Source organism: Halichoerus grypus, chromosome 14 (assembly GCF_964656455.1).
Source record: "Halichoerus grypus chromosome 14, mHalGry1.hap1.1, whole genome shotgun sequence".
Lineage (NCBI taxonomy): Eukaryota > Metazoa > Chordata > Mammalia > Carnivora > Phocidae > Halichoerus > Halichoerus grypus.
In genome coordinates, this window is record NC_135725.1 from 86,895,677 (window position 1) to 87,449,019 (window position 553,343).

The 553,343-nt window shown below is 52.6% G+C and overlaps 20 protein-coding genes and 5 long non-coding RNA genes across 74 annotated transcripts; 15 read left to right on the plus strand and 10 right to left on the minus strand.

Moving 5' to 3' along the window:
- The first annotated feature begins 5,287 nt into the window (after positions 1–5,287).
- SPTAN1 (spectrin alpha, non-erythrocytic 1) lies at positions 5,288–66,986 on the plus strand. Of its 13 annotated transcripts, none has more exons than XM_078061856.1 (58): positions 5,288–5,409; positions 16,870–17,109; positions 18,058–18,183; positions 22,522–22,662; positions 23,042–23,188; positions 25,166–25,299; positions 25,469–25,613; positions 25,691–25,845; positions 26,487–26,622; positions 27,875–27,976; positions 28,843–28,980; positions 29,446–29,556; positions 30,248–30,325; positions 30,465–30,620; positions 30,855–31,059; positions 31,577–31,758; positions 32,107–32,350; positions 32,540–32,662; positions 33,211–33,428; positions 34,272–34,364; positions 34,707–34,841; positions 35,897–36,045; positions 37,100–37,159; positions 38,265–38,463; positions 39,900–40,001; positions 40,387–40,410; positions 40,943–40,978; positions 42,690–42,737; positions 43,910–44,001; positions 44,277–44,421; positions 44,508–44,689; positions 46,554–46,653; positions 46,822–47,019; positions 47,119–47,265; positions 47,980–48,083; positions 48,188–48,350; positions 48,738–48,752; positions 50,408–50,539; positions 50,932–51,069; positions 51,982–52,086; positions 54,030–54,238; positions 55,217–55,337; positions 55,560–55,681; positions 56,008–56,140; positions 57,586–57,684; positions 59,525–59,684; positions 60,298–60,374; positions 60,931–61,140; positions 61,397–61,693; positions 62,053–62,165; positions 62,565–62,582; positions 63,753–63,815; positions 65,046–65,100; positions 65,425–65,621; positions 65,733–65,786; positions 65,868–66,014; positions 66,100–66,247; positions 66,530–66,986. In XM_078061856.1, exons 2-58 carry the CDS (start codon positions 16,873–16,875, stop codon positions 66,653–66,655), a joined length of 7,494 nt encoding a protein of 2,497 aa, XP_077917982.1. In that variant the 5' UTR covers positions 5,288–5,409; positions 16,870–16,872; the 3' UTR covers positions 66,656–66,986. The 13 variants fall into 13 exon arrangements, with proteins under 13 accessions (XP_077917982.1, XP_077917980.1, XP_077917984.1 ...); XM_078061854.1 differs by lacking the exon at positions 5,288–5,409 and adding an exon at positions 8,310–8,357; XM_078061858.1 differs by lacking the exons at positions 5,288–5,409; positions 63,753–63,815 and adding an exon at positions 8,310–8,357.
- Positions 66,985–86,069, minus strand: DYNC2I2 (dynein 2 intermediate chain 2). Of its 4 annotated transcripts, XM_036069029.2 has the most exons (10): positions 85,869–85,978; positions 78,219–78,275; positions 75,576–75,824; positions 70,251–70,360; positions 69,669–69,826; positions 68,967–69,076; positions 68,315–68,482; positions 67,885–68,117; positions 67,486–67,643; positions 66,985–67,319 (listed from the first exon to the last, which is right to left on the minus strand). In XM_036069029.2, the coding sequence occupies exons 3-10, from the start codon at positions 75,657–75,659 to the stop codon at positions 67,081–67,083; spliced, it is 1,260 nt and encodes a 419-aa protein (XP_035924922.2). In that variant the 5' UTR covers positions 75,660–75,824; positions 78,219–78,275; positions 85,869–85,978; the 3' UTR covers positions 66,985–67,080. The 4 variants fall into 4 exon arrangements, with proteins under 4 accessions (XP_035924922.2, XP_035924915.2, XP_035924907.2 ...); XM_036069022.2 differs by lacking the exon at positions 78,219–78,275 and having other exon boundaries at positions 67,486–67,585; positions 85,869–86,069; XM_036069014.2 differs by lacking the exon at positions 78,219–78,275 and having other exon boundaries at positions 85,869–86,069.
- A 22,247-nt stretch (positions 86,070–108,316) lies between these two features.
- SET (SET nuclear proto-oncogene) lies at positions 108,317–116,034 on the plus strand. The gene is made up of 8 exons (XM_036069030.2): positions 108,317–108,757; positions 110,309–110,366; positions 111,023–111,165; positions 111,740–111,843; positions 111,949–112,062; positions 113,216–113,386; positions 113,475–113,621; positions 114,235–116,034. Exons 1-8 carry the CDS (start codon positions 108,685–108,687, stop codon positions 114,256–114,258), a joined length of 834 nt encoding a protein of 277 aa, XP_035924923.1. The 5' UTR covers positions 108,317–108,684; the 3' UTR covers positions 114,259–116,034.
- A 3,569-nt stretch (positions 116,035–119,603) lies between these two features.
- PKN3 (protein kinase N3) lies at positions 119,604–131,038 on the plus strand. 2 transcript variants are annotated; one of them, XM_036069065.2, is made up of 22 exons: positions 119,604–119,916; positions 122,531–122,771; positions 122,960–123,105; positions 123,800–123,911; positions 123,984–124,111; positions 124,289–124,472; positions 125,380–125,526; positions 125,609–125,718; positions 125,825–125,968; positions 126,386–126,461; positions 126,547–126,715; positions 126,883–126,985; positions 127,093–127,160; positions 127,469–127,532; positions 127,677–127,768; positions 128,108–128,284; positions 129,235–129,297; positions 129,409–129,485; positions 129,914–130,056; positions 130,146–130,253; positions 130,417–130,453; positions 130,589–131,038. In XM_036069065.2, the coding sequence occupies exons 1-22, from the start codon at positions 119,893–119,895 to the stop codon at positions 130,717–130,719; spliced, it is 2,544 nt and encodes an 847-aa protein (XP_035924958.2). In that variant the 5' UTR covers positions 119,604–119,892; the 3' UTR covers positions 130,720–131,038. The 2 variants fall into 2 exon arrangements, with proteins under 2 accessions (XP_035924958.2, XP_035924949.2); XM_036069056.2 differs by having other exon boundaries at positions 119,606–119,916; positions 130,417–130,497.
- ZDHHC12 (zDHHC palmitoyltransferase 12) lies at positions 130,979–134,417 on the minus strand. Of its 5 annotated transcripts, none has more exons than XM_036069107.1 (5): positions 134,264–134,417; positions 132,632–132,768; positions 132,192–132,269; positions 131,830–131,993; positions 130,979–131,643 (listed from the first exon to the last, which is right to left on the minus strand). In XM_036069107.1, exons 1-5 carry the CDS (start codon positions 134,361–134,363, stop codon positions 131,313–131,315), a joined length of 810 nt encoding a protein of 269 aa, XP_035925000.1. In that variant the 5' UTR covers positions 134,364–134,417; the 3' UTR covers positions 130,979–131,312. The 5 variants fall into 5 exon arrangements, with proteins under 5 accessions (XP_035925000.1, XP_077917994.1, XP_035924992.1 ...); XM_078061868.1 differs by having other exon boundaries at positions 130,979–131,678; positions 131,834–131,996; XM_036069099.1 differs by having other exon boundaries at positions 131,830–131,996.
- Positions 134,418–134,644: 227 nt separating this feature from the next.
- Positions 134,645–145,948, plus strand: LOC144380080 (uncharacterized). The gene is made up of 2 exons (XR_013443860.1): positions 134,645–134,811; positions 144,272–145,948. It is a non-coding gene; the product is annotated as an uncharacterized LOC144380080 (long non-coding RNA).
- ZER1 (zyg-11 related cell cycle regulator) lies at positions 138,195–167,896 on the minus strand. Of its 3 annotated transcripts, none has more exons than XM_036069089.2 (16): positions 167,750–167,896; positions 156,859–157,110; positions 154,125–154,275; positions 153,464–153,900; positions 152,977–153,153; positions 152,035–152,149; positions 151,722–151,868; positions 151,203–151,370; positions 147,659–147,874; positions 146,860–146,901; positions 146,579–146,698; positions 145,461–145,576; positions 144,953–145,141; positions 143,000–143,097; positions 141,180–141,282; positions 138,195–139,877 (listed from the first exon to the last, which is right to left on the minus strand). In XM_036069089.2, the coding sequence occupies exons 2-16, from the start codon at positions 157,014–157,016 to the stop codon at positions 139,820–139,822; spliced, it is 2,295 nt and encodes a 764-aa protein (XP_035924982.1). In that variant the 5' UTR covers positions 157,017–157,110; positions 167,750–167,896; the 3' UTR covers positions 138,195–139,819. The 3 variants fall into 3 exon arrangements, with proteins under 3 accessions (XP_035924982.1, XP_035924967.1, XP_035924974.1); XM_036069074.2 differs by having other exon boundaries at positions 151,197–151,370; XM_036069081.2 differs by lacking the exon at positions 167,750–167,896 and adding an exon at positions 167,114–167,346 and having other exon boundaries at positions 151,197–151,370.
- A 9,643-nt stretch (positions 167,897–177,539) lies between these two features.
- Positions 177,540–195,069, plus strand: TBC1D13 (TBC1 domain family member 13). 3 transcript variants are annotated; one of them, XM_078061869.1, is made up of 12 exons: positions 177,540–177,680; positions 179,067–179,140; positions 180,674–180,714; positions 181,311–181,372; positions 181,490–181,589; positions 182,363–182,445; positions 185,155–185,314; positions 189,335–189,545; positions 190,105–190,268; positions 191,193–191,353; positions 191,505–191,562; positions 192,403–195,069. In XM_078061869.1, the coding sequence occupies exons 5-12, from the start codon at positions 181,518–181,520 to the stop codon at positions 192,466–192,468; spliced, it is 975 nt and encodes a 324-aa protein (XP_077917995.1). In that variant the 5' UTR covers positions 177,540–177,680; positions 179,067–179,140; positions 180,674–180,714; positions 181,311–181,372; positions 181,490–181,517; the 3' UTR covers positions 192,469–195,069. The 3 variants fall into 3 exon arrangements, with proteins under 3 accessions (XP_077917995.1, XP_035925094.1, XP_035925096.1); XM_036069201.2 differs by lacking the exon at positions 177,540–177,680 and adding an exon at positions 177,932–178,071; XM_036069203.2 differs by lacking the exons at positions 177,540–177,680; positions 180,674–180,714 and adding an exon at positions 177,990–178,071.
- A 1,032-nt stretch (positions 195,070–196,101) lies between these two features.
- Positions 196,102–199,485, plus strand: ENDOG (endonuclease G). The gene is made up of 3 exons (XM_036069224.2): positions 196,102–196,894; positions 197,831–197,940; positions 199,138–199,485. The coding sequence occupies exons 1-3, from the start codon at positions 196,385–196,387 to the stop codon at positions 199,418–199,420; spliced, it is 903 nt and encodes a 300-aa protein (XP_035925117.1). The 5' UTR covers positions 196,102–196,384; the 3' UTR covers positions 199,421–199,485.
- SPOUT1 (SPOUT domain containing methyltransferase 1) lies at positions 198,881–206,683 on the minus strand. Its single transcript, XM_036069213.2, has 12 exons — positions 206,588–206,683; positions 205,948–205,993; positions 205,537–205,662; positions 203,758–203,917; positions 203,431–203,520; positions 203,261–203,310; positions 202,923–203,053; positions 201,633–201,705; positions 201,431–201,529; positions 200,811–200,913; positions 200,478–200,625; positions 198,881–199,639 (listed from the first exon to the last, which is right to left on the minus strand). The coding sequence occupies exons 1-12, from the start codon at positions 206,621–206,623 to the stop codon at positions 199,571–199,573; spliced, it is 1,131 nt and encodes a 376-aa protein (XP_035925106.2). The 5' UTR covers positions 206,624–206,683; the 3' UTR covers positions 198,881–199,570.
- Positions 206,684–208,039: 1,356 nt separating this feature from the next.
- Positions 208,040–240,447, minus strand: KYAT1 (kynurenine aminotransferase 1). 6 transcript variants are annotated; one of them, XM_036069175.2, is made up of 16 exons: positions 240,312–240,447; positions 238,606–238,667; positions 237,932–238,082; positions 218,958–219,169; positions 217,072–217,130; positions 214,580–214,727; positions 212,477–212,626; positions 212,309–212,395; positions 211,940–212,068; positions 210,350–210,470; positions 209,932–210,008; positions 209,714–209,803; positions 209,426–209,612; positions 209,264–209,343; positions 208,682–208,768; positions 208,040–208,582 (listed from the first exon to the last, which is right to left on the minus strand). In XM_036069175.2, the coding sequence occupies exons 4-16, from the start codon at positions 219,051–219,053 to the stop codon at positions 208,517–208,519; spliced, it is 1,377 nt and encodes a 458-aa protein (XP_035925068.1). In that variant the 5' UTR covers positions 219,054–219,169; positions 237,932–238,082; positions 238,606–238,667; positions 240,312–240,447; the 3' UTR covers positions 208,040–208,516. The 6 variants fall into 6 exon arrangements, with proteins under 6 accessions (XP_035925068.1, XP_077918004.1, XP_077918001.1 ...); XM_078061878.1 differs by lacking the exon at positions 218,958–219,169; XM_078061875.1 differs by lacking the exon at positions 238,606–238,667 and having other exon boundaries at positions 240,312–240,440.
- A 94-nt stretch (positions 240,448–240,541) lies between these two features.
- Positions 240,542–268,356, plus strand: LRRC8A (leucine rich repeat containing 8 VRAC subunit A). The gene is made up of 4 exons (XM_036069125.2): positions 240,542–240,662; positions 243,871–243,977; positions 258,814–260,978; positions 266,442–268,356. The coding sequence occupies exons 3-4, from the start codon at positions 258,822–258,824 to the stop codon at positions 266,715–266,717; spliced, it is 2,433 nt and encodes an 810-aa protein (XP_035925018.1). The 5' UTR covers positions 240,542–240,662; positions 243,871–243,977; positions 258,814–258,821; the 3' UTR covers positions 266,718–268,356.
- LOC118520956 (uncharacterized) lies at positions 255,224–257,471 on the minus strand. The gene is made up of 3 exons (XR_013443867.1): positions 257,300–257,471; positions 255,758–255,858; positions 255,224–255,606 (listed from the first exon to the last, which is right to left on the minus strand). It is a non-coding gene; the product is annotated as an uncharacterized LOC118520956 (long non-coding RNA).
- Positions 268,357–271,179: 2,823 nt separating the features above from the next.
- Positions 271,180–284,051, plus strand: PHYHD1 (phytanoyl-CoA dioxygenase domain containing 1). 3 transcript variants are annotated; one of them, XM_078061881.1, is made up of 12 exons: positions 271,180–271,202; positions 271,462–271,521; positions 274,771–274,929; positions 278,665–278,746; positions 278,886–278,933; positions 280,357–280,412; positions 280,497–280,559; positions 281,193–281,214; positions 282,227–282,355; positions 282,458–282,574; positions 283,383–283,509; positions 283,626–284,051. In XM_078061881.1, exons 2-12 carry the CDS (start codon positions 271,489–271,491, stop codon positions 283,669–283,671), a joined length of 882 nt encoding a protein of 293 aa, XP_077918007.1. In that variant the 5' UTR covers positions 271,180–271,202; positions 271,462–271,488; the 3' UTR covers positions 283,672–284,051. The 3 variants fall into 3 exon arrangements, with proteins under 3 accessions (XP_077918007.1, XP_077918009.1, XP_077918008.1); XM_078061882.1 differs by lacking the exons at positions 271,180–271,202; positions 271,462–271,521 and adding an exon at positions 273,187–273,319; XM_078061883.1 differs by lacking the exons at positions 271,180–271,202; positions 282,458–282,574 and having other exon boundaries at positions 271,365–271,521.
- On the plus strand, positions 274,941–275,919 carry LOC144380084 (uncharacterized). The gene is made up of 2 exons (XR_013443868.1): positions 274,941–275,345; positions 275,483–275,919. It is a non-coding gene; the product is annotated as an uncharacterized LOC144380084 (long non-coding RNA).
- A 2,405-nt stretch (positions 284,052–286,456) lies between the features above and the next one.
- DOLK (dolichol kinase) lies at positions 286,457–288,560 on the minus strand. The gene has a single exon (XM_036112055.2). The coding sequence runs from the start codon at positions 288,225–288,227 to the stop codon at positions 286,611–286,613; it is 1,617 nt and encodes a 538-aa protein (XP_035967948.1). The 5' UTR covers positions 288,228–288,560; the 3' UTR covers positions 286,457–286,610.
- Positions 288,561–288,600: 40 nt separating this feature from the next.
- On the plus strand, positions 288,601–335,789 carry NUP188 (nucleoporin 188). 3 transcript variants are annotated; one of them, XM_078061873.1, is made up of 45 exons: positions 288,601–288,673; positions 296,178–296,232; positions 297,589–297,662; positions 300,198–300,282; positions 301,065–301,145; positions 301,563–301,607; positions 302,361–302,453; positions 302,605–302,724; positions 309,538–309,749; positions 311,101–311,215; positions 311,869–312,069; positions 312,943–313,032; positions 315,506–315,571; positions 316,535–316,654; positions 317,131–317,257; positions 318,472–318,624; positions 318,810–318,936; positions 319,143–319,230; positions 319,327–319,403; positions 319,971–320,085; positions 320,729–320,849; positions 320,977–321,043; positions 321,656–321,700; positions 321,992–322,120; positions 322,447–322,586; positions 323,435–323,541; positions 324,660–324,866; positions 324,971–325,140; positions 325,846–325,915; positions 326,318–326,385; positions 326,815–327,010; positions 328,955–329,032; positions 329,328–329,413; positions 329,633–329,778; positions 330,276–330,457; positions 331,637–331,837; positions 332,008–332,100; positions 332,512–332,670; positions 332,863–333,000; positions 333,775–333,849; positions 333,931–334,164; positions 334,300–334,431; positions 334,710–334,783; positions 334,920–335,049; positions 335,184–335,789. In XM_078061873.1, exons 1-45 carry the CDS (start codon positions 288,642–288,644, stop codon positions 335,355–335,357), a joined length of 5,298 nt encoding a protein of 1,765 aa, XP_077917999.1. In that variant the 5' UTR covers positions 288,601–288,641; the 3' UTR covers positions 335,358–335,789. The 3 variants fall into 3 exon arrangements, with proteins under 3 accessions (XP_077917999.1, XP_077918000.1, XP_035967947.2); XM_078061874.1 differs by having other exon boundaries at positions 316,613–316,654; XM_036112054.2 differs by lacking the exon at positions 321,656–321,700.
- Positions 335,790–337,010: 1,221 nt separating this feature from the next.
- On the minus strand, positions 337,011–354,844 carry SH3GLB2 (SH3 domain containing GRB2 like, endophilin B2). 8 transcript variants are annotated; one of them, XM_036112057.2, is made up of 14 exons: positions 354,637–354,843; positions 349,899–350,040; positions 348,937–349,065; positions 343,160–343,293; positions 342,788–342,880; positions 341,364–341,375; positions 340,607–340,669; positions 339,570–339,719; positions 339,134–339,157; positions 338,596–338,685; positions 338,171–338,271; positions 337,915–337,929; positions 337,563–337,803; positions 337,011–337,296 (listed from the first exon to the last, which is right to left on the minus strand). In XM_036112057.2, the coding sequence occupies exons 1-14, from the start codon at positions 354,697–354,699 to the stop codon at positions 337,189–337,191; spliced, it is 1,365 nt and encodes a 454-aa protein (XP_035967950.1). In that variant the 5' UTR covers positions 354,700–354,843; the 3' UTR covers positions 337,011–337,188. The 8 variants fall into 8 exon arrangements, with proteins under 8 accessions (XP_035967950.1, XP_035967952.1, XP_035967951.1 ...); XM_036112059.2 differs by lacking the exon at positions 337,915–337,929 and having other exon boundaries at positions 354,637–354,844; XM_036112058.2 differs by lacking the exon at positions 341,364–341,375 and having other exon boundaries at positions 354,637–354,842.
- Positions 354,845–359,670: 4,826 nt separating this feature from the next.
- MIGA2 (mitoguardin 2) lies at positions 359,671–385,297 on the plus strand. 5 transcript variants are annotated; one of them, XM_078061872.1, is made up of 16 exons: positions 359,671–359,755; positions 362,341–362,567; positions 363,443–363,653; positions 365,350–365,462; positions 366,341–366,458; positions 366,845–366,978; positions 372,553–372,670; positions 374,092–374,192; positions 374,788–374,903; positions 375,857–375,929; positions 376,097–376,183; positions 380,827–380,925; positions 381,253–381,387; positions 382,095–382,148; positions 382,935–383,051; positions 383,319–385,297. In XM_078061872.1, exons 2-16 carry the CDS (start codon positions 362,472–362,474, stop codon positions 383,523–383,525), a joined length of 1,779 nt encoding a protein of 592 aa, XP_077917998.1. In that variant the 5' UTR covers positions 359,671–359,755; positions 362,341–362,471; the 3' UTR covers positions 383,526–385,297. The 5 variants fall into 5 exon arrangements, 3 of the variants coding, with proteins under 3 accessions (XP_077917998.1, XP_077917996.1, XP_077917997.1); XM_078061870.1 differs by having other exon boundaries at positions 359,696–359,755; positions 362,386–362,567; XR_013443862.1 differs by lacking the exon at positions 359,671–359,755 and having other exon boundaries at positions 362,346–362,567; positions 380,808–380,925; positions 383,319–383,456.
- Positions 385,298–392,045: 6,748 nt separating this feature from the next.
- DOLPP1 (dolichyldiphosphatase 1) lies at positions 392,046–401,369 on the plus strand. Of its 2 annotated transcripts, XM_036110221.2 has the most exons (8): positions 392,046–392,172; positions 395,636–395,736; positions 395,994–396,078; positions 396,179–396,278; positions 396,508–396,606; positions 397,149–397,277; positions 397,715–397,804; positions 399,879–401,369. In XM_036110221.2, the coding sequence occupies exons 1-8, from the start codon at positions 392,097–392,099 to the stop codon at positions 399,913–399,915; spliced, it is 717 nt and encodes a 238-aa protein (XP_035966114.1). In that variant the 5' UTR covers positions 392,046–392,096; the 3' UTR covers positions 399,916–401,369. The 2 variants fall into 2 exon arrangements, with proteins under 2 accessions (XP_035966114.1, XP_035966115.1); XM_036110222.2 differs by lacking the exon at positions 396,508–396,606.
- A 3,842-nt stretch (positions 401,370–405,211) lies between these two features.
- On the plus strand, positions 405,212–406,035 carry LOC144380081 (uncharacterized). Its single transcript, XR_013443863.1, has 2 exons — positions 405,212–405,370; positions 405,466–406,035. It is a non-coding gene; the product is annotated as an uncharacterized LOC144380081 (long non-coding RNA).
- CRAT (carnitine O-acetyltransferase) lies at positions 405,806–420,701 on the minus strand. 4 transcript variants are annotated; one of them, XM_036110213.2, is made up of 15 exons: positions 420,189–420,701; positions 418,475–418,613; positions 417,520–417,783; positions 414,626–414,744; positions 413,392–413,445; positions 412,657–412,822; positions 412,094–412,268; positions 410,648–410,826; positions 409,818–409,918; positions 409,311–409,430; positions 409,001–409,123; positions 408,765–408,900; positions 408,324–408,386; positions 407,414–407,551; positions 405,806–406,675 (listed from the first exon to the last, which is right to left on the minus strand). In XM_036110213.2, the coding sequence occupies exons 2-15, from the start codon at positions 418,499–418,501 to the stop codon at positions 406,460–406,462; spliced, it is 1,881 nt and encodes a 626-aa protein (XP_035966106.1). In that variant the 5' UTR covers positions 418,502–418,613; positions 420,189–420,701; the 3' UTR covers positions 405,806–406,459. The 4 variants fall into 4 exon arrangements, with proteins under 4 accessions (XP_035966106.1, XP_035966107.1, XP_035966105.1 ...); XM_036110214.2 differs by lacking the exon at positions 418,475–418,613 and having other exon boundaries at positions 405,806–406,559; XM_036110212.2 differs by lacking the exon at positions 418,475–418,613.
- Positions 420,702–420,852: 151 nt separating this feature from the next.
- Positions 420,853–450,903, plus strand: PTPA (protein phosphatase 2 phosphatase activator). Of its 2 annotated transcripts, none has more exons than XM_036110220.2 (10): positions 420,853–420,962; positions 425,749–425,846; positions 429,459–429,545; positions 433,929–434,054; positions 435,908–436,025; positions 438,054–438,153; positions 439,266–439,390; positions 440,462–440,562; positions 445,316–445,423; positions 449,369–450,903. In XM_036110220.2, the coding sequence occupies exons 2-10, from the start codon at positions 425,823–425,825 to the stop codon at positions 449,444–449,446; spliced, it is 867 nt and encodes a 288-aa protein (XP_035966113.1). In that variant the 5' UTR covers positions 420,853–420,962; positions 425,749–425,822; the 3' UTR covers positions 449,447–450,903. The 2 variants fall into 2 exon arrangements, with proteins under 2 accessions (XP_035966113.1, XP_035966110.1); XM_036110217.2 differs by having other exon boundaries at positions 420,866–421,149.
- A 20,891-nt stretch (positions 450,904–471,794) lies between these two features.
- IER5L (immediate early response 5 like) lies at positions 471,795–473,397 on the minus strand. The gene has a single exon (XM_036110216.2). It carries the CDS (start codon positions 473,188–473,190, stop codon positions 471,973–471,975), a length of 1,218 nt encoding a protein of 405 aa, XP_035966109.2. The 5' UTR covers positions 473,191–473,397; the 3' UTR covers positions 471,795–471,972.
- Positions 473,398–500,981: 27,584 nt separating this feature from the next.
- Positions 500,982–503,865, plus strand: LOC144380082 (uncharacterized). The gene is made up of 2 exons (XR_013443864.1): positions 500,982–501,944; positions 502,299–503,865. It is a non-coding gene; the product is annotated as an uncharacterized LOC144380082 (long non-coding RNA).
- Positions 503,866–553,343: the final 49,478 nt, after the last annotated feature.

Consider the following 553,343-nt stretch of genomic DNA (forward strand, 5'->3'; position numbering starts at 1 on the left):
GGGAAGGTGTCAGGAGACTTGGTGCAATTCACTTTTAGGTTTTATGTCCTTGGGTGGGTCATTCACCTCCTCTGAGCCCCAGTTTCCCCTCCCCCTGCAAAAACACAAGAATTGGATGAGTCAGGAGCATAGTAGTTTTCAGGGCTCCGTGGTAGTGCCTTAGGGCAGAGCCTCCCAGCAGTTATGTCAGGGGCACAGACCCATTAGCCTGCAGGACCTGCAGTGGCTGTGGCCCTCATTGTTTTCTATGCATTATGACCAGGAAGAGATTGGGAAGCCCTGACTTCAGAATGTTGAGTGGATGGGGCCCAGCCCTATAATCTGTGGTCGCCTGAGGTGCACGGGGCCTACTACAGTTTGTAGCTTATATTTTGCCCAGCTGTACTTGGGGCCCTAAGGGAACCCTGGGATCCTCTCTGCCACAGGGATTTTGCTATATGTGCTGTATATATAGATTGTGGTTCTATGTAAGATTATATATGGGAATGTTCCTCCAAAAATGAAATGTGAAAAATGACTGGACAAAATGATCTCTGAAGTCCATTCCACTTTGAATCTGTCTGTACCACTCCATAGAAAACACCTCTCCTGATATTTGAATGTTCTTTCTCTAGACATGTTTAACAGTCTTGCACACATCACTGGATGCTTAGAATTCCTAATAGGTTCTTGATGGTAAACCAAGAAAGGAGAGCATTGGGGAAGCCAGGTTTTTGATACTCGCTGACAGGGTCGTCTTGAGAATGATTGCTGGCCAGTAGATACACCTCTGATGGCAGCATCAGATTCCTTAAAGTGGAATACTAAGGCTGGCATCCAGTTTTTTAATTCAAGCACTCACTTGCCTGCTTGCTTCCTTTCAAGCTTGACCTCATTTCTCAGGCTGAGTGCCCATATTTTTATTCTATCATTGTCCTATATCATTTTAAAGCAAACCTGAGGATGAATTAAAAATTCCAACAGGAGAGAAACCCTGCACATCCCTCAGATAGAAGAATGGTTCTGGAGAGTTCCTTCCCCTACTCCTCAAGCTTCCCGTGATGAAAGCAGTGACCTAACTAGGTTTGGCTGTCTTCCATCTCAGTGCCAGGGCAGCCAGGGGAGCCACAGAGCCTCAGACAGAGTCCTTCCCAGGCCTGGCCTCTCATTTCCCCTTTCTCTGTCCCACTGAATGAGTTCCTGACACTAGATTTCCTGTGGACCTGCAGAAAGCAGGTGAGAGCAGTGGCGAATTTGTAGTAACACCACATTCCATGTGGAGCCTACTTAAAAGAAAAAACTTACTCTCTAGTTTACAGCTGGGCTCCATTTTTTTTTTAATACGAATTTAAACAGCTGATGCATTCAAGAAACATTTTTCTTTTAGCTTCTTCAGGATGCTTACACTAAATGCAGTACATGAGCCTGAATTGGAACCTATACCAGAAAAGATTCTTTAAAAAATTCAGTGTCTTATAAAGGACACTGGGACAATTAGTAAAACTTGAATGAGGTCTGTAAGTTAGATAATAGTATTATTCAAGATTAATTTGACTTTTATCATTGTACTGTGGTCATAAAAATGAATATCCTTTTTTTTTTTTTCTATTAATTTGAGAGAGAGAGCATGAGCAGGGCAGAGGGCAGAGGGAGAAGCAGACGCCCTGCTGAGCAGGGAGCCCGATGCAGGACTTGATCCCAGACCCGTGGGATCATGACCTGAGCTGAAGGCAGATGCTTAACCAACTGAGCCACCCGGGTGCCCCAGTTATATACACTCTTATACAAGCATAGTTCTTAAGTAAATAGACTCGGTACCCATGTTGTTCTGTAACCTGCTGTCACTCAGTAATTTCTCAAATACTTTTCAAGTCCATCAGTGTGAAGTATATCACCAATATGGTCTGTTGAACTTATGAATCATATTTAATCATTTTTTAAAAGATTTTATTTATTTGACAGAGAGAGACACAGCGAGAGAGGGAACACAAGCAGGGGGAGTGGGAGAGGGAGAAGCAGGCTTCCTGGGGAGCAGGGAGCCCGATGTGGGGCTCCATCCCAGGACCCTGGGATCATGACCTGAGCCAAAGGCAGACGCCCAACGACTGAGCCACCCAGCGGCCCCAGCTTTTTTTTTTTTTTTTAAGGGAGGAAATGTTTACTTATTTATTTAATTTTTTAAAGCAATCTTTACACCTAACATGGGGCTCAAACTCACGACCCTGACGGGTGCTCCACCGACTGAGCCAGCCAGGTGCCCCTGCCTTGTTTATTAACTGTGGTAAAATATATACATCACTCAAAAGTTACCATTTCAGCCATTTGTAAGTATATGGTCCTGTGGCATTAAGTGCATTCCCATTGCTGTACAGCCATCACCATCCGTGCCCAGAACTTTTTCTTCTTGCAAAACTGAAACCCTGTCCCCGTTAAACACTCACTGCCCATCCTCCTCTCACCCCAGCCCCTGGCCAGCTCTGCTCTACTTTGTCTCTATAAACTTGACTCTTCCGGGGACCTCAAGTGAGTAGGATGGTGCAGTCTTTGTGCTTTTGTGTCTGGTTTATTTCACTTAGCATAACATCCTCGGGGGTCATCCAGTCACTGTGTCCTTGCCAGCTCTGACACTGCAAAATGTCATCTGGGAAGAAGTACAGTCCACTTGCCTGGGTAACTTCTCAATCAACTCCTTTATGGGGAGGGAAAAAGTGGAAGTGCTTGGTGCTTGTTAACTGCTGTGCACGTGGAGGGGGAGGGAGATTGGGAGGGAGAGGGAGTTTCTCCAGGGAGAGCCGGAGAGTAATTTTCCATGGCCGGAACAGATGAAAACATCATTACGTTTTGTGTATTTCCAATCAGTTGTCCTCTTGAACTTGAAAAGGTAGTGGGACTATCTGGATGCCTAAGTTTAGGGTGCATATCAAACCTTCAGAGAACTGGGGGGGGATAGAAAAAGCTGGAATTCAGTCGTGTCCCCCCACGCTGTTCAGGAGGACACTGGGAACTGGGAGTTGATTGCTATACTGACCTGTGCTATTTTTTTTTTTTTTTCCTGACTGAGTTTCTCTCCAAAACAAAGAGAGCCATTATCTGCTCTGTCATCTCTCCCTACACCTAGCAGAGCCTTAGGCATACAGTGAAATTGGTGGGAGGTGAGGTAGGCACACAACAGAACACATGAAGAAGGGCTTTTTCAACATCTCATTTCCAGTGCCAAGTGCAGAATGGGGTGGGTGAGTGAGTGGGAGGTGTAGGGCCAGAGATAATGGGTTTTGGCCTTGTCTCAGATCAGACAAAGGATCAAAGAGTAAGATTTTAGTTTCTGTACCAGTACCACAGCTCTCATACCTGTTTTGCATCTGGTAAAAGCAACAAAATCCCCATTTCACCATGAGGCTGTAGTGACTTACAAGAAAGATCTTTTTACAGCCCGTGCCCAGGCCCTTAAGACTGATTCCTTGCTGGAGCAGAAGGTCTTAGAAATCTTGGAGAGCTATGACTGTGTAAGCCATTTTGTACCCAGAGCTGATTATATGATTAAACATTTTGTTGCTCCCCGGTGCAGAAGAGGCTGTCGACGCCATCAACTGTTCCAGAAACGCACACCCCAGGGAGGAGTTACCCAGTCCTGTTTTCTCTTTATAGAAGATTGCAGGAAATGCCTCTTAGCTCCTACGTTTTTCCTCCAGATTCTACAAAGCTGCTTCTGGGGTGTGGCCATTCTTTTCTTTTCTCTGCACTCCGATGGGTTGAGGGAATAGGAGAATATTTCCTTAGAAAAGGGCAGCTTAGAAACCAGATGGCGGATCCCAGGCACAGGGGAAGAAGGCCAAACTGCAGAGGACCAGGAAGCCCAGGGCTGGGCCTGGGCCCAAGTTCTGGTACAGTGCCCAGGGCTGCTTGGTAACCAGGAGGCTGAGGCCTTCCGAGCTGCAGAGCTCCTGGTCTGCCTGACTGCACAGGAATGATCTGGGTGTTACTCCCAGTGGCTGCGGCCCAGCTGTCACAGAAGTGGGGGTGGGGAAAGGGCTTCCCAACAGAGGGCTTTGAGCTCCACTAGAGTTTAGAGCCAGGGTCTTAAACTGCTAAGACTGTAAGTAACAAACTCCAGAAATCCTCTTTCCCCCCACCCCAGCACCCTAGCATCCACCATTGCAGTGCCTCCCTTTCCTAGGGGAAGACAGCAGAACATACTGTTTAAGAGAAGGTTCTGACTGCTTGGATCCAAATCCTAGCTTTTCTTCTCCTTTTTTTTTTTTTTTTTTTTTCTAATCCTAGCTTTTCTTCTTGCTAGCTGCCTAACACTAGGCAAGAGACCTAGCTTCCACGTCAGAGTGCTCATTTCTAAAATGGGGGAATAATACATACCTCGTAAAATTATTGCACAGATTTAAAAAAAAAAGGTAACACATGAAATGCTTAGCAAAGCGCCTGGTACATAAGGAAAGTTCAATTAATGGTGGCCTGAAGAACTTTAACGTCTTGTTTATAAAATACAACTAATGCATCCTATTCCACTGGCGACCTGTCAGAAAGCTTTTGCTATAAGGATATAAAAAATTATTAACTCTCCAAATCCCAAACGACAGACTTCAACTCCAAATTAGTCTTTATTCTTGGGGGATCAGATATGGCCTTTTCTTACCACCACCTCAAACCTGGAGCCCAAATCATCCTCGGTTTCTAGGCCCCAGCCCCCACCAGAGTAGGCTGACTTGGGTCCCGGCCGCAGCCATCTCCTAGGGAAAGGGGGCAGGAAGAAGAAAAGCCCGGGTGTGATCTCACCCTTGGGGACTGGGCGTTTTACAGACATGGGTGCTTAGCATCCCCGGCCAGATTGCAGCGACGGCCCCTGCCCCGCCCTTCGCTGCAGTCCTGGAAGGGCTCCCAGGGGTGGAGGGGCGGGGTGGGGTGCAGAAGATTCTCTGCAGGGCGGGGAGGGGCAGGATTGGAGGATCCAAGGTGCGGGAAGGGCGGGGCGGCTGCCGCATCTCGGCCCGCCCGGGCGAAGGCAGTGACTCCATTGCACCATCTCCCCCCACCCCTGGCGCGCGCCCTCCTTTCCCATCCTCCCGCCGCGCTCCCCCGAGTCGGCTCTTCCCCCGCAGCGGCGCTTCGGCTCTTTCCGGGACCGTTCGGCCCTTTCCGTCGCGCGATCGGGAAGCGAGCCGGCGGGAGCTCCGCCCCCTTAGCTCTGCCGGCGCTCGCCCCCGCCCCTCGCGCCGCGCCCCGGCGCTTCCCCCGCGCTCGCGCCCGCCCGCCGCCGGAACGCGCGTGGCCGCCTATAAAAGAGGCGAGCCGGGCGCGTCGCCGCCACTACCCGCTGCGGAGCCAACGGCGAGGCGAGAGGCCGCGGAGGCGCGTCGGTCCCTCAGCAACCCCCCCCCCCCCAAGCCCGGCGCACCCACCGCCCTCACCCCGCAGGAGCCGGTGAGAGGGGGAGCAGGGGAGCTCGGGGAGGGAGCGGGGCCCGAGGGCAGCCGGCCCCTGGGTGGGGAGCCGGGCAGCCCCTGGGGCGGGGCGGGGCCAGAGCGCGGACAGGTGAGCCCGGCCGCCTCTCAGCTCCCTCCGACGGGCGGGGATCCGGCGGGCCGGCCGCAACCGGCCGGGGGAGCGTGGGCTGCGGAGGAGCCGCCTGGCCCAGCCTGGGCGCCGGCCGCTGGAATGTCATTGACTGGGCGGAGGGGGGGAGGCGAGGTCGCCGGGTCCGTCCCGCTCCCCCACCCCCAAGCCGGGCTGCGGCCCCGCCCTGCCCCATCCGGCTGCGGCAGGTGGGGCGGGGGCCCCTGGCGGGATCGTCACCATACCCCTTCCTGCAGAGCGCTCCCCCAGCGCCCCCGATCCCTTGTCTCGGTGGGGAGCGACTTGTGCAGCTCCTTTTCCCCAGTCCCCACAGCAGTGCCGGCCCAGCCCTTGAGGGAGGAAGAGCCGAGAGCATAGAGGAAAGGGCTCTTTGACCTTAATTTCATCCAGTGTGGCGATTCTTGGCCTTCTCTCTAGACGCGGAAAGGTCTGAGACGGGCCATCTCCTTTTCCTTCCTCGTAATAAACATTTCTTTCCTACACAGTTGTGATTTGCTTGTAAATAACAGGTAGATGCGGCGCTTCTTTGTATGAGACAAAATCCAATAACTCAATAGCTTACGAGTTATTCCCCTCCCCCTACCCCCCGCCCCACCCGAGACGGTCTTTCGATTGGAGGATATCATATTATTTGTCCAAAATTCTGCAGCCACGGCAGTGTTGAATGACAGAGCAGCCTTTTGTTTGAAAGCTAGCCCTGCGAATTTGACAAGATGCTTCCTAAAGAAAATTGCCTTTAAGAGTCTCTTTGATGCATCGGGACAGAATATTTTAAATAAGGGGTTTGTCGAGGTTAAGGGTTGCATATGCATATGTTTTAAATCAAAAGCCTCAAAGGCCTCAATAGCCCAGAAAGTTGGGTTGAGGTGATCGGATTGCCCCAACACCTTGTCAAATCTCATTTATATAATAGATCCTAAAATACGTAGGCCCTTTGTTCCGTCTTCCTCATGGTATTTTAGAAAAATTTAACCATCATGGCTGTTAGGGAAGAATAGAAGAGAGACCATCTGAAGTATTTTAATAATGTGTGGAGAAATTGCGGAGTCATAGCAATTGGACCTAAGTAAAACAGAATGTATCAAAGATGGAAGGGTGGGGGTGTCAGGAAACAGAAAATCTTAAGAATAGCTGTGGGAACACTCAGCTGTATGAAGCTATTGAGCCAAGGTTCCAACTCCTGAACTAGTCTTTTCCCTTTTGTTGCGGCTAAAGTCTTCGATTTTCAAAGGTCAAATTGAAGTCAAAGTTTAAAAATGTGCTGTAGGGAAAAAAAAATGTGCTGCAGTAAGGGCCTCTGCAGGAAATTAACAATAAGCCTCTTTTAGTAACTGGGCCAATAATTACTCAAGGGGACCCTCAAAGTGTGTTAGCTGTTATCTAGGGACCTCCACAGAGAGATGAACCTCGAAGGGAGGATTTGCCCTGTGCTGGACAGGTGTGAAGCAGTTCTTAGAGTAACCCATCAGCTGAGCAACATCCTTGGATATGCTTTTGGTCTTGGCAGTGGGTTTTGTAGCGATCTAGCAATTGGAGAAATCTGATATGTCACAGGCTCTAATAGGAGCTTGTCAAATAATCTGATGAACAGGTTTAGGTGGTGAGATCCGGTTTATAAATACATCTTTCTTTTGGTTCCCTGGGTTAGAATTTGCTCTATTTTTCCTTACCTGCCTTCATCCCAAAGGGAGGGGCCGACTGCAGATCCTAAGCATCCAGTGTCAGTTGCAGTCCACAGCCCTGTCATTGCTGAACCTGCACGAAGGATAGTGGGCACGAGGCCGGCCTTGTAATCAATCCTCCGTGGGCTATGCAAGGACTCCGCTAGCTATGTGGTCCGGGCCGCTGCAGCTGTGGTCAGAGTAGGTAGAAGAATGCGCCGCCCTGATGGCAAGTGCTGACTCCCGGAATGCTGAGGAGGAGCGCAGAGCCGGCCGAGCACTTGGGGCCTGGGCCCCGGGGCACGGAGCAGCTGTGGCAGTTACCTCGCTTCCACCTTTTTTGCATATTCCTCTTGTACGGGTTTTGTTTTTTTTTTAAAGGTTTTATTTATTTGACAGATTGAGACGTAGCGAGAGAGGGAACACAAGCAGGGGGGAGTGGGAGAGGGAGAAGCAGGCTCCCTGCTGAGCAGGGAGCCTGATGCAGGGCTCAATCCCAGAACCCTGGGATCATGACCTGAGCCGAAGGCAGACGCTTAATGACTGAGCCACCCAGGCACCCCTCTTGTACGGGTTTTGAATAGGAAATAGTATTCTGTAAAGGAAGTGTACCAGTAAACGAGGCCCAAGTCAGATCTCTATAGCTTGAGTTCTTTCTTGTTTCTCATGAGGTCTTGGTGTTTTGTTACTGAATGGAAAGGGATTTAGGAATCAGTCCTGGGAGTCTCAATTTATTGGACTGTGGATCTGGGGAGGGCGTGTTTAGTGTTAGAAAGCATATTCAGTATTCTCTGTTTGAAAAGTGGGGAAGCTGAGACCCAAGGGGGGTATAACTTGGCCAAGGCAGCACATCTAGATAAATAGGAACTGCTAAGGGACCAGAGAACGTTGGGTCTCTTTCCATATTTTAAATCCCTGTGGGATTCAGAAGCTCTACAGAACAAGAAAGGCATCGGGAGAACACCAGGAATTTGGTTTTTATTTGTGTTTCAGATATTCCTAATGGTCTGTTTTCATTTTGAAGTGATTTTGTTCAGTTTGCCCTTAGAAGCTTGTTATCTTGCTCTCCCCCTCCCTCTTTAGACTCCACATTCCTCCATCATGTTGTCATCGTTTCGTAAACGCAGAGTCCAGGTATTTGACCAGCATGCAGGAAACGGGTTGCCTTTTCGGTTTTGCCTGGCTTGCAGTGAAGACACATTTGTGGCAGAGGTTGAGTGATCCAAAGAGGGGGAGAAAACCCTGCCTGCATGACTTTTCTGTGAAGCCAATTGGTTAGGGTTGGGGTTTTTCTCTGTTGTTTTTTTTTTTTTGATGTTACATGAACAAAAGTCTTAGTAAATTTATTCTAAAATTGCCAAAGTCTCCTGTTTTTTGCCTTCCTCTCTTTCAGGCATGAATATATTAATTTTTTCTCACCCTACTGGTGTTTGCATGTAGTGTTTGCTGATCTTTTTATTGATGGTTACTTGGTTCTTAAGAACCAAGGGACTGAACAGATTATCTTAGATATTTGGAAAAAATAATATGAAAATGTGTCATAAAAGTAGTGTTTTTAAATTTGACAAATATCGTAAACTTGGGTTTGTTTCCTGTTCCCATCGACTAATTTTCTCTGCCACAATCCTTGTAAGGAAATGGACCTTGGATTTTCTTAGCTAAAAAAAGCTCACTATATTATTTTGTGTACAGTTTTTGAATGTTTGCTAAATTGGACCTTTTTCAAAAAGAAAAATGCTTAAAATTAATGTCTTGATATCCTATAAGGAGAAATATAAACTTTGCAAATTTCTAGTGATTATGGGTGATAAATCCAAGGCAAGCCCTTTTATAAATCACAGTGGTGGTTGAAAGGAGGTTTATAAAAATGGGCCACAATATAACCTTTTCCTGTTTTGAATGTCAGTAACAATATTTTGCACTTAAATACCTCTCATCTGAATTTTACAGGTTAAGAGGTAAGTAGCAACATGATAGTATTTGGGAAGCATTCAGAAGTAAGTTTTCTCAACGTTGCTCTGCATATCTGGATTTTGATGCAATGCAGTATGAATCTTTTGCTTTCTTAAAGCTAAGTCCCTGCTCACCTCTGCAGAAATGGGCTAATGAGTTGAAGTGAATTAATAGTCTGAAGGCCGACATGCAGATCCACAGAAGGAAAAATAGTTGTTGTTTTTATTCATGGTTAAAACTTTTTTTTTTTTAATATTTTATTTATTTATTTGACAGATATAGAGCGAGAGAGGGAACACAAGCAGGGGGAGTGGGAGAGGGAGAAGCAGGCTTCCCGCCGAGCAGGGAGCCCGATGTGGGGCTTGATCCTAGGACCCTGAGATCATGACCTGAGCCGAAGGCAGCTGCTTAACTGACTGAGCCACCCAGGCGCCCCTCATGGTTGAAACTCTTAATTTATGTATTATTTACCTCTCTGCTTACCATCAGCTCTGCCACTAAAATCTGCAGCTGAGCTGGTTTGGAGTTGATTTGCTCGATCTGAGAATCAGCTAGTATAAAATGTTAATGGGTGCTAAACAGTTCTTTGGTGCTTTGTTCTCCAGAGAAGCCCTTCCACATGTGTGGATATAGTTCTCCTGCTTTGCACGTGTAAAATTTGGTAATAGGTTGGCTTTCTGAGCCAGGGAACAAACCTGCGTTGTCAGTCCTGCCCCTTTGAGCTCTTGACTAAGCAACCAAAGTAAATCTGAGGGATGGTTTTTCTGACCTTTTGCTTTGGGCGATGTGTATGAATTTTTCCATAGAGCCAAATGATCTGTTCATCCTTTTAGTCCCCCCAAATCCCTTTCCTTGCAAAAGAGTGTATCTGGTGAAATTGGAGTTCATTGTGTAGTTTTCCAGATGCCTCTTATATCCAGCACATTCTGCGGCAGATCCGGCGCTTTGTCTCCGTGACTCCTTCATCCTTACTACAAATGGATTCTCTTGTGGGGTTCCACAGGGAAATTGTGCTGAATTCCTCCCCTCTCCCAAGATCTGTAGGAGGGTGTCCTAAACTACTCACTGCAGGTGCCAGGTTTGCTGAGTTGGAGGCATCTGACCTTTGGTCTGAGAACGATTTCTATCGGCAGTCTTTTCTGTTGCCTAACTCAGATCCCTTAATACCCGTCCCTCCCATCCTCCAGAGACGAATCCCCTTGCACAGCGGGGCAGATAGCTTCTGTAGGTGAGGCCAAGCCATTTAAAAATTCCCTCAATACCAAGAACTGGCTCAGACAGCCGTCTCTTGGCATTTGCAAGAAGAAAGTTATTAATTAGGGTCTAGGGTCTTCTGTAGAAATCCATTTTCAGTTGATAATATGTGTGAATTTGTGTCAGATATGAGGAGTCATTCTCAGGCGTGTTATATCTTTGGATTAAACTAGAACTTTCTACCCAAGGTTCATATCTTTAGACACCCCCCCCCCCCCGCTTCTTCCCAGAGATCTGGCAATATTGTAAGAATGCTGACAAGGTCTTTTTATTTATTACAATAGAGGACATAGTTGTAATTCCTGTTTTATCCCCCGAGATCAATTCATGTTACTTGCTGAATGATGCGGCTAACATTTTGACTGCTGCATTGCAGCATTTATAAATAGCCTGCATCTTCAGTCTTCTCGAAAAATATTCGCAAAAATACATTTTTTCTTCGGTTACTTTCAATGGGAAGCTGTCCTTAAACATACAGAGAATATATTTAGCACTTCATTTCCTTTCCTTTATTCTCCGTGGAAAGAGACCTGATTGGCAAAATCAGAGTTGATGGGCTCCTTTGAGATAAACAGTCGACTGCAGTCCTAGGAAGTTGGTTCCTCTGTGGGTTTTTAGACAGTTATTGAAATAGATAGATAGGCTCGTGTGGTTGGAGATTGTTTTTTTTCCCCTGTTTTTTTGTGTTTTTTATTGTTATGTTAATCCCCATACATTACATCATTAGTTTTAGATATAGTGTTCCATGATTCATTGTTTGTGCATAACACCCAGTGCTCCATGCAGAACGTGCCCTCCTCAATACCCATCACCAGGCTAACCCATCCTCCCACCCCCCTCCCAGGAGATTGTTTTTTAATGGCACATTTCCCAAAGTCTTCCTTTCTAGCTCTCAAAAGGCGTTAATCCCATTAAGGCTGGGAACAGCCTGGAACATTCTCCGTGCAGCCTGCCTTATCAGTCAGCTGCATATTTCAGGGCAGGGGTGGGGTTCTTGCCGCCTGCAGCCTCAGTCCTGGGGGGAATGTTGCACACACAGAGTCCAAGAAATCCCACTAACTCCCTCCACCTAGTTTTGGGGGAGAGCCTAGCACATCTTCCAGCGGCAATAGTTCTTGGTGATACGAACGTTTTCCTGATTTTTAGTATCATCAGTGGAAATGACCCATTTCCGAGCAAAGAAACTAGAGCTTCTATAGGTAAACTTAGAGACAGATCCCTATCAGGTTAAGGGGTGGGGAACTCTCATTAACCCATCATCTTAGGCTCCTGTAACTGTGCAAATGAGGATCCTGAATGCCCACAGCAGTGGGAGAGCTTTGATGACTTTCAGATGCCCAGCTCCCCAGGGACGACCAGTGGTGGCTGGCAGAGCTCCCACCTACTGACGTCAGCTGATCCGCAGGAAAGAAAAGTCCATTATTGCCTGACCAAAGCACTTGGTATAGAATTGACTTGTTCTACTTCACTGGGGTGACAAAGAGGGCCTTTTAGGTTGGTTAATTTCAGCAGGGCCTCGCTGGACGGTCTCCCTGGATTGGTAGGCAGGGGGACTTGCTAAGGCGGTGCCCTTGCCGCATTATGTTGGGGATTCTTGGCTTCGTCATGAAGGGCCTGCTCCCCAGTGAGATTTCTTAGAAATTTCCATAGCAGCTAAAGGATTTTAGAAATGCAGTGAATCCTGTGTATGAAGAGGCAGGACAGACGCCCTAAGCATTAATCTAAGGACTCAGGCTTCTTGCAGGAACTTGTGCACTGTGGTGGTTTCATACGTAACTACACCTTCCTTGGCACATTTCGTTGCCAGAAAATTTTGTGAGGGAGCAAATTAGACACAATTTCCTGCTCTTTTTTCATCTTAAACGGTTTCTCAAGGGATTAGAACAAAGGAAGTGTATAATTTCTTAACCCTGATTGTTTACTAACTTAAGACTCAATCTTACAAAAACAAAATATTTATTTCTTGATTAAAAAAATTTTTTTAAGTTTTTATTTAAGTAATCTCTACACCCAGTGTGGGACTCGAACTCACGACCCTGAGAGTCACATGCTGCGCCGGCGGAGCCAGCAGGAGCCCAATTTTTATTTTTTTGAATAATTAATATATCTGCTTCCCCCTTTCTTCCCTCCAAAGTGGTGATGGGAAAAATAAGAGGTAGTGAAAGGAATGAATACGCAAACAGCCATCAATAAAAGAGTATGTCAGTTGCAGTCATGTGCAGAATCATTGGTTCTGGCACGCTAGTCTGGGAACCAGAGGATCATGGCTCACCCAGGTAGGCTCTGTGACTCGGTTATTAGATGACCTTGTGTCCCCTTCCTACTTAATAATGAAGTGCCACAGTTTCTCTGTTTCCAGGTTCAGAATGTAACTGCTGTACTATGTGCCAAGTTCTGTGGTCAGAGAGGAAGAGGAAGATAAGGTCTTTTTTATATAGTCCCTTAGGAACTCTAAATTTACTAAAGAATCACAAAAATGGCAGGGAGAAAACCTGGCAGAATGTGACCGTGCTCTAAAGAGAAGCATGGGGGGAGAGAAGACTTCTGACTTAGGACTGCAGAGAGGACAGGGTAGTTGCATTAGACTTGGAGGGGTTTGTATGGTATTGGGTGGTGAATCTGGGAGTAGGAGAGAACATTCCTGACCAAGGGGACTTTCTAAACTGGGAAATGGGCCCTGCCAGGGCCTGTAACTTGGAGTTGGTGTGGGAGTTTGATAAGAGATACGGCTGGAGCAGACAGTGTAGATGAGTGAGTGAAGTCCCGTTTACATTCTAGTCAATGTGGTAGTGATCCTCGTCAAAACCCAAAGAGGCTGAGATTCTTAGGGCAGCAATGTGAACCAGAACTTCCCTGTTGTAATGAAGTATCGTTACAGAAACTCCACTCCACTGTGAACAGATGTTTACTTTAAAAAAAAAAAAGACCTATTTATTTATTTATTTGAGTGGGGGAGGGGCAGAGGGAGGAGATAGAATCTCAAGCAGGCTCCATGCTCCATGGGACTCGATCCCATGGCCTGAGCCGAAACCAAGAGTTGGATGCTTACCGACTGAGCCACCCAGGTGCCCCCAGACATTTAATTTTTTAAGGTTACCCTCAGTTTGGGGTTTTAAGGATAGAAGATACTTTTTCCAGACACAGCTATCTGTTGATAACAGAACTGCCATCTTAAGCTCTGTTTCACCAAGGGCACACCCGACTGGAGGGAAAAGGCCACCTCATTTCTCACAATGTACTGCCATGTGCTCAGTCCAAGATTAGTAATTCCCATTTGCTCAGTAGGCTGACACCTAGTTGTAGAGCTTCATTCTCCATTTGCAGTTCTTGTCACAAATCTGGCTTTTGCCTGGGTGGAATTCCAATTTGATAATATGGAAACTGTAACTTGGGTGGATGATGGAGCTCTGTCCCCACCTTTTACAAGTGAATTCCAGTCTCCTGCGTGGCGGCTACAGCACTCAGCATATACTTGGTTATTTGTCAACACACATTTCCTAATGGCCCGTGTATGCCAGAAATCGGGGATACAAAGATTAGGTTGCTCAGTCTAATTATACCGTGGGAAGTATATGCAAGTGCTTTGTAAATCTGTAGAAAAGTGTGATTAATTCTGAGAAGGAGGGAAGGAAGGAGCATTGAGTACAGCTTGGGAAGGAGGCAAGATCATACAGCTTACTCATCTCAGCTGGGCACTGAGGTATAAATAGGAGTTATCTAGGCAGAGGAGAGGCAGATCATTCTACACAAAGGAAGCCAGGGCAAATAGCTTGGAGTCTTTTTGTTTGTTGGTTTGTTTTAAGATTTTATTTATTTGTCAAGGGGAGAGAGAGAGCGCACACACAAGCAAGGGGAGTGGCAGGCAGAGGGAGAAGCAGGCTCCCAGCTGAGCAAGGGAGGACCCTGGGAACATGACCTGAGCTGAAGGCAGACACTTAACTGACTAAGCCACCCAGGCATCCCTAGCTTAGAGTCTTTAAAGAGAATTCTGTATTTGGAAGAGAAAGAATATTTCAATATTCCTAGAGGGTAGGGGACATGGGTGAGAGATGATACGAGTCACATGTATTGGGCCAAATCACAAGGTCCTGCTAAAGAGCTGGATTCTTTCCTCCCTCAGAAGGGAGCCATAAAAGGTCTTAAAGCATGGGAGCATGTGGCCAAGAATATGTTCCTTTTTATATTAAAATCAGTCAATGAATCAATCAGACTTTGTGGGGAAACAATAGTACAACAAAATAATGGTCAGTACGTGGAGAATAATTTGGAAGGAACGGTGATAGGGCTACAATCACCTCATGTCCTCTCTGTGAGGAAGATCGTGGCTTCCTAGAAAGAGAGTCCTCAGAGTTGATCAGGTGCAGAGGATGATTTCTTGCTACCTCTTGAAGCTACTTTAATCCCTGAAGAGTTAAAAACTGTGACTCACCTGGATCCCACCAATGCTGTTTACCTCCCAGCTGGTTGCTGGGGGCACTCTTGAGACTTCCCTGCCTAGTCCTTAGCCTGCTTATCCTCTGCTATTAGCCCGGCCAGGTGAACAAGAAGAGCTCTCAAATGTCTCCCGGGTAACAGTTTTCATACTGTGTATAAATTATGGGACAATAGCTGGAGAGGCTAGAAAGTTTATCTGTTCTGCTTTCCTACCAAATCTCTGAATCTTCTGTAGAATGTAATTTGACATTTGGAAGGGTCCCGAGTTGCCTCATTTTCACCTGTCATTTTTTATCATTGTAGGAAACTGAGGCACAGGAAAGTGGCCCATGCAAGGTCATGTGGTACTGACACATTTATTTATTTATTTATTTTTTAATAAAAATTTTATTTATTTATTTGACAGAGAGAGACATAGTGAGAGCAGGAACACAAGCAGGGGGAGTGGGAGAGGGAGAAGCAGGCTTCCCGCGGAGCAGGGAGCCCGATGTGGGACTCGATCCCAGGATGCTGGGATCATGACCTGAGCCGAAGGCAGACGCTTAACGACTGAGCCACCCAGGCGCCCGGTACTGACACATTTAGAAGCTCTTTGTCATTAGTCTGTACCTCTTTCCCGCTGTGGTCTGTAGGTTAGCGGAATCAAGGGTTACTCCTGATGAGCATGGGTAGCATCTTCTGGGTTTTGCCCATCAATAAGTCAAGTTTTCTTTTTGACTTGAAAATTTGGTTCAAGTGTCCAGAAATCTGGGGATTTAAAGTTGGGGCAGATTGAGTGCTGGGGGGAGTACTGCCTCCTCTGTCAGCCTGCCGTCGTGGCGAACTGGAGCCTGGGGCTGAGCTCCACAGTGTGCTGTCCACAGTGGTCGGTGGGCGGAAAGCAGGGTAAACCTTGCACCACACCTTCTTGTTCTTGTGTTTAGATTTCTGATTTTTAGTATCACATCAGATTCAGATTTAGATGCATGACCATCTGTTTACCTGTTTAGTAATCGCTACTAATCTTTATGTAAAGCATCCATTACTTTAAAATTTATGTAATGCAAGTATTTGTGACATAAACCTGAATTTTTTTAAACTGAAGTGTAGTTGACATACCATTTTTATTAGTTTCAGGTGTACAACTCACCACACTTTTTTTTTTTTTTAAGTTGCACTGTGATTTTTTGTGTGTGCACATTCACGGGCAACACAGCCTGTTCTTGGCCCAGGCGCTCTGGTAGCCTGAGGAAGACTTGAGGGTTGATGTTTCCCAAAAACTGGGAACTCAGGGGCTCTGACTAGGTAAATTCTTTTTTTTTTTTTTTTAAGATTTTATTTATTTGTCAGAACGAGAGAGAGAGACAAGCAGGGGGAGCGGCAGGCAGAGGGAGAAGCAGGCTCCTCATGGAGCAAGGAGCCCGATGCGGGACTCGATCCCAGGACCCTGGGATCATGACCCGAGCCAAAAGCAGACGCTAAACCAAATGAGCCACCCAAGCATCCCTGACTAGGTAAATTCTTATTGATGTCAAGGACTCTGTTACTTTGTAATCATCCCCTTTTCTTCATTGGATAACAGGCTGAGATCTGGAAAGCTAGAAAAACTGATTTAAGTAAGAGTAAATTCTTTCTAATCTCCACACAATGGAATATAGAGACCAGGTGAAAGGACTTTTGAATGGATTTTTCAGTAATTCTTTGAGTACCACTTTGGCATTTCCTTTGAATCCTTAAAGCCCGTGTAGAATTGCTGGTAAACTCTAGTTCTCCCGGTTTCTCTGCGTTTGGCTGCGATGTTGGTTAGGCATCCTCTGAGGTACCTGGGTAGGCAGGTGTTGCAGCAAGTGGATGGCTGTTTTTCACGAAGGAATAGAATCAAGGCTCATTGTTCTGTCTTGAGAAGGGACTACCTTCTCCTTTCATTTGTCTGCCAGGGCTATCTGGTAATTCTTTCCTTCAGAAAGGTTGATTCCATGAAATCCACTTCAGTCTGTGCTTATTTCAGGGCATTCTGTCTTTTCAGAAAATGGACCCAAGTGGGGTCAAAGTGCTGGAAACAGCAGAGGACATCCAGGAGAGGCGGCAGCAGGTCCTAGACAGATACCACCGCTTCAAGGAGCTCTCAACCCTTAGGCGCCAGAAGCTTGAAGACTCCTATCGATTCCAGTTTTTCCAGAGAGATGCTGAGGAGCTGGAGAAATGGATTCAGGAGAAACTACAAATCGCATCGGATGAGAATTATAAAGACCCAACCAACTTGCAGGTGCGTCTCATCTCCCTGAGATTCCTGCCGGAACTCATGAGCTCAAATGTTTTTGCCCCCAAATCACACAAAGTCATTTAATTATGACCTTGAGCAAGAAGAATGTAGATCAGACATAAGGCAGGACTAACTATTCTGAAAAGCCCTTGGTGTGTGTATTATCCTGTACACACTAAGGGTGTATGTGAAATCTTGCAGGTATTTAGCTTTTCTGGATGCTTCAAGCTGATGGTTCGGAAACCACTGCCTTGCAGCCCTTGGTGGCATGTTTCTAGGGAGGGTCTGGGTTGAGCTCTTGGAAAATGAATTTTCAAGAAAGGCACGCTAACTGTTGCTGGTGCAAATTTATAGTTAAGCGTCTCTTTACGCAACTCACTGGTAAGTCTTACATCAAAAGCAAGTCTTTAAAAATCATTGAATTGTAACCGAAGTTAATTTTGTGATACAAAAATATGCCTCACTAAAGCTGTTTTTTAAAAAAGGACAAAGCCTTTCTTCTCATTGATTTTGGTGAAAGACTTTTTTTAGCAGGTGGAACACATGGTTCTCTTACTATACCAGAGTCGTCCAAGAAGAGAAAAAAGTGTCATAGAATGAGTGAATGTGGATGGATTATTATCCAAGAGTAAATTGTACATGCTAAGAAAATTGTTGGTGTGGCTCTATATTTCTCGAGGGGATTGGATGTCCACATAGAGGCTAATTTCCTGAGAGACAGTGAAGTCAGACAAAGGCGGTGGTCCTCAGGGGCCAGGCTTCCAAAAGCCAGTGTAGATGAGGTCAGAGTATTTGAGTAATTGAGCAGGGGGGAATGGGTGGGATGCTGAGTGTCCCTAATTAGAGGGAACAGGGTTCAAGAGGGGAGAGGTAAGGGGACCTGAGTGGGGAGGGCAGAATGGTGACTGCCATGTGGTTGCCGCTGTGGTTCACTTCATGGTCCACCAACAGGGCAAGCTTCAAAAGCATCAGGCCTTCGAAGCTGAAGTGCAGGCCAACTCAGGAGCCATTGTTAAACTGGATGAAACTGGAAACCTGATGATCTCAGAAGGGCATTTTGCATCTGAAACCATAAGGGTGAGTAGGAGTAGTGCCTGCTACGGGAGGCCATCTGGTCTGGTATGGGTGGCGTCTGGTTGGTGGAGGAATGTGGATTAAATGCCAAGTAGGGTTTCTAAAAAAGACTTTTCTAGCTTTTTTTGAGATTTTTATTTATTTTAGAGCGAGAGAGTGGGGTGGGGGGCAGAGGGAGAGAGAGAATCTCAAGCAGATTCCCCACCAAGTGCAGAGCCCAGCACAGGGCTCGATCCCACGAACCATGAGATCAGGACCTGAGCCAAAATCACTAGTCGGCTGCTGAACCACCCACGCACTGAGCCACCCACGCACCCCACTTTTCTAGCCTTTTAAGAGAATTTGTGAAGTCTCCTAAAGGAGTTACCCACATCTTGCCTTTGTAATATGATGATTCAGTATGAATATAAACAAGTATGTGTCTGCTCAGTGGGGAAATTAATATTCTTTTTGTAAAACAAATTAGAATGTGATTATACTTTAAAGAAGATTATGTAAATGAAACCAAATTTATAGATGGTAATTAAAGGGGAGAGCATATTAGTGAAATTCGTGAATTTGGGGATCAGGACACAAAGATCAATAGGATTAATCACAGACACCATAAAGTTCTCCATTGAAAACTTGAGTTCTGGGTCTTGGTGGCTTGCCCGCGAAGGTGGTTTGCTGAGGTCTAGTCCCCAAGCCAGTTACGGGTCCAGCTGTGAGCAGTGACTTGCAGCACCTGCTGGTCGGTGACCGTAGTGATTGATAACAGCCAACGTTGAAGCAGGCGTCCTTACGTTCTTTGATTTGGCTTGTTTGGTGCCAGTTCACTGATAATTATCTTTCTCTGCTTTAACATGTCCAGTACCAAGATATTAAGGGAAAGCAAACGTCTTTAGGATAAAGTATGTACACTTAGTTTCTCACAATGGATGCTCTTACCTGTTTCTGATTTACCTCATTCCTATCTCTGTGTCTTGTTCTTTGTCATCGAAAGTCACGTTCCCTTGAGGGACTGGCTTTCTCAGTCCCTTACCAGTCAAGGCAATTGTGGAGAGTTAGATGAAAGCTACATTCATAAGCCCCAGCTAGAAACATCCCCACCCCCTGCTCTTCCCTGACACCCTTGTGGAGCTTTCATTCCTGTAGGATCTGGTCTAGTGGTTTTCAACAATAAATACTTGTTGTCTCTCTTTTGCACTAATAGACTCTGCAGTCTCATATTAAAGACGTGCAGTCAGCCCTAAGCTTATTAATAATTAACTATTACTAGTAATGATTGTGAGTAGGAAATAAGAGTAAATTCTGAATGCCATATGACCAACTATTTAATTACGTTCAACCCATTTGGGTAATGTAACATGTATCTCTGTAATTAAATATGTACCGTGTGTCTCTGCAATTAAATATAAATATCTTTCTGCTCATTTTCTCACTATTTTGTGTACAGTCTTAAAGTAAATGGAAGCAGCATGCCTTATTATTTGCTTGATAGAAGTTGTTTGCCCAGAGTGTGTGGCGCCGTAGTAGTATGTCACCGGGCTGCAGATGGGGGACAAGAGAAACAGATCGAGTGTTTGACTTTAGTGATTAATCTGGAGAGGAGGAGACCCCACACTCACTTCATTCAGCTCTGTTAGTAATGACCCTCCTCCTGGAGATCTTATTAAAGCAACATTTAAAAGTGCTGTCAGCCACCGTTTGTTGAGTAGCTATTTATGTGCTAACACTCTGCCATTTTGACGCGGGTAGTCTCTGATCTCCACTAGAAACTCACTAGGTACCCGTCATCCCCCCAGTATGGAAGAGAAGAAACTGAAGCTCGGAGACGTTTGAGTAACTTCTCCAAATCCCACAGCTAGGAGATGGCAACTGGAATTCCGATGAATGCCTTTCTTTGTCTACTGACAATTATTTGCTTTATTTTTCCAAGCTGTATTTCATTCCTGTCGGCTTTCCTTATTTTCTCACCCATCGCTTCTCTGAAAGCTCCTGCTGTTTGCTCATGCCCCTGTTGAGAAATCCACCTGAGTCAGAACCAGGACTTCACCTCCACCCCGTCAGCTTTCTGTGCCTTTCCCAAGTGCACTTGCCTGCCTGCCCGCTCACACTCTCGAACTGCAGTGTGCTTGGGAAACTGGACTCTCACCTGCAATGTTTACGAGATCAGATACACCAAGAATGGGAGGGTGGTTCACAGTACTGGAGCGGGCTTTGCCCTAGTTCTTTATTTTATTTTATTATTATTATTTTTTTAAGATTTTATTTATTTATTTGACAGAGAGAGAGACACAGGGAGAGAGGGAACACAAGCAGGGGGAGTGGGAGAGGGAGAAGCAGGCTTCCTGCCGAGCAGGGAGCCCGATGCGGGGCTCGATCCCAGGACCCCGAGATCATGACCTGAGCCGAAGGCAGATGCTTAACCAACTGAGCCACCCAGGCGCCCCGTGCCCTAGTTCTTTACCCGAGGGTGTGAAAAAGATCTTTGTGAGGGACTGACCACAGACTTGAAGGTGAGGTTTTCTGTGAGCCTCCGGTGGTCTCGTTTTTAATTGGAGCAAAGGGCTGTCATTTAATCTTCACTGTCATGCTCACAGTTCCCATGGTGATCCTGGCTCGATGCCTTGTCTGGCTCCATAACTCAGTAACAGCGTTTGGCGGGCAGGTTAACATGGGGGCGGGGGGTGGAGGGTGAAGATTGCTTCTATGTCCTGGATAACCTCTCTGTCGTCGGTTTAGACTTTCACACCGTACCGGACAGCGTGGCGCCCCATAGTCACCGCCACCCACATCGGGTCCCACATCCGAGTAGGTGGAATATTGAGTTGCTGCTGCTTGCCCGTTCCTTCCCCCCTGCCTTGGAGTGCCTTTCACTTTCTTCCCATTGGCAGGCTGCTTTGCAACCTGCAGTGGTGGAAGTGAATTGTGTGAACATTTATATCCCCCTGCTGTTTCCTCTTTCAAGTGAAACATGCACCCTTGTTTCTAAGAGGATCCACCCATGTTGGCTGTCCCTTGGCTTTCAAGATTTTAGCTGGCTGGGTGGGGTGTCTCAACCATGGGCGGATCCCAGACTTCTCTTCTGTGAGTGTTTCAGCCTTGTCGTGTGTTTTACTTGGTCTGCCAGTGTTATGTGGAAACTCCCAGTATCTTGGGTAGGCATAGGCAACACATGGAGATTGGATTAGATACCAGAAAGCATCCCGGAAGCTTGAATTGATGATTGGATCCCCCCAATTGTGGGCAGGTCCTTACTAGAAACTGTGCCATGGGAACCCAAAGATGCTGGGAAGTGAGTATGTTTGAGCCTGGGGCTGCCACTTGGGTGAAGTTGGAAATAAACCCAACCTGGATGTATTGGACCACAAACTATCTTTTCATCGAAGTTCCAAAACTTTTCTACCAAAAATCCTTTTCGATCGCTGATTATATTTCCGGGCCCCATCTCTTCTACTTTTATTATTTTTTATTTAAAAATTTTATTCATGAGAGACAGAGAGAGGGAGGCAGAGGGAGAAGCAGGCTCTCCGCTGAGCAGGGAGCCCCTTGCGGGACTCGATTGCAGGACCCTGAGATCATGACCCAAGCTGAAGGCAGATGCTTAACTGAGCCACCCAGGCACCCTCCTCTTTTTATATGAAGGTGTTCCTGTTGACTTGGGCCTCATCATTATTTCTTTGCATTCACAGTGCTCATAAGATCTCTTGTTTCATTGTTTCCCTCCACAATTCAGAACACACCCTTGAGGAATTTCTGCTCAGCTTCTTTTTTTTTTTTTTTTTTTTTTAAAGATTTTATTTATTTGACAGAGACACAGCGAGAGAGGGAACATAAGCAGGGGGGAGTGGGAGAGGGAGGAGCAGGGAGCCTGATGTGGGGCTTGATCCCAGGACCCTGGGACCATGACCTGAGCCGAAGGCAGACGCGTAACGACTGAGCCACCCAGGTGCCCCTGCTTAGTTTCCATGTCAATTCCTCCTGTCTCCTTCCCCAGTAGTCTTCTGACCCAGGAATCCTTCTTAATGGTTCATTACTAAGAACATAAATTATAAATAATGTAACATCAATAATAGTTGAATATAATTCCCCTAAAGTAAACTAGAAAAAAATCCACCTGTGAAAGGTCAGTTATTTTGTTCTTTAAGACCTACTAAACCACTGTGAGGTGTCTCTTCTTTCCAGTTCTCAGACTTCTGGTTTCCCTCCGTTTCGGGAATATCTTTGGAGGGCGGAGCGGAGATTATCTTTAGAAAGACTTGTTCCGAGCTGTGGGGTTTCTGACTCATGGGAAGTCTGTGGAGGAGCCAGATCCCATAGAAATGGTTATGATCTCTGAGGCTGATTTTTAACCTGCAGACTCGTTTGATGGAGCTGCACCGCCAGTGGGAGCTGCTTTTGGAGAAGATGCGGGAGAAGGGAGTCAAACTGCTGCAGGCTCAGAAGCTGGTGCAGTATTTGCGAGAGTGTGAGGACGTGATGGACTGGATCAATGACAAGGTCTGTTTCCGAGGGGAAGGTTTGCAGAGTAACTCGCCTTCGCGAGAGCAAGGGAAGGGTGTCCCCCCCCACCCCCCACCCCCGGCAGCCACAGCCGAGCCTGTGTGAGCAGCAGAAGGCGTATAGTGGGATTGCTCCAGCTCCAGCTGCTCCCCGGCGGGTGCTCGCCTGGAACTCTGAAACCTGGAGTCTCACACTGAAACGTCATGAGCTCAGCCTTTTAATAAGGAGGGGAGCTAAGCTCACCCAGGATAAACTAGCATCCACTAAAGCTAATGTGGCCCATCCTGGTGGGTGGGCCTCGTTCATGCTGGGTTTCTAGGAGCCATCATTTCCAAGTGTTGGTTCGTGACTCTGGCTCTGGTATGGTCCTGAATAGGAAGCTATCGTGACTTCTGAGGAGCTGGGCCAGGACTTGGAGCACGTGGAGGTTTTACAGAAGAAATTTGAAGAGTTTCAAACAGATATGGCTGCCCATGAAGAAAGAGTTAATGAAGTGAACCAGTTTGCTGCCAAGCTCATTCAGGTAGGTAGCAATGTGCTATGTGCTTCTTCCCACGTCATAATATTAACTCTCTGGTGTTTTCAGAAGAAAATTTTGTGGTTTTTTGGTTTTTTTTTAATAACTTTATTTTTTTTTTTTTAAGATGTTATTTATTTATTTGGGGCGGAGGAGAGCACAAGCAGGGGGCTTGGGAGAGGGGCAAGCAGACTCACTGCTGAGCAAGGAGGCCAATGCAGGGCTTGATCCCAGGACCCTGGGATCATGACCTGAGCCCAAGGCAGATGCTTAACCAACTGAGTCACCCAGGGACCCCCAGAAGAAAATTTTGATGATCACTTCCCTAGTTTCTGAGTCAGCAAGGTTTGGTAAACATGTCTGAGAGTTTTGTTTAGATCTAAGTAAGGCAGCAATGCTGATTACTTGTAAGGTAGAAACTGCTTTCTAACTTGTGGCCACAGGCAGGAAGGGCAGAGTTCATTTCATCTGCTTCCTCCACCCACTTTCGGGTAGGGCTTGGCGATGCTTTTATTGGGTTGCTGAAGCTGGGTGTCAGGGGTTCCCAGATGAGGGTGTGGTGGTGAATGCTTCTTAGGGTTGGCAGGCATCCACTGATGCCTGACTGCTCTCTTGGGAACCTGGGGAACCTTGTAATGAATGGGCTCTCCACTGGTGGCCCTGAGCCATTAAGGGGGGATAGTGTAACCTTTCCCCATTGCCCACGTGCCCGGTCCCGTAAGCTGCTGCTTTCTCCTCCGCTTCCGAGATGGGCGTCAGAGTGCTCCACAGATGTCCAGCAGCAGGACCTGGAGTTTTTGCTTTCAGGGAAATTTGATTTTGGGGGTCTAAATCTTAAACTTACGGATCTGCTTCAGGGTTGGTACTTGTTCCCTTTCTGGCCGGTGATGAGAAAAGAGCCAGCATTCCTCAGAAATACCTCACCTTCCACAGTGAGCCCCCACCCCCTGCCCCAAAATCTTGGGGCATCCCGAGGTTGTGCTGAGAAGAGCAGTCAGGCCACGCCTGAGATCTCACAGATGGACCCCAGAACCCTGAAATGCTTCATTTGTTACTTTACATGTTATTTTTATTGCAACAAAACCCAAAATGTGGCTGGTGGAGAAGGATACTTTTAAAGAAAGAGCTCCAGTCTGAAGTGAGGAGCAAACCCTGAAGATCATGTCTACAGGAAGGAATGCTTGATAGACTCATGAACGTTCGAAATAACAGATTTCCCAGCACTTGGGACCGACGTGGGTGCATTGGCGAGGCTACCCCACAGGTGCAGCTGAAGTGTTGTTAAAACATGAAAGGTTTTTGGGACCCCTGGGTGGCTCAGCCCTTAAGCGTCTGCCTTCGGCTCAGGTCGTGATCCCAGGGTGCTGGGATCGAGCCCCGCATCGGGCTCCCTGCTCCGCGGGAAGCCTGCTTCTCCCTCTCCCTCTGCCCCTGCTTGTGTTCCCTCTCTCGCTGTGTCTCTCTCTCTATGTCAAATAAACAAATGGAATCTTTAAAAAATAAAAAAATCAAAAAAATAAAGGTTTTTGGTACTGATAGCCGCCACTGCTTTATGGCCTCACCATCTACTCCAAGGGCTAGATAATGACCCTTCCTTTTTAGGTAAAAAGAAATGGAAGCTAGTTTTATTTATTTATTTATTTATTTGAGAGTGAGAGCAAGCGGGGGAGGGAGGGGGAGAGGGAGAGAATTTTAAGCAGGCTCCATGTACAGTGTGGAGCCTGACGTGGGGCTCGATCTCAAGACCCCCAAATCACAACCTGAGCCGAAATCAAGAGTCAGACACTTAACCGATTGAGCCTCCCAGGTGCCCCTGGAAGCTAGTTTTAAACAAGCTTGGCTTCATTTCATGCATAAAAGCGTATTGCTTCAGAAAGAGGATTTGCTGAGGCAGAGACTTGGACGAGCCAGGGGCTCAGGACTCTCCTGGGACTCAGCGACCCGTGCCATTGGACCTCTCTTAGTCTGCTGTCCCTCATGTAGGAGCAGCACCCCGAGGAGGGAACCATCAAGACCAAGCAGGATGAAGTGAATGCGGCCTGGCAGCGGCTGAAGGGACTGGCCCTTCAGAGACAGGGGAAGCTCTTCGGGGCGGCTGAGGTTCAGCGCTTTAACAGGTACTGAGCCAGGGCGGGCTGCCGGGCGTGGGCACGTACCTGGGGGGCCGGGTCGAGTATATGGCACGTGCCAAGAAGATGCTGGAGCCACCTGGGGCCTGGCCCGCTGTGGCACCCCCGGCTCTAGACAGTTGCCGTAAGTGGCTGCCCTGGTGTCTCCGTTCCGTAGGGATGTGGATGAGACTATCAGCTGGATTAAGGAAAAGGAGCAGTTAATGGCCTCTGACGATTTTGGCCGCGACCTGGCAAGTGTTCAGGCTCTGCTGCGGAAGCACGAGGGTTTGGAGAGAGATCTTGCTGCTTTGGAGGACAAGGTGGGTTCGGAAAGCATCCGGTTCCATACATAAGTTAGCAGGGGGCATGAGCACGGTCTGATGGAGGGCATTTCCAGGTCAAAGCCCTGTGTGCCGAGGCCGACCGCCTGCAGCAGTCCCACCCTCTGAGCGCTGCGCAGATTCAGGTGAAGCGAGAGGAGCTGATTGCCAACTGGGAGCAGATCCGGACTCTGGCAGCCGAGAGACACGCCCGCCTCAACGACTCCTACAGGTGGGACTCCTCTCCTGGGACTCAGCGACCCGTGCCGTTGGACGTCTCTTAGAGAGTCGGGGAGGCAGGCTTCGGGGTCCCTTGTGCATACTGAGAACGCTGCTGTGCACCTGCCAGCTTCCTGTGCTAAGAAAGTGCAGGTGGCTTTTTCCTGCCTATGCCATATTTGTTTGGAGACTGGCCACTCTGCTGTGTGTGTGTGTGTGTGTCTGTGTGTGTGTACATTGTATTTATGACTTTATGAATATTCTTCCGTCCTATATTGCTGCATTATGACCAGTAGAAGTGGAAATCTCTCCTTAGCGATCAGAGCACCAGTGGAATATACCATTAAAATTGAGTAAATCAAGGACTGGGAAATGAAAGAATGCTAATTACTGAACAGAGCTGGAACTGGGGAATGACCAGGAAGTTGGAGAGAAGGGACCAGATTGGGGAATTACAGTGATGGACACAACCTAGGTTTTAAGGGATTGATTTCATCCTTCTCTTGCTTTCCTTTATGGTCAGACTAAAGAATCCTCTGTGTCCCAGGACTAGAGTTGGCATGGTCTGAGGACAGAATTCAGAGCTTTAAGAAGGCATTTTTCATCCAGGCTCTCCACTGGGAACATCTAATGGCTTATCTTGGTTTTCTGTAGGCTTCAACGCTTCCTTGCTGACTTCCGCGACCTCACCAGCTGGGTGACTGAGATGAAAGCCCTCATCAATGCCGATGAGCTCGCCAATGATGTGGCCGGGGCTGAAGCCCTGCTGGACAGGCATCAGGAGCACAAGGTAGCGTCTCCAACATCTTCCAGAAGGAAAGGCCTTAGCTTGTAACACATCGGGGTGGGACTCTTACTTACAGCCAGAGTGGCTGAAACTTTGTTCACAGGTAGCTCTCACCACGGGATTGTTGTTGGTTTTGCTTTTGGAGACTGGCTTTGCGTGCTTCTCATAGATGGTGAAACAGGTTAAATGTCAGGAGATTAAGTGTGGTCCGTAAAAGTGAGAGGCCACGCCCCGGCAAGATGGAGGTGCTACTGTTTTGTACGTCAGTCATGTACCATCTTAAACAGTGTCTTCGTTTAAATGCTGAGTTTCATATTTGGTGTAATTAAATTTCTTATTCTGGTTTTTCCCTAAACTATGTTCCACAGGAAACTGGTTTTATGAGCTCTTAATAGGCTTTACCTTAAAAAGAAAGGTTTTCTATGGCTAGGTAGTTTTGGAAAACACTATGAAACAGGATCGTAAAAAATTATTATTACTATAAGTCTTCTGAGAGGTTTTAATATGGTAGATGTAAGAAAGTCAATATATGAATGTCAAGTACACTAGCAACAGAAACATTTTTTTAAAATGCTACTTATAATTGTATCAGAAAGCATAATGTACTTGGGAATACATCTAACAAAAGTTGTGTAAGACATCTGCGAAGATGGCGGTTAGGCTTTGTTGAAAGACTGAAGAAAGACAGACTAAAGGGGAACATCTTATCTCATGCATGGCTAGAACGATCTCTTGTAAAGGTAGAAAAATTCTCCCCAGGATCTTTACACTCAGTGCCATTCCACACAGAAACCCTGCAGGTCTTTCTTTGTTTCTGGAATGAGACAAGCTGATTCTAAACTTGATTTGGAAGAAAAAAATTCAAAACCAGCTGAGGCAATTTTGAAGAACAGGGTGGGATCAGGGGAAGCACATACCCTACCAGGTGCTATAAAATCCTCAACCCCCCCATCCAGCACAAGGAGGGTAGAGAGCCCAACAGAACAGAAGACGGGGCTCAGAGCCTTGAATGTATGGAAACATGACAGGCTTTGACAGAGGTGGCCTGAAAAGCCAGTGGCAAAAAGACTTCTCAGTAAATGGTGCCCCTCGTGATTGGATAACCCAGACCGATGTTAGGGAGCCTGGCCTCCTCTTTGATCCTGCTCCTTGGTGGAGATGGGAAATTCTGATTTGTAACGATTGTGTGAAATTCAGCATCTCTGTTTTCTTTTCTAAGTTGCTGGGCATTAAATTGTGCCTTTTCTCGCTGTAGGGTGAAATTGACGCTCACGAGGACAGCTTTAAATCTGCAGATGAGTCTGGACAGGCCCTGCTTGCCGCTGGCCATTATGCCTCAGATGAAGTGAGGGAGAAGGTAAGAGAGGAGAGGTTCTTTAACTGAAAGTCTCTGAAAGCTCTTATCCATCCTTTAATATCCAGGCTGTGTCGCCGTGGTATGCGAGAAGCTTCCACAGAGCTCGCACCGGGAAGTTCAGGGGCAGCTTCTTGAGAGACTGAAGAAGAAGACCTATGTGTAGGATGGTGATTGATCAGAGGGAGAAAGTTCCATCCATTTGGGACATTTGTGACCCATTTCCTACTTAAAGGGGACTTTGCGGGGAGTTGAGTCCTGCGTTAGTGGTGGAACCGGAGGACACCGCTTTCTTTCAGATGATACGTATAAGTGTAGACGATTTGCAAGTTCCACAGGATCTGAGTATGAAGATACCTGAGGAACATTAGAGAATGATGTTTTAAGATTGTGTAGACTAGGAAGAGACGTTTCAAAGACAAACTTGTTGTCAACTGTGGAGTGTAAAACTTATGCCTGGGGCCTTTGTGAGCCTCCCATGTTTTATGGAACACCCACCCAGTCAGCCTTTCTCAGCTGAGACGCCTTACTCCCATTTTTACTGCCCACCTTTTAGAAAGATGCCCTTTTTCTTCTACCTAAAGTTTACTTAGCATTTTGACCTAACATCATTTGATGGCAGTAAATTAATTCTAGATTAACTAAGAGTTCCCGCTCCTAATTCGCATAAACATACAAACCACTAGGGATTTGCGTGGTTCCCTGGAACTTGGCTGACCCAAGTGAATGGGATACGCCCCCTTTTGCCAACCAGAAAACAGGCTGGAAGATGAGTGTGAGGATTAGAAATGCCAGGGCAACCTTTCTGTTTGCCTGGGGGTGGGTGGCCGACCTGCCCTGCGTCCACTGCCCCCGTGTCCCCCACCCAGCTGAGCATCCTGGCCGAGGAGCGGGCCGCCCTGCTGGAGCTGTGGGAGCTGCGGCGGCAGCAGTACGAGCAATGCATGGACCTGCAGCTCTTCTACCGCGACACCGAGCAGGTGGACAACTGGATGAGCAAGCAGGAGGTACCGCCCGCCCGCCCGCCTGCCACGGCTTCCTTTCTCTCTCGTCTGCTGTTCAGCTGGCTGGCTTATTTCAGGCAGGAAATTACCAGGAAATTGTGGTTGTGAATCGGGTGAAGAGGGCTCGCCGAGTGGCTCCTGGCGGCTCTGCCAACTTTCTTCCCGCCACTGGGATTGGAGGCCCTTGGGACAGGCCCCGGGCTTAGAGAGGAGTGTGCTGGTGTGGGATTGCTTCTTACTCTAGAGGCGTTTTGGGTGTTTTTGGTCTGGAACTTAGCACTTCACCCTATTCTTAGATTAGTGTTAAGTGAATCTAAAGGATGTTAGGCTTTCTGGAAGAGATCTTAGAAGTTTAATAGCTGTAGAATCTCTTTCCTTTTCATGTTTTGGCCACCATATCCTTTGCTTGCCAAAAGCCTTAAGGGGTGAAAGGGCATCCCTCTGAGCACTTTTGTTTTCTTTCTCAAGGCCTTCCTGCTGAACGAAGACTTGGGAGACTCCTTGGATAGTGTGGAGGCGCTCCTCAAGAAGCACGAGGACTTTGAGAAATCCCTTAGCGCCCAGGAGGAAAAAATTACAGTAGGACCCTTTCTTGTACCTTTGGGTGATCCTTAGATTCAGCCCGGAGTCCATTCTTCTTGAGGGTTTCCGAGCAGACATGATAGAGGATCTGCGTGAGGGGCAACCCTGTGGGGGCTTCAGATCTCATGGTGGTGGCGGAGCACGGCCTCGGGGGAGGCCTGCCATAGCTCACGGGATGAGATCTTCTCCTGATGTCACCCTCCACGCTGACATTTCCCTTCCACTGAAAGTAGAGTTCGGGGCGCCTGGCTGGCTCAGTCGGTGGACTTTGTGACTCTTGATCTCGGGGTCGTAAGTTTGAGTCCCACGTTGGGTGTAGAGATTACTTAAAATCTTCAAAAAATAAAAAGTAAAAGTAGCTAGAGCTCATGGGAGAGGTATTTTTCCCCTTGAAAACAGTTGTTAGAGGCAAGAACTGGAAGGCTGCTAACCTGTTGGCGACCCTGTCTGACCCTGTCAGATGTGTCGTGACGTCAGCTATAGCAAACGTCTCCCGTCCTGAAGGAGCTAGCGTAACAGTGTTGTCTCTGACTAACAACGCCAAGCAAACACTCAAAAGTGAGGGAGAAACGTTGACCTGTGTTACGGTTTAGAGTGTTTTGTGACCTGTCAGGAATTACTTCGCTCTGGAGGCCACGCTGCGCAACCGTGTGCCTACGGGTGAACAACCCTGATTCTTCCCTCGTAGGCACTGGATGAGTTTGCAACCAAGCTGATTCAGAACAACCACTACGCCATGGACGACGTGGCCACCCGCCGAGACGCGGTGCGTTCCTGGCTTCTCCACGTGCCTTCCCTTCGACCCCCGGCTCTCCCTTCTGAGACGCGTGTTGCCACGTAGCCTCTTGAGCCAGAAATCCCTGGGGAGTAGGAACCAGAGATTTACGCGGCTCCTTGTCTTTCAGCTGCTGAGCCGCCGCAACGCCCTTCATGAGAGAGCCATGTGTCGCCGGGCCCAGCTGGCGGACTCTTTCCACCTGCAGCAGTTTTTCCGCGACTCCGATGAGCTCAAGAGCTGGGTCAATGAGAAGATGAAAACTGCCACAGATGAAGCTTATAAAGTAACGTCCTGCCGGCGTTGCCATGTAGCGTTTGGATGGGAAGCTAAAGGCACTTCCCACAGATAAATTGTAGCTAAAGAAAGAAATAGGGAATTCCAAAAACTGCACTATTTAATGTAGGCTGTTTTCTACCCCCACCCCCTGCCCATAAAGAGAAGTACGAAGGTAACGTAGTAGGGTAGTTTGACCGTACTCAGGTGCAAGGTAGAACCCCCTTCTTCCTTTTATTGGCAGGACCCATCCAACCTACAAGGAAAAGTACAGAAGCATCAGGCTTTTGAGGCTGAGCTCTCGGCCAACCAGAGCCGCATCGACGCCCTGGAGAAAGCGGGGCAAAAGCTGATTGATGTCAACCACTATGCCAAAGATGAGGTAGCAGCTCGCATGAATGAGGTCATCAGTTTATGGAAGAAGTTGCTGGAAGCCACTGAACTGAAAGGTAAGAGAAGGTGTCTCCCTGGGTTGTGAGAGGAATGCTGCGGGATTCCATGTCCCTTCCTCATTAAGTGTAGGAACATAAACCACCCAGGTAAGGTGGGCCCGCAGACCTGGGGCGCGCAGGCTCATCCCCCGTAGGAGTTACCTCCCTTGCACTGTCAATGCTTTGCTGATGTGGCAGATGTGGTTGACATTGCTGGTCAGTGGGGGAGCCTGCGTCACAAGGGGGTGATTCGGTCAACCGGCCGTGACTGAACTGGGCCCCATCACTGAAAATCAAAGCTCAGTGGAGAGCCAAGGGCATTCAGTAAATCTCAGACGTTCTTCTCTCAGGGGGGTCAGAATGCTTTTTACAGAACTTCCAAGTCAGCATTTGTCTTCTTTACCTTTGTGAAGGAGGTGAAGCAGTAACTACACTCCTGACCCCTAGTCCTTCACTAAGAGGCCATTGTTCAGGAGCGGTATTGGCAGAAAGGTAGTGTTAACAGATAGATAATCAGACCTGCTCCTTTGACCAGGGATAAAGCTTCGCGAGGCGAACCAGCAGCAGCAGTTCAACCGCAATGTTGAGGATATTGAGCTGTGGCTGTATGAAGTGGAAGGTCACCTGGCTTCGGACGATTATGGCAAAGATCTTACCAATGTCCAGAACCTCCAGAAGAAGCATGCCCTGCTGGAGGCGGATGTGGCTGCTCACCAGGTAGAGTGTGACTTGGGGGCTGTTGCCCGGTCAGTGGTGTGGAAACAGGAGTGAAGAACGGCAAGTGACGTCCAGACCACACTTGTTTTTGGAAGGATAAAAGGTGTTGATTTTCTTAGGTAGCCTTATGTGTTCCCTATTCTTCTCCAACTAAACTCCTTCCTCAGAGCTTTCTGGAAGCCCACAGTGAGGGAAAGAGATGGCAGAAAAATACTCTCCGGGCTGGGAAGACAATTGTGTTACTTTTTCTTTGTATATGATCAAACCACTCTTGAAGTAGGATCAGTCTAGAACCTAGTTGCCGATGCTGGTCCACGCTCTCAAGCCTCCGTCCTCTCCCATCTCCAGGATCGGATTGATGGCATCACCATTCAGGCCCGCCAGTTCCAGGATGCTGGCCATTTTGACGCGGAAAACATCAGGAAGAAACAGGAAGCCCTCGTGGCTCGCTATGAGGCTCTCAGGGAACCCATGATTGCCCGGAAGCAGAAGCTGGCTGATTCTCTACGTTTGCAGCAGCTCTTCCGTGATGTCGAGGATGAGGAGACATGGATTCGGGAGAAAGAGCCCATCGCTGCATCCACCAACAGAGGTCAGTCTGCTTCCGTCAGATAAGAATCACGTCTGAGAAGGGGCTCTACCCTTATAGCGTAAGGGAGGTGCGTGTCAGAACAAGAAAGGTCGTTTCAGTTAAACTGGAACCCCGGTGGAATCTTAAGAATGACAGGGCTGACTTTTCTCTTGATGGCTTGGATGACCAGGGAGCGGTTTCTGCTTTCAGGCAAAGATTTGATTGGAGTCCAGAATCTGCTAAAGAAGCACCAAGCCCTCCAAGCAGAAATTGCTGGGCATGAGCCGCGCATCAGAGCTGTTACACAGAAGGGGAACGCCATGGTGGAGGAAGGTGAGTGGTTACCATCCAGGGAGTGGCTCTGCTCTTGCTCTTCCTACGTCCTTTCTTTGCTTAAGTACGTGGACTTGAGTCAGATTGGGCTGTGGGATTGAGTACCTTCCCCATTCTCTTCTCCCTGTGTGATCTTGACTAGACCCTACCCTCTCGATCTGAACATCTTACCTGTGAGATGCAGGTAATAACACCTCCTCCTGACGTAGTTGTGAGGGTCGAGTGAGATCAAGTAGGGGACAGAGTGTGGAACAGCCTGGCGCGTGTGTCAGTGAGCAAGGAGTAGGGGTGGCGCTGTTAAGCTTTTAGCATGTCTTTATGGTCCAATCTCCGGTGCTTCGTAGGGTCCAGATAGAGATGGCTCGAGGAGGCAAAAATTGAGCCGATCACTTAAAAGGTTGGGACCCGAGTCTCTCCTAAAACCGGGGATTCATAGGGGCCTGGCTCACATGCATACCAGAGGTGTTGTGGATACCTAGAAGACCTATCTGTCTGGCGATGTGGCAGCCTCCTTTACATTGTCCTCCCTTCCCTCGCCCACCTTCCAGGCCACTTTGCTGCAGAGGATGTGAAGACCAAGCTCAGCGAACTGAACCAGAAGTGGGAGTCACTCAAGTCCAAGGCCTCCCAGCGGCGGCAGGACCTGGAAGACTCCCTGCAGGCCCAGCAGTACTTCGCCGACGCCAACGAGGCCGAGTCCTGGATGCGGGAGAAGGAGCCCATCGTGGGCAGCACCGACTACGGGAAGGACGAGGACTCCGCGGAGGTGAGCGAGCGTGGGGAGCCTGCCGGGGCTCAGGCCGGGGCTCAGGCTGGGGCTCAGGCTGGGGCCCCGCTGCGAAGGTGCCCGTGTGCAGCAGCTGCGGCCTCCGAGTTGTCGGTCTCTCGGTGCTTTAGAAGCTGTTACTTACTTTCCGCGGTGGAAACAGTCGTGCCAGAAGGAGGGATGAGACTGCCTTCTACCACGAGCGTTTTGCCATTCTTACCCATCCGTTCTCTCCACATGCGTGTGCACACATGTCCATGATCCCGTGTTTTGCCAGTAATTGGTGTTTTTGAGTGAAACTCCTGACATTTTATTCATGACGGGCTAGATGTAACCCTTGTACTGACTCTTAGCTTGCCAGTCTGCACAAAAACCAGAGCAGTTGAGTGCTGACAGGCGGCATACAGGATTCTACCAGAGGACGGGGAGGGGAGAACTGAAAAGCTTGGGCAGCGGTGGTGGAGGGTGGTGGTGAAGGCCCCACGTGCGGCGAGGAGAGTAGCAGCCACGGGGAGGGCTTTGCTTGGCTGGTGATGTTGATTTCTTACGACAGGCGGGGGATTCACCACGTGTGCGGTACTATGCCTTGTGGCTCCGTGTCTGTTTCCAGCCCCGCGTAGGCACGTACGGGCAGGGAGAAAAGACAGTATTATGAATCACAAAGAATACGTCCTCCAAATTTGATGTTCGTTAGAAATGGGGAGAGAGTGTGGAGCGAGCGGGAGGTGATCAAATCAGCGTGTAACTGAGCACATCTTGGGAGGGCAGCGGGTCGGTGAGGCAGCGTGGCCGGGGTGCCCCAGTTCCTTGCGCTGGGGTCACCGTGTGTGATTTTGGTTTCAGGCTCTACTGAAGAAACACGAAGCTTTGATGTCGGATCTCAGCGCCTATGGCAGCAGCATCCAGGCCCTGCGGGACCAGGCTCAGTCGTGCCGGGTGAGCTGGGCTTTTGTTGAGCCGTTGTGCAGCGAGGGCTCAGGAAGCTGCAGGGCCCGGCCACTTCCAGCAGGTGTGACGGGTGTAGGCAACTTTCTGGTGGCCTCACTGCGACGTCCTGTGACACAAAAATGTATAAACGGTTTAAAATGAGATTTTTTTTTTTCCTTAAGATTCAGAACAGCTAAAGTTCTGGAATCAGAATTTACTGGTAGCTTCAGAAGAGAACTCTCATAAATACGTGTTTGATACAATTGGAGTTGAAATTGGAGTCTGTTGTGTGCCCAGGTGACACACCATGGACATCCTTTAACTGGGTTTACCCTTCCTTGGGATTTTTAGCAACAAGTGGCCCCCATGGATGATGAGACTGGGAAGGAGCTGGTCTTGGCTCTCTACGACTATCAGGAGAAGAGTCCTCGAGAGGTCACCATGAAGAAAGGGGATATTCTCACCTTACTCAACAGCACCAACAAGGCAAGGCGTCGGAAGGGGTCGTATGTCTCTGTCAGCACCACCAGTTTTGCTCGGTGGGGTGTCTGTGGGTCGTTGTGTCTGCAATGAAGCTGGGTTAGAATTTGAGGAGAGACCAGAGTTGCCCAGTCTCCCCCTTGATACGGGTCCATCTCGTGGAAGATCAAGAGGGTAATCCGTCCATCTTCCCAGACACCTGGAAGCAGTGAGCTGGCTCACACTCTCGAGGTAGCTTCTCTTCCTGATTATACACCTCTGGGTGAAAGTCCTTCTCTTCAGACCAAAGTTTGTTTTTCTGGAACTTGCAGCTGTTGGTTCTTAACCTAGACCGCGGGACTACGGCAGATAGTTGACAACAGCTGCGACGTCACCCCTAGGCTCTCGAAATTAAATGCTTCCCAGGTCAACAGCTTCCTTCCTTGACATATGCTGGTTTGACAGTGACTTTGAAGTGAGGCGCATGGTACCCCACGCGTCCGATAAATCACAAAAGATACTAGTTGAGGCTGGAGAAATGTTCACAGCCATCGTTAAAGACCCTTATTCTTACACCCCCGGTTTACCCTAATCATGAGCATTTGAGAAAACCTGTGATTTGTATTTTCTGTTGACTCCCAGCCGTCTTCCGGTCTCATTCTGGTTTACTCAACAGCATTGTCCTGTGGAACTTTCTGTGACGGTGGACATTTTCTGTGTGCTGGCTCTGCAGTAGCTCTTACCACAGTGATGATTAAGCATGGAAATGTGACTGGTTATAACTGAGTATTTAAACTTAATTTGATCTAATTTATTTAAATTTATGCAGCCACGTGTGGCTAGTCACACTATTAGTGAAGCTGTGGAGTGTGACGAAGAGAGGGCTGCCCTCATGTTGGGTGTCGTTGCGGCTTTCTCGTGCCGCTCTCCATGCTTGGCAGGGGACAGTCCTTGAACAAAGTGACTTTGACACTGTCACGGGATCCTTGTGTGCGTGTGTGCATGTGTGTGCGTGCACAGGCCTCCTGGCTTTCTCCCTTCCTGGGGAATTGGTGCTTTCAGTTGTCCGCGTGTCTCCTTAGGACTGGTGGAAGGTGGAAGTGAACGACCGGCAGGGCTTCGTGCCAGCCGCGTACGTGAAGAAGCTGGACCCCGCCCAGTCGGCCTCCCGCGAGAATCTCCTGGAGGAGCAGGGCAGCATCGCCGTGCGGCAGGAGCAGATTGACCACCAGTAAGGGCCATACTGGCGACCACAAGGGTCCAGGTGTCCCTCGGGGCTTACTTTCCATCCCATGTAGGCCACGGTTGAGGCAGTGTCCCAAGGCTTCGGAGCGACTGTTCCTGTGCCCGTGTGCACTCAGGACACCCTCTTCCCACTTTGCGCAAGTCCCTTTTAACCCCTTTGGACCTAAAACCCTTGACTGATACCTTTATTTTCCTTATTTTGTTTCTTCCCCTAAAGTGAGTTTCTTTTCCTCAACAGCATTTTCTAAACATCACCCTCTGAACCTTTGTCCTTCAGTTGGGGAGATGCTCTGGAGTTGATAGTTAGAGGTCCCACACGCCTACAGCTCTGCCCCTTTTAAAAGGCTATTGGGAGAGTGGTTCTCTCCTGCTTTCTGCTCTGAGACAGAGGTGGTTTTTCATGAAATGGCTCTGTTCTCTGTCCTCTACCTAAGCTCCCATATCGACCTGTGTCCCTCCTGCAGGGTGTCTTGCTCTGCTAATGAGCTCAAAAGTTTTGGACACTTGAAAGATATCCAGAAGATATGTTCTCACTAGACTTTATTATAATAGAACTTTTGTGACTCTGAGATCCCTGAAAAGATCAGGTATTTGTCCACATCCAGACCTTTTCCGTTCCTGCTGAGGCAGGAGAGTGGTTTGGACCAGGGTCGTAACTGTGGGAGCAAAGCCGCCGGCCTGAGACGTGACTGGTGGAGCATATTCGCTCTCAGGCTGGTCCCTATCTCGGGGCAGCCCTTCCCTCCCCTCGCCTTGCTCTGCGAAGTTCCCCGTGTTGCCAGTACAAGGAAAATGGTCAACCTTAAACGTGGCAGACTGTTCATGAAAAGGAAGGCAAACTAACCCCCCTAATTTACTTTCCCGGCTATTTCTTTACTGATTTCCTTCGTGGCCTGGCCTGCTTCTGAGAGCTTTTGAATGGCTCCTCAGTTGCCCCACTTGAAGCATCCAGCCTCCTGGCGCCCGTCGGAGCTGCCGCTCTCCTTTCCTGTGGATTAATCCCACTAATCTGTGCGTGCTTTTGCTGTGCCCCCGTGCAGGACGCGCGTAACTAAGGAGGCCGGCAGTGTGTCTCTGCGTATGAAACAGGTGGAGGAACTGTGAGTAGGCGGGCGGCCTTGCCGAGCGCCCGTGTCCGTTCTCCCTCTGCCGCTTCTCTGCAAGGCACTTGTTCATCCAGAAAGACGAGGTGGGGGGGACTGTGCCGCCATGCGGCAGCTTCACCAGGGAAGAGGTTTCGGTGGCACCGTGTCAGTCGGCCGCTTGTCTCCTGGGTCGCTTCTATGTGCAACTGTGTGTTCAGAGTGTTGTTGGTCCCCCCTCTGTTGGCTTTGGTGGTGGGCCAGCCACTCTCGGCAGCGAACCTGAAGGCCGGGTACGTAGTGTTCCTCAGTAGGAAGGAAACGAAATTCCTCCAAGTGCTTTGAGTCTTGGTACCTCGTTGCTTTTTTTTTATCTCACTCTGAGAAGCTTAGATTTGATGGTGATGGTGGATTTTCTTTAGTCTTTAACTTAGTTTTATTAAGTTTATCATGTTCACATCCCCAAAGATCGTATAAGTAGTTCAGTCTTTTGTATTTTAGCTCGTAAGAGCATGAATATTCTTTGAATCTTCTTAAAAAATCTTCCAACTACTGAAGTGGTGCATATATTCCGTATTCGACCTGATTTTCCTTCTGAAGTTGCTAAAACTTTCTGAGAAGTCAGTGTATCACTCCCCTACCCTTCAGAGAGGCTAACGCCCTGTACGAGGTTGTAAGATGGGCATGCCTTTCCGTACCGCCCGGGGCAGTCAGGGAGTTACGAGAGCGGAGCAGGACCTCTGTCTGCATTGTGCTCAGCGCACTCATCTCGTCTCAGCTGTGCTCGCATGAACCCCGTGTTCCTGTGCTAGACGCTTGGTTCCAGTCATTTGTGGTTGTGATGTTCTGAGTGCAAAATGGGCCCGGGGATGAGTGTGCCCGGCTGTCCGAGCCACCCAGTGGCGAACAGCAAGTGTGTACTTATCCCCGAGGCCGTAGAGCGGGCCCGTAGGAGCGTCCTCTTCATCTGTGTTCTGACACCTTGTCACCTGGGCACCATCATGACACACTCATGGCCTTGGACGCACATCTCAGAGACACCGGTGGTTTGCCCTTAGGTTAGCTTCTGTAGGAAGCTAAATGCCTGCCCGTCCCCTCTTGTCACCCTCTTCAATTACCTCAGGTACCACTCTTTGCTGGAGCTGGGCGAGAAGCGCAAGGGCATGTTGGAGAAGAGCTGTAAGCGGTTCATGTTGTTCCGTGAGGCGAACGAGCTGCAGCAGTGGATCAATGAGAAGGAGGCGGCCCTGACCAGCGAGGAGGTGGGCGCCGACCTGGAGCAGGTCGAGGTGCTGCAGAAGAAGTTCGATGACTTCCAGAAGGTATGAGAGGTCTTGCGTCTGAGCTGAAAAGTGGCTCAAAGACTTGGATCTCTGGACTCGTGACTGTAGTTTACTAGAACAAACACGGTACAGATTGGGTTCCACCCGCTGAGGAGCCATTTCTCAATGGTGTGAATTGGAACTTTTTTTTTTTTTTTTTTTTACCAGTTTAGCTTCAAGGAAATACAGGCAGTTTTCTTGTTTTAAGAACTTTTTTTTTTTTTTTTGAAGATTTTATTTATTTGACAGAGAGAGACACAGTGAGGGAGGGAACACAAGCAGGGGGAGTGGGAGAGGGAGATCCCAGGACCCTGGGATCATGACCTGAGCCGAAGGCAGACGCTTAACAACTGAGCCACCCAGGCGCCCTTTGTTTTAAGAACTTTCTAACTTAAAATACAAAAATGTGTTAAAGTATTTTTTTTAATTGGGTTAAAATTGACATAATATACAGTTAAGCGTTTTAACGCGTGCGGTTCGGAAGCATTTAGCACAGCACGGCACTCACAACCACTGACCTCTCTGGTTCCTGAAACATTTCCCACGTCACAAGGAAGCTGCATACCCACTAGAGCGTCCTTCCCTGGGACCCCCGGCCCTTGGCAGCACTCAGTCAGCTTTTTGTCCCCAGATTGACATATTTTGGACATTTCTTACAAATGGAATCCCGTATTATGTGGCTTTTTACCACTGACTGCTTTCACGGAGCATAATGTTTTTCCCAGTTCATTCTTGTCCTCGTGGGTTTCAGGACTCCACAACTTTTTATGGCTGAATAGAATTCCATTGCGTGCATAAACCACATCTTGTTTTTTTGTTGTTGTTGTTTTTTTTAAAGATTTTATTTATTTGACAGAGACACAGCGAGAGCAGGAACACAAGCAGGGGGAGTGGGAGAGGGAGAAGCAGGCTTCCCGCGGAGCAGGGAGCCCGATGCAGGGCTCGATCCCAGGACCCTGGGATCATGACCTGAGCCGAAGGCAGACGCTTAACGACTGAGCCACCCAGGCGCCCCAAACCACATCTTGTTTATCGTTTCCACTTTTAAGAGTTTTATAACCAGTTAATGTGGGTGAGGGGCTATTTTCCCACAGGGGCTGGCATTAGAATTTCAGCACATTTTGAAAACACATTCCTGCAAAGAAAGATGAAAGCAAATTTCCATCCCGATAGAATAATGGTTTATGAACCACGGTTAATTAAGTGAATTTGAGACAGACTGTTGTCAGACAGTGCCTGTTATCTCCTTGCTTCCTTGATAGCCACGGTCAGGATTTCCTGATGGGGGTGACTGCCGTGGAACAGAAAAACTAGTTCATAGGATGCCTAGTGAACAGAAATGAATAGGTTCAGACCATCGTTTGTGAACCTCTTTTGCCCGCCGCCTCCTCCGATTTACTCTCAGAGTCTTAGTAGTTATGGCTTTTGCTTTAAAGGATCTGAAGGCCAACGAGTCACGGCTGAAGGACATCAACAAGGTGGCTGAAGACCTGGAGTCTGAGGGTCTGATGGCCGACGAGGTGCAGGCCGTGCAGCAGGCAAGTCCGGCAGGAAGCAGCCGGGCTCCTTCCTGCGTCCTTCTGAGCCCCACACGGTGTCCCGAGCGCGGGGGGGCCAGGGTGTGGTCAGGTGCTCTCCGTCCCCATTCCATTTACCTCCTGTCTTCTCCATGTGCCCATTTCCTATTGTGGAAGTTGTTTACTGTTTACATGGTCCTTAATTAGTAGTTAAACGCACCCATTTCTTAAATAAGTAAAAGGTTTTACATAGAAACACTGCGTCTGTTAGACTTTTAAGAAGTTCTTCCGGCCAATTCGTCTCTTTTGTAATTTTGTCCCCGTGTCCGGGTTTGACAGTAACGAGTGTCCCAGAGAGCTGTGTGTTTGCTCTAATAATGAAACTCGTTTCCCTCTCTCCTTGTAGGAGGTGTATGGCATGATGCCCAAGGTGAGTCCGTGAGGAGGAGTAGGTCATGGGAAGAATATAAAGTCACGAGCCTCGTAAGGATTTCTGTCCCCAAACCTCAGAGATGCCCTTTGTTGGCAAAAATCTGTGGAAAAGAAATAATAGCAGAAATAGGTTTGGATTTGCCATTCTCCAGAAGACAAAAAAAGAAAAAAAATGTTCTCTCTTCAGTTTTCTAAAACTTTTTCCACAGCAATTGTTTGCGTTTGTTATCCTTCTTCCAAGAATCTTATGAGTAGGACAGAGACACAAGTTGGTGGTTTTCTTACTAAATTTCCCAATTCTTTTCATTTTGGTCCACTCCATAAAAAACTAGAATTTCCCTCTCCTGTTTGTTGGCTTCACTTCCCTCAAGCAGCCTTGTGTGCTCTGAGCCAGCAATCAGTTGTAGATCTCAGGGAAACGCCAGTCTGGCTGATGGCTCTGGGGACCCCCCACCATGGATGGGAGAGGGTGGGGGCTACGTTGTTTTGCACCGCATGGCTGCGTAAACTCTGCCTCCTCCTCTGAACAGGATGAAACGGATTCCAAGACTGCATCCCCGTGGAAGGTAGGAATTCCTTTGCCAATTATTATTTCCAAAGGTTTTCAGGAATAGACATATTTTATGTGTTTTTCTGGTGTTTCTGAGGATTCGGGTTTGTTTGGAGTCTGGTCATTTCTGGAGTTGTTTGGGCTGGTTTCTTTTTGACCCTGGCATTCTATCCTTTGACTCTGTCGTGTCTTAAAATGCAATCCTTAACATAGAGAAGCAAGGTGTTTCCCTGCAAGTGCTCAGAACGAGTTGGGTTAGTTGGCATTTAATACCCACGGTGCTTCCAGAATAAAGCTTGCACAGGTGGCCTGCATTGTTAGGTGTGGTCGCACCCATGGGATTGCAGTCCCGAAGGACAGGACCGGGAGAAGAAAATGACCTCTGCCTAGCCACTTTCCCCGGTGGCCTAAGAAATGCTTCTTCAAAGACACCAGATCCTGCAGAGAGATGCAGGAGGAGGAACAAAAAGAGATGTACCTACTACAACAGACACTATTCCGAACAGACACAGGGAGGGTGCTTGGCTAGGGTCCGTTGCTTCTGGCCTCCTCACCCCTCCTGGCCCGGATGATTCTCCTCATTAAAGAGGCTTCACATTGGGGGGAGTATGCCTTTTCCCTTTGATTCAGCTTTCTCCCTTGTTCTCAATCTGAATTGTTCTTACAAGTAATATATGATCATTGGTGGCGTGAGGGCAACATCCTTACCTGTCTAACCTCCTGGCAGGATTTTTCTGGTAACAAGTATGTTTTCAGAAGCATATTTCAGGTAGCTTTATAAATACCAGTACCACTAAATAAAGAAAAAAATACAGGGTTTTGTTTTTTTGTTTTTTTATTTCTGAAATGGGTTGGAGACAAAGGTGTCTACTTTTTGAGCCCTGTACACACCTACACTGGTTGAAAGTGTCACCTGGGCCTGTCACAGGAGCACCGATGAGCCCGACTTCCCCGCATCCCAGCTTGGCCCGATTTTCTTAACATATTTGAAGATTATGGGCATTGTAATGTGGGGTTTCTTTCACGTAAAACTGGGTGGGCTCTGCGATCCCAAGGAACGTCTGATTTGTACCTTGATGAGAAGAAAGCTGATTCACTGGTCTTTGTGTTGGTTTTTTTTCCCCCCAATCTGGTAAGGCTGTTGCCCTTAGTTCAGGGGGGACACTGTTAAAAAGAAGAGCAGCCCAGGAGCCAAGGAGAGATACGAAGTTCTTGGTATATTTATTCAAACAGTCTCAGTTGCCAGCATTTGTTAAATTGGGTGTTTTCTGGACTGTTCTGTAGTATGAACAAGAAGACACTGAAGTTTTTGAGCTCTGTTTTCTGTCAGCCAGCTGGGGGTTTTTGTGTGTGTGTTTAAGATTTTATTTTTAAGCAATCACTACACTCAATGTGGGGCTCGAACTCACGACCCCGAAATCAAGAGTCACATGCTCTACCAATGGAGCCAGCTGGCCGCCCCCCACAGCCCGCTGCTTTAATTGTGGTTGTCACCACTCTCTTGACTCTTCATCCAGTGACCTTAATTAAATTGTGCACTTGGGTGCTTTGTGCCCTTCCACTGTTAATCCTTTATTTGTGGCTCTGCTCAAAATTTTGACCGTGTCCCCTTAAGATAATTCTGGTTGATAATTGGGACCTAATGAACGGCACTTGCTCCTCGGAATTGTCTCTTAATTGGCAGACACTTGATTAGTGTTGCTCTTCTGCTTTCCTCCCCTACATAGTCTGCTCGTCTGATGGTTCACACCGTGGCCACCTTTAATTCTATCAAGGTAAGAAACTGTGGCCAGCCCCCTCGTCTCCCGGTCTCCCTCACTGTTTTCCTTCTCCTGACTGTAGCCGAGCCCTCGTGCTAAGTAGTCGCGCGAGCTGTTGCACTTGTCACTGTCCTGGACCCGAGGGTTTCCGGGGAAAGTGTCCGCTCTTCTCCCGTGGCAGGGTGGCGAGCTTGCCTTTCCTGGTCAAGAACTCACAGGTCTTAGCGGTAAAGTTAGCCTTCCCTTCACTTCTAGTAGGGCCAGGAGCTGCAAGAAGTGTAGGGCCCAGAAGGCGGGGAATGCCTCTCTCGCCTCCTTGCAGGAGAGGTTTGGCCTCTTTCTGGTCCCCACAGTGTTTTGTCTCCTCAAGCACAAGGCCCTGCTTGGCCTTCCGTGGCCTGGGGTGCAGCTGTGCTCAGGGCTCAGGGGTAGTAGGCTCTGGGATTTATCCACACGGTAGTTATTTATTTATTTATTTATTTTAAGATTTTTATCCATTTAGGGCGCCTGGGTGGCTCAGTTGGTTGGGCGACTGCCTTCGGCTCAGGTCACGATCCTGGAGTCCCGGGATCAAGTCCTGCATCGGGCTCCCTGCTCGGCGGGGAGTCTGCTTCTCCCTCTGATCCTCCTCCCTCTCGTGCTCTCTGTCTCTCATTCTCTCTCTCAAATAAATAAATAAAATCTTAAAAAAAAGATTTTTATCCATTTATTTGAGAAAGAGAGAGGGTGAGTAAGGGAGGGAGAGGGAGAAGCAGACTCTCCACTGAGCAGGCAGCCTGAGGCAGGCCAACCCCAGAACCCTGAGATCATGACCTGAGCCGAAGGCAGATGCCCCACACACAGTAGTTATTTATGAAACAGTTGCTCCATGGGAGGCACCAGGCTAGGAGTTGAGAGTGAGGATAAGTCGGCTGCACGTCTCTGCAGCTTTCGGGGTGATTCCAGGTCAGATATTCATGGAGCGTTCACGCCGTCTGATGTGGTTAACTATGGCTAGGTCCTCACCTTCTGGACTTTTGCTGTCATGTCTATACTAATTTATTCAGCTAGGAAGGCTGGAGACAGGAAATTGTGCTCCAGCCTTTCCTTGCAGGCTCAGTGCCAGCTTTGGTTCCTTGCCCCTTGCTCGGTCTGGCATGGGCGCGATAGAAGGGGGTGCGGCCGAGCTGACCACTGTCGTCCTGCAGGAGCTGAACGAGCGTTGGCGGTCCCTACAGCAGCTGGCCGAGGAGCGGAGCCAGCTCTTGGGCAGCGCCCACGAAGTGCAGAGGTTCCACAGGTGCGGGGCAGCTCAGGGCTGGGGGGGGTTGACCTTGGCGGCCCTTAAACGTGCTGACTCGGATCTGGTTGATACTTGGGCGCCCGCATCTGGGACCGTGTGTGTAATGGGGTAGATTGCTCCGTAGAGCGAGTGAGTGTTCTTCTGCTTCCTGGAGCTTTCGGTGCTCGCCGCTGACAGACGTACAGTGCCCGCTAGACACGTTTGCCGTGCTTGTCCTGGACTCAGGGCAGCTGTGCCCAGCCGTCCTTAACCGCCTGTGTGTCTCCCCGTAGAGATGCTGATGAAACCAAAGAGTGGATTGAAGAGAAGAATCAGGCTCTCAACACAGACAATTACGGCCACGATCTGGCCAGTGTCCAAGCCCTGCAGCGCAAGCACGAGGGCTTTGAGAGGGATCTCGCAGCTCTTGGCGACAAGGTGAGAGGTGGCAGTGCTATGGACATTTTGGCCCCGGGCAGAGCGCACCCCCCTTAACTTGCTGTCTCGCCACCTTGCTCCCGTAGGTCAACTCTCTGGGGGAGACAGCCGAGCGCCTGATCCAGTCCCACCCCGAGTCAGCCGAGGACCTACAGGAGAAGTGCACGGAGTTGGACCAGGCGTGGAGCAGCCTGGGGAAGCGCGCAGACCAGCGCAAGGCCAAACTGGGCGACTCCCACGACCTGCAGCGCTTCCTCAGTGATTTCCGGTACGAAGCCCAGAAGCCATCGTGGGGTCATTCTCGTTGGGAAAGTCACCTCTGGTCGATGTAAAATCCTCCGGCTACCTAATGCCAGCAAGTCAAGAATAAGTCTCTGCTTCCCTGTCGACGTGCGCACCATCTCCCCCACTTCCCGCCAGATGGCATTCGGTTTCTTCCTTAGACGTATCTCTCACTTGCCAGAGATGTATTTTAGTCTCTTCCACAAACCTGTTTTAGTTAGAATTTCACAGCTATAGAAAACTAGAAAGGACGAAACAGTGAATCCACATGACACCCTTCGCCGGTAGCCACCAGTTGGCTTTACCTCTAAGCACACACTTCCATGTTGCTGACCCACCTGTCTGTCCTTGGCAGACATGTGGCCCTTCACCTCTAAGTACTTGGGCCTGTGCCTCCCATGTGCCCTGCATTTCCGCTCTCCACCCCCACGTCTGAGGCCAGTACAGCTGTATTGTACCTAGTCCCGGTTCCATTTCTCCCAGTTGTCTCAAATGTGTCTTTACTAGTCCGGGTTTGTTTTTTGGTCCAGGATCCAGTTGAGAATTCCCGTTGCTGTGGTAGCCTTGTCTCCTTACCCCTCCGCCCTCTGTGTCTCGTCTTTCACGACATTGACAGTTTTGAAGAGTCCGGGCCAGTTGTCGCCCTGAATGTCCCATGACCTGGGACCTCAGTCTTTTTTAAGGCTACGTAGCACACCACCGGCGGATGATTTGGAACTTGATCCCTGGCATGCATTCAGGACAGGGGTTTCTTTGTGGCACACCTTTGTGCTGTCGAACAAGGGTTTCACACGTGTGTGCACACATGGGTACGCACGTACGTGTGTGTGTTATGCAGGCATTTTCTCTTCGGGGATGGGACTAGGCAGGTGATGCTCTCCCCCTTCCCAGGCCTCTAGTAGGAGGCCCCAGTTGGGGTTTTTGGTTTTTTGGTTTTCCTCTTTTTTTTTAAAGTAAAGATCAAGTAACGTAACGGTTACATATCTTTAAGTGTGCAGTTCACTGGGAATTAGTGTACTTGCTTGCAGTGTTCTCCAGCTAGCGGCGCTCTGTAGTTTGGGAACTTTTCACACCCCGAGCCCCATGAGGAGTCACTCCCCTTCCCCTCTCCTCATCGAGTCTGCATTCCGTCTCTGTGGATTTGCCTATTCTGGGTGTATTTTATCAAAGGAAGCATGGCACCTGTGACTTTACACGGTGATTTTTGTGCCCTTACATGCAGACCTCAGTAAGAAGCAAGGTTCAGCGCATGCATAGGCCTAGGACTGCTGCGAGTTCAAGGAAAAGTGGTTTCCTCCGAAGCTATGCAAAACTATGCAAAACCTAAACACAGTTATTGCTTGTGTTAAAACTTTTTTTTTTTTTTTTAAGATTTTATTTATTTGACAGACAGAGAGAGAGGGAACACAAGCAGGGGGAGTGGGAGAGGGAGAAGCAGGCTTCCCACGGAGCAGGGAGCCAGATGTGGGGCTCGATCCCAGGACCCTGGGATCACGACCTGAGCCGAAGGCAGATGCTTAGCAACTGAGCCACCCAGTCATCTACTGTTCTTTAGGGTCAGAAGATCTTCGTTACAAACTTAGTTCATTGTCTTCTGAGGAATGCTTGGTTTTTTGTTGTCGTTTTTAATTTTTTTAACATTTCAATAGGATGAACAAGGGGCTTTGAAATATTTTGCCCAGAGATGTAGATTATAACTAGTTAACCATTCAGTAGATTAACTAGTTAGTAGAGTAACTAGTTGACCCCAAATAATCTTCTGAGACAAGAATTGTGTAGTTCTCTTTTCCTGGGCAGAAAGCCTACTTGCCAGGTCATGTCATAGCTGTTCCTCTGTGTCTGGTTGCCAGGGACCTCATGTCTTGGATCAATGGGATACGAGGGTTGGTCTCCTCAGACGAGCTAGCCAAGGATGTCACTGGAGCTGAAGCTTTGCTGGAGCGGCACCAGGTAGGTAGATCCGCCTGCTGAGCAGCAGAAGGGGGGTTGCGCTGCTGGGCTGGGAGGACCTTGGCTCCCCCCCACCAGCACCAGCAGCACCCTCGCCACGAGTCGGTGGTTGACACGACAGTGGGCATCTAGTGCCAGTTAACCTAACCCTGTCCCTCCTCTTGGCAGGAGCACCGGACAGAAATCGATGCCAGGGCTGGCACTTTCCAGGCCTTTGAGCAGTTTGGGCAGCAGCTGCTGGCTCATGGGCACTACGCCAGCCCAGAGGTCAAGGAGAAACTAGATATTTTGGATCGGGAGCGCGCGGGTCTGGAGAAGGCCTGGGCTCAGCGCAGGATGATGTTGGATCAGTGCCTCGAACTGCAGGTGCGTGTGCGGGACATCGCTGCCCATTTGCCACAGGCTTTCTGACCGGCAGTTTCGTGGCCAGTGTCCCCATCTTCTCACCTGCCTCCCTTTCTTTAGCTGTTCCATCGGGACTGTGAGCAAGCTGAAAACTGGATGGCTGCCCGGGAGGCCTTCTTGAATACTGAGGACAAAGGAGACTCACTGGACAGCGTGGAGGCTTTGATCAAAAAACACGAGGACTTCGACAAAGCCATCAACGTCCAGGTAAGGGCTTTTTACCTTCAGGTCTCCATGTAAATTTGTCCAGGTGGATGGCTCTATTTGTGGGCTGCTTCTCTTTTCTGTCTCAACAATGAGAATAAAAACTCATCCCTAACATGCTTAACCAAGCTTTGGCCGCTCCCTGAAGTGAATAGACGTGCTGTTGACCACACGAAGGAAGAATGGTCCCCTTCACACCCACATCAAATACCTGTGCGGATTGGGAAAAATGACACGGACGTGAATGCTTTTTAAAACTTCTAAATTCTGATAATTCTGAGGTTTTAGTAACGAGGATGCCTCACAGAAAAAATGTATTATCAAAGCAGAAACACAAACGTGTTGGTAAGGAAAGAGTGTGTGAACACGAACAACTCAGGAAGATGGGCACACCTCTTTGATTTATAACCCATTTTGTTGAAAATCTGACACTCTTCACAATCAGCTTGATTTTGTGTGTGACAACTCCTAGTGTCATAACCCCTGTCCCCAGTGTGACCTGGAGTCTTTTTGAGTTAAACTCTACCCTCCTAATGGTCGAAATCAAGCTTTCTTCTGGCCTTCTGCTCTCCCGCTTCTAAAGTGTCAGTGTATTCTGATCCCGCCACCGGCTAGTCCCCAGCCACCCAGAATAACCACTCCCTTCACAAGACCTGCGGTCCAGGCAGGGCTGGACCCTTCCGCCCACCTTGGCCTCACGCCTTTGTTTGCCGGCAGGAGGAGAAGATTGCGGCCCTGCAGTCCTTTGCTGACCAGCTCGTCGCCGCCGGCCACTATGCCAAGGGCGACATCTGCAGCCGGCGCAACGAGGTTCTGGACAGGTGGGTGCTGGGTGGTGCTGAGCGCGCTCACGGCCCTGTGCGGGAGCCCTGGCTGCTCTTGTTCTCAGGGAGGTTCTCGCTCAGGCTCCGTTTCACTTTCTCAGGTGGCGACGCCTGAAAGCCCAGATGATTGAGAAGAGGTCGAAGCTGGGAGAATCACAGACCCTCCAGCAGTTCAGCCGGGACGTGGATGAAATCGAGGCCTGGATCAGTGAGAAATTACAGACTGCGAGCGATGAGTCGTACAAGGACCCCACCAACATCCAGGTGAGCTGAGCCTAGGGGCTGCTCGTCTCCGAGGCGACCTCGGTTACGGGGTAGGTTTTGGGAAAGAAGGCATCTTTAAGGGGGGCAGGGGCTTTACCTAGAGAACCACTTCCTTGTGTCCATGCTGAATCCAGCGAAAATTATTCTAAGAAGCTGAACCTGTGGAAAAATGTCACTAAATGATCCGACGTGAGAAAGTGCTTTCCTCACTTGTCTCCGTGGAAGCCGTGTCTGCTAGAAAAGTCTGTAGAGTCCCCTCTAGCGGCTCTCCCCCCGTGCTGAGCTTCCCAGGGGAAGTATGACAGCAGAATGAGCTGCTGTTTAGGAGCTGATATGTACATTCACCTCAGTATACTGAACTCTTGTTATTTTAATCTATTTTTGTAGCTTTCCAAGCTGCTGGTAAGTTTCTAATTTTCTTAAAGAATTTTAGTTAAATGCGCTCCAGTGTTTGTGTTTCCTCTGCATAGATCCTTGTTGTGGCCTCATGCGGTCAGCTGGTGTCTCCTCACCCGTGTTTCTCATTTCTAATGACCCATCACACACCATTCAAGTGTCCCTGTGGGATGTGGCTTTCTCTGTCGTAATTCGCCTGCGGCCCTGCGCCCCCTCCCTTCTCCTTATGTGTCACTTAGGCAAGCTCTGGATGATGTTTGATTTGGGGGCAGTAGTTAGCTGCTGTCTTTTCAGAGGCACTTCTTTTAAAAAATGAAATAATCAGCTTTTTCTGGAGTGTGGATTTGTGCTCACAGTTCTCAGTGGCCGAGGACAAGGAGTCTGGCGTGGCATGAGAGTCTGATGACGCACCCAGGCTGCCATCCAGAGGTGCTGGTCCCTGGAGAGGGACAGTTAAGTTGCTCCAGAGAAGCAGATGGTCTGTTTCCAAATCTGGCAGGAACGACGGGTGAGAGGTTAAGGAAAAAGGGGGACGTTACTACTCAAGGGGTAGCGAAGGGGACTCTCTAGTGAAAATGTAGCTTAGATGGTGCTTTAAATGGATGGAAGAGATGAAGAAACAAAATAGGTGGGGCTGAACCAAAGAGTGATCAGAGCAAGAAACAGAAGCGGGGAACTGGACTTAGGTCAGGATAGGTGGGTATTTGAGACCCTGCTCAGACTTGGGCAGTGGAACACGGAAGGGGGGACGCCCGATGTGAGCGCCGTGCTCCGCCAGCTGGGCGGCTCCGTCCTCTGACAGTTGCTGCCCCTGAAATGAAACATTTGGTGCAGAATCCTTCCCCACCCGAACTGTTTTGTTTTTTTTTTTCCCTTTTAGTTCTTTTTCCCCCAAATAATGTCCTGCGAGACCCTGCCTTTCTCACCCAGAATTGTGCCACAGCTGTGTCCTTGCACTGTCTCTCCTAGTGTTTCCCGTACCTTCTGTTTCTTTGTGGATTCTTAAAATCCACTTCCGCCCTAGTGTCAGGAGCCGGGCACTCTCCCAGCCCTCTCTTTCCCTAGCAAAAATCATTTCCTACCTGTAGTCAAGCTTGGATTTTGACAGCATCTGTGAGTTTTGGTGAATGACAGCTACTAAATGAGAAGCAGCCAAGTCAAGGTCTGAGGAAGCCGTAGATGCGCCTCCGTCGGTGGAGGGTCTGCCTGCCGGCTGCCATGATCACGGCCTTGTGTGTATGACAAGCGAGCCAGGTGTGTGTTACCTGTTAGATCTTCTGTCCATGGAGGAGAAGGTCGTGGATGGAAATTGATGTCCAAGTAGGTTAAACACTGCACTTGGCGGCTGGCATTTTCTGCAGAATGGTAGAAAGTACGCAATTCTTGGACATGGCTCACAGCTAATTGAAGAATTGACTCCATTCCCCTGCTCCTGAGCTGGTCCATCTCCTTTCTCCCGGCCCGGTCCTTCCGCCCAACTCCCAACAGCCTGAACCCTAAACGATTTCACAGATCCCGTGACTGCCTTCTCTAAGAAATGTTGACACTTGCCCCCAGTTCTTTAAGTTTCCTACCACTCACTTATCCTGAGAATCCCTCATCCCTACAAAGAGGGAACCCACAGGACCTGGTTTTGAAAGGTCATCTTTCTGGAATTTTAGAGCAAGCACCAGAAGCACCAGGCCTTCGAAGCGGAACTGCACGCCAACGCCGACCGGATCCGCGGGGTCATCGACACGGGCAACTCCCTCATCGAGCGTGGGGCCTGTGCTGGCAGCGAGGACGCTGTCAAGGTATGGTCCTTGTGGTGACGACTTGGAAATACAGCTTTAAGGACGTAAGCCTGGCTGGCTCAGTCACTGAAGCGTCTGCCCTCAGCGCAGGTCATGATCCCGGGGTCCTGGGATCGAGCCCTGCATCGGGCTCCCTGCTTAGCGGGGAGTTTGCTTCTCCCTCTCCCACTGCCCTTCCTCCCTGCTTGTGCGCTCGCTCTCTCTGTCAAATAATTAAATGAGATCTTAAAAAAAAAACAGATTAGAAGACTTTTGCCTACATGACAGATGGGGAATGTTGGTGAGAAGGGCTCCTGTGAGGCTTTCTGTCTCTCCCCGCGAGTCACTCGGCTTTAGGAGGAGGGGCTCTTCCTGGATTTCACCATCTCCGATGGCCCCCTTCTCTTCCCCAGGCGCGGCTGGCTGCCTTAGCTGACCAGTGGCAGTTCCTGGTGCAGAAGTCAGCCGAAAAGAGCCAGAAACTGAAAGAAGCCAACAAACAGCAGAACTTTAACACCGGCATCAAGGACTTTGACTTCTGGTTGTCTGAGGTAATGGCAGGTTTTCCTTCCCACCAGCGGAGGGTTTCTGGTCAGTTGGGATAACAGGACAGTCAACAAGCCCTAAACCGTGAAAAAGTCAGGTTTTATCGCAGAGCCTTGTGCTGTAAGGGGTCTATTAGCAGAGGGAATGAATGTTTCAAGAAGAGAGAGCGTAGAGATGGGAATTAGGCTGCGGCCCACTCCCCTCCATAGAGAACACAGACGGGAAGTGATGATGTGGTCTGTGTGGCAGGCAGCTCTAACAAGTCTGTGCCCAGATAGAAACCAAACTAGCAGTTAAGTCAGGAAGCCAGCATTAGTAGGAAATTCAGGGGTACAGAAAGCAGAAAGAAACAAATTTTTAGAGAGCACTATTAGTATTTCTCTCCAGTCTGCGCTTACTGCCATCAACAGTACTGTAGCTCTATTTTTATACGTAGTTCAGAATGTAATCTTTCATGAGTATGTATTGGGAGTGTTATCCTGAGTCATTAAGAATTCTCCCTAAACGTTTGAAGAGCTGCATAAGTCCGTCCTAGTCATGCCATAATTTAACCATTCTTGTGTTGGACATTGAGGTGTTCCAGCTTTCAGGTGGGACATCTACACTGAACATCTTCGCGTATTAATCTTTGCCCCTGTACCTCCGTGAAGGCTCCGGGACCCTGCCTTGAGCTGTAGTATTTCAAGTCCTAGGTCCTCAAGTCTGCATTTGATTGACAGGAAAGGAGGAGAACTCAGGCCACATGGGCTGATACAGGCTGGGTCCCTGTAACAACGTAACTTGTGATTGACAAGTTGGCAACTGGCCAAAGACCTGGCCGAACAACTGGGCATGCTGGATTTTCCAGAACACCTGCTGTGCATCACCCACACTGGGCCCCACACCATAACCTTTCCCCTTTTCTGTTTCACTGCCAGGTGGAGGCCCTTCTGGCATCTGAGGATTACGGCAAAGACCTGGCTTCTGTGAACAACTTGCTGAAGAAACATCAGCTGCTAGAGGCGGACATATCTGCCCATGAGGTGATCAGACGGGCGTGGGCAGGCCCTGGCCAGGACCCAGCTGTGCTTGACTCTTTAGGAGAACTGGCGCACGTGGGGGAGGAGCAGGGTGTTCGGCTAATAGACCCTCAAGCCACGTTCTCAAATATTGTGGCCTCGGGGCCATTTTATACCCTGCACTATTATCAAAGGCCCCTGAGGGAGTTTGCTTATGTGGGTTTTGTCTCTACCGTTATTAAAAAATGACATTTTAAAAGTTAAATTTTAAAAAGACAACATCAAGGGCTTTTTGTCATTCTGAAAATGACAAAATCATAGAGATGGAGAACAGAGCAGTACTCGCCAGGAGTTAGACACAGGGATGGGGTGCAGTGAGGAAGGGACAGGCGAGTCCTTTGTGCTCACGGAACAATGTATCTTGGTTTGGGTTACGTGAATCTACATGGAGGGGATAATTGTGCGGAATGACGTACGCACACCCACGCAGACACGGATGGATGCACGTAAAGTTGGTGAAATCTGTGGTTTTGCACCAGTGGATTGCACCAGTGTCCGTGGCCTGGTCTTGCTGGTGTGCCGTGGAACCTGCTGCTCTGGCGGGGGGAGCTGGAGGAAGGACACACAGGAGCTGTGCTGTTTTTTTGTTTCTGAAGCTGTGCTAGTTTTCCAACTTCTTGTGAGTCCATAATTACTTCAGAATGAAAAGTTAAGAGTAAATCTGAGAAACAAATTACTTACTGAAAGTAATAATAAGCTCATCACAAGTTAACATGAGTAGCACTTCCTATGAACAATAACTGTGTTTATCCACAACCAGAACATGGTAGAGTAAGAAGAGGGGCATTGGCTGTATTTTGCAAATCCCTTCAGTCCGGTTTAATAGAAAACAGCTGGATTCTCGTAGAAGCTTCTGAATTCAGTCTGTGCGAGTGTGTCAGATACGATGGAAACCAGCCTCCCGCAGGGAGTTAGAAGTGAGCAGCGTGTTCATTCAGATGACTGTGGATACTCTGACACGAGTCAGTACGTGCTAGTCGCTTAACGGTGAGCTGCAAAGTGGACTCTGAAACCCTATCGGTCAGTTTTTCATACCATTTAATATTAAAATCCCTGGTCCATCTCAGACATGGAATGTTTTTTTTTTTTACCCGTGCATGATGTCACAAAATCATTTGGAAAACGTTGTTGAGTTAGGCAGAATCGCCTCTGGTTCCATGCGCTGACGTCACAGCCAGTCTCGAAAGGAAAATCTTCACAAACCGAGTGGCTATCATGCTCATGGAGGTTGAACGCACTTCTTCCAGAATTCTCATTTTCACCTGAAAGTTCAGGTTTTATCAGTAGCAGCAGACTCTGCCTTCTTGAAAGTGACAGGTGGACCTCATTCGTTCGGAGCAGGTGTCTGTCAGACGCCGAAGTCCGCACGGCCGTAGTCTGTCTGGTCATTGTTCTCTCAGAAGGACAGCCCACGAACAAGGGGCTAGTTCGGCTCAGGACGCCGGCTTCTCCTCAGGGCAGTCCTCGACCTGGAGAATGCCACAGAAGTGCTTGTGTGCGTTTCCCATCTTGTCATACAGAATATTGACGTCGACATGTATTCTAAGATGGAGATTTGATAAAATCAACGACTTCTGCTTTTATAAGGATGTCCTTAAGTGAGAGCGCGTTTTTACCGCAGCTCGGAGTCCTGCTGGCTCGGTGTGTCACTCTCTTGAGTGGAGACATCGGCTGTCATGCCATGTGCAAGAGTCCACACGGTGAAAAAGGCCGATGATGTCTTTGTGTCATCACGAAAATAACTTTGATCTCTTAGAACCCCAGGGGTCCATATAGGACACCATGAGAGAGCATCAGCACTCCACAAAGCCCACCTGCCGGTGAAGAATTCCAGAGTTGTGATTTTCAAGCAGATACTCATGGGAAACCCAGGTTTCTCACCCCTCCCATTGTGTCCCCTGCCCCAGGATCGCCTGAAGGACCTGAACAGCCAAGCAGACAGCCTCATGACCAGCAGCGCCTTCGACACCTCCCAAGTGAAGGATAAACGGGACACCATCAACAGTCGTTTCCAGAAGATCAAGAGCATGGCAGCCTCCCGGCGAGCCAAGCTGAATGAATCACATCGCCTACACCAGTTCTTCCGGGACATGGATGATGAGGAGTCCTGGATCAAGTACGTGTCCTCGGGGCTTCCCAGCCTGGGTCCTCCAGGATGCCCACTGAGCAGGCACTGGGAGCCCCAGGCTGAGTGGGGGGCCGGAGCTCCGGGCCGCCTGGCCGTGAGGTTTGGCTCTCTCCCAGAGTGTGCCAGAACCTGGCCCAGGGGACACCTTGGCTTCTTCTGATGCCCAGGTGTGCAGTTAGAGGGCCATCGATGGTCTCCAGATGGTAGCAGTACGTGATGATTGAGCTAGACTTTGTGTAGACCCTGCCCTGGGATCCCCGGGGAGATTAGCAAATGCCCTTCTGGAAAAGAAAGCCCGATATCCTGGGCAGGATCAGTCCTTGAAGGAAGGAGAGTTGTTTGTTTTTAATTCCTCCCCCATTGCAGTCAAAGGTGATGTAGCATTTTGTAAACACACCATTTTTAAAGGACAAAAATCCTGTCTTCTATTCCTCACTTCCTTTTTTTTTTTTAAGATTTTATTATTTGACAGAGACAGTGAGAGAGGGAACACAAGCAGGGGGCGTGGGAGAGGGAGAAGCAGGCTTCCTGTGGAGCAGGGAGCCCGATGCAGGGCTCGATCCCAGGACCCTGGGATCATGACCTGAGCCGAAGGCAGACGCTTAACGACTGAGCCACCCAGGCGCCCCTCTTCCTCAGTTCCTTAAACAATTCTGTGCATATCTGTATATATTTCTACGGCTGGCGTCTGCACATTTGGTAAAGTAGGGTCGGTAGGAGGACACCACTAGCACCTCCTTGTTCTCCGCACACCCTGAGCCTGGTAGGTGCTTCTAGATACCTACATCGATGCTCTTTGTTTCGGAAATAGAGGCTTTTTGTTTCCAGAAGACTGGCAAGGATTTTCGTGGCGAGATCGGTAGGTGTAGGTGAAGGACATCATGGGGTCTGGAGACCTCACAGCTCCTGAGCAGACCTGTCCGGTTGGAAGCACGAGGGTGCAGAGTACCTACCTGTGTTGTCCAGGGAGAAGAAGCTGCTGGTGAGCTCTGAGGACTATGGCCGAGACTTAACAGGCGTTCAGAACCTGAGGAAGAAGCACAAGCGGCTGGAGGCGGAACTGGCTGCCCATGAGCCGGCGATTCAGGTGAGGGGGCCGCTTGCGGCCGAGGGGGCGGCGGGGACCGATGGGCCCATGTGACGTACAGAGAAGCCCTTTGCTCTTGTTCATCCCACTGAGGAATGCAGTGTCTATGGCCCCTTGTTCCAAACCTGGAAGAAAGAGGTGCTGGGTTCGATCCCGACGCCTTTTTCTGGCCGCATCTAGGAGCAGGTGATAGCGGTTATTCTAATCGTTCTTGCCTGTCAGGGTGTCCTGGACACTGGGAAGAAGCTGTCTGATGACAACACCATTGGCAAGGAGGAGATTCAGCAGCGTCTGGCCCAGTTCGTGGAGCACTGGAAGGAGCTGAAGCATCTGGCCGCGGCGCGGTGAGCGGCGGGGACGGCGCGCGTGCTGGCAGGCCCCCCTGCCGCCTCCTGGGCCCTCGTCCGGGGCGAGCGGGGTCCGCGGTCGGCTTGTTCCAGAGCCGCTCCGACCGGCCCGCGCCGAGCCCGTCCGCTTACGGGGATCTGAACCCAGCACACGGTTCCAGAATTTCATGAGTGAACGACACTGTGTCTGCTTCGTGTTACACAGAGGGCCCCAGGGAACCAGTCACGTCCCACGTTCGTCAGGAACATTTTTAAACGTGCTCGCTATCAGAATTGAAATTGGAAGATACTAATGGCTGGTGTTCTGTGTGTCCTGTAACTAGGGGTCAGCGGCTGGAGGAGTCCTTGGAGTATCAGCAGTTTGTAGCCAACGTGGAAGAGGAAGAAGCCTGGATCAACGAGAAGATGACCCTGGTAGCCAGTGAGGATTACGGAGACACGCTTGCCGCTATCCAGGTCCGAGAAGCTGGCTTTGGTCGCGCTGTTCGCGTTGTTCTCCCGGCCGGCAGCCTTGGTGTCCCTGGTTGGTCGCAGGCCTCCAGCCCGCACGCCAGAGACGGCGGCCCCGGTACCACGGGTCCCTGAGGTCCGCGAGGGTCCAGGGGCTGCCGCCACGGCGCGCCCTCGGCATTATTGTCCTGTCGTTCTGGAGGCCGGAGGTGTGAAGTCAAGGTGCAGACAGGGCCTCGCTGTCCGAAACTTCTAGGGGAGGCTCCTGTCCTCCAGCTTCTTGCTGGCATTCCCAGGCTTGTGGCAGCATAACCCGCAGCCTCCGCTCTTCACGCCTCTTCCCTCCGCGTCCGTGTGCCTGCGGCTTTCCCTCCAAGCCGCCTGTGTCCCAAGTTCCCTCTCAGGAGGACACAGGCCTCCTGGAGTAGGTCCCACCCCAGTGACCTCATCTGAGCGTCTTCACTTGATTATCTCTGCATCTCCCACGTTCATAGGTGCCAGGGGTTAGGACGTCATTCTTTTTGGGGGACACACCTCAGCCTCTGCCCTTAGTACACTGTGTGACCGCCCGAGAGAGCCACGATCATGTCACTGGCAGCTGGCATAGCTCCGTCCATTCCCCGCCCGCTCCGCTTCCGTCCCTCAGTGGCCCTGCCCTTTTCATAGGCAGCATTCAAAATGGCAGAGGCAGAAGCTTCAAGGCCTAGCCTCAGATGTCACGTGACCTTGTCCGTGCTGTGTTCTGTCGGTCGGAGTGGTCACAAGCAGCCCAGAGCCACGAGCTAGTTGAACCGCCTCCCCTCTTGCTGGGAGGAGCCACACTTTATGGTCAAATGTTCCCAGATCTGGGCCACCCGCCGTGGAGGCAGAGTTTCCATTCCCCAGAGTCTGGGTAGTCCCTGCGCCACGTTCTCAGAATGGGTGTCCTGTTCGGCTGGTCCGGTGCTTCAGGTGGCTTAGACGGAGGGAGGGATTTCCCATCCCCTGCGCGGACCCATTCCCGGGAAGCCCACCCAGAGCCATTGTCTTTGGTCCTTGAGGTATACTGGGGACAGGGACACTTGGAAGGTCCCTTAGGAGCGGTACTTGGGGAAACCCTCTGTTGGGCTCTGTCTTAAGCTTGCACGGGGTTTATCGTTTTCTGTGTGGTCCTCCAGAGGGGAAGAGGGACACTGTGCTGATTGATTAGCAAGAGCTTACCCCCTTCAGGAAAGGCCTACCCGGGCGTCCCTTCTCAAGCTCGACGTCTGCCAGTTATTCTTGCTGCATCTGGGTTTTACCACGTTTATAATTACCTGTTGATGTTGGTCTCTGTGGCCTCGGCCCCCAACTAGACTGGGCCGCCTGTGAGGGCGGGCGCCTTATAGCTTCGGTTCCCTCCGACCCGAGACTGGGCCCGCCCCCCGGCGCATGCCACCTCTCAGCCGCTGGTCCTTCTGCTCCCGCTGCAGGGCTTACTGAAGAAACATGAAGCTTTTGAGACAGACTTCACGGTGCACAAGGACCGGGTGAATGACGTGTGCAGCAACGGACAGGACCTCATCAAGAAGGTGAGCCTGGCCTGCTGGGGAGACGCTCACTTCCCGCACCCGGCGCCCCCATGCTCGGGCCACCGTGGCCCCACAAAGCCCATCTGCCTGGAATATTCACCCACGAAAGGTTTGCACGGAGACCGGGAGCACTTCCACTGCTGTATTTCATAACAAGAGAAAGATTCTGTGGTTGTTTGGACGTCTTCCCCCTTCCTGAAGCCAGTTAGTGAGGTCACTGCAGCACGTACGCTTTCTGCGTGGATCAGGCAGAGAGGCATCCAGCGACACTGGTGCTCCCAAAGAGCTCTTCTCTTAGGTTATTTCTCAGGTGGTACAAGCTCTTGATAGAAGTGGTTGGAAATACAAGAAAAATCCTAAGAGCCACCCTTATATAGGATAGATCCCATTCCATCGACTTACGTCTCTCTACAAAGCCTGGCAGGTTTAGAAATGAATGTGTTAAAATCACAAAGTTTGGGTTTCGCTCAAACAGCCCCTGAGCAAGAGCGCAGACAGGAGGGGTCCTGGGGCTTTCTCCCCAGCAGTGAAGTCCAGTCACCGGCACGTTGGCATTCCAGACTGAACGTGGTGCTGCCATTGGTCCTCAGTCACCACCGATCACGTAGGTGTGGTGACAGGTATTCAGTACCACAAGAAAAGCAACTTTTTTAAAGATTTTATTTATTTATTTGACACGGAGAGAGCAGGAGTGGTAGGGAGGGGCAGAGGGAGAGGGAGAAGCAGACTCCCCACTGAACATCGATCCCAGGACCCTGGGATCATTACCTGAGCCGAAGGCAGACGGTTAACTGACTGAGCCACCCATGTGTCCCCAAGACAAGCAACTTTTTTTTTTTTTTAAAGGTTTTATTTATTTATTTGACAGCACAAGCAGGGGGAGTGGGAGAGGGAGAAGCAGTCTCCCCGCTAAGCAGGGAGCCCGACGCGGGGCTCGATCCCAGGACCCTGGGATCATGACCTGAGCTGAATGAAGGCAGACGCTTAACGACTGAGCCACCCAGGCGCCCCAACAAGCAACTTTTCACAATGATAATTTCCTGTTGCAAATGTAACTAGTAGATAAGATTTCTCGTCATGGGATTTACTCCAGTAAGCATGGCCTTGAGACTAGAGATTTGGTTCATAGGAGTTAACAAGTATGTTCAAATCCGTGTTCACTAGAGAGCTTTTTCCACTTGCCCTCATGGGCAAATAAACTAACATCCAGCTGATTTCCGGTCCAGACCGTGTACCGGCAGAGATGAGGCCTGTGTCCGATCGTCACCCACACGCAGCCCTGCATCACGGTCTCTGCTCTTTCTACCTGTGCGGTGACTGGTCTGAGTGTTCTGCAGCTTTCCAACAAAGCCTGGTGCTTTACTGTCAGCAACAGTCTGTTCCTCCTCCAGTTTCTCTCTAGATTTCATGCTGCCTTGTGTGTTTTCAAATCCAGTTATTCCAAGACCGAATCCGAGTATCTGGGGCTTAAGAATTTTCAGTGTCCGCTTTCTGACCCATTGTGTTTATTGCTTATATTAGGAGCCAGTGTTAGTATATATCACATTTTGTTTAAGTCTTAAGTAACAAGTACATCATTGTGATGTTTCAGCTCATTCCTCCTATCTTTAGGATTCATTCCTATCAGTGAAATTGCCAGCATTCATCCTTTCAAGGCTTTTACTCGTGTTGCCCTTAGAAAGGCCTTACCTGTGCTTCCGCCCAGCAGCGGGTGGTGGGCGGGGGGGCGCAGGGTCCGCCTTCCAGCGCTGGTGCGCCTTCCCCGGCAGGGAGGCCATGGATCATCTAGCCACGGCAGGAGGTGAGGCTGACCAGACTATGCTTTCTCTTTGTGGCCTAGAACAATCACCATGAGGAGAACATCTCTTCAAAGATGAAGGGCTTGAATGGGAAGGTGTCAGACTTGGAGAAAGCTGCCGCCCAGAGGAAGGCCAAGCTTGAGGAGAACTCGGCCTTCCTTCAGTTCAACTGGAAGGCTGATGTGGTCGAGTCCTGGATCGGTGAGCGCCGTCCCGCCCGGCCCGGCCCCAGTCTCTTCTCCTCCCCAGGCCAGGAAGATTGTTCCAGAGCCGTAGCTCATTTATTACCTAAGCAGTTGGTCTTCTCCAGAGAAGAAACGGATCTAACGGCATTTCAGAGAACCAGAAACCATGTCCTGCGGCCAAGAGTGGGGGCCCTCATGGTGCCCGGCACTGGGCCAGCACCAGGGTTAACAAAACAAAAATCTTTAAACCCCGGGAGAAGCAGTCAGCACTACGAGCTGTCCGCTGGCTGCCCGGGGCGCGGTCTGGCTCCCGAGCGAGGGGGAGCTACACTCTGATTTTGGGACCCCTCTGACCCTGGTGATTGCTGTCACATACATGGCAGTTGAACCACAGCTGGGATGAGCTGGAAGGATCTCTTCCTGGCACAGCTAGCCAAGGGGGCCTGGGCTGCAGGGAGGAAGGAGTAGCCCGCGTGGGGTCAGAGCCTGCTGGTAGAGTCTGGGATGTAAACGTCAGCAGGGTGATAGGCTGCCCAGGAGGCCCTCTTGAATACTGAGGACAAAGGGGACTCTTAATTCCTTTCACTGTACCAAGAAGGCTGGCCTGTTTCCCATGCTTGGTTTCCTAGGTGAAAAGGAGAACAGCCTGAAGACAGATGATTATGGCCGAGACCTGTCTTCCGTCCAGACTCTCCTTACCAAACAGGTCAGGCGCGGCCCCTTTGTTGACTGAAACGTATGCAGGTAGTACGTCCTGGTACGTCTGTCCCTGAGAAAGGCCCTAAGGACTCGGCAGTGAGCAAGGTCGTTCTGGTCCTCGGGGAGCTTCCAGACGAGGCATCTGGGCTGCAGGCTGACGGCGCCCCCAGGGTGGAGCGCGGCAGAATGTGTTGTGGATTTAACCCCCAAGAGCTGTCTGACTCGGTTTCCAGCAAGCGGGGGCTGATGTGGGAAGTCTTCCCAGAGGAGGGGCGTCTAAGCTGGAGCACGAAGGGCAAACTGCAGGTGGTCTGGGGGAGGCAGGCGTTCGTCCCGGGCAGAGGTAGTGGGGAGAGTGGGGCGCATTTAGGGGACCCCCCCATACCTCAGTCTGCCCGGGGTGGGCAGGAGGATGTCAGGAGAAGGTGGGGACTCGGGACTGACAGTGTGGCCTGGGCAGCTGGCCGAACAGACCCTGGTGCCGTCGAGCTGAGGCACCCCGAAAGGGTGGCTTCTAGCCTCCCCGGCGACCCTGCAGATGGGCGCACCGCTCTTTGTTCCAGGAAACCTTTGACGCTGGCCTCCAGGCCTTCCAGCAGGAGGGCATCGCCAACATCACCGCCCTCAAAGATCAGCTGCTGGCCGCCAAGCACGTTCAGTCAAAGGCCATTGAGGCCCGGCACGCCGCCCTCATGAAGCGATGGAGCCAGCTCCTGGCCAACTCGGCCACCCGCAAGAAGAAGCTGCTGGAGGCCCAGAGTCACTTCCGCAAGGTGAGGCTGGGCCCCTGCGCAGCTGCCCGGCCCGGCTGCGGGGAGCCTGCCGGAAGCCGGCCGCGGGCCCTTGGCCATCGAAGCGGCCGGGACAGACTGAGGGGAAAGGGTAGCGAGGGAAGAAAGTCAGAGGCCTTTCGAGACATGGAAGTGGGAGCACCCCGGCTTGCCCCGGCCTCCCCGGGAGCGCCCGCTGCCTTTCCTGTCGTGCCTCGCGGCCCTGACGGCGCCCTGACGCAGGCTGCTCCGCTTTCAGGTGGAAGACCTCTTCCTGACGTTCGCCAAAAAGGCCTCTGCCTTCAACAGCTGGTTCGAAAACGCTGAAGAGGATCTGACCGATCCCGTGCGTTGCAACTCCCTGGAGGAGATCAGAGCTTTGCGCGAGGCCCACGACGCCTTCCGCTCGTCCCTCAGCTCTGCGCAGGCCGACTTCAGCCAGCTGGCCGAGCTGGACCGCCAGATCAAGAGCTTCCGGGTGGCCTCCAACCCCTACACCTGGTTCACCATGGAGGCCCTGGAGGAGACGTGGAGGAACCTGCAGAAGATCATCAAGGTGCGCGCCGCCCCCACCCAGGGCTGTCAGCCGGGGCTCAGGGGCCGGGGCGCTTGGACGGGGTGGCGGCCAGCAGCCCACGCCAGGCTGTCGGTCAGCCGCTTCCCCTCGCCTCTTGCCAGAGTTCTTGGGGGGCCAGTTGTGAGCAGCCGGGGAACAGGGTTCTGAGCTCCCCGAGTGTCTCCCAGGCTCCTCCTTTGGGTTGATGTCAACATCCGGTTCTCCCTGCCGCACAAAGCGATGGTTTCTGGTCACGTTCAGCATCCAGAAACTGAAATTGTAGGGCGTCTGGCCCGCCCCGAGGGCAGGCCGGCAGGAAGGACGGGCCGCTGACGGCCTCTCCTCCCTCTGGGCGCTAGGAACGCGAGCTGGAGCTGCAAAAGGAGCAGCGCCGGCAGGAGGAGAACGACAAGCTGCGCCAGGAGTTCGCCCAGCACGCCAACGCCTTCCACCAGTGGATCCAGGAGACAAGGTGTGCGCCCCCACCCCTGGCGCCTCCGGGCCCCCGGCTCTAGCGGGAGGGCAGCTCTGCGGGCAACTGGAAGGCACGCTCGCAGGAAGGAAAGAAGGGTCGGGGCGCACCCTGGTCTGGCTCGAGCTAGGGCGGGGGGGGGGTGGGGGGCAGTTCTTGAAGGTACTTTTCCTGAAAGTCAAGTTGCTGGGTGTCCCGCCTCGGGTGGGACCGTGCGCGGCCGGCGGTCAGTCCTAGGCAGCGCCTCGGTGATAACAGCACAGAGTCGAATGCAATGGTACTGATGTTCTTGGTTTTGTCTGTCTTTTCTTTCTTGTGTCTCTCTCTGTCCCCCACCTGCCGACTGCTGCTGTCTGGACGCCACCTTGTCTTGCGGCTGCTTGGATCGCATCTGCACAGAACGTATCTCCTCGATGGGTTAATATTGTCTTCTTGTTCCTCCGGGCTCGTGGTGTGGTGGTGTCTCGTGTGCTTGTGCACCTGCCCTCTGTCCCCCTGTGGCCTGGCTTGCAGAGGACCCCAGGATGGGCCTTCCTGCCCCAGACGGGCTGCACTTCCCCTGGCCCACCCTCGCCCCAGCTCCGTCCCCATCGCCCTACAAGGAGTGCGTGTCCTTGACAGCCCTTGACAGCCTGAGGTCTGGGGAGGGGAGCCCCTCCCACCTTCCTGTTCAGATCCCAAGGGTTCTCTCAGGTAGGGGACGCCACCGAGGCAGAGGACCAGAGCTAGAGTCCAGAGCCTCTGAGAAACCCCATGCTGTCCAGCCATTGGGATTCACTGGGCCTCTCTTCTGCCTCTTTTCCCCATGTGTCCAGTGGGACCATACTTAGCTCCTAGGAGGTCATGGTCATGGAGGAGGAGGTTCAGCGGGTGCAGTGAGTTCCCAGCTGTGCACTGACACCCCCCCACACGCACCCCCCCAGTGTTCCCAGGGGAAGGGGAAGAGCATTGTTTGCACTAATAGAAGGCAGAAGTGCCCGGAGTTTAGAGCAAGGGAGAGACGAGGCTGGGGAGGAGCCCCCCGGGAGGAGCAGGGCAGCCCTGCCCAGTCCAGTCCTGGGAGCGGCCTCTCCTCGAGGCTTTGGCCTCTCCCAGGCCCATGTAAAGCCGGGGCAGGGGGGGAGCCTCAGTGGCTGAGACTAGCGCTCCTGGGGTCCCGCACACGGGTAGTTGGGACAGCTGAGCGTGGTGCCAGGAGAAACAGGCGCGCACTGACGTGACCACCTGTGCTGAAAGCAGCCTGGGGGGGGGGGGTAGGATTTAGGGATCACAGTTTCTAGCTGGAGTTCATTAGCCAGCTGGCCTCCACTCCCCTCCCCAGCCCTGTGGCTGTGTCTGCCGATCTGGTCTTGTCGCCGTGGGTGCCATGCTCCCTCCCGGGTGGCTCCTCCCTAGCCCTGTCCCGTCTTGCTTGGCCCCAGTGTGCGCTGCCCCGGGGCCGCTGTGCTCCCTGCGGCCGGCGGCCCAGCCCCAGCAGGTCCCTGCCTGGGCGCCACCAGCTTGGGCCTTGGGGCGCGTGTCTGTCTCGGTCTGCTCTTGCCTGCCCGTGCCTTCCGTGTATTCATTTGGTTTCTTTTCTTTGACTAGCATAGCGTATCGTCGGGTCATTCGTGTCTATCAGTATGAAGTTGGGGATGATCTGTCTGGAAGGTTTTTCTCCTCTTATTTCTCTTCTTCCCTCACTGTGGTTTTACCAATGCACTCTTGACTTCCCCAGGCGGCTCCGCTTTCTGACTAACCCACCGCCCTCGGCCGCTTGGGAAGGAGGGCTCTGTCCTCCTCCCACTGCACCGGCACCCAGCCTCCTGCCCCCGGGTCTGGGGGAGGGGGTTGCTTTTCCCTGGGGGACATGGCGTGACTGTGAGTCTGATCTGCTGGGTTACAAGGAAGCCTGGTGCCTGGCCTTGCTCAAGCACTTTGAACTTGGGGAAACGTCAGAGCTAACCCTGGCTCGCTGGGTGCTGAAAGGGTAGGTCGGGGCACACGTGGGTGCAGGGGAGGCCGGGCTAAAATCCCACCAAGGACACGCGCACAGTGTGACTCATCCCTGCACGTAACCCCGACTCGTTTGTTGTCTTCGTTCACTGGTGGCCTTCTGTGACCTCACACTGTGTAACGTCGGGAAGATGGAGGCTCCCCTGGGCACCCCTGCTCTTCGGAACTTGGCCCTGGGAGCCCCTGGCCCGGAGGGCCTCATGGAGCCTGAATCTGGGGCTTAATCGCAGCCCCCTCCCTCCTTTAGGCAGAATTAGAATCACCTTTAAAACCCAGTCTGGTCATGATCTCTTAGCATCCTGGCTCCGTGTCTGAGGGGTCATCTGACTGCGTCTCCTCCACGGCCGTCACACCCTAGAATGTGGCTCCCCTCCTCAGGAACGTGCAGGAGACCCCAGGGATTTCTGGGGGGTGGCTCTCCATTTGTCAGCCTTCCTCCCCAGTGGCTGCAGCGGGGCGTGCTGTCGGGCCCGAGGCCCCTCTGTCATGCCGTGGAGCAGCTTCCACTCTGTTCCTCAGGTGCCCCTGAGGGCCTCGCTTGAGTGAGGGGCCAGGTCCCAGCCTGGCTGGGCTGGAGGAGCCCCATGAGAGAGGGTCCTGGCCTGGGAGCAGGCTGGGTGGGGCTCGGCCCAGGCCCCCCAGTTGGCCCGGGGCAGGTAGCCCACCACGTGGGGCGGCGGCGTCCTGTCTCCACGGCAGGAGAAAGACTGCCCGCCCTCCCGGCTCCCGGGGCCGCTTAGGAAAAGCCAGCCAGTAGCAGATGGCGGCCATTTCCTCCATGAGAGAGATTCAGAAAAAGAATTCCCAGACAGCAGGCCCTGTTATCTGGGGCTAATTTTGAGCTCACGATCAGGCCCTCCTGCCTCACTGTGCTTCTGTGTTTAGGTCCTGCATGGTGGAAGAATCTGGGACCTTGGAATCCCAGCTCGAAGCTACCAAAGTAAGCGCCCCCTTGGTTTAAAGTCAGGCAGGAAGTAGGCTGGGTGGGTGCTCTTTTTCACTTTGCATAAAGCAGCACAGGACCCCATCATTTTAAAGAAAATCTTTTGTCTCTGATAGTTGCCACGTGGAGTCTTACTTGAAAAGAAAGAGGGTCCTTTGGTCCTTAGTGTATAGTCTTCCTGGCAGTCTGCCCCCGGCTCGCCCCTCCCGCCGTCCTGCGCAGCCCCGCAGGCCTCGGGCCGGGAGGGCTCTCAAACGGGCGCTCGGGGCCGGTGACCGAGGCGAGAGACTGTCCCCTACACCCTCGCTCCCCCGCCCGTAGCGCAAGCACCAGGAGATTCGAGCCATGAGAAGTCAGCTCAAGAAGATTGAGGACCTGGGGGCGGCCATGGAGGAGGCCCTGATCCTGGACAACAAGTACACGGAGCACAGCACCGTGGGCCTGGCCCAGCAGTGGGACCAGCTCGACCAGCTGGGCATGCGCATGCAGCACAACCTGGAGCAGCAGATCCAGGCCAGGTCCGTGCCCCCGGCATGGCAGCCCCCTGCCCCTGCGCCCCCCAGCGTCCCGCGCTCACTTTACTGGGATGGAACAGTGTGCCACCTGCTCACTCCATCCTGTTCTTTTAGGAACACAACCGGAGTGACTGAGGAGGCCCTCAAGGAATTCAGCATGATGTTTAAGTGAGTATGGCCTCCCCGGGCACAGGGGCGGCGGGCTCGGCGCCAGGGCCCGTGCTGAGCGGCCCTCCGTTTGTGCGGCAGACACTTCGACAAGGACAAGTCGGGCCGGCTGAACCACCAGGAGTTCAAGTCCTGCCTGCGCTCCCTGGGTTATGACCTGCCCATGGTGGAGGAAGGGGAGCCCGACCCCGAGTTCGAGACAATCCTAGACACCGTGGATCCAAACAGGTGAGCTGGAGGGAGGATAGTGGGGGCGGCTCTGCCTCCGCATCCTGCCGCATCCTCCCGGCTCACCGCGCCTGCCCCCCTCCAGGGACGGCCACGTCTCCCTGCAAGAGTACATGGCCTTCATGATCAGCCGTGAAACGGAGAACGTCAAATCCAGCGAGGAGATCGAGAGCGCCTTCCGGGCCCTGAGCTCCGAGGGAAAGCCCTACGTGACCAAGGAGGAGCTGTACCAGGTCCGGGGCTCTGCCTCCCTGCCCTGGGGACGGGGCTGGAGGTTTCCTTTGAAAAGTAAAGGCCGAGGTCGCCCAGGGGCACAACGGTCTAGCGTAACAGACCTCCGTTTGGAGCGCTCGGTTGGGGGCAGGCGTTTCCTCCCCATTTAGCGCTGACTCCCGGTCCGCGGCCCCTCGGAGAACGTGCCGCTCTCCCTGAGGCTGGGGCCCGGGCGTTCCTGCTGTGCCCCCCCGACCCCGGGGCCGGCGGGGCTGGGCTGACAGGCGGCCTCTTCCCTCCAGAACCTGACTCGGGAACAAGCCGACTACTGCGTGTCCCACATGAAGCCCTACGTGGACGGCAAGGGCCGCGAACTCCCCACCGCCTTCGACTACGTGGAGTTCACCCGCTCGCTCTTCGTGAACTGATCCCGCCCCCGCCTCGCCTGGCCCGCGCTGCTTGCCCTGCCGTCGCCTCGCTGCATGTCACCTCCTCTCCGTGCCCACGTATTCGTGTCACTCTTCACTGTAAGCTTATGTCCACTTAGCTTGGGGGTAAGACTTAGTAGGAAGGATGCTTCACTAAGCCGCGCCCGGTCCGGTGGCACCCGCCCTGTTGCTGTGGGGACCCGGATTCCTGTCGTGAAGCCAGCGGCCCCATTCCGGCTCGAGAAATCGAAGCAGCTGGCTGGCTCCTTTCCTGTTCTCCCCGCTCCATTTTGTTTTCACGTAAAAGACAAATAAATGACACTCCCCCAGACGCTTGTGTTGTCTTCATTCAGCTTCCACGAGATCCACAGCTGCCTCACCCCGCCTGCCCCCACCCACAGGGCCCTGCTGTCACTGCACTGTCCTCAGGTGGCCACCTCGGCTGCCAGCCGTGCCAAGTCCTCGGACTCCCGGGGTCCTTGTTCCGTGAACTCGGTGCTCAGCTGCCACACCTTCACTGTGCCCTCGGCGTCACCAGCAGCCAGGAGCTGAGTCTGCTGCGGATTAAATTCCAGACAGTAGACCGGGCTTGCATCCTGGGTTTGCTTGATTGAAACTGTAGGTTTCTGGGAGCTTTTCTGGAGATCAAACAGCTGCACGTCACCTGCAGGGGGAGAGACTCATGGGGGCGAGAGCCCGGACAGCACAAAACAGCCACTGCCTGGTGCTGCGATCATCCCCCCACGTGCTGTCTCTCCCCGGCTCAGAATCCAGATCCGGCTGCGCCCGTGCGGCGTAAGTGAATGTGAGCCTGGTGTCCTCTTTCCTACCTTCCCCCGAAGCAGCTGCAAACACCAAAGGGCGCACTGGGGACCAGCGCACAGCGAACAGGTACTTGTGGGACAGCTGCAGCGAGGCCAGGGGCTGGGCCTGCAATGTGGAGTACAGGTGGATGTGGCCGTCGGTCCCCGCGCTCAGGAAGAGATTCCTAGACAGGATGCAGGGGAGGAGTGCTGGGTGTCCTGGTCCACTGGGGCTTCCTGGACCCCCCCAAACCAGGGATCCCCTTAGGGAGCGAGGGGCCGATGCCCTGGACCCAACCACCAGCGCTCTGGGCACAAGGGCTCCCGTGGGGGAAGACCTGGGCCCAGGACAGACTGCAGGCCCTTCCCGCGATTCTGTGGGACCCCCTCGCCCTCCCTGTGCTGGGGCGCTGGGGCCTTCTCTACCTGTGGAAGGGGGAACAGCTCACGGAGTAGATGGGGCCACCGTGGGGCGAGAAGGTCAGCTGTGCCGGGGCCCGCAGGGGCACAGAGCTAGGCGTCCGGGTGAGGGCGGCCTCTTCCGCGGCCAGCGAGCACTGGAGTGGGAAGCCGCCTTCCGTGCCCAGAATAAAAACGCTGGGGTCAAAGCTGGAGAAGGCCACCGCCGTGGCACCCACCTCGGTCTCTCCCCGGGGAGGCTGTGGAGAAATGAGCGGTGGGGCAGAGCCAAGGGAATCTGGTCCCACAGTGTCCCAAAGGAGCCCGGTCCCTCAAGTGGGCACCGTGGCCCAAGGAGGTCAAGCGGCAGGTCCTCCGCTGGCAGCGCGGGCGCCCATGCCGCCTGCCCCCCCACACCCGGGGCTCCTCTCGGAGGCCCTACGGGGGCCCCACGTACCTTCTTCAGCCTGGTGTGCCTCGGGAGCTGCTGCACGGCCAGGGCGAAGCCCTCGGTCAGCTGCAGCCGGCCCGCGCCGACGCCCCGCCAGAGCAGCACCTTCCCGTCCGTGGCCACGCTCAGCACCTGGAAGCGGTGGCCGTGCCGGGGCTCGGGCCGCCAAAGCACCTGGGGCACCGGGATGCGGGGCTGAGGTCAGGGAAGCCCCGCTCGCTCCCCAGCCTGCCCCCACCTCCCAGCAAGACCAACGGTCACCCTCCTGTCCCCCCCCTTCTAGGAAAACAAGAGGGAGAATTCTGGGGGCGGCCCAGAGCCACCTCACACACCAGTGGGCAGTGCCAAGGGTTCTGAGCTCCGTCCCTGAGCCCGGGCAGGCCGGGACAGCTGGGAGCCTCTTGTGGCAGCTTGGGGGGTGGGGGGCAGCTGGGGGTGGCTCCTGTCAGGGGCGGGAGGTGACTCATGCCCTGGGAGCTCTGAGAACGCTGAAGGCAGCTGTCCAACTGCCACCTCCCTGGTGACCTTCTGCCAGGCCAGGCCGAGTGGGCGCCCTCTCTCCTGCTTGGCCTCCAGAGCAGGCCTGTGACCGCCCAGCCCAGCTCAGGCAGAAGGGGACGGTGACTCCCCGACCCAAGCGGCAGCCCACCGCTCTGACCTGGTACACGGGGTCTGTGTGTGTGTCGTCAGTCAGGCCCGTTCGCCAGAGCAGCGGGTCCTCGGGATGGCTCATGTCCCACACGAGCACCTCGCCATTGTACAGCCCACCTGCGGGACCAAGCGGGCGCGGGCAGGAGCCGACTCACCCAGCACCCTGGCTTCCCGGCCAAGTACCAGCCCTTCGCCCCCACGGAGCCAGCATGTGGAGCCCCTTCCCCAAAACCACCTTGAGGAGGAAGAGTCCTGGCCCGCTGCATACCCCCCACACCCCGGGAAGCTTCTCCCGCTGCCAGGCTGATCTCCGCAGCCCGGCACCCTGCCACTCCCCCCAGCGCAACCCCCTTTCCCAACACATGGGGCTCCTGTCACCGCTGACATCTCCCCAAGGGTGCCCACGTCACCCTCCTCTGGTCCTGACCAGGCCGTGCCCTTCCATGGCCCACACCCGGACAAGACAGCGAGGACCCGCTTCCTCCTCCTCCAAGCTCCGTACCGGGCATCCTCGGCATCCTCACTGCCCCCTCGGCATCCTCACCTGAGCCCAGGGGTCAGGGCCGCCCAGTCTCTGCTCCCTCGCAGCAGACCTGCCCTGACTGTGCCCCGGGGGCTGAGGGTCCATTGCAGAGCTCAGCTCGGGCCGCCCTCTGCAGGGGAGGGGGTGCGGGGGGGGGAGCAGACGCGAGGCAGGCTGAAGACTCACCTGCAACGTGGGACGGCTGCGTGGGGTGGAAGGCCAGGCACATGACGGCGCTGGGCACCTCCACCACGGCCGACGGCTGCCAGGGGTTCAAGCCTCGCCTGTCCAGGTTCCAGGCACACACGAAGGACTTGAGTGTGCCCCAGTCCCCGTCGTCCAGCCTGCACAGGGACGAGGCCGGGCCTCCTCCTCACCTGTTCCTATCACCTGACCCACCGTTTCCCCATCACACCCAGACTGTACTGGGTACTGAAGGGGCGCGCTGTCTCCATGGCACCCCGAGGCGCGACCTCTAGAGAAGGGCTCCCGGAACCAGCGAAGGGTCCACACGATGGCAGCGTGGGGAGCCGGGGCCGCAGCAGACAGCTCGTGGCCTGTGCGGACAGGTGGGCACCGGGACTCCTGTGCTCTCAGCCCTCCCGCCTCTGCTCTTTCCAGCCAAGCTGGTGCCCAGGCAGCCTTGAGAATAAAGACTCCCAGAACGGCCAAGCTCCAGGCCAGCCCCTCCCCACACAGGGAAAAAGAGCCTTAGACCAGGGTCTGAGGGCCTCCCAGTGCCCTGCAGCCACCGCGGCTGCCACTCACCGGCCATAGGCACAGGCCACCACAGAGCCGGTGGTGTTCCAGGAGACACTGCTCACGTGCAGACCCTGCCTCTGGGCCGGGGGGTAGCCCAGCGCGTGCAGACAGGTCACCTGCAAGAGACAGACCATCCCCAACCCTTAGCCCAGAGCCACCCAACAGCTGGCCTCACAGCCACCTCAACAAAGCTACACACAGGCCTGGACCTCCCGAGCCATCGGCTCCGCTGCCCAGTCCCGGCGGGAAGCGCGGAGGCTTCGTCCAAACACCACTCCTCAGAGGAGACTTCCAAAAACCCAGAAGAGGGGCGCCTGGGTGGCTCAGTCGGTTAAGCGTCTGCCTTCGGCTCAGGTCATGGTCCCAGGGTCCTGGGATCAAGCCCCGCATCGGGCTCCCTGCTCGGCGGGAAGCCTGCTTCTCCCTCTCCCACTCCCCCTGCTTGTGTTCCTGCGCTCGCTGTGTCTCTCTCTGTCAAATAAATAAATAAAATCTTCAAAAAAAAAAAAAAAAAGGATTCTCCCTCTCCCTCTGCCCCTCCACCCCACCTCTGAAAAAAAAAAAAGCTTTGGCTTCTGGAACTGGATGGTAATGACAGCTGTACAATGTGACTATGCTCAGTGCCACTGGGCTTTACACATAAAGGCCTGGCATCTTCCTTCTCAGCCCAGAGCAGGCTGGCACAGCACATGAGAAGGCTGGCCATGCAGGCCACCGTGAGCGATCAGCCCAAGGTTTCTGGGACAGGATTTGCAGCACAGATCAAAGTTCCTGTGAAAAGCTGCATACCCCCTGACCTCACACGACCCCATAGACAGAAACTATCCAATGGAAAGAACCTAAAACATGTAAAAAGCTGTATGGTGGGAACCCTCACACGTCGCTGGCAAGAACGCAGAATGGCACGGCCGCCGTGGGGAAACAATCTGGTGGTTCTTCCCAAGGTCAAACAGAGGCACCCTATGACCCAGCAATTGCGCTCCTAGGTCCACACCCAGAGAACTGAAAACACTTGTTTATCCAAAAACTTGTACAGAGATATTCACAGCATTATTCCTAACAGCCAAGATGCCCACCAGCTGATAGATGGGGTCCATCCGTCCAGTGCAGGAAGGACTGCTGAGCCACAGGAAGGAAAACGGTGACGGCACGCCCCACAGCCGGCCTCGCGGACATTCGCCCACGTGGAAGAAGCCAGTCACCGAGACCCCTCGGTAGAGGATTCCATCTATGTGAAATGTCCACAACAGACAACGCAGAGAGACAGAAAGAAGAGTAGCTGCCCGGGACTGGGGGGGAAATGAAGAGTGACTGCTGGTGGGTATGGGGCTTCTTGTGGGGGTAATGAAAATGTTCTAAAATTGTGCCCGTGTCGTACAACTCTAGGAACATAAAAACTTATTGAACTATACACTTTAAGATTTTATCTATTTATTTGACAGAGTGAGAGAACACGAGCAGGGGGAGGAGCAGAGGCAGAGGGAGAAGCAGGGAGCCTGATGAAGGGCTCCATCCCAGGACCCTGGGATCACGACCTGAGCCGAAGGCAGACGCTTAACGGACTGAGCCACCCAGGCGCCCCTACACTTTTTTTTTTAAGATTTTTTATTTATATTTGATAGAGAGTACATGAGCGAGGGGGCGGGGCAGACGGAGAAGGAGAAGCAGACTCCCCACTGAGCAGGGATCCTGGCATGGAGCCAGATCCCAGGACCCCAAGACCACGACCTAAGCCAAAGGCAGAGGCTTAACCATCTGAGCCACCCAGGTGCCCTGGAACTGTACACTTTAAATGGGTGAATTATATGGGATGTGAATGATATTTCGATAAATCTGTTATTTAAAACCAAAACGTATAGGGGCGTCTGGCTGGCTCAGACAGCAGAGCATGCTGCTGCACTCTTAATTTCAGGCTCGTAAGTTCCAGCCCCATGTTGGGTGTAGAGATTACTTAAAAATAAATAAACTAAAAGAAAAAAAAAAGAAGAAGAAGAAGAGGAGGAAGAAGAAAAGAAAAGCTGTACAGTGGGGTAGGAGGTGGAGGGAACTCAAGAAAACCTCTGGCGTCTCACCACATTCGGTTTCCTGCTCTGGGTTCTGGTTCCACGAGTGTTTTCACTTCGAAAAGCCACAGGCCTGAAGTGGCAGTTTGTGCCTGTTTTACGTCACAGTCAACTGAAGTTTACGTCAGAAATAAACCGTATATATTAATTGTCATAACTGCAGCAACCAGTACAATTGCAAATCTGAAGATGAGACTACAAACTACAAAGTGGGAGAAGCCGGGATGACGGGGCAGCTCCACACTGTCACCGTGGCGGGCGCAGAACAGCACGAAGGGTGAACAGACCTGCATGGAGAACACACCTTGACAGACCTGGCACAAAAAAATAGTGTGTGGATGAAACATCCAGTGGTTTTAAAAGGACAAGCGTGAAGTCTCTGTAGCCACCTGACAGCACAGCACGGGCTTTGCCCCCGACCAGAGAAGACCCCCAGATCGGTCACAGTGATGCACAGCTGTCCACACACACGTGCGAAACCAGAGGAAGGAAACAACAGAGCGAGGAGATCAGAAGTGCCGGCGGGAGCCCCTGTCTCTTATCTGCGATTTCTAAGTGTTCCCCAAGGTTGTCACATTGTTTTTGGAAATCTGAATCAGGGCTTCTCTCTGAGAGCAGCGTCCCGGACTTTCCGAGCTGCCACAGCAGGTGCCGAGGAGAGTGATGAAATGTCAAGGCCAACACCTTGACAGCAGGGGACACAGAAAAACCCCACATCAGCCAAAATAATCATCCCACTATGAGGAAATCAACAAAAAACGGATGCAAAAGAAGAAGTGAGGCAGAGAGAGATTTGCTGACACTGTTAACATGACAGCAAACTCGGGGAGTTCTCTGCCCGGCCTTCTGGAGACCGCTAAGACGCGGCCTTCGGGACAGCGCACCACGCTGCCGCTCCGAGCGTGCCGCCCAACCCCCCGCCTGTGCGCTCGTTTCCGGGGGAGACCTGGGTCCCCAGGGGACTCAGATAAAGGATGGCATGTCTGTGCGGCGGGACACAGCCTGGGCCACCTTTATAGGAACTGACGTGGAAAGCTCTGGCAAATGGGAAAAGTCATAAAGAAAACGTACAGTGCTTTCCACTTTTTGTTTAAAATGTTCGGGGTTGGGGGGGAGCGCACCTGGGTGGCTCAGTCATTAAGCGTCTGCCTTCAGCTCAGGTCATGATCCCAGGGTCCCGGGATCGAGCCCCGCATCGGGCTCCCTGCTCAGCGGGGAGCCTGCTTCTCCCTCTCCCTCTGCCACTCCCCCTGCTTGTGTTCTGTCAAATAAGTAGTAAATAAGATCCTTAAAAAAAAAAAATGTTCTTTATGACAACACTAGTAACAATGCTGTGTGTGAGTGAAGCACAGGGAGGAGCTAAAGGCCCGGGAACAGGTTTTCCCTCCCCGTCTACACAGTATATGCTCCGTGTTTCTGTAATGCCCGGATTTGTTATAATGAACACGTTATTGTTTTTGTAGTCAGAAAACAGATATTTGTAAAGGCGGAGAGAGTAATACACACTTGGACCAAATTAATCCATAGAAATGGGGGAAAGCACTACTAATAAAGAACAAAAGCTTAACCTCTCTAAATGCAACTGTAAAATGGAGGATCGGCAACAGCGAGGAGAGAAGAACGTGCTGAGCTCTCACTGTTCACCAAGCCCTTCCTGTGCAAACATTCGGGGCCTGCCCACTTGGTGCGGCCTTGGCAACTGCTCTTCAGAGTGATTCTGAGGATTTCCCTCAAACAATCGACTCTCCCATGCCTTCCAGTGACTTGGTGGGAAGCAGGCAGAGGAGGAGGAAGACGGGCTAGAGCGAGTCTTATGACTTCTGAATACATAGTTACTCATCTGTTTCCCGAGGAAGAAAGAATATATAAAAAAAAGTTTGGCCCAGGGCGCCTGGGTGGCTCAGTTGGTTAAGCAACTGCCTTTGGCTCAGGTCATGATCCCGGAGTCCCAGGATTGAGTCCTGCATCGGGCTCCCTGCTCAGCGGGGGGTCTGCTCCTCCCTCTGACCCTCCCCCCTCTTGTGCGCTCTCTCTCAAATAAATAAAAAAATAAAAAAATAATAATAATTGGAAAAAAAAAAAAAAGTTTGGCCCAGAACTCCACGGCTCTGCAGTCAGTCGGTCGGTGGAGGGCATGCAGCAGTGAGCAAGCAGTCTGTCCACAGGGGAGGCTGAGGCCCAGCCTGGAGCCAAAGCCAAGAGCCCCCATTCATTCAGAGCTCCCTCATCTCCAAGCCTGGGCTGTCTGTGTAGCTGGACACCGGAGCATACAGGGTGACAGGTCTGAACTGAGCCTCAGCGACACTGAAGTCACGAGAGTATGGTAGTGAAACCAGACCAGGGCTCACACCCCAGCTTGGCCCGTGACAGCTGTGTGACCGTGGACAAGTCACTTAGCCTCTCTGGGCCTCCTGTTCTGCATGGCGATCATGCTCGTGCGGCCTCGTGCAGTCATGCCGAGTGAGACAGCACAGAGAATCCTCACCGTGCGCTGCCTGGGGAGACACACTGGCAGTGGAGAGAATTCGGTCCAGAGTCCGACTCCCCAGGTTCAAACCTTGCGTCTACTGCTGACTCGCTCTGGGTGAACCTGGAAAAGTCACTTCAGCTCGGAGTCTCCCACCGGTACCTCCCAGGACCTCCCAGCTATGAATGGAGGTAACCACACACCTACCTTTTGACAGCAGGGAAGGCTCAATGACTCTTTTTCTCTTTTTTTTTAAGATTTTATTTATTTATTTGTCAGAGGGAGAAAGAGCACAAGCAGTGGGGACGGCAGGCAGAGGGAGAAACAGGCTCCCCACTGAGTAAGGAGCCTGATGCGGGACTTGATCCCAGGACCCTGGGGTCATGACCTGAGCCGAAGGCAGGCGCTTAATGACTGAGCCACCCAGGGGCCCCTCTTTTTTTTTTTAAGATTTGAGACAGAGTGTAAGAGAGAGAGCACAAGCAGGGGAGGGAGGCAGAGGGAGAGGGAGAAGCAGGCTCCTCGCTGAGCCTGGAGCCCGATTTGGGGCTCAATCCCAGGACCCCAAGATCATGACCTGAGCCGAAGGCGGTGGCTTAACCAACTGAGCCGCCCAGGCGCCCTCGGTAATTTACTCTTATAAAACTACACCGCCGGCAGACCGCGGGAGCTCTTGAATGCTGGTACTATTATCACTATCATCAGTAGCTGGGCAGCGTACAAGAAGGACTGAAAACGGGGCCAAGGCTCAAGCTGCGGCAGAGGAGGGGGCGTCCCAGGCCGCACGGGCCCGTTCCCTACCGTCGGCTGCTGCTCGGTCCAGTTCACCTCGAAGCCATCAAAAGCGTGGCTCTGCCAGTTCTTGTTCAGCTCCCGAATAACCATGGCCTCCACCCTCCGAAGAAAGGCTGCGAGCCGGGGGTCGTCGTGTGCGGACACGGACGGCGCGCCGACCGGCACCGGGGCCTCCGTCTGCACCTCGGCATCCACATGCTTCCGGGTCTGCGCGGCCTTCTCGGCGGTGGCAATGCTTGCTGTCTGGCAACTTCTCTGCAGAAGGTCACAACCCAGCGGTCACCACCCAGCCTTGCCTGCCCGCACCCACTCCGTGCTGCCGCTTACCCTCAGGCCTCTGGGCCTCCCGTCACCCTGTCGGCCCCAGTCTGTCCCCTTCCTCCTGTAACCGGCCCATCTTCCAAAGGACGAGCCCGATCCATGTGCTGTGGGTGGAGATGACCCCTCAACCTTGCTATGCACCCTGGGTCACAGTGAGAGGTCCAGGGGCAGCCAACACGCCCCAACAAGAGCCTGACCCAGGACCTTTGGTGACATTATGACACTATTTGGAGGCGATGCAGGAATTTTTTTTTTTTTTAGGCGTGCCCTTGTGAAGATACTGACAATAACAAGAATCAGGTCATATTAGAGCGGGCAGTGGTCACCTAAGCCAGCACACGGGAACACCTCAAACCGGCCCCAGCAGAAGGCCCCACAGCATCTCCCCGCCTTGGCAGGCACCTTCCAAACCGCCCCCCGTGATCAAAGGAAGCAAGTGTGTCTGTGATGAGCTAGTTGGTAGAAGGCAGGCTTCTCCCCAGCTGCCCCTTTTCTCCACCCTGCCATCTGCCTCCAATCCCTTGTCCCCTCTTTAGCTGGGCACAGGGGCAGACAATAGATCAGCCTCTTATACGGACATGACTCACCATTTACCAAGTGAGGGGCCCTCCACCACACACCATCGTCTTACAAGAGGCTCTGCTCACGCGGCCCCTCACCAGGAACCTCAACTCACAGGGCAATGACAAGGCCCAGACCCCTGTGCCCCCTCCTCAGGCTTGGGGGGACAGTGCTGGGCACCAGGCCAGCACTAGTAAGCCTGAAGGAAGGGAGCTGGCCCCACACAGGGGCAGCTCTTGCTAGAACATGAAACAGCTATCCCCACGTTCCCCTTCACATTCCACAAAAGTCTCCTTGCTTATCTACCTCCCATTAAACTGTGAGTTCCTCCAGCTTCAGAACCCTGTCTGATCTCTCTTTATATCCCCAGCACTTTGCATGGTATTTGGCACATGGCACAAGCTCATTTATGCTATATATATAGTATACAGTGTGTATATATATCCATGACGCTATGTTATATATACGTGTATACTAATATAACACATATTATACATATTCCATGTTATTTATATACATCTCCACTATGCTACACACACACACACACACACACACACACACACACACACACACACACATTATTTACTGAGCATCCACTTGCCAGGCACTGTCTGGGTACTACGGATACAGCAAAAAACAAAATGTGCAAGATTCCTAAGGAGCGTGCCTAAGGAGCGTCCATGGGGTTGGGGCCACACAAACAAGAAAACCCATCGACTACCTCTGTGCTAAGTGCGGCAGAGGTGTGGGAGAGAAGAGAACGGCTGGGGGGGCCTCTGGGGAAATGGCACTTGAGCTGAGGTGTGAAGGACAAGCAGAGAGCTACAGGAGAGGGGCCTGGACAGGGATGGGGGTGGGGGCGGCAGGGAGGCGAGAGCAAAACCTGCCAGTAGAAAAAGCCCCACGCTCAGAGCCTGGCCAGCAGGCCGCAGAGTGTGAGGAAGGTGGCACATAAGCAAGGGCAAGGCCAGGAGGTGTCTGAGAGCCAGGACGAGCGGGGCTTTCTCTCTGTGTGTGAGCCCCAGGATGGCCGTAAGCAAGGCCATGCCTGTCTGGCTGCTCAGGGAGAAGTGAGGAGCAGAGAGCAGGTGTGACAACCAGTGGATGTGATGGCAGATTCTGGGAGAAGAGAACACAGAAGTAGTTCTGTTGGGCCTCCTCCAGACTGAGATGCCTCCCCACCATCCACATGGAGGCGTCAAGGAGTCCCGAGAGCGGCCAAAAGGCACGAGGCTCTGGAGAGCATCCAGCAGAGACGCGACCTGAAGCCGCAGCACTGGAGGAGTCCCCCAAATCCAGTGGAGTGTGCACACCGAGGAATTCAGGGATGGGTACGGGGGTCACAAAGTATACAGGCGGGGCGCCCGGGGGCTCAGTCGTTGGGCGTCTGCCTTTGGCTCGGGTCGTGATCCCGGGGTCCTGGGATCGAGCCCCGCATCGGGCTCCCTGCTCCGCGGGAAGCCTGCTTCTCCCTCTCTCCCCACTCCCCCTGCTTGTGTTCCTGCTCTCACTGTGTCTCTCTCTTTCAAATAAATAAATAAAATTTTAAAAAAAGAAAGAAGGTATACAGGCTAAGAGACGGCGGGTGAAAATCATCGAAGTTCCTGAAGCCACGATGATGGTAAGAGTGTCGGTCCCTAAGTGCTCACTCAGGCACCGTCCCCAAAGCACTATCCGTATCTCATTCATGCTCACAACCACCCTATGAAGAAAATCCTACCTTTGCATTACTACTGTTGGCAACCGAGGCACAGAGAAGTAACTCACCCAAGGTCACACAGCACACAGGTGATCGCAGTGGAGCCTGAATCCAGGTAGTTGGACCTGTGACACCAAACTGTGTCTCAGTCAAGGGTGTTCTCACCCAAACAGTCCAACGTACCTGGCCATTGATCACATCAGATGAACACAGAAAAATGTTTCTAAAAGAATGTTAACCCAGAGTCTTAATGTAAGACAAAAATGTCCACAAGAGACAGCGAGCTGTCACCCTTTCCAGCTATCTCTCTTAATATTTGTTTGATGCTTGTTTATTCAGGCAAACAACAAATGTCAAAACACTAGGGAAAATTTAGGGAGAAAAAAAACTTAAAACCAATGATACTAGGGGCCCCTGGGTGCCTCCGATAGTTAAGCATCTGCCTTCAGCTCAGGTCATGATCTCAGGGTCCTGGGATCGCGTCCCACATCAAGGAGCCTGCTTCTCCCTCTGCCTGCCACTCCCCCTGCTTGTACTCTCCCTCTCTCGCTCTCTCTGGCAAATAAATAAATAAAATCTTAAAAAAAAAAAAAAAAAAAACAATGATACTGCACCCGCAATTTTTTTTTCCTGTGAATTGGCAGGAAACCACCATTACTCTCTTTTCCCTCTGGGATACCAAAGTAGGTTCCCATGGTTCAAGATCCAAGTATCGGGTCTGACCCTGACCCGGCCCATATCGTCTGGGGATGGAGCCCAAACCTCCAGAAAGGAAGGGCTTGCTCAAGGTCCCCCCATATACATCAGTGCCTTCCGTGCCAGGCAGTGTGTGGCTGGGCTGAGGCTCCCATCTGAGATGTCAGGGAAGAAGTCAGGGCCGAACAGGATCCTTGCTTCCTAGACCTCGGCAGGGCCAGGAAGGAGAGTGTTAGGGATGCTGGGCTGCAGCCTACCTCCCACACCTCGGAGGCAGAGGTGCTGCAGGGGAAACGGGGGGGTGGGGGGGTGAGGGGGGCTGGGGCCAGACTTTAATCACACACGAAAACAATTCCCAAACCAAGATCACCAGGCTCCATGCTCTGGAGTCTGAAGCCCCGGTGACCTCCAGCGGAGAGGACAGCAATGGGACAGGGAGCAGAGCCCAGGAGGAGAGCCCAGCTCTCCCGCCCCAAGAGAGAGCCTGCAGATACCCAGAATGTCAGGACTCCGACCCAAGCCACAAAACAGGCCCCAACACCAGGACTGCAGCTTCTGCCTGGATGGGAAGTGGACACTAACCTAGGCTGGGCCAATCAGGGAAACTCATGACGGAGGCAAAGATTTCACAAGTTAAACAGCACAGGCCTGGAACTGAAACTTGGAAACTCTGGGCCTCGACACTTAGCCACTGCCACAATGCGACCAGGAGACAAGCAGAGACAGGCCTCAGGGGATGCATAGCAACAGCAGAGCTGAGAGGCAGACAGCCCCCAAAGCTTCCTGGATTCCTCAGGACCAGCTGCACCTCCATGCAGAGGCCCAGGAGACCCCTGCATCCTGAAGAGAAGTGCCTGGCCGGTTTCTGTCACTTGCTATCACACTGAACCCTAGGAAGGCTCCCTGACCCCCAGACCGCCACCCCTCAAGGCCTCACTTCTGAAATAAGGGGTCTCTGGCTGGCATCTAGGACTGGCCGATCAATTTCAGGAACAATCATAATGACAGAGGAAATGGCCCCACTGGGTCCAGTGACCGGCCCCCACCCCAGGCCCCATTCTGCTGACAGAATCCTGGGCTCTGCCCTACCTTCAGGGTCAAAGACTGACCAGTGCCAGTGTAACTGTGCTGATGTGTGACTCAGTCGTTCAGAAACTGGCCAGCTAGAGAAATCCATCCAGGGGATATCAATATGAGGCAGGCCAACTTCAAAGTCATGAGTAGAACAGTCACTTTCGTATTAAAAATACACATTCTAGGGGCGCCTGGCTGGCTCAGTCAGTAGAGCGTGCGACTCTTGACCTCGGGGTCATGAGTTCAAGCCCCACGTTGGGTGTAGAGATAGATAGATATGGGGCGCCCGGGTGGCTCAGTTGGTTAAGCATCTGACTCTTGATTTCAGCTCAGGTCATGATCTCAGGGTTGTGAAATCAAGGCCCCCATCTAGCTCTGTGCCAGGCGTGGAGGCTGTTTAAGATTCTCTCCCTCCGCCCTTCCACCTCCTCTCTCCCTCTCAAGAAAAAAAATAGACAGACAAAATATATACATTCTAGATCTCCTTGACTCTAGGATGTATTGATTATAAAGCCTTCCAACTATTCAATAGTAGCTCTTCAGGGAGAAACTATATTAAATACACAGTTCATTTGTGAGACACACCGAATTTTAAGATCTGTTAAAAAGGCTGGGGGTGGGGGTGTGTCCTCTAATCGAGGAAATACATCACCATAGAAAGAATGTGTGTTTGAAGGTCTGGGATGATGTGCAGTGAGAGGCCCAGCCCCCATTACTCCCCTGGGTAGTAACCACCACCAGCAAATACCAGAAGCATACCACTTCTCACTTCACCCTCCCAACCAGCCTGAGCCAGCACATCTGACTCCAGGGTGGAAAGGGACCTCAAAGACCATTCTAGACCTGCATTCTCAATGGGCAGGCCCCGGAATCACCTGGAAGCTTGCTAAAACACAAGCTGCCACCTCCGGGAGGTGTTCCTGAGTGTACTGCACTAACAAGCCCCCAGGCGATGTGATGCTGCAGGGGTGGGGGGCTGTTACTCAGACCCCACATGTGGGCCTCACCCGTTTGCGTGCCTCCCAGGGCTACAGCCCGAGGTCCATCACCTTTTACCCCCCCAGTCAGACCATGCTCACATTCCCCCCCTTTCTATCTCCGCTACTCTGGGGGCTGGGGCTTCACCTGGGGTCGGGTAGCACACGGCTCATCCCCAGAGGGTGGGGAATGCTGTCAAGCCCACCTGAGGGACGCTGCTGGGCACGTGTGGGGGCAGTGGCTTGTCTCTGTCACCTCATCACTTCCGGCAAGCCCACTTCCACTCGTCCTCCCCAGAGTCTCCTTTTCCTCAGGTTGCTGTCACCCCGAGGCCTCCCTTCTTCCACCTCCTTCCCCATCGGGTCCTGCACACCTGAGAAGGCGGGTGTGACAGCAGCAGAGAGGACCCCAGCCTAGGTCAGCGGCTCTCCGTGCGCGAGTCGCGCTCGCTGCAAAGCCCCCGTGCGAGCCCCACCTCGAGGTGACCCAGGTGAGGCGCAGTTCACCACCAACACGCAGACAAGGTGCGGCGGGAACGTCTTGGGCGCAAAGTTGAGCCGAGCGGGCTTCGTGATGCAGTATGGACAACTGTCCCAGGACACCTCCACGAGCGTGGAGTAACCGAGCCTGGAACCGACATCAAGGCACAGCCTCCTGTTCGGATGAACTTGCCTCTTGAGTGTATCAGGGCAACAAAGAGCTATTCGAAGGACGACGAGGAGCCGGGAGCCAGCCGCGTGCGGAGGGCAACAGCAGACATTTCCATAGAAGCTGGGAGCTGCCGAGGTGCTAGACCACCTTTGAGCTATAGTTACTGCAGACTATCTTGGTGTCGTCTTAGCCTCTTAATCTCTTCTCATGCTCTTTGGAAGAAAAAAAAAAAATCCAGTATCGACACTGTCTAGCAAACTCAAAGGTAGAGAACCACAGACTGAATTCTCCTTGAAAATCATTAAGAGGCCAGGCCCCAGGTTAAAAAAAAAAACACCTTCCAGCAGGGGGTGACATAGGCCACAGAAGCCACCAGGGCGTCAAAGCAGCAGCCAGTCAGGGAAGGAGGAAGAGTCCGCGGGAAGGCAGCTCATTTAATTCAAAGCAGGAGAGAAGAGATGTACCCTGTGTGGGATAACAGCACCCAGGAAAATTATTCAATCCAGTGTTTCCTGGGGCACCTGGGTGGCTCAGTCGTTAAGCGTCTGCCTTCGGCTCAGGTCATGATTCCAGGGTCCTGGGACTGAGCCCCGCATCGGGCTCCCTGCTCGGCGGGAAGCCTGCTTCTCCCTCTCCCACTCCCCCTGCTTGTGTTCCCTCTCTCCCTGTGTCTCTCTCTCTGTCAAATAAATAAATAAAATCTTAAAAAAAAAAAAAAAATCCAGTGTTTTCTGGGTGCCTTTGGGAGGTACAAAAGTACACAAGACTCACTCCCCTGCCCTCTGGGAGCTCACAGTCCAAGGAAGACAGATCTGAATGTCCAAAATGCATCCCATGGATGAAAAAGTTCTGGAACTAGATAGTGGTGCTTGTTGGCACCTATGAATGTACTTGACACCACTCAACTGTACACTTAAAAACAGTAAAATTACTATTATATGTCTCCTGCCACAATTTTATTTATTTTTAAGTAATCTCTATGCCCAACATGGAGCTCGAACTCACGATCCTGAGATCAAGACTCACATGCTCTACCACTGAGCCAGCCATGTGCCCCACCACAATTTTTTAAAAAAGGAAAAAAACACACCCCACATTCTCCTAGGATCAGAATTGGGCTTCAGAAAGGTAATGTTGTTGGAAATAGGATGCATTCAATTGGTGGTCTCAAATTTTGCTACCTATTATAATGAATGACCTAGGAAGCTTTAATAAAACCAGATTCCCACGTCACACCACATACCAATTAAGCTGAAATCGCTGAATGTAGGACCCAGACATCCATATTTTTCAAGAGTCTCCAGGACATTCCAGTGTCAGCCAAGTTTGAGAAATATCGGATGAGCAAAGAGGGATAATTACATACCCTCCATCTCAGGCAGCTAGAGAGCTGCCTGACACTCCCATACCATCCACCTGAGCAGCTCCAGGCTTTCAAACTGCTTTTTTTTTTTTTAAAGATTTTATTTATTTATTTGACAGAGAGAGACACAGCGAGAGAGGGACACAAGCAGGGGGAGTGGGAGAGGGAGAAGCAGGCCTCCCGCCAAGCAGGGAGCCCGATGCGGGGCTCGATCCCAGGACCCTGGGATCACGACCTGAGCCGAAGGCAGATGCTTAACGACTGAGCCACCCAGGCGCCCCTCAAACTGCTCTTACCCACAATCTCATTTAACCCCTCAGGAAGTATTCTCACAAGGACCCACTTCGCAGAAGAAGAGATCATGTGACTGGCCCAAAGCCCTAAAGTGTGCGTGCACCCCAGTCTCAAACCAAAGTCCAGGACACTATCCCTCTGTGAACAGATTGGAATAAGACAAGAAGAGTCAAGTCAGGCCAAAGACCATTAATATTAAAACAAAAAAGGGGCACCTGGCTTGTGAGTGCGAGCCCACATTGGGGGTAGAGATTACTTAAAAAATAAAATCTTAAAAAAAATGTAAAAAGGGGCGCTTGGGTGCCTTAGTCGGGTCAGGGTCTGACTCTTGGTTTCCACTCAGGTCATGATCTCAGGGTCATGGGGTCAGGCCCCGCACTCAGTGGGGAGTCTGCTAGAGATTCTCTCTCTCTAGAATAAATAAATCTTTTAAAAAAATGTTTTTAGGGGCGCCTGGGTGGCTCAGTCGTTAAGCGTCTGCCTTCGGCTCAGGTCATGATCCGGATCGAGCCCCACATCGGGCTCCCTGCTCCGCGGGAAGCCTGCTTCTCCCTCTCCCACTCCCCCTGCTTGTGTTCCCTCTCTTGCTGTGTCTCTGTCAAATAAATAAATAAAATCTTTTAAAAATAAATAAATAAATAAATAATAATAAAATTTTTTTTTTAAAGGAAAAAGAAATTCATCACTGGAACGTGGAAGTACATTCAAATATTGCACCACTACATGGGCCAAGCAGAGACCAATGTTCAACTTTTCCAAAAAGACTTTAAAAAAAAAAAAAATTAAGGAACTGTATTTAAAAATTAGCTTAAAAATTTTTTAAGTAAATAAGTAAAAGTTAGCTAAAACACTCACCATGGGGTTTATTGATAAAAGAAAAATTGGAAACTGCCTAAAAACCCACCAAAAGAGAATGGTTAAATAAAATGAAATTACAAAAAAAAAAATTTTAACGTGGAAATTTGTTGCGGTCTACAAAATGTTGTGTACAGTGTGAGCCCATTTGTTTTTAAAAAACAGACAACACAGTTGTGACAGGTACAAACCAAATGACTGGGGAATTGGGTGATTTTTATTTCCTTTTTTTTGTGTGTGCAACCAGGTTTTTTCTACATTTTGGACACATTAACTTCTATAAAGAGAAAAAAGTTAATTTGGAAAAAGCAGTTTAGCTCCTTCTTCCGACCCCTGCAACATTCTTACAACTTAATCAAAAATCTCCTTCAATAAGACAGGAGATGCTAGTCCAAGGAAATCACCCTCACAGATGAAAGCTCTTAGACCTCAAGTGTTTGAATTTGTTCTTAGAATCCTACAGGTTAAAACTATAGTCACAAGAAAATGAAAAAAAGAAAGAAAGAAAGAAAGAAAATGAACCTGCCCCCATTTCATTCTCTAAGAAGAAAAAAAGTTAGACTGAACCGTGGTCTCCAACCTAAAGTCTTCTAGAATCTGGGTCTTCGGCCAACAAGAGTTATTTCAAGTGTTCTTAAAGGCCAGTAAATGTGAATTATACGTTTACCTGTGATAAGGATGGACAGATTTAACTTAAATTTAACTTATTTATAAATATCCACTTGGCTTTGCACTACAGTGTTTCTAGGCAGCATGGTTAAGTGGGGAGTGCTTTGAAGCCACATCAAATCCTGGCTTGAGACCTGCATGCAGACTGTTGACCTGAGGCAAGAAACCGGTCTTCAAGAGTAAGACTTCATGGAAAGCTCACTGGTGTTGGTGAGGACCTAAGCTCTGCAGGTTTGGCCACTCCCGTGGTAAGTGTGCAGCACCCTATTATGCTCCCCATTTTCACCGAGGAAAAGCCAACATCCTTACAATGGTCTGCAAGACCCTACTTGACCTGCCTCTGCTTACCCACTCTGACTTCAACTGGGACCATTTCCCTTTCTCTCATTCCTCCCCAGCGCGGCTGCCTCCTCAAACACGCAAGATCTGCTCCAACCCCAGGGCCTTTGCACTTGCAGTTTGCCCTGCCTGGCTACTCTACCCCAGGTATCCACTTGGCTAACTCTCTCACTCCTCAAATGTCACTTTCTCAATGAGGCCCACCTACCCCCTCACTCTCCAACCCAGTCCCTCCAATCCCTCACCCTTCTTTTACATTCGTCCGTGGCACTACTCACCTCCTAGCGAACACACAGCATAATTTACTTATCACATAGGTTGCCTATTGGTTGTGCCCTGCAAACGGCCCCACGTCAGCTCCAAGAAGGAAGAGCTCTTGGCACACGGCAGGCCCTCAAAATCTGCGCGAAGACCCCTGAGAAGACCTGGCGCCCAGGAGCCCTGCCCCTCAATTCCTCAAAAAACCTCGCTGTGTGTGCTTTTGATTACGCTCCTAGAAAACCGGCGTATTTCGACCTTGAAATGCAATCGTCTTTTTAAAGAAAATTTAGTTTGAAATGCCTAAAAACGGCGGTTCACATAAAATCCTTCAAAACAGGGGGTCTGCAGAAGTCTTAAGGAAAAACCCCTTATGTGGTTGTTCAGAGTCTGAGGAAACGCACCAGAATACCGCAAGGGTTTGGTTCTGTGGCTGAAAATACAAAAATAACCTGGTGGCACGCCAGAACCTGGCCCGGAGACCGCGCGCGGACCCTCGCCCTCCTGCCCACGTCGCCCCGAGCCGGGCCCGCGCCCTCACCGTCTCCCGGCGGATGCCCTGGACGCCCCTCCACTGCGAGGGCACAGACGCCACGCCCAGGGTCTCGTCCTGCAGCGGCCCAGGCCGCCCGGGCCCCTCGGCGCCCGCAGCCCCGCCTGTCGCCAGCGTCTCAGCTCCCGCACTTCCCGCCCGGCCAAGCTGCCTGGGCTGCGCGCGGGTTGCCATGGAGATAGCTCCGCCCTGTCGTGCCTGCGCACTCCGACGTGACCTTCGCCCCTGAGCCTACAAAGCGGAAGACAGGGGTGGTGAGGCTAGCCCCACCATTTTTGAATTGGTCAGACCTCCTCCTCCAAGACCTGAGAGAACGAGATAAATTATTATTTTTGGTCAGTATGAGACAAGCTTGGCCAGTTTTGGATACTTCTTCCCAGTAGGGGCACGCTTGGGCATGCGCGGCTACCCCTGGGTTGGGGGGGAGGGAAGGGCGGAAGTACGGCACCGTGCCAGGCTCAAAGATGGCGCTGAGCGGCCAGACGCAGAGGCGAAGACGAGAGGCTCCGGGGACCGAAGGCTGCGAGGACGGGAGGCTGCGATCGCGGCGGGCTGACGAGTTGTGGGGCCTGGGGTTGCAGAGCCCGCTGAGAAGTTGGGTGCTCCCAGTTGGCGGCCACCTCGAGTCCAAGTGCTCGCCCTCTGATCCTCAGTCTCTGCCGCGATAAAATAATGATTTAAAATATCCATCTGCGGAGGTAGAGTTTGGTTGGATAATTGGAAGGCACAAATGAGGTCGAATATAGAAAAATGCTTGTTAAATCGAAATTAAAGGCCCACGTAACTACCACTTATCGAGTGTCTATCGTGTGTCAGGCAGAGCCCAGAGATGTATGTATGTTGAACTTATTAAATGCCCTCTTTGATAGACTGGGTACCTCTTCAGGCCTCGGTTTCCTAGGTGTCAAATGAAGCTAGTAAGACTGGACCTGCTTTACTTGACCAAGGAAGGTAAATATTTCAGGAAGAGAAGAGTGGTCAGAGGTATTAAATGGCCCAAACAGGTCAATGAAGATAAGGCCCCAAAATAGATCAATCACTGAAACTGACACTCTGGATGATACCTGATGACCTTAGTGAGAATAATTTCAGTGGAGTAGGGGGAACAAAATTTGGCCTGCAGAGGCTTTAAGAATGAAAGAAGGAAGTAGAGAAAGTAGGGCGCCTGGGTGGCTCAGATGGTTGGGTGTCTGCCTTCAGCTCAGGTCGTGATCCCGGGGTCCTGGATCGAGGCCTGGTCGGGCTCCTGGCTCAGCAGGGAGCCTGCTTCTCCCTCTCCCTCTGCCTCTCTCCCTGCTCATGCTTTCTCTCTCTCTCTCTCTCTCTCTCTCTGTTATCTCTGTGTCTCAAATGAATAAATAAAATCTTAAAAAAAAAAGGAAGTAGAGAAAGTAATGGACATTATCAAGCAGTTAAAGACAGGAAGTAGGTGTGAGTGTAAATTGGTAAAACCTAATTGGAGGGTTATTTAATCTTAAAGTCTCTTCTTGAATCTAGAAATCCTACTTCGGGAATTTTTCCTGTGTCAACAATTACAGATCTGCCCAAATGTTGAGCACCAAGGAAAGTCACTAGCACCTCATTTATAATAACATTACTATGATAATAGTAGAATCTTGCAGTCACCCTAAATTTCCAAGCAAAGTGGTGCCACACAACAGGTGCTCACAAAATATTTGAGAAAGGGGCGCCTGGGTGGCTCAGTCGTTAAGCGTCTGCCTTCGGCTCAGGTCATGATCCCAGGGTCCTGGGATCGAGCCCCGCATCGGGCTCCCTGCTCCGCGGGAAGCCTGCTTTTCCCTCTCCCACTCCCCCTGCTTGTGTTCCCTCTCTTGCTGTCTCTCTCTCTGTCAAATAAATAAAAATCTTTAAAAAAAAAAAAACATCTGCCTTCAGCTCAGGTGGGGAGCCTGCTTCTCTCTCTGCCTCTCTTGCTCCCCATGCTCATTTTCTCTCTCACTCACTCTTTCTCTCAAATAAATAAATAAAATCTTAAAAATAAATAAATATTTGAGAAAGAATGTATAGTAGGCCTATAATTGAGTATTTCTGACACATGGTATAGAATCTCAGGTGGCCATTAACAGTGTTGTTATATAGATATTTAAATGTGGCAAAATGTGCAGCATATTAAAGTGTTGTTTTTTTTTTAAGATTTTATTTATCTATTTGACAGAAAGAGAGACAGTGAGAAATGGAACACAAGCAGGGGGGAGTGGGAGAGGGAGAAGCAGGCCTCCTGCTGACAGGGAGCCCGATGTGGGGCTCGATCCCAGGACCCCGTGATCACGACCTGAGCTGAAGGCAGATGCCCAACAACTGAGCCACCCAGGTGCCCCGCATATTAAAGTTTTTATAAAACTCAATTTATGCAGTGTATCCTGTTTTTATGATATTATATATCATATAATATATATCCTTATATATTTCTAACAAAACCTAGGAGTATAGATCCAAATATTGATAGCAGTTGCCTCTGGGTGATTTAAATTTCATTTTTTTCTCTTTGTGGCATTCAAGTTTTATATGGCTTATTTGTGAAAAGAAAGCCATGAATGAATGAATGAACAAAGGATCAGACTATGCTTAGTATGCTAGAGAGAGTATTATACCTTGGGCAAGCAGGACAGTTGGGGTAATGTATCCGGGGTGGGGCGGGGGGGGGGGGGGGAGTCTTGAGCAGGGATATGTGCTCAGAAAGGAGGAGGCTGAAAGGGAAAGCACTGGATGAGGAGTGGAGGGAGCAAGGAGAAGAGCAGTTGGGCAGCCAGTGGCCCTGTGGTGTCTCTCCAGCCCTCATCCTGAAGCAACAGGCACTCTGGCCCATCCTCCGTTACCCTGACAGCAACTCAAACTCCTCTGCCCAACCTCTGGGATGCTCCTCCCTGCTCTCCTAACCTTCAGGCCTCCCTGGAAGTGTTACTTGCTAAAGGGACTAGATCCCAAACCCCTGTTACTGGCTCTCAGGAACCAAATTTCTCTCCTCTGGAGCACTCCTCAAATATGTAATTAGGTAACAAGGTACTAAAGCCTGTCTTTGCCCCAGTGGGTCATCTCTACTAACACAGGGACCACAGGTGTCCCCAGAGCCCAGCAATGTGCCTGGCATACAGCAAAGACTAATCAAATGCTTCACCATTGGTAAGTACAGTTTTCAGCCTTCTAGGAGGGTGGAGCCCCTCTTAAATCTCAGATGGAGTATCAGACCATTTCCAGGAAGCTTCCTTCTTCCTACCTCTACTTGCTGCACAAAAAGTTCAGTAAATGTATGTTCAGAGAACATTCAAATGCATTCAAAGAGGCCCTTGCAAAGAGTCAAAAAAGAAGGCATCCCCATTTTAAAACCCTGTTGGTTGGGGCGCCCGGGTGACCCAGTAGATTAAGCGTCTGCCTTCAGCTCAGGTCATGATCCCAGGGTCCTGGGATCGAGCCCCACATCGGGCTCCCTGCTCAGCGGGAAGCCTGCTTCTCCCTCTCCCACTCCCCCTGCTTGTGTTCCCTCTCTCGCTGGGTCTCTCTCTGTCAAATAAATAAAATCTTTAAAAAAATAAAATAAAATAAATAAAACCCTGTTGGCAATTATTTCAGGAACATTCAGTTCTACTTAGTAAACAACTCAACCTTCGAATGTCTATACCATGCACCAAGGATGAAACAACAAATACAATAACACCTCCTAGTGTATGGTGTTCTCACCATGTATTAAACACTTTGCATGAATTCTCACAACATCCTGATAGGTCAAGTATTACTGTGAACCTCATTTCACAGAGATAAGAAAGAACAAAGGCTCAGAGAACCTTATGACTTGCCCAGGGTCATGCATAGTTGTTGAGATGGAGGCTGGATTAACACCCTGAACTGCCTGATTCGAAAGCCCATGGTCCTTCCTTTAAATCACTCTGTGCCTTGGGGCACCTGGGTGGCTCAGTGAGTTAAGCATCCAACTCTTGATTTCAGTTCAGGTCATAATCTCAGGGTCATGAGATCAAGCCCCATGTCAAGCTCTGTGCTGGGTGGGGAGTCGGCTTGGGATTCTATCTCTCCCTCTCCCTATCCCCACCCCCGCCTCATGCTCTCTCTGTCTCTCTCTCTTTCTCCTTCTCTAAAATAAATAAATAGGGGCACCGGGGTGGCACAGTCAGTTAAGCACCTGATTCTTGGTTTCAGCTCAGGCTGTGTTCTCAGGGTTGTAAGATCGAGCCCCATTTCAGGCTCCACGCTCAGCGTGGAGTCGGCTTAAGATTCTCTCTCCCTCTCCCTTTGCCCCTCCCACTTGTGCTCTCCCTCTTCCTCTCCAATAAATAAATAAATATTTAAAAATAAGTAAGGGTGCCTGGGTGGCTCAGTTGGTTAAGCGACTGCCTTTGGCTCAGGTCATGATCCTGGAGTCCCAGGATCGAGTCCTGCATTGGGCTCCCTGCTCAGCAGGGAGTCTGCTTCTCCCTCTGACCCTCCCCCCTCTCATGCTCTCTCTCATTCTCTCTCTCAAATAAATAAATTTTAAAGATCTAAAAAAAAAAGAAATAAATAAAAATAAAAATAAGTAAATAAATAAATCTTTATAAATAAATAAGTCACTGTGTGCCTCAACTATCTTGTCTATAAAACTGAGGCCATAGGGCCTATCTCATTGGAGTTGAAATAAGATTGAAAGAGTTAACACTTGGAGAGCAAGTACACAAAGCAGTGACTAGTATGTTATCAGTACTTAATACTTCTTAATTATTTTTTTTTTGAGATTTTATTTATTTATTTGACAGAGAGAGACACAGTGAGAGAGGGAACACAAGCAGGGGGAGTGGGAGAGGGAGAAGCAGGCTTCCTGCGGAGCAGGGAGCCCGATGCGGGGCTCGATCCCACGACCCCGGGATCACGACCTGAGCCGAAGGCAGACGCTTAACGACTGAGCCACTCAGGCGCCCCAATACTTCTTAATTATTTTTAAAGTTTATTTATTTAAGTAATCTCTACACCCGATGTGGGGCTCAAACTCACCACCCCGAAATCAAGAGTCACATGCTCCTCTGACTGAGCTAGCCAGGCACCCCACTACTTTTTAATTATTAACATTATTTTTTTTTTAAGATTTCATTTATTTATTTGAGAGAGAGAGAGAGAAAGCAGGAGCACAGGGGAGGGGTAAACGGGGAGAAAGAAAGAGAGAGATTTTCCAGTAGACTCTGTGCTGAACATGGAGCCCCATGTGGGGCTCATTAAATTAAATTAAATTAAATTAAAACTCATTAAAACAGCTTTGTCAGAGCTGGAGTTGGGGAACAGGAAGAAGGGAAGGACAATGGGCTAAAACTCCCACCCCCTTTCCCAGCTGAGGCACAGGACAGTCACCCCTCCCCACACTCACAAGCATAGATATAAGTTGAGCCCCAGCCTTGATCCATCCGCCCAGGATCAAGCAAGGGTGATTTTTCTTAGGATCTGCTGTAGTTGAGCCCCAACATGTGGCCAATTAATGGCCAGTTATTAGAACGTCATGGAGGGGAATTTGGCCTCTGGCAGTAGGGTTTCAAATCTTTTTTTTTTTTTTTTAAGATTTTTATTTATTAATTTGAGAGAGAGAGAGAGAGAGAGAGAGAATGAGCTGGGGGGAGGGGCAGAGAGAGAGAGAGAGAGAAGCCAACTCCCCGCTGAGCAGGAAGCTCACCACAGGGTTCAATTCCAGGACCCAGAGATCTTGACCTGAGCCTAAGGCAGACACTTAATCTACTGGGTCACCCAGGCACCCCCATCAAATCTTTTTTTTTCTAGATTTTATTTATTTATTTGAGATTTGAGGGAGAGACAGAGAGCACTGGGTGGGGGGGCGCATTGTGGGAGGGGCAGAGAGAGAGGGAGAAGCAGCCTGACACAGACTGGATCCCAGGATCCGGGATCAGGACCTGAGCCAAAGGCAGACGCTTAACTGACTGAGCCACCCAGGTGCCCCTCAAATCTTGATTCTTCAGTGCAGTTACTGCGTAATCTCTTGCCTTTCCTGACCCTCTCTGTGCCCAAGTATCCTCGGCTTGGAATGCTTGTCTCCCAGCTCTGTGAAGGGTGGACTCCTTTTTATTTTTTTGTGTTTTAAGTCTGAGAGTGAAGATTTTCTTCTTAGACTAAACTTCCCTGAATATTTTTTTTTTAAAGATTTTATTTATTTATTTGACAGAGAGAGACCCAGCGAGAGAGGGAACACAAGCAGGGGGAGTGGGAGAGGGAGAAGCAGGCTCCCCACTGAGCAGGGAGCCGGATGTGGGGCACGATCCCAGGACCCTGGGATCATGACCTTTTGGGGCTCGATCCCAGGACCCTGGGATCATGACCTGAGCCAAAGGCAGACGCTTAACGACTGAGCCACCCAGGCGCCCTACCCTGAAGATTTGATTGGAAAAGGCCTTCCTCATTATTCCCCATCTCACCCCGGTTGGCTGCCTTCTTGGCAGCCTTCTTAGCTTGGTATTATGCTCGCTGTTTGTTTCCTGCTCTGCCATGTGTGTTTTCCTACTCCACCATGCGCTGCAACCATTGTCCCCTTGGCCCCAGCTTTACCTGTGCCAGGTCAGTGCTCACCCACGGCAGGTCATCAATAAACGTGTGCCCACCTTAAATGAACATACATAAACTGGAAGGATAATGACGCTTCCTATACCTGGTCATTGTGAAAGTTAAGTGCATCTGGCACCTGAAAGGGCTTAATAAACAGTAACTATAGGGGTGCCTGGGGGGCACAGTTGGTTAAGTGTCTGACTTTTTTTTTTTTAAGATTTTTATTTATTTGAGGGGGGGAGCCATGACCAGGGGGAGGGGCCAAGGGAGAAGCAGACTCCCCACTGAACAGGGAGACTGATGTGGGGCTCCATCCCAGGATCCCGGGATCATGACCTGAGCTGAAGACAGATACTTAACCGAATGACCCACCCAGGTGTCCCTAAGATTTTATTTTTTAAGTAATCTCTACACCCAATGTGGGGCTCAAACTCACAACCCCAAGATCAAGAGTCACATGCTCTACCAAATGAACCAGCCAGGGCCCCAAAGATGGACCTGATTTTTAGAGTCAAGATTTAGTCAGAGACAAAATAAATGATTATGTTGGGACTTAGCAAAGTGATCTCTTTTGATCTATAAAATGGGTTGTGAACATGACTTCTGTTCCAGTTCATTGGGAAGAATAAACCCATAAGAATGCCCAATAAATTTCCTAAAATTAAAGAATAATGAAAGAAGCCAGGCCTCACCACACAGTAAGAAATAGACAAAGTAAAGACAGATGTAAAAGACAACATATTGTATGATTCCATTTGTATGAAATGTCCAGGAAAGGCAAATTTACAGACAGAAAGTAGATTAGTGTTTGCCTGGGGCTGGGGGTGGGAATGGGCATGAGGTTTCTTTTAGGGGTAATGGAAATATTCTAAAATCCAATTGTGGTGATGGTTCTACAGTTTTGTAAACTTACTAACAATCATTGAATTGTATGCTTAAAATGAGTGAAATATGTGGCATGTAAATTATACTTAAATAAAGCTGTTAAGTCAGAGAGAGAGAGAAAGAGAAATAGTCCAAGAAAAATAATATAAAGAACATGAATTGATATTGGAATAATCATAGATATCTATTCAATGGAATAGCAAACCCAGAACCAGATATATGTAAGTATATATTTAAGGTATGTCAGAGGCGACATTTCAGAGTGGGATGGAATACTTATATTTTCAGTGAATGATGTACATTCATAACCCTGCAATCACACACACTCCACTCATCTATGAGATTTGAATGATGGAGCTACATTGTTTTAATCTTTGCAACCCTAAGGTCTAGCTCAGTGCTTGGAAATATATACTATCCTTTCTAGGGACCCCTGAGTGGCTCAGTCAGTGAAGCATCTGCCTTCGGCTTGGGTCATGATCCCAGGGTCCTGGGATCAAGTCCCAAGTTGGGCTCCGTGCTCAGTGGGAAGCCTGCTTTTCCCTCTGCTTGCCACTCCCCCTGCTTGTGCTCTCTCGCACTCTCTCCCTGTCTGACAAATAAATAAATAAAATCTTTAAAAAAAATAATATCCATGCTCTAAAAGACTGAGCTGTCAATACCTTGCAATTTTCAAAGGTTCAGAACAACAATTCTCGTTTTTTAAAAGATTTTATTTATTTGAGAGAGAGAGAGAGCGATTGAGAGAGAGCATGAGCAGGGTGAGGGGCAGAGGGAGAAAGAGAAGCAGGGTGAGGGGTAGAGGGAGAAAGAGAAGCAGATTCCCCGCTGAGCAGGGAGCACAAAATGGGGCTTGATCTCAGGACCCTGAGATCATGACCTGAGCTGAAGGCAGATACTTAACCGACTAAGACACCCAGGCGCCCCTTGAACTCATTTTTTCTTTAAACTCTAACAACTTTGGTGCACCTGGGTGGCTCAGTCAGTTAAGCCTCTGACTCTTGATTTCAGCTCAGGTCATGAACTCAGGGGCACGGGATCAAGCCCTGTGTCGGGCTCTGCATTTAGCACCAAGCCTACTTGAGATTCTCTCTCCCTCTCCCTCTGCCCCTCCTCCAGCTTGCATGCTTTCTCTCTCTAAATAAATAAACAAAATCTTTAATAATAAATAAATAAATAAATTCTAACAACCTTATTGAGTTAAGTTCATATACCATACAATTCAGCCATTTAAAGTGTGCAATTCAATAATTTTCTGCATATTCAAAGAAACGTGCAACCAATCACCATAATCAATTCTAGAAAAAAGTTTTTTAGAAACTATCTTTTTTTGTAGATTTTATTTATTTATTTGAGAGAGAGAGAGCAAGAAGCAGGGGGAAAGAAGGAGCAGAGGGAGAGGGACAACCAGACTCTGCGCTGAGCATGGAGCCCATCGCCAGGCTTGATATCGCGACCCTCAGATCATGACCTGAGCCAAAACCAAGAGTCAGACGCTCAACTGACTGAGCCACCCAGGTGGCCCCATAATCAATTTTTAAAACATCTTCATCACCCCAAAAGAAATCCCTTGCCATCCATTCATTCTTACCGATGCAGCTTAAACTTCACCTTTGATTTCTGCCAATGGATTTATTTGTTCCGTTTTCTCTAATCCTATAGAATTCTGTTCATATCTATTACAGTTTTTTTTTTTTTAAGATTTTATCTATTTGACACAGAGGGAAAGATAGCACAAGCAGGGGGAGCAGCAAGCAGAGGGAGAGGGAGAAGCAGGCTCTCCACTGAGCAAGGAGCCCGACATGGGGCTCGATCCTAGGACCCTGGGATCGTGACCTGAGCCGAAGGCAGCCGCTTAACCGACTGAGCCACCCAGGTGCCCCTCTATTACAGTTTTTGACAAGAACTATAGATACTCAGGACACAGGCATGTCTTAATCAGCTTTGAATTTTGTATGCCCAATATAGAAAAAATGTAGAGAACCTGACACAGCCCACAAGCCCTACATAGCCCACAAGCTCCACAAGCCTCCAACATTCCCTTAGCCCATCTCCCACCATTTACCTCATTTCAACAACCTGACTTCCTTGGTTCTCCTGGAAAATGCTCCTGCCTTGGGGCTTAGACCTTCTTGTTTCTCTGTCTAGAATGTTATCCCCTAATGATCACAATGCCCATTCTGTACTTCCTTGAGGTCTTTGTCCAAATGCCAGCTCATTAAGAAGGCTTTACCTTATTTTTATTTTACCTTATTTTTAAAAAGATTTTATTTATTTATTTGAGAGAGAGGGAGATGGACAAGCAGACTCCCCGCCGAATGGGGAGCCCGATGTGGGGCTCAATCCCAGGACCCTGAGATCATGACTTGAGCCAAAGTTAGATGCTTAATTGACTGAGCTACCCAGGTACCCCAAGAAGGTCTTACCTTATTATCTGTATTTTGTTCATAGACCTTGTAGTCATTACTACCTGGCATGTATTAGACACTCAATAATATTGACTGAGTGAGTGAATGAGTGTGATTTTATATAAGCAAATTTTCTTCTAAATATGGTAATTCCAGTATTTCTTTTGTCAACATTATGAACTGTAGCACAAGTTCTACTGAAAGAAATGTGTCATGTAAACATTTATTTGGGTAAAATTAAACTCTATGAACCTCAAAGTTATTTGGTGGGGGATGGTGTGTGTTATATCCATCTTTATGTTTGCCATCACTTTTTAAAATTTACAAAAAAAAATTTTTTTTTAAAGATTTTTTATTTTTTATTAGAAAGAGAGAGCACAAGCAGGGGAAGCGGCAGGTAGAGGGAGAGGGAGAAGCAGACTCCCTGCTGAGCAGGGAGCCTGATGTGGGGCTCGATCCCAGGACACCGGGATCATGACCTGAGCCGAAGGCAGATGCTTAACCATCTGAGCCACCCAGGCGCCCCTACAAAAAAAATTTTTAAGTAGGTTCTGTGCCCAACCTGGGGCTTGAACTTACAACCCCAAGATCAAGAGTCATATGCTCTACCTACTGAGCCAGCCAGGTGCCCCTGCCATCACTTTTAACTGGAGCTTTCTCATGAAAAAGAGTTACTTGATATATTTTGAATAGAAAGAAAAATGTGTTGGATCAACTGATCAATCATTTGGGGAAAAAAGTCTAATTATATCTTTGCTTCACATCATATTCCAGAATGAATTCAGATAGGTTATAAGTTGTAGCATTAAAAAGGAAGATATACCAATACAAGAAGAAAACACAGGTGATTATTTGCTATATCTTGGGATGGAGGAGTCTCTCTAAGCATCTCAAACAGCAGAAACCATTGAAAGAAGAAGAAGAAGAAGAATGGGAGGAAGAGGAGGAGTGGGAGGAGGAGGAGGAGGAGGGGGGAAGAAGAGGAAGGAGGGGAAGAAGGGGGAGGGGTGGGGAAGGAGGAAGAGAAGGAGGAGGAGGAGGAAGAGAGGAGGACAAGAAGAAAAGAAAAAATTGAGAGCCTTGATTACATAAAAATATAATACTTTAGTGAGTCTTCTCCAGAATTAAAAAGTCACTAAAAATACAGTGAAAATACAGTAAGCAGCAAATAACCTAGGAAAAAATATTTTGCTATATATAAGAGAGAAGGTTTATATACTTTAAAAATATATTTTATTTATTTATTTTTTTTAATTTTTCTTTTTTTAAGATTTTATTTATTTATTTGACAGAGAGAGACACAGCAAGAGAGGGAACACAAGCAGGGGGAGTGGGAGAGGGAGAAGCAGGCTTCCTATGGGGCAAGGAGCCCGATGCAGGGCTCGATCCCAGGACCCTGGGATCATGACCTGAGCCGAACGCAGATACTTAATGACTGAGCCACCCAGGCACCCCAAAAATATTTTATTTATTTGACAGAGAGACAGCAAGAGAGAGAACACGAGCAGGGAGAGTGGGAGAGGGAGAAGCAAGTTTCCCGCGGAGCAGGGAGCCCAATTTGGGACTCGATCCCAGGACCCTGGGATCATGACTTGAGCCGAAGGCAGATACTTAATGACTGAGCCACCCAGGCACCCCGGTTTATATACTTAATATATAAAATACACTTATAAATTAACAAAGAAAAGAGAAATATCCCAATAGGAAATTGGGTAAATTGATATGAATGTACCATTTACAAAAGAAGAAATATCATCAGAAAAGAAGCATAAGAAAAACTGTTCTGTCTCACTAAGCATACCAACTCTGAGATAAAACTTTTCACCTACCAAACCCGAACTTCAGAGAATGAGGCAGGGTTCAGGGAATTATACAAACACCGCACACAGCCCAGCAGCTGGACTACTGGGCAACATGTTAAAAGCTCTTATTATTTTACACATTTTCACTCAACAATTGTAGTTCTAGGAATGTATTCTAAGGAAATAATCATGTACGTGTGCCAAGATTTAGCCACTAGGATGTTCATCACCACTTACTTATGACAAAATAGTAAGAACATCTTAAATTTCCATTGCTGACATTTAAATAAATCATAGCACATTTAGGGGCACCTGGCTGGCTCATTTGGTGGAGCATGTGACTCTTGATCTTGGGATTGTGAGTTTGAGCTCCACGATGGGTTTAGAAATTACCTAAACATAAAATCTAAACAAAAATAAAATTGTGCAAGAGTATTACGTTGTGTGACATAAATGTTATCTTATGTGAGTAGGTTATATTAGTAGTTGCTATGTCTTGGTGTAGAATTTTGTCTTATTTTAATTTTCTAAATTTTAATAAAAATACTATTATAACTTTTTATTTTTTATTTTATTTTTTTTTAAGATTTTATTTATTTATTTGAATGAGAGAGAGCATGAGTGAGAGTGAGCATAAGTAGTGGGGAGGGGGAGAGGGAGAGGGAGAGGGAGAAGCAGACTCTCCACTGAGCAGGGAGCCTGATGCGGGGCTCGATCCCAGGACCCTGGGATCATGACCCGAGCCGAAGGCAGACGCTCAACTGACCGAGCCACCCAGGCGCCCCACTATTATAACTTTTTAATGAGTACTAAGGAGCCAAAGCACAGAATGGGGGGAGGGGGCAATGAAAGAAGAACCAAGTGACTTTCAGGCCCTGGCACTCAGTTAAGAAAAAAGATTGTCTTGGGCTCCTGGGTGGCTCAGTTGGTTAAGCAATTGCCTTCAGCTCAGATCATGATCCTGGAGCCCCAGGATCGAGTTTCACATCGGGCTCCCTGCTCAGTGGGGAGTCTGCTTCTCCCTCTGACCCTACCCCCTCTTGTGCACTCTCTCTCTCTCACTCTCTCTCTCAAATAAATAAGTAAAATCTTAAAAAGAAAAGAAAAGAAAAAAGATTGTCTTTTTTTTTTTTTTTTTAAAGATTTTATTTATTTATTTGAGAGAGAGAGAGCATGAGAGGGGAGAGGGTCAGAGGGAGAAGCAGACTCCCCGCTCAGCGGGGATCCCGATGTGGGACTCGATCCCGGGACTCCGGGATCAAGACCTGAGCCAAAGGCAGTTGCTTAACCAACTGAGCCACCCAGGCACCCGAAAAAAGGTTGTCTTAAGTGCCCCCTCCGTGCTGAGAAGTATGAAGGAAAACCTACCAAGAGATGGCCAGAGATGATCTCCTGAGGTTCTATGAGTCTCAGAGATAAGTCTTGGTGTGTTTTGGGCTTACATGGCAATCAGACTCTGGGTAACAATTTGTTTGCATCCCATTAGTGCCAAAAGTGGCATAGAGGAGTTGGAAAGACAGAAGTTCGAATCCTTACTCTTCTATCCCTTTGATTCTGGGACCAGGTTCTTTGAGTATTGATTCTTGATTTTGGTTTGATTCTCCCTCTGCAAAATAAGGACATGATACTGTCCTGGCAAGGATGATGGAGGGCTCAAAAGGATAATGCTTAGTGAATACCTCTCATACCGCTAACACTCAATAAATTGTAGCTATTTATAGCTCTCCTCTGGTGCACACAGATAACTAAACAATAGGGAGTTCTGGATATTTTGGAAACTCCTGGTTCCCAAAAGGAGCCTGGCCTCAGGGTTACAGAACATCATGAGCCTGTCAACCTTTGGGTGGGTTGGAGGGAGGCCATTTGCCTTTCCCCCACCTTGCCTGCAGCTGTCCTGGAACGAAGCAGAGTTGCACAGTTGCCTAGTAACACCTCTGGAAATCCAGGAAATTAAAATTTTGGAAGCTGTAGAGGAAAGGAAAAGTGGGGTCATGCACATTTGAATGTAAGCTGACATATACCAAGTGGGTGTTGTATTTAGGTGATCTGAGTGACTCTAAGTATTGAAACTTAGGTAATCTTTGGTTGTTGTTATTGTCATTTTTAAAAAGTATTTTATTTTTTAACTACTCTACATTGAACATGGGGCTCGAACTCAAAACCCCAAGATCAAGAATCACCTGCTTTACCGACTGAACTAGTCAGGCGCCCCTATTATTATTATTATTTTTTAAGATTTTCTTTATTTGAGAGAGAGAGAGAGCATGCGTACAAGCCGGGGATGGGGGGAGCAGAGGGGGAGAGAGACAAGCAGACTCCTGCTGAGCTCAGAGCCCAGCTCAGGGCTTGATTGCAGGACCCTGAGATCATGACCCAAGCTGAAGTCAGATGCTTAATGGACTGAGCCACCTGGGAGTCCCTGTTTTTTTTAAATATAATATATTCAGAAGGTACAAAATTCAAAATGTACCACAAAGTAAAGAGTGAAGCATTTCCCTCTTATTCCTATCCTCTCATTTGTCACCACCCAGTCCCCTCCTCAAGGTTGGTGGGCTATGGCCTTCATAGGAGTCCTTCGGGGCTGTATTATAGGGATATAGGCAAATAAGTGAATATGTATTTTTTTTCTACCCCCCCCTTTAACGCAAATGGTAACATACTAACTACATGGTATAGGATTTTGCTTATTTCACATAGCCATGGCTCTGGTTCCCTATTTGGTGTGATGGTTATAAGGCATTCCAGGGTTTGGATAGATCCTTTGGTCCCCAGGAGCCTAAAGAAGCTGTTAGGTTGTTTCCAATAGTTTGCTTTTACAATGTTGCAAAGGAGGGGCGTCTGGGTGGCTCAGTGCATGAAGCCAGGGCTCTTGATTTCAGCTCAGGCCATGATCTCAGGGTCGGGAGATCCAGTCAGGCTCTGTGCTGAGTGTGGAGGCTGCTTTAGATTCTCTCTCTCCCTCTCCCTCTGTGCCCCCCTCCCATACCCCCTGCTAGCTATGGTATGTGGACACTCTTGCGCCCCCCCACTCTCTCTCTCAAAATAAATAAATAAACAATGTTGCAAATGAATTGCTTCATACAGGTGCCATCTCCCTGCAATACAATGAATCTGTAGGATAAATTCCTAGAAGGAGAAATTCTGGGCCAAGGGTAGGTACTTTTGCACTTTCCATAGATATTCTGATGGCTAAATTGCCCTCCAAAGGAGCTATATCTCTTTAAGCTGCCACTAATAAGGAGAGCACCTCTCCTCACACCCTCTCCCAGGTAAGGTGTTTCTAAACTTCTGGATCTCAGGTTGGTGAGTTAAAAAAAAAAAAAAAGGAATCTCAAGGAAATTCCAGTTTGTGTTGATCTTATGAGGCATCTCTGGGCTACTCTTCATTTAGCCCCTTCTTTGTTCTAGGAACCCATCCACTGCACCATCCTGTCAGTACACCCCGTCGTGGCTGCTATAAGCCACGGATTTTGAGTTTGCCCCTCAGCTTCCAGAAGTGTCCTTTGCTGATACTCCCAGAAATCTGTAGCCAAGGCGCCTTGTCCTTTCTTCCTGCACACATCCTGTTTCTTTTCCACTGCTTTGGCCAGCCAGCCACCTATTCTGTGGTTTGGGGTTTAGCTGACTCCCAGTTTCATCAAAAGAGAGTTTTCATTTTTTCCTCCTTACTGTTTTTGGACAATTTCCGTAGTAAAAACAGTGAAAAGGTGACCCTTTATCCTCAAATTGAAAATCCTAAAACAAAGAGGCAGGCATTATTATCACCCAATTTACAGGTATAAACAGCAAGACTGAGGCTGGTTAAAAGGTGCATCCCTGTAATCAAGTGACCCCAAGACCCTGGTTCTAGCTATAACTCAGTTATTCTCCTCATGACCTTAGGCAAATCACTTTTCAGGTCTTAGCTTGTTTATCTGTAAATCAACATACTTGTGGCTTTCAAAATGTCTTAGAAGGAGCCCAAAGTCCCTCAGAAACTGACAAAGAATGGAGGGATGGAGGGGAATGAGAGGTGGTGGTGTGTGTGTGGGGGTCTTCTTCCAGAAAGAGCTGAACTTTTTACCAATATTAACATCACAGACTTATGCCTAAGATTTATTTTATTTTTTTTAAAGATTTATTTATTTATTTATTTGACAGAGAGACAGCGAGAGACGGAACACAAGCAGGGGGAGTGGGAGAGGGAGAAGCAGGCTTCCCGCCGAGCAGGGAGCCTGATTGCGGGTGCTCGATGCGGGGCTCGATGAGGGGCTCGATGTGGGGCTTGATCCCAGGATCCTGGGATCACGACCTGAGCCGAAGGCAGACGCTTAACGACTGAGCCACCCAGGCACCCCGATGCCTAAGATTTATTTTGTTAAGAGATTAATTGATGGGGAAAAACAAACCCTTTTTTTTAAAGATGGAAAATCATTGCACCATCTCAGAGGTTACAAACTCATGGCTTACAGAATGAAAGTAGCCTGGCCAACGTGTTTGATTTCGTCCACAAAGTATTTAAAAATATTTAATTCGTGGGATGCCTTGGTGGCTCAGCCGGTTAAGGGGCTGCCTTCAGCTCAGGTCATGATCCTAGGGCCCTGGGATGGAGTTCCACATCAGGCTCCTTGCTCAACAGGGAGCCTGCTTCTTCTTCTGCCTGCCACTCCCCCTGCTTGTGCTCACTCTCTCTCTCTCTGATTTAAAAACAAAGAAATAAATAAAATATTTAATTTGTTGCTAATTTTTAAAAAATCCAGAGAGTTCATATTAAAAAAAAAATGTACCTCTAGCTTCTCTTTAGGAAGACCAGAGACCTGACAACACAGATTTCACAAATCAGATACAGTGGTGTAGCAAGCCCAAGATCCAGAAACCAGGCACCAGGGGGACTCCAGAGGCCCTTCGTGCCCCCTTTCGATAACATCTCTCTTCAAGGCTAGGTTAACCACACTCTGGACTTCTCCTAAGCATAGATCAGTTTTGCCTGTTTCTGTACTTTATATAAATGAAATCACATAGCCTATCCTATTTTGTGTCTTGTGTCTTTCATTCAACACTACATTTGTAGGCTTTAACCACATCATGGCATGCAGTTGTGGTTCGTTCATTTTCAATGCTTTATCATATTCCATTGTGTGAATATTTCACAATGTATGCATTCCAGTATTGATATTTCGTTTTCAGATTTTTACTATTATGAATCTCGTTATGACCATTCTTTTTTTTTTTTTTTAAGATTTTTTATTTATTTATTTGAGAGAGAGAGAATGAGAGAGAGCAAGCACATGAGAGGGGGGAGGGTCAGAGGGAGAAGCAGACTCCCTGCCGAGCAGGGAGCCCGATGCAGGACTCGATCCAGGGACTCCAGGATCATGACCTGAGCCGAAGGCAGTCGCTTAACCAACTGAGCCACCCAGGCGCCCTCGTTATGACCATTCTTATACACGTCTATCACACATATTAGAATACACGGGTAAGCATTTCTGTTGGGAATATAACCAGGAGCAGAAGTGCTGAACATAAGTTCAGTTTGGGTGGAGCTGGCAGTTCTCCAGAGTGGTTGTACCACTCTGCCTTCCACTAGCTGCGGTGAAATCCAGTTGCTTGCTTATACATAGTTATTACCTGACAGGCTGCAAGAGGCACTGAAGTTTGTGACCCCCCTCCCTTCATCCCCCCAGACAAGATGCCTTCTAAAGATTCTTCAAACTCAACCTCCTGTCTTTTTCCAAAATGAGTGTAGAATGAAATGTTCCAAGTCTTCTCAAGGGCACCTTCTTTTCCCTCTTCCTTTGTAATTCTTGACTGGGAATCCTGTATTTCAATGTTCATTTATGTCTCTGAGCTGAGACCTGGAGTTTGGGTGGGAGTTAGCCAGACATGGAGATGGAGGTGAAGTTAATGGCCCTGAAGAATGTTCCAGGCTGAGGTAAGGCAAGGGCATGTTTAAATCTAGAGGCCAAAGGGGAAAAAAAAATAAAGAAGAAGAAGAAGAAGAGGACAAGTTCTCAATGGGGGCAGGTCTGCCTATCTAGAGGATTTAGGAAAGGCTGCTGGTGTTTCCAGTCACTACCGAGAGGGTCCTAGAGAGGAAAGAACTTCTCCCACAGGAAATACCTCCTCCTGCCCACCCAGTGCCGAGAATGCCCCGTAGGGAACTGCAGAGAGCAACTAAAAGAAGTCGATCTTGATTGGAGGGTGGGAGGGAAGGGATGAGGCTAGGGGAGGGGATGGGGTGGGTGTCCCACTGTCATGTAAATATCCCTTCCTGGCTGCCAATCCGGTAGATTTAAACCTCCGCCACCTGGGGCAGCTCCAGCAAGCGGGCTTTTTCCAGACGTGCCTCTCTCCTGGTTTCGTGGAGTTTCCTCACAGCATGGCCCCCAAACGCCAGTCTTCGCTCCCGCCTCAAACGAAGAAACCGAGACTACCTCCTGCCCCCAAGCCGCAGGAGACATCGACATCTCAGCACTTGCCTAAGGGAGGTATGTTCCTACAACACTTAATCGGAGACTTAAGGGATTTTTTTTCCCCAATGCCTTTTGAGATATGACCCCAAACACCCTGAAGGGTTTCAGCCCAGGGTGGGCGAGTGGATTAGGTGATGTGAAGCAAAAACTAGAAGGGGCGAAATTGAGAGACCTAGAGCACGTGGGAGCTCATCCCTGCCCCCAACCCAACACCTAAGGTGGGCTGTCTCCCAGCCCCCAAACTCACTCCTCCTGGGTTCCCTGTCTTGGTAAGTGGCACCAATAGCCAGCCTAAGGCTGGGCGATGCGCGACCCCTTTCCTCTCTTTCACCCCTCCACATCCAGACAAATCCCCAAGTCCTGGTGGTTCTACCTCAGTACCTCTCCTATCCATCTACTTCCTTCCTGCGGCTGCTGCCTGCCCACAACTTTGGCCAGATTACTGCCACTCCTCTTGCTTCCAGCTTCCTCCTCCTCCTCCAACCCTCCAACCCCCCCACCCCCCATCCAGCTGTAGCAAAGCCAATCACGTGACTCCCTGGTTTAAAACCTTGCCTCCCCATTGCCCTAGAGCTATCGACTAAGTGACTTCCCCGCGTCCCCCTGGCTCCTGGCCGCCTCTCCAGGTTCCTGCTCCCTGCGGCACCTTTCACTGCTCTTCTCTCTCTCACCTCAGGGCCTGGAAGACCACTTTTCCTCTGCCTGGATCACTCTTGTCTCCCTACCTGTGCTCCTCTCCTCCTGTAGCTTTCTGCTGATAAGTCACTTCTTGCAGGCGTTCTCTGAGCCACAGCTGCTGGGTGTTAGGAGCCCCCTTCTGCTTTTGTAGCGCTCAGAGTCCCCCCAGCCTGGCCCTTACCTCATTACATTGTCATTGTCTGTTTCACGTCTGCCCCTTCCTCCCCATTAACTGTTAACTTAGAGATGAGGGCTGGGTTTTCCAGACACACTGCTTGGAACCAGTCACAACGTGGTTTGTGTGATTAGGCCTCTCCGATGGAGTGGGGATATGGTGGGAACTTCGAGGGAGCTGGGTCTCTATAAGTAAGAAGACAGGAAAGCGTTGCCCTAGGAAAATGTGACAGCAGGCTGCCTAAGTGCAGAGGGGAGCAGCTCGGGAGCCCATAAATCTTACTAATTTGCTGACATGGCTGAGATCCAGCCACGCTTGTGGAAGGAGCACTGGATGAGGAGTCCATATCATGGTGCTCCAGTGGGTCTGAAGGGTGATGTGTCAAGTTTGACTTGAATGGGTCCCAGTCCATCCCCTTCCAAATGAGATGCAAAAGACCTGCCCAGCTGATGCCCCCCTGTGGTAAAGCTGGACAGCCAGGGTTCGAAACCTGGCTCTGGCTGACTGTGTGACCTTGCTGGGCAAGTGACATAACCTGTGCTTCCTTATTCTTCTGTAAGATGGGCTCAACAGAACCCATCTGTTAGGCTTGCTGTGTGGCTTAAATAGATATGAAACACTCAAGACATCGAATGGCTCATAATCAGTGCTCTTGATGGATAGTAAATTTCTTCCTACCTGTGAGCAGTAAAATGTGGATGAGTCCTCCTGGTCACCTTCTGTTTAGCTCCTTGGGAGAATCAACATGACCGGGAGGGATTAGAAGGTACAACCATAGCTCCTCCAGGGTGGTTCATCTAAATCCAAATAACAGCTTATGCCACTCCCTGGGCACTGGTCAGCCAGGCACAGTGCTAAGCACTTCTTTATCCATCAGCTCTCAAAACAGAAGCTGTGAATAATTCCATTTTACAGATCAGAAAAAGGAGGCTCAGAGAGGTGGAGGGGATAGGTTTTGAAGGCCATCCTAGCTAAGATTTCCTGGTCATCTTGGGACACTGCTGTGTTGTAGGGAATGCCCACATCTCATCCAATCTTTAAGCTGCAGGGCTCTCCTCCATCAAAGGAAGCTGGGGAGGAGAGGAAAGGAGAAGAGAGGGAGGAATTCCTGGAGGGAGGTGAGAGGCCAAGGAGAGAATGCAGAGCTCATGGATGATTTAGATTCGGGGAGACCACAGTGACTAATTCAGCATGGGTGAATTATCTCTTGGCATGTCCATGCCACTCCCTTGTTTACTGAAACTCTTGCCCTTTTGCTTTCTCTTTCTCTTCCACTTCCTAGTGTGTGCTCCCTGCATTCATCTTGAGAAGTGTTGTGGGAAAGGTCAGGAAGAGGAGCGGGATGGTTTTAAGGGCTGGGATGGTTGGAAAGGAGACTTGGAGCCCCTGCAGATGCATGGGAAACACAGGTAGATCAGGAACTTAGGAGATGCTCTGGGTCACTGCTACTCACAGCCTGTAAGCAGGCTTTGTCTGAAAACAGCAGCCCTCAGCACAGTGTTTTTCAGACCGTTTTATCCCATTAATGGGTCACAAAATCAATTTAGTGGAGTGTGACCTGCATTTAAAGAAAATAAAATAGAGTAGAAAATTAAGAGGCACATCACACTTAGTAAGGGTAAGTATTATTTTGTGTCTAGGTGTATACTGAGTCCTGATGTCAAATGTCAGGTCAAAAAATGGAAAAAAAAAAAAAAAAAACAACAATCTTAGGGCAGGGGCCTTGTTATCCGCTGGCATGGTTTAGAATTGTGGTTCTGCTACTCACAACAAAAAAAGTTGGATTTAGCTGTGTGATGAGGGTATTAATACCTACCTTGTATTTTGTGAGGATTAAATGAGAAAACACATGTATTTTATCACAGCCTGTGGCCCAGGGTGCATTCTTCAGCAGTGCACTAGAGCCTGGTGTTCTAATTCAGCGCTGTTCAGTGACATCACTGGGGTGGCAGGAAATTGGCCATGAGAGTATTTATACACCACTGAAATCAGCAAATGCTACAAATCAGGGGTTTTGGTGGTTTTTTTGTTTTTTTTGTTTTCTCTTCTGGGAGATGGTTGTCAAACATTTACCAGTTTATCACTGGTGCTAGTAATTCTTCCTTTAAAAAGCCTGTCCAACTGAGACAGGTGTGGGATTGAGCTGGGCTCAGGAGGGAAAGGATTAGATGAATCTCTGGGTTTGGGGGAGAGTCCCAGGAAGACATTTGTATTCTCTACCCATGGACTGTATGCCATTTATTTAACATTTATCTTTATCGATCACCTACCAATGGACTGTCCTGAACATTAAAGACACTGCTTGAGTTTTAAGAGCCGATAGTAAAACATGAGTGCTAGAAGGCAAATAATCCAACCCCAAATTCTGCTTACAAAGGCCCAGGGAGAGATTTCAGGCTTTTGTTGGTCCACCTCTTGGGGCTCTGGAAGAGGGAGTAGAACAGTGGTGCATTTGCATTACCTGAAAAACATTATTTAAACAGAAATGCATTGGCCTTACTTAGTGGTTCAAGTCTTGGTCGCTAAAGCAGGTCTTGTAGGTCCTATCTCTGACGTGGTGAAATGAATTTAACACCGCCCACGCCTTCGGGCGGAGTTGTGCCCCTCAATGAGATCTACTCCTATTGCTGGGACTGGCTCCTAGCACGGTTTCTTGCAAACGTTAGGCACCGAGTTGGGCAAAAAAGACGCGCAGATGAGCGTGGTCATCTCCCTGCCTTCAGAGGACTTCCAATTTGGCGCGGCCCTGCCTAAAAGTCACCAATCACACAACGTTCCCCTTTGTCAGCCTTTTTTTGAATTATATAATTTCAGAAATAGGTACAGAGAGGGAAGGTGACCTGCCCAAGTGCACACGGCCGTCTGGGCAGAGCTTGGACTAGAAGCCAGGAAAAGGCCTTGTAAGTGGACTGGACAGCTTCGGGGTTTGCAAACAAGCCTGAGTGAGTCCGAAGGGCAGCTTCCCCATCTGGAAAATAGGATGGAGATGTCGCCTTCCTTCACCCACGAAGAGGGATGCCCCAGCAGTGTCCCACGGCGCCGAGCCCGGGGTGGGTGTATTTCTGGGCCCCCGGTGTGAAGCTAGGCTGTAACAAGGCCTGCACTTCTGGGGGGCTCTAACACCCCGCTCCGCGCCACCCGGCGGAGAAGGGAAGTCGCTCCGCCACCACGTGACACGCCCGCCGGGGGGCCTGCGCGCAGCCCGGCGAGGCCCCGCCCCTCGGGCCGCCGCGCGCCCGTAGCGCGCAAATGTCCCGGGTCGGGCTGGAGAAGGGGAAAGCGGGGGAGGGGAGCGCGGCGCGGGGGGCCGGCCCCGTACGTCGCGGCGTTCCTTCCTCCCGCCTCTCGGCCAGGCCCTGTGTCTCCTCGCCGCGGCTCCGCCCCCTCGTCCCGGCGCTCCAGCCAATGGCGGGGCGGCGCGAGCCTCTCCGGCCGGGGGCGGGGCGTGCGCGCGGGGCCTGGCGCGCCTGCGCCCTGCCGCCCGCCCCTCGCCGTGAGGAGGAGGTGGAGGAGGAGGTGGAGGAGGAGGCGGCTCGGGGAGAGCGAGCAGCGAGCTGGACCGCGGAGCGTGAGTGAGGGAGCCGAGCCGCCTGCCCGCCCGCCGCCGCCTCCCCTCCGTAAGCAGGAGCCCGGGCCGGGGCCCGGCACGCCGCCCCAGCCCCTCCCTCGTCGTCAGGCCGCGAGGGCAGCGCGCGCGAGCCAGGGGGAGGGAGAGCGAGCGAGCGAGCGAGCGCCGGGAGGAGGCGGCCGGACCGAGCGAGCGCCCGCGCGTGTGGCGTGAGGGGAAGCCGCTGCCCGCCCCCTTCGCCTTCCCTTCTCTCCCCCTCCCCGCTCCCCCCCCGACCGCGGAGCAGCACCATGTCGGCGCCGGCGGCCAAAGTCAGTAAAAAGGAGCTCAACTCCAACCACGACGGGGCCGACGAGACCTCAGGTGAGGAGCAGGCGAGGCGGGGGCCGGCCCGCGCCGCCATCTTCGCCGCCCGCCCGGCCCGCAGGCCGCCGGCGGGGCCCGGGGCGCGCGGGGGGCGCTGGGCGGACGGGCCGGCGCGCGCCTCGGCGCCCTTTTTTGTGCGCGCGGGGCCGGGGCCGGGGTGGCGCCGCGGCGGCGGACGGCGCTGCGAGGCGGGGGCGCTGCGGCCTGCTCGGCGCGGGCGGAGGAGACCCCCCCCTTCCTCTCCCCCCTCCCTCGCTCTCCTCCCCCTCCCTCCCTCCCGAGAAGCCTCTCTTTATTGTGCTCCGCCATGATGCCTCGCTCCCATCAGCCGCCGCCGCCGCCACATGGTGCGGCCGGACGCGGCCCCGCGGCCGGGCCTCCGCGCGGCTCCCCCTTCGCGCCCGGCCTGCGGGCGGCGCCCCCGTACCCGCACCCGGAGGCCGGCCCCGGCGCGGACCTCTGCCTGGAGCTGGGGCGGGGTGGGGGCGCGGGGAAGCACGCGGCCGGCCGCGCAGTGGGCCTGGCCCGCCCGGGAGGATGCTCTGGCCGGCCCCGGGCACACTTCCCACGTGGGGTGGCCACCCCGTCGCGGCAGAGCGCTGTGAAACCTGGCCCGGCGGCCAGCGTGTCGGAGGGGCTTTACAATGGCTCTCAGCAAACCTCCCAGCCTTGGCCGTAAAGGCTTTCTCGGCAGGGGGGCTGCAAAACCCGGGATGGTTACCGGAAATGAACCGCGCGATCAGGCCCCTTCACGCCCACTTAGCTTTGTAGGTTCTGCAGTCTTCACCGGACAAAAGGGCACCTCTTCCATAGCACACCCCTTTCCTTCCTCTGCCTTCCGTGGCTCATAGTTTTCAGACTTCATGCTTGCTCCCTGTAAGTGTGCTTCAGAATCGTGTGGGGCCTCATCTCAGATAAGCCCGCCTGAAATTGGGTTGGAGGGGAGAGAAAGGTCAGGGTCGAATCCTAGGGTTCTTATTCTAAGAAGGTAAAGTCCAGTGTTTTTACGATGGTCCGGCAGATTCAAGGGCCTTACCTGTCAGGCATGTCTGATGTCTTTTAATTGTCATCGATACTGAGCAGTATTTTCAACTTTGTGTAAGAAGTGATTCTACCACTGAGATAGGTGGTGTCCTCATTTTCGTTATGGTCTTGGGTTAGTTTCCGTATTGGAGTTAACAGCTGGCATCATTCTGTTAACAGGTATATAATGTGATAAATAACAGTAAGAATTTTTGAATAAGGCTTGTTCCTTATCTTTCATAATAGAAACTTTAGTAACTGGTCTCTTTCTTGTAAGGAAACTGTTGAAAAAGTGCTGCAAACATTCTTGAGTAGCCTAGCAGATTGCATGATTTGTGAATAGTCTTTTAATTAGAAAGTAATTTGTCAACTACAGGCATGAACACGTGGAGAGCATGCCTTGTAGTAGGCAGTTTCTTTTTTTAAAACTATTTTATTGATATGTCACATCACAGACTCTTAACATCAAGAAAACGAATTTTATATTGTAACTAGCATTGAGTCCTATACACCTTTTTCTTACAGAAAAAGAACAGCAAGAAGCAATTGAACATATTGATGAAGTACAAAATGAAATAGACAGGTAAAGTTTTTTGTAGTTTACTTTGCAGAAGTTTTCTGAGATGCAGCTTACAGTCCGGTAATCATTGAAACTATGGTCAAATAAATCTGTATCCACTGGCTAAGTGGAGATGATTATAACTTAGTTGGAAATATTTTGAAAGTTCAGTGTTAATTTCCTGTGAAAGACTTTTATGTTGACCAAAAAGTTTTTGAAGAAAGTACATTGACCTTGTAAAGCTTTGGTTTACTGTCAAAGGCTACAAGTTGTCTGAATTGCAGTGTCTGGGCTTCTGATAGTTTAGCATTATGGCATCAATGTTGCTCCCACTTGGGTTATAACTTTGTTACTTTATTAGCACTTTTTTTTTTTAACATCTGCTTGAGGTTGAAACAGTTGAAGTTAGCCTGGTGCTAGAGTTGGTGATGTAAATATACAATGTTACCAAAATGATCAGTTTGGGCACTTTAAGAACTGTTTAACTATTGAGTGTGTTGGTGAAGCATATCAGATTGCCATCTTAGTTTTGACTTGAGTCTCTAACTACAAAAATCTAGGTGTTTTGGTCATTATAAATAATTACTTTGTACTCTTCGAAAGCTAATATTCTGGAGTTTCAGCAATTTTTGTATTTGTCAAATATCATCATTGTCAACATTGTTTTTCATTTGCTTCAGACTTAATGAACAAGCCAGTGAGGAGATTTTGAAAGTAGAACAGAAATATAACAAACTCCGCCAACCATTTTTTCAGAAGAGGTCGGAATTGATCGCCAAAATCCCCAATTTTTGGGTAACAACATTTGTCAACCATCCACAAGGTATGTTGTATCAGAGCATTATTCCAGGGTATGGGATGTCTGTGCTTGTTAGAGTGGAGGGACTTGGCTTGAGAACTTAGTCCAACATGTTGGTTACACAAGATTAAAACACGTAAGAGAGGGGAGGCTTGCATTTAAAGCTTATTGTATTTTATTATTATTATTATTTTTTAAAGATTTTATTTATTTGAAAGAGACAGCGAGAGAGAGAACACAAGCAGGGGGAGTGGGAGAGGGAGAAGCAGGCTTCCCACTGAGCAGGGAGCCTGATGCGGGGCTCGATCCCAGGACCCTGGGATCATGACCTGAGCTGAAGGCAGACGCTTAACGACTGAGCCACCCAGGCGCCCCAAGCTTTCTGTATTTTAGAAGTGACTATATTCTAACTTGGAATTCTCTTTAATTACTTGGTAAAAGATAGTGACAGTTCTGACACTGAGCCATCTGGTTTGCACTTAATGGATTTATGAAATCAAAGATGCTCACTAAGTTTGGAAAATTTTTAAAGGCATCACTTGAATTGTTTGTTAATATTTGTTTAATACTCATTTGACCTATAAATTTGCTCATCTAGTGTCTGCACTGCTTGGGGAGGAGGATGAAGAGGCGCTGCATTATTTGACAAGAGTTGAAGTGACAGAATTTGAAGATATTAAATCAGGTTACAGAATAGATTTTGTAAGTATCAGTAACTCCTCTTGTTTGCCACTGTGGAAATGAATTGGAGCTTTGGTTGGAAGACCTGTTTGTATTGATTTCCAGTTCTCCAATCTTTTATTATAGTATTTTGATGAAAACCCTTACTTCGAAAATAAAGTTCTCTCCAAAGAATTTCATCTGAATGAGAGTGGTGATCCGTCTTCAAAGTCCACCGAAATCAAATGGAAATCTGGAAAGGTATTTGAGGAATTGTTGGGGGAAGGTATCATTTTGTGTATTTTGGTTTAGTTGAACCATTTACCAATACTTGCCACTTTGGTAATGTGTTGGATGCAGATCCTTAAAATGTAAAAAACTGTAGCCAAATATAATGGCTTGGAGCTCTTGTTACAAATTGTAGTGCAAGTCTTTAAAGAAACAGGCTACATTTTTTTGATTTTCATATTGGTGACTGAGCTTTTTCAAATGGCTTGCTACTTCCCAAGCTACATTTTTGTCTGTTTTAATGGTGAACCCATATAAAATTATTTATTTATTTATTTAATTTTTAAAGGATTTTATTTTCTTTTTAAGATTTATTTATTTATTTGACAGAGACAGTGAGAGAGGGAACATAAGCAGGGGGAGTGGGAGAGGGAGAAGCAGGCCTCCCACGGAGCAGGGAGCCTGATGCGGGGCTCGATCCCAGGACCCTGGGATCATGACCTGAGCCGAGGGCAGACGCCCAATGACTGAACCACCCAGGCGCCCCAAGGATTTCATTTATTTATTATTGACAGAGAGACAGCGAGAGCGGGAACACAAGCAGGGGGAGTGGGAGAGGGAGAAGCAGGCTTCCCGCGGAGCAGAGCCCGATGCGGGGCTCAGTCCCAGGACCCTGGGATCATGACCTGAGCCAAAGGCAGACGCTTAATGACTGAGCCACCCAGGCGCCCCTAAAATTTTTTTAAGATTTTATTTATTTATTTCAGAGAGGGAGAGAGAGCAAGCATGAGTAGGGGGAGGGTAAAAGGGATAAGCAGACTCCATATTGAGCAGAGAGCCCTATGCACGGTTCCTTCACAGGATGCTGAGCCACCCAAGGGCCCCCCATGTTAAATTATTATACTGTGTTATGGTAGTGGTTGTCAAAGTGGAACTAATTTTGTAAAAAAGCCAAATTTACATGGTACCTTTTCAGGAAAAGCTTGTACAAATTTGACAAGTCTTTGCAGACCTAGAATTCTGGGATTTCTTTTATTTACCTGCTGTATGTTTTATGATTTGTTTTAGATAACATACAAGTGTTACAAACACCTCCCCCCCCCCCGTTTTGGGTTAAAATCTTGATTTATAGGGAATTTAGGTGTTGTGGAAAACCTGTGTCAAAAGTTCTTCTGTCTTCATTTAGGATTTGACGAAACGTTCAAGTCAAACACAGAATAAAGCCAGCAGGAAGAGACAGCATGAGGAACCAGAGAGCTTCTTCACTTGGTTTACTGACCATTCTGATGCAGGTGCAGATGAGTTAGGAGAGGTCATCAAAGATGATATTTGGCCAAATCCATTACAGTACTACTTGGTGAGTTGAGAATGTACTTTTATTCCAGGTTGTATTTGTCTCCTTTGTTTGAAAATTAGTTCCTCAGGTAACTCTTGGTTTTTTTAAGGTTCCCGATATGGATGATGAAGAAGGGGAAGGAGAAGAAGATGATGATGATGATGAAGAAGAAGAAGGATTGGAAGATATCGATGAAGAAGGAGATGAGGATGAAGGTGAAGAAGATGAAGATGATGATGAGGGGGAGGAAGGAGAGGTAAAAGAAAATTTGGTTAAGTCCAAAAAAAGATCATCTCAAAGGATTTACCTTGTTATTTTGTGGGTTTAAATATATTGTATAATAGAACTGGCCAACTGATTGTGGGAGGATTTGTAGATGAGACAAGCTATTTTATTGTCCAGGATGGAAGAAGATTTTAATAAGGTCATTGTGTCCATGATTTCACTATGTAACTAGTTCTGCCTCTGTGGTTAGTACTCCATCCTGTCCTTCCCTGGCCAGTACTTAGTGAAGGTGATACGGATAGTGCCGCTGGTCAGATTCTGAGATCTCTGAGTAACAGATTTGCATGTTTTGGACAAACATTAAAATTCTTATAGTGAGATTGGGATAGATTGGTTTTTGGTTTGTATTATTTGGTGTGAAAGAGGTGAGTGATTTTGGTGAGTGCTGAAAAGTTAACTAATTTATCTGAAACAATATCCCTGGGTCTTGCAGTTGAGATTTGATACAGATGGATTTGTAGGTTTGTAAAATTCCAGGTCCCTGTAATGTGGTTCGTTCTGTGGAAGTCCGTAAGTGTTTGAATGTCGAGGAATGACTTTAGAATTAACCTTTGAAGATTGACTGCCCACTTTTTTTCTTACAGGAGGATGAAGGAGAAGATGACTAATGGAACACTGATGGATTCCAACCTTCCTTTTTAATTTTCTTCAGTCCCTGGGAGCAAGTTGCAGTCTTTTTTTTTTTTTTTTTTTCTCCTCTTGTGCTCATTCGCCCTGTTTTTTGAAGTCTCTTTTCTCTCCCTTTATACCATGGTTCTCAACTTATTTTGGGGGGAAATACCTTGAGCAGAATACAGTGGGAAAAGAATCTCTACCCCTTTCTGTTCCAAATTCATTTTTATCCCTTCCTGTCTCAACAAAAACTTTATGGAATCAACACCACCGTGCTCTGTGGGAAAAAAGAAAAACCTTCTGCTCCCTTAGCTCTGCTGGAAGCTGGAGGGTGCTAGGCCCCTGTGTAGTAGTGCATAGAATTCTAGCTTTTTTCCTCCTTTCTCTGTATATTGGGCTCAGAGATTACACTGTGTCTCTATGTGAATATGGACAGTTAGCATTTACCAACATGTACCTGTCTACTTTCTCTTGTTTAAAAAAAAGAAAAAAAAACTTAAAAAAATGGGGTTATAGAAGGACAGCAAAGGGTGGGTTTGAGATGTTTGGGTGGGTTAAGTGGGCATTTTGACAACATGGCTTCTCCTTTGGCATGTTTAATTGTGATGTTTAACGGACATCCTTGCAGTTTAAGATGACACTTTTAAAATAAAACTCTCTCCTAATGATGACTTGAGCCCTGCCACTCGATGGGAGAATCAGCAGAACCTGTAGGATCTTATTTGGAATTGACATTCTCTATTGTAATTTTGTTCCTGTTTATTTTTAAATTTTCTTTTTGTTTCACTGGAAAGGAAAGATGATGCTCAGTTTTAAACGTTAAAAGTGTACAAGTTGCTTTGTTACAATAAAACTAAATGTGTACACAAAGGATTTGATGCTTTTCTCTCAGAACAGGTGTATTTAATACGATTTTCCAAGTTTGACTTGTATAACGTATTGTCAAACTTTGTCACCCTGACTCCGTATTTTTTGATACGCACTTTGCAGGGTGACCTCAGGGCTGTGTGGACTGAGAAAGGGATCTGAATCAATGTAGTAATGTCTCCAAAGCCAGGAGCCATTGTGGGTACAATTTGCTGTCAGTTTCTGAAACCTTCACATCAGTCGGGATACCAGATTGCTCAAAACTCAGTTCTGATTATGTTGTGCCCTTGATTTGTGTCTCAAATTGGCATTTTTAAAAATGGGCCTTTATTTACCTGGATATAATAATAGTGCCTGCCACCACCATCAGACAGACCTGGTGCTCTAATGCCAAGTTACACACAAGGCAGTTACTGGCATGTCTTCGTTGGTACTGTGAAATTTGGCCGAGAAGACAGACTCTCAGAGTAAGAAGTCCGTATTGGTGGTAAGAAACTCAGGAGTACTTTTGTCTCAAAGTACTAGCTATTTAGCATATAGCTCTCCAGCGAGGCCTGTCTGTGAATCCGGGTGAGATGCCGGGCCCTGCTCTGCTAAATGCCATTGTGCATAGGATACCATTTTGGGAAGCTGCCTAATGCATAAGCTTTTTAATGCTGTAAATTAGAGTAGCTAAAATTAAATGCCACTTAACTTTTTCAGAGATGAATTAATGGACAGCCTGGTCAAAATTCAAAGCTTTTTGATGTATAAAACTTTATAAATGGAACTATTCCATCAATAGGCAAAGTGTAATGAAAACCTGTCTAGATGGATAGTATGTAATTTCTGCACAGGTCTTGTTTAGTAATACATCACTGTGTACTGGTCAGGAATCTTGCTCCAATAAAGGAACGTAAAGATTTTTTTTGACTGGGGTCATTCTCCTTGTTTTGTAGAGACATGTTACTTGCTTTTGGATTGAGATCATAAGGAAGTTTTTCTGTGTGATTTGTGTTCATAGTGACTGGGGGGGAACTGCTCTTCAAATTGTACAGTATAGCAAAGATCATGTCGGTATGAAAGGGTAGGTATAAAGGTCATGGAAAAGAAACTTCTTTGGAATGTAGTCAGGTCCTGAAGGGATTGAATATTTTCCTATCGAAGTCTCCACGTTTAAAGGACTCTTGGCTAGCAAAATATCCCTAGTAGCTTGAATTATTACACATTAAGTAGGCCTGTAATTTTTGTTACTCAAAAGTTAACAGCTTACTAAAACTGACTTCTTACGGGCTGGTGAGATAAGAGGGCTGTCAGGTTATAATAGGTCACAATGAATTTAACCCAATCTTAAAATGTTCCTTTTGAGAAGGTGATTTTTTAAAAAAATAGCCCTTAAAGATAACTTCCAACTATTGAGATCACCTTTGAGATTGCCGTGTGCCTGCAAATTCTGTGAAGGAGAGCTGGGCTGTGAGGCTGGCAAGTGGCAGTGTGAGTGTGCTGGAAAGTGCTAGAGTAGCAAGTGCACTTTGCCCAATTGCAAGAGGAGTTCTCGGGCTGGCCCTTAGGCAAGTGTGTATTGGAAAGTGCCAGATGAATGGCTTCAAACTCCTTTGGTACAGGACATTTCAAAAGGAGGGCAAGTGGTGGCTGTTGAGGTACTTTCTCAGGGAAGAGGGCGTCTGCCAAAGTTGTGCCAAACTCCGCTTATGAGGGAGTAAACTACATGAACTGGGGCACAGAGGATAATGTATGGATAATGTATCTATCTGGTAATGTATCCTTAGGTTTCATTTGAAACCTGAAGGAATATGTTATTTTAGACCATCCCTGCAGTTGAGGTGGTTTCTCCAAGGATGTTCTGATTTCTAAAAGACTTAAACTCTTCCCTGACCTCTGTGACAGGCCCTGCAGGTTGACGCAGCTCTGGCTCTAGGATGTAGAGTTTTAAGTCCACAGAATCCTGCCTTTCTCCTTGGGTTGCCATTGGTTTTACATCTGGCCCGTTTCACTTGTGTTAGCTGGCTGGCTGCCAAAAGGTATGGATTTTTGACTTGATGGATTTGGGGGCCTTTTGGGCTTCAGAGGATTCCTAGTCAGTTGTGTTTCAGAGCTAATTTGGTCATTTTTATCACTACTGCTCTATAACAACTGGTTTCAGGGTTTCACTTGGTCCCTAAAACATAGATTTAGTTTTTCTGCCTTTTTGGTTAGGTTTTGCTATGAAGTCTTTCTGGCCATTTCAAGAATGGAATTCTGTTGCAAAGGATGAAAACTTCCAGAGTTTCTGAAGATCAAGACAAGTTCTTTAGGAGATGAATGAATAGCCATTCCAGTTGTTTAAAGAGGACATCTTAGCCTTTGGAAAAGTAGTGCATCCCTTCCCCCCCCCCACCCCCCCAACCCCGGCAGTGACCATTCCCTTTTGAACATGTGGCTGTGTTCATGAAGACTTAGAAGTTTCAGGTCCAAGGTAAAGGACTGCAGTTCTGTGATTAGAACAAGAATAGTGGAGGGTGTGTGCCAACTTGATTAGTTGGTGACATTACATGCTCCTACTACCCAAGGGAGGCAAATCTAAACATAGATGGATTGATGTTTGCAATACCGGGAAGGAAAAAGTAAAAGTAAAACTTTTTTAATGTACCCTGCCAGAAAGTTTTACGTTTCTTTTGGGTTGATGTTTATATAGTTTTTTTTCTTTTTTTTGATGTTTATATAGTTTTAATAGCCAATTAGCAGGAGAGTTGTTTGTGCACCATTCACTATTTCCTGGATGTTGAATGTGAAGTGAACTTCAATTTTCTTAAGAATTACAATTTCATGAAGTATCCTCAGACAGGTTGAAGCTGTTTGGTCAGACTCCTCCATCAGCCTAGGATTTGGTTTCCTTGTGGGTTTGCCCAGCCTGGGGTTTATGGATTCTGCTACTTTTGACCTCCTTTCCTTTACTGACCAGTGAGGCAGTGAAACACAGCAAAGTTGGAAAATCGTTTTGAGTTCTTCCACATAATTCAGCTTTCTTGGCTGTAGGAGTAGATAAATGATCCTCAAGATGGGGGACACCTGCTTTGCTCGCTTGTTTGTGCTTTCCCTCAATCTTATGACCTGCAGTCAGAAACTGATAGTCTTTTTGCTTAATTATGCTTAGTTAACATTCAGCTCAGCGCAACTTGATGATAACCCACTTAAAAGAGCCTACTATGTGCTGTTGTCTAAGCCCTCAGCAACTCTGCGTGCATGTGTAAAAGTGTCTCGACTTGCCTCTGATTATGAACTGTAGGCATGCCCCCCACTGAACCAAGTTGCCTTTGCATATGTTGGTGTCATTTGGTTGATTTCCCATTGCAGGACAACCCAGGATTGTCCATGGCTTGTCAGCATCACCTCCACTCTGTTGGGGAGGTGGTCAGAGCAAAGTGGAAGTGACATTTCCTTCAGTAAAAGCACTGGAGGGTGCCTATTCCAAGTCAGCAAATCAGCCACCTTCAGTATTTGACCCCTACTCCCAGCCCCTTGGACCAGGCTCCTTCCAGTGAAGTCCTGGCACAGAGTGCTGGTTAGCACAGGATCCTAGAATTCCTACACAGGCAAGCCACTGCCAGGTCAGTCAGTGCCCACCGATTGGCTTTCCTGAAGTTGTGGCTATTTCCTAAGATGTAAACGTGTCTTCTGTTTGGATGGGTTCTTTAGGGCAAGGGAAGAATAGTGGCTCTGGCTGACCCAGAAAGCTCCACTCTGAGTGGTGGGGGCCTGAGAGATAACTTGGTTTTATTTGTTTTTTAAGATTTTGTTTATTTAGGGGCACCTGGGTGGCTCAGTCGGTTAAGCGTCTGCCTTCAGCTCAGGTCAGGTCCCAGGGTCCTGGGATCGAGTCCCGCATCGGGCTCCCTGCTCCCCAGGGAGTCTGCTTCTCCCTCTGCCTGCCATTCCCCCTACTTGTGCTCTCTGTCAAATAAATAAAATCTTTAAAAAAAAAAAAAAAGATTTTGTTTATTTATTTGAGGGCGCAAGCAGGGGGAGAGGGAGAAGCCGACTCCCTGCTGAACAGGGAGCCCAGCGTGGGGCTCAATCCCAGGACCTTGGGATCCTGACCTGAGCCACCCAGGTGCCCGGAGATGTTTGGTTTATTCATCTGTCCTTTGTAATTTGGCATGATTTGGGCGAGGCTTTACTTTTTTGAGACGTATACCTTCTTAGAGTAGTGACTCTAGACAGGGCCAAGACAGGTTTGGGGTTAGCCCATTTGACACCAAGGATCTAAGACTACGAGAAACTTCGGGGCGGGAACCAGGTGGTGGCGGGGCTCCGAGGAAGCCGCTGAGCCGGGCTGGAGCGGGCCGGCCGCACCGGCAGTGTCCCGCGGCCGGCAGGCGGCGCTATCGCCACCCTGCCACCCCTCAGGGCAGCTAGAGAACCCCGGCCCAGGAAATGTCCCTTCCTGCCCTTCTGTCCCGGGGCGGGCTTCAGCGTCACACCGAGCCGGAACTGCGGCCTCAGGAAAGGGGCGCTGGGCCCCAAAGCCCGCGGAACGTGGGAGCCGGGGAGGCGCGGGGGCCTCGGGTTGAGGAGTAGGGTCCCGGGCGCTGACCTCTCGCAGCCGAGAGGCGGCGCTGATCCCAGGTCCCGCGAGGGCCAGCCGACCTCGGGAGGGGGCGCCCGATCCCGCGGCTGCGGCTCGGCTTCCCGGGAAGTTTCAAGTTTGAAAGTCCTGGCGGTGGGGCCGAGGCTTCCGGAACCGCAGTGGTCGAGAGGAGGGGCCGAGCGGCCGGAGCGGCGCCATGGAGGAGGGGGCGCCGCGGCAGGTGAACGGCGCCCAGAGAGGCAGGGCTGCGGGCGCGGGCCGAGGGGGTCGGGAAATCTCATTGACGCCGCGGGCGCCCCGAGCTCCGGCCGCGTCCCCTAGACCCGACCCCCAGCCCCTCCCGGGTCCCTTCTCAGCCCCGGCCCCGGGCTTCGCTACACCTCGCAGGGCAGACGTGAGCATGGGGGTGAGTCGTTCATGTCCCCTGAAAACGTCCCCAAATCACCCCCAAGTGACTCAGACCCTCTAGTCAGGCCAGCGCAGGAGCACGTCCGAATCCGCAGTCAGGGCCACCAGGATGGGTCCCAAAGTTTCCCAAAATCGGTTCTTCCCTGTGGGACTGTAAGACCGGTAGGAATCTGCCTGGAAAGCAAAGGGGGACCGTGGGGGCACATTGGGACCAGTCCTGGGGGGAGAGGAATGTGTGTGTGTGTGTATGTGTGTGTGTGTGTGTGTGTGTGTGTGTGCAGGAAGAAGAGGGACTTGGAGGGGGCCAATCTCTGTGCACTTGGGGGGGGTCCTTCCCAGATCACAAAGGCATGTGGGGATTGGACACAATCCAGTTGGACACAATTGGACAGAACTGGGGGGGCCTGGCCCAGCACCTGGGCGGGAACCTTCGGGTACACAGAGGGTTCTAGTCCAAATGGCGAGGGCGGCGGCGTTCCTGCCAGCCCTGGCAATAGGTGCTGGTGGACACAGCAGCCAAAGCTGTGTGTTTGTTAGTGGGGAGGGAGGGGTGGAGGTCTGCCCAGAGCAAATGGGGTGGGGTCCCAGCTGTAGAGCAGAAAGGCGGACGTGTGTGTACTTGGCAGAATTCCAACCCAGAGCAGACGGGACCATGGGGTATGCCCAAGGGCAAAGTGTCCTCCGCAGGACTCCTCGAGTGCCCCCACCCAACGTCTCAGGCAACCTTAAGTGCTGCCTCTGCCCCCTCCCACCCCCTTCCTCCGGAGGTCCCTCCGCCTGTTCCAGGAGTGGCTTGTACACATTTTCCGATTTCCTGTGAACCTCCGCCCAGCAGCGGCAGCTGGGTGAGTCAGGACCCCGGTGGCCGGGCCCCCCGCTCCATGGGATCTTTGTTTGCTCAGGCCTTTGGCTCTGGCCCTCTGGCCTAGGGCCCTCAAAGGATTTCCTGAGTCCCGCCCCTGCCCTCTGACAGCCAGGCCAGCAGCCCAGCGCAGGCCTGGGGTGGGGGCGTCCCTGAGGCTGGGGTGGCACCCCTAACACTGGGCTCAGGAGATGGAGAGCCGAGAGGTAAGGTGGAGGCCCCAGAGGAGTCCATGGGAGTGGGGGGCATCATGGGTTACCCTGGGCTGAGGTCAGCTTTGGCACTGGTTGGTTTGAAATGCTGGCTTCTGAGAAGGAGCTTTTCCTCTTCCTTGCTCCCACCTGGGGTGAAGTATGAGAAAACCTCTACTTCCTCCCAGTAGCTGAGCTGGGAATGGCTCCCAGAGACCTCCTCAGCCCCTCTCTGAGCCTCTGCTTTGCTACCTGAGGGAACATCCCTGGCCCCTACTCAGGCCTCTGGCTGCCCTCTCTGTGTGACCTTGGGTGGCTCCCTAGCCTCCTTTCTGGCCCCAAATCTCAGCTGGAGTCGCAGCCTTGGAGAGGGCAGCCCGATGGGTCGGCGAGGAGAGGGTGGCATCCCCTTCTCGGTGTTGTGACCATGGGCAAGTTACTTAACCTCTCTGTGTCTCAGCTTCCCCATCTGTAAAATGGGGATAATAACTATACTTACCTCATGGGATTGTTGTGAGGATTGATAAATTAATGTATGCAAAGCTCAGAACAGACCCTGACACCATGTACTTTTGTCCCTTGAACAACCCAGGGGTCTGGGGCACTGACTCCCCCCCAGGCAGTTGAAAATCCACGTATAACTTTTGACTCCCCCAGAACTTAACTACTAATAGCCTACTGGCGACCAGAAGCCTCACCGATAACATCAACAGTTGACTAACACCTATTCTGTATGTTATGTGTATCCTATACTGTGTTCTTACAATAAAGGAAGCTAGAAAAAAAAGGGAACGTTATTAAGAAAATCATAAGGAGGGACGCCTGGGTGGCTCAGTTGGTTAAGCATCTGCCTTCGGCTCAGGTCATGGTTCCAGGGTCCTAGGATCGAGTCTCACATCGGGCTCCCTGCTCAGCCGGGAGCCTGCTTCTCCCTCTCCCTCTGCCTGCCGCTCCCCCTGCTTGTGTTCTCTATCTCTCTGTGTGTCAAATAAATAAATAAAATCTTAAAAAAAAAAAAAGAAAATCGTAAGGAAGAGAAAATACATTTACAGCCCTGTACTGTGTTTATTGAAAACAATTTGCTTATAAGTGGACCCGCGCAGTTCAAACCCGTGTTGTTCAAGAGTTGACTGTAAACATTGCCAATTTTTCCCTCTCCCTCCTCCCTAGTGGCAGAGGACAGGAACATGGGTGGAATGCATAGCTTCGGGGTTTGCATCTGGCCTGGGGATACTAGCTGGAAGGTCAGGCCTCCCGAGCCCTGGGGGTCCATCCTGGCTGCTGCGCACACCTCCTTCTCCCTCCGTCTGGGGGGACCCGAGGCCGCTGGTGGCTGGGATGGCGGGGGGCATTACTGCTCTGCTATTCCACAGCCTGGGGCCCGGCAGCGGCCCCCGGAGGATGAGAAAGAGGTGATCCGCCGGGCCATCCAGAAGGAGCTGAAAATCAAGGAGGGTGTAGAGAACCTGCGGAGGGTGGCCACAGATCGCCGCCACCTGGGCCACGTGCAGCAACTCCTGCGCTCCTCCAACCGCCGCCTGGAGCAGCTACACGGAGAGCTGAGGGCGCTGCATGCGCGCATCCTGCTGCCCGGCCCTGGGCCCGGCCTGGCCGGTGAGTGAGGGGTCGGACCCCTGGGGACAGGAGGTGCCGGGCCCACCCAGCTCCTCGACCTCGGCCCTGAGCCCTCTCAGAGCCTCTTCAGGTGTACCCCTGCCCAGGACGGGAGGAGAGAGCCAGGCCATAGGGCAGGGGGCTCTTGGCTCTGGGTCAGGGCTTCATGGGCCCCACACTGTGCACAGAACCTGTGGCCGCGGGCCCCCAGCCACCCGCAGCGCAGCCCAGGGCTCGGCACCTGGAGGCTCTCCAGAGGCAGCTGCAGGTGGAGCTGAAGGTGAAGCAGGGGGCAGAGAATATGACACACACGTATGCCAACGGCACGCCCAAGGTAAGGCTCCTGGGGTCATGGTGGCGCCTGGGTGGCTCAGTCGTTAAGCGTCTGCCTTCGGCTCAGGTCATGATCCCGGAGTCCTGGGATCGAGCCCCGCATCGGGCTCCCTGCTCTGCGGGAAGCCTGCTTCTCCCTCTCCCACTCCCCCTGCTTGTGTTCTCTCTCTCGCTGTGTATCTCTCTCTGTCAAATAAATAAACAAAATCTTTTTAAAAAAAAGCTCCTGGGGTCTGAGCGGGGAGATGTGGCTCTCAGATTGTTAGGGGAAGTGCTGCCCCAGCCCCTATTCTGAGAGGGAATGCAACCGGGCCAGTGACCCTATAAGGGAGACCCATTCTTAACCATTAGTCTGATGGGGGAGGCACAGCCCCCAAATCTCAGCTTGGTGGGCAAGGCACGGCTTGAACCCCTAATCTAACAGAGAAGGCAAAACTCGGTCTAATGGGGAAACCCCAGGCCATGTTCCCAGTCTAGTAGGGAAGGTCCACCCGCGGCCCCAACTCCCAGCATGATGTGGGGAGCTCGGCCCTGATGGGATGAGGGAAGCTTGACCCCAGGTCTTATCTCATCTGATGGAGGAGGCGCTGCCCCAGACCGAGGCTAACCAAGGAGGCTTGGCTTCAGCCTTGGTCTGACCAGGGAGGCTCAGGGCTGGCCCTGGTTCGGTGGGGGCATATGTCATGCCCCCATAGGAGAGGAAGCTTCTGGCAGCTGCCCAGCAGATGCTGCGGGACAGCCAGCTGAAGGTGGCCCTGCTGCGGATGAAGATCAGCAGCCTGGAAGCCAGTGGGTCCCCGGAACCAGGTGAGGCTTGGGGAAGCGGGGCCGGGCCGGGCAGAGCAGGGCATGGGCCTGAGGGCTGACCCCTCCTCCCAGGTCCTGAGCTGCTGGCAGAGGAGCTAAGACATCGGCTACGCATCGAGGCTGCCGTGGCCGAGGGTGCCAAGAACGTGGTGAAGCTGCTGGGTGGCCGGCGAACGCAAGACCGGAAGGCGCTGGCCGAGGTCAGACCAGGGTGCTCTCCCGTTGCTGCTCCTCTCTGAGCGTCTGCTTGTCCCCACGCCACCCTCTGCACTGTGGCCGGGCCGTGCGGGGCCTCATTGCGGGCAGGTGGCCCGAGCCACTGGCCCCGGCCGCCGTGCTTCATGGACCCGTCCCCCCTGCCCGTTTCTGCTCCGCAGGCTCAGGCCCAGCTGCAGGAGTCCTCCCAGAAACTGGACCTCCTGCGGCTGGCCTTGGAGCAGCTGCTGGAGGGTCTGCCTCCCGCTCATCCTCTGCGCGGCCGAGTGGCCCGGGAGCTGCGGACCGCTGGGTCTGGGAACCCCCAGCCTTCGGGGGTGCTTGTGAAGCCCACCGCCATGACAGGTAGCCAGGAGTCCCTCCCACGTCAGGGCTCCCCTTTTCTCCCAGCGAGCACCCTGAAACACAGAGGGGGAGAACTCTGGAGAAGAGTTTCAACCCTGGTCCCGCCGCCCCCTAGCTGCGTGAGCTGGGGCAACAGACTTCTGCTCTCTGGACCCTTAGTTTATGCTTCTGGCAAATGGGGATGATGACAGCACCTACTTCCGTGGGGTTGCTGTGGAATTCAGTGAGTTGTCGCGCGTGAAGCGCTAGGCACAGTGCCAGGATGGTCCGCACACGAGCAGCGAAGCTGTTATTTAAATGAGTAACCATGACGATGGTTAAAGCGTCCGTGTTAGGGGAGCTCACAGCCCTGGAGGCCGTGGTCCCCAGTCCTGGGCAGTTTGGACTACTGGAAAGTCCCTTCTTATCCCTGAGCTGGGTTTGTCTGAATTGTAGCTGAATTATCATCATCAGATAATCTAAGCATGCTGACCTTGGAAACCCTGAACTTCCTACCCGGGACACAGGGCCAGCCAGAGAGCCCAGCCCCTTCCCCGGTCAGAGCTGGTTCAGGGTTAGACAGGCCACATCCTGCTGTGAGCAGAGCTGAGAAGGGGAAGGACAGGGGCTGCATGCGCTCCCTCACCTGGTGTTGGGGAATCAAGGAATGCTTCCTGGAGGAGGTGGTGTCTACACTTAGCCTTGAAGGGCTTCTGGGAGTTGGCCAAGTAGACAAGTTGGGGAAGGCAGGGCAGGGCATGGCTTATTAAAAGGCCTAGAATTCGGCTGGCTACTTGGGGCCACTTTATATCCTGTCTCCTGGCTAAACACCCCAACTAATGTGGGCAGGGTCTGGGTTCGGCCATCTTTGGGAGACCTGGGTGTGGCAGTGGGAGAATGGTACCTGACGCTGTCACATTCCCCGCAGGGACGCTGGAGGTCCGCCTTCTGGGCTGTGAGCAGCTGCTGACAGCCGTGCCTGGACGGTCCCCGGCGGTGGCACTGGCCGGGAGCCCCTCCCAGGGCTGGCTCCGGGGCCGGGCCAAGCCGCAGCGCGGTGGCGGAGAGCTGGCCAGTGAGTAGGGGGCCGCAGGGAGCTGGGGGCAGCAGAGGACCCCCAGCCCTCGCCTGCCCTGACTCCCTGTCTGGCCCTGCAGCCGAGGTGCTGGCTGTGCTGAAGGTGGACAATCGTGTCGTGGGCCAGACTGGCTGGGGGCCGGTGGCCAAGCAGTCCTGGGACCAGACCTTTATTGTCCCCCTGGAGCGGGTGAGCCCCGGGGCGGGCAGGTGTGCCCTCGGGCGGCGGGGCGGAAGGCCGGCCAAGTAGGGGCACGTGCCATGCCCCGCTCGTCAGCCTGGCCTCCCCGACATAGGCCCGGGAGCTGGAGATCGGGGTGCGCTGGCGGGACTGGCGGCAGCTGTGTGGCCTGGCCTTCCTGCGGCTGGAGGACTTCCTGGACAATGCCTGTCACCAGCTCTCCCTCAGTCTGGTGCCCCAGGGACTGCTGTTTGCCCAGGTGCCCCCTACCCTGCCCTGACCTGGACGGGCCCCGGCTCCATCCGAGCTAGAAGGCCCTTCAAGACTAGGTGACCCATCTGCACATTGGAGTGGAAGTTGGGGCCCGCAGGGAGGAGGTCTCCAGGATCTAAGGATCCCCAGCCCCTGTCTGAGGACTGCGTGGGAGTCTAGAGGCCCACGTCTTGGTCCTGACTGCCTAGCCCCACGTGCGACCCTGGACAAGTGCCTCTCTTCTCTGGGCCTCAGTTTCCCCACTGGTACCAAGGCAGACATTGAATCCCTCTCTCTGGGCCCCTCTGGCTCTTGCATCATTGCACTGGAGGCTCAGGCTGGGATCCTGGAGAGCGGCGGGGTGCCCTGGTGGTAGGTGGGGTGGGAGAGGACCGGTCTCCAGCCCTGCCCTCTGCCCCCGCAGGTGACCTTCTGTGACCCTGTCTTTGAGAGGAGGCCCCGGCTGCAGAGGCAGAAACGCATTTTCTCTAAACGCAGAGGTGCAGACGGGGAGAGGGCTGTGCAGTTAGGGGGCAGGGAAGGGGCCGTTGGGGGCCTTGGGACTGAGCCCCCCTTTTGTCCCAGGTCAGGACTTCCTGAGGGCTTCGCAGATGAACCTCAGCATGGCGGCCTGGGGACGCTTAGTCATGAGCCTGCTGCCCCCCTGCAGCTCCCCAAGCACGATCAGCCCCCCGAAAGCGTGCCCCCAGAGCCCGGCCACACCCCAGGGAGCTACTGACCCTGCCTCGCCCAGGTGAGGAGCCACCCCGCCTCGGCTGCCCCCTTCCTCTGCCTCTCTCCGGGTGCAACTGGTGTCGCTCACCCTGTGACCCTCTGTCTGTCGCTGGCATTGCTGTGTGTCCATCCCCATGGCTCTTCCATCAGCCTGTGCCCTGCCACGAGTCTGCTTTCTCCACGTAGTAATTTCCCACCCAAGAAGAGCCCCCTGGGAGAAGAGACGAGGCCCCCGCCCAAGCCCCCACGCCTCTACCTGCCCCGGGAGCCGACCCCCGAGGAGATCCCGGTGAGGGGGTGCTGGTGGCCCCGGGGACTGCTGGGCTAGGGGTGGCGGGGCTGGAGGGAAAGAGGGCAGGCAGCCCGGCTCTGCTCTGAGCCCCTCTGCCCTCACAGCGCACCAAACGCCCCCACATGGAGCCCAGGACGCGACTCGGGCCGCCTCCTCCCACCTCAGCCACCAGGTACCCCCGTCAGGCTCACTTTTATGCTTGAGACATTTACCTACTCCCTCGGGTGTTCGCGTGTCCATTCAGACATCATCTGATGCTCCTTGCTCTCAGGTTCTTACTCACTAAACCCACATTATTGAGCTCCAGCTGCATTCTAGACTCTAGGAAACCTCTGTCCCAGGAACCCCCCACCCCCACCCCCAGGCTTTCCAGCCTCATTGGTGGGGACAGCCCAGGACAGGGTGTGGACGGTTTGGAGCAGCAATTCATGGAGGCCCAGCTCTTGTCTCAGGGGGCTTCCCGTGCCTTCTCTCTTGCAGGAAACCCCCCCGGCTTCAGGACTTCCGCTGCTTGGCCGTGCTGGGCCGGGGACACTTCGGAAAGGTAGTGGGCTGAGGAAGGTACCATGGGAGTGGGTGAGCAGGCCCCTGAGCTGGGAGGAGGCTGTGACCCATGGGGCCATGGGTGGGGGGAGCAAAGGATGCCTCGTGCTGTCCACCTGGAGCCCGAACTCTTTCTGGTCCCCAGGTCCTCCTGGTCCAGTTCAAAGGGACGGGGAAATACTACGCCATCAAAGCGCTCAAGAAGCAGGAGGTGCTGAGCCGGGATGAGATGGAGAGGTGTGTAGTCAGGCCCGTGGGTACCTGGCGCTGGAGGGGACCCCGGATGGCGGGCCTGGGCTGGGGGCACCGGAAGGCAGCTGAGTGCTCCTGGGACTTTGAAGAGGTGACCCTCTGGGGCCAGCCAGTCCTGGGTTCTCTCTCTAGCACCTGCAGCGGTTAATTGGGTGCCCTTGGGCGGGTCCCCTCTTCTCTGTGCCTGAGACGTAGAAACCATCATTCTACCGCCTGGCACTTTGAAGACCCAGAGGGCCAGGGCTGTTGTGTGGGTGGCAGGGCTCAGCTAGCAGGGGTCTTCCTTCCCTCCAAACGCCCCCTCTCCCCCCTCCCCCATCGCAGCCTGTATTGCGAGAAACGCATCCTGGAGGCCGTGGGCCGCACGGGGCACCCCTTCCTGCTCTCCCTCCTTGCCTGCTTCCAGACCTCCAGCCACGCCTGCTTCGTGACCGAGTTTGCACCCGGTGGCGACCTCATGATGCAGATCCACGAGGACGTCTTCCCTGAGCCCCAGGCCCGGTGGGTGCCCACCCCTCTTGTCTGCCTCTTCCAGCAAGCCTTCCCCGGTCCCCTCTGCCCGCTCCCTTCACCCTGCTTCCCCCAGGGTGCCCAGCAGCAGAACGGTGTGGAGTCAGGGAAGCCTTGGTTCAAATCCTGGTTGTCAGCTCTCTTCAGCTCTCACAGCACTGTGACCTTGGGCCTCGGTTTACAGAGCTGTGAATGGGGCGAATGAGAACTATTTCACAGGCTTGTTGGGTAGATGAACCCAATGTTTATAAATTGTGGAGTATGGGAACCTGTGACTAGTGAGTGACTAGCAGCTGGAGTTATTTCTTTTTTCTTTTTTTCTTAAAGATTTTATTTATTTGTCAGAGAGAGAGAGAGAGAGAGGGTACAAGCAGGGGGGAGCGGCAGGCAGAGGGAGAAGCAGGCTCCCCGATGAGCAAGGAGCCTGGATGCGGGACTCGATCCCAGGACCCTGGGATCCTGACCTGAGCCGAAGGCAGACGCTTAACTGACTGAGCCACCCAGGCGCGCCCCTGGAGTTATTTCTTGCCCAGCAGAGTGCAGGCCCTGGAATCTGGGTCTGCCACTAGGTGTGTGACCCCAGGTGCATCCCTGACCTGGAGTCTTAGATCCTCCTTTGAAAAACAGATGTGATGAGTATCAGCTGCGGGTGGCTGGGAGGATGTGGGAGAGTAAGCCGTGAGGACACGTGGCCTCATTCCTGGCACGATCTCAGAGCCCAAGAAGGGTAGGCTGTCAGCGGGCAGCAGCCTTGGGGCCACCGTCTGGAGAAGCATCCGCTCTCCCCTGCCCCTCCCCGTGGCGGGAGGCACCCCTCAGGCTCTCATCCAACCTGACTCTGGCTGGGCCACCCAGGGCTGCCGGGGCCAGGGCCATCCTGGTGTCTCCCTGCCCTGCCCCCCACAGTCTTGGGCGTGAACTTCCCCCCATGCCTCCCACAGGTTCTACCTGGCCTGTGTGGTCCTCGGGTTGCAGTTCTTACATGAGAAAAAGATCATTTACAGGTAACTTGCCCCGGAGGTGCTGGGGGTGGGTAGTGGGGTGGTGAAGGAGCATCCACTGCCCTCCTCCTGCGATGCTCCAGGGCCCCCTTGATCTGCCCCCCGCACCCTCAGGGACCTGAAGTTGGATAACCTTCTGCTGGATGCCCAGGGTTTCCTGAAGATTGCAGACTTTGGGCTGTGTAAGGAAGGTGGGTGCCTCCTGCCCAGGATCCCCTGTCCTCCAGCCTTGCTCGCCCAGCCCAGGCCAGCAGGGTCTGGGCCCCCCCACCCCAGCCCTCATTCCAGGGACCAGCTGGACACACTGGTTTTTCCTTCCCAGCCCTAGAGGCTCTTAAAGAGCCCCAGCTTGCCCTCAGCCAGAGGGAGAGGCCGTACTCAGGGTGGGAGAGGGCACCGGGTTCTTCTTCTTCATGACCTTGGCATGTGAGCTTGGCTGAGGCTCCGCTTCCTCCTGTCTGATGGCATAAAGACGCTCCCACCTCCAAGGGTACGGGGCAGGGCTTGGCACGGGGTTCGGTACCTGAGGTCATGAGGGTTGGCTGTTGATTCTCACACCCACTGAGGTTATGTGGATGAGACACATCGGGCCGGCATCAGTGTGGATGCTGGTTTGCAGGGATCGGCTTTGGGGACCGGACAAGCACCTTCTGCGGCACCCCAGAGTTCCTGGCCCCGGAAGTGCTGACCCAGGAGGCCTACACACGGGCTGTGGACTGGTGGGGGTTGGGTGTGCTGCTCTATGAGATGCTGGTGGGCGAGGTGAGCACTGGACCTGGGCTGCCAGGGCCTCTAGGCTGGGGTGGGACGGGGGTGGCTCAGGCACCCTGCTGAGCACCCTTTCCCCCTAGTGCCCATTCCCCGGGGACACAGAGGAGGAGGTATTTGACTGCATCGTCAACGCGGATGCCCCATATCCCCGCTTTCTGTCGGTGCAAGGTCTCGAGCTCATTCAGAAGGTAATCAGCGCAGGGGCTGGGCAGGGCCGGGCTGGACAGCGGCCGTGGCTCACCACCCACTCTCGGGGGCCCTGTGGCCCAGCTCACTTGGGGGACCTGGGCAGGTGGGCAGTGCCTGGGGCCGAGTGCCCTCCATGAGCCCCCCCCCCGTTCTCTTGCCCAGCTCCTGCAGAAGTGCCCGGAGCAGCGCCTGGGGGCGGGTGAGCAGGACGCGGAGGAGATCAAGACCCAGCCTTTCTTCAGGGTGAGTGGTGCTGGGTGCCTGGCACAGTGGGAGGCGTCGGGCCGCGTGGGGCGCTGTTCGTCGTCTCAGGCAGCTCTGTCCTCGCCCCCAGACCACCGACTGGCAGGCCCTGCTTGCCCGCACCGTCCGGCCCCCCTTCCTGCCCACGCTCTGTGGCCCTACGGACCTGCGCTACTTCGAGGGCGAGTTCACGGGGCTGCCGCCGGCCCTGACCCCGCCTGACCCGCGCTGCCCCCTGACCGCCCGCCAGCAGGCCGCCTTCCGAGACTTCGACTTTGTGTCAGAAGGATTCCTGGGGCCCTGAGGGCCTCTCTGGCACGTCCGCCCTGTCTGCCCAGCTGCGTGCCCTGCCCTGGAGGCCTGGGCCTCACCGGGTTGTTCGGGGGTCTTGGGCCTTGAAGTGGCAGCGGCGGGGCTGCTGTGGGGGGCTCCCCACCCCCTGGGAGACCTGGACCAGAAGCGGCGGCACAGCAAGGAGCAGTTTGGTTTGGTTTTTTAATACTTGACTTGCTTTATGGATTATTAAACTTATAAAACTGTGCCCTCTGGAGGCATCCTGGCGTCGGAGGCGGGGTGGAGGTCTCCGAAGCCCAGGTCGCTGGTGCCCGAGCCCCCCCACAGGTCCTCTGCCTCCCCTTCTTCCTTTGGAGGGCAGAACTGCCCACTGAGGCAGGGGTCCTGTCATTCAGCTCTGCTCTGAGGCCTGGGAGGAATGGGCAGGAGTGAAGAACCTCAGGCCCTCTGAGGGCCAACCCCAGCGGGGCGCATCCTCTCTGGTTTTGAGGCACAAGATGGCAGCCTTGCCTCCAGCGACCCTAAACAGCCTGGCTCCTGCCCTCCTCCTCCTCGTCCTCTCCCTCGGCCCAGAGGGTCTCCCAGGACCCTGAGGGCCATCCACAGAAGAAGTGGGTCAGGTTGCGGGTCAGGCCGCGGTCGAAGGGGTTGCTGGGGCGCTGGCGGAGGTAGGCAATGCGGTGCGAGGAGATGAACTCCCAGGTGGTGGTGTTGCTGGCCACCAGGTAGAGGTGTGAGGCGAGGAGCAGGCTGGCCGCCAAAGAGAAGAGGGAGAGCAGCAGGAAGGTGGCAAAGAGCAGCCCGCTGGACCGCAGCCATAGCCCCCAAGGCTGGGAGAAATGGAGGCCAGACCTGCAGGGCAGGACAGAGATGGGGAGCTAGGCAGGGGGATGGCAGGGGTGCCCCAGGGAGCCCTGGGGGGGGGGGGCAGGCCATTTGGGAGAGGGTCCGAGGCCGCCAAGAGGGAGTCCTGGCTCTTTCCACGTTGCAGGCGCATGCTGCGGTCCCCCCCGTGCCCCGGGTGGCGGTGGCACCCACCATGCCAGGTACAGGCCCCAGAGAAGCACCACCAGCTGCAGCGCCAGGTAGGCCACGAAGAGCGGGTGGTTGCGCTCCCCCACGCAGTTCTCCATCCAGGGGCAGTGGTGGTCGTAGCGGCGCACGCAGCGGCGACACTCACGGCAGTGCCGGGCCCGCAGGGGCTGCTGTGGGCATGGAGGGGGGAGGGCTCAAGGCCAGCTCCCCTGAGGGGAGTGACGAGGTCAGGAGGCTGGGGCCTCAATCTGGGAGGCCTTCCTGGAGGGGGGAGGCCACGGCACGGGGGCAGGAGGTCAGGGAGTCTCCACCTTGCCCCCCCGCCCTGCGCCCGCGCCCTCCCGTGGAGGTCCCTGGTCACCCACCAGCACCAGGCAGTATCTGCAGTGCCGAAGGGGGATGGCTGGAGGAACCATGGCCGTCTGCTCCTCCTTGACCTCCTCCTGAAAGTGGGAGATGGGGTATAAGATAGGGTCCCCTAGGGAGGCAAATGGTACAGGTGGGCATTTCCCTCGGGGGCTGGCTTAGCTCTGGGTCTGCGCGGTTGGGGGCCCGTCCCCTGTGTCTTGGAGGGGGTAGGGTGTGGCAGAATGCTCTGGTCCAAGTGAAGCGAAGCTGGTGACCTCTGTCAGTTGTCTCTCCTCGCTGGGCCTTGGCGACTTCCTCATTGTAGGAGGAGGTTCTAGGGCCACTAAGAGGATTCACTGAGGTACCCCCCGCAAAGCGCTCCGCACAGATCCTGGCATGAGACTGTTACAGGGGCCTGGTGTGTCCTGTTGGTGGGAGAAAGGGGCCCCCTGGTTACCTGGGGCTGGGGCTGGACATTCACATAGCCCGGGTCCATGAGCGACACGGCCAGGTAGAGCAGCAGGGAGGCCAGCACGAGGAGCAGGAAGGTAAGGGGCAGGAGCAGCTCCCCCTGCTCTTCCCACTGCCGCAGCGCTGGAGAGGCCAGAGAAGGAGAGTGAGGCTGGGGCTGGAGGCGAACAGGAGAACATGCCCCCTATGTGTAGGGGGATGTAGCTGAAGGTGGAGAGTCTGTCCCTGGCTGAGCAAAGGCCTGGAGATGGGGTTTAATGAGTGGTCAAGTCTGCAAGTGTGGCCACTGCATAGGGTACAGGAGGGAGAAGAGAAGTTTGGGCCCAGCAAAAAAAAAAAAAAAAAAAAAAAAAAAAAGTTCATCTGCATTTTATCTGGAGGGCAAAGGGTGATAGGGAACCATGTAAGCTTACAGGGTCAGATCTGTTTCTGAAAACCCGCCTGCTGGAGAAAAGACGGATGGGGGAGGAGGAGGAAGCCTGGAGGCAGAGAGCCTATCCGGGAGGGAGAGGAGGGTAGCTAGACAAGGGCACAGGCAGGCTGGAAGAGTGGAGACAAAGGGATGGATAGATAAGGAGGAAGGGGGTGAAGGGGCCAGACTTGACTAGATGTGTGGGAGAGGGAGGAGGGGTCCCTGCCTTCGGCTCCATGATGGGTAGACCTGCCAGGTCTGATATGCCCATGAGATAGAGACAGAGGAGGGGCTGGCCAGGGACTGTCCAACTCATGGGGGTGAATGAGGATTTGGGGGGGAGTAGGGGTGAGGAGTGAGGGGCATGGGACAGTTAGATAACAAAGTGTGGACAGCTCTGGGGCCCCGCGGTTGTGAAAAGGAGCAGAGAAGGGAAGGTGGGTTGGGGGGTTCCTTTTTGATGGGGAGACTGAGCAGGTTTTTAGGCTTAAGAGTGAAGACCGTGGAGGAGGCTTGAGAAGGTCTTGGGAGGAAAGTGACAACACCTCCAGTCCAGGGGTTGAGGCTGGAGCAAGGATGGGGGGAGTGGGGCTACCCTCGTTGGCAGGGAGGGAGGGTGAGAACTTGGGTTGGAGGCAGCCTGGCAGGTAAAGAGGGGGAAGGATGTTAGTGGAGTCAGGGCAGTGGGGTGGATGAGGACCTCGGGGCAAGAAGTGAGGATGGGGAAATGCGGGACAGGCCACTCCCCTCGGTGTTTTCTTGCTCCAGAGGGTGGGGAGCCTGGACTTGGGCAGCTAGTGGCCACGGAAATGGGCGGGGTGCCAGTCCTTGATCTACTTGATCCTCGGAATCTTACGGAGGGACGGTTGGGAGTCAATTCCTGGGAAGGACCGGGTGGGTCCCGGGATCAGGGGAGATGGGGTCTCAGGTCGCTCGTCGGATCTGGTGGGCACCGGATGGGTCCTGGGATGCACAGGGCATCTGGCAGGGATCAGGAAGATGCTGGGATTTATTAGGGATCAACTGGGTATTAGGCAGAAGGCAGGTGGCTCTTGGACTGATAGATGGGGAAGAGGCTCAGGAGCTGGCGGAAATGGGGTGAATCCCAGGATTTCTGGGGCTTCAGCAGGAGACCCACTGAGACCCAAACGTCTGGGGAACCACGCGGGATTGGGTGGGTCCGGGGTCGCGCGGGGTCCGGCTCACCGGTATCGTGCAGGAAGAGCACCAGCGTGATCCCCCAGGTCAGCACAGTGTGCCCGGTCCGCACCAGGACCCCAGGGCTGAGGAGCGCCCACGGCGCCATCTCCTCCGCCTGGGGCCCCACCCGGAAGAAGCGCCTGGAGGGGCGGGCCCTTCAAGGGAGAGAGGGGCCGCGGCCACCCGCGGATTGGTGGATCTGGGGGTGGGCGGGGCCTTATTGGGTCGGGGAGGCTGCCTATTGGATGGCAGCTGCGGCTGAGGGGGGCCCTCGAGCCAACAGGTGCTTGAAGAGGTTGGGGGCGGGGCCGGCGCGCGCGCAGCTGGTAACTCCCCCAACCCCAGCCCCCACCAGCCAGGTAACTTTCGGGGAAAGCCGAGGAGCAGGCGCGAGTCTTGACCCCGCCCCCTTGGGCTCCCACCCCGCCCTCCCCAACCCCACGGCCCTGCGCATGCGTACAGTTCCCTGGGCGCTTCCATGTTCAAGGTGTTTCGTGTGACTCCAGCTTGTGTTGTGCCGGTTTCAAGGGTGTGATGCCTGAGGTCTCTAGAGGGTAAGGATTCGGCCTCGGTTGCTCCGTGGTGACACCCTTACCGCCTTGCTATTCATTTTTAGATATTGCAAACAGGATGAGAGCAAAGTGGTCGTCCGTGGTGCAGATCCTGGGTAGGAGGGGCCCAAGTGGAGTCAGAGTCAGAAGTACCAGCACTGCCCCTTCCTACCTGTGTGAGCTTGGGCAAGTTCCTGAACCACTCTGAGCTCTGTTTTCTGTCTCTGTAGTGAAGACTGATGATAGCATTCCCCCCCGCCCCCGCCAAGGTGGTCGGGAGGATTCAATAATGCAAGTACAGCCAGGGTCTAGCACGCGACTGTCGTCTCCCCCGCTATAAACCAACACCTCACCCTGCCGGAAGGACTTGTCCAACCCGAGGCTTCGGGCTATCTAAGACTAAGACGAAACCTCATCATCATTCACTGTTCACACCCTTCAACTGTGTCCCCAGGGTATTCCCCATTCAGTCCTGCCTTTCCACCCACACTTCCCACGGATACCAACATCCACCTTCTTTCTCCGACAGATCCGCCCTTCCGGCCCCTCCAGATGCCCCTTCTGGCATCTGTTTTGTCAGCTCAGCATCCCCTTTTCTGTTGGGGAACTGACGCTTCCCCATCCCATGTGGTTCTGGAGGAACTGTGTCCCTCACTCCACAGGATGGCAGGAGACAAGATGCGGGCATGTGACTCTAGAGGGCCAAACCTGGTTCCCTATCTCAATGCCCCCAGTAATTGGTCCTAGGTGGTGGACATGTGACTCAGCAGAGCCAATCAGAATCATTCTAGAAGAGTACTATAAATGCTGAGAGAGAAAGGGACATTCTCTCCCAACTCATAAGGAATAGGATGTAAGGGTAACTGGCAGCTGTCTTTACACTATGTGGAGGGAGACTGTAGCAGGAGAGAATGAAGCCAACTCACAGAGTCATAGAGATAAGCAGCACTGAAAGAGGGAGTGAGAGAGTCTTAGCAATGTTGTCTGGGCCCCTGGATCCAGCTATTCCTGAAGCTGATGTTAACCTCTAGGTTCCCTTCATGAATTCCCTCCCACCTTTGACTAGCCTGGGTAAGTATTTGAGTTGAGTGACTGTCACTTGCAACTCAAGTCTTGGTTACTGCAATGGGTGACTTAGTGTGCTGAATGGAAACACTTAAATCATCCTGAAGCTTCCATGAGTCAGGCCCTGTGCTGGTGTGAAAGATAGACAAAGTCAGACACTAGTTAAAGTAGTAAGGACAGATTTTCATCAGTAACATGCTATTGCAGTGTAAATTGAATGCAACTCTGCTTTGTACAGAGGTGACTGGGTGTTTTAAAGGGAGCAGGAGGGAGTGGAGGGAGAGGGAATGGTGGTGGCTTGAACAGACTCAGGGAAGTGAAAAATTACAAAGGGCTGTTCAGTGTAAATGCTGAGTAGGCCAGCTGTGTGTGCTAGCTGGTAACAGTTGAAGTTAGGTGCCTCACCTCCCCCGGGGACTGCGAGATGGAGGCTGGATCCTTCCTGAGCATTGCTCTTTGAAGGAATGGCTCTCAGGTCTCCGGAATTGTAGAAGACACAAATACATTTGAAAGGGACAGAGGAAGAGTCCCAACTGTAAGCCCTTTTTAGTAAATGCTCGAAGACAGGGTGGTGGTGTGTGTGTGGGGGGGGCTCTGGTCAGGTGGTGGCCAAAATAAACAGTAAATCCTTTTGGCATCCTGAGCCCTCTCAGGCAGGCCCTTTGAGGGGGACTGGGGTCATCCTAGGGCTGCGACCTTGAGCTGTTAGAAACCACCTTAGTGGTTAAGTGTTTTTTTTTTTTTTTTTTAAGATTTTATTTATTTGACAGAGAGAGACACAGCGAGAGAGGGAACACAAGCAGGGGGAGTGGGAGAGGGAGAAGCAGGCTTCCCGCAGAGCAGGGAGCCCGATGCGGGGCTCGATCCCAGGACCCTGGACCCTGAGCCCAAGGCAGACGCTTAACAACTGAGCCACCCAGGCGCCCCAGTGGTTGTTTTAAGGCAGGGGAGGGAGATGGACAAAATCACTTGTGGTGAGAGCCCGTAGTAGGGCTCTGATAGGCCCAGGTTGAGGCCTAGTTGAGAAGAGGGCCCAGGGGAGCCTGACTAGAGTTTGGTCAAGGAGCGAGTCTTTGTCTCTGGGCATTGGGCACACACCCGCCTGGCATTTGTCGGGGAATGATCCCCTTTGATCGGCCATCAGCACCTAGACTGTTCTTTGGGGAACAGCTCTCCTCGATTGGTCGCAGCCTTACTAGTACCTCAGGAGCACCGAGGGCACGGTCGGCGGTTACGCCAGGACACAGCCGGACGCCCAGCTGCTTCTCTGTGGCCGCCTGCTCGTGCCCTTGTTCCTTTGCTCTGCTGCAGCTAAGGGGGCAGCTTCCTGGCTCTCCCTGGAAGGCCCCTCTAGCAGGGCCCTCTGTCTGCGGTGCCCTTTCCATGCTCTTTCCGTGGCTCCCCCACGGCCAGGCCTGCCAGCCCTTTTTTTTTTTTTCCCTTAATTAATTAATTTATTTATTTTAGAGGAGGGGAGGGGCAGAGGGAGAGGGAGAGAGAGAATCTCAAGGAGAGTACCCACCAAATGGGGAGCCCAACACGGGGTTCGATCCCATGACCCTGAGATCATGACCTGAGCTGAAATTAAGAGTCGGATGCTTAGGGGCGCCTGGGTGGTCAGTTTTTGGGCATCTGCCTTCGGCTCAGGCCATGGTCCCAGGGTCCTGGGATCGAGCCCTCCATCAGGCTCCCTGCTCCGCGGGAAGCCTGCTTCTCCCTCTCCCGCTCCCCCTGCTTGTGTTTCCTCTCTCGCTGTGTCTCTCTTCAAATAAATAAATAAAATCTTAAAAAAAAAGAGTCGGACGCTTAACCGACTGAGCCACCCAGGCGCCCCCCAGCTGCCTTGTCTTTTGCTGGATTCAGCTCACACGTCTCCTCTCATGAGAAGCCTCCCTGCCTGCTTGGGGACACCGTGTTGTCTCTTACCTCCACGCTGAGGGTGCTCTGCCCTCGCTGAAGTGCGGGTCCCCCTCCACTCCTACCAGCCCACGGCAGGCACCCTCTCTGTGCTCCCTGCCCACTGCACACTGGGTCCTAATCTCACATGGAATATCGTCTCTACCATCAGACTGGACCACTCCGGGCAGGGTGTACCCCAGTGTCTGGGCATGGGGGTGTGGGGAGAATGAGAGGAGGCAAGTACTTCAGCCCAATCTGCCACCTGTCCCCAGGTTGCAGTTGACTGGCCCTCCAGGCTGGGCACACGAATCGACCCGGGGCACCCTCCCCACTGCAGGTCCCCTCATTCAAGGCCCAGTGCCCGAAGGGGCTCTAGCCCCTCTCCTGACCCCATCCCTTCTGCAAAAAAAGACACTCTGCTCTTTCCACTTTGCACAAAAATGTATTTCTGTGACATCCCAAGGTACAGACATTTACCCAGGCCCCAGGTGGTAAAGCAGCGCGATGTGAGCTCTGCCCAGGGTCTGGCTCAGGCCATGTGAGCATGGAGGGGTGGGGCAGCTGTGGCCTGTCTGCCAAGCTTGGGAAGCGCAGGGCAGCCGCCCCCTTCCCAGGGCTGGCAGGGACAGACTTCAGAGGGAGAAGGCCTGGTGCCTCTCCCCTGGGCTGCTCATCCAGCCTATTCTGCCTCCAGGCAGAAATACTAGCAGAATCCACACACGGGCCCAGGGAAGGAGGAAGGAAGAAAGGTCATCCCCTTGGGGATGCCTGCAGAGTCGGCCCTGCTCCCCCAGCGCTTTATTCTGGGGGGGGTCTCCTCGCCACCGCCTGTCTCCAGAGAAGCAATTCGGAGTTACACCAAGGGAGGACCACAAGATATTTCAGGATACATTTGCAGCTCACACTTCTCTGAAACACAGCACAGAGGTTCCCAAGGTAAAGCCTGGGGGCAGGGAGGAGGGGCTCAGAACGGCCAATGGGGCCACCGTAGGCTGTGCCCAGTGCTGGTCTGGAGGCAGCTACCTGTTGCTGCGGGTCCGGCTGGAGCGGGGACCTCCTGCCTCACCGAGAGACGTGTGGGGTCCTCCGGGCAGCGGGGCGGGGGGGGAGGGGCAAAAGAGGCCGGCTCAGTTCTGCTGGTGGGGTGCCTGGGCACCATGGGTGCTGCGGGCAGGGGAAGGGCTGGGGAGTGAGGAGCAAGCCCCTGGCCCCAGCGGTGCTGGCTCCCAGGGCTGGGGCGAGTGCTGAATATGTTTGGCAGAAGGGGCAGTGGAATCTGCCTGAGTTCTGACCAGCCCTGGGCTGGGGCCTTCAGTAGCCTGGGACCTGGTGGGAGACCAGGAGGCAGCCTCCATAGCAGCGTGGCCTCAGGCAGGCCTGGCCAGAGAACTGGCGGGGCTACTGGGAGCCCCGCCCCTGAGGATCCCCGGGGGCTGGGGCGGCCTGGGCCTGGGCACTCACTTCCTTGCCCCAGATGGCCCACGGCTGGGAGCACCAAGGCATTCGGGAGACCCAGTGGGGCTAGTTTTCATCCCAAACCCCATCAGCCACACCCAGGAGCCCAGAGGGGGTTCTCAGGCTTTGGCGGGTGGGTTGGGGTGCGGGACTGGGCTGTTAGAAGCCCGCTGCCTCTCCTAATGGGAAGCGAGGCCAGGGTCTGAGGTCACTGGGAAAGGCCCGGACTCTCAAAACGTTAGAGGCATTGAGTCTGAAGGGGGTAGGAGTGAGCGGCAGCAATGAAGGCTTGGAGTTGGGGCTTGAGAGTGGCCAAGGAAGCTGCGGGGACTCAAGGAGTGTTCTTTTGTTTTTGTACAGAAATCATACACACAAAACTTCACACTTCCTAACCAAAAAAAATAATATATATATATATATATAATATATATATATCTCACTAATGTTAAGGAAAAGCGTCGGTTGTGCAAAAGTCCCCGTGTCCCTTCATCCAGCGGGAGGCTCCCGGGTGGGGGTCCGCCCGCTGGGCTGCTTGAGAGCTTCCTCCAGGCCTTGTGGTCCAGAGCAGTGGCGGCCGTGGGGGCGGAGGCCTCTATCTGGACGTGTCCATGTTCTCCTCTTTAAAGTTACTGCAGTGCTCAATCACCTTGCTGGAGACCACGGGAGAGAGAGGATCAGAGGGCGGCCTTGGGTCGGGTGGGTCTGGCTCCTCCCGGCACATGAGGCCGCTGGATTTGCTAGCAAATGTCAGCAGTGATGCTGATGCTGACGGAGGAGGTGTGTTTAGGGGTGCTGGCGGGGTGGCTGGCACATGCCGAGTGCCCCAGGACATGGCACCTGTGGCCACCAATACGAAAGGCCCCCTGTGCCCTCCTCCTTCCTCCCCGGGCCCCCCTTCCCTACCTCTCAGCCCCAGGGCCTCTCTGGTTAGGGGCTCCCCTGAATTGGCTCAGGCCTGACCTTCACAACCCTCCCTGCTCCTTTCTTGAGCACCGCTGCCTTCTTCACTTTCCCCCTGCCTACCTGGGCAGCCTACTAGCGGTCCCCAGGCTGCCTGCGTGTCAGATTCGCCCAGAGATCCTGGGCCCGAGGCGGTCCAGGTGGGGCCAGGGCAGCCGTGCCAGCATGAGGGCCCCTGACACCCTCCAGCGGCCAGGCCCGGTGCAGCGGTCTCGGGAACCCCCACCACTGGTGCTCAGAGCCCCGGTCTTACGCCCCCCTCCAGACTGACCCTTGAGAACCGCTGCCCCAACTGCAGTCAGGTGTCACCTGGGACCTTGGATGGCCTTTGGGTTGGTCGGGGGCAGGGGGCAGTGTTCACTGCAGCCTCCATGTGCTAAAGAGGTGCCTACTGCCTCTTAGGAAGTAAGGGGTGCCCAGAGTGGGACAGGAGTGGGATGGGTGGAGTGACTTCTGAGCTCCCTCTTGGTGCCACTCACATCTGCTTCAGACAGGCCGGCTGGTTCGGATACACATCTCAGGTCTTACAGAGATGTGCAAAGGGACTGGGGTAGATGTTCAAAGGGACTGGCAGCTCTGCCCTGTGCACGGCTTCACACCTCCACATGTGCACACCCATTTGCACTTGCCCGCCAGTTCTCTAGAATGTACTTTGCCACATGGTGTCCTCTTTCATTGGAAGGTCTTTGGCCAAAAATGATGAATTCTGGCCTGACTCGGTAAGGGCCAGGGAGGAGAGGATGGAATTCATTGGAGTGAGAGAAAATGAAGCTTACAGAGGAGGGCAATTATGCTCTGTGCAGAGCTAGATGATCTAGTTTCCGGCCACACTGTGGCCGAAATGACACGCAGGGAGGGCCCCGCTGGACAGCAGTACGCTGTCTGCCTCCACACTCCACTCCGACTTGCCCCCGCGAATCTCAGGGGGGCCCCACGGTGTCCCCCGCTCCCCCACACCGAGGCTGCAAGCAGAAACACTGCCTGTCTCTTACCGGGCCATTTCCTTCGTCTCCTGTCGAGCGGTCGCCATCTTGATCATGTCCCTCAGCAGGGGCAGCCCCCCTTCTTTGATCAGCAGGGGGCAGTACTTGTCCGCTGCGGGGAGGGGCAGACAGCAGGTGACCAGGTCGGTCTTCCGGCAGGCAGCCGGTGGCCCAGAACCCACCCTTGCTGCGAGGGCTGCCCTCCCCGAGGGGTGGGGGGAGTGGAGACGCAGGCCTGGGTGAGGACTGCTGCACCTGGGAGCCGCCTGTTTGCCCAGCCCCAGGGGCCCGAGTTCCTGGGTCCACTGGGGGAGCAAGGGGTGAGTCCTTGGAAAAGGCTACTTTGGGACGCAACCACGTTTCTTTCCACAGCTCACCCATGGGAAATAACACCCAAACCAGTGGCTTCTATTCTCAGAGAAGTTTTTGTAAAAATACAGATTCCTAAGCCCTGCCCTTGGGTATTCTGAGTCAACAGACCCAGGAACCTGTATTTATTTGTATTTTTAGCAGTATACTACCAGGTGATTCTGGTGGCCAGCCAGGTTGGAAGCAGCATTCCTTCCTATTATTGGGTGGTTCACGGTTCACGCCAATAAAGAATATTCTAGTGCTCAGGATCCAGGGCTTTATGCTCCATGGAGAACACGGGCATTTCAGTGGACCCTCCCCACCCCTCAACCCCCACCCCCTCTATGTGGCTCTATGTAGTCAGAGCTACTTTTACGATCTCCATTTTACAGATGAAAGAACTGAGGTTCAGAGGGAGGAAGCAATTCACCCAAAGTCATTCTGGAAGCTTGTCCGAGGGAGTCCCAGCTCAGGGCTCTTCCCTCTGGACGATACCGCCTCTCTGAGGTCAGGTGCTACTTTTTAGTAAGACTAATCTCAAGTAGTAATGAAAAAGGCTGATGCTTATTGAAGAGTTGGTATGGGCCAAGCACTGTTCCAAGCACTTTACATGCCTTATTTCACAGCAATCCTATTTTTATCCCATTTTAAAGATGAGGAAATTGAGGCATGGAGAGGTTGAGAAACCTGCTCAAAGTAACACAGCTACAGCCAGTGGGAGAGCCAGGGTTCAAAGCCAGATGTCTGCCCCCAGAACCCGCACTCTGATCCATTTTGCCAGTTAACAGGACTGAGCAGGATCCAGGCACCAGGCTGGGCACTTTGTGCTGGTTCTCTTTTCACATCGATCTTATGAGGTAGGCATTATCGCTGTCCCCATTCTACAGAGGAGGAAACCGAGGCCCAGAGAGGTTAAATAACCTGCATGAGGTCACGTAACCAGTAAGAAAGAGAATGAGGGTCAATCCTGGCCTGTCATCCAGGTCTCCTAGTGCTATCCCTTCTTCTCCTCCCCCCAAAGCCACCCAGCAGAGGACGGTTCAGGCTCTTCTATGGGAGGATGGGGCGCTCTCTGAGGAATAAAGTTAGAATTGTGTTAAAGTTCTCTCCTGTTCCCTTGGAAAGCTGTTTCCTTGGGGCTTAGTTCTTTGTTTGGGTTGGTCTTACTCTGTCCTGCAGAAGGCATGGAGATTTTTGACTATTCACTTCTATGGAAGCAGGAGGCATTAAGAAAGCTGTCTGGGAACTCTGGATGGGCCGTCGGGCCTCCCAGGCTTGCTTCTGGTGATGGGGCAGGGCCAGCCATTCTGCTGGGCGTCCCACAGATGCTGGAAAGTGGAGGGCTGTGTTCCCAGGTACGGATACTGACGCCAGCTCTCTCCGTACTCCGCACCCGGGTTATAAGTTCCCTGGGGGCAAGTGTGTTTGCAGCCTGGTGAGCAGCCCCGTGTCTGAACAAAGGGCGAGTGGGTACTCACGGTAGACAGACACTAGGTTGTACAGGGCCCAGGTGGCCCAGTGCTGGCTGACAGGGGAGATGCCCTGGGGAAGGAGGCGAAGAATTGGCTCAAATGACCTGCAGAAAGAGATCAGGGTGACTTCTGATGCCAAGGGTTGGGGGAGTGCATCTTCTCCTGCTGGAAAGCTCCTTCCTGGAGGGTCCTACAGACAACCCACGAGCAGGCTAGTAGGCTGCAGCGGACGCGGGGGCATAGGGCCCTTCAGGCTCCATGAAGGGAGCTCGCTTGTCAGAGAGGTCAAGAACAGGGGCGTGAAGATGTCCATCAACAGATGAATGGATAAAGAAGATGTGGTACATATATACAATGGAATATTATGCAGCCATCAAAAGGAATGAGATCTTGCCATTTGCAACGACGTGGATGGAACTGGAGGGTATTATGCTGAGCGAAATAAATCAAACAGAGAAAGACATGTATCATATGACCTCACTGATATGAGGAATTCTTAATCTCAGGAAACAAACTGAGAGTTGCTGGAGTGGGGGGTGGGGTGGGAGGGATGGGGTGACTTGGTGATGGACATTGGGGAGGGTATGTGCTCTGGTAAGCGCTGTGAATTGTGCAAGACTGTTGAATCTCAGATCTGTACCTCTGAAACAAATAATGCAATATATGTTAAGAAAGAAAAAAAGAAGAAGAATGTAGCAGGAGGGGAAGAATGAAGGGGGGGAAATTGGAGGGGGAGAAGAACCATGAGAGATGATGGACTCTGAAAAACAAACTGAGGGTTCTAGAGGGGAGGGGGGTGGGAGGATGGGTTAGCCTGGTGATGGGTATTGAGGAGGGCACGTTCTGCATGGAGCACTGGGTGTTATGCACAAACAATGAATCATGGAACACTATATCTAAAACTAATAATGTAATGTATGGGGATTAACATAACAATAAAAAAATTAAAAAAAAAAAAGAGCAGGGGCGTGTAAGGGAGGCAGGAGGGACGTTGATCAGGCGGTGCAGAAACGGGGGACCTCGGCAAGGAGGAGAGAGAGGGAGGCAGGGCGAAGTACCGTGAGAAACAGAAATGAGACTGCACTTCTTATAATGGCCTTCTACGGGCCACCTGGAGTCATGGCCCCAGAGCCTTAAAATGCAAACCCCCTGGGCCTGTGACTCCACCTCATGTCTCCTTGGAAACGGCAGTCACCGGAGCCTGGGCAAAGCCGCAAGCATGAGCCTGCTCCTCCCAATGTCGGTTTTCTTTTCTTTTCTTTTTTTTTTTTTTTTAAGATTTTGTTCATTTATCAGAGAGAGAGAGCACAAGCAGGGGGAAGGCAGAGGGAGAAGCAGACTCCCCGCTGAGCAGGGAGCCCGATGCGACGCTCGATCCCAGGACCCCGGGATCATGACCTGAGCTGAAGGCAGACACCTCACCGACTGAGCCACCCAGGTGTCCCCCAGTATGGGTTTTCGATGTCAGTGTCACAGTACAAGATGGGCCATCCACACCCAGAAAGTGACCCAGTCACGACCCGAGGAGGGAGACCCATATCTTGTGGCTGCAAATCCAGGCACAAGATAGGAAGACTGGACACCAGCTGCACTGCAAAGAACGAACTCAGTGCAGAGGGAAAGTGCTGGGAGGGGGGCGCCAGACTGTGAGCAGGGGTTCTTTCGGGGAGCAAGCTCACGAATGGTTTCTGTTTTGTTTCCTAGTGCGTGTCGCTATTTTCCTCTTTTTCTTTCGTCCCACAAATAAACATGTCTCAAATGTTTGTAAACAGCAAACTTTGGGTACACTGATGTACATGAAAGATGCACCCAGCTTTATGGGTGAGATGTGTGCTGTGTGGGGGCTGTCCCTCAGGGAGAGCCAACAGGAGACGAGAAGAAAGGCCTTGCTAGGAACAAGCGTCCTGTCTGCCCACGGACCCCACTCGCACATTCCTCCCTGCCATCCCCGCTCCGCACCTGTAATTGATGTTTCTCCGAGAGTTGATGTCCCAGCTCTGGATGGCTGCCCACATGCGCTCCTCCACCTCCTCCCGCTGGGGTTCGCAGATGCCCCACGCCTCGGGCCCATCGAACATGATGTGGGAGAGGACACCGCAGGCGTTGTATGAAACCTCGATCCCGTCGGCCTTGCTCTCCAGCAGGTTGCTGCCAAGAAGGAGAGAGAAAAATCCCTCCAAGTCCCTCTTCAGACACCAGCTGCTGGGCCCCAGCTTACAAACCGGATGCCAGAGGTGTTGCTGACTTATCACCTATTATCCATACACAGGTGACTATTCTAAAGATCTGAGGTCGCTGAAGACACAGCTACAAGAGGACCATTTATGGAGGCTTGAGAGAAACCACTTGTAGACAGAAGGTGACATTTCTAATGGAAACCTGGGCAGAGAGCAGTTGCTGCAACTGAACACAGACTATAGCCCTGAGCATCCTGGCAGCCAAGGCAAAAAGGGAAAGAAATACCAACCTGAAGACACTGATAAACTGGGAAGTCATTAGCTGGGGCCGCAGCTCCTTCACCTCGGCCACGTTTCCCAAGAGTCCTAGCATGTTCCGATGCAGTTCCTGCTTCTCTGGGAATTCCTGGCAAAATGAGAGCCATTGGGGCCACATCGATTAGGACTTAATTAGTGTCTGGTACTGTTTTGTTGTGAAGTGTCTGATACTGTTAACCTAGAAACTTTATGGGTATCTGGCCACTCCAACTAGACAAAGAGGGGGAGCAATATGCTGCCCTCACACCTTCTATTGCACCAAGTACAGTGCTGGGTACATACCATACGGGATTCAAATGGTGGGGACTCCTTGCTACAAAATCAAAGGCTGAGTGGAGATCTGACCTAAAAAACTCCAAAGAGGACAAACATGGTTCTATTTGCCAAAAGCTCAAATATTAGTTGAAGGGAAACTTTGTAGAAACTAGAGCAAGAAAATAAAAGATGAGTTTTATATTTATTTTTTATAATTGCTACCATTTATTTATTTAAAGGAAGCTCTATGCCCAACGTGGGGCTTGAACCCATGACCCTGAGATCAAGAGTCGTATGCTCTACCAACTGAGCCAGCCAGGTGCCCCAAGGATGACTTTTTTTTTTTTTTTAAGATTTTATTTATTTATTTATTTGACAGAGAGAGAGAGCACAAGCAGGGGGAGCGGCAGAGGGAGAGGGAGAAGCAGGCTCCCCGCGGAGCAGGGAGCCCGATGCGGGGCTCGATCCCAGGACCCTGGGATCATGACCTGAGCTGAAGGCAGACGCTCAACCGACTGAGCCACCCAGGCGCCCCCCAAGGATGACTTTTAAAAGACCATCCTCCTGGACAGAATTCTATCCAGCTGACATCCCAGTGAACCCCAGCCAGACTGTGGGCAGCCCGAGAAATTGCTGTGGAGAAGGATGGGACTAGGTTTTCCCTTGGAGGGAGGGCTCTAAGAGAGGGGTGGGCCTGTAAGTCGGCCCCCACTGCCCTTCCGTGGGAACCATGGGGAGAGGGGTTGCTGACGGATCTGGGTGGTGGGACGCCTGGGGACAGAAGAGTGGCCGTGTGCGTGGTCAAGGAGGCTGCCTCGCTGGACATGGGCAGTACCTTCAGGCAGTCCAGGAAGAGCTTCATGCCATTGAAATTGAGGAACATCTCGCAGTTGTCGGGCGTCTCGTCCGTGATGTTCCACAGGGCACTCCAGGAGAACTCCATCACCTGGTCACACTGAAGGGAGAGGTAAGCTCAGCACAGCTTGCCTGGAGGGCCCTGCAGGCTCCTGACACCTGTGAGGGTGCCCCCTAACAAAACCTGGGTATCCTCCGGGGATAATCAACCCCTCTCAGGCTAGGGGAGGGGCAGAGTGGCTTCATGAAGGCTCGACTTACTATCTTATCCAGCAGCTTCTTCTGAATCAGCTTCAGCATGGTCTGTGGGCAGAGAAGAGAACTTGTGGGGGGCCAGGGCTCAAGAGCTACTGTGTCCCCCAAGAACCAAGATGGAGAGAGGAGAGTCAGCACTTCTACTCCTGGCTAATGCATCCTGACAAGACCAAATGTGCCTATCCGGTCGAGGGGGGCTGTTTGAAGAAGTGCAACCCACAGACTTGGTCCCTAGCATTGGGAGACCTGGGTGCTAGTCCTGGCTCAACCCTGTTCCCTGTGTAGCTTTGGGCCTGGCCCTCCCCTCTGTGGGCTCCAGCCTATCCAGCGCTAAAGTAAGAGGAGGAGACCAGATGCTCCTTCCTCATTCTTTCCTTCCACTCTTCAGCAAATACTTACTCTCCCCACTGTGTGCCAGGCCCCATGCTAGAAAGTGCTGGGGATGTCATGACGGAAGAAGGAACAAGTGTGGCGTCTTTCCCTACAGAACTCACAACCCAGCAGGGAGGCCGACATTAAACAGACAGTCCCTCAGATACTTATTTAACCCCAGTGAGAAAGACCTAATAGGGGACCTGGTCCGAGGAGCCAGGAGTGGCTTGGATGGTGGGACCAAGTGGGCAGCTGGAGCGGCTGGGAGAAGATGCCAGAATGTTTTAGGTGGAGCAAATCTACGGGGACATAAGCTACATTCGTGGTGAGGAGATTCTTCCTTTGGTCTAGCTGAAATCCTTCAGGGGGCAGAGGGGCTCTGGAGAAGGCAGGCAGGGAGGGAGGGGAGGCGGGGCCGCCCGAGGGCACGCACCACAACGAAGCCCATCTTGCCCACGGCCTCCTTGTGGTCATTGTCCACTTGGCAGACCAGGGCGTTGCACAGGTGCACAGCGATGCGCTGGATCGACTCGTCCTGCCGAGTGGGGTTGAGGATGCTGAGCAGGAGCTCGTTGACCCGGCGGTACTGGAATTCCAGCTCCTCGGGAATGCTGAAGTTACAGAGGGTCAGACAGCAGTTCCGCTGGACCTGGGCCGGGACAGGAGACAAGGGAAGCACAGTCAGGGTCGGACTTGGGAGCTGGACTCCAGGAGCGCTCTAGAGGCGTGAGATCGTCCAGAGCTGTAGTGGTCCAGGAAGGCTTTCTGGAAGAGGAGACTCCGAGGCTATTTTTTTTTTTAATGTTTAAAAAAACTGTAAAATATAATTTTCATACAGAGAGGACATAAAACACAAATGTATAGTTTTATGAGCATTTATGAAGCAAACAAGCTTTTCGGCAACCATGTAACCACCGCCTGGGTCAGGAAATAGAATACTGCCAGCACCCGGAAATCCCCATAGGTCCCTTCCTGGTCATCAGCCCCTCTCCACACTAGAGAGAACTACTGTCCCTGCTAGTCTACACGAAAGATTCTCTAGCATCCTGCTTATTGTTGTTTACCATAGGTTTGCAAGATCAACTATGTTGTTATAAGCAGCTGAAAAGCATTCATTTGTCCACTGCATTACGGTACTTGAATTTATTCACCCATCCCACTGTTGGTGGACATCTGAGGGGGCTTCAGTGTTTGGCACTTCAAACGATGCTCGTGCATGCATCTTGGCGTCCACACACATGGTTTCTTCTGGGTCACACACGGCATGCATGTCTTCAACTTGACCAGGTGAACGAGACTGTTTACCAAAGTGGCTGTACCAGTTTGCAGTCCTACTGGCAGAGTAGGAGGCCTCATGCTCCTTGACATCTTTGATTTCTTTTTGCGTTGTCTGTGGGTTTTTTTTTTTAAGTATTCTTGGAGCATTTGCCTGTAATTTAATTTCCTTCCATCCTTTCTCGTTAGATTTTGAGAGATCATTGTACTTCATTAATTATGTAATTTAGAGGGTAGCCCCTTAATTAACTTTCCCCCCCAAATTACACATACATTTTTTAATTTGAGAAAAAATTTATTTTAAATTATAAGAGCCAATACTTACTGTAAAAAGTTCAAATAGTAGTATTTGAGCAAAAAGTTAAAGTCTCTCACTTTATTCCCCAGAAGTAATCGCTATTAAAAGTTTGGTGCATGTCCTTCTAGATTTTTCTATCACGCAAATACAAATATATATTTGGGGGAGAGGTGAGGCAAAAAAAGATATTATACATATTGGTCCAAAACTTTTCACTTAGCAATATGCAGTGGACATCTTTCCACATTAGGGATGTACAGGTTTACCATAATATCCCATTGTGGGGGTATGTTACTTTTCCAGGTCCCTATTGCTACAACATTCTGGTTTCCTCTAATTTATCTTTAATTAAAAAGGGTGGATGTATGTATATCTTTTTCCTCTAAAATACATTTGAATTATGGAATACACAGGCCCCCCAAATCAATGCATTTCCAGTTTTGGCAAATTCTGCCAGCTGGCCTCCAAAACGGTGGTACAATTCATACCTCACCAGTGACAAGTATGTGAAAGTACTCTCCCCTGACCTCTGTCAACGTTGGGGATCATCGGTCTCTTGAGATGAAATGTGGTATCTCATCATTTTAATTTCCATTTCTTTGATAGAGTTTATTAATTTGTTTGGGAGTCTTCAACTAGCATTTTTGTCAAAAAAAAAGAAAAAAAAGACAGCCCTTTTACCTGATGATAAGATCAATTTCAATGTAGAAAACAGTTGCTCTAAAGTCTGGCGTTGGCATGCAGTGGGAGAGCAGGCCTTCTCATCCCTACAGAGACTTTCTGGAGGATGATTCGAAAGTACGTCCTAAATGCTTTAAAAATACACCTACCCATTCACTGCCCCAGCAATGCCCCTTTTAGTCATGTATTATAAGGATAAGCAATTGAGTAGAGTCAGCAAAGCCTTATTTGAAATAGCACACAAGAAAAAAGTCACCTAAATGTTCAACCACAGGGCCTAACTCAGTGACTGTAGCCCGGGCCTGTGGGTCAGCCCGGCCTGCTACTCTGTGGGGACGGGGCTTGGCCACTGCTTCCCAGCTCCAGTGCACAGTCCGCTCCAGAGTGGCCTTCCCTGGATGAGGACGCTGAACACTGTGCTGATACCAACAACTATAAAACAACGGTTAAGCCCAGCTGCGAGGGGGAGGAGAGCTGGACTGGGGACAACTTTCACTCTGTAGTTAACACATTTTCTTTCTTTTTTTTTTTTTAAGATTTTATTTATTTATTTGACAGAGAGAGACACAGCGAGAGCGGGAACACAAGCAGGGGGAGCGGGAGAGGGAGAAGCAGGCTTCCCGCGGAGCAGGGAGCCTGATGCGGGGCTCGATCCCAGGACCCTGGGACCATGACCTGAGCCGAAGGCAGATGCTTAACGATTGAGCCACCCAGGCACCCCTAAGTAAATCTGTTTTTTAAAAAAATGGGTGCCTGGGTGGCTCAGTAGGTTGAGCATCTGACTCTTGATTTCAGCTCAGGTCATGATCTCAGAGTCGTGGGATCGAGCCCTCCATCGAGCTCCGGGCTCCGTGGCTCCGTGGCTCTGTGCTCAGCATGGAGTCGGCTTGTCCCTCTTCCTCTGCTCCTCCCCCAACTCTTTCTCTCTCTCTCTCAAATAAGTAAATAAAATCTTTAAAGAAGAAATCTGCATATAAGTGAACCCGCACAGTTGAAACCCGTGTGGTTCAAGGGTCAATGGTGCTTGAATTTGTTTGTTTTCAAGCATTAGATGTCTTACTTTTATAATCAGAAAAGAAACATTATTTTAAGAGTTCTGTTGTAAAAATGTTTGTTGATCTGGGAGATGTTCACATTCATAAGACACTGTTGAAATAAAAATCCACATTATGCAAACAGTAAGTGCAGAATGACCCCATCTACTAAATAAACATGCACAGGCGAAATCCAGAACAGGTATCCAACATCAACAGTGGCTATCTCTGTGTGGTGGGATTATGGGTGTATTTTTTTTTTTCTTTCTATCTGTAATTACAATTTTTCTAAGGTCAAAATTTGTGTGACTTTTATAATAGAAGCAGCTATTGGAAAACAATCCCCCCTCCCCCGGCAGCAGAGTGTTACTGGGCAGAAGGGCTAAGGAGTCAGCATGAGCAGAGGCCCAGGGGCAGGAGAACAGGGTCCCTGGGTGAGGGATGGCCATGGGGGATGGACTGGTCAGGTGGGGCCGGATTACAGGGTCCTGAATGCCAGGTCCCAGAGTCTGGGAGGGATGCCGTGGGTAAGGGGGGGGGGGTGCAGTACAGAGCCAGGCGGAAAAGGGTGTGAACAAGGATGGCCCCTGAGGGACCAGGTTGGTGAGGCTGGGACACAGGGTGCACAGGAAAAGGAGGGGCTGGGCCTGAGCATGCAGGGCTGTCGTGGGTAGGGGGCTCACCGTCACCTCCTGGTAGGATTCCATGCCATTCAGCACCACCTGGATGACCTGTCGGCGTAGCTTGACGCTCTGCTCTGAGCGGTACTCAGAATTGGTCAGGTAGAAGAGGGCAGCGCTGCCCGTGACTTGAATGTTCTTGTCATACTTGTGGCACTTGAGGGCCGTGATGACCAGCTGTAGGAAGACAGGATAGGCCTGGGTTGGCAAGTTCCGTTCAAGCTGTGCAAGGCCAGGCCTAGGGCTCTGCCAGGGAGCTGGGATAGGTCCTCTGGGCTACAGCTTATCCCAATCCTGCTCTCTGAGAGCAGAAGTGAGGATTGGGGACAGAAACTAGGATAGGGCCACAGGTCTGGGATAAGGCCAGTGCTGGGACAAGTTAGGCCTGGGGCTCGGGGGTAGGACTGCTGGTGTCCTGGGGATGAGGAGGAGGTGCAGAGGAGGGACGGGGGCTCTGGCTCAATCAAATCCAGCACCTGCCAGCTGGGGACGGGCAGGAGACCAAGGACCCCCGGGGTTGAGGCTGACCTTCAAGGCCCGAAGAAGCTGGTTGCAGCGCTCGATGCGTGCGATGTCAAAAAGCAGGTTGATGGCCCGTGAGGTGATCTCAGGCCTATGCTCTGTGTAGGCCTCTATGGCATTCAGCACCTGCTCCTCATTTTTGTCACCACTTACCTGGGAATGAAACATGCTCAGAACCACCCGGAAGAGGCCAAGTGGTAGGATCCCTAGATCCCAGCTCCATCTCTAGCCCCAGGGCAGACACCGTGGGGCCCCCAGCCCACCCCCTTCCCTTGTCCCAGAGCTCCGTATTCTTCCCCTCCCCGACTCCCTCTCTCACTTTGTAGGCGGGAATATGTGTCAGGCGGCACAAGGAGGTCTCGAAGAGCCCAAGGAACTGCAGTGGCCTCTTCAGGGCCCGGAAAGGCATGATGCTGCTCTTGGAAGGCTCAATGCTGGGGGAAGAGGATGTCGGGTCAGTGGCCTATGGACTGGGGCTGCCCTGGGTTCACTCAGGAGGGCTTCTCCCTGAGGGTGGCAAGGCATTTACTTGGGGCCCTCTTCTAGGCCTTCCTGCCTCATCTTTTGGGACATAGGCCCCCCACCTCTTGACGGAAAGGTGGCAAGGTCAAGCTGTATAACATGTCGCGTGGGAGATACTGTTGCAACCATCTTTAGAAAATACTATGTGCCCTTCTAGTGAGGACTTGTCCACTTTATGTAAAGTTCTACCAACAATCATGAAGGACATGCCCATCAACCAAACCCCCATGAACGTATGGCTGGTAATAGGGCTTAGAGCCAATTATAGCCGGATGAGTTTGAATCGTATCTCTCAACCAACCAAGCCAGGAAGCAACCTATCTGCTGTGATACCTAATGCATGGTGGACACTGCTGGCCCATCCTACTACCACCACCTGTCTCTAGCCAGGCTGAGTGTCCTAATTTCCTGGTCACTCCTCAAGCTTGCACCTTCCAGTCTTTGTGTATGCTGTTCCCTCTGCTGGAACACCTTTCCTCTGGCAAACTCAGAAGGAGCTTTCAGGACAGCTTGGATGCCATTCTTCCTTCCTCTTTCCTGATCCTCAGGGCAACCCCACAGCCCTGTGCCTCCCCTACCACAGTCCTACTAATGACTCCTCTGTCCCCATTAGCTCGTACAGACTCAAGAGGGCAGGGCCTGCTTCGTTTCTTTATCTCTAGCACCCAGCACAGGACTTGGCTCGGTAAATGCTTGTTGAGTGACACCCTGCTGGCAACCATGGCGGGGGGATCCCCACCTAGTCTGCCCTGCCTCCTCGTCCATCTTGGAGATGCTGCAGTTCTCCAGGATCATGTGGCCAGAGATGTCCAGGGACATCAGGTTCCCCAGCTTTTGCACAAAGAGGCTCAGCACCTTGCGAGTCAGCTTGAACTTGTAGTAGCTGGAGAGGCGGTCTCGGGAGATGTCCAGGTGTCTGGAGATTGGAGTGGGGGCCAAAGGTCAGGAGCTGGACACGGGTTGGGGCTTCCTCGAGACCCCTGCTCTTTCAGCCCATGGCAGGGGAGGGCCCATCCCTGCCACAACTGCCCCAGGGCATTCTGGGGAAGAGCCTGTTGGCACCCCAAGGCCCTGAACAGCCAGGATGCAGCCACAACACTGGGCTCAAGGAAGGGGACTGTCTCTTCCAAACCCACTTCTGCCTGGCCAGGGGCTCACAAACCTCCTGGGACTGCCACCCCCCACCCCCCACCCTTACCCCAGTGAGCTCCGGGCCAGCAGCTCACCGCAGCTTGTGCAGCTGGACGATGACCCGGATGTGATCATCTGAAAGGTCCATGTTGTAGAGCACAAGGGACACCAGGCTGTCTTTCCACTGGGTTAGGAAGGCCGCGTCGCTCGTCTGGATGCCTGAGAGGTCCAAGGCAGCCAGGGAGTTGAGTGGCCGGAGCAGGGATTCCACAGGGACCCCGTCGATCATGCGACCCAAGTTGAGGAAGCGTAGGCGGCTAAAGCCCTCAAAGGTGAAGTCCTTGACCAGCACCTGGCAGGTGGGGTTGACGAGGCACTCGTCTTCACAGCCCCCTGGGTTCTCCTCCTCGTAGAAAATGTTTGCACAGCCGAAGAGGCTCAAGGACACCAGGGTGTGGCTAAAGCTCCTCAGCGTCTGCAGACTCTTGGCGGACAGCTTCTCGCAGTTGGTCAGGTACAGCTCCACCAGGTCCTGGTAGCAGGCACAGCTCCGTCATCACCACAGCGCACCAACCCCCGCCTCCGGCGACCCCCAGGCCTGACCCCAGACCACAGGCAGGCTTGGGGAGGGGTGGGCATAAGGAGGGGGCGCGCCAGATTCTTGTGCTGGAGGTGAGCGGCCCAGCCCTCGACTCACTGACCCTCTCTGGCCGGCCTCCCCATGGCCAACCCCCTGGCTGGCGATGCAGGTCTCACCTGTTTGCGGATGGCCTCCAGGTCCTGGTCCTGCACCAGGTCCTCGCGGAGGTGGATCCGGGTGAGGCGGGTGCTGCGGGGGTCTGAGAAAAGGCTGAAGAAGCTCTCGTGTGGCTCAAAGTTGCAGGCGGCGTTGACCAGCTCCACATACCTGGGAGGGAGGAAAGCCTGGCTAGTGGGAGGGGCCCGGGGACCCTTGTCCTCCCTAAAGGCTCAGCTCCAGGCATCCTGTCCCTGGAACCTTCCCTCACCACCCATCAGCAGCTTCCATCTCCTCTGTCCCCTGCCCCTCTTTCTAAGAGCACCTGCTTGGATCCTGACCCCCTTGCAGGTAAGATGAAGGGTAGCCCCAGGCAGCAGGAGGGCAAAGGTGATGAAGGGGCCTGTAATCAATAGCAAATCCCAAACTCTTCCTCCCAAAGCCGTACACATCTATAACAAACACACACGTCCACATTCCTCATTTTAAGCCAGCTTCTGTTCCTTGACCGGCCCAGCTTCTGTTCCTTGACTGGCCCCTCCCAGGACCCTTTCCAACACGAAGATTAAGCCAAGGGGTTTAACATTCCCAGCTGGGTGCAGGGCAAGCACTCAATAAAACCCTGTTTGAGATGCCACTTGATACAAGAATCTTGGTCTGATGGAAAAGGCTTGGGAGTCAAACACTCTGGACTCTAAATCCTAGCTTGGCTGTTCACTACTTGGGCAACTTGACACGAGTAATGGAACTTCCCCAGACTTTAGTTTCTTCATCTGTAAAATGGACATAACTCTGGTCTGCAAAGCATCCAAGCGAGTACCTGACCCACATTAAATGCTCAGAATATGATTACAAGTCGGGCTCTATCCTCCGGTCACACACAAGTTCCCACTGTTTCTCCTTTCTTTTATTCAGATTTTATTTTATTTATTTATGTTTTTAAGATTTATTTGAGAGAGAGAGAGAGCAAGCAGGGGAGGGGTAGAGGGAGAGGGAGAGAGAGAAGCAGACTCCCTGGTGAGTGTGGAGTCCAATGTGGGGCTCGAGCTCATGGCCCTGAGATCATGACCTGAGCCAAAATCAAGAGTCAGCCACTCAACCGACTGAGCCACCCAGGCGCTCCCTATTTTATTTTATTCTTTAAAGATTTTTGATTTCAGCTCAGGTCATGATCTCAGGGTCTTGGGATGGGGCCCGGTATTTGGCTCAGTGGGGAGTCTGCTTGGGATTCTCTCTCTCCCTCTCCCTCCTGCCTCTCCCACTTGTGCTCTCTCAAATAAATAAATACATTTTTAAAAAAAGATTTTGGGGCACCTGGGTGGCTCAGTCCATTAAGTGTCTGCCTTTGGCTCAGGTCATGATCCCAGGGTTCTGGGATCAAGCCCCACATCGGGCTCCCTGCTCGGCTGGGAGCCTGCTTTTCCCGCTCCCTCTGCCCCTCCTGCCCTCCTGCCCCTCTATTTCTCAAATAAGTAAATATTTAAAAAAAAATTTTTTTAAAGATTTTATTTTTAAATAAACTCCACACCCAATGTGGAGTTCAAACTCACAACCCCAAGATCAAGAGTCGCATGCTCCACTGACTGAGCCAGCCAGGTGCCCCACAAGTTCCCACTTTTATGTGCAACTGTTTGGTCTAACAATTTCCCTTCTGGGCATCTAGACTGAACTCCCTGAGGTGAGTGAATGCATATCCTATTGCTAGGAGCCTCTAATAGTGGGGAGTCCCCTGGAGGGTCCACATAAAGATTTTCTGAATGATTTGATTCCTGGTCATAGATCCATTACTTGTGTACCAGAGCATAAACATGTTTGTGGCCATGTGCACACACAGACACGTGTTTGAAGGCACAGGTATGCGTGCACACACACAGAACAGCACAGACTCCTTCATTTATATGCAGGTTTCTTTTTTCTTTCTTTTTATTTTATTTTATTTTTTTTATTATTATGTTACGTTAATCACCATACATTACATCATTAGTTTTTGAGGTTTCTTTTTTCTTCTTCTTTTTTTTTTAAAGGTCTTATTTATTTATTTATTTTATTTTATTTTATTATTTTTTAAAGATTTTATTTACTTATTTGAGAGAGAGAGAATGAGAGAGAGCACATGAGAGGGGGGAGGGTCAGAGGGAGAAGCAGACTCCCTGCCGAGCAGGGAGCCCGATGCGGCACTCGATCCAGGGACTCCAGGATCATGACCTGAGCCAAAGGCAGTCGCTTAACCAACTGAGCCACCCAGGCGCCCTAAAGGTTTTATTTATTGATTTGAGAGAGAGAGCAGAGCGAGAGAGAGAGCATGAGCGGTGGGGGAGGGGCAGAGGGAGAGGGAGAAGCAGACTCGCTACTGAGCAGGGAGCCCGATACGGGGCTCGATCCCAGGACCCTGACCTGAGCCGAAGGTAGACGCTTAACCGTCTGAGCCACCCAAGCACCCCATATGCAGGTTTTTATACCCTCTCATAGATGTAATGCACACTTGCGGTTACACACTCAAACATATCCCATGCTGCAGAAGCCCATGTGTGTATATACACCCATTCCTTCACATGCACACACCTCCATACACATACAAACGTGCACACATGTAACTTTGTTCTCCTGCACCCACAGATACCCAAGTGTGTGCACACCCTCTCACACGTGTGTATCCACAGCCACATCCCCGTATGGTGCACACGACGGTCCCAGAGCCTCCACATGCGCTCATGCTAAGACTCATGCCCGTGCCCCAGCGCCCCCACTGCTCACTCATTGACGAGCCGGTCACAGATCTCGCTGGGCAGGAAGATGTCTGGATGCAGCCGCAGCGTCTCCTTGTCCAGCAGGTAGCCCAATGTGCCATCCAGGTTGCGCAGGCAGAAGTCGGTGCAGAGGGCCATCAGGGACTCGGGGGTGTCGGACGCCATGCTGGCGGCAGGCAGGTGGACCAATCCAGGACAGGGGCCCCTAGGGGCAGCGGTGATTCCCCAGCACTCACAGGATCATTGGCAGAACCACAACCTGGGGAACAGGAAGAAGCTAAGTGAGCCACACGTAAGAGCCACAACCACCGGCTACCCCACGCCCACTCTCTGAGTAAGGAAACTGAGGCCCCAGATGTTACATTCAAATTAGCAGCTTAGCAGAGATATGCCCCAAGGCTCCTGATTCCTTCCCTGCTCTTCTCTGCTATGCCACTAGCGAGGTGTGATTTGACCTGCAAAGAGCAGGGGGCCTTGCCCAAGCATTTTTATGCCTTTGCAGTGTCTGTGGGCAGACAAGCTGGGGACTCAATGCTGGGGTGAGGATAACGGGGGCTTCCATTAACAGCTACACTGGGGCATCCCTTACTATGTAACCTAACCTATAAATAGCTGTCACTGTGTGAACATTCAGTATATGCCGGGGCTTTATAGACATGTTGTTATTGAATCTCATTGTATGTGATTAAGAGTGAAGGCTCCTCCCAAGAGAAATGAAAATATGTGTCCACATAAAAATTATACATTCATGTTCACAGCGGTATTATTCGTAATAGTCAGGAAATGGAAACTACTTTTCATTAACTGATGTATGGATAAACAGAAATGGTCTGTCCATACAATGGAATATTATTCAGCCATAAAAGGAATGAGGTATCAACACACGCTACAACGTGGAAAACATTATGCTAAGTGAGAGAATCCAGACACAAAAGGCCATATATTGTATGGTTCCATTATATGTAATGTCTAGCCAGAACAGGAAACCTGTGGAGACAGAAGTAGATTAGTGGTGGTCTAGGGCTGGGGTGTTGTGAGGAACGGGGAGTGACTGCTAAGAGGTACGGGGTTTCTTCTGGGGTGATAAAAATGTTCTAAAATTGATGATGGTGACAGTCACACAACTCCGAATATACTAAAAACCACTGAATTATCTATGTTAAATAGGTATACTGTATGGTATAGGAATTGTAGCTCAATAAAACTGTTATTAAAGAACTAAAGTTGGGGGGGTGCCTCCCTGGTTCAGTCAGAAGAGCATGCGACACTTGATCTTGGGGTTGTGAGTTTGAGCCCCACCTTGGGCGGAGAGCCTACTTAAATAAATAAATAAATAAATAAATAAATAAATAAAGTCGTGGCGCCTGGCTGGCTCAGTTGCTGGAGCATGTGACTCTTTTTTTTTTTTTTTTAAAGATTTTATTTATTTATTTGAAAGAGAGAGCGAGAGAGGGAACACAAGCAGGGGGAGCAGGAGAGGGAGAAGTAGGCTTCCTGCCGAGCAGGGAGCCCGATGTGGGGCTCGATCCCAGGACCCTGAGATCATGACCTGAGCCGAAGGCAGACGCCTAACGCCTGAGCCACCCAGGCGCCCCTAAGGAGCATGTGACTCTTGATCTTGGGGTCGTGAGTACAGATTACTAAAAAAAAACCAACCCTAAAGTCTCCTACTGTCTTCATGATCTTGAGCTAGGTGAAGATTCCTTAAATAAGACTCATAAGGAAAAATGATAAACCAATCTGCACCGAAGTGAAGAAACTTCTGTTCATATATACACAAAAATTAATCTAAGATGGACCACAGACCTATATGTGAAGGGTAAAACAACAAGGTTTCTAGAAGAAAATACAGGAGTCTATCTTGTGACTTTAGAGTAGGCAATCATTTCTTTCTTTCTTTTTTTTTTTTTTAAAGATTTTATTTATTTGACAGAGAGAGCATAAGCAGAGGGAGAGAGAGGGAGAAGCAGGCTCCCTGCTGAGCAAGGAGCCCGATGTGGGACTCGATCCCAGGACCCCGGGATCACAACCCGGGCTGAAGGCAGCCGCTTAACTGACTGAGCCACCCAGGCATCCCGAGTAGGCAATCATTTCTTAATCAGGTCACAAGAAAACCCCAGAAACCATAAAGAGAAAAAATTATACTGCCTTAAAATGTAAAATTCTGTTAATCAAAAGATATCATTAAGAAAGAGAAAGGACAAGCCACAGACTAGAAAATATTTCCAATAATATATCCAACAAATGACTCATATTCAGAATATATAAACACCTTCTACAAATCATTTTTTAAAAGATTTTAGCAATTTCTACACCAAGGGCAGGGCTCAAACTCACAACTCCGAGATCAAGAATCCTACGCTCCACTGACTGAGCCAGTCAGGCGCTCCCAAATCATTTTTTTAAAGATTTATTTATTTGAGAGAGAGAGAGGGAGAGAGAGAGTATGCACGCGCATGTATGCACATGCACAAGCGAGCAGGGTGAGGGGCAGAGGGAGAGGAGAATCCCCAGCAGATTCCCCACTGAGCACGGAGCCCCACATAGGGATTAATCGCCCAACTCCGAAATCACGACCTGAGCTGAAATCAAGAGTTGGACGCTTAACCGACTGAACCACTCAGGCAACACCCCCAAACTGTTTTAAAAAGGACATAGCATCCAACTAAAAAATGGGCAAAAGACTAGAACAGGCATTTCATAAAGGATAGAGAACATATGGACACATATGGAAAAGGGCTCAGCTTCATTAGTATCCATAAAACCACAATGAGACACCATTTCCCACCCACCAGAATGGCTCAACTGGAAACAATCCAGGCACTACCAAGCTTGTGCTGTGGTGAAGATGGAACAACGGGGTGTCACCCACGCTGCGAGTGGGAGTGTAAATTGGTGCGAATTGACAGTATAATGGAATACTGTGCAACACTGTCTACTAAAGCTGAATATGCACATATGTTCAATGTTCAGCAATTCCACTCCTAGGCACACACCCAAGAGAGATGCACGTATACATGTTCCCCCAAAGACACAGACCAGAATGTTCACAGCAGCATGATTCAGAATAGCCAAAGCCAGAAAAGAATCTGAATGTCCCTGACATTAGAATGAATAAGTACGGTATACTCACCAATGAAATATTAAGGGCAATGAACAGGCACAAACTATTGTTAACACAACAGCTTGGATGAACCTCCTGAGTTTAGTGAAAGGAGTCAGACACAAAAGAGCATATATCATATTATATACTGAATGAATCCATTCATGTTTTACTCCATTAAGTTAAAAAAAAAAAAAAAAGCCAGAACAATCTGATCTGTGGTGGCAGAAGTCAGCACTGAGGTTACTTTGGGGATTTGGCTGGGTGTTGAGAAGCTTCTAGTCCCACATCTGAGTGCTGGATATAAAGGTGTGTTCACTTTGTGAATATTCGGGCGCTGTATACCCTGGTATGATTTTTAAAAATGTATATTATAATTCAATAAAAGTTAAGAAAATGGCCTGGACACCAAAAAGGGTCCACATTTAGAGGGGACTGGGGTTCAGTGAAGTGATGCTCTGAGAGTATAGCTCCTTAGCTACAGGTGGCGGAGAGAGAATGAAAACTGAACCTTCACATTCAAATTGAATGAACAAGATAGAAGACAATCAACCATTTATAGAACTGAGGAAAGTCAGGAATTAATCCCAAACCATCTTCCTGCCATAGTCTATATCGGAAAGGGGGGAAAATAGGCAAAAGGAATCCATGGTGTTAGAAGTCAGGGTGGCGATTCCCTTTGCAGAGAGGCAGTGATTAGAAAGTGGCAGGGGGGCCTCGGGGACAGGTGTTTGCTGGAGCACATTCATCAAACTGTCCACTCACGCTTTCCAGGCCTTTCCCTAGCTAGGTTATACTTCAATAGTTTTTTGTTTTGTTTTTTTTTAAGCGCAGTCTCTGTTGTCAGATAGATCTATGTTTCAACCCAGTTCTACAATTCACTGTAAATTACTTAAGCTCTCTGGACCTCAGTTTCCTCATCTGGAAAATGGGGATAATAATCCCCACTTCACAGGGCTGCTGGAGTAAATGAGATGTCGGGAAAATGCTTGGTCTCAGGCTTGATGAGACTGAGTACATAAGAAATGTTGCTTATGATCCCATCTTGCAGATGAGAAAACTCAAGCTCAGAGAGGCTACTCTGTCCAAAGTGGGATCTGAATCCGGTCTCTCGGACTCCATCATATCACCCCTTGGAGAGCTCTGAAGGAGTTCGGGGCCCAGCACTGCCCCTGGCTTCCTGGAGCCCCCGTGTCCATATGTGAGCCTTCGGGGCTGCTCTAGAAATCCGGTGGGCGGCCCCAGAGCCCTGTGCCGTCTGGGATCACAAGGCCTAAGTGCTGGCACCACTACTTACTGGTGCCAGTGCTCTGAGAGCTCTGGAGTCAGGCCCACCCAGCTTCTAGTCCCAGCCCTGCCGCTTAAGAGCAGGTGAACTTGGGCAAGTGTCTTCACTGCTCTGTGCCTCAGTTTCTTCTCTAAAACAGGGAGCACTGTGTGAGGATAACATGGAATATCAGAAGAGCTTAGCCTGGCACCTGGCCCATGGTAACTGCTCATAAAAAGAAGCTACTATTACAATTACGATTATCACCGTCACCATCACCATCCCCTTCTCCTGCCTCACCTGCCCTGGTCCCCAATAGAGCGGGGTCTGCTCCTGCCCAGTTGTAGTCCTGTGCTCCCCAGGCCTGGGTCTCTTGCCACAAGGCCCGTGGTGCCAGCTTCCCACTGGCTGTGTGCCACCCTTGAGGGAAGGCACAATAAACAGGCTGCCTGGGCCACTGGGCACAGCCTTCCTTTACCTTCATTCTCTTCTAGATCTTCCCTGGTCAACAGGAGCCGGGGGAGCACCGCTGACAGGGAGGCGCACCCTGCTGGAAACCGAGTCCCCTCTCTTCAAGCAGTCACTCAAGGCCTCCTGAGCCACAGCCAGCCTGCTGGCCCCTACGGCAGCCGGCCTGGCCTCCTTCGTGGTACTGGCAACAGGCCCTAAGCACAGGGTCACCTTCAGACCTTTGCTCAGTCTGTTTTCTTTCAACTGGGAGCATCCCAATTCAATGAGTTATCCCACTTTCTATTCTAAATACTACTCCCACCCCCAAAACACAGCCGTGTCCCTCCTCCAGGAAGCATCCCCGCCCACACACGCGCCAGCCCACACCACCTTTGAACGCTGCCCCCGAACATCGCCAGCCTTGGTATCAACATCGCTTCCTCTGGGAAGCCTTCCCTGACCCGCCAGGGTGCTCCCACCGTGTGCGCCCACGGCCCCACTGGAACAACTAACACTTTGAACTGATGCTGGTTTCGTGATCGGGCTTTCTTGCCAGATGGCCGGTTCCATGAGGACAGGAACCAGGTTGTCTTGTGTGGCATCGCCCTGCGCTGAGCCCAGGTCACTTCTTTATCCACTCAGCAGCTGTCTATTGAGCACTGCGGGTTCAGTGGTTAGCGAAACCGGACAAAGTCCTCGTCCTTATGGAGCAAACTGACTGAGGGAGACAGACATCCACCTAAGCAGCACACAAACCTCGCACCATGTCCCGGGGACCAGTGCTCTGGAGGAGAAGGAGGTACCTGGGGCTCTGGGTGCCTACGCCAGGGGATCTGCCCTGGACTGGGGAGTCATGGGCAGGCTTCTTGGAAGTGACATTTCAGCTGCAACCCAAAAGAGGAGTCATAGCTAACTCTGGTGGTGGGGAGAGAAGGGAAAGGCATTCCAGGAAGATGGAAACGATGTGCCCAGGCTGAAAGGCCAGAGGGTGTGGGACGCTGGTGCCACAGGCCCAATTCCACAACAATTTGCTGGACAAAGGAAGTGCTGAACACCCTGTGTGGGCCTGACAGATTGTAGGGTTTCAACACGTGCCTGTGGCAGGGACGAGAGGGACTTGCAGGTTGTGGCAGACGTGGCAGGTGCCTGGGGCACAAGGCACTCTGTGTCCTCCCTGTCCACTGTGCCAGGACAGTGGGAGGGCCCAGTGGCCACAGAGGAACCCTCACCACTCTGAACGACAGAGCACCGCCTGGGGCTCTGCCTTCTTGGCAGGGCTGAGCCCAGTTACCCAGGTACCCACCAGGCCCTGACTGTTCCCCGGGTGGAAGAAACACCACCCTTTCAGCCACTAAGGTCACCCAAAGGCAAACCAGGCAGATGGTAGCATCTGCTAACTACCCTTTGGCAGTGGGACCCTGCTGCTTGGGGCTGGGGTGAGCTGGAGGAGGAAGGGGCCATCCTCATCTTGGCAGGGAGGCCGAGGGGCCAGGGGCGCCCTGCCACTGGTGCCCCCAGGCGATTGCCATTTCTACCCTCCCCACACCCACCCCCAAGGGCTCCCCACTCATGCAGCAAGCACCGGCCATCTGGGATTCTGGCAACCGGGGACAGAGGGAACTCTGGTTCTGAGAGCACACCACACGGTAAGAAGAACCCCATGTCTTCCTCCATCCCTTCTTGAGCAGGTTCTTCACACTGGATCCACCCTGAGCTCTGACATGGGGGGCGGGGGGGGGGAGTGGCAGGGAGCAGACGAGAGAAGGCAGAACACAGAAGCAGTGACCACAGTCTCCACCCCGGTTGCTTCCAGGTGGGGCGCTGAGCCCCTCATGCTTTACTGCATATAGTTCCTTATTTAACCAACAAACCACATTCCCTAGGATCTGGTACTTGAAGCTAATTGACATTTGTATAACAATTGCTGAACACCCTTCCGACAGCCTGTGAGCTCACAAGCTTGGGGAGGATGGGAACCCAGTCTGCTTGCAGGCTCCCGGATCCTCTGCGCCAGTCTGTGCCTGGCACGCGTCAGAATAAAGGTTTGCCTTTGCCCTGATCTCACTATAGCAGCTGAGGTATTGACTATTGACTGTTACCCCCCATTTGCTAAGGAAGACACTGAGGCTTGCCTGAAATCACACAACGGATGACAGGGGATGCGATTCCAAACCAAACCCGTGCATCTCACCACACCACTGGGTCTTCTGTCCATGCAGCGCAGTGGGGGGAAAGAGGAACTGTGGTCCAGAGGGAGCGTGGGACCCCACCAGTGACCTGACACCCCGCCGACAGAGAGGCTGGGGGAGCCAGAAGCTTGAGCCTTGGAGCAGCGCCCACCCCGTGAAATATTAACCCAAGAGCTGGGTGGGGGGGAATCCAAACAAATGCCCTATTTACAGAAGCTGGAAGTTTTCCAGGAGGGAGCAGATCCCAGTCCAGATATTGGGGGTGGGAAGCTGCTGTGAGGAGAGTCAGGGCAAGTGCCAGGGTCTCCTGGGGGCCAGGGTGCAGGCCAGGGGCGGAAAGCATCCCAACGGGGTCATAATCCACAGAGTGGGTGATGTTAAGAAGATGCAGAAACGTAATGAGGGAGGCATGCACCTCCCCGCTCACTGGTGCCACCTGGAGGCAGAGGGGCCTTGGGGAATACCTGGGTTCCCAGCTCACGCGCAAACTTAATGATCACATCCACACCGAGCAACATATTCCAAGAACTCGATATCCATCAGGTCGTTAATTCCCTCAGCAACCACATGAAGCAGGAGTTATTAGAATCTACAACTTAGAGACAGGCAGCTGAGGAGTGGCAAAGTAATCTGCCATAGACTACGTATAGGTTCAAGGGTCTACCTGTACCTCGCAACACATACACACGTATGCGTTAGTTCCAGACCCAGAGTGCCGAGCTTTCCATGCATGTTCTCGCTGAAGGCACAAATAACCTAGGAGGGACATATTTTGTTTTCCAGATGAGCAAACCGTGGTTCAAAGATGTGTGAGGACCTGCCCAAGGTCCCCCAGAAAGTGCCTGGCTCTCTTTCCCATGACGCTAGGGGCAGGAACTATTCCCCCCACCCCCACCCCCGATCTTGTTTCTGCAGATGAGGCTTCACTGACTCCTTAAAACTCTGCGTATCCTTAGGCACCGAGCACAGATGATCTGTTACTGCTGGTAACTGTGCTATGAGCATATATCATTTTGGCCACACGACTCAAAGCTTCTTGGTGGGGACCTTGTGTGATCCATGGCATCTCCATGACACAGTGAGTGTACGGCTGGCTGGTTGCAGATGAAGGAGCCTCGCCTACACGAGATCCCCAAGCAATATTTGTCGGCCTCAGGATTCATCAGGGTCCTTATCGGTCAATGTGTTGCGAACACATTGTGTGGGCTTGCTGAGGAGATGCCAAGAAGGTGGTGAACAATCATTATGGAGAGATCTCCTAGGAATCATGCCTGGGGAGAGCCTTCTGTCCGTTTGGAAGGTGGAAAATCAGCTTTAGTGATTGAGCCAGATAAAGAATGTTGGTCCCAAAACAGATGACCCATCAGGGGTCCGTGAAGTGGCCTTTCAGGAGTCCAGAACAGCTAAGGTACGGACGGCACTAGTCATACCAAGAACTGTTCTTTGCCTCTGTAGAGAGCTTTAGAGTGCACCCAATGCTTTCACGACCTGGGTCTCATTTCATCCTTCCAACAGCCTTCAGAGTTAGTATACAGATAGGAAAACCGAGGCCCAGACAGGGGATGGAACTTGCCCCCCAAGTTCACATAGGGAGCCAGCCGCAGACCTTGGGCTTGAAGCCAGGTCCCCAGGTGGCTGGTCCTAGGTTCCAGCCACAAGAGCTGCTCAAATAGGCTGGCTCTCAGCATCCAAGCGCTCTGACTTCTCGTTTTTAAATCATCTGGCCCAGTCACCCTGTTCAGCTTATGACCCAGGCCTGATGATATAGTCCAGGCTTGAGGGGTGAGGAGGGAGATCAACCATTGTTCCGCTCCCTATAAGGTAGGCTGCAAAGTCTCAGCCTCTGCTGGGTACTTCTCAGATTAACACTCTCCATCAGCAGATCAGCCACACACACCCCAACCACATGCCTGAGGCCAACACCATCATTTTATCTATTTTACGTGGTAGAATGGGGATTTGCTGTGCTCTTTTTAAAAAGCCCCCATCACCTTCTAGTGGCGTCAAGAAAGCCAAGACCAAGTTACCATCCTCTCTGTGGGATATGCAAACATTGTTCCCCCTGAGGGGTGACAGTAAGTGTCCACTGTGTCTCCCCCCACCCCCACTGTTCTCCAAAATTCTACCAGCTCAGGAGGCAGCCAGAGCTGGTGGCACCACCAGCTGGTGCTAAAAAGAAAGGCTTTGAGGTAGACACATGCAAACAGTTCCTCATCATGGCCACTGCCATCATCACAACTGTTAGATACCGAATACTTAACCCGTGCTAAATAGTGCACTAAGCACTTCAGTGCATAATGTCTCATTAAGCCCAACAACCCTATTTTACAGATGAGGACACTGAGGTGGCCCCTCGCCCAAGTTCTCACCACCAGGAAGCAGCTGCATGACCTGATTTAACTACAGTGCTCTATGGCTGTCCTTTTTGTATTAATTCCACCAATGGTCATCACAAAGATGGAAAAAGATTACTTATAATGCCAGGCCAGAGCATAATGGCTATTTGTCATCTAAAACAAATCTCTATTTTCTCTGACCACGTTTGTACAGATTTGAAAGGGGGCTCCTTTAGTACTCTGGGACCCTGCATCACAGAGACAGCCCCTGACATTCTCCCCACCATTATCTGGTTCCCACTCTTTCCCTCCTTCACTCTGCTCCAGTCCCATTGTCCTCTCCTTTCTTAAAACCATCAAGTATACCACCTCAGGACCTTTGCACCTGCTTTTGAATGCTCTGCCTGTAGACAGATGTATGGCTTGCTCCCTCCCTCCCTTCAGGACTTTGCTCAGACATCACCTTATTAGAGACCTTCTCTGATCAATTTCTCCACAAAGGTGACCCCACCCTCTGGCCCTTGCCATGGCCCTTCCTGCTTTATTTTTCTCCATGACACCCTACATATTATATGTTTCTTATTTTCTGAATGAAGCAATGAACTGAAACAGAGACCCCTCACCACCTGCAACCACCTCCTGCTCTAAGCATAGCCTCCTGTTACTCTTTCCAAAGCTGTCTTCAAAGCTCATTCTAACCATTTTGAACCCTGAAGAGAAACATTCTGTGGAAAAGACCAAAGGGGGTGTCTTTCCCTGTGGAGGCACCAGGCCTCCCTCCCTTCCTTAAAAACCAAGCACGTTGACAAGCACAGGCAAAGACTGGAAATCTTGGACTCCCTGGCCCTAAGAGCAGCCAAGTCAATTTCCACACACAGAACTATAGTGGCCAGCAGACAGTTTCACTTTCAACTCACCTATCAGGCTCCCTTGGTCCTCAGGTTTGCAACCCCAGCCCATCCCTTTCTCATCCTGTTGGATTTCTTACACCTTGTCATCCCTTTTGGGAGCCGTTCCAGAATCCAAGCCGTCCCTGAGCTTTTAAGCATTGCTTTGCAGGAACTTAAGCTCGTCCAACAGGTAGGAGGGGCAGAGGCTGGCCCTTTTAGCCCTATATCGATCCCCCATTTTGTAGGGGCATCCGACAGGGCGTCATTTTCTTTCTGGAGGAAGGGAGCTCGGTTTTAAAGGCACGTTTCTCAAACCTGGCAGCAGGGGCAGAGAAAGGAGCCCTCCCACCACTGGCCGAAATGGACCTGTGCAAGAGGTTGCAGCGGCGATGCCCAGGCGCCTGAGGCAGAAGGCAAAGGGGGAGGACGCAGATAAATACCCTCGGCACCGGGAGCCGACGGGATGCTTGCTTCCTCTGCGAGGAAAGCCGGGGATGTGACCCGGGGGAATCTGGGGCCAGAGCGCCAGGGAGACAGGGGATCTCGCTAGGCTAGGGCCGGGGTCTGCGGGAGACTGGGGTCGGCGGGGCGGAGCTTGGGATCCCCGGGACTGGAGCCCCGCGAGGGAGGGGGTCGCGCCGGGGGGGACTCCGTGGCCGTTACCTTGCCCTTAGGGCTGCGGGCGGGGCTGAGGGCCGCCGGGTGCTGGCTCCGGGGCCCGGCCCCTCCCCCGATCCGGCTCCTGAGGCTCGGAGCCTGCAGCCGCCGCCGCCTCCGCTGTCAACAAACCCGGGGCGCGTCACTTCCGGGACCGCCCCTTAGCAACAGCGAACGGGTTCCCCCGACGGGTCCCGCGGCGAACGCGGGCGGCGGCGGCCGAAGGTTCCGGAGCGCGCGGCGGCTCCTCTCCCGCCGGGGCCCGATCTGCGGGCGGCGGAGTGCAGGTGGGCCCCACCGGGCCCCGAGCACGCTGTTCCGGGGACTCCCTGGCTGCGGGGGGACCCGCCGTGTGACATCGGCTTTGGGGCCCGCTCTGGCCTGCGGGCCAGCAGAGCCCGGGCAGTGGTGACGGGCGGGACGGACTCCACCTCCGGCGTCAACACCGACGTCTCTCTGGACGCCCCCCGCCCCCCACCCCGGGCGCCCCATTGAACGTCCCCCGCGGGTGCTCCGCAGGTAGCGCTCTCCCACGCGGCCCGACGCGCGCCGGCTTCCCCGCTACTTAACGGGCCGCCCGCGGGGAAGTGGGAGTCGGCCTTGGCCCCTGCGTTCCGCTCAGCTCCGGTTCCCGTCGCCAAGTCCTGACGGTCGCGCGGACCAGCCTCTCCTCCCCCAGTAGTAGTGCCCGGCTCCGTCCACCAGCATCTCCTCCTTGCATCCCGGCGGCAGCCGCCTCACGCGCCCTCCCCTCCTTCTCTCCACAGTCCCAGAGGGTTTTTCCGCCCCCCCGCCCCCCGAACTTGGAGCAGATCAGCGCACTCCCCTGCTAACAACCCTTAACATAGACGACTAGGATCACCTCTCCAGCCTCTTGTCGTCCTCCTTCTCTCCTATAGGCTCAAATGATTTCTTCCCAACGGAACGCTCCTCTTGCTATATTCATATCCAACACACTTCTTGCTGTATCTATAGCCAACATGCTCTTTCTTCCACCTTCAATCTCAGTTTAGAAGCTACTTTCTTGACACAACCCCCGCCCCCCCAATTCTAATGCCATGACTACTTTTGCGCGTGTTTTTTTCTTTTTAGTCTTCCACCGTATACAACTATGTTCGTACAATTTTGAATCCTTTGAAAAGTCTATTGATGATTTCAAATTACCAAAAGAAGACATACTTGCAAAAAAAAAAAAAAATCCAAACAATTCAGAAATGTATGTTGGGGGGCGCCTGGGTGGCTCAGTTGTTAAACGTCTGCCTTCGGCTCAGGTCATGATCCCGGGGTCCTGGGATCGAGCCCCGCATCGGGCTCCCTTCTCCGCGGGAAGCCTGCTTCTCCCTCTCCCACTCCCCCTGCTTGTGTTCCTGCTCTCACTGTGTCTCTCTCTGTCAAATAAATAAACAAAATCTTAAAAAAAAAAAAAAAAAGAAAGAAATGTATGTTGGGAAGAAAAATGAAAATCCCCATTCAAACCCTAACCCAACCCCAATTTCATTCCCTTCCCCAGAGATGACCACTCTTAGCAGTTTGGTGAGGATCCCCTTAGTCCTTTAATATATATATATTATATATATGATATATATATATTATATATGATATATTTATAATTCTTTATAGTCCTTAGTCCTTTATTATACACATATATATGTGTATAATATGCATGTGTAGGGCATGTGTAGGTAAGAGCTAAAACTCTAAAACTCTGAGGAGAAAACATAGAAGTAAGCTTTTGTGACTGGGTTAGGCTATGGTTTCTTATATGACAGCAGAAGCATCAGTGACAAAAGAAAAAATAAATTGGATTTCATCAAAATTAAAAACTTTTATGCTTCAAAGGACATCAAGAAGGTGACAAGATAACCCATAGAATGGGAGAAGATATTTGCAAATCATATATCTGATAAAGAACTAGCAATCCAAAATATGTAAAGAATTTGCAACAAAATAACAAAGGCAAATAACCCAATTTACAATAGGCAAAAGAGCTGAATAGACATTTCTCCAAAAAAGTTATACAGATGAAAGTCAATCAGAGAAAGACAACTATCATATGGTTTCACTCATATGTGGAATATAAGAAATAGTGCAGAGGATCATAGGGGAAGGGAGGGAAAACTGAATGGGAAGAAATCAGAGAGGGAGACAAAGCACGAGAGACTCTTAACTATAGGAAACAAACAGGGTTGTTGGAGGGGAGGTGGGTGGGGATGGGGTAACTGGGTGACAGGCATTAGGACACATGATGTGATGAGCGCTGGGTGTTATATGCAAATGATGAATTACCGAACTCTACATCTGAAACTAATGATGTACTCTATGTTGACTAATTGACTTTAAATTAAAAAAAGTTACACAAATGACCAACAAGCACATGAAAAGATGCTCATCATCATTAGTCACCATGGAAAAGCAAATTAAAACCACAATGAGAGGGGCGCCTGGGTGGCTCAGTTGGTTAAGTGTCCAACTCTTAGTTTCGGCTCAGGTCATGATCTCAGGATCCTGAGATCAAGCCCTGTGTGTTGGGCTCTGTGTTCAGCTCAGAGTCGGCTTGGGGTTCTTCCCCCTCCCCCTCTCCCTCTCCCCCCACCTCTCTCTCTAAAGTAAGTTTTAAAAAAAACAATGAGATACAACCTCATATTCTTAGGATGGATCTGATCAAAGAGACAGACAACAACAGGTATTGCTGAGGAGGTAGAGAGATGGGAACCCTCATATACTGCTGGTGGGAATTTCAAAAGTTGCAGCTGCTTTGGAAAATAGTTTGGCAGTTCCTCAAAAAGTTAGAGTTACCATATGACCCAGCAATTCCATTCCTAGTTATATACCCCAAAGGAAATGTTCATAGCAGCATTATTCATAATAGTCAAAAAGTGGAAACAACCCAAATGTCTATCAGCTGGCAGATGGAAATGAGATGGTATGATATGTTCATACAATGGAATATTATTTGGCAATAAAAAGGAATGAAGTACTGACATGCTACAACATGGATGGACCTTGGAAATGTGCTAAATGAAAGAAACCAGTTACAAAAGGCCATATATTGTATGAGTCTATTCATATGTTCAGAATAGACAGATCTATAGAGACAGAAAGTAGATTAGTGGTTGCCTAGGTCTGAGGAGGGGGTGAAATGGGAATGACTGCCAGTGGGTACAGAGCTTCTTTTGGGGATGGTGAAAATGGCCTAAAATTAGATAGGGATGATGGTTGCATGGTTGATGGATGATAGTTCTAGATGTATGACTCTGAATATTCTGAAAATCACTTGTAGAGAGGCCAAGAGCAGGCGGTCCCAAGATGGTCCACATTGGCGTAAAGGTTATTTATGCAATCAAAACCCAGCAGATTCAGGAAAAGCTCTTTACTCCCCCTACCTGCCCCCACTCCCACAACTGCCTAAACAGAATTGATAGAGGACCTGCTCCAGGAAGAGAGCTATCACCGTAGATAACTATGTCCTCTACGTCCCATTGTTTCTAGGTGACCCAGCAAACACCTGTTTGCCAGACATTTATTCTTTTTCATTTTCCTACTAATTATATTTCTTCCTTTTGAAGCCTCAGACTCCACCCCCTTCTCCTTGGTTCAGAATGACATCTATATCTCACCTTGCCTCCCTGTTTTTTGTTTTGGATTCCCCGTATGTACGAAATTAAATCTGATTTTCTCCTGTTAATTTGTTTTAAGTCAATTTGATTCTTAGTCCAGCTAGAAAGACCTTGATGGACAGGGAACATTCTTCTTCCCAGTCACACTGAATCATTCACTTTATTCTATTTATTTATTTATTTGTTTTTAAAGATTTTATTTAGGGGCGCCTGGGTGGCTCAGTCGTTAAGCGTCTGCCTTCGGCTCAGGTCATGATCCCAGGGTCCTGGGATCGAGCCCCACATAGGGCTCCCTGCTCCGCGGGAAGCCTGCTTCTCCCTCTCCCTCTCCCACTCCCCCTGCTTGTGTTCCCTCTCTCGCTGGGATCATGACCCGAGCCGAAGGCAGACGCTTAACGGACTGAGCCACCCAGGCGTACCTTGAGTTAATTTCTATAAATGAGGTGAGGTAGGGACCAAAGTTTATTTCCACATGAGTATCCAACTGTGACAGCATCATTTGTTGAAAAGAGTACCCTTTCTCAAACTAAATTGCCTTTGCACCTTTGGCAAAAATCAGTTAATCTTATGGATGGGATCTATTTATGGACTCTATGTTTTGTTGATGTCTTTGTCTACTGTTTTGGCGTCACAACACTATGTAAGTACCTTTATAATTAATAAGTCTTGAAACTCCTTCATACTGTAGCCCTATAATTCTGTAGCAATATAATACGTCTTGAAGTTGTTAGGTGGTGGTGTAACTCCATCAACTCTGTTCCTCTTTTTCAAAGTTGTTCTGGCCTTTGCATTTGGTCCTTTGCATTCCATATGAACTTTAGAATCAGCTTGGGAATTTCTAGGAAGAAAAAGTTGCTGGGATTTTTATTGGGACTGCACTGAATCTATAGATCAATTTGCAAATAATTGGTACCTTAACACTACTGAATCACCTGCTCCATGAACATAAAATCCCTCTCCATTTATTTAGTCTTCAATTTCTCTTAGCGATGTTTTGTAGTTTTCAGTGTAGAGGTCTTACGCATCATTAGTCATATTTATCCCCAAATATCTCTTTTTTTTGGTGCTATCATAAATGGTATTTTTTAAATTTCCATTTCCAACTGTTTATAACTGGAATACAGAGATACCATTGTTCTAAATTTTCTTTTATTATTATTTATGATAACAAAACTAATTAATTTTTTTAAAGTTTTATTTAAGTAATCTCTACATCCAACGTGTGGCTTGAACTCACAAACCTGAGATCAAGAGTCACATACTCTACTGACTGAACCAGCTAGGCGCCCCTAATAAAATTAATTCATAATAAATTATTATTTATTACTTACTTTTAATTGCTTTTATTTATTTTGTATCCTGAAATCTTACTAAACTCACTTATCAGTTTGAGAGGCGTTTTTGTAGATTCCCTAGAATTTTCTATACAGGCTATTGTTTTCGTTTCCTTGAACTTCTATAACAAATTACTACAGATTGTGTGGCAGTCTATTCTATTGAGAATTCAATTTATTTTGTTACGTTTTTATTCTGTTAAAGATTCCTAACAGAATGTTTGTATCTATATTCACAAGGGATAGAGGCGCCTGGGTGGCTCAGTCAGTTAAGTGTCTGACTCTATTTTGACTCAGGTCATGATCCCAGGGTCGTGAGATAGAGCTCCAGAGGAGCCCCACGTTGGGCTCTGCGCTGGGCGTGGAACCTGCTTGGGATTCTCTCTCTCTCTCCCTCTATCTCCCCCCCTCCCCCCACAGCTTATGCCCACAAACTCTCTCTCTCTAAAATAAAAAAATAAATAAAATAAAAAATAAATGCATTTTAACAACTTTATTGGGATATAATTCATATACTACACATTTAGAGTGTATGTTTAAAGTGAACAATTCAGGGACGCCTGACTGGCTCAGTTGGTAGAGCATGGGACTCTTGACCTCAGGGCTGTGAGTTTGAGCCCCATGTTAGGCACAGAGTTTACTTAAAAAAAAAAAAATAGAATAGGGCACCTGGGTGGCTCAGTCATTAAGCGTCTGCCTTCAGCTCGGGTCATGATCCCAGGGTCCTGGGATTGAGCCCCGCGTCGGGCTCCCTGCTCAGAGGGGAGCCTGCTTCTCCCTCTCCCTCTGCCACTCCCCCTGCTTGTGCTCTCTGGCTCTCTCTGTCAAATAAATAAAATCTTTAAAAAATAAATAAATAAAAATAAACAAAAGACCAACCACACTAAGTGTTGGTGAGGTTGTGGTGCAATAGGGACTCTCATACACTGCTGGTGTGGGTGAAAAACAATACGGCCATATTGGAAAATGGTTTGGCATTTTTTAAAAATTTAAAATTCATCCAGTCATTCCACCTCAAGAAAAAAGAAAACATATGTCCATATAAAGACTTGTGCATGAATGTTCACAGCAGCTTTAGTTGTAATAGCAACAAATGGAAACAACCCAAATGCTCATCAACAGGTGAATGGATAAATATTGGTGTATTCATATAATGGAATCTACACAGCGATAAAAAGGAATAAAGTAGGGCGCCAGGATGGCTCAGTTGATAGAACACGCGGCTCTTGATCTCGGGGTTGTGAGTTCAAGCCCCACGTTGGGTGTAGAGATTATTTAAAAATAAAACCTTTTAGGGGTGCCTGGGTGGCTCAGTTGGTTAAGCAGTCTGGAGTCCTGGGATTGAGCCCCACATTGGTCTCCATGCTCAGTGGGGAGTCTGCTTTTCCTTCTCTCTCTGCCCCTCCCTCTGATCCTTCTGTCTGTCTCTCTCTCTTGCTCACTCTCTCTCAAATAAATAAACAAAATCTTAGAAAGAAATAAAATCTTTTAAAAATAAACAAATAAATAAAAAAATTAAAAGTAGTGAAGTGCTGATACATGATACAGAATGCAAAATCTCAAAATAATTATGCTGAGTGACAGAAGCCAGATAAAAAGGAGCACCCAGCATATGTTCCCTTTTATATACAATTCTAGAAAATGCAAACTAATCTATAGTGACAGAAAGCAGATGAGTGGTTGCCTGGATGGGGGGGAGGTGAGAGTGTACAAAAGGAGGAAGAAGACAGAAGATAGGAAGGGCAGGAAGAATCTTTTGAGGGCGAAGGACATGCTTATTATTTTTATTGTGGTGATCGTTTCACAGTTGTATATATATGCCTAAACTTATGTAAGTGTACACTTTAAATATGGGCAGCTTATGGAACATCAAATATATCTCGAAGCTGGTAAAACTGTATTAAAATGAAACCAGTGGGGGAGGGTCGGTGGGCACCTGGGTGGCTCAGTTGTTGAGTGTCTGCCTTCGGTCTGGGTCGTGGTCCCGGAGTCCCGGGATCAAGCCCCAGGTCAGGCTCCCTGCTTGGCTGGGCTCCCTGATCGGCGGGGAGCTTGCTTCTCCCTCTCCCACTCCCCCCTGCTTGTGTTCCCTCTCTCGCTGTGTCTCTCTCTGTCAAATAAATAAAATCTTTAAAATAAAATAAAATAAAAGAAACCACTGGGGAAACTGGGTGAGGAGTACAAAGGATCTCTCTGTACTATCTTTGGAGCTTCCTGTGAACCTATAGTATTTTTTTTTATCAAAGATTTTATTTATTTATCTTACAGAAAGAGTGAGAGACAGAGCAGAGAGGAGGAGGCAGAGGGAGAGAGAAGCAGACTCCCTGCCGAGCAGGGAGCCCGACGTGGGACTCGATCCCAGGACTCTGGGATCATGACCCGAGCCGAAGGCAGACGCTTAACCGACTGAGCCACCCAGGCGCCCAAACCTATAGTATTTCAATATAGAAAGATAGGGGTGCCTGGGTGGCTCAGTCATTAAGAGTCTGCCTTCGGCTCAGGTCATGATCCCAGAGTCCTGGGATCGAGTCCCACGTCGGGCTCCCTGCTCGGCAGGGAGTCTGCTTCTCCCTCTCCCACTCCCCCTGCTTGTGTTCCCTCTCTCACTGTGTCTCTGTCAAATAAATAAAAATCTTAAAAAAAAAAAAAAAAGAAAGAAAGTTAAACACAGGGGCACCTGGGTGGCGTCTGCCCTCGGCTCAGGTCATGATCCCAGGGTTCTGGGATCGAGCCCCACATCGGACTCCCTGCTCGGCGGGCAGCCTGCTTCTCCCACTCCCCCTGCTTGTGTTCCTTCTCTCGCTGTGTCTCTCTCTGTCAAACAAATAAATAAAATCTTAAAAAAAAAAAAAAGGAAAGTTAAAAATAAATTAAAAAATCGTATTAGTACTTGTTAAATTGCTCTGGAAAAAAGCTGTATCGGTTTAACTCACTTTAAACCTGTTCGAGAGAGGTCTATTCTTCCACAACCCAATGACGGTGGGTGCGATAAATGCCATCCAAGGGGAAGAAGATGGTTGTTCAATTCATACTCATCTCAGTGTAAGCCCAAGTCATTTCAGGCTTTGGTGAAACATTGTTATTTCTTCTTTGAAGTGCCTGCTTATAAGCTTTGCTGTCTTACCTCCTTCAGATGTTTCTTTACATGTTACCTCAGAGCAGCTTTCTGGACCCCACTATTTAAAATTCCAATACCCTGGGATGCCTGGGTGGCTCAGTCGGTTGAGCATCTGCCTTTGGCTCAGGTCATGATCTCAGGGTCCTGGGATCGAGCCCCGCATCAGGCTCCCTGCTGTAAAATAAATCTGTAAAATAAATAAATAAAATCTTTAAAAAACAAACTCCATATATGTTAGGAAGATTCACATTTTAGGGCGCCTGGGTGGCTCAGTTGGTTAAGCGACTGCCTTCGGCTCAGGTCATGATCCTGGAGTCCCTGGATCGAGTCCCGCATCAGGCTCCCTGCTCGGCAGGGAGTCTGCTCCCTCTGACCCTCCCCCCTCTCATGTGCTCTCTCTCATTCTCTCTCTCTCAAATAAATAAATAAAATCTTTAAAAAAAAAAAAAAAGATTCACATTTTATCACAAAGGGTGTGTATGTTTTCCCCTACTGATGTTTCTCTTTTACTTTGCCACATCGAGATTTTAAATTTTATGTAGTTATTTATCTGTCTTATCTTTCATGGCTTCTGGGTCTTATGTCTCCCTTCCCTAAGATTATAAACATTTTTCTATATATTCCTTCTAATCCCATAGATTTTCCCCTTGCAGAGCTCTAATTCATCTAGAATTTTTGTGTCAGATGTGAGATAGAAATAGGACTTTATTTTTTTTTTAAACGATAGCCAACTGTCTGCAATTTTCTTAACATACCATTTGTGTTTTTCCTTGTCTTCCTAACCAACATTTTACAGGGCTGGCTGATATTCTTTTTTTTTTTTTTTTAAGATTTTATTTCTTGGGCGCCTGGGTGGCTCAGTTGGTTAAGCGACTGCCTTCGGCTCAGGTCATGATCCCGGAGTCCCAGGATCGAGTCCCGCATCGGGCTCCCTGCTCGGCAGGGAGTCTGCTTCTCCCTCTGACCCTCCTCCCTCTCATGCTCTCTGTCTCTCATTCTCTCTCTCTCAAGTAAATAAATAAAATCTTTAAAAAAAAAAAAGATTTTATTTCTTTATTTGAGAGAGAGAATGAACACAAGCAGGGGGAGCAGCAGAGGCAGAGGGAGAAGCAGGCTCCTCGCTGAGCAGGGAACCCCATGCAGGACTCTATCCCAGGACCCTGGGACCATAACCCCAGCTGAAGGCAGAGGCTTAAGGACTGAGCCACCCAGGCGCCCCTGGCTGATACTCTTTTTATCTGGAAAAATATTCTTTTCCTGTTGTGCAATTATGACATTTATTTATTTCTTGTATTTCATACAAGAACTTAATCTTTGTATTCTACAGAAACATTTAGCTCAGTATCTAGCACACAAGTGGGAGCAGAAATCGTGGGACTGGCAAATAAAGGGGCAGATCTGTGCGCGGGCTTCATGGAGCGGAGAAGTCCCGAGAGCTGAAGGGTGGGTTTGAGGTTTCCCAGTCCAGGGACAAAGTTTTCACCCATCAGTGGATAAATTAAAAAAAAAAAAAAAAAGACAATTATGCACATATGCACACATGTGTGTAGAGAAAATCATTGTGAGGCTGCCAACTGTCTTCTCTCAGGAAGGATCCTGAAATCTTGGCTTTCTTTTTCTATTGTTCTGATACGGTAAATTTCATGTTCATCAACTCCAAAAGCCAAGGAAACACTGAACTATAGTCCTGCTCGTCCATCCGATAGTTACTGAACCACAGTTACGGAACCGTCTGCTCGGCGTGCGCGCTGTCTTAGGCGTCGAGGACTCAGCAGTGAAAAGACCCGCCTGGAGGCCTGTATAGTTTAGCAGGGAAGGTCCACATTTCCGAAACAATGACGCCACAGTTTATTGCCGGCGAGGGCCGGGTAAGGAAGAGGACAGGGTGACAGGTATACGGCATAGATGGAAACTGAGGCCCAGGGAAGCGCAAACAACAGGCCTCGGGCACACGGTCTGCTCGTCCTTAACTTGGGAGGCGGGGCCCGTGGGCCGGTGGGGGCGGAGGCAGGGGCAGGGGCGTGCTCCCGGCACCCTCCGGGCCCGACCGCGGCTGTGGGGGAGGGGCGGCACGTGAGCGGGGCGGGGCCGGGCCGAGGGGGCGGGGCGAGACGGAACGCGCGTGTCGGCGGCTGCGTTTCCGGTCGGAGGCCTTTGCGGAGAGCCCCGCGTCCCTAGGGGGCGGCGGCGGCCGTGGAGGCGGCGGAGGCAGCGGGGGGATCCGGAAGTCAACACCATGTCGAGTCTGCACAAGAGCAGGTAAGGGCCGCGGGGGCCGACCCAGCCACACCAGTCCTCGTCAGGCCGCCCCCTCTGCCTTGCAGAGGGGGGCGCAGGTGCGGCCAGGAGTCGGGGACCCCCTCCTCCCGGTAGAGGGTCTCGGGCGCCCACTTTCCAACCTCATTGCATGTGGGCCAGAGAGGGCACGGAGCGGAGGCACCTCTTTTGCTTCCCGGTGTCACCCCATCCCTCTCTCCCTCATCCTGGACCCCGGGTTTCCCTCTTGCCCTCGGGTCTTCCTCATCCAGGGCCTCGATGCCCTGTTCCCCAGCTCCCCATCCCCCACAGCCCCCGTTTTTGTCTCCCCTGTTAATCCTCTGCCCCAGTACCCTCCCCTCCAAATGCTTCCCGTCCCCCTGGCCCGTTTCTTACAAGGCAAGTTGGAGAACCTGGATTCTCCAGTCTCCCCTCCCCCAGGCCAAATCCCGCAGCACCGGCCAAATTTTGCTCACTCTTCAATTTTCCTCCACGACTTGTTCTTTAAACCTTTTGTCCTTGCCTGCGGGTGAGACCAGAGGTCTTCTAATGGTTTTATTTTTGAGCCTGGAGAGCTGCGTGCCAATTACACAGGCCCGTTGTCTAGGGATCATGTTACTCCTGGTTCTTAGGGTTCCTTGAGTTCAGATAGTGGCCCTGTGGGCTGGGTCTGGCCAGCAGGAAGTGCTCAAGAAATGCTAGCTCACTAAATATTAGAAATGTGCTTAATTTCATGATGTTCATTTGAGAACCTCTAGACAAGAATATATTATGTTTCTGGGTTTGGAGGAGCAAGTGCTCTGTAGTTCTGTCGTTCTCACAAAGATGCCTTTGGCCAGGACCTTGACTGAGCTTTGCTCTTTTTCTGTCCTGAAGGGATGGGGGGGGAACAGGTTGAAGACTGGTGATATGAGAGCTTTGGGCTTCAGGAGTGATCACAAAGTCTGTCACGGTGGGGTTTGGGTGTGCTTCACTTGCCTCCCCATCCCGCTTTCTAGGATTGCAGATTTCCACGATGTCCTGAAGGAGCCCACCATCGCCTTGGAAAAGCTTCGGGAACTCAGTTTTAGTGGTAAGTGGTAAGCGGCAGCTCTCCGGGTTCAGGGTTTCCCTAGAGCAACATTGTGTGTGGTTAGAATGGAGGGGAAGGTGCCCAAGGCCACACCTGGTCAGTTCTGGGGGCCAGGCTGCCTCTTGGGGCCTTCTCCAGATTCTGTGACTCTGAAACAACCCTTGACAGCCCTGACCACCAAGGGCATGCCTGTGGGCCCTGGATGTTTCCTGGCGTTTAAGTGGTGCTTGCTGCTTGCCGCTTGCTGAGAGTAACTGGAGAGGGCTGAACGCGGGAGGCTGGAGCGGGAGGAGACTTGAGCCTGGGGCCGCTGCAGTGTCTTCCTCACTCCTCAGCAAACTTCCTGTGTTGTAGAATTTGGTTAGCTGCGGAGCAGTTCCTGGTTCTCTCCCAGGCTTGGGGATCAAAGCTGACTCAGGCGATTGTGAACTTTTGTGAAGGCCTTGAGACCCTGACTCGAGGAGCTGAACTTCAGCAATGTTTGACTTTGCCCTCCCCGGCCTGGTTACCCTTCCTGCACAGAGATTTTTGCTTATCTTTTAAAATACCCTAAGGTGTTGTGTGCAGGTTCTTGTTAACTGCTCGGTCCTTGTGACTTTGTCAGCAAGGAATTCTTGAGTTGCTCTTCTCCTCCCCATACAGATTCTGAGGTGGGGGCATTCGCTCCTGAACGCGGTATTCGGGGTCCTAGAGCAACAGCTGCTTTAGCGAGCTTCCTGACAGTATTGCAGGAGGAGTTTGTTTTTTTGTTCAGGAGTGGTATTAGATCCCGAAGACTTTGAGGGGTCATGGGATGTGTATTTGAAGAATCTACCAGGCCTCGGGGGAGCCATTCCGGGGGAGTGGTTGAGTTTGGGCTGTAGAGTTCACACAGACCTGTGTTTGACTCCTTGGGTGCTCTGTCATTACAGATAGGTTTCTTTATTTGTAAGATGAGGACAACGATGCTAATCTTTCCTATTTACTAGAGTTCTAATGAGGATTAAGTGAAGTAGTGTCCATTAGGCACCAAGCACTTACCATTTATAGCTTAACTTACGTTCCACAAATATCTATGGTAAGCCTTCTGTGTGCTGTGCCCCGTGCTGGGGACGGGGACTCTAAGACACATATGGCTCTTGTCTTTCTGGGGCTTACCCAGTGGTCGAGGTTACAGATGTTAAATATGTACACAAACTATGTTATACAGTCCCGACTGTGATGGACACTATGAAGGAGAAGTCACGGAACCATTATGGTTTGTAACAAGAGATCTGACTTTGACTGGGAAGAGGTGGTGGTGGGTAAACGCTGCTCTGAGGAATGAGAAGGTGTTATCCTCAAAAGAACACAGGGAGCTCTGGGCTGGAGGCAGGGGTCATAGGGAGAAATACACAGGATTAGCATCCAGTCCAGTCATCTTTCTGACAGAAAATGATCCTTGAAGAAGCACTTCTTGCCCACTCCATTCCCTGCCAACTGGCTCTGAGGTGGAGGACTGGGGGGTCCGGGGGCTCTGGCCTGGGGCGTGACTCTTGCCTGCTGTGTCCACAGGCATCCCCTGTGAGGGCGGACTGCGGTGCCTCTGCTGGAAGGTGGGTGTGCCTGGGCTGGGGCGTCCGCTCTGCCAAGAGTCCTTGGGTTCCTGCATGGGCTGCCCCCACCCCGGCCCCTTCTTCTTGTTCTGTGCCTTTCCTTGCTTATTCGCGGAAACTTTTCTGGGAAGTTGTGGGTTTTCTGTTCTTGGCGTTCCCTCCAGGATCGCCTTGGGGATGGAATGCTTTGTAGTGCCAGTGAAGTCCTCTTCTTCCTGGTCCATACAGTGCAGCGGAAGTGATGCTTCATGGGACCAAAAAAAGAGCCATGCTCTACCCGTGGCTTTTAGCTGAGGTGGGAGCCAAAGCCCAGTGTCTGGGTTTCCAGCCTCTTTGAGCACCAGGTTTTATTATCATTTGGAAGAGTCTGTGTGAAGAAAAGCAGTGGAAAGGGCTGGTTTGGGGTAAAGGAGGAGGGAGGCAATGGAGAGCAAAGGGGAGGCTACCCCTAGCCCACGCCTCCATTCGTGGGTTTCAGCCCATCTGGTCTTCTCTGGGCTTTATTAGACGTTTTCCTTGAGGCTGCTCAGCCTCCGTCTACTATCTGGGGTTGAACTGGAGAGTCGCCAGAGCTTTGTTCCTCTCCCTCTGTGCAGATTCTCTTGAACTACCTCCCCTTGGAAAGAGCCTCATGGACCTCCATCCTGGCCAAGCAGAGGTGAGACCATGAGAAAGGGGGATGACAATAGGTCTTGCCTCCTGTTGTTACTTCTCTGATCCAGGCTTCCTGGATGGGACCTTTGGGATCATCCGTCTCTCCTCTTCTCTTCCACAGGGAGCTATATTCTCAGTTCCTGAGGGAAATGATTATCCAGCCTGGCATTGCCAAGGCCAACATGGGTGTGTCCAGGGAGGATGTAACCTTTGAGGACCATGTGAGTAAGGGTGGCTGCAGGGACTGAGGCTGCAGAGTAGGGAGGGGTGCAGGCTTTGGAGCTGGCAGGTCCCCCCAACCCCGGAGGACAGGTGTAGCCAATCTGGGCCCCTCCTTTCTGCGTCGGGCTGCTTGGCCCGTGAAGGCTGTTGTCTCTCCCTTCTGTTTCCCAGGCCCCGGACCCAGTCAGGAATGTAAGTCATAGCTTGGGCTCTGAGTGTGTGCATAGCACTGAGCCTGGTCCTCCGTGTGGGCTCTGTCTCCTTTCCTCCTCACCTCCGTTCCCTGGGGAAGGTTCTGGTTTTATAGTTGAAGAAAGTCAGAGCAGGGCAGGAGTGAGAAGAGACTATCTTCCTGTGGCCTGGAGGAAGCCTCATTCTGTCCTCAAATACCGAGCCCCTCCCCGTGTGCAGGAGGAGGGGATGGATGGACCCAGGCCCATGCTCCGAGGATTAGGATCAGCGATTCAGAGCGTTGGTGAATCAGATTCGAAGAGACCTAGTGATACAACGAGCATTCACTCAGCAAGCGTTGAGCAGCACCTGGTATAGGCAGCGTGGGAGAGCGGCAGCCGCAGACGGAAGGGACGCTCCCTGGCCAGCAGGGGTGTCGTCAGAGCAGACTGCAGGGCTCCCCTTGGAGTTTGGACGTGACGTGGGAGGCTCCCCGCGTCGCTCACAGGCTGTCTCAGAGCCTCAGCGGGGCCTGGGCAGAGGTCTGCCCCCTGACGTCCTAGTGGGACCTGGGACAGAGCAGCTGATTGTCTCCCCACAGCCGCTCAACCCCAGCCCTGACAGCCGGTGGAACACGTACTTCAAGGACAACGAGGTGCTGCTGCAGATCGACAAAGACGTCCGGTAAGCGGGGCCCTGGGGTCAGGGGCTGGCCCTGGGACTGTTGGGGAGTTTCCCAGTCCTGTGCTTTCCGGCCCACGCCCACAGGTGGGTGTTTGAGGAACTGGTGGGTCATCCAGTAGGTGGGTCCAGGCCCCAGCGATGTCGGCCTGTGAATGGGGCTGGCAAGCGAGGCGAGTGCCTGACGCTCTTTCCTCCCTGCCTCAGTGGCATTGGCGCCCCAGGCGTGTATGGGTTCATCTGACCGTTCCTGGAGCAGATACTGAGGCCCTACTATACGGCAGGCTCCGTGCCAAGCTCCGGGTTGAGCATGGAGTCGACAGACATGGTCCCTCTTAGGAGCTTAGAACCTGGTGGGGAGGACGGGAAGACAGCCGTTCAGCAAGACAGATCTTCCGAGTAATTAGCGTCTGTGGTAAATGCTCTGAGGGGAGAGTTCAGGGTGCTTTAAGACTTTGGGGGAAGCCGGGACGCCTGGGTGGCTCCGTTGGTTAAGCATCTGCCTTCGGCTCAGGTCATGATCTCAGGGTCCTGGGATCGAGCCCCGCATCAGGCTCCCTGCTCAGCCGGGAGCCTGCTTCTCCCTCTCCCTCTGCCTGCTGCTCTGCCTACTTGTGCTTTCTCTGTCTGTCTTTTTGTCAAATAAATAAAATCTTAAAAGAAAAAAAAAAAAGACTTTGGGGGAAGCCTTGGGTGAGGTCTCAGGAGTGGGAGGCCTTGGGGAAAGAGGGAGGGAAAGGTCGTGGCTGGGGCAGCTGCCTGCAGGAAGGCCCTGGACAGCCCACGGAAGCACGTCCGAGGAGCAGCGTGAAGGCCAGTGTGCTTGAAGCCACACTACAGGGAGGCAGGGGTTGGACCTTGGACTTGATCCCAAGGACATGGCACAGTCGTGCAAAGGTTTTAAGCATAGGAGTGACAGGGTCAGATGTGTGTTTTTTGAAAAGTTGTGAGCTACAGTGTGTATGTGGGTATGCTTTTCCACTTGGCAGAGAAATGTGGAAACACGCTTGTGCTGTCCTGTGGGGTTGGCGGGTCTGGCAGCGGGCGGGATCTCCCACAAGGCCGCGTGAGGAGCTGGGAGGGAGGCTTGTCTGCAGTGGGGCTGAGTGGTTGGAACCAGGGTTCTGGAGTCTGTTTTCCTGGTTTCAGTTCCGCCTTCAGCGGGTGTTAGCTGTGTCCCCAGGCCCTCGCCACCCTGGGTGCTGCTCCGTCTCTGCTCATTTTGCCCAGGCCCATCTTCAGAAGGCACCCGTGGGCACCCAGCCCAGCGCCGCTCAGCCACGATGCAGAAGGGCTTGTCCCCTGCGTTCTCAGGCTGCTGTTGGGGCAGCCTCTGTCCACAAGGCGTCTTAACAGTTGGGAGTCAAGAACCACGTCTTGAACCTGGTTCTAGAGAAACAGGTTCTGCCTCATGCTGGTAGCGATGGTAGCACGTTGCCCAGTGTTTCTGGAGGGCAAGTTTGCAATGTGCTCTGTGTAAGAAGTCTGGAAAACGTGTCTCCGCTGCCGTACGTACACGAGAAAAGCTTGGTGCCTCAAACTCACCCTGGTTACACCTCAGTTATACCTCAGACCGGAAACCAAACCAAACCAACTCAGTCACGTTCTAGAAACTGTCTCCCACCTTGATTTTTCCTCTGCTTCTGTCTTGGACATCTTCCTGTGTCAGCTGTATATGCTGTCCTGTTGTACAATATGCAGTGTGGCCACTTCAGACCACACTACATTGAACACCTGTGCATATTAGATAATTTTTTAAAGATTTTATTTATTTGGCGCCTGGGTGGCTCAGTCGTTAAGCGACTGCCTTCGGCTCGGGTCATGATCCCAGGGTCCTGGGATCGAGCCCCACATTGGGTTCCCTGCTCCACGGGAAGCCTGCTTCTCCCTCTCCCACTCCCCCTGCTTGTGTTCCCTCTCCCGCTATATCTCTCTCTGTCAAATAAATAAATAAAATCTTAAAAAAAAAAAAAGATTTTATTTATTTGTTAGAGAGCGCATGCGTGCACGCACGCACAAGCAGGGGGAGTGGCAGGCAGAGGAAGATGCAGGCTCCCTGATTAGCAAGGAGCCTGATGTGGGATTAGATCCCAGGACCCTGGGATCATGACCTGAACTGAAGGCAAACACTTAACTGACCGAGTCACCGAGGCATCTCTAGATAAATATTTTTGACATGGAGAGATGTTTGTGGTTTAAGAGAAGGGTTGGATTATAAGACCATAAGGACACTTAAAAAATTTATGTGTGTGTGTATCTATTTGCGGATAACACATAAGAATATGGGTATATTTTTGCGTGTGTGTGTGTATGTGTGCGTATACATATATAATAAGTGTATTGCTCTTTTTTTTTTTAAAGATTTTGTTTATTTGACAGAGAGAGACATAGCGAGAGAGGGAACACAAGCAGGGGGAGTGGGAGGGGGAGAAGCAGGCTTCCCGCTGAGCAGGGAGCCTGATGTGGGGCTCGATCCCAGGACCCTGGGATCACGACCTGAGCCGAAGGCAGACATTTAATGACTGAGCCACCCAGGTGCCCCAGTGTATTGCTCTTTAAAAACTAAACTTCTAAAAATAAAATGTTATTTTTTAAAAAACACAGAAAAAATGCCTTTTGGGATACTGGAGCACACCCCGCAGTAGGGTGCTGATGGAATTTCCCAAACCTCCACCCTGAGTAACAGAACTCTCCCCTCTTCCCTCTTGACAGGAGGTTGTGCCCAGACATATCTTTCTTCCAGAGAGCAACTGAGTACCCCTGCCTCCTTATCCTGGACCCCCAGAATGAGTTTGAGACCCTTCGAAAGCGGGTGGAACAGACAACACTGAAATCCCAGACAGTGGCCCGGAACCGGAGTGGGGTCACAAATGTGAGAGCCAACCTGGGGGCCCCAGGGACTCCCCGCGACAGCCTTTTCCTCCATGCTTCCCGTGGAGCCCTGGCCACTGGCCGTCGGGCCTGTGACCATCTGCCCTGGCAGTTACCCACAGCAACTTTGGGTAACATGGTTCTGCCAGTTCCGCCTCTGGGACTCTTTCTGCAAGTCAGGTGTCAAAAGCTGGGTGTAAGGGGTGCTGGGGGAGGGCCCTGCTGTGCGGTAAAGAAGCAGCGGAGGAGATGGCTCTTGAAAAAGTAATTACACATTGATGGGAAAGTGTGGTGGGAGCAGTGATGGTGGTGGGGAGCTGATTGGGCCTGGGTGTCCAGGAAAGCTTCCCTGAGGAGGTGACGTTTAAGCCGAGCATCCAAGAACTAGGAGGAAAGCTCATTCCGGGTGGAGAGGAAGGTATAGTGGAGGCTTCAGGCAGGAGAGAGTGTGGTGCGCTCAGGGAATAGTGGGGTCCAGCCTGGCTAGGGGCGGGGCTCCTGGAGGATGCTGGCAAGATCAGTGGTGGTGAGGCTGCCTGGGGCCTTTGTCCTGAGGGCTGGGGAGCCTTGCAGCATTCTAGGCAGGCCAGTAACATGATTCGGGTCTGCCTTTGTAAAGAATTGCTGTGATCCCTGTGGGGCTGTTGATCGGGGAGTAGAATGGAGGTTGGGAGGCAGCTGCCTTGTCCAGGCAAAGGCGGGTGAGGGTCAGGGTAGAATGGGGGGTGGGTAGAGCTGAGAGACTTAGGAGCTAGAATTTTTTTTTTTTTTAAGATTGTATTTTTTTAAGGAATCTCTACACCCAGTGTGGTACTCAAATTTACAACCCTGAGATCAAGAATCACATGCCCTGCTGACTGAGCCAGGCAGGTGCCCCAGGAGCTAGAACTGATGGGACCTGTGCTGGCCAAGTCATGCTGAGCATTTGAATCCCATTCTTCTAGCAGATTCCGTAACTCTGAGAAGCTGCCTGTAGCCAGATGAAGCATATTACCTTATTCCTTAATTTACACCTATGCTTTGGTATGTGGAACTCTCAACTTGTTCCTCAAAACTTTCCATTGTCCTCCAACAGTGGAAAAACTCTTCTCTGTAATCTCCAACAAGCTAGTGACAGATAACATTGCAGAAGCTTTTGTCCCCCCAAGTAGAATGAGTGATGAGGTCTCTGTGTCTCTAGGAGAGCAGCCATTTTCTGCTACGGGGTGACGGGCAGTTACAGCTGGTCCCAGGTGCCCTGTGCCTAGGACAGAGTTGCGTGGGCCGGAGAGCGCAGAACGCTTGGTTTTGTGGGCAGCTCTTTTACTGCTGATATTCTGGCTACAGGGCAAGGTGGGGACCTGACTTCATTCATTTCACTATAGTAATTGGGGTCTGAGAGCCAAGCTCTTAGCCACTTTCGGTATCGATCTGGTCCTGGTGGCAGAGAACCTGACCAGAGGCTTCATTCGTGGACCTCAGGGCCTGTGGTTGGACAGTTCAAGTTGAACACCCATCTGACTTTGGGGCAGTAATACCAGCTCACCTTTCTGGGCCTCTGTCTCCTCTTCTATAAACTGGGCATAATCATTTCTATCCTCCTGGCTTTTGAATTGCCAAGAGGATGAAATGAGGTCGTGACTGCAGATTTTTGGAAGGCTGGAAAGCACTTCTCTGAGGTCTTGGCCTCAGGCTCTGGAGTCAGCCAGTCTGAGTTCGAGTCCTAGTGCCACCATGTGATGCGAGCCTTGATGAGTGACCTAACATTCCTTTTTTTTTTTTTTTTTTTTAAGATTTTACTTACTTATTTGAGAGAGGGAGAGTGAGAGAGAAAGAGAGCATGGAGCAGGGGGAGGGGCAAAGGGAGAGGGAACAGCAGACTCTCAGGACCCTGAGATCATGACCTGAGCCAAAGTCAGATGCTTCACCGACTGAGCCACCCAGGTGCCCCGAGTGACCTAACATTTCTGAGCCTCAGTTTCCTCATCCTGAAAATAACGTTGAGCAGATATTGTAGATTGTACAGAGGATTTAATGGCGGAATTCTTGTAGAGCACCGTCCTGCACTTAGAAAGCTCTCAGTAAACGTTGGTGATGTGTGAGTGCACGTGTACACACGTGTGTATGATGGGAGCCGGACTTTGTCTTCAGGACCCCGTGTTCCCGGATGGCAGCAGACGCTGTCCCTGTCTGCGCTGGCCAGTAGCTCTCTCACTGGGAACCCCAGGCACCTGACTCTTCGCAGAGCCCCTGAGGCTTCTGCTGGCACCCCTGTTGGAGACCTCGGCTCTGGTGCATGAAGATCCCCCCTTAGCAGGGATCCTCTTATATTTATCTCCCAACTTTTTTTTTTTTTTAAGATTTATTTTAGAGAGAGAGCGAGAGACAGAGAGTATGTGCATGCGTTCAGGGGAGGTACAGAGGAAGAGGAAGAGAATCTCAAGCAGACTCCCTGCTTAGCACGGAGCCTGATGCGGGGCTGGATCCCACAACCCTGAGATCATGACCTGAGCTGAAACCAAGAATTGGATGCTTAACCGACTGAGCCACCCAGGCTCCCCCCCCCCAACTTTTTCTTAATGAAAAATTTGAGGGGCGCCTGGCTGGCTCAGTTGGTGGAGCATGTGACTCCTGATCTCAGGGTTGTGAATTCGAGCCCCTCACTGGGTGTAGAGATGACGTAAATAAATGAAACTTAAAAAAAAAAGAGAATCTGAAACTTTCAGAAAAGTTGAAAGAAGAGTACAATGCCCAACTATATACTTTCCACCTAAATTCAACAGTTGTTAACTTTTTGCCGGATTTGTGCGTATATTCTATATAGATAGAGTAAGTTGCACATGCCCTGACCCTCACCCCCAGGTAGTTCAGCAGGCGTCTCCTGGGAATGAGGACATCCTCCTCACCACCATCACATCTACAAAGATTAACAATAATTCCATACTAACACCCAATATCCAGTCCATGATCAGATGTCCTCTGTGGTGCTGAGAACATTTTTGTTGTTTGACTTCCCAACCAGGACCCAGTCAAGGTGTATGTGTTGCACTGGGACGTTATGTTTCTGTAGTCTTCTGATCTGGAGGCAGCCTCCACTCTCCCCCCAACCATAGTATTTGACTTTTTGAAGAGTCTGGGCCAGTTGTCTGTTTTTGACATATTTAAAGGTTTGTTCTTGGTTTTTTTGTTTTGTTTTTGTTTTTGATTTACTTAGAGAGTGCAAGCACGTCGCGTGAGCGAGTCGGGGGAGGGGCAGAAGGAGAAGGAGACAAGCAGACGCCCCGCTGTGCAGGAGTCTGACCCACAGCCGATGCAGGGCTTGATCCAGGACCCCGAGATCATGACCTGAGCCGAAATCCAGAGTTGTATGGTTAACCAACTGAGCCCCGCAGGCGCCCCTATTTAAAGGTTTTTTAAAAAAGTAAAGTATGGGGCCCCTGGGTGGCTCAGTCGGTTAAGCGTCTGCCTTTGGCTCAGGTCATGATCTCAGCGTCCTGGGATCGAGCCCTGCATCGGGCTCTCTGTTCAGCGGCGAGTCTGCTTCTCCCTCTGCCTCTGTGATCCCTCTCCCTCTGTGGTTGCTTTCGTTCTCTCTCAAATAAAGAAATAAAATTTAAAAAAATAAATAAAATAAATAAAGTATAACTTACATGCAGTAAAATGCACAGATCTTAAGTATACAACGGGATGAACTTTTTCTTACGTATATACCTTGTAACTGCCAACCCAATCAGGACGCTGAACATTTCCATCATCCAGAATGTTCCTTAATGTCCCTTCCCAGTCAGTATGCCCTCACCTCAGAGGTAAGCATTGTTGTAGCTTTTATCACCATAAATTAGACTTTAGTCCAACTGTCTTGTGGAATATCCCACATTCTGGATTTGTCTGCTCATTTCTCCTCATGGTCTTGGACACGTTCCACTTTGCTATGTATTTCACATAAGCTGGAAGTTGAGTCTAGGCTGAATGGCAAAACATTTCTGGTGAGAACACATTATCTGTCATGCCACCCACCTTACCGGCTCCTCTCCTCCCGCAGATGAGCTCCCCACACAAGAACTCTGCGCCGTCATCCCTGAATGAGTATGAGTTGCTGCCCAACGGCTGCGAGGCCCATTGGGAGGTGGTGGAGCGCATCCTGTTCATCTACGCCAAGCTCAACCCTGGCATCGCTTACGTGCAGGGCATGAATGAGATCGTGGGGCCCCTCTATTATACCTTCGCCACCGACCCCAACAGCGAATGGAAAGGTAAAAGGGCTCTTGGCTGCCCACATCCCTCATGTGGCTCCCTAGAAAAATGGACCAAGGAAAGCCAGGATGATGGGCCTTATCAGGCTGTGCAACTCACTTCCCTTCTCTGGGCCTCCATCTCCCCTCCGTCAGATGTGAGGAGTTGACCTGGATGGTCTCTGAGATCCTTTGCAGCTCAGGCTTTCTAGAATGTTGGAAGCTTACTGATCTCAGTATTTGTAACTGAAATTGTGGTAGAGGAGATGAGATGTACATATAGGAAGCTGAATGATTGACAAGGAATTAAATAATGATTGGAAAGATGTCATCAGCAGAGCATGTGATAGTTGCTAAGCGAAAGTAGTGTTGCCAGAAGACATGAGACGACATGATGTCCTTAGTTTGGGGGTGGAGCATGGTCAAGGAGAGAGGAGGGCCTGAGCCTGACCAGAAGGGTGGGTGGCCTAGAGAGGCTCAGAGGTAAAGAGGGAAGCTACCACGTTCGTGAGAGATGGGGTGGGACTCGGGCGAGCATCAGTTCCCTTGCAGCTGCCTTCCCCCTGCCCCTGTCGCCCAGAGCACGCTGAGGCAGACACCTTTTTCTGCTTCACCAACCTCATGGCTGAGATCCGGGACAACTTCATCAAGAGCCTGGACGACTCACAATGTGGTATCACTTACAAGATGGAAAAGGTGTACTCTACCTTGAAGGACAAGGACATGGAACTCTACCTGAAACTGGTGAGGAGCACCAGGACCCCTGGGCCAAGGCAGACAGACAGGAAGGGGCACAGGCAGGGGGCCTCCTGAGCACCCCAGGCCCAGGGCAAGGTCTGGCATGAGTCTGGGGATGGAAAGTGGCCGCTCCCGCTGGGGAGTGCTGGCCCAAGCTCTGTGGTGCGGCTGGGAGACTGAGGCAGCCGTTGACGTGGGAGCTTAGCAGGCTGGGCGTGAAGAGGAAGTTGGTAGGCTGCCCGTTGTGTGCCAGGCACGGCGCAGGGTGTTTACCATACGCTGAAGGACTTGAGCCTGGTAGTAGTCCTCTGAGAAAAAAATACGAACATCGTTTTTAAAAATGAAAAATGATCTTAAAAGTTAATGGAGTGGCATTCCCTATTTCAGAAAACAGTTTTGTGAAGAGAAACTCTATGTATAAACAAAAATCGTTTGAACAAAAAAATACATATAAACAGGTCTTTTTAAACAGATACAGAATTATGTTTTTGCTCTTTTGTCACAGTTTTTCAGTTAACATTCACTGGGGCTGACCAGAGGGCTCATCTCTGGGGAATGACGGCCCTGTAAGGCTGCGGTGTGGAGGAAATAAATGATCTATTTCACATGCTAAGCACAAGGCCAGGCTTATTAGTAAGTGCCCGATAATGGGTCTGTCTGCCTCTAAATCCAAGGTTATAATCCGTACCCTATTTTAAAAGAATTAGAGCCATCGTTTGTAAATCTAGAGAGCTTACATAAAAGCTTGGACTTCTGGCTTCTCTTGCAAAATTGGAAGAGCTGGCGGCACTGGCTGGCGGCTGCCCCTTGGCCGGCCCCAGTGCCCTTGCCCACTCAGCGTGCCTGGCACGGACACATGCGGCCGGTGTGATAGGCCGCGTCGCCCTGCGTGGCAACCGAGCACCCCACCCCACGCCTCTGTCTCCCCAGCAAGAGCAGAACATCAAGCCCCAGTTCTTCGCCTTCCGCTGGCTGACACTGCTGCTGTCCCAGGAGTTCTTGCTGCCCGACGTCATCCGTATCTGGGATTCCCTCTTCGCCGACGACAACCGTTTCGACTTCCTCCTCCTGGTCTGCTGCGCCATGCTCATGTGAGTGTGACCGCCAGCAGAGGGGTGGGCGGGGGCTGCCCTCATGAGGAGTGAGCCACTGCAGGTGGGGAGGAGGGAGCGGGAAGGGGCCCGCTGGGCCTGCAGTCTGCGGCCCCGGGGTTCCAGCACCTTCGCTGCTTGTTTTCCTCAGACTGATCCGGGAGCAGTTGCTGGAAGGGGACTTTACCATAAACATGCGGCTCCTGCAGGTAATGGGGTTTGGAGCGGCGAGCCCCGTCTTTAGCCATGAGGCACATACTTACCAGGCAGCCACCCACGCCAGCTGCTGTGACAAGCTGGGGTCAGGGACCTTGAGACATAAGCGTGCAGACGCCTGACGTGGATCTGGTTTGGGTTTGGGTTTGAATCCCACTTCTGCCACTTGAGTGTGGTGTCGCCTTGAGTGAACGACTCGGCGTCTCTGGACCAGACGCTCTATAGGAGTTCATCGTAGCTGGGACATAGCGGCGCCTCGTCCATCGTAGCGCTTGGTGCAAGGGCTTGGACTTGGGGGAGGATAGGGGGGCATAATGGTTGAGAAGTGGGCGCAAAAGCGGCTCTGGGTGCCACTGTGCTAATTGCGTGACCCAAGCCAAGTGACAACCTTTCTAGGCCTCGCTTTCTTCAGTGCCTGGCCTGGGGTTGGTTTTCAGTAATCGGATTGACCAGGTCTGTAAAAGAGGCCTAGTCACAGTCTCTTTCTCCTCAGACTGATGAGGTGACCCAGTGAACTAGTGCATGAGCAACGTCTGGCCCACTCTCAGGCTCGTTATGAACGGCACTTGGGTTTGAGGGCAGGAGAGAGATGGGGGGAGGGTGGTCCTGGTCCTGGGGAAGGGGCTGTGATACTTTTTGGTGCTGGTTGGGTTGGGTCAGTTAGGGCTGCAGTGGTTTGGGCAGAATGGGGCATCTGGTAGCCTGTGGTCCCTGTCCCCGAGGCCCAGGGCCCAGCATGGTGACAGGGCCCAGTGGGAAGGGCATGGGTGTGGCAGAGGTGGTGAAGGGTGAGCTGACTTCAAAGGCATATTGTTGACTCTTCTCATATCTAGGATTACCCCATCACAGATGTGTGCCAGATCCTACAGAAAGCCAAGGAACTCCAAGACTCAAAGTAGCCTGCTGGCAAGAGGCCCAGTTTGGGAGAGAAGACACTGACCCCTGTACCCTGGCTTCTGGGACACACAAGGGCCTCTGGGATCCCAGCCAGCCCGAGGGGAAGCTGCAGGACCGGCCCGCTCCAGGCCGCCTCATCTGGCTCCCTCACCCTAGGCCGCTCCCGCTGGGGGCACACTGTGCCATGCTCCTTTCTGACCACCCAGCCCTGGCTCCCTCCCTGCTCTTCGACCCGGAGGCCTTTTGCCCAGGCTGCCGAGCAAGGCTGGAGCTCATGAGGTAGTTTCTTGGGGCTGAGGCACACTGGGGGCACTGGGGGCCAGCAAGGGTCCTTCCCTGCCTCTGCTGCTCCCTTCCCCCGCCCCTGCTCGGGTCTTCTGGGCTCTGGTTGCAGGAGGTGCTTGGCAAATGAGCCAGTACCACTTCTTCTGGGGCTTGGTGCTTCGGCTTCTCCATGGGGAAGGTGACACTGTGAAGGAGCTAAGAAGCTGCCAGGCCCAGGTCACACCTTCTGTCCCTCTCCCACTGAGTGTGTTTCTGTCTGTAGTCATGGGTGGGTGTGTCTGTGTGTCCTCATCCCCCAGGTATCTGCTGCTCCTCTGTGGGTGTCGGGCAGTGTGTGTGTGAGGGGAGTGGGGGTATCTTTGCTCCTTCGAGGTCTGTCTTCTCTGTCCCCTTCCCCTCACAGAGTGTGTGTGACTGTCTCGCTCTGTCTGCCCCTCTCTCCATTTCCCTCTGCCCTTCTCTCTTGGGGTGCCTTATCCCCAGCCTCTTCCCCCTCCTGCTCCCCTCCATTCCATGAACCCCAGAGACAGAATGAGGAGTCTGGCGAAGTCCCTGGGGGCCAACTTTTGAGGCCTGTTCCCATCCCCAGCCCTAGGTCCCCGGGTCCCACAGACTGGGAGGGAGGCCGTAGTGCCTCCCTAGAGGGCCCTGAATCCGCTCCCGACAGAAATCTTGGGAACCAAAAGCTGCTGAGAGATGATGGCCTACAAGGCTTTGGGCCCCTTACCCTCCTTTCTGCCCAGGGTTGGAAGAAGGAGACGAGGGAGAGCTGAGTCTTCCAGAGATTCCCCCTAAAGGCCCTTGTTTCCCGAAGGAAAAGGACACAAAAGTGGTACTGTGCCGGGGGTTGGGATCCAAGTGCTTCAGAAGAGTAGTCCTTCCCGTGGCTTCCAGGTTCCGGCCCAGGGTGGTGAGGCCCATAAAGGGCAGGTGGGGCCAGCGGGAGCCTCCCTGGGCCAGGGGTGGCTGAGCTTAACAGCCCTGGATCCTGTCGGTGCCAAAAAAGGCGTGTCTCCCCCAAGCAGGGTGAAGGAGCTGCTGGCCCTTCCCTGGTCACCTGCTTGGGCTCTTCCCAGGATTTGGGGCAGGGGTACTCTGGGCGGAAGCAACTGGCTTCTCTTGCCACTGGGCTGTGCAAGGAGTGGGCTTATTTTGACCAAGCCCTTCCTCCTCTTGTGAGGAGGCAGGTGGTTTGGGTCTGGAAGGCTGGGCAATGTAGCAGGGGGTCCTCAGCCTCTCCTCAGACTGGCCAGCGGTGGCCCTCTTATCCCCACCGCCTTCCCGAGTCAGGCATCCAGGACTTCGTGCTGCCCGCCCAGGCCTGGCTGTGGGCTGGGAAGAGCTGCCCGCCAGTGGCTCCTATCCCAGCTGTACCTTGGCTGCTGCTGGGATGTTATGCACATGCCTTTTTGCCGCCTCCTCTCCCAACACACAGTATTTGGGAGATTTTCTACTATTTATTCAGACCCCTGGTTATTTATTGCAGACTGGCTAATGCTTGACTTGGAGGTGAAGGGTGGGGCCAGGAGGGTAAAAAGCAGTTGGAGACAGTCTTCCTGTCTTTGCAAGGTCAGAGTCTGCATCCTCTCCCCCTGCCTCTGGGACCTTCCTGATTTTCCAGCAGTTCCTGGCTGGGAGGGCTGTGAGCTCTGTACTGGAATTGAGGGTAAGGGATGGGGGAGGGCTGCTGTTGAGAGGGCTGGTATCGTCTCTGGACCACAAGACCCCAGCATGGCACAGAGACACACTTCCAGCAGCCTGGCTCGGCCTCTTCCCAGAACTTGTCAGCTGGTGGTTCATTCCCAACTTTGACCCCTTCACAGCCTGAGGCTTGGGCCCCAGCCTGGGCCCCAGCAGACTCTGCCCAGGACACCTGATGCATTCCCTCTTGCCTGTCCCCCCTGCCTTCCCTCCTGGGGCCGTACTACTTGAATCACTGCGTCTGATTCGCCTCAGTGGCAGGCTTAGGTCCAGTGCTCTCTCCTTGACTTTGGGATGAGGGTCAAGAGCACAGGGACCCTGTGCAGATTAGGCTGCGCTCCCTAGTGGGATACTGCCTGGGGAAAGGGCAGGCCCTTGGTGATTCCCCCTTCCCAGACTCTCCAGAGAGGTGCCCTGAGAGCCAGAGTGCCTGAGGCTTCCCTATTGGGAAGCTGCCCCCAGGACTTTGGACACTTACAGATTGGGCTATATGAACTCAGCAGGTCTCACTCCGGGGTCAGGATGTGAGTCTGCTTTTGTTCTTTTCATCAGTTTTATTCCTTGAATCAGTGCTGTTGATGACAAGTTGTCTTTAATAAATCATGTGTTCTTTGCAATGGGCATTGGTGCTGTGATGGGCTGAAACCTTTGAGACCTTGGAGAAGGAAAAGCCTGAGCAGGGTTGGAGTCAGGAGACTCAGAGTGGGCAAAGAAAAAGGCTGGGAAATTCTTGTTGGAAGAGTCTATTCAAGTCTTCTCATTCAACCACTGCGATTTGCAGCTGGAGGGCAAGGGCCAGTGGGCTAGGGAAGGAGGTACTATGCCACTTGATTACACAGCAAGTTATTTTTGAGATTGACAAAACTTCAAATAAAATCCGTACTACTCACAGTCTAGAGAAAATCACTGAGAATATGTTGTTAGTCTTTGCTACATCGTTGTCATTTTCTTGATACACTTTTGTGTACTGTCTCCCCCCTCAGGTTAGGTGGTAAGCAAGTTGCTGTATGATGTTAAAAATACATTTACGGGCTATATAGTATTCTCATATGCTAAAAATGTCTAAATCCAGCCCCTATCTTGGAATAGTTTGCTTATTTCAGCCTCCGTTATAAGTAATACCGTGGGGAAGCTTTCGTGTTTAAAATCCTTGCATTCCCGATTCATTTCCCCAGCTCAGTCCTCTAAGTAGGTTGAAAGGTATGAACCTTTTTAAGGCATTTATACGTACTGCCAAACTGCCTTCTAGAATCGTGCCAGTTTCTGTCCCATCCAGCCGTTAGCATCAGCCGCCTGCATCCCTGTCCTCTTGCCCGGTGTTAAAATATCTACCAACGTCCTACAACTTTCGACTTAGGTGTAATGGTTAGAAGGGTAGATTTTGGTGTCAGGCAGACCTGGGGTCTTGTCCTTGTTTCTTTGTCCAGCCAACTAGGAACTTCTTCTCGGGGCTCTTTTGAAGATTAAGTCAAGTAGTGGAAGCGCGTTAGATCAGTGCCTGACACTTCTCGGCGCTCGTTAAGTCATAAGTAGGAGCTCCCACCCGCGGCGCGGAGCGTCCGTGTGCAGTCCAATGAGGGGGCGGGGCGGGGCGGGGCGGAGCCGGGCGGCGGCATCCAGTCACGAACCAGGGACACGTCCCGCCCCCTCCCGGGTGCGCGTCTTAAAAGGGCAAAGAAAGGGCGCCGGGACGTCCTCTCGGCGCCAGTCCTGACCCATTCTGTTGGGGTTCCCCAGTTCTTCGAAGCGTCCGTGAGTGGAAGCGACGGGCATCCCACCGTCTCGCGCCCCTACCCGGCCTCCTCCCCCGCGGTGGGCCCCGCACACCGGCGCGGCCCCTTTAAGAGCCTCGCGGGTCGGCAGCCGGAGGTCGCGGTGTTCCCCGGGCGCCGCGGGCCGCCCTCCACCTGCTCTCGGGCCGCGCTCCCCGCCATGCAGGCGCTGCGGGCCAGCCTGACCCTGGCGCTGGGCGCGGGGCTGGGCGCGGCGGCCGAAAGCTGGCGGCGGCGGCGGGAGGACGCGCGGGTGGCGCCGGGGCTGCTGGGCCGGCTGCCCGTGTTGCCCGTGGCCGCGGCGGCCGAACTGCCCGCCGTGCCCGCGAAGCCCGGGGCCCCGGCGGGCGCCGGCGAGCTGGCCAAGTACGGGCTGCCGGGCCTGGCGCAGCTCAAGAGCCGCGAGTCGTACGTGCTGTGCTACGACCCGCGCACCCGCGGCGCGCTCTGGGTGGTCGAGCAGCTGCGGCCCGAGCGGCTCCGCGGCGACGGCGACCGCCGCTCGTGCGACTTCCGCGAGGACGAGTCCGTGCACGCGTACCACCGCGCCACCAACGCCGACTACCGCGGCAGCGGCTTCGACCGCGGCCACCTCGCCGCCGCCGCCAACCACCGCTGGAGCCAGAAGGCCGTGGAGGACACCTTCTACCTGAGTAACGTCGCGCCCCAGGTAGCGCCCGCGCTGCGGGTCAGGCGCCTGGCTGCTCACCCCGCGCGCCCCTGGCGGGAGGCACCGAGCACGGAGCCACCCAGCACCCGCTCTGCAGTCCGACCTTAACTGTGGGCCTCTGGGCACCTCCCTGAGCTTCAGTTTCCTCGCAGCGAAGACCGTGCACACGAGGGTACTGAGCACTCTTCCTGGCCCATGGCATGCCTTCAGCGCATATTAGCTGTAATGAGGGAACTGAGGCACAGAGAGGCAAAGTGACTGGCCCATTGTCACACAGCAGGTGACCCAGGCAGTCTGTCTAGAGGAGCCTGAGCTTTCAGCCATTGTCCCTACCCTGCCTGACTCCCAGGAGTCAGAGGAAAGTAACTCACTGTGTGCTCTATTTCAAGCCCTGTTCAAGCAGGGCCTGGAGACGACCTGGGGCTCTGGGTGAAGCCCAGGGGGTCTGAACCTCCCATCTGACTTTTGCTCTTCCAGCGTCTCAGTTCCCTGCCCATTTGACTAGACACTGGAGAGCTCAAGAGCGGGGAGTCAAGAGCAGATCCATGACTTCCAGCTGGGCTCTGCATGCGGTTCAGGAAGGAGAGGGTAGGGCTGGAGAGTTGGCCTTCCCATGAGGCCTGGGGATGGGGCGGGAGGGGGGCTTGTTTCTCTGAAGAGGGAGAAGTGCTCCTTTCCTTAGTGTGTCTCTTCGGAGCTGAGAAGCGGTTTTGAGACCTGGGATGTCAGTCCTTCCATTCTAGATGGGGGTGGGCTAGCTCCGCCCTGAGCTCTGTCTGGCTCCACCCTCACGGCCAGGTGGCCTAACGGCGACTCTCCTTCCTTGAACCCGTTACCTCAGCATGCTTGCCCAGCCCACTCCCCATCGGACTATCCTGGCTTGGTGCCAGCTCCTGCCCATCTGACGGTCTGTCTGAGCCCCACCTCTCCAACCAGGTACCCCATCTCAACCAGAACGCCTGGAACAACCTGGAGAAGTACAGCCGCAGCTTGACTCGCACCTACCAAAATGTCTATGTATGCACGGGGCCGCTCTTCCTGCCCAGGTGAGGCTAGAACTGGGGTGGGGGTGGGGGGGGAACAGCTGGGGATGCCAGGGCCTCCCATTCACTAGAGGCCCCCTCCTGCCACTCACCATCCAGGCCCGCTTCAGCCTCTGGGTGCGCACGCAGTGCCAAGTCACATCTGTCATTTGACAAGCCTGTCCGTTCTCTGCTTCAGACCCCCTAACTGCATTTCTATAGCTAGAGGCCTGTGGGGGTACCCACAAAGACTGTCTCTTCTGCCCTGGCATCAGGCCCCAAACCTGCCTCTGTTCCTCTCTCTCCTCACCTCTTGCCATGTGCCCGACTCCCTTTCTGTCCAGATAGAAAACCTTGCACCAGGCTCTTGCTTTCAGCTTCCTCTGCTTGGAGCAACCCTCCTCACCCTTCTGGAGCCAGGGTTTGACCTCCATCTCCCCGATCCTGAGCCTTCACTCTTGTCCCTCTGCAGCCCTGCCTCCCAGGTAGAAGGGACTGAGCTCCCCTGGGCATGCTCAGTGAATTTTCCGGCCCACTGAAGACAGATTGGGGAGGTGAAGGGTTGTGGGGAAGCCACTGGATCTGGAGTCCACAGGCCCTAGATAGAACCCAGGCCCTATCACCTGGTCTCTGGGTGTCATGGGCAAATGACCTCAATATCCTATCCTGTAAAGTGGGGATAATAGCCATTCCCTACCTCGCGGTTGCTTCGGGGTGAAAGGCGGGTGGTGGAGGTCACTGTAGTAAGCGCTCAGCATGGGCTGGCCGAGGAGGCATGGATGATTAGCAGGTGCCTCCTATGGCCTGCTGGAATGGAGTAGGCCCCGCCGAGGGGAAGACCGGAAGTCCTCCATCCCGTGTTCTGGGCCCCAGGCCCTCGCCCACGTGGTGCTCCCCCTCCACGGGGGAGGTAGGCGGTAGTCTCGGGTCTGCACGAATGAAGCTGAATGCCCGCAAGGCCGGATTCTCTCAGCCGCATTTATTGCCACCACCCACCCTGCCTGACCCGGTGCTGAGCCTGAGGGAAACAGGGTGAGGGAGTGTCTACCCTGCAGGGAGCCCCCAGCCTCCCGGGGGGAGCCGAGAAGGGCACAGAAGCCTCCCGCTGAGGGGGCGGTCCTACAGGCTGATACAAGGTGGAAGTCAGGCCGGGGAGGGCTTCTCGGAGGAGCAGACCCTCGGGAGCTCTGAAAGGCCTTGTGCGCCCGGGTCTGCCCGCAGGACGGAGGCTGACGGCAAGTCCTATGTGAAGTACCAGGTCATCGGCAAGAACCACGTGGCGGTGCCCACCCACTTCTTCAAGGTGCTGATCCTGGAGGCAGCAGGCGGGCAAATCGAACTCCGCTCCTATGTGATGCCCAACGCTCCTGTGGACGAGGCGGTCCCGCTGGAGCGCTTCCTGGTGCCCATCGAGAGCATCGAGCGGGCCTCGGGGCTGCTCTTTGTGCCAAATATTCTGGCGCGGGCAGGCAGCCTCAAGGCCATCACTGCAGGCTCCAAGTGAAGGCCGTACCCTGCCGGACTGTGAGGGCTGGGTCGCATTAAAGGTGGTGATCTTTGGAGACAAAAGTCCTGGCTGTGTCTGTCCCAGGGGCCCCTCAGGAGCCTCTGGCTTCCCTGCCGCTGCTTCGCAGTCTTCGGCCTGCTGGAACCTTCAGCTGGGCCGGGCACCCGCCTGGGTGAGGCCAGGCTGCAGGGCGGCCAGGGAGATGAGGATGGCCTCCTGGAGGGGAAGTGGGGCCGTGGGCTGGGGCCTGGGAGGCCGGCGGGCGCCCAGCTCCCAGCCTCGCAGGGCTCGACCGCCCGGACCCCCCCCCCCCGCCCCGCCCCGGGGCTTGCTGCCCTCCGCAGGGCCCCAAGGACGTTAAGAACAGGCTCAGCCCCATCCTACCGATCTGCCACAGGCTGGCTGCATGCCCGCCGGGGAAGGGCCTTGCCTCTCTGCTCCTTAAGGGGTGTTCTCAGCTCCCAGGACAGGGTGGGTGCAGGGCTTCCTGCTGGGAGGGTGTGGCCCCTGGAGGGCCCTCAGGGACAGACTGGAGCTGCCCACCTGTGTAGTCACCGCCCTTTGAGACTACTGGACGCCAAGTGCCTCGAGCGTGCGGACCTCAGAAGTGGGTCCACCGGTCCCATGGGTGCACAGGACTGAGGCTCCCAGAGCTGGCTGCATACTGCCCCCCACAGGACTAAGGTGCCACTGAAGCCCAGTGGGGAGGGCTGCCCTGCCCACCACGGTCACGGGGAGGAAGTGGATCACTGAGCGTATGGCTGGGGAAACTGAGGCCCAGAGCTGGGATGGCCAGGGTCTCCTGAGTTACCCAGCCTGGGAACAGCTGGATGGGCACCAGCACCCAGGATTCTCGACTCCCAGCTCACTCCTACTCTGTCCCTGCTGGAATTCACGGTGGTGAGAGGCCGAGGCCGTTAGGAAACCATCTCCAGTGAAGGCTGGCTTGAGACAGCCTTGGGCAGAGCTGCACCCCCACTTGGACAGACCCCTGGCTGGCAGTAGAACCTTGAGAACAGCCTGGGGGCTGCAGGCGGGAGGCAGGCAGGCTCACCTCGGTGCGGATGGTGCGGCTGCCCTGGCTAGGGCAGGTGTTGACGTACAGATCGAAGAGGACACTGGGTTCGGCCACCTCTAGGTTGGGGTCAGCATCCACTCCAGCTTCCAGCCCCTGGAGGCCCCCGAACACCACGAGAGCATGCCTGGCACCCACAGGAGGGGTTCAGTCCCTGCTCACTAAGGCCACACTGAATGCAGCTTCCCAGCGCTCTCAGCCCCCCACTCCCGGGACACAGTTAGGGGCCCAGTCTGTACAGCTCTGCCCCCCACCAAACAGGCTTCCGGCTCCATTTCCCCTTCCCCGGCCCCTGCCCCAGGCTGTACCCACCTGAAGCTGGGCAGCTGGGCGGAGGTCACATCCGAGCCTCTCTCTGATGTCCCAATGGTCAGGTCATACCCGTCCTGGAAGGGGGCCTCAGCAAACACGGCACCTGGGGGAGAGACCAGTTCCCTGGGGGTCCCGTTCCAATGCCAGAGCCACTTGGCTATGTGTGTCTGCATATGGGGGCGGGGGGGAGAAGGGCTGGAAAAGGGGACTCAGGTAAGGGAGTCACACCCAGCCACACACACCCACCGTTCCTGGGAAGTCCGGGACTTGGCAGGGAGAAACCACAGCTATGCGAGACTGGGGACGCAAAGCTGAAGGCGGGTAGGAAGGAGCTCTGAGAATTTATAGTGCACCCTAGACCTATCTGGTCCTTTGGTCCTATTCCCAACCCCACGGCAGACGTTACTAATGAATCACGATCCTTTTCCTCAGAAGTCCTTTACAGTATTCCAAGCAGCGCAGTCAGGGAGACCAAGTCCCAGAGAAGGAAAGGCATTTGCTTAAGGACACACAGTAAGGTGGCAGGACAAGGACCCTGGTCTGCCTTTTGGGTCAAGCAAGGCTCTCTGCGGCCTCCCAGAGAGGGGCCAGCTCTTCAACGGAGGAAGCTCTGTCCTTACTGAGGCAGGAGGCCAGCCGGACCGTGTAGCCCCAGTAGAGACCGGCTTTGGTGCGAGGGTCCTGCGACGACACGACTTTTCCCCGGTAGGTCTTGCTTTCTGCAGAGAAGCAGGGAGGCTGTGAAGAGGGGGCGAGGGACAGGAGGTGGCCGAGGCGGTTCCAAGCCCTCCGGCTGGGCCAGGCTGGGAAGTTTCCAGATACCTGGGAGCTGCTTCTGGTTCAGCTGCACTGTCACGCGAAGTCCAGGCTCCAAGTTCTTGTCAATCTTCACCTCCTGGGGAGAAGCCAGGAGAAATGGGTGCTGTTCCCCAGATGGCCAGCAGGTGTCACTGTTCTCCCAGATGCTGGGAGAGCTGAGCGGCTCACAAGGTACCTGAGGGGTCCGGCTCAACCTCTGTCCCCTTTCTCTGGCACCTAGGCCAGACCTGCTCTCAAGAGACCATTTGTGGGGTGACTGGGTGGTTCAGTCGGTTAAGCAGCCGACTCTGGATTTCGGCTCAGGGCAAGATCCCGGGGTCCTGGGATCGAGCCCCACGATGGGCTCTACACCCAGCAGGGAGTCCGCTTGAGGACTCTCTCCTTCTCCCTCTGCCCCTCCCTGCTCCCCATGCAAGCATGTGCAGGTTCTCTCTCTCTCAAATAAATAAATCTTAAAAAAAAAAAAAAAAAAGAAAGAGAGAGACCATTCTTGCAAAACTACCAGACGCTGGGCAAAGACGAACGCCCTGGGCCTGGCACAGGGCAGGAGTAAGTATTTCGCAAGATGGAATCCCAGTCTTCTACGTTCTGAACAGATGTGGCTACGCCACTTCCTAGCTACAGCGGTTTGAGCAGGCCACTTAACCCCTGCGAGCCTCGGTTCCCTCTGCTGTCGAACAGCAAACCCTCCACAAACAACAGCCCAGGGCCCGGCGTGAGGTCAACGGGAGCTGCGACGAGTGACAACCGATGTCTGTGTTTTGTGCCAACTCTGAATTCAGGATAGGGCACTTTCCCTTCTGAGGTTTCTCCTGTTTTCTCCTTTCGTCTGGGTCTGGGTCATCCCAGTCTGCAGTTAGCCCGTCATTTCTGGTCTGCTCTTTTTGAGGGGAGGGGACCCTCCACCTTGAAGTATTTCTGTCTCTGAATCCAGAAGCCCTGAGAGTAAGCAGGCAGCAGATGAATGCGCCAATCCCAGCGTGGCTCTGCGTCCTGCTGGAGCTGCCCCAGAGGGATTCTGAACTTGTTTTTGTAGGGTTTTGGCTGGGGTGGATTGGGTCTGAGCGTGAGGACTACCTCTGTTCATTTACTTTTTAAGAAACAGTGTATTTGCTCCTGGCTTTATCTACTGAGCCTTGTTTGGGGGCACTTCTCTGGCCCAAATCTACATCAGTAGGGAACTGCGGGCACAGATGCCCGGGTCCAGGGCTCCCTGCTCACAGGACCCTGCCTGCCCTCCACGGCCCGGATGTGTCCGGAATGTCTGTCCCAACCCGCTCTCCCAATCCCTACCTTCTTCATGCCACAGTTGACAAAGGACCCGTGGCCTGGCCGGGTGGGCCGGTCCACCACGATGCCTTCTCTGAACTCGGACTCCTCATCCTGACGCATGTGGTGAGGGCTGTCCAAGGGGTTCAGAAGCCCTGTGGGTTGGGAGATGCAAAGGCACACGGTGGTATGGCAGGAACCTTGGAGGCCTGGTCCGAGTTCCAGGGCTGCCACAGACCTGCTGTTTGCCACCAGGCAGAGGCCTTGCCCTGCCTGGGCCTGTTTTCTCAACTGAGCAGCAATTTCTCAGGGTCTGGGGGATGATCCATGAGAAATGGGGTCAGCACCCCCTACGGCCTTACCTGCAAACTGGAGATCCTGATGCTTGGGGAAGAACGCCTTTCGTAGGTACCTAGTAAAGACCGTGGATCTCAGGAAGTTCCCAGGGGAGGCTGTCCCCTGCCTGACCTGCACCTCGACCACCCTCCTCCTCCCCATCACGTTCAGGGAAGTCTGCCCTTCACCCCCTTACTGTGGACACTCCAGGTACTGCAGGATCCGGGCCAGCTGCACGCATGCCTGCCCCTTCTTGCCGACTCCCCTGAATTCTCCCTCCACGGTCCTGGAGAGAAAAAGATAAGGCTTCCAGAGCCTCCTGTGCTCCCTTCGAGAGCTCCTCCACCCAATCTGACCCCTGCAGTGCCCTGCTTTGCAACTCTTCCCACCAGATTCACCAGGGGAAACTGCAGGCAGCGTTCTCCGCCCAGGCAAGTAGGCAGTGACAAGGATGAAGCAAAGTCAATCCCAGCGGTCCCTCCCTCCTCACTGAGCCCCGGTGCCCTATTGGATGGCCCCTCACTTGGCATCTTGGCCTTCTTCGTCGAACACCACAATCTCATCCACACAGAAGATGGTGCAGGCCCTGGCAATCTGGCCAGCCAGGTAGGTGCGCAGCTCCGGGGACTGGGCATTGTCCAGGATGGAGCCTGGCAGGGCCACACTCAGGGTGTAGGGCCGACCTGGGCAGGGGAGGGGCGTTCACGGGCAGTCTAAGAGGCTAGGGTCGAGCTCTCCCCTCTCTCCCTCTAATCCCAGGGCCCAGAGTTAGAAGACTTTTCCTCTGGGAGGAATTTTGAGGCCAGCAAAATAGATCCAACTCCGCCTTCCAGGCCTCAATCTACCCAGGAGGAAAATGGACCTACTGGTCCCCGAGGCGCCCACGGACAGGGCACACCATTGGGCAAGACTGGAGAGTGGTTAGAGGCACCGGGCCACGTTCACATGCTGGCTCCACCCCCTACTGCCTCAGTTCTCCAGCTGTCAAATGGGGATAATAAAGAGAGCTAATATTATTAGGGCCTTTTCTGTGTGCATTTACCCCATAACCCTAAGAAGTATTACTATGATCCCCATCGAGAAATGGGGACCCTGTGACCCAAAGAGATCAAACATGTGGCACAAGGTCACACAAAAGGCAAGACAGCTGAGATATGCGTTCAGGCTGTCTAGTTCTGGAGGGACCACCATATTTCCTTCCCAGAGTCACCCAAAGGGAGCCACGTGAGGGAACACCCAGGAAGGACTTCCCGGGTGTCTGAAACAGCTGACATGCTCAGTTGCTATCCCCACTGTCAACATCATCACTGGTAACCAACGGGCTTAGAGGGCATGTTATGACGCCCTAACCCTCCTGACATTTGGGTCTAGACAAGGAGAAAAGATACAATCTGTTAGGGTAGATCCAGATGTACTAATGTGGAAGGACACACAGGGCACAATGTGGAATGAGAAAAACCAGGTCCAGAAGCTAATGGATAAAGTGACTTCATTTTTGTAAAACTGTATCTATATACTCTACATATGCATAAGTGGATATAATGTAACATCTGGAGAAACTTTCACTGCAATGTTTGCTGGGATTTTTCTTCTTTACAGTTTTCTGTATTTTGGGGAGGGGGATTGTTTTGAACGGGTATTATTTAATGAGAAAAAAAAGACAAATTCTTATTATAATCAAAATAAGGGGCGCCTGGCTGGCTTAGTTGGTAGAGCGTTCAACTCTTGATCTCAGGGTTGTGAGTTCAAGCCCCACGTTGGGTGTAGAGCTTCCTTAAAAAAATAAAATCAAAATAAGTAAACGCGGGCGCCTGGGTTGCTCAATCGTTAAGCATCTGCCTTTGGCTCAGGTCATGGTCCCAGGGTCCTGGGATCGAGCCCCGCATCGGGCTCCCTGCTCCGCGGGAAGCCTGCTTCTCCCTCTCCCACTCCCCCTGCTTGTGTTCCCTCTCTCGCTGTGTCTCTCTCTGTCAAATAAATAAAATCTTAAAAAAAAAAAAAAAAGTAAATGAACAACTACATTAAAGCACACAGAAAGTGCTCAATAAAAAAGTAAAAAAAAAAAAAAAACCAACAAAAACAAAAACCTGTCATTATGATGATGAGTTCTGGAGGTGTAAAGTTATGATATGTGATGCTTAGGCTCCAAAGGATTGAAATCTACCTAAGTAGGAGGTTAGGACTCAGGTTTCCCCATTCTCTGGACCTGTTTCTCCCTCAGGACAAGATGTCTGGACCCACTGGTCTCTAAGGTCTTTCAGATATGACATTCTCTTCCCTGCCCAGGACCCAGTCTGCTCACCCTGGTCCTCCCTCTGTGCAGTTGCCTCTTCTTCCTGCTGGAGCTTTGCCTGTTCTTCCTGTGCCCGCTGCCGCTCCAGTTTTTTCATCAGCTTGAGATCCTTCCACTTCTTTTTCTCCTCTTTCTCTGGAGAAGAGGACATGTGGATTGGTGGAGGGGAAAGGGACTTGGGAGGGAGAGGGACATGGAGCAGTCCAGAAGATGGTGCCCTCCCAATACGGTCAGCCTGGCCTCTCCAGTGCGGCTTACTGAGCAGCCAGAGGAGCCTCCGTGGCCCCGTCTTTCCCATTTTGGATGCTGGGGGACCCAGAGGGACAAACCTGGAGGCTCCCCCCGAGGTTCAGCAGTGCACTGCTGGAGTGGCCTTGGGCAAGGCTGAATAGATCCCCTCCCCTTCAGCCTCTTACTTACTCTGCTGCTTCCATTTTCGCCACTCGACCCTTTGGCCATGTTCACCCTAGAGTAGGAATGGGAAGAGGTACCGGAGTGAGGCTTAATGATCACAACTGGGAGGGGGTCCCACTTCCTGCCTATCAATGGGGGTGGTGAGGAAACCACGGAATGCCCCCACACCGCTGCTGCTGGGAGAGCGTCAGAGCAGAGACCTGCGACACTCTAGGGCCTGCGACCGGGCCTGACACATAGCAAGCACTCAGTAAGTTGTCGAATCGAGTCTGACACGACAGAAGAGGAAACTGAAGCTCGGGGGGAGAGGATCTGCCTACTGTCGCCTGGGAGTCAGAAGAGATACGCCACGAAAGATACGCCACCTCCCGAATCCACGCCCGGGTCAGAGTAGCCGCAAGGGGCTCCAGCAATGGGTTACCTGACGCTGTCCCGGCCCTGGCTCGGACCCCGGCACTCACCCCCGCTTCTCCTGCGCAGGGGCGCACGCGGCCACGAGCATGCGGCACCTCGGGGCTTCCGGCCTCGGATCAGCGACAAGCAGGGAGCGGGAGGCGCGGCCCAACCCCGCCACGGGCCCCCACGCGGCTCGTTCTAGCGCCCCCACCCCCTGTCCTGCCCCGGGGCTCCACCCCCCGCCACTTACCTGGCCGCAGGGCCGCTTCTTCACGCGCTCCGCCATGTTCGCCGCACACCGTCGGCCACGCCCTGCCAATCAGGCTCACCTCTTCCGGCCACACCCCCCGAGCCGTCCAATCGGAGAGCCAATGGCATGCGGGGGCGTGGCCTACACGTCTAGAGGCTTTGAGAGCGCGTGGGTTGGGACGCGCTCGCTGGGTGAGCAGGGTCCGCGCAGGGCGTGGGGGCCAGATCTTGTCGCCGGCCTCGGGGGTCCAGAGGGGCAGTTTGTGCAGTGCTGTGCCGGATCTTTGGACGACAGGAGAGCTGCCCTCCGTTCCCGCACGAGCGCGACACTTAAAACTCAGCTCGATTTTATTCTACATGGGGACCTTGAGGCCCAGAGCTGGAGTGTGATTCAGAGCTGGAAATGATCTTAGAATTTAATCCAGTTCTTTTATGGATGCATTCATTTACTCTCTCTTTTAATTAACAGACTTTATTTTTTAGAGCAGATTTACCAAAAATTGAGCGCATAGCAGAGTTCCCATATAACCCTTCTCCCCCACTCATTTCCCCCCACTCTCAACATCTTGCCTTACTGTGTACCTTTACTGTAGTTGATGAACCGATATTAATACAGTATTATTAACTAAAGTCCATAGTTTACATTAGGGTTCACTCTGTGTTGTACATTCTACAGGTTTTGGCAAAGACATAATGTCATGTATCTACCATTACAGTATGGTACAAAATAAGTCCACTGCCCTAAAAATCTTGTGTTCCACCTACCCTCTTCCAAGCCCCTGGCAACCACTAATCTTTTTTTACTATCTCTATAGTTTTGTCTTTTCCAGAATGTCATATAGTTGGAATCAAAGTATGTAGCCTATTTATTTAAGATTTTATTTATTTATTTGAGAGAGAGAATGAGATAGAGAGAGAGATCTTGAGGGTCAGAGGGAGAAGCAGACTCCCCACTGAACGGGGAGCCAGATGCGGGACTCGATCCTGGGACTCCAGGATCATGACCTGAGCTGAAGGCAGTCGCTTAACCAACTGAGCCACCCAGGCGCCCTCAGAGGCTTGTTTAATGAGATGGTGGGCATCTAGGCCCCTGACACAGGGGGGTGCACAATTAAATGCGCTACTTCCTTCCCCTTCTGCCTAAACTCCCTGGCCCTCCTGGCCTGCACTCTGACCCCTGTGAGACAGGAGACTATTCGTGGCTCCCTGTCAGACACCCAACGGAGGCCCCCACCTCCTACACATGCACAATGTGCCACAGCCACACCCCTTCTGAGCCCCGGGTTCAGCACAAGTCCCCAGTCCTTGCCCTGCTCTGGGCCTCCGTTTTACTCCACAAAACACATTTGTACAAAGAGGGGCTGGGATCTAAGTTTCACTGAGGTGTCTTCCGTTTCGCCCCAGGCCCCATCAGCGATCAGCACCACAGTGTGAAGCAGAGAGAAGCAGCCAATAAGGGTCTAAATAAGTTAAAGCTTTATTATGGGTGGAAAGTACTGGCTTGAGGACTCAAGCCTAAAGACCACTTCCCGAGGTTATCTAAGGAGAGAAAGAAAGGGCGGGATGCCGGAGCCTAGGCTGGGACCAGTGCAGGGCTGGGACTCAAGGCCAGTACACTGCTGGACTCTGTCCCTTGAGTCCCAGACAAGTCTGGGGGAGAATACGGAGGGGACCCAAGACTCTATGACCCAATCCAGGGAGGAGCAGGAAGAGGCCCAGGTCAGGTGCACCTCACCACTATGACAGGAATATAGGTACTGTGGGAAGCGCTTCTGAATCCACCAAGACCAAGAAGGAGGGCTCTTCCCTGGGGGTATCCTGTGTAGCAGAGAAGGGGGCCCCTAGCTCAGTCTACGCCCAACCTGGGAAGGGCTGACACCCTGGCAAAGAACATGCAGGAACCAGGTGGGGCCGGGATGAGCAGGCGGCATCAGGGCCTGAGTTCATCCTTCCATTTCCGCAGCTTCTCGTCCATGGCCTGGAGCGTGGACTCATCCTGCACCAATACAGATCGGTCCTACCCCTCTCCCCATACCACCAGTGGGCCACGGGGAGCTTGAGGAGGCCCTCTCTCCCCACCAACCCCGTCCTTTACCTTCACAAAACAGAAGCGGACATAGTGGTCGAAGTGCTTCTGATGTGGCCTGCTGTAGAAGACGGAGACCGGGATGGCCGCCAAGCCCTGGGGAGGAGGAAGCCCACGTCTCAACACCGCCCCACAGCATGGCAGGCCCTGGCTCTGGGGGACAGAGTTTCCCACGATGGGCTGGGGCAGGGACAGTTAGCTTCGGTGCAGTACCTCTCAGTGCTGGGTCAAGGTCAGGGGAAAAGAATGGCAGAGCATCGTTCCCAGTCCCTCCCTGTGTACAGAGGGGAGGTGGTGGATGCCTGGGGGGGAGCGCCACGTGGCAGGTCAGGGCAGAGCCAGAGAAGAAATCTGCCTTAGGGTCAGAGCTCAGAGCCGGATGAGCTCGGGGTTAAGGCGCCAACTCCGCACCGTACAGATGAGACGGCCGAGGCCCTGAGAGCCCAGGGATGCCTGCCAGCCCGCACAGCATCTTTTTGCAAATTCCAGACACAGATGCACCCCGGTACTAGGGCTGATGGCAGAGGCTGGGCTGGATTGGGGCTCGGCCTCTAAAAGCACCCATAGGGGCCCAGGCCGAGCCCGGCCCACCTTGTTCCTGATCATCCACTTGACGAAGCGTCTGTCGTAGGGCTCGTCCACATCGCCTGGCAAGTCGGGCATCTTGCTCTCTGGGGGACAGAAGCCACGCTGAGCCCTGGGCCGCCTCCAGCCCCCGGCCCCCCTCCGCCCAGCCTGGCCAGTCCTGCTCACTGAAGTCTGAGATGTCTGCGACGAGGAAGTAGCTGCCCTGGGGGACCACGGGCCTCAGGCCCACAGACTGCAGGCTGCGAACCATGTGGTCCCGGTAGCGCCACACGGCTTGGGGAAGCTGCACAAAGTAGCTGCTGGGTTGGCCAAAGTGCAGTTGCTCGTGCTGGAAGCTCTGCGCCACCGCGGCCTGCGGAGGGCAGGTGTGCACACGGCGGGGGGGTGTGTGTGATCGGACCGGGCTCTGTGGTGGCCCCGCCCCCCACAGCAGGGTGCCCTGACTCTCCTCACCTGGCCCTGCGTGGGACAGTGATAGACAGTGTTCTGGTGCACGGTGCGCAGGTGCTTCATGAGCCTGTCCGGGCCCAGGGCCCAGCCCACCTGGACCAGGAACACGGGGAGGGGGTGAGGCCCTTCAGGGCCTGGCCACACCCCTTCTTGATTCCCAGTGCAGCCTCGCCTGCCCCGGATCATGGGGGGAGGCGGTACCCCAACCCTCGTCAACTCACCTTCCAGCCAGTGGCGCTGAAGCTCTTGCCAGCGCTGCCAATGGTCACGGTGCGTTCCCACATGCCCGGGAGGCTGGCTGCCCAAGGCCAAAGAGAGTAGCTGCTGAGACCGGGGCGAGGGGCAGGGGAGGGGTGGTGGGCGGGCCCCCGGCACACACTCGGGCTCTCGGCACCCCAGCCCCTGCTATGTGCTAAGCTATTTCCGGGGCTCATCTCAGCTCCTGTTCACGACCCCCCCGGGAGGCTGTGCCCTTGTGTCCTCCTGCTCTCAGAGAAGTCACTGCCCCAGGCCACACGACCTGTGTGGCTCCAGACCCACGGGCCCTAATCACGGGGCCTGCTCGGACTCCCAGCCTGGGCTCAGGGCCCTGCCACAAATGCCCGGGGGACTGGAGGCCCCCAGGCCGGCATGGCTCACCGATGCTGACGTGCTGGTGCCCGTCATAGACCAGCCACTGGTAGACCTCGTCACTGATGCAGATCACGTCATGCTGCTGGCACAGGCTGGCCACCAGCTCCAGTTCTGCCTTGGAGAACACCTGTGGAGACCACCCCCAAGCAGAGAGGCCTGCTCAGAGAGATGAACGGATACCACCGAGTTCGCTGCTAAGGGCTTTTCCATCCCATCCTATGGAATCCCTTGCAACACTGACCCTGGGAGGTCTGCTGCGAGCTAACAGAAAACATACATGTTGGTCTCTGCCCCCCGGTTCCTGGCACAGAGCTCCTAAAACCCTTGTAAATGTCTCAGTCACAGGGGCACTGGGAGCATCTCTTGTTCTAATATTCAGTCTTTGACGCCTGACACGGGGGTCCTAAAGCCCTTGTAAATTCCTAAATGAAAAGAGCACTAGAAGTGTTTTTTGTTCTAAGGAGGTGACTCTGGGTGGCACCTGGGTAGCTCCAGGATCGGGGCTGGTCACCAGAATGGCCAAGCCACGATTCCAAGCTTGGAATTTCAGCCCCACCTGCATCCTACAGAGAAGGGAGGGGCTGGAAATGGAGTTAATAATAATTAATCATGGGACGGCTGGGTGGCTCAGTTGGTTAAGCATCTGCCTTCAGCTCAGGTCATGATCCCAGTGTCGGTTTCCCTGCTCAGTGGGAAGTCTGCTTCTTCCTCTCTCTCTGTCCCTCCCCTGGCTCATGCACACACGCTCTCTCTCTCTCAAATAAAATCTTTAAAAAATTATAATAATGATGCCTATGTGAGGAAGCCTCCATAAAATCCCAAAAGTAGTGTTTGGAGTGCTTCTAGGTTGGTGAACACATCCATATACTGGGAGGGTGATGCAGCTCCTCAGGATCCTCCCAGACCTCGCTCTGTGTATCTCTTCATCTGGCTATTGTCTCCTTTCTCATTTGTATCCTTTCTCAACTCCTTTAATAAACTAGTAAACCTAAGTAAGTGTTTCCCTGAGTTCTGTGAGCGGTGCCAGCAAATTAATAGAACCCGAGGAGGGCGTGGTGGGAACCTCAAATTTATAGCCCGTTGGTCAGAAGCAGAGGTGACAAGCTGGGCTGGCATCTGAAGGGCGGGCAGCCTTGTGGGACTTAGCCCTAACCTATGGGATCTGATGCTACCCCAGCTGGTGTTGCAGAATTGCCGGGTGTGGGGTCCCCCACACCTGGGGTCAGAGTGTCTTAAGTGCAGTGGTCATATTAGGGGAGAGACACCCAGTTGGACAACTGGATTTTCCTGTACATCAGTTCTGTCATGTTCCCATTTTACATATGAAAAGACATTCCGAGAGGTGAGGTCACCATTCCCAGGGTTTCGGGGGTCATGGAAGCACCCAGTCTGCTCCACTGGCCAGCACTTATACCTTCCAAGGGGATTCCTGCCCCTGTCCCTGGGACTTTGGGGAGCCTCGGTCCTCAGAGCTCATTACACGTTGCCCTCCCATTTCACAGATGAAGAAACTGAGGCCTGACGCAGCAAATCAGTAACATAGCAGGGACTTGAACCCAGTCTGGAGGGGTCCCTGAAAGGAGGTCTCTCAGGTACCTTTCCCACAGGGTTGTTGGGTGTGTTGAGGATTAGGGCTTTGGTACGAGAGGTAAACTTGCTGGCCAGCTCTGCGGGGTCCAGCTGCCAGTTGCTGGCAGAATCCAGTTCCCCATCCTGGGTAGGGCTCTGTAAGAGGAGGTGGAAGGGGGCAGCAATTAATAAGCTACCTGACATTCAGCTCCAAGGATCTGGCCTTCCTTCATAGGCATCTGTCCCCACCCTCTCTCCTCTGGAACTCTGGATACGCCTCCCCATCCTGAAGCAACCGGCCTCCTTTCCTTCCTTCCTTCCTTCCCACCTCCCAGGGGCCAACACAACACACTCCTTGGACCCTCTGCCCACCCACACCCCAACCAGCATCCTCACCGGCTTCAGGGTCACAAACACAGGGCGACCCCCTGACATCAATGTCATGGGTTCATAACAGTCAAAAAAGGGCTCTATGATGATGACCTAGCAAAAGGATCAGATTGGCTGGGGTCAGTATCGCCCCTTGCCCCTCATCCCTACCCAGCCCGAGCCTCGCTCACTCACCTCATCTCCTTCGTCCACCAGGGCCTGGAAGGCTGTGAACAGGGCCCCATAGGCACCCACAGTCACCAGCACGTTCTTGAGTGGGTCTATCTCCTGTTCCAGCAGCTTCCCAAAGAAACTTGCCAGGATCTTTGTCAGGGGTGGGTAACCCTGCCAGGACAGCAGCGGTCAGTCGCCTGGCTCAGCTTGGGCCCACCCTCCTGCTCAGCCGCATTCAGGCAGTTCTAGCGCTTTCCTGAGGCAAATGGGCTCCTGTACGGTGAGTTCTTTCATTTCCTCCACCAGCGCTGGCCATCAGACCTGTTCTGTGCAGGCCCAAAGTCCAGGGCTAGGATTTGGTGGAGAACTGGGCAGAGTGCATGACTTTGTGGAGTACCATCCAACAGAGCCCCACAGCAGTGGCAACTGCACGATTTAACCCCCTCCCTCTCAGTTTAAGAAGCACATCCGTGCCATCTGCTCAGCCCAGTAGCCTCGCAAGACACGTATTATTTGATCCCCACCATTTGACAGGTAGAAAAATGGAGACCCAGAGACAGGAAATGACTTGCTCAAGGTCATGCACAGTTGAGGTGCAGGAATAGGACTTTATGGAAGCACCCCACTTTGAGAGGAAGGTTGGATCTGTACACTTGTTTGCTGAGGACACTTATAAAGCACTCGAGGCTAAGCCAAAGGACTGAAACCCCAAGGTCTAGAACTTCACTAAATAATTCACTCAGCCAGACTTGACCATGTAAAAATTAAAAATTTCTGTATGGCAAAATATACCAGGAGCAAAGTTAAAAGACAAAACATTGCAAACTAAGAGAAAGAGGTCAGATGTTTCATCTATCAAGAGCTCTTATAAAACAACAAGACAAAGATATAGACCCAAATGAGAAAATGGAGTCGGTCATGAAAGAAGAAGTACTGATGCCCAGTAACTGAAGAAAAGCAAATAAAAGCAACAATGAAATATTGCTATAAGAATATATCAACATTAAAAAGATTGATAATGCCCACGGCTGGCAGGAGTATGAGACCAGTGTGTTGGTGGGGATGTGAGTAAACCTTTTTGGAAGGCAGTTTGACAACATCCATCACATCTTTAAATGCTTGCACCCTTTGACTCTCTAGTTTTACTTCCAGGGATTTGTCTGAGAGAGAAACGCTCACACATGTGTACAAAGATACAGACACAGAAATAGTCACTGTGCCATTGCTTGTAATAGTGAGATAGCCAAACCAGCCCATCAGTGCAGGGCTGCTTCAATAAATTATGGCACAGCTAGGCAAGGGAATACTATGTGGCCCTTAAAAAGAATGAGGCTATCCTGACGTGGAAAGTTGCCCATGACATGCTGCTTAGTGAAATAAACAGGTTACAGAGCATTATACTACGAGTCCATTTGTGCTAAAAAACGCAAATCTCATTATGTTAGGGGTGAGTGTGTGTGCGTTTATACAAGCACTTTAAAAAAGTTAAAAGTTTAAAAGTCTAAACGCTCAGCAAAGTAGCAAACTATTGGTCGTGGTTATCTCTGGATGGTGGAACTGGAGGAAATTCCCCCCAGGTAATTCTGATGCATACCAAAGTTTAAGAACCATTTACTGCTTTACTAAACCAAGGACTGGCAAATATTTACTCTGTGACCTTTACATAAAGAGTTTGGATTTAGAGTCAGATCAGTCAGCAGCTTGTCTTTCGAGACTCAGCTTACGTGTCACCTCCTCCAGGAAGCCTCCTCTGGTCTCCCCAGATTTCATTCCCTTCTTCCTGCTCCCACAGCACCCCATCCTCCCCTATCACAGTATATCAATACCTTTGTTTTCTGCTTTTGTTTTATTTATTTATTTTTTGGTCTGCTTTTCCTACTAGACCCTGAGCTCCCAGCTCATGGTTTTTTGTCTGTCTTTCCCCAGACCATGAGCTGTCCCAGGGCCTGGAACAGAGGAGACATTCCGTGAACACTGAACTATAGTCACACTGACTTCTCTGGGCTCTGCTCCAGAACCCTAACACCCATGTGGGCCTGATGCTCAGAAAGGCCTGACCCTTCCTCCCCCAGGGCCTCCTTGAGGCCTGTGTCCCGGGGCCCCAGGCGCGGCAGAGAGACTCACAAATGCCTTGGTGTACTGGTTGAGCATGAAGTCACTGCTGAGGGCGAGCTGAAAGGCTTGAACTGCGAAGTCTGGGGGTGGGAAGTCAGGGAAGCCTTGGCCCAAGTTCACGACATCATATTCACTGGCCATTTTGCCAAACTCCACCCTGAACAACAAATGGAGAGTTGACACCAGCCCGCCCAGACCTGGACTTCCACCTATTTCCAGGGCAGGATGAACAATGCACTGGGCTCATTCCAGAAAAACTGGACGGTTAACGTCTGCTCCAGCTGAGATCCTGCTGAGAGCTGTGTAAGGGTCAAAACTGGCCCTCGCTTTGGGATTGTGTGGGCCAAGCACTGTGCCAATCCCGTGTCCTACTTTTTTAAAGTAGGCTCCATGCCCCACGTGGAGCCCGGCATGGGACTTGAACTCACAACCCTGAGATCAAGTCCTGAGCTGAGATCGGGAGCCAGACGCTCAACTGACTGAGTCACCCAGGTGCCCCTATCCTACCCATTCTTTAGAAATATTTGTTGAGACTTCCTAAGTGGATTTCACGAACCACAGTTTGAAATGTGTGCTCAATAACCTTCCCATACATATGACATATGTCCTATTCCTGAGTCACAATGGGGATGGAGAAGCTGAAGCTGGCGGTGATTTGCCCAAGGACTCCCAGGTAGTTCATGGCCCAGCCAGCCTTTGATTCAACATCAGTTGGAAGCAAAGTTTATGCTCTAGACCATTAGCCTGGACAGACTGGGGCCCCACCAGCCCCGCCATCTGCCATTTCTGGCCCCCAACAACCTTTCTTCTGGCCCTGGCTGGTGGCCACCTCCTCAGGGAAACAGAGAGAGGCTGAGAGGCTGGATGAGGAGGCTGGTGTGTGGCTGCAGGTTGGCTGGGGGCAGAGAAGTCAGCCTTGGCTGTGTTGAATTTGCATAACATTATTGTTCCATCTAAAATCTGTCATTTTCTCCCCAGAGCCCCACAATACCTCTGAAGTTGCTGAGGATCAGAGAGGCTAGTGACCTGCCCAGAGTCACATAGCAGCTGAGGGCAGAGCTGAGATGCAAAATCAGGTGGCGGATGTTCCATGGTGATTGGAACAGGGGAACCAGGCTCAAGTGCCCTACAGAGACCAGCTGCCCCCTAGGTTGGGTCTCTAAGGTCCCGATCCTCAGGCCACCACTCTGGGGTTAGCAAGAACTTGGGGCCCTTTTGTCCTGACTACCATGGCCTTCATCCCCCAGCAACCCCCCCACCCCGTCCCGTACATTCTCCACAGGCCTGCTTCTGCCCTGCCCCACCTTTGCATGAGACTTGGCCTCTCTTGGCCTCAATCTCCCCTTCTGCATAATGGGGGTGTTGGGTTCAAGAGTCTGCCAGGTCTGTGAGTCAGGAAAGAGTCTTGCTACCTCTCCCAGCCTGCCTCCTTGTCATTTCCTCCCTTGGAGTTGGACTCTTACCTTAACTGCAAAGGCCCACGAGGCTGACCAGCTTCCCTCACAGACAGGATGGTACATGGTACAACCCAGGGGGCAGCTGGACACTAGAGTTTTGGGCCTGGCTCCTCTGTCCCAGACACCATGGAGCAACAGGTGGAAGATCTTTGCAAAACACAAAGTGCTGTACACGAGGGGGGTTTGAAAAAAAAATGGGGGGGGGTGCACCTGGGTGGCTCAGTTGGTTGAGTGTCCGACTCTTGATTTTGGCTCAGGTCCTGCTCTCCCGTGCTCCGTGCTGGAAATGAAGCCTGCCTAGGATTCTCTCTCCCGCTCCTTCTGCCCCTCCCCCCATCTCCCAACCCTCCCGTGTGACCACACCTGCTCTCTCTCTCTAAAAAAGAAAAGGAAAAAGAAAAAAATGGTCTCATGTTTTGTAAAAACAGCCAACAACTTTTTTTTTGAAAGTACAGGGATGTCGGAGAGCCTGGCTGGCTCAGTGGGTGCAGCATGTGACTTATGTTCTGAGTTTGAGCCTCTGTGCTGCCGGCCAAAGGTGGCGGGGAGGGATCAGGAAAAATCCCTACATTTCTCTTACACACCTTCCCACTGCATCCACTGTATTAGTAGTAACAATGGGCACATGCTTCTTTCATATTTAGAACAAGTCAACAGAGAAAATAAATTAACCTCAGCAAATTCCAGTGCAGAGCTGCCTGTATTTTACCTTATCTTACTTAGTTTATTTTACTCTGTACTAAGTGGGAAATAAAATAATCCCTGGAAAGCGCCGAGCCTGGTGCCTGGGTAAGAGCAGGTGAGTCTCCCCCCCGCGCCCCCCCGCCCGGCGCCACAGCCAAGCGGCGTGAAGCTGAGATTCGAACCCAGGCCTGCTGCTCCCGGTCTCACCTCTCCCAAGCTGTGGCTGCAAATCTCACAGTCCGGGGCACGGTGGCCGTCCTGGGTACGGCCGTGTTACCGCAAACCCAGGCACCTCCAGCCCTGTCCCGCCCTCACGCCCGACGGGACACCCGCATGCTTCCCCAGCCCTGCCGAGCTCACCATGGGTTGTGGTCAATCCCGTCCAGCCTGCGAGCCGGCAGCCGCTTGGCCATGGCGACCTGGAGACCAAGCAAGCAGAAGGTCAGAGCGCTGGAGATGGGGCTCTTATCTGACCACAGCCCCCGCCCCCTTGAGGAAGAGGTGCAGATCCGCACCCTCCGAGGCCAGGACCGGCTCCAGTCCGCCTCCGGGCCTGGCCCCGCCCCATTCCGGCCGCCGCACCTGCCCGCCCCCCCCCCCCCCCAGCCGGGCTCCACATATCCGTAGACTCAGACCAGATTCGGACCAGTTAGGCAGGACCGAGGAGGAAGAGGGGCAAGGGGGAGGGGGAGGGGGAGGGGGAGGGGGAGGGGCAGAGGGAGGGAGACAAGAGCTTGCCAACATGACGGCAGCAGCTCCCCTTTAGGACGGCCTTGCTCAACTCAGCACAGTCTGGCTGGGCCCATTTTATAGATGAGAAAAATCGCGTTTTTAAAAATAATTTTTTTTAAAGTAAACGTTACGCCCCACATGGGGCTCCAGCTCACGATCCTGAGATCAAGAGTCGTACGGTCTACCTACTGAACCAGCCAGGTACCCAAGAAAATCACATTTTAGAAAAATATCTATCAATGGATATGCCGACATCAATAAAACGGGCTACAAAACAGTATGTACAGTATGATTATGTTTTGTAAAAAATATACCCTACTATATATTTGTATACACGTACATTTTTCTATGACCATATATGAGTAGACGAAAAAAAAGTTTGGAAGGGAAATACATCAAAATGTTAACAAAGGTTCTCTCTGAGTGGTGGAATTATAGGTGATTTAATTTCATGTGTGTGCTTTTCTTTCTTTCTTTTTAAGTTTATGTATTTAAGTAATCTTTACACCCAACGTAGGGCTCAAACTCATAACCCTGAGATCAAGAGTTGCATGCTCTTCCAACTGAGCCAGCCAGGTGCCCCATGTGTATGCTTTTCTATGGTTCCAATTTTTTGGTATGGAGATCACACCATATTGGATTGATTCCGATATGTGCATTTTTTTTTTTTTTTTTTGCCTTGCATGTTCTCTGAATTCAAATGTTTCTCAGAATCTCTAGCATGTCTAATTGGCATTTCCCGCCCCGCTTTACTAGTCCATACAGTAACAGTGTATCTTACATTGATGGCATCATGGTTTCAATGCTATAAGGAATTACTTTTGATTTGGGGATGCATCATATTTAAAAAAATAGAGGGGCGCCTGGCTGGCTCAATCAGTAGAACATGTGACTCTTGATCTCGGGGTTGTGAGTTCAAAGCCCCATGTTGGGTGTAGAGATGACTTAAAAATAAAATCTTAAAAAAATGAAGATGAACATCGGGGAGATGGGGGATGCAAGTTGGAGCAAGGGAAGTTTGAGAAGGTTGGGGTGGGGTAAGGGGTAGGGGGTACAGAGGCATAAAGAGAGAGAGAACAAAGGAGGTGAATGGAGGTGAATGAGAATAGGAAGGAAGTAAATATAATGGGACCACAGAAACTTGGGGGACCTCAAAGGTGTCACCTTCAAGTATGTCACACACTAATTGCGTAAGTGAGGAGACAGTGCTTGTTCTTGGCCTTATGTATAATGTATTCCTCAGCCAGTGTCTACTGAGCACCTACTGTGTACTGAACACTGGGCTGGGCTTAGGGGATGATGGGGAAGCAGCACAGCACCATGCAGACCATTCAGATGCAGAGCTACAAGTTCTCCTTAGAGGAAAGGCAAGGCAAGGCAAGGGTCCCCTCCAGGCTACAGTCAGGGAAGGCAACCTGAAAGAAGAGCGTGATGCACAGCTTTGAAGCCAGGCCCATGCCAGATCCCAGGGGCCCTGGGTTGGGCAGCAAAACACATGGGGCTAGAGCACTTACAGTCTGGTGCAAGCACCGAGCGAGAGAAGTTCCAGCCTTCTTTCTCTGGAAGACCCCGGCCAGGTGCAAATGGATGGCTGTCACATTCCTGAACATGCCTCCCAGAGCCTTGGGACACTGGTGACTTCTCCTCCAGGGCAGAGGAGAGGGAGGAGAACGCTCTGGCCAAAAAATGGCTCCGAGGCCAGGGCGTGGGTCCCCCACACACAGCTCTAACAACAACAACAACAGCAACAATAAGAGCTAATATTTATTGACTGGTCATTCTGTGCCAGGCATGGCAACAAGTGCTTTCTTGCATGATTATCCCTCACACCTATAGCCCCCTGACCCCCAGCAATCAGAGTGACCCTTTCAAAATGTAAATTACTTCTAAGGGGGCAGGGGGAGGTCCAGGTGAAGATCATGAATGACCCCTAACATCACAGGGAGAGTCAACCCTACATTATGTTCTGACTCTGGAAACACACATACCTCCTGCAAATTATTCCTGTGCTAAAACCAAATCTAAATCAGATCATGCCGCTGGATTACTAAAACACAAGGGACAGAAGAATGTGTTAAATGACACCATGGAGAGGTGATCCACAAATAACCCTGTTTCTTCAACAAATAAAGTAAAAGGGAAAAAAGGTCCAGGGCATGATAGATTAAAAGAGAATTAAAAGACATACATTTAAAAAATGAATGCGGGTGCCTGGGTGGCTCAGTCGTTAAGCATCTGCTTTCAGCTCAGGTCATGATCCCAGGATCCTGGGATCGAGCCCCGCATTGGCCTCCCTGCTCAGTGGGAAGCCTGCTTCTCCCTCTCCCACTCCCCCTGCTTGTGTTCCTTCTCTCACTGTGTCTCTCTCTTTCAAATAAATAAATAACATCTTTTTAAAAAAAATGAATGCCTTGAAAAGGAAGAAAAACGTTGGAGGACTTAATGGACAATTTCAAAGCTTACTGAAAAGCTACAGGAACCAAAAAAGGATGGCCCTAGCATAAGGACAGACATATAAATCAATGAAATCAAAGTGAGAGTCCAGAAATAAGACTCTCCCATGGTCAATGGTCATACGGTCACTTGCCATCTGACAAGAGTGCTAAGAAAATTCAGTGTGGAAATGACATTCTTTCAACAAATGGTGCTTAGACAACTGGATATTCACAGGCAGAAGAATGAATTTGTGGGGCGCCTGGGTGGCTCAGTCGTTAAATGTCTGCCTTCGGCTCAGGTCATGATCTCAGGGTCCTGGGATCGAGCCCTGAATCGGGCTCCCTGCTCCTTGGGAAGGTCGCTTCTCCCTCTCCCACTCCCCCTGCTTGTGTTCCCTCTCTCTCTGTGTCTCTCTCTGTCAAATAAATAAATAAAATCTTAAAAAAAAAAAAAGAATGAATTTGTACCCCTACCTCACAACATACACAAAACTAACTCAAAGTGGATCCTGGACCTAAATACAAGAGCCAAAAATATAAAACTCCTGGAAGAAAACAGGAAGTCTATCTTTGTGATCTTGAATTAGAAGACAGTTTCTTAGGTATGACACCAAAACTGCAGGCAACAAAAGAAAAAAACAGTTACAATGGCCTTCACCAAAATTAAAAACTTTTGTGCCTCAAAGGACACCGTCAAGAAAGTGAAAATATAAAAGTATGGGGGTAAGTATTTGTGAATCATAAATCTGAATTTCTCCAAGGAAGATACATAAATGGCTAATAGGCACATGAAAAGATGCTCAACATCCTTAGTCATTGGGCAAATGTTACTTCACACCTACTAGGATGGCTACAACAAATATCAGGGATAATTACAAGTGTTTCAAGGATACATAAAGTTTATCAGCTAGAAACTTACATGGCAAAACAAATTCTCTTTATTTTCATTTTTTAGAGGTTTTATTTATTTATTTATTTGTTTGTTTGTTTGTTTATTTAGAACATGGGTGGGGAGGGACATCCCTGGATCAACAAAATGTGGTAAATCCACGTGATAGAATATCACTCGGCAATAAAAGGGGATGAGGTTCTGACACTTGCTGAAAAATGGATGAAGCTTGACAACGTTGTGCTAAGTAAAAGAAGCCAATCACAAAAGACCACACATTACACGATTCCATTTATACAAAACAGGCAAAGCTCTAGAGATAGAGAGTAAATCGTTGATTGCCTTGGGCTAGGGGTGGGAGTCTGGGGGCAGGAACGGGGACTGACTGCTACGGTTGCTGGCTATCTTTTTGGTGTAATGAAAATGTTCTAAAATTAGATTGTGGTGTGGCCATACTAAAAACCAGTGAACGGTACACTTGGAATGGTTGAATTAGACGGTACGCGCGTAGCATTATATTTCAATAAAATGGTTTTTAAAAACCAGCAAGGTTTAGGGGCGCCTGGCTGGCTCAGTCGGTGGAATGTGCGACTCTTGATCCCTAGGTCATGAGTTTGAGCCCCACATTGGGTGTAGAGATTACTTAAAGATAGAAAAATCTTTAGGGCCGCCTGCGTGGCTCAGTTGGTTAGCTGTCTGACTCTTTTTTTTTTTAAAGATTTTATTTATTCATTTGAGAGAGAAAGAGAGACAGAGAGAGCACAAACAGGCGGAGAGGCAGAGGGAGACGGAGAAGCAGACTCCCGGCGAGCTGGGAGCCCGACGTGGGGCTCGATCCCAGGACCTGGAGACCGTGACCCAAGCCGAAGGCAGACACCCAACCATCTGAGCCACCCGGGTGCCCCCTCTCCTTTTTTTAGGTGTCTGACTCTTGATCTCAGCTCAGGTTTCAATCTCAGGGTCTTGAGTTCAAGCCCAGCACGGAGCCTACTTAAAGAAATAATAATAATAAATTAATTAAATAAATAAATAACCTTTAAAAAAATTAAAATAAAGTAAAATAAAATAAAAATCACCGAGGTTAAAAAAAAAAAAAGGCAGTATCCTTGCGGTGGCCACAATAGCGTGTCTCTCTGACTGGCAGGAGCCTAACTGACTGAGGAGACGGCTGTGCTCAGAAATACATCCCAGGTGCTTAGCACTAAGGCCATGCTTCCATGTGCTTTCCTGGCGGCCCGGCCAGTGTCTGAAAGACAGCGAGGTAGGCTGTCGCTGGGAGACAGGGCACTCCCGAGGACTCCCATTGGTTTTGCTGAAATTTTCTTTCTTTAAAATTTTTATTTATTTTTTTAAAAGATTTTCTTTATGAAAAACAAACTGAGGGTTCTAGAGGGGAGGGGGGTGGGAGGATGGGTTAGCCTGGTGATGGGTATTGAGGAGGGCACGTTCTGCATGGAGCACTGGGTGTTATGCACAAACAATGAATCATGGAACACTATATCTAAAACTAATGATGTAATGTATGGGGATTAACATAACAATAAAAAATTAAAATGTAAAAAAAAAAAAAAGATTTTCTTTATTTATCCATGAGAGACAGAGAGAGAGAGAGGGAGGCAGAGGGAGAGGGAGAAGCAGGCTCCGTGCTGAGCAGGGAGCCTGATGCGATGCGAGGCTTGACCCCAGGACCCCGGGATCATGACCTGAGCCGAAGGCAGACGCTTAACCGACCGAGCCACCCAGGCGCCCTTGCTGAAATTCTCTGAGAATTGCACTGCCGTCTGAGATTTTTCCTTCCAGCCTTCCTTTCTTCCCTCTCTCCTCCAGGGGGGTTAGATCACAGCACTGAAAAAGAGGTGAGGGTTTGGGGGCCTGGGGGGGGGTGCTGTCAAAGAGACCCAGTAAGCAAATGCAACATATGACCCCTTGGATTGGTGACAAGAACAGTGAAAGTTCCTAAAGGGTATCTGTGGCACAGCAGGAGAAATCTGAATATGGCCTGTCCATCAGAGGGCATGATGGAATCACTGGTCAATTTCTCTGGGGGTGATAACGAGGGGTGTTTATGTGGGGGGATGGCATTCTTAGGAGGCACGTGAAGCATTTAGGAGTGAAGAGTCAGGATGTCTGCAATTTGCTTTCAAAAGATTCAGCAAAGACATTTATATACAAGGGCAGGGCAGAGAGAGGCGGTTGCAAATGCGGTGGACGTGAGCGAGGGCTGAATCTGGGGCCTAGGCAGACATGTGGCCACTGCACGGTTCTTTCACCTTTTCTGTAGGTCCGACTTTGTCAAAACAGAAAGCTGAGAGGCAAAGGAGACGACTGAATGCCGTGCATGGGCATCTGGGATTGTGATTCCAAAAAACCAGCTATAAATGGGACGCCCCTCCCATCCTGGGCGCCCCGAGGGGCAAGCACTCAACAAAAACCCACGAAGGTGCTTATTCCTCATCAATCTCTTAGGAAAGTATGGAAAATTTGGCAACTGATTGAGCAAGCAGGGTTACAGGAGAGGGAAGAACGAGCTGAACCGGACCTCTTTGACCCGAGGATGTGGGGCTCAGAGCCAGAGATAGAGAGATAGAGATAGAGAGCATGCACACCCTGGAGGTTGCATGTGAAGAAAACCCACCTCTACCCCCAGGGGGAACCAGAGAGAAAGAGGCTGCTTGGTTTTGAGCTAGGCACCCCAGGTTCCCCAGGCAATGGTGCTCTAGCCTCCCTGGGACCCACCCCCCCTCCAAGCTTGACTACTTAGGACTTGTTAGTTCTCATTTCGGGTTTGAATCTGTGCCAGGCAGGAAAGGTTGGGTAGAGCACAGCATCCTTAGCCACTGTGTCTCAAGGGTGGTCCTCAGAGAGTGGGCTGTGGGCCCCGGGGTGGGAATGCCCCCGAGCAAAGCTGCATTAGACTTGTAAATATCTAGACATCCGCTGTGTGGGCTCCATCGAGGGTCCCCAAATGTTAGGGGTGAGTCTGAGGGACAAATGTGAACACTGCGTATTGTATGATATGAAGAAATCAGTAATTTCTTAGCTGTGCTAATGGTATTGGAGATTTCTTTCTTTCCTTTTAACAGTCCTTCTATTTCAGAGATATCGCTTGAAGTATTGACGACATAATATCTGGGATTTGCTTCAAAATAATCCAAAACATTCCGGATGGTGGAAGTAGGAAGCGGATGGGGGAATAGATGAAGTAAGCCAGGCCATGGGTGGAGACTGGGGGGGTTAGTATAGTCTACGCTCTACTTTTGTATATATTTCGAATGTTCCTCTTGCCTGAGGTGGAAATCACAGCCACAACATGGAAGGAGCCTGGGCCCCTGATGGTCGAGGAACCATCAGTTATCTCTGGACTTAGTGGGGAGGAGGGGATGGACCTTGGATGGATCTTGTTCAAGCTGCTGTTATTTTGGTTTCTCTTTCATTAACAGGAAATTAGGCCTAACGGCTAAACCCTGTCCATGCCCTCAGCCCCAAACCACCAGGAGCACAGCCGTGACGGAGTTGCAGTGAGGGAACGTGAATGCCAGGGCGCTCTGGGGTCTCAGTGAGAGGCTCTTCAAACTTATTATGGGATTTGGACTTTGGTGGAGTGATTTGGGGGAGGGTCCAGGGAAGCTAGATTGGTGCTTTCAGAAGCAGGGATCACTTTATGGTTGGATATCACACTAATCTTTTTTTTTTTAAAGGTTTTATTAATTAATTTAATTGAGAGAGTGCGCGCGCGCATGAGCGGGGGGAGGGGCAGAGGGAGAGGGACAAGCAGACTTCCTGCTGAGCGCAGAGCCCAAAGGCGGGGCTCAATCTCAGGACTCTGAGATCGTGACCTGAGCCAAAATCAAGAGTCAGACGCTTAACCGACTGAGCCGCCCGGGTGCCCCACAATAATCATATTTATAGGGAGGCAGGCTCAAGTGAGGCTGGCTAGACTTGGTGGAAAAGCAGCCACCATGTGTGCCACGAGAGGGGGGCGCTGGGTTTCCTGTGGCTTCGACAATGTTCACGTCCATCTGTGTTCAGACGTGATCGCAGAGTGTTTTTTTTTTTTCTTCTGGATTTATTATGGTCACAGCGTGGCCTTGTCTGATATTGATGTTCTGTGCAACTGTTCATGTCCAACACAACACAGGTCCTATCTGTGGGTGCCAGGCCAGCTCCTGGATTCCAGAGGCTGCTTTTCTCTTCCTAAATCCTCATGCTAAGAATAAAATCCAAAGTCTTTAGCATGTACTAGAAGGCCCTGTGAAATCAGATGCAAGGCCACCTGTCCCAGGTCATTTCCTGCCACTGTCCCTTTCGCTTGCTGTCCCCCCAGCCACACTCCCCATTCCTGTCTACCTGTTACTTGTGGCCCTATATCCACTCTCCTTCTAGAGCAGCGTCAGCAAACTTTTTCTTTACGGGGCCAGAGTATATACTGTGGGCTTTGCACGGCCTACGGTGTCTGTCACAGCTCCTCAGCTATACTGTTGCAGGGGGGAGTCTGCTTCTCCCTCTCCCTCTGTCCTGCCCCCCGTTTGTGCTTCCTCTCTCTCAAAAAACAAAACAGGGGCGCCTGGGTGGCTCAGTCGTTAAGCGTCTGCCTTCAGCTCAGGTCATGGTCCCAGGGTCCTGGGATCGAGCCCCGCATCGGGCTCCCTGCTCGGTGGGAAGCCTGCTTCTCCCTCTCCCACTCCGCCTGCTTGTGTTCCCTCTCTCGCTGTGTCTCTCTCTGTCAAATAAATAAAATCTTTAAAAAAAAAAAAAAAAACAAAACAAAACAAAACAAAACAAACAAAAAAACCCCACCTTAAACAACAACAACAACAAAACGCTATATTGACAAACTCTGGTGGCAGACCAGGGTCGGACTGTGGGCCCTCCTAGCCTCTTGAATTCTCAGATGTGTCCACACTGAGTCTCCAGCAATTTGTCCGTTATGTTTAGGTTTCATCCCCCTGAACTGGTCCCCGTGGAGGTTTCTGCTCCGCTAAGTCATGATTCTCTGTATCTGCTGGTTTGTCTCTCTGGTTTTGGAGGCAGTGCTTTGACCCATGACGTCCCTTCTCAAATGGGTCTAAGAAGAGGTGTTGATTTTTCGGTTTGTTCAGCTTTCTGCTTGTGAGGATGGAGGGATGACTTCCAAGCTCCTTACGCACAGGACTGGAAACCGGAAGTCCAATGTAACCTGCCTGTTCATGGAATTTTGTCACTACCAATAGAATGCTCTAACTTCATTATGAAGGAGAAATTAAAGAGAATAATTTATAATGCATTAGTCAGGCTTGCCCACTCTAGAAGACTCTGGAAGTAGACAGCTGCTTGCACCTGCTTATAAGAAGTAAGTTCAGCCTGACCAAGGCAGCTACCCAGCTAGTCCCTTCTAAACCCTGACGCAAGCCAGCCTCTTCCCCCAGGGTCTTCCAAAGCGTCTCAGAGCACTGACAATCAGCCATCTGTCCAAAGGTGGGGCACTTCGTCCTTATGTTCTTCAATTATCAGCTTCTCCAGAGCATCTTCTGGGGCCAGGCCCTAGCATAGGGCTGAGACTACAGTAGGGACCATGAGCTGTTGGTCCCCGGGTAGGGGTGGGGGTGGGGGGCGGAGAGGAGATGCCCCCAAGCACTCTCTCCTTCATTCATCCTGCAACTATTTCCTGACAAGTACAAAGACAGGTGTTATGGTTTGAGCTGTGTCCTCCAAAAGTGTATGTTGAAGACCCCCAGCACCTGTGAATGGAAACCTAGGGTCTTTGTAGATGTAATCCATGTAGGATGAGGTCATATTGGATTAGAGTGGACCTCAATCCAGTATGACTGGTGTCCTTCGAGGAAGGGAGAAGAGACACAGACACACAGGCGAAAGGCCATATGAAGACAGAGGCAGAGATCGGGGGGGTAGGCCATCTACAAGCCAAGGAGCTCCATGGATTGTTGGCTGGTAACACCACAAGCTAAGAGAAAAGCACGGGACAGATTCACCTCTAGAGTCTTCAGAGAAACCATGACCCTGCTGACACCTTGATTTGGGACGTTTAGTCTCCAGAATGGTGAAAGAGAAACTTCCTGTTGTGTAAAACCACCCACCTTGGGGTACTTTGTGCCGGCAGCTCCTGGAAATGAATGCAATGGGCTCTGGGCACCTGCCTGGGGACCTGGGAGCTTGGGAGGGCTCCCTGGAGGATGCGGCATTGGCGCAGAGTCCCAAAGCAGGGAAAGTGCGCCTGGCAGCGAGGAAGGTGCAAAGGCCCGGGAGTGGAAGAGGGCTGGGAGATGCCAGGAGCTGAAAAGTCAGTCTGGTCGGACTTTACGCTCTAGTTTCTCAGAACTGAGTCACTCCCCAGGGGAACCCTGCAGGAAGTACTTACTCCCTGATGGCTGTAGCTAAGAACCAGAGCTTGGAACAACAGAGGGTAGTGTGATTTCTATCTGAGGAAGGACATTCCACGGAGGGACATTCCACAGTGTGTCACATCGAGGGGAAGGCGTCAGTGTGCCTCAGCCTCACTCAGCCAGGGGACATGAAGTCAGTCCATGGCCAGGTCTGAGTCCAGTGCTGGTCACAGGAGGCACCTCGTGCCTGCCGCATGTTCTAGGGGGACCAACTGTCCTGCTTGCCCAGGATTGAGGGGTTTCTTGGGACTGGGACCATGCTGGGCAAATGGAGATGGTTGGTCTCCTTGGATTGGCCGCATGCAGGGATGGCTGCCCCTGTTCTGGGACCGATGTCCTGCTGACTCCTCCAGAGGGACCCTCTTCTGTCTCCTGACCAAAATCTGTGGATGCCCAGCAGGCTGATCCTCTCTCTGACATCCTCACCCACATCATTCCACGTCTATGAATTCTGTCCTTTCTCCTAAAGTGACTGTACCTCTTCTGCCCTAAATTACACCTTTATTTTATTTTTTTTTATTTTTATTTTTTAAGATTTTATTTATTTATTTGACAGAGAGATAGAGAGAAAGCACAAGTAGACACAGTGGCAGGCAGAGGGAGAGGGAGAAGCAGGCTCCCCGCCGAGCAGGGAGCCAGACATGGGGCTCGATCCCAGGACCCTGGGATCATGACCTGAGCCGAAGGCAGACGCTTAACAACTGAGCCACCCAGGCGCCCCATACACCTTTATCATCTCACTGGATTACAGTGGTGGGAATACTATTAATGCAATCAGCGGTCAGCTCTAATCTCCTGAGTGCTTACTTTGTACCAGGTACCGCGCTAAGGACCATATATCATCGAACCCTTTTAACAGCCCGGAAAGTAGGTGCTTTCCTCACCTCCATTAACAGGCAAAGATACTGGTAATAATGATAAAATAACAACTAACACTCATAGTGAACTCCTGGAGGTCGGAGGAGGGTCTGCCTCACCCAGTGGCCAGCACAGGGCAGAAGGTCATACTCAGAAGGGAAAAGATCCCAGCTCATGACCCTCCCCTTTCCTCCGCCACAATCTCAGCCCTTCACCCACTCTGGGCACTGCGTGCTCTGGGGAGAGGTGGTGCCTTGGGGTAGCCAGCTCCACAGAGGGCAAAGAGAGCCCATGCTGGATGAGACTGTGTTTAACTAGTCTCACTGCCTTGGGGTTGGAGCTGGAAACCAGGAGCTGGCTTCCACCGCAGGAGACTGCCCAGGCAGGGGGTAGCTGGTGTGTGCGCCGGGGCGAGTCTTTGGGGCATGGAAGTGAGCACCACACTGTTCCATCTGTGGGGCAACTCTGTCTTACTACTGCCAAGCTCTGCGCCTGCCAAGCTCTGCGCCTGCCAAGCAAGGACTGGGCCCTGAATAGTCCCCTGGGGAGAGGATTCGAACACAGACCTTGGTATCACTCAGACCTCGGCTGTGTGAGTCGAGGCAAGTCACTTCACCTCTCTCAATGTCAATTTTCCTAAGGATAAAATAAATACAAATAAGATAACTCAGGGACTCCTGGCTGGCTCAGTCAGAAGAGCATGTAAGTCTTGGTCTTGGGGTTGTGAGTTTGAGTCCCACATGAAGTGTAGCAATTACTTAAATAAATAAAAAACTATTAAAAAAAAAAACCAAGATAATTTATGGAAAACACGTCCCTTAGTGCCTTGCACATAAAAGGTGCCCAGTAAGTGATAGATGTTCATAACAGAATGGGCACTTTATGAATACTATTGAATCACTGTAATATGACACGTGGGGCTGGATGTGTGTGAATTCACTCATGTTTGGCAGGGCTGACTTCTCTATGAGGCCTCCTCCACAGGCATGGTGCTGAGGACCCACAATACTTTGAGGATCCCATGAAAATGTTTTAATTTTAATTTACTTTAAAATAAGGGAAAAAAGGGGGAATGTAATAATGATGAATATATAATAATGAATCCAGCCTGCATGATATTCATTCTTTATAACACATGGTTGTAAAATGTAATTTCTATTGGGCTGCCTGGGTGGCTCAGTCTGACTTGATTTTGACTCAGATCATGATCTCAAGGTCGTGAGATCTAGCCCGGTGTTGGGCTCTGCACTAAACATGGAGCCTGCTTAAGATTCGCTCTTTCCCTCTGCCCCTCACCCCCAAATATATAATTTTGACTTTTTTTTTAATGGAGAAAGGGGCCCATGAAAGTATAATGTGACCTTGGACATAGGCAAATTTTGTGTGGTTATGATATCGTGTAAATATGAGCAGTTGCACGAGCATATGCACACATCTCTGTGTCTATAAGCATGCAGGTGTAGTGGGAGCAGTTTCCACAAATCTGAAGGGGAGGAAGAAGCCATGGGGGTCCGAGCCGAGGCCAGGAAGGGCACAGGTGGTCCTGCGGGTTGCTCTCATCCAGAACACCAGCAGGTGTCAAGGTGGAGCCCTCGAGAAGAAAGGGGATTGGGGGTTTGTTGTTCCGGATGCTGCCAGCAGGGGGCGCGCGGAACCAGCTCTGTCTAGACTTCCGGCTAGCTGGCCCTGGAACCCCACATATTTGGGCACAGGGCGACCCTTGCGTGGCAAGAGGGGACTGTGGCTTTACTTCATAGAGGAGGCCCACAGCGGGGAGGGTGCTGGTCCGGGCCTACCGTGCGGTGGGACTGCTGGCGTTCCAGACCAGAGTCCTCCCACTGCCTGGGCTGACCCAGGGACCTCCACAGACACCTCTGACAACACCTGGGGGCTCCGCAGGCTGCCTTTCCCAAGCCAAACCCACCTCCAACTCCCCTTGCCTCTCCCTCAACTTCTGGGAAGCAGGTCTTCCCTGGCCAACCGCACTATAGCCTTGAGGTCTGTCCTAAGGGTAATGACAGTGGCCTTTTAATGACTTCATACTTTCTCTGTGCCCGGCAGCCTGCCAGCACCATACAGGTTCTATCACTTTAAAACCTACGAGAAAGGCTCCATCAAGAGGCCAAGTCACACACCCAAAGCCACAGTTAGCAAGTAGCAGAGGTGGAATTTAAACTCAGGACTCTGGGGCAGCCCTGTCGGGACCCCTCTCACTCTTGAGAGCTTTTTCTGTATCTTCACTTAATAAACCTCTATCGCTTTACTCACAAAAAAAAAAAATAAATAAACTCAGGACTCTGAGAGGCGCCTGGGTGGCTCAGTCAGTCCGGCATCTCCCTTCGGCTCAGGTCATGATCCCAGGGTCCTAGGATCCAGCCGAGCCCCATGTCAGGCTCCCTGCTCAGTGGGGAGTCTGCTTCTCACTCTTCTTCTCCCTCTGACCCTCCCCACCCCCTCCATGTTCTCTCTCTGTCTCAAATAAATAAAATAAAATCTTAAAAAAAAAAAAAGGAGCACAGACAAACGGATACTCAATGGCAGATACTCAATGGGAAATAAGGGATTTTGGTCCAGTCACTCACATTTTATGGATGGAGATACTGATGACCAGGGAGGGGAAATGACCAGCCCAGATTCCACCAGGACATGGTCACCTGAGTCACAGTCCTGGCATTTTTCTCATCCCAGCAGGCTGGCTCTTCCAATGGACATTATGCACCAGTCAGAGAGTAAGCTGCTACAGAAACTTTTGAGTGAGAGAATGAATGTCTATTGCTCCCACCAGACAGTGAGCTCGGTCACACGAGGACTCTCCTCTGTTCATCTTTTTATCATCACCACCTGGCTCAGGGCCTGCCACATAGTAGATGCATATCTTTTCATTGCTTCAGCAAATATTTCTTTTTCTTTTTATTTTTTTTTAAGATTTTATTTATTTTGAGAGAGAGAATGAGAGAGAGAGCACACGAGAGGGGGGAGTCTCAGAGGGAGAAGCAGATTCCCTGCTGAGCAGGGAGCCTGATGCGGGACTCGATCCTGGGACTCCAGGATCATGACCTGAGCCGAAGGCAGTCGCTTAACCAACTGAGCCTCCCAGGCGCCTCAGCAAATATTTATTAAACTTCTATTACATGCTATGCCTATGCCCTAGGCTACCAGGTATATAACAGTGAATAGGATACCTTCCTTTTCTTCAAGGAGTGCACAGTCTAATGAAGGAGACGAGTAATGAGGCCATTTTAATTTAGTATGAGCCTCAATATACAAACAATTCTTATAAATCAATAACAAAAGATCAACATCTCAACAGAAAAAAAAAATGTGGGCAAGAGATATAAATTCACAAAAAAAGAAAATAGTCAATAAACTTGAAAAGAGGCTGAACCTTACTCATAATTAACAAAATGCAAATTTAAAATGAAACACCATTCTCTGCCTCTCAGCTGTGTAGAGAATAAGAGATTGAGACTCACCAAATTTATACGACCATACACTAAGAGGTTATAATTCATGATCTGGGAAACACCAAGTTAGAACGTTCACTGGTGTAACTCTTGGAGGGCAACTTCACAATAACAACATACATTACTCTTTGACTTTAGAAATACTTCCTCTCTCTAGATATTTATCTTACAGGAATATTCACACATATACACAAAGAGGTATACCTCTGGATGATTAATGCAGCATGTGTGTGAGACCGAAAAACCTGGAGACAATCCAATGTCCATCAAGCCATCCAGGCACTCCCATATGTCTTTTTTAAAAAGTAATCTCCAGGGGCGCCTGGGTGGCTCAGTCAATTAAGTGTCTGCCTTTGGCTCAGGTCATGATCCCAGGGTCCTGGGATCGAGCCCCACGTCGGGCTCCCTGCTCAGTGGAGAGCTTGCTTCTCTCTCTCCCTCTGCCTGCCGTTCTGCCTACTTGTGCTCTCTCTCACTCTCTCTGTCAAATAAATAAAATCTTAAAAAAAAAAAAAAGATAAAAAATAAAAAGTAATCTCCACACCCAACATGTGGTTTGAACTCATGACCCTGAGATCAAGAGTCTCATGCTCCACTGACTGAGCCAGCCAGGTGTCCCTGGTCAACTGATTTTGACAAGGGTGCCAAAATGATTCAATGGAGGAAGAAATAGTCTTTTCAACAAATGTGCTAGGACAGCTGGGTAGCCATATACAAAAGAATGGAGTTGACCTCTATTTCACCCAATCCACAAAAATTGAAATAATCAATGACCTTGATCATATTTTTGATAATGTCCTTTGATGCACAAATTTTAATTTGTATGAAGTCCAAACATACCTTACAACCTGGCAATTTCACTCCTAGGGATATACTGAAAAGAAATGAAAATGCACGTGCACACAGAAACTCGTATACGGATGTTCATAGCAACGTTATTCATAATTGTCAAGAGGTGGGAATAATCTACATGTCCCTCAATGGGTGACTGAGTAAATTGTGGTTCCATACAATGGAATATCGTCCAGCCATTAAAAGGAACAAGGGAGGGGCACCTGGGTGGCTCAGTCGTTAAGCGTCTGCCTTTGGCTCAGGTCATGGTCCCAGGGTCCTGGGATCGAGCCCCGCATCGGGCTCCCTGCTCCGCGGGAAGCCTGCTTCTCCCTCTCCCACTCCCCCTGCTTGTGTTCCCTCTCTCGCTGTGTCTCTCTCTGTCAAATAAATAAAATCTTTTAAAAAATAAAAAATAAAAAAAAGGAACAAGGGATGTACCAATCCACGCTACAACTTGGTTGCACTTTGGAAACATTACACTGAGAGACAGAAGCCAGACACAGGGAGGTCACATAGTATATGGTTCCTTTCATGTGATACATCCAGAATAGGAAAATCCTTACAGTCAGAAGAGGTTAGTAGTCACCGGGAGACGGGAGGGAAAATGAGGAGTGATTATTTAATGGGCAAGGGTGTTTCTCTGTGGTAATGAGAAAGTTCTGAAACTAGAGGTGGGGGATGCACAATGTTGTGAACACCCTAAATGCCACCAACTTGTATGCTTTAGAACAGTTGACCGTATGTTATGTGAATTTCACCTCAATTTTTAAATTGTATGGTAATAAAAAAAAACAGCTGGTTGAAAAAGAATGTAACCCCAGGTTCCTTTTTTAAATTACAGGGCGACAGGTACGCATGTGATGGTGTGTACATACACACATACACACACAGGCAGTCCTCACTCCCCACTATAGTGCAGGACTGTAAAAACAAGCATGTAACCTAAAATCATTCAAAGGGAAGTTAATAATTAGTGGGAAAAATCTGATTGTTCTGTGATCTTTGAGAGTTGCTCTCAAACATCACAAACTCTCTAATGGTTTGCTATAAATGTACAGGGAAATGAAAAAATAGTAAAACTAAAAATAAACTTAGTATGTATTACATTACTAATGCTGTTTAAATTAGAAACATTAAGAATGAAAGTGTTTTGGGGCGCCTGGGTGGCTCAGTCGTTAAGCGTCTGCCTTTGGCTCAGGTCGTGATCTCAGGGTCCTGGGATCGAGTCCCGCATCGGGCTCCCTGCTTGGCGGGAAGCCTGCTTCTCCTTCTCCCACTCCCCCTGCCTGTGTTCCCTCTCTCGCTGTGTCTCTCTCTGTGTCTCTCTCTGCCAAATAAATAAAATCTTTAAAAAATAAAAAAAGAGATATCTGTACTCCCATGTTCATTGCAGCATTATTCACAATGGCCAAGATATGGAAACATCCTACATGTTCCTCAATGGATGGATGGATAAAGAAAATGTGGTCTGTGTACGTATACAATGGAATGTTATTCAGCCTTAAAAAAGAAGGAAAGCCTGCCATTTGCTACAACATGAATGAATCTGGAGGGTGTAATGCCCGGTGAAATAAGTATGTATTCACACAGAGACAAATACTGTGTGGTGTCGTTTATATTTGGGATCTAAAAAAAAAAAAGTCGAACTCCTAGAAACAGAGTAGAATGGTGGTTGCTGGGGCCACCCGGTGAGGGGAATGGGGAGAGGTTGATAAAAGGGTACAAACTTTGTTCTAAGATGAAGTTCTGAGGACCTAGCGTAGAGATAGTGACTATAGTTGATAATACTGTATTGTAGAATTTAAATTTGCTAGGAGAGGGCGCCTGAGTGGCTCAGTCTTTAAGCGTCTGCCTTCGGCTCAGGTCATGGTCCCAGGGTCCTGGGATGGAGCCCTGCATTAGGCTCCTTGCTCAGCGGGAAGCCTGCTTCTCCTTCTCCCACTCCCCCTGCTTGTGTTCCCTCTCTTGTTGTCTCTCTCTCCCTGTCAAATAAATAAATAAAATAAATAAAATCTTTAAAAAAAATAAATTTGCTAGGAGAGTAGATCTTAAACGTTCTCACACACAGAAGGTACTCTGTAAGGTGATGGGTATGTTAATTAACTTGATGGTGGGAGTCACTTCCCAATGTCTACATATATCAAATCATCACGTTGTGCACTTTACCTTAAAATTCTTTTTTTTAGAGAGGGAGGGGAGAGGCAGAGGGAGAGAGAATCTTAAGCAGCCTCCAGGCCCAGCGCAAACCCACCTCGGGGCTCGATCTCATGGCCCTGAGATCATGACCTGAGCTGAAACCAAGAGTTGGATGCTTCACCGACTGAGCCACCCAGGTGCCCCCTCAACACGTTGTAAACTGTAAATGTATGACAATTATAACTCAATAAATCTGGGGGGAAATTATCCAGAGTAGCGTGAACAGTGATTGCTTGCTTCCTTCTAGTCGCGTAACTTAGGATATGGAACGAGCATCTTTTCTCAGCATTGATGAGTTAACATGCTTCTTTCTGAGTATACATCAACTTCAAACCCTTCATCCCTTGTGCTTTCACTGTTGTGAAATATATCTGGGCGTTCCTTTGATGTGACCTCTTTGCTTGGCATCCCTTCCTCTGGGACACCTTCATCCATTTGGTTAGAACTACGTGCGTCATGTATGTTCGTCAATCTGCCTTCACTAAGTTTCTCTGGTTGTGTAGCTGGAGTTTCTGGAACAGCAAAGGACTGCTCTGTCCACATTCCCACAGCCAGTGCTTTCTTTCAACACTCCATTTACGTCCCATGCAAATTTCCCACTTTGTCTTATCGCTCTGTGCATTTCTTTGCAGCACTTTCGTCGTCGTTGGCCAATTCCCTCTTCTGATGATCCATTTTTGTAGCCTGTCGCATGGGTTTATCACTGGGAGGCAGGAAGCAACACAACTCCGAGCTTTGGTGTCTGTGTGTGAACTGAATGGCATGCACGGTGACCAATCCCTGACAGGCTTTGAAAGAAGTGATGTGATTAGTCACCGGATCGCAAAGCACATCTGCTATTTCCATAGCGATCTGTGGACTAAAGAGTAGCAAGGTTCGCACTTTGTGCAATTACTCATAGTTAACAGAACACCACAGCTGGAATTGCAACGGTGTTGTTGAGAGACTGGTGTTACTTAACTGAACCTTGGTGCCTGAAACTCATTCTGTAGTGCAAAGCAAGGACGGCTTGATTATGTATAAGGCTGTCTCTCCAGGGACACTGCTCAGTTATTAACAGTGGCTTTCTCTGGGATGGGGTTGGGGTCTTATAAACTTCAATACTTTTTTTTTTTGAGGCTGTCAGGTTCTGCAATCAGACAGACATTGGACTGAAGCCATTTACTAGTTTGTGACTTTAGGCAAATTATTAAAGTTTTCTTTTTTTTTTTTAAAGATTTTATTTTATTTATTTGAGAGAGAGATCGAGAAAAGACAGCAGGAGCTGGGGAAGGGGCAGAGAGAGAGGGGAAGCAGACTTCCCGCTGAGCGGGGAGCCTGCTGCAGGGCTCGATCCCAGGACCCTGGGATCATGACCTGAGCCGAAGGCAGACGCTTAACCGACTGAGCCACCTAGGCACCCCAAATTATTAAGGCTTTCTGAGAATCATCTCTGAATCGGAATAATGATTAGCACCTGCTTCATAGAGTTGTCATGAGAAGTCAATGAGAGGACACATGAAAATCACTTAGCGTGGTGCCCTGCAAAGAGTCAGTGTTCCACAGATATCATCATTGTTATTGCTATTCCTCCAATATTAGTCTGAGAAGTACCGCAGTGCGGGCAGCAAGGGGCTCTATCTCACAACCCTGAGATCATGACCTGAGCTGATATCAAGAGTTAACTGACTGAGCCAGGCAGGTGCCCCTTTTTTATTTTTAGGCTCCACGCCCAACGTAGGGCTTGAAATCATCACCCTGAGATCAAGAGTTGCACGTTCTACCACCTGAGCCAGCCAGGCACCCCTTGCTTGCTTTTGGATAGACGTCTAAGCCCCTGCCTGGCATGCCTCCCAGTCCTATCTCCCTAGCAGGGCCCAGTCCCAGCTCTGCCTCCTCTCTGCCTCTGTGTCCACCTGGGCCTTCCTCTGAACTCACAGGGCAACTATTATACATCTGGCTCCTGTGCTAAATTCCCTAATCTTTAAAACAACCTACTAGGAAGGCATTATCATCCCTATTTTGCTCAGAGGAGAACAAACAAAGCTCACTCAGCTGAGAGCCTGAGCCGGGATTCAAATCCTGGTTCGCCTATTTCCAATAGTCCATAGGCTTTCCCCAAACATCCCTTTTTCAGGAGGTGGGTGCAGCCGCCTTCATCAGCTCCCCTGCCTGCAGACCAGCAGCCCTTGGGGACCGGAGCCATGCCCCTTCCACCCCACATGGCAGCTTGCAAGGGCAGGCAAGAGAATCTTGGCTTTGCCAACTAGCCCCATGCCATCTAAGCCAAGTCTATGCCATATGGAGAGTTGGTTTGAATGTTTCTCAAAAGGGGCACACTTGGTATTTGGGGTGAGTCAGTTCTCTACTGAGCAGATCCATCTGGTGTCTGGAAGGATGCTTAGCATGCCCTGCACTCAAAATGTCAGGTGCCCCCAGTTACTGAGAAGACACGGACCATAGTGCCTCTCGAGAAGGGGTCCGGGGAGGGGAGGACCATGCCCAGGCAAGACCAGCTTGTTACATGAACAATCCCAGAAAATGAAAGCTTGGATGTGGATAGAATGGTCCCGAGCTCCACTCTGAACCAGCTACGGGACCTTGGTCGCGCCATGCTGCAAGCTCTCTAGGCTCAGCTTCCTCGTCTGTCCAAGGGGATAACAATAATGCAGTCATTCACAGAAAGCATTCAGCACAGGTCCTGGCCCACAGGAACCTGTCAATAAGAAGCTGTTAAAACGGGGCGCCTGGGTGGCTCAGTTGAGCGTCTGCCTTCGGCTCAGGCCATGATCTCAGGGTCCTGGGATCAGCCCTGTGTTGGGCTCTCTGCTCAGCGGGGAGTCTGCTTCTCCCTCTCCCTCTGCCTCTCCCCTCTGCTTATGCTTGTTCTCTCTCTCAAATAAATAAATAAAAGATCTTAAAAAAAAAAAAAGCTGTTAAGATTTAAGCCTATACAGGAAAGTCTCTTGCCAGATAATGAATCCTGATTTTTCTTTCTCTTTTTCCGTCTTCCTTTCTTTTTTCAGTCTAAAACCAGAGAGTCCCTATAAGACAAATGTTTTGTGAAAACTTGAGTCAATTGTTCTGCCCCAAGGGAGGCGACAACTTGTCTGGAGAGATCTAGTAAGCAAAGTGACTTACATCTAGTTTCCCTTGACTTTGGAATCGGCAAAGGAGAGAGAAATGACTTCTGGAGCCCAGACTGCAGGTATCTGGGTAAGAGGGGTGGTGGCTGGTGAGTGGAGACCCTGAGTGAGACACCTAGTAGGTAGCCCACTCCTTATTCCTCCTGGCACAGGATCCAGATCCAAAATTGAAATCTCACTCTTTAAGGCAGTTTTACACATGGGGGAAAATATATATACATTTATATACTTAATGCCTGGCAAGAACATTAAAGAGAGTTACATCTGTTTTACAGGAACTAAGGCTCAGGGCAGGGAAATGACTTACCCGAAGTCAAAGTCCCAGAAAAGCACAGAAGGGCCTCAGCAGCAAATCCAAAGCTTACACCATTGTCCAGGAATGAGGAAGTAGCATGAGCATTTGCTCATTTTTCCAAGGAGCTGGCAGCGCAATCTGGGAGTGGGATGTGGCCCCACGTCTGTTGGGACAGTACTGACAGTGATTCCTCTCTCACTGTAGCAGGAGTAACTTTGACTGGCTACAGAACTGGGGGAGGGAAGGGTCATGCCCAACTAACTAGATGTCCCAACACACTGGCAACCTGAGAACCCATGTGAGCGTAAACAGCTGGAAAGACAGGAACTACCAGTACTGACACCTGGATTCACAGGGGCAGAGTTCCTGCTTTAGCAGGTTGGCTGCCAATCTGGAGGGGGAAGGTATTCAGGGGTGGGGGTGGGGGTGTCCAGGAGGGAGGTGGGCGTGTCAGTTAAGAAGTTCCTCCTTGCTGTTAACTTTCCTCTGTTCCTTTGTCGCCCCCACCTGGATTATAAAATCCGGAAGTCCTACTCTTTGGAATTTGCACAGAAGTTAAGTGTGGCTGGAGGGTGGAAAGCCACAGATGTTGGCATGGGAAGGCATTCTCCAGGAGGAAGGAGTGATTCATGCAGATGCTAGACTGAACATTTCTAACCTGCGTGGTCTCTGATCATGTCAGTTACCTTCAGGTATGAGCACACCTCTGCATCGGTCTCCAGCGTCATCATTCCTCCTTCCAGGTATCCTACACGTTCTTCAGACACAGATTAAAAGTTACCTACTTTGAGAAGCCCTCTCCGACGCCACCCGGGCTGAGCCAGATGCTCCTGCCATTGTGCTCCCAAGGCCTGAGCTTCTGCCCACCACAGAGCTCATCAGAGATGCTAACCGCTGGATTGTCTGTCACCCTTACTAGACTTCAAGGACAGGAACTGTGTGTCTGTCCTGTTCTCTACCAGATCCTCAGCCTCTGGCAGCTCAACTAGGACTGGAGGTCTCCCAAAGCATTAGTGTGGATGATCCCTGGAGGTGGAGGGAGACCCAGGAGCCCAGCAATCTCTCTCAGGTAGTGGGGGAGTCAGGCCCTGCGGGGACCTCCTTTGGGCAACTACCTTAATTTCTCTGTGCTTCACTTACTGATCCGTAAAATGGGGCGTGTAAAGCCCAAAGTAGGACGGAGGGGGGCACCCATGGCCGTTGTGGTTGTGCTTGTTAGTTCCATAGGTGGGGACATGGAGGCTCAGGGAGGGATGTGCCAGGTTCACAGTCTCCAGGCTGGAAAGGGGCAAGCCTTGGACTCTAGTCTGGGCTCTTGCCTCTAGTGTTCCTCTCTTCATTCTACACATCACGTTGTCTCTGGTCTGTTCGACCTGTTCAGTCAGTAAACAGCCAATCAACAGTTAACTTGGATTAGCCTGTGTGCCAGACCCCATGCTGGGTGTCATGTGGTTGATAAAAAAAAAGCTTCTCAGTGGGAAGTGGGATAAGGAGACCCTGGCCATTAGTGTAAAACCCTCCAGGGCTCAAATTCCAGCTTCTCCCCTTCCTGGCCATGAGATATCACTAAAATCCCTAATCTCTGAGCCTTATTCCCTCCTCTAACGACAGGGGGAAATCAGACCTTCCAGCAGGAGGGCTGAACCCAGGCATTGGCTCAAGTCTCGACGGATCCGAGCCCTTATATCTTCATCATCTTATTTAAGAAATAAATTCTCCCCCCTTGCCCGGGTACCCAGGACTCCAGTTCTCCTGTCCGAGGCCACCACAGTTAACCACTTCTTGCGCACCTTACCAGACAGAGGTGCGCACACCCGCACACTCTCACACACGTTCTTTTCCACAAACTGTAGCGCCGATCAACGCGGCTCTTTTGCTCCTTCCTTTTTTTTTATCTAAGGTATCTTTGGAAGTCGTTCCATGTTAGTGCATATTGAACATTTTTCGTTTTAACGGCTGCACAGCATTCCATTGTACGGATTATTTCCTAACGTGGTTGCCGTTACTAGTGTCAGTGTGGGAACTGCGAGGACTCAGGCTCCACTGAGCGGTGTCCCGGTTCCAGCCCCGGCTCTGCCCATAAATGGCCAAGCTACCTTGGGCTTTTTCCTCCGCACAGATACCATCGCGGGGCACGGGGGTGCGGGGTGTGGGTGCAGAGAGGACAGCCTGACGGGTCCCAGCGTTGGAGTGCGGGTCAGCGTCAAGCGCGCGCAATTTATCCCCGCGGGCGGCTCCAGGCTGGGTTAAAATTTCGGCGCAGCCACTCAGCGTAAGAGCAGCATCAAACGCAGCGAATATTCTGGCACAAACGAGCTCGGAACCGGTTACCATGTCCTCCGGCCTCGACACCCGGCCTCGGGGCAGCAACGCGCAGGGACCAGCTACTCACCCCCGCCTCGGCTGCTTCACCGCTTCGTCCCCCAGCGCGCCCCGAAGGTTACAGCCGCCCCTGTCCCTTTAAGGGGGCCGAGCCCGGTCTCCGCTACTTCCGCCCCAAACCAACATGGCGCGACCTGGGAATTGAGGGTGTGAAGGCGCGAAGAGCTCCCATCAAAAAGATGGCGACGCCCTAGCCGCAGCGCTCGCGCCTGTGGTGACGTCACTTCCTGGGCGGAGGAGGCTGAGTGGTGCAGTGAGGGACAAACAAAAGGAGGCGCCGGAGGGGCGCAGCGGCCGGCGGCGGGACGGAGCGGCGGGGGTGCGGGGCTGCCTGCTGGGCAGCCGGACCGGGCAGGACCAGGTGAGCGGGTGGGGCGGGGAAAGGGGCACGAGCTGTCACTTCTCGAAACCCACTCCTACACGCCCCCGGCCAGCTGCCCGGTCCCGGGCGTCTCGGGCAGCTCGGGCTCTGCCCGCCGCGGCTGGCTCCCTGGGAGCCTCCCGCGGCAGCTCAGTTCGGCCTACCTCCTGGCTCCCCCGTACTCCAGGTCTCCGGGGCCCCACCCTCTTCCCGGTGCCGCGGCGCGCGAGCCCCCTCCCAGGCACCCCAGTGCCTCCCTGCGCTCTACATACCGGGAGTTTCCGCCTGGTCTCCCCCAGGTCCCCTTGTCATCCCCTGGGTTCCCCCAGATCCTAACCCCTACACTCATACACTCCCCACTTTCGAGAGGTTCCACCTTGGAACCTCTCCTTCGCAGCTTTTTTTTTTTTTTTTTTTTTTTTCCGTTTTGAAAGGTTTCCCCGGTTCTCTTCTCCTGGGCTCCTGGCCCCCTCCACTTCCCTTGGACCCTTCCCTCCTCTTGATCGGGCGGGAACAGTGCCCTGACTTGGGGGCAGGATCCCTGGCTAAGATCTTGGGGCCCCTGTGGACTGGGGTTCCCGGGAAGACCGGTTCAGGGTCTGAGGCCCCCGGCCCTGCCCATGCCCTGTGCATCCGTACGGGCCTGAGAGCCAGAGCTGAGGAGGTCCGGGCTGGAGATCCAGCAAAGTTGATTCCCAGGCTGAAGGAGCATGGCCAGGGTGGTTGAGGTTCACGATGATTCTGCTTCTTTTGTTGACTGTTTTTTCCCCTTGGTCTGGACTGGAGTGAACCAAGATTGGGCTGGTGCTCAGCTGATGCAACTACGGACTGCCTTTTTTGGGAAGGAGGAGAGATGGTTGGGGGGTGTCCGACACCCTTCTGATTAGGACTTGGCTGGAAGGGTGGGGCTGACCACACTCCCCTCATGCTTCTTCCCCGGCTCTATCCCAGGAAGCCTTTTGAGGATGAGGTGTGAGGATGAGGAGGGAGAGAGCTTGTGAGGGAAAGGGAATTTGGGCCTAAATTGTGGAGGAGGGGTTTGGTGAGCTGAAAGGCTCCCATGGGCCTCACCCACCTTTCCCATTAGGAGTTTCTTTAACCTCTCGGAGCAGACAGACCGGCAGACAGACGGACTGGAGGCAGGAGGAGGAGGTCTGCTGTTGGTGACATTTCCTGTGGAGGGAATGGGGGAGTGGGAGTTTGTTCAGAGGGACTGGGCAGTGCCCGTGGCTCAGTCACACTGACATTGCCTTCATGAAGGTCAGGTCTTCCTCTGGCTTGTGAGGGGAGGCAAGGACAGATGACTTGTGCTGGCGGACTGGAGAGATGCTGGGGCGTGAATGACCGGCCTCTGTCTTCCTGTGTTCCCAGTCTTAGAGGTGCTTTGGGTTCTGGTCTAATGCCCCTCTGCCTTCCAGGGTACAGAGCAGGGGCCCAAGAAATGTTTGTGACTGCCCTCCTCCCCAACTCAATGATGTGCTTTTGTACTCCATCCCTCGGGCACACCCACCAGTTTCCTCTGCAAACTTTGAGTGGCCTTTCTGGACAGAGGGGGATCCTGAGGATTGCCCCATTGGGTCAGAACTTGGGGAAGTTGCTGGGTCTTGGGTTGCTGCCTGGCTTGGGCTGGACCTCACCTGTAGGAGCTGGAGGGAAGGGATTAGCCTGGTTCCTGGCTACCTCTCCTCTGAGAGTGGAGGTGATTCCAGGTTTTCACATGGGGACACTGAGGCATGGGTTAATGGTCTAAGACCTCATGAGGAGTCAGGTGAGAGAGGTGTGGGGCCCTAGAGCCCAGCACACCATCTCTCCATCCCTCGATCCTTTAATCATTCATTCGTCCATTCATCCACTTAGCCATTCTTTAGTAGGTGCCTGGCCTGGACCAAGAATGATGCTAGAGAACACAGTCCCTGGCCTCCTCTGAGCTGCAGTCTGGGAGGAGAGGCATGCAGGAAAACACTGACACAGTGGCCAGCATAATAATAGAAATATTACAGAGGAAGGAGGCCTTAGCTCTGGGTGAATATGTTGGGGGTGGTCAGTGTGTATTTCCTGGAAGAGGGAGGACTAGAAGCATCAGTGACAGGGAGTCCCAAGGCCTGAGTTCTGGTTCAGGCTGTGCTGTGGGCAGGTGACTGGGCTGCCCAGCCTGAGTGGGGACCGCGTCCTTGAGGAGCACAGGGTGGGGGTAGAGTCTGGCTTAGTGGCCTCTCCGTCTTTACAGCTCTAGGTGCTTTACTGCTAGTTGCCATCACCCTGTGTGGGTTTACTGGGTTATTGACCTATCTCTCCTTAAGGCTGGGGACTGTCTTCTGCTTCTTTCCTCGCAGCGCGATGCCTAGCACTGAGTAGGTGCATGAAATGCTTACTGGTAAACGTGGTTAAAAGGCTCCACAGTGCCTCCCAGAGCCATTCAGGTCCCTTTGTCTGCCTGTGCACTCCCCACCTGCACTCCCTCCTTCCTCTTAACTCCTGCTTATCCTTTGGCCTTTCCCCGGTGGCTGAGCCACCATCCCAACTCCTAGTGGTTTAGATACTCCCCGCCCCCACCCCTACTGTGGTCTGATCACACTTCTCTCCCCCCCCCTGCTGACTTGTCCTTTTGAGTCTTGTGAATGGTTCTGAGCAGAGTGCCTGGGAGGTAGTAGATGCTCACTAAATGCTCCCTGACTAATAGGGGCTGGTTGGATTTTGTGTTTGAGTCAAACTCGTGTGTCTGGGCTGAGGCTATGTTTTTGCCTGGACCCAGCTCGCCCCACTGTGGCTCCTGTCCAGCCATCTCCCACCTCCAGTCCGAGATCTAGTCAGACTGAACCACTCAGCATTGTCTAGATGTCATGTTCTCTCCCTTCCAGGCAAACTTGTGCTGTTTCTTATGCCTGGAATGCTCTTTCTCCAGCTTCTTTTCCTCAGGAGTGAACTCAGGCAACACCTTTTCCAGGGAGCCTTCCCTCACCCCACTAGTCTGGGTCTAGTGCTTCTTCCATGTCCTGTAGCTGCCAGGTATCCCCAGCGGAGCCCTGGGCTCCGCACAGCCAACAGTAATTGTTGGCATTTCCCAGTAGCCTGTCTGGTTCTGTCTTGTCACTCCAAGAGCCCAGCCCAGGGCCTGGCACCGAGCAAGCACTCAGAAAATATTGGCTGCACAGCAGGTAACTCTGATAGTCACACATCCCTGCTGACAGTAGTTCTTACTTCCTCGTAGGGAGGCGGCTTCCATGGAGCGAGAGGAATGCCAAGACGCTGCCCAGACAGACGTGGGCCAGCCTCAGCACCGACAGCCAACACGCAGATAACAGAGCCATCCACGGGGTAAGGACTGGGCCCCTCTCCCTCCAGGCCAGCCTCCAGTCAGGTGCCTTCCCCAGCTTAGGGGGCAAAAGGCAGTATCCATCTCTGCAGTCCTTTACTCTTCTTACTATAGATCCGGGGCATCTAGGGCAAAGGTGGCAGGAGACAGAAAGCTTCTTCCTTCTCCTGACTCAGTGGCCAGCGGAGGAGGATGTGGCTGCTGGACTTCGAATGCCAATGTTAGGTTTCATTGTGCACCTCTGTTCTTTGCTCTCTCAGCGCAGATCTTGTCGGTCTGACCTGACCACATTTCCCAAGGTGTGTTCCGTGGAACACCAGTTTCTGTGGTCACAGTGGTTGGATAACCCTGGGAAACAAGTTGTCCCTGCTGCAGGACTTCTCAGCCTTGACTGCATCGGAGTGAGCTTGAGGAGGCTCGGAGGGGGAGCCGGCACGTTGTGTGTCCCCATGCTTATTTGATCACGTGGACACCATTGGGGACCAGGGTTCCTTGGCCTGCACTTTGGAAACTGGTTCCCAAAGGCAGGAGAGTGCACTGGTTAAGGACCTAGACTTCATAGTCAGACCCGGGTTTTAGGCCTCGCTGTCATGTGTTCAGTGAGGGACTGTTGGCCAGTCACCCTACCTCTCTGAGCCTCAGTTTCCTTAGCTGTAAAAAGGCAATAATTTTAGCACCTTACCTCCCTGTAGGGTATTTTGAAGATTAAATATGTTGATAGAGGGAAGGCACTTAGCAGAGTATGTCCCAGGACGTGTTCCATAACCTGAGCGGCATTGGATGGACTACTTTATAATTTATAAAACACACCCTTATCAATGATTTCCTCTGGCCATTTGAGGAAACTCAGGCAGTGGCCTTTGTCCCTTATTTACAGATGTGGAAACTGAGGTTCAGAGGGAGGAAGCAGCTTGCCCAAGAGTTCAGGAAGGAAGGAGGGATGTGGGGCTGGAACCAGATCCTAGAATCCCAGGTCACGGTTCTCTGCCCGAGGCCTCCCTGCATCTACCTGTCACCTCGGCTTTTGGTTAAGGAAGACCTGGCCCTCCCCAGCCAGGATTTTAAAAGAAATAGTAATTTTTTAATTTTTTAAATTTTTTTGGTAATTACCAATATAGCCGTGTGTCTGCTGTATGTTTTTATAATGTTTTGGTTTTGATGTCATGGAAAGCGAAAGTCTCCTGTGATCCCCATCTCCAGAGATATGAATGGGGAGGAGTGTATTATTCCACATGTATTATTACTGTTTGCTTATTTTTCCCATGTCAAGTCTTGTTAGGGCTGCTGGTTCGCAGTTTGCTCCCGTTTCATTTCCGGGCTCCCCCAGGACCCCTTTCCCAGGCAAGGGTGGATCTGCGTGTGAGCCCCGTCGGCACACTCCTGTTGCCCCCTCCTCACCATTCCGGGGTTTGGAGCTATCTGTGAGGGCGTTTACAGCAGCACAGGGGGGGTTAGGAAATGCCTGGTGTGTGATTTTGTTGACTCTCCTGTTTATTGGGACAAGGTCAGCAAACCCCAGCCCTCCCCTGCTGGAGTTTCCTGTTGGTTTTGAGGAACTCTGCCTCCCCGACAGGAGAGGGGAGGCCTGAGCTGAGGTCTCTCTGGCCAGGGATGAGCAGGAAGCAGCAGGTCCTACTTATCTGAGATCAGAATTCCTCCTCCGTGCCAGGGACAGCTTGGAGGGAACGGCATGGGCCGGCCTGAGAGGCTTCAGCCTCCGCTATCTGCCTAGGGCAGGGGCCAGGTTGGGAGTTGGGAGCGACACGCATGAGTTGCTGTGTTGCCTGAGTATGGCCCTGACTCATTTACCCTGGCAGTTCCCCGGGGACGTCTTGGTCCCTTCAGAATGCTCCTTTCAGGTTTTTTTTAAGATTTTATTTTTAAGTAATCTCTACACCCAGCATGGAGCTCGAACTCACTACCCCAAGATCAGACATCACACGCTCCACCAACTGAGCTAGCCAGGCGCGCCCCTCTCCTTTCAGGTGTTTGGTTTTTTTTTAAGATTTTTTTATTTATTCATTGAGAGAGACAGAGCGAGAGCATTAGGAGGGGAAGGGAGAGGCCGAGGGAGAGGGGGAAGCAGCCTCCCTGCTGAGCAGGGAGCCCGACATGAGGCTCGATCCCGGGACCCTGGGATCATGACCTGAGCCGAAGGCAGGCGCCTCACCGACTGAGCCAGCCAGGTGTCCCTCCTTTTGGGTTGTAACCTTGAGGGTGGGCAGGTGAGGAGAAGGCTGCCCTGTGATCTGGGTCTAAAGCTGCTCTGTTGGGACAGGAGGGATTTCAGGCCTGGCCACCTGGTTTTGTGGTCTGGCAGGGTCGAGCTGGGCACGAGGCGTCCTTACCTGGTGGCCTCGTTGGGCTCACTGGCCTGTCTTCCTCACCTGTGTTTCTTCCTCCTGTTCTTTCCCTGCAGTCTCTTTTTCTTCTCGCTCGAGACGCTTCTGGCCCCAGGAGTTGGCCTCTCCACCTTCTCCCTCCTCCTAGCAGCGGGGTCTTCATGTCCCCGGTCGTTGTCAGCGGCCACGGTCCGAGCACTGGGCGGGCGGTGCGCCGGGTCACTGCGTACACATAGTAGCTCTCCTCTGTGAGGTGGTTCCACCGTTTTACAGGCTCAAGGCCAAGGCTTGGAGGGACGAGGGCTCTTGCGGCGGGTGGCAAAGCTGGGACCTGAAGCCGGATCTGTTTACCTTGGCAGCCTATGCTCTTTCTACCCCACCTTCTGTTTTCCTTCTCCAGGTTCTCAGGCTCGGAGGCACTTCAGAGCTGCCCAGGGGCTTGCTTACAATGCTGGGTTCCCTGGGACCCCCCAGCACACACCTGCAGAGCCCGAGCCGGGGGTGGGGTTGGGGGGCAGGAATCTGTATTTTGAGGATGCTCCCAGGCTGGTGCGAGGCTGGTGGTCGGTCTGCAGACCGTGCCAGGAGACGCTGAGCAGGGTGACGCTTTCAGCCCTGGTCCCCGCTGTGGCCAAGAAGTCCCTGTGATTAGCCCTTGGTGTAGAAGCAGGGCTGAGCTCTCCTCAGGACCGGGGGTTCTAGTGACTTCCCAGTACATGCGGGGGGTTAACCATCCCTCCTTAAGGATGTGTGGGACTGAGGTTTCTAGAACGGCTTTTTCCCAGCCACAACATCCCCTGCTATCTTTCCCAGTGCGTTCCTACTGCATCGCGTAGCAAGTTCTATGTTTAACTGTCTCTTGAGGGCCTAAAACCTCAGAATTAAATGGACCGCTGCCGTATAGCCTGCCTGGAGTGACGTTCCACTGGAGGAAAAGAGGCTGTAAAATTCCACAGCCCTCACGTGCCACCTGGACACCCTCAGAGGCGCCGCCACCAAACTCACGCCCTCTGACAGGATTGGCTGTTGACAGATGTGCTGGGCAGGGGCTGGGCACACGGGGATCCTGCCCTTCACTCCTTTCCCTGGCACCCTGCGTCAGGATCTTTGGGGGCAGCCGCCCTCCGGCCCAGAGAGCCGGGCCATAGGCAGCTTACCTTAGCCTCAGTCCCGGTCCCCTGGGGTCTCAGCAGATGTGTCTGCAGCCTCCCGTGGGTGCTCCTGCCCCCATTCCATAACTGGTCCAGGCACGCAGTGCTGGTGCTCATAGCAGACCGAGGCCCCTCTGCCCCCAGGGCCCAGATGTGGCACCTGGCTTGTGGGCCCAGACCCAACAGAGTGGGGCTCCCTTCTAGAGTTTCCTTAAAGCTATCCCCGAGATACCAGAGGCATTTGAGTATATTCTGCTAGGATTCCCTGTGACGGCCTTGATTCCACATACCCCTCAGTGAAGGGGTCTTGTCCTAGCAAGCATTTGCGGGGTTCTGGGTGCTCAGGTAGGGCCCGGGAGACCTGCTTGCCTTTGAGGCAGATTGGCACAATGGAAAGTCAGCCCTGTGGGGATCTGTCCCAGCACCTTCTAGCTCTGTGGCCTTGGGCAGGTCATTTAACCTCTCTCCCATAAAGGGACGGGTGAAACCTGCCGTAACAAGAACAGCAGCTACTACGGCGGTCTTAAATACATGGCAGGCACTGGGCCAGACCTTTCCACGGACTCTGTCATTCAGTCTTTGCTACAAGGCATGACCATTTTACAGATGAGGAAACCAGAGCCCTGGGAGGTAAGGTGACTTTCCCAAGGTCACCCACTGGTGAAGTGACAGGCAGCTAAGGCACAGGAAGTGCTGGGTGGGCGAGGGGGCGGCTTGGGCCTCCAGCCTGGCCTGCCGCTCGGTGGGCTTGGATGGGAGCCCTCGGTGGTGTCCCTCACCTGTCACCCTTCACCTGTCAGGTAGGCCACAGCCTTGCAAGATTGCCTGAGGACAGACCTGTTTGGGAGGCCCAGCCCAAATGCGAGAGCAGTTTGGAAATGAAACTTGTGCCTTCCCTCTCTTGCCCTGACTGCCTCCCCTCTTCCTTTCCCGGGAAGTGAGGGTGTGCCTTTCTCTGCGGGGTGAGTGCCCAGCCGGGCAGTGCCCCCAGCTGCTGCTGACTCACCCCAAGTGGGTGTGGGGGCCTGGAGGGCAATGCCCTGCTCTTGAGCGGGTGGGGGCTGTGTGCCCCGAAGATGAGGTGAGAACTTTCTTCCCAGTCCTGACTCTGGGACCAGAGGAGGCCCAGGGGTGCTGACCGAGGAGCAGATTCACAGGCCCGGAGCCTTTCCGGGGCAGGGCCCCTGACCCACTGTCTTCCTCAGGCCTCTGGAGAATGGCCCTTCTCCCTTCCCTGGGAGAGCGTTAGAAGGACAGACCACCTTCCCAAGTGTGGTACAAGGAGGGGCGCCAGCCTCCTGCCTCCCCTCTTGCCTGGGAAGCTTGCCCAGCATCTCTGTTTGGGCTTTAACAAAAGACTCTCTGTGCCCTGTTTACCCGCAGCCCAGCCTGCCTGCCATGCCTCGAGTGTGAAAGCCAAAGGTCTGCAGGCTGACGTGGGGGCTGGAGCATGCTTGGGTGGTCCCCCTCTGGGCTGGAGTGGGCAGCGGGTCATTTCTTTGACTCCCTCCCCCTTCTGGAAGAAGCATCAGGGGGAAATCAACAACGTCGAGGGATACCTAAGGGGTGGTTCTGAGAGCAAATCGCCAACTCTCTACCTCCATCCTTTACTGGGGTCCTGAGCCTGGCGGGGGCTCCAGAAGTTCAAGGCTCTTGAGTGTGGCCTGTGTGACGGGTCAGGTCCTGGAGGGCTCCGGGTGGTCTGGTCTGTGCTTGGATGTGCCTGTCCTTGTGGCTCAGCCCTCACCTGGGTGTCTTCCCCCACTGAGCTCCGGGAGGGTTTTCTGTGATGGCAGGTGGGTTGTAACCATAGTGCACCTTCCTCTGGGCCACAGGCAGGATACGTTATGTCATTTAAGTAGTCACAAGAAGCCTCTGAGGTAGGTTCGGCAATATTCCCATTTTGCAGTTGAGGAGACTGAGGCTCAGAGCAAAGGTCGTTTGTCCTCAGGGTCTGAGCTTACCCAGCCTGGGTGCTCCTTCCCTACAGTGAGGACGGCGCCCCGTGGAGTGTCTGTCACCCGGGTGAGGCAGGCAGGGCGGCCTCACCTTCTCCTAACTCAGTAGATGGCAGGTCCTTCTCATAAACTTTTACAATCCTCTGAAATCACACAGTGAGGAAGGTCTTTTCTCCCCAGGTACTTTGCCTACTCATCAAAATACCAAACTTCAATAATAGAAGAGTGTGTCGTATGGACAACCCGCTAGTCTTACCCACCCTCAGACTTGACTACGTATACTTCTATGTATAGCTTTCCAGATTTTTCTATGTATACAGCAATAAGTTACTGATATGATTTTTTTGGAAGAAGAGTGAGATCATGCTTCTCTTCTAATTTCGTTACATTGCGGCCTGATCCCCATAACTGGAAAATTAAAAATCGTCCCCATTTTTAAGTGTGGCTTCAGGAGCATTAAAACCGTCACGTCAAGGTGCAGCCACCAGTGATTTCCAGAATTTGTGCTCATCTTGCATGCAAATCCATGAAGCTCCGTCCCCGTTAAACGGGAGCTCCGCACCCTCCCCTCCCCCAGCCCTGCACTCACCCTTCTACTTTCTGTGTTTATAAATTTGCCTGCCTACCGCATATGAGTGGATTCCTGCAGCATTTGTCCTTTTGTGACTGGCTTCTTTCACAGAGCTTGTATTTAGCCTATATTTTCCTCTACTGGACAGCATCTTTTTTTTTTTTTTTTTTTTTTAATACCTGGACATCTTTTGGGTCCCTATATCCAGAGATATGAGGTAGGGAGCACTATTCTTATTTTAAAGTTGTAAAAACAGAGCCTCAGGCTAGTAATTGGCCCCGGGGTCATGGAAGGATTTCAGGTGAGAGCTGGCTTTGAACCTGTCTTCGCAGCTCCAAAGCTCTTGCTCTTCGCACTCCCCGAGATCTGCCTGTCACCAAGGGGAAGATAGGGGCTCCCTGGGTTGCTTCTCTGACCCCCAACCCCCACCCAGGGCCTCACCACGGGAACCTGGCCCCCTTCTTCCCACCTGCAAGTGGAAAAGGGTCTGGCTGCCTCCTACCGACTTGGGCAGCTCCCTGGGGGCAGGGCAGCCCCAGGCAGGGGTGGGATTGCGTTCTGGGGGATCCTCAAGAGACCACAGGTGCCGCCGTTCTGGTCAGGAGCAGGAGGCCAGTTGGAAGGAGGAGATGAATTTGCTGCCCTGGCAATGGGTCCAGACCTGCTGCCTCCAGCTGAGCCTGGCAGGGGTGAGGACCGGAGAGAGGACCCGCCAGGAGGGGTAGAAATGGATGATTATTTTGGTAAATTTTGGCAAATATCTTTTGCATTAACTGGTTCAGATATAGTCTTTCTCAAAATATTTGAGACACAAGTGAAACCTCTTCCACAGTCCCTTTCTCTTCCCTCTCGGGGCGGGGAGGAATTATTATCTTGATTTGGGGGCTCTCCATGCATGTTTTTATAGCTTTACAACACTTGGATATATACATTATAGAAACCCTTACATAACATATAAGGCATTACTCTGTAGCGTGTTTTCTGGCTCAGCATCGTTTTGAGGTCTGTTCACGTTGGTACATGCAGGTATAGATCATTAACTTGTTACTTTCACATTCCATTGTATGATGATGATGATATATCCTTTCTCCTGTTGATGGATGGGTGGCCGCTGATTTGGGGCTATTAGGAACAACTCTTCAGTGAGTGTTTTTGTCCATGGCTCCACGTGTGTAACGATTCTCTGACATCTCTAACTAGGAGAGGAGTGGCTGGATTGTAGGATGTGTGCATCCTAACCTCAGGTAGGAATTCAGCATTTTTGCCAGTCCCAGTGGAGTGAAATGGCATCTGATTGCATTCCCTGATTAGTAATGAGGTTAGGAATTAATTTCATGTATTAATTTCCATTTGCATTTTTTCTTATGAGTTGTCTATTCATTTTTTTTTTTCAAGACTTATTTATTTTAGAGAGACAGTGAGCGAGCGAGCGCACATGCATGTGCACGAACTCATGGGGGGTTGGTAAGGGGAGCAGAGGGAGGGAGGGAGGGAGAGAGAGGGAGGGAGAGAATCTCAAGCAGATTCCCTGCTGAGCGCGGAGCCCAACTCTGGGCTCGATCTCACGACCTGAGATCGTGACCTGAGCTGAAATCAAGAGTCAGATGCTGGGCGCCTGGGTGGCTCAGTTGGTTAAGCGACTGCCTTCGGCTCAGGTCATGATCCCGGGGTCCTGGGATCGAGTCCCACATCGGGCTCCCGGCTCAGCAGGGAGCCTGCTTCTCCCTCTGACCCTATCCCCTCTCATTGCTGTTTCTCTCTCTCAAATAAATAAATAAATAAAATCTTAAAAAAAAAGAGTCAAATACTCAACTGACTGAGCCACCCAGACGCCCTATTTGTGTATTTTGCCATTTCTTTCTATTGTATTGTCTCTTTTCTTGTGTTTGTAGGAGTTCTACACTTGATCTTAGCCAAAAGGCCGAGAAGCGACTGTAGGAGTTCTGTATTTGTCCTGGATAGTAATCCTTTGGTAGTTATGCACATTGCAAATATCTCTAACAAGTCTGTGGGTTCTTTTTACTTATTACGTTCTTCGATGCGCATATATTATAACTTAATGTGATCAAAGTAGCAGTCTTCTCCTGTAAGGATTCATACTTCTCCTTTTTTTTTTTTTTTTTTTAGGATTCATACTTTTCCAATAAGAAATCCTTTCCTCTCCTAAGTTGATCTCTTAGCTCTTTCTTTAAACATTTTCAGGTTTTGGCTTAGGTGTTCAGTTCATTGGAATTTTTTTTCATATAAGGAAGTGGACGAGGCTATGCTTTTCTCACGTGAGTAGCTGAGAGCCAACTCTGTTCATGGATGCCCATTCTTTCCCCCTGACCTGCAAAGCCAACACTGTCATGTCTGTTTCCAGACATTGCAGCGTCTGTTTCTACACTTGCTTTTCTGTTCCTGTGGTCCATCCATCTAGCCCTACATTAGCACCACATCGGCTGAATTCCTGTAGCTTTGTAGTAAGTCTCCTCCCACCTTGTTCTTCCAAATTGTTGTAGCTATTCTTTTTTTTTTTTTTTTTTTTTTAAGATTTTATTTGTGAGAGAGAGAGAGTGTGAACGTGAGCAAGGGGAGGGGCAGAGGGAAAGAGAGAGAGCATCTCAAGCAGACTCTGCTGAGTGTGGAGCCCGACTCAGGGCTCGATCCCACAACCCTGAGATTGTGACCTGAACCAAAATCAAGAGTCAGACACTCAACTGACTGAGCCACCTGGGCGCCCCTGTTACTTACTTTTGTAGGTCACATACTCCAGACGGTTTTTTTCTCACCCAGTCATCAGGTGTCTTGCTCTAATGCGTTTTTATTATTTCACATATTCTATCATCTGATCATTTAATAAGTATTTAACCAGTCAGCCCATAATGGGCACCTGGGTGGTTTCCAATTTTCCTAGGGCATAAATAACACCGTGATGAACATTCCTGTAACTGATTCTTGTTCCTAGAATCTTTCCCAGACAATTGGCGTCCTCCCTCCTCCTTCGTCCTTCCCGGGCTCCGCCCAGTTCAGCAGGTCTTCTCTCCACCATATTCTGGGCTCTGCATTAGGGACCCAGATGAACCTGGAGTGGCCGCTGCACTGTGGGACTCCTAGCCTCCCGAGCCCCCGGCCCCTGGGTGGCCTCTTGCCCACTGCCTCCCAAGCTTTCCTTGGGTGCAGCCAGGGGTCTCCCACCTCACTGGTAGATGTTAATCCCTGACTTCTAGGAGGGCACAGTCTCCAGCTCAGAGTGAGGCCTCTGTTCCGGAAGAAGGAAAAGTAGCTGGACCAGAACTCAGGGGACAGCAAGGCACACACATTGCCTTATTGTCTTTTCTCAGCTGCCTGAGTTCAACCCGTTGATCTTTGTCCTCTCTTCAGGATCCTCTCCAAATTCCCCACCTCTTGGGGCAGAGACCTGACCTGATCTGACCCAGCTCCCCATTGCCCTCCCCAAACTGCCCTCTCAGAGCTTCACATGAGGGCCGATTCTTCCTTTCTTATTTTCTTTTTCTTTCTTAGATTTTATTTATTTATTTGAGAGAGAAAGAAAGCTTGAGAGAGAGATCACATGCAAGGGGGAGGGGCAGAGGGAGAAGCAGACTCCCTGCTGAGCAGGGAGCCCGATGCGGGGCTCAATCCCAGGACCCTGAGATCGTGACATGAGCTGAAGGCAGACGCTTAATGACTGAGCCACCCAGGCGCCTGCTTGGTTTCTTTCTCTTTCTCTTTTCTTTTCCTTTTTCTCTTCTCTTCTTTCTTTCTTTCTTCTCTGTTTCTTTGGAACTCTGATATTTTTTCAATCACAAAGATAATGCACGCTGGTTAAAAAAAAAACTTTCCTTTCATTCGGTTTCTTATTCCCACTCCGAGAGGGCGTCCCTCCCCACAGGGCAGGGACTGTTGGTCAAGGGTTTATCAGAATGGGACTGTATTTATTTATTTTTCTGGATCTCGCTTTTTTCCATATTGGTATTACAAACAGAGCTCCTTGGTTCCATTGAAAAGGCCATGGTGCGTTCTAGTGGCAGGAAGTGCTTACTGCCCGCCTACTGTGGGCCAGGCCCCGCCTACCTGTTTCTCTGCCAGGTGTCTGCCGGCCCTGCGGGTGCTTTGCTTCTTCCATTTCCTTCCTTTCTGGTCCTGTTCTGTGCACTTTCCAATCACCCCTAACTGTCTGTTGAAGTCAGGATTGCTCTGGGGGGCCAGGCCCGTGTCTGCTTCAGCCCCCTTCCACAGATGGGGGTGCTAAGGCTCAGAGGCATGAAGACGCCTGCCCAGGGTCACTCCAGCACCCAGGGCAGAGGCCCGACTGGCCCAGCCGTCCCTCCAGCGCTAAGTTCACGTCATGTAGCTCAGGGCTTGCTCTCCACCTGACCCAGGGCCCACACACAGGCAGTTTGGGAAGCCTCATTTCTGTGCCTCCTGATAGTCTTGAAAGCTTGGCGGGGTTTCTGTTCCCACACCCCTAGTTTATGGATGGGGAGACCAATGTGCCACCTTCTAGGAGAGGAGTCCTGGCTCCTGGACACGCTGTTCCCTCCCTGCCGGCTACACACAGGGGTGGCCAGGACAAGGGGGTGTCTGGTGGCATCAGCGGCTCTAGAATCAAGCCTCGCTGGCTGACCTCAGGGTGGGACGCAGTCGGAAGGGAGGCATCCAGGGTGGGCACAGGCCTGGGATCACACGCCCCTGGGCACCTTGACCACCTTTTACAAAATGTGGTCACGTTCACGACAGAGTCTCTGCTCTGGGACAGGGAAACAGGCCGTGGGAGAGAAGCTGTTCCACACGTCTGCTAGGAGGCCATACCGGTTAGGGAGGGCCCAGTGCAGGGAGGGGATGAACACACTGCCTGCAGGAAATGGCCTGAAAAGGGTGCTTTCTGTAACTGGGAAGGAAGATCCCCACTTCCTTGGGTCTGCCCGTTTCCCTGTGGTGCTCTCCTGACCGGACCGGCTGTGTCCCAAGGCAGCTGCCATGTGGGATCTGCTCTAGTGGCGTGGCCCCCTGGAGGTGCTGCATGCCTGGGCTCCCCCGTGAATCTGGCTTTGAAGGTAGGCCTCTGTCACTTACAGGTGAAGTTGGGCACATGGCTTCTCTCTCTGAGCCTTGGTTTCCCTATCTGTAAAATGGGTATGGGGAATATTTCAGCCTTAAAAAGGAGGGGAATTCTGACATCCATGCTAAAACATGGATGAGGGCTTTCTATTAACTGAAATAAGCCAGACATCAAGAGACAAATACTGTTACAATTCCACCTTTATGAAGTACCTAGGGCAGTCAACTTCATAGAGACAGAAAGTAGAGGGGCACCTGGGTGGCTCCGTGGGTTAAGCGTCTGACTCTTGATTTTGATTCAGGTCCTGATCTCAGGGTTGTGAGATCGAGTCCTGCATCCAGCTCTGTGCCGGGCGTGGAGCCTGCTTAAGATTTTCTCTCTTCCGGGGCGCCTGGGTGGCTCAGTCATTAAGCGTCTGCCTTCGGCTCAGGTCATGATCCCAGGGTCCTGAGATCGAGCCCTGCATCGGGCTCCCTGCTCAGCGGGAAGCCTGCTTCTCCCTCTCCCACTCCGCCTGCTTGTGTTCCCTCTCTCGCTGTTGCTGTCTCTATCAAATAAATAAAATCTTAAAAAAAAAAAAAAAAGATTTTCTCTCTTCCCCTCTCCCTCTGTCTCCCACCCCATCTCTCTCTCTCTCTCTCAAAAAAAAAAAAAAAAAAAAGTAGAATGGTGGTGGCCAGGGGCTGGGGAAGGGGAAATGGGGAGCTAGAGTTTACCTGGGGACAGGGTTTCAGTTTAGCCAGACGGAAGCCTCCTGGAGACCATGGTGGTAGCGGCTGCACAATGGAAGTGTACTTAATGACACTGAATTATACACCTAAAAAAGTTTAAAGGGGTAAATTTTATGCTATATATATATTACCCGAATAAAACAATCTTGAGAAAAAAAATGGGTGGGGGCGCCTGGCTGGCTCAGTCGGTAGAGCATGACTCATGACTCTTGATCTCAGGATTGTGAATTCACCACGTTGGGTGTAGAGCTTACTTTAAAAAAAAAAAAAAACACAAAACAGGGCCAGAACAATGTGCATGTCCTGGACTTGGCTATGAGTCTTCAGTCTGGGAATGGGAGCTGCCCCCCCGCCTCCGTGGGTGTTTAGTGCCCTTGAGTCACTGGCTCCTGGAGCTGGTCCCTGCATGGAGATCCCTACCTGGGGGGTCTGTTTCCTTCCCCAGGGCCCTCTGGGTTGGGAGGGCCGGGAGCCTCTGCTTCCTCCCCATCAGGATGTGTAGCCCTGCCCACATCCACCCCGAAACTCACTGCTGCCCTGCCTCCCCGCCACACCCAGGCCCAGCCCTGTCCTGCCCCCCTCTCACGCCCTCTCTTGAGACCCACTGATTTTGTTGAGCACCTACTGTGTTCCGGAGACTTCTGCCCTGAAGGGGCATGATGAGGAGGTGCCAGAACTGCCTGCCTGCCCCACTCTGCGCTAAGCACGGTGAAAGCCTGCAATTCTGTGGACGCTTCCCAGCAGCGCCGTGAGGTGTTTGTGCAGAACCTGGGGCCGAGAGCCAGTGAGGTCCTCACTCAAGGCCCTGCAGTGAGGTCAAGGCGGGCAGAACCCAGCTCAGCCTTCTTGGCCCCTGGCTTCCCCCCACATCCTCAGCAAGAGCTACTTGAGAGCAGGCTGCCGCAACCACCTAGCTGTTTCTTCTCGGGGGCCTGGTTGCGGGGCAGGCGCCCCTTCCCTGGCGTCCCTGCGGACTAAGGCCTGGGGTTTGGCACCTGCGTCTTCTTCCCAGTTTTCTCCCAAAACCCCGTCAGAGAGAGGCGGTGACGTGTCCCAGAGTTGCACAGTGAGTCGGTGGCAGAAACACGGGGCAGCTAGAGGGTGATCCCCACCCTCCAGACAGGCCACCCCCACGAGGCGGGTCCTGCGCTGGCCTCCCAGCTCTGCCTTCCCGAGCCAGGGTGCCTGGCTCTGTCTCCCGCACCTCCACGAAGGCCTTCTCAGCAGGGAGGTGGCATCTGTCTCTCGGGCGGTAGCCCCAGCTGCCCCTTGCCCTGTCCCAGGCTCTGCCTCTCCCACTGCTGCCCACACGCTCACACTGGACCGAGAGGCCCCTGAGGCGTGGACACACCTTGGTCATTTTTATTGTCCCCGGAGGGCTGAGCCAAGGGCGGGATGGCGGCGAGTTCAGGATGTGCTGGAGACCGGGTGTTTGGGGCCGGGGGAGGGTAAGAGCCAGCCGAACCAGACCGGAACGGACAGTGGATGGGGCTGTTTCCTCCCTCTCTCAGCCTCCCGTTCCCTCACCTGTAAACGGAGCAGTGAACAGTTTCCACCTCGGAAGTCAAGAGGCGACATGTGCAAAGAAAGCCCCGGGTCAGCAGGGGCCCAGAGGCCACTCCTCACTGGAGTGTCCTCACTGGGAGGCTGGCACACCCACTCTCCCTCCAAAACTGGGAGGCTGCAACCACATCCTGCCTGGTCATAAACTGCACCGCCCCCAGCGTCTGGCGTCCTCTTTCTGGACACTGCAGGGGCAGGCTGTTGCATGCCCTCAGGCCCTCTGGCTTGGCCCCTCCTCCCTTCCTGTCCCCAGCCTTTGGGTGCCTGCCTGGATGTGGACTTGGGGAACTGGGAAGGGAGGGACAAGTGTCCAGGTTTCTTTCAGCTGGAGGCGGGCTGTATGATTCAGCAGGCCCTCCCCTGGAGTGCCCCCTTCCCAGGAGTGTGGGTGGTATGAGGAGCCAGCTGGTCATTAGAGGCCCGGGCCTTCCTGTGGGGTGGCCATTCACCCTGGCCTGTGAGTCCTGGCCTCACCGGGAAGGCTGACCTCGGGGCTGGAGCTGGTGGCCCAGGGCAGGTGGTGGCGTCTGCTGGCCCCATCGTGACCTGAGTTGTGGGAACCCCAGGGGACAGGGAAGCTGGACTCCGGGGCGTGGTCTCTTGGCACTCTTGGCATAGTCAGGTGGACAGCGGGCCCGCACAGCAATGAAGACGCAAATGGGGAGGTGGAGGGACAGGCCTGGGTTTGGTCTTGACTCTGCCCTGAGGAGTAGTAGAGTGACGTTGGGCAGGTGACTTCACTTCCCTGAGCTTTGCTCCTTACACACACACGTGGATGCACACAGCCAGAGATAATATCATAAATGTGATGTCATCTAGCGTGGGGCAGAGACCAGTCTTGTTTTCTTGTCCTTTCTCTGCCCGGCCCCACCCCTTACCGTGCGTGCATGTGCACGTGTGTGTCTGTGTCTGAGTCTCTCCCCTCGGGATCCTATATGGACATAATTACAAGCACCCTTGCAGAATTTTTTAAACTTCCCTATTTGTTTTACAAAAGTGAGTTCACATCGAGCCCCCTCTTGTACATTCAGATTTCCCACACTTTGAGGGAACCTCTTCCGGTCACTGGGGCAGGGTCTCGGCAGCTGGTTCCAAGTGAACTGAGAGTTTTCAACACGCCCCTCTGGTCAGTCTGATCATGAACAGGATGGAGTCTGGACAGGAATTCCCGAATGCTCCCGCTGGAATGCAGGGGGAGGCCACATTAGCAATCTGTTCGTGTGGCTCCTGACTTCGGTGCTCGGTCTTCGTGTCTGTTAAATGGGGAGACTGCCTGCCTTCCCCGGTGGTGGTTTCCCAGCTACCTGGTGACCACATGGCTTCTGGACAGAGGCCTATCGGTGGGCCCCCCTGTGAGTGGCAAGGCCGTGACTCCCAGCTGGACTCAAGGTGGAATTTTGGACAATGGGTCCGTTGTCTCCTGGGTCCCAGTCGGCCAGGCCGCCCTGTGGTAACCCTGTCCTGTGGGTCCTTTTCAGGTTGAACCATGATTCCAGTGACGGAGCTCCGATACTTTGCGGACACACAGCCCGCATACCGGATCCTGAAGCCATGGTGGGACGTGTTCACCGACTACATCTCCATCGTCATGCTGATGATCGCGGTCTTCGGGGGCACGCTGCAGGTCACCCAGGACAAGATGATCTGCCTGCCTTGTAAATGGGTCACCAAGGACTCCTGCAATGACTCCTTCCGGGGCTGGGCAGCCCCGGGCCCAGAGCCCACCTACCCCAACACCACATTGCTGCCGACCCCTGGCACGGGCCCCACGGGCATCAAGTACGACCTGGACCGGCACCAGTACAACTACGTGGACGCCGTCTGCTATGAGAACCGCCTGCACTGGTTCGCCAAGTACTTCCCCTACCTGGTGCTTCTGCACACGCTCATCTTCCTGGCCTGCAGCAACTTCTGGTTCAAGTTCCCACGCACCAGCTCGAAGCTGGAGCACTTCGTGTCTATCCTGCTCAAGTGCTTCGACTCGCCCTGGACCACCCGGGCCCTGTCCGAGACGGTGGTGGAAGAGAGCGACCCCAAGCCGGCCTTCAGCAAGATGAATGGCTCCATGGACAAGAAGTCGTCGACAGTCAGCGAAGACGTGGAGGCCACCGTGCCCATGCTGCAGCGGACCAAGTCCCGGATCGAGCAGGGCATCGTGGACCGCTCGGAGACAGGCGTGCTGGACAAGAAGGAGGGGGAGCAGGCCAAGGCGCTCTTCGAGAAGGTGAAGAAGTTCCGTACCCACGTGGAGGAGGGGGACATCGTGTACCGCCTCTACATGCGGCAGACCATCATCAAGGTGATCAAGTTCATCCTCATCATCTGCTACACCGTCTACTACGTGCACAACATCAAGTTCGACGTGGACTGCACCGTGGACATCGAGAGCCTGACGGGCTACCGCACCTACCGCTGTGCCCACCCCCTGGCCACGCTCTTCAAGATCCTGGCGTCCTTCTACATCAGCCTGGTCATCTTCTACGGGCTCATCTGCATGTACACGCTGTGGTGGATGCTGCGGCGCTCTCTCAAGAAGTACTCGTTCGAGTCCATCCGCGAGGAGAGCAGCTACAGCGATATCCCCGACGTCAAGAACGACTTCGCCTTCATGCTGCACCTCATCGACCAGTACGACCCGCTCTACTCGAAGCGCTTCGCCGTCTTCCTCTCGGAGGTGAGCGAGAACAAGCTACGGCAGCTGAACCTCAACAACGAGTGGACGCTGGACAAGCTGCGGCAGCGGCTCACCAAGAACGCGCAGGACAAGCTGGAGCTGCACCTGTTCATGCTCAGCGGCATCCCCGACACCGTGTTCGACCTGGTGGAGCTGGAGGTGCTGAAGCTGGAGCTGATCCCGGACGTGACCATCCCGCCCAGCATCGCCCAGCTCACGGGCCTCAAGGAGCTGTGGCTGTACCACACGGCGGCCAAGATCGAGGCGCCTGCCCTGGCCTTCCTGCGTGAGAACCTGCGGGCCCTGCACATCAAGTTCACGGACATCAAGGAGATCCCGTTGTGGATCTACAGCCTGAAGACCCTGGAGGAGTTGCACCTGACGGGCAACCTGAGCGCCGAGAACAACCGCTACATCGTCATCGACGGGCTGCGCGAGCTCAAGCGCCTCAAGGTGCTGCGGCTCAAGAGCAACCTGAGCAAGCTGCCGCAGGTGGTCACCGACGTGGGCGTGCACCTGCAGAAGCTGTCCATCAACAATGAGGGCACCAAGCTCATCGTCCTCAACAGCCTCAAGAAGATGGTGAACCTGACCGAGCTGGAGCTGATCCGCTGCGACCTGGAGCGGATCCCGCACTCCATCTTCAGCCTCCACAACCTGCAGGAGATCGACCTCAAGGACAACAACCTCAAGACCATCGAGGAGATCATCAGCTTCCAGCACCTGCACCGCCTCACCTGCCTTAAGCTGTGGTACAACCACATCGCCTACATCCCCATCCAGATCGGCAACCTCACGAGCCTCGAGCGCCTCTACCTGAATCGCAACAAGATCGAGAAGATCCCCACCCAGCTCTTCTACTGCCGCAAGCTGCGCTACCTGGACCTCAGCCACAACAACCTGACCTTCCTCCCCGCCGACATTGGCCTCCTGCAGAACCTCCAGAACCTGGCTGTCACGGCCAACCGGGTGAGGGGCCTGGCCGTGGCTCTGGGGAGGGGGGTGGGCGGTTTGCTCAGGAGGCGCAGCGTCTCGGGGTGGTCGGGTCCTCACCCATGGTTCCCAGAACCATCCAGGAGGGGCTTGTTGGGAATACAGATTCCTGGGGGCCCCCCTGCCCAGACCTGTTGACTCGGGATCTCTGGGCCGGGGACCCTGTCTTTGCCACAGAATGTTGCAGAGTCCTCCTGCCGGGAGGGATGGTGTCATCAGGCGGGTCGGTCCCCCGAGGTGACTTGGGGTGGGTTTCTCGTAGGCAGGGATGTGCAGGGACAAGAGGTCCCAGGGCTGGGTTGTGGGAGGCGGGACTTAGTCTGGAGCCTGTTCTAGACCACATCTGGAGCCGAGGGGCCAGTCTGGGTCCACGAGGGACAGAAACCGTGGGTGGCTGGTGCTCACCGAGGCCGAGCCGGGTGGTCTCTGCAGCTCTTGGCCCCGCTCACACCCTTCCCCCTCTGCTTGTCACCACCTGCCTTTCTGGAGAGGAAATTGTGCAAACCATCTCAGACCGGCAGTATGGGAGGCCACGCCCTGGAGACGCCCAGGAAACCGTTGGTAGCCCTGTGTACCAGCCCCTTGCCTGGCCAGGGAAGCCCCCCACCCACAGGCCCCTTCTCAGAGGCAGGCGGGTGGGGTTGAGGGCCGGCTGATCCTGTGGCTTTGTGGTCTGGCCCCTGTAGTGCAAACAGCTGCAGCCACTGGAAGGACCGCCCCCTGCCCACCCCTCCTGGGGACCTGCGGAAGGGTGACCCGTTCCCAGTTCCTACTTTCAAGGTGGAGACACAGTGAGGCAGGTGGTGGTGGGAGCCCAAAGCCCGGGGTGCGGACTGTGGAGACCTGGTTCAGACACCACCCTGCAGCTCCCCTGCAAACGGTGGCACGAAGTAGCCCACGCCGTGCGGGGCACGATGCTCCTGACAGGAACTCTCCCCAGCAGCTTCAGATGCAGAGGCGGGCAGTCCCCTGAAATGCGGCCCCCCCCCCCCCCGCCCCCGGCCCCAGGAAGGGACACACCTTCTCCAACGTCACTCAGATTGGAGGATCTGGGCCCCCCTCCCCTCTTCCCTAAGCCTCTCTTACTGCAAACCAGCCTGACTCTTCCACGTATCAGAGTTTGACTCTGATATATGGAAGAGTCACAAAGTCTATCTTCCTCCCCCAAATTATGACTGTGAGTGGCCAAGGACGAAGGTCAGATCCCAGATTGCTTCACGTGGGAGCATCTGCCCCCAGGGCCTGGGACAGGCCACAGATCAGGAAAATTGGACTCCTGGGGGGAAGCCACATGTGGGGAGCACCAGACAGACCCCAGCCTCTTCTTTAAGGCCTTCCCTCAGAGCACAGTGTGGGGGCCAGATTGCCCCTGGAGTTGGGTCCGACTAAGGCACCTCATGACCCTTTGTAACCTGCGTCCTCTGTCCCGGCTGCCCGCAGGCTCTGCACCGGCTCTGTGTGGGCTCTGCGGGCACCCGGGGCTTGCTGGGCCCTGCTTCCTGGTGGGGGGCGCATCAGGCATCCAGCCTGGCTCACGGTTCCGTCCCCTACCCCCAGCTCCTCACCGCTAGCAGGCCTGTTAGGTCACATCACGCCTGCTGGCTGAGGTCACCCCCCAGGAAAGGAGCTGGCCACAGGCTCGCTGTCCGAGGAAGGAGACCCTCTGCACGCCCTGTTTAGCACACTGCTTAATCACATCCTGTCTCCGCCCCTGGAATGCCAGAGGCCTTTGTAGGGAAAAAGTTCAGTTGGGCTGATCCTTGTCAGGCCCATCCTTTTTTTTTAAATTTTTTAAAATTATTTTTACTTTTTTAACTTCTTAATTTTTTTTTATTAACATATAATGTATTATTTGTTTCAGGGGTACAGTAATTCATCAGTCTTACACAATTCACAGCGCTCACCATAGCACATACCCTCCCCAGTGTCCATCACCCAGCCACCCCGTCCCTCCCACCCAAGGCCCATTCATTTAAGCTGGAGCCCCTCTCCTCCTCCTCTGTGAGCCACCCGGGGCTGCAGGTAGACAGCGAGGGGTGGGTGTGACCCGGCTCAGGCCCTTAGCTGCTCTTTCCCCATGTTTAAACTCACGTGAATAGGCGCGAAAGATGCGTTCATTTGTCTACAGATCCATTTATTCATTCTTTCATTGATTTGGCAAATGGTTTTCGCGCACTCCTAGGGTAGAGGAAGGTGCTAGGGACACAGGGACAAATAAAGCCCACTGGCTGCCCATCTAGAGGCTCCTGGGCACACACAGGAGTGGTCTCACCCCAGATTTAGGGCAGGCAGACCTCCTGGAGGAAGGGACATCTCCCCTGGCCCTGAAGATGAGGGGAAGTTAGCCAGATGAAGAGGAAGTGGAGAGTCTAGTAGGTTCTGTCAGTGGGAGGAGGAGCGGTGAGTTGAGCAGCTCCTGGAATTTGGACTTTCCTCTGAGGCCAGGGCTGGAAGAGAGTCCTATTCTTCCCACTCGTTTCCATCGGATCTCCTTTGTTCCCCTCGTCTGGTGACGTGGATCTTGGCTTTTCCGCTCAGTGCCTGACACACAGCAGATGTTCACCAAATTCTCTGAGTAGATGAAGAAACGAGCTAACTTATCATTGGGAGAGATTGTTCTTGCTGCAGTGTGAGGGGGGTGGGTTTGAGGGGCAAGATGAGAGGGGTCAAGAGCTGGCAGAAAACCCAGGTGCAGCCATCGGCAGGGGTGAAGCCTGGACTGAGGCTGCCCTGGGTGGAGCGACTTTGGTGGGACAATCCGCAGGATGGGGCTGGATTGGATGGGCGAGAAGGGGAGAGGTCTGAGTGACTCGGGGTTTCTCACTTGGCTGCCTGGGAGGATGGGTCACTGAAACAGGATGCAGGGGGAGTCACTGGTTTTCAGAGAGGAGAGTGTATGTCCCATGTTGAGTGTCTGGAGCCCCTGGAACATCCAAGGGACCATATTGAGTCAGCCTGAAGCTCAAGGAGTCCTCCTTATCCCCTCCTGGGCTCCTGGATGAAGAGGGGTCCTTGTCGAGATCACCAGGGGTAGAGGACGGAGGGAGAGAGGAGTCTGGCTCAAGCCTTTGGGGTCGAAGCGGAAGAGTGAGGCCAGGCAGGAGTGTGTGGGCTTACAGCGAGTGGGACAGTTGGGTGAAGGAACGGATTCAGGTCCAGTGGATTAGGAGGGACTGTTGGTGACTCTGGCCAGATAGTTTTGGGGGTGGGCAGGGCAGAAGCTGGATCACAGCTGAAGAGAGACAGCATGTTTTTCCACATGGTTTGTCGGGAGGTGGGGAGGGCGATGGAGCAGCCCCAGAGGCTTCTGGGAGGATCGTCTCTTTTTTCAAAGACTAAGTGGACTTGAGGCTACTCCAGTGCTAATGGGGGAGCCATCGAGGTTCCTGGGAGGTAGGAGAGGGCAGGATCAGGGTGATAGGACAGGACCCCAAGCCTTTGGCAGCCGAGTGACAGAAGTGTCCTCGGGAAGAGGACAGGTCCAAAGGACAGGGGTGGCTGAGGTGGGCGCCGAGCTATTGGAGCACCTCTCTTTCCTCTGTGGGACCTGGAGAGAGCTCACTGGCTAGGGCCGGGGGCACTGGGGAGGGGGCGTTTTAGGGAGGGGGCTCTGCATGTGAACCCCAGCTGCGGCACTCACTGGGTCAAGCCTTTCGTGCGGCCCTGACCCCTGTCTGAGCCACCAGAGGAGTCCCCTGTCGGGGGCAGCGGGCTCTTTGGGGGGCTCAGGCCCCGCACTCCTGCCGGAGCCCTGTCATGCCCTCTCACCTTCGTGTCCCTGACCTTCAGCCCTGCTCACCTGGAGGCCACCTTGGCTCCATCCCTGACCGCTGGGCACAACAGTGGCTGTTTCTGGAGGCCCAGGTTGGGGGTCTCTTTTAAAACCAGTCACCCAAGATCCAAGTCTGCCCCAAGGCCCCCAGCCATAGAGCATTGAAGGCGAGAGGCATTTCTCGTCCTACCTTTCAGTCTACAGCGGGGGAAACTGAGGCCCAGGGAGGGAAAGGGACTTGCCAGTGAGTGCCATATTTGGCAGAATGGGAACACGGCGCAGGCTCTGAATCAGAGGAAGCAAGGCTTGCTTACATCCTCTCCTGAGCTTTCTGGCCATGCAGTCTTGCACATGTTGCATTTCACTTCTGCAGGCCTCAGCGGGACAATGGGGACAGTGACAGAGCCACCTCACAGGGGTTATTAAACAGTCTCTCCATCATCCTCACGTGGGATCGCGTGGGGTCCCTCCTGCCCAGCCTTCCGAAGGAGACTGTTCTGGCAAATAGGCTCAGTGAGAACCCAGGTTTGTAGCCGGCTCCTCACAGAAGGGCAGGGAAGAAGGTGGCCAGAGACACAGTAGGTCCCCACTCGGGCCCCAGCGACGCTCCTCGCTCCACCGACGGTGTGGACAGAGAGCAGAGCACGAGCTGTTGAACCGGGTTCAATCTTGGCCCCACCATGTTCCAGCTGTGAACCTCTGGGCAGGTTAGCTTCTTTAGGGCCTCCTCGGTGAAATGTTACCCATCTGGAAAGCAGAAGAAGTGTTTATAGGGTATTTACAGGGGGTTCTGATGGGTAAATGAGGTAATAGCATCAGTGCTCAGAGCCAGCCCGCTGTGTAGGAAGCTGTGTGGGGATGTCACCCGTCATCAAATTTTGCAAACTCAGGAGGGGAATGGCCAATATTGGGCTCCCTGCACTCATGATCAGGGTGTGACTTGACAGATGAGGGGACTGAGGCCCAGGACAGGGAGGTGACAGAGCTGGGGTCCCCACCCCTATTGGAGTGCTCCTCGCAGTTCTCAGCAACTGGGGTGTGTGATTTTCTCAGCATGCCGTTCTCCCATCCAGGTAATAACCAGGCCCGACCCTGCTTAGCTTCCGAGATCAGACGAGATCAGGCGCGTTCAGGGTGGTATGGCTGTAGACCATGCCGTTCTCTTTCATAAATTATTCTTAAACCAGGCAGGCCCCACAGCCTGGCTCCTGATGAGTCCTGGGCAATGGAGGAGGGGGCAGAGTTGATAGTAGCTGGCCAGTGTGACATGCTTCTTCGGGTGCCGAGCGCTGGGAGACAGTGGGGAACCAGGGGGCCCCAGCCCTGCCTTCTCAGAGCCTGGTCCGGGAGTGACAGGTGATCAAGCAGCTTCGCCACGGAGGGATCGGTGACGCCAGGGGCCATGGGTGCCCTAGGTTACCCAGGAGGTCAGGGAAAGCTTCCCGGAGAAAATGACTGTGGAGCTGAGACTTCCCATACGGGTGGAGGTCAGCCAGGCTTTAGGCCAGACGGTGCTGCGGCCTGGGCCCAGGGAGCTAAAATGGGCTTCAGAGGGGATGCTGGTGCCTGGGACAGGGGTGGGGGTGAGGGGGCGGGGAGAAGCCTCGGCCAAGGCCCCAGATCTGAGCTGTGCCCCTCACTTTGGCCCTCTGCTCCTGCCCTTCCAGATCGAGGCGCTGCCCCCGGAACTCTTCCAGTGCCGGAAGCTGAGGGCCCTGCACCTGGGCAACAACGTGCTGCAGTCACTGCCCTCACGGGTGGGCGAGCTGACCAACCTGACCCAGATCGAGCTGCGGGGCAACCGGCTGGAGTGCCTGCCCGTGGAGCTGGGCGAGTGTCCGTTGCTCAAGCGCAGCGGCCTGGTGGTGGAGGAGGACCTGTTTAACACGTTGCCACCCGAGGTGAAGGAGCGGCTGTGGAGGGCCGACAAGGAGCAGGCCTGAGCGCCGGCGGACAGCTGAGCACCGGGTCACTGAGGAGTCCTCAGGGCCCAGGGACCCAGACACCCAGGGACGACCAGCCAGGCCTCAGCCAGGGCAGGAGCCTGGGGCTGGATGTTGGCTGGGCTATGGCCACGGGACAGTACCTGAGGGGCTGGCCCCTTTCCTCCTTCTGAGACTCATGCCCCCCTCAGGGCGGGCGCCTGTTGGGGAGAGCAGAGACCTATGTCTTAGAGCGCAGTATTTGGACAATCAGGGCCTCCCCCCTGGAGGCCATCTCTGCCCTAGAGGCTGAGCTGATGCCAGAGGCCTGGGGACGCCCACTTAGCTCTTGGTATTTATTTTTCTCCACTTCGCATCCCCTCCCTCCGGATAACTTATACATTCCCAACAAAGTTCAGCTCCGATCGGGGGTATGTAAGGAAGGGTGGGCAGTTTCCCTTTTCCTTTTTTGGTGATGCCCCTGGCAGTACCACCCAGACTTGAGCAGAGGGGTCCAGGGAGAACCAGCCGTGACAGTTGCCCCAGGGGTGCTGGGCTGGGCTCTGGCGGTGTGGCCCAGGGGACAGCAGGCCGCCAGGTGGAAAGGCCAGGCCTGGGGCTGGTCTCATCAGTTTTAGATTTTTTTTTTTAAGTAAAAAGAAAAAAAAGAACTTTTTTTTAAAGCTTTGAAAATTGATGGTTTGGGTATTAAAAAGAAAAAAAAAATACTAAAAAAAAAACTAAAAAAAAAAACCCACAAAAGACAGTGAAGGCCAGTGAGTTGGGGTCTCAGGGCAGGACGGCAGCTTCCCTTGAGCAGAGCAGCAAGACACTGAACTGTTTCCTTCCCCGCCGGGGTGCGGGCTGCAGGATGTCTTCGAGTCTGGTGTGACCTTGGTCCAGGAGTTCTGTTTTTTCCTCTCCTCTCCAGGGAGGGGTTTTTTGTTTTGTTTTGTTTTGTTTTTGGTGTCTTGTTTTCTTTTTCCTCCATGTGTCTTGGCAGGCACTCATTTCTGTGGCTGTTGGCCAAAGGGAATGTTCTGGAGCTGCCAAGAAAGGAGGAGACTCGGGTTGGCTAATCCCCGGATGAACGGTGCTCCATCCTCCCCATCCGTCCCTCGTCACAGTGTTAAGGAGCCAGGAGGAGCTACCTCGCCCGGACTCTGCTTTCCCACCTCATGTGTCATGAGTTTGCCCAGTGACACCCCTAGCCTCAGCCGCTGACATCAGCCCTGTCACCGCCTGGTCCTTCAGAAGAGACACTTGGAGGCGGGGTCATGGGTGGGGAGGTCGCCGCTGGGAGGGGCAGGCTCCCCAGGTTTGGGTTTCCAATTTCTGTCCCAGGTGCCAGGCACACACAGCCCTCTCGGCGCCTGGTGGCAAGAAGCCACCTCACTTTAGATCAGTCACGGGGGTCCCTGCATTAGAAGGGTTCCCCGCCTTAGATCAACCACTTGGACACTAAGGCACGTTTTAGCGTCTCTTGTCTTAACGATTATGTCCATTTGTCTGTCCATTTGTGTTTTCTGCGTCATGTCAGCAGATGTAATCCTCAGAAATAATGCACACTAGCCTTTGACAACCATGAAGCAATCCGTTACATGAGGGTCTGAACTTGTAGACTCCGTTCAAATATCAAATAAATCTATAACAGAAAGTAGCCTTTGGAGATCTCCGTGTCGTGGGGGGGACCCTACCCTCAGCTCTTTGGGTCCCCCTGGGCCCTGTGGACTGGTTTGTTGAATGGCCACTGATGGGCATCTAGAAGGTGGGTAACTGCCCCTCTCCCTGCCCTTTGGAGGCCGCTACCGGGCGTGGGCTGGACAGAGCGCCTGCTGCATGTCAGGCGTGGCCTGGGCCGGGGGTCCTGCCGCTGGCCTGGTCACCTGTGGTTTGAGCCTTCATGAGCTTTGATGGGTGGGGGGGCCGGGGTGGGGAGGGGGACACTGGAATGGGAGCCAGTAGTCTCCATTCTTGTCCCAGCTCTATTATTCCCTGCATGAAGCCGGGCTGACCCCTTCCCTCCTATGGCCTCCATATCCCCATCTGTGCAACGGGGCGTTTCCACTCTATGCTCTCATAGGTCCCTCGTAATTCCCAGCAGCCATTCCCCCGGGCTCTGCAGAGGTGGGGCTGAGAGTCACTGTGGGGGAGCCGGCTCCTAGCCCCTTTGGGAGCCTGCTGAAGGTGCTGGGGTCCATTGCAGAGGCTCAGGGCGATGGGCAGAGCTGCCTTCAAATCGTAGCCCTGCCATTTATCTGATGTGGAAGCACAGTTTCCTTGTTTGTAACATCAGGCTAGTATCAGCAACCTTGCAGGATTGTTCTGAGGCTTACTTGAAGTTGCCTTTTAGTTGGCAAATAGTTGGCTTTTAGTGCCCAGTAACTGATATCCTCCTCCTGGACCAGTGAGGTTTGCGCTGGGCTGCCGTGCGGACCCAGGGGCAGGGGCTTTTGGTGAAGAAGAAAGGCCATGTGGCTGACCTCCGCCTCAGTGATTAGGCCTTAACTGCTGCTTGGGCATCTCCTCTGGAACAGGCCAGAGTCTGTCCTTCCTCCCTCCATGGGACTGTGACCCCTCCAGGTGACCTCAGGCCTGAGCAGCTGGGCTGTGATCCCCTCTGAGACCCTCCTGGGTCTCCACAGTGGAGGTCCTCCCCTCCTGTCTGGTCTGGTACCGCCCCCACCAACTCCCACTCCCCCACTCAGTCTTGGGGCCGCCCGGTGCCACCAGGAGCAGGAGTGTTGGATCTGGAGCTGGTTAGCTTTTGGGGGGAAAAGAAAACAAAAAACACAATGCAAACCCACCTCCCAAAGCCTGAGCAGGATACATGAGCAAATCTCGGAGGCTCAGCCCCTCCTCCCATCTGGACCCGCCAGGGCTGTCCCCTCCCAACCTCAGTGGTATAGTCTTTCCACTGATGACAAGAGCAGTTTGGAAAACGGGAAAGTTCAAAAATCAAAATACCCTCACATTTCACCCAGAATAGCCCCAGCTAACTTTTGGTGAACAGCTGATCGGCACTTGTAGTAAGTGCTAGGCCCTGTGCCAAGCTCTTTATAGGCAGTAAAGCATTCCTGTTCCTCCTTATGAGAGGTTATCCCCAAACTACAGATGGGGAAAGCAAGGCCCAGGCCCGGACTCAAACCCAGTCTGCCTCACTAAGCCTCCACTACAAGCCTTTGGTGGGGGTTCCCAGGGGAGCTGCTAGCCCAGCATGATGGGACCCTCGCTGTGCCCCCGACACATGGTAGGCGTCCCTGTATTTGTTGGGCAGTTTCATCAGATGGGGCCAGGACAGCTGGGAACGGGCCTTGCCTCAAGTGAGCTTAGTCTCACTGTATTTCCTGCATAGTTTGTCTTCTGCCTGCTCTTCTCACCCAACTGAGCTCCTCAGAACCTCTTCTCCATTCTCAGGAGCCTGGCCACCCCCCTCCCTGGCCCTCGGGAATCGGCACCGAGCAGTCACTCCCAGTGCAGTGGGCCCAGAAAACACGACTTGACTTGGGGCCAAGGCTCCTGAAGGCTGAGCTCATGTCCCCACGCTCACTCCCAAGACATTCTGTCCCTTCGCCATTCAGAAAAATGTCATTCCGGGGAAGGCCAGGGGCCAGTCTTCAGGAGCTACAGCCAAAATGGCCCCATCAGCTGCTGAGCAGGGCCGGTGGCTTCTGTCCTGGCTGGTGGTGTCCACTGTGCCAGCTGTATTTGAGACACCCAACATCTTGGGCCTGGGGGGTGGGTGGGGAACAGGAACCAGGGTTTCTCCCTCCCTCATTCTGGAGACCCAGGCCCCCATCTATATCCTCTTCCTCTTTCTTTCTTCCTTTTTCTTTTTCTTTTTAGATTTATTTATTTAAGTAATCTCTGCACCCAATGTGGGGATTGAACTCAGGACCCAGAAATCAAGAGTCATATGCTCTTCCACCTGAGCCAACTAGGTGCCCCTAGCCCCTTCGCCTCTAAGACATCCCTTTATCTGCTGTCTTCCTCTGAGCTGTAGGCTGACCCTTCCATCTTTCCCTAATCCTCCCAAGGCTGACAGAGTTTCAGGGGATCAGAGCTGGGAGAGGCCCAGACAATTCTCTGAGGGACCTTTTCCACCTTTGGAACACAAAGCCACTTGGCCCAGTCTGACCCGTCTGATGTGTATCCCCCCACCCCCACCCCACATTGATGCTGGTGGCCTGGGGACTTTCTAATCCACGCGTGAAGTCCAGAGAGGGGCTGACATTTGTGCTTGCTTCAGCTGTACATATACTAAAAAATAGAGAGGGTCTGACATTCATCAGAGGTCACAGTGAGTCAGGGTGCCTGGACTGGGACTCCGGGATCCTCCTGCCTACCCAGCTTCTTTCAACTGACACTCCTGGAATACAATTTCTAGGCACCTGGTTAGCAGCCAGAAGGGGGTGGTTTCTGCAAAGCAACTGGGAGGGAGTCATTAAAAACCATGAAGGAGATTGGAAAGGGCTAATCCTGGATTAACTGGGGGATGGACCCAGGGTATTGAGCTGGGTCAGAGGCAAGGGCTCCATCCAGGCACAGAAGTGATGGGGGGGGGTGGTGGTAATTCAGGCTGGTGTGTGTGCTTGGGGGAGGGGGGGCTGGGGGCTGGGATTGGGTTTCGTCAGGGTAGGCAAGGGTTAAGTCCTCCTGGGCCTCCCAGGCTCCAGCTACTCTGCACCCCCACCGTACTAGGAACTGCCGAACTTGAACTTGAACTTCATACTCTAATTTGTATTTTCTCCTCTCTGGCCTCCAGCAGCGCAGCACCCAGAGTCTCATCCTCATGGCCTGCCCGAGCCCCTCCCAGCTCCAGAAGGTAGGGTCATGTGGGGTGGGGGTCCGAGAGGGTCAGGTAAGGGTTGGGGGTGCCTCCGCGCCTCTAGTAGACCCTGGGAAACTCAACCTGACCCCCTGCCATTTTTCAGAAGAGGAAACTGAAACCCAGAGTGGTCAGTGTCCAACCGCGACCCCTAACTTCTGCACACACAGCGGGGGGCCGTCAGGGCCACAGGTCCGGGGTGAGGTGGGAATGTGTGACGGAAACCAGAATAAAGAGTAAGGATCAGGGGCGCCTGGGTGGCTCAGTCGGTTGAGCGTCTGCCTTTGGCTCCGCTCATGATTTCCGGGTCCTGGAATTGAGCCCCGCATCGGGCTCCCTGCTCAGCAGGGAGTCCGCTTCTCCCTCTGCCTCTGCCTGCCCGCCCTGCTCCGGATCCGGCGCACTCGCGCTCTCTCGCAAATAAATAAATAAAATCTAAAACAAAAACAAAAAGTAAAGATGGGCCAGTCCAGGCCCAGGAGTGGGCCCTGAGAGCAAAGAGGGCAAGAGGGGGGGAACGCGGGCGGGGGTGGGATGGGGTGGGTGGGGGGAGGAGCCAGGGCCCGGGATGGGGCGGGGTCAACGAGGGGCGGATCGCCCCGCCCCCGCCCCGAGCCCGGCGAGGGCGGCGGGGTCCCACCAGCGGTCAAACACGAAAGGCTAACGCTTGGGAATTAAGAGTGACGCAGACTTAAAAAACGTGACCCTTGTTTGTTCCTGATGACAAGAAGAAAATGCTGGGGCACCTGGGTGGCTCAGATGGTTAAGCGTCTGCCTTCGGCTCAGGTCATGATCTCGGGGTCCTGGGATCCAGCCCCACATCGGGCTCCTGGCTCAGCGGGGAGCCTGCTGCTCCCTCTCCCTCTACCTCTCTCCCTGCTCATGCTTTCTCTCTCTCTCTCTCTGTATCTCTGTGTCTCAAATGAATAAATAAATAAATAAATCTTTAAAAAAAAAAGAAAATACAGAAAAATCTCAAAGAAGAAAATGAAAAACTACCCATAATTTGCCACCCTGAGACTTAGTATTTTGGTAGACAGCCCTAGAATCTTTAAAAGTCGATCACCATAGCTACTTCTTATGAGTGTTTGCCCACCGTTTTATAAAGGAGGAAGTACTGTTTCTCCGACTTGATGGTCTGAGGGCCAAAGAGGGAAGGGGGCCGCCCAAGATCTTGCACTGGCTAAAATATTAATCTGTGTTCAGCTTTTTTTTTTTTCCCATCTCACAGTGTATCAGGCACATATGTCCATGTCAGTAAATATTTTTCTACCACATGATTTTTATCAGCTGTGTTGTGCTCCAGATAGATCAAACATACTTTGTTGAATGACTCTCCTTGTGCTGAGCATTTAGGTTGTTTCTGATTTACTGCTCTCGTTCAACCAGCCTCAGTGAATATCCCCATTAGTACATCTTTGCTCCCTTATTTGCTGAGCCCCCAAGTTTTTACCTCAAGAAGTTCTTGCCTCAGCGTGTCTGCTGGGTCACGGGTACACACAGTTTGCTGTGGGTGACCTAGTTCCCAAGGAGGAAATGTTCAGCTTGATACTGATGTGAGGATTAAGTTTTTTTTTTAAAGAGATATTTTATTTATTTATTAGAGAGAGCGAGAATGAGCATAAGCAGGGAGAGGGGCAGAGGGGAGAGGGAGAAGCAGACTCCCTGCTGAGCAGGGAGCCCGACGTGGGGCTCCATCCCAGGAGCCCTTGATCATGACTTGAGCCACCCAGGCGCCCCGAGGATTAAGTATCTGTCACACAGAGCTGTCCAGAGACCAAAGGGACCACGGTGGGTGAGCATGAATGTCCCAACTTCCCACATGTGGAAGCCAGAACTGGGCATCCATGGGGGAGTGAGGGAGGGAGTGGGGGGGTCAGTAATTGGGAATCAGATACTTCACAGTGGGTTCAAGAGGTGACTTCCAATGCTAAGATTTTATAATGGTCTGCAAGCAAACATGTAGATGTTCTCTCTCTCCTCATGCCTCTCAATAGCCACAGAATAAGAGGTCTGGAGGCAAATCAGAATAAGCTCACTGTTTTAACCTGTCCGGCTGTGCACTGCATTCAGGACAAAGCCCACCTCCTTGCCTGGCCTGCCCCCCCCCCCACCCTCCTGCCTCCCTTCTGCCCCCACCCTCACTTTGCTCCATCTGGCCCCAATTCCTTGTGTCCCTCCCGTGCTTAGGGACTTCACAGATCCTGCTCCCTTGGTCTAGAATTTTCATCCTTGTCTCCAACTCTCATTATCCTGCTGGTCCCCTTTATTTTTTTAAAAGATTTTATTTAGGGGCACCTGGGTGGCTCAGTCGTTAAGCGTCTGCCTTCAGCTCAAGTCATGATCCCAGGGTCCTGGGATCGAGCCCTGCATCGGGTTCCCTGCTCTGCGGGAGGCCTCTTTCTCCCTCTCCCACTCCCCCTGCTTGTGTTCTGTGTCTTGCTCTGTCAAATAAATAAATAAAATCTTTAAAAAAAAGATTTTATTTATTTATTCGCGCGCGTGCGCGCGAGAGAGAGCACGACCAGGGGGAGGGGCAGAGGGAGAGGGACAAGCAGACTCCCCGCTGAGCAGGGAACCTGATATGGCACTGGATCCCAGGACCTGGAGATCATGACCTGAGCCAAAGGCAGCCACTTAACCAACTGAGCCACCCAGACACCCCTGCTGGTCCCCTTTAAATGCCCCTTTAAATGCCAAATGTCAGAGCTGCTGCCCTGAGACTCCTCTGTCCCCCCATCTGGTTTACATTAGACACCTCTGCCTTTAGCTCTTGAATCTGCCCTCCCCCTCCTTGCATGCAGCGGTTTGTGACAGCACATCTCTCTGCATGCTGGTTTGTTTGATGTCAGCCTCCGTTGCTAGACTGTAAGCTCCAGGACGGCAGGCTTCCTCATTACTGTAGCTCCAGCCCCTAAAACCATGCTGGTACACAGTAGATGCTCAATGAGTTGTAGTTGAATAAATGAATGAGGTTGTATTCCCATGTGACCCAAGCCCACTGGAGGGGAAGAATGAGGGGGCACCTCCCCTTCCTCCTCCCTTCATTCAAGCAACCAATATTGGCTGCTCCTCACTGGGTTCCAGACACCGTGGCTGGGGTGGGGGTGCGTGTGGGGGAGACAGAGCAATGAACAGGACACTTGGTCCTGCCCTCACACAGCTTTGGGTTTCAGGGAGGGGTCAGGTCAGTCCTCATAAAGAGCGTGTGAAAGGGGGAAGCCTGAGTTTTCTTCTTGCCTTCAGTTTCAGGAGGATGGATTCCTGGTGCTGGAAGGATTTTTATCTGCAGATGAATGTGCCGCCATGCAACAGAGGATTGGCGAGCTAGTGGCTGCCATGGATGTCCCTGCCCACTGCCGCATAGAATTTTCCACCCGGAAAGATGAGCAGCTGGGAACCAAAGTAAGTGCCTGGGGCAGGTGAGAATGGGATCTGGTCTTTGATGGGGGGGCTCAGTCCCCAGCCAGAGCAGCAGCCTGGAAGGGAGGGCCCCGAGGCCCATGGGCTCGTTCTGGTAACAAATCAGGCCCTGAGCCCTCCCTGTGCCAGGCTAAGTGCCTTATCTGCGTATTTCCTTCGCTCCTCACTATGGATTTTTTTTTTTTTTAAGATTTTATTTATTTATTTGACAGAGAGAGAGAGAGCGAGCGAGAGCAGGAACACAAGCAGGGGGAGTGGGAGAGGGAGAAGCAGGCTTCCAGCGGAGCAGGGAGCCCGATGCGGGGCTCGATCCTAGGACCCTGGGATCATGACCTGAGCTGAAGGCAGACGCTTAAGGACTGAGCCACCCAGGCATCCCCTCACTATGGATTTATAAGGTTGGTGTTATTACCCCCATTTGACAGCTGGGGAAAATGAGGCCTGGCTCACTTGCCCCACACCCTGTGGTTAATAATTGGTAGAATGGGGATTTGAACCCAGATCGGCTGTTCACGGCTCTGCTGTACTTCCTTAGTGGTTCTCCTGCCCCAAGGGCCTCTTTTGTGGCCAGCAATCCAGAATGAGCCAAGTGATTCTGATGGACCCCGCCCTGTGTCAGCCTTAACTGCCAGTGAGACTAGAAACACAGCTTCTCCACCCCCACCCCTCATGACTTAATAGGACTCAATACAGTTTGACATGGGGTAAGTTGAGACTCGGGGTTCTCCCACACAGTTCACTTAACCCTTCAGGAGCCTGTCTGTGGGGGGGCGCCTGGGTGGCTCAGTCGATGAAGCGTCTGCCTTCAGCTCAGGTCATGGTCCCAGGCATTGGGCTCTCTGCTCAGTGGGGAGTCTGCTTCTTCCTCTCCCTCTGTGAGCTCTCTCGCTTTTGCTCTCTCTTAAATAAATAAATACAATCAGAAAGAAAGAAGAAAGAAAGAAAAAGGAAGGAAGAAAGGAAGGAAAGAAAGAAAGAAAAAAAGAAAGAAAGAAAGAAAAGAAAAGAAAAGAAAAGAAAAGAAAAGAAAAGAAAAGAAAAGAAAAGAAAGAGAAAAGAAAAGAAAAGAAAAAGAAAAGAAAAACGGAAAAAGGAGCCTGTTTGTGGCGTGGCCCCTGAGCCAAAGCTGCGGTCCCTGCCTGCTAATACAGCTCCTTCATGCTGAGGAGCTCCTGCCATCTGGTGGTCATAAAGGGAATTACAATGGCCAGAAGACGGAACCAGGAGAGCGCGGCTGGGGCACTTCAGTAGGAGTAAGGGTTACAGAATAATTTCCTCCAAATAGTGGGTTTCATTTGCCCTCACTCCCGCCTTCTAGGTGGGGACAGCAGAGAAGGGGGTCCAGTGCCTAGATACAGGTCACTCAAGGCCCCAAAGAGTGAGGGGGGCCAATCTTGTGCCCTCCAAGCTGCCTTCTGAGAATGTTCCAGAGACCAGTGAAGGGTTGGGTGGAGAATGGGAGAATGAAGTGTCTGTATCTTGGTTTATAATGCTTGCAAAGAGCTCAGCACAGTGCCTGGTACTCGGTAAACCCTCAATATTCACCACTAATATTAAGACTTTGAAATGGGCATTAAAAGGAAAAAGATCAGGGGCGCCTGGGTGGCTCAGTTAAGCCTAACCCTCGAGGTCCTGATCTCAGGGTCCTGGGATCGGGCCCTGTGTCAGGCTCCCTGCTCAGGGGGGAGTCTGCTTCTCCCTCTCTCTCTGCTCCTCCCCCCACCCATGTGCGCACATGCATGAGCGTGTGCTCTCTCTCTTTCAAATAATTAAATAAAATCTTTAAAAAAAAAAAAAAGGAAAAAGATCAGTGGGTGTCCCATCCACTTCCAGCTTACTTTGAGTTATTTTCCGAGTCTGTAAGTTGTATAGAACTGATAATAACAGGGGAGCCTGGCTGGCTCAGTCAGTAGAGCATGTGACACTCAATGTTGGGGTCGTGAGTTCGAGCCCCATGTTGGGTGTAGAGATCACTTAAAAATTAAAAAAAATTAAAAAAAACCTGATAATAATGTCCACAGAAGTGGGTATGAAGTGGGTCCAGCAGAATGCAATTATCGTCTGTAGATCGATCCGTGTCCCATCCATCTGCAAATTCATTTCAGCATTCTTGGAATTCTTTGAACATTTTACTGGTTCCCTTGTGAATTAAGGAGTCAAGTAGAATCTTTGACATGTTTAGTTTCATTATCTTTAATTATTATTATTATTTTCTAAGTAGGCTCCACGCCCAGCATGGAGCCCAACGTGGGGCCTGAACTCACAACCCTGAGATCAAGACCTGAGCTGAGATCAAAAGTCGGACATTTAACGACTGAGCCATCCAGGCGCCCCTAGCTTCATTATCTTTAATATTATTATTATCAGTTATGCTTTCCTGATTTGTTTCCCTCACCCTGATCCTGATACAGAACAGCTATGAACATTGGAAAACAAACGTATAGTTTTCAGTGGGAAGCGCGGTGAAAGGGCCCGGCAGGTCACCACAGAGCCCGAGGCACACGTGAGAGCAGGTGTGCACGCGTGAGGGAGCCAGGGGGCAGTGCCACCTGGAGAACTTGGGGGGTCAGCACCCTCAGCTCCACTCGTGTGACCACACAGGAAGGTAGGGAGATCTACATGATGGTAGCCAAGGGCAGCTAAAACCACAGGGAAAACATTGGGCATCTTCCTGAAGCGTCATTTTCATATGATGCTAAGAAATGTAAACCATGGGGGCGCCTGGGTGGTGCAGTCAGTTAAGCCTTCGACTCTTGGTTTTGGCTCAGGTTGTGATCTCAGGGTTGTGAGATCGAGCCCCACGTCGGGCTCTGTGCCCAGCAGGGTGTCTGCTTGAGATTCTCTCTCCCTCTCCCTCTGCCTTTCCTCCCCCAGCGTGCGCCTCTCTCTCTCTAAAATAAATAAATCTTTTAAAAAAAGAAACGTAAAACATGATATTAAAATTAACAAGGAAAGGTTATTGAGAAAACAGAAAAAGATGAGTAATAGGTTATATTCATCAAGCATTTAGCCGTGCCCTGGCTGTTTTCTGTTTAGCAACAGCAGTAATGATGATGATAAAAGCAGATATTCATGCGGCACTTTCCACATTCCAAGGACTGTTCTGGTGCTTTATGTATATACCAATTCAAAATCTTTACAATGCCCTATGAGATACCTTTAATCACATCTCTACTTAATGAGGCAACTAAGCCCAGAGAGGTTCAGTACTGTGGTTGTGGTCACACAGCAACCCCCTGGCAGAGCTGGGATTTGAACCCGAGTTCTAACTCTATGGGCTGTGCTCTCAACTACTGTAAGATTCAGCCTCTGCCCGAAGCCTCCACCAATCCAGAGGAGATCCGTTCTATTATTATTTCCCTTTACAGATGAGGAAACAGGCGTCGAGCAGTAAAACAAGTGACCAAGGCTACCTGGGAACCACGCCTGTTTGATTACGGTGCCTAGGTTCAGAATCACACCGTACCGAGCATAAGAATCATGTGACTTATTAAGAGGTTTCCAAGAAATTTTATGCTTGTGGCTTCCTATTGCACTTCCAGGCACTTGGGGTTCCTGTTCACTGAGGTCTGTGCCTCAGTGGATGAGTTTGAGAAGGGCCAGGGGGGTCTGTAGCCCTGCGGGGTTGGGAAGCATGGGCATCCCCTTCCCTCTTGGCCGGGCCCAGCTCTGACCCTGTGATGCTCTCTCAGTCCCTCTGACATCCCCTCTCCACAGGGCCAGGGCGACAAAGACTATTTCTTGAGCAGTGGCGACAAGATTCGATTCTTCTTCGAGAAAGGCGTTTTCGACAAGAAAGGTTCGGAGCTGGGGCCCCCGGGGTGTGGGAAGGGCTGGAGTGGGGTGTCTCCCCCCACAGCTGGGGGGCCCCCAAGGCCAGTTGCCCAGCGGAAGGTGGACTCCAGCTCATTTGCCTTTACCTGTTCCTTGTGCTACAGGAAATTTCCTGGTCCCTCCGGAGAAGTCCGTCAATAAAATTGGCCATGGTAAGCAGGCGCCTGGGGGAAAGGAAACAGGGAAACTGAGGCCTGAAGAGCCTTGGGGCCTAACCCAAGGACCACCGTAAGTTAGTGGCCCAGCAAAAGGCATTTCTGGCTTCAGTTCCCCTTCTGGGCCTGCTCCTCCAGCCTGATGATGCTAATCCTAGACATTGCCACCACAGCGCTGGGAAGAGGGGCCACCTGAGCCGCCCATGCAGATGGACGTGTGCAGACCCTCTGCTGTCCGACCTGGTGATGATCCAGCCTCAGGCATGGGGGGGCCTCCTGGTTCCCACTGCTTCCTGGAGCCTCCTTCAGGAGCACTTAACATGTTAGCATTGCCCATATTCTGAGACCCCAACATGAAGCTAGGGTGCCCTCTTTTTTTCTGCAGGATCATACGTTATAATTTATTTTGCAGACCGCTTATTTTTTTTTTAAGATTTTATTTATTTATTTAAAGAGAGAAAGAGAGAGTGTGTGAGCAGGGGGAGGGGGAGAGGGAGAGAGAGAATCTCAAGCGGAATCCCCACTGATTGCAGAGTCCGATGCAGGGGCTCGATCCCATGACCCTGAGATCATGACCTGAGTCAAAATCAAGAGTCGGACGGACGCTCAACTGACTGAGCCACCCAGGCACCCCCACTCATTTTTAAACTTGAAGTTATATCATGGTAGCTTTGTGAAAAGAATTGTGGTAAAATACATATAATATAAAATTTGCCATCATAACCATTTTGAAATACACAATTCAGTGGCAATAAGTATATCCAACCCTCACTTTTTTTAAAAAAAGATTTTATTTATTTATTTGAGAGACAGAGCACGAGTGGGGAGGGGAAGGGGCAGAGAGAGAGAGGAAGAACCAGACTCCCCACTGGGCAGGGAGCCCGACACGGGACTTGATCCCAGGACCCCGGGATCATGACGTGAATCCAAGGCAGACGCTTAACCGACTGAGCCACCCAGGTGCCCACCATCCCTCACTTTTTGTAATGACAACAATAATAATAATGAGATGATCAGGTATTCGGTGCCAGGCCCTGGCCTGTGGCCGCACATGTGTTAGCCCTTCGAGTCTTGGGGCAGCCTGAGAGGCAGGGCTGGTGTCTGGTTCCGCGGTACAGAGGAGAAACAGGCTTAGAGGAGAGAAATGGTCACCTGAATCAGCACAGAGCAAGTGGCAGGACCGAGATTACTACCAAGTTCGGGGCCCCTTGGAGTCAGGTCTGGAGTGAGGTTTCCAGATGGCTGCAAGGTCGAGAATAAGGTTGTGGGCCCATCTCTTGGTTATAAACCAGCAGAAAGCTCAATGCATACAAATAGGTGAGAAGCCATAGCAAGGCCCAGGTCTGGGCACCCAGGGCCAGGCACGGAGGGACGCGTGAGGGCGGGGGGGCTGGCTCGTCAGCCTGCCTCTGTCCTGCAGCTCTGCATGCCTATGACCCTGTCTTCAGGAGTGTCACATACTCCCCCAAGGTGCAGGTGAGCAGGGGTGTGGGTGAGGGTCGGGGGGGGCCCAGATGTGAGTGAGGGCAGGCTGGAAGTTTGACCTCTGTCCCCTTTCAGGCTTTGGCCAAAAGTCTGGGCTTCCAGATGCCCGTGGTCGTGCAGAGCATGTACATCTTCAAGGTGAGCTCCCCTGTCCTCCCCAGGCCTCAGTTTACCCTCTGTAATATGGGCAGAGTCCTCATACCAAGCCCCTCCTTACGATGGGGCCAAAAGCTGCTTCCCTGAGGAATTACTAAGTTGCAAGGAGAACATGCAAAATCCGTCTCCTCTGGGTAAGGCGCCTGGCATTTAGTTGGTGCTCAGTTAAAATTTTGTGGCAGGACCCCCAGGACTCCCTTCTTCCTTCTTTTGCCATTGAAATGCTCTGCTCTCAGCTTCAAGGCCCAGCTCAGTGCCACCTCCTCCAAGAAGCCTTCCAGTTTTCCCCTGGGAAGAGAGGGACCCATCTCTGATTGTGGGACTGAGAGGCTTAGCCTCAGGCCTGGGCCCAAGTCACTCTTGCTGCCCCTCACTTCTGCCTTTGCTCTCGGTAGGCATGCGTGTGCCCAGACTCGGACCACCCTAGGCAGGGTGCTTTCTCTCTTTGCAGCCCTCCTGGGCCTGGCACATGGTGGGTACTCCATAGCTGGGTGCCAGCGTGGAATCCTCAGAGGATAACCTGTGGCCGGGTTAGAGCACCCCACAAGACTCAGAGCGGCCCCTGCTCCAACCCACTTTCCTCTGGCCTCACCTGGCCCTTCTTCTCTCTTGCAGCAACCTCACTTTGGTGGCGAAGGTGAGCTGAGAACAGGCTGTGGGGGCCAGCAAAGGCCACGGTGGGAGATCTGGGGCATTGGTGGTTGTCAGGTCTGTGGAGGGAGGGATGGCGCTTGCTGAGGTGTCCATGGGCAAGAGGGAGAAGCTAACTTTTGTTCCCCTCTGGATGCACAGATACCCTTTATAGCCTCCCTCGTGGGCGATTATCTACTTCTGCTTAAATACCTCCTGTGACAGGGGGCTCATCCCCTCACAGCCAGCCCTTTCTTCCTTGCATGAGCCCAAGTCGGCCTCCTTGTGACCGCCTGCTCCTCCCCACCATTCAGCCTGAGGACAGTCTCCTGAAGGGATGAGCAGCCCCTTCCCGAGTTCAGCACCCCCACCTCCTTCAGTCGGTCCTCCTCCAAATTCTTTGGAGCACCCACCATTAGGACACCTTCCTCTGGACACTGTCTGGATTGTTCAAGTCCCTCTTCAAGTTTGGGGCTTGGAAAACACACAGTTCCCCGGGAAGGAAGGAAGTGAGACTAGCATCCGCAGTCTGAAGTCCTTTGTTCAGTGGTCCTCCGTCCTGGCTGGGCCCCAGCATCGGGTGGAGGGGGTTAAGATATGGATGGGGGCCAGTCACACGCCCTCTCCTTTTGTACTCAACTCCCCAGTCTTACGCCGTCCGGTGGACCCTCTGGTGGCTGTTTGGTAAAGGATGGTGGCTTTAGTTGCCTGGCTAGAATCAAACCACATCAGCCACTTTTTAGCACGTATAGCGTTGAGCCCGGTACTAAGCACTTTTCACACACTGTGTCGTGGGGTCCTCCAGCAACCCTATGAGGTAGGTGACTGCTGAGGCCACTTCATGGTTTAGGAAATGGAAGTTTTGAGAGGTGAAATCTCGTGCCCTGAGTCTCCAGGCCAGGAAGTGGTGGGTTTCCAACTGACCCGGGAAGGCTCTGAGAGCACCAGGGAGTGGGGAACAAGGCCAAGGTGAGGTGGGCCAGGTTCCTCACGCCCGGGGTTGGGGTGGCCTGTTGCAGTCACCCCTCACCAGGACTCCACCTTCCTGCACACGGAGCCCCTGGGCCGGCTTCTGGGCATATGGATAGCGCTGGAGGATGCCACTCTGGAGAATGGCTGCCTCTGGTTCATCCCAGGCTCCCATACTGGTAAGGACACCTGTCTCACCCTGCCCACTCGTATCCCACCCCCCCCCCCCAGCAGAGAGGCCCGGATAAAAGAGAGGCTAAAGGCTCCACCTTGGCCTGCAGGTGGGGTGTCCAGAAGGCTGGTCCGGACCCCTGCTGGCTCGAAGGCTGACGTCAGCTTCCTTGGGTCAGAGCCTGTCCGGGATGCCAGCCTCTTTGTGCCCACCCCAGTGCGGAGAGGTAGGTGGGATGCAGAGGGCAGGGAGGCAGGCTCCGAGGCCATGCCTGAGGGTCTGTGCTTGCTCCGACCACCCAACTCCCCTGAGGGCCGTGAAGTCACAGAATGGGAGGTGGGACTGGACGGGCACTGGGAAGTCTGAGGGCCGCACCATTAACTGGAAGGCCTCCTGGATCAGGCTAGAATCCAGACTCTGCTGTCTCTTTGGGCAAATGACTGAACCTCTCTGAGCCTCAGTCTTTCCAAACGTAAAGTGGGGAGGTCAATGAGATAGAGGATGCATACAAGATGGGGCACACAGCAGATGCTGAATGAATGCTGGCCATTCCTTTTAGAACAGGGCAACCTGATGTCCAGCCTGGCTTTTTTTTTTTTTTTTTAAAGATTTTATTTATTTGAGAGAGAGAGAGAGAGCATGAGCAGGGGAGGGAGGCAGGGACAGAGGGAGAGGGAGAAGGAACGTGGGGCTCAATCCCAGGACCCTGGGATCATGACCCGAGCTGAAGATAGACGCTTAACCACTGAGCCACCCAGGCGCCACCTGGCCCAGCTTTTGATAGCGAGGTCCCAGCTGCTTGGCACAGTACAGACACTTCGGCCTGGTTCTGCAAACACCACAGAAGGGGATGCCCTTGCCAAGGCTTGCCAAGGGCACAGGTCACAGCAGAGGGGACTTGGTCCCAGGGGAACCTCCGGCCAATAGCATAGCCTCTGACCCTGGGGGATGAACAGGCCACGGAACCACTCAAGGGAGGAGGGGCTTTGTCCCTTCCTGCCAAGTGTTCTCCTGATCCGGTGCATTCCTGCCAGGGGACCTCGTCCTAATCCATGGAGAAGTGGTACACAAGAGTGAGCAGAACCTCTCCAACCGCTCACGCCATGCCTACACTTTCCATCTCATGGAGAGCTTGGGCACCGTCTGGAGCCCGGAGAACTGGTAGGTGGCAGGGTGTGTGTGTGTGTGCGCACGTGCGCCCTGGACAAGCTCCTGAAGAGGTCCTGGAGGCAGGGAGCAGTGACACTCGTGCCTCAAAGTCATCTCTCTCTCTGCAGGCTCCAGCCAACAGCTGAGCTGCCCTTTCCCCCACTGTACACCTGAACGCCCTCTCTGGGCCAGGCCTGGCCCCTCTGGGTGAAGCCGTGGGCCGCGCACACCAGCGCCTTGCCCGGCTGCCCAGCTGCAAAGGGGAAGTCGAATCTCTTCCCCCTGCACTTTCTCCCTGCCGGGGTCTGTGCCCTTCAGCCCTGCAGACAGGCAGGCGGGAGGTGGCAGGTGGGCAGCAGGAGCCCCGTATGGATGGCCTTCTGGAGACCTCTACCTCTCTGCCTCTCCCCTGCCCCACCTCAACCTCCCCCTGAAAGCAGCCTCTCACCATGAAAGCATTCTGGCCGCTTCTCTGCTGGCTTCCCACTGTTCTCTCAGATGCAATTCGGATTATTATGGTGCGAGACATGCAATAAAAGTGACTTCTGAATGCAGCTTCTCGACTCTTCTTTCCCAAACTGCCTTGCTTTCAAGATGGTGTCCCAGCCCTGCCAGGTGAGGTCTGCACGATTTTAATAACACCGTGGGTGTTTGCTGTGCTAAGAGTTTTTTTTTTTTTTTTAAGATTTATTTATTTATTTATTTATTTGACAGAGAGAGAGAGACAGTGAGAGAGGGAACACAAGCAGGGGGAGTGGGAGAGGGAGAAGCAGGCTTCCCACAGAGCAGGGAGCCCGATGTGGGGCTCGATCCCAGGACCCCGGGATCATGACCTGAGCCGAAGGCAGACGCTTAACGCCTGAGCCACCTAGGTGCCCCGTGTGCCAAGAGTTTTAAGTGTTTGGTCTCACTGTGTCCTCACACCTCCCAGCAAGGTGCTCTTACCATCTGGGTTTACAGACGGGAGAAGCTGACACGTGGTGTGGGAAGTTTCAGTGACCTGCTCCAGTCGCAGGGCTGTTCAGTTTAGTGACTCAGCCTGTGCTTCTAACCTTTGTGCTCCCCAGTACTTCTTGCTCGGGGAAGGGAGAAGACCAGGGCTGGGAATACAGTCCCAGATTCTGGTCCTGGCTTTGTGACCGACTTGTCTTCTGGTCTCAGGCTGGGCCCAGTTTGTCACCTGTACAACAAGGGGCCGGAGGAGGCCTCCGTGGTCCCTCTCTGTGGGCGTGCTTGGCGGGCACCCAGACCTTCTGCAAGGGCTATGTGGTAGACAGTCGAGATCTGCACAGCCAGGATTTGGCCCAAAGTTTGCAAACTGGGGCTACAGATGTGTTTTGTCTGGGCTTCAGTGTTTTCTGAAAAAAAAAAGTTTTAAAACTGGGAGGTTTCACATAATGATGCACGTTTCTAAACTTCCTTGAATGAGCAGGTCAGCAACTGTGGACCTATGGCCAAGCGCAGTGATGCCTGGCTGGAACACCCTCCTTGGAGGCACCTCCGCTCCTCACTTCCCACTTCCCCTGTCCTCCACCGCAGTACCTGCCTGGCCTCAGCAGCCATAAGAATTTGTGACCTTAATTTTCAGTCCCCACTCTGTTTGTGGATAAGCCGAGGCCTGGAGGACAGAGCCCTTCCCCAAAGTCCACCCAGGGAGTCGGTGAGGCAAAGCACTTCCTTGGCATTTTGCTGCCTGGCATTTTGCTGCCTCTTTTAGCAAGTAGAAAGCTGCTGGAGGGAAGGGAAGGGTTTGTTAAGCTTCTTTGAACCCCAAAGGAATACTTTCCTCTGAGGGACAGGGCTTGGTAGAGATCCCTAGCCTGAAGAGGTTGCTAGAGCTCTGCTCCTGGCTTCTGGCCTCGGTGGGTCAAAGTTTTCATGTCTTCCAGCTAGGCCTCTCCCTGCTGGGTGGGGTGAGAAGGGGAGAACCTTGTCCAGCCTCAGGCAACTCCCTATGCTATCTTCCCACTGATGGGAAAGGTTCCACTCGGCAAATGTCCCCTGGGTTCCCGCTACAGTGCGGAGCTCTACTGGCGCTGGGGGGTACGGTGGGGAATGGGGCAGCCCTGGACTCTGCCCTCGCAGAGAGCAAGGATACAGCACAGGCCCCACAGCAGAACCATTCTGAACTCTCAGTGAGCCCCACCAGCCCCTGGTCTCTAATTTCTTACCAAGAGAAGAAACACAGGTTTGGACATGACCGGAGTGTGAGAGGGTCTCAGGAGGGACCCCCTGCTAAGGACCCTGTGCCATCTGGCTTGACCTTCATCAGCACTGCTCAGCCGGGCAGCAGAGGCCTTGAGGCGGGAGTGCACTTGGCTGAAGCAGGAAATCGGCCCAGGCCTGATACTCTTCGTCCAGCCCTTCCATGCATGCAACAGACGATTTCACCTCTCCCCTTCAGGCCAAAGGGGAGAAAGCACATGTGCTTGGCTCTTTTCCTCTTGGGTTCTCCTCCAAATGTAGCTAGGGGAGTAAGGTCATGCTGGTCTCCAAGCACAACCCATAAAACCTCTTGGCTTGCCTGGCTTTTTGCTGACACGAGGGCTGGCCTTGGCTAATAATGGCACTTACCCTTACTATTTGTTCATTATGCACGGGCTGTGGGCTGGACCCTTCACACACCTCACCTCCCTGGATCCTCACCTGTGAGGTGCAGGCTCTTACTATTCCCATCTTGCAGACAGGAGAACTGAGGCCCAGAGTGGTTAAGCAACTTGCACAGTTAAATAGTGCTGCCAAGGACTCTGACTAGGTTAGTTTGACTCCAGAACCTGAGGTGGTGACCATTACACTCTACTGCCTCCAGGGTCCAATCGGGATCCACCCCCGGGGATCACAAGATGAAGCGGGGGGTGGGGGGGGGGTGGGCGGGTGTCCTAAACCACACTCAAGTTCTTTGTGTTGCTGTGTTCTCTTTAAGCCTTTTTTTTCTTTTTAAATATCAGCAAAACTAAAACCAGGAGTGCTTTGATTTTTATTTTGAATCTGAATCAACTGAAAAATCAAATCTGCTTCTCACCCCTTGGCTCTTCATGCCCAAGTGGCTGGCGGCTGTGGGGACCATTCATCCTCCCCATGTCCCTCTTTCCTCCAACACTGCTGCGCAGCAGCTAGGCCATCAGCAATATCAGGAGGTAGAGAGGCAACAGGAGATTGTCTATCTGCGTAGTGTATGCTTCTAGGAGGGACACGATGCTGATAGAGCCCAAAATCCAAGCATAACTGTAGTTTAGGTCCACTCCACTGTCAAAGATTAAGATCAGAGCTACAGAAATGATCTGGGCAAATATAGAGGTCATGGTCCCCTCAAAAGTCTTTTTGGTTCCAGGCCAGTGGATTTCCCCCATGGTGCTGCCAAAGATGGAGGCCACAGTGTCGCCCACACCCACAGCCAGGACCCCCGCATAGGGGACTAGGGCCCTTGCTCCCCCCAAGCTGCCCTTCTGTGTGCAGGGTCTGGGGACCAGCCAGATGGGAAGAGACATGCCCAGGAGCAGGTAGATGTGTGTCAGGATGAGTGGTCCACTGTCTCGTTCATCTAGGAAAAGGGACAGGAGGCTCCTCAGAGTGTGGCCGAGGGGCTTGATGCGGAAATAGCGCACGTACTCCAGAAAGATGAAGACTGCCAGACATATGGTGGCAGCTACATAGAGTAGTGTCCGGTCAAAGATGATACCCGGGATGTAGGTAGCCACCACAATGAAGTGGAAATACTTCCGGGCAATGGTGGGGGCCTGGTGCTTCTTGGATTCAGAAGATGACCGCTTGGCATTCTGGTACAGCACCACCAGGCAGGCTAAGGTGGCCAGCAGAGACCAGTAGACTAGGAGGTAGATGCGGGTCTCTGTCTGGAAGAGGAACTGAAGAAGCCAGAGCAGGGGGTTCTTGCGGATGAGCCGGTGCAGCCAGGGCAGGACCACACCAAGGCCCAGCACACAGGTCATGAGGTGGAAGAAGATGGAGGAAGCCCAGGTACCTGAGTCCATGAAGACAAAGAGGGTGCTGAAGAAGATGCCCATAAGCACCATCCCGACCACCACCACAAGCAGGAAGAAATCCACTGGGTCTCCCTGGCTTTCCACCACAGTCAGAGAGCGCTTGATGAGCTGGTTAAGCATGAAGCTGATGCCACCCAATACAAGCAGTGCCTCTCCAGGGGTAAAGCAGCGGGGCAGCAGGTACAGCAGGATCATGTTGAGGTAGACGAAGATCAGCAGGACCTCCAGGACCTCGATCACCTCGCCCACACTCAGTGAGTGCTTCATGATATAAATGATGACACCTCCAGCCAAGCCTGAGATGACACAAGTGTTGGTGGGCACTGGGCGGGTGATGCCCAGCGCCAATACTGAAGAGAAGAGGGCCACTGCCATGCCAGTGGCTGCCACCACAATTCCAAAGCGCTCGAAGTATGGGTTCCCCACTGCCTGGCAGCGCTCCTTCATGACCAGTCCGAGCAAAGGCATGACCACGGAGGCGGGCAGCAGGCCACTGTTTGCGGACATGCGGAACTGGAAGACAGCGCTTCCCTGCTGTAGCAGCCGGTCCCACTTGTATTGGACGTAGAAGGCCTGCACTGCGAGAGCCACGGCGCACCACGAGTATCGGTCCCACACGGCTGCGTGGATGCTCAGCACCACGGCGAACACTACTGCTGCCTCCGCCAGCACCGACCCGCTCAGCGGAGCCCCGTTCCCCGAGGCCGGGGGAGCGTGCTCTCGGGTCATGTCTCTAGAGCTGGGGCTCCGGGGAAACCGGGGTGACTAGCTACGCCTTGGCCTCTGGGTCCCTCAAGCCCCGCCAAGACGACAGCGGCAGTTTCACACAGCCAGCACCTTCTCTTTCCGTTCTCCAGCCGCGAGGAGGGAAGCTCCACTGTAGGCAAACCACTTTCTGAGGCTTGGGAACGGGCGCCCAGCTATCCTCCACCGCCTCGCACCTAGGACGGACACGGTGCCACGCGGCCGCTCGCTTCACTGCCCCGGCTGCTCTCGCCGCGGGCTCCTCACCTCTCCGGGCGTCTCCATCTTGGCCCCGCCCGCCGTCACGTGATGAAAAAGCACCATCCACAGCCCGTCCGGAGGCGAACGGTCACGTGGGTGCGGCGTCTGGGGGCGGGGCTGGGGCGCGCGCGCGCGAAGATGGCGGCGGCCGCCGGCGGGCCGTGTGTGAGGTGCGGAGCGGGCCGAGTCGGCGGGGGTGGCTGTGAGGCGCGGGGTCGAAGTAGAGCGGAAGCCGGGCAGGACTTGCGGGCGAGATGTGGCGGCGGTAGCGGGGCGAAGCCTAGCTAGGTGGACGGGTGCCGAGACGGGAGGCGGTTACGTCCAAACGGTCCCCGCGCGCGGGGATCTCAGGCGATTTCTCCAAGACGGGGCCGGTGCCTCACCCCTTCCCTCAGCGCCGGCCTCCCACCTCCTCACCTAGTCTTTTTCCCTTCCTCCCTCCCCACGGGCGCGTTCCTCGGCGCCCCCCCCACCCCCGCGCTTCCTCGTCGGGCGTGACGCTCCCTCGAGGCGCGACGGGGCGCTTCGCGGTCGCCCGGGGGAGCCCCCGCCTCGGTCCCCGCTGCAGCCCGGGTGCCCTGCCCCGCGACGTTCCCAGGTTCCTCCATGTGCTCGTTAGGAGGTCTGTTCCGTGTGTCGCCGAGCCACCTCCCTGCAGTTGCTGCCCTCTTTCTCCGCGCAGCCTTTCATTCATCCAGCTATTCATTTTCTCATGCACTGGTTCCGTCAGCCGACGTGCCCGAATCCTTTAGGAGATCCCGGGCCCCGTACTGGACTTTGGGGACGAGAAGATGAAATGTTAAAAAGAAAGAGACAGTTCTTACTTTATGTAAAGAGCGCTTACTAGCGCCAGACGCTGGCGAAGCGCTTCCTATGCATTAGCTCATTGAATTCTCACAAGTCCGTGAGGCACCTTCTCTTTTACAGATGACTCACAAATCAGCTCAGAACTAGCTAGGTGGTAAAGTGAGGATTCAAACCGAAGTCTGCCCGACTCCGAAGCTTTAACCAGATGACCACATCTCCGTCTTCCACCTTCCTGCTTGAAGTGTCTTCCGTTGTCCCTGCCGTCCTCCGTCCTAAAACTCAACATCCCTGTCACTTACTGTGCCAGCGCTGTTCCGCCACGTCTTTGTGTTATGCACGGCTGTATCCTCAGCACCCAGAGGAGCATATAGTAGGCGCTCAGTAAATATTTATTACAAACATTGCCCATCTTCTCTGTTATCACTTACTTCACCTCTGGGCTCTAGTGAGATTTTCTTCTTTGGAATTTCCACTGGACTGCTTCTGAACTTTGCCGGGACGAGTGTACTTTTTCCTCCTTAGCTGTTTCCTCTGGCAGCATTGTGGTCAGGGTGCCTTCCTTTTCTTATGTTTATTTCATAGTCATTGTGGCGGTTGGGTAGGTTTAGCTCCTGCAGGGTAAGGCACCCTCTTCAGTGAACAAGAACAAGGGGAGGGAAGGGGCTGGTTTGCTTGAAATATGCTTTGACATCCCTGGGAACCTACCGAACTCACACCTGAAGATGGAAGAAATGACGCTAGGATTTCTAGGCACCGCTTTGCTCAGAGCATGTATTAGAGTGATCTTTCCTTTTGTACTGGAAAGCACGTTTTAACAGGATTATACTGAGCAGCAGCCTTCTGTTTGAAATGCCTGGAGGTCTGGACTAAGAGAAAACTTAACATTTATTCCTGGTGTCTGCTGGTTTGCAAGTGACCTCAGACAGTCCACTTTACCCTTGGAACCTGTTTCTCCAAATGAGTCCTTTTCACAGTAGTATTGAGGTGGTTCTGAAGCATGTAGGAGAGTCCTTGTTTATGTTGATAGGAGTTGGCACTAGTCAAAAATAGAATAATACACTTAATTAAATCACTCAGGGTTTTGGGAATGTCCCACAGGGTTTGGCAGTCAGTTTGAATATTGGCATTTTTAGGTATCACTTGTGTTCTTCAGTTAATGTGTTCGTAGAAGTTTGAGTGGTGTATGTGAGCTAAAAAAAAAAAAAAAAAAAACCAAAACCAACAACAGCAGTTCCAAAAGCTTGTTGTTAAGCTTAAATCTCAGTTCACACGAGAGGCTTGTACCTAATCTGTGGAGTCAGGGCATCCATGGACAGTGGCCGCTTTTATTTATTATCTCCCTGTGGATTATAACTGTGTTTCTCAAAAGAACTATTTCAGAGTAGGTTGGCTGTGTCTCAGCTTTCTACCAAAAGGACTCCATCATAGAGGCTCTTCTTCCTAACCTCCTAGTAGCTTTTCCCCAAAGGTTTCCAACCACATGGATCTCTCTAGGGAAGATAGTTTCCAGTTTCCGTTGGGTCCAGCTCTTTTAGGAATGGAGTTGTCTGCTAGAACATTGGGCTGAAAGTCAATAAATTTTTAAAACTTTACCTTTGAGGCAAGGTATTTAGTTTCTGTGCTTTGGTTTCTCCTCCAAATACTTAGTTCAGACTTATTTATTGTGCAAATAAATGAGACATACTGTAGTACATATTTTGTTTCTTGAAAATATATATAGAAGATGTTTCCCTGAGGCTTTGGATTGGGCATCACAGTTCCGGCCATGGTTGTTGTGTCTTGAGAATCACCTGCTAAACCTTCAGGTTCCGATTTGAGGTGAAGTCTTCCATCAGTCCCTGGATCAGTTCCCAGTGATCTCTCTCTTCTCTATTTTCTGTCTAACGTGGTTATATTCCTTTGTAGTGTCTAATGCTTAGGATCATGCTTTTTATTACTTTCTGTTTTCTCGCTGATTATGTAATGTGTGCTTAACGTCCTTGGTCATTCCCAACACTAAATGAGTATCAGGAGGGTCTTAGATTTGTTCGTATCCCCTTTATTCCTAGACCAGAAAATGTGTAGGAATCGAAGAACCAGTGACACTTGTTTTCGAAAGGATTTCCTTCCTGATAAATTACCATTCCCCCCGCCCCTTTTTTAAAGATTTTATTTATTTGACAGAGAGAGAGCATAAGTAGGCAGAGTGGCAGGCAGAGGGAGAGGGAGAAGCAGGCTTTCCACTGAGCAGGGAGCTGGACGTGGGGCTCGGTCCCAGGACCCCAGGATCATGACCTGAGCTGAAGGCAGCCGCTTAACCGACTGAGCCACCCAGGCCGCTCTTTCTCCTTCTTTTTAAAAAATATTTGTTTATTTATTTATTTTGGGGAGAGGAGTTGGGGGTAGTAGGGGAGGGAGGGAGAGAATCTCAAGCACACTCCCTGCTGAGCATGGAGCCTGATGTAGGGCTCGATCCCATGACCCTGAGATCATGACCTGAGCTGAAATCCAGAGTTGGACGCTCAACCGACTGAGCCACCCAGGTGCCCCCTACTGTTTTCTCCTTTATTCTGCCTTCTCTTAGCACTTCTGCACATAATACTGGTTTTCTAATTTTTCTGTACCACTTGGATTGCAGGCATTGCAGGTCTAAAAGGGACTCCTATCATTCTCCTTTGATACTTCATCAGCATGTATTTTTTGAGCCCCTCTGTGCCAGCCACTGTGTTAGGGGTATGTTTTGCCATTGTAGAACAGAAAGCCTCACCTCCACCTTTGCGTGCATGTAGGATGAATTCTTGAGTGCCTCTTGATGCAGTATAATGTGATGATTGAACTCTGGAGTCATGAAAACCTGGGTTCAAGCCCTGGCTCTATTCTATATTAGCTTTGTGACCTTAGACAAATTATTTAACTACTCTTAAACCTTAGTTTCCTGATGAGGTAATGGGGATAATAAGAGGATCAGCTTCATAAGTGAGTTGTCAGTATTCAGTAAGTCAAAGTGTAAAATGCTTAACACAGTGCCTGCATATTATAAATGCTCAATTAATGTTAATGCTTAACACAGTGTTTGCATATTATAAATTCTTAATTACTGTTAGCTATTTTTATTATCAAAAGCTCATTTGCAATAGAAATTATTGTTTTTGACATCTTATAACAGCAGGAGTATAACAGGACATGGTTTTGTCAATAAAAAAATTAATTTTTTTGCCAATAAAAATTTTAATTTCTAAAGAACACTTTTTTTTTTTTTTTTGAGTAGTAAGTATAAAAGTTACTGCTTTACTATAGGACAGTGATCTCCAATATTGTTTAGGAGCAGAGTCTTTCTCTCCCCCTCTCTCTGCCCAAAAAAGGCTAATATATCAAACATTAAACATAGAGAGGGTCTGTACCGACCAGCTCTTTTACCTGCTCCTCTGAAACAAATTGATACCCTGGAGCAGTGGTGATTTAGGAATTAATTTGTGTGGTCATTTTATTTTATTTTATTTTATTTTTTAAAGATTTTATTTGACAGAGAGAGACACAGCAAGAGAGGGGACACAAGCAGGGGCAGAGGGAGAGGGAGAAGCAGGCTTCCCGCTGAGCAGGGAGCCCGATGCGGGACTCGATCCCAGAACCCTGGGATCATGACCTGAGCTGAAGGCAGACGCTTAATGACTGAACCACCCAGGCGCCCTGTGTAGTCATTTTAAAACGTAGATTTCCAGGGTGCCTGGGTGGCTCAGTGGATTAAGCGTCTGCCTTCGGCTCGGGTCATGATCTCCAGGGTCCTGGGATGGAGCCCTGCCTTGGGCTCCCCGCCCAGTGGGGAGTCTGCTTCTCCCTCTCCCTCTGCCCTTCCCCCTGTGCTCACGCTTTCTCTCTCAAATAAATAAAAATCTTAAAAAATAAATAAATAAAATGCAGATTTCCCATGCCTAACCTTTGAGAAACAGTAGCTCTAGGTTGTGACCAGGATTCCATGCTGTTACTGTGTTGTTCCTGGCTGGTTTTGCTGTATGTGATCTGAAGATCACATATTTGAGAAACACTCTTTTAGGATATTTATTTAAAAAAAAGAAAGAAGCATGGGGCACCTGACTGGCTGTCGGTAGAGCATGCGACTCTTGGGTCCACGTTGGGTGTAGAGATTACTTAAAAACAAAATCTTTAACAACAACAACAACAAAAAACCCCCACAAAAACACCAAAATCTATAGATTTTGGTGTCCTCAACACCCACAGCTTGAATTTGACAAAAAAAGGAATTCTGGACCCCGGCAGCAGGTCCTTGAGTGTGGGCTGGGGTCTTCGTGGTTTCTTCTGGGAATCACTGCTACCTAGCTGACAAGAGACCTAAGTTCTGAAAGCAAATGTGGATAAATTAAAGCTAAGTGATGTCCAGGCTTTTTGAAATTGGAAGATGGATGATCAGAGTGATTTGATTTATTTGCTCAGGCATGCAAATGCCTTCAATTAATGATAAATTTCTTTCCATTAATTTTGGTATACTGTTAGCCCCATTATTAGCTATGTGTTATATAGTAGGAATCTAATACATTCTGTGCAAATCATAAGCTATCCTTGGTAAAGTTCAAGTATATGCCATTTTAAATAAAGCCCTTCCTTAATTTTTTGTTAATTCAGACTAATCGAACAAGTAAGATGATAATTATTCTCTTTACAAAAGGAAGTCTTACTTTAAAATTTTACTATAAATTTCTTTAAATGGTGAGCTTGCCTCTGTTTTTAATTACTTAGGGCTTGGTTTACTCAGACCTTTTAATATACATTGTCAATAAAGAGTCCTATTTGTTTGATTAACTAGGTCTAATCTCCTGATTTTTGAATAGTGAATGCAGTTTTTGTCATCAGAAAAATGATTAGCGATCCCACAGAGCGATTGTGGGAGCTGGTGTCTGTTGATGCAGCAGGACTCAAGTGTTTTCTTAAAAGCATTAACCTTGAGAAAAGAGATCTATTTTATTTTTATTTTTTTAAAGATTTTACTTATTTATTTGACAGAGACAGGGAGAGAGGGAACACAAGCAGGGGGAGTGGGAGAGGGAGAAGCAGGCTTCCTGCCGAGCAGAGAGCCCCACGTGGGGCTCGATCCCAGGACCCTAGGATCATGACCTGAACTGAAGGCAGACGCTTAACCAACTGAGCCACCCAGGCGCCCCTAGAAAAGAGATTTATAATTTTTTTAAAAAGATTTTACTTATTTATTTAATTGACAGAGAGAGAGAGACAGAGAGGGAACACAAGCAGGGGGAGGGTCAGAGGGAGAAGCAGGGTTCCCGCCGAGCAGAGAGCCCGATGCAGGGCTCGATCCCAGGACCCTGAGATCATGACCTGAGCTGAAGGCAGTCGCTTAACCAACTGAGCCACCCAGGCGCCCCAAGAGATTTATAATTTTAAGTGTGTTTAAACCTCTTTTGATGGGAAAATCTTGACTTTTTTTTTTTTTTTTTTTTGGTAAAGATTTTATTTTTAAGTAATCTACACCCAGTGTGGGCCTTGAACTAGCAACCCTGAGATCGAGTTGTACGCTCCACCCACTGAGCCAGCCAGATGCCCCCTGAAAGAAAAGTTTTAAGTAGAGCTAGTGCTTGGTGTTAGTTTTCACGGGAGAAACATTTTTCAGTTTATCCTCATAGTTAGGAGAGCTTGTGTCCTTTTTGTTAAATGTTTAGTATATATTCTTAGATCTTTTCATCTTCTCTGCAGGCAAGCTTTCTAAGCAATTTTAATTTTTTTTTTTTTTTTTTTAAGAGACGGGGAGAGAGAGTGAGTAGGGGGCAGAGGGAGAGGGAGAAAATCTAAAGCTGACTCCATGCTGAGCTTAGAGCCCGACTTAGGGCTCGATCCCACAACCCTGAGATCATGACCTGAGCTAAAATCAAGAGTCAAACACTTAACTGACTGAGCCACCCAGGTACCTCTTGGGAGAATTTCTTAATGGTTACATTTTGAAATTTAGTTCTAGACTTTAAAAAACCCCATAACATGTTTCCTGAAGTTCCAAAGGCATGGATGAGGGAAGGAACTTGGGTAAGCACATGGTGGAGAGTATATTTGAAGAGCTCACAGGGGACAGGGACTATAAGGTGTTTTTATGTGTCTTGCATGACATGGCACCTAGTGGCAATTAATAAATGAACAAATATAGTACCACTCATAATGGCCATTAGACTTTACTTGATTGAGAAAGTGAATCATATCATGCATTTAGAAAATTTTCTGGAGGCACCTGGCTGGCTCAGTCAGTAGAGCGTTTGACTCTTGATCTTACGGTCATGAGGTTGAGCCCCACATTGGGTATAGAGATTACTTAAATAAATAAATAAATCTTAAAAAAAATTCTGGAGATGATGAGGGGGCTTGAAATATACATAGTCCTTTTCTACATTCTCCTTTTTGGTCACTACATTTTAATGAAAAGGAAGGAGATAGAAATACTACACTGAGGCAGCGTCTTAGCATAGAAGATGTAAGGTAATTCATTAATTATTGTATTACATTCTAAAATATACATTTCTTCATATTTTAATACTTCTGATGTTGCAAGGCATTTTATTATTGATGGCTGGTAGAACATAAATAATCATGTATCCTGCAATTAACGGCATCTTAAATGCATTAAAATATGGTGGCCATCCTCATTTTTAACACAGCATCTGCTTGGTTTAGGTTATATGTCAATTTCTTAATTTTTATTTTGAGCATCAAACTTCTAAGAACAATGTAATGGGATTAATGTCCAGAATTTTAACAAATTATTTTGTATATTGAGTTTCCTGGTTTCAGAGAATGGACAAGATACTGCGAGACAGCTCAGTCGAATTTGTATAATCTGAAAGTGCAAAATTACCCCTGCTTTCCGTCATTTTTCAGGAGCAGCAGGGAACTGTGGACAATTCTGCTTGGAAGGTCAGCTCTGAGAGAACTGGTAAGTGGATGGTGTTCCTGAGTGGATTTTATAGTTTTTATGTAGGTTGTGTTACAATAAACCCCCGAAACTGCCTTGTCTTTGAAGGAGGAAGTAAATGCATTTTTTTATTCCTAAAACTTTATAAACATTATGCATTCCCTGCTTTTCTCTGCTGAAACGTGGTGTGTCTTCTAGCTCAGCTGCTGAAGTTTCCAAACCTCTACCTCTCTGTGTTCTTTGGTGATTCCTTATCCGAAAAGATACCAGTGCTACTCGACTGGCTGCTCAGGGTTGGGGGACAAATACCATTTTGCTGCCTTAGGCTAAAGAAATAAATAAATTATTAAGTAGCTACTTGATAAAATATTATGCAACCACTAGAAAGGATGTTTATCAAGATTTTCATAATAAGGTTAAGGGACGCCTGGGTGGCTCAGTAGGTTCTGCCTTTGGCTCGGATCATGATCCCAGTCCTGGGATCGAGTCCCACATCGGGCTCCTTGCTTGGCGGGGAGCCTGCTTCTCCCTCTGCCTGCTGCTCCCCCTGCTTGTGCTCTCTGTCTCTCTCACAAATAAATAAATAAAATCTTGGGCACCTGAGTGGCTCAGTTGGCTAAGCGGCTGCCTTCAGCTCAGGTCATGATCCCAGGGTCCTGGGATCGAGCCCCGCGTCGGACTCCCTGCTCAGCGGGAAGCCTGCTTCTCCCTCTCCCACTCCCCCTGCTTGTGTTCCCTCTCTCGCTGTGGCTCTCTCTGTCAAATAAATAAATAAAATCTTAAAAAAAAAAAAAAGATTTTATTTATTTGTGTTTTTTTCTGTTTTATTTAAAGATCTTATTTATTTATTTGACACAGAGAGAGAGCCACAGCGAGAGAGGGAACACAAGCAGGGGGAGTGGGAGAGGGAGAAGCAGGCTTCCCGCTGAGCAGGGAGTCCGACGCGGGGCTCGATCCCAGGACCCTGGGATCATGACCTGAGCTGAAGGCAGCCGCTTAGCCAACTGAGCCACCCATGCACCCCACAAATAAATAAAATCTTAAAAAAATAATAAGGTTAAATCATTGTTAGAGTGTAAAGCAAGGAAAAGGAGGCTACAGAATTCTTTCTCTTTTTTTTAAAGAATTTATTTATAGAGAGCACAAGCAGGAGGAAGGGCAGAAGGAGAGGGAGAAGCGGACTCCCTGCTCAGCGGGGATATGGGGCTCGATCCCAGGACCTCAAGATCATGACCTGAGCCAAAGTTAGTTGCTCAGCCCACTGAGCCACCCAGGCGCCCCCAAAATTCTCTTTTCAAAATGATTTCAACTGTGGGGAAAAACATTAAAGACTCAGGATTATGTAAATCCTTATATAATTTCTTTGTTCTTTTCTAGAATCAGATTGAGGCAGAACTGAATAAACATTGGCAGCGGCTCTTAGAGGGGCTGTCCTACTATAAACCACCCAGGTATGGCTATTCCATGTGTGTGGTTAGAGTAATTCCCCTGAGGAAGCTGGGGTAGCGAAACCGTCTTCGTGTATGATTTTATGGTACTGCTGGATTAGGGAGATTACAGAGAATACAATTTGGTTACCAGTGGAAGAGAGTTGGGCACATTTTTTCTTTCTGTTGAGAGAAGGGGAAATTCCTTTTTAGAAATACAGTGTTAATTGAATCCAGTTATATAACCCTCGTGTCTGGGGTTGAGGAATCATTAACTCTTCTTCAATTAATAGTTCTAATGTGTATTTTGGTCCTCTGTGTGTGTGTGAGGTGCTGTCGGCGCCAGGTGCTGGGATAGGGCAGTAAGCAGTGATAAGAGCAGCTGACCACTTACAGAGTGTTTACTGTGTACCAGTTATTCTTCTGAGCTTGCAGAGCAAGTTATTCAGTCCTCATAAAAGCCCACTAACATAGATACTATTTTTATTCTGTGCTTGAATATATAGATTTTTTTACTGGGCAGTGGAAAACAACAATAACAACATATAAAGTAGTTTTAAAAAGAAGAGAAAACATCTTGTATGATTAGACTCTCTTATGTTAACTCCTAGTCCAGATTGCATTCTGTGGTGCATCGTAGTTGCCAAGCCACCCTCGTTTCCTTCTACTTCTTGAATGTCTGATTTTTTTTACATCTTCACCTTCCATCTTCATTTCCTTAGGTTAATGAAGAACTTTTTTTTTTTGTTCGTTAACCCTTCCCCCATACCTGTTTTGAAGTAACTCCGAGACATCGTGTTGTTTTATCTGTAACTACCCTGTATCTAAAATATATGGACATAAAAAAAGAAGATAATCACTATATTATCACATATAGGTACTTTTATTATTATCATTTCCATTTTACAGATGGGGAAACTGAGGCACAAAGAGGTTAAATAACTTGCCCAAGGTCACACAGCTAGTAAGTGTAGAACCAGGATTTGAACCTGGCAGTCTTACTCCAGTGTCTGTGTTCTTAATCATCATTCTGTGTTGCCTCTTTCAGAACTGACTGTTTCACCTAATCTAGCCTTTGTGTTGTGGATTTCCTGTGAAATGTGAGAGTCTCTATAAAAAAAAAAAAAATCCAACAACAACAACATGCTTGTAGTTCACAGAATGGACATTTGTGGCATTACTTTCTTTTTTTAAAGACAAAAGTTCTTTTATAAGTAGCATGATATTCGAAGTCCAACAGGGTTTTTTTTTTTGTAACTTCAGGCTTTATTTGAATTCAACCTTTTTTTTTTTTTTCCTTTAATGTCCTCTTTCTTCCCAGGATCCAGTCCAGGATCCCACATTGCATTTAGTTGTCACGTCATTTCAGTCTTCCCTTAATTTTTATGATCTTGAATAGTTTTGAGGAGGACTGATCAAGTATTTTGTAGAATGTCTTCAATTTGGATTTGTCTCATGTTTTTCTTATTATTAGATTGGGGTTGTGGGGTTTTGGGAAGAATGCACAGAAATGAAGTATATCATTCTTATCATAACAGAGGATGTGGTTATCCACATGAAATTACTGGTGATGTTAACCTTGCTCGCTTGGGTAAGGTGGCATTTGCCAAATTTCTCTTCTGTAAAGTCACTTTTTCCCTTTTCCCTACTCTTTGTTTTAAAAGTAGGTCACTAAGCATAGCCCACTCTCTGGGTGGGGGTATAGTGGAATTAAACTCTACTTCCTGAAGGGAGTGGCATCTACATATATTATTTGGACTTCTTGTGTAAGGAAGATTTTTCCCTTCTCCCTATTTATTTATTTATGTTATATGGGGTCATGTATATTTATTTTATACTTTGCTTATACCTTGTTTTAGCTTTGGTCACTGGGAGTTCTTTTGGGTTGGCATCTGTGTCTTCTTGACATTCCCCCATCTTTTTGTTTTCTGAATACTTCCTTTCTTTCTGGCATTACAAGATGCTCCAGGCTCATCTAGTATTTTCTCTGCCCCAGTTCTAGAATTAGCTATTTCTCTAAGGAGTCCTGGTAACTTTTATTAGATAATGGTATTAGAAACCAAGATCTGGGGGCTGGATGTGCTCACTGCAACTGGGGTGTTATAGCTTCTAGGCCTTCTCAGTGAGTAGAGCTAGGTAATATATGTATGTATACTAACAGACCTGGTTTTAAATTTCATCTTAACTTTTTATTAGCTGTGGGATTTTTGGTAAGTTATTTATTGTTTCTGAGTATTAGTAATTCCATTTATAAAATGGGGATAGTAATATTTCCCTTTCGTAGTTGTATGGATCAAAAATAATGTAACTTAATACGTCCACATATAATATTATTATAACTATAGTTTGTAACAGATATATACCATATTTATTATTTAGGCATAAGTAGTTTTGTGTTATAAAGTCTGTAGAGATGAACTTGTTGTGTGTGTGTGTGTATTTTTGTAGGCACCTAAAGGGCAGAAAAAGGTCTGTTGTAAAAATATCTTTAAGTATGTTTATTTAAAATCCTTAGAGGGTCATTGAGAATGAGGAAATGATTCACTGTTCTTTTCATAGTCCAAATTCAGCCGAGAAAGTGAAAGCTAATAAAGATGTGGCTTCACCGTTGAAGGAACTGGGTTTAAGAATCAGCAAGTTTTTGGTGAGTAAAAATTAGCACGGGCTCAGTTTACTACCTGCATTATGGATGTGCATTGTTTTATTGTTAGTGGTTGTTAGTGAAAATTCAGTTTACTTCAGTTTTGGAGATTAATTGAGCATATTGGGTTTCAAAAATATCCAAGTTGTAACTCTTCTTGTTCAAAGCCACAAATTAAGTTGCCACACCTGTTTACTAGATATATCCAGTTTTCTTCTTCATGCATGTGGTGTTCTTTAAATTGCCTAGATTGTATTTAAATATGTAGCTGTTTCTTTTTAATTTTGGAAACCCAGATCATGCCTGTGACTGGATCAGTGGCTTGGTAAATAAGCACAGTTGTTTCTGACATTGTAAATTTAATTGTCATGTAAATGACGTATCTGTGACTGGCTCCTTTTTCTCCTCATTGGGGTAAAATTATGTTGTGTCTTTTAATCTTTTAAAAGGATTTTTGTTTATTCAAGTTCTGTGTTCATTCTAGAGGACAAATCTTTAGAATGCTTTGCGTTCTTTTTTTTTTTAAAAGATTTTATTTATTTATTTGACAGAGAGAGACACAGCGAGAGAGAGAACACAAGCAGGGGGAGTGGGAGAGGGAGAAGCAGGCTTCCCGTGGAGCGGGGAGCCCGATGTAGGGCTTGATCCCAGGACCTTGGGATCATGACCTGAGCCGAAGGCAGACACTTAACCACTGAGCCACCCAGGCGCCCCAGAATGCTTTGCATCCTTTGTGTTTCCTGAGCCAAGGTGGCTGTTCCTCACTTATGACCCCTGCATTTCAGGGTCTTGACGAAGAACAGAGTGTGCAGTTACTCCAGTGTTACCTTCAAGAGGATTATAGAGGTACTCGGGACTCACTAAAGGTTTGTAGTTATGTCCAGCTCCTTCCTCTTGCCTTCTTTTTTCCTTGTTGGTTTTAGGTGTTTAAAGGTTTTGGTACTGGTTCTTTGCAACAGATGTAGGTGATCAGATACAGAGATTCTCAGGAGAGGTCAAAGATTGACATGTTAATGATAGAATCTCAGGACATCAGAGCTAAAACGACCTGGGACCATATCTAGCTTGTCTGGCCCCTCATTTTACGTATGAGGAAATTGAGTCCAGAGGAGCGGGCAGAGATTTGAGCACAGATTTGGATACACTTAGGTAAAAAAATATTTCCAGAAATGAATGGACACTTATAATCTTGAAAGGTGAGGTGAAGATGTTTACCTTTTTTTTTTGTTGTTAATTGAGCTTTGCTTATAAGATGGCTGCTTGACTGTTCTTTTTTCCTTCAGACGGTACTGCAAGACGAGAGGCAGAGCCAGGCCTTAATCCTGAAGGTGAGTAGTAGTCACTGTTTTCATTCTTTGATGTGAAATTGGGTGGTGGCTTCCTGACCTTGTTCTCCTGGGCATTGCTGGCTTTGGACTCTTTTGTTGGGTAAGCATTGAGGTCTCAGTAAAGTAGCTTAGTAACATACTTGTGAAACAAGAGGCTTTTTATCCACTGGCCCCAGCTGAGACCTTTTCCAAAGGAGACTCTTCAGCTACTGGGGGTGAAAATTGCTTCATGTGTATTTTTTCTCTAGGTCTAAATGCAAGAAGGTCAATTTATATTTCTTCATTCCTTTATCTCCCCCCTACCCCCCAAAGCAGCATTCTCATTTAGGATCTCATATAAAATGGAATTTGTGATTTCAGAAGTAGTTTCCTATTTGGTATTTAGCGAGAACCAAGTACATTAGTTACAAGCAGGATATATACAAGTGGTGTTTTTATTTTTGCTTTCATATATTTGGCCTGTCAGCTACAGCTGTATTATGTGTTATTTGAATGCTCTGAGAAATCCTGCAAGACAGTTTGTTTATATTTTTAAATAATTCCTTTTACCTTGCATGGCTTTACTTGTACACTATTTCATGAAGGTCTTTTCTTTCTTTTGGCCTAACACAGTGTTTCCGTTTCTGTGATTGCTTGTAGAAATCAGACTTTTCCATTCTCATCTTTAAGTGATCTCTTTATCAATAAATTTAAAATTGAGTGTCTTCTGTGCAAAGGTGAGTAACTGATTTTGCATCTTTGGGTTCTTCCCAGATTGCAGATTATTACTATGAAGAAAGAACCTGTATTCTTCGTTGTGTCTTACACCTTCTCACTTATTTCCAAGATGAAAGACACCCCTATAGGGTAAGCCCATGTAGTCCTCGTGGTTCTTTGTATCCTATAAAATTCAACACTTTTTAATAATTTTGTTATTCATTTTCACGTTCATTTGAATATTTACCTTTTATTGTAGGTATAAGTTACTCTGTTTTGGGTTTGTTTATTTTTTTTTAAGGTTGAATATGCAGACTGTGTTGATAAATTGGAGAAGGAACTAGTTACAAAATATAGACAGCAGTTTGAAGAGCTTTATAAAACTGAAGCACCAACATGGGAGACACATGGAAACCTCATGGTATGTGGTTACTGAGCCCTCCTGTAACTCTTAGGAGAATTGTAAACCTAGCGCATAGAGCTCTCAGTTAAATTATTTATTCATTTATTAACTTATAATATTTATAGATCATCTTTCTTAAGAAAAGTTTGAACATGTCATGGATCAAAACATTGATGACTTTAAGTAATGGTACTTAATTGTGGACATTTTCACTTGACTTTGTCTATCCAGTTAATTTACTTTCTGTTCTTACCTAAAATCTTCTCTTAGTGGTTAATGGAACTCTAAACTCAAGATTTCATCTTTATTATCATTATCTTTTTTTTTTTTTAAGATTTTATTTGTCAATTTGAGGGAGAGAGAGGCAGAGGGAGAGAAAGAAGCAGACTCCCCACTGAGCAGGGAGCCCGATGCAGGGCTCGATCCCAGGATGTGGAGATCATGACCTGAGCTGAAGGCAGATGCTTAACCATCTGAGCCACCCAGGCACCCCTATTATCATTATCTATTAAGTATGTGACACTAGCCTGATTATTTTATCCTAAATCGTAAAGCCGTCTGCATTTATAGATTAGAACATGCCATTTTTTATTTTGAAAATAATACGTGTTTATATTAAAACAATTCAGCCAAGGGTGCCTGGGTGGCTCAGTCGTTAAGCGTCTGCCTTCGGCTCAGGTCATGATCCCAGGGTCCTGGGATCGAGCCCTGCATCAGGCTCCCTGCTCCTCAGGAAGCCTGCTTCTTCCTCTCCCACTCCGCCTGGTTGTGTTCCTGCTCTTGCTATCTTTCTCTGTCAAATAAATAAATAAAATCTCTAGGAAAAAAAATGGTGTCACTATTGGATAACCATGGGAGAAAAATTGAACTGTATCTCTATCTCCTACCTTCTACCAAAAGAAAATCAGATAGAGCAATGATTTAAATTTAAAAAATTTAACACCTGGCTGGCTCAGTCAGCAGAGCATGCGACCCTTGATCTCGGGGTCTTGAGTTCAAGCCCCATGTTGGGCATAGAGTTTACTTAGAAAAAAATTTTTTAACTATAAAAGTATTGGAAGAAAACATGGGAAGTGGTTTTGTTTTGTTTGGAGTGGAGAAGGCTTTTTAAAAAAAATATTTATTAGCAGAGAGAGAGAGAGAGTGCACAAGCAGGGGGAGCAGCAGGCAGAGGGAGAAGCAGGCTCCCTGCTCAGATGCGGGACTCGATTCCAGGACCCTGGGATCATGACCTGAGCTGAAGGCAGATGCTTAACGACTGAGTCACCCAGGCACCCCTGGAGAAGACTTTTTAAAGTAAAACTCAAAAGCCATGAAAGAAAAATAATTTTAAACCCAGCAACAACAAATCCAACACTTTTGCAAGGAAAAAAAATAGTGCAGTAAACAAAGTAAGACAAACTCATATCATAAAGGGTTCTTAAAATAGAACTATAAATCACTAAGACCCAGTGGAAAAACAGGCAAAAGCAGTAAACGTATTCACATGACAACACTCTTGTCTGAGGGATGGGATAATGGGTACTCAACATTTTGCTGTATAAATCAGTATTTTTTTTAATGGAAAATAAGACAGTATTTAAAAATTGAAAAGCACATATTTCTTGACCTAGCGGTACCAGTTTAAGAGTTTATCCTATAAATACATTCACACTTGTGTGAAACAACTTGTGTAAATGACAAATCTGTAGCATTCCCCACTCCCAGCTTTATTCTGGTATAATTTCCATCCAGTAAAACTCACTGATTTTAAGCGTACGGCTATGACAGTTGTATGTAGTTATATGCACAGTCAATATATAGAACATTTCTGTCTCCCCTAGAAAGTTTATAGTCAATCTGTGATCTTAGGCCCCAGATGACCATTAATCTGCTTTCTATCACTATAGTTTTTTTTTTTAACTATGATTTTTAAATTCTGGTAAAATAATATGTAATTAAAATTTATTATTTTAACTATTTTATTTTACTTTAATATTTTTAAAGATTTTATTTTTTTGGGAGAGAGAGCAGGGGGTAGGGGTAGAGCGAGAGGGAGAAAGAGTGTCAAGCAGACTCTGTGCTGAGTGTGAAGCCCGATGCGGGGCTTGATCCCACGACCCTGAGATCATGACCTGAGCTGAAATCAGGAGTCGGACGTTCATCTGACTGAGCCACCCAGGTGCCCCTCTAGTAGGTTTTTTCTAATAGGATTTTCTAATATATATGATCATGTTTGTAAACAAGGACAGTTTAACTTCTTTTCAAATCTGTATGCCTTTTATTTCTTTTCTTGCCTTATTAACTGATTAGGACCTTTAGTACAATAGTGAATAGAAGTGGTAGGAGAGCCAACATTCTTACCTTGTTCGTAATCTTAGGTAGAAAGCATTCAGTCCTTTACCATTGTATGTGTTATTAGTTGTAAGTTATTTTTGTAGTGTTCTTTATCAAAATGAAGAAATTACCTTCTAAGTTTGCTGAGGGTTTTAGCTTTTATTAGAAATGAGTGTTAAGTCCTGTCCATTGGGGCGCCTGGGTGGCTCAGTCGTTAAGCGTCTGCCTTCAGCTCAGGTCATGATCCCAGGGTCCTGGGATCGAGCCCCGCATCGGACTCCCTGCTCGGCAAGAAGCCTGCTTCTCCCTCTCCCATTCCCCCTGCTTGTGTTCCTGCTCTCGCTATCTCTCTCTCTGTCAAATAAATAAATAAAAATCTTTAAAAAAAAAAATAAAATAAAAATAAATAAATAAATAAATCCTGTCCATTTTGTTTTGCATCTATTGAAATAACTTTATGGCTTTTCTCTTTTACTCTATTGTGAACTACATTGAGTATTTGGGTGTCAAATCAATCTTGAATTCCTGGCATAAATTCCACTTAGTTGTGATATATTTTGTTTTTTATAATATTGTTGGATTTGACTTGCTAAGATTTTGCTAAGGAATTTTATGCCCATGTTCATGAGAGATACTTGTCTGTAGTTTTCTTGTGATGTCTTTGTCTGGTTTTGGTATTAGTGTAATATTGGCCTCATAAAATAAGTTGGGAAATTTTCCTTCTTCCTCTGTTTTCTGAAAGAATTTGTGTAGTGCTAGTATTATCTCTTCCTTAAATGTGTGGCAGAATTTACCAGTGAAACCACCTCAGCCTACAGTTTTCTTTGTGGGCAAGTTTTTAATTAATTAGTCAATTAATATTTACTTATTTAAGTAATCTCTACACCCAACGTGGGGCTCGAACTCATGATCCCGAGATCAAGAGTAGCACACTCTTCTGACTGAGTCAGCCGGGCGTTCACGAGGTTTTTTTTTACTTTTTTTTTTTTTTTAAGATTTTATTTATTTATTTGACAGAGAAAGACACAGTGAGAGAGGGAAAACAAACGGGGAGTGGGAGAGGGAGAAGCAGGCTTCCCGCGGAGTAGGGAGCCTGATACGGGGCTCGATCCCAGGACCCTGAGATCATGACCCGAGAGGAAGGCAGACGCCTAACGACTGAGCCATCCAGGCACCCCCGTTCACAAGTTTTTAATTTAGAATTCAGTTTTCTGTAATTGATTAGAGAGCTATTCACAGCTATTTTTTTTTGAGTCAGTTTTGGTAATTTGTGTCTTTCAAGGGATGTGTCAATTTCCTCTAAGTAGTCAAATTTATTTGCATAAAGCTGATAATATTTTCTTGTTATGCTTTTATTCCCTGGAGAATGTGTGATGTCTCCTGATTTCTTTTTTTTTTTTTTTTTTTTTAAAGATTTTATTTATTTATTTGAGACAGAGAGAATGAGAGAGAGAGAGAGCACATGAGAGGGGGGAGGGTCAGAGGGAGAAGCAGGCTCCCTGCCGAGCAGGGAGCCCGATGCGGGACTCGATCCAGGGACTCCAGGATCATGACCTGAGCCGAAGGCAGTCGCTTAACCAACTGAGCCACCCAGGCGCCCTGTCTCCTGATTTCTGATAATGGTAGCTTTGTCTTCAGTTTTCTCTGTAGCTCTTCCATTTTATATTACGTTGATTTCTGCTCTTCAGTGTTTCTTTCTATTTATTTATTTTGGATTTAATTTGCTCTTTCTCTAATATTTAAGGTAGAAACTTAGATAACAGATTTTAGAACATTCTTATTAAGTAACTATAAATGTTACTTTAAGTATTGCTTTTAGCTATATCCTAAAAATTTTGATGTGTTGTATTTTCACTGTCATTCAGTTCAAAATAGTTTCTAATTCCCCTTGTGATTTTCTTTGACCCTTGTATTATTAATACGAATGTGCTGTTTAATTTCCAAACATTGGATATCTTACTGATTTCCAGTTTGACTCCATTATTACCAAAGAACATATTCTGTATCATTTAGATCTTTTTTTTAAAATTTTTTAATTGTTATGTTAATCCCCATACATTACATCATTAGTTTTAGATATAGTGTTCCATGATTCATTGTTTGTGCATAACACCCAGTGCTCCATGCAGAACGTGCCCTCCTCAATACCCATCACCAGGCTAACCCATCCTCCCACCCCCCTCCCCTCTAGAACCCTCAGTTTGTTTTTCAGAGTCCATTGTCTCTCATGGTTCGTCTATCCCTCCGATTTCCCCCCCTTCATTCTTCCCCTCCTGCTACATTCTTCTTCTTTGTATCATTTAGATCTTTTAAAATTTACTATCCCGTGGGTTATAGCCCATTATATGATCTATTTTGGTGAATGTACCACGTACACTTGAAAAGAATGTGTATTCGGAAGTAGTTGGGTGTGCTGGTGAGACGTACCAGTCAGATCGAGGTTGTTTAGGTCTGTGGTTTTGCCAATTTTTTGGTACGTTTGTTCTGTCAGTTGTACATTATATTTATTTTAATTTTTTGGAGTGCAGTTGACACATTTCAGGTGTACAACATAGTGATTTACCATCTCTACATGTTGTGCTATGCTCACAAGTGCAGTTACCATCTGTCACCAGACAGTGTTATTACAGTGCTATTAACTATATTTTCTTTTCTGTGCCTTTTATTCTCATGACTTACTCATTCCACACCTGGAAGCCTCCCACTCCTCTTCACCCATTTAGCCTGTCCTCCGCCCTCTTTCCTTCTGGCAACCATCGGTTTGTTCTCTATATTTATAGGCCTGGTTCTGTTTTTTGTTTGTTTCTTCATTTGTTTTTTTTTTAAGATTCCAGATATGAGTAAAATTGTATGGTATTTGTTTTTTTCAGTCTAACTTAACTTCATTTAGCGTAAGACCTTCTAGGTCCATCCATGTTGTTGCAAATGGCAAGATCTCATCCTTTTTGTGGTGGTGTAGTATTCCATTGTACCTGCACATGCGTGTGTGCGTGTTTACACATCTTCCTTATTCATCTGTCAGTGGACACTTAGGTTGCTTCCGTATCTTGGCTATTATAAATAATGCTTTAGTAAACATAGGGGTGCATGTATCTTTTTTTTTTTAAGATTTTATTCATTTGAAAGAGTGAGTGGGAGAGAAAATGGGAGGGGCAGAGGGAGAGGGAGAAGCAGACTCCTTGCTGAGCAGGGAGCCCAATGCGGCACTCAATCCCGGGACTCCAGGATCATGACCTGAGCTGAAGGCAGACGCTTAACCGACTGAGCCACCCAGGAACCCCTGCATATATCTTTTTGAATTAGTGTTTTCATTTTCTTTGGGTAAATACCCAGTGGTTAAATTATTGGATCATATGGCATTTCTGTTTTTTAATTTTTACTTTTTAGAGAGAGAGAGAGAGCATGAGCAGGGCGTGGAAGGGCAGAGGGCAGAGGGAGAGAGAGAGTCCCAAGCAGGCTCCACGCTCAGCACAGAGCCTGACACAGGGCTCGATCTCACGACCCTGCAATCATGACCTGACCTGAACTGAAACCAAGAGTTGGATGCCTAACTGACTGAGCCACCCAGGCGCCTCTTTGTTTTTTAATTGTTTGAGGAACCTCCATACTGTTTTCCACAGTGGCTGTACCAATTTAGATTCCCAGCAGCAGTGCACAAGGGGTCATTTTTCTCCACATCTTCACGGCACTTGTTTGTACATCCAAGGGAGCTGGTTAAATTATGGCAAAATATATAAATAAAAATATGGCATTTCCATGCAGTGGAGTACTGTGCTGCATTAAAAAATAACGAGGGGACTGGTAATGAAAAATAAGGAAATTCTTAATGTACTGTTACAGGAAATGATTTGTAAGATACACTGTTAGTGGGGCGCCTGGGTGGCTCAGTCGTTAAGCGTCTGCCTTCGGCTCAGGTCATGATCCCACGGTCCTGGGATCGAGTCCCACATGGGGCTCCCTGCTCCGCAGGAGGCCTGCTTCTCCCTCTCCCACTCCCCCTGCTTGTGTTCCCTCTCTCGCTGTCTCTCTCCCTGTCAAATAAATAAATAAAATCTTTAAAAAAAAAAAAAAAAGATACACTGTTAGTTGAGAAAAGTAAAGCGTAGAATAGTTTGTACAGTATATTTGATATAGAGATGGATGGCTGGATGGTTGGGTAGGTAGGTAGGTAGGTAGGTAGATGGAGCTTAGAATGAATGAATGAAAGAATGAATGAGTGTATATGGCATATTACTGGAAAAGGAAAGAAAAACCTCTAACAGTGGTTGCCTCTGGGGACAAGTTAGGATGACTGGGCAGTGGGAATTGTAGGGAGAGAGACTTTTTTTTGGTATCTCTCCCAAAGCCTTTTGCTTTAAGCTTTTAACAGATTCCTTAATACATGGCAAAGAGGGAGACGTTTTTTTACTCTGTTCTTATACATGTATTATCTAATAAAAAATAACTTAAAAATTTTTAAATAGGTTTTTAAATCTGACTTTATTTCTCCCATTTTTTTCTTCATTGGTTGTGCAGACTGAGCGCCAGGTGTCTCGCTGGTTTGTTCAGGGCCTTCGGGAACAGTCCATGCTGCTAGAAATTATTTTCCTGTATTATGCCTACTTTGAGATGGCACCTAGTGACCTGTTGGCATTAACCAAGATGTTTAAAGAGCAAGGATTTGGTAGTAGGCAGACCAACAGGCACCTAGTGGATGAGACCATGGATCCTTTCGTGGATCGGATTGGGTAAGTCTGAGTGAATTGAGGCTACAAAATTTGTACAATATTTAGAGCATTGATATTATAGTGATCTTGTGAATGAGTGAGGGGACGCTCTAGATGTACTTCTCATTTGCTGGTAGGGAAACAGATCGATGTACTACCACGTTCCAGGTCTTACAGGGAGTAAAGACTGGGATTAGAGGGCCTGTTTTCTCAAAATAGGTATTGCATTCTAGTATTTTACTGTCTTCATCTAAGAGGTTCATCCATTCAACAAAAAAATTGGTGAGCATCTATGGTAAGCCAGTGCAAATGCTCAGACGACAACAGGGCGAATGTGTCCCCTGCCCTCTTTGAGGTCATCGTCTATGGACTTTGAATTTTATGGCAATGGATAGATCCACATCTTTTTTTCATTTATACAAAAATACATTGTTTGTGTTTTTTGTTTTTTGATGTAAATTATATACTTTGTTACGACTTAACTTTTCACATAACTGGGTGTCCTGGAACTCTTTTTAACCTCAGGATGTTTTTTTAGCTGCTGCATATTAGTACATGGGATGGATGTTTATTTAACAATTTCACTAATGGTAGGCAGTTAGCTATTTTGGATATTTCAAACAATGTTGTAAAGACCACTCTTTAGAAGCCTGTCTGTACATCTGGGCGAGTATGGCTGTAAAGGATCTGGAAATGGCGTTGTTGGGTTGAATGGTGTGTGCGTTTGTGTTATAAAATATTGCCAAGTTGTCCTCCACAAAGGCCGTACCAATGTATGCTCATGACTGTGGGAGGAAAGAACCAGTTTCCCCACAATCTTGCAAACCCGTGTTATTATCTATATTCCCCCTCAGTTTGATCCCTTTTGTTGCACTGATTTGCTTTCCCTGGTTATCTGTGATGTTGAGCATTTTCTTACCTGCTCTTGGCATATGCTCTGGGGTGAACTGCCTGCTTGCATCTGTGTCTATGAGGAGGAGATTCAGCTGCGTTTAACAAAAAGGATGATGTTACAGTGGTTCAAATGGATAGATCTGCATTTTGAGGCCTTTTTCCTCTGTGAACAAAGATACACACTTGAGTGGTGAGAGGTTTATCTGGGTCACATGTAATTGGTGGCTGTAGAAACTTTCAGTACTGGGTCTGCGCTTTGGCAGGCAAAGCCCCTGTCAAGCACTTTAAATGTGGCTGGACAGATTGAGGTGTGCTGGAAGTGTAAAATGTATACAGGGTTTAGAAGACTTAGTATGAAAAAAAAATGCAGAAAAAACCGTTAATAATTTTTTTGATATTAAAGTGCCTTCCATTTCACCTTATATCTCCAGCAAGGTTCAGAGTTGCACATACACCATGACACCATTTTTCTTTCCAGCTACTTCAGTGCCCTTATCCTGGTGGAAGGCATGGATATTGAATCCTTGCATAAGTGTGCTTTGGATGACAGAAGAGAGCTGCACCAGTTTGCCCAGGATGGGCTTATTTGTCAGGTGAACTTGGAATAGCTTCCTTTCTCTTTTTAGACAATTTATAGTTAGGAGTATGTTTTTAACCACTCAACTAGACTGCCACATAAAATTTTCCCTGTGGTGGAATTTGAGGTTCTACATTGCTAAGAAGTTAATTGTATCTGGAAGAAATCTCAGATTTCAGTTTTCTGCACATAGGTCATAGTTGAGTCTGTGAGAATGAGTTGTCACTCAGAGAGTTCGCACCAGTACAAAAGAGGCCCAAGAACAGAACCTGAGGGCTTGTCTTCATTTATGGACTTTGTGCAAGAAGAGCACAGGGGAAACACATTGAGATGGGATGATGGTTAGATAGAAAGTGGGGAAAAATCAGAGAAAGTTCAAGAAGGATTGGGAAATTTTCTAAAGAAAATTCCATTTGAACATGTGTTTTATAATGTTACATTAAGACTACTTAAAATTAGAAGGAAAAAATTTGGGGAAAGGGAAGAGTAATGGAGGGGTTTACTAGTGAGGTGGTGGGGTTTGGGGAAGAGTAGAATATCAGTGGGACAAGGGACCACTGTGGGCAAATGGAAGACATACCAAATGTGACGAAGGGTCCTGTGGAGGGCTCTGACCCTTTCTTTTCAGTGACAGAGGTTTTGTTTTTTGTTGTTTTTTTTTTTCATCAGGATATGGACCGTTTGATGTTGACCTTTGGGGACATTCCACATCACGCCCCAGTGCTTTTGGCCTGGGCTCTCCTCCGTCACACCCTGCATCCAGAAGAGACAAGCAGTGTTGTCCGGAAGATAGGTGGCACAGCCATCCAGCTGAACGTATTTCAGTACCTGACCCGACTGCTCCGCGCACTGGCCAGTGGGGGAAATGACGTGAGGCTCGGGCTGTGGGTGTCTGAGCGTAAGAATGCCAGCGAGCAGGGCAGAGGCTCGTTAATGAATCATGAGAGTAGTAATGAGAATTGTGAAAGTGACATGGATAATGATGACAGTGTTGTTTCTAACTTTGTAGAGCATTTAGTATGACTAGACACTGTTATCAGCACTTTCTGCACTTTCTCTTATTTCATCACAACACTTGGTTGCACTAGGGATTTTCATCCTATTTTACATATTAGGAGATTGAGCCTCAGGGAGATGTAATTTGCCCACAAATTACTGGCAGAACAATAACGGCCAGTTAGTGGTAGATATGGTTTGAACCCATCGTGTCTGACTCTTTGCCAGTATAGGATACTATGCCCGTTCAGTAATCTGGAAGGTAGCTTTGACCACATTGACTGGAGAAATCTTTTTTGGGAGCTTACTCATTCAACCATAGCAGGATGAATTAGCTATTCTCTTGAGTCCTGTGTTGGGGCTTAATTTCAGAGGCACTGTTTAGTGAGCTTGTTTTGACATGCGAGCAGGAAACCTCAGCCAGCAGGCCCCACCGACTGGCACTGGGTGATTTATCTTGGTGACCCTTCAGGCAGCTGCATCATTCATATCAGCGCATAGAGACTCTTTATCCTTTCTCTAGACTGGATGTGGTTTTATTCTTGGTGGTGGTGTAATATTTATGGTTCCTGCTTTCTCATTTCTCCCCTTGTCTTCCTGATCTCGGGACTAAATTAGGAAAATTACAAAGCCTTGGATTCCCTTCCCATTTGTTTACAGAGACTATATTAACGTGCAGGATTATGCTGAATCTGGGGGAAGAGTTTTGTTATTCAGAATTCGTCACTGACCCCTTTGCCCTTGCAGTGTACCACCAGCACCGCATGCATGTGTGTCTATGGACTCCTTTCCTTCGTTCTGACCTCGCTGGAGCTGCACACACTGGGCAATCAGCAGGTCAGTATCTGGCTTTTGTGAGGCCGTCTACACTGCCTGGCTTTGCAGTCATATCCCTAAGATATCCCTTTGGAGCTGATATCACACCCACCCACATACCCCAGGTGTTAATTTATTGCTGTTTCTTTTCATTTATTGTATATACAAATGATACATATTAGTTTAAAAAAAAATCAGAAAGTGTTGGTAAAAACAAAAAAGTGTAATCCCACCACACAGGACAACCTCTGTTAATATTTTGTTGTGTTCCCTTCCAAACATTTTCTGCATATATATATATGTTAAAAATATAATAATTCTTCTCTAAAAACAGAATCACAATGTATATACTGCTTTGTAGTCTCATTTTGGGATAGAGCACTGTCCCAAACATCTGTGGGTGCTAATAAATATTCTTCTGCAATATTTTTAAAACATGAAACATTTCAAATGTACATCAAAGAAGACAAAGTTAGGTAACAAACTCTTAAACAGTCCTATCACCAGCTTCCAAATTATCATCTTGATACTCTTTCCCTCCTTGATTATTTTGAAGCAAATCCCTGACATCATTTAGTTTCATCTATGAATATTCGATGAGCCAGAATAGGAGCTAGTAAAACTTTACAACCATTAGCACATCTATTTTTTTTTTAAGATTTTATTTATTTATATACCAGATAGAGAGAGAGAGAGCAAGAGACAAGCAGGGGGAGCGGTAGGCAGAGGGAGAAGCAGGCTCCCTGCTGAGCAAGGAGCCCGATGTGGGACTCGACCCCAAAACCGACCCTGGGATCGTGACCTGAGCCGAAGACAGATGCCCAATCGACTGAGCCACCCAGGCATCCCCCCATTAGCACATCTAAACAGTATCTTCAAATAACAAGTCAGGATTTAAATTTCTAATTACCTTATAAATGTTGTAAATTTGTTATAAGTTTGTTTTGCTCAGGATCTAAATAAATAAGGTCCATACATTATTGGTTGATAGCTCTGTCAAGTTTTAGTCTGCACATGCCACATCAATGTCTAGATGATGGTTGTCTAGATCCATTAGTTCCTTGGGAGTTAGAAAATGGCACTATTCTATCTTTCCTCTTTTGTTTATTGGCTAGAACGTTGCTATAGAAAAGGTTGTTTCATAGTATATACAAATATTAGATCATTATGTTGCACATCTAAAATTAATATAACATTATATGTGAGTTATACCTCAAAAAAAATTTCCTCTGCCTGCCGCTCCCCCTGCTTGTGCCCTCTCTCTCTCTGTCTCGTTCTCAAAAAAAAAAATCCTTTAAAAAAAAATTTGCTCTCATTAGCTATTAGCTATCTGATACTCTGGTATAGAATACTATACATGCTTATTTTCCTGTGTTTGCTAGTTTTCCCTACCATCCTGTAAAGGTGGTTAGTGAGGTTTTTAAATTTTTACATGTCATTGTGAATTCCTGGGTATAAATAAATATGTTAGCTGTGTTTTAATCCACTGCAGTTACTATTCTTATGCTCCGATCCCTCACCTTTGGCCAGTAAGAACTCTTTTTGATGAGCTTCTGAATGTGTCTGACACAAAGCTTCCGTACTTTGATAGCTCCATTGTTTTCTGGTACGACACACCATTGTAGGATTATCTTGCAAGAGTCTTGCCCCAGACCTGGAATATGCTATTTCTCCAAGGAACTGGTTCCTTGCAGTGGAAAGTGCTATTTGAGGAGTTCTTTATAACTAAGTCATTGTATTCATTTTTAATGACTTGTTTTGGAAATTGAAGAAATTGGTAAAGTTGCTAAAAATGAAAATTTCTTACCATTATAAAAGAAATTGGTGTTAACTGGAAAACTCAATTTCCAAAGCTTAAGGGGCACAGAGTAAGCTTTGCATCCTTTGCCAAAATTCTGGTCACATTTGGACCTCATAATATACCTGGAGGATCAGTATTAACATATCTGGGCTGCAAGAGTCCTAGTACTTGGGTTGTTTAAAAAAAATCGTTCCCAGTGTGTGCCAAGCGCTGTGCTAGGTGCTGAGGATTAAAAAACTTAAAAAGGCATTATTCTTGCCCTCTGGGAGAACAGTTTAGCTGAGCCTAGTAATACCTCTCATTTACAGTCCACTTCTCCATGTATTATCTCATTTAGTCCTTACAACGGTACTGTGAAGCGATAATATCACCATTTTATAGATAAAGATTTTGAAGTTCAGAGAGGTTAACTTGCCTAGCACCATATAACAGCTATAACATACTGTGAAGCGATAATATCACCATTTTATAGATAAAGATTTTGAAGTTCAGAGAGGTTAACTTGCCTAGCACCAAATAACAGCTATAACATACACCCTAGACAGGGTATAATCTTACTTTTTAAACCCAGGGTTCTTTCTGACATAGTATGTGAAAGTATTGTTGGTGTTTTTATTTGAATAGGATCCAGTAAAAAAAGAAAAGACTGGTTCAACTAGGGAAAATAAGCTATTTTTCCCCCTCCCCCAACAGGATGTAATTGACACAGCATGTGAAGTCCTGGCAGACCCTTCTCTTCCAGAACTATTCTGGGGAACAGTAAGTGTGTCAGAGGGAATTATGCTAAGATATTCTTATAGCGAAAAGAATTTATCAAGTACTTACTTTGTGATAGGTCTGATATTAAGCATTTATGTCTTTTCACATTTAATCTTTACAAAAATCTATGAAGTAGATAGAATTATTATCATCACTATTTTGCATATGAGGAAAGGTGATGCTCAGAGATGTGAAGTGACTTGCCCAAGGTCATGTAGCTAGACAAACAGCCAGGATCAGGAAGCAGTTCTGGCTGACTTGAGTCTGTAGCCTGTATTATGAACCAGCATGTTCGCTATCCTACCCACCAAGTTTTTGTTCACATTGACAGTCTCAGACACCAGTATTACTGTAACTCTTGAACATGGTATTGGGGTGAGTTGACAGAGTATTGTAACTGGTTAGATAAGAGTTTGGCTTTGGAGAGAACAGTTTCTCACCAATACTCAGGCTTAGCATTGACAGCAGCCTGAAGCCCCAGGGTCTAGCTGATGAATAAATCTGTTCTCTTTGGTACTGTGGCCTGACTGATAGGCCTGTATGTCTTATCCTCTTCTTCCTGAGTTGCTATCCAGCCTCGACTCACACTGTTCTGGGAGAAGGCAGTATGAAATAATATTTAGGTTGAGGATCTGTTGCTCATGTGTGGTGGCTTAAATGCTGGCATGTTGTTTGGTGCTTTTCACTTTATTGGAGACACGTCCATGAGGAGGTGAACGCCGTTGTCTTCCGATAGAGAGGATGGCCAGGAAAAGGTCACTGGAGGCAGTGGTGTTCTCTTTCCTTGACAGTCTGCTGTTGATAGCCATTTTCAGTGGAAATGTGGAAGTCTTAAATTGTTAGGGAGGAGTGATATCTGCCTGAAGGAAAGGATTGGTTTTAGGTTTTCTTATGATTGCTAGGCAATCTGGAGATGTGTTAGTCAATGGATAACGTGAAGGTCAGTGACTTCTCTCACCATAGGAGCCAACCTCCGGGCTTGGGATCATTCTGGACAGTGTCTGTGGGATGTTCCCCCATCTCCTCTCCCCTCTCCTACAGTTGCTGCGAGCCCTCGTATCAGGGAAGTCCACTGCCAAAAAGGTAGGTGGTTCGGTTAGATGCCTGAATTCAGAGTGTGGGAGATATTTTGGGGGCGCCACAGCAGGAATTAGTCTGAAGTTGAACGAATGTTGCAGAGATAGTGCCTCAAGTCTATAAAATTAAGTACCTATTGTAGGTGCGGTGCGAGTAGGACAAAATACAGAGTTTCTTACTATCTCATTGGCAGAGAATAACAGTAGACACAAGGAGGGAGTACCTAATAAAGCCACACAGTCAATGTTATTTGAGCAGTGAACACCCACTGTTCAGGAGAGCCAACTGTCTGTGCTGTGAGGGGTCCTCGACCTCAGCATAAGAGGATGGTGAGGGCTGGCAAGGAGTGTGGAGGCGGGTTCGTGCGAAGTTCGAGAGTCCCCACATACATGGTCTGGCTAAAGAGCAGAGAAGCGAACGTGGGACCCCTTCCACGTCCCCCAGGTAAACGTGTGGCTGGATTTTTTTCTGCATGTTGGCAGGTGTATAGTTTCTTGGATAAGATGTCTTTCTACAATGAACTTTATAAGCACAAGCCCCATGATGTGATCTCCCATGAAGATGGAACTCTCTGGCGGAGGCAAACATCCAAACTCCTTTATCCTCTTGGTAAGATGGAGAGACCCTGGTTCAGTAGCTCTTTTTCCTCAGCCTCTGTTCAGGCTTCATCTTTGCTGCTTTAACTTTTTTTTTTTTTAAGCTGCCTTTATCTTTTTAAAAGATTTTATTTATTTGACAGAGAGAGACACAGCGAGAGCGGGAACACAAGCAGGGGGAGTGGGAGAGGGAGAAGCAGGCTTCCCACTGAGCAGGGAGCCCGATGTGGGGCTCAATCCCAGGACCCTGGGCTCATGACCCGAGCCGAAGGCAGACGCTTAACGACTGAGCCATCCAGGCGCTCTTGCAAGCTGCCTTTAAAGCGGTTCCTTCTCTCCACTATACTTGTTGATAACTTAGTGCATTTCTCCCTTTTATACATCATAAGATTGTTTTATTTCAAAAATAATGCATGTTCATTGCAACAAGAGACACGGCACCGATCTACACTTTACAGAGTTCGCCTGTTGAGACTTGTCTGTTGGGTCGTCAGTGTTAAGAACTGATGTGCATCCTTTTACATACTGTGTACGCTCTCCTAGATTCATCCTGGAGGTTGCTTTTCTTATATACGGATCTGACCCATTCTTTTTAGTAACTACAGAATTATTCTGGATGTTCCAGAATCTTGTATCTTTTTCCTTCTAAAGGACATGTAGGCCATGTCAGGTTTTTGCCACTACAAACAGTGCTGCCTTGGGTACATGTCCCCTTATACACTGGTGCTTTTATTTTTAGCACACTGGGTTCCTAAAGCGGGGTTGTTGGATAAAAGGGCATATACCAAAACAGTTTTTTTAAAGATTTTATTTATTTGACAGGGATACAGCGAGAGAGGGAACACAAGCAGGGGGAGTGTGAGAGGGAGAAGCAGGCTTCCCTCGGAGCAGGGATCCCACACCCTGGGATCATGACCTGAGCCGAAGGCAGACGCTTAACGACTGAGCCACCCAGGCGCCCCTACAAAAACAATTTTAAATAAGTGTCCACCAACAGATGAAATTGATAAAATGTGGCACATATATATAGTGGGATATTATTCAGCCTTGAGAAGAAAGGGAATTCTGACACATGCTGTAACTTGGGTGGAACCAGTCTATCAGTGTTAGCTACTAGGAAGAGAGTGTCCTTCTCTGTGTGAGTAAATATTGGTGTCTGGTGTAGGAGTCACTTTTTCCTATTGTATTCCCAGATATTAGACTCATTTCCTTTCCTTTCTCCCTTAGGGGGTCAGACCAACCTTCGCATACCTCAGGGCACCGTGGGCCAAGTAGTGCTGGACGACAGGGCTTACCTGGTACGCTGGGAGTACTCCTACAGCAGCTGGACCCTCTTTACCTGCGAGATTGAAATGCTGCTGCATGTCGTTTCCACTGCAGGTAAGGTCCACTCGGGGAGACAGGACTACGGGAAGGAAAAATGGCCATGCTTAGATTTGGAGGACAGACAGAGAATCTCAAGATAAAATTGAAAACCATCTAGACTGGGATAAGTGTAGTGTTTATCTGGGTCTCAGAGACTATTCCATGATCTTGAAGGAATTGTGTGCGCTCTTTCCCCCCAGATGTCATTCAGCACTGCCAGCGGGTCAGACCCATCATTGATCTGGTCCATAAGGTCATCAGCACAGACCTGTCCATAGCAGACTGTCTGTTGCCCATCACGTCCCGCATCTACATGCTGCTGCAGCGGTAAGCATCTGGTCACACACCTGCTGGGTTAACGTCCACGCTCGTTCCTCTGAGGGAAACCCTGGCGTGATACTATCCCCAGCTGAGGGCCTTCCTGTGTTTCTAACCCTGCTGGGAGGAGGGACTTGGGCAGAGAGAACTGGAAAATATTTGTGGCAGAACAAGTTATTCATTTTACCGAGTAGAGTGCACTGTTCTCCAACCAGGCTAACGACAGTGATCTCCCCACCAGTGGACGTCATTGCTTCTTGTGTCAATTGCTTGACTGTTTTGGCTGCCCGGAATCCAGCAAAGGTGAGAGACACCAAGTCTTCCTAAGAGCCAAAAAAGGGTGCACTTGGTGGATACCTGAAGACACGTGGACATTGGGCTCTTCTTTTCCCTTCTCAGGTCTGGACTGATCTTCGTCACACAGGCTTTTTACCATTCGTGGCCCACCAGGTCTCCAACATGAGTCAGATGATTAGGTGAGCCAGGTCTTCTTAGGTTGGGTAGGGCATATTCCCTGGGAGCACCGTATACGTTTCAGGTCCAGACTAGCTTCATTCTTTTTAAAGAAGCTTCCCCATGGATGTATTTCTCATCCAGCGGCAACCACCCTAGGTGCATGGGAGTTAACTCTCCAGCCTAGAGAATCCAGAAGTGTCTAGATCCAGAGACTTGGCTTCCCTTTCTTAGTCACTCTGTACCTTTCCTTGTTTCATGGGTACTTGAGCTCACCTGCTGGACAGTTAATACACAGGCTCCATTTTCCTACCTGAGCATTCTCTTTGCCCTCTCTTACTTGTAAGACAAAAAGATATTTTCGGATGTTTATTTGATTTCTTTACTTTAAATTTCTTGAGGTTGTACATCAATAAAACATGTTATTAATGTTCACCTTGGGTAGAAAGCCTAGATTTGATGAATTCTTTTGCAGAGGTTTCCTATTTGGGGCCCAAGCCATCTAGGTAATAACAAGAATGCTCTGTGATTAGTTTCTGGAAACCCTGAGATTGCCCCACCCTGATTCCCCTGCCTCTGTTCTCTCCCAGTGCGGAGGGGATGAATGCCGGAGGGTACGGAAGCCTCTTGATGAACAGCGAGCAGCCCCAGGGCGAGTACGGGGTCACTGTTGCCTTTCTGCGCTTGATCACCACTCTTGTCAAGGTAAGAGCTGGTCAGATGAGATCATCCAAAATAGTTTCTCTTCTACTATAGTCCTCATGTCTGTGCAGGCCCCCCAGTTGTCCTGAGGTTACGGCATTAACGGTTTCTGTGTATTGAGTATTGACTATGTGCCAGATTCTGTAATGGGTACTTTATCTGTAGCCTAGGGTAATATGTATGTTTTATATCATGACTCAGTATACACATGTGTTTGTGGATCCTTGAAGCGGAGTTTCACAATTCAGCACTACTCTGACAACGCAAAAGGCATTCGGATATTTTCTTTTTTTTTTTTTTTTTTTAAGATTTTATTTTTATTTATTTGACAGAGAGCCAGAGAGGGAACACAAGCAGGGGGAGCAGGAGAGGTAGAAGCAGGCTTCCCGCAGAGCGGGGAGCCCGATGCGGGGCTCGATCCCAGGACCCTGGGATTATGACCTGAGCCGAAGGCAGATGCTTAATGACTAAGCCACCCAGGTGCCCCTCGGATATTTTCTAATAAGCTGATTTCACAGTCCACTAACGGGTCACAACTCAGTCTGAAAAATAGATTTTGGAGTCTGACAGAATTAGGTTTACATTTCAGGTTGGCCTCCTGCCGACACTTAAAAGGTGTAAGTTCTCACAGCATGGTTTCTTGTAGGGGCAGCTGGGAAGTACCCAGAGCCAAGGGCTGGTGCCCTGTGTCATGTTTGTGCTGAAGGAGATGCTTCCCGGCTATCACAAGTGGCGTTACAACTCCCATGGTGTGAGAGAACAGATTGGTAAGGAAGGCGTGCGCAGGGAACACTTGAGCGACTCCTGGCTCCCTGGAGATCTTGTCTTCCCCTTTCTTGGGGTGAGGGTCATCACACAAGGCCACATCATTGCTGTGTCTTTTCTGGAGTCCAGGTTGCCTGATCCTGGAGCTGATTCATGCGATCCTGAACCTGTGCCACGAGGCAGACCTACACGGCAGGTATGGGGGGGTGTGTGTGTGTGACTGCTCGAGCTGGGTACGCCCGGGTGCCGCTGCTCCCCAAGGGAAGACAGGGGCTTCTGCTGTGGGGAGCCCCCTCATTTTCCAGAGAACTCAGTTTGCCCTAGCCCAGAGCTCAGTACTCTTGAGGTTCTGATTTGCTTTCCACTGGACTGTATCCTTTCTCCCTATGGGTCGAGAAGAGAACTGAAGCGGAAACAAACTTATCCCCAGTGAGATTGTGCATGCGTGGACACACACACACACACACACACACACACACACACAGAATTTGTTTTTTATGATCTTGACAAAAGTTACAAATATTCATTGGGAAATAGAAAGCGCCCTTCCTAAACCTGCTTCTTGGAGATGACTATGAAATTAGTATGTTTTCTGCTCGGTGTTTTCCTCTGCTTGTACTGACTGCTCTGGAATTTCATTTCCATGCCACTTCATACGGATCTGTCTTGTTTAATGGTTCCATGCAGTCCGTTGTATGGACTAATAATTATTCACTTCAGTAAATATATCCATTAATTGATAAGACATTAAGATAGCTTTTCAGGGTGGTTTCTAAGATCAAGTCTATTTATTTTATTTATTTTTTAGGATTTTTATTCATTTGAGAGAGAAGCACACATGCGCACCCACAAGGTAGGGAGGGGGGAGAGGGAGAAGCAGACTCCCCGCTGAGCAGGGAGCCCTACGCAGGGCTCGATCCCAGGACCCCGAAATCATGACCTGAGCTGAAGGCAAACGTTTGACTGAGCCACCCAGGCGCCCCTAAGATCAAATCTATTTAAGGAAAGTGATCAGAGTGTATTCATCTGGCAGAGAGCTGCTCTGTATCACTGATGTCCAGTTGGTTCAGTTTGGACAGTGCCCTTCCCTTCCAGTAATGAACTTGGTAGCTCCCTAGTAACTTGGAACATGTCTGTCTTGCAGTCACAGCCCCAGCCTGCAGTCTCTCTGCATTTGCAGCCTAGCCTACACAGAAGCAGGGCAGACAGTGATCAATATCATGGGCGTCGGTGTGGACACCATCGACATGGTGATGGCTGCTCAGCCCCGAAGGTAGGGCTCCCTCTCCCCTTCCCCATTTATCTTTATTGTGCCTGCATGTTCTCTGAATTCCAGTGTAAGTTAATGTGTGGTGGCTTTTTAAAGACAGTCTTGTTTCCCCGAGGACGTAGCCTTTCTATACCCTAGTGGCTGCTGTGTAGACTGGCACATAGCAAAGGGAGTTGATTGCTCCTCCTCTCTCCTAGTTTGGACTGGGGCCTCTAACAGAAGCTGTTGAACTCTGGGATTATTGTTGGGAATCTAATTCATGAGAGCACATACGTTGCAAATGAAGTCATGTTGTCTGAATCAACTTTGGTTTCCATTTGGCACCCTAGTGATGGGGCAGAGGGCCAGGGGCAGGGCCAGCTGCTGATCAAGACAGTGAAACTGGCATTCTCCGTCACCAACAATGTTATTCGGCTGAAACCGCCTTCTAATGTGGTGTCCCCCCTGGAACAGGCTCTCACACAGCATGGTATGTATTGCTCTTCCGACCAGCAGTGCTTCTACCCACAAGGACATACTTCAGGCTGTGTTGTTAGAGGCCAGCAGTATTTTCTGACTAATTCCTGGAGGGAACGTGGGAATGATCACCAGCTCCCATCCTGGACTTAGAAACGAGGGCTGGAATGTCCTTCACTTCTGCCTCCTGTTGATGACAGAATAGTAAAGAATCCGTGTTCACAGTCAGACTGCCTGGCTTCAAATTGTGGCTCTAATCAGCCGTGTTACCTTGGGCTCATTATTAAGCAACTGTGCCTCGTGCTTCTTGTCTGTAAAATGAGGATAATAGTAGTACCTACCTTATAAGATTACAATGGAGGTAAGATTACTACTTGTGAATAATGGAGAAAAGTTTGTGGTAAATATTGACTGTTTGACTCTTTGGCCTTACACTATTAATTTAATCCCTTTGGGACCCTGTTTCCTCACTTTTAAGTAGGTGGTTGGGTAATGTCTAAGACCTATTCTACTTGTATCCTTTTGGGATTTTGATAATTTTTGCATTTCAGTGCAGTTCTTCAGTGTGATGTCTTTTTCTAACCTGTTAAGAGACAACCTGTTGTTTTCAAAATGTCTCTCTTGCTGCTCTTAATGAATTGGATTGGCTATTTACCTCCAAATCCTGTGTATCCCCTTGGCTATGGAAAAAACAACAAAAAACAAAAAACAACGGTATGGCCACCTGGCTTTGCTCTGGCCCTCCCAGTACTTGAGGGCAGTAAAATCCCTCATGTGTGTAGGCCGTTGTGACTGCCAGCCTCTCTTAGGAGCTTGACTCAGACGCACTTGATATCTAACCTGTTTCCTGTGCTTCTTCAGGTGCCCATGGGAACAACCTCATTGCTGTTCTTGCCAAATACATCTACCACAAACATGATCCTGCTTTACCACGTCTTGCCATCCAGTTGCTGAAACGTCTGGCCACGGTAGGTTCCCACTTAATCAGGCAAAGCCCCAGAAAGCTGACTTCGTGCTTGAGACCGCTCCTGCCTTCTTTCAAGAGAAACAGCTAACTTGGACTTCTCTGACTCTTAAAGATTTTGTTTATTTATTTATTTATTTGAGAGAGCGACTTGCGAGCGTGTGCATGAACCGGGGGGCGTGGGGGGTGATGTGCACAGGGAGAGGGAGAATCCCAAGCAGGTTAAAAAGCCTGATGCGGGGCTCGATCTCACAACCCTGAGATCATGACCTGAGCCAAAACCAAGAGTCGGTCGTTCAACGGACTAAGCCACCCAGGCAGATTTCTTTTTATCTGTGCTTATGTATTAAAGGATGTTTGGTGTGTTCTTTTGTTCTTTACAAAAGTAGAATGGCCTCATACATACTGTTTTATGACTGGCTTTCTTCACGGAACACCAGATCTTGCAGTCTTTCCACGTGGGCACATTTGGGCTACTTTATCGTCTTTGATGCTTACATGGTGTGCCCCAGAATGGACGCATCCTAATTGATTTGGGCTGTTTTTTTATCTTCCACTATTACAGGCAGTGCTGCAGGACTGTTGTCCCTAGAGTTCCATAAACTTCTGTTTTCAGTTCCTAAAAATTAGGTATTGGTGAACATTTAAAATTTTTAGACATTTCTAAATTGTCCTCCATAAAGGATTGTAACAGTTTATGCTCTTTTTTTTTTTTTTTTTTTTTTTAACATAATCTTCACACCCATCGTGGGGCTTGAACCCACCGCTCCAAGATCAGGAGTCGCACGCTCCACCTGCTGAGCCAGCCTGGCGCCCCGACAGTTTGTACTCATAACACCAAGTCTTGTATCCCCATCAGTTTTTTCATCTTGTTTTTTACCTTGCATTTCTTTAACCACGAGAGAGGTCATGCATGTTTTTATGTTGATTACTATTTCTTCTGTGAATTGGTGGGCGTTTTGTACTGTAGTTTGACTCAATGTCCCTTCTAACCCGGAGCTGTACATCTGGATGTTTCCCTTTCTGCGCGTTTTCTTCGAGTTCTCCAGTACCCTTCTGCAGGAGCTTGTCAAGGTTTTTCTGAACATAGAGCCCTACGTCTGTGTGTTGGGTCTCCACCAGGTGGCCCCGATGTCAGTGTATGCCTGCCTCGGCAACGATGCTGCTGCCATTCGAGATGCCTTCCTGACCCGACTGCAGAGCAAGATTGAGGACATGCGCATCAAAGTCATGATTCTGGAGTTCCTCACAGTTGCGGTAGAGACTCAGCCAGGCCTCATCGAGCTGTTTCTGAATCTGGAGGTGAAGGATGGCAGCGATGGCTCCAAGGTGAGCCCGCGCCTGGGATGAAGCTGGGAGGCGGCTCCCTGGGAGGAGGGTGCGCTTGGCCGGTGGAGGCTGAGGGAGTGAACTCTCGTTTGGCCCTCTTGCAGGAATTCAGCCTTGGCGTGTGGAGCTGCCTCCACGCGGTGCTGGAGCTGATTGATTCCCAGCAGCAGGACCGCTACTGGTGTCCGCCCCTGCTGCATCGGGCAGCCATTGCCTTCCTGCATGCCCTGTGGCAGGACCGGCGGGACAGTGCCATGCTGGTCCTCAGAACCAAGTGAGTCTGACTCCGGGAGGGATTGCCTTCCAAGCCTCGTGTCTGCAAAATGGAAGTAACAATAGTTTATACTTTCGAGGTTCGTTGTGACCGCTCACTTGGCCGACGCACGAGAAGTGCTTAGGGGCTGGTTTGTTGTGCGGGAGCGTGACTCTGAGTCATTCTCTGCTGCTGCTGGCATGTGTCCTCTTTACCGAAAGGCAGAGACATGTTTATCTGAGGGTGCCCTCCTTGTCCTGCCTGTGCGTTCTTCCCTTTTCGCTAACCCCTTCAAAATCCATCATTCTTGAGAAACAGTAGCTTCAGATCAGAGTGGCTTGCTCGAGTCCTTGAACTGAATGAAACCCCCTATTCTCCAGGACCCTGTTTGCACGAAGGGAAGGGACATTCAGAAGGCTGACCACGGGAGTCTGCGTCCTTATTCCCTCCCCACTCTCTTCTTTGTGGGGCTCTGGGAAAAATGTACGGTGGCACAAATCAGGAGAATTTTTATTGGTCAACTCTAGAACATACATACAATTGTGCTTCTTAACAGGAAAACATAATTTTATCTGTGGAACCAGTTACATTTATGTAGGTGCAGGTGACTCATGTTAAGATTGAGATGGGTACAGTATGGACAAGTAACCAGCCGAAGCGGGTGGACAGAACTTCGGGAAGGCCTGCGTGAGAGAAGTATGATTTCCAAATGTATTTTCCTTTCAGACCCAAGTTTTGGGAGAATTTAACCAGTCCACTGTTTGGAACCCTTTCTCCTCCCTCAGAAACCTCTGAGGTAAGCCAGGGTGAAGGGTGGGACAGGGGACGAGAGTCCCTGGGAGGACAGGCTGGGCGGTGAGACTGAGGTGTAGGAAATGATTCATCCCCTCATTAAGCAACGAGAGTGTTTTCTTCACTGGAAATTTCTTTCTCAGAGGCGTGTTTGCTTCCTCTCCCTTTGATATCTCTCGCTTGGGAAGGGAAGTGGTATGCCCTGCTCTGTGTTGATGGCTCCGTGGTCTTCTCCGCTCACTTGGAGACGCTGTGGACCTGACATTGCAGATGCCCATTCACATCCGATAGAAATTGGGCTTCCTTGTTTTCCAAGTATCAGGTCCCTGCTCTGTTCCATCGTCGGGGACACCAGGGAAGAGGCTCTCCTCATGATTGATGTCTGCTCTGCTCTCCTCCTCCACAGCCCAGCATCCTGGAAACCTGTGCCCTCATCATGAAGATAATTTGCTTGGAGATATACTATGTAGTTAAGTGAGTCCTTTCCCCTTTTGAGATTTTAATTTAAGGTTTGGGTGAGGGGTGCACGGTGGCCTGCCACTGGGTGCATGGCTCTTTGAGCCAAGACAGAGGAGAGAGCTGGTTTGGAGCCATTTATGGAGGGCCGCTGAGTTGTGTCCCTGGCCGGTCCATTGATGGCATTTATGATTGTCAGAGAGAGTTATTGTGAAGCAAACTCCATGTGCCTGGGATTTTATGGAGGAGGAATCCTGGAAAAGGCCTCAACCTAACCCATTATGTTGAGCAAGAAGTATGAGCCCCACACAGTGGAGGTGACTGGAGCCGTCTGCCTTTAAGCCCAAGTGAGGTCGCTTTCTCTGCCTGGACAGGGGTCTGTGCCCATCACATTTCCATCCATTTTCAAAACGTAACTGTAGGTTTTGTTTTTTCTTGACACTCTAGGGGCTCATTAGATCAGTCATTAAAAGATACGCTTAAGAAATTTTCCAGCGAGAAACGCTTTGCCTACTGGTCAGGCTACGTCAAGTCATTGGCAGTTCACACAGCCGACACAGAGGGCAGCAGCTGCACCTCCCTGGTGGAGTATCAGATGCTGGTCTCCGCCTGGAGGATGCTCCTCATCATTGCCACCAGTCACGTAAGAGCCTCTCGGAGTGGTTTTCACTTGGGTATTCACTGGAGTGGTTTTCACACAACTGTGTGCCGGAATGGCTAACAGATACAGCCCCTTGGGATGAAGGATGAACCAGGGGTATTCCCTGAGAGCTACAATGTAACAGTTCTGTGCCAATAGATGGGGGCTTCTGTGGGCTGTTCAGGATGTTGGATGCAACAAGGGACCCTGAAGAAAAATGCAGAGAAGTGATTTAAAATCTTTTGCGACGTTCATAAAAGCCTCCTGGAGCTGCCCTTGCAGCCCTGGATGGGTCTCAGGGGCCCCCTTCCTCCATCTGCTTCTCCTGCACATTTCATGTCACCTGCTCAGGTGTGTGACCTGTGCGTGCTAGGTAAATCTTTGTGGGCTGGTCAGCAGGCAGCTGGGGCAGCTGCAGCAGCACCCTCTCTAGAGAGCAGTTTGTTTTCATTGCTTCTAGAAACTGCGTTTCCTGGTCTTAGAAAAAGAACAGAGGCATTATCTATGTGCTATGTTTACTGAGAGTTGGTTTTTAGAGAGAGAGTTAGCATTTGAGAAGAGTCTGCACTTTTTCTTTGTGTGTCTGTGTGTGTGTGTGTGTGTGTGTGTGTGGTTTCACCCCGTCATGTTGTGCAGTGGGGACTTAGTGTTGAACTGTTCCTCCTTGGGGAATCCAGATTGATATCTTGACTTCATGAATAACTTGGGCTTAATGGATGTCCTTTGTTCCAAGCGTACTCATATCTTCCACGAGTGACTCGTTCCCTGTACCAGACTGCCCACGACCTTGGGACATTGCTGTGTCACTGTGGTTGCGGCCCCAGAGACTGCAGACACAGCAGAGCGCAAGGCGGTCTCTGGGGAATGCTCGATTCCTGCTCGGGTAGCCTGTGTGTCACCTGCCTTTAGGCCTTAGCTGGGCAGCAGCTCTTTTTTTTTTTTTTTTTTTGAATTAAAGCATAATTGACATATGATGTTCTGTTCGTTTCAAGTGGACATCAGAATGATTCAGTATTTTTATACACCACGAGAAGGTTCCCACGATAAGTCTGGTGACCGTCTGTTACCACCCAAAGTTGGGACAGTCTTCTTAACTGTGTTCCCCGGCGGTACAGATAGGCATTCGGAGCTACTTGAATTGTAGCTGCGAAAGTCCTGCCATCCTCTTTCCTCTTAGGAGAACTGTCTGATTCAGTCTAGGATCCTGACCGTTCACTTATTCATTTAACAGGTATTAACGGAATGGTCACCATGTGTCAGGCACCCGGGGATACAGCAGTGAATAGGGCAGATAAGGTCTTTGATCTTGTGGAGAGTGGCCCACAAGGAAAGCAAATGGTAAACAAATTCCTAAAGAAATGTAGGTTGAGGTTGTGATAATTCACTAGGAGGGAAATAATCAGGATGCTAGGGTAGTGAGCACTTGAGTAGGATAGGAGCCGTCAGAGAGGCTGTCTCCGCGGAGGCGATGGCCAAGCTGAGACCCGAATGTACAGAGGCGCTTTCCAGGCAGAGAGCCTGTGGGAAAGAGTAGTCTCGGCAATTGGTATCACATGTACAAGGGTCCAGAGCGGAAAAGAGCTTGGTAGCTGTTGGTAGCTAAGGAGACTGGGAGGGCCAGAATGGGGTGAGCACAAGTGGGAGTGATACTGGAATCCTTTGCACCAGATTCGGGGGCGGGGGGTCTCTTGGCCTTGTTTGTATTTCCAGAGCACTGGGAAGGAAGCCTTTGAAGGGTCTGAGCAGAAGAGGGACATCGTCAGGAGGAGGAGGTGAACCTGACCCGATTTTGACCACATCTCAGGGTGGACAAAGAAACAGCAGGGAGATAATTAGGAAGACTGTGACTTACCAGTGGCTAATTGCCTGACAGAGGACCCTACATTTCGTGGCTTCTAAAGTCTAGAAAATTTTCCCCAATGCCATTTTTTTCCTGTTCCTTTGTAGGCGGAGGTAATGCACCTGACAGACCGTGCGGTGCGTAGCCAGCTCTTTCTTGACGTGCTTGATGGGACCAAAGCCTTAGTAAGTGTGTCTGGGAGATTCCACATTCCTTCTAAGGAGAAGGTCCCCAGAGCCCAGGAGCAGCTCACGAGTGTGTAGCTGCCCAGCGGTCGGGCCAAGGGGCTCGGGCGGCCTGGGAGGCCTGAGGCTGCAGTGCCACTCCATGGGCTCGCGCCTCTGGCCCAGGCCAGTGAGCTCGCTGCTGGGAAAGAAAGGCAGGAGGCTGAAAGGGGGTCCTGTGGGCGGAGCTCAGATCTTCCAGCCATGGCAGCTCACAGGAAACCTGACTTCTGAGCGGTCGGCTGTCTCCCCTCAGCTACTGGTGCCAGCCTCCGTGAACTGCCTCCGCCTCGGCTCCATGATGTGCACTCTGCTGCTCATCCTTCTCCGGCAGTGGAAGGGGTGAGCACTGTGCCGGGGGGGTGGGGGGCCTGCCCTCTCCTCTTTACTGACCCTTCACTTTCCTGAAGGGGAGAAAACAGGTGTGGAACGGGCCTGACCTAGCAAACAGATGGGGGCTAGACAGGCTGCCTGGCGGGCCTCCTGAGATGAAGCAGGGGCATTTTGTCGCCTTTACGTGGGGTGTGTTCTCCCTCCCTCTCTGCCCCTTATTGTTTCTAGGGAGTTAGGGTCTGCGGATGAAATCCTTGGGCCCTTGACGGAGATTCTAGAAGGAGTACTGCAGGCAGACCAGCAGCTCATGGAGAAGACCAAGGCCAAGGTGTTCTCGGCGTTCATCACAGTGTTGCAGATGAAGGAGATGAGAGGTGAGGGGCAGAGGGGAGTGGGGACAGCGGTCTCCCCGCCCCACTGACAGCCGGCCAGGCGGGCCTTCATCTGGTTTTGAGCCACACATTTCTGCTGTGTGGTTTGAGCTGACAGTCTTGGAACATATGTCAACGAAACTCTTTTTCAGGGCGCCTGGGTGGCTCAGTTGGTTAAGCGTCTGCCTTCGGCTCAGGTCATGATCCCAGGATCCTGGGATCGAGCCCCGCATCGGGCTCCCTGCTCAGCGGGGAAGCCTGCTTCTCCCTCTCCCTTTGCTGCTCCCCCCTGCTTGTGCTCTCTCTCTCTCAAAATAAATAAATAAAATCTTTAAACACAAGAAACAAAACACTCTTTTTCTCTCCCATCTGTCCCACAGCCCGGGCAGATCTCCTCTCAGCACCGTACATTCTCCGCCCATCTGGGGAGGGGACGTCGGTGTGCCCTGAGAGTTGACGTGGTGAGCATGACCGTGTCCCTCCCTGCCTGTGCTCTGCAGTGAGTGACATCCCCCAGTACTCCCAGCTGGTGCTGAACGTCTGTGAGACCCTCCAAGAAGAGGTGATTGCTCTCTTCGACCAGACCCGCCATAGTCTGGTGTCGGGCGGTGCAGCAGAGGACAAGGACAGCATGGAGACCGATGACTGCTCGCGGCTGCGGCACAAGGACCAGCGTGACGGGGTGAGGGAGCGCCCTGGGGAGTCGTGTGTCCTGCCCTTGCACATCCAGCAAGTACAAGCTGCCTGCCTGCTCGGTGCCAGGCCCCGGGGGTGTTTAGGGAACAAGACACGTAGTCACTGCACTTAGAGTTCGAAGCCTGGCGGAGGACGTTAACAAAGCTGAGCCGACGCAGAGATGTGTCGGGATTCCATTGTGGCGAGTCCCACACGGGAGAAATGCCAGGAGAACCTACAGCTTGGGGTTCTCACCTAATCCAGGGACTCAGCAAGAAACCACCCTTTCAGCCGTGACTTAAAGCATGGGCAGAGCCAGGCAGGCACGGGGAGCAGGGAAGATTTGGGAGCGAGAACAGGGCTGGTGAGCCATGGTCTGAGTCCCCTGGTCCCTGGAGGAGAGGCTGGGGTGAGGCTGGAGCGCGGTGGGGGGGCGGGATGACCATCAGCCTTAGCAGCATCTTTGATCTGGGTTCCAAGTGAAGGAGGAAAGGACTCAAGGAGTAAAAGCAAGGGAGAGAAATGATCAGATTTGGACTCTGGAAAGATCACCCTGGATGCGCTATAGAAGAGCATTTGTTAAACTGGGTCACGACTTACTATAGTGGGTCTCAAACTGAGCTCATTTGGTTACAACCAGTATTTTTTTAATGAAGTAGGATAAACCGTAAAAGTTCAGTGTGCTTTGCAGGATGGAGGGTAGGAAAATACATCAGCGTGTGTATACGGGGACAAGGTGTAAAAAATATTTATTACTGTGCCGTTATGGTCAAAAATAAGCTTGAAAAGTCACTAGTATGAAGAATCCGTTGGGAGAGGGTCCAGGAGGGCGAGGGAGGACCACCTGGGAGGCGGGTGCAGTGGTGCAGCAAGAGGGGCAGAGGGTGCAGTGAGCAGGTGTGAATCGGGAAGTTTGGTAAGGGGAGAGCGAGGAGTCGAGAACCGTCGCTGGGGGGGTGGCTCGTTAGCGAGGATGGAGTCGCTGTGCCCTGTGAGGGGACGCAGGAACCCAGCAGGTCAGGAGAGACCTCAAGTTGTTCGAGTCCAGCTCACTTGAAGACGTGTGTGACCCAAGTGAGGGTTGGGACGGCCCGGTGCAGGGCTGCCTGTCCTCCTCCTCCTCCTCCTCTTCCCCCCTGCACTGCTTTCTGCCCTCTTGCCCATCTCTGCCCCTGGGCCCCGGCAGGTATGTGTCCTGGGTCTGCACCTGGCCAAGGAGCTGTGTGAGGTGGATGAGGATGGGGACTCGTGGCTCCAGGTGACTCGCAGGCTCCCCATCCTGCCCACCCTCTTCACCACTCTGGAGGTGAGCCTGCGCATGAAGCAGAACCTGCATTTCACCGAGGCCTCGCTGCACCTGCTCCTCACTCTGGCCCGCACTCAGCAGGTAGGGGGCAAGCCCAGGGCCGGAAGGGAGCTGCCCTGCGTGTGATGGTCCCAGGAGCTCTGGTCTGCCCGAGAGTGCCAGCTGCCCCTGGGCAGGGTGGCTGCAGGGGACAGCTCCCAGGAGTGATGGGGCTGGGGAAGTGCCACCTCATTCCTGGCCTTTCCCTCCAGGGAGCCACGGCAGTAGCTGGAGCCGGCATCACCCAGAGCATCTGTCTGCCCCTCCTGAGCGTGTACCAGCTTAGCTCCAATGGGACGGTGCAGGTGAGTGCCGTGAGCCGGGAGGCCTGGGCCGGCGCCGGACCGCAGTTGCAGTGGGAAAGCCTCCCTGTCTTTGGTCTTCTACTCGCCCAGGAACAGCTCTTCAGAGGCTTGTCCGATGCACTGATGGTGTGGACTCCTCCCTGCCCCCACCCCGATTCCTAGCTAGTTAGTGGCCGACCTGAGTCTAGAACCCAGGGTTCTTACATCTCTGCCAAGTGCTCTTCCCTTGCAGTCCCCGGCCTAGGGCCCCTGGGGCTCTGCTGGTCACCAGGCCGTGGCCGTGGCCGTTCCGGGTTTTCTCCTCCAAGCAGCCCGGCTGCCTTAGCTGCTGTGTCACAAGGAGGCCCTGCTGTGCCTGCCGGCTGGATTCAGCAGTGTGTGTCCTGGTCTTGTGTGCTGTTTGTGTCTTAGACCCCTAGCACCTCTCGGAAGTCCGTGGATGCCCCCTCTTGGCCAGGGGTCTACCGCCTATCCATGTCTTTGATGGAGCGGCTCCTTAAAACTCTGCGCTACAACTTCCTGACCGAGGCCCTGGACTTCGTGGGGGTTCACCAGGAGCGGACCTTACAGGTGAGGATACGGGTGGGGGCTCAGGGTAATGGGGGGGCGGTCTGGGCCATACAGAAACTTCTTAGGCATAATACCTGTTGTGCCATCACCTCTGCGTTTGTGGGCTCAGGACCTGTCCTCCCAGCAGAAGGGCAAGAGCAGGTGGGTTAGGTCCCTGATCCAGCCCGCCCCCCCTCCGTCTCTCCCTCCCAGTGCCTCAGTGCGGTGAGGACGGTGCAGAGCTTGGCCTGCTTGGAGGAGGCTGACCACACGGTGGGCTTCATTCTGCAGCTCTCCAACTTCATGAAGGAATGGCACTTCCACCTGCCTCAGCTGATGCGGGATGTCCAGGTGGGGCCTCAGACATGGCTCCTTGGGTGGGGGTCTGGGGAAGCACCTGCGTGTGGGGGCCGTGGGCACTGTCTGGCGCACCTCCGGTGAACTGCAGGCCCGTTCCTGGAACGTGGGTGTTTTGCTGAGCGAATACAGGCTTTAGTTTCTTCATGCTGCTTTCTCTGAAGCTGAAGTTTTCTTTCCATAGTAAAGGGCAGCCTTGTAGCTTCAGAACTTGGGCTCAGTTAGAGACGTTGGTTCACATCCCTTAAGGATGGGCCAGCGGAGCAGGGAGTAGGGGAGGTAGGGAAAGAACGGGTCCTGGAGTCAGACAGGCATCTGTCATTTGTCTGACCTTGGTCAGGTCACTTCACGGTCTCTGAGCCTTTTTTTTCTGTAAAATGGGAAATTGATCCCCATCTTCTTTCTTTTTAAAGAAAGTTTATTTAAGCAATCTCTACGCCCAATGTGGGGCTTGACCTCACAACCCTGAGATCAAGAGCGCGTCCTCTCCCGACTGAGGCAGCTGGACGCCCCTCCCCATCTCACGTGTTTACTTAGGACCCATCGTATGTGCTAGACCTCGAGCTGGGTCCCGGGGAAACCCCCCAGGCCCCTCTTGCCCCAGTTCGTAGGCAGGCGTCCTTAGTAGCTGTAAGATCTGCAGCCCGAGAATGTAGGAGGTGAGCACCGCGGGAGCTCAGGGATGGAGGAAGCGCACCGGGACTCGGGGGGGCCCGCTCGGTCGGGCTGCTGCTGAGCGCCCCCGCCTCGGCCCCGTGTCCACTGCAGGTGAGCCTGGGCTACCTGTGCCAGGCCTGCACCTCCCTCCTGCACAGCCGCAAGATGCTGCAGCACTGCCTGCAGGTGAGCGCCCTCCCCACCCGGCTGCCTGCGGGGCCTCGCCCGGCCTCTCGGGACCCCACCTCCCTTTCCTGTCTCCCTCAGAGCAAAAATGGGGACGGCATCCCCTCGGCTGTTGCCCCCCGAGTTCAGCGGCTACCCACTGCTGCCCCCGCGCCCCCCTCCTGCTCCTCCTCCAAGCAGCCCACTGCCGACACGGAGGCCTCGGAGCAGCGAGCCTTGCACACAGTCCAGTACGGACTCCTCAAGATCCTCAGCAGGACCCTGGCGGCCCTGCGCCACTTCACCCCGGACGTCTGTCAGATCCTGCTGGATCAGGTACCGGCCACCCCGAGTGCCAGGCCACCAGCCTCCCCGCGGTGAGCTGCCGAGGCTCTCCTGGGCTCCGCTCTGCCCTGAGAGCTTGTCCGGGGTCCTGGCGGGGCTCCACATCGCTCCCGTCTTGCCTTGCAGTCCCTGGACCTCGCCGAATACAACTTCCTATTTGCCCTGAGCTTTACCACGCCCACCTTTGACTCTGAAGTGGCCCCCTCCTTCGGGACCCTTCTGGCCACAGTGAATGTGGCCCTCAACATGCTTGGAGAGGTAAGTTGGGGGCTGTCAGACTCTGGCCTCTCAGCTTCCAGTCTTCCTCCCGGTCTCCTGCGGCCTGACTCTGGCCTCGAGCACGTTATTAGCCCTCCCGAGCCTGTTCTCTTCCCGAACGAGTGTGACAGAGCCTCCCCGAGAGGATTGTCGTGAGGCCCGAGTGAGGTAGCTGAACGCTGCTTAGTGCAGGACCTGCCGGGTAGGAGGCTCACAGTGAGTCACACCCGTTACTGTTACCTTTTTTTTTTTTTTTTACCCTGTTTCTCTTCCTCCAGCTGGACAAGAAAAAGGAGCCCCTCACCCAGGCTGTGGGGCTCAGCACACAGGCAGAAGGGACCAGGACGCTGAAGTAAGAAAAGCCCTCCTTCTAGAATGCGAGCTGGGGTCAGGGCTGCCGTGGATCAGCCATCCTGTTGGCTCGGCGGTGTGCCTCCTGCCGGCCGGCTCGGCTCCCTGCAAAAGAGCCCGCCCTGCCCTCTCCCCAGGTCCCTCCTGATGTTCACCATGGAGAACTGCTTCTACCTGCTCATCTCCCAGGCCGTGCGCTACCTTAGGGACCCAGCTGTGCATCCCCGGGACAAACAGCGGATGAAGCAGGAGCTCAGCTCGGAGTTGGTACAGATGGATAGAGGGCTCGGACTAGAGGGGGGCGGCTGATGGGGACGAGCCTGTTGGGGTCCCACCCAGCCCCCCACCTCCCAGGGCCAGCCAAGGGCTCCGGGCCTCATCTAGTGCCTTTTCTCTTGTAGAGCACGCTGCTCTCCAGCCTCTCCCGCTACTTCCGCCGCGGGGCGCCCAGCTCCCCTGCTGCCGGCGTCCTGCCCTCGCCTCAGGGCAAGTCCTCTCTCTCCAAGGCCGGCCCGGAGAGCCAGGAGCCTCTGATCCAGCTAGTGCAGGCCTTCGTGCGGCACGTGCAAAGATAGGGCGGCGGTCCGCCCCCCCCCCCCCCCCCCGCCAGCCCGCGTGGTGCCCCGGGCAGCAGGGGTGCTGCCGGCCAGCCCGACGGCCCGCGTGGGACTGAGAGCAGCACCTGTCTCCCGCCGCCCCCAGCAGCCCCGACTCCGGCCGCCCACCCACTGGCGTTATTTTTGTAATAGATCAAGAGGTCCACAGCCAGGTGGGAGCTACGAGTCTGCTGCACTCGCCCTCAAGTTCAAAATGTCCCAGGGGTGTGGTCCTTCCCTCAAGCATTCCCCACTGCACCTGCCCCTGGCCCAGTGGAGGCCGGGAGCCAGCGTCTGTGCGGCCGGGAGAGGCCGCGTGCACGGGTCTGAAGATGTTTTCCATGCTCTGTTCTTGCAGTTTTTGGTAATACTGTGGTCTATTTATACAAATATTAAAATACTGTTTATAGACAGATGGGTGATGTGTCTTCAGGGCCTGGGGTCGAGCAAGTCTTCCTCGGCCAGGCAGCCGGGAGTGGAGTGGAGGTTTGGGGAAAGCAGGATATTTATTGACGGTTGACCCACTAACATCCCCCCCGGGGAGCCAGGTGGACACTTTAATTTTCCCTTCCCTGGCTCGCCCCGCTCTCCTCCCGTCCCCTCACCCCTGCCACATTGCCATTTTCCAGCTGGCCGAGCTGCTCGTGGGGTGTGGCCTTTCCTGAAGTTCCACCGCTGTTTATAGCTCGGTGCCCCTGCCTCCCTCCCTGCCCCTCCCTTCAGAGGCCCGGGGTGGGGCCTGCTGGCCTCCGGCCGCCTCAGGACCTCCTCACCAGAGAGCTGGGCCTGGCTAGGGGCCTTCACCCGAAACCTGAAGTTTCTAGAACCAGACTGGCCTGGGCTAGAGTCCCTGTGCGGCCACCTGCCAGTTACGGAAGCTTGAGGAGGTGACTGACTTTCTGCTCTCTTCCCGTGTCTGGGAGGAGGACGTGAGAACAGGCGAACCGGCCACAGGTCACCAGCCGAGACCCCCATGCACATTACAGCCCACTCCGCTCGGCCCACATGTAGGCAAGTCTCTCTTAGGACAAAATGTCTCCCCTGCAGCCTCCTGTGCGGGAACAGGGCTCCCCCTGGAGCCGCGCAGGCCCTGCAGGAGGAAGGGCGGCCCGGGGAGGAGGGAGCAGGAAGCCGCCCGGGAGGGCTTCCCTTGCCCACCCTCAGGGCCAGCCCCAGGGGGCCCGCAGCCGACGGGAGCCCAGGCGACATGCACGTGAAGGCTGGTTTATTATTTGTCACTGGCTAGAGAGCAAGCAGACAGGCAGAGTAAAAAGACCAGTTTAAAAAGTGTGTGTGGAGAGGTGCAGGCTGAGCCGCGGAACTTGGCGTGAGCTGTCCGTGTGGGAGGGGGAGGGCAGCACCCAGTCCCTCCGCCCCGGTCCCTCCGCAGGGGCTGGCACCCAGGCCCCGGGCTGCCGCACACCTGCCTGCCTCCCCCACCTTGCTGCTTTTGGCTACCGAAAGGCAGGTGCTCTCTGTCCAAGGGTGCAACCCAGGCTTCCCACGGGGGCCGGGGGGCCGGGGGGCCTAGGGCGGCACCGCGGCCAGCCCCACCCCCCTCCTTAGCAGGAGCTGGGAGGGTTGGGGAGCGGGGGTGCTCAGGGGATGCAGGCAGGGTGGGGGGCTCCAGAAGCGGGGCTGGGGGAGGGGCCCCCGCACAGCCGGATGACCGGGGGCACGGACAGAATGGGGCTAGTCGCCCCACCCTGAGCAGCTGAGTCACCAACAGACAAGTGGCAGGGCTGCCGACCCCCTCCCCCCGTCCTCTCCCGCCCAGGCCAGAGTGGGCAGGGGCCTGGAGGGGGCCTGCTTAGCTGAGCAGTTCCAAGTAGGTGACTGGGACCTTGCCCTTCTTGTTGCCTCTCTCGCCGATGAGCCAGTCAGGGTCCATGCCAGGCAGGCTGTAGACAGTGATGAGCTGAAGAGGGCGCAGAGGGGAGGTCACACCCCAGCCGGGGGCAGGAGGGCGTGGGGACAGGGCTGCCAGGGCCCCACGAGACCCGGGCATCTGCACCTCCTCCAGAGGCAGGAGTTCGCCTCCACCCCCCCACGGAGAGACTGCTTCCCCAGAGCTGCAGCTGCCTCCGCGCACCCCCAGCCCCAGCTCCACCCCAGGGCCCCTCGGACACTTGAAGGCAGTGGGGGGGGGGCTCCCCATTCTGGTTCCCGTGGTGCCAGGCCCACCTCATCAGCCAGCAGGGCCAGCTCGCTGCTGTCGGCCGCCTCATAGTCGTAGAGCACCCGGGCCTTCCGGGTCCCGCTGGCGGGGGGGGTCACCTCCTCCAGGCGAAGAGCGGCCTCTCCTGGAGGGGCCAGGCCAGCCGCAGAGGGGCCCACGGGCATGGTGGCCGCGGCGGTGGTGGGCGAGGTGCTGCTGAGGGGCGGGGAGGCGGGCTCTGTGGTGCCCACGAAGGTGCCTGGGAATCTGGAGAGGGGTGACATCTCAGCTGGGAGCTGTGTCCCCGCGGGAGTCCCACGTGCTCCGCCGAACACCTGGGCCCACTGCCACAGAGGCAAGGAGACCCCGGCTACTTACATGGCTCCCTGGGAGCTGGCAGCATGAGGGGGAAAGCAAGGCAAGGGGAAGCGTGAGCCGTACCGCCCCGTCCCTGCCATCCTCCCGCCCAGGCCAGCCACCTCCCTGTCACGAGAGAGGCGTGTGATGCCCCCGACTGCGGGTCAGCAGCCCTCTAACCCGCCCTGCTTGCTGAGCCTCGGGAGAAGGCTGCTGCCCGGGGGAGGGGGCGTGGGCCGCTCGTGGGGCCTGGGAGCCTGGGGACCCCAGCGGGCACCTGCCCAGCTGTTTCTGCAGGTCCAGCATGTGGCGGTAGCACTGCGCGTAGTAAGTTGTCTGGGACTCCACAAACTCATGGAGGCAGCGAAGGTGGTTCACCTGCGGGGGGGGCAGACGGTGGTGCCGACAGTGGGAGGTGTCCTAGCCGACCAGAAGCCCCCCCACCCCTGCAGAGCCTGGCCTTCAGCGCTCCGTCCTCGACCCCAAGCCACCTGCTCCCTGGGGCGGGGGAGGGCTGCCCAGCCTTTGGCACTGGGACCAAAGCTAAAGTTCCACCCTGAGGACCATGGGCTCAAGCACTGCCCCTTGCCACCTGCTTCTGAGATCCAAGTTCATCGCCTGCCTCTTGTGGAGGAGTTTATGGGGGACCCGGGTCGGGGGGAAGGAATCGGTGGATGATGGGCATCACAGGGCGGGACTCACGTGAGTGCTGCTGATTCCCTCCAGCAGGAGTCGGGTCACTTCTGCCTGCCGGTCAAACTCCGTCTGGGCCACTCGGAGCTCCTGCTCGGCCTGGGAAGGGCAGAGGGGACAGTGGCTGACAGCAACAGTTGCCCCCGCCTTCCCGCCCAGGAGCAGCCTCCTCTCCTGCTCTGGATGCAGACGACACGTCCGCCCTGGGGACGCGGACAGTTATCCTGGTGGCAGGGATGTGCTTCTCACCCCTGACTTCAGGCCCGGAGCCCTGCCCCCTAGCTGGGACCCCTCTGGACCTGTCCCGTCACAAGCGGTTCAGAGACAGACCCGCGGGTGCTCTGCCACCACCTTTGACACTCCGTCCCTTGCCATCTGACACCACCATTCCCCTGTGTGCTCAGAGGAACTGTGGAGGCGGTTTCCCCACAGAAGGAAAGTGATACCCCGACAGTGGCAGAGTCCAGAGCTAGAAACCGATCTGACCCCTACCCCATCCCCACCCGCTTCAAGCCTCTGCCCTGAAGCCTCCTGAGCCCAGACTCACCTTGTCCACCTCATCATTCCAGAGCTTCGGAGACCACAACAGGACCGGGCAGCAGGGGAGGGAGGGGGCACCGGTCAGCGGGGGAGTGGGGTGAGGACGGCTGAACCCCAGAGCCCACGCCCTGTCCCAGCTCCCCAAGACCCCACCCCTTCCCCCTCCACGAGCCTTCTTCACTCCCTCCCCATAACCCAACCAGGAGCTGAGGCTGGGATGCGGCCTGGCGTGAGCGGGGTCACTGACAACCACAGTCCAGCCCAACATGCCGCATGCAGGGAAGGCAGGGACAGCCAGCTGGGAAGTCCTGCTTGGGTTTCTCCTACAGCGTAAGCCCCCAGGCTCTGATGGGAGACCCAGTGTCCCCCATCCCACCCTGACAATCAGCTAAGGCTGGTGGGCTGGGACGCAGGGCCGTGTGACCCTAGGCCAGTCACTGAACCTTTCTGTCCTTCGGCAGAGAAAGGCAGCCTCGTGCCCGAGTCACACTGGGGTTCAATGGCAAAAGAAAAAAACAGGGCGGTCTCCACCCTCCAGGATATTCCTCCTTCCACTCGGCCCAAGAAGGGGGGCAGGAAGTGTCATCCAGAGTCTAAAGAAGAAAGACCCCCCTCCCCCCGCCACGACTTAGGAGACCCATTTCTCCTGCCCAGTGCGGAGAGTCTATCCTAAGATGATGACCTGAAGGATGGAAAGCAGAACAAGGCCTGTCCTGTGGACTGAGATGTCCCACCACAGTACCATTTAGAAAACCAAAATGTGGGGAGTGACTTCTGCGCGCGGCTGGAGGACACGCAACGAGAGGGGCCTGCGGGCGTGATGGGGGGCGTAGAGAGCCAGAGGGCCTGTGTGAGCGCACGCCACACCTGGTGGAAATGGAAGGTCAGAGAAGAAGGCAGAGAAGGCACAGTAGTGGTGGCGACAGGCACAATGGGAGAGGTGTGGTTGGCCCGTGTCCCACACTGAATGGTAAACACCTAGTAGCTCAACACAGCCGTGGAGAAAAGATCCCATGACACTCGGAGCCTTCGGCCCCCACGGCTGCCCCAAGCCTCCTCCGGACAGGCCTGCCCCCAGCCCGCTGGTCCTCACCCTCCCTGCAAGGGCTCTGGGTCTCTCCTCGCTCCCAGGACGCCGGGCAGATGAGCCAGAGAGGCAGCTGGATGAAGAGTGCCCCCCTTGTCACAGCTCTGGGGTCCTCGAGCAGTGCCCTTGATGGGGGGTGGCGGGCAGACCTTGGGGCCCTAGGAGACGGGCAGCTGCCGCCCAGCTCCCCACGCTGTCCCCACGCTGTCTGGGGCAGCTGGGCCGGCCCCCACCTCCAGCGCGGCGCAGACAGAAGCGAGGCCAGCGACGTGGGCGCAGGGTGCAGGCAGGCGGCGAGGAGCGGGGCTGCTGCCTTCCCGGCTCCGGGGCCGCGGCCTGTGCTCCTGGCGCCTGAGCGGCGGAGGGAGGGGGCAGCCGGGGCGGGGCGCTTACCGCGGAGGCGCTGGCCGAGAGAATGTAATTACGTGGTCTAGTCTCCTGAAAGTCAGGCACCGTCTGGCGGGAACAGAGGTCACGGGGGGAGGGGGCGTCACACGGGGCCAGGCGCCGCCCCAGAGTCTCCCATGGGGAGAGGCCAGGAGCCCCGGCCCCAGGGACAGGAGGCTGCAGACACATACCACGTGGACCCCTTCTCCCCGCTCCAACCTCCTGGACACAAGGTGGGCTTGGGGACAGAGAGAGTCAGACAAAGACCAGGTGGGTGGTCACGCTGGGACCCCAGGAAAGCAGACGATGAGTCTGCTCATCGTCTGATGAGCATCGTCTGATGGATGAGTCGCAGACTGGGCCTGGCCCCCCTCCTCCCTAGCCCCGCTCAGATGCCCCAGTTAGAGCCACAGTCCTCCAGACAAATCACCCCTGACCCCAGCTTTCTCCATCCCAGAATCTCCACACGGCCCATCTCTCACTCCTGCAGCAAAGGACCGGGCCCCTCCCCCACAACAAGGTGGACAGATGGATGCATGGGTGGACAGGGTGACAGGCTTTCCATGTTTGCAAAAAGCTGACTCACAGGCTCCAATGCCTGGTGTCCCCCCTAAACCAGAGGCTATGCACGGCAGAGGCTCTGGTGAGGAGACCAGCTGCTTGCAAAATGCCCAGGACGTCCCCTGGGCCGGCCACGCCACTGTGGCCCGAGGCTGGGATGGGCAAACCAGAAGCAGCACGGCACGTGGACAGGTATACTCACATCTCCCTCACACTGAGCCAAGTTACCCAAAGCAGAACGGAAAGGAACAAAAACAAAGAGGTTAGTGAGTCCACAGCGCAGGCGGGAGCAGGCCCCCCATGGCGGGGGGGGGGGGAGAGCAGGTGGCGGGCAGGCGGGCAGACGGCCCTGCCCCCTGGAAGGAGTCCTGCTATGCGTGTGTGCGTGTGTTTAGCGGGGCGGGCAGGGATGACCTGCTGGGCTGCGGTCCTCTGGGGCGCTCACTGTGCCTGGGTTGTCGCAGGCCTAGCTCTGCAGGGGGCACGTGGCCTAACCCAAGGGCCTGAGGTTGTCTGGGCCAGACAGCTAGAGAGGAGGTCGTGCCGCTCTAGTGACTAAGAAAAGGCTCCTCTGGCCTGGCTGATGGAGGATAAGCTGGTTCTGGCCAAGGTACTCCAGAGAGACTGTCCTGTCCAGGTGACTTAGAGACATTATCCCTGTGGCCATCGGTCATCCTACCCAACCACCACAAGACTCCAGTGGCTGAGCCCCTGCCTCCGATCTGGACCCCACACACCTGCATGAGCTGAGACCCTGCCCTTGGCTCTCACCAGGGGCAGCACAGGCCCAGACTCCATGGTCCCGAGGGGCCACCCTGTGGGAGGGGATGCAAGGAGGGGTTGGGGCCCAAACCCTCACGGGCAGCTGAGAGCCTGGGCAGGCAAGGTGGCCGTACCTCCGGCTGCCCTCGACCTGGGGGTTCCCGGGTGTGAGGTAGCCTCTAGGCCCCTACCCTCCGCAAGCTGCCTGGCATGCCAGGAGTGTGCTCCCCCTCAGGCCCGCTCCCCCCACCCCGGCCTAAGCCCTGGTCAAACTGCGCCACACTGTATCGACTGGCCCGGCCAGGCTGAGCAGGCCTCAGTGAGCTGGGAGTAGAGGGAGAGGCCCCGGCCTGACCCAGGGCCATGGGACTCCCTGAGAGGGCCCTTGGTCGTGTCCCTGAGCAGGTGGGCGGTCCAGCTCCAGGGTTCACACTATCAGGGCACCCTGGGACCAGCGCTGGAGCAGCGGGTGGGGGAGTTAGTAAGGGGGAGCCATGCCCGGGCAGAGCCGGGGGACAGAGCCAAGCATTCAGGGAGGGCAGGGCAGGGCCATGCGAGAAACTCCAACTGGTTGTCTGTCTGGGAAGGCTGTGGCATGCCCTGAGCCCAGGTCAGGGCACTGCTGGTCAGCCCACCCCATAAAAGTCTGCCCTGGGACCCGGAGCTCTGGGCGGCCAGGGTTCCGGAGGGGGGGTGGGGGGGAGGGAAGAGGCGTGACCTGAAGCGGTCAGCCAGGACCAGTGCCCCCCAGGCAGACCTCTCCAGACAGGGAAGAAAGGTCATGCCAAACATCAGGTCCCTTCACCCTCCCTTGGCTCCAAACAGAGCTGGGGGGGTGGGCGAGAGACCAGAAGGGACACCTACCGTGGCTTTGGCTTCCGCAGCCTTGGCCTTCTTCAGCCGTGCTTTGCAGGCATCCAAGTCCAGACGCCGGTTTTGTAGGAGACGTCTCTCCTTCTGTGGGGACGGATAACAGGGAAGAGTGAGAGCCTGGGAAGCCCTGGGAGATCCTGGGCTGTGGCAGGACTGGCCCACAGGGCCATCAGGTCCAGATGGGGAAACTGAGGCCCACACAGGGGGACGTCATCCACTCTGTGTCACTCAGCCCATAAGAGCCATGTCTGGGGAGGCCTGGGAGAGCTGGGTTCCCAGCATGGGAGGAGAGCCTGTGCTCAGCAGCTCCCAGGAGGAGGATGCCACAGCAACCAGGAAGTGGGACGGCCCCAGGGCTCTCACCGAAATGGTCTTCCAGTCCCCTTCCAGGAAGTTGCGCAGAGGCGTGAGGAAGTTGATGGAGGCTGTGTGGATAAAATCCCTCTCTGCGGCTCCCAGGCGCTTTTCAGCTTCTGCCACCTTGATTAGTGTCTTCCCTGGTTAGATGGAGTTTAAGGGTGAGGAAGAGGCTCAGGCTCAGGCTGCTCTGACCCCCAGAAGTAAGGGAGCGACCAGGGAGAGGCATGCCGAGGAAGCGTGAGCACAGGGGGCTTCGTGCAGAATGGCTGGCCTGGAAACACGTGGAGCGACCTGCATATCTGTCACCTGGAGACTGACAAATAAATAGCGGGACATCCCAAACGTGGAACACGACACAGCATTAAAAGGATAGGGGGTGGGGGTGGGACTTCCAGAACAACACAGAAAGCACCTCAACAAATCCTGTTCCCCAGAAAACAATAGTAAAAGTGGATATCACTGTCAAAAGCAAACATTTCTGGACTCTGGAAATTGACCAAAGGCAAATAAACTGCGAATATTTACTCAAGAACTCCTGAACCTTGGTAAGAACAAGGTGGGAGCCTGTGTGGGTGGGGGGGATCTCCTGTCTTGTCAGCTCTGTGGTGTTGCAGTTCTACTCAGGCGGGGCAAGTCCTGAGGTTGGCAGCCTCACTGCTAGGGGGTGGGCAGAGCTGGGGCATGGGTTGCTGGGGAAGGTAGTGGTATTGGGGCTGACTTGATTTGGGCAGGAGCATAGAAAAATCCAGGGGACCCTGTCAAAAACAATAGAGATCCTGGGGCGCCTGGGTGGCTCAGTCGTTAAGCGTCTGCCTTCGGCTCAGGTCATGATTCCAGGTCCTGGGATCGAGCCCCGCATCAGGCTCCCTACTCTGCGGGAAGCCTGCTTCTCCCTCTCCCACTCCCCCTGCTTGTGTTCCCTCTCTCGCTGTGTTTCTCTCTGTCAAATAAATAAAATCTTTAAAAAAAAAACAACAAAAAACAATAGTGATCCCAATGGCAAGTAATTGAGAAAGACCAACATTACAGCTGACTTGAATAGGGAATACTGGTTGGAACAGATCTGCCAGAAATTTAACAGGAGATCTGGAAACAAGATAGTCACGTGGGCCCTGACCAGCTCCCAGGTATCTCTGGTGGTCTGGAAGGCTACACACGTGTGTGTGACACACTCAGGAAGGACTGGAGAGAACCCTAGGTATCTACTCATTGTTGTTGACCAAATGGGAGGCTTTGCACACAAAATAAAAGCTGGGCAGACTTGTAAACTACTTGAACTTTGAATGAACTTTGAATGTATTCCCCAGCACACCCACAAATTCATCAGTAAAGCCTTAATGGTGCCAAATGTTTAAGCACAACCTCTGACTGATCTATCATTGCCTGACTACTAACATATGCTAACCCAGGAGTAAAACCTAGGAAGCTTAGCTTGAAAAGAAAAAGAATGATTAAAAAAACCCCAAAAAACTGTGAACGCAGCAGCTGCATCAGGCGCTGCCCACTGCAAGGGACACAGACTCTAAACAATTAGCCCAGGCCAGTCTCTAAGCAAACGAACAGCAACAACAACCCCAGGTGATTCCGAATCCATAGCTACCATATTATCTCAAATGTCCAGATTTCAACAAAACATTGTGTGACATGCAAAGAAACACGTAAGTATGGTCAACAAGCAGAAGGAAAAAGCAATCAATAGTCACTGTCTCTAAGGACACTCAGATGTTAGATTTAGCAGACTTCTTTTTTTAAAAAAGATTTATTTATTTATTTGAGAGAGAGAGAGCATGCATGTGTGTGGGGGAGGAGCACAGGGAGAGGGAGAGAGAAAATCCTCAAGCAGGCTCCCCACGTAGTGCAGAGCCTGACATGGGGCTTGATCCCATGACCCTGAGACCATGATCCAATCTGAAACCAAGAGCTGGATGTCCAACCACTGCACCACCCAGGCAGCCCAGATTTAGCAAAGACTTCTAAGCAGAAGAAAAAAATGTGGTTTTTTTTTTAATGCTTAAAGAATTGAAGAAAAATATGATGACTCATCAAATAAAGAATATCAAGAAAGAGATGAAAACTATTAAAAAGAAAGAAAAACTCTGGAGTTGAAAAGCACCACAACTGATATGCAAAATCCACCAGAAGGGCTCAACTGCCAAGTGTGAGCTAGCTGAAGGAAAACTGAGCCACTTTAAAGACAGATCAATAGGGATGACCTCGTCTGAAGAACAAAAAGAGAAATGAACGAATAACAACAAACAAAGCCTCAGAGACCTATGGGACATCATGAAACAAATCAACATATGAGTAATGGGAGTCCCAGAAGAAGAGGAGAGCAAGGGGCAGAAAAAATATCTGAAGAAATAATAGGGCGCCTGCGTGGCTCAGTTGGGTTAAGCAACTGCCTTCGGCTCAGGTCATGATCCCAGAGTCCTGGGATCGAGTCCCGCATCGGGCTCCCGGCTCAGCGGGGAGCCTGCTTCTCCCTCTGACCCTATCCCCTCTCATGCTGTTTCTCTCTCTCTGTCAAATAAATAAATAAACAAAATCTTAAAAAAAAAAAAAAGAAATAATAGCTGAAAATGTTTCTGATTTTGATGAAAAACATTAATGTCCATATCCAAGAAACTCAACAAACCCAAAATAGGATGAATACAAAGAGACCGACAGCCAGGACATCTTGGTCAAGTTGCTGAGAGACAAAGACAAAGTCTCAAAAGCAGCAACAGAAAAGCAACTCATCACATACAAGGGAACCATGATGAGATTTACAAATGACTTCTCATCAGAAACAATGGAAGCTGGGGTGTCAGGCTGGCTCAGTTGGTAGAACATGCAACTCTTGATCTCGGGGGTTGTGAGTCCGAGCCCCACTTTGGGTGTAGAGATTACTTAAAAAAAGATACAAACAACAACAACAACAAACAAACCAACAAAACAAAACCTAAAGAAAAAAAAAAAAGAAACAATGGAGGCCGGATGGCAGTGAAATGATATATTCAAAGCAAAAAAAGGAAAAAATTCTCATCCAAGAATACTACATATAGCAAAACTGTCTAACAAATGTGCACACGGAATAAAGACATTCCCAGAGAAACAAGACTGAGAGAATCCATTGCTAGCCAACCTGCCACAGAAGAAATACTTCAGGTTCAAAGTTAATGACACCAGATGGTAAGCTGAATCCACATAAAGCAATAAAGACCACCAATAAAGGTAGTTACATAGGCAAATACAAAAGACAATACAAACATATTTTTTCTCTTTTCTTAACTGATTTAAAAGACAATTGCACAAAATAATAACTATAAAACTGTATTGCTGGGCTCATACAAAATAGAAATGAAATATATATGATAATAACAGCACAAAGGAAGGGAGAGGAGATAGAGTTATATTGGAGTAAAGTGTCTATATTTTACTGGAATTAAGTCAGTATTGTTCTGAAGCAGACTGGGATAAGTTAAAATACATACTGTTGTTCATATTGTGAAACCAGTAAGAAATACTTTGTTAAAAAGGCAAGAAAGAGGGGTGCCTGGATGGCTCAGTCAGTTACGTGTCTGCCTTAGGGTCCTGGGTCCCAGGGTCCTGGGATTGAGCCCCGCATTGGGCTCCCTGCTCAGTGGGGAGTCTGAATCTCCCCCTGCTTGTGCACACTCTCTCTCTGTCAAATAAATAAATTAAAAAACTTAAAAAAACAACAACAAAGAAATTAAAATGTTACACTAGAAAATACCTATTTGACACAAAAGAAGGAATAAAGGAGGAACAGATGAACAAAAATTATCTGAGACATGGAGAAAATAATAAGATGGCATATGTAAATCCAACCACATCAATAATTACGTTAAATATAAATGGATGAAACACTCCAATCAAAGGGTAAAGATGGTCAGAGGGGATTTAAAAAAAAAACCCAAATATATACTGTCTATAGAAGAAAAGACTTTAGATTTAAAGACATAAATATGTTGAAAATAGAAGAACAAGAAAAGGTATACTATGTAAACAATAACCATAAGAAAATAGGAGTATCTGAACTATCAGATAAAATGGACTTTAATGTAAATGTGACCAGAGACAAAGAACAGTATTTTACAATGATGTAAGAGTCAATTTATCAGGAAGATATAACAATAATAAACATACAGACCTCACAACAGATCTCCAAAAACATATGAAGCAAACACTGACAAACCGAAGCCAGAAATAGACAATTCAACAGAAATAGTTGGAGACTTCAATACTTCTCAATAATGTATAGGATAAGACAAAATCAGCAAGCACACAGAAGACTAGAACAACCCTATCAACCAATTTGGCCTGTTGCCTCTACCACACTCCACTCAACAACATAACATATGATCTCAAGTGAACACCAGCATTCTCCAGGAAAGACCATATACTAGGCCATAAACAAGTCTTCATAAATGTAAAAGGATTAAAATCATACAAAGCATGTTCTCTGACTACAGTGAAATCAATTAGAAATCAACAACAGAAGGAAACATGGAAAATCCACAAATATATGGAAATTAACCACCATCCTGCTAGTAGGAATATAAAATCACACAGCCACTTTGGAAGACAGTTTGGTAATTTCCTAAAAAGGTAAACTTAAGTTTACCATATGACCTAGCAAGTCCATTCCTAGGTGGATGCCCAAGAGAAGGGAAAACATATGTCCTCACAAAGTTCTATGTGAAAACGTTCATAAGGACACAACCCAAATGTGTAGCCATACAATGGAATACTATCCAATCCAACAATAACAAGGAATGAAATCCTAAAACACATTACAGCATGGATGAATGTCAGAGATACTACGCTCAGTAAAGGAAGCCAGAAGCAAAACACAGCGCACTGTGGGGCGCCTGGGTGGCTCAATCGGTTGGGCGTTCGACTCTTGCTTTCGGCTCGGGTCATGATCTCGGGGTCATGGGATTAAGCCCGGCATCCGGCTCCACGTGGAGTCCGCTTGGGATTCTTTCCTCCTCCTTCTCCCTCCCCCTCTGCTCATGAGCACGCGCTCTCTCTCTCTGTCTCTCTCTCTCTCAAATAAATAAATAAATCAATAAAATCTTGGGAAAAAAAAACCCACCCAACACACCATATGATTCCATTTATACGAGAGGTTCAGAAAAAACACATTTATAGGCACACAAAGCACATGAGCAGTTGGCAGGGGGTGGGACTGGGGACTGACTCCAAGCAGACATGGCACTTTGTGCAGGTGATAGAAATGTTCTTTAAATAGGATTGGGGGGATGTTTGTCCAACTCTGTAAATTCACTAAAAAGCATTGAATTACACACCTAAAACAGGTGCATTTTATGGTATGTAAATTATATCTCCGTAAAACTTTAAAAATTAAAAAAAAAAAAAAAAGATGGAGGGAGCTCTCTAAGAGCCACTGTGAAGTGGTAGCTAATGCAACACCAAGTTGAAAAATCAGGTTGCAGAATGGTACACACAGTACGATCCCATTAACAAACGCACACAAGCTGAAACTGGTTAAGAGAAACTTCCATTTCTCATTGTTTTCATCTGCATTGATTGAGGTGTTTACAAGGAGAGTGAATTTTTTCACTCGTTTTATTTTCATTAATTTCAAAGTTTTTTCATTTCTTCATTTTCATTCATTGATTTCATGAATGTTTACAAGTAGATATTATTTGTGTACTTCAAAAAAGACAAAGAAAGAAAGGAAGGGAGGGATGGAGGAAAATTCGAGAGCAAGAGACCATGACCCTTGGCCCTGGCTGTGGGGCTTGGCTCACCATAGGGAGTGGTGGGCCCCAGCTCACTGGCCGCCTCTGCCATGTACTGTGCCAGCAACTCCCCGTTGGTGACCCGCGAGGGCACCTTCCTGTCCAGCTTCTCATACAGGAACTCCTCCACTCGGGCACCTGCAGGGAGACAGCAGCCAAAGCCACGGGGCTCTTCAGTACAACCCAAGGACAGCAGCCACGGCGACAGAAACAGATCCAGGCCAGGGCCTGCCCATGGGGGTGCCTGGCCTGGTGACTGGCAGAATATTCTCTTTCTGGTGCACATTTCAACCCAGTGAAACTGGCACTCAACCCTGTAGGACCCCTCACTATTGAGGGGAGGAAGCCACAGCTCAGAGACATGAAACGCCTACCCCAGGTCACATAGCTGGGGGTGACAGGCCCAAAGTGAAGGCTCACTCACCTCTCCCTCCGTACGATATGGATTTACAGAACCTAACACGCACATGGACGATGCTCTGGCATTGGTTCCAGAAAGCTCCTGGGACGCCCACTTATACAGGAGACTTAGAGGCAGATAGGCATCAGGACCCCAAGACACGCCTCTCTCCCCCTGGGTTCTCCTGCCCGTTGCTTCTGCGTGTTCCTCGCTCACGCTTGCGGCAGTGTGACTCTGGGCAAGCCCTCCTCCATCTCTGGGCCCCGCCACCCTCTCCAAAGACCCAGCTCATGTTTTTACTGCCTCTTCTCCCAAGCGTGTTTTAATTTCAAGCATTTCTTCAACTTCTCGGTGCAAAACTCTTAACACTTTTGCTGCCCCAGAGAGTGCATCTGGGAGTCCATCACTGAGTCTGCTGTTCTCTTTAACTGCCTCCCCACCCGCCAAGCAGGCCTCAGAAGCCCCAATAACCTGACCCAAATCCCGCCTGCCACCCCGTCCCACCTGCAACCCGGTCCCACTTGCCGGTGGCCTCCAGCCCCTCACCCAGGGCCGCCTGGCGCCCACTCACTGGGGTTGGGTTGCAGCAGCACCTCTGTCTGCCGTAGGATTTTCTCTGTCCAGTTCTTGGTGCTGTCTGCCCGGGTGAGAAGGTTTTCAAAGTGTGCATCCAGCTCAGTCTTCTCAGCCTGGCCGAATTTCTCCTCTGTGAACTGTGGGGGGTAGGGTTGAGGGGTGGGGAGGGCTCAGAAGGGGGAAAGCGGGGACTACCCCTGCCCCACGCTCCCTTCCCCTCACCCCAGCTAGGACCAAGCCCAAGGTCAAGAAACTGGCTTTGCCCCTAACCTGCTCTGTGACCCTGACCAAGTTACAACCCTGCTCTGTGCTTCAGTTTGCCCCTCTGTAAAATTAGGCTGGACCAGAGGTTGGGGATCATGGCTTCTTTTGGAAATCCAGAAAGCTAGAGACACCCCCCTACCCCCCCGCCAAATGCACATTTGTACAAAATCTAGCTTATTACTTAAAGGGATAAGGAGTCATTGGGAGCCTATTTCTAGGGGTTCTCTTAGCCTGACTTTGAAGCAAAGCACTTGGTAGCAGGTGCTCAGGGAATAAATGGGGCACAATGCAAAGTCTGGGGTGATCACGGGCTCCTTGGGGGACTGGGAGCCACTGGGGAGGGGGTGCCAGGGGAGTGAATGGGAGGAACCCAGGTCCCAGAATCAGAGGGACTTGATTCAAGTCTCAGTTCTATCACTGATGAGCGGTGTGACGTTGGGCAAGTGGCTTTGCCTCTCTGGCATCAGTTTCCTGAGCTGAAAAATGAGAATAATAAATAATGCAGCTCCCTCATAGCTGAAATAGGATGAAATAAGAAAGGTGTGGGTAAGGGGCGCCTGAGGGGCTCAGTCAGTGGAGTGTGCAACTCTTGATCTCAGGGTCATGAGTTTGAGCCCCAAGCTGAGTGTGGAGCCTACTTAAAAAAAAAAAAAATTAAAAAAAAGAAAGAAAGATGTGGGTAAGACATGAAGGCCAGAGTCTGGCAGGGAGTCGGTGCTGCTGCTATGAAGAGCTGATGGGTGGGGAGGCAGCTGGGAAGGAAAGGGAGTGTGTGTGGGCAGGACAGCCACATGGCTGGCCTCTGGTCGCCTGGTGCGGTGGACAGGGAACACCACTAGCCCATGAGAGCCAATTGCTGGGCATGCACAAGGCCTAGAAAGCTCAGCAACCCCGCCCCAAGGCCAGGCAAGAACCAGGATGTCCTACAGGTCAGAGCCAGCAGAGGCTGTGTGGGCCACGCAGGAACAACCTGATAATGGCCCAAGTCCTGGCCCGTCTGATCTAGAAAGCTCCAGCAGAAAGAGCCTGTTCAAGGTCATAGCCAAATAGCAAAAGGGCATAGACCTGCAGGAGTAAGATCAGTAATAACGATAGCAGTACTGTTGACTGCATGGTGGCCCAACCCTGGGCTAAGCGTTTGACACCAATGGTCCACCACGTCTCTGAGAGCCCTCCAAGACAGTTGGGTCAAGTTTCCCATGTCACAGATGATGCCACTGAGGCTAAGCAAGGGGCAGAGTGTGCTCAAGTCAGAGTCATTATGGGCTTGGAGTCTGGAGGCCCTTCCCAGACTGCTTGGCAGCGATAAATCATCCAGAGGCCAACAACAGCTCCAGCCCAGCTGTAGGGAGAGGGAGGCAGCCACGGATAGTCACTGGGCAGCCATCAATTATGCAACAGGGCTTGGGTTTCTCGCTGCAGGCCTGGGTGGGCCAGGCTTAAGGCCTCCAGCTCCCTACCTGGGAACCAGCTGCTCCTGGCCTCCTCCCACCTCTCCCTACTCCTGGGCCTCCTCACATTCCCTAAACTGGGGCCTCCCAGAGCCAGGCTCTGAGCAGGCCTCACCTCACCCAGCCCCTTAGGGGTAGCCTTAGCCCCATTTTCCAGATAAGGAAACCAAGGCTTAGAGAGGCAAAGTCACCTCTCTGGTCTTTAGTTCCCCGCCCTGGCGAAGGGGGTAACAGGACCTATCTTACAGAATATTTGGAAACACACAGCACAGGCCTAATAAACCTTAGCTGCTGTCATCATCACCACGAATAGAAGGCCTCCTTCATGTTCCTCCTCGGAGCTACCTAGGAACCCCTTTACCCCAATGGTACCAGGCACCCTACTTTAGATGACTATGTCACCCAAATGTGCAAGGTTAACGGCAGCCACTCCCCACTGAGCCTTAGGGTACCCATCCCTCACACCCCAGGCCCACCCAGGTTCAATGTCCTACGGGGCTTTCCTGACCTCTTGGGCATCCATCCCATGTCCAGTGCTGCCTGCCTGGCTGGCTCAGATGATGAAAGCGCTACCACCTCCTCTTGGCCTTTATCATTACCAGTCCTACCACTACCCTTACTATTACGGCCGTTACTACTAATATCTTACTCATAGTAAGTATATTAAAGTACTAATAAAGTAATATCTTACTCAATATACCCTAGTTTTCCTGCCTCGATGCCCTTAGCTGGGCCTTTCCAGCCCCTGGACCAACTTCACAAACCTTTCCTGACTTTCAAGGCACAGTTCGGGGACTGGGAAGCCAGCCCAGAATCACCCATGCAAAAGGGATCCTGCTCTCCCAGGGTCAAGCTCAGGTTCCCTACCGGATGGGGGTGGAGCAAGGCTCTAAAAGGTGTCCCCGGTACATGGAGGGGCTGACCGAGTACCCAGCATGTCCTGGGACATGGCAAGGCGGCACCTAGGCAGAGAAGCTGCCCACACACTGATAATGAAGAACTCCCTCCCATCCCTCCTGACTGACTCCCATCTCCAGGCAGGTCCTGAGGGTCCTCTCCTATGCAGGTGACATTTCAAGACCACTCTCCTCTGGCCTGCCACCCTGCCCCATCCCTACCAAGAGGAAGGGCCCCATGCTTCAGGGGCTGATGTCTGCAGAGTCCGAGGCTGCTCCCTGCAAGATGGCAGCAGCAGGGGGTGGGCGTGCAGAGCCAGAGAAAGCCTCTATTTATAAAGCTCCCAGCTCCCTCCTCCACCCCAGAGTCTGGAGCCTGGGCGCTGGCTCCCACTCCAGTATGGGTGACCCAGTGGGCCTGCCCCACCAGGAGAAGTGAGGCCACAGGGCCCAAGCGTCCCCACACCCCAGGCTCTGCAGGCCCTGGCCAGGTCAGGTGCCAGGGCCCCACAGTAGCAGGAAACTGGCAGATCAGGTTCTTCCCAGATATGGGAGATAGAGTGGTTGCCATACCAACACTGGGAGGATTCCCACCTTCCAGATGAACTGAGGATAGCCAAGGGGCTCCAGGGTCCTAGCAACCCCACTAGGGCTGGGGTCACCTGCGGGGCTTGAAATACCAAGCAGCAAATCCTCACTGGGGCACTAATCCTCAATGGGACACGGGACAGGGTTTTCTAGTAAACATGAGCACATGGGTTTCCCAGAGACTGTCTGGGGCTGGGCTTCTCCAGAGAACTGAGCCGACAACAACAGCAAGGACAAACAATAGGACCAGCTCCCAGAGCACTGCGACAGGCCAAGCCCCAAGTCTGCAGCCACCCCTGGAGGCAGACTGGTGTTACACCCGATTGACAGAAGGGGGAAAAGTGACTTGCCCAAGGTCACATGCCGCACAGGTGCCATTCTAACTACACTAACACCACTAGTATGCTTGCCTTTTTTTTTTTTTTTTTAGATTTTTCTTTTAATTTGAGAGAGAGCGAGAGAGAGTGAGAGCACGAGTGGGGGTGGGGAGGGGCAGAGGAAGAGGGGGAAGCAGATTCCCTGCTAAGCAGGGAGCCCGACATGGGGTTTGATCCCAGGACCCCGGGATCATGACCTGAGCTGAAGGCAGACGCTTAACCGACTGAGCCACCCAGGCGCCCCATAAGCTTGCCTTTAGTGAGCATGTACATGCAGAGTACCAAGGAACCCTCACATCCATCCTGGGAGGGAGGGATTGCTAATCCCATTTTTCAGATTGAAAAACTGAGGCCAAGAGATGAAGCCCCTTCCTCAAGGTCACAGGAGGGAGCATCCATGCCCACAGCTGCCTCCAGGTCTTCACCATTACATTAAGATGCCTCAGTTTCTCTCCTGGCCCCAGAACGTGGATAGGACTTGTTCCAACCCCAGCATCATCAGCCTGGACAGCTGTCCAAGGAGGGCACCCAGCCAGACCTCAGCCCTGTCCCCATCCCCCAGGCTTGGAGAAATAAGAGGAAACAGGCCTCCCATGGAGCAGAAAGGAAGTAATCCCAGCCCTCCTGGCTTCCGGACCGACTATCCAAGCGTGTAGAGAGGACCTGAGGGAATCAGGACCACCAGCCCATTGCACAGGTGCAGAGACTGAGGCTCGGAGCAGGGGTCGTGGAGGGTGCATGGTCCTCTGGCCTGGCGCTCAGGCCTCCAGACGCCTGCCAGAGTCACTGCTGGGAAAGCGCTGGGAGGCAGGAGCCGTCCGGTGCTCTCTCCCTCCTGGGGCGGCAGCCACGGCAGCGGGGTAACCCAGCCAGAACAAACAGTGGGCCCTGATGCCTCCCCCCGGGCAACGGGGCCCAGGCCCGGCTCAGTCCCCGGCCCCGGGCTACGCTGAGTGTGCGGCCAGACAGGCCGGCCGCCCCGGGCTCTTTCTTCTGGGTAGCGCAGCAGTAAGGGCTGTGGGGGGCTAGGGCGTCCCCGCAGCGGGGAGGGGGGCGGCAGCCTCCAGGGGCTTCTCCTGCGCCCCCCGGCTCTCCCGCAGGGGTGCTCCCGGCCCGCCCCACATCCGGGCCGCGAGGCCCAGGGCGCACGGCCTCACCTGCACCGCCCGGGTGAAGAAGATGCCCGCGTCCGACGCCAGCTTCTTCATGTTGAAGTCCATGGCGCGACGCACGGCCGGCCGCGCTCAGCCCGAGCGCAGCCTGGCAGCCCCCAGCCCGCCGCGGCCGGCCCGCACCCCGCCCACCTGCTGCCGGGGAGCCCTCCCTCAGCGCCCTCCCTCAGCGCGCCCGCTCGCCAGCCGGCAGCCGCCACCGCCGAGCTACCCAGAGCGCGCAGGGCGGGGCGCGGGCATCGGGGGGGAGGAGCCAGCCGGAGCGCGCAGGGCGGGGCGCGGGCATCGGGGGAGGAGCCAGCCGGAGCGCGTAGGGCGGGGCGCGTGGGAGGAGCCAGTCGAAGCGCGCGGGGCGGGGCGGGGCGGGGCGCGGGCTGCGGGGGAGGAGTCTTAGGGGCCAGGCGGGACCAGAGGTAGCGGGTCTTGCTGCAACTGGCTACTTCACCGAGGCCTCCGCCTGTCACCTGGCTGGCCTCTCTCTGTTCCTCGTCCCTCAGCCCCCGCCCATTTGTGCCTCTTCATGTCCCTTTGACCATTCGCACCCCACTCATCTACTAGGCCCTCTGTCTTCCTATTTCTCTGCCTCTTTTGCCCTGGGTCTCTCTGTGCAGCCCACCACCACCACCTTGACCTTTCCAGTCCCCTTCTTCTGACGCTGACCTTGGTGACACTAAGGACATCTGAGCCAGGGGACAGGCTGGCTGGGGACTCCTCTGGTTGTTTGTTCCCTGGAAGCCCTCTGGTTCTCCAAAGTTGGGTGAGGGGGTGTGGAGGGGTTATAAGGGAGGGAGGAGAGGTGGGGAGGTCAAGGTAGTGGAATGGGCTGCGCTCGGGGCAGGGACACTTGCTGATCTTGAACCTACCTCCTCACAGTCCCGGACAAGCAAGGGAACGGCCTGCAGGTACATCCTCCCTTTCATGGACCTTAGAAGGGCTTATTATCTATCTCCGCCTCTCTCTGCTTTCTACCTGTAGATTTCATCTTTTAATGCAGTGGAGAGCTCTTTTCCCGAACTGGTGCTGTCTCCTACCTGGCTCCATCCTTTGGATGCCTGGTTTGTTTATCTCCATATACTAACCCCAGTTCCCCATCACCTACCCCAGCCTGTCTCTGCAGGGTGAGCTCAGTCACCTGGGGTTTTGTTCAAAATCCAGACCCCAGACCCACTCCCAGACTGGTTCTCTTAGCATGCATGAGGCCCAGGAAGGTGGAGTTTGGAAAGCTTCCAGGTGACTTAATGTGCACCCATTTAATGAGTCTGTATTTATTACCTATTTGGAGCCATCACTATGTGCTTTTATTCATCTGTACTGATCATTCATTTATTTACCAATGTCTGTCTATGGTGGTCAGTATCATTCATTGAGTCAGCATCCAGCCCTATCATCTTCAAAAGCCATATATCAATATACTTATATGTTCACTCATTCAATAACTCACATTGAGCACTGTTTATTTTTTTTTAAAAGATTTTATTTATTGGGCGCCTGGGTGCCTCAGATGGTTGAGCATCTGCCTTCGGCTCGGGTTGTGGTCCCGGGGCCCTGGGATTGAGCCCCACGTCCAGCTCCTGGCTCGGCAGGGAGCCTGCTTCTCCCTCTCCCTCTGCCTCTCCCCCGTTCATGCACTCTCCTCTCTCTCTGTATCTCTGTGTCTCAAATGAATAAATTTAAAAAAAAAACTTAAAAAAAAGATTTTATTTATTTATTCATAAGAGACGAGAGAGAGGCAGAGGGAGAAGCAGGCTCCCCGCTGAGCAGGGAGCCCGATGCGGGACTCGATCCCAAGACCCTGGGATCATGACCTGAGCCGAAGGCAGATGCTTAGCCATCTGAGCCACCCAGGCACCCTTGAGCACTGTTTAAAAAAAAAAAAAAAAGATTTAGGGGCACCTGGGTGGCTCAGTCGGTTAAATGACTCTTTTGATTTCAGCTCAGGTCAACAGGAGTCTGCTTCTCTCCCTCTTCCCCTCCCTCTGCCCCTCCCCTTGCTCTCTCTCTCTCTCAAAATAAATATGAGACTGATGCGCCACCTACTGCGCTAAGGAGGCGCCTTCTCTCAGAATAAATAAATAAAATATTTTTAATAAAAGTATTCATGGTATTTGTTAAAGATGGTAAGGAAGACTTTATTCAAGAGGGACCACTGCAATGGGGGTTTTGCAGTAAGGGACGGAAATGGGGCTCAACTCTGAGTACAACAAGGACAAGTAGAGATTTAGAGCTAAAGGGGGGGGGTGTCAGTGGATGGAAAATGACTAAGTGGAAACATCAAGGCTAGCGGGATTCTCCCTGAAGGCAGGCCAAGATATTAAGGGTAGAAAATGAGGAATTTGTTTAAATATGGAGGGTAATCAGATACCAAGGGTGGGAAATTTTTTTTTTTTTTTAAGATTTTATTTATTTATTTGACAGACAGAGAGAGAGCACAAGCAGGGGGAGCAGCAGGCAGAGGGAGAGGGAGAAGCAGGCTCACCAAGCAGGGAGTCTGAAGCAGGGCTTGATCCCAGACCCCAGGATCATGACCTGAGCCGAAGGCAGACGCTTAACAACTGAGCCACACAGGCGCCCCCCAAGGGTGGGAAATTCTTGCTAAAACTGGACTCTACAAGGACACAGATGGAAGTCCAAGGTCAACCTAGTTGAGCAGAGGGCTCAGAGGAGCCTGATACAGGTTTGGTCAAGGAGAAAGTCTTTGTGAGCCAGGCACAGTTTTAGGCACCAGGGTTGGAGAAGTAAACAAAACAAGGCCCCTTCCTTCTTGGGCAAACAAATATGTAACAAATATGTCAAGTGATGAGTCCTGGGAAGAAAAACACAGCAGGATAAAGAGGAGAGAGAGTGGGGCTCCGGGTTGGCTCAGTTGGTAGCTCATGCGACACTTGCTGTAAGGGTTGTGAGTTTGAGCCCCGTGTTGGGCATAGAGTCTACTAAAAAATTAAGATAAATAAATAGATGAATAGGAGAGACAGTAGGTAGTAGTTATTACTTATACCTGTCCCAGTCTATATGCTTCATCTATTTATCTAGTTTACAATTGGCTATTGCAGTTGTCTTACTAGCAATTAGTTGCCAAATGTCCTGAGACCATGCCAGGTCCAACATTGAGCACTTTTAAGTGAATAATCACCTAGAATGGTCATAATAGCTCTGAAACCATCCTCCTCCTCATTTTAGGGGTGAGGAAGGTGAGGTTTAAAGAAGTTAAGTGATTTTTTTTTTCAAAGATTTTATTTATTTATTTGAAGAGAGAGCATGACAGAGAGCAAGAGCACAAGCGGCGGGGGGGCGGGGGGGAAGGTAGAGGGAGAAGAAGACTCCCCACCAAGCAGGGAGCCCGATGTGGGACTCGATTCCAGGACCCTGGGATCATGACCTGCGCTGAAGGCAGATGCTTAACTGACTGAGCCACAAGGGCGCCCAAGAAGTTAAGTGATTTGCACAAGGTCACAGGGCACAGAGTGAGAGTGTCAGACTGAGCCCAGAACCCAGGCAGTCCAACTGTGGAGACCACTAGTCTTTGCTCTGGCTCCCTCTTCCTTGGCTCACTGGATACCAGGTTCTCTCTCACCTTGGGGTCGCAGCCTGTGCTGTTCCTGGAATGCTCAGTCCTCTCCCCTTTACCCAGCTAATTCTTGCTCATCCTTCAGGTTTGCAACTGGACATCCCTTTCTTTTCAGAGTCTCTCACCTCCCCTTGCAAGCCCAGGTGTCTCCTAGTCTCCCCACATTCCTGAGTTTCTCCCATCAGAGCAACTATCACACAAGGTTGTAATTAAGTATCTGCTTCCTCTGAGCTCCCTGGGGGCCACCATGTATCTTGTCCACCACTGGCACATAGATATATTAGTTGTCAAATGAATGAAGGAATGCGACCTTGCTGATAATTATATTTAAAAACAGCTCTTCGCAGGGGCACCTGGGTGGCTCAGTCAGTTAAGCGTCTGCTTTCAGCTCAGGTCATGATTCTGGAGTCCCAGGATGGAGCCCCATGTCTGGCTACCTGCTCAGCAGGGAGTCTGCTTCTCCCTCTGCCCCTCCTTCTGCTCCTTATCTCTCTTTTGCTCTCTCTCTCTCTCACTCTCAAATAAATAAAATCTTAAAAAACAAAAACCAGACAAACAGCTCTTCGCAGTTATGAAAGGACCTGCCACACTGTTTTCTCCAAACCTCACCAAAGCCTTGTGACTTGGGCAAGGTAGGAATTCCACACCCACTTACAGAGGGGTAAACCGCGTGAACTCCAGAGAGCTTAAGTGGCGGGACTTGATTCCAGCTCAAGTCAGCTCTATTCCAAACCCAGTGTTTCGTTCGAGGCACCGTTGGGCGGCAGGAAGGTAATCACTTGACTTCAGCTCTCAGGGAGACAATGTCTGGTAGGGGAGATTTGCAAACAGCTCCAAAAGAAAGTGGAGAGTGCCAAGTTTGGTTTAAGATGCTGTGGGAAGTCAGAGGCAGTGGCATTTGAAAATGGGCCCTTTGGGGCGCCGGGGTGGCTCAGTCGTTTGGCGTCTGCCTTCGGCTCAGGTCATGATCCCAGGGTCCTGGGTTCGAGCCCCGCATCGGGCTCCCTGCTCAGCGGAAAGCCTGCTTCTCCCTCTGCCTCTCCCTCTCTATCTGCTTGTGTTCCCTCTCTCTCTGTCAAATAAATAAATAAAATCTTTAAAAAAAAGAAAGAAAGAAAATGGGCCCTTGAAGGGCGGGCCGAATTTGTGTGGGAACCCGAAGCAGCAGCGAAGCCAAATAGGGCTCAAACCGGTCGCAGGTCCCTCCCAGAAAGACCCTTAGAGACCTCATAGCTCCGCCTCAGCCTCTTTAAGGGTGGCCCCGCCCCACTCAGCCACCGGAGTCAATCGAATCCCGACGGCCAATGGTAGGGGAGATCACTTCCGCGCCTCAACCGCACTTAGGGGGCGGAGCAGGGGCCGGGGGAGGTGCGGCCAGGCTGGTCACGTGACCAGGCCCGTTGGCCGGAATTCGGCGACGTTCATTGGGCAAAGGAGGGTTGGCCCGGCGTGAGGCCACGCCCCCCGCGGTGGCCGCGAGGTTGGTTGCGCGGGCGCCGGGGAAGGAGACGCTGCCCTTCCGCAGCGATGGGATCGTGGGTGAGTGGCGCCCCGGGTTGAGCTCGTGCGGCGGGCGACGCGGCAGGGCCCGGGACTGAGGCTTGCAGCGGGTGGGAACCGGGTCTGAGCAAGGATCTGGGTGGGAGCGCAGGTGTCCGGGCTCAGACGGACTAGAAGGGCCGGGGTTAGAATAAACAGGTACCCGGGCCGTGGGCGGCGCGAGAGGTGGAACGGAAGGTACCAGGTTAGGTCAGTGAGGAGATGCCCGGGCCTGGAACGTGGCAGGGTCGCAGGTACCCGAACGTGGGCTAGGAAAGTACCCGAGATGGAGGGAGCAGGTGTGCCGGCCGTGGGTGGCGCCAGTGGGCACCTAGACGACCCTCAAGGATATTCCAGGGGTCGGGCAAGAGAAAAGGGGGCCTGAACTGGGGCTGCGCAGGGAGATGTCCAAGATGAGATGAACAGATTCTGAAGTAGGGGATATTGCTGAGGTTCAGTACGGGAGTGCCCATTACGCATTACAAGTGCTTGGTCAGACTTGTAAGGTGTCTAGGGTGCCATGAAGAGAGACTGGGCAGAGGGTGGTTCAGCGGAGTGCCTGGGCTCGGGACATTGCTGGGGTCAGGGAGGAAGGACGGGCTGCTCAGGCCAGAGTCATTAATAGGATTGCCCAGGGCAAGGGAGGAGGTTGCCGCTGTGGAAAGTGTGGGCATCCAAGTTGAGGGTGTTGTAAATGCCACAGCGAGGGCCAAATGCGGAGGTTCCTGCCCAAGGTTATAGGGTGACTTGCCCAGCTGGGAATGGCATTGGAAGTGTGCACAGGGTGGGAAACGTTGCTACAAGCTGTCATCGTGGAGAAGAGGAGGCTTCTCCCCAGGTTGTGTCAGTGGGGAAGAATAGAGCACGGTTGAGCTGAGTCTGGATCCAACCCTGGAGTGAAGCAGGCTTGGGGGCAGTGTCATCACCTTGCACTTGCCACTCTTCCTCTCGTCTGGAGCAGCAGAGGCTGCTCTTGACTCTCCTGCAGGCAAGTAACCAGGCCTCCCAGCCCCGTCTCACTCCTGGAGCACGTGTTCGGGTTCACTGTTGTAGCTCCCTGTGGGCTTCCCACTTGGCCCCAGAAGTCCTTCAGGTGTGGTAAGGAGGGAGACGCGGTCGCTGTAGCAGGCACCTCAGGGGAAACACCATAGCTTCAGGATCCCTTGCAGCTGAGGTCACATCCCAGCTTGGTCAGTTAGCGAAGTCAGTCAGGTTGCTTACGTCTCATGGCCTCAGTTTCCCCATCATAGGCAGTGGTTGTCTCTGAGTGACTTGACTCCCAGCCAGAGCTTGTGGGAAGCCTGGCCTATAGTGTAAGTGCTGGGGAAATAGTGGTTGCTGATCCTCTGGTGTTCTGAGGCCTGGGCCGGGTTGGGGGGATGAGAGGGCTGGCTTATGATACGGACCCGGGCCCTGACAACTGGAGGTGGTCAATTCACAGCCTCCTGGCATGATGTCTCCTATCTTAACAGCATGACCGTTTCCTTGGCCCTAGACTGGGTATTCCCCCACTTGCCCCCCTCATGCACGCAGCCCAGCACTAGATCTACACCGGTAGGATCATCCATCCTTCCCGCTCACTGGGAATAAGCTGTTTCTTGTGCTGCTCCAGTGACTTTGGCCGCCGTCCCAGGTTGATAGGGTCTGTCCTGGCCTGTGTATTCCTTTCAGACCCAGGAGACCTTGAAGGCATCCTTGGTCTTTGTGGTGGCAGTTGGGGAGTGCTCTGTAGGATCTTGGGGACTGGGCAATGTGTGCTCAAGCCATTTATTCACTGACCTTGGAATGGGGAAAGTTGCTCTTGTAGTTTGTGGTTCTGCTGGGGCTTGCCACTTCCTATTGCATGTCAGGTTTAGCTAAAGGGTTGTACTGAGCACAGAGTCTAAAGTCCAGTAGACCTTGGTCCAAGTCCTGATGTTACCTCATACTAGCGGTATGACTGTGGACTCCTCCTGACTTAAAACCCCTCTGAGTCTCACTTTCCTCTTTGGAAATTGGCAGAGATGGGGCGCGGGGCTAGATAGCATCTCCTTCACAGAATTGTAATGATCCCGTGAAATAACATATGGAAAGAACCCAGTGCAGAATATACACATAGAGTGTAGTAGCTTTCGCTATTTGAGGGAGCACCCTGCTGCTTTCATAATACAATCCGCAGGAAACAAAAACATTCTTGGCTTTGTGGGAGGTGAAAAACATGTAATGATTCTCAGTCAGGGGCCTGACCCTTTTGTGGCCTGAAGTTTTTGTGTAGCCAGTGGACCACGGGTTTAAAAAGATTGTGCAAGTGTGGCAGAAAGCCCCAAGTTTGAGAGTGACCTATCCATCTCCCAGGCCTTGGGTCTGTTCTTGGGCCAACATGCCAGAGATGCAGTCTTCTGCTCCTAGGGCTCAGGGCGGGCAGAGGGTATGTGGGACATTTGGCTGCCTTCCTGCTGGTGGTTGCAGAAGGCGGGGGCCTGATTCCAGGCCTGGTGTTCCAGAGATGGGCTTTGCTCCCACCTCATCCCCCAGGGCACTCTTACGGGCATTTCGCTGTGCTCACCTGAGCATATCCTTGTCTGACTTGGTCATCTGTCTCTCAGTTCTGTGGAAGGACCCTCTGGTATGTGTGTCCCTATCTTTCCGAGGCGTGGATGGTGCCTGGGACCCAGCCAGCAGCCAGTTGAAGACATTTTCCTTGGAAGCTCTTAGACCCGAGGGTGCTGGTCCTGCCATGGCGTTCCGGAGGACCGAGGGCATGTCCATGATCCAGGCGCTGGCCATGACGGTGGCCGAGATCCCTGTGTTCCTGTACACGACCTTTGGGCAGGTAAACGTTGGGATGGGTTGTGGTCCTGCCTTTACCCCTCTGGCCTCTGAAACACTGAGCCACTCATCCCAGGGTCTCTAGCCTTTGGGAAAGCCTATCTCTCATTATTGCCCCAGGCTTCTGGGGTCTTCTCTTTGTGCAGAGCAGGAATGACTAGGTGAGGAGTCTGGAGTCCCAAGCCCGGTCTTCACGCTAGGGCTATGTGAACTCTTGGCCTCAGTGTTTCAGTCTATCAAAGGGGTCAATAATGCCCTCCCTGCCAACCTCAGATGTTTGTGGCTGACCAGGTCTGCTGTGTGGGATGCAGCCCCACGTGAGGGGCTCCCAGTTCAGCAGGCAGAGAGTGAGGAGCAGGGAATTGTACAGATGGGGCAGTTAGGTGGAGGGAATGTTATCAACTTCAAGGAGTCATTAAGATATGGGGTCAGGAGACCTAGGTTCGATTTCTGACTCCCCGTCACCTTGAGCATGTGTCTTAACCTATGTGAGCCTCAGAGTCTCACCTGGAAAAGGACAGGCATTCAGCCAGGGAGTGCAGGTAAAATCCTAGCTCCGTGCCTGGCATAGTAGGGGCTCAGTCACTGCAGCTGTTAGAATCACGACCGATGGAGTGAGGGACACCTGCTGGGCCCTAGATGTGATCTCTTTGGCATTGCCATTTTGCTGTCCCTGACCTCTTTATGTCCCCGTGGTCCACATTTCAGGGGTGCTGGCCCGGTGCCTCCTCGGGGGGTGACTGCCTCTCATTCCTGGTCAGCAAATGGACCCCGAGTGCCTGAGGCCTCCTGTGTCCCTCAGGTGCTCCCCAGCACAGCTCTGCCCACCTCAGCTCCTCCAGGGAGATGTAGCCCAGCCGCCTCCCTCTTTTCCTGCAGTCTGCCTTCTCCCAGCTGCGGTTGACACCAGGCCTGCGGAAGGTCCTTTTTGCCACAGCCCTGGGCACGGTGGCCCTGGCCCTGGCCGCCCATCAGCTGAAGAGGCGACGGCGGAGGAAGAAGCAGGTTGGCCCTGAGATGGGAGGTGCATATCTGGGCACGGTGCCCCTCCCCATCTTCATGCCCAGGAAGGTTCCATCGGTGAAGAAAGGTAGGTGTGAGGCGCTGGGGGAGGGCCTGACCTGGAGTCAAGTCCCAGCTGGGCCCCTGGTCACTGTTGGGTCTCGGGCTAGTGATGTCCTGTCTCCAAGCTGAGTTCCCCTCTGGGAAGCGGGGATGTGGTAGACCCTTCCCTGAGTCATCACCAAGTCAAGGATTTGGTGGGTGATGCAGCCAGATGCACATGTCCTGTTGGTGGCGGCAGTTCTCAGTATCTGAGGACCCCTTGGGAACACCCGCGTCCAGAGGGAGTGGCAGGATGCAGCTCCTCTGCTCAGGGAGGGAAGCCCCCTGGCTCAGGAGCAAGAAGGGCCATGTGGTTCCTGAGCCAGATGGTATTCTCTCCATCCTCCCCACCCCTTTTTTAAAGTTAAGTTCAGCCTTTTGAGCATACAGTTCTTTTTTTTTAAAAGATTTTATTTATTTATTTGACAGAGAGAGACACAACGAGAGAGGGAACACAAGCAGGGGGAGTAGGAGAGGGAGAAGCAGGCCTCCTGCTGAGCAGGGAGCCCGATGCGGGACTCGATTCCAGGACCCTGGGATCATGACCTGAGCCAAAGGCAGACACTTAATGACTGAGCCACCCAGGCGCCCCGAGCATACAGTTCTTTATGGAATTTTGTGTAGCACCCAGAGTCCTGTATTTACACCACATCGAGAACTGTCCCACTATGCTCTCAGTCCCCATGTCCTGTGTAGTCAGCGCCTCTCTCCTCCCCCGCCAGCCCCTGGTAGCCTCTGAGCCATTTTATGTCTGCTGGTGTGGCTTTCAAAACCCTTATAGACCTTGTTCATTTTGTAACCCAGCAACCCACTGTTTGCCATGCCTGAATATCATATGGATCTCTTCCCCGGGCAGGAAGTCCTCACAGGCTCACATCTTGGGAGAAACCTGGTTTAAGAAGCAAAAATCCCCGTTGGGGCACCTGGCTGGCTCAGTCAGTAGAGCGTGCAACTCTCGATCTCAGGGTCATGAGTTCAAGCCCCACTTTGGGCATGGAGTCTACATTAAAAAAAAGAAGAAGAAGAAGAAGAAGAAGAAGGAAAAATCTCCTTAAATGAAAATGAATTTTAGTTGTGAATTATCATTGCAAAGGGAAGTTTTCTCTTTACAGCTGGAAAAAGAAGTTTTAAGACTAGTCTAGAGCAGGCCCTGAGAAGCGCTGATGTAGCTGGGTTTCTGTGTCCACGGGCCCCTGGGACACCTGGAGCTGCTCCTGTGGGCAACCTCTCGCTTGCCTAACCCATCCCACCACCACCACCTCTGGTGTTACCTTCTGTTCCCGTCCCTACTTTTCTCACTTAAAAAAAATGTTTTGTATTTAAAGAAGCCATTGTCTCAAATTCTTTTTGGAAGGAGGAGCATTCCTTCGCAGGGGAGACTGAGTGAGAAGTAGGCTGAGAAGTCGCCAGACCTCATTCTCTGGCTTATCTGGCAGGTCCGGGGCCTTCTGGGCCAGGCCCTGTGCTGGGCAACAGGGATACGGTAGTGAGCAGGATGACAGGCAGGGGCGTAACGCTCTGCTAAGCGCACGCACGTGGGCGCTCTGCCGTCCCCCTGACTTAGAAGGGTGTGTAGGGCAAGCTCCCAGATGAGGAGGGGGAGGGTTGTCTGGAGGTGGGAACAGCCTGTGCAAAGGCCGGACTCGAAGGCTGCGTGACCCTTGCCCTCCTGTTGCTCGCAGGCTACTCCAACCGGAGGATGCAGAGCCCCAGTAGCAAGAGCAACGACACTCTGAGTGGCATCTCCTCCATCGTGCCCAGCAAGCACTCAGGCTCCTCCCACAGCTTGGCTTCGGTAAATAGCCCGGGCAGGGCACCAGGGGCTCTGGGCTCAGGCCCGGGTACTGAGGAGGCTCTAATCTCTGCCTTCGGGGAGCTGACAGACTGGAAGGAAGACAGGAGAGATTTCCTTCGGTCTCTCATTTGTCCACACAGGCTTTCCGAGATTGTCACTGCTCACTAACCGAGGGCCAGGCTTCGGTGAGAGAGAGGTGGATAGGGGCAGAAGAGAGGTGGGTGGTCTCTTGTGGGGAAGAGACTTGTCTATGAAAGTTCATTCATTCGTTCATCAGACCCGGAGCAGGCGTCTGCTTTGTGCCAGGGACTCTGTTGAAGATAAAGAGATGAATGAGACAAAGAGAAGCATATTTTCTCCTGGGGAGTGGCTTTGGGCTCATTCGCTCATCTAGTGACCCCTTTGTGCAGTGAGCTCTGAGCCCAGCTCTGCCCTGGGAACCCAGGGGTGAGCAAGAGCGGGCTCTTGCCCTGGAGGAGCCCACATCCCAGCAGGGTGAGAAGTGTGGCGAATGTGGGTGCTGCCCTGTCCTGTGGTGGTGGGAGCTCCCTCAGTCTTCCTAGTCCCCCCAGTCACAGAGTGCCAGAGCAGGGAACGGGCCCAGGACGGCTTCTGTAGGAAGCTGCTGGTTTCTGGGATGGCCATTGGTCTCTTTCCTCCCACTTCTGCAGTTTCTGTAAAAGTGCCGCCGGGTGCTTAAAGTTGGTGGGACCAGGCCCTGCTGAGGGCTTGGCCGCGTGCCGGGGGCTGGCTTCAGGGATGGTCTTAGGAGAGGGTGTGTGACATAGGACCAGGCAGTGGGAGGGGCTCAGGTCCTACAAAGGGTCTGGGAGGGCCTTACCCCTTGCCCTTGGGTCCTTGTGCTGCTTGGTGCCCAGATGGTAGCAGTGAACTCATCCAGCCCCACGGCTGCGTGCTCGGGACCGTGGGACACCAGAGGGATGGAAGAGTCTGTGACTACCGGTGATGGCAACGCGGAGAGTCTCTACATGCAAGGTACTGGCCAGGAGGCCAGCCATGGGGCCTCTTCTGGGGCAGAGTTGGGGGAAGAATGGCCTCCTCCCGGGAGCCCAGGCTGGACTCAGGACACCTTCCCAGGTGCTGGTTTGGAACCCCACTCCCGACCCCAAAACCCTCGTTTGAGGGTTTCTAGCCATTTGTGGATAGGGGACAGTCTCTGGGAACAAATCCGGTCTGAATGGCGGCCTGTAAACTGAGCCGCCTTGGAAAAGTGACTAGGAGCCGGCTCACACAGTCCTGACCGTTTCTGTCCTTTCGTGTCCTCCCGCCTCCTTGCCTTTCTGAGCCCATCTTGAGTGTGGGGCCCGGCTGCTCTCCTCTGCCGAGGTCAGACTCTCCCTTGTCTTCCCGCCCGTGCTCAGGCATGGAGCTGTTCGAGGAGGCCCTGCAGAAGTGGGAGCAGGCACTGAGCGTGGGGCAGCGAGGGGACAGCAGTACCCCCACACCAGGGGACAGCCTGCGGAACCCCGAGACTGCTTCGGAGGTACTGTCTGAGGTAGGTTGTCCTCTCCCGCGTCCTTCTTAGCTCCCAGCCATGGAGAAGGTTGGAGGGGGTGCAGAGAGGCATCCAACCTTTGGGAGGGCGTGTAGCGGCCCTGCCTTCTGCTGGGTGGTCCCTTGTGCTCCTGGATGGTGGCAGTTCAACCAGGTGACATTCCACCAGGATGTCAATCCACCCAAGGAAAATACACACGTAAGGTGCTTAGTGCCTTACCATGCCTGACGCGTGGTAATCACTCAGTAATCCAGGGGATGATCACACCCCAGTCCCAACTATGTGAGGAGAAGGTGCATTTTATGAAGGACTGGCGGGAAGTAGCCTGCGTTCAGCTGAGTGGATCTCACAGCCTTTGTCTTGTCCTTTCTTTAGACATTTTTTTTTTTTTTTGGCACTGTCAGTATTTATTTCAATATCAGAAAAGAGAAATAAAGTGAAAAAAAGCTAACAATAAAAAATGTTTGTGTCCTGGATGGACGTTTACTGAAGCATTATCTTGTAACAGTGAAAAACCAGAAAAAACTGGAAACGATCTGCGTGCCCGTCCGTAGGGGTCTGGAGTATGATACTAGGGAAATCTGCATAGGCTGATAGGCTGCTGTCTCCACAGTATGTCATCAAGTGAAAAAAAGCAAGAGGTGGAATGTGTATAGTGTGACCCGTGTGTATACGTGTTCAGAAAGACATCTATCCATGCCTACGTGTGCGAATGTGTAACTGCTGGTGTGTATGTGCGTTTTTACTTTTCTCTGGACAGATAACTCAGGAAACTGTTAACAATGATCTGTGAGGATTGGTTCGACAGGGAAAGGTGGAAAAAGGCTTTTATTGTACTTTATTGTTTGGCCTTCCTAATTTCTAGCTATGCTTATGGGCAGGGTTTATATAGGTGGTAGGATTGTGGACTGTTTCTGTTTTAGTCTTTATGCTTTTATGTATTAAAAAAAAAAAAGCCCTATGAGCTCCTGTCCTCTGCTGGGACGAGGACAAAGTTGGAGCTCTTTGGGGAGCACTCTGATAGTATCTGGAGAGTCCGTCAGGATCAACTTCAGGTGTTAAAAAGGGAGGTTAACCCAGGGAATTGGTTGCACAGGTGAGGAGTGTGTCCAGAGCTTAGGATTCGCAGAACCTAGAACCACGGTACGGGATAACCGGCAAGCGTCACCCCAGCTTGGGTGGGGTAGGGCAGTGATACGATGTGAGGCAGGACTGGGAGGGGAGTTTGTCTGCCCATTGCCCCATCCCATGCTTCCTCCACCAATGCCTCGGTGGGTCATGAGCCAGTCGGCAGGGGAGCCTGGGGAACACTTTGCAGCACCAGGATGAGGACATGCCTGGCACAGCTGGTAACAACTTGAAGGTATGGTGTCCTATACCCCAGCTGGGAACATCAGCTCAGGGCCTGCCACACAAGCAGGAGCACGGTAGCGACAGGACGGGGGACATCGGAGAAATGCCCCCAGAGGGTGACCAAGCCTCCGGGGCCCAAGAGCACAGCTGCATCAGGTATCTGCTATCTGTGGGCAGACAGTAGAGGCCTGCAGGAGGGTTTTAGGTCATGGAAAGGAAGGGAGACAGCTCTGTTTCCAAAACGGTATCGATTGCTAATACTACATCTTAAAATTCTAGAACTTTCATTGATCTTATCGTGAAAGCAATGAAGTCTTCCTCACAGAATAGTGAGAACTACAGATATAGAAAAGAGTGGGGGAGGAAAGCGTCTAGTCTTTGATCTTTGATCGGGCAGCTCATGTTGTATGATGAGGCCCTCGGCCTCCCCGAGCACTGGGGCCCTTGGCGGGATGCCACTGCGAGCCCTAGGATCCTGGCGCAAAGTAGGTGCTCTATAAACGATCTCTATAACCCTTCATCCAGACACAACCGCTTGGTGTCCTTCCGGGCATTTTTCTATCCTAAGAAAAAATTTTAACAGGTTTATTGGAATATTACTCATATACCATAAAATTCATTTCAGTTCAATTCTGAATTGTACAATTCATTGGCTTTTAGTATATTCAGAGTCGGGTGTTCGTCACCACAATTAATTTTAGAACATTTTCGTCATGTTCCCATGGAGTCCCATATGCTTCATCAGACATTCTCCATCAGACACAGCCCCAGCCCACCCCTCATCTACTTTTCATCTCTATAGATTGGCCTGTTCTGGACATTTCTATAAATGGACTCATAATTAGTGGCCTCTTATGACTGGCCCCTTTCCTATAGCATAATGTGTTCAGGGTTCATTCTTGTAACTTGGATCACTACCTCACTTCTGTTTATTGCTGAGTAATATTCTATTGTATGGCTGGACCGCATTTTATTTATCCATTTATCCATTGATGGGCATTTGGGTTGTTTTTACTTTGTGGCTCTTATGAGTAATGCATCTATGACCATTTTGTGTGCAAGTTTTTGTGTGGACACATTGTTTTTAACTCCCTTGGGTGTACAGCTAGGAGTGGAATTGCTGGGTCCTATGATAATGCTACGTTTGACATTTGGAGGAGCCACCAGACCATTTTCCACAGCAGCTGCACCATTTTACAGTCCCACCAGCAGTGTGGGAGGGTTCTGGTTTCTCCACATCCTCGCCAGCACTTGTTTTCATCTGTCTTTTTGGGTGCGAAATGGTTATGTCATTGTGGTTTTGATTTGCATTTTCCTGGGCTAACAGCGTGGAGCTTCTTTGCATGTGCTTGTTGGCCATTTGTATGTCTTCTTGGAAGAAATGTCTGTTCAGATCCTTTACTGTATTTTTAATTTGACTATTTATCTTTTTTTTAATGATTCAGCAATTTTATATATTACTCAGTGCTCATCACAATAAGTGCCCTCTTCATCCCTTTATCTGTTCCACCCATCCCCCCACTCAACTCCCCCATCTGGCACCCACCAGTTTGGTCTCTATATTTAAGAGTCTGTTTTTTTGTTTGTCTCTTTTTCTGTTTGTTCGTTTGTTTTGTTTCTTAAATTCCACATATGAGTGAAATCATACGGGATTTCTCTCTCTGACTTATTTCACTTAGCATTCTACTCTGTAGATCCATCCATGTGGTTGCAAATGGTGAGGTTTCATTCTTTTTTATGGCTGAATAATATTCCGGTGTATATATATACCACTTCTTTTTTATCCATTCATCTGTGGATGGATACTTGCATTTACAGTAGCCAAGATATGGAAGCAACCCAATTGTCTATCCACAGACAAGTGGTTATGTTTTTTTAGTATTGAATTGTAAGGGTTTTTTATATATTCGAGATACAAGTCCCTTATCAGAGATAGGATCTGCAGATACTTTCTCCCATTCTGTGGATCGTCTTTTCACTTTCCTGATGGCATCCTTTGAAGCACAAAAGTTTTTCTCTTTTAACCTTTTGTATTTTTTTTTAAATTTTTTAATTTTAAGTAGGCTTCACAGCCAACGTGGAGCACAGACTCACAATCCTGAGATCAAGAGTTGCACGCTCCTCCGACTGAGCCAGCCAGGCACCCCTGACGCACAAAAGTTCTTAATTTCAATGAGCTCAGTGTATCTTTTCTCTTTTGTCCTTTGCGCTTTGGGTGTGACATCCAAGAAACCGGTCCTTAACCCAAGACCACTTCACTGAGAAAGAGCACACAGACCTCTGCCAAAGCTATGGGGCTGTGCCGGCCGCACCGTATGGGGTCAGGTCCTATCAGAGAATTGAGCAAATCGGATAGTGGGTCCCGGGGTTCCATGGGCTCTGCTGGGGCTCTAGCTGAGTGAGCTGAGCCACTTAACATCCTTGAGTTTTCTCTGTGAATCGGGGTCTTCAAGGATGCTGCAAGGCTGAACAGCAAGGTGCCTGGTCCAGGGCGAGCACTTGGTGCAAGAACCATTTCCAGCACTGGGGAAATGGTTGGGACAGACTACATCTCCTATCCTCCTCTGAGCTCTTCCAGCTCTGTCCCCAGTGGCCTCAGGCCTAAACTGGCCCCCAGCTCCTCCCTGGGGTCTGGTTACATACAGGCGCAGGATCTGGCAGCCTTGGTAGAAAACAGAGGTGGGCCTACCTGTGCCTGGCCCCTTGGCCGAGAAGCTCCTGGGATCAAAGGTGCAGGGCCTCCTTCTTTCCACATACCAGCCCGGAAGCCAAGGGCAGGGGGAGGTCATTGAACCACAGGCTGTTGTGTCTTTGGTACAATACTTTCCCAAGCACACACGGTTCATAGTAACAGTGGAATTTGAACCCAGCTCTTTCTGGGATCCTGTCTGCCTTCTTATTATAATGACATTATTATCATCGTACACATTATATTAAATATGTGTATGTATGTTACATGTTACGTATTGTGTATATTATGGTATACTATGTTATATACTATATCATAATGATTATTATATACTGTATCATGACACTTACTGGTCATCACCACAGGCCAACCTTGTGGGAAGGACTTCGCATACCTTCTCTCCTTCATGTTTTCCCTAAAAACCTAGGAAGTAGGTACTCTCATGTCAGTTGATAGGTAAGGAAACAGAGGCTTAGAATGAGGAAGTAATTTACTTGAGGCCATACCGTTTGGAACTGCTGATGCTGGGCTCAGAGCCCAGGTCAGCATTGTTCAGTAGGAGGCCACATAGCTCATTTAAAATTTCTTAGAGACCATGCTAAAAAGCAAAAAAGAAACCGGTGAAATCAATTTTAATAATACATTTTATTATTTGTTTATGTCAAGTAGGCGGGCCTTGAACTCACTACCCCAAGATCAAGACCTGAGTTCAGATCAAGAGTCGGATGCTTAACCGACTGAGCCACCCAGGCATCCCTTAATAATACATTTTATGTAATCTAGTATGTGGAGTATGTTATCGTATCAGCATGTGATCAACATGGAGCATCATTGAGATATTTTATTTATTTAAAGATTTACTTATTTGAGAGAGAGAGAGACAGAGATAGCGACAGAGATAGCGAGAGAGAGCATGAGCAGGGAGGACAGGGAGAAGCAGGCTCCCCGCTGAGCAGGGAGCCCGATATGGTGCTCAATCCCTGCGATCCTGACCTGAGCCAAAGGCAGACGCTTCACTGACTGAGCCACCTAGGCGCCCCTTGTTTTATTTTTAAATATTTGTTTATTTGACAGAGAATGCGCGCGCTCAGAATGGAAAGGGGGAGAGGGAGAAAGAAACTCAAGCAGACTCCCTGCTGAACATGGAGCCTGATGTGAGGCTTGATCCCACGACCCTGAGATCAGGACCTGAGCCAAAACCAAGAGTCAGACCCTTAACTGACTGAGCCACCCAGGCGCCCCTGAGAAATTTTAGAGTGTTTTTGTTTGTTTGTGGTTTCTTGGTACTAAGTATTTGAAATCCGGCATGTGTTTGTACTTAGGGCACATCTCCGTTGGGACAGACCACATTTCAGCTGCTTGTTCGCTTTATGGGGCTGGTGGCTCCTGTATTGAGCAGCTCAGGTCTAGACATGTACTCTTGCTGCTGGGCCCCAGAGCCTGCTCCCCTTTTCCCCCGTCAGTGTTGAGGAGGGACCGTAGGCCTGGGGAGTGTGGAGGGCCTGGGTTGACGTTCATTGTTTTTCTGGCAGCCAGAGTCACAGCGAAGGGAGTTTGCAGAGAAGCTGGAGTCCCTGCTGCACCGGGCTTACCACCTGCAGGAGGAGTTTGGGTCCACCTTCCCGGCCGACAGCATGCTGCTGGACCTTGGTGAGCTGGCCTGGTTCTGGGCTGGAGTGGGACGGGGTGGGGGCAGGGTGGAGGTGGGAGGTGGCAAGAGAACTGGGGTATGGGTCCCTCAGAATCCTCAGAGCCTTTGGACCTCATTTGATCAGTGCCTTATACGTAGGTGGGGAAACTGAGGCCTTAAGGGTTAGGCGTTTTGTTTTGTTTTGTTTTTTAAGATTTTATTTATTTGAGAGAGAGAGAGAGCACAGAGGGAGAGTGAGGGAGAAACAGACTCCCTGCTGAGCAGGGAGCCCAACTGGGGCCCAATTCCAGGACCCTGGGACCATGACCTGAGCTGAAGGCAGACGCTTAACTGACTGAGCCAGCCAGGCGCCCCAAAGGTGTTCTTTTATATGTAGTAGGCAGGAGCAGGGCTTGACGAGGCCCCGGAAGTCCCCGGACGCTGTGCCTTGGCCCATCCCCTGGGGAGCAGGCCTTCAGGTGTGTGTGTCAGCATCTCCCCTGTTGGGTTCCAGGCCTTTGGTTTGAGCCCTTTTCTGTGGCACCAGGTAGGCAGAAGGGGTGGCTCATGGAGGTTAGTCGAAAACAGCTCTTGCTGTTGCCCCCTCCCCGCCACCCCCGACTGAGGTCAAGGTACGTGAGATCAGGGAGAGAGAATGAAGCTGTTAGCTGGATGGCCAGTGTTCTCCTGGCGCCCACGGCGTGCCAGACCCCCTGCAGTGAGTGGACCCCGGGACTCTTCTTTGGGTGCTGTCAGCCGACTGCTGTGTCCAGCTCCCCAGCTCTGCCGCTGGTGACACAGGCCTGTCAGGGGCCGGCTACAGCGACACACCCTCCCACGGCCTGTCCCCAAGTGGCTTTACCTGAAGAGGAACCCTGGCCTACTCCGGCCTCCCCGTGTGGCAGAGAAGGCTGGTGGGGCCTTGAAGGCCATGGTCTCTGCTTATCTGTTCGACAGACCTTTCCTGAGTGCCCTCTGAAGGTCCAGACTCCCACAGCCCTTGAGCGGGTGAGTCTAGAAACACTGAGTCAGTGGCCGGTGTGTTCCCTTGAGCTCTTTGTCATCAGTGGCTAAGTTTCTGTTTGTCAGAGAGGGGAATCAGCTTGCCCAGGGCCACACAGTACAGCAGAGCCTGCCCGTGCAGAGTTCAGGGGCCCTCGGGCCTCGGGGTGCAGCTCTGTGGCCGTGGGCAGTCCCCCTCAGGAGCCCCCTTCCACACCTAACTGTGCCCACCTCCAACGATGCTGTAGCATCGAGAGAAGCCATTCATTTGGGGCGATGAGCCCAGAATCTTCATGCGTATGTGTTCAGTACACAGGAGCTGTGGGATCAGCGGCAGCAGCCGGCCCAGAATCCGGTCGGTCGCTTTGCATGTGTGCATTCCCAAAAGCCCGGTGATTTTGGAGTCTCAGCTCAGCCCTTCTCTTCGTGCTCTTCCCAGAGAGGACCCTCATGTTGCCCCTGACCGAGGGCTCCCTGCGTCTACGGGCGGATGATGAGGACAGCCTGACCTCCGAGGATTCCTTCTTCTCTGCTACCGAGGTGATGGGGGCGGGGTCGAGGGGCAGAGAGGGAGGGTGGGGTGGAGTGAAGCCCGGGCCCCTGTGGGACTCTCACCATGAGCACTCAGTCATGGGAAACTGAAGGCATTTCCTCTGAGAGGAGAAGAATTTGGCAGTCCCCAAGTGCCGCTCCCTGGGGACCCCATGCACTTGCCAGGGACAGGGAGGCGTGAGAAGCCAGGGGTCCTGGGTCCTGTGGGTGAGGGTCGGGGTCTCCACCCCCGTGGCTCCAGCGCACACTGACCTCTCCCTTCTTAGACTGCACGCTCATTGCTTGGCATTAGTCTCCTGCCATGGCCACGTGTGTCAGGCCCAGCCGCCTGCCTGGCATGAGAAGATGTGGGCACCTGTCTAGTACATGGTCCCTTTGGGTTGGGCCCCTGGCGGAGATGGGGATGCTGAGGGCCAGAGCCAGACTCAGATTGAGGCCTCTTGCCTGTTGGGTCAGTGTTCCCTCTGGCATCCCCTCTGAGAGGTTGTCCTCTAGGGCGTCCCCTGGGCAGGCACCCTCACCCCTTGGGATGCTGCGGACACGGGGTGACGCCACCTTCCTCTTCCTGTGCGCCCTCCCCCAGCTCTTTGAGTCCCTGCAGGCAGGAGATGACCTGATCCCACTCTCCAGGCCGGCTGCCGCTTATGAGGAGGCCCTGCAGCTGGTGAAGGAGGGGAAAGTGCCCTGCCGGACCCTCAGGCGAGCGTGTGGGGAAGGAGGCGGGGAGCAGGGGCAGGTGGGGTGGGCCCTGTCCCCCTTGGAGTGCTCACTGAGGACCGCGGTGCTCTGGCGGCAGCTCCTGCCCGAGCCGTGGAGGGTCTAGAAAGGCCTGGAGTTCAAAGACAGGCAGGCCTACAACTAACAACCGCAAACTAATATAATTAATTAGTTAAATAATAATTGTTTCTACTTATTCTAAGTTATCACGGGGATCTAACCACATAAACACAGCGGGCTCTCTTCCAAAGCCCTGTGTCCTGAAGTCATCTGTCTTAGCGGCAGCCCTGAAGCCAGCCGGGCCCTGGGGGACACACAAACCTGATTCCTTCCAGGTTCTGTCACTTCTGAGCGTGTGGCCCTGGACGAGTTGCTTAACCCCCCTCAGCCTCAGCTTCCTCATCTGTGGCATATTTAGGTTTCTGATCTATCTTAAATTAATTTTGCCGTTTGATATGAAACTCAGAACTTGGCTTTTGGCCATGACTCTGGATTTAAGTACGTGTGTTTAAAGTTCACTGACTGAAAATGGTTGAGAGTCCTGGTTACCAATGTGAATGAGGGGAGCCAGACCGGGGTGGGGGGGGCTGCAGGTGCCCCAGAATGGGTGACAGCTGGAAGCAGGTAGGTCATTCCAGTCCTCTGCCAGTGAGGGTCCTTTGCTGGCTGGGGCCTGAAGGAGGCCAAGGTCAGCCTGACACCCAGGGCCCAGACCCACCAGCTGCCCTCAGGACCACTGAGGACAACACACCCTCAGAGAGCATCCGGTCAGCCTCTTCCCTTGGGTTTGGGGGGCACCGAGGCCTAGAGGAGGGCAGGCACTTGCCCAAGGTCATACTGCCCGGCTGTGGTAGGACCACTCGGGGCTTCACCCTGACCCGGAGGGCATTGCTGGGTAGGTCCCAGGGGGAGTGACTGACTGTGTTTCTCCTCAGGACTGAGCTGCTGGGCTGCTACAGTGACCAGGACTTTCTGGCCAAGCTGCATTGTGTGCGGCAAGCCTTCGAGGTGGGTGTCAGGGGCACCTGGAGAGGACAGAGCCGGGGCTGGGGTGGTCGGACAGGTCTGCCAGGCCCTGCTACCCCACCCGGCTCCTCTGCTCAGATGGGTCACGTGTCCGCCCCATTCCACTGACCTCTCCGCCAGCTCGCTCCCCTCCCTTCCTCATTCCTTAGGGTCTTCTAGAAGACAAGAGCAACCAGCTTTTCTTTGGAGAGGTTGGCCGGCAGATGGTGACGGGCCTGATGACCAAAGCTGAGAAGGTAGCTTTTTTTAAGTTTTCTTCCCACCTTGCCTTTTTTTTTTTTTAAGATTTTATTTATTTATTTGACAGAAACACAGCGAGAGAGGGAACACAAGCAGGGGGAGTGGGAGAGGGAGAAGCAGGCTCCCCGCGGAGCAGGGAGCCCAATGCGGGGCTCGATCCCAGGACCCTGGGATCACGACCTGAGCCGAAGGCAGACGCTTAACGACTGAGCCACCCAGGCGCCCCGCCACCTTGCCTTTTTTAATTTTAATTTTTGTGACTTTTATTTGGTTCTGTTTAAAAAAAAAAAAAAAAGGAAGCCCGGAATGCGTGGGTGGCTCAATCAGTTAAGCGTCTGTCTGTTGATTTTGGCTCAGGTCATGATCTCCGGGTCATGGGATTGAACCCTCGACCGGGCTTCCTCTCCTTCTGCCCCCTCACCATCCCGCTCGCACTTGTGCCCTCTCTCTCTCTCAGATGAATAAATAAATCTTAAAAAAAAAAAAAAGTCTGAAATCAAGCTGAGGAGCTTTGACTTCATCCTGAAGGCTCTAGAGGAGCTGGGAAAGGCTTAGGGGGCGTTTCCTGTGCTGATTCTGAAAAATACGGGTCTGTATTGCTTTTTATTTCTTATTTTTTTTTTAAAGATTTTTTTTTTTTTTTTTTTTTTATTTGACAGAGACACAGCAAGAGAGGGAACACAAGCAGGGGGGAGTGGGAGAGGGAGAAGCAGGCCTCCCGCCGAGCAGGGAGCCGGATGCAGGGCTCGATCCCAGGACCCTGGGTTCATGACCTGAGCCCAAGGCAGATGCTTAACGACTGAACCACCCAGGCGCCCCTCTTTTTTTTTTTTTTTTTTATTATTTTTTAAAGATTTTATTTATTTATTCATGAGAGACACAGAGAGAGAGAGGCAGAGGGAGAAGCAGGCTCCCAAGGAGCAGGGAGCCTGATGCGGGACTCGATCCCAGGACCCTGGGATCATGACCTGAGCTGAAGGCAGACGCTTAACCATCTGAGCCACCCAGGCGCCCTTTTTTTTTTTTTTTTTAAAGATTTTATTTATTTATTTGACAGAGAGGGACACAGTGAGAGAGGGAACACAAGCAGGGGGAGTGGGAGAGGGAGAAGCAGGCTTCCCGCGGAGCAGGGAGCCCAATGCGGGGCTCGATCCCAGGACTCTGGGATCATGACCTGAGCCGAAGGCAGACGCTTAACGACTGAGCCACCCAGGCGCCCCGATGCAGTCACTTTTATCGATGGTGTGAGACTCCCTCGGGCAGGCTCGCTGTGGTCCATCTGGTCCTGCAGTGGAGGGCCATTTGGGTTGTGTCTGATTTTCCACTGTCACACTGCTGTTATAATGCATCTGTTACAGACCTCTTTAGGTACCTGTGGTTTTCTGTGGGGCAAAGCCCAGATGTGGCGGTCCCATGTCTCGGGCACATCTGGGTTTTGCCAGTCTGGTCTCGGAAGTGGCTTAACAGCCACAGTGCCTGCCAGCGGTGTAATTGTATGTGTCCTTACATGTCGCCAAGCACAAGGCATCGGTAACTGGACGTTAGTAACCCTTTTAATCTATGTTATCCATTTTTTCATGTTTCTTTGATTATTAATAAGGCTGCATGAATTTTCATGTTATTGGCCACTTGTTGGCGCAAAGCCCTTGAAAACGCCTCTCCCCTGAGTCCTTTTCACCTCACCTGTCCAACTAGTGGTTCTAAAACGCACCTCTGGGGGCGCCCAGCTGGCTCAGTCGGAGGAACATGAGACTCTTGATCTCAGGGTCATGAGTTCGAGCCCCACGTTGGAGGTAGAGATTACTTAAATAAATAAACTTTTAAAAATAAATAAATAGGGCGCCTGGGTGGCTCAGTTGGTTAAGCATCTGCCTTCGGGGTGGCGCCTGGGTGGCTCAGTTGGTTAAGCCTTTGGCTCAGGTCATGATCCTGGAGTCCCGGGATCGAGTCCCACATCGGGCTCCCTGCTCAGCAGGGGGTCTGCTTCTCCCTCTGACCCTCTTTCCTGTCGTGCTCTCTGTCTCTCATTCTCTCTCAAATAAATAAAATCTTTAAAAATAAATAAATAAAAATAAAAATAAATAAATAAAAAATAAAACGCACCTCTGACCTCGTCACCCAGCTGCCTGAAACGTTCCCTCGCTCCCACTGCCCTTGAGGTAAAGACCAAACTTTGTTTCGTGGCCGGCTGCCACGCACACTTTGCCCTGTCCAGACTGAAGGGCTCAGGCTGTATTTATTTATTTTTTTTAAAGATTTTATTTATTTGAGAGAGAGCGAGAGAGCGAGCGGGGGAGGAGGGGCACAGAGACGGGCAGACTCCCCACTGAGCGGGGAGCCTGCCGCGGGGCTTGATCCCAGGACCCTGAGCCGAAGTCAGATGCTTACCTGACTGAGCCACCCAGGCGCCCCGAAGGGCTCCGGCTTTTAGCGTATACCCATACCAGACTTTCTCCCTGATCTGGGCCTTTGCTTGGTCCCTCCACACCTGGAACACTGTTGCTCAATGCTGGTGTTGTTCAACTACTTTATTGTAAATACACACGCGGGAGTACAAATTATATATCTATAGGATTTAATGAATGAAAAGGTGAATCCCTGTGTACCCAGCATGAAGGCTAGGAGGTGGGACTTCCACCAGTGTCTAGAAGCTCCCTGGTCCCCTTTCCTTCCCCTTCTCCTTGGTTCCCCATCTTTTAAGTCCCTGCTAGCCACCTCTGTCCCCAGGAGGGCTTCGCCAAGAGCCCTTGGGTTCACCCCGCCAGCGTGGCCCCATGACCCGGCATCCCGTTGACAGGATGCTCTCTCTCACTACTCGCTGAGCTCCCTGAGGGCCAGGACTGCAGCTGCCCCAGCATAGGTGTGTGCCTGGCCCAGGGCCTGGTGTGGGGCGGGTGCTCCGTAAGTGTTCACAATTATTCTTCCAGCAGCTGCTGTTTACCCAGCAACGAACCCGGCGCTTTATTCGCGTTTCTTTACTTCTAGTAGCTCTTTTGGTCCTGACTGCAGTCTCCACTCGGTAGATAAGGAAACCGAGCCTGGGGAGGGCCAGGGGCTTGCCCGGATCCCTAAGTGAGGGAAGGGCAGAGTTGGCATTTGAACCAAGGTGGCCTGACCTCAGCTGTGCCCTTGGCCTGTTCTCAGGTTCTCTGTGGCCTCCCAAGACAGTGAAGGAACAAACAAGGGAAGGAAGGGCAGGTGAGGCTAAAGTGGGTGTCAGGCGCTTAGCAGATGCCTGTTCTCTGTGGCCGCTCCCCAAGGGGCCTGGGAGGTGCGGCTGTCCTCGCTCTGCCTCCACCCCAGCGTGGGATGTAGGTTTCCTGAATGGCTGGGTAGCAGCTCCGGAGAGCGGAGCCTGCACTCAGCCCTGGGACCGGCGCAGGGATGAGTGCCCTGTCAGACTGTTGCAGGCAGGCGGAGCCGGGGCGGCCCCCCTGGGAGGGTGCTTGTTCTGTGGGCAGCACCTAGGCTCTGAACTTGCGAGGTCAGCCCCCATCGTCACTGTGTGTCCACGGGCCAGACCTCCGCCCTCTCCAGGCCTCCTCTCCTCATGCGTTCGTGGGCGTGTCTCTGGGGACCTCATGGGATGGTGTCAGACATGCTTGGCCGTCATCTTCATCGTCCTCCTTTACATGTGAAGAAACTGAGGCTCGGGGGATTAAGGCGTGGTCTGGGCTCATCCTAGCAAATTCTCTTTAAAACTTAATGAAAATAGGTGTTTTTTTTTTTAATGATTACAAAAATATTCATGCTCATTTTAGCAAAACCCAACAGACACATAAAAACAAGAAGAAAACTTGTCCCCCATTCCACCATGTTCACATTTTGGTGAACACCTGTCTGGTGGCCCCTCCACCCAGGGTTCTGTGTCAGCTCCATCCTCCCTGGTTCTTGGGCACATCACTGATCTCCCAAAGCCTCAGTATGCCTTTCTATAAAGTGGGTGTACTAGCGGACCATCCCTCTTAGTACTGCATGAGTTAGATGCGTTGATCCATATGAGAACAGACACTGGCCCCGCCTCAGCTTCCCTCATCCGTGAGTGCACATCTGCGTGTGCACAGCGTATCACAAGCCGCAGCTGAACCTCCCGGCCCCAGAGAGCGCAGGATCTATCCTGTGTGCCGAGAGTAGCGGCAGGTGTTAGACACTATTCATTGTCAAGGTCCAGGCACCGGGCTGATCGTGTTACGTGCACGAGCTCACTGACTCCCCCAGAATAGGCCCAGGAGTGTGGGCCATAGCTTCTCCCATTTCACCAGTGACACCCAGGGGCATGGAGATTTTAATCTTTGGCTGCTTGACTCCACCCCCTGTCCGCACGCATCTTTGCAAAGTGAGCTCATGCTGTCGTGTGTGTGCATCTCTTGGGAGGCATTTGGTACTCAGCTGTGAGCTGGTCTGAGATGTTGCGCGGTGTGCTGTTGTCGGATCTCTCCTGGACGTGCCCCGGTCTCTGAGAGGCACGTTGCTGTGGGCAGAGGACACTTCTTGCCCGGCTTTCTCCAAGGCCGCCGCTCAAGGATCGACTTCAGCCCTGCCTTGGCTTGTCCATCCACAGGCCTGTTCCTGTGGATCTCGTCCAAGTGAGTCTTGGAGCCTCTCTCATGACCAGAACAGGCTGTGCTTCTCCCCACAGAGCCCCAAAGGCTTCCTGGAGAGTTACGAGGAGATGATGGTCTATGCCCTGCGGCCCGAGACCTGGGCCACCACACGACTGGAGCTGGAGGGCCGTGGGGTGAGTTGGTTTATGTTGAGCCCCAGTGCCGTGGGGCCCCTTGTACCTGAGATCCTCGAGCAGGGAGGGGGGTGCCTGTGCGGAGCTCTGCCTTGATTCCGAGGCCTGAGATGGGCCCATCGCTGCTGCGAGCCCTTGGTCCCTGCCCTGCCGCGGGCCCCGGCTGTGGGGGACACAGCCCCAGCTGCAGCCCATTGTGGCCCGGAGATGTGCCCACTCACCCATGCGTTCCCACCCAGGCCCTCACGCACCTGCACCTCTCTGGACTCGGTCTTCCCATCTGGACAATGGGCCTGCAGCCTTCAGAGCATCCCTGCCCTCTCACAGGTGGTGTGCATGAGCTTCTTCGATATTGTGCTGGACTTCATACTCATGGACGCCTTCGAGGACCTGGAGAACCCTCCATCCTCGGTGCTCGCCGTCCTGAGGAACCGCTGGCTGTCAGACAGCTTCAAGGAGACGGTGGGTGGCTGCCCTCCGCATCCAACACACACACTCATGTCACCCCATGCCTTGGCCCAGCCTCTGCTTTCCTTTGGGCACCGAGCCTGGGCCCCCCACCCAGCAGGCAGCAGTCACCCCACTGGGCGGGTTCCTCTCCCCTGCGTGATGTGCGGCTCCTGAATCTGGGCAGACCAGGCACCTGCTCTGCAGCAGTTTCCCAGGGGACCCCGTTGTTCTCTGCACCCCTGGAGAACCTGCATGGTGGGCGTTGTCCTTCTGCATTGTGGTCTCCGTTAATTCCACTCAGTTTTAATGCATCTTACTGAGTTAAAACAGGAAAAAGAAAGGAACAGCAGGGGAAGTTGAGTGTGGGGCCCTGTGGGGCAGGCGTGACCTGGGGCTGGTCTTCACGCAGTTTGCAGGCGGTGACCCTGGACCCCCACAACCTCTGAATGTGGTGGGGGTGCGGGGTCATGGCCATTTTACAGAGAAGGAAACTGAGGCCTGGAGAAGTTCAGTGGCTGGTCCAGGGGCCCCAGAGCAGTGTTAGAATCAAGTTCAGGTTTAGGTGTGGCCGGTTCCTAACTGAGGGGAGGGAATCAGCAGAGCTCAGGCACCAAGCCTCATCTTTCTGCTTGGGGTGGTGGAAGCTGGGGGACACAGATAGAGGCTGCAGGCCTGGCCTGTCCTGCTGAAACCTGGGTGGGGTCCCATATTTGGTTTAGGCTCTGGCCACTGCTTGCTGGTCAGTCTTGAAAGCCAAGAGGAGACTGCTGATGGTGAGTGACCCCCTCGGGCCCCGGGCATGGTACCCACCTCAGCTGACCCACCGGCATGCCCTGGCCCTTGGTCTGGGGGCAGGGTAGGGTGGGGAGGGGTGGGCAGAGGAATGGGGCTGGTGCAGGGAGGTCTTGCTAAGCCCCCAGGCCCTGTCGTACCTCTTGGCCTCTGCCACAGCACTGGCCACCTCTCCTGCCGTTAGCTCTCCCTTGACCAGGAGGACCTCAAAGACACACATAGGTCTGCTTCATCTCCTCCCCAGGACCCCGCACAGCATGGGCCATCGGGAAATGTGGAAGGACTCAGAGGGGAAAGGGCATCCTTGAGGGAGGAAGGGCCTGCGCGAAGGGGTGGCAGCTGGCTTGGGAGAGGCATCTGGTGGGGGCAGGGTGCCCCGGGAGCAGGCAGAGCAGCCTCCCTCCCGCCCCCAGGCCGCTGTTATCTGCCCTCCCAAGCGGGGACTGGCTGCTCTATCTGGGTGCGATCCATTGCTCCCCTCTGCCAGCCAGGCTCTGCTGCCCGGCTGATACCAGCTGCCGCTGCCAAGTACGCTGGGCACTTCCGGTGCTGAGCCCACCCCGCCCCCTCCTCGTGCAGTCCTCACAGCGACCTCGAGGTTACCCCCATTCTGCAGAGGTGGAGGCCCCTGTCACTTGCCTGGGGTCACCCAGCAAGCACGCGACTGAGCCAGGCCTCCCTCCAAAGCCCAGCTCTTCGCTAGGCCCCCAGGGCCCGGCCGCCTCCCCCAGCCGGCGTCCCAGCCCTCAGCTTCCCTACCTTTGCAGGTGCCCGATGGCTTCATCTCCCATTTCTACTCCGTATCGGAGCACGTTAGCCCCGTCCTAGCCTTCGGCTTCCTCGGACCCAAGCCCCAGCTCTCGGAAGTCTGTGCTTTCTTCAAGGTAAACGGAGTGCGTGGCCTGCCTGGGCTGTTCGGCGCACGCGGGTCGGGGGCGGGGTGGGGTGGGGTGGGGTGTGTGTGCCTGGAAGGAGGCCGGCCCACAGGGGTCCGCAGGAAGCATTGGGAGGGCGGAGCCTGTGGACAGGGCGGGGCTCCGGTGGACGGGGCGGGGCTCCGGTAGCCGGGGCGGGGCTCTGGGTGGTCTGGAGGGCCTCTGTGCTGCGGGGACGGGGCCCGAATCCCGGCCAACGCCAGCCTTGCCCCCTAGCACCAGATCGTGCAGTACCTGAGGGACATGTTCGACCTGGACAACGTGCGCTACACCTCCGTGCCGGCCCTGGCAGACGACATCCTGCAGCTATCCCGGCGCCGCAGTGAAATCCTGCTTGGCTACTTGGGGGCGCCAGTGGCCAGCAGCGTGGGCCTCAACGGGGAACTGCCCCGAGAGAACGGGCCCCTGGAGGAGATGCAGTAGCGGCGGGTACAGGCTTGGGGAAGGGGGCTGCCTGGGCCTCGTACGCGTGGCCGTGAGAAGGCCGTCTCCTCCCCTCCTTTGGGTTGGCATTGAAGGGCCTGGGGATCCATGGCCATCAGCAGGGGCAGAATCTGGGCCTGGGCGGCCAAGGGTGATTGCCCCTGACCTTGTCCCTCCTCATCATTTGGGAATCCCTGCCAACTGCCTTGGAGAGGGTTGGAGCCCCTGGGAGCCCGCCTGACTGCCCTCAGCTATCCCTGGGGGAAGCGGCAGCTGGACCAGTGACCTGTGGGGCCTGAGGGAGAGGAAGGTGGTGGGAGAGAGGGGGTGGTATTGTGAGGAGAGGTGGGACAGGCAGACCCGGGATGCCCTTGGTGTGGGACCCCAAAACCTCCCCCCACCCCAGGGCTGCTGAGGAGGGGGGCTGGGAGGGTAGAGGTGGAAGATGGGGGTGGCAGGGCTCTGGGGTGAAGGCCACGATGTCCTGAGCTAGAAGGAACCTGGGCTAGACGGTCTCTGGCTGCCCAGTCCCGCTGGCCCCCACCCCTGCCACCACCCTAGAGTTTGCAGCTCCAGAAAGGGAGGGTGGGGTCACAGAGTGCCTGGGGAACACCTTGGGAGGTGGCAGGCCTGGACCATCCAAGGGTGGGACAGGCCGGGTCTACTTCCCTTGTGCTCAAGTCTGGGCAGGGACTGGGCCCTTGGCAAACCCAAGCACGAAACCAGAATGCTGTCTTCTGACATGCCCTCATCCTGCCAAAGACTGTCATTTCTCTTCCCCTTTTGCCACCACCAAAGACGGAGGAGGTGGGGCTGGTCCTCCCGCCCGCCCGCCTGCCTCTGTGAGCCTGGACCCCCCTGGGTGGTGCTAGGGCTGAGCTGGAGGCTCTGACCAGGGCTCATCTCAGGCCTGTCGCCTGTGCTGCCATTGGAGGGGGCCCAGGGACCACATCAGGGAGGTCAGAGGACACACAGGGCTGGACCGAATCCCCTGCCCTCATTAGGACAGGAAACTTTGCCGGGCGCTTTGCCTTTGGCTCGACGCACAAATGCTCTAGCTGTGCAGTGGCTGGTCCTACAGCTGTCCCCACATTGTCCCCACATTGTCCCCATGTCTGCGGGGTGCTGTCAGCCCTGCAGACTTACTTCTCTCACAGTGTTTTCACCGGAGGTTGGATGTTTTATTTATTGCCTTAACACTTTATTTTGAGGTTCTGCCCCTTTCAGGCCGAGAAGCCTCCCAGAGACACTGAGGCCTCTTTGGTCTCCGTACTCCGGAGGACTGGCTCCCCAGACCAGGGCCCCTCTCCCCTGAAAGGCAGAGGGGTCCTGGGAGGGAGAGAGAGGAGAAACAGAGAGGGGTGGTGTGGGCCCGGCCCATCAGCTCTGAGCTCACTCCCCCTACCTGCACGCTCCCTCCTGTTCTCCAGACTGGGGGACCCAGTGTTGAGCCAGGGCTCCGGCTGCAGGCCCCGCCCTCAGGTTGGTGTCCAGGAAGGAGCAGCCTCCTGGGTGGGAAGGCCTGGGGTGGCCCTCCTCCCCTCCAGCCCCACATTCCGTTCATTTGCACTTACCCTGCGCTATGAATGTCATCTTGGGCCTGGGCCCCGGCCACTCTGATTTGCTCGCAGATCACTCAGAGTGGCCTTTTCATCTTGTCTTTGTTTACACGTCCATGCACTGCCTCGGGCACTTGATTTGTTGCAGCTTCCAACTTTTGTATGGTAGAGCGTGTGTGCATCGACTTCCAAATAAATGATTTAAACAATGTCCTTCCGGGGCGCCTGGGTGGCTCAGTCAGTTAAGCGTAAGCGTCTGCCTTTGGCCTGGGATCGAGTCCCGCATCGGGCTTTCTGCTTGGTGGGGATCTGCTTCTCTCTCTCTCAAATAAATAGATGGGATCTTTAAAAAAAAGTTTAAAAACAATGTCCTGCCACATGGCCATGCTGATGGGTACATGTGTGGCCATTTGCTTCCTGGGCGACTGCTGGGGACTCGCTCTTTGGGGTGCAGTGGGTGGAGTTTCCAAGAGGGCAAAGGTGGAGGGAAGCCTGGTGGGGCCTGGGAGCCCCCTTGGGGCCACTTGGCAGCCTGGCAGGTTCAATGGGTCCTGAGGCAGGGAGGGCCCTCAGGATGGGGGGGGTCAAGTGGGGGAGTGGTCAGCACAGTGCTTAAGGGCATAGATGGGGGGCAGCCTGGGTGTGGATCCAGCTCAGGCAGCATCTAGGTAAGGTCGCTTCTCTCTGGGCCTCAGTGTCCACATCTGTAGGATACAGTGGTTGGACCAGCTATGGGGGCGGCAGGCAGGCTCAGGTTCAGTCCCCGTAGAGCCGGGGTGAAAGCCTGGAACGGGTAGGAATGGATCAGATCCAAGCTGTCCAGATCAGATGTTTTCAAAGGCCTCGGGAAGTTTATTGGAAAGGTACTCAAACCTTCACTTTGAAAATTTTAAATGTACAGCAAAGTTAAAAGGAAAATCCTAAAAAGATCGCTTATCAAACCAACACCTTGAATCATTAATTTACATTTTGCCGTATTTACTTAATGTAAATATTTCTTCTCTAAAATATTTCAGAGTGTCAGACACATACTTCACCCCTAAACACTTGAACAGGCAGATCTTAAATAAGGTAGCTTTCCGGCATAACCATGCCATAATGCCTAGGAAAATATTATTGGTAACTATCATCTGCTAGGATTCTGAAAAAAAAGCTTCTCCTGATCGAGTGGAGGTGGCCAGTTCCACCTGAAGAAGAGGAGAGATGCTTTCTTTTATTGTTCCCTTTGCTGACCTGATCCGTACCTCCAATGCTGGCAAATAAGTTTGCATTCAACAGTTTTATTAAGGTACAATTTGTATGCTATAAAGTGCACTTGCTTTAATGATTTTTTACTTTTTAAAATTTTTATATATATTAAAAAAATTTTTTTAAGTTGGCTCCACCCCCACGTGGAGTCCAAAGGGGGGCTTGAACTCATGACCCTGAGATCTAGACCTGAGCTGAGATCAAGAGTCAGACGCCCAACTGACTGAGCCACCCAGGTGCCCCAACTTTAATGATTTTTTTTTAAAGTAAATTTATAGAGGTGGGCAACTGTAACCACAATATAATTTTAGAATAGTCACATCACCCCAAAAAGACCCCTTGTGCCCATTTGCAGTAAATTCCCCAGCCCCCAGGGCCCCACTCATTTATTTTCTCTCTCAACTTGCCTTTTCTGGATATCTCCTGTAAATGGAATCATAAATATGTGGTCTTTTGTGCTTGGCTTCTTTATATAGAATCATATTTTTGAGATACATCCATTTTACGGCATGTCTCAGTATTTTATTTTTCAGTTGCTGAACAGCATTCTGCAGTGAGTTTTTCCCCTTCTTTTTTGCACACCAGTATGGATTCACGAGTTTTGATTTATTTCATAATTTATAGTCACTTGCAGTCATTCTTCTGATGCTCAAATGGTCACAAAATTGACCACCAGGAGTCCCTTGGAGCTGACTCCTGGGTCTATTTGACACCCCTTGCCCCATCAGTCTTCAAGCACTCCCTTCCCAGTGTAAGATGTCCCAGGAAGCTCAGAATCCCAGAGACCAGGGCTGGGAAGGCTGAGGGAAACCCTGGCCCATTTCTGTGGCAGACGGTGGACTGTTACAATCATGGCCCCCACAAACCATGCCTCTTGGAATCCATGTCCTTGTATGGGCCTCGCCCATATCAGCTCTGGGCTTGGCTGCGTGACCTACTTTGGCCAGTGGGACAAGAGCAACGTGATGCAGGCAGAGGTTTGAGCACTGGAGCTTTGGGACTTGCCCTCTTGGAAAGTAGCTGCTGCCATGAAGGAGACTGGGGCTCCTTTGCTCGGGAGGCCATGTGGAGAAGAGTGTGGGCACCCTGGCCCAGACTTGGAGGAGGCTGCTTGGACCACACAGGCCCAGTAGAGACCCCAGCAGAACCGCTCAGCTGAGCCCAGCCAAATTGGCCGATCTTGAGCAATAAAATGGTGACGGTTTTAAGGCATTACGTTTTTGGGCTGGCTTGTTACACAGTGGTAGATGACTGATTCCAAACCCCTTGTTGATCAGAGGGGAGATTGCAAGGGGAGGGGTGACCACCCCAGTGCAGACAGTGAGTCCGTGGCAGTCCTGGGATGGATGCCCAGGTCTCCTGAAGCCACGCCCTCTGTCCTTCACCTTGGAGTTGTCTGTATTTACATCAGCTCATGATCAGCGTCCGGGCTTCTGTTACACGAGACTGATTCCCGCACGGCATGAGGAGGGGTGCGGATGGTGAGATGGTGAGATCTCACACCAAGTGCTCAGAAAACAGTAGTTTGAATTACAGTATAAATGGCCCCCAGGATGTATACACAAATGTGAGAAGACATTCATTTGTTCACCAAGTATTTATTGTGCACCTACTGTGTGCCAAGCACGCTCCTGGCACCACATGGGCAATGGCAGATGTGAGAGCTGCCTGTGTATCTCTTTTCTACTCTCCGTTCAGGAACATCACAGTGGTAGCTTGGAAGTGGCCACAGGGGAGAGTATTCACACCACGGAAATCAGAAAATGCCACCAGCACAAGGGATGAGCCAGACGATTGGTCTCGAGGACTTGGCACCATGGTGCTTGTAACTCCAGACCCTGGCTTCTAGAATGTTCTGTTCTAGGAGACAGGCAATAAATGGCTCCTCCCAGAGGTTTTGGAGCCAAAACGTGACTTCTAGAATGGCTCCTCTCAACCAAAATGTCACTTCTAGTTTGAGGCCATTGGTCTTTTTTTTTTTTTTTTTTAATTTTGAGTAAACTCTACACCGCACGTGGGGCTCAAACTCATGACCCCGAGATCAAGAGTCACGGGCTCTACCGACTGAGCCAGCCGGGCGCCCTGAGACCATCTGTCTTTGTAACTGGCATCTTTGGGCTCCAGGAGTCCCACAGCCTCCACTGGAATGAGTTCCCTGAGGACGGCACATCACTGGTCACGTTCCCTCTTCATCCCTGATGCCCACTCCCGGTCTGGCACTGGCTGGGAACTTCGTTGCTAAAGTGAACGAATGAACCTCTCATCCAGCGGGCAGCAGCAGATACATTTTGGGGAAACAGGCCCAGAGATGGAGATTTTCCTACAGGACTTTGAGCACAAACCAGTGCAGGTGGGGTACGGTGCCCTGGCAAATGGGGGGACAGTCAAGAGCCTCACTTGTCCTCAGCTATAAACTGGGGGCATTCAGCACTGCCTTGCACAGTGTTGTGACAACAGTGCAAGTGACTAAGAGTGGGGCACCTTCCAGTTTGCTCAGAGTGATACCAGGGGCCCTGCTGGTCCACTTCGCAGCTCAGGGAGGAGGCAGGTGGTTCCTGCAGTCTCCCATGCATCTCCTTGCAGCACGCACATCCATGCTGCCCAGCTCCCTGTTCACTTGGCAGGTCGGACCTGTCACCTCTGCCATCTTTGGGACCCTTCCATGTGCTCCCACGCACATCTCCACCGGAAATGTCCTAATCGGCCACCAAAGATATGCACAATGTTCTGAGCAGCACTGTTCACACTCCCCAAACCCAGAAACACCCCAAATGTCCACCGAGAGTCTAATGGAAAATAAAGTGTGGTGTGTGGTGTGTTTACACCATGGAATGCTACACAGCGAGAGTGAACAAATTAGAACTAGAGGCCACAGCATGGATAAATCTCGAAAACACAATGCTAGTGAAAGAAGCCCCATGCAAAGGGTAACTCCTGTAGGATTCTGCTTATAGAAAGTACAAAATTCAGACCCACCTAATGTATGGTGTTAGAAATCAGGATGGCGATCACCCTAGGGTGACTAGACAGGGTGTCCGGGGCACCTCAGGTCCTGGTTTTTGGTCTGAGGGCTGCTTACATAGATGTGCTTTGTTTGTGAAACTTCATCAAACTGTACACATCTGATTTCTGGAATTTCCTATATGAATGTTATATTTTAATTTTTTTTTTTTTTTAAGAAGCAAAGCCCAACCAAACAACCAACCCACCCTTCAGAGCTCCGCTTTGTCCTCACCACGGGTGGTGGTCCTCAAAGTCTGGGGTGGCCAGGCCCCTACCGGTCCCCCTCGCCCAGCATCTGTCCCCCTCCCTATCTCTTGCCCTTTCCACCCAGGCACACTCTGGGGTCAGGACACTTGCTTATGCTGCTCTGCCAGGAAAATCCCACTCTGGATAACACCCTCTCATTTTATTTATTTATTTTTTTTTAAAGATTTTATTTATTTATTTGAGAGAGAGAGAATGAGAGACAGAGAGCATGAGAGGGAGGAGGGTCAGAGGGAGAAGCAGACTCCCTGCCGAGCAGGGAGCCTGATGCGGGACTCGATCCCGGGACTCCAGGACCATGACCTGAGCCGAAGGCAGTCGCTTAACCAACTGAGCCACCCAGGCGTCCCAACACCCTCTCATTTTATAGTTCCTTGCCCTTGTCACTTCCTCCAGAACACTCTCCCTGAGGTGAGAGGGCTCTGGAGTCAGATAGGCTTGGGTTTCAGGGGCTCTGTGTGTCTAGGCCTATTTGCTCATCAGTGAAATGGCTGCCAACCAGGGAGGGGCAAAGCAGCCAGGCTCAGGACAGCTGCCCTGTGCCAGGGAATTATTCTGGGAAACTCACAGCCCCCTCCTCACACCTCCTGCTTCTCACAGGCTAATAATGACAGCGCCTGAGGGAGCAAAGTGCAGGTGACAGGGAGACGGAGCTAGCTGACCCAGACAAGCCCAGGCTGGGCCAGGTGGGAGCTGAGTACAGTTGAGAGGGCCCTGGGGGCCCTTCTGGCTTGCTGGTGGGTTGAGCCACCACCATCCCCCCCTACCCCCGACTCCTCAGCCCAGCCCACGGTTGTGGCCCCCATGGTTGTGGCAGAGTGAGCCACTCTGGGCGGTGAAAACTTCTGCTTTATTCTCACTTCTCACAAGGACTTAGACTACTTACTGAGCACTTGTTCTAGCGCTAGTCTGGGCCAGGCTCAAACACGGGACAGGCCCTGTCTTTTTTTTTTTTTTAAGATTTTATTTATTTGAGAGAGAGAGTGCACACGAGAGCGGGGTGAGGGGCAGAGGGAGAAGCCGACTCCCCACTGAGCAGGGAGCCAAATGCAGGACTCGATCCTGGGACTCTGGGATCATGGCCTGAGCAGAAGGCAGATGGTTAACCGACTGAGCCACCCAGGCGCCCCCAGGCCCTGTCTTCATGTTGCTCAGGCTTCTCCACGTGTGGCTGGACCTACTTATATTAGAACCCCTAGAGCACATAGAAATGCAGACTCCACGGCTCTGACTCAGATCTACTGGATCAACCCAGGCCCCACTGGGACCCAGGAAGCTGCATTTCTACAAGCTGATCTTGGTGCTGCATGAAGTCAGAGAACCACTGCTTATTGGGAGACAGACAAGGAACCAGAAATGGTCCAGCGTGATCAGAGCTGAGGTAGAAGAGGAGATGCAACGGGAACCCAGTTGAGGCCTCTCACCTGGCCATGGAAACCTCTCAGTGAGAACAGACACTTGAGCCAGACTTGGGGCAGACACCTGAGCCAGGCAAAGAGGCAGGAGGGGAGATGCTTTCCACGCAGCAGAACAGCCTGTGCCAAGGCTAGGAGACAAGAGGGCCGGGCATCTTGGCTGAGCTGAGTAATTCAATCTAGCCGGAGAGACAGTGGGGGCAGGAGACGGAGAGGCGGGTGGGAAGGTGTGGCTGTTTACGCGGGGCCTTATGGCCACTGAGAGGAATGTTTCGGGGAAACAGGTGTAGGTGGAAAACTGGCTTCTTGTTTAAAATGCTCCCAAGATGCCTAAAGCAGAATAAATGTGACTGAATCAAAACATCTTTGTTAATTCAGTGAAAGAAGGAAGGAATCCTTCTCAACTTCAGTTAAGCTTCCATTCTGTAAAACATTTAGGGCACCGACTGTGGTTCGACTTAGGTTCCCTCCTCCACCCCACACACTTTTAACACAAGTGTTGTCGGCTTTGTGTCGTCGGTGAGTAAACGGATCTTTGGCCTCAGTGTACTCATAACTAAAAGTCGGTCGGCTCAGACCCCAACGTGCCGAGGCTGCCTCCCCGTCCGAGGGTGCGTTCTGACGGGAGCCCAGCTCCCGCCAGCCCCGGCCGGGCTTGGGGTACCGGGGAAGCCTCCACTCCGCGCAGGTCCCAGCCAAACCAAAGCTCCCACCAAACTTCAACACGCCCCCCAAGCTAGCGCCTGATTGGCCCGCCCTGCTCACACTGTGAGCCCGCTTCGCCTTGTGATTGGCTGTTCTGCTCTCTGTTGTGTGCTCGAACCCCCCTCTTTTCTGATTGGCCAGGCTCCTACCTGTGCTCGCCCTGGATTGGGCGCCGCCTCGGTCGGCTCGCATGCTCCGGGGCCCCGCTGTCTGATTCGCCGCTCGGGTCAGCCTCAGGGCCGGCACGCTAAATGGCTGCGCCGCTACCTGTATCGGCCTCCGATTGGGCACGCGGCGCCTCCCCGGCGTGATAGGTCAGGACCACCGCCCCCCTGGCTTCCCATTGGCTGCTCGGCGAAGCCCGGTCTCCGGGTAAGATGGCAGCGGACGGACAGTGCTCGCTCCCCGCTTCATGGCGGCCGGTGACCCTCACCCACGTCGAATATCCTACAGGTAAAAGGCGGCCCCGCCTCAGAGGACGCCTTCCTGGGGCCGGCCCGTCAGCCCTGGGCGCTCCGGCCCGCGCGAGTCCGCGGAGGGGGCGCCGGGGGACCGGGGTGGGAACTGTCAAATAGTGAGCCTTGGAGGGGTTCGGCCGGCGCGCGCGCCGCGCAGGCGCAGTAGTGCGGCGATGAGCTGGGCGAAATTGTGAGCGGCTCTTTCGCGCACTCTGCGGCTGCGCGGCCGGGCCGCTCTCCCGGGTCCCGGGACGCTGGTGGGCTGTAATGGGGCTGGGGTCTGCGAGAGGCGGGAATGGATGACTGGCCTGGACCTGGGCCCTTCTTCCCTGACCTCCCTTGGAGGCCAAGAGGCCAGACTCCCTCCTCGGCGTGCAGGGAGTGCTTCTTTCCTTCAGTCAGCGCTTTTAGGCTGCAAAGAGCTCCCCACTGCTGGGAGTGTGTAAACCGAGGCCGGGAAGCTATTCGTTGTTTGAGTACTTGTGCCACGCCCTGAGCAGGGCACTGCCCCACGACAGAGGGGGCCGTGTTAGGGGACTGGCAGCCCGTGGGATCTGACTTCTGGAGTTTCCCAATCAGATACATCTCTAGAAGTGCAGGTTTTTCCAGCTGAGAGGTCCTTTAGCGACCATTCTGGAGGCTAGTAGAGTGGTGCAGAGCTTGGGCCTTTGGGTCAGAAGTATCTGGGCTCCAGTTCAGGCTGAGGCCTGGTGCAAATGACTTCACCTCTCTGTGCCTCATTTAGTTCATCTCTAAAGTGGGACTGATCACAGTGCCTTCTTTATAGCGGTGATGTGGGAAATACTGAGTGCGATGCCTGGCACCCAGTAAGCATTCAGTATGTAACTGCAGTGAATATCACCCCACCTTTCCAGGATCCCCTCAAGCCCACCCCACCCTCCCCGAGTAGGATGATTGGGTGTTGGGTGAGACTGGGGGCCCCTCATTGAGCCCTGGTTGCCCCGAGAAGGGCCTGCTCATGCTGTTCTTGGTCGCAGAGTTATGAGTACCTGGCCCCGCTGAGGGCCCCAGGGCTGGATGCCTGGGAACTTTGACCCTACCTAGGTGTTCTCGGTTATAGTGGGGGCGGGGTGGCCCTGCCAGGCCTGTGCCCTGCCTGCCTGCCCACCATTTATGCATCATTCATTCAGCCAGTATTCACTGAGCACCTCCTGAGTGCTAGGCCCTGAGCTAGGTCTGGGTTTAGAATGGTGAACAGACTTCTGCCCTATGGACTGTGAAAAAAAACCCACTTTACAGGAGGGAAACCGAGGCCTGGAGAGGGGAAGGGACTTGAAGGCCTCAGCACTTTCATATTTCCCCTCCCTGGCCTCAGAGTAGCTTCTCTGAGCGCTCACAGACCAGAAGAAGGAACCTGGCGTTCGTGAGCAGCATGACACAGGCTGTGACAAGGGACCCTTTGCAGGGTCTGTGAGTGCCTGGAGGAGGGACCTGGGTGAAGCTGGGGGCCTCATTTGAGGTCTAGTCCCTTGTTAACTCTTCTGTGGCCCCTTTTGTGCCCTCACCACACCGATCCTTGCTTCCTTCGTCCCTTCTCTACTCATGTAGCGTCGTTTTTGAGCCTAGTTAAGTGCCAGGTGCTGTGCTGGGCTTGGGGGATTGAGCAGGGTGTAGCGACCCCATCCCTAATCTCCTGGAGCCTACTGTGGAGAGGGAGAGACAGATACCAGCTCCATAGCTACACTAGCGAGTGCATCCTGAGCCATGCCCTGGTTACAGATTCCCCCACAGACTGAGAGCTCTGCAGTGGCAGGAATGTGTCTTTTTTTTTTTTTTTGCCACTATGGTGGCTGCTTAATTTATGTTGCGTTAACCCATACGGCATCTCAGTTGGGGGAGCCTGTGTGTGCGAAGGTCCAGAAGTGGGACAGGGCAGGGAGCACTCAGGGAACTAGAGTTCTGTTCCTGGGGACTGGAGCAGAGGTGGGAGGGAAGCAGGGCCAGGACTGTGCGGGGCCTGATGAGCTGGGCTGAGGTGGGACTCATCCCAAGGGCAGAGGGAGCCACACAGGGGCTTAGATCAGAGAGTGGTGAGGCCAGAGTCTTCTATGGCATCTGCAGGAAGGCTCAAGGTCACGTTGGCTGTGGGCCAGGCCGTGGAGATGGTCAAAGGTTTTGGGGTGCAAGTTACTCCCTGTGATTACAACCCAGTGCTCGGGGCATCAGCTGGGCAGCTGAGAAACCCAGAATCTCAGAGCTGGAAGGGACCAGGCCATCATGTGGCTGAGGAGACGGGCCTATGACAGGTGAGGGCCTCACCCAGTGTCAGCTGCTGGGCCTGGGGCAGCAATGGCAACTTGTACCTAGTTTGCTGGCCCCTTCCCCCGTGCCAGTTCCCAGCCAATCCTACCGTGGGTAGATGTGAGTGAGGCCAGGTGTGTGACCGTCTCTTCAGACTGGAATCTGGGCTCAGCCCTGTGTGGGCACCTTCCTGCTCCCTGTGTGAGACCAGGCTGGTGGGGTGGGCCGTTCCCATGCTGGGTTCTCCCAACATGGAAGCATCCCTAGGTGCCAGGGCTGAACTGGTCTCGTGGGTCTTGCCACATCAAAGCTCCCATAGCTGTAGGACGTGGGTGCTAATATCCCCTTTTCACTGGCACAGGAGCTGAACCATGCACCATGCGTGCCCCCTGACCCTAGAGCGGCCATGCAGATGCCCTGTCTCTAATGGTGAGGGCACAGGATTCTGTGTCAGCCCTGCCCTTAACCAAGAGGGAGCGTGGCTCTTGTCTCTTGGCTTCAGTGTCCTCAGCTCTCAAAGGGGCTCCTGATCCCCGCATGGCCTCCTTTCTGGGCCTTGAGGAGGGTAGAAACAGGTAGAGCCTGCCATACTGGGCAGAGCAGCCTGTCCCCTCCCCTCACTTAGTCCCTGTCAGGCTCTGCAGTGTCCAGAGACTACCAGGTTCTGCCGGAGGCCCCGAACTTGGCTGGGGCAGCTTCAGCACAGCCCTGTGTTCCAGAGGCACCCATGTGCCTGCTGGCCTGCCTCCTGGTACGGGACCTGGCCTCTGAGGTCAGACCAGGCCGGGTTCAAATTCCTGCTTTGGCAGGGTGATGGGTTTACTACCTGAACCAGGTCAGAGACTTGGATTTTAGGCCAGACCTCACCTCTTTCTGGCTGTGTGACCTCGGGCAAGTCATGCAACCCCTGTGGAACTCAGTTTCTTCATTTACAGAATGGGGCCAGTGAGGGCACCAGCTTTAAACTTATGATCTATGAACATGAGGGCCCAGTGAACAGACACCGGCACATCATGCCCATGACTGAGTTGGTGAGGTCAACTGGTAGACTGAGGCATCCACAGCTGCCTGGTCCTGCCCTTTGGGCCCTTCTGGGCCTCCTTTCTGGCTCAGGCCCCACTTGACTTGCTGGGCGCTGGCCCCTCTTCTGATTGCTGTGCTCTGTCCTCATCCTCTTCTCCCTTTATCCACCCCAGGTGATCTCTCTGGCCACCTCCTTGCCTACCTGAGCCTCAGCCCCGTCTTCGTCATAGTTGGTTTCGTGACCCTCATCATATTCAAGCGGGAGCTGCACACGGTAAGTCTGTCCCTGCCCGGCCCTGCCCGGCCCTCCACTGCCCCCACGCCAGGGAGGGGGCGCTGCACTGCTTCATCCTGGGTGCCCTGCTTTCTCTTTCCTGCCCCCGCCTTTCTTGAGGTGTGCGGGGCTTCCTGGCTGGGTCGGGCTTGTTCACTAGTTGGGCTGGGAGGTTCAGGTAGATGCCACAGTCTCTGGGCCTGGGTGCTGACCAGCAGGCACACAGAGGCCCAGCTGACCACACATCTTCCTGGCAGATTTCATTCCTAGGGGGCCTGGCACTGAACGAGGGGGTCAACTGGCTGATCAAACACGTCATTCAGGAGCCACGGCCCTGTGGAGGTAGGGCCCGGGTCGTGGGGCCTGGGGGGGGCCGTCCCCCGGACAGAATGTGACTGGGAGGCCTGCAGCCTCCCATCCCGCTCTGTTCTCTCTCTCCCAGGCCCCCACATGGCAGTGGGCACCAAGTACGGGATGCCCTCCAGCCATTCCCAGTTTATGTGGTTCTTCTCCGTCTACTCCTTCCTTTTCCTGTATTTAAGGTGAGGTTCTGCCCTGGCCGGGGTGGCCCCGAACTGGCCCAGGCTGGCCTCTGCCAGGGACTCTCTGTCAGCTCTTTGGACACCCCTGGGGCTTGGCCTCTGTCAGGGTGGGAGGAGCTGCAGCCAAGGAGAAGGTGCCCAGGCAGCATTTGGACGGGACCAGGGGCTGGTGGGGAGGCCTGGGCTCCAGGCTGGGGGCTGAGGCCGTCTGACAGGCCTGTTTTCCCAGAATGCACCAAACAAACAACGCCAGGTTCCTGGACTTGCTGTGGAGGCACGTGCTCTCCCTGGGTCTCCTCACCGCGGCCTTTCTAGTCTCCTACAGCAGGTACGGAGGGAGGGAGAGCCCCTGCCCCCTGCCCTGCCCACTGGGTTCCTGCTGGATTCGTGGTCCCTGTTGGACCTGCGTATGGACCCGAGTCCCAGAGGCTGTAGAGCAGGGCTGGGGAAGGGGTCCCAGGCCTCTCATTTTAAAGGGCTAGGACTCTGCTCCCCCTTCCAGCCCAGTCCTTCCTCTCTCCTCCGGGCCGAGCCCACAGTTCTGGGGACACCTGCACACATCCGCCGTCTGTTCCCTGTGTCCCGGAGGAGCTTATTGAAGACAAACTCAGAGCTGAAGGCTGGACAGAAGGGAGGCAAATCCCAGCCGAACCATCCCTTCACTTCTGTGGTTGGGGGAGCAGCTGTTGGAACGACCATCTCCTTCTGAAAGTAGATCGGAGGCTGTGTGTTCATAGGAGTCTCTCCTATCTGTGTGTGTCTCCCCGTGTGCACGCACAGGTCCCTGGGAAGCCAGCGCTTGGGCATGGGGGGATCGTGCAGGCCTGTGCCCAGCTGGGTCTCATGAGCTTCCCTCTGTCCTTGGCCCAGGGTCTACCTGCTGTACCACACCTGGAGCCAGGTGCTCTATGGGGGCGTTGCTGGGAGCCTCATGGCCGTCGCCTGGTTCGCCTTCACCCAGGAGGTCCTCACCCCGCTGTTCCCTAGGATAGCAGCCTGGTAACTGCCTCCCGGCCCTGTGGCTGCCCCACCCGCCTCTGCCCTCAGCCTCTAGCTCCCTGGGAGGGCGGCCCTAGTGTCCCCGTCTCTGGTGGGCATGGGCTGTGGGCCCTGCTTGCCTGGCGTCCTCCTCCCCCAGGGATTTCTTCAGGCCCAGAAGCCAAGGGGCCACCCTCTGCACCTAGGCTCTCAGGGATTTAGGAAGCAGCCCGAGGCCTGCTGGGCTGTGTGTACCGTGGGGCAGCGCCCCTGCCTGGGTATCACACAGGTGACACATCTGGGTCTCTTTGTGGCTCCTGGGTCACAGGCCAGGCAAAGACTCTCTGAGCAGTGGGGGAGGGTGCATGGCCAGCCCTGGGCACTGGTGGGGGAGTTTGGCTTGGTGATAGGCTCATGCCCTGATGTGGTCCTGGCTTTCTGGATGTCTGTTTCTCCAGGCCTATCTCTGAGTTCTTCCTAATCCGAGACACGAGCCTCATTCCCAACGTACTCTGGTTTGAGTACACGGTAACCCGGGCAGAAGCCAGGTGAGTTAGGGGCCAGCAGTCACTGGGTCCTGGCTCAGTGGGACAGAGCCCCACAGCGCCCACTGCCCCCCTGTTTGGAGGGCTTCCCAATAGCCAGCCACTTGCCTCAGCACTTTTCTTGCACTACCTCATTGAACCTTCCTCTGGGTCCCATTTTACAGCTGAGAAGCTGAGGCTCAGAGAAGAGAGGAGGAGTTGCTTGACTGGGGACTTGCAGATGGTGGGTGTGGGAGCTAGGCAGGGAACCTGGCTGTCTGGCCCAGAGCTGTGCTTTTAGCCTCTGTGGCCCAGAACGAGAGAGCTGGGCAGCTAAGATTCTCAGGGTGGCTGAATGTGGATACTCCTTGGATTTGTTTAGTCCAGATACTTTCCTACAGATGGGTAAACTGAGGCACAGGGAGTTGGGGCTGCCCATGGATGCATAGCAAGTCAGAACAAAGCTGGGCTTTAGAGCCTCCTGACTCAGCTCTCCCTCTCCACTCACCCCAGATCCTGGGTGGGGTTCCAGCTGGGCTGGGGAAGGCCCTGTTTCTTCCCAGGTTCAGAGGGAGAGCTGAGGTGAGGTGAGACTCCAGAGTAAGCCTGGGAGCTGACATGCTGGTGAGAAGAACCCTGGGGCAGGCTGGGGCCCGGTGTTGTAGCATCTGGGAAATGTGTCTGGGGCATCATGGTCCAAATTATCCTAATGAGCTTAAGGGTAAAGCCCGGGATCCATGAGGAAAGGGGATTTGAGGGGGTTAGGGCAGGCAATCCCATTATTGCCCATTATTGATGGAAGGGCCCCAGCTGGCCCAGGCGCCCCACCTGGCCCCACCTCGCTGGCCGCCACCTGCTTTCAGCAACCAGGATTTCCATGTGCACCTGCTCTGGCCGGGCCATGGGCTAGGGGGTAATACAGAGGGAGACAGTCACGGTAGGCAGGGGAGACATGAGGAATGAAGCACCTGTCTGTGCAATCTGTGTCCTGGGCCTGAGAGCTCGTGACAGGATCCTGATGGCGGGGAGGTGCCTGGGGGAGGAGGCAGACCTGAGTGTGGAGCAAGAGTGGGCCTGTTGAAGTGGGGGTGGCAGAGAGTGTGCTCTCCGCAGAGGAAGCAGCACCCTCAAAGCTTCTAAGGCAGGACAAAGCTTGGTGAGTCCACCAAACAGAGGCAGGTGTGGTTGGAGCCCAGGGGACAAGGGGACAGAGCAGGGGATGAGGCTGGGGCCACATCATGCAGGACATGTGGGCGCAGTTAGTTTTCTGAATTTTACTTATTTATTTATTTATTTTAAAGATTTTATTTATTTATTTGACAGAGACAAAGCGAGAGAAGGAACACAAGCAGGGGGAGTGGGAGAGGGAGAAGCAGGCCTCTGGCCGAGCAGGGAGCCCAATGCGGGGCTCGAGCCCAGGATCCTGGGATCATGACCCGAGCTGAAGGCAGACGCTTAACAACTGAGCCACCCAGGCGCCCCGAGATTTCTGAATTTTAAATGGGACTCTAGACAAGTCCATTCTCCTTTCTGAGCCTCAGCCAGCCCCTCTAGAAAATGGGGGAGATTGTCCTTGCTTCCCTCAAGTTCCTGGGCCCATCGTGGATATAGCCATTTCCCCAACCAGATACTCAAATCCCCTGTAGAACATCCATCAGTAGTTCTACATTTGCCTACACAGCTCCAGGTGGAGAACTGTCTTTTGTCTGTTTCGGTTAATGATAACAGAACCCTGCTTGTGTCGGCTTATCTGTAATCCCCAGCATTAGTCGGATTCCAGCCAGGTCCCTCTGGCCTCAGGCCTCATCCCCAGCCCACCTCTGCCCCAGTGTCTTGACTGGGTTCCTGAACTCCAGAACTGAGACATCTGGGTTACAGACCCAGCCTGAGACATTGATCCTCTCTGGGATTCCAAACCCCAGGTGCCACGGCAGGGAGCTCTGATTGGCCCAGTTTGAGTCCGGGGTGGGCAATCACCCATTTTGATGGGACTATGGATAAGGAGGGGACACCTGAGGGCATGGCTCACTGAATGCCAGGGGTCCCCTCATTTGACCCCTAAGCATCCTGACATTTGACCCCCACCCCCGCTTTGTAGGAACAGACAGCGTAAGCTGGGGACAAAACTGCAGTGACTGGTGAGTGTGGCTGGGTCCAGCCTCCAGATCTGGCCTGCATGATGCCTTGCAGGATGGACAGAATGACAGACAGAGGGATGAAGCAGAGACCTCTACAGACCCAAGTCACCAAGTGGAGCCTTTTTTTTCTTATTTTAATTTTAATGAACAAGGTGGACCAAAGGGCCGAGCCAGCCCCTCAACCCAGGACCCTGGGGGGCCTGCTGCCAGGGGGCCACACGGCCAGAGACCCTCGCTGTGCTGCTGCCAGCCCCTGGTCGGGCGGAAGGTGCCCTGGGCACTGGGGTGTGGTGTAGAAGAGGAGGGCTTGCGCCTCTGGTCGCAGGGCCAGGAAATCCAGGTGGCGTGAGAAATACACACTATTTATTTTGGGGTTTTGTCAAAGGCAGATGGGCTTTTGGAGACGGGGCCGGAAGAGGCTGCCTGCTCTGCCGTGGCTGGCCTGCAACAGAGGAGGGGCCGAGGTCAGCCCGCCCGGGGCCCAGGGGACACGCCGCCTCGCCCTGGGCCAGAGAGGTGGTGTGGGGGCCCCGGTGGAGGGGAGCACCCCCATGCCCTCCCTGCCACCAATGCCATTCCAGAACCTTGTTCAGTGTTTCCTTGTCTGGGGGGCGGGGCCCCGAGAGAGCGCGCATCTGGCGGCTGCTATCATTGTGCCCTACCCGTACCGACCCTGCACCACAAGGGCTTTCTCCGGTCCCCTGTCCCCAAGACAATGGTCCCCTTCTGACAAAAGAGCCTGCACATGTGGGTGAGCGAACCCAGGCTGTTTACAGCTCTTTTTTTGTCCTGCCATCCAGTAGCAGTTAGTTGTCAAACTCTACCCAGACAGAGCGCAGAGGAAGCAGGAGCCGGGTGAGGGGAGCGGAGCTGGGGGCGCCTGATGTCTCTGTCCTCCCTTCCCCTCCCCTCTGTGTGCTCGGAACACTCCCTTGTCCTTCTTGACACCCTCCGAGAGCCTGGGCGCTTGCTCGGGCATCCTTAAGCCTGTGTCCGGGGTGTGGTCGCACAGGTCCCCACTGTCCAGTGTGGAGGGCGGCTGCTCCTGAAGGGACCCGACCTCTGAAGTCACTCTCAAGTGGAGTTGTGGAGAAGAGATGCTTCCAGACTCTGGAAGTTTCTAAAACTGAACCAGGCTGCTCGGGACCTGTGTTCCATACCCCGCCCCCGACCCTTTTTCTTTGTGGAGGTTCCTAATCTGCTGCTGAAGCACAATATTTCGGTGCTTTCTTTTCTCATTTGTTAAAGACAGTGTCCAAAAGCCATTCCAGATGCCAGGACCAGGGGCCTATTTCTGGGGAAGGTTGGTTAGTCCCCACGTTTTCCTCCCCTTCCTTTCTTATTTTTATTTTTTACTTTTTGCCTGAGACAAGCCAAGTGTGAGGTGGTTTGATTTAAGAAAAATCAATGAAATTGTTTACTATTGTTTTAAAATAAAACCTTGAACTCTGGCGGCTCGAGCATATGTTGCCTGAGCTCATGAGAGGAGACTGGGGGGTGGCCGTGGGGACATGCGACCCTGAGGGGCAGGGATTATGGTTAACACCATAAAATCATAAGCATCTCCGAGACATCTAGTCCCTTCCAGCCCCCAAACCTGGGGTTTGAACAGTCCCTGTGACATTTCGCACCAGTGTCTGAGGAGACCTCGCTGCCTGCTGTTTAGCCGCAAGTTGCCCCTTCCGGCGGTCCTGCTCCGCCCCGCCGCGTGGTCCCGGCTGGCTCTGGCGCTGCCCTCGGCCTCACTGCCCCCTCCGTGGGACAGCCCTTGAGGACTGGGCAAGCGCGCCCTTCCTAAGCCTCTGCCGCCCCCACTCCCTGTCTAACTCAGTGTCTTGCTTTGGAAGATACGCTGCAGGCTGAGGTGCGCGTTTGGAGGCCTTGGGGGAGTGCCATGGGCATCAGGTCATCCCCAAGGGCTGGCCCGTGGTAGGGAGTCTACTCCTTCCTTGATCCACGCAGCAGGGATGCAGAACGACCACCCTCAGTCAGGGTCAGGGTGAACCAGAACTCTCTGTCCTCACATGAGCCTGGAGGTTGGGTTTGGATCCCTGCTGGGTCCACAGAACCTTGACATTCAGTTATGTTGACCTCACCCCAGGTATGTGGCAGAAGCAAACAAATCTCTGGAGGAAACTTCATCCAAGACTTGAGTTATTTGTGTACATAGTTTTTGAAGATTTTATTTATTAGAGAGAGAGAGAGAGCACAAGCGGGGCCAGAGGGAGAGGGACAAGCTGACTCCCCTCTGAGCACAGAGCCTGACACGGGGCTCGATCCCAGGACCCTGAATTTGGACCTGAGCCAAAGGCAGACGCTTAACCAACTGAGCTACCAGGCGCCCCTGTGTAAAAGGTTTTTAAATTATGGTGCACAAAACACAGACCGAGACGGCCAGGTACAAAAGGAAGTGGGGCCATGACTGAGAACTAGCAGAAAGCAGGCGACGGAGGCAGACCCATAGATACCAGATTGATACTGGAATGATCGGGCACAGACTAAATTGTTCTACTGTTTTAAGGAAATAAAAGACAAACTTGAAAATATCTGTAGGGGACAGGAAACTAAAGTGAGATCTGGCAGATGTTAAAATGAATCAAATGTGAAAAATAGAATAGCTAAGAAACAAGAACCCAAGGCAGACTGGACACAGTTGAACAAGCAAGCTGGAGGACAGGTGGGACAAAATCCAGCAGGCAGGGAGGAGAGAGGAAAGGGGTTGCCCAGTGAGCTCTGGGGGTTCCCTGAGTCCCAGGTAGACTCGCTGCCTTTACCCCCATTGACAGCTCCCCGCCCCTGCCCACCATCCGCACCTTTAGGCAGCCCAACTTGTCCTGTTCAGTCTGGGCCCCAAGCCTAGCTGACTCTACTTCATACTTGATAAACATCTTTCAAATGTCTGTCTCGTTCCACCTGCCAGGCCGCTCTGGGTCCAGGTCCCTCCCTGGAGACCGTGAAGCCTCTGCCCATGGCTCCCTCATCCGCAGCCCAGCCAGGCCCCCTTCAACCCATTGCTCAGCATCTTCCTAAAACACCATTCTCACTGTCTTGGGAGATTCCCCCTGTATGGGGCCCTAGGTGGTCTGGCCTTCACCTCACCTGGCAGGCTCCAGCCCCTGCACTTTCCCAGTGAAAAAGCCCAAAGCAAGTTCATGCCAACCTGGACAAACTTTTAGGGGATCTAGGTAAAAAACAAGTAATCTTTCATTCATTCATTGTGTCACAGTTTCGATTTTAATAATGTATTGCACAAAATTTATTTATTTACAACTTGTATCTTTTAACCTTCAGATTAGCTTTTTTTTTTTTTTTTTTTTAAAGATTTTATTTATTTGTTAGAGAGCGAGAGAGAGAGCGCACAAGCAGGGGGAGTGGGAGAGGAAGAAGCAGGCTTCCCGCCGAGGAGGGAGCCCGATGCAGGACTCGATCCCAGGACCCTGGGATCATGACCCGAGTCAAAGGCAGCCGCTCAACTGACTGAGCCACCCAGGCGTCCCTGTACAAAATATACTTAGAGCCATTCTTTTTCACTCACACTTTGCAAAAAACCCACAGAAAACCACCACCACCCCCCAAACCAAGTTCTTCATCTGCATCATTGGCATCAGGGTCTGCTGGCTCCCGGGGCCAGCAGTCCTCTGGGTCCACTGGCTAAGCGCATGACACTATCCCTAGAAATTTTATCCCAAGATGCAAGTGTCCGTTGGCATAACATTCAGTTGGTTTTATTTATTTTTATAAATAAATAAAATCCAGACAGTTGGATTTAAAAACTCAATCCTGGGGCGCCTGGGTGGCTCAGCCATTAAGCATCTGCCTTCGGCTCAGGTCATGATCCCAGCGTCCTGGGATCGAGCCCCGCATCGGGCTCCCTGCTCGGCGGGAAGCCTGCTTCCCCCTCTCCCACTCCCCCTGCTTGTGTTCCCTCTCTTGCTGTCTCTCTCTCTCCGTCAAATAAATAAATAATCTTAAAAAAACAAAAAACAAAAAAAACTCGATCCTGTAGGAGTGTGTCATCTCCCCAACACCTCCCAGTGTCCAGAGACCTTTAGAACGCTTGTCCCCCATGCAACACTCGCAGAGTGTGAGGTCACATGTCATGTCCTCAGGAATAATGACTAAATCAGCGTTCCTTTGCCTTCCGCTCACCCCCACCCCACCCCAGCCTTCCGTCTAACACTGCTTGGGGTCATCTGTGCTAAATGCGTCTTCTCCAAATGGTACTTTTGGCCCTAGAGAACTGAGTGAGCCTCTGCAGCAGTTCCTCACTCCTGAAGGATCGTTTTGCCTTATATTCAGACCCATGCACTTCTTAGAACTCGAGCCTCCGGAGCCCTGGGTGTCTGTCCAGGCAGTGTCCTCGGCCTGGATCCCTCTTGCTGCTCCCCTGCTGCCCCAGGCTGGGTTGGGTGTGCGCCTCCCTGCAGCACCAGGGCTCACCTGTGCACTCACTCAACTCCTGCAGTGGACCTGCTCCCGAGACTCCCAGTAGCCCCCTGGGGGAGCAGCACCACCTCCCTGGTACGGACGAGGACACCCGGGCACAGGGAAGCCAAGGGCCAGCCGAAGCTCTCCAGCGGCAGAGTAGGGGCTGTGTCCTGTGGGGTTCTCTGGCAGGCCTTCCTGCTCACGGCCCCTAAGACGAGGGCACTCCCGTACCCCTTCCCTTGCATCACCCCACCCTACTGGCCGTGCTGGGGTCCTGAGGAGTGGCCAGGCCTAGGACAACACCCACTCCCCCCGTTTTCTGGGCCCCACCTCTTGCTCCCTGGGACTTTGGGCAAGGGGCATACCCTGTCCTAGCCTCATCAGAGAACGGGGACGCCGAGTCCCCACCTGTGTGGCTGTGAGGAGGCCCCATCAGGCTGGACGGTCCCCAGTGCCTAGCACAGGTTAGTTTCACCAGTCAGTGCCTTGGTCCAGCTGGCGCCTTCCTGTGCCTCCCGGGCTGGGGCCCTCTGTCCTCCTCCATCACCAGCTCAGGGGCCCGAGTGCGGGCCGGTTTCCACCCTGGGCTCCTTTCTCCTCCACCCGCTGCCCCGGGGCTGTCTGAGTGGGTGTGGGGTTGGTGCTGGGTGCTTGGCTATGCGGGCTCCTCTGGAAATGTCTCTCTGCCATTTAGTGGCCTGGTGACCTTAACCTCTCTGAGCTTGTTTCCGCGTCTGCAAAATGGAGAAAGCCAGAGGATCTACCCTCACGTGATTGTCCCGAGTCAGCCAGGTCGCCTCACTCACAAGCTCTGTGACCTCTCCCACCTCCACCTCCTCGGCCCCTGTTCTGGGGAGTTTCACAGGTGCCTTCCCTAGGGCCAGTATCCTTCTGAGTAGGAGACTCTTCTCTCCATAAACAGCCTACTTGATTTTGGCAGGACACCCTGGCCCTGTGAGGTGTGGGTGGTTGGGGACACGTATAGGGTTCTGATCAGCTGGCCGCATGACCTGGTGTCTGCTCGGCCCTGCAGCACCTGGGGCTGGGCCGGGCTGAGCAAGGCTGCTTGGCCGCGGCCGCTGCCAGCTCAGTGTGTGTGTGTCGGGGCGGCAGGACGAGGCCCTGAGAGTCGGCTCCACGCTGCCTAGCCCGCCACAGCTGCGGCTGTGAGGCCCCCCAGCCCCCCCGGGAGAGTCGTTCCCACCCACAGCCCATGGACAGGGAGGCCCAAGTCAGTGGAGACTGCAGCCCTGGGCCTGGTGCCATCCCCGGCTAAGTGCCCTGAGGTCGGCCCTGGCCTGCAGCTCCCCAGCCGAAGCCGGAGAACCCTCCTCCTGGCTGCTCTGGGAGCCTCCGGGCCTGCTGGCTGCTTGGACACTGGCTCCCAGATGCAGGCCAAGTTGAGAGAAGGCAAAGCGTCTGCCCCACCTCGCCTGCCCCCTCGGCTGAAACACCTCTCCACCGACAAATTTCTGCTTTATTAATTAATCGCCTTGCATGTTACTGTTAGACAACCATCAACATGGTTCAGGAATCAAGCTGAGTGGAAGCGAGCGAGTCGGGGCTCAGGGGCCACATGATCCAAAAGAGCACAGCAGCCCCCCTCCCCCCCGGGGAAGACGGTACTGCCATGCAGGGTGGGCCACGTCGAGGCCTTGGGTTTCCCTTACCAGCACACCCTGCACCCTGGCTCAGCCTCGGGGAGGCCTGGAGCCCCTGGCTCTAGAGAGTCCCGTCTCTAGATCCTTAGGAGCCAGCAGTGTAGAGGGCAGGGGGCTCGCTAGAGCTGAGCTAGCAAGAAAAGGACTTCCCAGTCTGCTGCCCTAGCGAGGGACGGGCTCTTCGGGTTCCTTCCCCTGGAGGTGGGCTCATGGGTGACGCGCTGGGCGCCAGGGCCTTCCGTCCTACTCAGCCTCTGAACTCAGCCCAGGACCCGGGCCCCAGCAAATGCTGGGGATGACCCCATGGAAGGCCCTGGCTCAGGCGTGCAGGCCCTGCATTAGTCAGATCTGCAGGGTCCGGGGGGGAGGGAGCAAAGGAGCGGAACGCTGGTGGGCGGCCCGCTCCCGGGGTGGGCGTGGCTGTGGCGCCGGCAGGCCTGAGCACGGGGGGCTCACAGCTTGGCCCGAGGGTGGTTCTGCAGCAGTGCGCGCATGTCCAGGAGTGCCTTCTCCAGGTAGTGCGCCAGGCGGGCTGCGTTGGTCTCGGCGCAGCTGTTGTAGGCCGACACGGAGAAGTTGATGTGAGCCTCCATGGGGTTATAGCAAACGCCATAGCCATCTGGGACCACGGGCCCAAAGAACATGACACAGTCTGTCTTGGCAGGGACCTGGAGACAGCACAGGACTGAGGCTTCCGCCCTACCCCACGGGCTCCCCTCCAGCCCCGCGGTGGCACAAGCCGGCCTTTCTATATCTCTGCTCGCGCTGTGCTCTGCCCGAGACGCCCCTTCCTCTTCTCCAGCAGATGCCTTCCTTCTCCTCCTCCTTTGGGGCGCAGTTCTGGAGTCAACCCTCTACGGAGCTGTCCTTGCCATTCCCGAGGGAGCTTTAAGTGCTCCCTCCTTGAGCCTCCCCTGACCCCCAGCACTTCCTGGGGCGGGGAGGGGGGGGAACGTCACTGCCTTGGTCCCTGTGCTTCCAGCCTACACTGTGAGCCCCCAGGGACACAGGATGGTGGTCTGTCCCTGCTGTGTTCCAGTGCCCAGCACTGGATGGCATGACTCAGACGTTCCTTCGTGTCTGACCAGTGAATGAATGAAGGTGATTCTCCCACAGTGGGGGGCGGGGGGGGGTACTCTGACTCCTTCTCAGCCTCCCTGAGCTGCAGCACAGCCCCCTGACCCCAGCTCTTCCACCAGAACTCAGTTCTTCAGCAGTGGACATGGGGTGGCCTCTATGGGTCACGCCACCACCAAGGTCTGACCATGTTCTGGACTTCGGCTCTATTCAGTGGAGCCTTTGTCCAGCTCCAGCAGGGTCTGTGCCATCCCACCCCAGGGCACCTAGGGCAGTGGCAGGGGCCCGGAGGGCAGGAAAACCCAGATGGCTCCGGGGCAGTGGCCCACCTGGCTGGTGGAGAGGTTGAAGTGCATAGCGACGGCGTAGGAGGTGTCCATGAAGATGTCGGGCATGCTCACCAGGTCCTCAATGGCCTGCAGCTTCAGGCCCAGCAGGTGCCGGTCGAAGGCCTCCCCGCGGATGGCCTGTGAGAGGGGAAGCCATCAGGCGCAGCGGCTGCAGGCCCCGAGGGTGCCCCTGACCTTCCTCAAAGGCCTATGGCGGCAGCGCCTCTTCCACACGGTGGTCCCTTGGACTCCCAAGACCAGAGGGTCCAGGCAGTACAGCCCTCCTGTTACAGATGGGGAAACTGAGGCCCAGGGACCTGCCCAGGGAGGGGCCAGGGCAGGATTTAAGAACACAGGCCTACAGCTGGGTGGCCTGGCCCCATCCTGGCTATGGGGCCTTGGCAGGTCACTTACATCCTGGAGCCTCAGTGTCTTCATCTATAAAATGGGGATGGTCACTGAATTTCCTTTTACAGGGTGGCAGTGAGATCGAAATGGACATCTGCATGGAACATGGGCTGAGCCCGGCGCACAGAGGTGCTCAGAGCCAGATGGAAACCCAGGCCTCCACCCTCCTGACCACCGCCCAAGCTGTCAGAGGGCAGGACCGCTGCTGTTGGCCAGACCCTGCAAACCCTCAGCGTCCTGGGCTCCCGGGACATTGAGGAGAGAGCATGACGCAAGGGTTCTGGGGCTGGGCCAGCAAGATCCAGAGGCCAACCCGGGACCAACAAAGTCACTGGGCTGAGCCTTGGTTTCTCCAACTTTAAAACGGCAATATTCAGCCTGGCTCCAGGTGCCCCAAGTGCCCCAAGGTTTGGGGAGGAGGGGTTTGTGTTAAGGGTGAGCAGCATTTGCTGCAGGGATGGACAGGCAGATGGACAGCTGGGAAATGAGGTCATTCGGTCACCTGGTCGGCGTAGGCTCGGTGGGCTTGCACGGCCTTCCGCAGCAGCTCCACCTTCTGGTGCTCCTAGGGGGTGAGGGAGTTGAAGTATATGTCCCTTCCCTGTCCCTGCCGCCCACACCCCAGCAGCCCACTTCCCAGCCAGCACTGGAGTCCACGCCCCCTGAGAGCAGAAATGGGAACTGCCCTCTCTCTCGTCAGTCCTTCCCCGAGGCCTGACCCACAGGGCAGATGCTCGCTGCAGATGAGTGAATGAACAAACAGTTCCTTTTAGTCTTTGGCTGCCAGGAAGCTCAGGGCCAAATCATGACTCCACCTTCTGGGAGATTCCCAGCACCCAGGGGTTGAAGGGTTGGAAGGACAGTAGGTGCTCAATCAATGGTGTGATGACAGAACGTACAGGAAGGGAGACCAGCTTGCCCACCCTTACCCCGGACCACTCACCGACACGCTGGGGTCATCCATGGCTTTGACGAAGGCCAGCGAGTCCACGGAGGCGGAGCGGATGGTGTCCGTGCGGCCCAGGTGAAACATGCGCAGGGAGGCACTCTCGTACGTGGCGCACGCCTGTTTGTAAATCCTGGGTGGGAGAGGGGGCTGAGCACCCCCCTGGCAGGTTGCCCCGCCTCCACCCCCAGGCCTCATGCCTCCTCCACCGGCGGGGTGGGGGCGGGGCGCACCGGTAGTAGGCCAGCTGTAGGGCCATCTGGACAAAGGCATCGGGGCTCAGCTTCTCCGCCTTGGGGAAGTCTTTTCCAAAGTGGTGGAACACCATCACCATGATGTCCAGGTCCTGGATCATGCTGGGGTGGGGTGAGAGGGAGGTGGGTGAGGGGCAGGCAGCACCTGGCAGCCCCTGGCTGCCCAAGGGAAGGCCCAAGAGCAGGCTCAGTAGCAGCCGGGTACGACGACAGACCCAGAACAGGAGCCCGGCAGGCTCCAGGGACCCGGGCTTTTACCCTAACTTAACCATCCGTGCCCGGTGCTTACATGCTGAGATTCTGCCTGGCCTTTTCAATGTCACTCTTGATCTCGGGGGTGATGTTGAACCGCAGCTTCTTGGGCATGGGCAGGGGCACCATGGGGGACCGCACAAGCTCGGGCTTCTTCCTGCATGGGACACGGGGAGGCCTCGGGAGCCTGGGTCCATACCTGGGCCTGGGGTGGGGGTGGGGCACAGGTCCCCGAGGCTGGAGGGAGCCAGCCTAGGGAGACCCTGGGTTTGCTCCTTAGAAAAATGCCTTCGCCCCAGCTTTCTAGGAGCCACATGGAGGAGGCCTGCAGAGGGGAGGGGACTTGTCCGAGGTCCTGTAGCTGGGAAGTGGCAGAGCCGGAAGGCAAACCCAGGTCTGACAGACTCTAAGCCCAGGCCTTCCTTCCTCCAGCTTCATTTGAAGAAACAGATTCCCAGGCCCAAGGGAGAGGGGCGTTCCCCGTGTGTGTCACCTATCACCGGGAGCTAGGGAACTGGGTAGAGGGTGGGACAACCACACTCACGTGTACTCAATGACGTGGTCCACAAGGGCAATGATGGGGGGGCCCTCTGCTGCTGCGTGCTCATAAACAAGCCCACAGGAGCCATCTTCTGCCACAATGAACTATGGAGGGGAGCAGGGACCCGTCAGGCCCAGGGCCCTGGAGCCACTCTCTGCTGGCTGGGTCCGTGGGAAGCGCCTCTCTGAAGCCATCTCAGGGGTTAGGCTAACTTATTATTATTTTTTTTTTTTTTAAAGATTTTATTTATTTGAGAGAGAGAGAATGAGAGAGAGCGAGTACATGAGAGGGGGGAGGGTCAGAGGGAGAAGCAGACTCCCTGCCGAGCAGGGAGCCCGATGCGGGACTCGATCCAGGGACTCCAGGATCATGACCTGAGCCGAAGGCAGTCGCTTAACCAACTGAGCCACCCAGGCGCCCTAGGCTAACTTATTATTGTTATTAGTAACAGCTAATGCTCAGCAGGGGCCTTGGGCCCCTTCCAGACCACAGCAAGCACATCGCATACTCATACACCTCACTGAGTCCCTGCAGTACCCTCCCTGAGGGTCATTTTACAGGTGCAGAGAGGGAAAGTCACAGCCAAGACCGCGTCGCTCTGCCCGGCCCCACAGCCCAGGCGCTCTCTGATGTGCTGCAGCGGTGAGAGTGGTTTCTGGGCCAGGCCCGCTAATGACAGGCTAACCGCCTGGTAATTACAGCCACATCCACCTGCTGGCTTCCCACCTGTTTTACTAGCTGGGAGGCCAGGGACGCCCAGGCGAGGGGCAGGAAGTCCTGAGGCTGCAGTGGGCCAAGTTTGGGTGTGCGTCCTGGCCCCGCCGAGTCCTCACCTGCAGCGTCTTGTCGAACCAGCGATTGCCACTGTTAAGCTTGCCCCCGCCCCCGTGCAGCATCTGGCCGGCCACGTGGTTGCGGTACACATCGTCTGAGACCCGGGGCATGGGGGCGTCCAGGCACAAGGTGAAGATGCTCTTCTGGATGGAGCGTACTGATTCCCGGTTCACCTTGTCTGTGGAGGCAGGCGGGAGGGGTGTGAGATGGGGCTGAATGTCAGGCCCGGGGAGGCCTCGGAGGCTTCCAGAGCATTCATCTCGTGTTAGGTGTGGGCATCAGAGCTTTACCCTCAACAGGACCCTGCGGCTCCCCCGGCACCCCGTGAGGCAGGGCCCAATACCGGACCCACATTAGAAATGAGGAAACAGGGGCGCCTGGGTGGCTCAGTTGGTTAAGCGTCTGCCTTCGGCTCAGGTCATGATCCCAGGGTCCTGGGATCGGGCCCCGCATCGGGCTCCCTGCTTGGCGGGAAGCCTGCTTCTCCTTCTCCCACTCCCCCTGCTTGTGTTCCCTCTCTCACTGTCTCTCTCTCTGTGTCAAATAAATAAAATCTTTAAAAAAAAGAAAAAAAAATGAGGAAACAGAGGGTCACCCACCTGGCTCTTCAGAAGAGCCTGCAACACCTGATCTCAGGGTGGTGAGTTCGAGCCCCAAGTTGGGTGTAAAGATTTCTAACAAAATAAAAATAAACTTAAAAAAAAAAAAAAAGAGGAGGGGCGCCTGGGTGGCTCAGTCGTTAGGCGTCTGCCTTTGACTCAGGTCATGGTCCCAGGGTCCTGGGATCGGGCGGGCCCTGCATTGGGCTCTCTGCTGGGTGGGAGGTCTGCTTCTCCCTCTCCCACTCGCCCTGCTTGTGTTCCCTCTCTCGCTGTGTCTCTGTCAAATAAATAAATAAAATCTCATAAAAAAAAAAAAAAGAGGGGTGCCTGGGTGGCTCAGTCAGTTAAGCACCCGACTCTTGATTTTGGCTCAGGCCAGGGTCTCAGGGTCGTGAGGTCTGAAATGGAGCCCCGGGGCTCAGTGGGGAGTCTGCCTGTCCCTCTCCTTCCCCCTCTGCCCCTCCCCCGACTCTTGTGCATAACTAAATAAAATCTAAAAAAAAAAAAAGAAAGAAATGAGGAAACAGAAGCCCCAGGTCACGTGGAAAGCCAGTGTGGCTCAGGGCCAACATAGGGGTTTGGCTCTGGGGACAATGTCCCGACCAACACAGGATTTGGAAGGAACGTGGAGGCAGAGGTGGGGTCTACAGCCAGAGGACTTCGACTGTTACCGTAACTTGCTACTTAACAGAGGGAAACTAAACCCAACCAAGCCTTAGTTTCCTCATCTGTGAAATGGACCAACAACACCCACTCTGACTTGAGAGGATTCAGTGAGAAATGTGGCTGCCCAGGGCCTGGTGGGGGGCCTCTCTTCCTTCTTCCACCCCCACCCAGGGGCACCTTTGATGAGGGTGTTGTATGCCTTGGCCCAGGAGTTGCGGTGGTTGGAGGTGAGGATGCCCACGGGCTCTTTGTTGGTTTGCAGCGACGAGTTCCAGATCTTCTCCAGCTGCACGAAGATCTGATCTGATGTCAGGGGTGTCCCGTCGCTGTGGTACACATCCAGCTCAAAAAACTATCCGGGCACAGGCAGGTGGAGAGAAGGGAGGCGCGGGAGGGGGGTGTGTGTGTCTCAGACTGGCAGCAGTTACCTCCCACCCCTGCCTCCTCCTGGCCTTGGCAGCCCAGAAGTTGCAGCCAGTGCCAGCTGGCCCAGGTCCTGCCGAGGGGACGAAGTCAGGCCACGGGTGTGAGTGGGGGGGGGAGGGCCTTGCATTGCTCTCCCCCAGGCTGGGCAGGCCCGCGGCCCCTCCTGGCTGCCCTCAGGCTGGGGCCTAGCGGGGCACCCGGTGGAGACGCCCAGGGCATGCCTGTTCCTGGGGACGCGTGGGCCTGTGTGGTGGGGCGGCTGACTTCTGGCCCTACCCCCCTCCTCCCCTGCAGCAGGCTGGGAGCCCACCCACTTGGTAGTTGTGCACCACAGTGATGTGCATGGGCGGCTTCTTGGTCTTGCTGAAGCTGATGACCGTGTCCTGCTTGGGGCCTGGCACGCGGCAGGAGGACAGGATCTGATAGTACTGGTTCATGCACAGCGGCTTCCCCCCCAGGTACTCCACAGGCAGGGTCTCGCTGCGGGGGGGGGGGGGCAGAGGGACAGTGAGGGGGCCACCAGGCAAGTAAGCAGGAAAGAGGACAAGACCGGCGACCGGCAGGAAGCTGCTGCTGGGCATAGCTGAGAAGGGGGCTCACACAAGTGGTGTCCCGACCCCCACTCAGCAGGAGCCAGGGCTGGGTCAGGGCCTGGCCTGCGGTCAGGAGGCCTGTCTTCCACCCTGGCTGGGCCCTGCTGGGGTCACCCTGGAAACCCCCTTCCCCCTCTGTGCTTCAGTTTGCCACAGGAGAGATGAAGCAGTGAGTCAACCTCTGGGGTCCTCTTTGTTTGCCTGGGACACCAATTCCGGGGGTCTGTTGGGACCATGTCACCAGGCGGCGGACTCAGCAGCGGGAGCAGAGGACCTAGGTGTTCCAATCCCCACACTCTGTCTCCCCAACCCCAACAGAGGCTGGGCCAACAGGAAGTGAAAGCGAGGAGCTCTGGGCCAGCCCAGCATTGGTCTGCTGATTGGCCTTGCCCCGGCCCAGGCTGGAGTGGCTGTGGTAATTGGGAGGGGGAAGGGGAGTGGGGGCGGGCTGCTCACTTGTCAACCATGGCCTTGAAATCCAACACGCCCTCGATGAATTTGGCAGCGAACCTGGGGGGACCAATTAGAGATCAGAAGCTGTGTGGACTCCTCGAGGGAGGTCCCTGATCAGGGACACCCGTGGGCTGACGGGAGGGGCCTAGTCAAAGGAGACAGATTGCTTCACTTCTGATTCACTGCTTGCAGTAAGCATGAAGGAGTTCAAGGGCAGGACCTGTGTTTGAGTCCCAGCTTGCCTTTCTGAGCCAGCTTTCTCTTATCTCTAGAGAGAGAGCTCTTAGAGGGCCCAGGGAGATGCTTCAGCCAAGCCCTGGCAGGATATAGGTGTAATGAATGGAGGTACGATTATAGCTGGTTTACTGGTCAGTGCTGGTGGTTTCTACCCACACGGGGCCTGAAGCCCTGAACCACAGCCTGGAGCCTGGAAGGAGGTCACCCTTCTCTGAAACCTCAGTTATAGAGGGACCTGGGACCTTGGGGGACAGGGAGTATGAATGGGAGGGCAGTGGCTCAGGGTGTCCCCTCTGATAGGTACCTTCCTGTTTGGGGGCCTCTGTGTCTCCCAGGCCACCTCTCTCAACCTGACCTTCCTCCTTAGATGGTCTGGGCCACCCCAATCACGCCTGACACCTGGGCTGCCCCGGACCATGGGGACCACGGGCTGGAGTCTGAGCCAGAATTCTTGGGGTACCCTGGTCCCTTTAAGAGAAGCAGGTGGTAGCCCTGGGTGGCTGGTCCTTGGGCAGGAGATCCCTGTCACTGGTATTTTTATCCCTGGTAGTACCGGAACAGGGGCCAGGGCAAGTGACATGGCCGAATGTGGAAAAGGGGACTGTGTATAAAGGTCACTCCTGTGGCCAGCTGGAGAGAGAGAGAGAGGAGGGTGGTGAAGTGTCAGAACTGATGTGAGGGACAGCCTCAGGTTTAGAGGGAGGGAGGAGACATGGTCCACAGTGTGGTGACCAGTTATGAAGCTGTAGAGCCAGGAAGACCCTGCTTTCTGGCCCGGATCAGCCAATCCTGAAAGGGACTCTTGGGCAAGCCCTTTCATTGCTCTGAGCCTCAGTTTCCCCATCTGTAAACTAGGGATGATACTCATAAGGCTGACTTCATAAGGCTGAATGTGGGGATGAAAGATAATGACCAGGACTGGGGCCCCTGCAGTCTCCTGAGGCATTGGACGTCAGGGCCCTGGACATGCCTGGACCCTGTCCCAGTCGCAGCCACTCACCGGAGCTGTCCCTGCAGGTCCACAAAGTCCTGTTTGGGCAGGGCCACACCAGGGCTGGAGTAGATGACCAGGGGCTGGCGGTACTGGAGGTAGGCTGTTTTGAGCCACCATTCGGACAGCTGGGAAAAGGACCAGAGCCTGTGAGGCGGGGGCGGGGAGCTGGCTGGGCCCCTTCTGCCCCCACTATAGAGCGCAGAGCCTCCGCGTGAATGCTCAGATCCAGAGCCCCCCACCCCCTTCAGCCCACCAGCAGCACCCCATCATTTCCCCTTCGCCTGAGGCGATCCACCTTAGCAAGATAAATCAGACAATATTGCCAAGCCGAAGATTCCAGAGAGAAAGACCGGGCAGGAAACCTGAGGGTGGGGGTGGAGTGGAGTGAGGGGAGGAGGCAGAGGCAGAAATGGGAATCATTTTCCTTTCTTTTACAAAGCTTTTTTTTAAGATTTTATTGATTTATTTGAGAGAGAGCGAGAGCACAAGCAGGGGGAGCGGCAGAGGGAGAGGGAGAAGCAGACTCTCCACTGAGCAGGGAGCCTGATGCAGGACTCAATCCCAGGACCCTGGGACCACGACCCGAGCCGAAGACAGACGCTTCACTGACTGAGCCACCCAGGCGCCCCTCTTACACACTTTTGGTCAATGATTTTACTACTTTTAGAAAGAAAAAAATATATGCCCGATAGACAAAAAAGGGAAAAAGGGAAAAATCTATAAAGTCTGATGAATGTGTTTTTGACCGTCCCAGGTAGACATTCTCCAGGGAGCCAGGAACGCACGGGCTCAGTGCAGTGTAGCCCTTGGGGACCCTGGTCCTCCGTAGCCTGGGTTTTGTTGGTGTCAGGCTGGGGTGCAGACACTCCCTTGGGTCTCCAGGTCAGGGCCATCTGGGGAAAGCGCCCTGTGAGGGTAAATCACTGCCGTAGTGACGAGATGTGGGTACCACATCCTGTGTCTCCACCTGGTGGTCTGTCCTCTGCCCAAGGGGCGCTATTTCTACTGGGGGAGCAGTCTCTCTGGGGCCCAGCCATGGACAGGCTGTTGAAGGCTCCTATCCCCAGGCTGGGCAGACTATCACTGACTATCATCCTTGAGCCTTACGTGCTGACTGTATTACCCCCCTCGCTCCGCCCCTGCAAGCACATGCCTGAAACACCTCTCTGGCTGGTCTCTCCATCCCAGGTGCCCCATACCCCCACTGTGTTTCCTCTCCCCTCTCAAACGGCAGTGGGACCTGCCTCTTCACCAAACAGTTTCTGCTTGGGGGACTGCGGGCCTGCAGCACCAGGCCACCAGCCGTGGGCCCCTGGCGAGGGGTGAGGGAAGGTGATGTGCCCAGGTTAGACAGCAGGCCGGGAAGCAACGTCTGTCTGCTGACTTGTGACCTGAGGACAGGGCTCCTGGTCGGCCAGACACTCCTGTGTAGCTCAGGGCCTCCCTGAGAGCAGCTGTGTGGCTCTGGGCTTTCAATCTACCTCTCTCGGCCTCAGCTTCCTCATCTGTGGGTCAGGGAGGAGCAGACAGGAATTCCCTCCCCTTGGGGGCAGCCGGGCTGCCCTTCAGCCAGGGGCCCCCACTCCATCAGGATCTCAGGGCCTCTGGCCAGAGCTGGGAAATAAGGGGAGATCCTGCAGATGGGGGCGTTCCCCTGCTGAGAATCTGCTGGGCACGAGGGCCCTGTGAGTGGAGAAGGGGATACCCCTACCTCTTTAGCTAGAAGCTTCTGTGGGAAGGAGTTCCGGGATAAAAATGTTGGGAAACCGCCAGACCACAGACTCTCTAAGTGCCTGCCAAGGCTCAGTACATGCCAGCCTGCCAGTTGATGACTCCTATCTCCTGTGTGCAGCCCCCAGCCCTCCACCTGCCCCACTCAGAGCATCTCCCACCTTATGTGGCTGGAACCCGGCTCTGGTTCTCTCCCACAAGACTGCTCCCCCCTCAGCCCTCCCCGTCTTGGCCAGTCTCCCTCTCCCCCCGGCCCCCGGCCCGCCACGCAGTTGCTTTAGGTCAGGACGGCTCCCCCCACAACCCCTATCAGCAAGGGCCACTGGTGCTGCCTCCAGAACATACACGGGACAGAGGGAACTGACTCGTCTGCCCTCTCCCTGCTGGCATCTCCCTTGGGGTGCCGGTGCCAGCCTCATCCCATGCCTCCCACCCCCACGCCCGCTTCCCTCCCAGCAGTCGGGGTGGTCCTTTTCCACCGTGCTGAGGTGTAAGATGCATACAGAAAAGTGCACGGAGCATCAGTGTGGACCCATTTTCACGAGCCGTGCACACCTGCATGACAGATGGGCACAAGGAACCAGGGCGATCTGATCTGTCACCGAACAGCACCAATGACCCACTTGGAGCCATCCTGTGGCCCCCTCCCACTGAACTCCAGCCCAGATTCCTTCCGCTGATGCACCCCCCACCCCCAGCCCCAGGCCATTGCTCTACATTCCAGCCTTGGCTGTTGGACATGCTAGGCTCTTGCCACCTTGGCCCAGTTGTTCTCTGTCTCAGATCCAAGGCCACCTCCTCTCTGCCCACTCAAAGACACTGCCATTCTCCTCTCTCCCTTTTTTCTCCTGGGGAACTTCACTGCCGGAAAGAAACTCATCCACTCACCTGTATGCTGTTTAATCACCTTGCTTCCCACCCTCCTTGAATGTCAGCCCCAAGGGACCATGGACTGTGTCCTCTTGCTCACTCAGGGACCGGCCTAGTGCGAGGCACAGAGGAAGCGCTCAAGAAACCCTGTGGCACGAAAGAATGTGCCAGAGCAGCTGGTGCTAGGAAATTCAGCGTGAGGCCGGCAACAGGCCACAGCAAGGGATCCTCTCATGACCTGAACCTCTGAGAGGGCCCCGGGCCCCTCAACCCGTGTGGGAACAGGGAGCTCCACTCACCCAGTTCTCCGTCTTCCTGGCCCTGCGCTCCAGCCCCTTCTGCAGGCGCTCCCCTACGCCCCCCGCGGTCTGAAACTCTTCCACCAGCTGCTTGGTCTGGGCCCACTCCTCCTCGCTCACGATGGGCTGCAGCGCCTTGAGGTAGCGGTCCAGGGACTGGTGGAGTGCAGGCACGGGCAACCGGGGCAGCGAATCCTGGTGGGCCTTGAAGCGGCTGGAGGCATTCATCAAGGAGGAGGGCCTGAGGAAGCCCAGTGGCTTCACCTGCAGGCAGCAGAACATCCTGCTCATTCTCTCACCGGCTCTGGAAGACCCTGGCAATCCTAAAGCTCTGGTCCTGGGCACTTATGTGCCCATCCCCGGGGTCAGAGACAGCCTCTTGGGTGGTGCCTGCCTGGCTTCCCAGCCCTCAAACTGTAGGTGTCTCCACCTCTCTGGGGCCTGGGGATGCAGGTAGGGGGATGGGCAGGGGTGTGGCCATTGATCCCGGTAACCCGGAACCAAGTCAGGATGAATGGCACCTGTTGGGGGTGGCAGAGCTGACAGCGACCTGTCACCTGTCTGGAAGCAACAAGGCCCCACCTTCTTCACCCTAGCCCAATGAGCCAGCCAGCAAGCAGCGAGGTGAACGCTCCCGCCCAGGGGTCCCCACCTCCATTTCTCCCACCCTTGCCAAGCTGGGAGATGAGGCATAAAGAGAAAGTCAGAAAGAGCCGGATGACGACAGGACCTTTGGGCGAGGGCCAGGCCTTGGTTTTCATCTGTCTGTGGGACGGGCACAGAGGCGGCATAGGGGCAGTGCCGTGGTAAGCAAGAGCTGAATGGCCTGATAGGTGGGTGAGAGGTGGCAGAGAGAGAAAATTGGGGAGATTCTGGAGGTGGGCAGAAAGAGAAATAGGAGATCCGAGGCTGTGGGCAGCAGTGGATAGGCAAGTGGCAGAGGATCGTTCCATACCTTCTCTTTCTGCTGCCCGTCCTCCATGGCAGGACTGAGGTTCTGAGCCCTGTCTTTCTGCCTTGGGCTGGGCCTCTAAGCCTAACTGTGCTACCCAGTGGGCGAGCAGAACCTAGCAAGAGACAGCCACTTGCCTGGGCTGGAAAGAGAAGACAAGAGCCAAGATTCAGGGGGGACGCAGAGGCGGAAGTGGCAATGGCTTTGGTGGCTAGGGTGGCATCTAGGGTTGTGGCGGTGGCAGGCATCCTTCTTGGCTGCCAGAAGTAGAGGATTCGGGAGCAGGTGAAGGGGCTGGTAGGTAGTAGGCACCAGAGTAGGAGGAAACCTGGCTTATGTTCTCCTCTCTCCTCTGGGTGGGTCTGGTGCCAGGGCGAGGAGGAATTTTTAAAAATCCACCTGTTGGAATCTGCGTAGGTTTGTTTAATGATGGAAAACTTGGCTGGAGGCAGAAACTGCCTGGCCACTGAGATTCCACCACAACCCTGAAATCAGTCCTGTAAACTGGGGTGGGTGCAAGAGAGCAGACACTGGGAAAGGGCCATTAAGTGGCCAGGGGCTGCTAAGAGCTCATCCCGTTTTCCTCCAGTACTCTTGGAGCCCTTCTGGGGGCCTCCCTTCCACCAAAGCCTGCTTCTCTTGAGCCGTCACCTGGGGGCAAGAGTGGAGGACTTCGGGCACTAAAAAAATAAACTGAAGGAGGAGGCAGCTGGTTTTGGGATTCTGCTAGATTTGAGTCACCAGATCCGGGGGATTCTGGCCAAATCTCTCCTTGCCTCAGTTTCCCCAGCCGTAAAGTGATCAGGCCACCCAGCAGGTCCTGGAGGATGACCTAGAAGCTGTCTGTCAGATGGGGGCACTGCTCGGTGTCAGTGGCAAGGGCGATGTGGAGCCTTGGGGTTCTGGGAGATCTGGAAGAGCCTCTGGGCCAGCGGATGAGTAACCTCAGCCCTCTGGGCCAGGTAGTGTCTGTTTGAACATCCTTCTTGGTACAGACAGAAGGAGATACAAGCAGAGATATGCTTGGAGGAGAGAGGAAAGGAACTCAAATCAGAGTGGCAGCACTGCTTGCTGCCCTGTGGGGAGGATTCTGGGGTAGACATGGACAAGCTGGCGGGGAGGGACTGGTGGAGACAAAGGGTATGGGGCTGCCAACTGCTGCCTCCTGCCGGTTCAGAGGATCTTCCAAGCCGCCCAGCTTGAGGCCTCCACATGAATTTCTCTGGCCACACAAAATTCCCCAGGGGCCATTTGATAAGCCCAAGGAGACTGACCAACTGGATGAGGTTGGAGAAGTGGCTCTGGCCTGGGCATAGATGGCTCAGGCTTAGTATGCGACAGGTGTGTGAGTCAGGGAATAACTGGGCGAAAGACCCCCGGTCCCTCAGCTCCTTGGCTCTGGGTCTAAGGGTGGAGGTGCTGCCTGAAGCCAAGGGTCCCCACTATCTTTTCCAGGTGGCTGGAATTTAGAGCCACACGCCGTGCGTTCGATCGGATCTCTGACCTTGAGCCTCCGTCCCCTCCTCTGCCAAGCAGGGTTAGTCCACCTGGGGATCCCACCCCAGCAGCTGTTGGCCGGGCAGGACAGTGGCCACCCGGCCGCGTCGCCTCCATGGCCTGTTTCTCCATTCCGGCGCAGCTGCGTGTCTCGCCCGACTCGCGGCCCGCCCGCCCGTCCGTCCAGGGCCCGCCCGCCCGGGTTCCTCGCCGTACTCACCACGGTCCTGACCGCGAAAGCCAACATCTCTGGCGCCCGCCCGCGGACACACAGTCCGCTCGGTCCGCCGCACTGGGCAAAGTCCGCGCCGCTGCCTCCGCCTCCGCCGCCGTTGGTGGGTCCCCGCTAGAGTCTCCGGGCCAAGGTTGCAGAGTCACCGCCGGAGGCGGCCCGGCGCCCACCCACCGGGCCGGGCGGGCGGCGGGCTGGGGGCCCCCGGGAGGAGGATTCTTGGGGCGGGGCCACCAGCCGGTTGCGGGCCCGGGCCGCCAGCCGCGAGCGCGGGGCGGAGCTGGCCGGGGGCGGAGCCCAGGGCGCAGTTAGTGGTCGCGAGACCCCGCGAGGCGGTGGAACCCAGGAAGACGGGCAAAAAAGGCTGCTGTCCAGCTCGCCGTCTCCCACCTCCACAGGCTGTCTAAGCTGTTGGAGGCAATAGCGTGCACCCCTCTCAGTCCATCTGGTGTCCTTGAGCTCTACTCTCAGAGCGGCAGGAAAACACAACCACGTCAATAAGGGAACGTCCTCTAATATGCCTCGGGATAGGGTCAAAGATGACAGGTGGGGAGCGCCCCGCACAAGCATGGCTGCCGCGCTCCCACAGCCGGGCGGACCGCTGGCCGGTAGGGAGGTGAGCCGGCCGTTGGCGCGCATGCTCCCAGCTGCCCCGCACCAACATGGCCGCCGCCTCCCCGTGAGCGCCGCAGCCGCGAGCCGGCCGTTGCTGGGCATGCTCCCTGAGTGCCCCGCACCAGCATGGCCGTCGTCTTCACGGGGGTGATTTCAATTCTCGGTTTTCTGTTATAGCCGGCTGGTGCTCCTTTCTCTTCAGAAAGCTCTGAGCGCCTGGTGGAGCCGGGGAAAGGGAGGGGTGCGGAGGTGAAAGGTGAGAGGGGACTGCAGGCATTCGGGCCGGCTCCTGGCGGGAGGAAGATGGCTGAGGGCGAGCGGCAGTCGCCGCCAGGTAGGACGGGCCGGGCCCGGCCGGGGTCGGGTAGGGGCGCGGGGGCGGCGCCCGGCGCGGGGGCGGGGTAGGGGTGTGGTGGGGGGGGCTCGGCGGCGGGGGAGGGGGCGGGTCGGGAGGTGGAGGAACTCGGGTGGTAGAAGCTGCTGGGCCCTGAGGAAGACGTGTTGGGGGTATCTGGGGAGCCGGCAAGAACCCGGGGCTGCGAAGGGGTGGCGGGTGGGGCGCCACACCTGAACTTGGGGAGCCCGGGCAGCGCCGTGGCCCGTGGGGAGGCCTTTTCCACATCTGGGCTGCTTGTGCTGAAGTCAGCTCTTGAGCTGGTGGGGAAGCTGCCAGGGATGGGGTCGAAAGTGATGCGGGTGGCTGCCTTCTTTATTAGACCCTGCTCAGGGGGTGAGGGGTGGTGCTCTGTGGGCCTGGGCCTGCCTCCACCCGGTTTCCAGACTCCTCCGCACCCTGCCCACCCCTCATCCACCTACCCTCTCTCCCTCTTGGAGGCGGGTTTCAGTGGCTGAAAATTTACTGAGAGAAACTGCCCTTGGTTGTGTAAACCACTAATTTAAAAAAGCTGGTTGTGCAAGATGAGCCTCTCCCTGGCATCACGATCTGTAACTTTTGTTTACACTGTGGCCTGGCTTTAGTTCATCCCAAATAACTAGGGAAAGGATCTTACAGAGACCCGTATCCTGGAGAAGGGGAAGCCTGTTTGCTGACACCCACCTCCCGCACCCGAGCTAGGAGGGACTGACCGGAGATGATTTAAAATTCTGACAGGGCGAATAGATTGGCCAAACACAGCTCATGTTTTGAACGCATTGGATATTCCTTCTAACTGTCTTGCATTTTGGGATCCCTGGAAAGGTCTCAGGAAGGAGAAATTACGAAGATCAAAAAAGGCATCCCCTTCCCCGCACCAAATAGATGAACAAAGAGCTGGGTATGGTCTCTTAGGGCATTTGAAACCAGACGTTTACTTCATTTAGTACAAAACTTCTGTGCCTGTGCCCTTAGAAGTTCGGTAATGCCTGTGAGAGATAGAAGCCAAGCAGAATTCTCAGTGAGATGAATGTGTCTCCGAAGTTGGGTGGCTGGGTGAGATAGCCCAAGCACTGAAGGAGATGAAGGCACAGTGAGGATATCTATGGCTGGAAAGAGCCAGGTGCCAGGAGGTGGTCCTTCTTTGAAGTTTGAAACAGGACATTTTGGAACAAGTAGAAAGAACTACTTCACTCAGACAGTGTAGTGATGAAAACCTTGGATTTTAGAGTTGTACAGACCTGGCTCTGCCTGGCAGATCACATTCTCTGAGCCTTGCTTCTCTCTGAAAATGGGGCTGTTAATACCTTCAACAGAGTTGTAGTGTGTGTTCCATAGATGATGTGGGCAAAACATGGGGCATGGGGAGTAGTCAGGAAATGTTGATTGCTGTTGTCCTTTTAAAAGGTGGTACAGGTTGAACATGTAGGCTGGTTCTCAAATGATAGATGATATTACATTATACTTTTGGGGGGGGGGGTTAGGGAACATCTCTAAAACTCTAGATACTTCCATCTTTTACTGTGAGCTTGTAGGGTATCCACCTGTCCCGTGACACTTTTGTCAGAGATAGAGTCTGAGGCCGGAGGGACTCAGTTATCAAGACCCTGGTTTGAAGGCTTGTTTCTTTTATTTGAGATTGCATATTCTGGTAACAACATGTGTGTATGTTTCATTAGTGGTTGTTGCAATGCTTCCTACAAGGTAGCCATTCCTCTGGTACCAGGCCTGGCTTGGACGGTTTCCCACCTGTGAAATAACTCAGAAAGGCTGTCCCCTGGCAGGGAACTTACAGAAGGGCTCTCTGTTCCTAATGATCATTTGCAAGTTGATTATTTGGAATGTGGAACACATTTTCCCATAAAAACAATGATGTTAGGTTACCAGCCTGACCTATAAAGCTTTTAATTTAATAGCATCTTTTTTTTTTTTTTTTTTTAAGATTTTATTTATTGGGGCGCCTGGGTGGCTCAGTCGTTAAGCGTCTGCCTTTGGCTCAGGTCATGATCCCAGGGTCCTGGGATCGAGCCCCGCATCGGGCTCCCTGCTCCGTGGGAGGGTTGCTGCTCCCTCTCCCACTCCCCCTGCTTGTGTTCCCTCTCTCGCTGTGTCTCTCTGTGTCAAATAAATAAATAAAATCTTTTGAGAGAGAGAGAGACAGACAGCATGAACAGGAGGGAGGAGGCAGAGGGAGAGGGAGAAGCAGACCCCCGCTGAGCAGGGAGCCCGAAGTGGGGCTGGATCCCAGGACCCTGAGATCATGACCTGAGCTGAAGGCAGACGCTTCACAGACTGAGCCACCCAGGCACCCCTATTTAATAGCATATTAAGGTAGTAATTTACTAATAGTAGGGGCCTCAATTTTGGGTTCTGGGAACAGGGCTTGTAGAATAGGTGGGAGGAGGAAGAGAGTTTCTGATTTGTTTTTTGGGCTCTGGTTTCAATTTTGAATTAGGCAGAGGTTTGCCTTGCTCTCATCTCAGATTCTCTATCCTCCTCCTCAGGTCTCCAGGTATCCTAGAGCTTTCCCTTTCCTTGGGGCCTCTCCGGGCATGCTCCATTCTCCCAAATGTCACATGTTCCAGAACCATCTTAGGCCCATGTCCCCTTTCTCCATGCAGGCAATGTCAGCTAGATTTTAGGAGGACAGCAGGGGTACAAATTTATCGTATGTCTTGAATGACTCTTTCTGGAGAGTTTGGGTTTTTAAAGGAATGTGTTAACTAATACAACAGATCTTCAATAGTGGATTCAGGCACGGCCCCTGTCCAAGACCCTTGGGGCCAGGTGTAATTTGGAATTCAGGGTTCCCCAGATTTCAGAAAGGAGCACCCCACAATCAAAAATACTTCTGCAGGAAAACCTAAATTCCCTAAGAGGGATCTGCAAAGCCTATAAATGTCCTCATGTTGGTTTAGGTTTAAGTTTTGTACCAAATGAATTTGTGCCAAACTTATTTTAAAAACTTTGGGTTTTTAGAACTTTTTGGATTTTGGAATTATGGAGAAGAGACTGAGGGCTTGTATTTCCCAGTGTCACAAAGTAAAGGGAATCCTGCAGTGTGGGCCAGGTATTTTTGGCTAGAGAGGCCACTCATACTAAGCAGTCCACTTTGGTGTGAAGTTTGCTTCTAGGTCAGCACGTGGAACTGCCCTGTGTTTTCCTTTCCCCAAGTTCTGCAAATATAGAAACTCCATTTAAAAGTTGTTGTTTTTTTTTCTGATTACAAAATTACTGTATGCGAGTTCTTTTTTTTTTTTTTTTATTACGAAAGAGAGAGAGTGCGAGTGCGTGCTCAGGCTTGCGAATGTTGGGGGGTGGGGAGAGAAGGAGAGGGAGAGAGAGAATCTTAGGCAGGCTCCATGTCCAGCATGGAGCCTGATGCGGGCCTCCATCTCATGACCCTGAGATCATGAGATCATGACCTGAGCTGAAATCAAAAGTTGGGTGCTCAACTGAATGAGTCACCCAGGCGCCCCATATTGTATGCTAGTTTTTAATAGCAATATGTAGCTTAGAAATGGAAGTCCCTTATAAATCTTACCTCCTAGAGATGACTATTAATTAACTTTGGGGTTTAATCCTTCAGGTTTTTCCAGTGTATATGCTGATACACATGTTATTTATACGAGTATGTATAGCTATTTTTGCAATAATGAGATTATGTTATATATAATATAGCTTAATTTTCTTTTTTTACTTATTAATATCTAGGCTGTTTTCCTATGTCAATAATTTAGGTTTTATTCTTTTTAAAAAACTATGGAGATTTCCATTATGTGAGCATATTATTATTTACCCATTGCCTTGTCAATTGATATATGCGCTGTTTCTACCTTTTTTCCATGCAGTAAGTGCCTTTACATACACCTTGGTGTATATAAAGGTGTATATAAAGGGTTGATGCCTACAAGTAGAACTGTTGGCTCCATGGGTCTGTGCGGTTTTTACTTCAAAAGTCAGTGCTGAGTTGCCTCCTCAGCAGATTCTACCAAGACTCCCACTAGCAGTGCAGGAGAGTTCCCGCTTCCCCATTCCCAGTTGATGCCAGATGGTTTTAATCTGCCACCCTGATCTGGAAAAGCCATCTCATCTAATTTACATTTCTGTGCTTACTCAGAGGTTGGCAATTTTTTTCAAATGTTTATGGGTGGTTGTTTGTAATTTTTTTCCTCCTCCTTTGAATTGCCTGCTTCTGTCTAAAAGGTCAACTTCGTTTTATTTTTCTAACCATTCTCCGGTGAGGGAGCAGGAGGTGAGGGCACCGCGGAGCAGCTGAACCCGTCAGTTGTTGAGGGCATCGTCAGTACGGCGGGGCTCCAGGCTGAGGGTGGAAAGGCGGGCGGTCAGTGGATTTGGCTTGATTGTCCTGGGAGTACGTGTCTGGTTTACCCTAGGGACTGGGGGTTGGAGTCTTGGTTTAAACGTGTGTGTGTGTGTGTGTGTGTGTGTGTGTGTGTGAGAGAGAGAGAGAGAGAGAGAGAGAGAGAGAGAGGGAGAAAGTTGGGTTGAGGGGAAAGATTCTATTTATCTATTTGCTTCTTCACTTTCTTTTTCAAGATTCTTTGGAGGATAGCCCTTCAGCCACTCAGAACTTCATCATTCCAAAAAAGGAGATCCACACAGTTCCAGACATGGGCAAATGGAAGCGTTCTCAGGTACCAGCGGCATCTGCACTGGAGGGCCAGAGCTGGGATGAGGAACTTGGGCTTTTGCAAAGACAGTGAGCTCCTGACCTTCCTTGTTCTTGGAACCAGAGCTGTTAGAAGCTCGGGAGAGGGCTGTCCCCCTCTTTCTGGGGGAGAAGTACAGCTGGTCTCGGAGCCAGTGTGTCTCAGAGAGAAGAGGTTAGCACTCTCATGGAAACCTAGGCCAGGGAGGTGGCTGGGCCTAAAAATACCTAGGAACTGGGACCTAGAGCGAGGGGAAGTGCAGACCAGCTTTCTGTGCTGCTCAGTCCAATGGTGGGCAGGAAATAACAGCTTCTACCTCCTGGGCTTCTGGCAGAGGCTGTGGAAAGATTGGGACTAAGAAAAAGAAAGCCAATTTCAAATCCCCAGGGAAAGCCTTGGTCCCAGCTCCAGCCAGGTGTCCACACCTGGTCTGCTCACCTGGGGTTGGGGGGGGGTCACTTGTGCAGAAAGGCAGGTTCTCTTTAGGGAGTCCGCTGTGCTGACACTGAGCCCACATCCTACAATGGCCGTGGCTCTTCTTGGGCCATGCAAGCCTTTCTGGCTCCTCTTTCATAAGCCTGCCTTCGAAATATTTGCAGATGGTTATCATGTCTTTTCTGAGTTATGTTCTCCCCCTGAATCTTCACCAGGATAAACACCGTAGTCCCTTCAGCTGCTCAAAGGACACATTTGAGTCCCTTCGTCATCTTGGTTGTTCTACCTCAGGGTTTCTAAACCTCAGCACTGATGACGTTTTGGGGTGGATAATTCTTTGTTGTAGGGGGCTGTCCTGTGCATTGGAGGGTGTTTAGTACCTTCCCTGGCCTCTACCTGCTAGATGCCAGCAGCACCCCTTCCCCAGGTATTACAACCGAAAATGTCTCCAGACCTTGTCAGAAGTTGCCTGGGAACCAAATCGCCTGGGGTGAGAGCCACGAGTCTGCTCTGAACCTGCAGATTGGCTGAATCCAAACGTGGCTTTAGTTCCTTGCTTTCCCCCTGGGTGTTTTCCAAGGAGGATGGGGTGATTATGATGTGCTAGGTATTTTTTTTTAAATTTTTTTACTGTTATGTTAATCCCCATACATTACATCATTAGTTTTAGATATAGTGTTCCATGATTCGTTGTTTGTGCATAACACCCAGTGCTCCATGCAGAACGTACCCTCCTCAATACCCATCACCAGGCTAACCCATCCTCCCACCCCCCTCCCCTCTAGAACCCTCAGTTTGTTTTTCAGAGTCCATCGTCTCTCATGGTTCGTCTACCCCTCCGGTTTCTCCCCCTTCATTCTTCCCCTCCTGCTACATTCTTCTTCTTCTTTTTTTTTCTTTCTTAACATATATTGCATTATTTGTTTCAGAGGTACAGATCTGAGATTCAACAGTCTTGCACAATTCACAGCGCTTACCAGAGCACATACCCTCCCCAGTGTCCATCACCCAGTCACCCCATCCCTCCCCCCCCACCCCCCCACTCCAGCAACCCTCAGTTTGTTTCCTGAGATTAAGAATTCCTCATATCAGTGAGGTCATATGATACATGTCTTTCTCTGTTTGACTTATTTCGCTCAGCATAATACCCTCCAGTTCCATCCACGTCATTGCAAATGGCAAGATCTCATTCCGTTTGATGGCTGCATAATATTCCATTGTATATATATACCATGATGTGCTAGGTATTTTTTAGCTCATTTAATCCTCACAAAAACTCTGGGAAGTGGGCTCAGTGGTCATCTCCATTTTGAAGGTGAGAAACATGAGGCCAGGAGATAAAGACATTTAGCCAGATGGCACAGTTAGCAAGTGGTTGGGATGAGATTCAGGATTCATGCCCAGGTCCTCTGTCTCTAGATAGCCATGGGTTGAGCCACTATGCTCTAGGCCACAGGTCAGCAAATTACTGACTGCTCACCAAATCTGGACCTCTGCCTGTTTTTGTAAATAAAGTTTTATTGGAACACAGCAAGGCTCATTTATGTATTGTCCATGGCTGCTTTCGCACTAACTGGCAGAGCTGGGCGGAGTTGAGAATTTGTGAACCAGACTTTATGGCCTGCAGAGCCTAAAATAGTTACTGTCTGGCCCTTTGTAGGCAGTTTGTTGATCCTGCTGTAGGCACCAACACTTTTTGGGAAGTGTTGGTTACTTTTTCTAATGGAGTATGTGTTGAACGATACCGGATAGAAGGCTTTCACTTGCTCTGAAGCTCACCACTCAAGTTCGTGGCTCGACAAGTGACTCTGTGGCATGGTCCACACAGTTTCACTAGGCTGCCAAGTGCAGCAACCAGGAGCGTGGACTCAGGATCAGAGAGGTCAAAGCTTGAAGCCCAGGGTTGCCATTTCCTATTCTTGTGACTTAGGCAGCGCACCTAAGCTGGCCAAGCCTATTTCTTCTACCGTAAAATGTTGTTGTTGGGAGGCTTAGATGACTGAAAGTCCAAAAAGCACCTGGCCCAGTGCTAGGCATTTGTGAGCTGTACTGAGATGCAGGCATGGTTGTTACCGTTACAGGGATGAGGATGATGGCATTGGGGGAGACTTTGCACACAGTCTTCTTTGTAAGAATGACCTGAGCTTTAGTCACCAAGAGACTCAGGCCCATGTGGGAGCAGGGACCGTGGAGGGTGACACTGCCCCTTGCTGCTTCCTGTCTTTGCATCGCGGTATAGTTTGCAGGAACGACTGTGGCTTTGCAGGCAGGATGAGGGCTCGGACCTGCCCCATGACCCCTCGTTTCCATTTGTGGCCGTTCCACGGGCTGTAGGAAGGGCCTGGTACAGGAATGCTCCCTTCTAGATACGGAATGGTCAGTTCTCAGGGCTTGCTGTGGCTGCTGCTGGCATTTTGGAGAAGGAGGAAGGAAGAGAATGAGAGGCAACAGAGAGAAAGAAGAAACGAGACCAAACAGAAGTCACTTGCTCCCGGGGCCTACACCTTAGTGCTTTCTTATCCCTGTGCTGGTTGTAACCTGCAACTCAACAGGGAAGAGAGTGCCCAGTTGGAAGCCAGGGATGGGTGTGCTGGGAGACCTGGCCATGGGCAGAAAACAGTTTCTTCTCCTGGGAGCAGGGGGTCTGCACTGCAGGCTCACAGCCTGGCCTGTCTGGTGGGGGAAACATCTGGAAGACTAACTGGGGAGGAACCCTTGCTGGTATTCCTTGAACTCCTGGTGGTATAGTGGAGTTGGAGGACTTGTGGGGTCCTAGCTCCACGTCTAATGAGATCTTGGTCTTAGGAGACCTTGGGCAAGTCACCTCTCCTGAAGCCTTGGTTTCCTCATCTATACAATGGGGACAGTGACAGTGTTTACCTTGTGGGGTTGTGTAAAGAAGCTGCTGTCAGGAGTAGTGAGCACACAATAAACTCTGGCTGAAGGTCTAGGTGTCATTGTGGTCATTGGCTCACCAGCTGTTTAGGATAGAGAGTAGGGTGGAGTATTTGGTGTTATTGTTCTACTTCTGCTGGCAGGCCGGGGTCCAGGGACAGCTTGGAGCTCTTTGGGAACTGGGTGGAGCTGGGGGCTGGCCAGGGTGTGGAGGGTCAGGGGTCTGACACACCTCTTTCCGTCCCCACTCCCCACTTTGTTTGGTAGGCGTATGCTGACTACATCGGATTCATCCTCACGCTCAACGAAGGTGTGAAGGGGAAGAAGCTGACCTTCGAGTACAAAGTCTCTGAGGTAGGCAGAGGCGGGGGAGGCTGCTGCAGCAGGGCTGCTCCCAGAATAGCTCCAGAGCGTCACCTGTGCTCATGGCCCACAACAGGCCAGTGCAGGAAATAAGATCGCCTAAGCACATGTGCGGTTGACATTTTGGTGTTTGTATTTCTTTTCCTTTTTAAAAAATATTTATTTATTTGAGAGAGAGAGAGGGAAGGAGCATGCGCATGAGTGGGGAGAGGGAGAGCGACAAGCAGGCTCCACGTTGAGCACAGAGCTGACCCGGCGGCTGGATCCTGGCAGGGCTCCATCACAGGACCCTGAGATCATGACCTGAGCCGAAACCAAGAGTCAGACACTCAACCGACTGAGCCACCCAGGCCCTTCTTGGTGTTTGTATTTCTAATCTTTTTTTTTTTTTTTTCCAATTTGTCAGTAGATGTATATTTATAAAATTGGGATCAAGGTAAATATGCTGTTTTATAGCCTGCATTTTTGCTAACTGGTGTTTTTATGTACCTTTTTAAATGAAAAAAGATTATAAATGAAGTAAGTGTGCTTCACTGAAATGTATTAACAAAAAGCTGACCTCTCCCTATCTTGCCCCTCCTACCCAGCTCCCTGGGGCGGCCCCGGGAACAGTTTGGGGAACGTCACCCAGACCTGCCCTCTGAGCTCCTCCTCTCCTGCTGCCCCTCCACTATGTAAATGGCAGCCTCATTGAACCGGCCCTCATTTGTTTAAATAGCCCTAACTGTGGACTTTGAGGTTGTGTCCCTAAATGTCGCTGCTCTGAACATCGTTACATATAGATCTGTGGGCGCTCTTTCCTGAGGAATCATTCCTGGAAGTGGGGATGCTGAGTTGAGGGCATGCACTGCAGGGTGGACGCTCTTTGGCTGCTCTTCTGGAGATAGGTTGTTGGTGGAGAAAGGACAAGAGCTGTGGGGAGGTGTGGGCTTGCAGGCTATTTGCTGTTGCTGGATGCCATCTCCAAGGGCTGGGTCCCAAGCCTCCAGTGGCCTCTTGGGTTCCTCTCCCAGTTGGCTCACAGTCACCTTGAGACTCTTATCTCAGACACCAGGGCCTGAGCTGCCTCTCAGTGCCTTATCCCACCCTGTTGGATAAGGCCTGGCCCTGTCGCAGCCCGGTCTCTCCACCTGTCCCTCATACCCCGCCTCAGGAGAGCTGCTGGGTCCCAACTGGCTGTGGGGTGGCTGAGGTCTTGTTCTGTCACCAGAGGGGAGCCAGACCTGTGCTGGGGATAGACCTCCTTCTCTTGGGGGCTGGCCCACCATTGAGTTTGTGGGTTGGGAGAGAGAGGGCTTGTCCTTGAACCTGTGGTGAGGGAGGCTCGGCTGTCCTCAGTGGGCAGGGAGTGTGGCGGGGGAAGGCTAATTACAGGGGGGTGTTCTAATTACCCCAGCAGATCCTGAGGTCAATTAATTTCCGCTCACGCTTTGATGGTAGACTCCACGCTGGCCAGGTGTTGTCTTAGCTCAGGAGCTGTTCTCTTGGCAGAATTGCAGCATGGTTAAGTGCTTGGGTTCTGGAGTCAGGCTGACTAGGTTTGGATAACCTCTCCCTTCCAAGCTGAGTGGCTTCGTCCCCTCTGACCCTCTATCTCCTCATCTGTTGAGTGACAGAGCTGGCAGACCGACTCATGGCCCCTGGGGAGGAGTCAGTGGGATCCTACATGTAGGCTTGTTAGGACAGTGCCTGGTACATACTGGATGTCTTTATCATTATTAGCTGTTATCATGAGCTGTTTTTCAGTTCTGACCTCCAGTAGTGGTGTGATTGCTTCAGTTGGGGGCGCTTCCTGAGCTGGGTTTCATCCCAGTGCCAGGGTGATCACTTGGTGGGCAGAGGTGACTAGTTTGGTCTCCAGAGGTCTCCCAGCTTCTGCCCATGGCTGGCAGGGCAGCAGAAGGCAGGGCTCACAGCATGTGGTCTCAGCCCACAGATGGGGGGAGGCCCCGGCACAGCTGCTTGGGGATCCCGCTTCCTCTCACGCCTGCCTCCTCCTACAGGGATGGCAGCTGGGGAGAGGGCAGACAGAGCCGCCCTAGGTGGCAGCTTCCAGACCAGCAGCGAAGGGAACAAGCAAGGGCAATGTGGTGAGACTGTCTAGACCCATGTTTAGAAGGCTCTTCTGCAGTTTGAGATTATATCTGTCTTAATGTTTGGGGGTTCAAATTTTTGGGTTTTGCAAAATGTGGGTAGATAAGAGCCTTATTTTTTTGCTATTCTGTTTCCTATTTAAGTTGGGGGCAAAGACAAAGAAAACACTGGCAAGTAATGGTTTGGAGAAAATTTTACTGGTCCATGAAATCCAAAAGGAAGCACTGGTTTAGGGAGCTGGAGGGTAGTTCAAATTACTATTTGTGCTTCCTGAGGGTTCGGCCCACAGCAGGGGAGCCCCCCCAAACCCCTCTGCCCCAGCCAGTCAGACAATAGAGGCAGCCCCTGCATTCTAAAAAGCCCTCTCCAGAAAGAGGAGCTAGGAGCCGTTTAATTATTCATTACTCCAGCTGAGCTGGCAGCTGGGGCCTGGCTTACGTGGCCTCCCCGCACCTTCTTTATCCCCTTCAGTGCCTTGCCCAAGACTGAGATCGTCAGGGAATTGGGCCTGGCTGGTGCTTCCTGGGCCTGGGATTACTGCCTTATCACTCCTGAGTCTCAGTTGCTGCATGGGGTCAGGTTTGCTCTGTCCTTATCAGTTCCTGGTGACCTGGTTCTTCACAAAGCTGGGCTCTGGCAGCACTTTGTCTCACATTTCAGCTGGGCAGCTTTATGTCACCCGGGCCCTCTGCCTCAGCCAGGTGTACAGGGAGATTTCCCCTCTTACAGGTAACTTTTGCTCGCTCTTGCACCCCAAGCATAGAGAAAGGGGAGGTGAGGGATGGCAACATTGAGGCCATTGTCACGTTGCACAAGGCGCCGTTTACATGGTCTGGTGTGATTTGTGCCTCCTGGAGCTATGTGGGGGTGGGCACTGGCTGATGGGTATTCCATTAGCTCAAGTTCACGTCCCTCCCCGCACGGCTCTTGGACCGCTCCTGTACAGAGCCTGCGCAGTGCAGCAGTGGACTTGACTGAGTCTTGCCTTCGTCCTCACAACTTTTCATGTGGGCACCACCCTGCTAGGTCCGACCCAGTGTCAGGGGCTCTTGGAGGTCTCTCTTTGTGCTGTTCGTGCCCAGTAGACACAGGCAAAACCTGCTTCTTGGCAAGGTCTTCTCTCCCAGGGCTGCCTGCCTCTGAACGTCCTCTCTCTGCCTTGTGCCTTCCGCTAGCCTTTCGTTTTGGCCTTTTTTTTTTTTTAAGATTTTATTTATTTATTTGACAGAGAGAGAGGGAACACCAGCAGGGGAAGTGGGAGAGGGAGAAGCAGGCTCCCTGCAGAGCGGGGAGCCCAATGCGGGGGCGGGGGAGGGGCCTTGACCCCAGGACTCTGGGATCGTGACCTGAACCGAAGGCAGACCCTTAACGACTGAGCCACCCATGCGCCCCTGGCCTATTTTTTTAATTTTTATTTATTTATTTTATTTTTTATTTTTTTGGCCTATTTTTTTTTTTTTTACAAGCCACACCCAGGAGTCCTTTTCTAGCTGCCCTTCCAGACCTGTGTTTTGGATCATCAGCCTCACCTATTTCCTCATTGAGTAACATGCTGTGTGCTAACGCTGCCCTGGCCTGTGGCACCGATCCCACTCCTTGGTTCCTGCCTGCTGTGGGAAAGGTGTAGGGAGATGGGCTCCCCGACGCTGTGGCCCTGCAAAGCATTACACAGGTTCGGACCTCTGATCCAGCAGTTCTGCAGGTGGGGGCTGCCCAGATTGTCTGCGGGAAGGAACAATTGGGAATTACCCAAACATTTAACAGGGAGGGATTAGGTAAAACATTATAGTATGTTGGCACAATGAGATGCTATTAACTTACTAAAGGCTGTTGTAAAATTATGTTTACATGTTGATGTGGAATGAGGCTCATGAGGAAATTGAGCAGGCTACAAAATAATGTGTGCCCTGGGGCCCGTGTTTTAAAGATTTTGTTTACTTATTTGTGAGAAAGCGAGGGAGCATGAATGGGGGGAGGGGCAGAGGGAGAGGGACAAGCGGACTCCCCGCTGAGCAGGGAGCCCGACACGGGGTTTGATCCTAGGACCCTGAGATCATGACCCGAGTTGAAGGCAGACGCTTAGCCCACTGAGCCACCCAGGTGCCCCCAGACAGTTGGATTTAAAAACTTGATCCTGTAGGAGTGTGTGATCTCCCCAGCACTTACCACTAATGCCATGCCTACGGGTCATTGTCCAGCAGCAGTTGGGACTTCCCTCTGTGGCTCTAGATGGGGGCCACTAGTCATTGTGCTTGGCCCCCTCTATTTTGCTTACTACAGGCCATTGAGAAACTGGTCACCCTTCTCAACACGCTGGACAGGTGGATTGATGAGACCCCTCCGGTGGACCAGCCCTCTCGATTTGGGAACAAGGCCTACAGGACCTGGTATGCCAAACTCGACGAGGTGAGGCTGCCACAGGACATGCTTGGGGGCTGGGCCAGGGCGTGCAGGAGCTTTCAGGCATCTCAGAATCACTGGGGAGTTTATTAAAATGGCGATTCCATTTACCAAAAGTACAAATGCATTTACCCTCTGCCCCCACCATCTTCTGGGAATCGCCACTATGGATGCCCAGTCCTCTGCATGGGGCTGTTAATTAGGTCATCGTTTGCATTAGCAACAGATTCAAATGTCCCAAGTGTCCATGTGCAGGGGATCGGTCAGATAGACTAGTAGATCTAACCTGGAGTGCTATGCAGCTGTGAGAAAGACTAGGAGCCCACTAGGAGCTTGGGGGAAGGTGGTCTGGGATTTATTGTTCAGTTAAAGAGGAACCTGGGGTCTGATACATGGTGAGCTACTTTTTGGTAGGAAAGAGGGAAAAGTGAAAAGATATGTTTGTGCTGCTCAGTTTGCATAAGGAAACATCACTGGAAGGATGTACAAGAGGCTAATAAAGCTGTGACTTCTCTGAGGACAGGGGAGAGTGGGGAAGGGGACAGAAACTTCTCAATGCATCCCGTTTGTAATGTGTGTATTTATTTACGTTTTTATTTTTCGATATTTTTTTGGCAAATCCCAAAGAATTTAGTATTGTGCTTCTTTTTCTTGATTTTTTAAATTATTAATTTTTATTTAAATTTTAGGTAGTTAATATTCAGTGTAATATTGGTTTCTGGAGTAGAATTCAGTGTATTTTTATTTTTAAAATGTCTTTATTTTTGAATCCTATAGCAGTGATACCTGTTCAAAGCAAGCAAAAAATAAAAATGCAGGATCATGGGCCCTGTTCTTAGAAAAGCAGTCTGTAGGTCTAGGGTGGGGCCCAGGAATCCAGATTTTCCCAGGTCTCCAGGAGATTTTCCTGCCAGGTGTCTATAGACTGAACCTAGAGAAACTTGGGTCCTCATTTCTCTGGCCCAGTGTTTCTGCCTGGAGCAGAGGGGAGCCCCAGGGACCCAGCAGAATGCTGTCCCTGCCTAAGAGCAGCCTGGGGCTGCCTCTGGACTCTGAGGGCACAGGGTCTTTTTTTAAAGATTTTTATTGAGTTAAAACTTAAAGGAAAGTGAACACCTCACAGCTGTGTGGCTGGCTGGATCTTAGCATATGTTTGGCCCTTGCACTCCCACCCGTACCAAGCTCTAAAACTTTCCAGCACTCTGGCAGGGCCCTGGTGCCCCTTTCGAGTTGATATCCTCCCGCAAACTCTTCCGATTTCCATGCCATAGATCAGTGTTACCTGTTTTTGAACTTCTTATAAACGTCTGACTTCTTTTGCTCAGTGTTCTGTCTCTGAGAGTCCCCCGTGTTGTGGGGAGCAGCAGAGCGTTTGCCTTGCGGTGTCGTGTTCCGGCACCTCACTGCACCACGGTCTGTGGTCGGTGGGCATTTCGGTGGAGGCTTGTTCCCACATTTTGGCTACTATGAATAATGAGGCTATGAACGTTCTCGTCTGCACGTTTGGGTGGATATACGGCACACGTTCTTGTTATCCTGGGACTGTGAAGAAAGATGGTGTCTGTAGGGGCGTCAGCGAGTTACCAGATGGGGGAGTTGAATGGCTTCTTTGCAGTTCCCTCCCATCTCGTCCCAGACCCTTGTCCCCTGGAGGAAGGGCCAGCAGACGAAAAGCCACCCCGGGGTAGTGGCTCTGTGGCGTAAGGGTCAGTGTCGCCCTCCTCAGCTTTCAGTCAGAGCAGGGAGCCAGGCCGGCCTGGCGTGGCCAACCGGGCCCCAGCCAGATGCTGCTCCTGGGTGCCCGCCACCAGGATGCTGCCTAATCTGCTGCCACCACTTTGTGTCTCTTGTGTTATCAGGAAGCAGAAAACTTGGTGGCCACAGTGGTCCCCACCCATCTGGCCGCTGCCGTGCCTGAGGTGGCCGTTTACCTGAAGGAGTCAGTGGGGAACTCCACACGCATCGACTATGGCACAGGTACCCGCCGCTCCCGCTGTGTACTCGGCTTCATTGCAGTCTCTTCTTGGGCTGCTTCCTCTTTGCTCCGGATTGTCTCGGGGCCATCTGAGCAAGCAGCCTTTTGGGGCCAGCTGGGGTGCAGTGCCTGCCCCGTCCCCGGGGTGCCGGGAGGCCTGCTGCTGCTCCCGCGGCTCTGCCTTGGTCCACCAGGGGGAGCTGATGCCATGTGCATGGTGTCTCCGTGCAGCACCGATTTCTGTTCTTTGTAAAGACGGGGTCTGTGAGCTTAGCACCGTCAGCACATAATTTATTGAGCACTTACTATATCTCAAGGCGGCCCTTCACCAGAGCCTTGAGAAATGAAAGAGCTCGGTAGCGCCCGGCAGCATTGTGGCATGCCCTCTTCCTAGCCCGGTGTCTGTGTGCTGCTGAGTTCTCCGGGAGAGGGCGCATGCAGGCACCTCAGAGGGGAAGTGTTGTCTCCTTGGCGGCGGGGGGTGGGGGGGGCGGCAAGGGAGGACCCTGCTGTAGTAGGCTCACCTTTCTGACCTGTCCTGAAGCGGCAAGTGCAAGGCTGCTCTCTTAGGCCTTCCCCTCGCCTGGGGCTCAGGTTCCTCAAGGCAAGCACAGGCCACGTTGGCAGGCCTGGAGAAGGGCCCCCTTGAACCTGGGTCCTGGGGAGGCGTTGTCTTCTGCTCCCCCTGTTGCTGGGGAGCAGGTTTATCAAGTGTTTTGAGACTTCCCGGGGTGGAGTTTTGACTGAGACTGACCGGGAGGGACCCTGAAGGGGAGACTGGCCAGGTCAGCCAGGGGTGGGTTTTTCTTCTGCTGTCAAGTGTGCAAGAGCCCCTGAGTGATGGTGGCTGGGACTGTGGCTGGTGGAGATCAGAAACTGCAGGTGAGAGGAACGGCTCACAAGCTTCCCAGGCCCCGGAGACACCTTCATTCTACAGAGACGGGCAGGAAGTCGCTGAAGTATTCTTTCCTGCCTCCGTCCAAATACATTTTTTTACAATACTGTGAACCATGGTATTCAGTCCGGGGTCTGATCAGTGGTGTCTGTAGTGCTGACCATTCCTATCTGACATGACTGGGAACGGAAGGGAGTGCTTTTTTTTTTTTTAGATTTTATTTTTAAGCAATCTCGGCACCCACCGTGGGGCTCGAACTCACAACCCCGAGATCAGGCGTCACATGCTCCACTGACTGAGCCAGCCAGGGACCCTATGGAAGGGGCTGCCTTTTGACCCTGTAATGTGACCACGTGTTGTTCCCTGCTTGGAAGCCTTCAGTGGCTCCCGTTGCTCTTAGGGTACTGAGTCTGAGCTGCTTACGTAGCAGGTAAGGCCTGTCTGATTGCCGGCCTCATCTTGTTACGCTTTCTCCCTTGCCCTTTCTACTTTAGCCGTAGTGGCCTTCCTAGTGTTCTTCAAACATATCCCAGTTTTTCTCACCTCAGCACCTTTGCACATGATGTTTCTTCTGGCTAGATTGCTCTTCTTGCTTCCCTCACATCCAGTGCCTTACCAGCTCTTATTCATCTTTCAGATTAAATATTACTTCCTTAGGGAAACCTTCTTGAGCACCCTGTGATATCCTCCAGTTATCACCCTGTCCTTCTCCTTCAGAGCTAGAATTATAGAAGTGATTGTCTGTTTAATGTTTGTCATCCTGGTAGATCATAAACTATCACGCAAAGGCATGGATGTGGTCTCCCTAGTGCCTGACACGGAAAGTAGCTGCCATTGTAGTAGGTGCTCAATAGATAGCGTGGAATTGAAGAGTGAGTTAAACCTACAAAACAAAATGCAAATGTCTGTTTAAGAAGTCCACAGCCTTGGCCTTTTAGGCCTTTTAGAATTATAGTAGTGGTAGTTCTCAAAAGGGCCTGGGTCTTTCTGGAAGGGGCAGAGGCCCCATTATCTCCATGTTGACCTCCCTCCGTAGAGGGGCAGTTCTCAGTGATTTGGACTCTGGTGAGACCAAGAACAGTCCCACTCCTTTTTCTGGAAGACCGTCGACCTCGGCTGTTTTCTTCTTCCCTAGGACATGAAGCAGCCTTTGCTGCTTTCCTCTGCTGCCTCTGCAAGATCGGGGTGCTCCGGGTAGACGACCAAATAGCCATCGTCTTCAAGGTGTTCGATCGGTGAGTGAGAAGAAGAGCAGCAGGGTTCTCCTCTCCCTTTCAGACTGGGGCGGGATGCTGGTGGGCGCTCCTGACTGGCTGTTGCTTCTTCTGGCCTGTCCTGATCGAGCTCTGGCTGTGGACGGGGCGTCCCAGAAGCCTTCTGACAGGTTCAGATCCAAGTAAGGGCAAGTGAAGGAAAGTCACGTGCCGACTGCTAATGCTTCCGTGTGTTTGCCGTGTCACACCTCGTCCTGAGCTCTCCACGCGCAGCTCCCTCCCTAGATTCCCCCAACAGCTCTAGGCAGCAGTGACCGTGATTTCCATTTTTTTTTTTTTAAGATTTCATTTATTTATTTGACAGAGAGAGACACAGCGAGAGAGGGAACACAAGCAGGGGAAGAGGGAGAGGGAGAAGCAGGCTCCCCGCCGAGCAGGGAGCCCGATGTGGGGCTCGATCCCAGGACCCTGGGATCATGACCTGAGCCGAAGGCAGACGCTTAATGACTGAGCCACCCAGGCGCCCCAGTCATTTCCATTTTATAGGTGAAGAAATGGAGGCCGAGAGAAATCAGCTGTCTTCTGATCCCTGAATTCACACAGCCAGCTGAACCCCTGCAGTCGGGCTCTGACCCGCTCCCCGCCCCACCCCACCCCCGAACCACCGGCCCCCCCGTACAGGTGTGGTGCCGCCACCAGAGGCTTCTGACAGCACCCGTTCTCTCTCCGGGCCCCACTCTGGTGATGCTGACGCAGCCCCTGAGAACAGGGAAGGTGGGAGCCGGAAGGCCCCAGGAGATGATCTGCTCTGTCCCCCACCAGCTTTCCGATGGGCAGGCCAGAGTTAGAGAGCCTGGGGCTCCTGCCCAGGGTCTCACATTGTCAGGAGTTGATGGCGTTAACCCCCCTTTCCTGGGCCAAAAGAAGGCTGAGCGTGGGAGAAAAAAATAAAGCGACATTATTTTGAGAGTACCAGCTGATGCATAACTTACGCATGTAGGTTTTCATTGAAAATAGAGACCAGTTACACTCTTAGGTAGTTATTTCTGGCCTCCGTGAGCTCCCAGTGGCAGAAGGGTTGAGACTGTCTGTCTGCTTTCTGCTGCCTCTTTCTTCCCCTCCCTCCTGTGCAGGTACCTGGAGGTTATGCGTAAACTCCAGAAGACATACAGAATGGAGCCAGCCGGCAGCCAGGGAGTGTGGGGCCTGGACGACTTTCAGTTTCTGCCCTTCATCTGGGGCAGCTCGCAGCTGATAGGTACCGAAGGGGCGCCTACCCCTCCGCCCTCCCCCCCCGGGGTGTGTGCTCTGTCTGCCCTCCTCCTTTCCCGCCTCACTTCTGCTGCTCAGGGCAGACAGTGACAGCTTATAAAGCAGGCATTAGACCGGCTATTGACGGAGGCTGTTTGCTGTCGACCTTGTGCTGCGAGCCAGCGCGGCAGGCCGGGGGAGGCGGAGGCAGAGTGTGCCGAGATAATAGGAAGTGACACGGGCTGGAGCAGGGGCGCTCGCCTGGCGCATAATGGACTGGTGTGAAATGCGCCCCAGCTCCTGGCAGCAACTGCGGGGTTTTATGTTGAAAATGAGGGGCTCTTTTGACTTGGTGACCGGCATCATCCGCCGTTATTATCGAGCTGTGTGCAAGGGGGCCCATCAGGGAGCAGCCACCCAGCGCGGGGCAGTGAGCCACTTCCTGTGGGCCCTCTCTGCTGGCTCCCCCCGCTTGACCACTGCTTTCCAGGCTGGGGCGGCTCCCTGGGATCTCCGGTGGGTGAGGGTCGGGTGGTGACTTGTGCTTCAGGGTAGGATTAACTGCCTACAGAATACTATTCATAAGCATTTGCGTATTTGCTCTGTGCCAGGCACTGCTCTAAGCGTTCAGGTAGATTATCTCCCAGAACCTTCTCAGGGACCCTGGGAAGGGTCTTTGCCTGCATGAGACTAGCCACCATTGACGAATGCTTAACCTGTGCGGGTGCTGTGCCTGGGGTTTTCCTGTGGTCCCAACCATCAGGCAGTATAAGGGAGGTGCTCTTCATAGCCCCACTGTACAGATGAGGAAACCGAGCCTCAGAGGGCTGAAGTCACTGGTTCAAGGTCACACGGCTAGAAAAAGGCAAAGCCACCGCTCGTTCCACTAGAACACATACATGCGCAACTGTGCGTGTGCACATACACACACTGGTCATTTATTGCTCCCGCAAGGTCAAGTGTTGAGGGCATGTGGGTGGGACTATGGCCCCAGGGTGGGTGTAGACTGCCCTGGGCTGAGGTGCTCGGTGGGTGTGAATGTCTGGTTCTGAACCCTGGGGCTCTTTGCTGTTCCCAGACCACCCGTATTTGGAGCCCAGGCACTTTGTCGATGAGAAGGCTGTGAATGAGAACCACAAGGACTACATGTTCCTGGAATGTATCCTGTTTATCACTGAGGTGAGGGAAAAGCCCATGGTGGCCTCCAGGCCGAGATGAACTGGGGCTGGTGGCTTTGGAGTGGGACAGAAGAGCCAGCACTCTTGCCTGAAGACAGCAGGGCTGGCCCTCGAAGGTGGGTTATTGACAAGGAAGGCCCACCAGGCCTATGAAAGGTTAAGCCACCTTCTCACTGTCCAGGATCTCCTCCCCCAGATCAGTGGTCTGGGGTGACTCTTGACTCCGTGGGCCTCGAGCTGAGGGACTGAGACTCCGTCACTAGTGCACTTGGTGACCGATGCAGCAGGTCTGAGGGGGTGCGTGGGGCCCATGAGGCCTGTCCAGCACATGCATGTGGCTGTGTGGGATGCAACCATTGCAGGAGGCGGAGAGACTAACACGGACAGCAGGGATAGATTTCTGCTGAGGGGACACATCTCTGTCAGTGCCTGAGGACATGGGCCAGCTGAAGTGCTGGAGGTGAACCAAGCAGGCCTGGGCCCCCAGCCCACCTGGCAGGGGATGTTTATTAACTGGGTGCTGTTGCCCACTAAGGCCGGGTCTCCCACTTCCTCAAGGTCACCCAGGGAGCTTGTTAAAATCCACGTTCCTGTGCCCAACGCCAGCTTTCTGAATCAAGAATCCTGGGGGACAAGAGCCAGGAACCTGTATTAAATACACTTGCCAGGTGACTTTGCATGGAATTGGGGGACTCACTGCTCAAGGGCCTCTCTCTCAGGACCTTTCATCCTCCCTGCTGCATACCTCTCCCCCTTCCCCCAAACTTTCAAAGGGTACCCTGTTCTGCCGTCTGGAGAGGGTGTTGCCACCATTCTCTTTCCAATGCCCACATGCACGTCTGGGCCCAGTGATGCTCCTGCCTCGGCCGTGGTCCCCTCCCCACCGGGGCTGCTCTCTTGGCCCCGGTTCTGAGGCCCCTGAACAGAGAAGCCTGGTTAAGCAGCCATTGCCCCAGGCTCCTCATGGTCAGCATTCGGCTCAGACCTCTGCCAAACTCCAGAGGCCAGAGGGGAATGACACGTTTTTCCAAGTCAGCAAATGGAGCCGGGACTGACGGCTGGGCGGCCACTGCTTCAGTCTCGGATTTGCTGCCTTCAGCAGTGTAGCAGGCCCAAGGTCAGAAGGACTTGGGGCAGCCTGGCTCACTGCCTCAAGAGCCAGTCATGTGCTGCTCTTTCCAGAATGGAATGCGAGGGTCTGGGGAGCCCTGGGAGACCCTGGGAGGAGCGGGAGGAGCAGGGTGGGGAGAAGGGGTACACATTCTAGGCTGAGCCATTGCTTTGCTCACGTGGGGGTTAAAAGGCTCGGCTGTTCCGGCCCCCTCTGGTGGCTGGCCAAGCCCCTGGGTCCCAGTCAGTGACTAACAAGGAAGAAGGCCAGGGCTGGGCCTCGGGGAAGATGGGAATTGAATCCAGGTTAAAATTTTGTATTTTTATTTGTTTGGTTGGTTATGCTGGTCTAAAAACCCAAAAGCTTTCTAAAGTTTGGGACCCAGTTCCTCTGCTGGAGGAAATCCTGCAGTGGCCACTAGGTGGCGCTAAGGGCACATTGAACTTTGAGAAGGTTTTAGTAACTTAATTGGGGGAAAGGCAGACCCTAGAGTTTTTGCTTGTTCTGCACCCTATCTGCAAGGCCTGGTTTTCACTTTGGGTCTAGGTGCTTGGGCATGGTGTAAACACTGAATGCCAGCAGGGCTGAGGGCTCCCTTTCATCCACCTGGCCAAGCTGAGACCTGACTGGCACTGCGGGTGCTGGCTACGCCCACCCCAGCCCCCTTCCACTCTGCACCAGTGTTTCACCGCCCGTAGTTCGTAATGAGTGACCTGACCTGGCTCACCCTGACCCAGGGAGGCTGAAGGCCTGCCACTGGGACACAGGGGACCTGGAGGCCTGTGCAGAGTTCCGTGGGTTTCGGGCTGGAAGGGGGCGGTGTTGCCTCTGGAGACCTGGGGTTCAGGATGGCTGGTGCAACTAGGAGAAAAAACAAAACAACAAGAAGTTGGAAATGGAACCGGGCATCTCCTCCCCGTCTCCCAGGACCTGCCCTGGTAGCCCTGGGCATCCCGGATGAGGGACCCCACCTTGCAGGGCTTCTGCTGTCTCAGGAAATGCAGCCCTGGCGCCTTTAAGAGCCCAGGGCAGGCAGGAAAAGAATTTCAGTTTCAATCTGGCTTCTAAATTTGGAGTTTTGGGAAGGGAGGGATCAGATTTCAGCTGGAAGGGAAGGAGCTGACAGGAAGGCGCTGTGCAGAGCCTCCCCCCATCCCCCCTCAGTTACTGACAGAGGAACCATTTACAAAAGGCCGATTCTCCTGGGAGTGGAGAGGCAGGAACGCAGCGTCTGTGAGTAATTTCCTGCTCAATATGGCTGCTCTGACTCACACGATTCCCCTGGGGTCACTGCGGGACTGCAGCTTGCTTGCTCGTTCTCGCTCTTTCTCTTCTCCCTTTGTGGCTAGAATGAGCTAATTTTTTTTTTTTTTGTCTTCTCGCTCCCGATTCCTTTTTTGCCCCTCGTCTGTTTTCCTTTCCCAGAGTTGCAAAGTCTCCTTCTGAAGGACTTAGGGAGACCTGGGGACACTGAAGGCCTGGGGGCGGGGTGGAGTCGGGGGGGGGGGCAGCTCCTCTAGAGAAAGAGCATCTCTGGCCTTTCCGTGGGGAGGGGCAGGGCCACTGGGGCTCTGCCAGCAGGCCAGAGAGGCCTTTTGGGGTCCCCTCCCGTGCCCCTAGTGGGTGAGGCTGGCCCACGAGGCAGAGCCTCTGGTTTCCCAGCATCATCTCCTGACTCTGGCCTCGGGGCCCTTGCTGAGCAGGCTTCTGGAGCTATGCTGTGGGACCAAGCCAGCAGGGTGCCTCTGGGGTGGTTTGTTCATCGGGCCTTGTCCAGAGTGAAACTGATTACACATCTCCAGTGATCCCTGAACTTCTCTGGGCCTGGAAGTGTGCAGGAGAGGACTGGAGCCTGGCGCTGGTCCCCAAGGGGCAGAGAGCTTTGGGGGAAGGGGTGGGGCGAGAGGGAGGGCCAGTAGTTGGGGGTGGAGCCTGCTTGAGTAGGATGGATGGAACAAAGCTCCTTGAAGGCCAGGCCCTATAGGCTTTGGGTACCGGCAGCCATCCTGGAGGAGGGAGCCTTAGAAATAGAGAGTTGGGGAAAGACTGTGGGTGTAGGCACTAACCCGGGAAAAGCCCTGCGGCCACCAGGGTGGGTCCTGTCTCCATCTGCCACCTCAGGCTGTGGCCTCACTGCTGGAGGAAGGAGTCTTTTGTCCTTGCTACTGAACGTGGGGGTTGAGACAGGCTTTTGGGGAACTTTAGCCAGGGGAGGGAGGTGACAGTAGTAAATGGCAGCTTTTTGGACTTAAATCTTGCAGTTTGGTACAAGGCCCTTATTGGAGAAATGAGAGGCGTGTGGGAGTGGGTCACCCAGGGAGTCCACAGCCAAACGATGGGGTGTTATGAGTTCCTGGGCCCCTATTCTTATGCCCAATATGGAGAGGGAGCTTTAGGCCCATCCTTTCTCCCTGGAACAGCTCTCCCTCTCCCCGCCTCCTCTCACAGCCTCTTCTGGAACCTTCTACCCACTCAGGGTCCAAGTCTCTGCTTCTTTGCCAGCTTAGCCTCTTTGCCTTTCAGACTCTTTCTTTTGAAGCCTGGGGCTCAGGGTGCTGAACCCCATTCTCCCAGCCAGCATCAGTACTGTTTATAAGCTTGGGGGGGCAGTGTTGAGGGGGGTTGAAGTGCCTGCTAGCCACAGATGTGCTGGCCTTGTGCGGAGGGGTGCACGCAGGCACACAAGCCTCCCTGTCTCAGTGCTGTGGTTTCTCATGTCATGGGAACTTCCCTGGGCTTGCTGCAGAGTCTCTTTCCTTCCTGGAGTGTCACACTCTCGGCGAGAGGAGGGACAGGAGTGGAGCTGTCCTTGCTCCGGCCTGTCCCTTGCCGCTGTGAATGCCATCCCTTCCTTACCTCCTGGCCTAGTGGGTCGGGCTTTCTAAACAGACCTTCCTCCCGAATCTGCTGCAGGTGCCCCTGGCTCACGGTTCACATCTGCCCCCTCTTTTCCTCCCTCCCTTTTGCCTGCCACGCAGAGGGCAGTTGGATTCCTGGGTTTAGTCTTCCCCACCTTGCCCTTCCCCCAAACCCGCTCTTCTGGCTCTGGCTCTTGCCTGTGGCAGGTTCAGCCCGAGTCCCTGGCGGTAGAGCCCACCCCGTGTGGGGCCGGGGAGGGCCGGGGAGCCTGCTGCTGCTGTTTATCTGAGTGGGAGCAGGTCCCTGTGCCGGTGCAGCGCTCGGTGGCTGAGGGGTGGGAAGTGCTGGGAGTCCCAGCCAGGGCTTGGGTTGAGATTTTATTTTTCTGAGGCTGCTGAATGTGGTGGTGGTGGGAATCGGGCCCCCTTTTTTTGGCTGTGGAAGAAAGAGGGTGGCTCTGGAGGTTATATTTTCCCAGTGGGTCTTGCAGACCAAGAGAGACCGTCTCTGGTACTTATGCGTGTGTGTGTGTGTGTGTGTGTGTGTGTGTACCCTCCCCCCCAGATGATGCAGCCAAGTCCTCAAGCATACATGCATGCGTGTGCGTGTCTGTGCGTACATACGCGTGCACATATGTGCTTTGGCGTGTGCATGTTTGTATGTGCTTGTGCGTGTGTGCGCGTGCGCACTTGTGTGTACGCACATATGCGTGACCTTGCTGTGGGGTTCCGGGGGATGAGCTCCCAGGTAGCCTGCCTCTCCAGCTGTGGATTGTCTTTTCCAGATGAAGACAGGCCCCTTTGCAGAGCACTCCAACCAGCTGTGGAACATCAGCGCTGTGCCCTCCTGGTCCAAAGTGAACCAGGGTCTGATCCGTATGTACAAGGCCGAGGTGAGAAGGGCTGGTCCTGGGACTGCTGACCCCACCCCCTCTGCTGCTTGGCTCCGAATCTTGGGCCAGCCCCTCTGACACTGCAGGCCTCGGAGTCTCTGTCTGTGGGATAGGCAGTCAAAGAATCACTAGGCGGAGGCCCGGCTCTGCCCTGTGACTGATGAGTCAAGGCCCTGCAGCTCAGGGCTCTGTCAGATGGCCAGAGGCCCCTCACAGCTATGTCTCCCATGGGCACACAGAAGTGGACGTGCTTTGCAGGCACCATCCAAATTGGTGCTTCTCAGACTTTGGTGGGTCTGATCCCTGGGCAGGTGGGAGGTCTCTGGGAGCAGATATTTCTGGCAACCACTTCAGGTGGTCTTCCGGCTCTCAGATGGGAGAGGCAGGGCAAGGACGTGGTTTCCCTGAGCTCCCCCTGCTGGAAGTTAGCTGCCCAGCTCCTGAGGGTGTCCTCTGCCCTCTTTCCTCTTTGGCACCTTTTCCCCACCAAGGAGGTGGCTTTTTTTTCTTACAAGTAGGGAGGAGACATTTTCTTTCCATCCTGTCCCTTCCGCTAGCTCCTTTCACATCCGTGCACACCAATGCGAGAGCTGTGTGACCTTGGCCACGGAAGGGCCTAGATGTGAAGTCCCTCACCAAGAGTAACGAGTCCCCAAAGTCCCCTCTTTCTGCCCTCAGGCTGGTGGTCTTCGATGTTGTCGAAGACCCATCTCTTGACCCTTAGCCAACCCTCTCCCCCGGAGGGAGGGAGGTTGGTTCTCTGGGTCTGCTTCATTACCCTCAAAGCTTACTCAGATCCTGTCAATGGAGGCAGGGGGTGCAGGGAGGAGAGGGTATTAGAGGCTTGGATGTGGTTTGGTAGTACAGATGCTTCCAGTTGGCCCTGTTCCTCTGCATGGCCCTGAAGGGGTTAATGGCGCTGGAACTGACCGGGCCTGGCCCTGTCTCTCCCTTCCGCCCCCTCCCCCTCTGGTCCCCTTCCTCTGGACTTCACATCCTGTGTTTAGGTTCCAACCCACATACCTCTCTAATCTGAGAGGAGTGTTTGCTGGGGCTGCGCAGACTCCTTCCGGGCTAGCCCACTGGGCCCTCCAGTCCAGCTGTCCCCTGCCTGGAGAGCACCTGGATCAGTGCCCTCGGGGTGTCCTGTTGTTCCTGACACCCACCCCCCACCAGTCCCACAGTGGGTGCTGGTGGGGAACCCATCCCCACTGCTGGGGGGCTGTGTGCAGTGTGTGAGGAGTGCCCGGCCCCTCCAGCCTCCCACCCCCGCTCCCGGACGCCACAGGCAGGACTCTGGTGCCTTTCCTGCTTGGGGTCTGAAGTGCTGTCCTTCCTGCATGACTCTAAACTTATCTTGGGGGGTGGGGGAGTGGCCTTTCGGGCAGAGCAGGAGCCCCTGCCCCCTTCCCCTACCTGCCCCTTGCAGAGGAGGAGCTCCAGCCTGACAGGATGAGGGAGGAGCAAGCTAAGATTCCAAATGGTGGTGCAGCCGCAGGAACAGAATAGAACAGTTGTAACCGTTGTGGGATTTCTGCGGGCGCGGGAGGACAGCCACCGCAGCTCAGGCCCAGACTGAGGGAACACCAGGGGATCACAAAGTGCCCTTCCCCCAAACGGGGGAAACTCCAGCTCTGGATGCTCGCAGGTGCAGCACGAGCCGGCAGCCTTGCCAGGTGCTGGGTGGCAGCCAGACTTCTTTGTAGGATAGCGCTGGAGCCCCCTGACTGGGGGTTTAGGAACACCGCATCTCGGTGATGTTGCTAGCAGGTACTCCTTGGTCTTATGGTCCCCGAGAGCCCGTGGGATCGCCTGCTCCCTTCCCAGAGGTCCAAGGAAAAGGACTTGTGTTTTCAGGTCAGTTCTCAGTCCATGGGGAAGACCTGCGAGGCCCACCAGTCTTGAAGTCCAGAACAGGGTTAGCAAGGCCAGGGCCACTAGTCAGAGTTGGCTCTGGGAGGGGAGTTGGTCCCCTGAGCTGCCACAGAGGCCTGACCAGGCCTGGCATCAGGTGGCCTTGGGATTTGGGACCCACCTTTCTGAAGTGAGGAAGCAAACGTGTTCGGTGCCCTTGTGGGTGGTGGGGCCTGTCTTTCCCGAGGGCTGTCACTGCTGGTGCTCCCTTCCCAAGGACCTTGTCAGGGCCTGGAGAACCCCTTCTCCCCCTTGAAACACCAGCACCTGGAAGGGCCTGCAGATCCGGGCCTCCCGCTGAAGGGTCTGTGCGGGGCGGGCGGAGCTGAAGATGCTGCTCTGCCCAGTCCACCCCCGGGCACAGCTAGCTGGGAGAAGGCCTGACCAGAGGCTCCCTCCCCCTGTTGTCCTGAAGCCTCGGCCTTCCTTTGCCCCAAGTAGCCTCTTGCCTTTAGCCCAGCCCCTCTCCTGTCCCGTGGCCCTGGGGAAACTTGTTCTGAGTGCGGAGAACCGCCCCTGCCCCCTCCTGCTAAGCCTCTGGCCTTTGCAGCTTCCCTTGAATGAGAGCTAGAAGCAGGTTGACCTTTGACCCTTTCTGGAATTCCAGGGCCCTGGGGGGGCCCCTTTTACATACTCCCACCACTTCCTTGATGACATAAGCACAACGGCAGCTGCCTTTGCCTCTGCTGGAGCTGCTTCTGCGCCTCCTCCCCCTGAGGGACCCTGCCCCTGCCTGCTCCCCACTTTCTCTGCTGTAGGCCCAGCAGCCTGGCTGTGGCCTGGAGCTCTGCTCCCTCTCGGAGCTTAGCTCTCCATCCTTCTTCCATCACACAGAAAGATTTTCCTTTTCCTGCTCACCTCCTGGGCCCCCTTCAGGTCTTGACTATCCCCCACTTGACCTACAGCTGGTCAAGACCTCCTCGTTTCTGCGCCTGGTTGTTGAGGTGAGGGGACCTGGGCCAGTCGGGGCACACCTTTGTGCCCCGAAGTTTAGGAGGAGGTTGAGACCACAGTCACAGAGCAGGACTCGCCCTATCTGAAGCTGTAAGTCATGTTCCGACCCAGCCATCCTGGTGGTTTTCTGTGGTCAAAGGTATTAGAGAAGGCGGAGCCTCCCTTGCCCGGAGCTGCTTCCTGAGAGAGCTAGCCAGTGACCAGGGCCTGTGTTAGGCACAGCAGGACTGGGGTGGGGAGGCTGGGAGCTGGGGCCCCCCTCCCTTTCCTGGTCCTGTATGGTGCTAAGCAGTGCCTGGGTCAGAGGGTCGAGGTATGTGGCCTGGGGCCCAGCAGCCTGTGGGCCAGGCCAGCTTCTGTGGTAGGCCCTGCCGATCTCCCCATCTCCACCAGAGCTCTGGGCTGAGGTCCCGGCTGGGCTGGGTTCAGGGAGTAGGGCCATACCCCTGTTCAGTGTTCTTGTCGTCTGCCCCATGCACAGGGCTGCTGGGAATTGCCCTGGGGGTCTAGGGACATTAACTGGTTCTTACTGTCTCACCGTGAAGTGCTCCCCAGCACGCCCTTTTCAGTCCAGAGAACTGAAAATTGCAGAAAAATGGGTCTTGGACCCTTCCCAAGCTTGTATCCCCTACTTCTTCTCCAGGACCGGGGCTTGGGGGCTCCCCTGTGGTTTGGAGGGTTTCATCTCTGGTCCCCAACTCCCTGCCCTCCCCCACCTCCCCACCCCCCCACCCTGCCGTGAGGTTGGGCTGCCTTTTCTTTCCCTTCCTTTCTCCCTCTTCCTCACTCATTATGTGGTGGGTCTGATTGTCGTGGAGTGGGGGGGGGGGGGGGAGGTCTTTAGATGGGAGGAGGTGGTCAGAAACAGGTAGGAAGCCTTTCCTTTCCCTGGAGGCCCCGGAAGCTCCCCCTGAGATGGCCCCCTTCCTGGGCCCTGGGTGGACACTTTCTGGGATCCGTGCCTGTCCGAGGCTCCAGAGTTGTCCAGGGGTTGCTTGGAGGCCTGAGAGGCCGAGTGGGCCCCTGACAGGGGTGCAGCGCCATCCTCACCTCTGTTCTCCCCTCCCCCCTTCACAGTGCTTGGAGAAGTTTCCTGTGATCCAGCACTTCAAGTTCGGGAGCCTGCTGCCCATCCATCCGGTCACCTCGTGCTAGGGGCTGAGCAGCCAGGGCCACCCAGGCCGCAGTTCTGTGCCTGCCCTCCCCTGCCCCAGCTCCGGTCACTCCCTGACCCCTCCCTCTGTTCTTTCTGTTTGCTGAGAGGCTGTCTGCTGGGGTGGGTGGTGAGCGTGGGGTTGAGGGAGGCCCAGGGCCTAAGGCTGAAGGACCCAAAGTGAAGGGAGAAGTGACCACAGGGGGGCCCGTTTCTCCATGGCGGGAGGGTGTGCTCAGGCCCCAGCCCCACGCTTGGCCTTCCTCTCCTCCTTTCTCTCCTGTCCCGTCCAGCACGAGACCTGGGCTGGTCTGCACCACTGGGAGGGGAGGGGTTTGCGGTTTCCATTGCTTTCCTTTCCTAGGTCCTGTTGCCTTTTTAGGGGTTGGAGCAGTTGCTCCCTGTGGGGTGGGTCAGTTTCCTAAGCCATGTTTGGGTGGGTGTCTGGGGTTCTGAAGACTGGAGGATGAGGCTGGTGGCCAACCTCGGGGGGAGTCGGGGACCAAGAAGCATTGGGTGTTCTGGCCCGTGACCCTCCCAGCTTCTTTTCATGGCTACCCTCTGGGCCTGCTGGCACCTGTGTCCAGCGCCTCAATCTGGCTTCCTGTTCTTTGACCTTTGGCTCTGCTGGGTTTTCTGGCCATAGCCACTCCTGTTGCCCTCTACAAGGGTGGCCTCTGGAAGCTGCCCTTTGGGTAGGCAGTGGGTGCAGGGCCTGCTCACTGGCTTATTGGGTGAGGCCTGCCTTTCTGAAGTTTCTCAGGCTGGGAGGGGGTGGCAGAGACACAGGGAGGGGCTGGGGCCCGCTGTGGTTGTGGGGAACCTGGGTTCCTCCGGAATCTTAGGTTCTGCTCCCTCCTCCCTGCTGCTTGCTTCTCCAGGGCCCTGTGGCCCTGTTTCCCTGCCCTTCAGGGCAGTGGGCCAGGGGCCACTGGAGCACTCAGCAGCGCCCCCCCCATCCTCCCCTCTCCCTGAACTCACCCACTGGCTCTCCAGGATGAGGCAGCCATGGCCCCGCCGAGCCCAGGCTTTGGCTCTGCAGATCGACAGGGGCGGGGCTGGGTGAGGGGTTGTTGGCGTGCCAGGTTCTGAGGTTTCTTCTAGGGCTGCTCTTGGGCCAGCCTCTTGCAGGCTCTCCCTGGCCCAAGCCCAGGCCTGCCCTTCTCCACTACCCCCACTCTCTGTCCGGGTCCACATCTCCTTTGGGAAGGGGGAGCTCCCAAGAAGCACAATTCAGGGGCTTGACCCTCACATCTGGGCCGATGGCCTGGGCAGAGGCCGGGACAGGAACCACTAGAGTCACAGAAATCGTTTTCCTAGGAGAGGCCTCATGCTGGCCTCCCTCCCAGGGTCCAGACCACCGCCTTCCTGGCTCCTCTTGCCCTTGCCCCCCTTGTCCCCCCCCCAGCCCCATGCGCCTTCATTGCTGTTTGGATTAAAGCCTCTGTTTTGCACCTGTCACCTGTGTGAGGTGTGTCTTTTCATGCCACGTGTTTACTCCTTCTCCACATGCCTGTTTGTCTCCCCATCAGGTCCCCTTCCCTCGGGCCATGGTGTCTGGGGCTGGGGCCGGCTCAGTGGGCGTCTGGGCTGAGCCTTTCCCAGGCAGCCAGTGAACATGCAGCGGTCGTCCAAGCAGGCTCTGGCGGGTCCTGGCTGTCCCCACCCCCAGCTGGAAGGTCTTGGGTAAGTTACTGAATCTCCCTGAGCCTCGGCTTCCTCATCTGCAAAATGGGGTGAGTGAAGGATGTGAGATTCCTCAGCCCAGGGCCTGGCACAGAGCAAATGCCTGTGGTCCCCACGGCTCTTCTAGATATAGGCAGCCCCTCTGGACTCCTGACTTGAAGGGGGGAGCCTTGGGACTGGACTTTGCTGCTAGCCATGCACCTGCGGCTTTTAGGGGTGCACCTTCTATACTGTCCTTCCCCACCTCTTCTCTCCCTTTCGTGCTGGAGTTCGGAGTTGGGGGGCTGCCGTACCCGAGGCTTCTTGGTCACCTCCTTGGACACGCCTGTTCGTGGGCTTGTGTCTGCAGATGAGTCTCCTCAGAGGATGAGCCCTCGGCCCTTCTCCCAGCCTCGGAGGCCTTGCTGAGGAGAGCCTGGTGGCCGAGAGCCCTGCCTCGAGTCAGGCCCACCCGAGCCAACCTAAGGCCTGCTGCACTGCTTACCAGCTGGGAGACCCTCAGAGTTGACTTCACCTCAGCCTGGCTTCCTAATCAGGAAAGTGGGCATAATGCTACTCCGGCCATGGATTGTGAGGACCCAGTCATTTCACAGATGGTTAGTGGCTGTGTGTTCAGCCCCAAAATACCAGAATGTTAGGTGGTGGTGGGTATTATGAAGGAGATACCAGCAATTAATTGAGAGCGCGGCAGGTGGGGTTTGCTTGAGCGACACGGTTGGGAAAGAGTCCTTGGAGGGCCGTGAGTCATGGAGAGAGCCGCAGGCTGTGGGGCAGGGGCAGCAGCTGGGAGCCCAGCGCCACAGGGAGCTTGGGAGGGCAGGGTCCTCACAGATCCTCACTGACAGTTTTGGGATTTAGTCTCCGAGGATCCTCTGGGGAGCTGGTGGAGGGTTTGGCCAGTGAGAAGGGCCTGGGGTATGTGGGGCAAGAGGGGAGGTGGACACTGTCTGGGAGGCGCGAGGATGGTGGCCTGGATTAGGGTTCAGTGTGGAGGTAGTGAGAGGTGGTCCCGTTTCGGCTGTGTTTAGAGCTATCACCAACAGGAAGGAAGGTGTGAGAGGGAAAAGAGAAGCCCAGAGCAGCCCCAATTCTTGCCATTTCCTGAGGTGGGGCAGACGTGGGAAGGGGGATTTGCTATTGGGGGCCTCGGGGGGTGCCTGTTAGCTTTTAAGAGGAGGAGTGGAGTAGGCACCTGGGTCTGCTGATCTCAAGCCAGGGGCGGGCCTGGGCTGCTAGCCTAGGGAGTGGTCAGCAAGTGACGGGTCCCCAGGGTCACCAAGGCAGGAGTGGGGATGAAGGCCAGAGGAGGGCTGGCTGGTTCTGGGCAGACCAGTGGGGGAGGGTGTGGAGTGGGAGACCCTAAGGTCAGAGCCCTGGGCACGTGGCTAAGAGGACGGAACCAGCCCTGGGTCTCTGTGCCTTGCTCAGGGCTGCTGCGGTGGGATGGGTGGCAGGGTGGCAGAGGGCTAGGGAGGGAATGGGAATCAGACGTGGAGGTGCACATGCTTCCCGCGTGCTCATGAGGCCCCACGAGGGGCTCACAGAAGCACAGAGGTGAGGTCCCCGGTCCAAGCCCACCAGTCTGGGAGGAGGAACACGGAGCCTGACGGTCTGGTTGCCAGGCACACTCTAGCACCACCCCTCACTCCCCTCTTCCAGAGCTCTGCTGTAAAGGGAGCAGAGATGGGCAGAGTGCGCGGGGGGCTTGAGGTCAGGGAAGGCTCCCGGGGTGATGATCGGGCCGGAGCGCAGGCTCTGTCCACTGTGCGCCGAGGAGGGGAGGCTGACGGCAGCGAGGCCTTGAAAAGGCGCCAGCCTGCTTGTCCCTTCTTCGCGGAGGGAGGGCACACCCTCGCACCGACTGGTGCCTCCTGCCTTGTTCTGGATTTCCTTCTGCCCCCAGCTGCCTGTGGGGTGGGGCGGGCAGGAGCTGGGGGTGTGCGGGGGACCGTCGGACACCGAGCCCACGGGCAAGGGCCTCTGTGCAGGCTGGCAAGCCGGCTCGCGCTCCGGGTGGTGGGGTGGGCGCTTGGCGGAGGATGGCTGCCGTGCTGTCCACCGGCTGGGGCTCCCTGGGCTCTGAGGCAAGCTGAGCGTGGGGCTGGCTCCCAGCGCTGGCGGGGGGAGCGGCGGCTGCCCACCATCCGGGGCCAGACAGGCTGCAGAGAACAAGTGGAGCTCTGCACCCGTGTTCCTGGCTCGGGGGGGCCGAGGCCGTGCTCACAGGGGTGCGTGGGGGTGGGCGCAAAGAGGCCTTTCCTAGCAGAACCCCCGGCAGGACTGGGGTTGGAAGGTGAACAAAGGGAGGGCCGGGCGCGGCCAAGACTTGCACCCAAGTCGGGCGACATGTTCTTCTTGAGGCCGAGAAGCAGGGAGCCCATGTTCCGTACGTACACAGCATTTGCAGGTGTGTGGAGATGAAAAGGGAGAATCCTGCCTTGAAGCGACTTCCAACCTGAGGCGCCCGGCTGGTTCAGTCCGTGGAGCACGCAACTCTTGATCTCAGGGTCGTGAGTTTGAGCCCCACGTTGCATGTAGAGATGACTTAAAAAAATCCAAAAAAAAAAAAAAGAAAAGAAAAGAACCTTCCAACCTGATGGGGGAAACAGAGGGATCTTGGACCAGCTATGGGGGCCATGGGATGATCGACTCTGGGGGGAGCTCAGGGAAGGCTCTGGGGAGGTGGCATTTGAGTGGGGCCTGGGATGATGGGCAGAGATGGGGGGCATTCTGGTGGGGGCCTGTTGTGAGCAGAGGTGTGGAGGCAGAGTTGGAAAAGCTGTTGGGGGGCTGGCTGGTCTGCAGAGGGCTCGGAGCCGAGACTCCCATAACACTACACGTCCTCTCGACACAATGCAACTGCGCTGAATTATCTGCAAAACAAGTGTGCTTCATTCATGTCTGTCTGCCCCGCTATTCGATGGGCCACAGGACGACAGGGGCCCACTTGGTGCTGTATCCCAGTACCAGCCAAACTGGCACCCAGCACGCCCCAGTAAATGTCGTATCAGGGACCAGGAAAGGGGTTTAATTGGTGCCTCTGTGTGTGTGTGTGTGTGTGTGTGTGAGAGAGAGAGAGAGAGAGAGAGACACCCAGACTGGGTTTTAGGACACTCTGACAGCTGTCTGGGTGCTGGGTCAGAAGCTGGGTGCCAGCGACAGGGCTGGGACTTGGCCCAGGTGAGACATGTTGAAGGCTCCGTGCAGGGCAGAGAGAGAGCCCTGGGCTGGGCAGGGGGAGATTCAGGTAGGGTTTGGTGCCGAGGGAAGGGGATGAGTTCTCAGTGACCCTGGGGACGGCCCCTCTGTGCCTGGGGTGGGGGTGGCTGGGCTCAGCGGTGGCTGCTGAGTTTGAGGAGCTCCGTTGGGTGGACGTTTGGACCTGGCTGATGGCGAGGCAGCAGGGCTGCTGAGACCCAAGTCCCGGTGGAGTGGGGGAGCCTGGGCTGCAGGAGCCTCCAGGAATCCTCATTCCTGGGCTCTGCCGGGGCTCCAGCTCCCCTCTTTCCCTGTGCTCTGGGTCCCAGCTGCACTGGCCTCCATTGCGTTCCTCAGACTCCCTGGCCCACCCAACCGTAGGGTCTGGCACTCTGCCCGCAGGGAACCCCTGGTCATCCTTCAGAGCTCAGCTGAGGCCTCCCTTCCTCTGAGAGTCCTCCCGTGGTCCCCCGCCTATCCTCCGCTCCGAGCACTCAGCATACCCTGGCTATGGGGGCGACATGTATGGCAGCTGCGGCCCCAGGATGGTTAGTGGGGGTTATCGGAGGCGCGGCCACCAAATTGGGAGGTGGGGCGTGGTTAAGGGACTGTTTGCAGACACAGCTTCTCTTTACTTGGGGTTCCTTGGTTGGGGCTGAGGCCCACCCCCTACACTCAGCACCCACTGTTGCTGCTCCTTGGCTGTCTGTCCTCTCTCCTGCCACCCCCTTGGAGGGTGCCGCACGCTGCAGGACTTGGGGCAGCTCTGAATGGCTGTGATGAGTCAGGGCCTCCCCCGTGGAGGCCTGGTGAGGGTGCAGAAGCGGGCCACGTCTCCCTGGAGAGCCCGGCAGGGAGGCCAGACAGCCAGCACTGAGGCTGAGGTGTGTGGGGGCCTCGGAGCAGTGTGGGGGACACCGGGGCCGAGGCAGAGGTGTGGTGGGCTGGGGAGAAGTGAGGGTGTGGTTAGAGTGGCCAAGAGAAAAGGGAGAGAGGAAAGCCCGGGGGAACCTGAAGGCGACAGCAGCTGAGGCCCCCGAGGCCTCGTGGGGCCGGGAAGGCCCAGGTCTGGGCTGAGCTGCCAGGCTGCTCCCTGCGGCTGGTGTTGGCTCACTCCCTCGGCCAACATTGCCGGAGCCTTTTCTGCTCCAAGCCCTGCACCGGGGGCCGGGAGGCTACGGTGATGGGACAGACGGGGGCCCTTCCTCCTGGAGCATATTCTAGCACGACTTATCCTAGTGAAACATTCCGGATGCCCCGTGTGTCCAGCACTTGGGGGTTTATTAGAAGCAGGACAGAACAGTTGTACAATGAGCCATCAGAGGATGCGCTCATCCGTTTACTCTTCCGGAAAGACGCTTAGGACTTGTTTGTTGCTGAGCAGGTAAAACCGCTCCAAGGACTGTGGGCAAAGGAGAACTCCTTTTCGTAAAACAGCAACAATCTACGTTTTTGATCCATCTGTCCCTCTGTCCGTCTACATGGGCAAAGGGCCGGGAGGCTGTTTCTCAGGTAGTAATGTGCTTATCTCTGGGTGGTGGGATCCTTATTGCTTTTCTTCCTCCCCAAAAATGGTTATGAAAATGTTAAACATTAGTGAACCACAAAAGAAAGTAATTGTGGGTAAGTTTTAACTTTGCCTGATGGTTTTCATAGTTGATTTTTAAAATCTGCCTACAATATCCACATGTTATTTTGTAATAAGAAAAAAAACTGATAAAAAAGGTTTTCCCCTGAAGAGCCGAGTCTGGTGTATCTCTGGCAGGGAGGCAGGAGGGACAGAAGGGAGGAGAAGCCCTACTCAGATATGTGGGCAGGCTTCCTGGAGGAGGAGAGCTATTGGAAAGGACCAGCGATGAGGACTCCAGCAGGCTGGACTCAGCAAGGGAAGGCTGCCGTGTTCCCTGGTGGGCATCTCGGCATCCGCAGCCTCCCCGGGCTGCTGGTGACCCCTGGGAGCCAGTCGCTGCTCTCAGGTTCCCAGCAGACATGGATTGGGTCCAGAACTTAACCCCAGAGTTGAGGTGCACTTTCTCCTGCCCACGGCCTGGAATGGGGGTGGCCGTGGTGATAAACCAAGGGAGGGATGGTTCCATTTTCCCCATGCTTGTGATACTGTGGCAGGTGGTTTCCCTCCTCAGCAAAGGGGCAGAGCTGGGAGTCCCTGCTTCATCCACCACCTTCCTCTGAGCAGGGGGCTTCGATGCCCAGGCAGCCCAGAACCATGGCACTGAGACAGTGTCCACAATGCTGGCCCGAGTCGGTGCTCCATGAGTGGAGAGAAGCAGGAGGAGCATCCCTCTCCCCGGGCAGCCAGCCGTGCCCCGGGTTCGGGTCCCAGTGCCCTCCCCCTGCCCACTACCACTGCTCCGGGACCCTCAGCACCCTCTCTAGCTGGACCTTTGCTGACCTCTAGATACGGGTGTGGACAAATCCCTCTTCCCTCCTGATGTGCTTGGGACTAGGTGGGGGCTGTTCCAAAGGGACACTGAAAAGGCGGGCATAGTGCAGATGCCCCATCCCCAGATAACCAGAGTCCAGCCTCAGTTGGACCAGACTGCTCAGACCTCCACATGGGGACTTTGGGGTTGGTCTGCTCTCTGGGCAGACCTCTGCAAGGGATGGGGAGTGGAGTTGTCGAAGTGTGCGTGGGCTCTCCTTCCCACTGTGTGACCTTGAGCCAGTTACTTAGCCTGTCTGAGCCTCAGTTTCCCTAGGTATTAATTGGGAACAAATAAACATGGTCTTACAGGGGTGACCACACGATGCTTTGAAGGGGGAACACTCATCAGGGCTTTGCCTGCATTTCTCTCTCTCTCTCTCTCTCGCATTATCTTATGAAATCACCAGCCACCATGGGTGAGTGTGCAGGGACTGAGGCACAGAGGGGTAAGGACAGCCTTGGTAAGCGGGATGCCCACCCAGGCTGTCAGGCCCCAACACAGACATTCTCACCACTGAGCTCAGTGATGGCCTTCGGTCCCTCGTGGAGGTTTTAGGATGACACATGAGAGCCTTTAGGGAACAAGGGGCCTGAAGAGGACAGGGAGCGGGGGAGGCTTCCTTGTGGTGGGACAAGGACCCCAAGCCAGGGAAGGCTCTGAGGTGTAGCCAGAGGGGCTCGTCCCATTGCTGCCTGCTGACCCTGGGGCCCGACCTCCAGCCTGGACCACACCGGCCTGGGGAGTCCTCCATGCACATTCCTGGCCCCCCATGTCCTCATCTGCCACCGCTGCTCTAGGCCCCAGAAGCTGCCTGTAGCCTGACCTTCGGGGGTCCCCAGGAGACCTTGGAGCTGGTGCTTCCTGAGCCCAGCCTGTGTGTCTGGCCCTGGGTGAAGTGCTTAAAAGCCAGGTCTCCCTTCATCCTCACTATGGGCCAAGTGTGTCCCCATTTCACAGAGGAAACTGAGGCCCCGGTGGGTGAAGTCACTGGCGGGACAGGGAGGTGCTGGTCTCTGTCCTGCTGCAGCACACACTCCTGGGGCCTCTCCCTGGGGCCTCACCTGAAACCTCAGGGTGGCCCTGGCTGCCTTGCGTGGTCTCCACTCAGGTGGCCCGAGAGCCCTCCTACTCCTCCCGCGGCAGAGCCCGTCTCTCCAGGACGGGCCCCAGACCCTGGCCCTGTCTGAGAGGCACCTGCTTCCAGAGCCCCATTTCTCTCCGGGAGGCAGGGCCAGTCCCACAAAGACAAGGAAGAGGCAGGGTCGCAAGGACCGTTGTGACAGTTCTGGGTGGTAGCCACGTGTCAGCCTGCAAGACGTGCTGTCCCTGTGCCCTCACGGAGTCCTCGTGGTGAGCTGAGAAGGTGGCATCACTTTCCCGTTGTACAGAAGAGGAAATGGGGGGCCGGTGGGGGGGATGGCGCGAGGTCTCCAGCTCACCCCGTGAGTCAGGATGGAAACTGAGTTTGTCTGACGTGCCTCCTACATCAGCATGACAAGTCACTTCCAGCTGGGCAAGAGGAAGACCTCTCTGCTCTAGTGGAAATTGCTTATTGGCCAGTGCGCTCCCGGTTGTCCTCCAAGTCCGGGCAGCCCGTCTGAGTGGACAGCCTCCATCAGGCCCCAAATCCACGCATTAGCCTCTCCTTCATTCTCCAAATTCAACCCGCAGACAGGTCCTACCGGGTCCCTCTCCAAAGTGTAACCCTAATCTGCCCACCTCTCTTACCCGCACTGTGGCCGCCTCGATCTCAGCCACTGTCAGCTCTTACTGGACCAGTGTGGCAGCCTCCTCTCTGGTCTCCTGACTCCACTCCGCCCTCCAAACCCCGGTTCCACACTGAGCTGCTCGAAGTTAAGTCCCATCGTATTCTCACTGCTGGCACAACAGTCCACCACGTTATCTGACTCCTCCGATCCCTTGTACCCTCCCCCTGCTTCCTGCCCTCCAGTCACACTGCTCTCTCCCTGGCCCTCTCAGATGCCAAGCTCATTCCTGCCCCAGGGCCTTTGTGCCTGCTGTTTCCTCCGCTTGGATCGCTTGGGTCTCACGGTGAGCAGGGGTTCTGTCTGGTTGTTCAGGGCTCAGCTCAGATGCCACCACCTCCAAGGGGCCCTCCCTGCTTTCTCTGAGTTGCTGCTGAGGGAGCCTCCACCAGGCCAGCTGTTCTCCACCCTGCCCTCTGTTCTAGTTGCCTGTATGACACTCAGTGTGATCGGAACTTATTATCTATTGATTTGCTTACTTGGTTATCATCCCTTCTCTCAATAGGATGTAAGCTCGGTTGGAGGGCAGGAAGCAGGTTTATTGTGGTCACCACTGAATCTCCAGTGCCTGGAACAGTGACTGCCCCACAGCGGGCAGGTGCCCAATACCTGAGTGAATGAATGAATGAACGGATGAATGAACTCCTTGGAGTCATCCTAGGACCCTGGACAACAGGTGCTGGATGGAGCCCCGGGTGCAGGTCGTCCCTCCCCCGGCTCCAGGGCGGGAGCTCCGGGGCCCCACGGAGAGCCAGCCTGGCAGGATGACTTCCCAGTGTCCCAGGCTCCCAGGTTTTGTGGTTCTGTGGTTCACTGCTAAGCTCAGGCAGCACCATCGAGGCAGACCACGTGGACTTGGCCTTGGGTAGGCTGGGTTTAATGGAGACCCCCCGCCCCCAAGGGCAGAGAGGCGGAGCAGGAAGGAGAGACACCGAGCAGGAGCTGCCCTGCTTTTGGTGATGCAGAGACGCCCCCACCCCCGACATAGCAGGGCAAGTGTCCATCCTGCACTGAAACTCCCCATCCCCCTGGAAACAGTCAGCCCCCCACCTTGCTGGCCTCCTCTCTGCCTCCAGGCCTCCCCGGGGGGCCTCCTCTGTTGCACTGATGGGGGCCAGAGCTCATTCATAGCCACCTTCCCCATGCCTGCCTGACCCCACCAGGAGGGGGGGGGGTCATTCCACCAACAGCACTTTATTGAGCACCTACTATGTGCCAGGCACCGTTCTTTCCAGATGCAGTGAGCCGGTGAACTCCCTGGCTGGTGGAGTTTACATTCCAGTGAGGAGACAGATGAGTGTGCAAAGGAACGGACAGTGAGCCGTCAGCCAGCCACAAGGGCTCCGAGAAGAACGCGGGTGGTAGAGGGGGACAAATGTAGATGGGTAGTCAGGGCGACACTGGGGCAGAGACCCGAGGGAGAGAGAGTTAGCCAGGAGAGGGCTGAGAGAAGGACATGCTGCAGGATGCGGGAGCACCCCAACTCACGGAAAGTGGGGGGCTGAGCGCAAGGGCTGCTGGGCTGGGGCGGCGGTGCCCAATGACCTCTGCCCCTCCCCAACCGGTTTTCAATGATTTCACTCCTGGCAAGTTTTGAGTTGGGCGGTGCCGTGATCCCGTGATCTGACTTAAAGGTTTTCAAATGGAAGCGGGACAGTTGGAAGGCGAGAGGGAGGAGGTGGGAGGCAGCGAGCGGGTTAGCACAGGCAGTCATCCAGGCACCAGGGGCCTGGGAGGAGAGGGAGAAGGCAGGTGGGAATCTCTTCTGAAGGAGAGCTGCCAGGGGTTGAGGGCAGGACTGGACATGAGTTTATGGGAAAAAGGGGTCCAGATGTTCTAGGGTTTGGGGCTGGAGCAACTTGTTGGTGGGTGGCCCCATTGACTGGATGGGAAAGACTGAGGGAGACGCAGGCGTGGGGGAGCTCTCAGGGGTCTGGGTTGAGACAGGGAAGTTCTGATATGCCCGGGACCCCAAGAGGAGAGGTCAAGTGGGGTTGGGACCCCTGAGCCACATTCAGCATCGAGGTCCCAGCTGGGGACAGAGTTGTCAAGGGGTTGATGGGACTACATGAGCTTGTCCAGGAGAAGGTGGCAGGGAAGGAGAAGGGAATAAAGACCAGAACCCAGGGCCTCCCCGGCATTTCAAGGAAGGGGAGAAGGACCCAGCAAAGGACACTGGAGAGATAAGAGCTAGGACAGTGGAACCAAATTGCTCTGCCCAGCTGTTTTCTTTTCTTTATTTTTTTTTTTTAAGATTTTATTTATTTATTTTTTTAAGTAATGTCTACACCCAACGTGGGGCTCTAACTCACAACCCCAAGATCAAGAGCTGCGTGCTCTACCAGTGACTGAGCCAACCAGGTGCCCCTGTTTTTTATTTTTTAAACTAAGCATGAGGAGTGTGTAGAGGAAGGACATTGGCGGTTGGTGACTAGGCAGCCCCCACTCCTCTGGGAATAGAATCCCTCTTCCCCACGGAGAACCCACTGGTAAGGACTGAGGCCGGCTGGCCAATCCCTACTCTTAGGGATGGACACACGCCCAGACCTGGCCAATCGGGACACGCCCCCGCCTCCTCATCTGCTGTGATTGGCTCAGGAATGAACATGTGACCCAGGCTGTGGCCTTGAGTACGATCCATGGTACCTCCTTTTGGGAGCTATTGGATAGATGCCCCTTCTGCCAGGGTTGCTAAGCTGGGACAGTGTTGTCCTGGGGATGCTAGTGGCCGGACCAGCTGCGTCATTGCGGGGCCCAGTGCCCAAAGAAAATGCAGGGCCCCTTGCTCAAAAAGCAGGAAAAAGTGCCATTAAGAGTACATAGAATGCTGGTACTTCCTTCTACAGGCTCGCACTCCACTTGTCATGGTGTTTTTTATTTGCTGTTGAATGTCATTCTAAGTAAAGAAAAATAAAAATGTTTAAATGATTAGCATGAATTTTACCATGCCTCCCTATATTGCGCAATACCAGTTTTAAATGCAAATGTCAGAGCCTTTCATTCCTTTGCAGAATCCCCCAAATTATACAATTTTTATTGTGTGGCTTGTCCCTGAGGGTGCCTGGAGCGGGCCAGAAAAGACAAACACAGAGCACTCAAGAAGGTTACAGGAGGAGGAGGAGGAAGAGTGGGTCCTCTGCCACCCAGAGCTGGCCGAGGGAGTGCTTTTGGGCTTGGGGATACTGCAGGCTCCAGTCCTGCCATGGGTACCCCAAGTGCATGCTCCCTTGCTCCCTTGGGCCTGACAGTTGCTGAATTACCCCTCCCACGCACTGCCAGTCTCTAGCCCTGGCCTAGGGGTGGGGCCTGGAAAAGATGACCAGGCGCCTTCCCTTCCTGCAGGCCCCCACCTCAACCTACAGCAGAGGTGATCCGGGGGTCTCAGGCCCTGGATGGGGGTAGGTGACAGGCTCGCCCCTGCCTAGACAGGGTCTCTGGCTGCCTGCCAGACAGGCAGTGGTGTTGCCAATCCAGGGCTGATGGCTGCTGGCTTGCCCTGTGATACCCTGTCCCCAACCCTCCCTGTGCCTGTGCCCAGGATGGAAGGTGGCAGCGGTCACGAGGAGGGGGAGGCTAGGCAGGGCCAGGGTGCCAGGGGTAGGGGGAGAGCTGAGACCCCATCCCAGGGAGGCAGAGAGGTGGCAAGAGGCAGAATAGTACATGGCTTGGAGCTCCAGGTCCTCGGCGCATGCTCCATTGTCCCATCAGATTTCACTCACAAAACACAGATTCAAAGACAAGCGGTTATGGATTTCAAGACAGCAGCTGCAGAGCGTTCAACCCCAAGCACGGGGTCCTTTGAACGTGAGGCCCTGGGTGACTGCACTTGGTCACAGGCCCGTGAAGCTGGGCCTGGCCGGTAGCCATCTCGCTCACGCCTCAGAGCAAACCTCGGGAGAGGCCAAGGAGAGACAGGAAGCACCCAGAGACAGCGAGCAAGCCTGGGTGACATCATGTAAGCCTTTGGGTCCAGCTGTGCCCACGGCTAAACCCCATGGACTTCCCAGTTCCTGAGCTGGCTAATGTCTTCTCTGCTCAAGCCCACTGTAGTTGAGTTTCAGAGGCCTGAATGCTGCAGGACCCACAGAGGGGAGGATCCAGGCCTGGCAACCTGGCTATCTGGATTCCCTTCCGGACTTAAAACAGTTTTATAACTGTCCATCCAGTTGGGATGTCTGCAGGTCAGAGATCTAACTGCCCTCCCCACGTGGACCTCTTCTGTTCTCAGCCAGGTCGTTTATGTGTCTCAGACCCCCAGTTCTTTCCCGGGAGAAAGGAAAGCTTATTCCTCGGCCTTCCCAGCATTCCCCAGGCTGGGTGATGTGGATGTTGAAGGAGGACCTCAAGTTCCACCTGGGGTATGTGTGTGTGTGTGTGTGTAGTGCCCTGGAGGGCAACTGGGGGCCGGGGGGGGGGGCAGAATAAATGTGGGAAGGGTGCATGGGAATGTTCGAGAAACTTCAGGAAAGAAGGGGGAGGAGTTAGAGACTAAAGGGGAAGGAGGTGGGAAGGGCCTGACTTGGGGAAGGCAGGCAAGTAATCTCTCACCAACGGTTTTGCCTTTATTTTTTTTAAAGATTTTATTTATTTATTTGACAGAGAGAGAGAGAGAACAAGCAGGGGGCGGGCAAGCAGAGGCAGAGGGAGAAGCAGGCTTCCCACTGAGCAGGGACCCTGACATGGGGCTTGATCCCAGGACCCTGGGATCCTGACCTGAGCCGAAGGCAGACACTTAACCAACTAAGCCACCCAGGCACCGCACTCTTTCGCCTTTAAACCACTCCTTGGAATGGACAAACAGCCCATTCACTCAGCCATCCATCCGTCCATCCATCCATTCAATCTCCAAGCATATGTCCGGAATGAAACTGTTAAACACACACTGAGTAAATGTTGACTGCCAGGCATAACCAAGCCCTAAAGATACCCAGACACCTTCCTGGAGATTAACCTTTTTGAAAACACGAGTGCCAATTATGGAAAGACCAAAAAAGAAAAAAAAAAAAAAATCCAACAGCGTTCATAGGGCACTTCCTCCGCCCTCCTTCCCCAGCCCCAGAGTAAAACAGATCTTCATTGGATCTCTCTGGAAGAAGGTGCATCTTCTTACTTTTTTGGTCATCAATTTTGTTCAACAGGAGAGAGTCAGTAGAAAAACGGTCCTGTAGTTTGCAGTGAAGATTTATTATCTGGGCAGAGCTGACGGGTGACAATATCAGAACTCTCATTTATTGGGCACCTACTGTATGCCCCGTGTGGTGCTGCACAAGGCTCGCCGCTCGGGTGAGTACTCATGCGCATCCTCATTTTGTAGACAAGGGCCTGGAGGGCTGGAGAGGGAAGTGAAGAGCCTGTTGTCACCTAGAAAGTGGCAGAGTCTACTTCGCACTCAGGTCTGGGTGACAATGGAGGCTGAGCTTGGAACCACGGGGCTGGGCTTTGGACAGGCACCCCCAGTGGGGGTGGTCCCGGGGAGCCCTCTGTTGCTTGCCTTATGTGTGCTGATCCACCTTTGCTCATCTGATATTACAACTTATAGGGAGGGGATGCCACATATCCCCTCGTGCAGCACTGGGACGACCCTCCCACCATCCCTCTTTGCTGAGGGTCCCTTGGATGGGTGTGTCTATGGGGTTCAAGCCATTAGGCAGAGAGGGACAGAGCTCCAATTGGCCTGGAGCCCCAGCCTGCCCAGCATGACCAGGGAAACTGGTTGGGGCAGCTGGCCCAGACCGTGGTTGTACTGGTTCGTCTCCTCCCTCTGCCCGCCAGACACCCTCCCCCCACTGACCTGGGGAAAGGAAGGAAGTTCCTAGAACACCAGTAATCGCTACCATTTCTTGAGTGCTCTGCTGTGTGCCAGACACGGCTCGAGGTTCCTCCATGGGTCATAACTGCATCCTCCTCTCCCTGCCTTCCCTTCTGGTCCCAACTCTCGCCACTCTCCCCCTTGCCCTCTGCCTCAGCCACGCCAGCCATGTTCCTGGTCCTCGAACACACCGCTGAGCAGGGACCCTGACATGGGCCTTGATCCCAGGACCCTGGGATCCTGACCCGAGCCGAAGGCAGACGCTTAACCAACTAAGCCACCCAGGCACCTCACTCTTTCGCCTTTAAACCACTCCTTGGAATGGACAAACAGCCCATTCACTCAGCCATCCATCCGTCCATCCATCCATTCAATCTCCAAGCATATGTCCTGAATGAAACTGTTAAACACACACTGAGTAAATGTTGACCGTCAGGCATAACCAGGCCCTAAAGATACCTTCCTGGAGATTAACCTTTTTGAAAACACGAGTGCCAATTATGGAAAGACCAAAAAAGAAAAAGGTCCTCCTTCCACTGTTGTTTGTCCAGCTGCTGGTGGTAGAGAATTCTAGCGCCCCCCACCTGTGTTTCACATCACCTTCCCAGCCCATGGGCTGCAAGTAGAAGTGAGGGGAGTCACCTCCCGATGGCGGGACTCTACTCCTGAATCACCCAGTCACCTCTCAGAGGACAGTAGCCCCTGAGAGTTGTCAGTTTAGCTGGACGTTGTGTGGTCAAGAACTCGATCTCCGTTGTGTTAAATCTCTGAGATTTGGGGATTAATTCGTTACGACAGCAGAGCCTATCTTATCCTGACGAATAGAGCTGAGCTGTCCAGGTCTCAGCTGAAACCTTGTCGCCTTGTGTGACCACCAAATCCGACCACCCCCTTCTCCCTAGTCCTAGTTCCTGTGGCACTTAACTTAATGTTTATTTGTTCCTTTGCTTATAGCCTGTCTCCCCTGCTAGAATGTAAGCTCCATGAGGGCAGGGCCCTTGTCGGTCTCGTTCATGGCTGCATCTTCGGTGCCCAGCACAGTGCCTGGCACCTAGAGGTACTCGATAAATATTTGAATGTCTGGAATGCATGGATTTCTTTCTTTTCTTTTTAAGATTTACTTATTTATTTTAGAGAGAGAGAGAGAGAGAGAGAAAATGAGCAGGAGGGGCAGAGGGAGAGGGAGAGAGAATTTTAAGCAGACTCCACACCTGGCACGGAGCCCACTGCAGGGCTCCAGGCGGAGCCCTATGCGGGGCTCTCACCACCCGGAGATCAGAACCTGAGCTGAAACCAAGAGTTGGATGCTTAACCGACTGTGCCCCCCAGGCGCCCCTGAGTGCATGGATTTCTTGAATGAGTGAGTGCGATAGGCAGATGACCATGCTCACAGGTAGATGCGGAATCTGATAATTACCTCCGCATTTTTCTTACTGTGATTGGACATAAAGCCTCAGATCATCAGAAGGCTGGAAGCTATGGCTACTTTTTCCACTTTGGGGACTTCTCTCATCTTGCTCTGTCTCAACAGGTGAGGGAATGTGGGCCTGCGAGGAACATGACTCAGCCCAGGTGTCAAGGTAGGTAGGCCTCTGGCTGAGCCAGAACCTGCCACTCTGTGTCCAGACTCCTAATCCAGTGTTCTTTGGGTTGAGCTTTGCAACTTGCTCTTTGGTTTCAGCCTAAGTTGCTGAAAACCTCTCCCAAGCACATTTGCCTCTTACTCCCCTCCTGGCCAGGTAATCTAGCAACTCAGAGCAAATCATTCGGTGATGATGGATGGGTAGGACTGGGCGGAGCTGGGCCAGGGTCAGAGGTGAGAATGAACAAGACTCCCTCTAGAATGCCTCCTCAACAACATCCTCGAGATGAGCTGTCGTTTTGTCTCATGCTTCTTTTAACAAAGACAGAGTGCAGGAGGCTGAATTCTGGTGAATCGAGGCTTTTTGGTGTGTATTCTGTTTCTCAGGGGCTGAGCCTGCCCCAGACAGGTTGAATAGAGCTGCACCCCCTCCCCCGCTCTGTAAACAGGCTGTACGTCGATTACAGCGCCTGTCACGGCACAGAAAAATGTAGTGTTCATTTTTTCTTCTAAATAGAAGAGTGATGCATGCTCATTGCAGAAAATTTGGTTAATATGGAAATGTATGAATGACCAAGCAAAGGTCGTCTGGAAAGTCCCCACCTAGTAATAATTGCTAGTATTTTAGAGCTCCTAGTCAGCCTTTTTTGACCTGCACATGAGAAGAGATAATGTTACCTGTACCCCAGATGTCCCCAGACCGCACCAGCTGGGGGTACAAAGGTGGGCACGACAACCTGGGCATGGCCCCTCCCTCTCCATCCCGCTGGCCAGCACCCTTCATCACCCCGGCTTCCCCCTCCCAAAGCCTTTGCTGTTGTATCTGGGAGTGCCTTCTGGGGCCACATAAGAGCTGCAGCCCAGTGGCCCTTGTCACTATCCCTGCCATGGAGCCTGCTGGGAGAACCCCGCCCCTGTCCTGGGGGCCGCAGCCTCCCCTCCCCTTGCCTGAGTGGCAAACCTGGGAGGTACCAGATGGCCCTGGAGCCTCGTTATCCTGGCTAGGAGCAAGGAGAACCTTCCTTCCTCAGAGCTGTGTTGGCTACACTTACTCACCATGCCCCGAAGCTGCCATGCCTGTGCCCTGGGTCTCCAACTACCCTCCAACCCTAGCCAGAGGTTTGGCACAGGACACAGGCTTGGGATGTGACAGCATCCTTCCTTGAGATTTTCTCAGTTAAGAATAAGAGAAGAGGACAGTCCCTGTTGGGTGGCAAACCTACGAGATGCGAAGCCAGGAGCTGCCGTCTACAGCTGTGTGAAGTGGGTCTGCAGGAGGGGAGTGGTCATCTCTAACCACCTTTTGCCCAAGCTGGTTCCAGTAAGGTTGCTGTCCCCTACCCTAAGGGTCCTGAAAAATACCAGGACTAGGTCAGTCCCTGCCCTGGGCGGGGTGGGACACAGACACACAGGTGGGTCCTGTGTGTCCGTCGATGCACTGCCCAGGGTCCCAGAGCACAAAGCAATGAAGTGGTAGGAGGGGGGTGCGCCCAACCTGCTAGGTGAGGCTCAGCTGGAACTTATCAATGTTACTGTTTAGACCGCATCAGGGCCCTTTGCCGGCTCACGGTGTAATATATTATAAATTCCTCCCCACTAGACTCTGCACTCCAATAGGAAGACTGGCCACTTCTTAACTGTGTGACTTTGGGCAAGTTTTCTCATTTCTAAAACAAGGATGCTAATAGTAACTATCTCAGAGAAAATCAAATGAGTGAGTCCACAAAGAGGGATTTGCTCTTCTTTTATTTGCTGTATCTTTTGCAATGGTCAGCTCAGTGCTCTGCACAGGCTGGGCACCAAGTGGGTGCTCTGTAAATATATGTGGCCAGTGAGTGGGGATGCAGAAAGACACAGCTCTTGGTGTGCATGCCCTGCACCAGAGGAACACCATGGACACACACACGTGCACACACACAATCACTTGATAAAAGCACTCAGATCTTAGCGCCCTGCACAGTGGCTCTCATGGGAACCCAGGGCATCCCCAGCCCCTGGCTTCTCTGGAGGGCAGCCTGCAGCTCCCTGAGGATCCGGGCTGTCATCCCAGTAGCCCCACATTGCTGGGAGCACAGCTTGGAGCCTGGCTCAACCCTACACCATGTATCAAGGGCAGCAGGACCTGCGGTGTTCTAGGAGCTGGGGGAAATGTGTGTGTGTGTGGTGTGTGTGAGAGGGGTGGTGGTGGTGGTGATAGTGCTGGTTAATCTGGGGGGATGGGATGAGTGAGTTCTGGCTTCCAGAGCTGCTGTCCTCTGGAAGCTCCCCCCACCACTCCCTGGGTCCCCCAATCTCTTCTCTTCTCCCTACCTCCAGCATCCCAACTCCTGCCTGGGGGCTCTTGTGGGGTCTGGCTTGGTCTTTTTACTGGAGAAAGAGGGGTTTGTCTGTGGGTCAGGGTCTACGGACTTCTGGATGGACTGAGTGCCTGCCCCCTTCCATCTTTCCGAGGACTGTCATGGCCAGGAATCCTCCACCACCCCCACCCCCCAGCCTTTCCCTTGTGCTATGCACAGGAATATTAGTCTCTCAGGATGTTCTGGGCGGGCATGCTGCGTGCTGTGCGATACCCTAGGGGTTTGAGTGGAATGAAGATGCTGCTTAGAGTGTCTTGTGTTGGGGACAGTGTGGCCGGGTGTGGCCCCCGTGTGATATGCAGCATAGCAGCAAGTGCCTGTGTTCCTGTTTTGTACGGAATGTCTTAGCGTGTGATGTAGATGGCCAGTGGGTTGTGTTTTGGGTCACTGCGTATTATTATGGTCAGGGCATTAACCCTCTGCGTGGACGTCTGGGCCCTGAAAAGATAACGGGGGAAGGGGGAAGGGTACCTCCCTTTTGGATGCTCTCAGAGCCCTCCATTCCCATCCCTCCGCCAATTAGATCCCAATGTGCCTGAGTCTCCTGGCATTGCTGAAGCTCATTAGCCTGGCAAAAGGGTGGGGAACGCAGGTCCCGGGGTCCTGCTGGGTTCAGAGCTCTTATTTAGCAGCTTACCACCCACACTCCTCTGCCGTAGGCATCCGGGCGACGTATGGGGGGATCCCAAGCCCTTTGGCCGGTCCCTTCCTGTGCCCAGGTCGGCGCTCCCAACAAAGGCGACAGACCACGTGCCCCCTCCTCGACGCAGGCCTGGAATGGGGACGCACGTGGCCCCGGGCTCCCGCTCCAGCCGGGGCTGGATCGGACGCGACGCTGCGCCCCAGGTGGGCGCAGAGCTGGCCCCCCGCCGCAGCCCCGCCGCCCCGGGCTGTGCCTCGCCCACTCCCAGTCGCAGCCGCTGCAGCGCCCGGGAAGTGGCGCTAGGGGGAGCTCTGGCAACTGGCTTGGTGGATTGAAGCAAAACCGTGCATTAAATAGCTATTCCTCGTACTTGCAGGGAAAAAATGGGGAGCGGGGAGACACACTGTTCCCCCTCCCCAGCAGCTCCAGACTCTTCCCGTGGGAGGCCGAGAAAACAGCCCTTGTGGGGGGGGGCGGCGGGTGAAGGTGCCGTTCCTCCCCGTAACTCACGCCTCCGTAGTCTTTCTCTTCCCCACCCCCATCGCGGACCTTCGCGGCCCCCCGCGCTCTGGAGTGTCCCCGAGTACTAAGCCTCGCACGACACGGGGACCCGGAGCCGAGCGGGCCCCTGGGACTGGCAGGCGTCCTCCTCTCAGTCTGGGGTGGGGCCTCTCGGCGGCGGCCCCTCCGGTCGCTGCTGGAGGCATGAAGGCGGAGCGGGGGGCGCGAGTCGTCCTGCGGGGTGGCTTGCGCCGGAAAGGGGAGCGCAGGGGTGAGAAAGCGAGCGCGGGAACACTGGGGAGACGGTCAGAGACAGAGGGCCACCGAGAGACACTGTCAAACAAACAGAGCAAGCTGCCACTTTGCCTTTTTTTTTCCCCTTTTCTTTCTTGCCTTTTTTTTTTTTTTTTTTTCCCTTCAGGCTTTCTTCCCTATCCCCTATTTGCAAAGCTGGAACCACCCCGCGCGCCCGCGGGCTTGAGCCACGGCTCCAGATGTGAATTTGGTTCCAGTGGGTAGAACGCGAGCTTCCTCGGGGCCTTGGCACATTCTCCCATTCTGAGGTCATTCCGTAGGTGGTCAGAGGGGAGAGCGCGCCTGGAGCCTTCCTGCCTCCATCCACTGGGGAGGGAAGAGAGGCGGGCGGGAGGGAGGAGGGAGGGAGAGGGGAGGGGCGCGAGGAGGGAGGGAGACGCCGCCAGCACACCACCAAGTGGCACCGAGCAGTGATAACAAACTCAACTTAAAAAAAAAAAAAAAAAGGAAAAGGAAAAAACTTCCCCAAGTTGCAGCCCGAGACGTGCGGACGAGCGGGCGGAGGCGCGGGGCGGGGAGCGTGGGTGGCCCAGAAGCCCCCCGGCGTCCCTCGGCTGCTTTCCCCGGCCGCAGAGAGCTCAGACTTGAGGCCGACCAGGCCCTGCGCCCCTGGCTGGGCAGGAAATGTGCTGAAGGCAGGCTTGGCTTCCTGCTGGAGACCCCGGGGGTGGCCGTTCCCGTGGGGGGCAGGCCCCTCTGGGGAGGGCGGCCCGGGAGGCCTACAGCAGTAGCTGCATCCCCAGCAACCAACATTCCCCCACTCCCAATCCCGCTCCCACCCCCGGCCCTGCGGATGTGGGCAGATCCAGCCCGCCCAGGCCCCGGAGAGCTGAGATTTGCATGGGGGTAGGGGTCTCTCCCTACCTCCCCCTGTTCTCCCCACCACCTCCGGGCCTATCCGAAAACAAGACACCACCATCCTCTATAATCGACTTTTTATTAAGATTATAAATTTAAACAAATCATCTGAACAGTTTTACCCGGTGATATACAATTCAGTATGCACAAAAATACAGAAGAATGAGGGAGAAGGGCCAAGAAAGGAAGGGTTGGCAACTTGTTTTGGAGTCCACATGGTGCTGATGGCAGAGAACCAGAGGGGCTGCAGATGAACCCCACCTTTTTACAACAAAAGGCTTTAAATTAAACAAAATCTATCGAGCTGAAGACACAGGACAGGGTTCTCACAGCCTCGAACAATGCTGGTTTCATGAAATGCAACCGAAGCCTCAACCAGGACAGTGCAACTTAGAAGCACACACACAAACACCACATCTGACCGGGAACTTAGTGAAAAGTCTCCAACGCAGTCGGCGGTCCCGGCCCCTCCCTCCCTCGGGGCCGCCGGGGATCCAGGTGAAGGAATCGACTTCCTTTTTTGTTTAGTGAGGACCGCAGTGCTGGGCATGATGGGAAATGTAGTCCGCCGTGCCCGCCCCCCACCCCTTCCCCAAACGGTGTCCGGGAGTGTCGGGGTGTCGGGCGCCACCCCCGAGTCCGGGAGACGGGTGGAGGAGGGGAAGAGAGCGAAGCCAGAGGGGCGGGGAGAGGAGGGGTTCAAGACACCCGCCCCGGGAAAGAAAGAAAAAAAAAAGTTGAAGTGTTTTCATTTCTGCCTTCTCATTTTGAGAACTTTGGAGGCCGCCCCCAGAGAGGAAATGTGACCCAAACGTCCCTTTCGGAGATAGAGAGTTTGCCTTTGTTTTTGCTCAGGATTTCACAAGACCCATTCCTCACCCCATGGAGGGACTCGGGAGAACCGAGCGCCGGGCTTCCTGGGTCTGACAACTGATTGGAATCGGCGTCCCGGGCCCCGCGCCCTCCTGCGCTGCGTGCCCGGCGCGCCCCGGCAGCCCCGGCGCCCTGCCTCGCCCCCGGCTGCCCGGCACCTCCTCCGGGCAGCAGCCCTCCCTCACGTGGCTGTCTCCTCGCTAAACACCACTGCAATCACTACAATAAAAAGAAAAAAAAAAAAAAAAAAGAGTAGGAGAAACACAAAGCATACTTAAATAGGCGCTTTTTCTCTCTGCAAAAATAAAGTCCAAGATCTTAGATTTTTTTTTTTTTTATTTTACAATTTATAAAACATCAGCCGCCTCCCCCTGCTCGCTCCCAGCTCAGCCCCGGGTGGCCAGGCGCCCGTTCGCTCCCTCCTCTCGCCCCTTGGCCGAGTCTTTGTCTGGCCCCAGCCCCGCGGGGCCCCGGGTCCCCGTGCCCTCGGGGGTCCCTAGAAGGCGACAATGGCTCGAGTCCAGGCGCCGAGGCTGGCGAGCGCCTGCTTGGCGCACAGCTGCCCGTTGAGCGGCGGCGGCTGCTCGGAGGAGTCCGGCTGTCGGCTCACCAGCCCCGAGAAGCCCGAGCCAAAGATGGAGATCAAGTTTGAGATGTTGGACGCGTCCGGGGACGAGTCCGGGCAGAAGTCCTCGAAGCGGGCGCGCTTGCAGGGGGCGAACGGGGCGCCCCCGGGGGGTTCGGCTCCCAGGTCGCCCGCGTCCTCCTCGTCGTCTTCGTCCTCCTCCTGGCCAGGGTAATACTTGCGCTTGCAGCCGGCGGCGGACGCCAGGCCGGGTCCTGGGGCGCCCTGGCCACAGCAGGGGCAGTGGGCGGAGGCGCAGCAGTCCTGGTGCAAGTAGCCGTTCTCCACCGTGGTCACCACGTGAGTGTCCAGGTCCAGGACGGTGGTCTGGCTGCTGCAGTGCACGCCGAAGTCCGAGGGGGCCGGGTACGCGCCCCGGTAGAAGCCTGGGGAGGAGGCGGGGGCCGGGGAGGCGGGCGGGGAGGCGCCAGCAGCGGCCTGAGGGGCGGCCGCTGGGGGCGCGGAGGGCGCGGAGCAGGCGGCCGAGGCGCGAGGGTCCCGCGGGCAGAGCGCGGCGGGCGCGGGCGGCGGCAGCGGCGCAGGACCCGGCTGCAGCGGCTCCAAGGGCTGCCCGCGGTGGGGCGCGCCGTGCGGCGGCTGGAGCGCGGCGCACCCGGGCAGCTCCGAGAGCGCCCCCGCGCCACCCGCGGGCGCCCCGGCCGCCGCCGCCGCGCAGCCCCTGGGCGCCGGGTGCTGGTGCTGGTGCAGCTGCTGCTGGAGGTGCAGCTGGTGGAGCTGGTGGAGCTGGTGCAGCTGGTGCCGGGCGGCCGGCTCGCGCGCCTCCGCGTCCCCGCCGCCGCCAAGTTGGAGCGGGCCGAAGTCGGCCGCGCTGGCCGGCATGCCGGGCGCCGCGTACGCGAGGTGCTGGTGCTGGTGGTGGGGCGGCTGCTGCTGCTGCTGCTGCTGCTGCTGCTGGCGCCGGTAGAGCTCGGCGTAGCGCTCGCTCAGGTAGAGCTGGCGCGCGTTGCGGAGCACGTAGGACACCAGGAGGTTCTTGTGCAGCTTGATGCCGCCGCGCTGGGTCCGGGAGCTGTGGATCTTGCGCAGGGAGATGCTGATCAGGCTCTGGGCGTCCAGGGCGCACTCCATGCTCCCGCGGAGACGGTGGCGGCGGAGCAGCCGCGGCCGCTGCTGCTGTTAAGGCTGCTGTTGTTTCGGCCTCCAGCCGGTCGCCGGGGCGCGCTGGGCAGGGGAAACGGAGCCCGGGTCAGCGGGTCGGCTGCGCTCCGAGAGGAGCCGCCACCATGCGCTGCGCGCCACCCGCGGGCTCGTGCTCCCCAGTCGGCGCCAAAGCAATGAGCCTCGGCCGGCCCCGGCCCCAGCTATTTAGCCGGGCGTCCGGGCCCCGCCCCACACCTCAGGAGCCAATAGGAGTACCCGGAGCTTCCCGAGTGACAGGCGCTGCCCGCCCCGGGGCCACTCGGCCAGCCAATCAGACCAAGGCGGTTCCTTTGTGCTATTCAAATACCGAACGGACCCCGGGCCTCCAACGCCGCCGCTGCCTCGAATGTTCTCCTGGGGCTGCCGTGCGGCGCGGGACTCGGAGCCGCTGGGGCCGCTGCGTGCACCCTGGGTCGCCTCGTAGCCGCCACGTTGGAGCCCGCAGCCGCCCTCGGCCTAGCTCCTGGGAGCCGGGGGTCGGCTCACCTGAGTGCGGCGGCGACGGCTCCTCCCCCTTCCGCACGGCTGGGCCTCACCTGCGGCAGGTGCGCGCAACTCCCCACTCCCCGCCACGCGGCACCTGCTTTTTCACCTGCCGACCGCGGGTGACCCGCGGGACCCAGGTCTCTGCAGGACACTAGTGGGGCCGCCGGCCTGACCTTGGGGACCCTCAAGGGAGAAAGGTTTGGAGGTACCTCAACCGCAGAGAATATTGGGCCTGACTCCCTTGACGTTTTGGCCAAGGGGTCTTAGGAAATACTCGGGGAAACGCCGTCCTCCCCCATTTGTCTGACGAGAAAACCCAAAACATGGTGAATTTTGGTCTCAAGAGGCCATGCCCTAGAGAGCCTATGGCCTCGAAACCAGCTGAGGTCCGAAGGCGTTCTGAGCCACACCGAGTGTCCTTATCACCGGTTCTGTAACCTTTCCTTTCCTTCCTAACTAATAATAATGACAATGAGGACTATTATTATGTGCCTAGTATGGGGCAGACCCCTGCCAGAAACACCCTGCATCCCTCACTGTGACTGCCTGCAGAGCAGGGACCCGAGTCTCCGAGGAGGGGGGTGACGTGTGGAATCGTACAGCTCCCAGAGTGCAGAGCTAGGATTTGTGCCAGGACTGTGAGCTCCAGACGGGAGGCGAATAACGAGGGCCCAGGAACTCTCCAACTTAAATTTTGTTAACACTGTTTCCCTTTTGCCCTGAACCATCCATGGGCCACCTCCTCCCAGCTGGGGACTGAGAGATCGGAGAACAGAGGGATAGGATTGCCATCTCTGGGGGCTCTCCATCTGGATGGGGAGGTGTGAAGGGGGGTGACTGCTGCTGAGTGGGGGGTCCAGGAGGTTTGCCTGACAAAGAGGTCCTTGCGTTGGCCCTGTGAAGGAGGACTGGGCTTCACAGAGACTGCTGGAGCTAGGCAGGCTTTGTGGGGGCTGGGGTGGGGGTGGAGGTCCCAGGAGCAAACTTCTTCTGAGTGCCCTCTTTTCCTTGGGTCCATTGTCCCCAGCACCTATTTTGTTCCTGGGTGGGAGCGAAGAGACCCAGCCAGTCCATCCTCCAGTTTCTGGGTCTCTCTTCGGTCTCAAGAATTCTCGAGATTTGTTTCCACAAACACTTTTCAGCTCTACTCAGGTCCAGGCATCAAGGGTGAAAACAAAGTTAGGGAGCATTTACCCCATTTTTCAGGTGCGGGAACTCGGCACTGACATCGGACAGGACTTGCCCGAGGTCCCACAGCTCCAGATTGGGCACTCTGTCCTCTCCATGCTGTCTCAGGCTGCTCCAAGCCCTTCAACCAGGTAGCCTCTCTCTCTACCCCCACCCAGAGATGCCAGGATGGACATTTTAGGGTGACTTCAGAGAAAGGGCATCTTTCTTCCATTCTATGGAAGAGGTGGTCTGGTGATAGGGACACACAAGAGTGGAATTTATCCAGGAGATAATGTGTGTAGGAATAAAAATTCCATTGCCCCTTACTTCCTTAGGGCCCGTCTTCAAGACACACAAAAGTTTCATTTATTTACTTTTGGAGTTCACCTTTGAGACATCACTAGCAGGTGGAGGGACAGGCGGGAGGTCCTATCTGGTTTTCTGGCCGTGAGGACTCTGTATGCAACAGTCAAGTCTGGGATCCACAGTGTCTGGCCTCTTGCAAGAGTCCAAGAATGGATTATTAATGCTGACTGCAGGCCTTCCTTCTGTCCTTGCCCAGAATTTACTGGAGGAAACTAAGTGTATGGTTCTTGCTCAAGGTCCCGTCACACGGCCAAGAAGGGGTAGAGGCAGGATTTGAACCCAGGACTGTTTGTAGGCCTGGACTTACTCTAGCTTCTTTGAGTTAAGCTGCTTACTTCTGCCCTTGGTAGATCTGAGTCCAGTTCCCAAGCCTCAGTGCACACACTGTGAACGTGACCTTGATGTAATCAATGCCCACCACTTTCATGCCGACTGCTCTGGGACCAGCATCTGCAGGAATCACAAGGAAGCAAGTATCTGTCTCAGCCTCAGCTCATCATGCACAGCCAGTCTCTGAGCTGCACCCCAAAATACGCCTCTGGGGGCCCAGATGGGGAATCAGTATAGGAATGGAGGTAGGTTCTCTAACCTCAGGAGGGGGTCAAGGGCTAGGCCCCTCACTTGGGCAGCTCCCCTTGGCACTTCCCAGTCCCCCACTCACCCCTGCCCCAAGGCAAGTTGGAGCTCTGCTAAGGCTCTTTCACTCCTGGGGATCAGCTAAGAAGTGGTCAGTCCATTTGTGTGACCCCGTTCTTTGGGCCCTCTTGTCCGGGGCCCACACTTACTTGGTTTCCTCTCCTTCTCAAGAATCAAGATGGGATGGGGCGCCTGGGTGGCTTAGTCGGTTAAGCGACTGCCTTCGGCTCGGGTCATGGTCCTGGAGTCCCGGGATCGAGTCCCGCATCGGGCTCCCTGCTCAGCGGGGAGTCTGCTTCTCCCTCTGACCCTCCTCCCTCTCGTGCTCTCTGTCTCTCATTCTCTCTCTCGCAAATAAATAAATAAAATCTTAAAAAAAAAAAAAAGAATCAAGATGGGGCAGTGGGGAGAGCAAAGCAGTTGTCCGGCTTCATAAAAACCCTTGATCTTTTTTGGGGTGGCCTGGGACAGGGGAGTAACCACAGCTGTTGTAACAAAACAGTTGCTGAAGGAGGCAATGGAACAGCTGAGCTCTTTGGCGCCCCCGGGGAGCAGTAAAGCTGGGGGGCACACAGTAGGGATTCACAAATGTTTGTAGAATGGATGGGTCACACACAAGGCTTCTGTCCGGATGCACAATGGCTCAAAGCAGAGTATCGGAGACTGCTGAGGGCGGTGAGTGTGGAGCTGTGTGTGAGCATCCGTGCGCATCTGTGTGCAGAGGAAGGGACCCCAGACCTGCACCCCGTGCAGGAGGGAAGGTCCAAGCGAGACAAGGCTTCTTAGGGTGGAGAGCTGGCCTTATTTGTCTGGGCACCTGAGAAAGGTTCGAGCACTCACCTTTCCCCCCCGGAGCTGGGAGATTACATCTGGCACTGAGTCACCGCTCCCTGGAGGAAGTTAATTAATGCCTAAATATTTACCGAGTGTCTGCTGGGACAGCATGGAGCAGGGCACAGAACCCATGGGGACCTGGGCTCCTGTCAAACCCCCAGCGGCGTCAGCCCCATGTCGGAGCAGTTAACACCTTGAAAGTGCTACGTGTGCCTTGTGAGCTCTTTCTGGTTACCCAGATGGCAGGAGGGAGGCACGGCTAGGAAGGTTCCTGGTCAGCAGTGGGATCTGCCTGGTGGGTTCCTAGCGATTGGCTTAGGGAAAAGGGATGCAAAGGCAAAAAGCTTAATTAAAAGTGTTGTGTTGGGGTGAGATTTAGAATTCATGCATTCATTGTTCATTTGCCCAAGAGTTATTTCCAGGACTGTCCTCTGGAATCCCTGCAAATGGGTCAGGGGATAAGATGTGATCCTGTCCTCAGGAGGCCACGATTCAGAGGGAAGCAGACAAGATAAACAGCGTGATAAGTCTGTGATAGGAAGAGGGACGGGGCTGCAGGAGGGCAAGGGAGGGCCCCCAAAGCTGGTGTGGGAGGGCTTCCTGCGGAAAGCTGAGCCTTGGAGGCCAAGGATGGGGAGGGGCCTTCCAGCAGAGAACAGCTCAGGGCCTAGCACAGGGCCTGGTACGCAGTAGGCTCTCAATAAATGCTTGTGGACTAAATCAGTCAATGAACCTAAGTATGCAGAAGATACCGTTAGGGTTAGAAGGGCCCTAGAGACCAGGCTACCCCCACTTCTAATTTCCACATGGGTAAACTGGACCCAGAGGAGGGATGCACTGAGAGTGTTGGCCTGGAGCTGGGACTCGAAGCCAGCTGTCCCACCTCCTGGTCCAGTGCCTGGCTGCCACAATTCACTGTCTCTGAGACTTGGAGTGTTGCTCCATGGGGATTGAGACTGGGGACTGCAGGCAGTGGCAGAGAAGGCGGTGGGGTGCTGCTGACCTCAGGGATCACCGTTGAGTCCTCTCCGAGGCCCAGGGGCTAGTGGCACTTGGAGGTGGGAGCCCTGTACTCATCCCAAGAAAGCTGTTCTGTGGTTGGTGGGTACTGGGGAGCTCGGCTAGGTCCTGGAGCCCAGACAGCCCCCACCTCCTGCCCCACAGAACCTGTACCCTGTCACCATTCCTGGTGAATGCTAATAACCCACCAATGTCAGTGTTTGCCCGGCATGGTCCTGGGCATCAGGCTCGGTGTGCAGAAAGACATGGTGGTCCCTGGGTTCGAGGTCCTTAAGTGTGATGAGAAAGATGAATGGAAACTTGGCTTTTCAGAGCTCTTGCTTTGTGCCAGGCACTGGGCCCGGTGCTTTTCATGGTGATATCCTTGAGTCCCCACACCAGCCTTTGAGGCAGGTTTGGGTATAATCCCCATTTTATGGATGGAGCCACTGAGGCACAGAGAACTTGGATGACTTGCCTGGGGTCACATACCAGAAAGAAGGGACTCCAATCCCAGGGCTCTGGGGAAGTGGGAGTACTATGAGCAGAGTAGCAGGAGAGGAGTGGAGACCCCCGCTATTCCTTTTGGATTTACTGGCCTTTCCAACAAATCCTATACTTATTGATGGAATGTGTAGAGAGGGCAGATGTGATCTCTCAACTAGGGTCTCTGCCCAAGCACCTGGGATGGGCTGGATGTCTACTTGTTCATTCATTCATTCACTCACTCAATAACCATGGACTAAATGCTGGCCAACGTGCAGGCGCTGCGCTGAGCCCTGGGGAAAACACCAGGCAGCTCGCACAGCCTGGAGCGGAGCTGAGGATCCTCTTAATCTCCCAGGCCAATTCCAATTGATTGGTAGTGTCTGCCTGGAGCTCTGGGTCGGAAGGGATTTGGCATGTGCCCCAATTGATTAGTGATGTCTGCCAAGGGCTCAGCTGGGAGCCTTTATGGCAGACCTGCTGGGTAGCTGCTCTTGGGATGAGGATGGAGTGTGTGCGTTCAGGGCTTTGGACATCTGGGGTGGACTCACTGGCAGAGTGGGGGTTGGGGGCTCAGGAGATATGGGTGCTAGCTCCAGACTGGCCTGTATCACTTCTCTTGGGGCTCAGTCTCCTCACTTGTCACCTTCCTCCAGGAGGTCCTGTGAACAGCAAGTGACTCCAAAGTGCTTTGAAGAGTGGAAGGGATTAGTATTGAATTGAAACAGGAGACTTCCCCCTTCCCTCTTTTCTCTTTTCTCAAAATCCTGCCAGAAGCTGAGCATGCTGGGCAGGCCAGAGTTAATCCTGGACCGGTCCTGGGCGGGTGTGTGGGTGTGTGGGTGCGGGGGCAGCTCAGCGTTCCTGGCTAGGAGTTGTTTTTATAACTCACTTAGTACAGACCTTTGTCCCCTCACCGGGCTCAGCTGGGAGTTTCTAAGGAGTGAGAAGCTCCTTGGATCTCAGGAACTGAATCTTCGAATTCTTTTTCATGTGAGTGGTGGGAGCTAGCGTGTGGGCTGCCTGCCTCCTCCACCTCACCACTCGGTGAATAAAACTACAGATCGTTGTGCCAGACACAGAATTATGTTTAACATGGATTTTTTTTTTTTCCATTAATCCTCTGAACAATCAAATGAGGTAGGGATTACTATCATCCCCATTTTACAGTTGAGGAAACTGAGGCCCAGAGAATTGTTCCGGGGCCACACATTCCCAGGGTGCTGTGGGGTACTGGCCCTGGTCCAAGCTCGGGAAAGGCTGTCTTCATCCATCTTGACCCACTGTGCCTCACCCTTGCTCTCTTGTCCATTCCTCCATTTGCTCATTTATGGACTTACCCTTTTGTTCTTTCACAACTATTAGGTGCTTACCGTGCGCCAGGCTCTGCATCAGCTCCTAGAACCCCGGCAGTCCCCGCTGTCATGGACCTCACTTACATTCCAGACCAGATGGGAAGCAAACAAGAAATACACAAGCAGATAAATAAACAAGATTGCAATGAGGGTGATAAAAGAAGTAAACAGGGCTTTGTGATAGGGACTAGAGGGAGGGGAAAGTGACCAGCCTCACAGGTCCCCTGGGCAGAGGGTCCCCAAGATCCCAACCCTCTCTCTGGCGGTCTCCCCAGAGCCCAAGTCCCTGCATCACTGGTTCAAACTCTCCAGCAATCTGTGCCGAGCTCAGGCTGCACTCCTGTCCCTCTCGCTCCCCACAACTGGTGAATTTTTAATGCTGCTTACATGGAACAAAGCAGAGTTTTTGTTTTTGTTTTGAGAGCATTTCTCAAAAAAAAAAAAATCATTTCTCAAGTGTGTGTGTGAGTGTGTGAGTGTGAAGAGTGTGGGAGGGAGAGACAGCCCAGTGAGCACCGATCATCTGTCCTCAATTCATCTCCCGAGCTCCTTTTTATTTTTTTAATTTTTTAAAACAAGGGGGTAAATAGAATTTCAGTTCTGGACCTGTGCTGGTGAAAGGGCACCCCGCAGGACCCCCGACATCCACGTCGTCAGTGAACCCATCCAGCTCCTTGGGGACCCAGGTGCTATCATCACCTTTGTCATACAATTGAGGACACCAAGGCACAGGGACAAGAAGTTTCTGAGCAGGGTCCTCCTAATGAGTGGAGGAGTAAGGGGCAGGATGCACATTTGGTCTGCTAAAACCCAGCTCTTTCCTCGCCTCCGCCTGCCTTCCCCCACCCCCTCCGACACGCGCGCACACACACACACACACACACACACACACAGCTCTGGCTTCAGGTGGGGTGGAAATGTGAGCAGGAGTCCTGCTTGTAACCTCAAAGGAGCTGGATTAATTTGGCTGAGAGGGACAGGACGGGGAGAGGCTCCCAGGTAGGACAGTGGAGCCTTGTGGTCTCTGCTGGGGGCAGAGCCTTTCTCCAAGACTGACCCCAGCGGGTGCAGCAAAGTGGGTCTCTGCTTTGTGTCCTTGGTGGTGGCTCCCATTGGCTCTTCTTAGCCTAGTTATTGAGCACTTACTGTGTACTGGCCACTAAGTTCTTTACACGCATCTTCTTGTCGAATCCTCATGATAGAATCTATGACTGAGGTACTTTTAGTACCATGCCCATTTTAGAGATGAGGAGGCTGGGGCACAGAGAGGTTAAGCGACTGCAATCTAGCCTGTTTTGCCTCCAGGGTCGGCTCTTTTAACCCAACACCTGGGGAGGCACCTGGCAGGAAGAAAGAGGTGGCCGCCAGGACTTTGAGAGCTGTGGCTTGTGATCATCCATGTGGACCCGTGAAACTTCCATGCTGTTTTGGTTCATATTTTCAGCTTGATTTTACTGGTTTTCAGTGTTCGGGGTCGGGCTATGCTCCGCTACAGGAAGAAGTCATTCCTGAAATCTTAGAGGCTAGACCCAATACAAGTTTCTTTCTTTCTCACGTTGCAATCCAGTGTGGGTCACACAGCTTTCCTCCAGCCTCCAGGCTCCTCCCATTACGTGGTTCCACCAGGCAAGTTTTTTTTTTTTTTTTTTTTTGCTGGCTGTGTAGGAGGATGCCGCACGATGTTTTATAGCAAAGCCTGAATCGTCATTCCTCCCTCCCATTGGCCAGAATGGAGTCACGTGACACCACCTAGCAGCAAGGGAGGCTGGGAAATGTAGTCCTCAGGTGCGCTCAACCGGCAAATAGACAGGTTCAGGAAATGCACAGCTTTGTCACTGACACGAAGTCCTTGATGAAAGAGAAAGGGGAGCTTTGACCAATTCATGGATCACGCATCCCACAGCTACCAAGCAAATGTTTATTTATTTATTTATTTATTTTTACATGTGTGTCTGTCTCCTCCTCTAGACTAAACTGAGGGCAGGGACATAAGTTTCCGTGCTTGGCAGCTTAGTGTCCAGCAAATAACATGTCCAGTTAGTGTTTGTTCAATGAACAAACATTGCCTGTGTGAAACGATCCTGATGAACAAGTGTTTTAGCTTCACATGTATCAGCTATGTACAAAAAAATATTTAAATATCAGTGTAGCAGGGAAGTCCCTCTTGAAAAGAAAAAAGTTTTAACCTGTCTTATCCTTCCCCTAGTGGTGAACAGAGTTCTTAAATCAAGAACTGATTCATTCATTGGTTCTGTGATGAATGGAGGGATAGATTGATTCACTCTTTCAACAGATATTTGTTGAGTATCTACTATGTGCTAAACCCTTTACAGGACATAAGAGAAGGGGAAAGGACGGTGTGTTCTCCAATGGTATGCATATTCTCAGGGAGACAAGGCTACCCCAAGGTAATGAAATCAGACAACATTATTCCATGAAACCACAAGTTGATTTCTCACCTGTAATATCAAACACTGAATTAATCTTTTCTAAGACACTCTCTACCCTGTACCTTACACTTCTGAAATCTGGATATTTTACTCACTGGACTAGTTAACATAAAGCACATCATATGATATATCCCATCATTCCACATTTAGTGACTAGTTCTGTCCCATGTTGATTAAGGCAGATAGTTTGATATTTTGGGGGTCACGAGGAGGGAGGGGAACCATTTTTGTTGAGAACTGAATATGGACTAGGCACTGCACTCAATGGTTGACAACAACATGGGATCTCATGCACCCCATCAGGCAGCTTGTTGTATCGTCCCCCTTTTACAGACAAAAAGACTAAAGCTTTTCTAGAATTCCTCATCAGAAGATCTGGAGTTCCAACCCCATGCCGTCCCATTCCAGAGCCCGTGTTCTGAATCATCCTTCCATCATCCCATGCAGACGCCCATGTGATGTAGTCATGAGCCCTATTTCCCAGATGAGGGAGCTGAGCTGCACAGAGCTTACCTGCTTTGCTTAAATTTAGTCAGATAGTGGCAAAGTAGGATTTGTACCCGAGTTTTTTCTTCCCAGAATCCAAATGTTTCACGACTCTATTCTCCTGCCTTTGGCTTCCTCATGATTTTGAGGATGAGGCTGGACTGACTGGGGAATCATCCCGAGACCCAGTCGTGAAGAGAGTCTGTATGAGTCTCTCCCTCTCCAGGGTTCTGGACGAGGACGCCCACCAGGCTAGTCTCAGGCCAGAGGGACTCAGAGACCGTTGAAGCCAAAAAGGCAGCTGGGAGAATTAGTGCTGCTAGTCTTGCATGGAGCACCAGAAGGGGCCTGATAATGGGAGGGGATCCCTGTAGTGAGCGTGTTAGTGAGACTCAAACAATTTGGGAAATGCAGTAACGAGATTTGATGGTTAACAAGAACATGTGTGGCACTGGTAGTGGGCTCTGTGGTGAACTTCCCAATTCAGGTTCCAGCTCTGCTCCATCAAGGAACAACCCTGTGGTTTGGGTGGCCTTGGCTCCAATCCCATCTTCAGGATTCGCAGCCCCATCCCCCCACTGGGCAGCAGTGGGACATAACCCAAGTCCAGTGCCAACCAGTGCAGGGTTCAGGTATGGTTAGCTTAGAACAGAGCTCAGGACTTTTGTCCCCATGAGGTAGGAATTTTCATCAACCTCATTTTATAGATAAGAAAACTGAGGCTAAGAAAGTAGGATAGATTGAGTTATTGTTCAGCAATTATTCAATCCCTTTCTCCTTGAGGCAGAACAGATTTCCCTGCTCCACTGACTTTGGCCTTGGCCATATGACCTGCTTTGGCCATTGGGCTGTGGGGAGCAGAGACTGCATGTTTAAGCAGAGACCTCAGGAGATACTGCTTGTCTTTGCCATCCATCTTGCATCTTTGTGATACCTTATGACAAAATATGTCCCTTTTAGCTTCTCATCCAAAAAGAACAATGGACAGATGAAACAGACTTGAACCTAACCCACAGCCTGGGACCAAGTTCAACTGACCCACAGCATGAAACAGAACTACCTGGTGGAGGGACACCTGGGTGGCTCAGTTGGTTAAGCATCTGCCTTTGGCTCAGGTCGTGATCCTAGGGTCCTGGGATCGAGCCAGGGATCGAGCCCTCAGCGGGGAGCCTGCTTCTCCCTCTCCCTCTGCTGCTCTCCCTGCTTGTGCGTGGGCTCTCTCTGTCAGATAAACAAATAAAATCTTAAAAAAAAAAAAAAAAAAGAACTACCTGGTAGAGCCCAGCCTAGAGCAGCCAAATTGCAGTCAACCTACAGACCAATGCGTGTGAGAACAAGTGCATAAGTGCTTGTGGTTGTTTGTTATATGGCATCATTATGGCAAAAGCTGACGACTACATAAATGTTAAGTGACTTGATTAAAGTCACATAGCTAATGAATGGAAACACCAGGGCTTAGAATCTTGGCCTTATACTCCTTATCCAGTGCATATCTGGAAGCTTCAGGCAAAGGCAGCCATGAATGAGAACAGAAGTGGGGGTGAGGGTTCTCTGTAGACATCACGGACTTTCTCTGGCTTGCTTTCTTTATCTGTCTACTGCAGATAGTAAACCCAGAACATATCTGCACATCTCTGCTACTCCTAGAACTTCATCACCATTCTCAAGCCTGGAGATGGAGAGTTTTTGGAGAGAAAACTACATATTAACATTCTTTCTGTTTAATGAGCTTTAAGGAAACATGGCAAGACAATCTAGGCAGAAGTTTCTCCCCTTATTGAGGGCTGCCTGATGAATAAGTCAACTTTTTTTTTTTTAAGGGACCTCTTTCTTGGAACGAGGTATATTTAGGTATATTTATAGATACGAATCTTCCTTTGAGTATTGCTTTGGCTGCATCCTCTTTTAGCATTCAGTGCTCTCATTTCATCTAATGTCCAAGTAGTATGAAACATCTAAGTAGTATATAATGTCCTTTTGAATTCCTTCTTTATCTCAAGAGTTTTTTGGAATAGAGTTTCCAAATTCCCACCAAGTTAGATTTAAAAAAAAATACCCTCTAGCTATTAATTTAAAAACTTATTTCACTGTGTTGAGAATGTGTTTTACTTTGGAATTTGTTGAATATGTTTTTGTGCCCCAATACCACAATCATTATTTAAATGCTCTGTGGGATTGTTATTTTCAAGAGGGCAAATTTTGGACAGCTCTGAATATCTGCAAATACTTACAATCCTGGTAAACGTAACCACCCTTCCACTCCTCGGGATCATACAAATAACTGAAAATTGGGTGCATTTGTTTTAAGAGAAAACTTCCCAAGGACCAGCCCAGCCAGGTGTCCGTTCTGTTGGCGACTTTGGGCTCCTCTGGAGAGATGGTTTTGTCGACTGGCTCCTGCAGTGTTTGTTATAACAAACACAAACAGATCCTGCAAACAGGGGGTCTGGGTGGAAGAAGCAGTTAATTAAGATTTGACTCCTGCTGGGCATGTTTGGGGATGGGTGCAGGAGGCTGATTTTTGGTTTTCTGGTTTATCCATTTTCCAGCTTTTCCCCTCTGCTAATTCCTGCATTAGGCTCTCCTCTTTGTTGATCAAATTTGCATTTTAAAAATGATCTGGGAGACACTGAACAACTATTTGGTCACAGTGAGCTTGTCGCAAATAAAATGATCCTCTGGTTCTTGCACAGTCTCTGGGCTGTTTCCTGGGCCACATAGAGGTCAGGGCCATGGCCTCATTGTTGTGGCTGCTTACTGGTCAAATGTGGGGAATAGCAATCACCATCATTTTTTTGGTAGGGCTCTTCTCCTATGCTAAGCGCTCCCATGTGCCATCTCACCGTTTGCACAGCTATGCTGTGGGGATGGAGGGGTGGAGGAGGTGGGGTGGGGGGGGCCTTTCATTCCCCCATTTTTCAGATAAGGAAACTGAGACCTGCGCCGGTTAAGTCAGAGGTTTTCAAACCTGGAGGCGCCTTGGAACCGCCCCGAGGGCTTGTTAATCATGCAGAATCTTGGGAGGGAGGGTAAGGTCACACGGACTTTAATGTAAGTCTAACCCGCCCAGACTCCTCTCTGGCCTCCCCTGCCAGCCAGCACTTCCCGCCTCTGGAGGGCAGCCGGGCTGCGGGATGGGGGAAGAAAGGGAGAAAATGCCTGGGTGGCAGTCGTGGGAGAGGTGGGAAAAGGTGAGAGTCAACCAGGGAGGAAGGCACGCTAGGACCCTGTGAGAACTCCTGCCATCATTCCCCCGCTCACCCTGAGGTGCTTGGGGACCCTGCTGGCCCTCATTCAGCCTTTGTCCCTCCCCTGGGCCCTGGCCTGTGCTAAGTCCTGAGGAAGATTCTAGAGGAGCTCATGGTCTGACGGGGGAAACAGTCAGCACCCTCCACCTGCAGAGAACACAGCGGAGCAAGTGCCCAGCGCTCCTGCCAGGAGTACAAGCCTGTCCCGGCTCCACCGCGTCAAACTGTCCCCATCAGTACCCTTCACTTCTCTTCCTCCCCACGGCTCTGAGCATCTCTGCGGCGCAAACATGCGGCGCAAACACTGCGCGGCTGGGTTCACGCTGGTGTCTGTGTGATCTTCTGTCCTTCCGCCCTCCATGACCAGCCCTTCCAGGGAGGGTCGTTCGGTGATCAGGGACACGTGCTCTGGAGGCAGAAAGACCTGGGGTCCAGTTCCGGGACTGCCTGCTGACTCTCCCCCCACCCCCACCCCGGGACCTTGGGAAAAATGACCTCATGTCTTGTGGGTCTCCCTCCCTCTGCTCCCGTAACTGGGGATGAGGGTTCCGTCCTGCCTCATCCCTCCAGCTTACCAGTCCTGGCCTTGCCACGGGCTCACCCGGCAGAGTAGGTCAAGCTAGTTAACCCCCGAGCCTCAGTGTCCTCATTTGCTAAATCAGGGTACTAAGAGCACCTGGTTCATAGGGTGGTGTGAAGATTCAATGGGACGATGCATGGCATCTGGCACAAGGGGCAAGCTCCGTCAAGGCCAGCCCTTCCCAGACAGTAACCAACCTGGCAGCTTCTTTATTGTCCCCTCTGTGGAATTTGGATTCGAAGGTAAGAGGAGCCCCCTTCTTCCCTCTCCACAACGAAAGGAAAGAACCATGGGGACCACTGTCTTTGCAGACCCACCCAAAGTCCCACACGTTAATTTTTCAGATAGAAAAACTGAGGCCCAGAGAAGGGTAGGAACTTGCCTGGGGTCACACAGCGTGGCCCCAAGGGAGGCTGGCCAGGAACCCAAGCCTCCTCGATCCAGTGGGATTGTCCGACAGTCCCCCTTTTGTCTTTGCAGTTAAGTGCTGCTGTGTCAGGTGCAGGGCACCTCAAGGTCTGGTCTGCCCCATCCATCCATCGCTGTGGCGCTCGCCCATGTTTATTAAGCAGCTACCCTGTGCTGGCCCGTCTGTGGAGCACCATGAGTCTCCAGGGTGGCCTGGTGATGAGTCAGGATTTGCTGTTAGCTGCATGGCACAGAAACCCGACTGTGACGGCTTAAGCACAGAACCCAGATAGTCCTGCAGGATGCACTTAGACCTGGGGCAGCCTCTCGAGATGTTCTTCCGGCTTCCTGTTCCACCACCCCTAGCATGGGGCTTTCATCCTTATGGCACAAAATGGCTGCTTCACCTCCAGGAATCATGACAGCATTCCAGGCAAGAAAATTAGGACGAAGATTGGGGAAAAGTGAAGGGCAAAGAACAAAAGGCCCTTGCCAGACGATTTTCTCTTTTTTAGCAGAAAAACAACTGATTTCCCGGACGTTCCCAGCACGTTCCCAGCAGGAGACTCCTCATCCTACAAAGGATGCTGGGAGGTGAATATTTTATCTGAGCGTATTTGCCTACTTGAGAAGCAAGTTTCTGTTAGGAGGGAAGAGAGGGTGAACCGGACACCCAGTCGGAAAATAGGGTCTCTGTTCTCAAGGAGCCCACATTTGAGGGCCGCATACATCCCGACCTCCCGCTGTAGTACAAAGCAGGAAGCAGTTGTGTGTTCTGCAGAGGCCCTCAGCGCTTTTACCAGCCTTGGAGGCGGTGTCCTGGCACACAGTAGGACTCATCAGCATATGCTGGGACAAAGAGGACGAGTGTCTAGACTGCTGTATTCCCAGGACTTTTCCCATGAGCCAGTCTAGCTTTGGTGGTGGTTTATGTGTTGTTTTCGGGGCCTTCATCCAAATGCCTCCCCCGTAAATGAGCTGATGTGGGGTGTGGAGGCAGCGGTGGCCAAGACCAGGCCCTCTCTCAGGGAGCAGGCGACAGCCCCCACTTCTGTGGTAGGCTTCGACGTGGCAGGCTTTGCCTCGGAAGCCCCTCTGTGAGCCCTAGAGCCCGTCAGGTTGGAAACTGCACCCTCTGCTGAGAAAACAGGTGCTTGTCCCACACCATCTCGCAGACCTCTCACAACCCACCCTGAGAGAGGTGATGCCAACACGGCCCCGTTCTTCCCAGGGGGAAACGGAGCCTCAGTGGCTCACCCAGGGTCCCTGAGTGCGTGAGTGGAAGATCTGGGATTCGAACCCTGGTCTGTCACTCCCAAAGCAGCCGCCCGCCGGACCAGATGGCCGATGCCACTCCTCCTTCATTGGGAGGCAGTGGTCACCTGCTCGCTGGGCTGGGGCTGTGTGCGTGGGGAGGGCATGGGGTGGGAGGTGGGGAGGCAGATGTCAGGCAGGAGGGAGATGCGGGAAGAAGGGTCGGGCTGTTGGGGGGCACGCACCCTCACCTACTCCTCCTGGGGGGGGCTCAGGCTTTAGGCGGGGTGGGGGGGCACGCGCCCCGGGCTCCACTGGTTCTTGAAGCTGACACCGGGGCCCAGCGCTCGGCTGGGCTGGTTCTAGCCAGAGGCAGCATGTCTCTCCTTCCTTCTTCCTTTTTCTTCTGAGACACAGTGATCTTGGCTGTGGCGCCGCATTCGCTCTATGGGAAAAACTTGTTTTTGTCGGTAAACTCTGGCGCTATGACTCAGAAGACACTAATGAGCTCATGTTTATAAAAGTGCTTTGAAGATGAAAAATTCCACGCGAGGGCTGAGGGTTTGTGCTGCTATTTGGGGGCGAGGGTGAGGAAGGAGGAAGGGGTGGAGGGAAGGGGCAAAAATCTTGTTGAGGAACAGTCCCGAAGCCCCTTGGGCTGTGCAGCCAGGCGGGCTCTGCTTAGCGTTGGTGATGCAGGCGCCTGTCTGGGCAGAAGTACCAGCTGCCCCTTTGTTCAGAACAAGGCGGATCTGAACCGGGCACGCTGCTTTGATTTCGTTTTACCTGTAGCGGGGGGGTGCGGGGCGGGGGGTGGATGGGACTTAAGTGATCCCCGCTCTCAAGACCAAGATCTCGGAGGCTGGGACGGCGAACCAAGTCCCCGAAGTAGCCCCTTGCCCTGTGCTTGGCACACAGTCAGCAAGCAACTCCTGTCATTCATTCATTCGACAAACACATCCACCTGTGCCAGGCATTGGCCACTGAACAGGGAAGAAGACGGGTTGTGCCCTCTCGGACCTCACGTCCTGGAGCGGGAGATGACATCTAACAGATGAAGTTGTCACTACCCTGCAATCGTGAGTGAAAGGGCAGAGGAGGAGAGACAGTGAAAGTCACGGGCGCGGGAACCAGCCCTGACCCGGTCCACGTCCGGGAGTACCAGCAAGGCTTTCCTGGGAGGAGGCGGCTCTAAGGAAGGAGTGGAGTTCCCAAGCGAAGAGGGACAGACAGCACATCAGGCAGAGACCGCAGCATTGACTAATTAATGAATCCAACAAACCTTTAGTGAATGCCTACTAGGCGCCAGGCCCCTGGGATGCAGGGGCAAGCAATACAGGCAGAAATCCCGACCCCCTCCCATGAAGCTCACATTCTATATAATAAGCAAATGAAGAAATGAATATGACCAGAGAGTATCAGCTAGCAATAAGGAATGGTGGTAAAAATAGGCAGGGTCCCACGATAGAGGTGTCTGGGGAGACTCCCTCAGATTGTGCAATGGGCAGGGAGGGCCTTTTGAAGGTGGCACTTCAGTTGAGCCCTCAATGATGGAAGGAGCCAGCCTCGAGTAGATGGGGCAGTGCAAAGATCCTGAGGCAGGAATGAATTCAGCCTGGTCAAAGAACCAAAAGAGGCCAGAATACAGACTGGAGTACAATTAGCTTCAAGGAGACTAATAAGATAGGCGCAAAGCAGGGGTCACTCAGGCAACGCTGTGTATCATCAGCATCATGTTCATTGCAGATAAATTCTACTACAGCAGCCTAAACAGACAAGGCATTTTGACTTAGACAGCAGTTAGCCCGAGGTGAGCCCTAAGGGATGCGTGCAGTGACTTACAGATGCCACCAGGCACCCTGGCTCTTTCCGTCTTCCTTTTCACTAACCTCAGTGTGGAAGTCTCACATTGTTACCTCATAACAATAACATGGCTGCTAAACCTCCCGGCCTTGTGTCTGTGTTCCACGCAGAAAGAAGGGAAAGAGCAAGAGGCCAAAGAGCAAAGGATGAAAAGGACTTTGCCTGCCAGACTCCATCTCTTTATTCAAAAAGGGGATCACTCCCTACGGGCTTCTGTTCTATCTCATTGGCTGGAACCAGGATACATGGCTACCTTGAACTTCAAGAGAGGCTGAGAAAATGGAGTTTTTAAATTTTGCTTGTCTCTATAGTAGAGGGAAGAAAGGGAGAAGGCATTAAAATGCCTTTTGGGTTGCCAATCTTTAGCTTTGGCCAAAGGCCTGCCAAGGCCCCTTGGGGGGAAGGGCTTGGTGAATTCTGAAACAGAAGGCCAAGGAGTGGGCAAGGGTCAGGCTAAGGGCTGTGGATGTCATCTGGATGGCTGCTGGGAGCCATGGACAACTTCACAGGAGGGGTGACATGGTCAGATTTGCACTGAAGCTCTGCTGTTTAACCTAAGCATCTGCAACGTGTCACCGGGGGAGACATACTCCATGCTTGCCTCGGAGACTTGACTGGGTTGTCCTCATCCTCAGGGCTCAGATTAAACTCTAACTCCTCAGAGAAGGGCTTCCAGCCCCTAGGGTCTCTCTCCTTTGCGAACCTCCAGCCCTGGCAGCCTGTCCCCCGGCTGGCACCCGGCGGCGGTCCACATTTGGCTCCTGGCTGTCCCACGGCATCGCATTGGGGCACAGAACGGAAAGTGACTCACCCTGGCACCTCTCCTGCTTGTAAAATGCTGGTTGCATATCCATCATCTTTGGTTTTTCTGCTAGAATTACCCGATGAGGTTCACTGATGGGGAAACAGGCTCAGGGAGGTAAAGACCTTCGCCAGGGTAAGGGCTGGGCTCTGCCACATTGAGGGAGGACTCTGGGCATTGGATGTCTTTGCACCTGGAACTCTTCCTCTCACCCACTGCTGGGTGAGAGGCATGTGTGTGAAGGCAAGTCCCCTCATCTCTCTGGGACAATTTCTTCTTGGGGATAATGAAGAAGCTGGCAGGGATGGGTCTGGATTTTCTCACCCTACCCATCAAATTCACCCTTTGAATTTCAAAGATTCCAGTCCATTGTCTTCTCTTTGCATCCGTCTTTGGCTGGGAAAATAGTTACCACCACCCTCCCTGTCGCTCCTGCTATTACAGCCTCATGCTGTACTCCTCTGGACCCAGCGCAAGTAATTAAGTATTTGTGCAATTAAATGTTCCGCGTCTGTCTCCCTGCCTGGATTGTGCGCCGGCAAAGACAGGGACCATGTCTGTCTTCCTCTGTCCTCCGAAAGATTAGCACTGGGCCCAGCACATAGTAGGCGCTCATGAAACTGAGTCGCTGTTATTGTTATGAAACAATGCTGGGAGAGACAGCTCCTGGAGTGAAGGGAGCCCCAGCCCGGCCAGCAGGCAGCCAGTGCCCTCAGCCTCTCCCTCCTCGCGGGCCGCATAGCCTCCGCATTTCCCTCCGGGAGAGAAAGCCTAGTCGCCCCAGTCCCCCGGCCGCGCCCCTCCAGGGGGAACTACAGCTCCCAGAAGGCCGCGAGGGGCGGTGCCTTCGGGGATCGCTCCGCCCGGACCTGCCGCGGAGCGCAGCATCATGGGAGTTGTAGTCCAGGCCCTCGGCCAGGGGCGCGCCACCGCGGGCGCGGACGTGCGCGTAGCAGCGGGTGCGCAGTTGGCGAGGAGCGCAGGTCCCCCTCCCGTGTGGGGTCGTGGTACGTGGAGGGCCCTTTGGATTAAACCTCACGACCCCAGGGACCCTGGGACGGCTCCGTCGCGTTCTCCAGGGCCCTTTAAGGGGCGGGGCCGGGCGCCTGCCCCAGCCTTGACTCACCCACTCTCCACTTAGTACCGTCAGCCCCCGGCGGCGTCGGACCCCCCGCCCCACCACCTTACCCCCTCCACCTCCCCCCCCGCTCCCGGCCCCGCTTTAAAACCCGTGATCTTGCGGACACCTTTCCATTCTCCGTTGGCCAAGCACTTACTGTCAGCTGTGTGTCTGGCCCTGTGGGTACGCAGTGCTAACGGTCAGGGTGGGTGCAGAGGGGAATCAGAGACATTCAACCATCAATAACACATCAGGTGTCTCTAACAGAGTCGGGGCGGGGGGCGGCACAGGGGTCCATACCTGGGCAAGGCTGTCACAGGAGTTGGGCAGATCAGGAGCAGGAAGGAGTGTTCCAGACAGAGGGAACAGCATGGGGGAAGGCCCTGGGGTCGGAGGGGACTTGGGGCTTTTGGAGAAGCATGAGAGGGGGGTCTGGAAGGCAGAGAACAGTGGGGAGGCAGAGAACAGTGGGGAAGGGGCCAGTGTGAGAGGTGGTGAGGCACGTGTGGGTATCTAAAGGAGCTGGAACTGTGGAGAGGAGTGTCTGTTTGATCTCGAATGTGTGACTTTCTTGGGCAGATGGCTACCGCAAGCTTGACTGGGGCTCAGTGGCAGGGCCTGGACTCAGCCCCCCACCCCCTCCTATTTCTGGATACTGGCTTGTCCCTAGGGGCAGGGGGCATCCCAGGGCAGGGTTGCAGCAAGAGTAGGCCCCATGCTGTCCTGGGCTGTCCCAGGAGCCAGGCAGGGAGATGGGGAATGAGGGAAGGTTTGGCATCCTTGTTACTTAGAGGGGAAACTGAGGCTCTTGGCAAATTTCTGCCGAGCGAGCCTCTGTGTGAGATCCAAGAAAAGCCTTTTCTTCCTCAGTCTCTTCAACTCTCAGGAGCCAGCCGTGCGAAATCAGGACGGGTCATTTCCAACCCCCACCCCCACCCCACCCCCCCCCGCAATCCCAGATGTGGCAGAAGCAGGAAGGATTCAGGCCAGATGTTGGGGGTCCTCAGGCCCCATGAGTTGCCTGGGGTAGGGGCGGCCCTGTTGGCAGCTCTGCTATTGAAATCGAGCTCTAACTGGGTTGCTGGCCTTGTTTTCACTGCTCTGGTGCTGCCGCCAAGAGACTCCAGGGGACACGCTCTCAGGCTCTGGTCACATCTAAGAGAAAAGCAGGAAGCCCAGGTCTCAAGGCTGACAGCACCTGGGCTTTGCTTCCACGGTAACCTTGGCAAATTGTTCTTGGCCAACTCATCTGTCCTCCCTGCCAGTAACCCCAGCTTCCTACCTGGTGTGCTGGGCCCTTCGACTTTGGGGGAGTGTTCTGGACACTTAAGGAAGCTCAGCAGGAATGAAGGCTCCATGCCCCATCAGAAGTGGTGGGTGTCTGTGCTCTGGGTAAGGATGGCACCCTCTCGGTGTGGCCCCACTCCTTAGATCAGAGGCCTGGCTGGCTGTGGTTAGTCTTTGATTAATAAAGAATGGGGAAGCAAATCAATTACCCCTTCACAAATGCAATTCAGAAGGCAGGGAAAAATCTCTCTAGAGGCTTGGGGGCCTCTTCTTCCATGAAGAGATTGGAACACACAGAAAGTGTTGGCAGGAGGACCCCCCGCCCCCCGCCGCAGTCCTGGTGGGGACTGTACATTTGTGTTTGAACAGGGGGAAGGACTGGAATATCTTAGTTAAAAACTTAGGGTATGTGGGGCCACGAGGAGGGGCGGGGAAGGACAAGGGTGGCACTTGTCCCTCACCTCAGGGGTCCCTTCCCCAGTGGGACTCTTGGGCTTCTGAGGAATGGGAATTATCTGCACCTGAATCCTCACCCCTTTGGTGGGATTTCTGGGCTGATCTTCTGGAAACCAAATGGTGTTCCCAGATGCCTGTAGGTCTGGCTGTGTTGGAATCTCCGGGAGCGTGGTTACTGCAGATTCCCCGGGCCCGAGACCCTGCTGCAGAGGGTCTGAGGAGGGGCCCAGGAAGATGGGATTTTCAGCAGCTCCTGAGGCAGAGGTGCCAGGCATCCGAGTGTGGGGACCATTGCTCTAGAGTGGAAGGAAGCAGCAAAGTGTTGGGGACACAGCTCTGCGAACACCCAGACCTGGGGTCCAGTCCCAGCTCAGTCTTAGTGTTTGGCACTGTGCAGGTGATGCTCCTCTGATCCTCGGGTCCTTGTCTGTAAGATAGTGATGACACTGGCCGTGTCCCAGCGTTGCATGGGGCCTGCATCGTGCCCAATCCGGGGCAGATCTTGTTGTCACTGTCCTGCCCTTGTTCTTGGGAGGGAGGAAGAAGGGAGAACTGCTTTGGAATGTTTGTGTGGCCTCTGACTCCAGTTGTTACTGCCCCGAGCACGCACTGTGGGCTGCGTGCGACGTCCTTCCCTCGTGCGCCCACCGAAACCCTCCTCCAGAATCAGGGCCAAGTCAGGCCTTCTCTCTCTGGATCTGGGGTGCTGCCCGGGGGGGGCAGGTATTCCTGGGGGAGGAGGGCTGGGAGACAAGGCCATGGCGTCTCCTCTTCCGGACAGCCCTCCCTGACTACTGCCCCAGGCCGAGGAGCCAGCCTCCTCCGCGGACGCCTTCTGTGGGCCATCTGCTCGGCTCTGACGGAAGTGTGGCTCCTGGTGATGTGTTTACTTGTTGCTTTCCTCTTTGGGGCTGAGTTCTCTGAAGAGGGCCCCCTGTCTACCCTTCACATTCCCCGAAAGGAGCCTGCAGATCTGCCCCCGGGGCGTGAGACTGGGAACATTGTGTGTGTGGGGGTGAGCTGTTGTTTTTACCTGCCTAGTATCCCACCCTGCCTGTCAGTTCTCTAGGTCACGTGGTTCCCCATCCTCTGTTGGGGACGAGCATGTGATCCTGGCCTGGCCATCCTCCTGGCCAGAGGGCTTGGTGGGTGCCATCCTGTGACCCAAGGCCTGCCAGGGCAAGGCAGTCCTGGGAAGGTGAGGCTCTCTTTCTGCTGGCAGTCTAGTCTCCTAGGATATAAGGCCAGGATTGCCAGGGTCAACCACATGGACAGCCTGGGCAAAGATGAAGACAGCACAGTAGAGAGCAGGGCCAAGAGAGAGAAAAAGAGATGATATCATTTGAACACCTGGATCCAGCCTTGCCTGAGCCCGCCTATCTGCTTTGGCAGTTTGAGTTGGGTTTCTATTCCCGAAACTAGCTCTAACTGATGCAGAAAACATGTTTCACCCATTTGTCTGTCCATCTTCCACCCTTCCATCCCATGTTTGCTCAACTCTTGTTCCATACCAGCCCTCCCAGTTGGAAGGAACAGGTGACAAGGTGACACAAGATTTCATGGCATGGGAAGCCAGGAGCTGCCACAGAGGTGAGTGCTGGGGGCTGTGGGTGTGAGAATTTCCTGCGTCGTGGGGAGGGGGAATCCCGGCAGGCTTTCCAGAGGAGGTGACTTTTGTGCAGGGCTTTGAGGCACAGGCAGGATTTCACTGGTTAGAGACTAAGAGCAGAAGTAATCAGAAAAAGGCGGGTAGAGAAGACCAGGAACGCTTGAACCCTGCTGCTGGGGGTGGGGAGGGGAAGGGTTGGGCTTTTAGGGACTGTTGGGCCATATGGAATGGTAATACTCAGTACTACCACTGATAATCAGTCACCAACATTTATCCAGCAAGCACTGTGCTAGCACTTGGTGCTTATTTCTCATTGGTTCTCTTCACCTCCCTGTAGGGGAAAAGTGTGCATATTTCCATTTAACAGGTGAGCAAACTGAGGCCCAGAGTGGTGGCAACCTTCTCGAGGCTTCGCAAACACTAAGGGGCCAGCAGGTCTCTCTGACTTCTGTCCCAAGTTCTTAACCACTCAGGCCCATGTGGGTTCTTCTGGGGCTCTGCATTTTCAGCCGTGTCCTCCTGACCACCTTGGCAGGAGGTGGGGGTGGAGGCCAAAGACGAAGCCCTGGAGAATTCTGAGTTTCCGGGGTGTGTGTGGGGTGGGGGCTAGCCCTGTAGGCAGTTCCCAGGACGGGGATGGAGACACTGCCTGATGGCTGTGGGACCCTCCAACCTCTCTGCCCTCCCCCAGCCTGCCCTCTCCCATCTCCCATCTTCACCCTAGCAGCCAGAATGATGGAAACTTTGAGGGCATTATCGAACAGTCTTCAATGGCTCTCTATTGCCCCTGGGTGAAATCCAGACTGTTCTCCTTTGCTAACAGGCTCTTTCTTCTCTGGCCCTGCCCCCCCCCAGCCTCTCTTCTGGGGGCTCAGACTCACACTGAACTGGGGCCACCCTCCCCTCTGAGTCCCTGGAGGCCCAGGTCCCCCCTTTCAGTGGAGATTGGGGCCCTTTCTGGGCCTGCACTCACTCATCGTGGCACTCTTTGTTGCCCTGCCATCGGTGTGTCTGGCTCTTCCCCGAGAGCCCCCTGAGAGCAGAAATCTGAAACGCAGGTCTTGGCATGCGGGGGCTCACAGTGAGTGCAGAGAAGGTGCTGCCCGAGCTTTCCTGGGTTCTGAAGAGAAGCCCTCACCACTTCAAGAACCACCACGTTTCCTGGGCACTGAGTAGAACAACGAGGAGAGGGAGACACCCCAGCTCACCCCAGAAGTTTGCTTGCGGGCTTAGCTTCTGTTAAAGCAAAGGTGACCCCCGATGGTTCTGCCCTTGCCCTCTGCTTGGCTGGTGAACTTGATACCCTTTGATGAGCCCTGTCCCCTTTTAGCTCCCCTTCCTGCCAGAGCCCCAGAAAGCGGAGGCTGCGCTGGCCCTGTCCCCCAGCCCCAAAGGCCACTACGGCCAAGGACGTCCATCTGGCTCAGTGTGGTATCCGTGTGTCCAGCTCAGCGCCTGACCTTGAGTGCTCGATGTATTTTATTTTGAATGTGGCGGGAACAGTGGGTCCTGAGCTCCCACTTCTGATTTGGAAAGGACAGCCGCTGCAGTGATCTCAGACAAACATAGACAAGACGGATGCCTGGTCCGCCAGGTTCGCCGCAGCATGTCTCATAAGAGTCAAGATGCAGAAACAGTCCACAAAATGTGGAAACAGCCCACAAAATGTGGAAACAGTCCACAAAATGTGGAAACAGCCCACAAAATGTGGAAACAGTCCACAAAATGTGGAAACAGTCCCCCGGTGGAGAAACAGACAAGCGCAACGTGGTATGTCTATCCGTACGACGGAATATTAGTCAGCCTTCAAAAGGGAGGTGATTCTGACTCTCACTGCCTCCTCGAGATGAGCCCTGAGGACGTGATGCTAAGCGAGGTAAGCCAGTCACGGAAGAACCAATCCTGTGTGATCCCACTGGTGTGGGCTACCGAGGGTCATCAGGTTCTTAGAGGTCAGAGGCAGAAGGGCAGTCGCGGGGGGTTAACGGAGACAGAATTGCAGTTTTGCAAGCAGAAAAGAGTTCTGGAGACGGACGGTGTGAATGTCCTCATGCCACTGTCTGTGCACTTAAGAATGGTCAGGATGGCCAATGTGATGTGATGTGTATTTTACCACCATAAAAAAATCAGAAAAAAAAAACCCTTTCTACATCTATTTTTATTTTTTAAAAGATTTTATTTATTTATTTGAGAAAGAGAGAGAGAGAGAGAGAGCACAAGAAGGGGGAGGGGCAGAGGGAGAGGGAGAAGCAGACTCCGCGCTGAGCAGGGAGCCCGATGTGGGACTTGATCCCAGGATTCAGATCATGACCTGAGCTGAAGGCAGAGACTTAACCAACTGAGCCACCCAGGTGCCCCTTAATGGTGGGAACTTGCACCTTCTCATGATGGAACTTTCCAAGCACTTACCAGAATCGGAAAGAAGAGTATAATGAACATGGGTGCCCGTCACCTAGGGGCGCCAACACTCACTCCCGGTCAGATCCCTTCACCTCTGTCCCCAACGCTTCCCATCCTGATTTACTTTGAAGCAACTCCCAGCCGTTACGTTTTTTTAATCTGGAGATACTTCAGTATGCAGCTCTAGAAATCAGGGCCTTTCAAAATGTAACACGTAGCTATAATAGCTCCCAAACCCCAATCAATATCATTGCATTTCTTTTAAGTGTAAATATATTTCACACACCATTGGTGGTGTCATCAAATTTCCAATGGCCTCTGTTTATATTTAAAACATAAACACATATCTTTTTCAGATAGTATTTAGCGTATTCATATGCTAGACATTTAATCTATAATTGTATTTATGTATTTAATATGTAATTGCATATTATATGACATATATACAACATGCATTCCTAGAGAATGATTTTTATTTGAACCAGAATCTAAATTAAGGGCCACACATGGAGATCGGTAAGTGTTTTAAATCGCTTCTTAAATAGGCTCCTCGACCCCGTGTTGTTTTCCTTGCAATTGATTTGTCCCGGAGAGTCTCCCTCGGGCTGGACTTGGCTGGCTGGGTCCCCACTGTGTTTTCTGACCGTGGCTGTGCTCCCTGCATTTCCCGTGAGCTGCCATTTGGGTCTAGAGGCTTGTCCTGATTCGGGCTCGCTGGTTCTGGTTAGACAACTTCACAGGTGTGGAGTGTTTCCTCACCAGGCACACTACCCTCTGCTTTCTCTTTTTTTGGGAGGTCAGCAGCCGGTCGCCCATCACGGCCTGAGCCCATGAATTCACGATGGGCTGCCCGGTGGGGATAGCACGATGCTGTCACTCCTTCTTCGCCCATTAGTTGGGATGTTCCTGCTGTGTGTTTGGGCACCAGGTGATACGGCGTCTAGGAAGGTAGGGCAGATACTCGAGTCTTACCTTTTATTGAACATCTCCCCCCCCCCCTTTTTTTTTTGAGAGGGAGGGAGAGAGAAAGAGAGAGGTGGGGAGGGGCAGAGGGAGAGGGAGAGAATCCCAAGCAGGCTCCACACCCATTGCAGAGCCCAGCATGGGGCTCGATCTTGAAACCCTGAGATCATGACCTGAGCCGAAATCCGGACTTGGATGCTTAACCGACTGAGCCACCCAGGGCTCCCCCCACACCTTTTAAAAAATAAATTGGTTGGAAGCTGAGGCTCGGAGACATCGTGTAACTTGAATTTTGGGTCACAAAGCAAAGGGCCCCAGGGGTCCAGGGCTGGAACCTCATTATTCCCCTCCACCCCCCACCCCATCACTTCTGCAAACCAAAAGATGAAAGGGCGGATGTCATATTGGAGCTGACCTTGGAGCCTTGACCCTCTCCCCTGAATCCCATAGACCTCCTGTGCTCACTGGCTGGCTCGGGGGCATCACCCTCTTTGCGTCCGTGTGAGGGGTAATCGGCGTAGGCCCCAGGGAGCACTGAATCTGCCTCTCCCCTTCCATCCCGCTGCTGCATCTTCAGGCTGGCCAATCTCTCTCTCTCTCTCAGCCTTTGGTTCTTGAGGAGAGCCAGGCCTCCCACTGAAATCTGCCAGGGCAGCCACACTGTGTAGGCCTGACCTCCCCTCTCCATGGCCGGCCTCCCGCGGAGGTCCCTGGAGCCTGCCAGGTTCTCCCTGGGGATGCCGAGCGCCAGCCCTTTGCTGATACTCTTCAGAATCAAGTCTTGTCCCAGGTACCAACATTTCATTTACTGACTGTTGTTTTTCCCTTTTTAAAAAAGTTTCTTTTAAGAAATAACGTCAGTGTTTCATTGAATATAACGGACGTGCAATAAACCGCACCTGTTTGAAGTGTGCACTTGGATAACAAACCCATCGTTTCCTGAACCCCTCTTATGTACCAGGATTGCCTGACAAGCAGAGCAGCTTTGACGTCAGACACCCTGGGCCAGAATCCCGGGGGAAATCACAATAACCAGCTGTGTCACCTTGGGTCACTTGTGTCCCCAGGTGAGGCCCTGAGTTCTCACCTGTGAAACCTGTTGGGGGCAGATTGGACATTATTACTCTTAACTTTTCACTCTCTCCTGTAATGGGAATTATACATCTATGCTCTTCACCCTGTGACGCTGTGGTCCCTCCCTCTAGTGCAGGCAGGGTCTGTTTCCCTCGCCTGCCGAAGTGAGGGCTTGGCCACATAACTTGCTTTGGTCAATTTGATATCAGTGGATGTGACAAAAGCATTGGCTGAAATATGGTTGGGTTTTTGGCCTGGCTGCTTAAGCTTCTACCATGTGCTGCAGAGCACACATGGCCCAGGGAGCTGATGGTTCTAGAAGGATACACCCGTGGAGTCGACCTGAATCTGACCTGTGGCCCAGCTAAATCCAGTCGACCCACAGAAGGAAGCAGAGCCAGCCCCGTTGACCTGCAGACCTATGAGAGGGGAGGAGAGATGTGGCAAGCCTCTGGATTGGTGGGGATGTTTGTTACACAGCAGTGTTGTAGCAGAAACCTGACCGATCCACAGGTATCATGGGAGTACCCGCTGCCCAGGATCGTTGTGGGGATTAAATAAGGTAACATTTAAAAATATATATTTAATATATTAAAATATTTGTTAGAGTCTGGCATACGGTCACTCTAAAAACATTAGATATTATTAACCAAAGATTTTCTCAAGTAAAAATGTGTTTCTCAATGTATACTATGACATGCTGATACATTTATTTAACTTACTAGCATTGTTTTTTCTTTTCCAAGCCTCGAAATGTAGAGTAACTGTGTTATTTACAGAAACACTCACCACAGCTCACAGCCTGGGATATGGATCTCCAGACTCAAGTGTCTCAACCCTGAGGCCCTCCAGTCTGTCTGTTCACTCCCACCCCCACCCAGTGCAGGAACCCGGTCCCCCTGTCCCTCTCTAAGTGTTGCTCAGCCTCTTCTTGAATCCTTCCCGCGATGGGGAGCTCCCTGCTTCACATACCAGCCTGTTTAATTTCTGAATCTCCCTCGTGGTAAAGAAGGTTCTCTCTCTTTTTTTTTTTTTTTTTAAGATTTTTTATTTATTTATTTGAGACAGAGAGAATGAGAGAGAGAGAGAGAGCACATGAGATGGGGGAGGGTCAGAGGGAGAAGCAGGCTCCCTGCCGAGCAGGGAGCCCGATGCGGGACTCGATCCAGGGACTCCAGGATCATGACCTGAGCCGAAGGCAGTCGCTTAACCAACTGAGCCACCCAGGCGCCCCAAGAAGGTTCTCTCTCTTTGCCCTGATGCAGGATGACTCTCTTGGGCAGGGCTGGGGATTTAAAATTTTTTATTTTTATTTAAAAAATTTTTTTAAAAGATTTTATTTATTTATTTATTTGACAGAGAGAGAGACAGTGAGAGAGGGAACACAAGCAGGGGGAGTGGGAGAGGGAGAAGCAGGCTTCCTGCCGAGCGGGGAGCCCGATGCGGGGCTCGATCCCAGGACCTTGGGATCATGACCTGAGCCGAAGGCAGACGCTTAACGACTGAGCCACCCAGGCGCCCCTATTTTTTATTTTTTTAAAAAGGATTTTGTTTATTTATTTGAGAGAGTGAGCCCAGGTGGGGAGGGGGTAGAGGGAGAGGGAGAAGCAGATTACCCACTGAGCAGGGAGCCCCACAGACACAGGGCTCGATCCCAGGACCCTGCGATCATGACCTGAGCCAAAGGCAGATGCTTAACTGACTGAGCCACCAGGTGCCCCTTATTTTTATTTTTTTTAAGTAGGCTTCATGCCCAATGTGGGGCTCAAACTCATGATCCTGAGATCAAGAGTCACATGCTCTACCATCTGAGCCAGCCAGGAGCCCCTGGAGATTTTTAATAGGTTGTTAATAGCAAGAGCACAGGTTCTGGGTTTCCCACACTTAGTGCTGTGTGACCTTGGGCAAGTGGATTCACCTCTCTGGGCCTCAGTGTCCTCTGTAAAGTGGGGTAGGGGAGATAATAAAAAATCCATCTCCCAGGGTGTTCGGAGGATCCAAAGAGATACACACAGTGGGTTCTCCGTAGAGGAGGGTGCACGGGGAGGTAGTGTGTAAACCGAGGTTCCCTCTTGCGATGCAGGATTATTCTTTCTTCTTTCCCCTTCTGCTTCATGTTTCCCTCTCGAATTGTGAACATCCTCCACCCACAATTTTCCAGGTGGCATGGAGAAACTGTCGGGGGCTGAGATGCCCCCTCAGGGCGCATTCGTGCCTCAGCGGTTGTGGATCGAGCACTCCTGATGTGCCCGGCATCTGTCTAGACCCCAGGTGTCGCAGCAAATGCTCTGTCCTCATGGAGCCCACATTCTGGGGGCGAGATGGGCATCAAACCCAGACAGCGTTGAAGGTAAGTGTCGTGGAGACAATTAAAGCAGGGAAGGGTGTAGGGAATGGGGAGGTCGGACAGCCTTGGGGAATTCGTTCTTAGGTTACACAAAGAGAAATGCAATGTCCCGAGCAAGGAAGGGGCGCCTCGTCCTCCCTCCTCTCTGCTCAGACCCAACCATGTGTGCTCTTCCGCTCTGAGCATCAGTTGCCCGTTAGTGATGACAGAAGCAAAGGGCAGAGTCCAGAAGGAGGAGGGCTGGATGGTGGAGGGACGGGGAGCCCACATCCCCTCGGTGATGATAAGAACGGCCACCATTCATGAAGGCGCATCCCGGGCTGAGCACTCTACACGTCTTTCCTCCTTTATTCTCAGCGTGAGGTCTATCCTGCTACCCTTTATATACCCATTTTATGGAGGAGCTAATGGAGGCTCAGCGTGGTGGAGTGACCAGCCCAACTTCACACAGTGAATTGCAGAAGGGGCAAAGCTGAAGCCTGGGTCTCTTGGACTCCAGAGTTGGTGTTTATGATGTTGGTGAAACCGTGGGTACAACTGGGTGCCTGGGCCTGGACAGCGGTGCGCTGGTCAATGGATTGCCCCCAGCGTTCTCAGGAGAAGAGAAGCCCTGATTTGTAGCATTTGCTGATTTCCAAGGTGTCAGTACCCCCATGATGGTCAGGTTCAAGCTACAAAAGGGAATTCATGGGGACAGAAGTGGCCAGGACGTGGTGTGTGACTGGACCGAGGGGAGCTGAATAGGCTCCAGATCCTGTGGCTACAAATGTGAGGGCCCAGGGGATGCAGGAGGACCCCTTGGAATCCTAGCCCGTACCTGTCTTTCCTTTGCAAATGGTACCCGAGTTCCTGCAAAGGCAGGGCCTGTCCCAGGCCCCAGGGACCTCTGCCCTCATGGTGCCCCCAGCTGGGAGCCCTGGTCTCAGAAGCAGTCACCATCACCCCCATTGACGGGCTCTCTCCAAGGTCAGGAAAGGGCAGGTGGCGTTGGGAGGCGGGGCCTTATCACAGCCAAGAGCCTGGTGCTGCGGGTCGCCCGCACACACCTGGGTGGAGTCACAGCCCTTCCGCTCACAAGCCTGTGATCTTGGGTGTGACTTCCGCCCTCCGCCCTCCGGGGGCCTCAGTTTCTCCCTCGGGCAAATGCAGAGGTGAGAAGGATGAGCCCCGAGGTCCCCTGGGCTGGGCCCTTCCTCCACCAGCCCCGTGCGGAAACCCAGCCGGAGCTCCTGCCTGCACGCGCTAGCCCGCCTCTCCTCCCTGCTGCATTGCTATTTAAAGTGGCGGTGGTTTGGCTCACTCTTTTTTTAAAAACCATTCCCATACTCGAGCCGAGTTCCACAAGGCCAGCTGTCACCACTAAAAATGTCTGTCGTGTGACAGTCACCAGTAAGGAGGTGGGAGGAGGCAGGAGGTCCCGGACAGGACCACAGAGTGGCTGGATTAAAACGCACACACACACACACACACACACACACACACCCCAAAAAACAAAACCCCCAAAACAACACTGCAAGGAAGAAACAAAAGATGGGAGGGGGTTGCTCTCCTCTCCTTCTCCACCCCTCCTTTGTGAGCTCCCTGGGGGCTCTGCTAGGGAGCGGGGGCACGTCTCTGTGGTGACCAGGTGTGCCGGGTGGGCAGGTGGGCCGGTCTTTGCCCCTCTCTCTGGCCCCAGCCCCTCCCCGGGCCCGGCTTGCTGAGCGCTGGGCCCTCGCAGGTCCTGCCAGTAGCCCTGTCTGTGTCCCCCTGGCCATCCTCATCCATCTCACGCGGGAAACCAGGGAGGTGACCTGTCCGAGGCTGCCCAGTGAGAGGCAGAAACAGGGAGGGAAGGAAACCTTTGATGAGCCCCTCCTGGGTCAGACTCCTCCGTGAGTCCCTTTTCAAGTTCTTAAATGTTCACAATAAATTTGAAAAGAAGCCTCCAGTCCCCCATTTTACAGATAGGGAAACTGAGGGTCACAGAGTGGGAGCACCTGCCTAAGGCAGTGAGGGGTGGCGGGGGGAGCACAGACAGGCTGGTGTGACTCCTGGCTTGGGACACTCTTACAGGGTAATTGTGGGAGCGTGATTCTCCGGCCTCGACCTCCCCAGCTCTGAAATTCGGCAGCAACACAGCTGCTTCCTAAAGATGTTGTGAGGACGAAATAAAAGCAGGCATATCAAGAAGTGGGTAAGGTGACTGGGGCATAGAATGTGCTGGGAGGTCAGGAGCTGGGACAGGATCCAGGGCTGTCAGATTCCAGAGGCCGAGTTCTTTCCACTGCATGTCTGTGGTCTCTCAGGGCTGCTGGGAGGAGGGGTTGGAGGAGCCCTGGGGTGGGTGGGGATGGAGAATGGGGATGCTCTCTCCCACCCCTAGCACCTAGGTGTGGCACCCTTGGACTCTTGGGGCGCTGTGGGCTTCCTGACCACTGGTCCAAAACTATAGCTTCTCTGGCCCTCAAACTGTCTGGGACATTTTACAGCAGGGAGGGTGGGCAAGCAGAGACCTTACAGCAGAGACTTTTTGAAAAGTAAGGGGAAATGATACAATTATTGGAGAAAAACTCTAAAGAAGAATTTTGTGTCTCTGGAATTGTTTCCTCCCTCTCATCAGGGTTCTCCTGGCTTCACTTCTTCCTCCGGCTCACAGAAATAGGCCCAGTAAGTCATTTACACTTTGGTAATAATTATAGTAGCTACCATGTTTTGAGCATCTACTCTGTGCCTAATACTTCTAAGTTTTCCTCTTAAAAAGCTTTGCTTGTCCCTCTGGAAGTTATGTATCCATCTATTAACAGGCCTTTTATTCATTCAATAAACATTTATTGAGCAATGATGGTATGCCAGGTTCAGTCCTCGGTGTAACATCAGTAGGCCTGGAGAGTGTGTGGAGGTGTGCCCAGTTGGGCAGGTGGGAGTAGCTCTGTGATGATTTTCACTCCTTCCACAGGGCTCCATTAAGCACCTCTGACATGGCCCTGGGATGGGCCATGGCTCTGTGCTCATAGGATGATGTTCCAATGGGAGGGACACACAATAATCAATCAAATACACACTTTGATTTGAAAAATAAAGCAGGTGAAGGGTGAAGAGTGATGGAAAAGGGGCAGCTTTAGTAAGTTTGGTCAGGGAGGACCTCTCTAAGAAGGCTGACATATAAAAAAAATGCATTCATCCATTTATCAATACATTTTTTGGGGGTGCCTGGGTGGCTCAGTTGGTTACGTGTCTGCCTTTGGCTCAGGTGCTGATCCCAGGGTCCTGGGATCAAGCCCTGCATTGGGCTCCCTGCTCTCTCTTCCCCTCCCCCCCAACTCGTACTCGCCCTCTCTCAAATAAATAAATAAAATCTTTAAAAAAAATACACTTTTTTTTTGGTGAACATATAGAGCCACTCACGCAATTCAAAACCCAGAAGATGAAAAGCCCCTTTCTCCCTCCACCCCTATCTGTTTGGTTCCCCATCCCAATAATCACTGTTCTTAGTTTTTAAAGAATCTTTCAGAGTTTCTTTAGAAAGATATAAGCAAATACAAATATTTTAATCAAACACAAAAGTCAGCACGCAATAGGTATCAACGTTTGGACTGAGACCTGAATGAGAAGGAGCCAAACCAAGGAGAGTTTCTGGCAGAGGATGGGCAAGTGAGCCAGGGGCCGGGTGGTGGACAGGCTGAGGGTGCAGACATGGGCTGGACTTTGAGCAGCTGGGGCCAGTTGGCCACGGTGAGAAAGAGGGCTACCAGACAGGAAGCCACTGTGGATTGTCAGTTGGGGTGTGCCCCGATGGAGCACAGGCTTTAATAGGATCCCTCTGGCTGCTGTGGGGATGAGGCAGGTGCAGGGAGATTGCTGGGAAGTTGAGAATTCATGCACAGGAGCTAGAGTTCAGTGAGTGTGTAGTGGGTGCTGGCACTCATGTATTTTCCATTAGCAGTCCTGGGAGGCAGGTGCTATTATTTCCTCCCCTGTGCGGTTGAAGGAGCTATGGCACAGAGGGGTTAATTAGGCCGAGGAAGTTCACACAGACAGTGAGCAGCAGAGGTGGGACAGAAGCTCAGGTAGTCTGACTGGGGAGCCTGAGCTTTTAAACCCTGCACCCACCCGCCTCTCTTAATGGCTACATGGGGCACCAACCAGCAGAAAGAAAGTTGAAGGGGCACCTGGGTGGCTCAGTCGGTTAAGCGTTAAGCGTCTGACTTTTGATTTCGGCTCCGGTCATGATCTCAGGGTCCTGGGATCGAGCCCTGTGCCGGGCTCCATGCTCAGTGGGGAGTCTGCTTAAGGATTCTCTTTCCCTCTCCCTCTGCCCTTCCCCCTGCTCACATTCTCTCTGTCTCTCAAATAAATAAAGAAATCTTAAAGAAAGAAAGAAAGTTAGCTGAAGGTCACACAGCAAGGAAGGGATGGAGGTGGACTCACCCTCATGTTTGTCAGGCCCTAGAGCTCCCAGGCTCTCCACCATGCAGTCATGGGCAGTGACCCCCACCAGAGTCGCCTGGGCTGGTGTCAAATGCAGATTCCTGGGCCTAGGCCCAGATGGACTGAATCAGAGCCTTGGGATGGGCCCTGGGAACCTGCATTTTAAACCAGGCATTCCCTCGTCACCCCACCTCATCCCCTTATGCAATATATGCATCTTGAAATCTGGGATTCCGGGTGGTTGGGGATGGGATCCCGCCCACTCACCCAGCTCAAACCTTTCCCCTCTGGGGTCTAAGCCCAGCCCAGCCCTTGCTGGGAAGACTGGAGACAGCCGGGCTGGGTGTCTCCAGGCCGGGACGGAGTTCTGGGTCAGGCTTTGCCCCTCTGCCCCAGAAGCTAGGTCCCGGTGGCGGGCTCTCTCCTACCTGAGCCGCCAGCCCCATCGGCCTTGGAGCCGATGCTGGGTCCACCCTGAACGATGCCTGTCGTCTCACCTCTCCCACTGCTAATCCTCAAGGGTAGGGCCCCTCTGCCCTTACTCAGCCCTGAACCCCACTCCCAGCACGGAGCCTGGCACATCGGAGGGCCTGGTCAGCCTGAAACGAACCCGTGCCTCAGTGGTTCATGTGGGTAAAGCCTGTCGCCTGCTGCCCCCGGGGATCTGACACCCATGACGCTCCCTCTGCTCCCACCCACGGGTTGCTTTTCCTTTCCAGGAGAAAATGCAAGTGAAAGCACCTAGCGTGGGGCGCCCAGGCTCTCGCTCAGCACGCCTGCCCGCCGCGTCCCCACTGCTAGAGCTACTGCGTGCTGAGAGCCCCCGAGCTCATCCCGCAGCCCTGCTGGCCGCACACCTTGGCCTCTGTCTCAGCTTCCTGTCTTGAGGCCCCAGAACTCATGGTGTCTGCTGGCTGAGCTTGCTCTGCCCCGTCCTGCCCCCTTCCCCCACCTTGTGGGCTGTTGCTGGATCCAGAGTGTGGGGCAGTGGGCTCACTGCTGCGGACAGGAGGCAGGTGGCCCCGCAAGGCTGTGGGTCTCCCTGCAGGGGCACAGCTGGACCGGACCCAGGCCCTTGGGCTCACGTTCCAGTGCTCTTTCCACTTCTCCTGACTTAATTTTTCAGGTGTGTGTTTTCCCAGTCTGAACTGGGACCTGTTGCTCTGTTTCTGTGGACCTCGGTTTTCTCATCTTTGAAAAGGGGCCACAGGGCGCCTGGGTGGCTCAGTTGGTTAAGCGACTGCCTTCGGCTCAGGTCATGATCCTGGAGTTCCAGGATCGAGTCCCACATTGGGCTCCCTGCTCAGCAGGGAGTCTGCTTCTCCCTCTGACCCTCCCCCCCTCATGCTCTCTCTCTCGATCTCATTCTCTCTCTCAAATAAATAAATAAAATCTTTAAAAAAAAAAAAAAGAAAAGGGGCCACAAAGGTGGTCCCCCGGGGGGGTCACATGGTGTGGGAAGGGCCTGGGCACCGGCCAGGTGCCAGGAGAGTGCTCAACAAATGGCGGGCACCGTTATTCTGGTTGGTAGGGCCGTGGGTTTCTGGGGCCCCCGGGACAGAAGGCACCTCAGATACTCTGGAAGCCCCCCGGCCCAGGCTGGGTGGCCTGATGTGGGCTCAAGGCCAAGAAGTGGTAAAACCAGCATTCAGACCCAGGCCTGCCTCCCCCGGGCCCGTGTGCCTTACTCCGATGCTAGAAGCAAAGGGAGCCTCCCATTCATTCAGCCAGTGTTGCCTGCCTGCTTGCTGGGTGCCACTGAGGGGCCTTCTCCCGGTGGGTGGGGACAGATGGCCCTGAGCCAGTCACACTCTCCCCTCTGCACGCGGGTGAGGGGCTGCCGAGGCACCTGAGCTGTCTGCGTCCCAGGGCCACAGCCGGGCCTTTTTTTCCACGTCTGGATAGGTGGACCCCGAGGGGTGCCGAGGACAGACCTCTCCCAGGGACCCCCGTGGCTGCTTCTGTGTTCAGGGTGGGCTCTGTGTTAATACGTGTTTATTTGTACAGTCGTCCCTTCTTCAGTTGTGCCTTTATGATGAATTCTTGCCCCTGCACGTTTCTTGGGCACACTCGTGGCCCTGGCCCTCACTCTGCTTAGGGAGGCAAGGAGGCCTCCAGACGGTGGCCGCACAGGGGACCAGGGCTCTGCAGGGTGGGAGCCGCACGTGACTCCTGCCTCTCCCAGGGACAAGGAAGGTTTCCCAGAAGAAGTGACGTTGGGCTCAAGCCTTGTAGGAGGAACAGGGTCTGCTTCGTGCCCGGTGGAGTGTGAGAAGGTGCCAGGGTCTGGGGGCACTTGGGTAAGTGGAGAAGGAGGAGAAGCCCTTGAAGGAGGTGGGGCCGGGAAGTAATCTGGGCTCAGGGATGATTTGTCTGGGGGTCCTAGGGAGCCACTGAAGGTACTTGAGGAGGGGAGTGACTAGGCAGAGCTGGCAGCTGGGACGGAGTGGACCAGAGGCCTGGAGGCCCAGAGGAGGTGGCAGAGGCCTGGGGCCACCTGGCTCAGATTCTGCCCCTCTGATGGGGGCCCCTCCCCTTCTCCAGCTACACAGCCCACCCCCCTCTTCCCGGAACCACAACGTTGGGGCAGGGCAGGACCAGGGGGCGGCTTGGGGGAGAGGGGGTGGCCGCTGCTTGATGACAGGCTCAACCCTTCTCCTCTGGGTGCTCCCCTAAATCTCGAAATAAATTAGGCAGAATCAAAATCAGACTCTCTTCATCAGGAGAAATTACTCATTTCAAATATTTGCAGCCGCTTGAACTGAAATTTAGCGAGATGAGGACTTAGATGAATAATCTGGGGCCTTTTCAAAGACAGTTTTTACTCAGCAGTTTTCCTGATTCCTGAGCAACCCCCCCCCCCAAGCCCCCTCCCAGTCAGGAGCCACCCTCCTGTCTTCTCTCTTGGGCTCCCTCCCTTCACCCCCAACCCTGGTCTATTTCTTCTCCTTTCGGCTTCTCTTCCCTTGACTTCATTCGCTAAATCTGCAAATATTTGCCGAGCGCCTCCTCCTGCCTGGCACCGAGCTTGGCCCGGGGACCCAGCGGCCACGAGAGGGTGCACCCCTGCCCACCTGGAGCGCCTGGGGTTCCTGGGCTCGGGACCTGTCCTGTCTGCTGAAGGGTGTTCGCCCCCTTATTTGCCCTGAGTGGCACTCCTTAATATTTGCAAAAATTTCCTTTCCACAATTTTTTTTTTTTAAAGAAACCTTATATAACCAGCTCTCTGGAGGCCCTTCGGAGGCTGGGAGAAAATCTGGAGAATTCCACCCCCTCTCCTGACCCCCTTCCTCCTCCGCACGGGCCTGTGGCCTTTGGGATGGGCGGTGTTTGACGAAAGCCAGGCCTGAGCTCGACCACCCTCAGCAGCCGGAGCCCTACAGGAAGTGGACGGGTGTGCTGGGGTGCCCCGGAAGAGGGGTGTGAGGAGAAAGCAGGGGGTTACAAGGGCTTTCCTGCCCTGCTGTTCCTTGAAAGAAGCTTCCAGACTGGATGTGGAGGCCAACCATACTTCCTGGCTCCCAGGGTCCTGGGCTGTCCGGTCTGCTCCGCCAGCTGATGGGGTGGGAAGAACGTGTGCTGGTCCTGTCTTCCCTGTTGAGATGAGTAATGTGTGCACACGGGAGGGAGAGAGGGAGGAGGAAGGGGGCAGAGGGAGAGGAAGGGTGAGGATGGGGGTAGGAAGGAAGAAGGACGGAGGAGGGGGGAGTTCTGGCAGCGAGTACAGGGTGGGGCAGAGGCTTTATAAACCCCACTTGGGAGCGGGCAGGAGGCCTGCATGAGTTGGTACCTGTGGGGAAACTGGGGGGGGGGTGTCTAGAGTCAGATGCCCACAGGCATTTGTGCCCCTGTGGGCCTACAGATCGTGCCCCTGCACAGTTTCACTTACTTTGAGTCCCCCTCTCTGCCATGAGGAGCTACTTGGAGTTCCTGGAATGGGTCAGGCTCATGACGGCCCCAGGGCCTTAGCACATGCTGTTTCCTCTCCTAGAATACTCTTCCTTGACCGGGTTGCCTTGCTGGTGGTACTGGATCCTCAGGTCTCAGCTTGGTAGTCATGGTGGCCCCAAGAAGCTCGTGCTGTTCGATGGGCAGCTGGGCAAGCCGGGGCTGGGGATAGACTAGGAGTGGGCACTGCGTGGACGGGGCTGAAGCCAGCCAGGCAGGGGATCATTGTGTGTGTGTGTGTGTGTGCGCGCACGTGTGTGTGTGTGTGTGTGTGTGTGTGTGTGTGTGTGGAGAGCACCCAGGCCAGAGTTCCAAGGAGCAGACATTTAGAGGTCCTTCAGAGGAGGGGCAGGTTGTAAAGGAACAGTCTGATAGGCACAGGCAAAGTTTTTAGAGAGGTCATGGACTCTCTCTCTCTCTCTCTCTCTCTCTCTCTCTCTCTCACACACACACACACACACACACACACACACACGGAGATGTCAATTTACTTAGACAGAGTGTTGCTACCAGCACTGAGAAGCTCCCCATGTATCCCTTACTGCTCATACCCCCCTTTTTCCCCTTACTGGTAACCCCCATCTTAACTCTGGAAGAAATCACTTCCCTGCCTTTCTTTAGAGCTTGATGTATATCTAAATACCCAGCTTTGGGGGCGCCTGGGTGGCTCAGTTGGTTGAACGTCTGCCTTCGGCTCAGATCATGATCCCAGGGTCCTGGGATCGAGCCCTGTGTCGGGCTCCCCACTCAGTGAAGAGTCTGCTTCTCCCTCTGCCCCTTCTCCCGCTTGTGCTCTCTCTTTTGCTCGCTCACTCTTTCTCTCACATAAATAAATAAATTAATTAAAATCTGTAAAAAAATAAAATAAAATAAAATCTGTAAAAAAATAAATAAATACCTGGGTTTAGGTTTGCCTTTTGTGATGAGGAAGTAGGGGGCTCTCTACTTCCTTATCTATGTAATGGGCCCGGCGAGGGCCACCATCCCAGGAGGGGGAGGAGAAACAAGTGAACCAGATTTTGCGGTTTCCTGATGGTTCGTGGGTTAAATTCTAGGAACTAATTTCATGGCGCTGACGGAGGGAGCCTTGTTGCTTCAACACACCTTCCCGGAGCACACGTTCCCATTGCACGGAACCCACAGGACAGAGCAGTGAGCCAGCTGCGCAAGGCACCTGCTCTCAGGAGCTCATGAACCTCCTCCTCCTCCTCCCTCCACGCCACAAATATTTGCTGAGCATCTACTGGACGCCAGCTGCTGTGCTGGGTGCTGGGGGACAGCAGTGAGGCTGACGGGGCCCAGCAACGGGGAGACAGACCCTGAGCACACCAGTCCCCAAATACGTAACCGATACTGATCTGCCCCAGGCCGGGAAGGCGCAGGGCGCTTGGGATGCGTGTCACTTGGGGACCTGGCTGCTTCTGTGGTGGTGGTGAGGAAGGGCTACCTGGAGCAAGTCTTAAATGACTGGGTGTGAGTGTGGCACCCCATAAATGCTAGTCCCTTCTTTTCCAGGGATTCTGAAAAGCGGGTGTCTTTCCTGCTCCCTCTCTCTGCCTCCAGGGTGAAGGCTGGGGCGAGGCCCGGGCAGCTCTGTCCGGAGATGCTCTGGGGAACTCTCTGAAGTCCGTGGTTCAGCTGCGGGTTCAACTTGAAATGCCATGTGAATTTTTGGGTCCTTTTGATCTGAAATCAGGGGTTTCCCACCCATGAAGGAGAGGAAATGGGGAGGAGGCAGGGGCTTAAAACAAAAAGGGGAAAAAACAAAAAACCAAAAAACCAAAAAGAAATGCCTTTTAGTCTGAAGTCTCTGATAGGGACAGGATTCATGGAGAGGACCTCGGGTAGCCACAATGGGAGGGTCCCCAGTCCCCATGGGGCCTGGCACGGAGGGGTCGTGTTCACGTCGGCTGGGCTCCACTGCCTTCTCCTGCCACAGGCAGGAGCCACCCCACGCAGGCCTCTGCTGTCACGTGTGCACCAGGCTGCACCTTGGCCTAAGGTACTGGGGAGCCACGGATGGATCTGAAGGGAGGGCATGACCTAAGGACATCATGGGATTAGGGTTGCCACATAAAATAGAGCACATCCAGTTTAATTTAAATTTCAGATAAACAGTGAATAATTTTTTAGTGTAAGTATGTCCCAAATACCGCATGGGACATGCTTGCCCTAAACATTTTATTTGTTTATCTGACATTCAGTTGTAACTAGGCATCCTATGTGTTTATTTGCTAAATCTGACAACCCCGAGGGAATGACCTTTTCCCAGCCTTCTCCTGACCTCTTGTAGTCCAGGGTGTGAGAGGCAGACAGCGAATGGGGGAGGCCACAGGCCAGCCATGGGGTCCAGCATGTCTTGGGGGGCTGCCTCGCCCCTGGCCTTGGCCTCAAGACTTTTTCCTGAAACTGAAGGCAGACTGGAAGGGCCACGGAGGTGTGAGCATTGCTGGTGGGAGGGACTGGGGCCCCGGGTAGGAGCCCACCTGAGTCTGTCTGACTCCAATCCCAGGACCCTCTGCCCCTCCCAGCCTTGGGCTCTCCCCTCTGACCCCTGACTCCTGACCTCCTGTTGGCCTGGCTTGGCCCCTGCTTTCCCTCTCAGCCTGCCTGCCCCGGGCCTGGGGCTTTGTCTCCCCACATCCTGGGTCTCATTGCGAGCAGTGCCCGAGGGGTACCTCTCATTTCCCAAGTGTCAAACGGGAGGGCCGGCTCCCGCCACTCCACGGTCCCCCCGAGCCCGAAGACACTCTGGCAAAGGCTGTTTCTCCAATTAGCCTGTCACGAGGGGCCAACAGGCTCCCATTCGCCCTGAAGAGTAATGTCCTAGCTCACATCTGCCGAACACTTAACACAGTCAGGCCTCGCTTCGCCGTGTCACCGCACTGAAGCCCCACACCGACCCAGTGAGGGAGGCCTGCCAGGACCCCCATTTCACAGAGGTGGGAACTGAGGCTTGGAGAGACCCCCATCCTGTAGAGCCTCAGCCAGTGGAAGAAGATCAGTGTGTCCTCCGGGTCTCAGTTGAAATGTCACGTCCTTGGGGAGGTCCTCTCCTACCCCCCAGGCTGGCTCCCCCGTTGCATGCTTTTTCCGCGTCTGACATCTCTTCCTTTGTCACAGTTAAATAAGTAGTTAGTGAACTGTGGGCACTGGGCAGACATCTGTCCCCTGCTAGCTGTGACCTTGTGTCTTGTCCCCAGCTGTCACACCAGTGCCAGGCTCAGGACGGGGCACGGGGCAGGAGCTCACAGGGCTGGAGACAGAAGGGAGGCTTCGGAACAGACGTGCCTTGGAATGCAGCCTAGGTGGCGAGAGGCTGGTACCCCCGGCTTGGGAGTTGCCGTGGCCTGAACTGTGGCCTCCCCATTTGCCTAAATGGGAATTTACTCACATTCCTGGGCTGGCTTCTAGAAGCAAAGTCTGCTTGTTGTTTGGAGCTCCTTATTAGGCAGGACCTTGTATCCTTTAGAAATGCCTTTAGCGGCAGGTATCAGAAAGCCTAACCCCCAGAGGCTTAAACCATAAGACCGATTAGAGTTTACCTAAAAAGAAGACCAGGAATGGTGTTTGCAGGTTTATTTAGCCACAGGGTCAGACTCCAGGCCCTGAGTTGCCTCTCTGATTCTCTTCATGGTGACAACATAGCTGCCACAGCTCCAGGCATCACCCTCATGGTGACAAGATGGCTGCCACAGCCCCGGGTTCCACGTCTTCACAGGGCCACATCTCCAAGTGGGAAGGGAGAGGGTGTGTATGTGATGGGAGGCACAGTGAGGGTGGTGAGAGAGTGCTCTTCTCCAGGACTTCATGCCTTTTATCAGGGAGGAAGGCCTGGAGGCCCCCTGCAGATTTTGCCTTGTATACCATTGGCCAGAACATGGTCCCATGGCTTCTTCTGGCTATAAGACATGCTAGGAAAATCAGCACTGGCTTTTTAGCCTCTATGATGAGAGGCAGGCAGGGGAGAAAGGGTTTGGGAATGGCTGGGGGCGAGAGGACCCCTTCTCCAGCATGTGACCTTGTCGCTCTTTCAGGCCAGCCCCAAATATTACTGCATTGTGAAGCCAGCTTCCACTGGTCGCTGGTCATCCCTTCCTCTGTGCCAGGGAGGGGGGGACATCCTGTGACAGGAATCCCTGCCTTTCGACATATATATTCCTGAAGAAAACTCACGGGCAGGTAGGGTGTGAATGTCTCACAGACTTGAACGTCGTAATGGGGCTGGCTCTTCCCCCAAAGTGGGAAAACAAAATCCCCTTGTCTTTTTGGGTACAGTTGGCAAAGTGCCCTGTCCAGGATTTTGCGTGTGTTTCAATTTTGTCATTTCGCTTCACGGTTTCCACCCTGGTTGTCCAGAATTCATCTGGAGCGCGTCCAGAGGAGCGTCAGGATCTGTGGCTCTTTGGTGGGTCTCGTGATGTCTGCCCTCGGCCACGTTACCCTGACGACACCCAGCCCTCCTCCCTTTTGGCTCGTGGTTCTGCCCTTGCATTTTCCAGCTGATTTTTATAAAATAAGAGAAAATGCAACAACATGTTTTGGTAGTTTCCACTCATAACTATTGCAGACAAAGATGGTGACGAAGAACCAGGGACACAGGGGACATGCGTTCGTGGGTCAGGTGCGGGGGTGTGGGGGGGGCGCACTTTGCTGGTATTACCTCTTAACTAACCTGGCTCCAGCTCGGTGAGGTAGAGACCCCCTCCTGGTCCCTCCTCTCCCACCGAAGAGGTCGAGACTCTGGGAGGTGGAGCTGCATGCCCAAGGCCACCGGGGCTGGGACCCAGCCTCAGAAGTCACACTGCTGCGTGTGGCAGAGATGATCGCGCTCATGGGACGTTCTACCTGTGCCCTCACACCTGCGCCCTGGCCCATGGGCGGAGAGGTGAAGTGACATGTGTCCCCTCTGGGCCGGAGCTCCGACTTCCCTGTTTTCTCTTCCTCTATTTTGGTGACCCCGAAGGTCGCCTTTTCCAGATGGGGAGTTTCCAGATGGGGGAGCCCCTCCCGGCCTGGGTTCCTGAGTGATCGTGTGGAGTGGAGCCAGGCAGCGGCCGGGCAGTGTTGGTGGGAGAGGAACTTCTGTCCTCCGGCCGCTCCTGTGAAGATGGGTGAGCGCTGCTCCCCATCCCTGCCCCCCCGGGAGCCCGGGGAGTGCTCGGTGCTTGCTGCCTGCACCTGTCGGAGGTGCGCTGAGCTGCACAGCTGCACAGGATGATCTGGATGTGGCCTCTGGGCCGTGCCAGGGCCTTCAGCTCGGGGCTGGCACGGGGCAGCCTCCCTTTTCCGTCAGGCCTTTCTGAACCTGGCAGAGTGGCGTGGAAGCCGGGCACAGCTGGGGTCCCCCCTGCGCGCACCGCTCTGGAGCCGGGCACTTCACAAAAGCCCCAGCTGCCGCGGGCAGGGCGGAGGGACATCTGTGCCCCACTAGGGCCAGGTGCTTCTTCCAGCGCCAGGAGCCAGGCATGGCCCCACGGCCAGTGGCTGGCAGGGCCGCACAGTGGCTCCGGGCCTCCCCGGCCTCATCCCTGCCCCTCCCGCACCCCCTCTCTCCCACCACCTGAGGCCATCGTCTGTCTTGGGACGTTTCCTGCCGTGTCTGCCTGGTGAGTACTTGCGTCTCCTTCCCTGCATCTGGACCCTTCTCCTCCGCCATGCCCAGGGGCCTCCGGGGCTGCCCTTCTTTCTTCCCTCGTTGCTCCCACTCACTTCTGCTCCTTTGATATCACCCCCTCACCGGGCTTTACACCCCCCAGTCGACTTGCCTGGCTGCCCTGGGAGACGGAGGCCCTCGTGGGTAGGGACTGTGCCATTTCTGAGCTGAGCCCTGGCTCCGCACGGGACGGGTGCTCTCTCAACGGTGCCTGGAGTGGATGAATGGAGGCCCCCTGCCCCCCCCCCCGCCCCGGCCCTGGGAAGCCGCACCTGTTAATTGAGCACCTGCTACACGCTGGGCCTGTCACATCTGCTGTGCTTGGGCTCCCTGTGTGCCCCAAACTGCTCACGTGGTCTCCACATATGCTTGTAAGGCTGCTGGAGCTTTTGCCTCTGTCTGAGCCTGGGCTGTGAGGACCCGGGTGCGCATCATTTGCTGTGAAGCTCTCCAAGGGGTCTGCAGGAGGGGGCAGGAGAGGGAGCCCACCCAGAGAAGCCCACCCAGGGCTGGGGGTTACAGGGCCGATCACCCCTACAGGCACTGGGCCTCTATCCTGCTGGGCCCTCTGATGGGCGTATGAGAAGCTACCCAGCACCTTCTACTCGAGCACTGATGGAGGATTGCCCAGGGGGGTAGGGAGTTCCCTGCACTCCTGCTATGCATGCCTTTGGGAGGGCTCCCCCTGGTGCCCTACGCTGCTGGGTTAGGGGGGTACAGGAGAGAACTGAAGGACCCACCGCGGCCACAGGGTCCACGTGCCGAGTCTAAGCCTGCCTGCACCTGTCGCCACCTGGAGCTCACCTGGGGCAGAGCTGAAGCTGGAGGAATGCGAAGTGGGTCCAAGAGGCTTCTGATTCAGTTCCCACTTGACAGACAAACTCGGCCCAGCGATGTCGCTTGTGTGCTTCCTACTGTCACCTAAAGGATGTGTAAGCACTTGGAAGACTGTAAAACTCACCCTTTCGTCCTTCTAAACCACATCACCAGTGCACCTGCTCTGGGTCCATTGCCGCCCACGGGACATAATACAATGAAGGAGAATCCTTGCCCAGTGGCTTTGGGTCCTGCGAGGGGGATTGCTGAGTCCTCGTGATCCTCAAAGCTCTGGGTGGCCCTGCTCAGGGGTCGGGCCGAACCGTGTGAACTCCTGCCTCAGTAACAGGCAAGTCACAGCCTTGGCTGTCTTTTGGGGAGGGTCCCATGAGCTAGGTCACAGATGCCCCAAGAACAAGGAGCTCCCTATGAAGCGTGCAATATGACCCCATTTTACAGATGGAAAGTGTAAGGCTCAGTAGGCTCAGCCATTTGCCCAAGGTCATGCAGCTGGCTGTGGCTCAGCCGGGGTTAGAGCCAGGTCTGTCTGCCCTTGACCATCATGTGGCAGACGCGCCCGCGAGCCCGGGGCTGGAGGCCCCAGCACCCAGCATGATTCCTGGGACACGGGGGACTAGGAATGAAGCTGTATCTCCTTGAAGTTGGGGTCCTGGTGGCAAGAGGAAGCCAGGGTCCCCCCAAGCCAGGCTTGTGAGTGAGCTGCTGATGCAGCTGCAGGACCCCGAGACTCCCCCAAGGGCTTTCACTCCGCATCCCTGGCTCTCATCTGATGTGGAAACCACCTCCCTCCATCTCTTTCCTCGCTTCCCCACCCGCCCTCCAAAGAAGCAGCAAAGAGGCTGCTTCTGGCTCTGTGCCCACAAGGGCAGTGTTTGACCGGGACCCAGTTTGGGGGTGCTGCCAGCCCCCCTCAGAAACTGGGGTTTCTCTTCCGAATGCTAGGAAGGTCCGGGCTTGGCAGTGGGGCCCAGCTGGCTTCTCGCCCTCCTCCCTGCCTCTCCAGTCCTTTCCCTGCCCAGGTAGTGAAATTTTAAACAGGCACATTCCTGTGGCCCGATTTTCATTAATTGGATCTAAAAGGGTTTCTATTTTCTCCCCGAACGCTGATTGATCCAGCCGAGGTAAACAGCACCACCAAAAATGGGGGGGGCTGCTGAGGGAGATGGGATAGCTAATGTTACTTGACATTTACTCAGGGAGAGGAGGGGAGGGAGGTGAGTCACACGCCAGAGTCTCAGCCCACAGATTCTGTGGAAATGAGCAGCCGCGAGGCAGGCGGGAGCAGGAGGGCTCCGGGAAGTTTCAGTTCTCACACTCTCACAGGCTTTGGGGACCCCTGGGGGTTCTCGCTCCCGGAGGAGAGGGTCTCTGTCCTTACATGGCTGTGCATTTAGCTCCGGAGGTGGGACCCCTGAGGATGGCAGCCGGGCTGAGCTGATGCTTTCCTGTGTGTGACAGAGGGAAAGTATGCATCTCTCTCCACGGAAGGCCTTTGCAGGGTGCGAGGTGGTGGGGGTGGTAGGGAGCCAGGCAGGAGGGGCTGGGTACTTGGTTTCTCCACCCACCAAGAAAAACCCCCCAAAAGCCCCAACCTTGCCAAGCAATCTTTGCTTGGGACTGCCTCAGTTTCCCCACTTGGTGCTACGCATACTGGTGTTTGCAGAAGACATAATTACGGTTTGGGAATCCCAGCTGAAGGGGAGCAGGTGTGGCTTTCTGCCCCAGGACGGAAAAGGGAAACCTGCTAAGTGCTGGCCTCACCATTGACAGCAACCACAACGACCGACCATGTGCCGGCCTCCATCACTTGGCTTGTTCAGCGAGTGTGGGCTGAGCACCTGTTACGAACCAAGCTCTGCTGGTTGCTGGTGCTCTGGGAGGGAACAGCCTGCCCGCTCTGCCTCCCTGCCCAGCCTTGCCCTCTTCCGCGGCCTCCCGTCACCCTCGCTACATTCTGGAGCTCTGCAGGCTGCCCCTTTCTGCCACCCGCCCTTAAGAGCTGATTGCACCACCTCTTCATCTGGGAATCCTTCCTGTCTCCTGCTCAGGAGACTCTCTTCCTTTGGGTACCAATGGCCTTGATTTTCTGGGGCGACCACCTCCCAAACTAAGCCCATCCACCCCACAAACCTGGTCGTCCTGTTTCATCTCAGGGCAGTGGGGCCCTTCCAGCCAAGCAGCCCCTCCAGCCAGACTTGACCTTCATCCTGCCTCCTCCCGGCCCTCCTCCATCACAAAAAGTCATCACCAAGTCACCCCAGTTCTGCCTCCTCAGCTTCTCCCAGATCTGTCCACTCTTCTTCCCCGTTGCTGCTGATCTGGTCCTGGCCACCATTGTCCCAGCTTCTGGCTGGTTCCCAGCCTCTGGTCTGGCCCCCGCACCTCATCCTCCTCTCAGCAACCAGAGACCAAAGTGCCCTTTCGTTGCATTGAAGACTCCAGGGCTCCCGACTTCCATGATTGCTGTGGAGAAGTTGGCTGTCAGTCTAACCAGCCTTCCTTGGAAGGTGAGTCTGGCTTTTTCCCTCTGACTGCTGCTAGGTATGTTCTCTCCTTACCTTTGGGTTCCTGCAGTTTCGCTCTGATGGATGGAAGTATGGATTCTTTTTATCTCTCTGGGGACTTTTTGGGTGTCTTGAATCTGTGGTTTGGTGTCTTTTTTTTTTTTTTTTAAAGATGCACTTATTTATTTTAAAGAGAGAGAGCGTGCTAGCAGGGGGAGGGGCAGAGGGAGAGGGTGAGAGAATTTCAAGCAGACTCCCCCCTGAGTGCAGAGCCTGATGCAGGGCTCGATCTCACGACCCTGAGATCATAACCTGAGCTGAAATCAAGAGTCACATGCTTAATGGACTGAGCCACCCAGGTACCCCTATTGTCTGGTGTCTTTTATCAGTTCTGGAAATTATCAGCCACTGTCTCGTAAACATTGTCTCTGCTCCTTTCTCTCTCTTCTAGGGCTCTGATCAAACTCTGTCTTGCCTATCCTCTCCGCTCTTACCCTCTCCTTTTGCCCATCTCTGTGTCTCTCTGCAGTGCATTTGGGATACTTTCTTTTTTTTTTTTTTTTTAAAGATTTTATTTATTTATTTGAGAGAGAGAGAGAATGAGAGACAGAGAGCACAAGAGGGAAGAGGGTCAGAGGGAGAAGCAGACCCCCTGCTGAGCAGGGAGCCCGACGTGGGACTCGATCCCAGGACTCCAGGATCATGACCTGAGCCGAAGGCAGTTGCTTAACCAACTGAGCCACCCAGGCGCCCTGGGATACTTTCTTTTGACCTAATTCTTTCTTTGGCTGCCTTGAATCCATTCTTAAACCCATCCATCCAGTGCTTTCTATGCCTCACTAGTTCAAAATATAGCACATGTGCATGAAATGCATAAATTATAAACATACAGCTTTGCGGTACAGTGAAAAACAAACGTACAATTTAATGAATGATTGGAAACCAATGTGTATGAGACCATGACCAACAGGTTCAAGAAATAAAGCCTCGGATTTTTTTTTTTTTTTTTGAGTCATCTCTACACCCACTGTGGGGCTCGAACTCACGACCCCGAGGTCAAGAGTCACATTCTCTACCAACTGAACCAGCCAGGCGCCCCTAACATTTCTGAGTTCTAAATTTCAGTTATCATAATATTCATTCCTAGGGCTTCTGTTTGGTTCTTTGGTCAGTTAGCTATGTTGCTTCTGATAGTTTTATGTTCTCCCGTGATGTTTCATGCTTGTCTTTTAATTTTTTTATTTTTTTATTTTTTTATTTTATTTTATTTTTTTTTAAAGATTTTATTTATTTATTTGAGAGAGAGAATGAGAGAGAGAGAGCACATGAAAGGGGGGAGGGTCAGAGGGAGAAACAGACTCCCTGCTGAGCAGGGAGCCCGATGCGGGACTCGATCCTGGGTCTCCAGGATCATGACCTGAGCCGAAGGCAGTCGCTTAACCAACTGAGCCACCCAGGCGCCCCTAATTTTTTTAAAATATAGTAAACACAGTTGTTTTATGTTAATTCCAACATCTGAAACCTTTGCAGGCATGTTTCTAAGTGTTTTCATCCATTTGTTTTCTCATGGTGTCTTATTTCCTTGGATGCCTAGTTTTCTTTGTGTATTGATCATAGTATTTGAAAAATGAAGCACAGGGATGGTCTAGAGCATGGGATGAAGTTACTTGCCTTCCTAGAGGAATTTTGTTTGCCTCAGCCACACACTTGGAAGTCCTACCTGTCGGGGTCCACCTAACCCAAGCTTGAAATGCCTGAGTCATTCAAACCCAGCTGTATTTCCTCGGAAGGACTGGTCTGCTTCTGATTGCCCTCTCACCGAGGATGTGGCCCTGGGGGGCCCAGCTAACTGTGGGAAAGAGTCTTTTGTTAGACTGTGGCCCTGGGCTTTTGTTTCCATCCTGCCCCCCTCCTTTTTTTTTTTTTTTTTTTCAGCTGGCAAAGGGAAGGCTTCCCTGAGCTTGGAAAATTTCCTTAGGCAGAAGAAGCTACCATGTGTACTCCCTGCTCTGAGGTCCTATTTTCCCTTTAGGTTTGGTTTGGAAATTTCTCCTTCTTTTGTAAATGTTTAATGCTTTTGCAAATATATCTGTATCTCTATATTAGGTATAGATATTTCACGTTAAGTTACCTTGGAAGACCAGTCAGGATAACCCAACCTTCTCTCATCAGAAGCCCAAGTTATCTTTCTAAACAGGAAATCTGGCCACATGTCTCCTCTGTTAAGAAGCATTGACAGGTTCCTGTTCCCCTTCAGTAAAGATCCTACTCTTAACTGTGTCTCCCAAGGTCCTGGCAAATCTGGCCCCAGACACCCTCCTCTGAAAATGTACCCTTCCTCACTCTGCCACATCCGTGCCCCCCTGCCCTCCTCTGCATCAGCCACACTGAGCTGTTCTGGTCCCCAGAGGCCACTCACCTCTGGGTGTAGGTAGGTGCTGTTTGGTTCCTTTAGGCTGACCTGCTGTTTCCCACCTCTTGGCCCGGCTAAGTCCTGCTTGCCTTGAGGTCTCAGGTTAGACATCACCTCTTCCAGGAAGCCTTCCCTGATTCTCCACCATAACCTCTTGCTAGATTAGGTGCCTCCTCTGGACTCCCCCAGTGCCCTGTACATCCCCCATCACAGCACTGACCACATTGGATTGTAATGACCTGTTGCCCTGTTTGTCACTTCATTGACTGTGGGCTTAGTCGATATTTGTTGGATGGATGGATGGATGGATAATGTCTCACTCCTGCCCTGTCATTGTCAATTCCAGCTCTTTGGGGACCTATCTCCTACCCCCAACTGAACTGGTACTGCACCTGGACAGAAGGACTGTCCTTTCTTCATTCTCCCTCCACCTCACCTGCCCAGTCCTCTGCACAGAATGGCCCCAGGCTCCTTCTAGCACACACTTCCCTTGATGCTCAGCTCCTCTCTCCCTGGCCCCGAGATCAAAAATGGGGGCTGTACGTCCCAGTAATAGGAGAATATACCAGAGGGGGAAGTTTTAATTCAAACTACAGGAAACCCTATTTCATGTAAAGTTCATTCCTATGCACACAAATTCTAAAACCCACTGCTAAGAGAAAGCCAGGTGGGGAGGTGTTCAGTTCAGCGATGATCCAAGGGCTCTGGGTCTCTGACGCAGGTTAGAATTTCTGACTGTAGGACCTGGAGGAAAGAATTTAACCATTTATTCTACCCATCTGTACGATAGAGGAGGCAGTATTATTTATCTCAGAGCACTGACGAGGGGCCAGGCAGATGGGGCATTCTCAGTAGGTCCTATCCATGTTCCTTCCTGCCTGCTGTCTTTGCTGACTCTGTGCCCCTTTCCAGAATGCCCTCTCCCTTGCCAGACAAGTCACACCCGCCTTGTCCTGCGAGGCCAGGGAGCTCATGCTGACCCCTTTGATCCATGCAAGCCTTTGCTGGCATCACCCTCCATGATGTGAGCCACTGGATGGGGTGGAGCATATCCACATTCATTTAGAGCATTGCTTGAGCACCTCCTGTGTACAGCGATGAGTAAGAACTGCAAGCCCCATTCTCTTGTTCTTGGGCTGTGTCCCAGACTCATCAGCAGAACGAGGGCTCCTATAAAAGCTGTTTGCCTGTCTGGTCTCGTGGTGGTCCCCATCTCCCCCGATACCTGGCTGTCCCTCGGAGGAGGGTGCTGGGACTCAGGTAGGGTGTATGTGGCATGTCCCTTTCCCCCTGGGAATCCCACCTGCTGAGGCTGCAGGGCAGGGGCAGCTTTTGAGGACTGGAGATGTGTTCTCCCCTGTGCCCAGCTTGGGATCCGGCCTGGGGGATGGGAAGGGGGACCATTCCAAATGCAGGGGGAGGCCAGGAAGAGTTTGCAGCGGGAAGTGACACGGTCTGCAAGGAGGCTCGAGGTGGCAGAGCTGGGGCTGAGGAGGAGGAGGCGGTAGGAATGGAGACAAGGGGAGATATTTGAGGAGCGTCTGGAGGTCAGGTGGACCTGACAACAGGTTGGACGAGGGGGCTGCCGCAGCGTGGCCCCGAGGGGACACCCGAGAGGATGGAATTGTTTGCAGAGCGAGGGGCCCTGGAGGAGGAACCCCAGAGGGCAGGGCCGCGAGGAATCCAGTTTTGGCCAAGGCACATTTGGGGCATCTGAGTGGGAACGTGCACTAAAGTGGCTGGGATTTGGGGGTGAGCGATGACTAGTTGAACCTCTCTCCTTTTCCCCCTCCCCCCCCCGCCCTGGGCCTCCAGCAGCATCGGGACTTGGGGCCTGTTCCTTGGGGTTCTGGAACACACAGACCTCATTTCCCTCCCACCACCTTCCCTGGAAGGAAAATGCCCAGGGACTTGGTTGAACCTTGGAATTAATTTCATTCAAAGTGTAGCCCGGGCGTCTGATCATGTGGGACTTTTCATAATAAGATTACTTAATCACATGCTTACTCCGGGACGAGGGAGGCGCGGCCCGGGCCTGTGGGAGAGCTCCCGGGCCCACCTCTGCTTCCCACACCCGCCCCGCCCGGCAGCCGTGGTGGATGGAGCCCCTTGGCATTCCTGGCTGCCTCGGTTTCTCCGCCTGTCTTGGGAACCTGGACAATCCTGGCCAGAGGGAAGACGAAGCAGGAGACGGGGATGACCCTGATTGCCCTGTAGCAACAGTCGGCTCTTTCTGTCCCAACCGCGTGGTGCTTGGAGCAAGATCTTTGTAGCTTGTTCTCCTTGGCGTCTACCGCACGGTGGGTTTTTCTCATTTGCTGTCAACTCCGCACTCCGGAGCATGCCCCACGCGGGCGGGAGTTTGTGCCTGCTTCCTCATTCCCGGGGACATGCTGGCCCGTGATGGGGCTCCTCAGGAACTGAATGAATGAATGATTCCCCGCGTGTCTTCCTTCCAGCCCCGGGACCTTCTGCTTCTTTCTGTGTCTAAGCTGAGGGCCATGAACGGCTGCTGACCACCCACCTCCCCAGAAACAGAGCTAGTGGCCATAAAGCCTTCCCGGCAGGCTGTGATGGGGGTGACGTACGGCACTCCGTGTGGCACCCTGGCCCGGAGCTGGACACAGCGAGGGCTCCATGGTGACTGCTGGTAGTAGCATGGAGGGGGTGGGGAGGACTACTCCTCCACCCCGATTTTGGTGAGATTTCAGGCTGATCATGGTGCCTCCGTTCGCCTTCAACAGAAGAGAACGTGTTGGGGCCCCCGCTAGGCACTGGGAGGATCCTGATGGCCCAGAGAAGCCCACTGGGGACGGAGTATGACAGAGAGGCACACTTTCCTACTGGGATCTGCAGGATGATGGTAACATTCTTGCACTTTGTAATGTGCTCTAAAGTAGATTAGTTGCTTCTACATTCTATACCTGGTCTCAGTTACGGAGGACACGGTGGGGCCGATCATTTAATGACCTGAGTCCAGTGAAGGACTGTGACTGCCCAAGGCCACACAGCTAGTTGGTGGACTGGAGGCCCTGTTTCCTCCCCACCTCCCCTGCCAAGTGGGGCAGCAGGAGAGAGAGAAGGAGGAGGGGAGGGTTTGCCTGCCTCTTGAGCTGGCCCACCTTCCTTGTCGTGGGTGGACATGGCCTAAAGTTCCAGAAGCCTCTCTGGCCCAGGAAGGAGAAGTAGACAAGATTGGAGCCAGGAAGTCTGTTCTAGGATTCAGCCGTCACTCTGGACAGAGGCCTGATGGCATCTCTGCTTCCTCTCTTTTCCTCTCTATGTACATCCAACCGCAGCCAATTGGCTCTATCCATGTCAATCCACAACTCTCTCCACCCCCATGACCACCACCCAGGAAGGTCATCATCATCTCCCTCTGGAAGATTCCATAGAAGGGTTTGTGTGATTGCCTTAAACACAAAACAGAGCACATCATGCCCCTGCTTAAACCCCCAATAGCCTCTGTCCGCCTTCCTGCTTTTGGCATAGGCTCCGCCACCAGCATGATCTGGCCTGACCCTCCTGGCCTCATCGCCCCTGACCCACACCCCCGCTCACTGCCCCTAGGCCACCCCAGCCTTTTGTCCAGCCTCCACCTCAGGGTTCTGTGCTGGTGGTTCCACGACCAGAAATGATTTTCCACGCGTTCCACATGTCTGGCTCCTTCTCATCCTTGAGGTCTTGGTGTGAATATGGCCTCCTCAGAGGGTCCTTCCCCAATGAACATACTTGCAGTAGGTCCTTCCTGTTACTTTTCTCTTCTGTTTTGTCACCCGTGGTGTTAACTGCATGTTGTGACCACCCCCCCTTCCTTCCCTTCCTTGTCTTTCTCGTTCTACATCTGTCTCTCCTAGTGGGGAGCATTTCCAAGGAGGCGGGGACCTGGGGAATCTTTGTCAGCATTGAGCATCCATCCCCTTGCACAGGCCAGGCACTGAGCAGCTGCTCGATTAATATTTTTTTGGATAAAGATATACCCTCGTCCATAAAGTAGTGACAACACATGCTTCGTGGGGCTGTACTGAGCTTTCAGGGGAACCAGGCACACGGTTCTGGGCACAGAGTAGAGGCGTCAAGATGGTGACTCTTGTCACCTCCCTGGCCTGGGAGCTTCTGGATGCAGGGACCTGAGTCTTCCATCCCCACAGTGCCTGGCACAGCTCAGTCATAGACCTGCTGAATGCTTGAATGAGAGTTTTACTCAACAGAGAAATAAAGGTTAGGGTCATTATGCTCAGCGATGGTTTTGTTGCCTAGGAACCCCCACCCCCGCCCCTCAGATGTGAGTGACTTTGTGGGTGAAGAACAAGGACTGAATGACCCAGAAAGTAGAACAGTCTCTGCTGTGGGCAGACGGGGAGAAGGGCTTGTGAGGCCTATGGCTCTGTAGGGCCTCAGCTGGGGGAGGTGCTGGTTCCCTGTCTGGGCAGAATTAAGATTCACGAAGATTTCCCTGGTATCCAGAACTTACAAAAGGAGTTTGACGTAAGGAAATGTTAACTTCTGCATTTTGACTCCTAAAGTCAATTGAAGGATGGGGGTAGATGGGACCTAACAGCAGGTTGCCTGGAAGCTCAGGGGGTCTTGGGTTGGCTCCAGAATAGTATGGGCCCCTCAGCCCTCGAGAGCTGCTCAGGGCAGGGTCTTTGTGGAGGCTTGGGGTCAGAACTATAGATCACTGGGGTCCGATCCAATTCAAAGTTTAAATTTAGAGTTGGCAAGTCCAACAAACAGATCTATCACGTTAATGCAATTCCTATCAAAATTCCAGTTGGCTTTTTTGCCAACAAATTGACAAGCTCATCTTAAAATTTATACAGAAATGTGAAAGACCCAGAAAGCCAAATGATCTTGAAAAAGAAGAACAAAATTGGAGAACTCACACCTTCTGATTTTAATAGTTATTACCCAGCTACAAGAATCAAGACTGTGTGGCGCTGGCATGAGGATAGACTATAGATCAATGGGATAGAATTGAGAGTCCAGAAATAAACCCATACATTTATGTTCAGTTGATATTTGACGAGGGTATGGGACCATTCAATAGGGGAAGAATAGTCTTTTCAACAAATGGTATGGACACCTGGATACCCACATCAAAAGAATGAAGTTGGATCCCTACCTTACACTGTACACAAAAGTCAACTCTAACTGGATCATAAACTTAAATGTAAGAGCTAAAACTACAAACCTCTTGGAATAAAATGCAGGAGTAAACCTTCATGACCATGGATTAGGCATATGATACTGAAAGCACAGGGACAAAAGAATAAATAGATAAATAGGGCTTCACCAAAATTTAAAACTTTGTGCTTCAAAGGACACCAAGAAAGTGAAAAAATAACCCACAGAATGACAGTAAAATTTTGTCAATCATGTATCTGATAAGGGACCTGTGTCCAGAAGATGTAGAGAGCTCTTACAACTCAATAATAAAAGACAAATAACACAATTTAAAAATGTGCAAAAGATTTGAATAGACATTCTTCCAAGGAGGACATACAAATTACAATAAACACATGAAAAGATGCTCAACACCATTTGTCATCAAAACCACGAGATACTACTTCACCTCCACTAGGATGACTAAAATAAAAAAGATGGGCAATCGCAAGTGTTGGCAAAGATGTGGAGAAGTTGGAAATTTGAGCATTGCTTGTGTGCTGATGAACTGGCCTAGTTCCTTTGGAAAACAGTGTGGTAGTTCCTCAAAATATTAACCATAGAGTTATGTATGACCTGGGAATTCCACTCCTATGTATCAACACCCAAGAGAATGGAAAACATGTATTTACACAAGCACATACGGATGTTTGTAGCAGCATTATTCATAAGAGCCAAGAAGAGGAAGAAGCCCAATGCTCATCATTGGATAAATGGATAAACAAAATATGCTCTCTTCATACAATGGAATATTATTTGTTGATAAAAAGGGACAAAGTACTGATACGTGGTCTAACATGATGAACCTTGAAAATATCATGCTAAGCGGCCAGTCACAAAAACCTACGTGTTTTCTGATTCTATTTATATGACAGATCCATAGAGAGAGAAAGTAGATTGGCGGTTGCCAGGAGGGCACAACGGGGAGTGACTGCTAATGGGGATGTGGTTTCTTTCTGGCCTCACGAAAGCGTCCTGAAGTTGGATATGGTGGTGGTTGCACGTGAATATACTAAAAACCATTAAATTGTCCACTTTAAGAGGGTGAATTTTATGGTGTGTGAATTACATCTCCATAAAACAGCCAGTTAAAGAGGAAAGGGAGCAACTTCCTAGTTCACAGAAAATAGAGGGACAGAGAAACAAGTTAAATGACACCGTGAAGAAGAAAACAGATACATCTGGGGTGTGGACATTCAACGGGACAACGGACTCAGTTTCTTCAATAAGCCAGTGACAAAAAAAAAAAAAAAATCAATTTCCTAAAAAAGTCATGGGACGTAACAACCGAATGCCCCGTGTAGACCTTGCCTGGATCCTAATTCGAACAAATCACCTGGAACCTGACATTGATGAGAATATCAGGAAAACCCCGTTATGCCCCGGGTAGGAGACGATGCCACGGAATTGCTCTTAATTTTGCCAGGTGTGAGGGCAGCATTATGTTTATATGAAAACCTGCCCACATATTTAGAGGAACGCTGAGTGAGTCAGGATGGAAGGACGTGTCCAGGATTGGCTTTCAATTTACTTCAAGCGACAACAGCAAATTAATCAAAAGGAATTGATAGAGCAGGTGTGGTAACATCTCGATAATTTTGAATCTGAAGGGTGGGATGTGAGGATTTATCATACTCTGTACTTTTGTGTATTTTTGAAAATGCTCCTAATGAAAACCTTTTTTTTTAGATTTTATTTTTAAGTCAGCCCTACACCCAACGTGGGGCTTAAACTCACAACCCCGAGATCAAGAGTAGCAGTCTCCACTGACTGAGCCAGTGAGGCTCCCCGAAAACCTTTTTAATATATATGTATATATGGAAAACTCCCGCTGGGGTAGACTCAGGCAAGCCACTGTTCTGAAGCTGGGTTTGCACATCTGTAAAATAGGCGCATGTGTGTCCCATTTCACAGATGAGGAGACTGAGGCTCAGAGAGCGGGCATGACCTGCCCAGGCCTCACAGCCGGCCGGTATTAGAATCCCAGCTCACCAGGCTCTAAATCCCTGGCTCTTATCTTCTTGTTCCCTGAAATGGTGGTGGCTGCTGTCTGCCGTTGTCACCTCTGGGGGGGTATGTGTGTGTGTGACCTCAGGGCTTCTCTGAGGCCAGCCCGAGGCCGTCCCAAGGTGGAGTCTAGGATGTCATTCGAGTCGGCTGCAGCTCTCACACAGGCCCCTCAGTCCACTGTGCCCAGGTCACCCTCTGCCTCCCGCTCCGGATGTCCAGGAGCCAGGCTCGGCGGCCCAGGCAGCCGGACAATGGGCCCTTTGGAGGCCTGGCCAGGGCCTGGGCCGTGGCTGTGGGCTGTGGCCGAGGCCACGACAGAAGGCCGCTTGTGCAGCCAGAAATAGGTCCTGCTGGGCGCAAGCTCCTGTGGGCTCCCGCCCTGGGTTCGGCCTGGGAACATGGGTATTTGTGGAGCTGAGGGGAGGAGACCTTCATCAGGAAAGCAGGTCTATTTTGGGGCTTTGGGGAGGCAAGGAAGAAAATTGACCCCCACCCTTAGCTTCCACCTTTAGCTCATTCCTTTAGTGCAGAAGCAGGAGCCTAGGCTCCTGAGTCCCCCTGGGTTCAAATCCTGGCTCTGTCCCAGCTAGCTGTGTGGTTGGTCCCGTGCCTCTCGGAGCCTCGCTTTGCTCATCTGTATGATGGGGACAAATCATGGTAAGTCCCTCTGGGGCTGTAAGGATTCCAGGTGATGCATGCCCATCCTCTGGAATAGGCTGTGCTCATAAATGTGCCTGTTCCTAAAACATGACCACGTCCCCCCATCCTCGGCTGGGGCTTTTCCTCCTGCTGCGCTCTTGCCTGGCCTCAGGATGGGCTCTGCAGGGCGTGAGCCCACATTTGCCTCACCACTGTCTGGGGACTCCAACACTGGCGGCTGGAAGAGGCTCGCGAGAGCCCCTGCAGCTGGGCAGCCCCCTCCCCTCCCACCCTAGCCAGGCTCCCCGGTGCCCCCAGGCTCTGTTCCTGCAGCCTCTGCCGTCTCCAGCCATGCACCAGGGCCCTGCAGGAGTTCTGCCTTGAGCTGTCAGTGGGAGGGATTGCAGACGCTTTTCTTCCTTCGTCTGCCTCTCTCTGCCCCAAGCTGGGTGATGGGGGCCGCTGACTGAGGAACTCAGAAAGTTGAGGCCTGAGGTCCACAGATACAGGCCCAGGTTCAAATCCAGATTAATATGGGCAGCAGGGGGCCCTTGGACAGTGAGAGATGGGAGTGTGTATCTGGTTCTTCTGGAAGTCAGGGACCAGGTCTCCCCCCTCCCACCCCTTGCGTGTCCTTGAAGCTATTTTTATATGTTGCTGGAAACCAGAATTACAGCCAGAGCCAAAAGCACTGGGAGGTTTCCCGTGCGTCGCGGGTCTTGCCCAGGGGATCATGGGCCATTCCCAGCAGACTGGTGGAGCCAGTCCAGATGCTCCACCATGTGGGAGGGGGAGCCTGGCCTCCTCTCCCCTGTGAGCCTGGAGGTCATTGTCAGGAGCTCCAGCTGGTTGGCATAAAGGTGAAGAACAAGGACTTCAGAAGCCGTGATGGGGGCACAATCGTCCTGGGGTCCTTGAGGCCTGCATGAAAATCCAGAACGCTCAGGAAGCTCAATATTCCATTCATTCATTCATTCATTCATCCATTCATTCATCATTCACTCATCACTGACTTCTTTCCTTGTCACATATTTAACCAGGATCTCCCAGGTGCTCGTGGACGATCACCCACAACACACACAGAGCCCCGCTTCCACGGAAGATTTGCTCACAAATCTGACTGCTTTCCTCCCTGGCTCAGAACCCTCCCCTGGCTCCCCAGGGCCCAGTGGAGATGGTGCAATCTTTATACTATGACAAGTCCCAGGAACGTTCCCCACTCACCTAGGCCTCATAAAAGAGAATCTCGACCTTGCCTGTTTCAGCTCTTCCTTCTGCCCTCTTCGGAGAGCTCTATCCTTCCCCATCTGGTTCCAGAGAGAGGTGGGAGTGCCGAGCAGGGGAGACGGGGAGGGGTGTGCACTTGCTGTTCTTTCCTGGGGACTCTGTGAGGTGGGGAGAACAGAAAGGGAACAAAGAGCAGAAGTCCCTGAGGCTGAGTTGAACTGTATAAAGATGAACTGGGCGAGCACAGAGAGGGCAGGAAAGCCACATTTGGGGGGGCTGCAAGTGAGGGGTTCTGGAGTAGAACATGATACAAGAGCCCTGGAGGAAGAAGAGGTGAGGGGACTGAGCAGTGTGGCTGAGGGGTAGAAGTCGGACCCTCCTTTATTTTCTTTGCGAGACGAAAAATATTAGAAAGCCCCATGAATAATATATGACTACTGCCTCAAGCTTTCCTGAAGGAGACTCTATAGGGCCCAGGCCACAAGGGGCCCCAGAACTACACGGGTTACATACATACGCTCTGCCATCTGCCTACCTTCTTAACTTTACTGCTCCTCTCTTCACCTTTTCCCTCTCCCAACTCCTCATCCAAACCCCATCTTCCAGCCCGAATCTAGTTCCTTGACTCCCCCTCAGCCTGGCTGGGACTTCTGCAGAAACCCACTTCCTCCCACACCCCTGGGCTCTTTTAAAGGATCTGGTCTCCTGGGCTCTCTGTTCCCCTGCCTGGGTCACCAGATCAACGTGCACAGACCATTTCCTCCCTGTTTCCTACAAGGGAATGATTTTTTGGTGCTGTCTTAGAAGAATAGAAAATTAGCGTGCAGGTGAGTTTTACCAGTCTGTTCACAATACACAGACAAATAACCAGGATATCCAGGGAATGAGGCTGCCTGGCCACTTTGTCTTTCTGGTTTACAATAAACCACAGCAATTAATTCATCAAAAATACCCACTGGGCCCTTATTATGTCCCAGATTTTCGACTGGGTGCTAGTGATAGAAGTGTATGTAACAGAACTCAAATTTACAGTCCGAACCCTGACCCAACCCCAACCCAACCCTAATCCTGACCCCAACCTGATCCTAGCCCAAACCCTGTCACAACCCTACCTTTAACCAAAGCCCAACCCCAACCCTCATTCTAACCTTCGTGTTAAACATCTTTCCATAAATGCGTCTCCTTTTCTGGCGTAGTCAGTGAAGTGTGCTGAGTAATAATGAAACTCATCCGATTCTGAATCATCCAGTGCCTTCAGACTGGAAAAGGCAGAAGGCAGGTGAGACCAGGATGAACACCAGCTGAATCCAGGGGATGACTCTGAAAAACAAGGTATATTTTAATGTCAATCCCCGTGAATTTATGCTGTGGCCATTTTCTGAAGTCTAGATCCTTCGAGTGACCGTGCCTGACTCAGCCAGTGCTTGCTGACCACCCCCCTCCCTGCCCCCAGCCGCTGGCCCCTGGGCCACGGAGATGCTCTCCTTCCCCTAACACCTCAGCTCTCTCTGGCCTTGAGCTTTCTCTGGCCTCAAGGCACCACACACTGTTCCCTTTGCTTGGAATACCTTTCCTCCCTCCTCACCAGGCCAACTCTCGCTCAGTCTTCAGGCCCCTTTGAAATGGCACCTCCTCAGGGAAGCCCACCCTGACTGCTCTCTCCCCCAGACTAGTTTTTTATTTCCTTTGCGCTCATGGCTCCTGTGCGTTTCTTTTAGGGCATTTATGGATATTTGTGGCCATGTGTTTATTTGCATGTTTATTTCTATAATGTCTGTCTCCCCAGCCGGACAGTGACCTCTTTCAGGGCAGGAACCGTTTTGTTCACTGCTCTAGCCCCAGTACCTAGCACAGCACGTGGCACACAGCAGCCCCCCGCCCCAGAAAACATTGTTGAACAAACAATTGAATGAACGGACGAGCGCGCGAAGGCACGCGTGCATTTTCCACTTCTTTCTAAAAGTGAAAGAAAGATTCCTGCTAACTGAAGCTCCTGGCCAGGGATGTTTGTCCCACGCTCTGGGCTGAGCCCGGGGAAACCAGGAGAGAGGGGCTGGGTCTCTCCCCGTGCAGTTTGCCATCCACTTCTGCTTCTGTTGGACTCTTCCAGGCTCACTTGGAAACAAACAGAGGGTTTGTTTTTTTTGTTGTTTTTTTGAGAATCCATTTCCTCATTGCAGATTCTCCACCACACTGAGGGGGAGGTTGGCAGGTATCATCCTCACTGTTTTACAAGATGCTTTTGCCCAGAGAGGTAAAAACACTTGTGTGGGTCACCCGGTTGGTCAGCGGCAGTGCCGAAATCGTTTCCTGGCCCCCAGCCCTTGGCACTGAACCTTCCTTTCTTTCTGCCTCTTCCCCACCCCCCACCTGGAGGTGCTCAGCTCTGTGTCAGCCTCCAGGGACTTGGCAGCCTGGCTGCTGCCAAGGGGTCCCTGACAGACCCCAGGCTCATCTTTCCACTTCGTTGACAGGCGCGTTGAAACCATTGTTGGGACCCGCCTTGGGCAAATGAGTCAGAAGTCAGCACCCAAGGAGCCCCAAACTGAGAGGGTGGATTTTTCACATTCAGATGGGATCTTCCTTTCTGGAGGATCAGGAGAAGGACGTCAGTCTTAAGGGTCACTGCTGTTTATCGAGCACACACTGGTGCCAGCCAGGCTGGGCGAATTGTTTGTTATCTCTCTATAGGTTTACAATTACTCGATTTACCAGATGAAGAAACTGACACAGAAAGGTTCAGTCACTTGCGCAAGGCACACAGCTCGTTAGGTGTTGCTGGTAGGATCTGAACCCAGATCTACTGAAATCTAGGATCTTAACCTTCTACTTCAAGGCAGAAAAAAAAAAAAAAATCCCAGGAGTGCCGAGGAAACGCTGTAGAGATGTTACCAAAACTGCGGGGTGCAGATAAGCCGGGTGCGCGTCCTGCGCACGTCAGACGGCCCAGGGTCCGGCAGGTGTGACCCGGGCCCCGCCCTCATTTTCCTTCGCCTAGGCCCCGCCCCCGCCCCGCCCCCGCCCCGCCCGCTCCAGTCGCGCTCGGCTCCGCCCCCGCGGGCAGCGCGGGCTTCCCATTGGCCACCGTTTCCATGGTTACGCGGGGCCGGTGGAGCTGCAGACTTCCCTACACGTGTCCCCCGGAGCCGCCCGGAATTTGACAGGGGACCATGTGCGCGGCAGCGCGGGAGCCAGACAAAGGGCCGGGGGAGGCGGGGAACGAAGCCGGTGGAGAGGCCGGCGCGGCGGGGCAGGGATGAGCCCCGTGTTCCTCCCTCGAGCAGGAGCATCCCGCTCCCCCCACCAACTCTGCCTTCTCGTATTTTGAAGGAAAGAAAAAATAAAAAAGAATTGCTGTGGAAAGCGAGGAGGGAGAGGGTTCCAGTCAGCCCGACCTGCTCTCCCTCCTCTGGGGAAAGCCGGGTACGCAGCATCATTTACACCCGGAGAACCCACAGCGTCATTACTTATGCTACCCAGCCCTGGGCTTGTCACCCCACCTTGACCTCTGTCCTTGAGGTTTAAATTCTCTTTCTCTGGCTTGTTGAGGAAGCGAAAGCCTAACGGTATGGTTGTTGTGATGCTTGAGAAATGAAACCCAAGGAATTGTGGGGGATCTCGCCATCGTTCATCCTACAATAGCTACTTCACTCCAATAGCGATGATGTAAGGGCACATCCCCGCTAGCTCTTCACTGGGTCCCCGGGCTCTGTGCCCAGCGAGGGCCTGGGCCGGGCTGCTCAGGTCAGGGCAGCAGACAGACTCCTCCTGTCCCCATGTATTTATTGTCTTGTGGCCTCTTGTGGTTGGTGGCATTGCCATCTTTCCAGTCCCCAAGCCAGATGCCCTTAAAGCCCCCTCTCCCAGCCCCCACTCCGTCTCCAGATGCACCTGTGACGCTGTGATACCTCCCCACAAACTCAGGGGCTTGAAACAACACAAATCGACTCTCTTACAGTTTATGGGTCAGATGTGTGACACAGGTGTCCCTGGGCTAAAGCCGAGGCGGCGGTCACCTGGGCTGCATTCCTTCTGGAGCTCAAGGGGGAGAATCATTTCCTTGTATTTCCAGGTGTAGAGGCTGCCCATGCTGCTTGGCTCGTGCCCCCCTTTCATCTTCAAAGCCAAGAGTGGCCAACTGAGTCTTTCCTCCTCCGTGATACTGACTCTTCTTCCCTTTTCCATATGTAAGAGTGCTTGTGATTACAATTGCCACCCAGATAATCCAGAATAATCTCTCCATCTCAAAGTTAGCTGAGAAACAATCTTAATTCCATCAGCAACCTTTATTCTCCCTGCGTGTAACATAAAATAGTCTCATGTTTGGGAGTTAAGATGTGGATATTTTTGGGGGACATTATTCTGCCAACCACACTGGTCCTGACAGTTTCACCTCAGAAATCTTTCTGTGGTCCAGGTCCTCCTCTCCGTTCCTCCTGTGGCTCCCTTTCTGGCTGCCCCCCCAAAACTCTCCCAAGATGCCCACGGTAGTCTCCTGTCTATTGTGTTCATCTCTCTCGCTCGCTGTGTTCACAGCCTCCAGGGAGAATGTTCCGAAATACAGACACTGCCTCTTCCATGGCCCCCATCGCCTGTGGGTGAGGGTCCAAACTCTGTACTTGGGCACATAGGCCCTCCACCTGCCCCCCACCCACTCCGCTCTACTGGCTCCTGCAGACCCATTCCCCCCCTTCCCCCTCCACCTCACACTCTTTGCTCCTGTAATACAGAATCACTTCTGGTTCTCTTTGTACTCCAGGGTAGTTGACACCTCCTGACCTTTGCCTGTGTGGTTTCAGCTCTCTGGACCATCCACCCATCTTTATTTGTCTCCTCCAGGAAGCCCTCCTTGACCTTTGGGTCCAGTTCAGGGTCTTTTCATTATCCTTCCCCAGAACCTAAATGTGCTCATCACTGACCACCTTGCCTCAAGAGATCCAAACCCGTGTGTGCCTCCCTGTGTCCCCCCACCTCTGCTCCCCCAACAAGCCCTCTAGGGTGGACACAGCATCTGGCTACCTACTTTGGCCACACTGCCCAGCACAGGATGGTCCAGTGACTCGGTCTGGGGGATGGTGAGGAGACCAGTTGGGTTATTCTGGGAACAAAGGAAAAGTTGGATGGAAAAAGCCCATTCTCTCATGGTGCACAAGGACCTTTGCCCTGCTTCTGATGGGTGGGGTGGAAAACTAGAACAGCAATGACGAGGTGGCCAACACTGAAGACTGATCCATGCCACACATCTGCTCCGTGCTTTACTATGGACTTGTCAACCAATTCTCACAACAGTCTGGGGACATACCAACCATCATCTGCAATCCCATTTTATAGATGAAGACCCTGAGGCTCCCGAGGTTAACCAAGAGTGGGCTCCTGGAGAGACCCCAGGCCAGGAGTGTGGCCTGGCTTCTGTGTGGAAGGGAGGGGGTGGTGGTCTGGTGGTCATCTGCCCATTCCTTATTTCAATGGAGGGGCGGCCCCTCCTTGGGCAGGGGGACTGTGGCCGGCCCTGCCTCGGGTGGGGTTAGCCGGCCCCTCGGAAGCAGCTTCCTGGATGCGCTTCCCTGGAGCCTCTTCTTTCCTCTCCCTTCCGATTTCCTTTTCCTTGTTGTTTGCCAGCCTATTGTCATCTCCTCCCCTCCCTGGCCTGTCCCACCAGGATGTGTAGGCAGGAGGCTCATTTTCTTTTTCTTTTTGAAAGATTTTATTTATTTATTTGACAGAGAGAGACACAGTGAGAGAGGGAACACAAGCAGGGGGAGTGGGAGAGGGAGAAGCAGGCTTCCCGCTGAGCAAGGAAGGAGCCCAATGTGGGGCTCAATCCCAGGACCCTGGGATCATGACCTGAGCCGAAGGCAGATGCTTAACGGCTGAGCCACCCAGGCGCCCCAGGAGGCTCATTTTCAAAAGTAAAGGAGGGGGCAGAGGGAGTTAGTGTTCATGGTGGCGGGGGGAGGGGGACGACAGCGTTTCAGTTGGGGGAGATGAGAGAGTTCTGGAGATTGATGGTAGTGGTGGTTGCACAACGGTGGGAATGTGCTTCGTGCCCTTGAACTGTGCACTTAAAAATGGCTAAAATGGTAGCTTTTATATGATGTGTATTGTACTGCAATAGAAGACGTTTGCTGAATTTTTGAAGATCAGCTGCCCGTTGCACACTTGTCATTTCCCAACGCTCCCAGGGGCCAGGCCACACGCATGCTCATTTCACTGGGGAGACAATGTCCAGGAGAGTGGTGGCCACCCCTTTTGCAGGTGAATAGACTGAGGCGTGGAGGCTGGAAGTAGAGAGGCTGCGTTTCAACCCCATCCGCCTCCAGGTGGAAAGTGCAGTGTGGCCAGCGTTAGGAGTTTGGGCTCAAACTGGGCTCTGCTCCCGACTGCCCCCCAGCCTTGGGCAAATGCTTCCCGCTGCTGACTGTCCCCTTCAGACAACTGGGGACAATGATAGTGCCCCCTCCAGTTCAGTGACAGCATTTGGTGAGATAATATTGGGAGGATTTAGCATTTTGGCCACCATCAAAAACCAAATTCCCTCCAGTCTGCTGATGTTCCCTCTCGGTGCTACAGTGGACAGTGGACACCCTCTGCAGCCCTGACATTGACTTCCTCTGTGACCTTGGGGCAGTCCCCTCCCTTTCCCGGGCCTCAGGTTTCCCTCTGTAAAGTTGGGTGGGGCGTAAGGTCTGCAAGACTCTTTCTATTCTGGTTTTCTGGGGCTTCACCCATAGCCTGGACACCTTCATAATCAGAATCCTTCTGGCAGAAGGGCGGGGCAGGTCTCCAATTCCACTTTTGCCCTCTGATCTTCTCAGGAGCATTTAAGCCCCAGGCAAGAGGGAGAGGAAGAGGAAGGCAACAGAATTCTTGGATCTGCCCCACGCCCAGGCTGGGGACGGACAGAATCATCAGCAGGAACTTTGCCATCTCCAGTGTGAATTCTGTCCCGTTCCTGCCCTTGGCTTGAGTTGTTACCTGGCCGTTCTGGGTGCACACTTGCCCCCCAACACTCCACCTACACGTCAGTTTCAGGATCTCAGGGACAAGCTTCATTTTTCCTGGATCTTCTACCATCTCCGCAGGGCTGGGCCCACAGGAAGCTCCTTGGAAATCCCACAGTCCTAGTCGGCATCCTGGATGTTGGGGGCAAGAAAAGAGGAAGGAAGGAGATTCCAAAGTATAGGCCCTACAGGAAGAACATGTGCAGGGCAGGGCAAGGCAGGCGGGCTGGAGCAGCCAGGAGGTCTGGGAGATGACAGGTGTCGCGAGCTGGGCGCTGGGCACAGGAGTGTTTAGTAAAGGGGAACCGGGCCCTGTGGTCACCGTTATTACTAGTAAGTATTAAAAACCTTAATGGGACTTTCATAGGTGTTGGGTGTGGAAGGATAAACATCTTGAAAGACTTGTTCATTATGATAATAACTGAAAAAAACAAGGTGGCGCTTATTGGGTGATCACTGAATCTGAGGCACGGACAGTCAGATCTCATTTTCATCTTAGAACCAAGTAGGAAGCACTGATCTGCCATTTTACAGATGGAGACACTGAGGCTCGAGAAAGCTGTGCCCAAGGTCATGTGGTGGGGAAGTGGTGGCCCCACGCTGAGACAGAGGAGGGTGTGTGAAATGGGACTGGGGAGAGCAAACATCAGGCAGGGGAGGCAGTTCAGTGGGCTCTGAGATGACCCTAAATCCTACGGGGAAAAATCTAAATTCAGCTTTCAAGCTAGAAAAGGAGCCCTCTTTCTCCTCCATCTCAACCAGCCCCCTTCTGGAGTTAAAATTGACAATGAAAAAATGTGAGCCTTATTCAGAAAATCATCCATCCATCCATCTATCCATCCATCCATCCATCCTCTGCTAAGCAGTACTCTGTGCCAGACACTGTTCCAGGCACTAGGATTCAGCGGGGTGGGGGAAAGGACAAAAGATCCTGCCATCATGGGGCTTAAATTCTAGTGGAGGGAGGTGGATGTAAGCAAGAAATACACTTTATTCGAGGTGATAGATGCTATGGAGAAAAACAAGGTGGGGAGGGCTGGAGTGCTGGAGGTGGTCTATGATGTGAAATTAGGAGTCCCTGGAGCCCTGGGAGAAAGGTGACATATCAGCCAAGGCTTGGGTGGAGGATGATGAAGGGCAAAGTACGTATGTATCTGGGGGAAGAGTGTCCAGCAGAGGGAAGAGTAAGTGCAAAGTCTCCTAGGGGGGACCGGAGGGACAGCAAGGCAACTCGGTGGCCAGAGTGTGTGGGGGGTGGGTGAGCAATGACTTCGGGAGGCTGAGGAGAGAGGCCTATGTGGGGGCCCCATCAGCCAGTTGGGGACTTTGGCTTTTACCAGGAGAGAGGTGGGGAGCGCCCTGTGAGGATTTTGAGCAGAACATAATCTGATTTACATTTTAAAAGCACCCTCCTGGCTGCTGGGCATGCTGAGCACACACTGAGCACATACTGGGCTTACTGAGGACAGCAGGGGGGCATCAGGGAGATGCAGGTGCTCCAGCAGGGGTGGGAGCCTGCAGAGGCGAAGGAACTGGTTTGGGATTTGATTTGGAAGGTGGAGCTGCCAGCATTAGCTGATGCTTTGGAGGGGGGCTTTTGAGAAGAGGTGGAGTCAGGAATGACTCCAGAGGCTTTGGCCAGGGTCACCTGCTCGAGGGGGAGCCATTAACTAAGGCAAGATAACAAGTTGTAGGCGACAGAAATGCATTCTGTCACAGTTCAGAGACCACAAGTCTGAGACCAGGGCACTAGCAGGGCCACGCTTCCTCAGGACTCGGGACTGGGGCTGGCCACCTTCCTTGCCTCTCCCTAGCTTCTGCTGGGGGCCGGCAATCCTTGGCTTGCAGCTGCCACTCTGAGCCCTGCCTCTGGGGTCATCTGGCATCCTCTGTGTGGCTCGTCCTCCTTTTTTTTTTTTTTTTTTTTAAGATTTTATTTATTTATCTGACAGAGAGAGACACAGCGAGAGAGGGAACACAAGCAGGGGGAGTGGGAGAGGGAGAAGCAGGCTTCCCGCTGAGCAAGGAAGGAGCCCAACGTGGGGCTCGATCCCAGGACCCTGGGATCATGACCTGAGCCGAAGGCAGATGCTTAGCGACTGAGCCACCCAGGCACCCCTCTGTCCTCCTCTTATAAGGACACCAGTCATATTGGATAAAGACCCACCCTACTCACGTATGACCTCATCTCACCAATCACATCTGAAAAGACCATATTTCCAAATGAGTTCACATTCTCAAGTACTGGGGGGTAGGAATCAGTATATCTTTAAAAAAAAAACATTTTATTAAGGGGCGCCTGGGTGGATCAGTCGGTTGGGCGTCTGCCTTCAGCTCAGGTCATGATCTCAGGGTCCTGGGATGGAGCCCCGAGTTGTGCTCCCCACTCAGTGGGGAGTCTGCTTCTCCCTTTGCCCCTCCTCACTGCTCGTGCTCTCTCTCTTTCAAATAAATAAATAAAATATTTTAAAAAACCAAAAAAAAATCCAAAATCTATAAAGAACTTATCAAACTCAACACCCAAAGAACAAATAATCCAATCAACAAATGGGCAGAAGACATGAACAGACATTTCTCCAAAGAAGACATCCAAATGGCCAACAGACACATGAAAAAATACTCAATATCACTTGGCATCAGGGAAATACAAATCAAAACCACAACGAGATATCTTCACACCAGTCAGAATGGCTAAAATTAACCACTCAGGAAATGACAGATGTTGGTCAGGATGCGGAGAAACGGGAACCCTCTTACCCTGTTGGTGGGAATGCAAGCTGGTGCAGCCACTTTGGAAAACAGCATGGAGGTTCCTCAAAAAGTTAAAAATAGAACTACCCTATGACCCAGCAATTGTACTACTAGGTATTTACCCCAAAGATACAAATGTGATCCGAAGGGGCACGTACACCCCAGTGTTTACAGCAGCAACGTCCACAATAGCCAAACTATGGAAAGAGCCCAGATGTCCATCGACAGATGAATGGATAAAGAAGATGTGATACACACACACACCGGAATATTACTCAGCCATCAAAAAAATGAGGTCTTGCCATTTGCAACAACATGGATGGAACTAGAGGGTATTATGCTAAGTGAAATAAGTCAATCAGAAAGACAATTATCATATGATTTCACTCATATATGGAATTTAAGAAACGAAACAGAGGAGCATAGGAGAAGGGAGGGAAAAATGAAACAAGATGAAATCAGAGAGGGAGACAAACCATAAGAGACTCTTAACCATAGGAAATAAACTGAGGGTTGCGGGAGCAAAGAGGGGTAGGGGAATTAGAGTAACTGGGTGAGAGACATTAAGGAGGGCACGTGATGTAATGAGGACTGGGTGTTACATGCAACTGATGAATCACTGAACTCTACCTCTGAAATTAATAATACACTATATGTCAATTAATTGAATTTAAATAAAATTAAATTAAATTTTAAAAACCCAAAAAACATTTTATTAAAAATTGTCTTAGACGAACTTTTGAAAATATTGTGGAAAAATACATGAGATATAAAATGTACCATTCTAACCATTTTTAAGTGTACTGTTCTGTGGCATTAAATACCCTCACATTTTTATGCTATCATTACCACCATCCATCCACAGAACTTTTTCATTTTGCAAAATGAATCTGTACCTCTTAAACACTGACTCCCTATTTAACACTCTTTCCTTCTTTCCAGCCCCGGCACCAACAACCTACTGTCTGTCTCTATGACCTTGACTCCTCAAACAAGCAGAATCATAAAGCATTTATCTTTTGCAATGGGCTTATTTCACTTAGTATAATGTCCGCCAGATTCCTCCATGTTGTAGCAGGTGTCAGAATCTCCTCCCTTTTGAAGGCTGGATAATATTCCTCCAAGTATCTTTCTGGAAGATGCAATTCCATCCATTACCAGGGCCAGAGGACTGAATCTTGGTCATCATTTCAACATTAAGAGGCCAAAGACCTGAGGAGGAACCAGCAAAGAAGGTTGGGGAAGAGCAGCGGGGGTGGTGGGAAGGAAATCAGGAGAATGTGCCATCAGTCTCAAGGAGAGAGTGATGGCCAGTGCCGGGGCTGGTTCAGGTCAAATCAGAGGAGGAGGACGGGGACTGACCATTGGGTTAGCAACTGGGAGGTCACCGTGAAGAGCGATGTCAGAGAGGCAGAGGGGTGAAGCCCATTTGGAGTAAGTTCTGGGAGACTGGGATGGGTAGAAGCAGTCAGAGCAGGCAACTCCTTTGATAAATTTTGTAATAAAAGGGAGCAGAGAAATGGGGTGATAGCCAGAAAGAGACGTGCAGTCAGAGGTTGTAAAGATGAGAGCAGCTAGAGCTCCTTTTTATGCAGATGAGAAGGATCCAGCAGGGAGGGGAAATCTGGAAATCTGATGATGCAGGACACAGAGGGGGTGGCTGGGGCATGGCCTTGAGGGCAGGGGTGGGCATCTCTAGAAGCAGGAGGGGGCAGTGGGAGCAGGCCAAGTGCTGGGGGACAGGAGTGGTGGTGGCAGTCCCCCAATCTTCTTATTGTTCTGTCCCTCTGAAATGAAAGGCAGGTCATCAGGTGAGAGAGTCAGGGGAGACAGCTGATGGCCTGGGGGTGGGGAGAAGGCACAGAACAGTAATCTAGGAGAGGGGCGAGTGAATGGATTGGGAAGGGAAGCCTGAGCGCCAGAAAGAATAACAGGTGCCCGTGTTCTCATTCAATTTCCCAACAACTCTATGTGACATATATTTCTATTTTCCCTTTTACAAATATGGAGACTTTACGGCTTAGGAAGGTGATGTAATGTTCCTTAGATCATGTAACCTGTAAGTCTGACCCTGAAGCCTGACCACTAAACAAGCCTGTCCAAATCCCAAAGGAAGCCTGGGGACTATTTTGTCAATTATTAAATTACACATTTTCCCCCCTCTCTGTAAAAGCACTAAATGTTTATTTTAGAAAATTTGAAAAATTCCAAGTAACATAAATATGAAACAATTTTAAACGCCTTTAATTTCACCACCCAGAAATAATTACTGTGAAAATCTGATTATTTCTTTGCAGTGTTTTTTTCAAGGCATATTAATTGTGGCAGATTTCATGTGTTCAGCAAATAATCCTATTTCCCTTCTCTTCCTGCATGCGGCTAGACTACATTTCCCAGCCACCCCTGCAGGTAGGGTGGCACGTGACTGAGTTTGACCAATGGCATATGGGAGGAAGTGGTGTCACCTACTTCTGGGTCTGGCCCATTCAATCTTCTGATCCTCCATGCTCTTTTTCTTCTCTTGCTGTTCACGGGTGGGAAGGACTCAGTGCAGGACTCCAAGAACCCAGGGGGCAGCCAAACCACTAGGTGGGATGTGCCTGGGTTCTCGAATGACCCAGTAGAGACCCTACCTCCTCACGATAGTTTCATGAGGATGAACTAAGACTTCATTGCGTTAAGTCTTTGAACTCTGGGAGTTGTTTGCTAAAGCAGTGGGCCTGGTAGAGTAACATCCCATAAACATTGGAGTCCTACTGTAGGTACAGTTTTTAGGCTTATTGTTATTATTATCATTACTACTACTACTTAGCATTTATCATAACTTTCTTCAATATTAGTAAACAATCTTACCATGATTTTCATGGTAGCTCATTATAATTATGTATTTATCTAATCCCATATGGTTGGCTATTTAGGTTGCTTCCAACATTTTGCTTTTGTAAATCATGCTCCAGCAAACATCCTCATGGTAAATCAGGTCACCCCATCTGGAGATGCACCAATTCACCCCACCTCAGTTTCCTGCCTCTGAGCCTGTCCTCCATCCGGGCTTAAAGAGATGCCCTAATTCCACAGAGACCATTTGTAAAAATGAGTGCAGTGGGATGAAATGTACGTTGTGCGAAAAACCTGGATTTTCTATAAGTGATCTCATTGCGCCTTGTGCTCCCTTTCCTCCTGATGTTGTGGTGGTGGAGGAGGCAGGGGCCATAAAACTGAAAGTCAGCAAATATCTGGTCAGTTCAAGCCCTGACACCTTGTAAGGCGGGTTCCTCTGCATACAGGGTGTCTCTCTCCTGTTTTCTTTTGCAGGTGATGCCTGGCTTTGTGGAGAAGCTTATGTGGCTTTAAGGGGTTAGGAGGGATGTCTTGTCCCACTTGCTGTCGCTGTACCTGCTCAGGTGTGGCAGTTTGGTGGGCATAGGTCTCTGGACATCATGGAGGCATTCACCGATGTTGACTGTGGACTTTGTTTTGCGCTGAACTTCTCGTCTCAGAGTCAAGCCTCTTCCCCTCTGTGTTGGTTTGCTATGGCTGCTGTAACCCAGTGCCCCAAGTCGAGTGGTTAAGCCAACAGAAATTTGTTACAGTTCTGGAGTCTAGAAGTCTGAGATCAAGGTGTTGCCAGCGCCATGCTTCCTCTGAAGACCCTGGGGGAGGTTCCTCCCTTGCCTCTGCCAGGTTCTGATGGCCCCAGGCTTGTAGAAGTATCATTCCAGCCTCAGCCTGCATCCTCTCCTCTTTGTATAAGGACACCAGACGTATGGAATTAGGGCCCACGCTAATGACCTCACCTTAACTTGATCACATCTTCGAAGACACTATTTCCAAATAAGGTCACATGCACATGGATGGGACTTCAACATATCTTTTTGGGGGGATATAATTCAATCCATAATGCCACCCCTGGATCCTTTCAGCTCCTGGGTGCTTCCTCCAGTCAGCTGTAGCAAGGGTCTCTATGAGATTGTCCTCAGTCCCATCTGCCTGGGGACCCTGAGCCATTTCCACTCTGTGGCAGCCTTACCATGTGGGGTGCAGTGTCAGGCCCAACGTGGACACATCCTGGGGAGCACAGGCACCATCTTGGATGTCCTCGCATCCCCTAAACCTACATGAATTGTTCTACTGCTCCGGGACCCTCAGGTCTGGCCTTCCTCCTCTACGTCTTCTCCTGCCTTGAAAGGGTCCTCCACTCTCCCGAACTGTCTACCAGGACTCGCCTCCTGTCGGAGCCCTCTTCTTCCCTTCTCTGTGCTACAGATGTTATCCACCATCCCTTCATGGGGCAAAAGCCTCATGGTTTAAGTTTCATGGTGGTGGCGATGCTAGACAGAGAGAAAAAATATTGAATTAGCAAAAAGGAGAACACAGCAGGAAACGTTTCAAAGATTCTACGCCTGTTAAAATGTTTTTGATGTTAAAGCCCTATTTGTCTTGACCTTTGAAAGTCTAAACAGATGAAAACCCTGGTCTCCCTTTATCTGCCAGCCAGTCTACTCCTTCAGAGAGCCCTGGTTCTACTTCCCTGTCCATTCCCTCAATGCGCCCTGGGCCTTGTTTTCTTTTGCTGGGACTCTTTCCTCCTGCTTCCTTGCTGGGGCAATTCCTACCCATGCGTTGGGTCACAGCACTTCGTTGGGGAAGCTGTCCCCGGTGCCCCAGACACCTATCTCCCCCACCCCCGACAGGCTGCCAGTAAGTGCTCTGGTGACTTTGTGTATCACACCTGTGACCCTCAGTGGCCACAGGTCCATGAGGACAGGAGCCACACCCATATTGTTCCTCTCTGTGTTCCCTCTGTTGGCACTTCATTGGTGGGAACTCATTAAATGTTGAATGAAGGATTGAAAGCCCGGGTAAGTGATACAACATCATTTTGTATTGGGTTGAACGTATGGACTTGCCTATAAAAATCACAGTTGCCTGTGGTTGGAGCCCTCCCAAACTCTGCTTTTTGTGAGACCCCCTTTACTAGGTGATGATCCACTCATCTGTTGGGGAGGGGAGGCTGGGCATGGTCTGTAATTTTCTAGGACCCCCCTCCTCTCTTCTGTTGGCCACCAACCCTCCAGGGCCCAGCAGGTTCTGCTATGGGTGAGTGCATGTGTGTGTGCTAATACAGCCTGTGTGGGTTCGCCGATTTTTCCAATTTCCAGTTGTTCTCCAGGTTCTCCACCCCCTGGTGAGTTACCTTCTTGTGTCTCGTCTTAGAGCAGCTTGGAGGTTGGCCACTGTTTGAGCCAGTGCTGAGTAGCTGTTGAAAGCGTGGGCCTGGTACACAGTAGGTGCTCAATAAATCCTTGTGGAATTATGAGAAACAGACTGGAGTTTGAGTCACAGCTCTACCACTTACTGACTTTGAGACCTTGGGCAAGTTACTTATGCTCTCGGGGCACCTGGGTGGCTCAGTCGTTAAGCGTCTGCCTTCAGCTCAGGTCATGATCCCAGGGTCCTGGGATCGAGCCCCGCATCGGCCTCCCTGCTCGGTGGGAAGCCTGCTTCTCCCTCTCCCGCTCCCCCTTGCTTGTGTTCCCTCTCTCGCTGTCTCTCTCTCTGTCAAAAAATTAAAAAAATCTTTAAAAAAAAAAAAGTTACTTATGCTCTCAGAGCCTCAGTCTCCTCATCTATAAACTGGGGCGACCACATACCCACCTGACCAGGTATGCCAAGATGACGGCAAAGGGCTTGCTTGACTTGGGGCTGGGCCCCTGTGAGACTTCATGGCAGTCAGAGCTGTTCTAGGCTGTTCTAAGAATCTCTTTCATGGCTTCCCAACCTCCTATTTCTTCCCCTCCAGCCACCCTGTCCCCTCACCCTCGGATTCATCAGTGTTCTTGTCTGTGGTCCCTTCACTTCCTGCTCAGAGCCCTGCAGGGGCTCCTCATCAAGTGGCATCCAGGCCCCTCCCTGGGCACCGGAGGGTCTCCGAGGTTGGCCTCCCCCAGCCGCATTTCTAGCCTCGCCTCTGACCACACTCCTGTGCTTCAGCCAGATGTGTCACTCGCCATTTTCTGCCCCCTGCCCCCTAGTTGCCAGGCTCCTTGCTTCGCTCAGGCTGTCCCTTTCCACCTGGGATGCCCTTACCTCACCAAATGAGACAATGTTTCTCAACAAACTGGGATGACGGATGGCTAGCAAGTGTTGGCAGGCATGTGGAGGAAGGGGAACCCTTGAGCGCCGCCGGTGAGAAAGTAAGATGGCGCAGCTGCTGTGGCAACAGTATGGTGGCTCCTCAGAAAGCAAAACAGAGGATTGCCACAGGACCCAGGAATCCTACTCCTGGGAACGTAGCCAAAACAATTCAAAGCAGGGTCTTGAAGAGATGTGTGGGCACCCATGTTCACAGCAGCATTATCCACAATTGCCAAAAGGTGGAAACAACCCAAGTGGCCATCCACGGATGGAGAGACAAAATGTGCCACGCACACGGAATATTATTCCAGCCTCAGAAAGGAAGGGAATCCTGACACCTGCTACAACGTGGCTGAACCTGGAGGACATCACGCTGAGTGAAATAAGCCAGACACAAAAAGACAAATACTGTATGGTTCCACTTAGATGCGGCCCCTAGAGTCGTCAAGTTCATAGACATGGAAAGTAGAAGGGGGGGAGGGTGCCAGGGGCTGGGGGAGGGGAGAGTGGGGAGTTAGTGTGTAATAGGTACAGAGACTCATTTGGGGAAGATGAGCGGAGTTCTAGAGATTGGTTCACAACATTGTGAATGGACTTAACACCACTGAGCCGTAACACTTAAAAATGGTTAAGAAGGAGGGTTAAGAGGCACAAACTTCCAGTTATTAAATAAATAAATAAACAAGTAAGAAGGTTAAGATGGTAAATTATGTGTTTGTTTTTTATTTAAAAAAAAAAAAAAAGCCTCTGAAGACTGTCTTTGCCAGAAGTCACCATCTAGGGATGTCCTTGCTCAGCCGGACCGAGGACGGTCTTCATGGAGGCCCCAGGCAGCCTCTGGTTTGCTGCCTGAGCCAGGCCCCCAGGAACATTCCCACCTACCCCACCCCACTCCCCACCACCGAGCAGGCAGAGCCCCCCCTCCCACCCCAACAGCCACAGCTGGATCTTGGCTTTGCCCCAGATCCCCCGGTCCATGTAACTTCCATCTCTAGCCTCCCATTCTCCCACCTCCTGTCTTTTTGCACACTCCCTCTGTGACCTTGACACCCATAATTCTTTGGCCCCTGAGATCCTTGACCCCTCTTTCCTTGTCCTTCTCCCCCCCACCTCCTCTCCTCACCCGGTCACAGTCTAATCTCTACACCCTCGGTCCCCGGCCCTTCTTTCCTCCCATTCGCTGTCCTGGCTGAGCGCGGCTTGCTACCTCTCATGCTCCAGCACCTAAGCAGAGGACCCACCCAGCGTGACCACGGGCTTCACCTCATGACCTCGGCCTCAAGGGAATCTTCCAGACCATTGTTGCTTCTTATTTCTGAAAAAACACTAGCAATCAGCTAGTAACGGGGCTGGTTAATACCAGCCCTACCTTCACCATGCTCCCTGTTGGACCACCCACTGGTCTTCCTGCCCTCACGGCCATCAGTGGATCAGCTGTCCCGTCCTGTTCAGGGGCCCCTGTGCACCTTCTCAGAGTGTCTCTGCCACTTTGCCCCGTTTGCATCTCTCCCGCATCATCGGCGGCCCGTTCCTTACCTGGGTTGTCACCATCAACGTGCAACAAATATGCAGGAATGTCTCCCATATTTCCTAAAGCCACCCCTTGACCCTACCATCCCCTCCAGCTTCTGCCCCATTTATCTGACCCCCTTCCAGCCGTGCTTCCTGGCAAGTGTCATTGAAATGGTCTCTCTCCACGCCTCCCTCCCGTGATCTCCTAAGCCCACTGCAGTCAGGCTTTCGCTCTGGCCAGTCCACCCAAGCACAGCTCGCGGCGGCCAGTGCCGACTGCTCTGTTTCTCCCGTCTGTCGCCCTCTCCCTGGGTGGTCTCTTGGTTTCATGAGGCTAAGAGCCAGCTTTGCGGGGACACCCCCTGCCTCCCCCTGCCTCAGGGGAGCCTGTCCCCTCCCCTGAACTCCAGGTTTCCCCAACATCTCCCAAGGGATGGCTCATGGCTCCTCACATTTAACCTGTCCCACACTGTGTCTCCTCCACCTGCTACCCCAAACGTGCTCTTCTAGCAGTAAATGGAAACTTCGTGCTTTCGTTTTCTCAGGTCAAAACTCCTGGGGTTGGGGTGCCTGGGTGGCTCAGTCGATTAAGCAGCTGCCTTCAGCTCAGGTCATGATCCCAGGGTCCTGGGATCGAGCCTCACATCGGGCTCTCTGTTCAGCAGGGAGCCTGCTTCTCCCTCTCCCTCTGCCTGCTGCTTCCCCGCTTGTGCTCTCTCTCTGTCAAATAAATAAATAAAATCTTAAAAAAAAAAACAACAAACAACTCTTGGGGTTATCTTTCCAGATAACTCTGGAAACACACCAGGAACCTGGCCCCTTCTCCAGGTCTCCTGGGACCTGCGGGCCAGCACCATTCCGCTCCTCTGTATTAATTGACTGTCTCCCTGAGACACCCTGTTCCCCTTCAGTCCGTTCTCCACCCTGAAGATCAAACCATCCTTTCAAAATGCAAGTGAAATCTTATCTCTTGCCAGCTGGGAATCCTCTGGTGGCTTCTCATCGCAGGGAGAGTAAGATCCAAAGTCCTGGCTGTGGCCCACCAGGCCCGACCTGATCCCGCCTCTCCCTCACCTGGTGGACCCCTTTTGAGCCCCGTGAGGGTAGGGCAGCCCCGTGTCTCCCCTCAAATGGTGACCCGCACCTAGGCCACCCACCGGTACAAATCTGATGAGAGTGAGGACAGGTGACCACACCTTCCCTTGGAGGTGCCACATTGCACCGGAGCCCCCCAGCCTCTTCCCATCCCTGCCTGCCCTGGCCCCCTGCCCCTTGCCCTTGGCCAGATGTGCAGCCTCAAGAGCTGTTCCTTCTGGTTGCCAACTCTGCTCAGCAAAGGGGGTGCTTCGGGGACAAAGGTTTTGTGGTGCCCCCCAGATCCTTGTGAATCTCCTCACGCCGTCCTAGTCACACTCCTAGGTCCCTCCCCTCTCCTCCCTCACCGGTGGGCGTGGCCGAGAGAGCCAGGGCCACGCCCCGTTGTGGCCACGCCCCTCTTCTAACCAACCGCGCGACCGAAAGCCGAGATTGGCAGGGGGAGCCGGAGGCCCCGAGTAGGTCCTCCGGCTCCTCGCCCCTGCTTTGAGGAAGGGGAGGCCACTTGTCCCAGTCAGGGAGCTGAAGTACCAGGATTCAAACTCCCAGCCGGTGAGCAGGACTCCGGCGCCCATTCAGCACGTGCTTCCCCCAGATAGCCGCAAGCCCTGCTTCTCACTTCTGACACGACATTGCACCAGGAGCTGAACAGAAATAGAACTGCAGGGATCTGTTCCAATCTGCAGACTGAATTGAATAAATGCACAGAAATTCTCAGTTTTAAGTTTCTTTACTTAAAATTTTCTTATACGTTTAACGCTTGCCAATATTTGTCTGTATGTGACATTCAGTACTGATAATTGCTGTCACCTAGACAAACTTTATCTATATGTCTCAAGCATCATGCGCTTTCCATACGAATGTATGGAAATTCACAGAAAACCTGCGTTTGGCTGGTGCTATTGTCACGCCTATTTGCAGAGGAGGAAATGGCTCAGAGAGGAAGTCACTTGCTCAAAGTCACACAGCTGGCACGGGGTGAAGCTGAGATTCGAACCCAGGTCCCGGTCTCACTCAAGCCCCTGCTCTACCCACCCCCCACCCCCCATCCCCTTCTCCTTGATGGCATCAGAGCACTTAGATATTTTAGAAAAATGCTTTCCAATTTCCATCTGTCCATGGAGCTTGCCTTTGCTTTTCATGCATTCTGGCCTTAGGTAGCCCTTTTTTGGGGGGGAGAGGACTCCTGTTTCGCTTGCCTGGATATGACCTTGGGGCGAAGACCTAGAGGAGTCAAGGTGGTCCTACCTCAGGGTGACTTGAGGGGTGGGGTGGGATGCTTGGGGACTGCCCCTGCCAACTATGGGGCCCTCTTGCTTTTCCTGCTTCCTGACCAGAGCAGAGTGGCTCTGAGGACCGGGGGGTGGGGGTGGTGGCGGTGGAGGGTGGGTGGGTTCTGGGACTTAGTGTTCGTCAGGTGCACATGTATGTGGGGGAGGGGTCTGCATGCATGCACAGATCTGCCCACAGGCCCTGGCCAGACCCTCACTTCCAGAGTCACCCATTCTGGGCTGCAAAGGACTGGGTTCACCTCTGAAATCATTCTGCAGATTGGATCTAAGATCAGACATCCCACCCCCGTGGGCTGAGATTGAGAGCCCCCAGCCCAGCAGGACTTGGTCACTGCTTCTGAGACCTCCCCGTGTCGCCTCCTCCCCATGCAGGGCTCATCACACTTTATGGAGGGGCTCTGGGGTCTCCAAGTGTCCTGGGCCTGATCAGAGCGTCCAGGCTGCTGTCCTGACAGGGGCCAGAGTAAGGGATGTTGGAGGTGAGACTTACTGCCTGTGACAGGCTACCAGCCTGCCTCCACCGTTATTTCGTGTCGATGTGGCAAAGAGTTGCTAGTCCTTTCGAGGCTGAAACATCACCTCCATCCTTGCTGGCCTCCCGCCCAGAGGATTGTTTGGGGACCGTCCTGGCACCCTCATGGGTTTCTCCCCGCCTTCTTCACCACGGCCCATTTTAATTCACACATTCCTTTCTGCGACTTATAATTGCATTTCTCATAGAGGAAATTGTTAGCATATGGGATGATTTTGATCCAACTTACCTGCTTCACTTGGAGATCAAGGGGGTGGTTTGTGAGGATTTGGGGTGTGGCCTCCTTCCCCTCCATCTCTGGCCAAAGCTCTAGGCTGCATTTGGGGGGCGATGGTCAGAGGATTCTGCTTGCAGAGTTCTGGGTCCCAAATGGCAGAGTAACCTTGCAGACACCATGATGCTCAGGGAGATGCCACTGTGGGCTGGAAGAGGGGACCTCTCGGTGAGGGGGTTTGAACAAGGAGCGCCAGCGGAGAGGAGCACCAGGAAAAATGCAGAGCATATGCAGCGAACAGATTTGGCCATGCAGGGAGCCGAGGGCTGAGGGCTGTGATCTGCGCACTTCCGATAGGAGGCCATGGGCTAGACCGACCCCCCCCACTCCGGGGCTCAGGTGCCCTCACCTGCAACGGGACCATCGCAGTGCTTGCCTCGCGCCAGAGGTAAGAACACCTGTCAGCATTAAATGAGATGAGGTCCCTACCTTGCAGGGAGCCCCGTCTCCTGGTTCAGTGGCCTCGGGGTTTCACCTGCTGGTTGTGATTTCCCAAGTGCACGGTGGGCAGCCCTGGTGACCTAGGAGAGCAAAGATTTCAGAAGCCACGCAGACTCACACCACACGAGGGTGATGCCCTTCTCCATTCTCTTGGCCCATCTGGTTTCCCGGAGAAGCTCACACTCCCCAACCCTTCTATAACAAAGCTGTTGGCAGGCGGCAATAAGCCAGATAGAATTTAATAACATTGTTTTATTTTCATTGTAATTTATTTTTACTTTTATCTTCTATTTATGGCACTGTGATCTCAGTTTTCCACATTCAGTGGTCATATACGGTTCCCTGCTAGATACATCGATGTAAGTAAAAATAGCGAATTCTTTTAAAGAAAAATATTAAGCAAATGATAAAATGGGTAAAATACAGATGGCAAAATGTGGTGAAGTTGGTGCCTGAGGGGCTGGGTCAAGACCAGGTGCCAGATAGACCCATGGATGGTTTTGCTCTTTTGTGATTCAGGATTTGATATTTCTTTTTGTGAGGTTTGCTCTGATGGAAAAGGGAAGTATAGGTGGTAACATGTTTGGCAGGGAGAGATTTGGGCCCTGTCCACTCTTCCTTGGCCCCCTCCCTCCCCTGTCAAACCTGTCCATGACCTGCTGTCCATAATGGAACCCTAGACGGAGGCAGAAGTCTCCAAGTAAGAGTTGGCTTTTGAGGTAGCTTTCCCCCAAAAAGTCCTAGGTCCTATCAGGAAGGCCCCAGGGCCACATTATTCCAGACTTTTCCTTCTGCAGGCTTCCTTCCTTGTAGCACACACCTCCCCCTGTGCCCCCACCCCCAGCTCCCCAGCCCACGATTCTCTTGGTGCGCCTCGGGCAGCCTCCTTGGCAGGACATGGATCAGGCTGGGGTTCTCCTGGTGTCCTCACCCTGTGCCTGTCCCATACCTGGGAGGACCCAGGTATGGGGCGGGCTTGGGGGCACTGTGGTGGGCTCACGGTCAGCGGTCACTGGGAAAGGCCAGGCTCCCCGCCCTGCTGCAGGCCCAGGGCATGGCTGGCTGTTGCCTTTCTTCTCTCTGCCTGGGGCCACCCCACCCTCCAGCCAAAGGGTCTCAGGAGCTGCTTGCCACCTGCCACCACCTGCCCCCTGGCAGTCTCGAGGCCTGGGGACTTTGAAGCCCACCAACGTGCCACTGGTGGAAGGAAAGGTATTTGGAATCGCGGGATGGGTGTGAGGAGGGGCCGGCTGGGCTTGGGTCACTGGGCTTCAGCTTCCCTGCTCACAGCTGCCCTGGGTTCCAGCCCCATCTTTCCTAGGTTCCGTCGGGGTTAGAACAGGGAATGGTGCAGTGCCTGGGGGGCTCAGTCATTGGGTGTCTGCCTTTGGCTCAGGTCATGGTCCCAGGGTCCTGGGATCGAGCCCCGCATCGGGCTCCCTGCTCCGCGGGAAGCCTGCTTCTCCCTCTCCCTCTGCCCCTGCTTGTGTTCCTTCTCTCGCTGTGTCTCTCTGTCGAATAAATAAATAAAATCTTAAAAAAAAGAACAGGGAATG

Bases quoted from the DNA above. Each gene is read 5' to 3' on its own strand.
- SPTAN1 (XM_078061854.1), top strand. From the start codon at position 8,325: ATGTTGTCATCGTTTCGTAAACGCAGAGTCCAG. The intron at 55,338-55,559 runs GTGAGGGGGCCG...CTTGCCTGTCAG, and splicing joins CCCATGAGCCGGCGATTCAG to GGTGTCCTGGACACTGGGAA. The intron at 59,685-60,297 runs GTGAGCGCCGTC...TTGGTTTCCTAG, and splicing joins TGTGGTCGAGTCCTGGATCG to GTGAAAAGGAGAACAGCCTG.
- DYNC2I2 (XM_036069014.2), bottom strand. From the start codon at position 86,054: ATGGCAACCCGCGCGCAGCCCAGGCAGCTTGGCCGGGCGGGAAGTGCG. The intron at 75,825-85,868 runs GTGAGGGCGCGG...GACCTTCTGCAG, and splicing joins AGGGCATCCGCCGGGAGACG to AGAAGTTGCCAGACAGCAAG. The intron at 68,483-68,966 runs GTCAGAGCGGTG...CCGGTGCCCCAG, and splicing joins ACACAGACCCCGTGTACCAG to GTGCTTTGGCGGCCCGAGCC.
- SET (XM_036069030.2), top strand. From the start codon at position 108,685: ATGTCGGCGCCGGCGGCCAAAGTCAGTAAAAAGGAGCTCAACTCCAAC. The intron at 110,367-111,022 runs GTAAAGTTTTTT...CATTTGCTTCAG, and splicing joins GTACAAAATGAAATAGACAG to ACTTAATGAACAAGCCAGTG. The intron at 113,387-113,474 runs GTGAGTTGAGAA...GGTTTTTTTAAG, and splicing joins ATCCATTACAGTACTACTTG to GTTCCCGATATGGATGATGA.
- PKN3 (XM_036069056.2), top strand. From the start codon at position 119,893: ATGGAGGAGGGGGCGCCGCGGCAG. The intron at 119,917-122,530 runs GTGAACGGCGCC...GCTATTCCACAG, and splicing joins AGGAGGGGGCGCCGCGGCAG to CCTGGGGCCCGGCAGCGGCC. The intron at 126,462-126,546 runs GTGCAGACGGGG...CTTTTGTCCCAG, and splicing joins CATTTTCTCTAAACGCAGAG to GTCAGGACTTCCTGAGGGCT.
- ZDHHC12 (XM_078061868.1), bottom strand. From the start codon at position 134,363: ATGGCGCCGTGGGCGCTCCTCAGCCCTGGGGTCCTGGTGCGGACCGGG. The intron at 132,270-132,631 runs GTAACCAGGGGG...TCCCACTTTCAG, and splicing joins ATGTCCAGCCCCAGCCCCAG to GAGGAGGTCAAGGAGGAGCA. The intron at 131,997-132,191 runs GTGGGTGACCAG...CCATGCCCACAG, and splicing joins GCAGATACTGCCTGGTGCTG to CAGCCCCTGCGGGCCCGGCA.
- ZER1 (XM_036069074.2), bottom strand. From the start codon at position 157,016: ATGGCGTCCGACACCCCCGAGTCCCTGATGGCCCTCTGCACCGACTTC. The intron at 153,901-154,124 runs GTGAGACCTGCA...GCCTGCTACCAG, and splicing joins TGGAGGCCATCCGCAAACAG to GACCTGGTGGAGCTGTACCT. The intron at 152,150-152,976 runs GTGGGGATCCCC...CTCTTCCCCCAG, and splicing joins GAGGAGGCAGGGCAGACTAG to CATTGAGCCTTCCAAGAGCA.
- TBC1D13 (XM_036069201.2), top strand. From the start codon at position 178,049: ATGTCGAGTCTGCACAAGAGCAG. The intron at 181,373-181,489 runs GTGAGACCATGA...TCTCTTCCACAG, and splicing joins TCCATCCTGGCCAAGCAGAG to GGAGCTATATTCTCAGTTCC. The intron at 190,269-191,192 runs GTGAGGAGCACC...CTGTCTCCCCAG, and splicing joins TGGAACTCTACCTGAAACTG to CAAGAGCAGAACATCAAGCC.
- ENDOG (XM_036069224.2), top strand. From the start codon at position 196,385: ATGCAGGCGCTGCGGGCCAGCCTGACCCTGGCGCTGGGCGCGGGGCTG. The intron at 196,895-197,830 runs GTAGCGCCCGCG...CTCTCCAACCAG, and splicing joins TGAGTAACGTCGCGCCCCAG to GTACCCCATCTCAACCAGAA. The intron at 197,941-199,137 runs GTGAGGCTAGAA...GTCTGCCCGCAG, and splicing joins GGGCCGCTCTTCCTGCCCAG to GACGGAGGCTGACGGCAAGT.
- SPOUT1 (XM_036069213.2), bottom strand. From the start codon at position 206,623: ATGGCGGAGCGCGTGAAGAAGCGGCCCTGCGGCCAG. The intron at 203,311-203,430 runs GTAAGGGGGTGA...GGTCTTTACTAG, and splicing joins CAGTACCTGGAGTGTCCACA to GTACCTACGAAAGGCGTTCT. The intron at 201,530-201,632 runs GTATCTGGAAAC...GCTTCTCTGCAG, and splicing joins GAACCAGAAGCAGCTCCCAG to AAAGCAAGACCTACCGGGGA.
- KYAT1 (XM_036069175.2), bottom strand. From the start codon at position 219,053: ATGTTCAGGAATGTGACAGCCATCCATTTGCACCTGGCCGGGGTCTTC. The intron at 217,131-218,957 runs GTAAGTGCTCTA...CTTGGTCTCCAG, and splicing joins CTCGGTGCTTGCACCAGACT to GTCGCCATGGCCAAGCGGCT. The intron at 210,009-210,349 runs GTGAGCCATGCC...GGCCTTGGGCAG, and splicing joins GCACCAGCACGTCAGCATCG to CCAGCCTCCCGGGCATGTGG.
- LRRC8A (XM_036069125.2), top strand. From the start codon at position 258,822: ATGATTCCAGTGACGGAGCTCCGATACTTTGCGGACACACAGCCCGCA. The intron at 260,979-266,441 runs GTGAGGGGCCTG...CTGCCCTTCCAG, and splicing joins TGGCTGTCACGGCCAACCGG to ATCGAGGCGCTGCCCCCGGA.
- PHYHD1 (XM_078061881.1), top strand. From the start codon at position 271,489: ATGGCCTGCCCGAGCCCCTCCCAGCTCCAGAAG. The intron at 280,560-281,192 runs GTGAGCTCCCCT...TCTCTCTTGCAG, and splicing joins AGAGCATGTACATCTTCAAG to CAACCTCACTTTGGTGGCGA. The intron at 282,356-282,457 runs GTAAGGACACCT...CTTGGCCTGCAG, and splicing joins CATCCCAGGCTCCCATACTG to GTGGGGTGTCCAGAAGGCTG.
- DOLK (XM_036112055.2), bottom strand. From the start codon at position 288,227: ATGACCCGAGAGCACGCTCCCCCGGCCTCGGGGAACGGGGCTCCGCTG.
- NUP188 (XM_078061873.1), top strand. From the start codon at position 288,642: ATGGCGGCGGCCGCCGGCGGGCCGTGTGTGAG. The intron at 316,655-317,130 runs GTAGGTGGTTCG...GCATGTTGGCAG, and splicing joins GGAAGTCCACTGCCAAAAAG to GTGTATAGTTTCTTGGATAA. The intron at 329,779-330,275 runs GTGAGGGGCAGA...TGTGCTCTGCAG, and splicing joins GCAGATGAAGGAGATGAGAG to TGAGTGACATCCCCCAGTAC.
- SH3GLB2 (XM_036112057.2), bottom strand. From the start codon at position 354,699: ATGGACTTCAACATGAAGAAGCTGGCGTCGGACGCGGGCATCTTCTTC. The intron at 349,066-349,898 runs GTGAGTGGGCGC...GTCTCCCTGCAG, and splicing joins GCTGCTGCAACCCAACCCCA to GTGCCCGAGTGGAGGAGTTC. The intron at 339,158-339,569 runs GTTCAGTGACTG...TGGTCTCCGAAG, and splicing joins CTCTGCCGAAGGACAGAAAG to CTCTGGAATGATGAGGTGGA.
- MIGA2 (XM_078061872.1), top strand. From the start codon at position 362,472: ATGGCGTTCCGGAGGACCGAGGGCATGTCCATGATCCAGGCGCTGGCC. The intron at 372,671-374,091 runs GTGAGCTGGCCT...TGCTCTTCCCAG, and splicing joins CAGCATGCTGCTGGACCTTG to AGAGGACCCTCATGTTGCCC. The intron at 381,388-382,094 runs GTGGGTGGCTGC...TATTTGGTTTAG, and splicing joins CAGACAGCTTCAAGGAGACG to GCTCTGGCCACTGCTTGCTG.
- DOLPP1 (XM_036110221.2), top strand. From the start codon at position 392,097: ATGGCAGCGGACGGACAGTGCTCGCTCCCCGCTTCATGGCGGCCGGTG. The intron at 396,079-396,178 runs GTAGGGCCCGGG...TCTCTCTCCCAG, and splicing joins GGAGCCACGGCCCTGTGGAG to GCCCCCACATGGCAGTGGGC. The intron at 396,607-397,148 runs GTACGGAGGGAG...TCCTTGGCCCAG, and splicing joins TTTCTAGTCTCCTACAGCAG to GGTCTACCTGCTGTACCACA.
- CRAT (XM_036110212.2), bottom strand. From the start codon at position 420,215: ATGTTGGCTTTCGCGGTCAGGACCGTG. The intron at 417,784-420,188 runs GTGAGTACGGCG...TGCTGCCTGCAG, and splicing joins CTTTCGCGGTCAGGACCGTG to GTGAAGCCACTGGGCTTCCT. The intron at 409,431-409,817 runs GTGAGTGTGGTT...TGTCCCATGCAG, and splicing joins GACCACGTCATTGAGTACAC to GAAGAAGCCCGAGCTTGTGC.
- PTPA (XM_036110217.2), top strand. From the start codon at position 421,119: ATGGCTGAGGGCGAGCGGCAGTCGCCGCCAG. The intron at 425,847-429,458 runs GTACCAGCGGCA...TTTGTTTGGTAG, and splicing joins GCAAATGGAAGCGTTCTCAG to GCGTATGCTGACTACATCGG. The intron at 445,424-449,368 runs GTGAGAAGGGCT...CCCCCTTCACAG, and splicing joins TCCGTATGTACAAGGCCGAG to TGCTTGGAGAAGTTTCCTGT.
- IER5L (XM_036110216.2), bottom strand. From the start codon at position 473,190: ATGGAGTGCGCCCTGGACGCCCAGAGCCTGATCAGCATCTCCCTGCGC.